Here is a 576,716-nt window from a genome sequence, read left to right as displayed (position 1 = left end):
TGTTGCCTTTTCACCTTATCTTCCTAGTGGAACAATTGCCTTGCAAGAAAGAGTCATATAATGAAAAGCAAAAAACACAGGAAGAAGCCAGAAGATCAGAGCCAGAGTTAGAAAAAATAAACAAGGAATGGCATTTTTTATAAATTACACACAGTAAACTATTGCTAGTGTTAAACAGTGTAAACTAAATTTAACCTTGAACATGTACAAAATTTTAAAAAATTAAGAGGTGACAGAACTGGAAAATGTATTTATATTCTCTTTTGAATAACAAGGTTCACAGATCTGCTGCAGTGAGTATTTTAACCTGCTTTGAAAACTGCAGACAGAACCAGAGCTGTTAGCCCAGGAGCTGCAGGAGCTTGGTAGCTCATCTCTTGAATTTGTCCCTAGATGAAATAACTTCTATCACTAGGGTAATTTAAGTCAAATTTCTTAAATTAGGGACTATGTTAAGTCTACAACAGGAAAAAATCATGCGTTAGTTTCAATGCCATGTACTGGCATTGTTGTGATGTGTGGGATACTTGCTCTGTGCCTCATTTTGCATCATCATGTCGCAGTGACACTTTTGCGTAGTCTTTCCATTGCTAAAGAAGAAATATGAGTGGAAATGGCTAGGTACTGATCTTCAACATCTTCCAAACTTTCCGTCACCTTCCAGATGGATTCAAAAAGATCAAAAGATGACCAGAGAAGACTTGGAAGTTCTCAGATATGTAAGGGCAAATCATCTTGATGTTGCACCGTCTTTACATGCTTTCAGTGGGACTGCAGCACACTCACCTGGTGGAAGATCTTAACTATAGCTATCCAAGACAAATCATAATACATATATCCTTTTTTTTTATTATTATTTTTTTTCATTAGTTTGGTCCTTCCCAGCCATTATGACAGATCTCAACTGACAAGGCACAAGTCAGATCAAAAAAGGTGCAAATCCAAGCTAACAAGCAAATCCTGATCTGTGTTTGTAGCATGGGAAAGAACTGAGAAGTAGCAGTCTTGGGTTAGAAAAGAAAGGAAGAAGAAATTGGAGACAATAAGGCATAGTACAATACTACTCTTCTCCAATCCACCAATTGTTGTGATGGCCAATGTTAGTTAGTCATTTGTTTAGACAAGCACTAGACAAAATTTTATTTCTGTATGTAGAAAATGTTATTCTGCCATGTCATCTCTTTCTCACTAACAGTCAAATTTAGATACAGGGGTAAACAGGTCAGACACAGGAGGACAACATACAAGATGAAGCCTAGACAAGAAGTCAGCTATAGCTTGCACCAGTGACTGTACCTCTGAGTGGTGCATTGACACTCTTTCCCTTTCCCTTTTCTTTTTTAACCTAGGAGAACCCTACAGACCAAGGCAAATATCTTAGGTGGAGACACCGATCAATCTGTAGCATGCAGATCCATAGCAAAAATCCCCGAAAACATTATGAGGTTATGTTTATGATATCTGCGGTTAGACTAGACAACTGTTAATTGACACTAGGAGGATATTGTTTGGGGTAGGCATTTTCAAATATGCATAGAAGATCGAGAAGCTTTGGGTGGTCATCCCAAATCATTTTGTGTCCTATTACATCCCATTGCCCAGCTTAGCATTTCTGGCTTCTGTTGCAGTGAATATATCGCTTATATTAACCATGACCCTCAAAGCAGGTGGCAACTCACTAAAAAAAAATCAGCAGGCAGTATGGGACCCTTTGGTTTATGAGTTATTTATTTCCATCTCAGCTTCTAATTTTGCAAAAGAACGCTCCTCAGCATGCATCAGTAAGAGATTAATCTTGTATCCTTCTCAAAAATAACTGTTCATGGTTTTCCTTGTTTGTCAGGAACTCTGGTTTTATTCTCAGCAAGTGGCCTCCTGTTATGTGGATGATGTGCAGATAGTCGTTCTTTCACCTTTAGATCCTATGCTGGACAGATTTGGTAAGTGGTGTTCTTCTCAACCTGCAAAGTACTCTGCCAAAGATATTCATTTATTGAAATAAATTAATAACACAGTGGATCTATTTACATAGATTTCTAGTTTTACCATCCCCAGAAAAAAAAAGCCAGCTTAAATCTTGATTTCTGCCAGACATATGCAACTGAAAGTCAGGTACTGCTGTTTTTAATTTTACAACTGTAAATGCTGTGTTTGGAAAAGGATAACTCATTTATTTCTCTTTTGTTAAAGCATGGATAAATATACTCACAGAACTAAAATATTTGCATTATTAAAGCATTTGAATGAACATGAATAAATTGCTAATCTGAAAAGGCTATAATTATTTTTGCCCAGACATGAATAAATAGCTCTTTTGCAGCATCTGTAAGCTTAGGTTGTCCATTTGCCCTTGTGTACTTGTAAACTTGTATATCAGTTCAGTCACCTGGATCAAAGCCACATTTTAATAAGACATAAAAGAAACAAAATATATTTACTATCAGCTTTCTCTACCAGAACTACAAAAATAATTAATTTTACTTCTCTGAAAAAAAAAAGCTGACCCTTCATTTGCTTGGACAAACCAAAATGGTTGTTAACTCTCTTCAGTGACCTTTCTCTTAGCTGACAGTTGGTTTGTGACAAATGAAGCTAAGTAATCAGCCGACAATGGTAAAAAACAAAGCCATGTACCTGATGCAGTCTGGTTTTGAACTATAATTTGTGATACATGTAGATTTGTTATGAAAGCTTCAGCATTTTGAATATTTTTGTCTTTCTGTCCAGCCATTGAAAAATTGTTCAAGTCTGTGTCTTCATAGGGAATGTATATTTAGTTTCTGAATTCACCGAGCTGGATTTAACAGCATTCTTCTTTTCTATTTTCTAGAAACTTTTCTTTTCCTTGGTCGCTTTGGTAATTCCAAATATCTCCCGTGTTAAACATTTCCCCTGCAACAAGTAGCAGCAGACTAATGTCTGAAGAAACTGACATGAAAACAATTGACTTTCATTTGAGCTGGTGTCTTTGTTGCTGAAACAAAGAGAGACAAGGATCTAATTGAAACACAAGAAATTATTATTAGATGATAACGATAATGATGATATCATTATGATTCCGTAATGATAATGGAATGACTGTTCATGCCTTCCTGTGACACAGAGTGAAAGAATCAAAAGTGGTCTGAGGGGGTTCAGATGTTCTTACCATGTCACGCAACTGGTGGGTAATGCCTGCTGCAGGCAATAGTGAAAATGCACTGGCAACTGAAAGAGCAAACATAGATAAACACCTCATTTGAAAATGTTTTTTTTTTAATTTTTATTTTTTTTCTTCTCTCTTGTGTTTTGCAGTTGTTGAGATTAACATGTTGGAAACGTTCGGTTTGGTTTTACCTTCCTTGGATAAGGAAATCGGTAACAATGGTATGGGATGAAAGAGTAAGAAAACTACCCACCGACATTTAGCTGGTCTCTGTTTTACTTAGTAAAAAAAGTTCCCTTTAGAACAGGCTGAACAAAGAAAAAGAAAAAAATCTGACTGGTTGTATTGGAAAACAGTTGTGTTTGTTATATTCTGTCTTCCTTTCTGACCATATATTCTATTAAGAAGAAAGTTATAGATAATACAGTAGTTGGAGGCTTCCTGACCTGTAGTTTAATGGTGCTAAAGATAAGGTCTTCCCACCTTCCCACACATTTTTTGAAAGAAGACATGGAGTTGCTGGAGCTTCTGAGAAGAAAATAAAAGAACTTAAAGTTCTGGGCAGCAGCACCACACACATTGTTACTAGTTTAACCAGTTTTAGGTATGCCTACAGAGCATGAATTAATAGACCAAATATACAGGATAACTAGCAAATGCTATTGTTCTTTCATCAGTCAGCACTATCACAGACAAGTCCAAGAGAACCAGACCTAGTGCATGGAAATTCTGCACAGGAAGAAGAGATCCAGCTTGCTAGGACTATCATATTTCCAACAGGTGAAAATGAGGGAGCAGAAAGGATGGCACATCATAGCCCTGTGCAGTGACAGGCTGTTATCCTTGACACAGGGCACAGGGGTAAACAGGAGAGTCAAGTTGCCCACTTGTCTGCGAAAGTGGGATAGGGACTAGAAATCCTCCAAAGCCAGGTTCTATTTATTTCTTATCTCCTTTCCCTTCCTGTGTGTGAGCAACTCATCTGGGACCAAGTTTTAAAGGAAAATTTTCTTGATTTAAGTAGTTGCCTGAACTGCTCAAAGCACCTCCAAGAAAAGGGCAAGGACCAAAAGGCACTGATTTTTCTCAGTTTAACCCATAATGCAACCACCTAACAAAACAGAGAAAAAAAGATTTTCACAGTGAAAATTTCCCTCCCATAGATTGAAAACCAGTCTTGGGATACAGCTGAGAATTAGTCAGGACCTGAGCTCTTAGTCTGAAGTTTGAAGTTTAAAATTCAAAATTCTCAGAAAAGCACTGCAGATCAGGGAGTTTATGAGCCTAGTTCTTCTTGCCTACTAGGAAGAAAAAAGTTGGCAGCATCCTTAAAATGTACAGAATTTCCCTCCTGCATGTGGTGAATATGTCTCATACTGCTTTCAGTCTACTAGTAGGCTAAAATACCCCTATAATAAACCTTGAGGTCTTAACATGGGAAAAAAACAGATGGATTCCAGCTGAGAGAACAACCTAGCATGTGCTAGCCAAGTGCAAATAACTGTAGTCCTGTAATGATCTGAGAAATCTGTTTCAACTCCTATGAGTTCTCTTTAATACTGCAGACTCTCATTGTCAGACTCCAAATAGTAAATTGATTGAAAATTTTGTCTATCCAAGTATCTTCATCCATGTAGAAGTAGAAAGTGATACAGGGCAAACAGGAGAAGGCTGAGTCCCTGGTGCTCACTCATTCACGTGGAAGCACTGCTGGATGAAATAACTGGCAGCTCTGCAGAAGAGAAGCCTGGCCAAGGGTACCAGTAACTAATCAGTCAGTCAACTGGCAAAGTGGAACAGGGGGTTGTTGTCAAGAGGAGGTGGAACTGATTTTTTCAAGGGCTTCTGGCTGTTTGTTTTAGACAGGAGAAATGACAGAAAAGGTGCAAGATGTGGAAGAAAAAAAATAAATTTAGTAAAACTTGGAGAATTTTGAGGAGTCCTTTAAAAACATACCACAAGAAGCGAATAAAATCCACCCAAACAGATGAGGAGGGTAGGAAACTGAAGCAGGTAAAGGCACATAGGCATCTGGCTTTTCTGTCTCATCTACTGTGGGTTCTTTCCCAGATTCACAGTTCAGATTCAATAGGATAAGGTCTCTTGTTCCACATGCCCCTCTTGAACTTGCAGACTAGTCGATATGTATGACACCATGGGCAGCAATTGCCAGCTGTTGCCAAGGCGTCAGCTATACAGTGCATGCATCCCCGTTGCCTCTGAGAGCATTTGCCTTCTCTACCCTTTTCCAAAGCCCACAATGGCAGCACTTATACTTTCTCTACCAGCAAAAAAGTTTATAGTGACTTTTCAGGGCACTCAAAGTAGAGGAAAACACTAGAGAAATCAATACTGTAATTCAGAAATGTACACCTCTGTAACACAAACAATGAGGCTCAGTCCTCTCTGTGGGTCACACACCAAGGACCAAGTGTGCCACTTAGAGCATGCTGAAGTCCTAGTCAAGCTTCTTTCCATCCCAAACCAGTGACCACAGCACAGAGAGAAGGCTCAACACCGCTTCTGAGGAATGCATCACATCCCCCTCTTCCTTCTCCCTGAAATGGTGAGGCTCTCCATTCAGCTGCTACAGTGCGGTTCCAGTAGTGCATGTGGTACCAAAGCCATCGAGCTGCAACAGTAGATAAGAATGAAATGCCTCTTTCCTCCTCCTCTGGCAAATCCACGCCTATATATTAAAGTGTCAGAATGGGCTGTCCTGTGAGAAAATGAGAACCTGGACATTTTGGACTTCTCCCATAATCCATCCAACTGGAACATGCCCATCATTACTGTCTCTGCATCACTCCTTCTGTTACTTTAGAATCAATCTATTCTCATTTATGTCCTGTTCAGAAATATGAAACGGGGGAAAAAAGTAAGCATATCAGTGACAAACTCCTTCTCAGCTGCCAACACTATGAAAAAGGATTTAGCTGAGCAAACCTCAACTTCTTTCTGGATTCACAGCACAGATGCAGAGTTAATGCAAGCTATTTCAAAACCTGACACTGTTTTGATAAATGTGCACCAGGTATAATATACACGTATTACGTTTATAATATGAGCTACTTTCCTTACCTGTTAAGTATAAACCACATCTCAGTGTAGTTAATACAGCCTGAAATTCAGATAATCCGCTTAATTGTTAATGCATATATTTTAAAAATAGATCCACTTCCATTAAGACACTTCTTAGAGCCTCACAGAAACTCCAAAGCACATCTGGAGTGGTAATGGGAGATAATTTCCTTCCAAAGTATCAGTTTAAATTCAGTCCAGACTGGATAACCTGAAGTTGTTGTCTTCTGGAAGTTATCTGATCGCTTTATTCCGTATAGACAAGTGTGCCCATTAGAAATATGCAACAGCTGGCATAAATCGGCTTCTTGCTGGCATTTGCAAGAATGAGGCAGGGGAAAGTGTGTGGCTGGAATCTAAATGATTCCTCCCTCGAGGTGGTCTGGCCAGCATGGGTAGAAGCACTTTAATTAGAAAGGGAAACCTGAACTTTGTACTTAATGGGTGAATAAACAGAAGGCTTTGGTCTGCAGGACTGTCAGACTGGTAGCTTTCACAAACACTCAAATCAAATACCATATCTGAGTGGGAGACATTAAGATGCAAATATTCAGGAGCCAATGCCAAGCCCAGTGAAATCCGAAAACAGATTGGTTGCGTGCCTCAAAATGTAACAATACATCAAGACCTTGTTTCCTGTAAAGATGGTTCGTCATGTTTTAAAAAAAGATACAAAGGCCCTCAAATCTTTATCCTGTGATCTCTCAACAAAATAGAAAGACACTTAAAAATGGCTTCTCCTGTAAAAATATTTATATGGGGAGGAGTTAATTGGACACTACCATTGCTACCAGCAGAAATTTCACTCTGCTGAACGTGAGTGCTTTTCTGAGAATTATAAGCACCCCTCTCCTGTATCTACTGTGTCTTCTTATGGATCAACAGTGTCAGTGAGGCAATTTACAGGGTGCTCAGAGTGACCACTGGACAAGTCATTGAAAAGAAATATTGGACATTCCATAAGTTTATCCCAAACTATTTTTAAATGCAATAGTCAAGACACATTTATACCAGCATAATCTAAACACGCATTGAACCACCTGAGCTTGTAAGAAAATGGGGCTGGCCATCCACTGCAGAAGCTCCAACTCCAGCGGGGTCGGCTGCTAGCACCAGGCTTTACTGCCATCCACGGCACCTCACGGCTCAGGAAGGCAAGCTGACAGTCACGGACAGCTGGTGTAGACTAATGCATGTAGTCTATACTCCTGACTGTCAATATGTGAAGCACCAGCTGTAAGGAAACATGAATTGTACAGTTGATTTGGTTTTGCATATCAAATATGTGCAGCATATTATTCACAGATTCTGTTAATTAATCCTGATGAAATCATAATGAAAAGAACATTAACACTAATAGATTTGGATGAGATGAAATTTCAGACCTTTCTGACATTCATTTGTGGCACATATCCTATTAAAAACCAGCCAACCAGCTTCCCCCTTGCAATACAAGTATTAACGTCCCCGAAGGTAAAACAGAAGGTCAGCTTAGAAGTCCCATTTTCTACGATGAGCAGCAATGCTTTAAATGACATAGAACAGCATGTGAGCATTAGAGCTATTGTTTTCATAAAGCTATTCTGCTCGTGACTATTCATAGCCACCTTTGGCACGTGATTCCTTTCTCAAGCAGCTTTCCAATTTAGGTTTCCATAGGCTACGGTTTGACTGAGTAGCTAGAAGAATTCATGTATGTATATTATGAAGATTCATTATCCATTTTTTTTTTCTGTTTATAGCATTCCTCACAGGTTATGTTCTCTGGCTGCACCCAGACGGCATTATTTGCACTTCTTGACTAATAAGGGCTCACCACAGAGAGATCACAGGGTTGTGCCAAGTTACATCTTTTTTCTAAGGCTCAGTAGAAGGCAACTTTTGATGGTGAGAAGTTGAACCTTCATGAAAGTCCCCCTGGCAGCATCAGTGGCTGTTCAGAATGTGAACTAATGCCTTTCCTGGGCTGGTCCCAAGCTGATCACTGATTGCCACAGGAGCCCCCTGGGAGCTCACCACAAGCCCCTACTCGCAAGACTTGTGAGTAGCTGCTGATGCCAGGATTTTATATGAACAGAAACCATAATCCGGGGCAGAGTCAAGCCCATAAGACCTATCTTTCACCCAAGTTGGAAACTAAACTGTAATTTCTCACCCAGACTCTAATAACATTGGTTTAATCAATCCTTTCCTTCAGGGTGGTAGATACTTCTAAAGTTACCCTTTTATCAACTCTCTCTCGAAAAAGACCAATTTATATTTAAAATGCAACTGAGAAAATCAAACTGTACCTCAAGGTTTTCATATCTGCAGCTCTGATGCTGTAACACCTCCAGCTGACTAGGTAAACTGATGATAACATCAGAACAAATTTTTGTCAGAAAATGTAAAAGATGCAGTTTCATTATGCAGAGGTAACACACTGCTTATTCCATGAAGTTCTGCAGTCTTCTGGAAAAAAAAAAAGAAAAGCAACAAAGAAAGCTTGAAATAAAATATCCACCTTTAACTATCCCAGAAGACAATCCCCTGCGGTTGTTTTAAATGGCTATGAAATGGTCTCCACTTTGCACTTTATCCCAAGGTATGCATGAACAGGAGACTTATATCACAGTTTATCTTTCATTTTCTTTTATATTTGTACTCATGGCTTGTGAAGGCCTAAAAATGAGTATGTACGATGCCCAAGTTTTATCCATCTGTCACCAGCGCTAAAGGCTGCTGCATTTTAAATCACTTCAGTGTACTGCTTTCACAGTGACTCAGCCCTGACAGGGGCGTCCACCCTGAGGGTGACAAAATGATTCAGTATTCATTAGTCTACCTTAATGCAGTCTCTCCTCAGCGGGAGAATAGCCAATCATATGCCTTATCTGCGACTGTTTCTGTGATTTATTCACTGAGGACTGACCTATAATCAAGAACTTTACTTAAAACCTTTTGACAGGCAGTTAGCTGCCAGTCTGGAGATAAAGCTGCGCTAAATACACCCATGCTAATTTCTGACTTTGCCTTTCTTTCATTCTGAGAGCTCTTCATAAAATATTTGAACAAAATAACTCAAACTTACTGCTTAGCCATGTATACTTTTTTTTTTTCCCCGTAAATCAGAGAGGTTCTGTTTTCTAAAGTGATCTTGTATGGGGTTTTTGGGGGAAAAAAAAGTTGAAAGAATTACACTGGTCTTAACACATCACTTCAGAGATGTGTGTCCTAACCCAGTGCATGATTTCAGGATGGTACTGTAATGTAAAATTAAAGCATTAAACAGCTTGAGCCTTCTGGGTCAAAATTGAACTTTTTTGTTTATGAAGTTGGAAAAACAGACTCTGCTTAACTAAAGAACAGAGAGGGAGATGCTTCTGATGCCACACTTCTCAAATAAATCTGAAGCTGAAACATTTTGAAGCTCTCTGCATCAAGAGACAATCCAAAATGCTTTCCAAGGGTGGCTGATTTGATAACAAGACACAAAGAGGGGGAACAGAGTGACAGACCTGTCAGTCTGCCTATATAAAGAACTCTTCTTTCTGTTCTCTGTGTTGATATTTCCTTGTCGAACTTCTCTCGCATTTGCGCAGCGGGGGAAGGAGACAAAAGAGAAGGCAATAAACTGGAGGGTTTTTTTGTTTTGTTTTGCTTTGCTTTAAAGACACTCCCAAATATGATCTTTTCTTCCAGCCTGGGCTATGCTGTAATTTCTGCAATAACATTCACAATAAACATTCTGAATCTTGGTAGATTTTCCCTGGTACCTTTCAGAGCCTTTGATGCAGTCAGTAGGAGACAGTTGGTTTCAGTTTAGAAAAGGCAGGACTGAATGCCTCAGCCCAGAGTGAGGGGGAAATAAGAAGGATGAACCCAGAAGAAGGATCATTTTTGAAGCGTTCTTTGGCCTTATGTAAATTTACATTCAAAGAGAGGAAAAAACATTACATTTTTTCTTGCCTGGGTGGAATTATTGGACTCCCAAGGAAACTAGATAGTTTTAGAAAATTCAGGTCTTTTCAAATAGCTAGTCAACTTATAGATAGCAGTTTTCCATACAATCCCATGACTGAAGAATGAATGAATCTGACAGCCAGCATTGCAGTAAGGTAAGGGCTCAGATTGATTTTTTTTCCCTATGTCAAATCAATGTCATTTATTTGGGGAAAAATATCCCTATTTTAACTCAATTTTCTGAGGTATGTCTGACTCCAAGAGAAAAAAAGAGAAGCGGCAGCCTGTAATTAATACAAGCACAAACATGTTTAGATTTGTTTTAATCTCTCTCTCTTCTGTAAACGCCAAGCACTATCAGATGGAGTTAGCATTAGCCATCAGATAATTCTCGGAAAAATTTGGATGTCTACAAACCACGTAAGCTGTGAGATATTTTTCTGTTAACCTTTTCTTAAATTCAGAAAAGAGTTTCCCCTAGCTCAAGAGTAATATGGTTTTTTTTTTGTTTGTTTTGGCTTTGAAGTTTCTTTGGTGCCAAAGAGGAACCCATGAAATAAAAACCACAGCACTGAAGACTAATGGAATTCAGCCTATGTATGTATACTCTACCAATTCTCCAACATTTGAATCAGTTTTTCTAATTGTTACTAGGTGTCATACATTTAAAGTCATTTAGGCTGTTTCCTTTTAACTGATAAAACTTTTTAAGTAACCCTTTTAATTCATGTGTGTGTAGTAAGTTGTTTTCTGTACTCTGTCAGATGGAGAACTGGGACTTCTCACTGTCCATTACACAATCTGACACCCATGTCAGAAGGCCTAGTGAAACTTCTTTAAGCATTGGTTCTGAAAAAAGCTTTAAAAATCTTGTTTAGCAAGAGCTTACTTCTCTGTACAAGCATTAGATGATTTGTATGCACCTCAATGTTACCATTTTTAAGACTGCAAGACAAAGCCAGTAATAATGATTTGTATGTCTGCTATGTATTGGTATTTTTGATTCTTCTGCTTTTCAGACAAGCAGATGGGAAATGGATGAATGCTATGAAGCTTCATGGAAGCATATGAAGCATATAAAAACCTAAATAAGGTGATGTAAAACAATGTGTTTAACTAGCCTCCAATTTTAACTCCTCCAGGCACTATAGCAAAAAGATTGGTGACATTTATTGATTAAGGCTACAAAGGCAATAGTCAATCCATAAACTAAGATGAACTATGTAAGATTGGGATTTGTATTTTACATTAAAAAATATCTAATTGTCAACAATTAAAGCCCTAGTAATACTTGAGTCAAAATCCCAAAGCTGAGAAACACCAAAGTAGTTTTATGGATTGCTGTGTTATATGACATTAAGTGATTAACCAACATAATTTTAAAATAATATTATTTTTAAAAATTAAATATTTATATGAGATGATTCTTGCTAACTATAAAACTGTAGTCACATAGGTTAAATTTTATATGAAATCTATTTATCCTTAGAGGGAACATGGAGTTTTAGAATTGTTAAGAAAATACAATATTTCATTTGTTAGAAGTTAGCCTAGCATATCTGGGGTAATTAAGAAGGGTGGTAGAACAAAGGTAGGCCTTGAAAACCAGCTGTGAAAATAGGCCCTGAGCCATCAGTTTGGAACCAGAAAATCAAGGAGCAACGCGACCTGTTCTCAAGACCATATATGGAGATTTTAAAGAGGGGTTCAACCAGTGAATTCGAGGAGGTGGCGCTCCGAAGACTCCCAATACCCGGAAGACTGTCGACTCAAAAGACTGAGCATGTGCAAGTGGGTGGGGCATATTATAATAATTTCTAGGAAAACTGATTATTATGTATTAGTATTCTGGGCATTATTAATGATTATGTATAAAATCACCAAATATATTCTGTCTAGATTGTCAGACCAGCATGCACGCTAGGTGGAAGGATCCCCCGTGCATTCAGGGCCGCAATAAAGAATGCCTGCTTCTTAATGCTACATTGGTGTCAAGGAGTTTGATTCCCGATTTCGGTGACAACTGTATGGCTTGCCTTTATCTATATTTAAGTGCAAACATTGCCTTTGATTTTTAAGGCTGCTCAAGAACCGAGACTATTAGAGTGCTTCTTATGTTTATTTCACCTTAGGATGACAGAAAGTTATGTATATTTGATTTTGTAACCCATACAGTAGCAGAAATTCAGTTATGCAGTATCTTTCAGAAGTGCTTTCTACCACTAATTTTGTGTCAAAGTTGCTCACACAACATTACAGAAATATTTTGAAGCTGCTGGTACTGCAAAGTCAATCTGGAGCAAGAAGTAACAAGTAAATTTTTCCTGCTTGACTTTCACTGGTTTGAAGATTTCTTCTTCTTTACCTCTGAGTTTGGTGTTTCATTTTGTTTTGGTGTTTTTGTAACCTGACAGAAGCAAATCCGACTGTAGTCATTCTACAAACCTATGAGTACTGGGATGGAAAAGAGAATTTCAGGAAGAGTCTTCAAGTGCCCTCAAGCTGGTCTTTACTTTTGTATGTAGGAATTAATTAAGAATATGGGCATTTCCCCACATTACCATTTCTTTTTGTCCAGAGCTGGAAGTTATTCTGTCTGTTATTTTAGTTTTTATGAATACTATCTGGACTTCATCTAATGTCCAGTCAGCTTAGCAGAATACTATGGATACTCACCCATATCAATGAACTTAGTCATACATTTTAGTCTCAATAGGATTGTGTGCAGTACTTTTCCTCACAAGTTATTAGCAAGCCATTTGAAAAATCTGATTATTTGGTGGGTTTGGTGCTTCTTCAGGAAAGAAGATGTGACTCCAAAGTCTATCAAGAAACAAAGTACTGTCTGATGTAACACATCTCCTCTCTTCTTGTGAACACATATATATACATCTAAACAATTTCCCTCTTACATTTTACTGGATCCTTCTTCTCATGACCTGACTTTCTACCCTGTCTATCTGTCTGTATAAAATATTAAAGTGGCACACAACGACTTAGAAGATCATGTAGTTTTGCAATACATTATACAATCAATTCTCACGAGTACTAGTTTAGCAAGATTCAACTCTTCTTGCTTTGAACACTTTTGTTCCTGCTGTTTAGGAGGATGAGGCTCCATTCTGTCACAGACAGAAAATGTAAAATGATTTTGTCACCTAAAAACTGTGAAGGTCGGAAGACATATCTGTATTTATGTTAATGTAAAAAGAATACAATGTTAAAAATAAAGCCAGAGATGTGGAAATAATGTTACTGTAGCTACTTCTTTTCCTCATAAGAGAAGGATAAAGAGAAATATCACTTGACCCAAACTCTTATTTTAAAATAACAAAATACTAAATTAAAAAGAAAAACAGAAAAAAATTGAAAATATGTAGTTCAAAACAGATTGCAAGACATCCTCTGTGTCCTCTGATCTAGCTTAATGAGTGTTACTAGCAGCAATTGTTATCTTGCCATTCATGCAAAATACTTTCCCATCTGAAATCACATCAGCCCTACCTTACTGCTTTCTGAAGGGTATTCCTATCTAAAAGGGGAAGGGAGAAAATCACTGATGGTCCACGTCTGAAACTTTACATTATGAAGGATGTTCTGTTTTCCCCCATGGATGACTTGCCTCTTGGAGCAGGAAGTTCTGGAATACACGTTAAGTTGCAGATTGAAACGGACCAGTTCAGAGTATATTCAGTACTGTTACATTTCCTGTAGTTCTATATAAAATTATGAATAGCTATCTGTGGCTCTCTTAGTTGCTTGTACCTTCTTCATGGCTGTTCGTAAAGAAATCTGATATTCAGAATCTGACAGGTACTTGATAAGCTTTTCCATTTCCTTTTTGCAAGAGTTTAATTTCCTTTACTGATTTAATTGCTTGTATTTCCAAACTTTCAAAGCCTGTCCTCTTAAAAATGGATTTGCAAAAGCAGAAGACAATCACTTCAGCAAATTTTGAATTATCCTGGCGGAATGTAAATGCAGATTTTTCAAGACTAAAACTGAAAAATGTCTTTGCCTATAGGTATTCTGTTTAGTATCCAAATGTCAAGAGTTCACCTGTAGCTATAGTACAGAATTACAAGTGCCCATCAGCACTAGTTTTTCTTTACAAGACAGGGGAAATTTGGAGTCAAGTCACCTGACACAACTTGACAAACTTCTGTGATGTAATACAAGTGGGAGGGATCCTCTCACTTCAAATAATAGCAGCTTTTGAGCACCGTGAAGCCTGCAACATTTGGATACGCTTGTCTGTGAAGAAGACTTCTTTTGCAGCAATGCAGTGTCTTTGCAGAGCAAAGATGTGGTACAAGCAGGATAAAAAAGTGGACCTTAACATAGTGGTTGAGAGTGTTCTGAATATACATAGGTCTTCTGCATTTTTGGATGATTAATTCCCTATGATAGTGACAAAATATCCTAATAAAAGCTAAGAAATTACATAACTAAGTAGTGCATCATGGTGATACAAATGTGTAAATAGTGTTTCTCTTCACTTTCATTTGCTATGGTTACTGTGGTTCAATAGCTGAAACATAAGCAAACGGATAATTACATATTAGTAGAGTCAGAACTGAGGTTGCACTGCATATTTTCATTCCCCATGGTAACCATGAATAGGATGTATAACTTTTTTAAAAAATGAAATTAATTGGATTAAGAACCTGAATTAAGAACCAGAAGTGGCAGTTTACCAATGTATCAACATCTTCTGTGTCATAAAAATGAGTCATTTTTTTTCTGTGGTTAGGTGAAGGAGAGATAGGATGTGTTTGTAGACATTCTATTTTATTGAATTTATTTTTTTTTAATATGCAACTCCTATGTACTGAAGAGCCTGACTGAATTTCAAGGGGAATTTCCATCTCTATGAATTTAGATCTTATACAACCCAGATTATAGCCAGCAGAGATGCAGAACAAAGGGAGTGATACAAACACTCATAATTAATTTGAATTTAGGCCATGATCCACAGAACTTTGTGATCCTTACTGACTCTTTTTTGCAGAGTGCTTTTTTTTTTTTTAATTTAAATTTTGCTACAGCTTATCTACATCAAGAAGATTGAGACTTTCCATTTCCTCACAACTCAACTGCAGAACAAAAGATCCACTATCACACTCATTATATACACTCATTATTTTAATTAATGATAGATCTAAAATATGAATGGATAAATAAGAAAAAAAAATTACATACTCTCCAGTGCTCTCCTTTCTTTTAGTATGTAGTTTCTTACATAGTCATCTTTCCATCTTTGACTCCCTCTTCAAAATTTACGTGTTGCTCTTTTGCTATTATGACTGGCTGTAAATAAAGTAGATCACTATGTTACATTCAAAAAATATCACCTGTCTTGCTGACTTATCACTTTCAATTTTTTTGCTTCCTATAGAGATGTTTGAATTTACTGTTACTAATCTTGTGTGTGAAGGAAAACACTTCAGAGGTGGCTGGCAGCTAATGTTGGAGCCACAGCCACAACGTCAGAGAGTGCAGGGAACATGTTATTAAGCACCTGCTGACTTGACTGGGCTGGTTTGCATCTATTTTCTGTTTATTTTGAGTGCCAGTCATCATCGTCTAATCTTGCTATCACCGTTACTGATGGTGTTCCCATGCTCCTCCCACAGAACCCTTCCCTGGCTCCATTGCTCCTGGCCAGGACTCAGTCTACCAGGAAGGGTGGGAGACATTCAGGTCCCCTCAGCTGTGGGGAGACCTGCCTCATGGCGCCTGCCCGACCCAGCTGGGGCAGGCAGCCATCCAACGCCTGCCCTCGTACTAACTGCAAGAGCTCTTACACATTGCTGATAGAGAAATCACTTTTGATGAAGACTCCTTCCACCGTTAGCAGCCTCCTTCCACTGTTAGCAGCCACCTAACTGAGGCAGACCTCCTGCTGTCACACCTACAAGTCTCTTGCAGAGACCCAGTGTGCTTCTCCTATCTACCCAAGCTACTAGCTGCTGAAAGCCCAGAGCCGTGCTAACAGGACGTAGAGATGGGTGGGAGTAGGTGGCCGCACAGACGAGTGTGCCGGCATAATGCATGAGAGCGTGTCAGCTGCAGGATCTGGCTGTGAACTCAGGCAGAAAGGATTTTATGAGAGGACATAAACAGTACCCATTTTCTTCTGTGGTACAAAAATAGCAGCCGGCAGTGGTGCCAACTATCTAGCTCTTCAACATTATTTATGAACAATCTTCTCTGTCCTACTTATTTTTTTATGATAGCGATTTTGCAAATGTGAAGTTTGAACAGTTAGTCTAAATCAGATTAAAGTTAAGAAACAGAGTTTCCAGCCTCCCTATTACAGTCCTACGACACCGACAATGATCTAGTCCTTCTAGAAAGGGAATGTCCATGTTGTCTTTAACTGTCTCTAGAAAGATAATACCAACTCTTTGGCTGATTTAACACTAAAGAAGAGGATTTATCCAATTATAATATTTTTTTTTTCCTCCAAATTCACCTTTACCATTGTTCTAGTTCTTTCATTTACTTTCACTAGGGATCTAAAGTTTCTTACACCCAGAGTAGGAAAGGCTCACCAGCATCAGTGAGAAAAATGATTATGACAAACATTTAAGAATATGTTGTATCCTCCAATTTAGAACTATGTTTCTCTAAAAGCACATGCGTCCATTTGTTCTTAAAAAGCCAGACTATTTTCTTGACTTTGATTCTTGTACTGGCTGCATTCCACCTTATTTTGCTGAAGGAAAGAAGTCCTGCACAATTTTTAGAATAGTTTTGATGGCATCTTTGTGTAATAACAAAAACTTTGTTTTTTTTTTTCTTTCAGAAAGAAAAAAAAACAACAAAGCCTCCAGACTTTCTGTTCTCCAATTGGGCTATTGTATATATGTTTACAAAACTTTCCTCTCATAATCTTTCTTTCCTCACATAATATTTCTGTGCTTCTCTTCCATTAGAAGGCATTCTTTAATTTGACCTAGTAGGTATAACTTACAGTGCTAGCTGAACATGAAATTATTCAAAGGCTCAATTCTGGATTATCTAGGGAAGCAAAGATGAAGTCCTTATTCCAAGGAAATCCTTAGGAGTTTTAAAATTGTCTTTGAGGCATGAGATTTTATTCCAAAACTTGATATTCATATGTAGGTAAAATCAATATCCAAGGCTGGAGCCTAACATCATATTGCTGTCCTCATCATCTACTTGTATTACCTGAGAGCCGAGGAGTCTCCATTCTAGGTTAATCAGTGTGTAAAAACCAGATGTTCCCTGCTTCAAGGGACGGATGCAGACAGGATTCTACAAAGAAATAAGAAAATATTATTCAGCAGGAGACATGGCTGTGTCAGGACAACAACGTCAGATGGATGTCATATCAGTACAAGAACTTGGAGAAGGACAATAAGTTAGAAATCTCTATGCAAAACATCTGTGAAGTGGAATGGGGAATATCTGGACTGAGCTAGAGGTTTGAAAGTGTTGCATGTGTAGAAGTTTTTCCAGATGAACAGGAAAAACAAAGTCCAGAGAGAAGCCAGAGCAAAGATACTCTCCAGAGTTCATATAGCTTAGTAGAAATCCAGTATAGATTTAGAATGGAGTTCAGCTCTTCTTGTTTTACTCAAATATTACCATTTTGGGTCATCAGTACTGGGATACTCAATTACAGGAGACCACAGAATCATAGAATGGTTGAGGTTTGAAGGGACCTTTGGAGGTCATCTCGTCCAATCCCCCTACTCAACCAGGGCCACCAAGAGATGGTTACCCAAGAGCATTTGCAGATGGCTTTTGAATATCTCCAAGGATGGAGACTCCATGACCTGGGGAACCTGTCTCAGTGCTCAGTCAGCATCACAGTACCAAAGTGTTTCCTGATGTTGACAGGGACTCTCTTGTGTTTTAGTTTGTGCCCATTGCCCCTTGCAATGTCACCGGGCACCACTGAAAAGAGCCTGGCTCCATCTTCCGTACACTCTCCCTTCAATGTATCTACATACATTGACAAAATGTCCCTTAGTCTTCTCTTCTCCAGACTGAGCAGTCCATGGTCTCTCAGCCTTTCCTCACATGAGACACTCCAGTCCCAGTCCATTAATCATCTTAGTGGTGATGCACTGTCCATGTCTCACACCACTGGCCTTCTTTGCGGCAAGGGCACATTGCTGGCTCACATTCAATGTTTGGCAGTATGGAAAAAAACAACGTAGCATTTAAGAATTTACTTTTAGACTTGATTTTACTTTAGAAAAAGCTTTATTTTGTTAAGGAGTTTGTAAAAGAAAGCTATTAAATCTGACCAAGAGGAATCCAAGGTCATTAGCTATGGGATTATAAAGCAGTCCTTTAAAGGGCCATTTGATAGCAAACTGCCACTCCATAATAGGTTTTCATCAACAGTTAAAGTATAGGAAAGCCAGTTACATCAAGGAGGAAAGCAAAATCCTCTGTGACTGCCTATGCTGTTTTTATGCTTAACTATGCTAGACATTTATCATTACATTCATCTTCTGTGAAAGGAACATAGACAGCATGTTAAAGGGTCAAATGGATTATTCTTCCTCATACTGAAAAAAGTGTTACCCACTCTACTTTTCTGGAAGCATCTTCATGGAGATCATAACAACCTTCCACACCTCACTGACCACACATTTTACAAGCAAAACTGGTAGCTGTTAGGTCATATGAATTGATATGCAGCAGTAGCTTGTTATGATCAGATTTTGGATGAGAAGAAGGGCCCTTGCATTCTAGCTGTCCTCAGACAAGTCTGGGAGGCTAAGAGCGACTAGACCAACCTCTCAATTCAGGTTCGATCACCTTGAGCGAGATTAAGACACAAATGCGGTCAAACGCTGTGCAACCAAACCTAGTTTTATTATCAGAAGGTGAACGATAGTAGCAACAGGACAGAGTTAGAAGAAAATGTGGAAATTGGATAAAGTAGCAAGAATAGTCACCACCATGGACCCACAGCATCCCAGGGGTTTACATCTTTTGGTGCTTTGGCAGTGGGCGATTGCGTCAGTGTCCCAGGTGTCCATATCTCTTGGTGGTTCAGCAGTGGTTGATCGCACCAGGGTCTGCCTTTGGTGGTGGGCAATTGTGGCAGGGTTTGTCTTCGGTAGTGGGAGATCGTGGCAGGGTTTGTCTTTGGTGGTGGGTGATCATGGAAGGGTTTGTCTTTGGTGGTGGGCGATCGCGTCGGCATCCTGGGTGTCCAAACCTCTCAGAGGGCAATCACATCAGGGTTTGTCTCAACAGTCCTTTTATGCCTGCTCAAGGGCTGCAGTTTCTGTCCATCTGCACGTCTCCACATTTCTGTATGTTCGCACATACTTCAGGACTCAGGTCCTGTTCTTCATGCGGTTGTTACATGGAATTGTCCTTGTCTTATCCAAAGTTTCTCACTTGGCCAAGCAATCCTTTGAGACAAATGCTTTGCAGTTCAGTCTTTCGTATGCAAGCAAGCTTTGAGACAGAAGTCCCACAATTCAGTCTTTCACATAGCTTTTATAAATTTTTATACTGTGCCATATTTCTCTCTCTCCAAAATATTTCTAAAGTTAACACATTCAGTTGCAAATGTTGATCCTCTGTTTAGTCAGAATGATTAAGTGACCGTCATTGTAGCATAACTCATCGCTTCTGGATAGGGATATTTATACAATATTATCTTTGTTATGAAGTACAGTTATGATTCACATCAGTCCAAGCCTTCTTCAAGTGAGAACAGTTATGATTACATTTGGGCTACTTCGTTCTACTTGGTCATTTACTGATAAGTGAGTTCAGTACTTATGCTGATACTTTCTAAAGGAGAAAAAAAAATGCTGACTGCATTCCTTAAAGATCGGTGCTGCTAAAACCATATGTTCTCATTAGATGAAAATGAACGTCCTTAGAGGAAAATTCTTGAAAAATCCTGTATTAGAACCTTCCCACAGAGAACAGGAGGTTGCTGACGCATTTGGTCTTGTACGGCGCACTGACACAGGGTAAAGTCATAGGCAGAGCTCCACTCTCCAGTGAAGCTTTGATTTCACTTCTGCTACTAGCTCTGCAGGAAGACTGCAATAAAAGACTTGCAATAGAGTTACTGTAAAACACGTCCCCATGAAGCTGAATTATTTGGACTAGTGTTTGAAATAGAACAAGTGAGCCCAGCTTGTATACTAGCACTGGTATTGCATCCTTGCATTTGTGTGTGATCTAACCTAGCCTCTTGCTCTGTTGACCTTGCACACTATATTCAGTGTTTCAAAGCTAGCTCAATATCTGATTGAACATGGAAATTTCTGTCCCATAAAAATTATGTTCTAATAGTAAAGAGAAATTAAAAAATTATAACGCCTTTTTTTTTTTTTTTAGTTATAGGGACAAGAGTATCAAGTAAACTACATGGTTTTGACTAATCTATATAGTTTTCTTTTGATTAGTCTATTAAGGTAAGAGATAAATGTAAACATACTTTCTATTTTAGAGCATACAGATCTCCATTCTTATTTTTTCTTGTAAAGTAAGAAAGTGAATCTTGAGACAATATCACAATATTCCAGGTATGCTGAAAAGGAAAGGTTTTGACCTTACCAAAATGCAGCATTTCATCTTTTTCTTCCTGCAAACAAACAGACACATTGACAGACATCAAGGGAACTGCTGAATTTTAAAGAGGTTATATTCTCTGAGAGAAAAACAACATTTGTGACTGCAATTTTTGACCGCTACTCCTTCACATCTCTTAGTGTGCACTTCTAAAAGTCACAGAGATGCCTCCGCTTGCCTTATGCAGGGCATGCCTAATGCATGAGTAAGCTATGCATTAGTTCTGCCTTCTTCTACATAATGAGTCAATCAAGAGAGAGTTGCATTTGTCCTTTATATAAGTCTCAGAAGGTGTGAGCATGGACTGAACTCTTTTTCTTTCACAGGTCCGTGTTTACCTTTTCTTCATTGCGCTTTCATGACACTTAGGCTGCAACAATTACTTTTTACAAACTATTTCACGCAGGGCACATCTTACTTAACCTAAGCCAGGTGAAGCGGAGGCGCCTAATCAGCTTAGCTGCCTCAGACTTCTATGGAAGTGAAAAGATTATGTTTCTTCAGTTGTTTCAATTAATTAAAAAATACAGTCAAAATTGAGATCTCACCCTTGAACACTCAGAAAGAGACATAGTGTTGAAGCAATCGAGAAACGCTTTTGCAATGCAGTTTGGCAGCACAAAGTCCATGGCTTTTTTTTAACAGCATTCAATCTACAGAGAGTATTTCACTTATGCAGGACAATAAACACAACTACACCTGCAGCAGCTCTGGACATCTCATTATAGGGAGACGGTGACAGATCGGAAGAAATCCAGGGTAACAAAACACAAGTGATAATTCACTTGCAAACCAGACTTATGGAAATATTAGATGGGCTAAATACCTACCAGTTAAGCTGAAGAGTAAGTAAATGGGGACAGAATTCCACTGCTATTCGAATAATGGAGACAGAGGAGATGGAGACAGATGCTTTGTGTTTGGCTGGTCTTAACCTTGGTATAATGAGATTTCACTGAGTTTGTCACAGCAAAGGGAAGATTTAGGGCAACACCAGGAAGAAGTCCTCAGCTGTATCACTCAAAGTACTGGTCTGTACTAATTTAGGTATACCACACCTAGGTGCAGATACAGCTACAAAAAAAATGCACTCCAAATTAAACAACCAACCCCCTCCATCCTTCAAATATACCCATCACAACCCAAAAGCAAAACAGTAAAAGAACACATACTTAGCTGCACAATGGGGGAATTTCTCACTCACACAAATTAATTTCTAGCACCTAAGCTTTTGTTGTAGTTGCTGTCTTAATACATTACTGTGAGTATTATGGATATGGTCAAGATACGGTAGTGATCCTGTCTTCCTGGATGGAGAAGCTTGAATGCTGACCTTGGAAAGGCTCTCCCTGACCCTGATTGACTAAATAAAGCTCCCCTCTCAGGAGGAACTGACAATAAAACAACAAATAAGTTCTTATTTTCTGGAAAGCTCTCAAACTCTCATGTATAAAGGGCTCTGTGTATATTGGAAGGTTGGACTACGGAGGAAAAAAACACATCCTTGGGGCATATGGTAGTGACACAGAGCAAATGTCACTGCAGCTCTGAAAGTTCATCCCTTCATGTCCAAAAGTCTGGTTTTCCGTTCCAAATGTTAACTGCAGTAAAAAATTTCCACTTAGTACAGAGATGCTGAGAAATGTTCTCTAATAAGGAGATAGTAGAGCTATAAACTATTCCCTATGCAAGATTTTTCTAGTCTTTCCAGATCCTGATAGATTCTTCTCTGGATTCATCTCCATAATTCTGGAAAAACATAATTATCAAAGCTTTTTCACATGCAAAATGTTTGCTCAAAGATGTTCAGTACAAGAGCAACAAGAGGACTTTTTTCTAAAAGAAGTTTTAATTTTTTTCCTAATAATAGCCATTACTTGAAAAGAATCCTATTGCCATGAGGACATGATTAATTTTTTCTGTGCTATCACTCTGGGAAGAATGCATAATTTCATCTTTCTATTCAGGGAGTCAGAAGGAAGAAGAGCTAAATCCTTGTGATCTTACTCATTCAGGGAACAGTCATGGGACCAGATGCACTAGGAGAATAACAACAATCTGATCAGTAATGATGCTGATTTCTTTTTCTGGAAGTGCTCTCTATTTTGAGGGATCCTCCAAAGACAATCAATGAACATTACAATGATCCTACATTAGGTTTGCTTATTGAGATTACTATGTGAAGCATAATTACAAATAATAATTCAGTGCTCAAATCCAAACAGCAGCTTGCAGTGACAGTGGCATTTATTGGAAGTATATAGGAATGTGACTCAGTTCTCCTTGCTGAGACGTCCTGCCATCATTACTAATGCTTACTATAACAGAGCAGGAAATTCAACTTAAAGCAAACACATAAATTAAACTTCAAGTATTTAAGAAAGTTAAGAATTTTCTCTCCTTGTTTAAGAATACAGCATGCCTAAATTTAAGAACAGAAAATGTTTTCTCCAAAGCCTCCAAAGAAACTTGTTACTGGCTCATATATAAGGAATTACAGGGAAGGGAGCGTTCACTTCAGAGATCTGCGAAGCCAAAAAGGGGGAAAAGAATAAATTATACCCCTTTGTGAGATATAGAATTAAACATAAAGGAATTAGACAGAAGTTAAGGTATTTGCTAAGTAATATCCTTGAAGTTTTAAAAGGGTTGTCATAACGATAAGAGAATTGCACTTAGAGGCAGGCAGATGGAGGAGGCCCAAGAGGGCTGCTCAGCAGGACAACGTGCAGGTGAGTCCTGCTTGCACAAGCTGGACGTCCATGCCTGACAGCTTGGTTGTATCTTTCCAGAAAGGAGGCCCTAAGCTAATGAAAACTGCTGCCAACAACAGCCTACGCAAACCCATTTGGCTGCCAAACTGCAGTAACATCAGGCTGTGAAGTTGTTTTTCCCTGTTGTTGCCAGACTTATGAAGGGACTGTCACTTTGATGCCTTTTTTTATTTTATTTTTTTTTGTTCTTAAATTGACAAATTAGCAAATACCTAATTTTAAAATTTTTCTGTGACAAGTTCTACAGGGGCATCAGTGCCAATGGCATATAGAGTTCTACATCTGCATTTTTATTTTACAGAGGAATAAAATCCAAACAAAAATACTAATCAGCGAATACATATTTTCCTCTTAGTAGCTAGGTTGGCAGTGGTTTTGTTTTCTGTGACAAGCCTTCATGAGCAGGCAGGAGAGACAGCTGTGCTCAGAATTGTGCACCTGTAGCGTAAGTCATCTCTCTCTTCCAGCTGATTGGGGGGTAACAAGATTTAAAGAAGAAAAAAAATCTTGGCAAGGTTTTTAATTCTGTAGAAAAATAATAGAAACATTAAACATGCTGAGCACTGTCTTACAGCTTATTAGAAAGAGTTTTCAGCTTGAAAGCAATTTAGAGTCAGACACCTTTTACAGTACATTCATTGACAACAAGCAATAATACTGCTTCAGATTGAGAAATCGTAGAAGTGAAGAAAATCAGTGGAGACGTGAAGCCAGCTAGAGCCAGGGTGGGGAAAGAGGAAAGTCCAAGATTATTTATAACACTCTTAACCAAAAATTCAACATTTGCCTCTGACTATAAGATGCTCTAATGCAAATGCTGTAGGTTGCTAGCCTACACTCTTGTAGCATGTCTATACAGATAACTGGCAGTACAGCCCCTGTTCCTGAGAAGCCTGAAGGTTTACAGTGTCGGAAAGCACACAAATGTGGACATAACTTTATAATGATCAAGATGACTGTGAGGTGGCTGATGGGAGAGGCACATTAATTTTTCTCTAGAAATTGTATTTTTTTGTATTATTTTGAAAGAAGTGTGCATTAAAAAAATATATTTCCCCTCTATAGGGCCCCAGTAAAAGTATCTGCAGTCTTAGCTTTCTTGGGGAATCAATAGCCTGTTGAAAACAAAATTTCTCCTGCTTCAGTTTGTGAACTACTGTCCTACAGAGTTTTCTCTGTGTCTCCCAAGAACTCAGATAATACTTTTAGACTCTTGAATACATTAGTTTGGCTTTTCTTAAGACTGCCTAAAATCTGAGCTTTCTGCACACTGAATATGAGACAAGGCTCTCCCACCTTTTCCATGTGATGCTCAAGTACACCCTCTCAGCCAGCTGTGAGCCAGCTGTGAGCAGTGCAAAGGCCAGGTGACTGTGCTATGTACGGAGTGGTGCCACCAGGCTCACACAGCCCACCCCGCAGCCATGCTCCTGGACTTTTTGTTGGTGCAACAGCTTTGCCTGAAAGGTTGGCAACGTGCAATGGCCCCAGATGAAGAGCATGCACTGCCCTTATCTCTAGCCCATATGCTGACTATGCAACTTCTCAGAGACTTCTTCCAATGCCCACAACTGTTAAAGACCCCCCAACACCCAAACTGGTCAAACCTGTTGGAAAATTACAGCTGTTCCTCGTACCAGCTTGGCAAGTCAGGATGCAAAGGGTTAGTTTTGATGCAGCAGAATGTCATGACACTCGGGTAACACAAAATGTCACTAAGAGGCACAGTGGTACCCTCCAGCCTTGTGTGCAATGAAGAGTGAATACATGCTTTTATGTACATAATAGAATTTTAAACTGTTATTGCCCATTGCTGGAGTTTTTCTGAGCAGCAGCACTGGAAAATCTTTACAGTGGAATTACACCTCCACCAGTGACTTTCAGCTGTGGCTGCTGCAAAGCTGAGCACCATCTGCTGCGAAGGCGGCAGGGAGGAGAGTTGGAGTAGCAGCCTGGACTCATTGGGGAAACATTGGGATTGGCTACGTGGCAGAGCGACCGGGAGCTTCACGAGGGAGGCGACAGCTTCCTATTGTAGCCTCCTGAGAAATGACAGACAGAGCCATTGCACAAAACAGATCTGGGCTCTCAGGGAGCTCAAACAGCAGGCAGCACAGTTAGCGAGAGGTTGCTGCAGGCAATTCTCTGCGCATGTTGTATGAGACCCTTAATCTGCTCTTGCTAGCGAAGGCAGAGCCTATGCCTTGCAGTGTTTTTTCTCCCCACACTTTCATGTGCTCCCACTAAGAAAAAATGCCAATATGTGGGTAAAAAAGTATTTTGGCACAGAGAACATGTTTGTGAGCAACAGTAACACGCTCAGCTGCTTTTATTGTTAATAGAATATGGGAGAAATCAAGCATGCATCAAAAAGACAAACGGGAACAATTTGTGATAGCTTGAAGCTCTACCTACTCTGCAATGAAAGAAAACAAACTGTGAGTTTACCGTGAATGTCTCCATTTAATAGACTTCAGAAAGCTGCAGTCTGAATCTCATGTGCTGTGGGGTACGTGGGCCAGGCTTCATTATGTATGCAATGCAAAATTAACAGCAGTTACTTAGTGCCCAGCAGGGCATTTGACAGCTATTTGAACAAGAAGCTGATCATCAAGTTTAGAGTGTTGGCTGGAAAAGAGGGAAGACTGAGAAAATCCTTTAGGGTCACAGTGCAAGCAGAAGGCTTAGTTCAGAGCCTTGTGAAAAAAAAAGGGAGAGACTTCTCATTGATTTTGCAGTGAGTTGCATAGACCTTCAGTAAAGGATCATATGAGCTGAGCAGGGATTGACAAGGAGGGAGAAGCGGGTATGAACACTACAGGATTAGACAAAGGTCTTTTTTCAGGAAAGACAGAGAAATCAGCTGGAGAGGCTCTGGAGTTTTGTAGGGATTGGAGGAACAGCTGGAATCCTCTCAAGATTCACCAGAGGCTGGTAACTTTACAAATAAGATTGATCTTGCAGAACTTCCTTTAGTAAAAGATAAAAAATGTAGTGGCCAGTCAGAGATTGTTGTCTAGGTTTTGTCTGTAGTCAGTGGAGAGACAGAAGCAGCCACAAAGCAATTCACTCCATCTGCTTTCTGCTGACAACACAGGAAGACAAGATGACTATCTTATGCTGCGCTGAAGCAACTCTTAAAGGACTAAATTTATGTACAAAGAATGCAACTTTCAGCTGTTATTAAGTGGTGTCACTTGAAAGTGTGCTTTGAAGAACCCAAAAGATAATCTAGGCTCTACTTCTTCGAACCTGTTGAACATTGTTCTTTACAGATTGAGTTGCAATTTTGTAATTGTGTCTCTCTTAGAGAACAGTTTACTTAGAAGAACAAAATTACATTCAACCGAACTTGTATTAAATAAAAGAAAAGCCATTTTCTGCAAAAGTGCCTGTTTAGAAAACACTGGCACTGTAATCGTCATTGTTTATTCTGGGTGTGCAGAGCTTGAACAGGTGGAGGCTTCCTAATGCAAATAGCAGTTATTAGAATTGTTGAACACTTCAATCTAGGAAGTTCTCATGCCTTATCCCTTTGTGCTGCTCTGAGAAGATGTGGTAGGAAAAAAATCTCATAAGTGTAAAGCAAGGCCTTAGGCTGGACATTTGGGATGGGGATGGTGGAAACTACCTATAAGAAGAGGTAAGCAATGAAAGAGATTGCCCAGGGGAGTCATCAAGCTGTCTGCACTGGAGATTTTTAGAAATTACATGTTATATGCAGCTGATCTCAACTTTGGACAGACAGATGGATCTTTAAGTATCATGTATCTTCCATCAGGAAGGAGTACTTTGATCTCAGAATTCTGACATGTCTTAAAGAGGTACAGTTGTGATTAATTTCCCAAATATTAGCTAAATCAATATTAGACAATTGAGTATACAGATAAACCATTATGCTGTATTCCATACAGCACTTGTGTTATATCTAGAATTAAACCGCAATCATTCTTGGATAAACTAATATTTACCTCATCTATGCAGTTTGAGAGATCTCTACCACTCTGAGCAGATGGTTACCTCACTGCTTCTGCTCAACCACCTCAGTTTCTCCTGTATCTCAACACTTTCTTAAAAATCACAACTAGTTTTTAATGTCATAAGCATAGACATATAAATGGTTTTGGTATTCTTCTACTTAGAGACCAATAAACCAATGGAAAAAATCACTCATCTTGACCAAAAATTCTGTCAGCAAAAATGATATATGCATTGACAAATATTTGATACTTATACTTCATTCAGATGATATTTTAAGTATCTTCTTGAATTTCTGATCTTGAATATGCAGGACATATTGCAACATATTTTTATTTAAAAACAGAAAACAGTGCAATAAGCAAAAAATGACTGTGTCATGTAAAAGAGCTTTACTAGTTTACATGGATGAACAAGAAAATGGAAAACATTACTTAAATGTAAAAAAGAAAACAATGGTGTAGATGTTAAATTGTGTTTAAAAAATTGTATCAAATGCCTGGTAAGGATAAATGCAGAGTGGTTAAGCATTCCTACTAACATCAAGCCAAGTATGTCTGTAGAGAGACATACGAGAGAGGGAAAAGGTTAGGAATTTTTAAAAATCTCATAAAATAGAAGCTATTTCCACATGATATGACTCTGTGAGATATAAGGCTCTGTGATAATCCTTGAGGGGTGATTCCTTTTAATCCTACTTTATGCCCCTTTATTTATATATTTCTTGCTTCACCTGCTTGTAACAAACATTAATACTGATTAAAAATCCCTATTTTCATGATTAGATCATGATCAGAAAAAAGATCGCTGTTAATAAAGTTCTATAATCAAAATGGCTTCTAGCAAATAGTACACTTCCCTCATTCTCCCATGTGAGCTGTAGCATAGGCTATACTTCTAAAATTCAGTAATTCTTCTTTACACCTCTTGCTAAACATAGAGTCACTGCAATGATAAGGCACACTTAAAAATAACATCTTCCAAAAAAGAGAAAATGCTACATAAAAAATAACTTCAGGATTCTGAGGACAAATTTGGACACAAAAAAAACCCCTGAAGAAATCAGCTTTTGTTTTACCACTGGATCTATTTTGGAAAAAAAAGTAACTTTTTTCACCAACATAATAAATCTTCCTGCAAGTGCTTTAGCGTGACCATCAGAAAATTGAGAGTAAATGTATCTGTTATACGGAAAAATTAAGAACTAACTGGACTAAGCTATTGGAAAAGCGAACAACTGCCAGTTTCTGAACATCATGCCTACAAGTCCCATCTCACCCTGCCTGCGGTGCTGGATGTTCATTTGTTTTTTTTCTGGAGAGCTGAGGACAAAACTCAAACTTGACTCCTGCGAGGTTTTTCAGGCAGTTGAATGTGGCTTGCAGATATTACAAGGGAATGGACAATCTATGCCTGCCACAAAACCAGTGCTATGTTGTGCAATGCAGATTCTAAAGAGATGAGGAGATTCACATCTGCCTCTTTTGAAACACGTAACTTGTTTTCCTTCTTTATTCTGAAGTTTAATCACTGAGTCAATAATCAAACCATACCAATGATGATATCTTTACAAGTTCAAAATTTGGACTAAAGGACAGGTGGTTTTCCTTAGAAGCATAATACAAAAATGTATACTCCTATTCAAAGATCTAAAACAACGTGAAACTTTTTCTTAATGTGATTTTATTGTATATATCATGCATTATAATTTAATCATTAAATAAAGTAGTCTAAGGCACTGTTTGAAAATATCGCTATAAAATTTTGTAAATTTTTATCTCTTGCTAAAATATTAATTTTGTGGAAATTGTACCCATTAGTAAAGTGTGGCAGTGATATTTCTAGCTGCTGATTTTTGATAAAAATACCTCCTGCATCCTATCAGTCCTTTTCATAAGCTTTTAATATACCTGCATAGATAAACAAGACACTGACACAAACAGGTTGAGTCTGCATGGTTTTAGGCCAGGATTTACACCTCCAAGCCAGGTGGTGATCTCATCTTGAACCATGCAGAAGCACAAGTGAGATAAGAGTCCACAGGTTATCCTCCAGACAGTATTTTTGGTAAGCTAAGGCACATCGTAACACTGAAACAAGAGTGAAGCGTGCTAAAACCACAGGAATTAAATTAATGGATTTTATTCTTCTTAAAACTCTTTACAGAAAAGGTCTGGTAGATAACATGGCTGCTTTAAAAGTGATGCAGACCTCTCCCTCCAGGGAAATACCTATCTTTGGGTGCAGCCAGATAAATGTGTTACCCAAGGATCCACTAAGGAGTTAATTCGCAACATGGTAAAAAATGCTCATGATCTACAGTAAAACTTACTCTGTGGTAGTTCATCATGATTTTTTTCTCCCTCACTACCAGTTAAGAGCTCTTAGATCAGCCAGGAGTTTCAGTGTGTAAATGGGCAATGACTGGTGTGTCAGCCTCGTGACGTGTGTTTAAATCAGCTTAGCCCGCAGAGACGTGTTACTCTGTGCGTGTGCCAGGCGCTTACCGGGTGCTGTTTAAGCACTAAAGAGAGTCGCATGGATGATATTTGGGACAGTGATCTGCTTGCTATTTATATTTCAATTTGAGTCAGGCTAAATGGATTTTTGAAAGCCTCTTAGGGCAGATTTAAAGGAAGAAACAAAATCCAAGAATAGCATAAACTATGCAAAAGATTTCCGTTCTCCTCCCACCCCCAAATACTTCTATGCCTCAGTTTGCCCGTTTGCTATAACACTGGGCAGCAGAACAAAATTTAAAGATTACAAAAAGGAAGGGAAGAGAAACAATCTTTGCTTGGGAGATGCTCACTTTCAGTCAGGCTAATGGGGTTATTTTGCCTTAGGCCTAGGCCTCAGGGTTTCCAGCAGCATAAACTTGAAAGATGCTCACTACCAACAGAAACTGTAAGAGAATTTCTGACAAAGGGCTATCAGCTGAACACTACAGGAGTAGACCTGTGGCCTCAGAAACAAGGAGATCTCAATTGAACTAATCTTACCAGAATACATGCAAGGAAAGAAGGTTCGTGAATTCGTGTAGCTGATGATGGCATACACTACTCCAGCCACTGAAATTCTTTTGACTGTCATATCTTCCTTTTGACAAAGCTGAAGAGTGCTCATTTTCTGGTCACCAGGTAAATTGTTCCTGCTTGGGAGAAAGCAAAGTGATGGACAGCGGGGCTGAAGCCTTAGTACAGCATCAGCTCTATTTGTCACGAGAAAGGATACACTGAGAGTCTGCAAGGAGATCAAGACGTAGCAAACTATCTTCCCTTGAAAAGGGCAAACAGTAACCCCAGGACTTTAAATCTGTAACGTGGCCAGTTAACTGCAAACCAGCTGAGGCTTGGTGAAAAGATGTGCCAGTTGTCAATTTGAAGCATAAGCTACTGACATGCAAATGTTCTCACAACCTGAGAGTCTGTTTTCTAACTGCTTAAATAAATATCAAAGCAGCATCTCTTGAAATGTACTCCTTGAAAAGAACGCTGAGAAGGAAAGTAACTTCATTTACAACTATGATTGCTTGATATTGTCAAGAATCCTTGACAAGAATCTGAAGATTTTCTTATATTTTATATCAAATAAGGTTCATACATTGTTAAATGCATTCTTATTAAAATCTAACTGTGTAATATGTAGTATACCTTGAACATAATTCCATTTTTACCTATATTATTGCTTTAAGTAAATATATTTACGCATCATTGTGAAGCAATTTCTGTGAGATGTAAAAAAGAAAATTACACTCAAGTAATTGACTGTAATGTACTTCAGCAGTCAGGCAGAAATTCCCTAAAAATAAACACATACCACAAGGCCATAATACCTTATCAATGAGATATAGCATTGCTGTTCCCTTGTTGTCTTTAAGACTGCGTATAACATCCAATTACCTAGTTGGAAATTATCTTTTTTCGTTACTTATTCCAGAAGAATGTCTAGAAGCTTTGCTATAATCGTTGATTCCTCTGTGTCAACTCTGTTCTTAAAGAGATTCAAGTTGCCTCAGAACATTTAGCTTATTTATATGATGCTTAAGTCTCATCCACCCACAAGTCACCTTTTTTCTTAAATCCTTAGGCAAGTGTGATTTGGAGGGTTTTTTTTCCACTGCTTTTTTTTACAGAAGTGGGCAATATGCACTTAACATTAGCATCGCTTAGTCTCAGGTTTGCTGAAGCAGAGCTTCTGCCTGCTGAAGCGTACACAACCTTTAAAGTTCACCTACCAGCTTTTGGAGACTGTTAAAGAGCCACCCTACTTAGCAACAATTTTGCTTAACATCTCACATTCTTCCTCATTTCTTTCCCTGCCACTCATGATACTGAATTTCATGGAAATAGTTCTGTATATAAGTATTTGAGATGGAATTATGACTATGTAACCAGCGTTACAGCTTTGAATAGAAAAGAAGCAAGTGGCAACTTGCTTTCTTTTGTTAGGAAGGGATGAAAGTATTGTGCATATTGTTCAACCAGAGGCACTTATGAATATAATGTTAACTTAAAATTAAAATAAAATCAACAGTCAGCCATTTTATAAGATATGCTGAAAATATAGCTTTTCTACTGACAGTTTAAGATTAAATTTTTGAATAATATAACCTGTGAACCAAAAACTCGTTCAGCAACCACCGAAACCAATTACCTGGCTTCCTACAGGTCAGTGTCCCGTGGGTGATCGTCTTTGGTGTGTTAGACGGTACAAGATACACTGAAGCATATGGAGGACATTTATAAGACACTTCTCCAGTGTGAATTCTCCATTGCTTGGTAAGATAACACCAGCCTTTTCTTTACTGGGGCTATGGCTCCATGAGACTTGACAAAGTTAATTAACCCTGAGACCTTCTGTCTTCTGCCAAACGTGGTTGAAACCAGTCAATGGAATAAAAAAAAAGGTCCGAGATTTCCTTGTAGTGGGAGAGTAGGCATGAAAGACAATGCACGGGATCACATATAATTTTCCAAATAAAATCTTATTTTAATTTTTTTTAATTTTTATTTAAAAATCTTATTTAACTCCCCTTCTATCAGCCTACCAATGGCTTAAACTCTATTCTGAACAAGTACTGTTGCAGTTAATGTCACTGATTTTAGAGCTGTTAATGGGCATGAAGATTACAACTACCTTCTCCTCATACTCTTTGATTTCCATTAGCCCACTTTATTCTCACCCTATACCTAACAGAAGGTGCTGAAATCTCTGACAGTAATTCCTCATAATTTTTGCTCATGTAGAAATAAGAATGTATCTCCCAGGTGAAGTGGTTTATCCATTTTCCCATGCATCCTACTAAGCACAGCATTAATTTTAAGTTGGCCTAAATACCGCACCCCTTCAACTAAAAAGCAATTATTTGCAAGTATGCTTGGCAAGCAAGTGCAGCAGACTTTCCTATTTATTTCTCTACCTGGAATGTACTTAATCTTCACCTGCTCATATTAAAATATAATCTAACAATATGTTTCCAGCTCTCAAACTGACATTTCATTAATTTTCATAGACATTTGAGCATATCTTAAAAGCTAACTTTGTGCACAGTGAGTAGAATTTTTCAACTTCTTAGTAGTTTTTTTTTTAATATGTAACTTTTCTCTATTAAAGCATGTAATGTCATGCGTGGCTGCACTGTGGAAAAATCTTTAATTGTGAAGCACTACTGTTCATGTCTTGTGATCTCTGCTGGTAGTACACAACACACAAAATATATTATCCCCTTGCCCTGGATGAAGACTTATATTTCTGCCAACAAGTACAGATCGTCTTTTTAAATAAGTCAGCAATGAAATGACATGGGGGTGGATTAGGGTCTCAGGAATCAAAAAGGGAGGGAGAAAGACTCCTAGAAATGTACCTACACAGATCCCAAGGGAAAAAAAAAAAACCAACACTTGTGCAAGGTCGTTTGCAGCCACCAGAGTGAAAAAGGGTGAGGGGACAGTGGCAGCAGCACCAGGCCAGAGGCCAGACACCCCAGAGGAGACAGAGGGGCTGCAAGCCCTGCGCTGGAGCTCTCTGTGCTCGCTGCATTGAGTGCTGGTCTGGCCTGGCACATGCAGGCCAATCTTGCATCTGATCTGAAAGAAGAATCTGCAGAAGCGACCAGTTGTGGCTGCTGAGGTGGTCCCAGCTGTTGGTTGGGTCACACCTGAGCAGCTCAGGTGAGCATCTCTACCTTCCTGTGGCCATGGGAAAAGCTCACGTGTTAGGATGCTACAGTGGAGGCATTAAGACTGAACCCTTTTGCAGAAAATGACATATTTGTGGAAAGACTTGGAAGTATGTATATAGAGAGAGATGGATCAGCCAGGAGCATCCTATGTGAGCCACTAAATGAGAGGTCAGAGGGAGCAGCTGGACACAGAGTGGAGTAGGAATGTTTTTTTTCCCCTGCATCTCATTGTCGCTCCACCGGGAGTTGCGTAGCTCTCCCTGCACTGTGGGTTTTAGTTTAAAAGCTGACTCAGCAAGAAAAGTGGTACTTGAGAATCTGTGGTTCTCAGCTACAATAGATCTTATATAAAAACATCATAGAAAAAAGTCCTAGCATTTCTCCATTATATTCCTGTCATTCTCTATTTCAAACTCTAAATTATTTTTTCTAAAATTCAACAGCAATGTTTTGGCAAAGATGCAATGTGGGAATGACAGTTTTCCAAAGCTGATCTTACGCCGTATGCCTAGTAAATTGAGGTGCTGTGCTCTATGATGGATCCCCTTAGTATACCCATAAAGTTAAGGGAAGAAAAAATCAAGCTCACAGTTCAATCTCAATATTTCATCTGAATATAGTACATTTTTTTGTGTGATTAGCAGTCTTCAACTAAATCATTCAAAGCTTGTTTCTGTAACAAATCAAGAATGAAAATACTTTCAATTGTATCATGCATCAGAAATTCATTGACTAAGTAATCATAACTTTGTTACAAAATAGCACTTAGGGGACCTCAGCATGGATTTCCTAGAAGTAGACAGCCTCAGACAGTAAAGGGAAAATAGATATTTTATTTGAAGATTTTCAAACTAAGGTACCAAGCAGAACAAATGTTCAAAATATTCAGACACATTCACAGAATACTACAGGAATATCTACCTTATTTTTTAAAAAGTCATCAATTGATTGAAGTAGGTTATCTTCCCACATCCCTATTTTTTCAAAGTAATCTCAAAAGAAAAAAAAAAAAGAGCTAGAGATTATCCTTAAAATAAATATATTTTTTTTTAAAGATAAAATAAATATTGTTAAGAGATTCAGCACCTGCATACCTGTCCTGTTTCACCACTTCCTTTTATAACATATTTTACAAAGCACTTTTGAACATGCATATTTTCAAGGACAAGAAAAGTACTTAAGTGATGTAAAGATCTATAAACATAGAGCTAGCCTTGTCTACCACTAAAAACACATATTTCTACTTAATACACCTAAAAAGAAATCTTACCTGATTCAGTCAAGGAAATTCACAGTACATTTTTCTCTGTTGAGATCAATCAGAGATGTGAACATAAACTAGCATATGCATGGCTAAAAGTTCTGGCTGAAATGTCTTGAAATGGGCATTTTTTTTTCCCCGTGGCTTTCACTTTGTTTTTGTTACAAAAAATGGTAATAAACCTATCTAAGCCTAAACAAGCCCAAAGTAAAGTATTAATATTTTCTTCTTGTGTGCTCCTTCACTGGACTGACCTACAGCTCTCCAGAGGTAAAGTCAACTGATCCAAAAGGCTTCCTTCTCACGCCGACGTAAGGAGTGCCACCAGCTGCATGGCCGGCGTATACCCCAAAGAGGACGATGCAAAACTGTGCTCTGACATCCTTAGACTACAGATTAACCAGGGTCAATTTTGTTCTTGGGTCAGCAAAATCCACATATTTTAAAATCCTTCCATATATTTAAGGAACTTTGAACATCTGCACGTACTCCTGCCCACGCCTTCCGAGTCTGCTGCAACATGGAGCAAAATGGGTCAGCACAAACCACCACAAGCAGCAGCTGGGACAAAGGGGGTGCACATGGACCCACTGGATGAACATAGTCCTTCTGAAAAGGAGCATGAATCTCCACTAGACATGGATGTAACTCATTAGATCTTTCCAGAAGCAGCAATTCTCTCATCCTGTCCTACCAAAATATAGTAAAAAAATTAATAAATCTGTAGGAACATAAATACAAGATGCTGCTCTCACTTCTGTTGATAGGAAGAGAAAGGGTTACTTTTTTTTTTTTTTTCCTGGGCAAATAGTGAATAACTCACAGATTTGGAGAAGTGAAAACGGGTTTACTACAAAAGCAAAATACGGTTGCAGTGCTGCTCTGCCCACCTACACCATGGCAAGAACAGGACAAAGCTGCAAATCTATTCCCAAGGCAAAATGGATTCTAAGCAAGAGGGAGTGGGAATAAACAAAGAAAAAAAATCTTAATAGGGAGCTCTAAAATGCCTATGGCTTAAACTATAGCTCTTGATGAAGACACTGGCAGTACAAAAGCTTTTAATGGCTTTGCATTGTCTGAAATCCTTGCAATATTCGGCATTGAATTTAAATCTCAGAAAATACATTAAGGATGATCGTGTACTAGCCAGAAAAAGCAAACTGTTCCTTCCTGGCTCTTGATGAATCATGTGAATGATGCAGTAGAACAGATAGTGCACTAACGGTCAATACTTTATGGAAGGCTGCCTTGAGATGACAACTGTACTCCATAATCTGTGCATCACGGTTCAGAAGATTTTGGGGGAATGAATGCAAGGGGTGTTTAAAAAAAACAGTCTCCAAATTCTACAGTGAGCACAAGCAGATATTTCTCACCTCGTTCCCAAATGGCTGTGATTTCCAATCAGAGTCTCACAAAATCAGAAATCAAAACAGAAGAAATAAAATAAGGAAATAATTACACACATGAGGAAAAATGCAGGTTAAAATCGAAGCAGAAGAGGGTCCAAATAAACTCAGATAATGAAATCACATGGGTGTTTTGCAAATGAATGTCATGAATGACAATGAAGTCAGAGCAGTTATGCCAAAATACATCTGATTTATCAAAGTAACATATAAAATATTAAATACAATGTATTAGCAGTTTTGTGTAGTATAATAGAGGTCATAATACATAATGGTATACATTGCATGGCTGTTAACACACTGCTGAGATTCGGCTCTGTATGCTCTGAGATACTTCTGTATATTTGAGTAATGATTTTTTTTTAAACACATAATCTGAAATTTTACATTATCACTTTCAAGAATATTTTATGGAAATTTCTGCTCACCAACTAGGATTAGCTGCTGCCTAGCAGGGTGAGAATAATTCAAATTGCATTCATTGCTTCTGTAATTATTTTAAGTGACTTCTAATCAGGATTTAAGGACCATGCCTATACTCTTGTTTTTAATTACAAACTGAAGTTTGAAGGACTTTAACCTGACTCAAGTGGCCCTGATGTATGCAGCTCACGACTCATGCACGCTAGCCCACCAATTATTCCATTGAGGAGAGGGAAGAGCAACCAACGTTTCTTTTTAAAGAGAAACTAGTCACTAAAATACGTCACTCTTGAAATCGCAACGTCTTAAAATCCGCATTATATAACGTGATTTTTTGGAACAAGCCAAAACAACAAATAATTTCAACTAGATCTGCAAGTCAATGCATCTGATAGAGATAAGTTTTCTTTAATGAGAAACATTCTACTGATTAAGAAAGATCTCTTTAACCTAATTTCTGAGATAGGCTGCCTGGTGGAATTAGTTTTAAATTAAAGCTCTCCAGGAGCTGCATGCTATCAACATTTGGAAGCCAGGAGACTGTGGAAGTTACATATTTTCCAAATAAAATCTCTGGCAGTGGGTAGGTAGAGATGGAAGATGATTGTTTTTTCAACACGACATATTTCCCTCTCATCTGGCTGCAGGCAGCCAGAGCGTGTCAGGCCCCCGAGAAGGTTTGATGCGGGGAGGTACAGTCTGAGGGGAGACAGCAGGAGGGGTACATCCATGCTTCCAGAGCCCCTCTGTGGCTGCACCACTCCAGAGGTTCCGAGGCCCCTCGCCCAGACACCGCAAGGCCACTTTCTTGCTGCTGGCAGAGGCACCCTGCCTGCCTGGGCAGAGCGTGAACACAGCACATTTCCCATCCATCTGATAGAGTATTGAAGGTGTTTGAAGGCTACTCCAGCTTCTTCCAAAGCAAAATTTTGTATGCAAGTCAGCTAATAAAATGTCCCTGTTTTTTCTTTTTCCATTCTCCAAACACACATTTAATGTTATGCCTTTTCTCTGACAGTGATTAATCCAACAAGCAATTCTGGGGGTAAACATGATCAAATCTCTGGAATTGACTCGAAACCGTTACGAAAATGGAGTGATCTTGACTTTCCTCTCACCTCATTAGAAAACAAACTGAATTAGAAAGTCCATATAAAGAAGACAGAGTAGTTCCAGGAGTTGTCTCCTTGCCTGTGAATGATTAATATGTAAAGTCAGCTGAAAAACATTTTTTTCCTGGCAGGTGAAAACAGAGATACCAGGACCAAATTAATCTCTGGTGACAATTCATTAGGCTCAGTAGAGTTACACTAGGACAGCTTTTAACATTGTTTCAAAAACAAAACATAACAGAACCCTCTCTGCTTTTCAAAGAATAAATATTGAACAAGTATTTCTGTCTTCATTTACCTAGATTGCTTTAAAGGAAATAATTTGCAAAGCTATGAGGCAATTTCTGGTTGTTCAAATAAACAAGCCTTTTATCCTCACACACCTGTGTCTTCTAACCTAGAAAATTAATCAACTATGTTCTGCTAAAGATAAAGTAGCATGTTTTTAACTAATTATGCTGAATGCTCTAGCAAAGTGTTTCTGAATGGGAGCATAAAACACGATCCCATTTAATATGCTAATCAACAGAAGCATCGTTTAGTGTGACTTGCTGTAGGAAACCACTGGAGGAGTACTTCTCTGCATGACACAGGACTGGGGATCAGGACACTGGGCTTATTTTTTGAGTTCCTTGAAGAAACTTCTCTCACATCCTGATCCCATAAAACTGACTATTTGAGCTGTTATGAAGCTTAACTAGTAAGAATCTTACTTCGAAAGCCCAATTTTCTGTGAGCACACACAAAACATTAAAAATAAGTTTTGAGTGAGGAGTAGCATATTTACCACTGCTCTAAAATTAAAAATTCTTCACTATTAACACATCTGTGAGTTACGTAGGTTCCCATTGGTTTTGTTTAGCTCTTGTTTGAGACATAGGGAAGACACAAGTTCTAATAATAGACTCAGTGAAAATCTCAGCCCAGTGTCTCAAATGGAGACACAACATGGCGAGCAGACAAAACCCCATTATTCCCAACAGCACCCAGGGCAGAAGTTCTTTTCAGCTGTAACAGAAAAACATCCTCACTAGTTCTGTCCTCTTAGAATGGAGATAACATGGGATTTTCTCTTCTTCTTTCTTTAAAGCAAACAATTCAACAGCATAAAGAATTTGATAACGCCTAAAAGCCTCACTTTGTATAAACCACCCTTTACCATCTAGACACTCTAATAATGCACAAAGAATTATGAAGTTTATGTTAATCTACAGTGGGGAATTAGTAAAGGAAAACTATAGCTTTTACAAACATATTCCTACTACTTCACTTTCACTTTCAGAGGGATTTTCTGTATAGACAGACAAAGCCCTGGAGGGGCAGAAATGCACAAAAAACAGTTGAGACCCCCATCCATACTTATCTGTTGTAAAGCATAAAATATTATCTATAAAGTCCTCCTATTCTTACACATGGATGTGACTTGTGGAAAAACTCTCAGGAGATTATTAGACCCTTTCGTTTTAAATGGGTTCTTCTCTGACAGTGAGTATGAGCAGGCAGGGAAGGCCCAGGACTGAGGATTGGCTGAGAAGGGACTTCTGCTGTATCATTCCCTAGTCTCAGAGGGCACATCAGTGCTCTTTTTATCCTTTTTCTCATTTCAGGGTGACTATTCGCACAGATGGATACTCACACAGGCTACAGAACAAAAAAAAAACCCTCATGGGACATAGGAGAGAGAGTAAAAAAGGATTTTTTTTTCCTCTCTTGTCCATTGAAAGAATATTTTGCCTGTTTTAAATATGCCAGAAAAGTTGAAATGTCAGAATTCCCCTAGTGAAGACGCAGTTATACAAGCATTCATGCCAATATAATGTCATATCATCTCCGTGCAGCACAGCAAAAATGGTATAAAGAACTCGATACCAGCACATTTCTGCATGGTGACTTTTCACAACAGGATTATGGACATATATATAGCCTACCAAAACCATTACTTTGATAAAACTTACCAGGCTTGAAAACCATAGGATGTCTAAAAACAAAAGCATCAGTATGTCACATGTTCATTGTGTTGTCAGGGTATAGTAGGTTGAGAAGAGAGTCCTAAGGATGAAGCAGGGGATGAAAATTTGACAGGCAGCTTGGCTGCATTTGTGCCAATCTTTTCAGCATAGTCAGTTTTCTTATTGGCACCAAACTAGATTTAAATGTTTTAATCAATTTGTTTGCTAAGCTATGGATATTTTCTCCTCATTTTTGTTCTTATTTATATGTTGCAGCTACACTGCCCTGCTGGGAAAGTAGGGAAGGCAGCAAGCAAGCTTATTTTCCTACTAAACTTCTAAAAGATTTTGAGCATTTTTGATGTTTATGTCATTATAAAGCAATAAAAAGGGGCTTCTTAAAAATAAAAAAGATACAAGAATTTCAAACCTGCTCCCAGTCATGTTTGTTGTAGAATATGTGATTTTATTAGCAACTGTATCAGGCCCAGAGAGTCGATTTTGATTCTTTCCAATTCAGTCTGGAATTAGAAGCAGCAATTTTTGTGGTTATTATTATTTTTTTTTTCCTAGCTGCTCTCACTTAGCTGAACAGTTCCCCTTAGCAGTGAGATGAACCTCTCTGAAGTCATACCATCCACCAACTTCCTGGAGCTGAGATGCAGCAAGATGAATTTCACTGCACGATGTTATTCTGTTCTGTTTCTTCTGTCTTTCAGGGACAGATCCCGGCTCAGAAGGGTACTTTAATTCAATTTGGATTCTATACTAGGAACCTTGTATATAGCCCTTCCAGCAGTTTTCCTTTATGAAAGAAGGCTGCACCTCAAAGATAACTGGTTGCCATGCAGAAATCAAGTTATTAAGACAAGTTATTATTTTTTCTTTTATTTTCTTTTTCTTTTTTTTTTTTTTGTGTACATTTCTCAGTTACTAATGCTGTGGCCAGGAATGATGGGAGAAAGATACATATTATTAGATTTCTTTATCTGAATGTTTGCTTCCCTTATCAGTCATTTGAAAGAGAAAAAATACCCCAAGACTTTTATCATTAGTTAATTTTTTCCCAAGTTCTGTAAACTCTGTAATTTGAATAAGACACTATCTTTCCTACACAACATCAGATTCTAGAATTTGTTTCTGAGCACCATTTTCCTTGGTTTGAGAATTTTAACATCTTTTTATACCACTTACTAATCCTCTCCATTTGTATTTTACCACTGTACTCCTTACTGTCCGAGTTCAAACACTGCCCAGTATTTTTTCCCACTCATAAAACTTGCATCTACGCCTTTAGTTAAACCTAAACATCTCTTAAGATCTGCCTAATGCCAGTCCTAAGACTCCTAGCATCATTAATATGCTCAATGTCAATGGCTCAATGTCCAGATGGAGGTCAGTGACAAGTGGTGTCCCTCAAGGGTTTGTATTGGGACCAGTACTTTTTAACATCTTCAGTGACATAGACAACGGGATCAAGTGCACCCTCACCAAATTTGCAGATGACAGTAAGATGAGTGGTGCGGTCAAACAAGCCTGAGGGACAGGATGCCATCCAGGAGGACCTGGACAAACTCGAGAAGTGGGCCCATGAGAACTTCATGAGGTTCAATAAGACCAAGTGCAAGGTCCTGCACATGGATCAAGGCAACCGCTGCTATCAGCACAGGCTGAGGGATGAAGGGACTGAGTGCAGCCCTGTCAAGAAGGACTGGTGGATGAAAAGCTGGACATGAGCCGCCAATGTGCACTTGCAGCCCAGAAGCCAAACTGTATCCTGGGCTGCATGAAAAGAAGTGTGGTCAGCAGGTTGAGAGAGGTGATTCTTCCCCTCTACTCGTTGCTGGTGAGACCCCACCTGAAGTACTGCATCCAGCTCTGGAGCCCTCAGCACTGGAAAAACATGGACCAGTTGGAGAGGGTCCAGAGGGCCACAAAAATGATGAGAGGGCTGGAGCACCTTTCCTATGAGGACAGGCTGAGAGAGTTTGGGCTGTTCATCCTGAGGGTGGTGTAGCACTGGAACATGTTGCCCAGAGAGGTGGTAGATGATCCATCCCTGGAAACATTCAAGACCAGGTTGGATAGGGCTCTGAGCAACCTGATCTAGTTGGAGATATCCCTGCTCCTTGCAGGTGGCTTGGACTAGATGACCCTTAAAGGTGTCTTCCAACCTTAACTATTCTATGATTCTATGATCAATAGTCTCCTCTTCTCAGTTTATGAACAGGCACTCTGGAGAAATTCAGAAAGTGAGTTGCTCTAGAGGACCTTCCCCAGTCACAAGCATGGTCTTATTATATACGGCTATAAGGAACTGCTACCGTTTGAATAATTGATCTGGGGAAAATGCAGTTTTTGTATATATTAACTATCCCCATTTTAAATTTCAAATCATGGACTTTTCCTTAATCTCATAATTAAACATAATAAATTCATGGGTGTTCTGTATTACGAGTAAATAACAGAAAATACAAAAGCAAAAAAGGCAAAAGGTATCTGGAGACTATAGCTGAAAAGTGTGAGAGAAATACAAAGCAGATACATTACAGAAAAATAATACAGCTCTAGCTTTTCTGCACAAGTCCTTGTGCAGTTTTCCCTCCAGTACCTAGTCCTTCTAGATGATCAGCAGCAGAAACACTGTGAAACTCTTCCCCTTTAAGCACTTTCTATTATCTACAGTGTTTCAATCCCCCTCACCCTAAATCTTACAGACCTGCATCAATATTCATCTGTATTTATTGATACAGACTCTGCTAAGTGTTTCCACTTAATTAATTGGTTTGGTTTGTTTCAACACTGATTGACTCAAGTCCCAGCTTTCATTAATCTTCCCTGCTGACCATGACAAAGCTCTCATAAATTTGTCCCACTCACACAAGTGGCAGATAATTTTTCAACTTCATTTCATGTTACTCTGTGCGGGAAAAGCTTCTTATTCCCTTGGCCAAGGGCACTGCTTGTTAAACAACTTTGCAGCATATAAGAACCAGGTGACAGCTTCTGGTTTTCTTAGACCAGACATCCTCCAAAATAACTTGATACAGAGTAAAGCCCGAAGCAAATAGAATTGCCAAATAGATTACAATTTTGGAACAATTACAGAAGCATATTTCTCTCTTGCTTAAATTTCTTTGTTATTAGATATTAGATTAGATTGTTATTAGCTGAAATACTGAACTAAATATGTAGATGGCTTATAGACATTTTTCTTCTAGATTGAAAACAAGAAGTGAGCTGTTCAAAGCCACACAATAGACAAATTCAAAATGAGTTCTCAGAGAGCTGTCAGCCTAATTTCTCGATAAACACAATTTTACAAAACCATTACCAAACGATGTTTTTAGGCCTGCAGAGCTTATTGCCTACTGTAAAAACGTTTTCTGCTGGTCTATTCAGGGGAAACGGTTTCCTCTCTTCCCTTCCAGCTTCACGAAGATGAAGAAGAAAAAACAGAGCAGATGCATGTATTTATCCACATGGCAGAGAGAAAGTTGCAGGTAAAGGATAGACAACAGTGTGCCTTGGGATGAAGGAACAGTGAAATCCCATTAATTAGCTTTTGGGAAAGACTATTAGAATAGCAAAAATTATCCTTGCACATTAGCTTCATCTTTGTGAAACTGTCTTTGTGGAGAAAAGTTTCGTGCTGTGCTGAGCAGACAGAATACAGCAGTGGATATGTGGTTAGAAGGAAAATTAGAGCCATGATCTGTCATTAGGTAAGTAGTACATACCTAGTTCTAACTGTGTCTACGCTACTACTTCTTCAATAGGGAAAAGGACAAGAATAAATAGTCTATGCCCATTAAATTAAATATAGATATTCCAGCTCCAGCTTTTCCTCACAGTACCAAATCCTTCTGGATGACCATCAGCAGGAGACATCATGAAACTCTTTAGCTGTCATTACAAAAGTAGTAGACACCTAGTCCTAACTTTATACAAGATATTTCTTCCTTAATAGGCAATAGGACAAGAATAAACAGTTTATGCCCAGTAAGTCAAATACAAGTTATTCAACTTTTTATCAGGGCCAATTGTGATAGGACAAAGTGCAATGGTTTTAAACTAGGAGGAGCTAGATTTAGACTAGATATAAGGAAGAAATTTTTTACAATGAGTGTGGTGTAGCACTGGAACAGGTTGCCCAGAAAGGTGCTGGATGTCCCACCCCTGGAAACATTCAAGGCCAGGTTGGACAGGGCTCTGAGCAACCTGATCCAGTTGGAGATGTCCCTGTCCTTGCAGGGGGGTTGGACTACATAACCTTTAAAGGTCCCTTCCTACCCAAACTATTCTATGATTCTATGAAAAATTTCACTTTCTCCATGGGAACTTCCACTCTCCTCACTTCCTGTAAAGCTCTAGACAGCTCTGGAATAAGCATCCTTTTGGGAAACTGACTTTATTAGCTCATAGAGAGGCTGAAGCAACAGCACTGTTCAGGCTGACATTGAACAGCATCCCTATTTTTTTTTATTATGCAAAATAAACCTTCTCCTGACAGGATTAAAAAGGGAAAAATAAATAATTTTCTGTGGTATAGGAAGAATGTATTACTTAGCTAGAATTTTTAACAGACATGACAATGAAAACCCATCCAGTTGTTGGAAGTTTTATGCTGTTAAAATGTATATAATTTGATTTTGTTCCATTTTTACCTTTGGGAAAAAAAATATTGGGTAAGGCAGCTTTCAGACAAAGATGAAGAATGAAATTTGAATGCTTCAATAAAGTCACAAGCACCTGAAAACAACATCAGAATGATAAGTGTTTTGAAAACTTAACTGAGAGTAGGCATTACACACATCACTGCAGTTTGGAAATACATTATTTCTAGAACAGGTAATCAAAGAAATCATGTCAAATTTCACAATGCTTCTAGCAATTATATTTACCAAGATTATCCCTTGCTACTCACTCTGTTCAAACTGCAACACTTTCTTCCTTCAGGCAACTGCAGGCACATCAGGAGAACTGAGAGTTGTTCATGTGCCAGCAGTACTGCCAGATGGACCAAAATCTGAATATGCTGAGTTTACAGGGGTAAAATGCATCCAGAGAGCTGCTAGAGGAAGACTGCAACTGAAGGGCAGTGCTGTACCTGAAAAGAGAGAAAGACAGAGAGAGAGAGAGAATGAGAGAGGGAAGGGAAGGTGCAGGAAGGTGCAGGAAGGGAAGTGAAGGTGCAGGAAGGGAAGGGAAAGTGCGGGAAGGTGCGGGAAGGTGTGGGAAGGTGTGAGAAGGTGCGGGAAGGGAAGGGAAGGGAAGGGAAGGGAAGGGAAGGGAAGGGAAGGGAAGGGAAGGGAAGGGAAGGGAAGGGAAGGGAAGGGAAGGGAAGGGAAGGGAAGGGAAGGGAAGGGAGAAAGCCCAATCATACATCAGGTGCTCTCAATTTCATTGCTTAGCTCTAATGACAATGAATAGGCAGGGACAAATTTTGGGAAGCCTGATTCTCTGGCTAACCTGTTCTAAGGCAAAATTTCTGGAGTAAGGCAATTGCATGTTAGCCAAATCAAGATTTTGCTGTATGGCAACATTCAATGCCCTGGGAAGAAAATGCATTTGATTTCAGAAGATAAACATTTTCCTTTTTCCACATCAGCCAGAGTTTAAAAGTTAATCCTTAAGCTTTTTATTAAGTGTTACCTTGTCTATACTGATTAAATGTTTCTCCACCTCCACTACTGACACAACCATTTTGTTAAAGACTGGATGCTTTTCTTCTCTTTACTGGTCAGATAGTATCACCATAATCCCTAGCACCATCTGTGTGGTACACAGTCCTGCTGATGGTAGCGGAGATGACTGACTCTCTGCATCACGTGCCTCTTGATCACACAACACAGGAACTCCAAATGTGATGCCAGGAGAAAGGGAGACAGACACAGTCCAAATGAAAATTAATTTATCATGACCAAGTCCAGTCTTTCCCTGAGGCAGAGCAGCAGGATAATACAGAGATAAGCTAACTCCCTTTCCCACAACCACACACAGCACAAATAGAAAAAGCCCTAGGAAGTCACAGAGTCCTCTGAGTTTTCACAGTAGAATTGTCCTTTACAGTGTAATGTACACTAGAACTTTAACTTACACAGCCACTGAAGCAACCAGCATTTCCCACAGGAATTTATTTTACAATCTAGTAGGTCTCATTCTAGGGAAATAAAGGTATAATAATTGCAAAAGTTTGCCATCTATCAGATTTTAAAAGTCATATATAAAAAAATTACATACAAAACTACATTAAAAGGTCATGGAATATAACACTCTGATGTCTAGAAATGCCAAAATTAATGCTAGAGTACTCAGCCTTATACACATCTACGTGACAATATGTTCTCCACTTAAACAATTATACACTTTTTTTTTTCCGACCTGACCCTGCCTCATTCAGAATGGACAGAGCTCACTTAATGACCTGACTGTGACTGTCTTACCTTCTCCCTATTTTTCAGGTTTTGGATCAGACACTACACATAAACCAAACTCTTCTGAAAATTAATCTGCTTAAAGGCTTTTCTCCGGTTCTCTTCACAAAACCATTTGGAGGTTTCACATGCGCTATGCTCCGGGCAGCCTTCGGAGCTGCCAGGAGTGGTGTTAATTCTGTCTGACAGCCATAAAGCCTAGGTGTGGAGCCCTCCCAACATTTGGGTGCTAAGTCGGAACCCCGAGAGCCTAAATGTTCAAAATACTTGGACTCGCACTACCATATCCACTCCCAGTGTAGCTGCTAATGCATCAATTACGGTGAAGTGTGTGTAGTACTCCTGCAGATCAGAGCACATCCCAGGTCAGACTCTAGAAACCAAGGGATGAAAGCAATGAGAATCAGTGAAAAGCGCTGGTTTAACACTGGATAAACCAACACCCCAGACTCCACAGACTGGTCCCAGTTCATTTACAGGCTTGTACAGCCTCATGCTCCCTGTACAATATCTAAGAGCAAGATTCACAAACTTGCTGATTCACAAACCCTCAGTGGAACCTGTTTCATATTGCATGAAATAAATATGTTTTTGCTGAACTAGAGAAACAGAAAAAGCTTCAGGCTTAACAGATGGGCATTCATGGACATGCACTTACACATAAAAGGTGTGAAACCAAGGGAGCTGAGTTCTGATCCTACTTCAGGTGAACGGTTTAATTTTTTGAGTCAGAATGGAGCAAATTCAGCAGAAACCAGTGAGATTTTTCAGCCAAAGAATGCCATTCATTAAAGCCATTAGAGTCCATTGGCTTGTTAAATAATTTAAGCCAAGTTTCCCACACCTAAGTGCATGTTCTGGACACTGGAATTGTGGAAAAATACTGGTGGTGTTGCCTTTGGCGGTGGCATTCTGTGTTGTGCAAGGCTTAATCTAATAGGTAGGCTCTGAAACAGATTCCTAATCAGAGAAGACGGGCAAAAGAATGGCAATTTGTGAATCTTGACAACATTTAGTTGTAAGATAGATAGGTAGTTATTCAGCACTGTCGACACTTAAGAGACTTAGCTAGAGTAGGAAAACTACTGGCACAGCCATAGGTATCTGGGGACTGAGAGTGAGGTCCCCCCACTGAGGTTCCCCACTAAAGGTCTGGAAAAGAGGCAAAGTTCAGCATGATGTTCATGTCGACATTAGCCTGTCCCAACACATTTAAACCTATTGCACAGCACCCTGTTAATGGTTTATTTTAGTCAATACGTTTTTGTATATGCCTTTGTGTTGTTACTCTCTGTTTTCTTGGAAACAGATTCTCCGACAACTGCATATGTGAGAGCTCTGATCTGGATCAGAACTGGTCCGAACTTTTGGCTTCTGATGTGAATATGACCATTTTTGGCCTGAGAAATGGGACTGTCCATCACAGACAGCAAATGCAGTGCTTGTAAGCCATATATCAGTGTGGAATTTATACACTGCAGTATGCTGTAACATATCTGCATTAATTTAGAATCATAGAATCATAGAATAGTTAGAGTTGGAAGGGACCTTCAACGGTCATCTAGTCCAACCCCCCTGCAAGGAGCAGGGACATCCCCAACTAGATCAGGTTGCTCAGAGCCTCATCCAGCCTGGCCTTGAATGTTTCCAGGGATGGGGCCTCCACCACCTTTCTGGGCAACCTGTTCCAGTGTTCTATAACTCACATTGTAAAAAAATTTTTCCTAATTTCTAATCTAAATCTACCCCCCTCTATTTTAAAACCATTACCCCTCGTCCTATTACAACAGGCCCTACTAAACGGTCTTTCCCCATCTTTCCTGTAGGCCCCCTTGAGGTACTGGAAGACCGCTATCAGGTCTCCCTGGAGCCTCCTCTTCTCCAGGCTGAACAGCCCCAACTCTCTCAGCCTGTATTTAACCTTAATACACATCTGGTGTCAGAGGTCTTAGCATGAATGGAGCCCTTCCCAGATCTCTGATTACATGCAATCACACCTAAAGGAGACCATACCACCACATCCTTATTATTATCTAGTCTAAACAGAGCAAACTGATACGGGTAGCATATGTGGCAAACGCATGTACACTGTTGGAAACAACAGCAGAGCAAGAGGCCCTGAGATCTTTTGTCCAGCACCTGGCTCTATAGAAAAGTGTGCTTCAGTGGGAACAGACTTTGATGCTTTGATCCTCACCTGCTCCAAGCTTGATTCTGTGTGCCTGTCCTCCTCAATCTGCCTCTGCCCTTAGGCTGTTTGCTCCTATGACACATCTCCTTATTCCACTAGTCCCAAAAGTAGGATGAGAAATAATTTCTCATCCTACTCCCAGCCCTTATCTGCTCTTCTGCACTGCTGCCCACTGCCACGTCCCCTTCTCCCTCATCCAGAAGTCTTGTTAACTAGTTTCATTTTCCTTTTCTGGTGGCTTGATTGTATTTTCATTTTCTTCTACCCTAGGTTTCCAGTTGTCTGTAAACTCTGTGCCTATTCCAGTGATCTCTTTCAGCCTTGCTCCCCACTCTTGCTGCATGAGCAGTTGCTGCTCTCCCACTAGCACTGGAGCTTCCTTTCAGATCTATTTCTCCTTTTTTTTTTTCAATTTCACTAGTTCCTAGATCACTCTCCAAGCTACTTGGGGGACCAAAACCACTGACTACTCTCAGAAGTGCCTCGTCTTAACCAAAAACATTTAAGTGTCTCTGACAAGAGCTCCATGCCAAATTCACAATTTTGCTCCCTAGTCTGACTCACAGTCCAAGTTCCTCACTCTATTTGCCACCCACCTACCTTTCCAGTGTCTCTGTCCCAGCTCTGCCTTGTCTCCAGTGCATTTGAACTGGGTAGCTTAGTTTTGTAAACTGCCAGATCAAGAAGCAGGAAAAGAACTGGAGAAACACACAACCCCAGTCAATGTGGGTGTGTAGACCATGCACAATCACAGCAGCCCAGAGCTGCAATGGCAGGAAGAAATCCTGCTCCGCTCCATATTCAGAGAAAATGACACTTTTGGGGCAATTATATGCTGGAATTTCAAGATATGTGAGCTGTCTACATTGACTTACCAACTGTGTGTGGGTTTTCATGTATAAAGATGTTACTCAACACTAAATGCCAAATCTGACTCCAAGCCAGGAACTGCTGGAGTTTCTAAGCAAAAAGATAGATCTGATAATGTATATTCTCTCCAAACTTCCTCTATGCTGATCTCCCTCATTAAAAAGGGGAAGTTACTGGTTTAAGGGGCCTTAAATGCTCTTCTCAGCATTCTACCATACTCATCCACAACAGAAAAAAATAAGTTAAAGGAAAAAACAAACAATGATGTGTTAGTATCTCTGACAGAGTGTGATAATCTGAAGATTGAAACTTGAAGACCAAACTAGCGACCTGAGTATAAGAAAAAACTCCCCTAACATGCTGCAGGAGTAACCTCTTATCTTTTTCAGTGAACCAGCCAGTAGCATGGAAGTATGATGGACACTCAAAACAATGGAAACCAATGCAAAGCACAAACACTGGAAAAATAAAAATCAAGTCATTGTTGCCTTTGACTTGCTTTACCCGATTCATGTACATCTAGCACACAAACGACAGCAGATAGGAAAGTTCTACTTGAATAGAATGAACCGCATGCAGAAGGCGATATCTTACATCCACAGACATGTTTATCTAGCATTTGTCTACCTCTATAAGGAATACACCAGGCTATTTTAAAACAGTAATTTTGGTTGTTTCCCTTGTAAATGTTTTTTTTTTTTCACAAGTTTTAATTAACTATAACAAGAAAAATAGCAATTGGGTTAAATAACATGCTGTGAGAATAAAACTACCCAGTAGTCAAAGAGAAATAATATTGTAAGACTTAAAATGCTAATGACATGCTATGAATGTAATGATCAGCTGATTAGCCATTTAATTTCTTATTTGAAATGAAATTTACATGCCTAACTTATCAATTCAGATGTGACAGTAACATTAAAATTAAATATGTGGTTTGGTATTTCAGTAAATGACAGCCATTGGTTAAACAGCAATAATACTAGCCTTTGGGACAAACATCTAGAGCACAGTGCCTAATTCATTTCATTTTCAAATCAACAAAGCCTGGCTCTGAATGCCCTGCTTTTCTACAAATATGCCTGGAAGGACTTGTTGTTAACTCTGGAGACTGAAAGATGGTGGCTGAGAAATGAGCCCCATTTATTATGTCAAAACCCAACCTCTCAAGCAGAAGGGTATGGTTCAGACAGCACAGCAGCTCCCTAGAGAGGATAGATGCTTTGGATGTGGTCTATACAGAGCTGCTCAGCGGGCACGTTAGGCCTCCACGCCCCAGTGTTTCTAGCAACTAATAACTGGTAGGATTACACTCTCAAGAAAGAAATATGAGATTTTTAAGCCTTTTAAAATAAGAAACAACCCATTTCCCCTGGAAATTAATGGCTTATGTAATATTTAATTCATTATTTTTCAGAAGAGTAACCACTATGGATCACACATCCATGAAATCTGGGTCATTGTCTGCTTTGTTGCTAATGCTGTTTAGAGACTTCAGGGACATCAAGAGTAAAATTTTGGGAAAAATTAAGATGTCTCTTCTGATGCATTTTTCAGTACTGCTAATTAATGCATCGTTGATTAGGACCACATGTCTGACATAACTATTCTTTATAACAACTTTTCCATTATAAATTCCCATTTATAAATCTGGGAACACAGACACATTGCAATCCATCACAGATGGATTATTACCCTACTTTTTATATATGGTTGAGAAATAATAAGGAAAAGTAAAAAAAACTCCTTTTTTTTTTTCTTTTTTTTTAAACGAGAATAGAATTGGATTTCCCCACATACAGGCTACCTTTTCTTCCATTTTCTCTTTGTGACAAAGACACTTCCCTGGAATGTTAGTTTACAGAGGAGAGAGAAAAGAAAAAGAAAAACTTGGCAGATTGAGACTCTATCTGCTATTTCACATTTAAAATTATGGAAACACAGCCTAAGGAGATGTAGAAACAAGTCATAGTGCAAGATTCGTGGTGAAACTTGGATGCAGAAATCACATAGCTATAGATTGTCATATAGGGCTGTGGGTTATCACATGATTATCTTTGCTAACAGCATGTGTACAAATATACAGTGCCCAGGTATATGTGAAGACGGAGAAAATATTCTTTGCCCTGTGATGTTTAAGGCTTTTAGTTACTTTGGTTGCTACTTACCGTGGTTATTTGTCCCATCTGCACAGCAATATGCTGTGCGTCAACTTGTGAAAACTATAGGAGATCACCACCTACATAAATGAGAACATAAATGGGAACATTTATGAACTGCAAAAACAGACTGAAATGCTGTGTTAGTTTTGCCTTTATTCCTTACTGAGTTTCACATACTGGTTTTCCCAGAATTTAGTCTTTCAGCATAGAGCACTTTCTCTGTTGTCAGTCTCACAAGCAGCCTGCAGTTGCAGATATAAGACTTTTTGTAAGCTTATTTCATTTCACTTCTTAAGTTTTTAACAGAAAACTCAACTTTTCTATCTGTCAGACATTGCCATGCCATTGAAAATTAGTGTGGTGGATGTGGGCATTAAAGTGCTTTGATTTTTCTAGCAAATATTTATCTAAAAATGGTGTATATACATTCTGTTTGCAGTAAAATAGAAAACCTGGCTTTGCACAGGCAGGGAGGATTAAAGGAAACATTGCAGAGTAGAAAGTGAGGCTGCAGAGTACCCTGCCTTCCTGGCTCTGCACCATCATTCTGTTAATAGCCGGCCTCTGCTATTGGCAGTGATTAGGAGGATAATTTCATAAAGAAAAGTGCTGTCAGAAAACTGTAAGAAAACTGTAAGAAAAACATATTTTGCACTGTGCGTTGCTCTTGGAAAAACCTGGACACAGGTTCATCTCTTTGACTCCCCCTCTGAACAAGTGCTGTGGAAAGAATTCAGACTCAGCCCATCAGCCCCTCACCTAACTGCCCCAAGGGGCATTGATAGCAAACACGAAGATTATAGTGACAGAGTGAACGTTGGTGGCATGTATTTCATCAAAAAAAGAGAGCTAAATTTGGCAACTACTTCATCATTTCATTGAAGGATAAGGAGAAAGCATGTGCTTTGTTTTTCAGGAATATTTATATTGTGAAAGTTTGTAGGCACTGCCACTTTGGTTAAATTAAAACTCAGGGAGCGTATTCAAACTTTGACAGCCAGACGAGGAGCCTCTGTTTCCAGTTTTTACTGTAAAAGCAACCAAGTTGTCACCATGGCATGAAAGAGCCATTCCTTGACTCCAGCGCTGAGCCACCAGAAATTGCTGAAGAGCCACTCCATTCGTCTTCTCCCCAACAGCCCTAATGGCACTTTTGGAGCAGGCAGACAGCATGAGCGACAGCAGCCCTTAAGCTACTGTGGTTCACAGACACGGGCTGGCGTCTCTTACCTGAGGTTCGAGGAGATGCGTCAGTGTCTTAATGCTTCTTCCTTCTACTTGAAATGTGCTTTAAGCACTGCTTCACTATCCCGGAAAGTCAAGGCCAAACCGCTATTAGTTGCTGCCTGGAGCAGGAGCTAGCCACAAACAATGCAGAGGGAAGAGCTTAGGCTTGGGATTATTTGCCACAGCTTTGTATTCAAATGGTTTGTGCACCAAAAGTTTGGGTTGTTTCTCTATTCATTAACTAAACTCTTGCTATATAGATCTGCCAGTGTGAATTTTGTAATAAAAAGCTCATCATGAGTTTGAAAACCCAAACAGATATAATTTTATCCAAGGGAACTTGTATTTCTTCAATGACAAAACAATTACACCTGTGTATTTATTAGTAATAACAGGTAGCATCGCCATTCCCCGTCAACGCTATCAGATGATTTGCAGAGAGATAAACGTAACTGCTGATGAATCCTCACAACAAACAGAGATAAAACCAGCATCCAGAACATGATTGATTTCTTTAAGGTACTGTAATGAATCAATGTCATTGCTTCTGTTAGATTTCTGGATCCTTAGCACCCAGGCCTGGAACTGAGCAACTCAGCCACACTGTAATCATTGCCTTTCATTTCACAGCAAGATCAGAACTGTTGCTGTAAGCTCGGGTTGAAGGACAGAGCAGTTCTTTAGTGTATTAACCAAGAAATAGAGGTCTGACACAGCTGCAACCATTTGCAGTGGCTGGGATCTTCACACCACCTAGGATAGCCATATTTGCATCACTTGAACTCCTCGTCAAAGTCACAGCACTATCCACACTCCCATTTTTTTTATTGCGTATATTAATTCAACAGCAGGGAGGGTAATAATTACTTTCAGTAGGCCACAGATTTTGCCTCACGCATCTCTATGACCATAAGCTTCATGTGCTCCTGTTTCCTTTTTTAACCCCATTGCTTTTTATTTTGATAGCATCCAGCTGGTTGCTCATTTTTTAATTTGTCCTGGGGTTTTGGCAATTTTAATCTGTCTTATGTTGATACCTGTCACTGCCAATACCTCACTGACTGTGAGTTAGGATGGAGGGAGACATTGCCTCAGACTCAGTGCAAGTGGTCAGGTTTGCATTCCTTAAGTGAGCTGATAGCACTGATAGAAATGACTTGCAAAGTGATTTCTGCGCTTTTTTTTGCAAAGTAACTACATCTGCTGCAGGCTCACAGGAGGAGGAAGCAGCTCAGGAGATAACGCTGATGGATTAGTGGAATGAGAAACTTGTTCCGAAGACAGCTTTGCTGCTGATCCTGTTTGTCACGCTTGAATGAAAAGGAGGTGGGAAAAACATTATCCTTCATCACAGCTGCTACAGGTGGGTAAACCATACACTAGGCTTGGGGATTGCTATAAACTGGTCCCTAATCAAATATCACTATAATTCTCTTATCATTATCAGCATGCTTCTGAGTTTCTGTTTCTTCATTTTTTCCTAATCCATCTTATTTTTGTATTTTCTCCTAGTTCAGTCCCAGATCCTCTTTCTAATTTGCAGCCATTCTCTTCACTGTTTAAGAGACATGTCAAATGCAAGGCTGCAGGAAGACCGAGGAGACGAAATGTCAGAGAACCGCCACTCTCCCCCACGCCTTCAGCACGCTGCCACTCCCTGGTTCGGCGGCAGTGCCTACAGTAACTGCCTTCTTGCAGTTGCCTATGACTTGTGATTTCTTTTGCATAACCATAATAAGGAACACCCACAGAGAGCTATCAGTGAGTTCAGCAATGGCAGTAGCAAGAAATTTCTTTATTTCTTGTGAAATATTACATTTAAAAAAAATCCACAAAACCCAAAACCACTACCTGACACAGGCTTCATTTTTCAGTGTCATGTTTTCAAAGACTATTTAAATTTATTTTTGATAGAAATTCTCTTGCATAGCTTACTGAGCACATACAAAATATTCTGAGAGTCTGCAAAACAATTTGGTTGTAAGGAATTACTGAATCCTTAAAGATTTTTGGAAATCATATTCATTATAAATTTCTGATGGCAGAATTATACGGAATAAAGAAGACTGAATATAATAATGACTAGTTAACTGGCATGTCCTCTATGCCAAACACTTTACTTCCTTCCCAAGCACACATTACCCTATCTACCCTTTCACAGAATAAGGGATAATGGTTTTAAAATAGAAGGAGGTAGATTCAGACTGGACATAAGGAAAAAAAAATTTACAATGAGGATGGTAGAACACGGGAACAGGTTGCCCAGAGAGGTGGTAGATGCCCCATCCCTGGAAACGTTCAAGGTCAGGATGGTCAAGGCTCTGAGCAACCTGATCTGGTTGGAGATGCCCCTGCTCCTTGCAGGGGGGTTGTACTAGATGGCCTTTAAAGGTCCTTTCCGACACAAACCATTCTATGATTCTATGATTCTACCTCGGATGAAGTCCAAATAAATTACTAAAAATGATTACTGAAGGAACTCTGAAAATACAGATGTAAATTACAGAGACAACAGCATGACTTGCAGCCAGGCTGCAGAAAAGGGAGCTACTACAATTGCTAGTTTGAAAACTCTTTTCTAGGTCTTTTGGGTTTCTAACTGTAGGGCACATACAAAACTCTACTGTATAAAGACCGTGAACTCTCAGTGACCAAACTATTTTATTTTAGAATTTTAGGCACATACTTTCTTACTCTCTACTGAAGTCTCATACATGAAAGCTAAAGGTTTGGATGATGGTTTTGTGAACACATTGCTGTATTCCTTTGAAATCAGCACAGTAAGTAAAGCAGAACTTTATCTTCAGGAATAGCTCATTGACAAGGGGCAAAGTTATCATAATTCCTTCTGCATCCATCACTTCTCTTTATTTAAAGACCCAGTTGATGTACAATGGAAGTGACAAGCTTTTAAGAAACTAGAATTTTTAATTATCTTTTTGCTAATTTGCTTTAACTTCTAAGCAACCTCATGTAGAGATGCGAAATTGCATGACGAAGCACCTAAAATGCAGCATAGACAGCATGCATCACGCCACTTCATGGTTTCTTTGAAAATAAAGTCAATTTTCCTTTCTGTTTAAAAAAAAAAAAAAAAAAAAAAAGCATTTATTCCCTGGATGGACTGATATACCAAAGGCTGCAAGTTCCAGTTTAATTTACTTGATAATAAACTTTAGCTGGGGCACAGTATGTAATACTCAAAGAGGAAATTAGCATGTCACTTACTGAACAAGATAATATTCACTAGATGTGTGGGTATCTTTTGTATTCTTCTCATTCCTTGGCTTTTTCACCTCTATTCTCAGCCTTTATACCAAGAAAGAAACATAAATGCTTATCCACAAACACACCTTTGTAGTTCTCATTTCCCATATAAATCAACAACTTGTAACAAGTGACAGAGCTGGCAATATTTTTCACGATCCATGCCCTCAATTAACACCATTCCAGTGGCATCCATGCTAAGATGGATTTCTTCCTGTGTTTCTCTTAACAGGATCCAGAGCCACAAACTTGGGATGTACAAAGCTGTACAATGCTTCCTTCGCTGCTTTCATTTGGCCTTTCCGTGACACTCTCCAAAAATCTCTATTAGCATTTCGTGTTTGTTATCCTTTCTAGCAACATTAGCCAGGAGGCAGAAGGAAGTTCTTAAGGATGCAGTTTAGAAACAACTAAATCTTGGGGGAGATTCCTGAGTTTGTTCTGGCAATGTTCTGTCTTGAAATGTTGCCTTTTCACAACCCAGCCCGCCTCCACTTGCGCCCTCTCTGTGTGGGTATTCCCTGTATGGTCACCAAAGCCAAAGGATCAAGGATGAGCAGTTCGGCACCTGCCTTGCAGAAGCCTCTGGTGGGCCAGAAGTTTTTCACAGTGTACCAGCTGCAAAACTAAAGACCACAACCGCTGGGGCGCTTCTAAACACAACTACCTCTAAACAAAACAATCTTCAAATCTTTTACCAAAAAAGTATTTTAAAAGGTTTTTACAGTTTCAATACATTATGGCTCTGTGCCTGTTTTCAAGTAGAAAGTTGAGAGCTGTGGCTGAAATTGGAATTATCTTCTTTGCATTAATGTCCAGCAATAATTAGCAAAAGAATCCTTAGCATGTGAACTTCACCTGTGAATGGTTTTGCTGGCTTGGTGATGGCTGTTCTAAGCAGACAAAACTTTTTTTTTCCTCAAGATAGCCTTAGCTGCAGAGGTCATGTGCTGCTTCACACAGCTGAGGGAACTGAATTGTGCTTTTTCTTATTCCCAAGGACCTCTGAAACCTTTTCAGACTAAACTGGCAATTAATTTGTTGAACTGAAATTCATTAAGTGCTCAAATTGCAAACACACAGTTGAGTATTAACAGTATATGAATCATATTCTGCTGCTTTATACAACAAAATGAATTTCTAGTTGAACTCAGTAAGACGAGTCACACTGCCTAAGGAGGCGATTCCTTGACTCAGGGGCCTGAGTCAGGTTCCTTTATAACCAATATTCTCCCAAGAGAGCAAGACACTGAGGACGAAGTTGAGCTAAAATGCTGATTAAACTGCGAGTTCTAGATTATCAACTGGAGGAACTATTATGTGTATGGGGCCTGTCCTGTTAATTCAGATGTCTAAGTGAGAAGCCTAAAGCTAGTATGATCACACAGAAATGACACAGTCAGCTAGGGTAAATACCTGTGCACAGATGGACATGGCCTGCCGTGAGATTTACACTATCTTTTCCAGATATTCAAGGGCCAGTAAAAGCTCACTGGATGCTGCCAGGACCATGGCACTTTCCCAGGCTCAGACCCTTCTGTGAGGGCAAACCAGTTTCAGGATACCCTGCCCGTCACAGAGAAAACACACATTTCCTTAGCTCCCACCTGCTTTCCCTGGATGGTTTGCATGGTGACACTGGGTGCTACCTCTAAGAAACGCAAGAGGAAGGGTTCAGGGACTTACAGACCAGCCAGCCTCACATCAATCCCTGAAAAGATTACACAATCTGTCTCTTTGGGATGCATTTCCACACATGTGAAGAAAAAAAAATTAAAATATCAATCAGCATGGACTTACCAGGGACAAATGATGTTCCGCAAATCTGATGGCCTCCCACAACAACATGACCATCTCTGTGAGCAAGGGGAAGCCTGTGGATGTGATATATGTCAGCTTTAGGAAACCTTTTGACTCCATATCCCATGGCATTTTCATCTGGTAGCTGAAGAAGTGTGGACTGGAAGAAATGACGGTTAGTTGGACTGAAAATTGCCTGTACCTCTGGACTCAAAGAGTGGAAACGACTGGCTTGGTACCTGCTTGGTAGCCAGCAATGAGCACAGTATCCAAAGGGCCTCACTCATATTCTTCAATGTCTCAATCAATGACCTCAGTGACAACTCAGGATGCACTACCTGTAAATTTATCAGTGATGCTAAATTAGAGACAGAGACTTGCACAATGAATAGCAGAACATGAATCCACAGGGACCTTGACAAACCTGAGAACTGGGCCAACAGAAACCTCATGATGTTCATGCAACTGTATGCTCCCCCTACCCCAACTTGACGACTTTTCCCCACTCAAGTGATAACCATCAGTGACAGATGTGTTGGTCCTGATGGTAATGGCGACATCTGACTCAAAATGGATTTGGGGGAGACAGATAACACCACAATAGCCAAGGGATGGCGATGCTCCTCCCTAACCACAGTGTTGGCTAATGTCCAACTCAAGCCAAATTTGGCAGAAACTAACATCTACAGTCAGTGTGCAAATATGACTGTTATTCATTTAACTTTCTCCATAAATAGTGAGCAGCCCAAGAGCCTTTTGAGCTCTCCTGCACGGCAACTGGCTGCACGTCAGGATCTCCCCTTGAGTAGGGATGCCTCTCAAGGTTACTCCTCAAGGCTGAGAGATTCCTTGCCACAACAGATCCTCGGTAAGTGACTAATAGCCTGAATAAATTTGGAAAACTTAGCTAAGTGATATAGAGGACTGATTATGCACTTATAATCCTTTAGATATAAACCGTTGGTCAAACCTGGGACTAGAATTGGATCCAGCTGCACCTAAACTCCTCTGTGAGAAGGAATGTAGAAAGCAAGGGGGTCCTTTCTGAATCTCATGACTCAACAGGAGGGTCTCCCTGACAGTTTTGTCTGTCCCTGTCATCTGTGCAGTAAATAATCCAGTGTACCTTGCCATCAAATCTTGTTAAATCGCTGTTGCATTTACCATTTACTATCAAACTTTGGTAAATCACTCTTTTATATCAATAAACTATCTTGTTGGTTCTCGCTTACAAGTGAAGTGGATCACTCCTATCCGTGACAGCTCAACAGAAAGAAAAGTAGACTTCTGTGCTCAGGACAGCGTAAGCTCACACATAATTAAAGTATGAGTAACAGTCCTGCTGAAAAGAAGAGTATTGATGGACTCTAGGTCGAATACAATCTCTCACTGTGAATAAGGTAAGATACAGATCAGGCTTTGTTGAGAGAAGTTGCCCAAAGGATACAGGGAAGTTGTTAGTCCTCTGCTTGAAGCTCATGAGGCTGCATGTGCATCCAGTTTTGGACCACCCACAGAGGAGGTTCTCATGGGAGATTGTGAAGGTGTTCCTAGGCCTAGGCCACAAGGAAAGGTTGCAAGGTCCTTAATCTGCTGAAGAGTCTAAGGATTGTTCTAATAGTAGGCTACAACTACTTGAAAGGTAGTAAAAAAAAAAAAAAGTACTTAGGGAGATTACGGTGGTCATTAGGAAAAACTTTTCACTAGGAGGAAAAAGTTTGTAGTGGACCCCTGTGTCAATCTGTACAGTAAACCAAAATCTCCATCTTTGAAGGTTTTCAAGATGCAGTTGCACAAAGTCCTGGCTGACCTGACCTAGTGTTGACAACAGTTGTGCCTTTTTGCAGGAGAAGTTGGATTAAATTATATCTAAAGGTCTTTTTGAAAATCTTCTGTGATGAGCAGTTTTACCTTTAGCCTCCATTACTTCCTACAGTGACTAAGGATTTCTGAATCTACACCATGAATTCTGGCTGCTCCACAGGATTTGAAGATTAATTGCTTGGAAAATACCTTTTCCATGGTTGTCTGGGAATCCTTAGCTCTGTCTTGTTTGCACGTAGAATGCATATATTACCAAGACCCAGTTCCTGTCGTGAAAGCGTTATGAACTGTAGCTGTCCATGCAAATTTGTATGCGAATTAAGATTACACAGACAGCTTAATTACTGGAACATCTTATATTTCAGAAGTTCGGCCTTTCAACTTAAGTATGGCATATGTTTCTATAACAAGCCCAGCATTTATTATCAGGAGTGTTTGAACTACATACCTTCAGAATAGATGTCTTGCAGCTTACTTGCTCATAAGCTGCTAATAAAGGAGAAGACTGTTACTCTAAGGCGTGGTGCAGAAGAATCAAGTCCAACGAGCAGTCATTTTGGGCTTTTCCCATGCTTAACACTCATACAGAAGAGGAAGCAAGGGATGTGGAAACCACGATGAACTTCACCATTGTCTCATCACAGGAGCGAGATTGGTCTCAATTGTAGTTCCAGGGAGCTCTGTACACTTTTCTCCACCCATCAGAATAAGGGCGAGTGCAAGGAGTGACCGAGATGAGTAAGATTGTGGCACTGCCGATATATTTTGGGTCCAGAGAGATGGTAGAACACTGTAGGTTTATTTCTCTCATATTCCCTTCCATAACAGCCACTTCTGCAAGAAACAGCCAGGCACTGGTGATGCAGCTGGGGCTAGAGACACTGATCAAGCTACTGAGCCAGTGAGCCTTCTCTAGAATATTTCTAGACATTCATTAATTTTAACACCCTGCAGAATCTTCCCAACCAACACACATTACTGAAGGTAATTAGATATTTTAAGTAATTCTCACTTCTGTCAAATCTGAATGCAATGTCACTGGTTAAGAACAAAATATATCCCTACCTAAGGATTTCCTATTTTTCAGCTCTAAAAGCCCCTGGGAAAAAAGCCAAAAAAAAAACAAAAGCAAAAATAAAAACAAGGAAAAGAAGGAAAACACCAGAAAACATAACATTACTGAAAAATCCTTTCCTGTTCCAGTTTGTAAACTGACAAAGGAAAGCAACATATGTGATATAAAAATGCCTTACTCTCAGAAGGTTTTACTTTTAAGTCAAGAATTTACCTTTTTTTTTTTTTTGGATTAGAATCAGGTGTTCCCTTTTTCTGATGATGCCAGAAAAATTGCAGAATTTGGCACAAAAATAACAGAAATACAGTCAAAGAGAAAATATGCTTTAATTATTCTGCCACTCTAAAAGCTGTGTTTCTAACCTGCCGGGAAGCTTTACTTATGAATTTGTTTACTTTTCTTTTATTTGGTGAGCCTTCACCCATCCTGCTTTATTATTTTTACTCTTTAAACCTACATCTGAGATAACTAGGAAACTAACTGCCTGCGTGTCTGTGGGTGTTCACCCAGAGCCTTTGCAACTTGCCTCACTCAATTTATCTTAGTGTTGCAGAGACAATTGTAAAAGTACCTATTCAGGTTGTAAAGTAAAACATAAAAAAGTTAGAGGAAAATAGCACTGATAATTTAACTGCAGCGTCTGTCATGCTGTATGTGCACACAATAAAGGCAAGAGGGAGACGTTTGACAAGTGGTAGGCATTAGCCCAGCCTGCCTAACTCTTTCCCTTTTTCTTCTCTCAGGCCCTGTCTCCCCATCTCCATCTCTAGACTGCTGTTTCCATCTCCAGATTGCTCTCCAAGGCCACTTCTTTATTAATCTATTTGCCTGTATCATGTCACAGAGAAAATTTGTCTAAACTATTGACACTTGTAGCAGTTAGATGCAACTGACTGTTACCAGACGGGAGTTTTGGATTATGGCTCATCTAAAGCCACTTTCCAAGTATCACTGATTTGGGCTCACCCCATGAGCTGTGAGTGTATGGCTGTGGATGGTGGTAGCTGCGCTCCTCATCACCAGTCAAGGCACAAGCAGAAGAACAGGCACCCGTCCATCTCTTCCTCTGCTTCTTCTACTGTATGTCCTTGACACTTTCTCAGATCTCAGTTGACCCCGCTTCCCACCTCCCCTATATTCTGCTTTACCTGATGAACAAGTAAAGAGGTTTATTTCCTGTACTCAGTTTAATCTCTGTGGTCCCCTTTATCTACCCTGATAATCTGTAAGGCCTCAGACCACCCTTACAATCTTGTTGAGCTGGGCAGGGTACAGGGCTTGTCTCGTACCCACCATGGTTAGAATTCCCAGCCTGAATCCTCAAAGGTACTGAAAGGTGACAAGCAGAGCCATCACTGGGATACCAGTCTCATGAGGGTTAATATCACGGTGTAACTGTTGCCAGTTATTTATACATATTGCAATCGGTATTGTTAGAGAACTAGTCTGAACTTTAGCATTCACATCCCTCAAAGCATTTGGCTTAAATGGATACTTCATTTCCCCAAATAAAAGGCAAGCTGAGGCTTGATTGTTAAGTCCTGATCTCTTCAGTGAATCCTACAGTAGGAATTATGAATCTTCACTCTCTTTTCTCTGGAACAAAGCTGTTGCAATATCATTTATAGCGTGAGGCTCTGAATAGAACTATGGCTAATAGCTAATATGTTCTCAACACCCTACACAATTGTGTCAGACTCCTCAGGGATAAAATTTCCACTTTTTTGATGCTTTTTGGAAGAGCTGGGTTTTCTTTTGCCATAGAAATTACAAGCCTAAATTTACTGTTATTGACTCTAACCATGAACTTTCTATAGACAATCATATTGTTCTGGAAATTGCACCAGCTTCCTCCTCTAGCTCACCCTCTAAAATGTCATAATAATGGTCAGAACGGTTGAAATCTTAATTTGGTGCTTTCTGTGGAAAACATCTACAGTGACATAACGAATGTATATTCTTCTCCAAGTACGTATTTTATTTCCTTGTTTACAGCTCACTGGTCTGTGTAGAGCCCAGACAGTTCTATTGAGCAATGTTCCAGCTCTCCTCTACTATTTCCATTAACAGCTGGACTCTCTGCCCTTTCCTATCTTATAGCTGAAAGAGCTTATGAAAATCTGGCAGGTTCCTTGACATGCAGCTAGGTTTTTTAATTCTTCATTACAGCTTAAAAATCCCTACTGGGGAATGAATTTTCTTATCATTCAAACTCAAGCAAGTCAAGGAGTCTATTATATTAATGGCATATTTCATTGCTTTAAAATTCAAAAAGGACAATATATGACACCATTTAAGAATAACGGAGAGGAAATAAGCCCAGCAGCCAAGGCAGTGAATGACACACTGCTCTGCACAGAGCCCAGTTTCAACCCTGAGCACTTTAACTTCCTATGGCTGAAACTACTGCCACAGCTGAAAATTCAGTGCCTTAGAAAGAGAAGATTTTTTTCTTGTCCATAACTGACAGTATCTGCAGAAATGAGAGATTCTGGGGATACCTACGATCAGCATTCATTTTCATAGAATCATAGAATAGTTTGGGTTTGAAGGGACCTTTAAAGGACTTCTAATCCAGATGGACAGGGACATCTCCAACCAGATCAGGTTGCTTAGAGCTCCATCCAACCTGGCCTTGAATGTTTCCAGGGATGGGGCATCCACCAATCTCTGGGCAACCTGTTCCAGTGTTCTACCACCATCATTGTAAAAAATATTTCCTTATGTCTAGTCTAAATCTACCTTCCTTTACCTTAAATCCATTTTGCCTTGTGCTATCGCTTGCTAAAAAGTTCCCTGTCTTTCTTACAGATCCCCTTTAAGTACTTGAAGGCCACAGTAAAGTCTACCTGGAGTCTCCTCTTCTCCAAGCTGAACAACTCCAACTGTCTCAGTCTTTCTTCATAGAAGTGCTCCAGCCCTCTTGTCATCTTTGTGGCCATCCTCTGGACCCACTCCAACTGGTGCATGTGTTTTTAGTGCTGAGGGCCCCAGAGCTGGACTAAGTACTCCAGGTGGGGTCTCACCAGCAAGGAGAAGAGGGGAAGACTCGCCTCCCTCGACCTGCTGGCCACGCTCCTCTTGATGCAGCCCAGGATATGATTGGCCTTCTGGGCTGTGAGCACACATTGACAGCTCATGTCCAGCTTTTCATCCAGCAGTACCCCCAAAGTCTTTCTCAGCAGGGCTACACTCAATCCCTTCATCCTCCAGCCTGTATTGATAGCAGGGGTTGTCTTGACCCATGTGCAGGACCTTGCACTTGGTCTTACTGAACTTCATGTGGTTCACAAAGATAAAAAAAGTTGGAGGGCAATATTAGGAGACCTCTCCTCCCTCTAAACAAATACTGTCAACAGCAGTAATTATATCTTTCAGTAAGGCAGGTGATATCAGTCAGAGACTGAACTATAGTCATAATAACTGTAGTAAAACAGTGAATACTATCTGAAATAATTAATATAAACTGCAATAACTTAAAATTTATCTAAATTGTGTAAACATACATTTGTAGCCCCCAAAAATATCACAACTCTAAATTCAAAAACATACATCGAAAAATCCCTAACCTATCAGTGATTTTCACTGCACTAGAGACTGACAGGAATCTGTCTATGCAATCTTAATTAATTTTGTTTGATTTTATGAACTCTATTTATTACTGTGACCTTTGGTTTGCTTTAAAACTTTCTTTTTATGGTAGAAAAGGGAAGTATCTTTGAATCTGAAACAGGAACATCAAAGACTGTCATCAAAGAGACAGGCTCTCCAAGAAGAACAAAAAGAGACGACTCACCAACCACATCAGAGGGCTGAGCTGAACAAGTGAAGGACTGGAAAGACACTCTCCCTAAGGATGCTGAAAGCTGTCCCAGCAATGGTGATGATATATGAGGGAGGAGTTTACTGTCAGATATTGTTGGGTTTTGTACACATCTGTAAATCTCCTCAGTCATCTGCAAGCAAAGCTACTGCAAGTTTAAGACTAAGTTTAAGATGAGCTTTAGCAAAGAAGACAAGTATATGCCTTTTATTTGATCAAAGAATTTAATCAAGGACCCTACTTTAGTAAGTTCAGAGCAGTGCATGTGAGGGGTTTGCAGCTATCCTGCAGTGGTGTCAGGTCCAGCACTAATATCAGGAGCCAGAGAAGTGGTCTGTAGCCTTCCAGGAAGGGGTCACTGGAAATTAACATCTTCTTTCCCCTCGAAGGTGTGCCTTGCATGCCAAAACTAGATGCAGTGTCTAGGCTTCTGCCCACATCATATGGAATTAACAATATCCCAGTTGTCCTCTGGCAGCACAAGGTCATACTCCATACTCACACAGCTTCCTTTCAGAGTGCAGTTTCCCGTCAGTAAGAAAAGTATGCTTTGCTTTCTAGCAAAAGTTAGAACTTTCCATAAGTCAGCAGATGACTACCACTTTCAATCTTTACTGGCCCGGTCTCAACTATGGCCGATAATATACTTCAGAAAAGGTTCCAAAATCTTACATCTGTTCAGACTGCTCTCGCCTGTTCTGCTGTTCCTATTACAGCTTCTGCTTTTTTTTTTTTTTCCGAATAGCTATAGATTTATTTCTCTCCCCCTAGATAGCTGCCCAGATTTAAAATAAACCATTCATTGCAACACCAAAAAAACACTAAATGAAACCAGGCAAAATCTAACAGAAATAGTCATTGTTGATTCTGTCATTTCTTAAAATCTGAGTACACAGCTTATCTGTCTTAACAAGCTTTTAACAAAGCTTTACTTAGGCAAGGGACAGAAAACCCCCTTAAAATCTAAGGGATTAATTTCTACTGAGCCTTATCAAGAGTCGCCATCTAAGGAGGTTGCGAAAACAGTTTCCTGGAAGGGTTCACAGCTTATTCTTTAGTCCTTGTTCAGGCTCATGGTCACTGGATGCAGAAATGCTCTCCCTCTTCTTTTATCTATTTCTGTATATTTATTTTCATCTGCCTAGTTCTTGAATCTTGCCTGTCTCCATTCTTCCTTTCTTTCTAGTGCCTACTTTTGTCATGACTCCTAAAGATGCCATGAATCCTAAAGATGCCTTCCATTCACTATTGCCACTGAACAGAAACTTTTTCTCCTTAATCCCTCCTCCTTTCGAGTAACTTCCCACTCTATTGTCTTCATTCCCTTCCAGATCTTCTGTTTCAAATTAATTTTTCCCAGTTCTAGCTCTTACCATTTTCTTCTGCTTTGTCTTCTCCTCTGCACATTTTCTCCTATCCCCAGTTCCTTCCCTGTATGTGTTTTGATCCAACCTCTTTCCATCAATCAGAAAAACAGATGTTTTCTACTATAGCTTAGAGCTTTTCAGAGTCCAATATATGAGAGATGTTCCTTGAACAAAGAGATTGGGTGTCAAGTCCCGGCCACTGGCAGGAAAAATGAGGAACATGCGAGAATTTTGCCACTGGATTTATAAGTTATTACTGAACATAAACACGTGGAGTTTGGGCCAGCTATAGTAGATTTTTACAAAAATAGCAAGAGACTCTGTCCTTTAAAACAATATAATACCCTGTTAAGTTACAATTTTCAGCTCCAAGGCTTGGAAGCAATAGAGTTTCCCAGTCAAAGAGCTGCTAGTATTTTACCTTTTTAACATGGAAAAGCACTCTTTTATTAGTGATCTCAGTTCTGGAAACACCTTAAACTTTCACAAACAAATAAATGGTGCACCTGAACAAGAAAAACACTATTCTGAACCATCCAAGTTGTTAAATTTTATGGGCAGTTAATAACAGGATCTCACAGTACAGTGTGCAGAGCCTTCTTAGTCCTATAGGTGCATCTCTTACAGTGATAGTGATAGACTGGTATAGTAAGAAGTTGAATATAGTCTTTGTAAATTTAGTACAATATTTCAAATTTATTTTCTGAAAGCATGAGTCCTTGGTGGTTGTAGGCTGTATATCTCACCACTTTGTGTTCTCATCATGTCAAATCCTTCAAGTTAAGTGACATTACACTTGGTCTGCACTAAACAGTGCTGGTGATTCACTAGACTGCAGTCTTCCTTTTAAGTCTGCACTGAGCCAATACTCCGACAGGGGTTTATTAAAGAGCACCCTGACGATGCAGGTCTAATCCTTTGATGGGGCCTACCATTGGGATGTGACCCCTTTTTGATCAGTTAACACTCACAGCAATTTTTCTGAAAGCCACAGTTTGCCTCTTAACCTGGATGTCTTGGATGAATTCCAGCTCAGGAACAACATGCTGAAAACTCGAATCCCCAGATAGTTTCAGTGATGGAAACCAAGTTAAGGTTTAAACTGTTTATTATCGATGAAGACTTTAAGCAGTGGTCATCCTCTACAGCAGACATAATCACCTCTGGTGATTCCATCCTTTTCTGAGTACTCATTATGTATCTGTTCTCTGCGTCTTAGGAGTGTTATGAAAAATGATTATTTCAGTCATTGTGAAGGCACTGCAGACTTTTATGTAAGAGATGCCATGTAAGTGTTAAATATTATTACATTGCTTGTAACGTTATTACTACATTGCTTTTTTTTTTTTCTTTCAGTAGAGCCTCCAGCTAGCTCCACTCTAGTTTAAAAATACAGTTTACAGGCACCTAGAAAGGAATTCTTTCCATAGGCTGGGAAAATAGGGTGCTAAAATATTTTCATTTATGAACCTGGCATATAAATTCATTATAACTTGCCTAGCTAGAAAGCAGCATTAAAAGAGGCTTGTTAAATTTCTTATTTTGTATGCAATAAACAATAACTATAAATAATATTTAGAAAATGGAGTTGTAAAATCCCTTTTGGGGAAAAAAAAATATAAAGAGAACAGAGCTTGATAGAATCTTTAAAGGAGACTAGTCTTCCAGAATGAGAATGAGTCATCTGTAATCACACATCACATTTTCTGAGCAGTTCTTTGTCAGGTGTATATGTTTAATTTCCTGCTGCATTTTTAATTCTGCCAGATAACATGGGGGAAAAAGGAAAGATGTTTGAGTCATGAGAATTTTTTTTGTTGTCCTCCTTTCCCTCCCCCTTCTCTAAAACTGTCAGTTCGATGGCTCAAATTTTGGTCTGTTACAGTGCCAAACAGAGAGAAGCAGCTAACATTTGCATCAATAGATGCACCAATTCCTTACAGTATTTTTACTTTTCCTCTGCTGGAATTCTAACAGACTTTTTTTTTTTTTTTTTTTTTTTTTTAACTGTTGTCCTAAAAATCAATGGAACAAGTCTCCTGCATCAGGGCTCCGGTGCAAGCCATACATCTGCTATGGCCTCTGGCCGTAACGACAGTTCAGGGAACAACTACCAACAAGTGTGTGACAGCAGAAAGCTGGACACTTCTGCAGCTGTTAGAAAGGCATGGTGGAAATGTAAGGCTGAAGGGCCTCTGGTGAAAGCCTCTCCATAGCAACCAACTGGGGAAAAGTAAGGAAAGGTGGGTTCTCTCCCTTCCTCACGCTGCAGTGAAATGTGTTTCTTAATAAGTGTTATGGACCTCTTAGAGCTTTTGCATCTTGTACTTAATCATAGAATCATAGAATAGTTAGGGTTGGAAGGGACTTTCAAAGGTCATCTAGTCCAACCCCCCTGCAAGAAGCAGGGACATCCCTGACTAGATCAGGTTACTCAGAGCCTCATCCAGCCTGGCCTTGAACGTTTCCAGGGATGGGGCATCCACCACCTTTCTGGGCAACCTGTTCCAGTGTTCTGTAACTCACATCATAAAAAATTTTTTCCTAATTTCCAATCTAAATCTACCACCCTCTATTTTAAAACCATTACCCCTCATCCTATTGCAACAGGCTCTACTAAACAGCCTTTCTCCATCTTTCTTGTAGGCCCCAGAGCCTCCTCTTCTCCAGGCTGAACAGCCCCAACTCTCTCAGACTGTCCTCACAGGAAAGGTGCTCCAGCCCTTTTATCATCTTCACGGCCCTCCTCTGGACCTTCTCCAACTGGTCCATGTCCTTCTTGTGTTGGGGGCTCCAGAACTGGACACAGTACTCCAGGTGGGGTCTCACCAGGGCAGAGTAGAGGGGGAGAATCACCTCCCTCGACCTGCTGGCCACGCTCCTCTTGATGCAGCCCAGGATGCGGTTGGCCTTCTGGGCCGCAAGAGCGCATTGCCTGCTCATGTTAGGCTTCTCATCCACCAGCACTCCCAAGTCCTTCTCCTCAGGACTGCTCTCAATCCATTCCCCACCCAGCCTGTATTTGTGCCTGGGATTGCCATGACCCAGGTGCAGGACCTTGCACTTGGCCTGGTTGAACTTCATAAGGTTGGCACAGGCCCACCTCTCCAGCCTGTCAAGGTCCCTCTGGATGGCATCCCTCCCTTCCAGTGTGTCGACGGCACCACACAGCTTGGTGTCATTGGCGAACTTGCTGAGGGTGCACTCTATCCCACTGTCCATGTCGCCGACAAAGATGTTGAACAGGGCTGGGCCCAGCACGGACCCCTGAGGGACGCCACTCATGACCGGTCTCCACATGGACATTGAGCCGTTGACCACCACTCTCTGAGTGTGGCCATCCAGCCAACTCCTTATTCACCGAGTGGTCCGTCCATCAAACCCATGTCTCTCTAGTTTAGAGAGAAGGATGTCATGCGGGACAGTGTCAAAAGCTTTGCACAAGTCCAGGTAGATGATGTCAGTTGCTCGTCCCTTGTCCACCGATGCCGTCACCCCGTCATAGAAGACCACCAAATTGGTCAGGCACGATCTGCCCTTGGTCAAGCCATGTTGGCTGTCACCAACCACCTCCTTGCTCTCCATGTTCCTTAGCATGGTTTCCAGGAGAAATAATAATAATAATAATAATAATAATAATAATAATAATAATAATAATAATAATAATAATAACCTCTCTAAAAAAAAGAACAAATTCAGGTATTCGAGCTGCTAATAAATCTTCCTTTGATTCTGCAAAGATTTAGAATTTTCTTAACTGTCAGAAATGATTGAGTGTATGAAGAGCTAATCGTTTGACTGGTCAGACCTGGACCATGACTGGAGTTTTCCATATTCCGTATCTGAACATCAAGGAGTCAGACTGTAGCTGCTCGGGCAGCTCTGAAGAAAGAGTATTTTCCTTGTAATAACCTTTTCAATAACTTCAATTATGATCTACAAATGGAGGTATTTCAGAATTGCTCTGTGTTCTTTGCCCTTAATTTAAGTTTTATAGCTCCAAAAGGGATGTCTGGAATCTGGATCTTTCTCACAATGCACAAATGGGAAAACATACAGCAGCCTGCATGGATTTAAATCACTCTTCTAAATACTCCTAAGGCATCCAGCTCCCCTCCACGTACCTGAACAGGCACCTCCTGGAACATTAGGGTGTGTAATCCTCTGGTAAGTGCTAAGTAGGCTGCTATTTTTCCAAGCAGAAAGAGCTATTCTTTTCCCTCCCCCACAATGCCCTCCATGAAACGTGTTTTTCATAAGAGCAAAATGGAGACTCTATTTCAAGTCTGTATAAAAGCACACACAGAGAATGAAAAAAAAAAATCAATATGAGCCCCTTCGGCAGCTGAAATTAGATGCCTCATAATGCTGTGCCAATCTTGCTGAGCATCATGTACCTTACCTTCTGTGCCTTTTCACTTCTTTTTTGTCCCTTTACCTGTGGGAATAAAATACAGTCTTGCAGGGTTTTTTTTCTGGATTTTTTTTTTTTGCTCAACTTTTCATATGCCTTAGGATTTTTTAATTAATAATAAAAAATAAAGATCACATCCCAGATCAGTGTTTGGTAGCCTTTTTTAATGAAATGCTCCCACATCAGGTCTTCCTAGTTCAATCAGGTTGTCAATGAGCATGTTTTGCTTATATCCTAAACAAACTAAATCAGTAGCTTTCATGAAAGCTTACTGCTAAGGAAGATGCACACAGCAGGCAGAAACAGTACGTGTAATAGGATACTCTGAGACTGGCTGAGGGAATATGATTTTGAGATGTTCCTGAATATATTAGCATTGTACTGGTGAAATCCCTCCAAAAGGACTACTGACTTTTCAGTGGCTGTGTAAAAGTACTTTTGGATGCTCAGCTGGAAGGAACAAAGTCAAGCACAACTTAGGAAGCATTTCTTTACTAGGAGGGTGGTCAAACACTGGAACAGGCTTTCTGGAGAGGTGGTAGATGCCCCAAGCCTGTCAGTGTTTAAGAGGCATTTGGAGAATAGTCTTAATAACATGCTGTAACTGTTGATCAGCCCTGACCTGGTCAAGCAGTTGGACTAGATGATCATTTTATCTCCCTTCTAACTGAAATATTGTATTGCATTCTATTCTATTCTATTCTATTCTATTCTATTCTATTCTATTCTATTCTATTCTATTCTATTCTATTCTATTCTATTCTATTCTATTCTATTCTATCATATTCTGTTCTATTCTATTCTATTCTATTCTATTCTACTCTAACTATAGAATATACGATTTAAAACATTCTACGTAGCAATTCTTCATAGCTGCATGTAAACGACAACTTTTTCCAGTGATAACCAAAAAAAGGCAATACAGTTGAAAATTCCTATGAGAGAAGAAGTGTGTTTCAGTGGTTTTCTGTGCCCTTTATTGACTTGTGGAATCCTGAGTAAATCAAGAGGCCACATACTCCATCTTGTTCAACATGCTGCCTGACTGAAGAAGCATGGAGCAGCAGGAGAAACATACTGAGGAACACTCCAAGGTTTTGCTGCCAGAGAAATAGAAAATGGTGCAAAGTCTGGGGAGGAGGGCAGGGAAACCCAGCTCAGCCTTTCAGTAACAGAGCAGCTTCTGCAGAACAAGGTGGGGGGAAGTGGTTAAAGCTGGCCAGTCTGCCCACTCCAACATTAAGATGCAAAATAAGTCTTTTTTGAGTGAAGTAAAAATTAACTATTTTATCTACAGAAACCCCTGATCATTGCCTTTACTTACTTTCCATTTTTTATTTTCTTAAAGAGAGAAAACAACCATTGACAGAGATTCAGAAAGGAAGGATGTGATGCTTCTTGTTACTAGGGCTACCAAAGCAAAACCCATATAGAAGTTGATTCTAGTATGTGAGCATTTTTATTTGTTAATCTCAGCACATTGAATCGTTTAATAAGATCTAAGTTTATTAACTGATGTTACCAACAGCAATACAAGCTAAATTTCAGTCCCTGTATTTCAGTCAATTATTGGGTGACAGTGTTCTGAACTGCAGGCAAGGCAACAGGTGTACTCCCTGCATAGCCTGTACCCCTGCCAAGGGTTACAAAATGTTGAATTCTGCATCTGTGACCTTTATGTAATGAAGAAGGTCATTTTAATGCTAGGACATCTGCACTAAGCCATATGGTGAGCTAGAAATGGTGTGATCACCACTCAAAATACGTTGCAGAGACATTATTCTGGTGCCACATGCCCTCTGGTATCTTCAGGCAGAATCTTATTTATCACCCAGTAAAAGCATAATCATTCGAAGAAAAATGATCTGGACTACTTAAAAAAAAGTATTAAATACTTAAACAGAAATAGTCACTGCTGGATCTGAAGATCATCTCATGGACATTGCTCTCTTACATGCCCTCGCCTTTGGCTTAGGATGCACATTGCATTTGCTGCAATTCATCATAGGACCAGTGAAGCTAGGAGCTCTCACAAGCAATGAATTAATGAGGCTAATTAGAGAACTGTGAGTTATTTCTGCTTCTGTTTGCATGGCATCATGATTTAAGCCCAGAATATGGCCCAGGTGCCAGTCGACTGGGTAAGACCCCAAATGGTGGGCACCCAGAAGAGGAAAGTTCCTTCAAATAGTTGGTGTCCAGCTCACTGAACGTTGTATGAACATGGAAGGTATTGGCCTAAGTCTTAGATTTGTCAATTAATGTCTCTCTGTCTTCATACAGCAGGAATTGTTCTGCTCAGTGATGCAGTACAAGAAGTCCCCCTACACAGATGAAAAGAGTGCTGGAAAAGGGACTCAAATCCCAAATAAATAATTATTGAGTAAGAACACAGTCCGAAATAACCAGGAGAGCTGGTTTGCTTGTTCTTGAAAGCTGCCCTACTATTGTTAAGCGTATTAAGAGGATTAGAATCAGGATGTGCTGAACACATGTGAAACACCTGTGATAAATGCTCCGAAAATAACTCAGCAGTACAGAGCTCTTACTGGGCCACAAATTACTTGATTAAAGCTGGAAAAGCCAAGGTTGTTTTTGTTTTTCTTTATCAAAGTCATGATTGTTTTTTTTTTTTTCTTCCAGCAAACAATCCTTTAATGTTCAGTTTTAATGGGATTCTTATCATTCAGATGCAGAATATAACATTTTAGTGATTGTCCTGTTTTTTTCTAACATTGTTATTCCTGTTACGCTGTTACATTTGAAAAGCTTGATGAATAGATAAAGTGAAAGAAAATGTGAAGTATTTCACAGAAAAAAAAGAAAGCCCATTTCCAAGACGTTTCTTTGATTTGGGGAAAATTTGCCCTTCCTTATTATAAAAAGGTAGGTTTTGATTGACCTGCAAAGTTTCTTCAGGTTAAGAGATTGACAGCTTTGTCTCAGTGAGGTAATTTAAACTTGGCTCTGAAATGAGCCAGCAAAACTACCGTACTATTTTTTTAAAGAATCAGAGATAATGAAGGAGATTGCAAACAAAGACATGTACTTATGTTGGCTTTCCTTTTCCTAAAAAGATAATTTCCTGGAATACAATTAATAATTAACAGAAATTTGGATTTGATGCACAAAAATACGGCTATCAGTATCAAAATGAAAGATCACAAATTGAATGTCATTAGAGGAATAGTTTAGAACCATGGATAATCAAGTAGCAAAACTTCTAATCTACTAATGAGATTCCCAGTGGGCTCTCTGAAGCTTTACCTCTTAACTAGGGACAAGGTTTTGTCCTGTGAGCTTGTGTGTCTGAGGGTAATAAATGTACCCATGGTCTTTCTGCTTGTGATGTCTGCCCTTGCAGCGGAGGCATGTGGGAGTCCGCCTGAGCGTTACCCAGATAGGCAGTGTTCCAAAACTGTTTTTAAAAATTCTCCCTGAGCCTATGAAAACCAAACTCCTTGTGGCTGTTTTTTCAACTGAAAAATCCATCTAGAATATCCTGCAGCCACAGTGTGAGCCTGGCAGCCACAGAAGAAAACGGGGAAGGTTGTTACTTCCACCAGCTCCTTCCTTTGCAGAGAGCTTTTTCTCAGTAAACACTAATAATCTCCCGGTAGCGCATGTAGACTTTTGGACAATAAGAGTGTACTGTGGGAAATCTGCACTTCGACATTTTCCCTGAACTCTAAGAGAAGTCTCCTTGCAGACTGGTTTAACTACAGGACTGTATTTTCATCATCTGTGTAGTTAGTCTCCAGTGAAATACCGTGTTCGAGACTTACTAATTTATTTCGGCTCTTGTCAACTGACTTACCCTACATATTAATATTAACAATCATGTTTGTACAAATGGGTCCATTAATTCAAATTTCATTTCCTTTTTGATTGGTAATATATGTAAAGAACAATAACCAATGCAGCATAATTTTAGCCATGGCTATTATAAGTGGGTACACAAGATCCTATTTATTTTCTTCTAAAAGCATTGCTTTTAAATGAGCAAAGTATATTACAACAGTGCTAGCTTTTCTCCTTTCATCAATGCATTGCAAAGAGGTGGGAAGGCTGGGGAAGAAGTCATTGAAACTCAAACTGGAGTTTGACGTTATTTGGAGGCTTGATCCAAAGTCAGGGGAACATTTCCTTTTACTTTGTTAGGGTTTGCTGTGGGCTCATAGGGAACATTGATAAAGAGGCCCGAGCAGACATAGAAACAGAAAATGTTCTAGAAACTGTGCTTTCTTTTTGTCACAATAAACTGAGTTTATATTTAACCAAGTCATTATGGGAAAGGGAAGAAACATATTACAAAGCATGACTAAAAAAATACAGTGAATTTCAACACCAGAAAAACCTTAATTCTCAATCCAAATCTCCCGTGCCAGGAAAAATTAGCAACATTCTTTAATAAATTAAATTTGGATTATTTTTCAGATTAGGAGCACAGAAGTGGGTCAACTGATAGTTGCAATCATACTTCAGTGTTAGATTGTACAGCAGGGAAGGCAATCAAGAAAGTTAACACTCCCTTTGGGAAACTCAAGCCATAACACTTAAGGAAACAGATTTGTACTAGCTCTTGAGTTTTTAATAGGCAAGACCCTGAATAATGAGGAAAAAGACAATTAGATCCTTCATTACAGGCAAAATACTAAGAGGATCAGATGATCTTGTTTCTGTAAGAAAAAAAAAAAGCAGTTACTGAGGAGTCCTGATGGTATGACTAAAGTTTTGAAGCTAGGGTCACATAGATTCCCACATAGAAAATCCCAACAAAAAGCACTTCAGTCCAATATCAATACTGTCATCTCACATGGTCGATATCTGTAAGCCAAATTCAGCACTTACATCTCATTGCAGCTGCTCCCACGAATCTGAACTACAAATTGTTTTTTCAATGGATTTACTAAATACTGTCTATATTTTTAAAATTTTCCCAAGACAGACAAAAAGCATAGGTTTCTCAAAAGAAGTTTTACCAGTTTCTCTGGGAAGTATTTTTAGTATCTCCTACCAAGTCTATCCTAAGATCTTCTTACCAAAATGGGATAAAGCATCACAGAGTGTACATCAAAAGACTTTTCCCCATGGAGTAAGCATGAAATATCCAGTGCCACAAAGAGATCCCTCCAGCACATGCTTCAGAAAGAAGCATTGCAAAGATAACAGAAATGAGCTGACGGATTTCTTTCCAGAGCAATCTACATATTTTACTTTTCCATATTGTTTAGTGGTGGTTTATTAGATCATTTCTGAGGAACAGCTATCATATAACTTATAGCCCAACAGAGAATTTGGTAGTCAGTACCAAAATTTGATCACCTTTCAACTTATTCTGGGTTTCTTTCCCTTTGGACTAGGCCACTCTGAAAAAATGATGGTCAAATATTAAGTCCTAATGAAATAAATGCACTGGATAGGAGCTGGTCAAGCCTATTTGCCTTCATCTAGAACTTAAAAAATGGAGATAAATACTTGCCATGGTTGTATGATACAAGCCCTGGCGGTAGGAATCCTGCCTGAGGGCATGTCCAGAGCTTCACAGGGAGCAGGCTACAAGCTGGCATGTGATTGCATGGCGAACTTTTCTCTATGTGATGTCATTAGGTGCCATTAAGTGGTTCTTTCTTCCAACAGGTGTACCTCCCTCATCAACATAGGCAAACACAATACAAATTTAGTTCAAAAAGGTCTATGGGACTTTACTTCATAAACATCTACACCAAATACCTGTGAGTACCCTCATTGTACTGCTCAGGCTTAAAGGTTTAATGTTAAACAGTAAAAGCACATTATTACAACATGTCACAAAAACAGAGCAGAAGAGATGTAGGGTCTCTGCAATAGGAAGAAATTTGTGAAGTCCAATTTGTGGACCGTCTGTGGTAATGCCCCATGCAATATGGCAAGAAAAATAGAAATAAAACAGGTCCCAAATATCCACCCTGCAGAAATATTCTTCCCACAAATGAGTCAGTCTCTCTAAACCTGAGCAAGCTACACTAATCAAGCCCCTGAGAAATTTCAGGAGCAGTAGGAATACTCCTGTACCACCTCTAACAACCGACCTCCAGACTCCAGTGCATCAAAAGAAAAGACAACTGCTCTTCTCTGTTCACCCTTTGTTTTGCTCCAATCAAATTATGCATCCAGGGAAAAATTTCCCAGCTTTTTCTTTCTTGTTCTCCCTGCTTCACCTTCCTTTTCAGTATCCCTACATAATAATTTTTTTTTTTTTGGAAATACCTTCTGCATTTTGATTTAGCTTTCAGAATGAAAAACCCAGTCTGAGTAAAAACTCTTTTCAGCATAAAATTGGCAGACTTTCTCCCTTGCTAATATCAGGCATTTGGGTATCTTGCCAGCAGTTACTTTGATAATAGTCACACTATCTTACTGACAATTAACTTAGGCTTTCCTGTTAGACTAGTAATGAGGCCTTCAAAATGTCAGAATCTGTTCCAGGTTTAATATTCTGGATAGCAATTGTGAATAAATAAATAAAAAATTAAAGTTAATGGGAATTGACAATATCTGGCTGAAATGCAATCTGGATCCAAGTGCAATCCTGCTCCCTGGCAGGGATCACAGGGTGCCAGGCTGGTGCGTCCTTGCGAGTGCTGAGGGATGTTCTCCTCCAGCTCACCCGGTGAAATCAGTGCAGTTGCTCATTGGCTGAATCAGATATTTTTCACATGAGTAAAGGAAACAAAATCTGTCGCTGTGCAAGACAGAATGAGATCTTTTTGAAGCACAAAGTGCTGCTGCGGTGGTTCGTGTATATTAGTAGTCTTGACAAACATGGCAATTAAAATGCCTGGAATAATCCTCATCCTCCAGCTGCATAGTAGTCGATGGCAGAAAGACAAACCAGGAGCAGGAGGGTTCCCAGTTATGTCCAGCTATAGAAGAGGATCTGCAACAAATTCCTGCTTACTCAAGCCAGAAAAATCAGAGAAGGGGCATCTGCTACTGCCCTTTGCCCTAATAGTACGCATGTTTACAATACATGCCACTGAATCAAAATAAATGTTCCTTCTAACTTTTACCTTTCGGGGAAGGATTTGGAGACCAAAGCGGATGCCAGTTGCTGAGGTGCACAGCCTTCCTGCCTCACGTGGCTCTGAGTCACTTCTGTTTTCAAAAATACTGATTTGTCAGGAGACAGACATTTAACCAAGTTCTGCCGGCTAAGCTGTAAAACACGACTGCCCTTTTTGACCCAAGCAGTTAGAGACAGGATTTTGGTTCAAAGGAAAATCTAAGATTAGACAGGCATCTCTCCTATGCAACCTATGTATTTCTGACTAAAGTTCCCCAGCCAAAACAAGAATAAAACTTGGGCATGAGGAACTGCACAGCCTCTTTTTATTTAGTCCTCGCTCCTAAAAAAACTTAATATTTAGATTTCTTCAAACTACTTCTTTATCTTAAACTCTCTAATGTTACTCCTACCTTCTTTTTCACATAAAGGCAGAGAAATACATGCCTTTCCCTACCAAAGAAAGAGAAATTCTGAACTATATCACTTTATCCACGTGCCCTGCAAGTACCCCAGGGATGGCTGTATCCTAGAAGGTGTTGTACCACCTCGGTCTTGAGTAGAAGATATCAAATGTTATTTTTTTTTAAATTGTCTATTAATAATGAAGGATGTGTAATATTAACATCAGGGTGATTTAATCCAACCATAGCAACAAGTTTTGCTATTGGCTTCCAATTTAATACATTGGAAATAAGAGCGAGATTCTATCTCCAAGTTGTGTCAAACATAATTTTTCAGTACACATATAAAGGAAAAAATAAAAAGCAGTTAAAAACTGTCTCTTCTATTTAGAGGGAAAAACACTGTTCTGGATTTTTTAACTTCAGATAAAATATCTCTGTTTTCAGTAAACATTACATATTTCACTTTTAAATGAAAAATATGTTCTAGCATGGAATAATCATCAATTTGGCAGCAAACTTATTCTAAAAGATGGAAGAATCTTTACTCTAAAGCAGCAGAAATGTTGTTTTTATTTTATGTTGGTTTTTTTCGAAGTGAGCAATCTGGTTATTCAAAAAATAAATCAAGATTATATTTCAGCCTGCCATATTCTGCAGGCAAAAAAATATCAGAATTGCAAAGTGCTGTAATCACTGGAAATGGGAAACTGGAGTTGATAAGCTTGGTTTCCCATATAATCATTTCAGGTGAGTTGGTGACAGCTGAGATCAAATTCTGGGGAAGAGCAGATGTGTCTTTAAATGGATGAGATGGCTGAGTTCCTCCTCCCTCCTCCCTGTGTATACAGATTTAAGGGGGAAAAAAAAAATCTAGGGTTTTGATAACACAGCTTTTAAAGTGAACTGTCTTTTTCATCTTTACTAATATGTTTGAGAAGGAGAGAGCTTTTAATTGAGAAAATAGTGTAAAATCCAGACCCCATTTTGAAGGACAATTCCTTCCCCTCTGTTTCAAATACCATCTCCATTGCTTTTTATTTACAAATACATTTCTTTGTTGGACTATGTGTGCATTGAAGTGATAAGGAGGCCCTAGACTAGTAGGCTAGAGGGCTGAGTGCTCCCACTAGGAAAAAAAAAATAAAATAATTATTGATTCTGGGTTTGATTTTAAGTTTTTCAGTTTTAAGTTGTTCAGATTTTTCAAAAAGCTTCACTACAGCTAGCAGAGAACAGAAGAAACATTCCAGCTGTGGCAGAGCTGAGATCACACAATTTATGTTTGATAACTCTTCATTTAAGGTAGGGTGGGCTAGTAATTTCTGAGGTCAGTGGAAGAGGTGGTCATGAAGGTGAGGATTTGGAAATCATGACTCTGGACATGACAGAAATTTAGTATGAGGAAAGGGGGATTTAGAGAAACTTGAAAACTGAGAATAAATATTTCCCTCCTGAAAAAGAGATTTTTTTTCTTTTTCTGAAAGAAAAGCAAAGGGAATAAAACAGGATAAAGGAGGGCTTGAGGGTGGAAGCTGTGACCCAAGCACCATTAGCAATGCAGTATCTGCTCTGAACTAAATCTGCATTTCTCTTATCCTATTAACTGGGAAGGCTAGGTTATATTTACCACTTGCTCCAATTAAAGAGCAGCACAGACCAGCACCACCTCCACAAGAGATTGGGGATGAAGCCATTGCCTTTGTCACAGACTCTTCATGCAGTCCCTGCTCTCCTCTCGTCCTTTCTCCCTGCCCACCTCCAACTTGAGGAGCCCCCTCATCCTCCTCCTCCATGGGCCCTCACTTGGCAGAGGAAGGGCAACGCACATCCCAGCCTGGGTTGCTTTTAGCTTTTCCTTGCCGACTCTGTGACAGTTTTGAGAAAAAATGTGGAAAAAAGCCTTTCCTCACAGAATTGTAAACCACAGAACAGGTGGCCGAGGGAGAGGGTCAGAGTGTTATCTTTAAGAGTATTCTTCTGCCACCTGTGATTTAGGATCTTCTAGAAATGGCAGAAATTTCTGGAGAGGGCTCGACACACAAATATCTGCAGCGAAGGAAAGGAACAAGATGCAAACACTGCCACAAGGTCCGTTTTCTGCTTCTTTCCTGCCAACCTCAAAAAAAAAAAACTGTAATGAGAGTGAAGATCCTTGGAAAGGATCATAGACCCTTTCCAGGTTGGGAGGGTTTCTCATAATTTCCAAAATACAAGGGAACATACTAGACCATTCAGTTGGATTTTCAATTGCTGAAAAGCTTCACATCCCATGACGACTGGGCTCACTCTCCCGGGTCATCTCGGGGGGCTCAGAGCTCCTTACTCTCTCTTCAGTGTGGCACTGAAGCCGGCAGCCATCCTCATGCACCAGATTTCTTTTGTTCTGTTACATCCTTTATTTTACACCTTGGGTTAATTAATTAACATCAAAAATTGCCCACTGAAGGTGCAGTATGAGGCCGCAGTGGGGGAAGCCCAGGGTGGGATAACTGAACTTGGGTCTTACTCAGGCATCTGAAGGGACCATGCAAATGAGCAGGGGGATCAAGCGAGTATCTCACCCTGCGAGCCAGTGTGGGATTTAACAGCCTAACAATGTATCTGCAGTGCTGCTCAGGGCCTACCCTAATGGGGACCACAAGGCTTGGGCTGGTGAGGGAAATGGAAGCAGGATTAGGCCTGATGCCAAAGGCTTGCGGACCAAGATTAGCACACATGGTCTTCTTTAGCAGCTCCTTTAAGAGCTGAATTAGTCATCTCACTTATTTCTTCTCTAGTCCACCTAGAAGATATTAGAAACCACAGGTTTAAAATAAAGTTCAGCAGAAATTCCAACTCGTGTTCGTAGATGTCATTTCTTACGGATGGGCTGTGATCTGGTGGGCGCCTCTAACAGAAGATGGCTGCTGCATCAGACTTGGATGAGCAAGCCCATCCTGATTACCCTAGTCCTGTTACGTGAGAATTTGTAGCATATTTCCCCTGAAACAAAGAAACATGGCACGTAAGCTAGCCAGAGACCGGCACACATTACTCTCCCGGCGCTACTGAGTGTTATTATCTTGGAAGGCAGCACTGCCATCTTGGGGATGGAAAAACAATATTTCAGTCACAGTTCAGCTACTGTGTTGGGGAGGGTGGTTAGTGGAAACATGAAAAAATAAATAGAAGCCTGCAGTAGCTCACAATAATTTTCTTACAGTATACATGAATCAACAATCCCCTCTTGGATTGTTGCTTTCAAATTGGGTAACATTATTTTTCACTTTAATACAAAGGTTCTACCCTTCCAGAAGCATAAGTGGGGTCTTGCCTTTTTAATGTTTATATCATTTAACAACTGGCTACATGGTGCAAACACTCTGCAATGAATTCTCTGTAATTCCTTGAATTACAGTATTATTCCCTTTTTGCTCACTTATACCAGTAAACAAGGGCAGAGGTGATTTGCTGAGCCCACTTAATAAACTGTTCTAGGGGCCAGCCTGCAGTCTTTGAAATTCATAATAAATAATAATGCAGACATTACCATACCCATATCTTTTGACATCCTACTGAGCCTACTGTCATATTCTTTGCACACAGCATTTATTCTGAAACGTGTCTTATTCCTGGGACAACTGCTGTCATTTCTTCCCTCTCATCTAGGTCTGTCAGGATTTCCTTCTGTTTCACTAATAGAGAAATTGCTGCACATACTTACATAGCTAATTATTTCTCTGATTTAGCTTAAAGTCCTTGTAGAATATAGAGCTAGCAGTCTTAAAAAAAAAACAACTCACAACCTCAAAAATACACAAAAAAACCCAAGCCCCAAAGCCGGCAACATGATTTATCAACAATTATGTTATGCTGGCATGGAGCCAGCTGCATCTGATGTCCTAAATTGCCTGTACATTTTCTGCATAGGCGTGTTCATATTGACTGTGACTGCACAAGGAGCCTAAGCCGACCTAAGATCACATCAGAAGGGTAATTCCTACTCCTGCTCTGCCCTTAGCCTTGTGCTTCCATCCTTTCATTGCGTTGGCTCTGCCAAGCAAATTGACCTTGCTGAAAACTTTCCAGTTCGAGGTTTGTTTGTTTTTTTTTTATTTCCCAAATTAAGGTTAGCCTTCATCTAGATCTGCTCCCTGCTAACACTGGCACAAGGGAAAGCTGAGATTCTGCAGTTAGAATTGCTATTTTGAGAGGTGGTACAAGATATGTATCTGCTTAAACTGAGCATGAAACCACATCCTCCCATATGCAGTTTACAAATCTAATAATTGAGTCATATTTGAGGTAGCATATTTAAGTCTAGAAAATTCTTGCATGAAAATTCTGATAGTCCATGAGCTTACTAAAAGAACAAACTCTTTTTTTTGTCTATAAAGCATACAGAATTAACTTTGTTATAAGTCCAAAACAACGTAAAACTGAACAAGACTCTTAAGACTGAGCACAGAGATTTTTATGCAGATTCTTACATCAATAGATTATGTAAGTACACCCAAATGGATTACCCCAAACAATATGATTTGAACTGACTCACTACTTATTTTTTATTTGCCATTTAGCTGCAAATGACTGTCCTCTACATGAAGCCACTTTCTTTTTATACAATTTACTATTTTAGTGAGCCCATCTATCCTACCTTTGCTGAAAGGATTCTCCTGCAGTGGATGATAGAAAGCATTTTTAATTCTGTCTTACAAACCTCCATTTTTACACAATTTTCATGGAGCAAAGCCTCATAATAAACACCAAAGACCCTCTTGTGCAGATGTTCACAAAATACATCTGCCATCAGACAGGAGTTACTTACCCACGGGACAGAAATGTTTTGGTGCAGCATCTCTACTCTCCAGCTATTTGGCAGTTTGCTTAAGGATCAAGTGACCAGAGGGTGGCTCTTGAGACATGTGCAATTCAAGTGTGACTGCCCAGCACAGCTGGGTCCAGCTGTTCCAGCTGTGGAAGCCCTCATGCTCTCAGCTGCTGGAAAAATTACGCAGGAGGGACAGCAAAAGTTTGCCTCTCGCAGTTGAAATCCAGCCTGAAAGCTGACTAGGAGCAATTGCCTGGCCTCTTTTCTCATCTCTTCTGTAAATATGGAAGGGGTTTTGTTGATAGGCATCACATGAAGATTTTGGAATCTGGCATTAAGGCTGGCCACCCTCAGTCCATAGCATCTTGAAGCAAAATATTGCATATTTGTCATACTACAGATAGTTACCTGCTACTCACGGCTTCCAGAATTTTATGTACTTTTATGAGTACCAAATTTGGCTCTAATGTAAGACATAAACAACGTTCCATTTATACTGAACAACAAAAAATACCATTCTGGCCTTCTAGTCAACTATTTTAGGAATAAAAATTGAATGTACCTGATAAGGTCCTCAAGAGGATATTTATTCATTCCTAACCAAGCCAACAACATTCCCTTTCAGGTACAATAAAGCAAACTTTGGTCACCTTACACAGAAACTAGTCTGTCAAGCATTAGGACTGCATAGCATCCTATCATCTCAGGTCAGCTTAATGGCTTTTTCTTCTGAAAGTCTCAAAGTACTTATGAACCCAAGAAGATGCAGGTGATGTATTCAAAGCTGCCCAGGGGTTTTGGACACCCAAATCTCATTAATTATAATGGAAAAAAATGGCTTTCAACCCCCAGAGGCAAGTCTGAAAACCTCAGCCAGATGGTATTGTTATTAAAGCACGGAACTGGGAGTTCAGATCTGCTGTGAAGAGCTTCACAAAGAAAACAGTGCTGTGCACAAGAACAATTAGCATTACTGGCTTAAAAAAAATAATACAGGTGCATAGGTACATAATTCAACATCACCTGTTCTACATTTAGCAAAAACCTAAGAGAATGGGCATACAAATCCTTAGAATTTTCAGCTTTCTTGTGTTCTGTTACATTGCTCTATGCCAATTTTCCCCTGTCTGCTGCAGTAATTTTGTTACTGCAGTAACATCCATGGAAGTGACTGATGTATGTGTGGGTGTTATATTTGTATTTAAAACAAGTCTAACTATCATTATCTACTGAGGGGAATCCAAATAGAAAGAAATTATGGTTTGTTTTTTTTTTTCTCACTGGTACTTTTAAGTTATTGTTCCAACCCAATGAGTGCAACTTAATATGAAAGCTCCACGCTGGATGCGCACTTCAGGATGGACTACAAGCCAACGTGGATGAAGGCTTCTAATAGCTAAGGAGAAGAAATAAAAAAAAAACCAAAAACCAGCTTAGATAATTTTAAAGTTGATGCATCAGCTACCTATTCAGTAAAATAAAACAGCCTCATGTTCTCTGCTTTGTAGGAATCACCGAATCAAAAGGAATAGAAACAGTGTGTATAGATAAAGAAAAAGCTGGGTAAGGAGGAAATTAGAGCTTGCTTTCGAATTTAGGTTTTCCTTTAAATTACATTGGCCTCCCACAAAACATGGTGGAGTGACCAGCCAGAGACAGATGGAGCTATATCCTAATCAGAACTGGAAGAACTGCTTGCTGTAAACACAGACATTAAATTTGCTTGTGACAGCATTCATTTTCATTTGACAACATTCTGGCCCTTTAACCGGAATAAAAGCTTTCAGACAGTCAGTGACAGCACAGCTCTTGAGACGCTGCAGTTTTGCAGGGTGGAAGGGCATTTCCTGCTGGAAACCAGGAACAAACTCTGGGAGCATCAGGGGTTGTGTTATTCATAGTCCGTACAACTGTTGCGTCCTTATAACTGCTATAAAATAATAACTCAAGGTATGTCTCAAGGATTTGTTAGATGTCTACTTCTTTACCATGATACAGCAGAGAATCTGTTCTCTTCTCTGCGTTGCTCCATATTACAGAACTCTCAAAAAATCAAGCCAGAGGAGGCTATGTATCTGAAAGAAAACTTAGGCGTTACATTTCAGGAAACTTCTGTTTTGTCTTAGGGTCAAAGCATTCATAATCCACTAGATTTGTTCATTCACCACACGCTTCGGTCCTTTGCATCTGAGTCCCAGCCTTGGCAGACGGCATCTTGTAGGACACCACGTCTTTCAGGGTCTTTGAAGTGACATCTTCTTGCTGGGAGTTACATTTGCTCCATGAGGGACCAGCGAAGGTGGCAAATCACAGGTGGGGTGCAGTGTTTCACCTGTGTTACAGGCAACATCGAACCCTTGATTGGGAAAAGTTAAAAGGGGCATGCGCAGGGTGATCCTGCAGAGCTAAATGGGGGAATGTACCCTTCCTGGGGAAGCTGAATGGTTGTGAAATAGGCTCAAAACTCTCAGTGGAAGTAGTGAAACCAAGTCACACCTATAAACAGCCACACCTATAAACAATTCTCACAGGAGCTAGGTTCAAAACACTGATGAATTTACGTAACTGCAGTAAAGATGCTGTAAAAGAACTTTAGGAAACAGAAACAGAAAGTATCACAAAAAGGCAAAAGAGCCTCCAGAGAAGTAACTACCTGAATAGAAGTGAGCGAGGAAGGAAGCTGGACTTTTGTCTCCGTCCCAAGAGTGGTGAGTAAATGGATGGAGATTGAAAAGCTATAGAATGCACAGAGAAGCATCAGCATCCTGGCAAATGTCAGGGTCAAAATATGGGGTTTGACAGGCCTTTGGCCTGACCCTCTACAGCAGCTCTTTTGACATTTACTGTTGTGCCAAGATCTGCATACTGGTACTGGTTAGTGAGCAAAGAGGATGAATCTATGCATCTATTTACTTCCACCTTGGTGGGTCTTTAAAGATTTCAGAGAGGTCAGTGCTCTGAGTAATATGGACTTAATTAAAATATGAAATGGAGAGGAAGTTCCTGAGAAACAAGGAAATTCAAGTTCAAGAGTTTTCTCAGAAAGATTTATCGAGGGTTACCCTCGGGTCTGTCCCATGAAGTATGATAGTGGGGCCATGAAAGGAGTCAGCCCTGCAGACTGTTCAGACCAAGCAAGACTCAAGAGCTGAGTAAGGCCAGAACAGTGGTGACCCAGTAATCTGGTCAGTAGGGGACATGCAACTGATATCAGTTGGAAACCATGTGGAATGAAATGTTACAGCTTCTCTGTTTGGTTTTTTGTGTGGGCTTTTTTTTTTCCAAACTAAAAGTTTTCTCATCCCCACATTTTAAAATTATATGTTATTTTCTCTTAAGATACCATATAAAATAGATGGGTGTTTCACACAAACAGGTTTATAATGGACGCACTAAAGCTGACTGAACTGAACTGTAACAGGACATAGCTATACAGAGGAAAAACCCCAGCTCACAGAGGGAAAAAAAGTCCTCCACTTTTGCCTTATCTTGAAAGGCAGCAAGAGAAACTTTTTTCCCCTTCTCATAAGCAGCCTTGCCTGTGGCCATTCTTCTAGTCACACTACAGGGGAAGAGCCTGGAGGAGACATCACATGTCCTGGCCTGCCCTTTCTAGTATGTACCCTTTATTGTTAAGGAGGCAGCTTTAATTGAAAATATGTCTGCTTGAGAAAGAACAAGGGTTGTGAACTTGCTCCACGGTGGGAGCCTGCAGGAAAGAACTGGCCTAGCTTTGTTAAAATGCCTTTCTCCACGAGCCAGATGCCGCCTCTGCAGAGCTCAGTCCTGCTCACACACACATCACTCCTCCACCTCCTGCTCCCAGCAGCTTGATTGTTTTGTGGCTAGTCCAGCAGAAATATGTCCAAACAGGATACTTCTTAAAAACAGCTTTCCAACGAACGTGAGACAAGGCACAGACCCTGTATGCAGGGATGCCCATCATCCTCAGTACACAGCCAGGTCAGTTCATCCCAGGCACTTTGAACAGCCAGGCATCTTGCAGATGCCCATGCTACAGTTACTATTTGTAAAACTGTCCTAGCTTGCGCTGTCCTAGTAATTTTCAGTTGCATCATGGCATTTTGCCTAAACAACAACAACAAATAATCCAACACACGGGGCTGCGAATCATAAGCTAAGGATTAAGCCTTCCTTAGACTGTGAAGTTTACAAAAGCAGTGAAAGAAAAGAGGAATAAAATTCATGGTCCCATTACCAAATCCAGTGCTAATTGTACTGGCTACAGTAAAGCTGAAACTTGAAGCAAATACAGGCTCAGGAAAAGCATCCAGTCCTCCACTGGATTTGCCTCCTCCTTTTTGTCAATTAAGTAAGTTGATCTGTCCCATTTAAAATAATTTAAGCCCTAACCCAACTAAACATGGCATTTCATCCCAAAACTGAAAGGATGCTTTCTTTCCAAAACCTAACCTTTTCCAGACCCTGAAACAGATGACTCCTCATTACGTGGGCACTATGGCAGAGCCCCGCCGTCACCGCAGACGGACTCACCTGTGACAGACCTGCCTGCAGAAGGCCCTGAAAAAGAGCTCTGTACTCCTCAAACAGCCAGCGAAAGCAGCAGGAGGATTAGTGACACCTCATTTCTCCTGTCCGCTGCAATCTGCGAGGGACTTGGAAAGGACAGCTTTATTCTTTTGAAGCCTAAGTTGTGTGGGGTAAATTGATTCTTTCACCCTAAATCTTTCTCCAGTGGTAGGAGCTGAAATGATTTCCTCCAGGTCCCCGGGAGTGTCATAACAGGTTGTCCTTCGTTCCGTTACGCTGCTCCTGACACCTCTTGCTGATGGCAGAGGCAACCCCGTTTACCTGGTGGTTTTTTTTTTCTTCCTGACAGAGAAATCACAACAAGTATAAGTCAATCACTGTCCTTTGGAGGGCAGCAGCAGAAAGATAGGAGCATTGCTGCTGAATTACAGCTATTCTAAAGAAATTTATTATCTCTCTAGGCTAATACTGGAGGGCCAGCTTGTTAAATGGTGTAAATCAGCGCAGTCACAATTTCACCTGAGCTTCTAAAGAAAGGGTTTTGCTGCTGCTCTGGAGAGATGCCTGACCTCTATCGTGAGCATTTCCATGTATCATTCTTGTAAACTGTTGCCAAGCAAGGACACATTAAATCTTGATGATGAAAAGCTTTATGTAAACAGAACGACTGGCAACATGGCATCCGCTTTGCTCCATCAGAAGCTGACATGATGTATCCACCATAACCCAAAGTTGATGTGAAAAGCAAACACATTCGTAATTCATCTGTTAGAACAGCAACAGAAGCAAATTAACTGACTGCTACCATCTGAGAAGCAGGATAGAAGCAGTTTAGTTGGAAGCAAAGTTCACATGAGATTTACCTCATGTTTTGCTTATTCAGTTTTATTGTCTGAATCTGAGAGGTCCTGGTTCAACAATGAATTCGAGTGCATATTTAGACTTTGCTAAAGCAAATAGAACCCTTGTAAAGCCTGCCAATCCATAACCCAGTAAGGCAACTCTTCCATTAAAATTCGGTGGTTGTGTCTACCCTGGCCTTTGAGGGCCCCCACCTCTCAAGATTGGATGCAGTCTGTCCTGACTGTGAATTTGCCCCCTTTGAAGCATCTGATACCTCAGGACACAGGCTTAGGTGGCTTAGGATGCCTCAGCAGACTTCTGGTGTTGCCAGAGGCTTCCACGGAGCCTGCACGGAGAGAAGGGCGCATGCTGAGACCTGGGCAGGCAGGGAGGGCAGGCAAAGCTGCCCTGAGCAGCACCCATCGCGGGCTATGGAGGCACAACCAGCCTCAGAACAGACCCCCTCTTGGAAAGGGCTGGACTGTAATAATTTCAGCTGGAATTAGGAAAGTAGCTATCAAATTAAATAAAGATGTGATTCTAGTTAACCAGATCTGTGGCTGGTGAAAAATTCAAGGCAAGCATTTTCCCCCTGTAGTTTTGCAATCTAATTTGAAAGACATTTATTCCCTCCCTGCTCCACTTCGCCCAACCGTGACGATCATCAAAAAGAAGTTGTTCAACCTCATTGCATGAGAGGAGCTGTCTGGCTCACAAGCAGGCAAACCTTCTCCTCCCTTCCAAACTCTTTTGTAACTGAGCTATTGATCACCCTTTTCAATACAATCGTTTAAAGGTGTAGAACAGTAAAACAGCGGTGCGGAGCTGTAGCAACCTCCTGGTAGCTCTTTGTCACTGGCAGGAGAGGAGGGAAACAACAGGGGAAGGGGAACGCAAATTCTGAAACACAGATTAATCACAATTGTTATTCTAACAGAAAATTTCCATCTGTGCTTGTGCCTAGTTCTCATTTTATGTCACTGTTGTTACTGCTCCCTTCAGCTAGGAAAGGAGGAGCCCTGGGTTTTGATTCAGGCTTCTAATGAGAGAAGAACAGAAACCTGCTGAAAAGAGCAGAAGGTACCCATATGGGTGAGAGCAGTAGCCAGACAGTCAGTGGTGTAAATTAAACCGCTACATCCAGTCCTTCAAGGAAACTGGGTCTGGGAGGGCTCCTAGGATACTGCTGCAAGGAGTAACTCTAACCACTGATTTAGAATATAAAAATTTATGTTGCAGAGATAAATAAAACCTGGTGGAAGAGAAAGGTATGTGCCAAACGACACACTTTCTTTAGAAAATAAAGAAACTGAGGTGAAGGTGCTCATTAAACCTGCATTAATGTTGTAATGACACATGAGGTAAAAGAAAGAATAATATATACAAAGCAGATTTTTGTTTGAGTCACAATTTCTTCAGGGAAGGATAGTAAGAAGCCTGTACTGAGGTAGGATTTTTCCTAGGAGAAACCGTTATAGACTCCTGAAGGGAGATCTGGAGGGCATGGAAGTGAAAGCATCAGATCTGAGGTAGAAGCAAGGTATCTGAGTTAATCATTTTGTGATGATGAGTTGCAAACAAGGCAAAAAAAAAGACAAATATGACACAAGATTTCCCATCTACAAGATGGTGTGCTGGTCCTGAAGGAGTGGTGCAGTATATCTAGAACTAAGAATATGTCAGAAAAAAACATGTAAGAAAATTATAACCTCTGATTTACACAGACACAGAAATCCAAAAAGATATCCTGGTAAAAAGCAAAAAAGCAGGAGGGCAGAGATATGTTATATATTTTAATTTTTCTGTATGCTTCACACACGTTTTCCTACCAGGGCCTCATCTGCAAGACAGACATTTTTGTTTCCATGTGCTCAAGATACCTGACTCTCGATGGAAAAGCTGTAGATTGAGCAGATGCAGTATATTTTTCCTAGATTGGCAGAGGCATTAAAAACTTGAGCTCTTGGAAGAGACTAGCAGAACTTGGCTTGTTAAGCTAAACTACATGAAGGATGAAGGTGCATAAGACTCTCATCTGTTAATACATAGGGTGGGGAAGAAAGAATAAATGCAGAGACAGGAACTTTTTAAACTCAAAGGCAGTACTGGCACAAGAATAAATGAGTATAAAGCAGTCATGAATACATTTAGGCTGGAAATGAGAAAAGGGTTCTAACCATCACAGGAGTGAAGCATCTTTATAACAGGAAAAAAAGAGGTCAGAGATTTAACTAGTGTTTAAGACAGAGCTTAAGAGCTATTGTTTAATAAATGGAATTGAACATGACAGTGATGAGAGAAGAATAAACTCAATATGAAAGATTCCTTCTAGTTCAGTTTTTGCTATAAAAATCTCTTTGATTTTTTCTAGAGTCCTAGATAAAGATTGAATAAACACATTTTCTTAATTATCACCTGTAAGTTATTTTCTAAATTACAATAATAGGAACACTAAAGGACACTAATTAAAATGCAAATATCATGCTAATAGTCACCTTTCTCTCTTATCTTTTTATTTGCCGTAGCTCAAAATTGGTACATGTGACACCAAAGACAGAGATCTAATGAGCATCTATGAAAGATCCAACAGTTCTATTTGCTTAGTATTTGATGGATAGTAACACAGTGTTCCAAGGGGAGATAAATTAGACAGTTTGATGAAGAAGGGACAGAACTTACTGTCAAGGTGTGTGGAATCATTGCCTTGTAGTGATCATTGTCCTGGGATAAGAGATAAATAAGAATCAAGGTGGTTCTTTCTTTCCCTCCCCCTGCTTGTTTCCCTTTATGAATCACAGCAGGGGATACCACAGGGAACTTTGTGGTAATAAAAAAATTTTCCTTGCTCTTACTGCTCTGATGGACTGATGTTCTATGTTACTAGGTTAAAACCAGGCAGGACTTTGCCCTAATTACTTTATACTTAACTGTACTGACACAGCTATCTGTTAGCTTATGCACACACACATACACACAAGACATTAACCCATTTCTGAATGCCCTTCCACATCCCTAGCCTTGTCAGTAGATTTCAAGTACAACACCTGTTGTAGAAATGCACTTCTGGGAGGGATCTCCTCTTGACATGCCCAGTCTGTTTCACTGAACCTTCTCTTCACACAACAGAGGCCCTAGGGCAGTACAGAGACTTTCCTTGGAGAGGCAGCACACACACCTGGGCATATCCTGCAAACCTCTGAAAGCCACTGCAAATTGATACATCCTCTACTCTCTAAAATAAATGAGTTTTTAGCTCTTTTATAAGTATAGAGTCCACCAAGGACTAATACAATATTGCGGATTTCAAACAAAAAAATATATGATTAAGTACCACTGAAATCCAGTCAATGTCTCAAACTGTCTTTAGTAAGCCAACTGTCTTACCTTGTTCTGCACATTCAGGTAATTGTTTGCATTACATAGCACATTACACAATTATATGGATATAACTGCAATACTCAAACTATTTTAAACTATATTGAGAATCTGTTTATGCTGCTTGATGCAAAAAGCTCGTAACTATGTAAGATGAGGTTTTGAACAAGCTCCATCAAATCCTAGGAGGCATATTACAGAGTTAAGAGTAGAGCCCAACAGAATATCATAACAAGAAAAACAATCACTTTATCCATAATGCGTATATTACTTTCATAGTGCTTAGTTTAAGTGCTTCAACAACTTTCGTTATTACCTTGTAAGTGTATTATAATTTCAATGTTCACTAGACCATTTTTGCCAACATATCGGTGGAACCACTGATGCAACAGTTGTATCTATCATTAATAAAAAAAATTCTGAGTCTTAAGCAAATGGAAAATCCTGTAATTAAGAAAATCAGGAAGTATTATTGGAGCCTTCCACTTCTCTTGAAAGAAGCACAACGTAGTAATAATGATCTTCAGGGAACTAAAGGACTCCTACACAAAACAATATTTAAGAACAGGTATATTCAAAACCTGCTGCTATGTACAAAGTGTGAAACGTACACAGAAAAGAGATAGACTCCAAAACAGAAGTGTTGCAAGACCCAGAGTAGAATAACAGAGGAGATGGCTAGATTTTAAACAAAACACCAGCTAGCCTTCTCCATCCTTTGTGTAGCAGAAAGTGGCTAGAAGAAAGCCTGGTGAAAGCCTGGAAAGAATTCCTGAAAGATCTGTAGGAAGACTGTAGAGGAAAATGTCAGTGGATCTAGTGTAGCAGATAATATCATTACAGAGTGCATGAATGAAGAAGGGGTTTAAGAAACTGTTGACTCCAGTGGGAGCTGGAGGAGTCTTTCAGCCTCCAAGCCACTGGTAAATTTGCCCTGGAGGCTAGTTGTGGGTAGGGAAGTGAGGGGAGGAACGGCTGGAGCAAAGAGCAGACACTGCTGCAACCACCCTGAGCAGTGCTTTGGGCCAAAGGTACCACAAAGATGGTTGTTGTATCTCGTACAAGGACCTAGAAAAAGTTATACTGGGACTCTGAGGTTAACAAGATTGCATGGCTTAATTTTTAATTTGTCTCTTGCAAGAGAAACTTTTTGAATAAGCTACCAGTTAGCTGTCTGATTCTCTATCACAGGACCATACACTACTCCACTTTGATTTGTATACGACAGATTTGCAGCTTTAGAGATGTATTTCTCTGCTAGAGTGGACAAAAATCAAGCAACTGATTTGAAGTAGATGCTACCGTGAATGGTGCAGTTTACTGGAGTACAGAAGTTAGAACAGTCATTCAGATGACTAATGATTTAGTACACAGCCAAAACAGTTTTCCAGGACATCCAGATCAGCACTTTCGCATGATGATTGTAGGAATTGCTTTCTTTCTCTTGCGAAACTCCTTTTATATTGTTACAGGATCATTAACAGAGGTCCCTTTGGTACTGAAGAGGCAATGTGATTCAAGTTAAACCTAAACCACAACCAGGACAGAAATCTATTGCTCTCCTGAAGTAACACTTCCCAGAAATATAACTGAAAACTGTGTACTGCAAAGGGATAAAGAAACAAAATTAGACATCAATTTATTGGGTTTTGCTAAGCCATTTTACTGAATAAAAAAAAAAAAAGAAGAATTCACCCAAATGAAACCTTGGCAGTTCTCCATGGCCCAATAAATTTCATGATAAGACAAGATATAAATTAAGAGATGCATCAGAATTTCCTGAAAGAAACAGACATAATGTTTTAATTTGGCCTTCCCGCTAAATGAAATCTATTCATAATATCACACTGATGCTTTAAACATAAGCCTTGCCTTGAGGGAAGAATCACGGCCTACAAAGTGCTTCACAACAGTTCAAGCGTTAAAAACACACAGGCTTCCTGATGAGAGTCTTCTTGGGAAATTAATCCCATTCAACATCCTTTCTGTGCTAACTCCAAAGGTTTCTTCTGCCTACCACACCATTCTTCTATACTTTCTCTGCTTCTGTGCCTGTACTCCCATTCTCAAAAGTATTGCCCTCAAAGACCCCAGGCCTGATAATACATTTGTCATCATACAAGGATACTAGCTTGAACACCAGAAGAGTTTTACAAGGCAAGAACCATTTCTTAATAAGGTGTAGAACCTGTAGACAACAAATTAGACAAAAAAATAATGCTAATAACTCCAAACCAGAACCAGTAAACAAACCTTCCTGAAAGATGAATAAATAGTTTATCAAATATATTTTGTATTAAGACAGTATCTCTTCTACAATCCCTTCTGCATCTGCAGGAAGGGATCATCTACAATCTCTTCTCATCTACAAGGAACACGGAGTGTTTTCTTGTTGCATATTTAGAAAACATCCACTTTCCACCTAGAAAAACAGACTTTCAATCTAAATAATAATGAAGAACCTGAATAAAGATACAGTCACATTCAACACAATGACCCTTTCAGCAAAATACCAGCTTCTTGAAATCCCATCTCTCAGGCTGATGAGTAACTAACTGTATGTACAATTCTGGGCATATCGCTATCAGTCTGCCTTGCTTTGCTCAATTACAGAAAACTCAAGACATAATTGCTACCTCTTATCAAATGAGGCAGAGATTGTGAGCTAGTCAGGGCTTCTGTCTTCTATCTAACAAACAGACCCATTTAGTATTAAATAAAGGCCAGAGAGGAAGGAGCAGAACCCTATCTTGCTCCCTATATGAATATCCTAATTGTTAGGCTGCAGATTAGACTGGCTTTTAATTGTTTGTATCTTGATTCTTAAAATTTTCAAGCTTGGTTGAAGAGCTGTACAATCCCAATATTGATTTCAACATGGCAGAAAGACAATTTCTCTACCCCAATACTCTGTAGCCTCTCTCCATAGAAGAATGCATATAAGAGTAGGAGCAAATTCCCTACATCTGTGCTGCTTGCTACTTAGGACAAGCAGCTGGGGATGATCAGGATTGGGCAGGGTACAGGTGTTTCAGATTCCTAGGAAAAAGGGATCCCTTCTAGATCCATACAGTGTAACAGTATGTATTAAGTGTGTAACTTCAGCTGTGACCTTTCAAGAATTATTCTGATGTAGCTGAAATATCTATCTAGAAAAAAAACAAAAACAAAAACAAAAAAAAGGGTATTCCTTCTTTATTAGGTATGGTGCCTAGATGTTCCTAGAGAAACAGTGTGGATGTATGGTGGCGGTGGGAAGTCCCATCCAGTTCTCTCTGAAAGTCTAGGTGTGATGTGTGAGAAATGCAGAAATAAGCAAACGGGCAGGGGAAAGAGGGAAGAGAGAACAGGCGATAGAAAGGCCATCTTGAGGGATATTGAAAAAAATTCCCTCCCACACAGACAACAGAATCATGTTACTCTAGTGGAAACCAGCACAGAGCAAAGAGAATAATCTCTGCAGATCATCTCCGCTCAGATGAGAAACCGGATCAGCAGAAGGCCTTGTTAATAAAAGAAAGCAGGAGGGAACGCTCCAGAAAAAGGTTCGCCCCCTCCTCCCAGGTCCCAGCACTACTTACTAATATTTTGAATGCAGAACAGTGCTCTCAAGCAAAAAAACAGTGCAGACTGAGTTTTAATTAGCTGAGAATAATGTTGCCAACAAGATCTTTATGGGGAAGCCAGGGCACAGCACTAATATTTGAAATGCTCTCTCACCTTGGTACAGTGACAGAATATCCTTGTGCATATAAGTTGTTTTTCCACACCTGATAGCTTAGAATTATAGATCTGCAGGAAGACAGTGACTTTTGTCATCCAGCAAAGGCTTCATATTGTGCTTCCCACTAAAAATAATGCAATGGAATGGTGACAAGTGAGAGGATTCAAACTCTGCACCTCCTCACAGTAATTTCAGTTCTCTTCTTTTCTTTTTTTTTTTGTCACAGCAGTGTGATTTCTGTTTTTCAGTTTCCCATCTTTAGCTTTCTTTCATTTGATCCTGTATCCTGCTTTTTATTATATGATTATATGTAGCTTGGAAGATTAAATGGTAGAAAACTGTACAGTGGCTGTGTTGCTCTTCCCCTCACCCCCATTTCTTTGCATGGTTGCAGATGCCTGGAGCTTTGACTTTCAGAAGTGCTACGCAACACAAAGCTCTGTAAGCATTTCCTGATTTATGTTATAAATAAGATGTTAATTATAATATTTATTTAAATTAAACCATTTGTATGCACGTAGGGTACTTTCAAAACCATTTTGTTCACAAAATTGCTGCTACTATTTATTACTACATGAATATTAATTGTTTTAATTAAATTGCAGTAATATGAACGTTACAAACCGTAAGGAATAATACACAATGCATTCATCAGTAAATTGGGGAGGGGGGGGTGAGGGTGGAGGGGGCATCAAAACTGTGCCATAGCCAGTGGGAAGACAATTCAATGGGTTAAAGTCTATGTGTACACATCAGAGATGTAAACCCCTCACATCTTCAACAGACTGCGTAAGTTTATGTTGAACTTGACAAATATACACTCAGGAGTGTATACTATTGTATTAATATCTTCATTATTTAAAAGAAATAAATCAGAATTTTCAAATAAGCAGTGTTAAGGAGCATGGAAATCAGAACCAGAGGAAAAAATGTCCCTATTCGAAACAGGCCATAGCTCTCTGAAGACAAAATGCCTGAAGTGGGACAAGCAGGCAGCTCTTGGCTGGGCTCAAAGCTCCCTGAAATTCCTGGGGAGCAGTATTTTAAGCCTTGACATTTTAAACAGATGAGCATTTCCCTCAGCCCTTCCTCTCCTCCTTTTCCCCTGTGCTCACATCTCTTCTTTTTAAATACTCATTACTTGGATGCTGTGGTCACACAGCATCGATTTCAAAGCTTTGCTTCTGCGCACAGAACTGAGCAGCCACAGGAGCAGGGCTTTGAAGAAACAGAGACAAGAAGCTGAGCTCACACACAGCCTTGAAACACTGAGCAGCAAGAAAGGACAAGTGAAGGGGAAACTCAATTCTGACATCAGAACCAGCATTACCAACACTCGTTAGAAAGCCCCCTGCTTTTTTTCAGGGAGTGAGATACAGGGCTGGGCTCTTGTCCAGTCCTGGGATTCTTGGTCCAGTTGCGCTTAGAGCTTGCACACGGCTTCTCTTCAGAGAGGTAGGAATGGCCAGGCATCCTCTATGACAGGTAGGGTGCTTAGCCAAAGACAGGCATCTTAAGCTTTGCTGTGATGCACCTGTGGAGTTTTTTTCGTAAATAGCATGCAGAAGTGAGTTACCGATAGACCACTCTTTTCTTGACTAATTTTCCAGCATTGTTCAGTCCACTGAAGTCGTTATGGGCTCCAAAGTTAAATCACCCCAGTTCCCTTCATCTCAGCATCAATTTGGCATTCAGGATACATCAGTATTTTTAAATACCAGTCAATATCAAGTTCCTCAGCAATCACGATCACACAGACACCCTGTAGTTCTTATATTAACCTCCTGTTCAGAAGTAAAGCAATTTTTAACCAATCTTTTAATCTGATCATCAAGGCTACCAGGATGGTTGGGGGCCGGAGCACTTGCCCTGTGATGAGCAGCTGAAGGAAGTGGGCTTGTTCAGCCTGGAGAAAAGATGGCTTTGGGGGACCTGATAGCACTCCCCTGGTACCTAAGAGGTAGTTACCAGGAAGATGGAACTAAACCCTTTGGTGAGGTGCATGATGACAGAATGACAACAATGGTCATAAATTAAAATGGGAGTTTCTGACTTGAAATACAGAAAAATAAAAAACTCAATAAGTGAAACTAAGCATTGGAACAAGTTGCCCAGGGCATTGTGGAAAACGCCCTGGGCAACCTGCTCTGAATTCAGTGCTGACTCCGCTTCACCCAGGAAATTTGGCTAGGAGGCCTCCAGTGTCCTTTTCAGCCCAAATGACTCTGCGTGGATCTTATGGTTAGAGCTATGTCAAGGGAGCAAAGCCTCAGGATTTCTGCCCTAATGCAAACCTGTCTTGCTCTGGAAAATCCCCGAAGTCTCAAGAGCTAATTTATAACTTTCCACAGCACTGTGATATAATATGTGTAAGATAAACTCAAGCTATGTCTATTCTATATTCTGTATGTGCTATTCCAGATAAGAACTTAAAAAGATAAAGCTCTATCTATCCTCTAGTCAGTAATGATCTTATGGCAATATTTATCACTTCAGAGTTTTGCTGTGAGTCCCTGCTAGTTTTGCAAACCTAGCTATAGCCTTCTAACTCAGTCTTACCCTTTAAAAATGCAAAATCATTATTTCATAATGTACACAGTTCTTTCAGATGCCATGATTCTACAGAGATATGAGCTCTTCAAATCCAGTCTGAACAAAGCCACAAATGAATTTTATTCATATTTTGAATGACCTATAATCCAGAAATATTTAGAGGTTCATTTTCAGACAGCCATGTCAGAATAGTCATCCAACAAACCTAACTTTCAGCTTAAGGTCCATACCATGCCATGCTAGGATTCATACTTGCCAAGGGAACTAAACATTTAATGTTATTGACACCTTATATGATGCACTGCATAGACTGTATAAGAATTTGCTCATAAGTATCTATCAGCTAACACAAGGCCACAATGTCTGTTGACATATATCAGGAGTTTTTATCTTGGTAATATTGACTTGCTCTTATTTCTACACACAGTGACACTAGAATGTAAGAGACAAAGTCCTAAGAGATGATGAAGATGTAACCATATTAGAAGTTAATTCCACTTTGTGATGTATACCACAAAAGCATATCTGGGAACAGAGTGGATCTGGAGCTATGGATCTTATCCAAGTTCTGCTTTGTGGACCCCATGTGGTGCTGGTTACCCTGTGACCAGCTCTGATCTTCCTCCCCCCCAATTCAGGACAGCTGAATTCAAATGAGAAGAGATGCAGAAAAGAGTCACTAGAGCAATGAAGAAAAGGTAGACTCTAGAGATTAAGAGCTTGGCTCTCAACATGGATGTTGAGAGCAGATATGATTTTTCTCTCTGAATATATTAGAGGGTGACAGCAGGAAGAGAGAAGACCTATTAAAGCTGAAGAACAACACTAACACAAGAACAAATGGGTCTGTGGTATGACTCAGTTTAAGCTGGAAGTTAGAGGAATATTTACAGGAATGGCCTTTCAGTATGAGTAATGAAGAGGCAAACAACTTGCGTAGCTTTCAGATAAAGCTTTATTAACTTTATGACACAATTTCTGGTGATGGCATGTATCCAGGAGTTCCCTTCAGTCTTATGAAATGTGTTAACAAGACACATCTACTCAGACAATGTTCCTCCTCCATGACTGCTATCAAAGATAAATTTAGGATGGGGAGACATTCTCTTCCATGTGACTAGCAGAGCAATCTTGCATCTTAGATCAATAGGGAACATTGCATAATTTGTTCGTGCCTCCTTTGCTCAGAACAGAACATCCTTTTACTTTAACATCTTGGCTTCTCAGAAGATTACAGGAATTTTGCCACTGATCACAGTGAAAGGCAGCTGTATTTTTATATATTACAATCCATGTATTTTGTGGCTAATGCTACGGCTACTCAACATTAAATAAAGGCAAACACTGGAAAAGTCAACCTCCTGAAATCACAGGGGTAACTTAGAAAAAAAAAACATTAAATGCTGTCTACTCCTTGTTATTATTATTCCTTGCTTACTTCTTACCAAGCTTTGGGGTACAAAAAAAAAAAAGGAAAACCACCCATAGGTACATAGCAATCAGCAGTGCTTGGGATAAAGGATATTTCACTCAAGGGAACAGTGTCTAGATACCTGTAATTCTAAGATAATATGCAGTGATAACACTAAATTTAAAAAATAGTCTTGACACAAAAAAACATACTTCTTAAAAGAAGAGCTGAATTTGCTATTACAAAATAAATAGATGGCCGAACCCCTAGACATGTCATAAAAGCACATTATAAACTAGCATGAAATCAGATTAATAAAAACTTCATGGTGAAATGAAAGGCAAACAAATCTTAAATAAAACAATATCACACACACAAATGAGGCTTAAAAGAACATGAAGAGCAGGACAAACTAAAAAAAAAAGATTTATACAGCTTGTGAAGTAGCCAGCAACTGTATACTGTGTATACTATGGCTGCAGCTGCAGTGTAAAAACCCTTTGCACTGTCAAGGTAATATTTTTAAATTATGGATTTGCAACCCTAAGATTTCCGGTTGCCATGACAGCATGAAACAGTTGTTGCCCATTATTATGGATCATGTGTTTTAGAAATTTGATTATATTGCTGTAGTATTTAGGTTACTTGGAAAAAACCCTGCTGCTTTTCAATGTATTTCATTTTAAGGGAGACAGGGGTTATTAATTCTTTCGAAAGCCACTCTTATGAAGGGTGAAATATCAGAAATATAGTAGGTTCTGCTCTCAACAAAATGAATCTTTCTATGCGTACAAATACTGTACTGGATATTTAATTAATATATACCATAATGCCATGAAATACTGTAAATCTACACCAGAGATCAAGCTCTGTTAATGCGGAATGAGGGTTCTGTGACCAATGGAAATATTATACATTTGCTAAGAGTGCTGGTAGCAATTGTGCTTGGCCAGGGATAGGCTTATGGTTGTATTAGGATATCCTCATGCTGTGAAAGTTCTTGGTTTTGTTTATTTTGGTGGAAATTTTTTTTCTTCCAAACTTGGTATGGCAGATGGGAAGGAGATGGGAACATCTAGGTCTTACTGAATTCCTTACTGGCTGCAAAGATTCAGTCTTCTGAGCTCCAGATATGATAAATTAGAGGTGACAACATCTCTGGCAACCAGCTGGACAGACAGAATCTCTTGTACTCACAATTTTAAAGCAACATTTCTTCACTTTTGCTTGAGCTCTTAAAATATATTTATATATAATAAAAGCATAGGTGCTTTTACTGTTCATTCTTGAACAGTACAAGCAAATACATCCTCAGTCGCACAGAGGATTACCATTGGCAGTGCTCATGCCCAGGCTGGAGCACAACAAAGGTCCCTGCAAGGTCTCCAAGGGCAAGCAGCCACTGGAGCACTGCTGGGAGCAAAGAAGCCATCTAGCACTGACATGAGCCAGTCTGCTCTCCTGTCATCTCCTATAACAGAATAAATTTTTTTCTGTGCTTTTCCCCCCCACCCCATGCAGCATGTAAAATCATACCACCATTTCGAGAGGCACCACAACAATGTAGTTTGTATTTCATAAACCAAATTTTCATTATTAGCCATTTGCCAAATAGGAAAATGAATATGAGCTGCTTCATTAGGGTACCATAAGTGGGATAACAAACTTGGGCAAATACACTGTGATCTGGTGTCACAGCATCAGCTAACAGGACTAACTGGCTGATTTTATCTCCTTTGGTCTTACTTTAAACTCCTACATATAATTATTCTAATTAACTTCATTTTTTTTTAAAGCAGACTGAAACAGGTGTATTTATCTACACATAAGCCTGAATCTCTTTATCAGATAAGGGATGGACAACCTCTTTTTCAGGCAACACATTTTTTCTGTATTGAAAAGGAGTAGTGGAGAAGAAAACATAAGCAACATTTGGCTCTTAATTTTTTTTCTATCATTAAACATGGCATATAACTGAAAAGGTAATAAACACGATAATGAGTTTGGCAAATTCAAGAAATTATCTCTAAATTCAAGGTGAATTGCTGAATTGACGTGAAGAAGTGAGCAGTGTATTCATGTACTGTATGGCATCCAATTGCCTTTGCTAAAGATTATAAAATACATTTGTGATGTGTGAAAAGCAAAGTTAAGCCTCAGTAAAATGCAGCTGAAGGTATACTAGTAAGTCAAAGTATTCAGGAATATGCAGAAATTCAGTTAATTACATTAATAAACCATTATAATACTTCTTTGCACTCTTTTGACCAGTAGGAACTAGCACTGCCCCCAGTAATTCCCAAGCCTGGCTTGGATGCTGTGCGCTCCAGGGAACGCTCCCGCAGGCGCCAGGCTCACAGACACCTCATTTCCCAGGTCTGGGCACAGGCTGTGCTGTGCCTGTGCCTCCGGGCCCACGAATGTTCCCGGGCACATTTAGTTGACCCGTATTTGGAGTCTACAGCATCTGAGAGACAGGAGGCAGCACAGGGACGATAAATAATGACACTGCTGTGAGAACAAAGAGGCTTGCCTCAAAAGCAGTTTCTGGCATATGTCAAGTGCAAAGCTCTAGTATTATTTGGTAGAATTTGGATGATTTAAAGATTACTATATTCCCAAATATCTCTGCATATGGTTTTACAGTGTATTATATTTTCACTTTTTACAGTTTATTATACCTGCTCCATGTAAAGGGTCCTTTATTTTACCACCATTTGCTGTATGATTGCATCCTGCATTCTCGTGAACACGCACAGTGACACAATCACAATTCAATGGTATAAAAGAAACCAAACAGTAGTAAAAGCCAATTCTTTCTATGGTTTTAAGCAGTATTAGCAATATTAAACTGTTCTACTGCCTCAGTTTGACCTTACAAGAGTTGCCAGGAGCTGCATCCACATTGTTGTGCAGGCAAAACACCTCTTCTGCAGCCTGCTATGTTTAGCCATCACAATTCAAGTGTCAGCAATTGCCCTGTCAACCAGAAGAAGCCATATCACAAAGCCAGATGCAATGCTAACCCCACCTCTGTTGGTATTCTGACTTTCCTCCCCCACTTTCCTGAGAATCAGTATGTATCTGCAAGTTTACAGGCACATAAATACGCTTAAAAGTGGGGAGGTTTTTTTTTTGGAGGGAGGGGATTGGTAAGGGTTTGTTATGCCTTGTTAAGCCACACTACTTTATTTCAGCATATTCTTTCCCTTCTCTTAATACAGAGCTGCTTTATGAATAATCCTGTGAATCTTGTATGAAGCAGAGTTGCAAGAAGTTGTGGAAGGAGGTACAATCATAGATTCATAAAATGGTTTGGGTTGGAAGAGAACTTTAAAGGTCATCTAGTCCAACCCCCTTTGCAAGGAGCAGGGATATCTCCAACCAGATCAGGTTTCTCAAAGCCCTGTCCAACCTGGCCTTGAATGTTTCCAGGGATGGAGCTTCCACCACCTCTCTGGGCAACCTGTTCCAGTGTTCTACAACCCTCATTGTAAATTTTTTTTTGCTAATATCTAATCTGAATCTACCTCCCTCTATTTTAAAACCATTACCACTAGTCCTATTACAACAGGCCCTACTGAAGAGTTTCTCCCCATCTTTCCTGCAGGCCCCGCTTTGGGTACTGGAAGGCTCCCTGGAGGGCTCCCTGGAGCCTCCTCTTCTCCAGCCCCAACTCTCTCAGCCTGTCCTCATAGAAGAGGTGCTCCAACGCTCTAATCGTCTTTGTGGCCCTCCTCTGGACTCCCTTCAACTGGTCCATATCTTTCTTATGTTGGGTAGGGAGCCTCTGAAGCTATGTGAAGAGCAGAAGGCTCAGTCACAAATGATTAGGATGGAATATAAAAGCTGCTTGTCACAAAATGGATCAGCACAGTTGTCTAGATCAGGAGAAACTGAGTCAAAGCCACTGGTGATGCTTTGCCAGGCTTACCTGTGGTCTGGCAACAGCAGCCTATCTCCTCTAGAAACCTCATTTAGCTCTTGGTGGACAGCTGGAAAAGATCCCAGAAAACTCCTTGTTATACAGTACTTAATATCTAGCAAATCAATATTTTGCCTGATCTGAGCCTGAACTGATCACCTAGGGCTGGATAGCAAGGCACTGACGCAGATGAGTACGTTACTGCCGGAGAAAAGTCGCCCCCTTCCTGACAAGCTGACTGAATGCTACCTGCCTCTCCTGTCTTTCATTAAACATGCCCATTTATTACTCCTCAAAAAGCTGCTTTTTTTTTCCTTCCTCAGTCAACTATTTCATTTCAAGATGTTAATCCAAATAATCTTGTGGTCCACTTTTGCATATTGTAGTAGCATGGGAATTACTTTGCTTTAAGTAGTTCCCTTACATTACGCTTGAAGCAGATAAATTTCTTAGCATCCCATAAACATGATGGGACTTACTGACAGAAAAAGCTATTTGGAGGGCACGCTCAGAGCAAATGCACATAGCAAAACATCTAACACATACAGAAGGAAATTATATCACAGGGGGCACCTCAGCATGTTTATCTTTTCATGGAGTGCTAGTAATTTGTTTTTTCTTACTTCAGTAGTCTAACAGTTCTTTGCAAGTGTGCAAGGACTAGCCAGATTTCTGTTATGTAGCATATATAATTCACATTAAATATAAAAAAAAAAATTAGATGTAGCCTTTCCTAAAATACTTAATTTCAATCGTTTGTCAGAACTTACGTATGGATATAGTAGAAAAAGGTATTCAACTTACAGACATACAAGGTGGTATTTATACCTCACTTAAGGTATATATTGCAGGTCAGTCATGCTTATTCATCCAAATATCTGAAGCAAGACAGAAGGAGAGATCAGGATTTGGCCTACAATTTGGTAGAATTATCCTCATAGCTCAAAGATGCCTATTAGCTTAACAGCCTTCATAGTGCAAGACCAAATAAAAAAGTTCCATTCATTCAATTGGGAGATTCTGTATACTTTCCAGTGAGATTCAAAGTAGGGAAGTTTTGTTTCTTCAAATTCTGCAATCTCTGTATAAAATGTAGGAATTAAGTTTTTTCAGTCTTGCAATGTATTCACACAATTCTGCTTTTTTCCCTGTCTAGAGTCTTATAAACTCATCCACGTAATGAGCTCCCTAAACTCATCCTATTTATTACAATATTTACAAACCAGGAAACTGGCTTTACAATGCTTTCTTTTGATAGGTACCAACTGTCTCAGCAGTATCTGTCTGCTAGCAAACAAGGGTGCAAAACATGCAGCTTGTGGTGGAGCCTGTGTGTTTTTAGCAGAATTTTAAAGGAATGTTTTCCCATCCCATCCCAGAATTGATGCCAGTCCTACACTTAAAAAAATAGGTCAGCAAGAACTGCATTGCCTGGGGTCCTTATTATCCTTCCGCTGCAGTGAAACAGAAGATATCTTCAAAAGAAGAAAAAAGAAGACAGAAAATTCTGTTCAAATAGATCTAAATTTAAAAGCTAACATTACGGATCTTTGTACAGCAGACAGGAAGCTGACTCCAGCTGACCTCTCTCAGTGCCAGGCTCCCCCTTACTCCTGGGCTTTTGGTGTCAGTGTCAGCACAGACCATCACAGATAAACACAGGCATAGGCAGAGAAATTTGAAGAAGTTGTCAAAAGTTCAAACAACTGGCCAGTTTCCTGGGGAACAGGAGCAGTCTGGTGCATACAGATACTATTTTGCATTACTGTGCTCTGGGCTTTTCTGTCCATCTGTAAGTTTTGACTCCTGTTGGGATTTTTTGATTTTTTTTTTTTTTTTGGCAGGAGTAGCACCAGTGTAAATTCAGGGCTAAAGAGCTGAGTTGCCAAGCAGAGGTGATGCTGGTTTCCCAAATATGTGACAATAAGACATGAGGTAAAGGGTTCTTAGAAAGGCCTCAGGCAAAATAGAGGTGGGTAGGGGGTAATTCTGCTGGGCCAGTGTCCTGAGCACAAGGAGAAGGTGGAAGAAGAGCTGTTAGCATCAGAAAGAGCAGAGAGAGGGGCAGCCAACAGCAACTAGTTTCCCACTTCCTGAATAGTACATTGCAAAACATCTGTAGGGTGTTAATCAAAGGACATGGTTATGAGATTGAGAGGAGCTCACTTCAAGGGCTCATAAAGCTGATAAAGCTTCTGGAGTGCAAACCTAGACATGCACTGCCCATTCAAATTCAGCACGACTGCATAAATTGTAGAGTTATAAAGTTAAGGCGACAAAGTAAATGTAGAATCAAAATTGCCTGAGTCTCAACGTCTGGAATAAATGTAATATACTGCAGTTTGTACTTTAGAATACTTTTGCCTGCTTTGGGCATTAAAATAATGAATTCTTGTCACTGGATGTTGTGTTGAACTTGGTGACAGACCACTTCCCTCACTTCACTGGCAGGGCCAGTGCTCAACCGAGTTTATAAAGTCAGACATCTGTACGCTTGGCTATTAAATTTGCAGGCTCTTACTTCTAACTATACCACAGAAAAGCATGACAGAATGACCTATAAAACAAACAAACAAACAAGTTATAGCCATTCTCGTAAAGGCTATGGGGAAAAAAAAAATGAAAACTTGAAAAGGCAAAGAGACTTTCCCTCAGCTTCAGCTGCCTATACAGGAAAACCCTGTGGTATGGGTCTGGATTTTCAGATTTCACCTAAGTGTAGAAAAGAAGTAAGCTTATTTCTCAGCTCTTCTGAGAGCTAAACTCTCCACTGGACAGAGAGCTCTCCACTGTACACAGCTACAAACAGAAAGGACTGTGTGTCTGCTGGACTGGTTCAAGTAGTTCTCCTCTCAGATCCGGTCTCTGGAGTCCTGCATGTGTTTTCCCAGGTTTGTCTTGGCCATTGCAGAGTCTGCCTGAGAGCATGGTGCTGAGGCTCTAAGCAATACTCCCCAGAACCCGCTTCTAAATGGGATATGGAAATACTGATTTCTTGGAAACACGGCACTTCTGTCACTCATGCGTCACATCTAGTAGAACAATGCTTCCATTGATTTATAACAACAAAGCCACTGCTTTTTCAGAGCATGACATTTTCTATTATCTCTTCGCAAAGCACGACAATCTCAGGGCAAGGAAAGAAGACTTGGATATCGATTAAAACAAACTTGATTCATTAAAAATACTGCTGACATTTCCACTGATCTGTGGTATTCTTTTCCTTCACGTTAAACAATGTAGTCATTTAAAGCTCTTAAGGTCACTGTTCTATAAACACGCTGTGTTTAAGGTACATGCCATTTACCCATTCCTTGGACTAAAGGAAAAAAAGAAAAGGAAGAAAAAAAAAGGGGAAAAAAGAAGGAGAGGAAAAAAGGTAAAAAGGAAGAAGCACACAGGAATTGGGTGCCGTAACTTGCATTGCTTCCCCTGCTCCAGAGCTGAGCTTCCCTCTGAGGAGGAGAAAAAGATTTACAGGTTAGGCACATGCAGGTACTTCACACGCAGACTCCCTCATTAAGTAAAGTAATAGCAAGACTTCACACTGTTAAGACTACCTGTTTATTCATCCCTGATGCCACTTCAAAATTGCCGTTACGGAAGAAGGTCCATCAAAGTGCAGCCAGCATCCACACACTTCAGAACGAAACCTTAAGGCAGAGCAGCTGCGAGTCCAGCTTCTAGTACCCATCGTGGCCTCATCCGCCAGCAGACCAGCTCTCCAGCAGCGTACAACTGCACTCTCTTCCCCACTGAAAGTAAGATTTAAGTTCTTTATCATTTAACAGTACAGTTCCTATGATTTCGGTACACAGCATGGAACTGTTTAATTCACTGTTTGTTTTACAATTAAAGGAGCAGAACATACTTCTAGAGAATTTCCCATATCCAGCAGGTTACTGCCTCAGGAAATGTCAGTAACAGCCCATATGTGGCAACCTTTGCCATGAGCATTACTCATGCTCTAAAATGCCAAGGCTGTATCAATTGTTTGACTTAACTTCTAACGGAGTGATGGCATTCTCTCCCCAGAGGAAGACAAATACCTCCATTAGGCAGAGGTCTTGGAGAGAAGCCAGTCTCTCACTAGGGATGCTGCCTTACAGCTCAAAAGCCTTCTTTCAAAAAGTGCTGAAAGACAGGTATGTGCTTGTAACTGTAATCTAAAGGAAAAATAATGTCTGGAAATTTTTGGCGTTGCAAAAATCAATAGTTAAGGATTCAGTTGCCTGTAGAAGAGTTTTATCATTCTATGAGCCCAAAACTTTTTTTTTTCTAAACGTTTTTTAACACAGGTTTTTCTTTCATATAGGCTTTAATGTTTGTATCACTGAGATATAAGTGGCTTAGTCTCAACAGATACCTGTGTTGCGGTGGAACACCTAAGCCTTCATCTGACTTCTTGGGGACAACTGGGTATTCTAAAGCCTTGCAGAAAAACCTATCTGTTTTTGAAGGTCAGGAAAAATTTATTGAAATCTGCCTTTTCTTTTGTCTGTATATTGACTAATGTAAATCTCCTGAATACTGAGACAAAATGCTGTCAAAGAGGCCTTAACTAGGTGAGAATGAAGTAAGTCCTGGCTTGATCATTCCCCAAACAAGAGGCCAGATTCTAATTTCCACTTAAGCCTTTGCTAAATAATAAATTCTAAAAGACCAGGAGCATTTTTTTTTTTTTATGCTATGATGGGCTGACAAAAGGTGGAATCAGGGAGAAAAGAGAAAATCTAACTAAGATGGAATTTGCTTTCATGACACCAAATGATATTTGCCTTTTGATAAGTGTATGTGATCTTCATTTGCTTTGTAACCTTTTAACCCTCATGTGCCCAACTATGTATTTTGGAAGCAGAACAGTATAGCTCACCAGTCACTAGACTTTAACATGCAACCCAGGATATTTCTGAGTATATGCATGGCCTATCTCACAAACGTCTAATGAATTGGCACTGTGTAAACTCCTGTGAGCAATTTCAGCACTTATAGCATCTAAAAGGAAGGAGAATTGCTGCACAAAACGTTTAACAGACAAATCAGTCTACCTTTCTGTACAGAAAGCACACTTTGAAATATCCGTGAGTTGATATCTGAGAAGCACATCAACACTGAAGAAAGTAGCATAAAACATTTGACAGGATGATTTTTTTGTTATTATCATTATTAAAAGAATCAAATAACTATTCTATTCCTGGATCTTCCAATAATAAAGTCTATCCGAACATCACTTACCAGTAATTTTTGTTATATTCCCACTGTTGCAGCCAAATAATACGGCATGTTAATGACCATGACCGTGGTTACCATCCAAGCATGAATGCAAAGCATTTGTGCCCACACAGGTTTGATAATACTGATGTTGCACATTTGAATGATCTGGAAAATAAATAAATAAATGGAAAATTATCTATCTTGGCAAATGACTTCTGAAATAGAGATTCGATCTTCCTAGACTGCCTGCAAGAATAAAAGATATACAAAAGATTTTTCTAATTGCATTATAATTGAAATTGGGTATGGAATTGGAATGACTTTGGAAATCTCAGGGTACTTAGAGTAATTCTTTATCCAGGGGAACTGCAAGACTTTTCTTAGCATACTTCACGAAGTCGGTTCCCAAACAGACTTCCTTCCTCTTCCCATTTTGCACATAGATTAGGACCTACTAGGTCAGATGTAAGGTACTAGAGCTAGATCAAATGTGAGGTGAAAATGTACCACAATTCTCAAAAGCAAGATAGGAAATTTTTCCTTCCTTTAAGAAGAAAAATGTATCCACTTTAAGGAAACTCAAGATCTGGCCATTTTATTTTAGAGTTGTATGAGGTTTTATTTTATATTTATCTCTTTCCTATGGTATGATATTGCAAAACACATTCATTACGTATGAAGTTCTAGAGATATCCTTAGAGATTAAAGAAAAATCAATGTTACTGAATGGAAATATAAATGGAATGTTGGCCTATTGCTAGAGAAAAAAAATGCACATTTTTAAATGCTTAAACATATAGCTGTGCCGTCATACTAAATTTCTAGAAATGAACACCGCATATCTTGAAGCAGGACAACTAATTTCAGTCAAGAAGCATGTATGGCCTTAGATTGCTAAAAATATCTGAGAAGGAAATAAACCTGCAGAGCTCAGGAAAGGAATTAGTTTAGTTTCTGAAGCTTTTTCAAGCTGGAAATGTGTAACTACTGAATTCTGCAACATCAGATAAAATAAGTATTGATTTACAGACAAAGGAAAAAAAAAACAATTAAAATTTAGTCTTGCAGCAACTCCAGTCTCTCGGGGTGATTCAGTTATTTATGCACAAACAGCATCCTTCCTTCACTTTCATCCCGCCATGCATCTCCAGCTGTGTGAAAACTATAATTTAACATGCTTGCTCTTCAGCCAAGAAACCTGCCTTTCCTCCAAATATCAGTAGATATTATACCCAGGTAAATGTAAATTCCATAAAGAACTGCCTGCTATCAAAGACACTGAGAAGCATAGGCATTGATAAACAAACCTGTTGGAAAGCTGTAATGATAGAAATTACACAAAGATTCTGCAGAGTCATATTTTGCAAATAAAGGAGCTAGGTTATTGCCAGTGTGTTATCCTCTGAAACACAGTTCAGTTTTGAATGTGTTGGAGTAAGAAGGTATTTATCTGCAAGCTGGACTGGGGTCACACTGTAAGTAAGAAGACCAGTGTGGACTTTTGAAAATGTCACAGAGTACAGCACAAATTTGGACAGATTGTGTGGGTTGCGACTGCTAGCTGAGATGCAAAATCATGGAGATACAGCTAGTTCATTCCATGCTTCTTTGTCACCTTAAAATTACTTTGACATTAGTGTTCCCATATATTAGGTACCACATTTTCTTTGCAGCCTTCCAGTTCATCAAATAGATAACAGCAAATAGGGTTTGCAATGCTAATTCTTATACTTGCTTGTTATCTTATTTCTTTCAGAACATTACTGGACTTGATCTTAAGACCAAGATCTCAATAATTTTGATACTAGAAAACATACAGAGCAGAAGTCTGTGAAGTTAATGATGAGGAAAATGGGTAGCAGGAAGGATGACTGTGAAATAGGCTGGTTATTGAAATAAATAATGTCAATAGCAGGTGGCATCAGTGAAAATGAGAAGAGATCCCAGAAAAATCTTCCTGAATGTTAAACTGAGGTTAATTATGTACACTCTAATTCTGCCCTGTCTCCCAGTAAGCTTTAAGAAATTAAATAATCTGTCAAATGTTATGTCCTACCCATCTCTTCATTATTATATACTGTTTTTAAAGGTATGCTATCTGCATTCACTAAAACCATGGAGCACCGTGTATCTCACGGCAGAAGAAGCAGTTATACCGACATACCGGTCATGGGAAGTGCCTTTGAGGTTGTTATGGCTTTATACTGGCTGCTGTCGATCCAATATTGCCTGTCAGAAGGGCAAAGGATCGACTTGCGAACTATAACAGTGGGAGGACCTTGCTCTGCAGTCATTATCCAAACAATTGGCCTTGGCTTCCTTGATGCTGTGAAAGAAGCTGATCTTTTAAGTCCAGTTTGTCCAGGCCAAACAATCCCATTCAGCCAAAAGCTTTAATTAATACAAAGTCTGTGATAAAGCATTCAAAAACCAGGAAAAAAAGGCAAGTGGGTAATACAAACACAATTAGTATGCAGGGCTCTGAAATTTAAATTCTATTCAGCCTGGCCTTGCTGGAAGAACAAATAACAGAGGTGCTATCATTGCTACTGATTGGCTTAATACACCCAGGAATTGTGCAGATAGAAATTAGAGTCTGTTTTTCATGCCTACCTAGACCTTTTCATGTCCTCCCTGTTCTTTTGTTTCCCTCAGTTGCTGTTTCTTATCTCTACAATTTTAGGTCCTTTGCTTCAGGGACTCTCTTTTATGGCATATCCCTCCAGTACAGTGGGGCCATGACCTAGTTAAGGTTGTAAGAGCTAATGTGGTGCAAATAAGCAATAAGAGACTGTTTTCCATTTGTAGCAAATAATAAAACTGTGTTATGCGTGAGACACTTCCCCCTATTTCAACATCTTCCAGTACAACTTTTACTAATAAGCAAAATTAATGCCACTGAACAAAGGCAGAGACAAGAGAAAAGTGAATGAATGGACTAGAGAATAACAGAGAAAGCAGAAGTTGAAAATGATAAAAAGGTTGCTCCCACTACAACAAATGACTTAGGGCTCCTTAATACCAGTTTTAAATACAGCAAGATCCATTTACAGTGAACTCTGAAGATTCAGTGAGATGTCACAGACCTAGCCCTCAGGTTGTGTGAGTTTGTGAAGCTCAGTGGTGGTCAATGAATTATAGCAATTTACACACCAGAAGGGTCTGACTCTCATGCCTGTATTATCTCTTAGGAGGCAGCATCAATTAAAAATTAATACAAATATCATCCATTTAATCTCTCCAAGGACTTATACAGAACACTTCTATAAATGTATTACAGGGAACATGATAAGACCTTTTCTCTCTCATTCACTTTTTTTTTCTGCTATTCTAGATTGTGTGAGCGGCTAGGGATCTGGTAAGGAAGGCTAAAGCACTGATGGAAGTAAATCTGGCCAGGGACATCAAGAGCAACAAAAAAAGCTTCTATACATATGTCAAGGATAAAATGAAGACTAGGGAGAATGCGGGCCCCCTCTAGAAGGAAGCAGGAGACCTGGTTACCTGGGACACGGAGAAGGCTGAGCTACTCAATGACTTTTTCGCCTCATTCTTCAACAGCAAGTGCTCTAGCCAGACCACCCAAGTCACAGGAAGCAAAAGCAGGGACTGGGAAAATGAAGAACTGCCCACTGTAGAAGAAGAGCAGGTTTGAGACCATCTAAGGAACCTGCGGGTGCACAAGTCCATGGGACCTGATGAGATGCATCCATGGGTCCTGAGGGAACTGGTGGATGAAGTTGCCAAACCACTGCCCATCATATTGGAGAAGTCATGGCAGTCGGGGGAGGTCCCACTGACTGGACAAGGGGTAACATAACCCCCATTTTTAAAAAGAGAAACAAGGAAGACCTGGGGAACTATAGGCCAGTCAGTCTCACCTCTATGCCTGACAAGCTCATGGAGCAAATCCTGCTGGAAGCCACGCTAAGGCACATGGAAAATAAGGAGATGATTGGTGACAGCCAACACTAAGGGCAAATCATGCCTGACCAATTTGGTGGCCTTCTATTGACATTACAGCATTGGTGGACAAGGGACGATCAACTGATGTCATCTACCTGGTCTTGTGCAAGACATTTGACACTGTCCCACACATTCTTGTCTCTAAACTGGAAAGATGTGGATTTGACAGACAAACCACTCGGTGGATAAGGAATTGGCTGGATGGTCGCACTCAAAGAGTTGTGGTCAACGGCTCGATGTCCAGGTGGAGACCTGTGAAGAGTGGCGTTCCTCAGGGGTCAGTATTGGGACCAGCCCTGTTTAACACCTTTGTCGATGACATGGGCAGTGGGATAGAGTGCACCCTCAGCAAGTTTGCTGACACCACCAAGCTGTCTGGTCCCACTGGAGGGAAAGGATGCCATCCAGAGGGACCTTGACAGATTTGCAGCCCAGAAAGCCAACCACATCCTGGGCTGCATCAAAAGAAGCATGGCCAGCAGATCGAGGGAGATGATTCTTCCCCTCTACTCTGCTCTTGTGAGACCCCACCTGGAGTACTGCATCCAGTTCTGGAGCACCCAACATAAGAAGGATGTGGACATGTTGGAGTGAGTCCAGAGGAGGGCCATGAAGGTGATCAGAGCTTTGGAGCACCTCCACTCTGAAGCCAGACTGAGAGAATTGGGGCTGTTCAGCCTGGAGAAGAGAGGCTCTGGGGAAACCTTATTGCGACCTTCCAGTACCTAAAGGGGGCTTATAAGAAAGATGGGGAGAAACTCTTTAGCAGGGCCTGTTGTGACAGGACGAGGTTGATGAAACACTGGAATAGGTTGCCGAGAGAGGTGGTGGATGCCCCATCCCTGGAAACATTCAAGGTCAGGTTGGACAGGGCTCTGAGCAACCTGATCTGGTTGGAGATGTCCCTGCTCCTTGCAGGAAGGTTGGACTAGATGGCCTTTAAAGGCTCCTTCCAACTCAAACTATTCTATGATTCTATTATTCTATGAAAATGCTGCATTCCGGTTTGTTCTAAGTATGTGACTGTAGTAAGGATGACTAATAGGTTCAGTCAAAGAACATAAATTAGAATACCATTATTCACTCAGTATATTAGAAGAGTTTGCTTTAAAAATAAGATGGATAACCTTGAGGAAGATGTTCCTAGCGTCTGTGCCACAAATGTACAGAACCTGTGATCCATGAGGAATCGGTATTTCAGTAGATACAGTGGCTCCTAAATGAACTTGCAAGTGATATTACAAAGGGGCTTCACTACCTGAAACTCTTCCAAAAAAAGCTGTTACAGTAAAAGAGAAAGTATAGTGAAAGTAAAATATTGTAAAAGAGCCCCTGAGTAGTGGCTTGCTTAAAGAATCACTGATCTGAAAAAAACATGCCTGCAGCAGTCCCTGTTGCCTCCTTGCTGCAGGGACTTGGCTTCTCCCTGGTTCAGAGCGGGCTTTGCCAGTTTCCCAGGCAGACACTTCCATCTGCAGAAGCAGGAAGCGGATACAAAAAAATATAGGATACAAAAACCAAAATCAAACAAGGAATGAAAGAAGCCAGTCTCTCATACAGAAGGACTGCTGGGAATGCCAAGGACAGCCCATGGTGCTCAAACCCCCACATCCTCCTCCATGCAATTACAACTCCTTAAAGCTCTTCAGCATGGGATGAAGAACTGTGAGCTCATGCAGTTCTATGTTAGACATCTGTGGGGTTCCTCTTGCTGCTTGTCTGTGAGAGAGGTCAAGAGAAAGAGGTGGTCAGGTGAAACCTAAAAAAGGAAGAGCTAGGGAGAGGGAAAAACAAGAACTGTTAGACAGGAAAGGAAGAGAACATCCAACAATGCAGAGAGGAGAAATACAGGCACCACAAAGCCAGAGAGACAGAAACTTAGTATTAAGGAGTTACTAGCATGTCAAACCATAACATACAATTAATATTAATTGTACATACACTGTGCATTTACGCTGGTGAGGTCTATCACCTGGCAAGGTTTATCACACTTCCCTGCCATGGAGCTTTCTCTGGCTTGCTGTTCCAAGTGAGATTTGTCTTGCCCTGGCTTAGATGTTTCATTTTCAGGCACCTGAGTTACTCATCCCAATCTCCCTTTATAGTCAAGGAAGAAAGATAAATGCCTCCAAAGAGCAATTCATTTGACCTACTTTAGATGTCTTTCTTCAGATGAGATGAATCGCTTTCTAGAAAAACCTGTTTCTATAAAAGGAGCCAACGGTAGCTAACTTAATGTAAGATATCAGAACTTTAATGACCGATTATCATTGGAAGAAAGTTACTTCGGCTGATTTTCTACATTAGGATGAAGCAAATGGCTTCTATTTTCTATTTTCTAACTAAACTATTCTAACTAAAGGACAGCCTTGGCTGCAGCGACCATGACATGGTGGAGTTCAAGATCCACGGGGCAGCAAGGAAACTACATGGCAAGCTCTCTGCCCTAGACTTCAGGAAGGCGGACTTCGGCCTCTTCAGGGACCTGATGGGCCAAGTGCCATGGGAGGCGGCCCTGGAGGGAAGAGGGGCCCAGGAAAGTTGGTCTATATTCAAGGAGCACCTCCTCCAAGCTCAGCAGAGGTGCATCCCGATGAAAAACAAGTCGGGCAAAAAGGCCAGGAGGCCGGCGTGGATGAGCAAGGAGCTCCTGGACCAACTGAAAGTGAAAAAGGAAGCCTATAGAGGGTGGAAGTGGGGACAGGTAGCCTGGGAGGACTACAAAGAGGCTGTGCGAGTGGCCAGGGATAAGGTAAGGAAGGCCAAAGCCCTGGCAGAACTGAATCTGGCCAGGGATATAAAATGTAACAAGAAGAGCTTTTATAGGTACGTAGGGGACAAAAGAAAGTCCAGGGTAAATGTAGGCCCCCTCCAGAAGGGAACTGGTGTCCTGGCTACCCAGGACATGGAGAAGGCTGAGGTTCTCAATGACTTTTTTGCCTCAGTCTTCACCGACAAGAGTTCCTGTCCCACCGCCCAAGCTGTAGAAGGTGCAAGCAGGGACTGCGAGAATGAAGAACTGCCCATTGTACTCGAAGAGCAGGTTCGGGATCATCTGAGGAACCTGAAGGTGCATAAGTCCATGGGACCTGATGAGATCCATCCGCGGGTCCTGAGGGAACTGGCGGATGAAGTTGCCAAGCCACTGGCTATCGTATTTGAGAAGTCGTGGCAGTCTGGTGAGGTCCCCGATGACTGGAAGAGAGGGAACATAACCCCAATTTTTAAAAAGGGGAATAAGGAAGACCCAGGTAACTACAGGCCGGTCAGCCTCACCTCTGTGCCTGGCAAGGTCATGGAGCAGATTCTCCTGGAAACCATGCTAAGGCACATGGAGAGCAAGGAGGTGGTTGGTGACAGCCAACATGGCTTCACCAAGGGCAGATCGTGCCTGACCAATTTGGTGGCCTTCTATGACGGGGTGACGGCATCGGTGGACAAGGGACGAGCAACTGACATCATCTACCTGAACTTGTGCAAAGCTTTTGACACTGTCCCGCATGACATCCTTCTCTCTAAACTAGAGAGACATGGGTTTGATGGATGGACCACTCGGTGAATAAGGAGTTGGCTGGATGGCTGCACTCAGAGAGTGGTGGTCAATGGCTCAATGTCCATGTGGAGACCGGTCACGAGTGGCGTCCCTCAGGGGTCTGTCCTGGGCCCAGCCCTGTTCAACATCTTTGTCGGCGACATGGACAGTGGGATAGAGTGCACCCTCAGCAAGTTCGCCGACGACACCAAGTTGTGTGGTGCCGTCGACACGCTGGAAGGGAGGGACGCCATCCAGAGGGACCTTGACAGGCTGGAGAGGTGGGCCTGTGCCAACCTTATGAAGTTCAACCAGGCCAAGTGCAAGGTCCTGCACCTGGGTCATGGCAATCCCAGGCACAAATACAGGCTGGGTGGGGAATGGATTGAGAGCAGCCCTGAGAAGGACTTGGGAGTGCTGGTGGATGAGAAGATTAACATGAGCAGGCAATGCGCCCTTGCGGCCCAGAAGGCCAACCGCCTCCTGGGCTGCATCAAGAGGAGCGTGGCCAGCAGGTCGAGGGAGGTGATTCTCCCCCTCTACTCTGCCCTCGTGAGACCCCACCTGGAGTACTGTGTCCAGTTCTGGAGCCCCCAACACAAGAAGGACATGGACTAGTTGGAGAAGGTCCAGAGGACGGCCACGAAGATGATAAAAGGGCTGGAGCACCTCTCTTATGAGGACAGTCTGAGAGAGTTGGGGCTGTTCAGCCTGGAGAAGAGGAGGCTCTGGGGAGACCTGATAGCAGTCTTCCAGTACCTCAAGGGGGCCTACAAGAAAGATGGGGAAAGGCTGTTTAGTAGGGCCTGTTGCGATAGGACGAGAGGTAATGGTTTTAAAATAGAGGGGGGTAGATTTAGATTAGAAATTAGGAAAACATTTTTTATGATGCGAGTTATAGAACACTGGAACAGGTTGCCCAGAAAGGTGGTGGAGGCCCCATCCCTGGAAACGTTCAAGGCCTGGCTGGATGAGGCTCTGAGCAACCTGATCTAGTCAGGGATGTCCCTGGTCCTTGCAGGGGGGTTGGACTAGATGACCTTTGAAGGTCCCTTCCAACCCTAACCATTCTATGATTCTATGATTCAGAAAAGAAAAATATACTCAAAGATGATGGTGAGATCCCTACTAAATCCCTAAAACTTTAGTCCACAAACCATGTTAAGGAGCTAGTGACCATGATCTACCGCATGTAATTTTATAAAAAGGTTCTCCGTCGACCGTATGTAAGCAGACAAGGGAAGATCACACTGGCATGCATTGTATGACGGCTCAGGATTTGACCTTGAGTTCAGCGGACAAAATCTCAGGTATACCCTGACCAGCTGAATCCAGACTGTGGTCCCAGTGCTTTGCTGCAGTGAAGGAAATGCTGCCCTAATGCACTTTCAGAGACAGATCAGGAGTCTGATAAGACCTGGCACCCTCAGCATCCTGTCAGGTACCAAGCTACTGTACCAGACTTTGCTATAACTGCAAAAGGTGACAAATTTGCCTCACCTTGTGGTCTTCTAAATCGTTCTGCTGAGCAAACTAAGCACTGCTTGCATTTAAACAAGCTTGTTGGCAAATTGCTAGAGATTTGCTTTGGCATATGGACCAGCTGATTAAAATAGTCTTAAAAGAGATACTGCATTGCCCCTCTCCACTGTCTTATGGAGTTATTAGGAGGCTGTCGCAAAGAGCTGCAGCTTGTTTTGTTCTTTAATTTCATGTCTCGACTTGGCAAACACACCGTATGCCCTGTCCTCCTCCACACTACGCGCTTCCTATAAAACCACTCAGAGAGTTTGGGGAAAGAAGGTAGATTGTACTCCTCCATCACAATTATAAGTAGCAGCAGACCAGTGAGAAGAAGGAAAAACACTTTAGTTCCTTACTTGCTTGCATAGTCCCCTAGTCTAGAAGAAAACTACTTCACTGCTTCTTCCCTTCCCTGCATTCTTAATAGAGAAATCCCATCTTAATAAGTATAACAAAGACAAATTAATGAACTCTTCTCTTCCAGAATAAAAACAAATATATCTCTAGCACAACTGCTTGTGCTACATACTAGAAAACAGACATCTCGCCAGCAAAACTGATTTCGAAGTCCCAATAGTACGCACAACAGTAAAGACAGAATGCTAGAAGTTTCCTATTATTTGGTCTGTAACCCTTATAAAATGGACAAACTCCCTGACCTAATAAGCAGCAGACAATCTCCAGGAGCTGTATAGCAGGATCATTTGGCTGGAACACAGCAATTATCTAACAAAGTGGCTGCCAACACAGGAGAAAAGAAAATCACGTTGAAAACCTGTTATTTGCTGTGGGAGTCGGGAGCTTCTATCTTGATACATATCTTCCTTTAAAGACTTCCAGCTATGTTTTTTTTTTTTCATCTATGCACATTAAGACTTTCTTTACTACCTTCTGCACATATATTTATATCTATTGGCGACGGATGGTAGCCGCAGCCTTACAGTGCTGACCATGGCAATTAAAGTGTTAGCTGCAGAGCACAAGATCTCATTTAGCCCCTAATGCACCCCAGAGCCTGGGACTGAAACTCCATGCCTCCGGGTCTGTAATGACTGCCGAGCTCCAATATCTACAGATTACACAAGCCAAGTGGGACTTGGGCATGAGCAGTAGTTTGACATGGCTCTGGGGAGAACAGGGGCGGCAGAAGGAGTGGCCTCAGCACCGGAGAGCTGGAGTCCCACTATGGCTGGCGTGGGCGTACTGAAGACACCCTGACTTCAGTGTCCAAATACCAATCAGAAACAGCAAAGCAGGCTCTGGTTCCCCAAATCCCCACTATTTTTTCCCACTCTTAGTATTTAGAGTACCTTTTGGCCAGCTATACTTTCTTTAGGCTCAGACAGAATTGCAGGGATAGTTGAGTTTAGAAAATAATAAATACATTTGACTGAACCATGTGTTCCACAACCTCCATACACAGAGTTTAAGAGTAGTCTGTCTTATTCCACCTCTTTGCTTCCCTGACAAGAAATTAATTTTATAAAAATTAAAATTTGCATATCACTTAAGAAACACTTGATTATTTCACCTGTTTTTGTAAAATACTTACTGTTCAAATTGCAGAAGAATGTTCCCTTTTAAATAAGCATCAGAAGACTGTAATATTAGGTGAACAGAAGGTTAGAAACTGTCAGAAATATTGCAGTCTGCCAGCAGAAAACAGGTCTTTCATAGTAACCTTTAATATGGAGCTGTACTCTGGACAGACTACAGTTCCCAACATTCAACTTCACATCTTGCAAGCTGTCCCCTGCCCTGCAGCACTATGAAGCACTGCAGAGTGGGACTTGTAGTCTATAAAAGGCACAAAATGAGGGTAATTGTTCTTGTGTCAGTTTTTAAGATGAATATTAGCACCATTTGTACTGGAGGAAGTAGTTAACCCTCTTCCACCCCAAATTTTATGGTAGACAATATTCTCTCAGCTAGAAAGTTTTCTAAATCTTTTCCTGCTCACTGCAGCTGCTCAGCAGTTTCTGGTATTTATTTTTCCAATTGGTGAAAAGCCTAATAGAAAATACAAAGTCTCTGTTGCAGCACATCATTATTTGCTGATAAGCCTTTTCTTTAATGCAGCAAGATGTTCTTTGTGTGGAAAAGATCATCAACAGAGGGAAAGTAGTTTGATTTGAAACTCATTTTTTAAAATATCCCAAATTCCAGTGACTTAGTTTTTATTGGAATCTGAATCCACATTCAGTAATTCAAGCTGAATTTCATTTCCATGTTGTGTACGACTCCTTTTCCTCAGATAAGAGCCTAAGCCATAAGCTTCAAATGCAAATGTTTGAAGAGACTGTTTCACAAACCTTGATTTCAGTGAAAGTAGCTGGCATTAGTCATGGCATGAAAAACAGCCAGGGTGCTTAGCTGTCTTGGCTTTATAAAAAGTCAGGAAAAGATGAAGTTCAGCATCAGCCCACTCTGGCAAACAGCAAGCATCTTTTTTTTTTTTTTTTTTTTAATGAAAATGAACAGTTCTAACTAGTAGCCGGTTCCCATCTAAGACTAAATCACTTTATAAAGATGCTGTATGAGATAGACATTGCTTGAACTCAGCTGCTGTTACAATAAGGCAAATACAGCTCTGAACTACATGATTTCTAGAGGCCATTTCTAGTTATATCTGTTTTCACAGAAGCACTTTTTTTGTCTCCACCCACCTTCATCTGTGGATAAAGCCAAGGTGGCCTGAGCAGCAGTGTCCTCTCCTGTCACGGGACGGGTCTTCAGTCTACCTGCTTTTTTCCCTTTCTGAACAGTTGATGAACAAACAGATCTAATTATGAAAGAGCAAAAAAATTAGGGGCCATAAAATATAATAAGCCACTCCCCGTGCATAGCCAGACCTAATTCCTGCTACTGTTTTGTCTTTGGAGTTGTTGTAAATACTATTCACTAGCTACTTGCAAAGCCAGCAGTAAGACTTCAAGTTAGGAGTCTAGATTATTCAAAGATGATCCTTATGACTGTATCTAAAAGCAACTAAATTCCTTCCCTACTCGAGGGGTATTGCTAAGTCTTTGCTGGGTCGATATGCCTCTCCAAACTGTGGCACAACATCAAGTAGCCTTACCTCATCATTTCAAGGAGCTTCCTAATGGATTTCTTTATCTGGCTGCTGTAGAAAAACCCTTTTCTGCTTCCTGACCTGAAAGCCTTTCTCCTTAGCTTACAGAATGACCCCAGCCTCCCTAAAAGGGGGTCCTTGCCATTGTCTACTGACTTTACTGAAGATGCCTTTCTAAGGTACTGGCCCCAGTCATTGCAAGGAGTGGTCCTCTCTTAAGAGAGGCGCCCTCTGACAGTGCAGCAAAGCAGACATCACCCCAGGACAGCAAGCCCTACAGCTTCTCACCGGGGTTTGCCTGCATGGGGCCCAGGAGTCTGGGAAGGGTCCCCACTGGCAGCAGCTCTCCCTGTCCCTCATTGCCCTCTTTGATTCCCAAGTGAGGAGAAGACAAGCCTGCCATCCTCAAAGTAGCCGTTAGCCCATGCCTGGTCACAAGCTCAAAAGCTTTACCTGTGGCTAAAGCCAGGTCCGTAGAGGGCCAGAGCTACCCAACGACTGAAGGTGCCACCACATAGGAGTTTGTCTGTGAAGGGCTGGTGGCTTCCCAACACTCATGGGTGCTCTGTGGACTCAGGTTTGAGCTTGGCAACTCACGCTACAGGCAAAGGCTCCCAGAAGCATCGGCTGTCAGCTGTGCTCCACTAAACACTTCAAGATTAGCCCTGGAGTCCGTAAATGGAGACGGAGTGGCACCAGAACTGATTGCTGGCTTTTTGATAAATCCTTGACAAAACATGCTGCTTTCACAAAATTCTCAGAAAAGACTATGTCCTTCTACAAATAAAAATGTTCATAATTTCCTGGTTTTATCTCATTTAATTGGGAAAAGCATGGCAGTAATTTCATGGAGAACTCACAGTACCTTTTCCTCTTTTGAGGCATTTTTCACCCATTTAAAAAGCAGGAATATTTTCAGTTTTCATAACAGGGCTTGAACAGATGGGTGGGCAGACGGTGGGTATAATATAGTGCTGCAGGAAACAGCCAGGGAAGCAGCTTGCTCCCATCCATTCCTGCATGTTTGTTAGAGGGAAGATGCTATTTGAGGTGTGGACTATAACGGGGCAGTGCCTCAAAAGCATAAGGCCTCATCTCATCATGGTACCCTTGCTCAACAGTACCCACTGACTTCAGTAGGAATGGGGCCACACTCAATGAAGAGCGTGATTTAAATGCTGCCTGATATATAAGGGCATTTTGTGCAACTGTTCTGCCTTCCATGCCACCTGGCACGCTGTAGGAGACTAAACAGGAAAAAAAAAAACGTTTTTTATGTAATGCCTTTATCTGGCGAGTAGTACATGTAGTTTCAGGATGCTGAAAGCTGCAGGAGAGAAAAAGAGAGGGGCAGGCTCTCCTAGAGAGGCAATAAATTGATACCAAACCCAAGAGACTACATCTTGGCTGATCTTTTCTAGCACCAACACGGACTTGCTGTCTGCCAACAGACTTCTCATTCAATTGCAACCCTCCAGCAAGCGTTGTCCTCTCAGACACCAGCTTCATTCCTCCTTTCCCTTCCAATTTCTCTGCTGGTAGGCATGTTCTTGGTGGGACCAGGTTCTCCCCTGGCATTTGATTGCTCCCACCTGCATCTTTGGTGAAAATCTGTGCTTTATCTGCTGCTTTACCCCTCCCAGTTTCCTCATCAGTGTCCCTGCTTCTTTCTGACTTCTGTTCTTCTGGTTCTTCTCTGTGAACATCGCCTCCTGCATTACCTCTACACTGCCAAGGGGGCCTCTCTCTCACTGCCCCGCCCCCCCACCACCAAAACCACCACCTTTTCCTCATCATTGTCCTCACTGCTATGACTGGTTTCCAACCTCTTACTTCTGAATTAAAGCTATGCAGATGCATATATCACAAAGGATAGGGCTAAAATATTACTCTAAATAACTATGAATATACATATATCATGAAGGACAGAGATAAGAAATTATCCTCAAGAGCTTCTGTTTTCAAGAGCACAAGTCCTTCAAGTAAAATTTATATGGAATACATATGAATAATTGAAGCAGAGGCTCATTTACAATACTAAAATAGGACTATGGCTTTAATAGAAATACCTCTGTACTTCAAAGGGGGACCTGGCAAGAATCAGGTTTTGTGAAGATGAACCAAAACTCAACAATCTCCCCTCCCCCAATTAATATATATTAAAAGACAAGATTTTTACAGTGTCTCCTGATTAATTCTGGAGTGAGCATGTGTATTTTCTTCCAGCTCATTTTAGTCCAGATGCTATTCTGCATTTTTTAGCCTTTACTCTACAAAGACTGTTTGTAATTTTACAGCCAGGCTCTTTATCTCTGAAAAGCTGCGTGTTATAAAGGTTATTAAAATTTTATGAGTGGTGGATCCTCAGAGCTAGTAAGCCTGGGCAGTCCTGTTCCACATCAGTGCTATCATGCTTTTGCAATACAAAAAGGTACAGCAGGGAGTTTAAATCCTGGCTGCTATTTACTTACCTCACCTTATTCTTCCTGTCGTTCTACTGATTTGAATGCTTAACTGTGTTACATTATTTCATAAATATCCTTACAATATTTTTTCTTGTCTTCAAAGATTTTTTTCTTATCCCATTAAGTATATACTTATTAAGAAGTCTTTTCTGCTTCTCCTCATTATTAATTCCAAGCTCTAATAGAATAATAAACTTCTGTAAACTGGAAATAATGTAAAAACATTTATGACAACATGAAATTAGCTGATGACTTCTATCCAGCTGTCTATATCATTAAAATATTTTCCACAGTTACCATTACTTTTTAATGCTGTAGACAGAAAGACTGAAAAAAAAATCAGTTATAATACATGGCTTGCTATTCAACTCATTTAGAAACATCTTCAAAATATTTTGGGGTATAATGACTTGTCAAGGTTATGGAATTTCACACAGAGCTTCGAAATTTCCTTACATTACAATTCAGTGATATTGTCTAACCCAGTAGTTTTTCCTCTAAAAGTGGCCACTGGCTGATTTAAGATATTCCATCTGATGAATTATAAAAACAGAACAACCAAATGAAGAGATTCTTCATAACATGAGGTGAATTCTTGGTTTATGTGCAAAAGCATGCAGATTTATTATATCTTTTCAAATATTTCTTTTACAAATGTAGTTAGCAGTTAGATTCTCTAGGGAGTTCAGAAATCAAAAACCATGGTGGTTATTTCTGGTAATGGGTGAGTTGTGATTTTTTTCCTACGACAAGCCAGAAGAAACTTCCTGTCTACAAGATGCAAAATGATGGCTGTTCCAGAAGAGTGATAAACTAGAACAAGAAGTAGAGATGAGATATAGTTTAAGATAAGACAGAGTTTCCAAGAAGAAAGAGCTGGCCATCAAGGAACAACAGAGAGAGGTTTGTGACTCGTAGTCAGTAGAAATGCGAAAAACAGGGCCACGGCAGGGAGGTAGACAAGAATGGTTGCACTCTGGTCAACAAAGAGGAAAATAGAAGGATTTAATGTATTAGATCATTTAGTGATTGACAGGATAACTGCAGCTGATGTTGTAGAGTGCCAATTGGCCAAACAGGAAGAAAAGCTGCTGTAAAGAAATGGGAAAACAAGACACATCTGCACAATTCTGACCTGTAGGAAAACTGAGCACACCCATAGAAGAAAGCTCCAACTATCCAAACAAGTCAGACAGTCTTGTTCAAAACAGCCTTTTTGTGAACTTAGTTGTGACTGAAGGTTTACTGGTTTGGGGTTTGTTTGGTTGGTTGGTTTTGTTTTTTTTTAAATTCCAGGTCAAGTTCAACAAACTTTCCAAAAACCAATCAGGATTTAAGAAAGTATAGTCAATTTGACAGTGTTTGGTTAAAAAAAAGATTTCAAATAATAGTTTGGATTCATGTCTGGTTCAAGGACATAATGTTTAAAACAAGTTTGCAGATCTGAATCTAGTTTGGTGTGGTGCCTTCTCCCCTCAACAAATTGAGAGAACATCCTGCAAAGGACAAGGAGACAGCAGATGGTGTGCCATCTCCCCGAGGCAGAGATGCAAGGTGCCATTCTCTAAGTACAGCTACTGGCAGGTCTGCAGCAACGTATTGCAGTATCAGAATCAGCTTTCAGAACTGATACAAAAAAAAGAAGAGGAAGAAGAGGAAAAAAAAGATCAGGCTTGCTTGAGTCTTGGCAGCAGAAAGGAAAGCAGCAAAGAACTCAAAGCCAGCTAGCTGTCTCCTCCTTCTCCAATAAATTACATTTCTAGGGCTATGGCCACTGCAAACTGTAATACCAAGAGACTTCATTTAAGGCTGGCTGGGTACCTCTACATTATCATGTAGCCTGTGCTGTACTTTGAGATTCAATAGGCTTGTGAAATCAGTAATGAGGATGCACTATGGACGGTGGCCTAATGATGCTGCATTATAGCATCTTCATTGGTTTCTGGACCATTTTAGAGAAACTCAGAAATGAGCTGAAGGAAGAGCACAGACAGGTGGTCATCCTGGAATTAATTTGTCTTTCACTGTCACCTGAACAGAGAGACTAAGGGTTTTTTTTTTTTTGGTCTGGTTGTTTTTGCCTAGGTAATGCTTGTAAGACTGATGGTCTCTCTTCTGTTAGCGCATTTGGTTAGCCTTCCACAAGGTAAAGGGGTTATATCACTTGGCTGGAATCTATGTCTATGTAATGACAACTTACCTCTGAGGGGACAGTTCAGCTAAACCAATCTGAAGGTATTTAAGAAAAAAAAGGAAAAGACGAAAAGAGGAACAGAGTCCCAAAATAAAGTTTGCAAACAAAATTAATCAAGACATCAAAGCACATGAGGAACAAGAAGAAATATCTCTAATTGCCTATAGAGCAATATCGGGGACCTGATTAATGAACAAAGGAATCAGAATTGCTCATTAAATGGCATACATTTCAGCTACCAGGTATTACTGAGACGTCATGGGAACATTTGCATGGCCAGCATTGCTAGAACCCTTGGATAGATTCAGTTTCAGACAATTAAGTGGGCTGAAGAACAGAAGTTTGAGAGAGTCAAAATTACTGGTCTCATATCTGGGAAACACATTGTCTTGGATTCTTAGGTATGAAATATTCCAAGAGTTATATTTGTAATTTGGATTCACTTCTAATCGTAAAAAAAAAACCAGACTAGAGAACAGGATACACACCATTTTACATTTACTGATAACGTAGAGTCATGAGGGAAAAACATTATCACAAGGGCATCTGTTCATCATGACACTGCCAATACTAATCTCTCTATGTAAATTCATGTCTTAAGTCAGATATGCTCATCCAACACAAAGTAATTTTGTATTAGGCCTCATCTTGACAGGTAATTAGGGTTTGGATCATAGAGTCAGAAACTCGCAATAACATGTGAAGTGTTGGCATCACAGAAAGGGCCTCACTGTGATCTATGTGGCCATGTGGACGTGATCACACAGCAGAGATTAATTTTTACTTTGGTTTTGTGCAAACAGAATGAAAAATAAAAATATTATTGATAATGAATTGTGTTTTTGAAAGTGACAACAAAGTAGAGGTAATGAATCATTTGGAAAAAGCAATTTGACATGTGAACATGACTGGAAACTTAAAATCAACACCAGAAACTATAATTCCTCTACTTAGATGAAAATAACAATGGCGGAAAAAAATTAGTTAAGAGACAAAGTGGAAAAATATGCAAAAAAAAAAAGTATATATAAACACTATTTATGTGTCTGTTTTGTGTATACATATGTGTATATCTATACATAAATTAGAAATATTTGTCTTCCAGTATGTATATTATAGATGTATTCACAAGGTAAGACCTTTATGACATTTTGACTGATATGAATAAGAAGCAAGGAATGGAGGAACACTGAGAAGGAAGGCAAAAGGAGAAGCAGACTATTGCAGGAAAGTCTGAGTTAATCCTAAGTTTATAAAGCAGAGTCTGAACAAAGAAAATTCTAAGAATTAACAGAAATGACAGAATTGTCAATAACTGTAGAAACAAGGCAAAACATAGAAGTACATTTATCTGCAGCAGGAAAAGATGACAAATGGTATAATTATGTCATATGATGATAAAATACTTTCTCTCCTGGAGTAATTTAGGATTTTGTTTAACAGTAGGGGTTCAATAGGAGAAATTTATGAAAGAGAATTCTCGTATGCAAGGGTTTTTGAAAAGAGTTGTGTGAACATCGATCACAGCAATTTTTAGCAAGCTTAGACTACTTGAGAAATTCTCGTAACTTTAAGAGGAATAAATGGGGCAAACTAAATAACTCCAGACCCTTCTGCAGGACCTCAGCCTCAGATAAATGGTGACACGAATGATACTAGTCATGTTTAAAAACACGAACAAGGGTTGCACAGACAAGGTAATACTGACCAGGGTAAATTGTATGGATTTAGGAAGTGACACTGATGCCACTGCCTGGAATAGATTGTCCAGTTCCAAAGCTCAGACTTAAAGACGGAGGCTTATAAACTAGAAGTGGGTCAGAGAAGAACCATGAGATGGTTTAAAGGAGTAAAAAAAACCAGTTCTTGAAAAAGATCCTGAGAAGATCTGAGAAAGATGGCGTAGTCACAGTTTATGGGTACATGCTTGAGAAAGAGACTTTTGAGAAGTGAAAGCTCTTCTGCAGAGTGGGCAGAATGCCTAAATTGGTCTAGTAACTGGTAATTGCTCTTTAGAGTCAGGAGCTTGTGTCAAGCACAAGTAACTATCCACCACAATTTTGTTGTTACCACTTATTTGTAAAACTTTTAACAAGCCAGAATCAGCATGCAGTCAGTTCTGCTTGCACTGAGTCTTCATGCCCACAATGAACAAACCTGTAGAATAAAATCTCAACTACTTAGCATGGACACAAGCCTTTTGGCTGATCTTGCTATCCAGAAGGACAACAGGGAATCCAAAGTCAGTTTCTGTGTCTAATTAATGTGAACTGCTCTAATATTACATGCACAAAGTCATAGTGAATCTGATTTTCTGTGATAACAGCTAAACGAAGTTGAAGACTGTGGCTAAAACCACCTGCTGTGTCAAGGAATGTGCATTTCTGCTGCCAAAGTCTGCCCTGTCAAGCACTACACAAAGGCACCCAGGGAAAACAGGTGGTGTGAGTCCTGGCTGCCTTTGTGTTATTAGTGTTGGACTAAATTCTATTTTTTTTTTCCACCTTTAAATCAATGATGCCACAAAAGCAAAAGTATCACACCACAGCAATAGGAGATTTGATCATCTTTAGCTATCTGTCTTCTGGTGAGCTGGGAATGGTGGGACAAAGAGGGAAGGAGACCATCTCCATCTCCACTGAGACACCAGTTCTCCCACAGAGCACTCGGTCCAGGAGCAGCTGGTGGAGACGCACACAGACTTTGCCTTCTTTAACGTGCCAGGCAGCATTCCAGGGCTTTATAACAGCTATGCTTTGCTATGCTTATGCAGCTTTCCAGAACAGCAGTAAAAAATACAGTCTTCATGTCTAGCTTTGCCCTTTCTTGCCATGGGTAGGCATGAACCTTTTCAGTCAGAACCAACAAAAGAGCACAGAGATTGATACTCTGCTAAATATCTAACGGTGGTGTTCGTGTCATAGGGACTGTGAGCATTATGTTTCAGCAGTTCAATTCATAATAACTGTACGTGGGCCTACTGCAAGTGAGAAGCTCCTTTTTTTTTTAGCCACGTTTCTTTACCCTGACCCCTGGATGCTCGTAGCTGAGCTCCTTTGCACAGCTTTGTTTGTGTAATGCGTCCTGCCTATCAACAATGTCAGGTTGTTAACTCATAGTTTGATTCACTGGTTGTCCTCCTCCTTCCCCAGTTGTAGTATAGAAACAGGAAATGAAGAGCGTTAATTTTTCGATCTCTATGATTGTTCATGGCTTATGATTTGCCTATACGCTTTTACTGATCTTTTCCTCCCTGAGAATTCCCTGACTGTCTCACCTCCGCTCATATGCTGTTAATAATTTTCTTTTTCTACTACCCTTTTTCAATTGGGATCATCATCATACCAGCTGAATGCAAAGTATTTATTCATATAATACCCCAAGTGTTATTTTCAATTCCATTCTTCAGACCTCCCAACAATCCATATGTCTTTGAATCACCGCTATGAAGTAAGCAGAGGTTTTTCACAGATGGCCAAGTGTTTACAATTAATTGACAACCTTGCAAGTGTATGAATAATTCCACATGCTTGTTAAAAGCTGAATTACTTACATTTGCTAATGCATTTTTTCATTTGCAATTTTGTGCCCTTTTTTTTTTTTTTAAGCCCTCTGAAGATCTAAACACCTCCATAGTCTGGAGGGGACCACCTCCAGACATTACAGTCCAAGTAATACTGTTACCTGTGACTGTTGATATCTCAAAGTGCAACCTGTTTCCAAGTCACTAATAATCATAATAAACATTGATAGTCTAAGATGCTGCCCCCACTAGATGCAGAGTGTTACGAGAGCACGTGGGTCTATTAAGCTGTCAGGTTCTCGTCTATCACAATCACTAAATTTAACTGAAAACTCTCAATGTGGAACATTTCCATTAGAGGTTCACTCATCCATCTCACACACTTTTAAATAATCAAGGAGGATCAATAGCTCTGACCACGGGGAGCAATCAGTATGTCTTGCAGTACAGCTGAAAATTTGGTAAAGAAAGAGGGAATGCCTGAGCTACAGATGGTGGATTATGACAAAGAGCAGATACTTTTGTTCAAAAGATGGGAAGATTATGTGGGAGTTCTTACTGGATTGTAGTGAAGAGATGTTGAAAAGCAGCATACACAGGAATTGTGGCTTCTCCCACTTGTTCTCTTTAGAGTGGAATTTCGGTTGGCTGTAGCTAGCTGCAGTGTTTCATTTTACTAAATTAAAGGCACTTTTAATGGAGCTAGTCTTGGTTCCTTGGTTCTTTTTCTGATCCTTTGTTCCTAGAATCACAGAATAACTAAGGTTGGAAATTACTTCTGAGGTTTACATCGTTTGGCCCCTTTCTCAAAACAGGTCTAACTTAGCAGTTGGAGCATCTTGCTTGTGGCCATATCCTTCCAAGTTTTGACCATCTCCAAGGATGGAGATGCAACAGCATCTTTTGGCAAACTCTTCCAGTGTTTCACCCCCCTCATTTTGATCCCTACTCACTTTCCTCATGCTACAATTTACCACTTCAGGTGGGAAGAGGACAAATGAAAATTTTGTTCACTTGCTCAGTTTTTACTTCTAAAGACAGAAAAGAATGTAAAATATCTTGAGAATTGAGAGCAGCTCTGTAATAGCAAGTATTTCAGATTTCTCTAAACTATTCTCTCAAAAACCTTCCTCTGCTACTAATAACCTCTGTTTCTCAGCTGCAGTGTGTGAACTAGATCCAGGCAGGTTCCAGCTGTGGCACCTGGAAACAACAAAGCAGAGACCACTCACCTCCCCACACCATTAACCGTTTGAAATCGGAAGGGTGTGATGGGAAAGGCAGTACAGAAACACTCCCTAGTTTTTAGATAAGGACTGCCGCTCCCACACACTGCCTCCACTTCTGTAGGCTCTCCCATTCCTTCTGCCCTACAGATAATTGCTGTCACAGTCCTAGTTATGGCCCACTTAAATGATAGTTGTTCAGCTGTCACATAAACATCATGGTGTCAAGTCTAGCCCTTGACGTGCCTGCTCTAGACTGTGATAAAATCTATAGTTTCAGAAAACATATTTACACTGTATCCTCAAAAGTCACCTACCTTGACCTTCCAAGGAGCTATCTCTTTTATGAGTATTGAGAAGAAAGGGAGAAGTTCTTCCCTGAAGGAACACACTTTTTCTTCTTTATTCCACCACTTGACATCCCAAGCACATTAATAACTCAGACACTGTTCAAGTTTCATTGAAGCAGATGTTTATCTGCAGCTCCTTTCCCCACCTCCCCCTTTTTTATTTTTTTTTTTTTTTTGAAGGTCACAGGTGTACATAAAACCTATAGGTTTGCTTCTGGGGCCTACATGAAATCTTGCCACCCTCTGTAAGCATTAAGCAGAAGAGGGCTGTGTAGCCACCCTTGGGATGTGCTAGCCTTCCTGGATGGGTAAGAGGAAACCACAACTTGTGGTTTCATCACCCTGACTGATGCACTCAAGCAGCCTCAAAGGTAGCTCAGTATCTGGGCACTGGTCTCGCCTCAGAGCAACCTACAACATAGGCAAGTTATCATCTTTGTGTAGGAAAACTTGTTTCCCTAGGTGGGGTTTCTACCAGGGCAGATGAACTGAGTGGGAAAAAAGCAAAGCATTATTGTATTTTCTGTTTAGTGTTTTTAGTGTTTTTCTTTTTTGAGGGTTTGGCTTTTGTTTTTTTTTTTTCTTTTTGAGTAGCTATTACATTAATGATCAGAGACTTTTTTTTTCCTAATCAAGAAGAATACGTTGATGGCCTGGACTCATGCACAACCATATGTGACCAACATATATAGTTCATCTTTTATCACAGGTAATTATATAATTGCCACCAATACCACCTCACATTTGGATATGATCAAAGCACTGAGGAAAAGTGGCAGGTTGAAGTGGATCACAAATTATAATTGGCAAAGAGAATGGAGCACAAGAACAGGGTGATGGTTATTCTTGCTTTTGTCACTTGTCAGCTGGACTAAGGCCCTGGGATATATCCGAGCATGAAGTCCACAGCCCTAGAAAACCCCAGGTCCCGTGGAGCACTGTAGCTACCTTTGTCAGTAAGCCAGGATGCTGCATCAGTAGGAAGCCTCTCCCTGAGCTACACGCAGGCTTTCCACAACATTTAGAAGGATATAATCAAAATGCTCGAGAAGCTGTGTCCAAGCCACGTGAAAAAAAAACCACTCTGTACATCTGAGAGGAAGACAGTCCTTGACATCCCTGTGCATTCGGTGCACCTCTGCAAAACGGGTGGGTCCTGTCCATGCAGGCCCCAGTGGGATGGAGCTCCTCACCTACTGCTGCCTGAGACCCATCTCTGACCTGTTTGGTCTCACAGCAGCACACGTATTTAAAGAAAGACAAACAAAAATGTCTTCAGAAAAGGATTACAGTACAAACAAGTCATGACAGATGTTCATCATTATACATAAATGCCCAGGTGCTCTCTATATAGCATCAGAAAAACAGATTAAAACATGAAATATAGCCTTCTCTAGTCCCTGCCTGCTTCTGCTGTATTATTACCCCTCTCTGCCCTCACCTCCCCTGCATCTCCCATGGCAAAGGGAAATCCTGCTTGCCACCCAGCACAACCACTGCCAGCCTGCTGTCACCCTTCTCCTTCAGCCCTCTGCTCCATCTACAGAGGGGACATTTGAGGCAAGTTGGTAGGAGTGACATCCAATGGTGCTACCCTGCCACAGTGTTGCTTAAAGTGCCTTTTCTCGATTGACGCAGAAGGAAACACTTGTTTTGGGTTATCTAGGAAATATTCAGTTAAAGTCTAGCTAACTCTAATATTTCTTTAGCTGTACCACTTCAACCATCACTCACTTTGTGTGAAACACTTGTAGGTCTGTATTTCTAAGCATAACACTCCACATGACTGTAGGGAGGATTTTTCAGGGGGAAGAAGGAGTTGTTTCCAACCCTTGCTTTGCACCTCATGCCCCCAAAAGCAGATAGAAGTGATAGCAGCCATCTCAGAAATGCTGCTGCTGCCATCTCCTGAGAAAAGTTAGGCTGAGCATGTTTAATGGAGTTACAGAAGCTACTGCTGCTGCTGCTGCCAGAACGTCTGCCTGACCGTGTCCTAATAAAGTAGAGTCTTTGAGCTTGACTAGACTAGGTTGTAAACAAGTTGTATCTAAGATTACTGTTATGAAACTAAAAATATAGGATCAAAAAAAATGTATGTCTAGCAGTTGCCTGGAAATCTCATTAGCAGGCATAACATTAGATCACAGTATATGAAGTGATTAATCTTCTCTGCTTCCCAAAGGCACACAGGAAATCAATCCCTGCTCTATCGAGCCATGGAGGCCTCCATGTCCAGCTGACTGGGAGAGATGAATTTTGGAATTCAGAGACATAAGTGCTGTTGGGACTCTGAGCTGAAATGCTTACTCTTGATACATTTAACCTGAAGCATAGAGATTTTGAGGAAAACTGTCACAAACTACCATAAATTTAAATACTATCAAAGGATAGCATGAAATCTACTCAAGTAGTCTTGAGTCGCTACTGAAAATAGCATTCAGGCTCCTCAGTCACTTAGGTAACACAACAGCCCTGTGAAATCTGCTTTTCTAAAATCCCCAAATCCAATGATTTTTTTTTCTCTCCCTTTCTCTATATGTGAATACATGATTGCATACGTTCTCATAGATAACAAAACATTTCATATTTTCTAGCAGCAAATATGTGGGTCTAAAAGACTTTCCCAACATCTTATTTTTCAGCAATTGATAGCAGTATCTTACATGATAACAGTTCAAAATATGTTCTGAAGCTACACATTATATATATTCTCCCCTCAAATAAAGGGTGATAGATAATAGGCATGTCAGTCAGTTCTATGGTTTTCTTCATTAGCAACATCTTGAGACAGAGGTCTATGCATGAAGCTGTGCTGTATTGTCATCTGCACCCTGCTGCTGTTAATGAGATTTCTTGCCTATTCATTCCTTAACAATAATGCTCGTCCTGACCTTTGTAAAGTACTTTGAGATGATGCTTCAAAAGCACTAAGCAAGTACTGAATAATATTATCTGATTACTGTAACTCGAGTGACAGTTATGGAAAAATGTTTTCTGTGCTTGCCCAGTGCTAATGACTACTTAACAAATATCACTATAGTAACATGGCTATTTCTAATTTTCTTCCAAATTGCCAATGAGACTTTGGTTCACTTTCAAGATGAGATATTTCTGCTTGTACATTCTGAAGCTGAATCGAAAGTCCACCATTTTCTTTACAGTGAAAATTCACCTTTCTTGTTCACAGAAGTGGCAGTGCAGATATTATTTTTTTCCTCTGGCAAGCAATAAAGAAAGAGAATAAAACTCCTCTGAGACGACTCAGTCTGAGAGGTGAAGAAGAGTTTTGGAGCCTCTGCTCCCACTTTCCTATATCCTACCTGACTGTGTCTACCACCTTACACCCCACAGAGTCTTCCTCTAGACTACAAAATATGAGCTACTTCATTTGGCAGAGTACTAAAAAAAGAGTGAAAAGTTGTTTTTTAGCTTAATATTTCTCGGTCAGCAGAGAGGGTGGTATACAGAAATGGACAGGAGCACCAAGGAGCCATGACCTCACAAGTCATTCAGCTTTTCTCTGCAAATATGTGGCCACGGGTGATGTATGGGGCTTCTTCCCATCCCCACTGTCCTCTCCTGCTGCTGCAATGGGTCTTACCACATTCTGCCAGCACTGAGGCAGTGACCGGGCAGGGATGTTGCTGGCTGGATTGCGATCACTGCATGCTGCTCAGCTGTGACAGCATATGCTTGGCCTTCAGAGCCAGAAAGGGACAGGACGCTGTCCTTACATGCTCTGAGCAGAAAGCAGCCTTCCAGGGAGTGAGGAGACGGACAAGTGTCAGGGAGAAAAGGGGAGCCAAAGCGAGTGTCAGCAGGAACAGCTGTGAGAAGAAGTACACATACAAGAAAGGCAAAAGAGGAAGCAGGGATGTGCTAAATGACAGAAGGGCAGCGGGGGAGAGGGTGAAATGCAGAAAGAGATAAAAGACCTGTGACAATGTCGGGAGCTATTTTCTTATCTAAAAGAGATCCAAGAAATTAAAAAAAAAATTTTAAAAACACTAAAACCCAAGTGCCTGGAGTCCTCTAAGCATGTGACTTCCCTGCTTTGGGAATGGCAGTTCGCAAAGCGAGCTGCAATGTCTGCCTCAGCGAAGCGAATCTGACCCAACTCCGCAGCTGACATTGCCACTGCAGCTCAAACAAACTGTTAAGGAACCTGTCTTAACACCCAAAAGCTGGTTTCATATAGAAATGACCTTTACAGGAATTTCTCTCTGTGAGTGCCTCTGTACGTTTGGAATAATTTCAGTAAAAGCTTATCTAAAAAATTCCACTAGAAAGAAATGCTCCATGCTTTCATTCCAGAAAATACAAGAGATTTTGCTTATATTGTCTGGAACAGATCAGAGCAACCATCTGCTTTGTCCTCTGCCATCTTCCTCCGTTCCAAATCTTCAGCTTTAGGAGATGTTCCTCCACGGGCGTGGGTATTTCCCCAGCACCAGCGGGATGCCAGGAAACCCTATGCACTCTGGCTGCAGCAGGATGGTTCAGGGCTGCCAGAAGAGCTAGGAGCTGAAGCCCTGCAAGAAGACTTTTGGCTCTGCAGTGAGAAGTTTCACACTGTGGAGCCGGAACAAAACTTCACCAGAACTGCAAACCTTTGTCATCCTGCTTCTGAAGCAGCTGCCTGGTCAGCTGGCAGGAAACAAGGCCAAAAATATCCTCTGCTTGCAGTACACCCAAAGTTTATTTACTCTGATGTTCTTTGGTGCATCATTTTGGCTTCAAAGGACAGCCTTGTTAGTTGGAAACTTCCTGACCAGCTGTGGTTTGATATTCAGTAGGTCTGCTAACAAAACTGAGGGGAAAGAATCAGCAGGAAGGGGATTTTTTTTTTTGTGAGTGTGAATAGGGAAATGAACCAGAAACCTCTTTTTCTCTTTATCCTGCTTTCCCAGAGGAAGGACAAGAGCAATGCTCCACATTCTTGAGCAAGCTTGGAGATTTCTGTGGGTATAGGTGTAATTTCTGCTCACCATCATGTGTCCCTGATCACTAGGCAGTAAGTTGCAATGTAACATGGCCTTTAAAGCATAGATATTTGCTCTAAGGTTCATACTGAGTTTCAGTCCTATATTTTACATTTTGATTACTGCATAGTTCAGAAAACCTACAAATACCTTTACACCTGATAAGAGAATGTTATGATTAATTATAAAAGTTACCTGACTGATTCCGATATACAGCAGGAGATGGTAACAGCTAAATGATACTGGTATTTTTCCACTATGAAAGATTTCTTCCAGGGTGCCCTGTAACATATGCTATAGCCTATCTATCTTCCTCTAGGTAGAGTAACCTCTCTTGTTCCCCAGCTACAAATAGGCACTCGGGTTTTATCACTAGCAGCTGCTGCACTCCAGATAAAGGGGGAAGCTTCCCTCCATTCTGATTAGCAACATCATCTGAAGGCTTTATTCAACTTCAGAGAACACTACAACAGGTAACATGGCATCCTACTGAAAGCTGTGTCTAAGCATGCAATTAAATGATAATTCTTGAGTGTAATATTCTGCATGGTTGCTACAAACAATGTTCAGCTGGATCTTGCAGGAGCTAGTTGACCATCTTATCCTATAAATGCAATGGTTTATGGAAGAATGAATTGCAGGCACTGAAGTCTAAATTAGGAAAGCACTTTGCGTGCTTAACACTATGTTCAGGACAGAAATTAAAGAACATTACTTACTTGGAAGACATAGTAAGGCTAAACATGTTCTGTAACATCAGAGATGCCTAAGCTAGAGATTATATTTACTGTGTGTGGATGTAGGTTGTTAAAGAGGCTGGTAGTCTGAAACAAATTATTAACCAGCTCTCAAACAAGCAGTATAATTTTACACTTGGAAAGATAATTTGTTTTTACACGAAAACAATTTATAAAATATTTGAGAAACATTGGCACTAAAAAAGCAATAATACAAAGAAACTAAGTAATAATGAGATTAATCACAGCGATTACTAACAAGACAATAAAGTTTTCTTACATAGCTTTTAGATTTTTTATTTTCTCCAGATGAAAAATACATTCGCTCTGTAATGTTAGTTCAGTTAAGATGTAAAATTTTGCCTCCAGTGTGACTTTCCCCAGCCACAATCCAGAGTCAGTACCACCAGTTCAACACAGTGTCATTACCTTGCTGTGCTTAAGCAGGGACAGGGTGCACTAAAGATCATGACAGTTATGTGGAGAGTGTGGTAATGATGGAGCTAAATTATTCATTCTGCCAGCCAATTATTTCTGGTAGCTCAGGGGCTGCTGTACAGAAGCCTTATCTCTTTATTGTACATAGCCTGCATGAGTGGAACAGCTTACCTGCATCAACAGTCACACCCAAGAGTCTTTTGTCAGTCTGCGTATGTCTTTTCATTGCACGTATAGAGTGCAGAACATGGGATTAGATGGACGTGTTTAAAGTGCGCTGAATTATCAGTGCTCAAATAGAGTTCACTAGTTTAAATGACTTAGTTCACTGAGTCCTTGGGGTTTGGTCATACAGGTAGTACAGGCAATATGTATTTTTGTCTGCTTCTTTGTTCTTTCAGAGCCATCCATTTGCGGAGTGATAAGATCATTAGTGCCGGTTCTGTGTCACCATGTAAATGCTTTATTTTGTTACACAACAGTTACCAGGTGCCTTTTCTTTCATTTACTTGTCAAGATGCATTTTCGTTTGCTCAATTATGCCATCTGATTTAATTAAAACTGTTTACAAAACAAGTAAATACACTGACAAAGGCAAAACATTATTTCATTTATGAAATTTGTTACTAAAACCAGGATTTTACTTCATTCAGTGTGCTCACTCTTTGCTATTTATCAATGTTTGTTTAAGGTTGCAATTGAAGAAAGAACAGCAAATGCAATTTAGTGTAGAAAGGCAAGGTCACATGGCCTGGGTCTTAGTTAATTTATTTCATGACACATTCTATTTTCTGCTACTGGTATTATTACCCGGCAATACATTTGTCCCATGATAGTGCATCTGTAGCTCTTGCACTGCCAAACTTAGTGGTAGCATTTAATTTGTGTGACATGATTCAGTTATCAAGAAAAAGTAGCGCATGCTGAGAAACACAGTGGCTATTTAATGACAGCATAAGAAATGAGTTCTTGTAAGCAAGAGCAATATCTCAAGCACTTTGCTAAAAACACTTTTCTTTCTGAGGCTGCACTATCCCGTTCCCATTCCTGTTCCTGTCCTGGGAACCTGGGCATTCACCAGGCAGGTCTCCAGATGAAGGCTAACAGGTAAATATGCTCAGACAGTAGATACAGAATGAGTTTGACAATTAAATTTCACATCAATTTCCTTAAATGATGGCAGCTGGATAATGTGCAACTGCAGCATTGAATTATAGGAAAGCCACACAGATTGCTAAAGTCCTCTAGTCTATTCCCCTTCCTGTGTAAGATCAGCTCTATGTATGTAATTTTCAACCGAGTCTAATCTAATCCATCCTTAGAGAGCTACAGTGCTGGAGGAGCCATGTAACTCATCATATATTTCCTATATTATACACACAGGATTTTGTAGGACATTCTGATATTCATACCCATGTTAACTGGAATATAATTGTACCGATGACATAAGTGACCCAGCAATGTAGATGTAAACCAGAAATCTTCATGGAAGGTCCTAGCAGGAGCCAAGAGGGCTTTGTCCGTGACAGAACATTACTTACTACCATTACCTACAAACTGAAAGATGAAGAAAGATAATGGTTAGCAGTTTTTGGAAGTCAGGGAAGCTGGTGGAGTGGTAAATTAGACAGATGCCAATTGCAGAGAATGATCTGGATCATTTGGTATGGTGGGCTGATTCAAGTATCCTGTTTTAATACAGATAAATTTGCAATCATACATCTAAGGAACAAAGAGCATAGTTTATACGGACAGGATTGGACAAAGTATTTCAAAATGATGCAACATGAAAAGAAGTCAGGGTCTTGGTAGATAATTAACTGAACATGAGCCTGCAGTAGGCTGATGCAATTAGAGAGTGAATGTCAACCCTGAAGCCTAAGGAGGAAAAATATGAAGTGGGAGTAGGAAGGTGACATTAGTTCTGTTTATAGCAAAAGTAAAGTCGTCACAGGAATACCATGTGCAGTTCTCATACCCACATTTCAGAAAGGACTTTGACAAATCATAAAGAGGCCAGAAAGTCCTGCAAAAAAAAATGTGTGAGGTCTGGAAGGCATGCCTTACCATGAAAAGCTAAGAATGAGCAAGCCGCTTGCCTTATCAAAAAGAAAAGCAAGGAATACTCTTACTTAAATGTAAAAGATGTTTTTGATTGTGGTTGACTTTTTAGTATAGCAGGAAAAGACATAACAAGTTGGGGTATTTTTCTCTTCAAAATAAAAAGATATGTAAGATTTAACTGCAAGTAAACTTAATAAACAAACACACACAGGGAATAATTAGCCACATTGAAAAGCACGGATGGATCTTCTACTGCATACTGTTATGTCTAAAAGTCTTTCCAGGGATATGACAATATTAGGAGAAATCACAGACCTGCTGCTCAGACTTATGGCTGAGGTGTTACATCTTGCAGGATCATAATGATCTCTTCCAGCCTCAAAATTTGTGATTAGCTGACTAGCCTAATTCTACTTTCTTTCTTTGAATCCTGTTAAATCATATTGATGTGTACTTGCTGAGGAAGTAGCCCCAAGTCCTTCAAATTTTGAAATAAAGCATAGTACTGCACCAGTTTTGTACACATTTACCACCCCTGAAATCAATAGCCTTGTATTTCAAGATAATCTTGAGGAAGGGGAGACTCTAAAGTTGTTTCTGAACTGCACAACCTGTTCCCACCATGGAAAGAGCCATTCAAAAATCATACTGAGTCACTGGAACTAGAAACTGTACTTAATTTTGTTTCTACAGAGATTAGATCTGCTGAATACAGAAAATTACATCCTTCAGTTTGTCATTTTGCTTATACGTTTTTATATTTGAAATAATATCTAACCGGTAAGTGGTCCTGACTGCAAAAACACCAGACTGTGTTTTCAATAAATAATTCCACTTTAATGGCAAAGTAATAATTTAGACAGATACAGTGCGCACACCTGCAAAAAAATATACGCAAGCTGGTTTACAAGCTAGAGGAACAATAAACCAATAGAAAATACATCATCCAGTTAAGTCCGATGACACCAAATACTTATTATTAGGGCTTTACAAAGACTACAAAACTTTTCAGATGATTTATTTCACTGTTTCTGTCTATTTACATGATATGTTACATCAAAAATGTACAAAATATAAAATGTGTACAGACAAATGTTTCACAAACAATTTCTGAGTTGTAAACTAGGTGGACTCACTGAGATGTATTGCAGGAAGTTTTGTCTATGTGATATTGTGTGTTTGCGTGTTAAATATGGCAGGAAAAGATTTGCAGGTTTGCTCAGAGCACAGGTACAGGAAAGAGCAGCTTTCCTTTAGTTCTTGGAGTCAGTCAAGGTGTACGCGCTGACCTTTTGCAACAGGAATGGATCCAGATTTGGGGGGACATGATGTTGGTCTGACTGAATCCTACATGCATAAAATCAGTTAGAGTTTTGCTAGGGCAATAGCACCGTGTAGGAACCTCTAGATTCAGCGATGCAGCTCAGTGCCATTTGGAAACTGCATTGATTTATCTTTGTTTTACAGTGAGTGACTACAGGGCAGCCACAAAGAGTTAATAGCACCAGATACACATCCTGAAGGTAACATCCATGGAGGTGTACAGTACATGTCTACACAATGCCAAAGCCCTTAGATACCTTCTTGTTTATATGCACCGATTTTAACCGGACGCCTCTTGTGGTAAACGAGCGTTTCCGATTATTCTGAGCAGTTTGAATGCAATCTGGTTGTAGCCTGCCGTGACATATGCACTTAAAACATTTTCAGATTTTTTTTCCCCCCAAAATGTATTGGCTTTGTATAGATATTGAAACATGCTCACTGTAGCATTGGTAGCTCCTGCATAGTCATAACAACTGTAAGTACAGGACAAACACACCAGGTAATAACAGCTTTTAAGGTTTGCATTCTGTATTTGTTTGCAACATACAGGAAATCTCAGCAAGTGAAACATCTCTTAACACCAACAGAATAAAATACAATTTTGTTTGTTTGTTTCTTTTCGATTTCATTTGTGCAAGGCTTTTTTTTTCTTTTTTTTTTCTTTTTTTTTTTTTTTCCATTATTTACAATACCCACCCAGTAGACTGTGCAAAACCAACCCACTTTTACAGTATAAACTCTTCCTCTTCCACAGTGGACATCACTGCTTCAGTGTTCTTTTATGCTGAAATCTTCATGTACAACAATAGCAATCAAAACAACATGCTAAAACTAGAAAAAGGAAAAAAAAAAAAAAAGAACCATATATTTGTGCTCATGCTGCATCAAGTGCATCCAGCTCTGCTGGATAAGAATTCAAAACATCTATCCTCCAAAAACTCCTTTCCATGGAACCAAATGGATTTGAGCTGATTTTCTCAGCATTTAGGTGGCAGTGGAAGTGGGTTTGGGTTCCTTGTGTAATTTCTGAGGGTAGGCAGAGCAATCTATTCACAAGATAAAAATATTATATAGCAACTGTTCTTTCTCCTATCCATTTCTTTAAAAAATCATGATATACAGATATGAGGCTACTGTGTTAACTGACGTTTTCTCATTAGTAAATGAAGAAAAAAACAGTGTAGATTACCAATGGTTTAGGAATTAAACCAACTGTAAAACTGTTCTAGAAATCTGTTTTAAGGCAGTGAGACAGCACCATAAGAAATGTTCCTTCTTTCACTGAAAAGGCTCAAACAAATGAAGCCCTAAAAAGCCTTTAATCAGTGTTGGTTAATAATTGGTATAAAACTGTTGTTAAGGAGTGGGCAGGTGGTTAAAAAAGACCTTTGTGGTAAAAACAACTTTATAAAATCTGTGACTCATGTACTAAAAACTTGATGGAGCGCATCACCATGACCATGGCAGTTAGAATTAAATTGGCACTTATCCAGCATATCACAGTCATGTTTTCTGGTGATTGCACAATACTGTTTGTGCTTTCTGAGTTACTGTCATCATCTTTGACTCGTTTTGGAATGGGCAGTAGCGTACAACACAAACACCACTGCAGTCCTGTGACCAGCACCATGTGGCACAACAGAGGTTAGAAGAGAATTAGAAGACCGCATTGTTCATGCAGCGCCTCAGGGCAAACTAAAGAAAAAAAAAAAAAAAAAACAAACCAAAAGAAGTTGCACTGTAAAGTTGTACAGAGGAGCAGAGACAGAGGAGAGAGAGATGGAGAGACAGGGAGAGAGAGAAAGAGGAAAAGGGGAAAAAAAAATTCCAGTTTGGCTAACACATGTGCAATCTGCTTAGATGCCCTTGGTCTAGGGCCCTTTCCAGTTGACAAATGGAGTCTCACTTTGCTCCATAGGTATTGAAATGCCTTGAAATTAAACTAATTCAAGCTTTCCACTTCAATTTTTCTTCCTGACTTTGCAGAGTTAGGTCTCCTACCTACCTACAACACACCATTCTCATTCAGGGACCTCGGCGTGCTGCTTTAATACTGGCAGTGGTCTAGTGGAAAGAGATTCTACCATAATCCTCCACCAAGGTTTGTCCCTTTCAGAGAGTTGACTCAAGGGATGAATCCAAAATGTCGTCATGGTGGCTGGTGCTATCACTGTCACAGCTTTGTGCGCTCGAATAGTTGGCTGCCTCTTGAAGCCTCATTAGCATATTCATCTGAAAGAAGAAAGCAATGTTTACATAATCTTGTCTCATTTAATGCTGCAGTGAACATGTTAAAATTTAATTAAGCTCCCTTGCTGTATGAGGTGCGCTGGTATCTAGCTGAGGGGAACACACAAAAGGATTTCAGAAAGGGCAGGGTGTCAGCGGCTCCTCCTGGCACCCTTTTCATTGCCTTCTCGTCTTTAAATAGAAGTTTAAAGGTCCAAAGAGCCAGAGGGATACAAGAGAGCTGCCTGATAACTCTCTTTAATTCAGGGGTGAGACTGGCTGCAGCTGCAACACTGGCAGGGGAAGGAAGCCATATCACAGCTGGACATCTGGGCGCATATTTGGAGAAAGTCAAGCTTCCAGATAATTTTTGGATGGTGTAGACACACTACACTGGAAAAGCAACTGAAAACATAATCACACTAATGTACCCTCTCTGCAAGAGAGGGATGGGGAGGGAGCAAGAGAGGGGTGGACAGAGGCCAGCCTCTTCATAAAAGCGCCCCATCTGCTGTTGAGGGGCTGGCCTCAGCAGGGGAGCAGCAACAGATCCTCCTACCCAGGAGAGCAGAGCCTCCACATAATTTGGGGATTATTAAAACCTGAAGCTCATCTGAAAAATCATCAAAAAGCAGCATTAAGCCCCAGAAAATTACTTGGATGCTTGATGCCTAACTCTGTGTAACGATCAGGATTTTATTTATCAAACATCCACTTCTGCCAGCATGCTCAGGGCTGCAAGCAGTGTTGACATTGCTTTAGTGTTTTTCAAGGAACAAATACACTGTCATTACAAAAATCAGGCAATGAAAAACCAAAGAAAAGGGGTATTCTTGTGTGTTTGTGTGTTAAGCCTCTTTTTCCAGCTTGCTCAGGAATCCTTACATGTCTGTGGTTTCAACCTGCACAGCTTGTAAAGTTTTTTCTAGGCATTTAATACTCTTTAATGTCATCAGGTAGCTTTTGCTGAAGGTTTAATAGATATCCATGTTTGAGAATACAGGACACACACAACGGGTGTGCAGTACAGCCCGCACGTGAAATGTCCTCTTTCCCCAAGCACAATATCTGTCTCCCCGTGAGCTTCACCGCAGGCAGGGACAAGCCCTCCGTTCACAAGTTTCAAGCTTCTGATAATCAGTCAGATACAGGTACTGATCACAGTGTGCAGGGAGGGAGGGTGAGAGGACACTGAACCTGAGCTGCCCAAGTATTTTCATCTTACTGGAGGTGATGTGTGTCTGCTGGAAGCCTGGCTGATACACTCACTGGCAGCCCAAATCACAGGGTCAAACAATCACCCCAAAGCTTATGGACTGGAAGGCAGGGGATGAAATGCAGTGATTTTTTTCACGCTTCTTCGGGATGCAAGGTCTGGTTTTGGATAACAAACACTTCAGTGAGGCTGAGGAGTCATTTTTTTAGCACTGATAAGAGTTAAATGCATTTTCGTCTGAGAAATTCCCTTTTCCAAGGGCTGCCTGTATTCCAGAGGTACAGTTCTCTAAAACAGCATTTTGAATTGTGATAAAGGCAGTCTATAGAGAAAGCACCATACAAGAATGGCAGTTCAATATATGCAATTTAATAGTTCATTATCAGACGAGGCAATGGTAAACCCAAATGTCTGAGATCATATTTAAATAAAACAATACATGGCATTGAGGGAAATCAACCTCTTATCTTTTAATGCCACCACACTTGCATTCCTTTTACATTAAGATTGTTACACAATCATCACTTATCTTTAAATGTTCTGAGGAATGCGAGGATGGCTGTCTAATTTGCATTTCCACTAAATTCTCTATGATAGACAAGTTAGATAATGGGAGTTTCTCAGTCCTTCATTTGTAGAATGTAGATGAAGGACTGCCCAACCTGGAAAGGCGTTTTTAGAATAAACTGATTAATAAGTTGCTGAAGAGTGGTATTTAAACATTATGACAATGAAGACCACATACATTTCTGGGCAGTCGGGAAATGCAAACAATTTAGGGACATATTAACATGATGGTGATACATCCCCTCCTGCTAGATTTTCCTTTTATTTTCAACCTTTTTAATAAATCATAGTAAGATTAATTTTAAAGCCCATTTTGGAACAGGTACACAGTAGTTTTTTACTGTACAGCATACAATTTAACATGTGACAGTAAATTAGATACTGAAAAGCCTTTTCCCCAAAGTTTAAATCTTACCAAGGGATCCCCTTCTGTATCAGTCTGTGGAACGTGCTTTGAGGTTGTTCCTTCCTTTGCTGATGCATAACCTTCATAACCAACATCTTCTGGTCTTAACTGAAGTAATGACGGCCACTCATGCTGTAGAGATGCAGAGCTCCACGGATAGGTATCAGCTACCCACTTGGAGGGATCCTCCCAGGGTGCCCTCTTACCGTACATCTATATTACGGATATAACACAGGTAAGTATCCCACAGAATTTTCAGTACCAGCTGTAACAGCAGACAAAAGTCACCAACAATGTCTAAACCATTTTAGTAAGTGGTTTGCTTTCAAATGCTCTCAGCACTCAGATATGGTAAGACACACAAAACACCTCATCTCCACGAATGCTCCTTCAATACACAGAGTGATTGCAAGTTGAAAAGCACTCTGTAACTAGTGATACTTGTAGGCAACAGTGGGAGCCACAAGTTTTTGATGCAATGTGAAGTGAGACCTTTAGATAATTTGCTTAAAGTGTATCAGTGAAATTAACTCAGGCCTATCTAAAACATTGAAATTAATTAGATTTTTGTTTGAAGTGAATTAGGAAGTGCCAGTACAGATTGTTTTCTTCTCCTAGCAAAATGAGATGCAGAAGCAGACATCTGTCCACACCTTAACTTTGAGATCTTTCACAAGGTTAAGATAAGAAATTCACAAAGGGTAGGTTTTCCTTCTGTGAAGCACAAAAATGCTTATGAATCTGGAAGGACGAGAGAGGAAGAATGTGGATACTGTAAGTTTAGGAGGTCTGGTAGCTTCCTGACTGAAATGCACTTCTCCACACTGCTGTTCACAAGCAACATGTTAACTCAGAGCCCCTTGGTTGCTGCTTTACAGATTTCTTTAGCTGTGACAATGACATATTGGGATGGGGAGCCAGTCACCAGGGTTTTCTGTGATTTCTCCCAGCTCAAACAGCCTCCCACAATCCAAGGAGCAGCACAATATTGGCAGGGCACGCGCTTATGGAGCATTTAGATGGGCTGCACTCCTAAAGGGAGTAAAACAGTGATGGATTTTATAGTGCTAAAGCCAGAGACATGAGTTGTGCTTATCACTGTAACACCTGCTCCCAGGCACTCGCTGAATCCAGAGCTCCAGGTTAGGCAGCCAAGTTCCCTGTATTTTGCACAGAGATACTCAGACTCCCTTCTGCCCCGCACTGAGGCTAGGCTGCTATAACAGGGATCTGCTTAAATAAGCCAAGAGGAACCGTTTCTCGGTTAACTCCAGGCTGTAGGCAGCGCTTCCCCTCATCCGAGATTAACAGCGATTAAATCTTTTCTGGAATCTGGGGCAAGGCTTGTAAATTCCGTGCCTGACAAGTGAGTTTGCAAAGTACCAGGCTAGAAAGCCATTTTCTACCCGTCTCTGGTTCCAGGAACATCTAATTATATCATATAAAAGATTTCTGTCCATTATTAATAATGTTATTCTGTGGAAGCCATCCAAACCAGCTAAAAATCGGAACAGTTCACGAAACATATTTTCTTCTGTATGCTGCCATCTTCTGCTCTAGAATTGAAGTTTACATTTAAGTGAGTACCCTGCAGACTTGGGAAAATATGAGCATGAAGAATATTACTGCAATTTTATAGCTGGTCTAAGCAAGTGCCATTAATCTCACTGTGGCTGCTCTGTTAGATGTTTGGCAGTTTTTTGACAAGACATAAACACTCTCTAATTCCCAGAGAGGTAAGAAGTTTTAGGAAAGTGTGAGATATTCAACAGGCAAGATTCGAAATATCGATCACATCAGTATCTCACTATGTCAATACTGATAAAGAAATTGCTGCTGCTTACACAGTTCTTTGACTGGTCCATAACAATCCCCTCTGCACTCTGCAGAAACTTCTTTCAGGGTCACGTGTGGCAAAAAACTGCCTTTCCACTAAATATCTTTTCAGAGGACATAGAATTGCAGTGCACAGAAGAAAAATAAAAAGGGAGAAAGCCAAATAAAAAAGAATTTAAAAATACCTGGATTAATGTCAAGATTTAGGTTTGCTCCAAAGATGTGGAATGGTCCGAAATCTTAACCTATATGGGACAGCTTACAGTGCTACCTACAGCGAATTTATTTGCAGTCCGCTTTCTAGTAACGTAGAAGAAGCACTACTAGTTCAGTATCAGTCGATGGAGCTGCTGCTAACACCTAGCTCTGGCAAGTACAGGATCGAGGGAACAGTGGGGCACTCTGATCTGATGGCACTGTTACCCCCAATAAGAACTACATTTGGGGGAAACCTTTGCCTATACAGAGAAAGAAAAAAGGAGAAACAAAAATACAGGAAATACAAGCAGGGGTGCAAGATACAAGGGCAAAAAAATGACAGACTCTCATGTTCAGCAGGGTCAAAGAGTAAATTATCTCAATCTGGTTAGATAAGGCCAGTAATTTTTTTTTTTTTTCTGAACAGTGAAAATACCCTTGTGCACAAACTTTCCTCCACAAGGCCGTGTGTCTACATGCATATGTAGGTGGCAGAGGATTATGCAGACCCAAGTTATTTTCTTGCACCAGCGTAAGTGCTATTAACTCTTCCATCCAGGGGTAGGCTGAGACTGCCTTGATTCAGGGAGGCAATCTGAGCTGTAATTAGCATTGCTGTGAACTCTAAATGGTGGAAAACCAAGAACCTTCCACCAGTCACAAAGGAGAAACTCTTTACATAAAATACAAGATATGCTAGTGCTGGAGCAGACAAAGCTAAATTATACATCAGAGTAAGAGCAGGTCAAAAGAAGTTCAAGGCTGATTTCTATAATCCCTTCACAGATTTTCTTCTTGCAAATGCAACCACATTCATACTTGGATGCATTGGTTAAAAGTAGCTTGGAGAAAGCCTATGAAACTAATTAAAAAAAAAAAAAATTGCTGAGAAAAAATGACATACCTGAAGTCCTTCTCTCACAGCTTCCAGAAGATATGGCACCAGGGAATAGTTCCAGAGGTCTGTGAACCAGACTCTGGAGCCATCAACATCCATAGGGCAAGGGAGGAAGAGGCGGGGACCTGAGAAATCAAGTTGTATATTAAGAAAAGGAGAACTAGAGAATACAATAAAACCAATCTTCATAGAATTAAAAAAAGTAGTATTGGAGTAAACTCAAGTGAAGAGAATACTGATACAGGACTAAAATAAAGGAGCTATCAGTCTCCTGTTATTAAAAATGAACTAATATCACTTTATCCAATTCTAGGGCCTGATGAACACTTACAAGTTTTATGGGCAAAGCTATGTAAAACGATGACTTCTTTGCTAACACAGCCATTTAACTAAAAGACACCAGGTACATGTATATTTCTCACCTGCTAGTTTGCTGAACTGACTGTCCAAGTTTTCTATTGCTTTAATTATACTACAATGTGAAAGCAGGAAAAAAAAATAAGCTTGAGAAAGTTGCTACTGAGGTAATTTTTTTGAAATTTAACTGTTTAAAACTACCAACATTTACTCAAAAGTCTTTAGCAACCAAGGCAGAAATACCAGGAAATACATAGTCTCATTAAACTTTCCTTTTTCATTTATATTTTGCTGGCAACTAGACAAATCCCCACACTGATGTTGTATTTCCCATTGAGAGATGAAAACTTTTAAAAAGATAATATATCCTTCCCAAATCTCACAAATGCTCAGCCGGCATCCTTATTTCAAACCACTCCACCAATGGACTCACCAATGGTTACATCTGAAGAGCTGTGTGTTTCCAGGAAGCTGTTGAGATGGTGCCATGTTTTGGGGATCCAGTCAATGATTTTGATGAGCTCATTATTGCGTATGCTCCTTTCTATTTCAGTCTCAATCAGTTTCCTTCTCAAATATCTGCCCAAGAAACCTTTAACAGGCTCTGTGTGATTAGCACACAGCACCCACCTGGGTAGAAAATATAAATATCGATCAGCAATGAATAGCAAATATATAATTTCCTTTTAAACATATAGATGAAGGTAATGCCATAAGCTTCTGACTCTTATTAGGCAGCAAGTACACAACTGCTCCAATAAACCATATTATTGCCCCCTGCTACAACAAAATGACTACAGGTTTCAGCAGGAATTCAATACATGACTGAAGACAAATGGAATGCAAGAATGTAATCATCTTCAGCAGCTTGCTAGAGGGGTCAGAAAGTATCTTATTCCTTTCACCATTCCCCAACACCATTCAGAGACTCATCCATACAGGAGAGACACAGAAGCTAAAATACTTTCATAGAATCATAGAATAGTTTGGGTTGGAAGGGACCTTCAAAGGTGATCTAGTCCTACGACCCCCCGCAAGGAACAGGGACATCCCTGACTAGCTCAGGTTGCTCAGAGCCTCGTCCAACCCAGCCTTGAATGCTTCCAGGGATGGGGCACCAACCACCTCTCTGGGCAACCTGTTCCAGCGTTCCACCACTCTCATTGTAAAAATTTTTTCCTAATGTCTAATCTGAATCTACCTCCCTCTATTTTAAAACTATTACCCCTTGTCCTATCACAACAGACCCTGCTGAACAGTTTCTCCCCATCTTTCTTAGAAGTCCCATTTAGGTACTGGAAGACCACAATAACGTCTCCTCGGAGCCTTTTCTTCTCCAGACAGAACATCCCCAACTCTCTCAGCCTGTCCTCAAAGGAGAGGTTCTCCAGCCCTTTTATCATCTTCGTGGCCCTCCTCTGGACTTGCTCCAACAGGTCCATGTTCTTATGTTGGGGGCTCCAGAACTGGATGCAGTACTCCAGGTGGGGTCTCACAAGAGCAGAGCAGAGGGGGAGAATCCTCTCCCTCGACCTGCTGGCCATGCTTCTTTTGATGCAGCCCAGGATGCAGTTGGCTTTCTGGACTGCAAGCACACATTGCTGGCTCATGCTGAGCTTCTTGTCCACCAGTACTCCCAAGTCCTTCTCCTCAGAGCTGCTCTCAATCCATTCTCTGCTCAGCTGGTATTTGTGCTTGGGATTGCCCCAACCCATGTGCAGGACCTTGCACTTGACCTTGTTGAACTTCATGAGGTTTGCATGGGCCCAGCCTGTCAAGGTGGATGGTATCCCTTCCCTCCAGTGTGTTGACCACACCACACAGCCTGGTGTTGTCAGCAAACTTGCACTCTATTCCACTGTCCATGTTGCTGACAAAGGTGTTAAACAGGACCAGTCCCAATACTGATCCCTGAGGAAAGCCACTTGTCATCAGTCTCCTTTTTGGTTTTCAATTGGTCTAGAAGGTCCTTATTTATCAATGCAGGCCTCCTGGCATTTTTGCCTGACTTCCACTTCATTGGGATGGTCATGGTCACTGCAGCCAGGGCTGCCCTTGAACTCCACATTCCCCACCAGTCCCTCCTTGTTGGTGAGAACAAGGTCCAGCATAGCACCTCTCCTCGTTGGCTCCTCTATCACTTGCAGGAGGAAGTTATCACACATTCCAGGAACCTCCTGGATTGCTTGTGTCCTTCCAACAGATGTCAGGCTGGTTAAACTCCCCCATGAGGACCAGGGCTTGTGACCGTGAGGCTGGTCCTATCTATCTATAGAGGGCCTCAACCGCTTGGTACCGCTGGTCAGGTGGCCTGTACCAAACTGCAGCTGTAATGTCATGTATCCCTGCCCTCCCTTTAATCCTGACCCATAAGCTCTCTGTCAGCTCTCATCCATCCCCAGGAGGAGCTCCACGCACTCCAGCTGGTTGTCTCATCCAGCGTTGCTGTGATGAGACACAAGATCACTGTTTGTTGAAGAACTGGGCTGAGAAGCAAGGAGGTCTTCAAACATGGCCACAGTAAATACAGAGTGAATGTACCTGAAATTGTGATGCAGCTCCAGATTTGGTGAAGAAGAAACTCCCTGGTTCATGGTTCCAATAATATAGGGACTGAAAAGAGAAAAGTAGTAGGGTTTTTTTTTTTGAGGGAGAATCCATTCAAACATTTAGAGAATATTAGAGAATATTCTTTCTTCTTATCTGCACTAGGCCAATTTTAAAAGAGTCTCCGGATATATTGCAGTCTTAGATTTAAAACACTTTTGAGGCACCCTTTTAAAAAATGTTTATTCTTGTATGATTTCCCTCTCTGCACGTTTGTAGTTTACTAGTACTCATCTGTAATAAAGAAATAAATGAGGCAACCCTGTCTTCATGTACCCCATAATTTTGTAGTAGGTTTAGGGTTTTAATTTCAGAAGCCAGTGAATCTCATGAGGAAGACACAGCATGCAGTGATTTTATGAAGGGAATTCCCTATGATGGCACTTTTACAGCAGAAATAGCCAATGTTATAGCGCAGTAAAAGTCCTAGAAAACATTATTTTTATTCTTGCTTGGCAATAAAGGACAGTCAGTAAACTTCATACTTCTGCACTGCTACAAGAAAACTGTAGGAAGTACAATCCACCAGATATACAGCTGCGTCTGCATGGCATGGTTCATGGCTTCACACATATCCCAAATTCCACTATTATAAAGTGCATTTCTTCTTACTCTCCCATAAGCTGTCCTCATGGTACTAATGAGCTGGTGTGATCTGACAGGGTGAAAAGGATAAGACCCTAATTCAGTCAAGCGTTTAAGTACATTCTTAAATTCTGTGGTACATTTACATCTCACTGAGGTGCATGGGAATCACATAAATAAAGTGAAGTAGACACCTAAGTACTTGGCTGAAGAGGGTTAAAGTTATTTAAGCACATCAGGGCTTTGCTGACAGCTTATGGGAGTCTAAATTTCCACTGGGACATTTTATTTTGCAAAACAATTAACAGCTTTTACTGATTTAATTGCAAAAGGTGTGTGAAGGGAGAGAGAAGAGCCACTACCTACCATTTATTATATTTACAGTTGAGGAAACCATTGAAGATGTCACTTAGTGAACTGATGTGGTGGAGGTTATCAAGGATTATGACCACAGGGAGGTCAGCACCATTGTTGTCAGCACTGCATTGCTCAGCTAGGTTTGCTAGGTATTGTCGCAGATCCTTCAGTAGAATTAACAGAAAAACCCAGAAAAGATTAACCCAATTAGACCATAGATGTAATTTCAGCAGAAAAGCTTTTCAGAAAGACAAAGAGGCTGCCACAGAGTTTCCCCACTGCGGATCATTCAGCTGGATCAGCAGATGCAGGAAGACCTGCTTCTTAGACAGGGCAACACTGAAGCCACATGTTAAGAAAAAAAAGGCACTAAACATAAGGCAAATGATTGAAGCATACACATTCCTATTTGGTGGATACATTCCTTAAAAACCTGCTGATAAAATATCTTATCTCCAGAGGAAAATAGGTTGCAATAAAATATGCAATTTCCAATGGGTTGAGATACTCACATTAATATTTTGACCTCCATTCTTACGAATGCCACACTTATATACCACACTCCCCTCCACCAAATGATCACACAGTTTAGGCATATTGAACTGCCCCTTCAGACATTTCCTTTCACCACTGTCACTGAAAATGTGTTTGACCTTTTGGGGATACTATATCGCACCTCATAATAAAATTTGTTGTGTAAATTCTTTTTTTTTTTTTTTGCCAGCTGTCTGTCTGGCTGCCGTTTAGTGCTGGAGTAAAAGAGGCCTTTCTATAATCAAAACATTTCATATTTTTCTCAATACTTTGTTGCCTTTGAGGGTCTGGGCTCGTCAAGTTTTACAGCTGTATCTCTAGAGGTATCTGATTTTGTCAGTGTTGGGCATGCTCCATATTATAGACAAAGTTCCTATTGCCTTTCTGAATCAGGGATAGCAGAATCTTTTTTTCTTTAATGGGAACATGCAGTCTTTTTTTTTTATTTCAATAAATATTTTTGTTTGGCTTTTTATGATCAGGTGTCTCTAGGGGAATATCATGGGTTTCTTCCATGGACTAGCAGCATTTATATTATTCAAACACACTTGGTATCTGACAATGTTGTTTTTAATTTTTTACTACAAACTCAGAAGTTCTATATAAATGTTAACAGAAACAAAGGAAAAGGGAAAAAACCAAACCAAAACAAACTGAAACCAAAACCACATACAGCAAGCAATTTACCAGAAATCCAAAAGCTTGCTCTTTTGTGGGACAATTTTCATTGTAAATGTATATGGTGTAACAATAACACATAAACACAGCCCCTGCCAAAGTAAATGGCATCACAAATCCTCAGTATAAAGACAGTGAAAAGTGGTGTTTTTACTGGAATTGTCCTCTGGTCCCTTTGGGATCTGTATGTTCTTCCTTCTTATATTATGTTAATATTCATTATGGTCTGTGCAAATCAGAAAGCTCTGGGCAAAACCTTTTCATTTTCTTTTCCCTGGGTACCAAGTCAGGAGTACAGCCAATTTAGGACAGCAGGAGAATAGTATTATCTGTGGCTAGCACAGTAGTCATGCTAGAATCCTGATAATCTGAGCTATGTCAATCACTGTGAATGTGACATGATGCATGAAGTAATTTTAGTACGGTCAGCTTCCTGACCGATGCACATTAGAAACCGTGGCAGCAGCTGTATTTATCCAGCACTGATTAAGAAGCTGAACCCAAGACAGTAATTCAAAATCCCCATTCGGAAACCTTTGCTAACAATAGGCTGCTATTATCACTACAAAAAAGCAAGTTAGACTAGTATTACTGGATATCCAACATTTCTGATGAAGGAATACAGACACTCTAAGAATTGAATTTGACTCTGCATCTATCCTTAAGGTGGGTTTCCTCAAGTGGAGGGAAACTTCAGACTTCCTTCACATTGTTTCAATGGTTTGTTTAGAGCAGAAAGATCTGGTCTTTGCTCCTCACCGGGTTTGGAGACTGAATTCTTGCAGGAAAAAAATGCTAACTAAGCAACAAAACAATATGTCAGTTAACAGGATCTGCTCTGCATCATCACTACAAATTGGACAATAAGTTATCTTTTTCATTTGTAACTTACCTTGCTTGACTTGTGATCTACGTTAAAAGTTGCAATTGCATCCTCAGTTTTTTTTCTGCCAGATTTAGTTATAACATATTCGGCCAGCCTGTTAGCTAAATAGGTCTTTCCTGTGCCACTGGGTCCCGACAGAATAATTCTGTGATGCTCCATCAGTAAATTAAAGTACCGCTGGGTAATTGGCTTAGGAATTAATGTATCAAACACAAAACTGTCCAAACTGTTTTCTTCCACTCCTGGGAACAGAAGAAAAGAAAAATAGCCTGTCTTCATCCTTCCTAAAATAGGTATAGTTTTGACCCAACACCTGATGATATCAGTGCCATGCTCAAAGCAAGGTAAGATACTTCTGCCTAAATCAAACTCCTGTTTAGGGCTTCATTACTGTGGAAATGTTTCTATCCTTCCATAGGGTCAAAAAATTAACCAGTGGTGGTGGGACGAGATGGGTGGGAGAGGTGAAACCAAAGTAAATGTGAAGAGAAGGCTCAGTGAGGCAAAGATGTATGTTTCAGACACTACAGGCAATCATGACAAAAAAAGGTCAAAGTGACAGCCAGAAGGGTTACCGGTTGTCACATCAGTGTATGTCTAGTTCTTCTGAAGGCCCCCCCCTCCACTCCAATAGCAAATCCCTACAGCTTTTGAAATGTATCAAATTTTTCCTGTGGAACTGAGTAAGGCAGAAATATTTCTCATCATCATCTCTGTTTTGGGGTTTTGTTTTTTCTTTTTGCCACTATTCAGAAATTTTGACTTTGGAGAAGGACAGAGATATTCTTAGATTTGTCTCAAAATGCTTTAGGTATTGCACAAGGTCATACAGAGAGTCTATGTGATAAATGAGTTCTTGAACTGGAGACAAAATACAGAAAGGTCAGGTGTAAGAGAAAAAAAAAAGGAAGGATGGGAGAACGCAGTGAAGAACTCTACAGCATCTGCAAAAATATTCTTGGGTTTTACCTTTCAGGTTCACAGTGATGACATTATTATCTCCAACCAGATATCCACAAGGCAACAGTTCAGGCACTTCTAGGCTATGGGCTCTAGTTACATCCCCTATACAATAGCTAGCAATGCAGTCAGAGCTTAAACCCAGGCTAGTGGTTGGATCCACTCGGAAAATATATTCCTGAAATTATATGAAAAGATAATAAAAATGGTTACTGAATGAAAGCAGTTTGGAAAATATTTTGATATAGGTGAAGTCACTTGATAAGGAGATTCTTGTGGTCACATTCAAGAGAGAACTGCCTACAATCATAAAAAAAAGAACAGCAACATTGAGAATAAAGTGTAATATTAGTGTTAGCTATACATAAAAAAAAAAACCAAAACACCCAAAGCAAAAACTTGGCAAGACAACCCAAAGAATACAGAATTTTTCTTAAGTGAAAAAGAAAATTGAGTTAATATTTGCCCTAATTTTTCATTATCTTACCTTAAAGAGACGTCTGATGACACCATCTAAAACATCCCATTTTGTTTTTCCACTAACTCCAATTGATCCTATCAGATATGCATGCTGTTTTTGATCCTGCAAAGAGAGATTTTTGGAAACTGGACTAAAAATGGTGGTATTTAGTTTTCTATGAAGATTCATACATCTATGATTTAGAATGTGATGTTACAACTTTGTTCATAATCCCTGTGCCAGAAAAAGGTATAGTTGATAGTACTTTGGTACCTCTTTATAAGGAACAAAATACAGTACCTTATTCTGCTCTTAGATTGTATCTGTATTTGTAAAGAGCTGAATACAAATAAAAGTTGCATTGTATTTATATTTTTTTTCTAATACAGAATGTGAAAACATGACAATGCAATTCCAAATTCATTACCTCAGCAGCATATTCATAGTAGCACCCTGAGGGGTCCAAGGCATAGATCTCATTATAAATGACTTTTAAATGGAGATAGCAAGTCCCAGAACATTTTACTACTAATTAAACTGAGAATTGGTAGTGTCTGAGCCACCACAAAGGCAGAAGGAGGCCACATGACATTAGTCTATGGAGAGTGCCTAACTGTATTGAACATGAATGACAGAGAAGAGAGCTGTCATCTTTAGGATATTTCCCTTCAGTTCCTCACTGGAAATACTGAAATAAGTTGAGCTACTATACTGTAAGACTTGCCTGAGCTACAATTCTGCATCCAGACTTTTGACTAATGTACTTACCTTGGCTCGACTATAGCCCTTGTTTATAGTGACTAAAATTTTCACACTATGACCTTCTTTGTGGAGTGCTCCATCAGCGGTATCATCCAATAAAACATCTGCCGTAAAATAAGGGAAGGAAATCTATTAACCTGACAAATCACATCAATTATGTTCACATTATCTGTTCAATATTCATTTAAAAAGAAAGGCTGCCATCACAACAACTTGCAATCATTTTAATCTGTACTTATTCCTTATTTGCCTTTTCTGTTGGAGATGGAAGAGAGTTACAATTCGTTATTTTTTGAAGCAATATCAGGATCCTTAACCACGTCAAAATGAATTGGGAAACCGCAAATAAATAAATTATTGCGTTATAGTCTTGCCTTTCCTTTTCTTCTTGAAACTTGTTCAAAATTACCATATGCCCGCACAGTAATGTTGTTTAAAACCTAAATGAATTTTATATCTTTGAGTGCTCATTGTGCCCTTTAGAATGCTGTAAGAAGAAAAGCAACAAATCCTTGCATGGATATGTTTGCTGCTAAGTAAAACAGCATTTTAATTTCTTTTTCTAGCTGATTTCCTTACCTTCTGTACACATGGCATAGATAGAGTCTTTTTTACCCCCACAATACAGGCTTACAAAGAGTATCCATTAGGAAAACCACTTTGCAGTCCTCCAGAATATGAGACACTGTGTTCAGTTATTCCCTTAAGAAAAAGTTTCATTTTTCTTGGAGGTAAAAAGTGACTCTGATCTGCTCTGTGTCTCTGTTTCCAATCACTAACTCCTAAAATGAGAAAGCAAAAGGATGTATTTCTTCCTGAAGGCTGAGCCTGCAGCTTTATTGCAAGGGATAAAACTGCTGTCTTCCTCTAGAAGTTCTCTCAGAGATTTTACTGCTTGACACTTAAATTATCAAATTAAGAGAGATTATGGATTTGCATTTTCTTCAAAGGCCAGCATAGTAATCCACTACCCTAAATCCTGCTTGTTTGTATTGTGGTGATTGAAGAAAAGCCTTTACTTCATGTAATAGCCTGCACAAGGTCAAATTTCACCCAAATTATATAAGGTGCCAGTAAGATTTCACTTGCTCAAAGCAAAACCAGAAAAGACTTATGAATATTGCTTCAATGAATGTATTAAAAAAAATAAGTCCTCATGTAAAATGTGTGGCAGCTTACATCCTGATTTAGAAATCAAGTTCTGTTGTTTTTTTTTTTAAATTGATTGAATGAGGAAGAATTTTTGTTGCAAGCTTAAACAAATCCATGCTTGTTTTGTTCCCAGTAGCCAGTTTTTCTGTGCCACCAACACTGAATGTTTCACTTCACTTGTATTTCAGCATATTTAACAAACCTTAAGAGTTCCCAGAACGTCATAGTTCATCTGAGGGCTATTTACAATATAGGTGATCCCCCTGTGAAATTTTTCAGTCTCTAAATGACCCTCATGTAGCCTTTTCAATACATTTTTCTGTAAGTCTTTAGGAATGAGGCACCCCTCTGTGTCTAGAAAAAAAATCTATTTTCTACTAAGAGCTCTCCCTCTCACTTACACAAGGGGCTGAGAAGATGCCCAAGGGGGTCTAATTTCATGGTGGTGCTAACTGCCTTAATCACCTCCTGCCAGGCCTCCTCTTTAGGTGCACTGTGGTGGCTCTGGCTCACTTCTTGTCTGAGCTCTGGCACCCATTTCATCGAATAGTCCAGACAGAGTCTTGTACTGGTCCTTGTTTCCTGCTCTTTAATCCAGTAACTGAGACACAGGTGTCTATGGCCACCAAGTGTCTCCCCAGTTTGCTGCTCACACCTATCCGGAGGAGAAGGTTGTTCCCTTAGGAAGTGGCAATGGATAGCTCTGTTCATTTCCAGGTGGCCACTGGTCACATCGAGACACTGTTCTCCAAATTTTTGTATATGATGAGCCAAAGCCCTTGTTATCTCTCTCAGCTTAGTCCCCAGCACGATTAACCACTCCATATCTCAGGGCCTTTTGTTCAATAGTACTCCAGCTGTTGAAATCCCATAAGACTTGGTGGGATGCTCTTCCAAGCTCTCTGGCACAGCAACAAAATAATACTCACAATGATCAAAAAGGCTGGATTCATAATCAAATAAAATCCTCCACTCCTCATTAGGCACCCTTATTTCTTTAATTTCTTATAACAAAAAGTAATTACTTTGCATGCTAGAAAAACATTTAGAACCAATAACACAGAAAATTATATAAAGCTTATATTATGTTTATTCCTGTATCTAGACAGAGTTAGCGCCAAGCGACAAAGTGCTAATAGCTGCTGTTCACGAAAGAGATTCTACAATTATAATTTTGAAAAAAATTATTACGTTCTGGTTTGGTTTTTTTGTGGATGTGTGTGGATGTGTGAGCAGGAACCATAGTCAAACTTTTTCTCCATGTTTTTACAAAACTTCATTGCATACTGAGGCTCAGGGTCATCCACGCTAGAACTTAAACCTGGCAAAAAAGTAGGCTGAAATGTAAATAAAAAAATATAATTTTTTATATAAAGTCTAATATTAACCAGAAGAAATATTCAAATACCCATGTAGTCAATGACTGGCAAGATAATATGACTAACTGCCAATCCAAATTATAGTCAGGCAGTCTGGCACCTTCCCAGCTGTACTCTTGCCTAGACTCTTTCTACAATTATTAGCCACATTTTTATTGCTTCCAGAGACTGCATTATACTTTCTGTGGAGTCTATGCTAATGAGTGCTGCTTTGCTTCTGCCCTGCTCCTGGTTCTAATGTTAGAGACAGCACTTCTGTTTCTTGGCTACATTATCAAAACAAGTGTAGAAGGCTTATTATCATAAACTCTATGACATGGAAAACAATCAAATGTTAATGTTCAGGATGTAGACCAAAGTTCTGCTTGCTTTCTCTCATTCACAGGAGACAATGAGAGTGCTTAATAAGCCAGGCTGGGTTTGACTCCTGAGATAAATGGTGATTTGGTCCAAGATAGGCTAACTATCTATACCACGTTAAAAAAATGTAAGGGATAAAGCTAACTGAGATCACCTTCCACCCCAGCTGGAAATACAAAATGAAGTTAAGGGAGCTAACTGAATGATAAAAGCTCTGTAAACAAACAAACAAAAAAAAGTAAGTTTCATGTACTGTGCTCATATTTGTACCACAGGGACAAGAAAATATATCTATACAGTTGTCATGTATAACACAACAGATATTGTCCTTTTATTTAAACTGTAAACTAGATGACCAAAGAGTACTGTAAACTAGGTAGTTAGACAGTATCATAGCTAGGAATAAAGCAAACATATGAACAATCTGAACTATTATTCAGAGCCTTCTAAAAGCTACATTTTTCAGAAATAACTGCCAGCATTCTTCCTCATCTCCGTTACTGAATGTGTATCTGATGTTTACCTAAGTGATATGAGGCATTTTAATTTTCAGGCATGCCTCTTATACATGGCCCTTTAAGAAAGTGCACAATAATAAATTCTTACTAATTGCTAAGGCACGCATGTACCCAAAATGTATTTACCTGATGTTACAGATTCTGCAATGTTTAAATTGTTCAAAGAAAGTCCTAGTGACTGCCGCGATGAAGATGATGATGTGCTGCTTGAAGACTCTGATGATGGCCGGGCAGGCTTTCCCGTATTTCCAGTCTCTGCCTTTAAACGATCATTTTCAGCTTTCAATATCTCAATTTCATTCTGTATTCAAAAGAAATTAACATGAAAGAATAGGAAGTTATTCTTTCAGAAAACCACTGGAGGTGGCTATTCTGGTGCTTGCTGCTTCCCTGAAGGAGCTAACTGGTCTACCGCTTTCACAGCGGTATGTAGCACTACTTATCAGAAATACAATCCAGTCAGTGAAAATTGGATTGCCTCCACTTTGAAACAAAGGGAAAAAACCCCGATCACCTTGTTTTAGCATTTGCCTCAACAACATAAGCTTCTAAGCTTCTGTTTATTGTACAGTTGACTGTAATACAAGTATGGTGAGAATTTTCCCAGCTATCCTGATTTTTATAAGCTACTTTTTATTGTCAAATATCTTAGGTAACAGTCAGTTAAGAAAGTTATTGTTAAAATCTTACACATGTCAATGTTTCCAAAGTAATGGAAAATTATTAGTGCTATTGAGTGTAAAATTGAAGCAGTACTTTCACAGAGGAAGTAAAAGTAAAAATGGACAAACAGAAATTGATAGTTTAACAATTTCATAAGTCTTCTTGCTATCAGATAAGACTTTTTGATCACTCTAACATGGGATTGTTCGCATAACGGCCAGTAAACCCTCTTTGATGAAAACAAACAGTGACAGATGAATCAGAACAACTAGGAATTTTTTTTAGCTAAATCCTCTGTGGTGCCAAGTGATTATTGAATGTAGAATAATAAATGAAAACTTAGCCTGAGAACAGCCTGGTACCAGCTAAACCTAGCTTTCAGTTGCTTCACGAAGCACAGAACAAAGCAACTGCTTATTCTCGCAGACGGTTTTGCACATCAAATTTAATTCCACATTCACTAACACTCTGCTACAAAGTCCTATTCTTTTGTATAAGCTGTTGAGATACATTATATAAGTAAAAACATAAGGGATAGCATAAAAAAAAAAACACAACAAACCTGCAACAGCTACAAAATTATTAGATCATACAGGCAAAGGTGAAGACACAGAGAAAGGAAAGGGACAAACCAGCAACATAGTGATGGAAGGAAACAGATGAATGCACCAGTTTAGCCTGGGGTTCAAATAAGGAACTATGGTGAAATGAGTCACAAAATCTCAATCTACTCTGTAATTTATGCTGATTAATTACATGACTCTTAGGAGTCTTCCATTCAGCTGAGTTTAGATTTTTAAGATGTTTTGAATACACACAGTATTCATAAATAATTCCCACCAATACTACTTTTCCCCCGTACCAATCCTCATCAATTCTCCAAAACATCACAGAGTTTGGCAACTCCAAGGTGGCTGGCTGTCCTTTTAGGAAAACTTGAGAAGTGGTGATTACCAACAACAGTGTCTGAACTAGTCACCTCTGCCCAGCTTTGGGGAAATTCAAACTTTGGAGGCCTGTGACTACAGCAGACTCCTCTCTCTGGGGAATTCACCTGGTTTAGGTACTCATATCCCAGTGTAAGACTGCAATCAACCGATAAACCTTCACGTCCTGTTCTCGGCCACTGCAATTAACAGTATTCTATCCCTTACAGTTCCTAAAAATCTTTTAGTGGCTCCAGGTCAAATCCTTTACTTCTGTCTGGACAATTTAAACCCATATTTATGGACCAGTTCTTGATTATTCTTCCCTCTAATTGAAGTTCAGCCAAATACCCCATAGCAATGTTGGCACTTAGCGGTGTGTGTACCTGGAAGTTGCTGAGCACCAGAGACATGTAAAGGTGTGGCTGAGACTTCTATAGGCATGGTACAAACAAAGAGGTCTAGAAAAGCCAGCAAGCACACCAAATCTGGTAGTTATGAAATCAGCTGCTGTGGACACCTACAGAAAAGTGCCTACAGGTACACCTGACATAAGCACCCAGTGCAGAGCAATTCAGCTGACAAGCCACAGGGCTGGATTCAGCTGTGTCAATGTGGGTTTCCAGTGTCATCACAAACATGGTCTGCTGTGGGTAGAATGCTAAACCTACAAGCTCTGTGCAGATGCAAATACCTGAGGCTGATTCAAATGCTAATAGGTGGCTATGCTCAAATTACTCAATTTCACCCTCTATACCTATCTTAGGATTATTTGAGGATAGCTCTCTAGGCCTGACTACTGCAGGACTAAAACTCAATTGACTACAACAGGCATTTATCACTTAGCTCATACCTAGACATCTGAATGTAGCTGTCCTCATCTCAGCCTGCATCCCCATCCCATGGCCTTGATTCTGTTTCCCAAATACAGGTTTATAGGGCCTTCAGGGATGTCCTAGGTATCTCACTTGCATTCCAGAAGGATCTAGATCTACTGAAGGACCTATGTCATACTGTGTGGATGTTGTAGATAACTTTTGGGCACCCAGCATGATACTAGACACTTGTATGTGGGCAATAAAGCTGAGTCCCATAAAGCTCCGTGCTCCTCTGAAGAACACTGTCATTCTTTCTGCATCCTTTCAGCCTAATGGAAAGGAAAGTCTTCTGATGAAAAATGTGTTCAGGAAGGATTTGGAGCAGTGTCACAAAATAATGTAGTGACATTTCAGTGATCCTAGATACAATAATTTAATTCAATTTTGCATACTCTGCTTTGGCAAGCAACAACCAGGTTAGGAATCAGATATGATGAGAGAGTATGCACATATACCCCCACCCCCGACACAGCCCAAGGATTTAAAGCTCTGTAGAATCACTTCTTGATTGCTTTCCCCAGTCATAGGGTTTAGATAATAAATATCCTTTGGGCAGGGATTATGTCTCCTTCCATATCTCCTAAACACATTTTAGCTATTTATATAAATGCCAATAATATCATTATTCTAAGGTGAACACTTATCCATCCTTTGGAAGCACAGTCAATCTAGCAATGTATTTTGTATTAATAGGTTTTGTGGTACCTGAAACAAAGTACTGGGAAAGGAAATACAGCAGGCATACTTTTGGTGTGCACCCCTGTCATCACTACTGCACTGACCTGCATGCGGTTCATAGCTTCCCGAATCTGATCCAGATGGTGTGCAGAGCTGAGGGCTTCAAGACGAATGTCTGTTAATTTCAGCTCCTTCTCCCTCAGCTCGCTCTTTAGCTGAAGAATAATTTCAGCCTCTGCCTCTGTGCACTCACAGATCCTAAAGAAGAGCAGGAAACAGGTAGGAGATTAAAGCCCCAAAGCAGTGTCATTACTAAATATCAAAGTACAGAAAATGCTTGCTGCTGGTGAAACCTATGAGTGAAGAAAGAATCTTATCAAAGAAACATGAAAAGGCTCAAATTGCAAATTAAAAAAGGAAAAAAGTCCTCTCCAGATGAAATGATCAGCCTGCTTTATACCTTTCTGCTTTAGTTAAATAGTTCACTATGATGCAAAGAAGCTGTTAAAAACTTTTCAGGTATCCTTTTTTTTTTTTTTTTTGAGTGTATATCACCCATTGGTTTTAATTTGATTTTAAATCTGCATCATTTCTTAGATGCAAAGGTTATGATTTTCCTATGTAGCAATAGTTGGGACTGAAGTATGCTGATTAAACTGTACTACTGATATTTATGGTCTGTTAGGCATCAACAGTTTTCTCTGCTTTGAACAGTACACAAAGAGACACTCCTTGACTTCACGATCTAGAAGATTTTAATCTGTAATGGATTTTGATTTGTGATGGTTGACTTTTTGCCTGTAGTCTGTCATTTGGTAATGTATAGTATCTGAAATCATGCTGGTTGATTTTGTTTTTGTTTTTTTTTCCTTAACAACTGGATTAAAAGTAATCACCATGTGATTATTTCTCATAAGCATTAATTTTAAAGAGAAGAAATCATTATATTGTGAGAAAAGATCAAAACACAACTGGCCTAGGGACCCATAACTGTCCAGTTCTCATGTCAGACTCTTTTGCCTCTCTGTGTCATCATCAGACCTAGATCTGTTGCATAACAGAACCAGTAGAAAAGAAAACATTGAATTTTGGCTATGTTGTTACATTAAGAAATATTTTCAGTCAATTCACTAAATGTTATTTGTTCTTTATTACTGTCACTATAAACAGTTAATATTTGCAGACCAATTTAAATATGAAAAATATTTTATAATAATAAGTAGTATTATTGTGATTATTACTACTAATATACAAACAAGAAACGGAGGTCAACTTTTAATTGCCAGAATGCATGCAACTGCATTTTGGGAAAGAAGATGCAGCACTCTCCAGGTCAGCAGTTGGATATACAACTCCATGCCCCACACTCAATTTTACCGGGATCTATGCTTGTAGATCACGTGACCGTTTTGCCTTTTCTTTGGTGCCCAGACTAGAGATGACCTGCATACACACGTATTAGACAGATGCAATTGGAAGAAAGTAAAGGTAATGGTTTAGAACATGAGACTCAGGTCAAGAAAATATATAAAGAAACTGTAAGCAAAGGGAAGATGAAGAAGTTCATGGCAAATAAAAAATACGGCAAATGGAAGAAGGAAAATAATGAATATCATTCACAACATGCACAAATATTTTAAATGTGAGTAAAAGTGAATAAAGCCATATACTAGGATTTTTTTCCAAATATTATAATACAGTTCTTGGCTTGATGTGCCCATATCTATGCTAGCCAAATAAGAAATTAAATTTAGTTTACGTGTACGTATTATTTCATACAACAACTTGGACAACTGGAAAGTCACATATCTATTTGTTGGCTATTTTCTTTCAGGTTTTTTTACAGTACATCTTGAGATGGGATGGACAAAAAGACCTTAAGAAGCTAGCTTTAAAGAAGACAAAAATGAAGCAGAAAGCACGGCTATGGTTCTGGACGAAGTAGGAAGAAGCTGTGTAGACCAGTAACATAAGCAGAATAGAAGCAGAAAATATGAACTGATTATTCTTTGCAGATTCCAGAGCTCTTCAACACTCAGCTCCTACAACTGTAAAATTACATCAGAAGATGAGACTTCATCAAAAGGAAGAAAAACAGAAAGATAAGTTAGCATTCCTGGGCAGTCACAGAAAGAAGCTCAGAAGCTTGATCAAATTTCAGGCAAAAGTTGAAAGTAGTTAGAAAGACAAAGTTTTACTTTCTCTTTCTTGTTACAATCTCAGGATTTTTAAAGCAGTAGGTTGCTTTGGGTAGAAGGAGTGAGGCAGTCATGACATTTAAACAGAGGCTGTTGACAATTATGACAAATCTTGAAGGTGACAGTAGTTTAAATTACGCAATGGAAAACTGTCTTCCAAATAAAGTAACATGATCAGTATAACAGAAAAATTAATCTAAATAAATGTATTTTAAGTGAGCTCTCTGAGGAAGGGAAGGAATCTATGTTATCCTGTGTAGAAAAGTCGCAATAATAAAAAATGTGATAATATGATCAGCAAAATCAGTGTTTAAAGATGTTATGGAGGAAGAACCAGAAGGCTGTGAACTGGATAGAATTTAGGAAGTTAAGGCTTAGAGACCAAGCAGTTATGAGAAGAGCTTGGGATGAAAGACTGCGCATCTAGTTTTGCCCCTGATAAATTCTAGCAACACCAGTACCTCTAGAAAGTAAGTCAAAGAGACAGGAAAAAAAGCAGGGCTGGAGGAAAGGAAACAGGATAAAGTTATGAAAGCATATCTGTGAATCACGAGTAGGCAATTTTGTATAATAAAAGTGTTTTGTTTATGTTCAGGCACTTTCTGTTCAGTGTTTTACTAGTAATTTTTAAGTTGATAACAAATCAGACTCAAGGGCCCCAAACATGTAGAAATCCTTCTCCCAAAACATACATATATCTGAAACCATAAAAGTGTGAGCTTCCTATAAAACGCTCTAGAGACCTCGATGAGTTACTGCCCACTATTCTGTGTGGAATGTGAGGAAAGAAAAACATTTATTGTGGAGGGGTTTCTTTTGTGGGAATATTTACTGTCGAACTCCTAAATCTAGCCTATAAAAATCATTAAACTCTATAGAAAGCTAATCATAAAAGACACCTACCTAAGACAGGGAAATTCTATTCTAAAACTCAGTAAACAGTCAGGAGACTAGAATTTCCTGGGCGCTTGGAGGAAGAGTAGTTGTGAACAGATTATTCTCAATTAGGACAAAGAAAGCAAGGCTGGCATGAGTAGTATGCACTTGTTGGTTCAAAGAGGTTGATTTCTCCAAATTGGAAAAAAAAATTAAGTTTATCAGAACGAAAAAAAAAAATTAGGTAGAAGAATAGGAATGGCAGCTTAGAACTCTCTAAGCAGAATATGTTATATATCAAAAAAGAATGAAGAAATTGGACAGCTTTTGACTGGTGACTTTTTCTCAGCCCTGACATTGTAAAGATGGTGATTTGAATAAAAAATAAAAAGTAAAATCACACAAAAAAATCCAAGCTGAAAAAGAGGGAAAATAGATAAAAATGGTCTAGATTAGTAGCTACAAGGTAGAGAAAGTAATAACAGAAGGGATTAGTATCTTATAAAAATTCGTAGCTACTTGGAATATAAAGACACGTTTTTAGTATGTCATAGAGAAAGGAAACTGTAGCATTTGGCCTTTACTAAGTGGATATGATAAAGTTTTTAATGGTGCAGGGAGAGCACAACATAAGCTTTTCTAAATGCATTTGGAAATAAATTTATACTGCAAGATGATTTTGGGTAAAGGCTGTGAAAAGAGGAGAGAATGATGTAAGAAAGAGTTGCTGGGAAAGCAGTGTGCAAATAGAGTGAAGCTCACAAGAAATCAGGCAAAGGGATGGAGCACAAGATTAAAAGATCACGGCTGCTGGCAATGGTTTCTGAACTGCAAATGGCCACACTTAAGGAGGTCTGCTTCACAGTCCATCCCACTTGGGAAGAAAGGCTTGCCAAGAGAGACACTTACGCAGATGCTGACTGGGATGGTTTCATTGATGTTGCCCCACACTCTCCTGAGCTGTGGGGCAATTTGGGTGAGGATGGAAGAGAGGAGTCTGTCAGCTCTTCTATGTCTGAATGTGAGGAAGGAGGCTTGGTGGACTTCTTCTTTCCAAAGGCCTGTTTGAAAGAGCTTCTTAGCTGGAAAACAAATACAGAACAAGATTATTTCCCTCGTCACGGCAATTTGTGTGCAGCTCATGTTTCAAAGAGTTAATTTGCAGATGCCATCCTAGCCACTGCCTGAGGTCAGTATACAGAAGCAAGGTATTAACATGTGCAACACAGTATCTCTAAAAACATGATACAGTGCTTTTTTTTTTTTTTTTTAACTTTATTAATCTAGCGCAGCGCAAACGTAATGCTATGGAAAAAGTGCAGGACCGAGTGGTACGGCTATGGGAGAGGGGTGCTCATTTAAAGCCATCAAGCCCCAGTGGAATCCCATTCCCATGGCATTCCCTTCAAGGTCTGGCTTTAAATAACCACTTTGCATCCAGGTACAGGCAGAACCTGCTGTTACTAAATGCTGAAATTTTTTTTTTTAAAAGTCCAATTTACTGGGCTTGCCAATTTACTTTCACTGTTAAAATTTTGAATGGTTTGGATCACAAGCAACAGTATTTAAGCTGGGACATGAGGCTCGCTTGGTTGTACTGCTGAGAAGAATGTTAGCTGAAAGATATATACTCTTTGCGGCAGTTTCCTTTAGAATAGGAAGATCTCTGAACATACAAGCATTGCCTTTTCCCTCTAGAAGCTCTTATCCAGTATTGAAAAGGGACAGAATAGCCAAAGAGCCATTTATTTCAGGAGTCAAGATGACAACAATTTTGTCTGCAGTGAATTTTAACTAGCCCATTCGTTGACACCTTTGTGTAAATACAGAAGTTGTTCATCTTAGGAAAAATGTGGTTGGTTTTTATTTTCAGAAAGTTGTTCTAATTAAAATTGTATAGAACTCAAAGACAAGCTGGTTCCTCTATAAAAAATGAGGTATTCAAACATTTTATTTTCATCATATAATTGGAGAGTGGGGAGTGTGACCACTGATCAGAGAAACATTATTTAAGTCCTTTCCAGCTCATGATGTCTAATGAGAAAAAAATGGATTTTGGCTACACTCCCCCTTTCTATAGTCTAAACTTTGAGATTAAAATGAATAAAGACAAACTGAGAAGACATACAGGATAATCTGTTTTTAGAAGGTATAAAAGCCTACTGCCAAAATAAATAGCAATCATGCCAAGATAGGGTTCTTTATAGATGCATGCCAAATTTTCCATGGTTTATATTCACCTCACTTCCTCTAGAGTTCACCTTGCAGAAACATGAAAGAGTGTGGAATTACAAATCAAGGGAATGAAGGCTGATCAGTATTTTAAAACAAATGTTTATGCAGGTTATATTTTCAAACAATAAAAAACATGTTTTCTGTTTATTTACTGAAAGTATTTTATTAAACCCTTAGAACTATGTGGTACTTGTGTGTTCCAGTTGAGTAGCATCTTAATTTCTTTAAACACCGTACTACTGTTACATGAGAATTCTTAACAGATTTCAACTCCCTTCATAGCTGAGTAACATATTTGAGTCAAATCTTTGAATCAAACCTCAACTGAAGAAAAATCAAACAGGATTTCAGTGTAGCCCAGAGATGGTTTTGGCAACAACAGATATTTTAATTATTTGGTTGTTTGTTTTAAATTTTCCTGACTTATGCAAACAATTCCCTGCAGAGATTCAGCAATTTTTAGTTTGCTCGTAGTGTCACAGTATGGATACACGTGAATTGCTTAGTATCCGTCTGGCCCCACAAGAATATTGTAGATTAAATGGGCCATTATGCTACTCAGGCTCTAGGAAACGACATAATAGCTAAAAGATAGGTTTAAACCTGCTGAGCACTTACCCAGTTTTTCTTTTTCTTTTTCTTGGAGTCAGCGTCATTACCACTGCCAATGCTTGAATGGCTTGTAGCGCTGTTGATGCTGGAAACACTTTCTGAAGAATGTTGCCGCCTTATACGTAAATCTAAAGAAAAGAAAACACTGTGAAATCCATCTGTCTCTGTTTCAATACAATAATCATTCCTGTATTTATGTAGTATCTTCCTTTGCAAAGGGAGTCTAAATGAACATAAATGGCATTGATCCTTGCAGTGGCTTGGATTCAAGCTATTTCAGCCTGTGAGAAACCATCTGGGGGTCAATGGGGATGCATACAATTAGGCTAGTACTTAGGAGCTTCTCCAAACTGAGCTATTATTGACATGAAGGCAATGACCCCACACAGCAATGTATGCAGGCGTAACCTCATAGCTAAGCAGCTTCTGTTACAGATGGATTACTTCACTTATTTCTATCACATGTACTACAGTTCTTCTTCTGAGGAGTATAGGGACTACTTGACTTGTAGCAGGCCTAATCAGTGTTCAAATGCTACCTTCTAATACACCATGGCTGAAATAAGCAGGCAGGAGTTCATTCAAAACAAATGAAAGAAAATAACCAAGAAGTGGAGAATATTAGAAATGGTTGGTGAGGCTTTTGGGTTTCAGTTTCTTAAAAGTCTCTGATCCAGTCTTAAAAGTCTCTGTATCTTGATCACTGGAAAATATTCTTGCAGAACATACCCACTAATACTAAGGGAATTTACTTTTTTGATCATTTTTTACTTCCTAGAAGTTAGCTTTGCTATACTTAAACTATCCAGTGAAATGACCTTAGGGCAAATATCTAAATAATGAACTCTTTAAAGAAAGATCAATGACACTCTCAAAAATGAATGCTGCTGGTTGTTTTTTTTTTTTGTCAATAATTCCTTTGCTGTTGCTTATCAACAGGCATTTTTGAAGTGCGCACATTTATCATGTGACGTCTGCCTAACTGCAATGAGAAATTAATTCAGAATTTAAAATGCCTGCTTTCCTGCATTGATTTAGCACCTCATGAAGGAGTTGAGCTGTTGTCAGTCCATCTCTTAACAATGAGTACAGTAATTTTCAGAGCTACACCTTATGCTTAATTTCCAAGGTATAACCATGTTTAGCCACACAACTTCAGTAGTGTCTTGGATATACTTCCGTACACAACAGCAGCAACAGGGTTAACTCTTGACACCCAGTAATCAATTCCTGGCCACCCAGTTCTGAGAAGACAAGGTTCCACAAATTACCTCTGTGGCAAACAGAAAGCACACACACAAGGTTCCCAGCTCTGAAAACACCACAAGTATGCCTACCATGCACTGTAGAATGTGATTGCCTGAGCAATAGAGTCCCCAAAATAACAGAAAACTAGTGACTTAGCTTTTTTTTTTTCTGGGGAGAAACTCCGCATTTATTTTAACAGTGACAAAAACATACCTTTGTGGGTATGGTCGGGACCATTCAAGGCTCCTTGGATAGCCGCTTGTGCAGCAGAATTCTGGGCTTTCAGCATTTCAATGGTTTCCCTTAGCTCTATAAGCTCAGATTCCTGAGGGAAGAGCAAAGAGAGCCCAAAATATATGGCACAAGAACAATGTTTGTCTAAACAAAAAATAAAATGACAAGATAAGAGTGGTTGAACTGACATTCATGGACTACTTGGGTGAACATAAGGGCAACAACTGAGTAGAATGCATATTTTCTCTCCAGAGATGTTGAACTCAACTAACATACTCTTTTGCATTTATTCTATATAAAGTGATCACAATATTTTCAAGGAGGGCAAAACATTTTTAACAAAGACTAATCTAAAAAGGGTGTGAATTGAATATTCATTATAAAGTTAAGAGAAACTCAACAATTTTATTGCGAGAGACAATAAAACCATTTCAATTATATCCTTTAGCATGTGAAGCTACTGCTTAACGGATTAATCTCAACTTGAGTTTGTGCATTTTTCAAAAGATTTAATTTGCTAAATAATAATTCAATTTTTAAAAAACCCCTTATTTAATAGCAACTGTCCTGCAAGTTAAAGTAAATCTACTCCATTTTAGTGCAGGGAGTTCCGTATTAGAATGTACACCCAATTTTAATTTAAAAATAGCTTTTATTACCACCACATTAAACCTGTCCTTCCAGTCTGTATTTATATAATGAAGATTAAAGGAATTTAACCTCAACAATACAGAAAAGAAAAGGTGGAAAAGAACATCCAGACCTTTTGGGAAAGAAGCTTGGAGATGATCTGTTTCAATGTCACTGCTTAATCTCTTCTGGAAAGAAAACTTTCTGAGGGAAATTATACTTTTTTAAATAGTGAAAAGTTTTGGTTTTAAGAAAATTCCATTGTTTTTTTTTTCTTAAGATGAAAAAGGCAAAAATACAAATATTTCCTATCCAGTTCACAATGAGTCTCACCATAGTTCATTCATTGCTGCTCTACCAGACTGTGAAATGTTATTTTTATAGACAACTGCACTGACTCCAGTGGTGACTAATAGCTCACTGATATGCAGTTTCTTTCACAGTTTGGCTCAACGAGGCCTTTCTGCCTGTAGGATACTTCTCAAAATGAATAAGGGCAGAAAGTTGCACAAGTTCATTCCTAGAAGGTGCTAAACAGCCTCTTAATCCTGAGCTTGGTACAAAGGCTCACATGAAATTTTCTACCTGTCAGGTTTAGATTTTTTCTCCCAACAGTCAAAACAGCACAGTGAAAACCAAAACTGTTTCCTCACGAATAGGATACCCAACCTTCATTAACACTTTGAATGGAGTCATTTTTCTCCACTTAAAGTTCTTCCATTCCCATAATTCTGTTATTCTGACAACACTGGCAAGCTGGAATGAGGCACCCCAGCAGGTTATGATCAGTCTTTGTTACAGGATCTTTCAGTATGGATTAAACCTAGAGTCGCATATGTTTTAATTAAAACCTGGAAAGGAAAGATTTTATCTTCAAACTATTCTATGACATTGTCAGGGTAAACCTGATGCTGCAGAGTTTAATTCTCCTGGAGCTTTATGAAGATTTGATCTCAGCAGCCATTAAAGAAAGATCTGTCTGTCTGATTGTCACAGCTGTCCCTGTTTCCTTTCAGTGTTTTTAAATAAAACTCTAATATAATCTGCTGACTGTTTTCCACATTAAAGTATTCTGCTTTGGTATACATACCTTTTGTTCAGCTGTCATTGTTAGGCTTTGCAATCGGCCGGTCATATTTCCCAAGCTTTTTTCGAAAGCTGCTACTAGATGAGCCTGTGAAAGAAACAGAAGGCAACATTCGTTCTGACAATGGGACAATCTTCCTAGATCTATTTGGTTTTTAAAAATATTCTTTCCCTCCAAGCTCATCTTCTTTAGCTCTTTTCTATTAGTTTTAAGCTCAGACTGAGCTAACTTGGATAGGTGAAGCAGACAAGTGAGCCCAGTGTTCCTCAGGCTTCTTTAGCCCCCAAGGAGATTAGCTCAGGCATCTCTGCCTGGAAATGAGTTATGAACTTAATGCCCTGCGGCATTAGGAGTGTATTGATATATTGGCCAAAAGAAGTCTGCTCCCAACCAGAAGTCCAGGAACGATTATTTTCAATTACTGAATGCTTCAACACAGAAATTCAAGTAGTTTATCTTATAAGGTAAGTTTTAACCTCAGAAATAAAACACTCCAGAGGAATCCTAAGAATCAAACAAAAAATATCACAGTTGGTTTTATAAAAGTTCATTACTTAGTCTATTGATCTTATATTAATTATATATGTGTGTGTTGTGTATATAAAAGTAATAAAAAACTTACATAAAATATAAACATAATATTTATACATGTATGCAAATGCATATAGTCAAGACAATCATGAAAATTGGAAGTCCTAATTCTCAATAAGAAAAGTTGAAACTGGTTAAAAGATTTAAAAAAAAAATAAAGTTTCATTTTATTTTCTAACAACATTCACTCTATACTCTATGCAAGCAAACTTTATACAAACAATACATGAACTCTCCATTGGTTCAAACCGACATTGAGCTTTGTAAGCAGAGAAGGGGAAGTGGTCATAAAGAAACTAGCAAGCTAAGCCAGCTTGTACAGCCAAGAGAAAGTAAGAATTTAATTTTTATTAAATTCCATAAAATCCCATCCATTTCTCTCACAACATCGAATAGTGAAAGCAGAAGGAAATACTTATTTTCCCTTTACCATCTCAAAAGTGGCAATAAGCAAAGTTTTCAAACATAGGCATTAAATACACTTTGAAATATAACTCACAAATACCTTGTTTGTATGCACAAATGGATTAACTGTGCTTCCTCACCAAGAAAATTCATTTTTTGTTATAGCAGTATAGGCACACACAGTGTCTGGCAATTTTTTCAGTTACAGATTTGCATGCTTGTACAAGCATAGTTGAAATTATTCAAGTGTATATGGTTGTACTGAATCTGAGGTATAATCAGAAAAAGACATAGTCCCAAAAGGATTCTGTTATGCACTTTAGGAGAAGGAAAAGAGCTTCTTGCCACCTTGCTCTTTGTATTATACTTCAAACAAACAAACAAAACAAAGATTACCATATATATAATAGTGGTCCACTTCTGTGTCTGCACTGCAGAGCTGTTATACTGATAAGTGGCTTTTGTGTTTCGTAAATCATTTCAGATTGCCAGAAATAATTCACTATCCTGTAAACTCCTTATTTTACACTTAATAAACTTGTTATAAGTTTACTCCTTGTAAATGATATTATAAGTAAATAATGTATTTAGTTACTTATGGGGACAGTGGTCAATCCACCTGCTTTCTGCATCTGCAGGGATGCCTTAGGGATAATTCTTTTGGTAAAGGATATGGACTCGAGGGAAAAACTTTTAATAAACATTAGACTAGATACATATGCAATTTCTTGACGATTAATTAGTAATTGTGTATATTCCTATTGTAACATTTATAATTGAAGCTATATTATTGAAGTTATAAGTTTAAATAAAATGAACTTAGAATATGTGTCAAATGCACCTCTGAAACCTGTCAATTACTATACAGGTATTTTAGCTAGTTTGGAAACTACAGCCTTCAGTTGTCTTCACCACTCTGTTCCTCTAAAAAGAAAAAAAGTAACTAGTTTTTAAACTTACTGTTCACTTTAATAATTAGCTACATATTAAAAATATCCAGACTAATTTATGGTGTTTTAATTCCAAAGATGATGACCACTGATCTAGAACACAATCAGAGACAAAGTAGATGAACTAGCACAGAATTATTGCCAAATGTCTCTTCATTACATGTGTTTAACAGGAAACTAATGGAGCTCTCTGTTCCCGGCCTCATAAAAAAATCTATGGCTTGGCTGATGGCCTGTGGTTCTGCTTGAATATGAGAATAACAATGGGGACTGAGGGCCTGAAAAGAGGAATCATTTGCTTAATTATGCATTGGTTTTGTCAGTTTCTCACAATTAGACTGTAATAACCACAGTTCTTTGGTACCTAACTATGCATATTTGTGCAAAGTATTTTCTTATTCCATAGCTACAACTTCAGCTTTTTTTTTGTATAGGAATAAACCACAAGGAACTTAACAGAAAAATTAAGGAACTCGTAGGAAAAATTAAGAACTAAAAAGCATCATTAAAAATGCCATCAAAAGGTCACTGAAGCTATTAAGTTATTGTCTGATAATCTTTAGAGAAAGACAGCCATGTCACAACTATGGATTCTTACTGAAATTCAGCCTGCGATAGAGCACATTACCTTCTTGAAGTAGCACACTAAAATTTTTGCATCATAAATGTAATTGGATCAAGATGATAGATTCTTCCTAACTCATTTAAGGCAAAGATTATCAGGACTAATAATAAAGAACATAATTCAAAGGCCCATCAACTAAAAACTATTTAAGAAAAAAATCTTTAGTCACATTGTTAATTACTTTAAATGTTTATTACAACAATTCTATGAAATGCAAAGTATTAATTTTACATTCAGGGTAATAAACTGTGCTGCCTTTCCCCATAGTAGCAAATGTTTATTTATTCAGTAGGCTAGTAAACTCCTACTACTTGTTGAAATCTTATGCAGATTTGTCCCCCCAAAAATACTATGTAACAAAATAAGAAAAGTTAGTTTGAAAAAGGCTAGATTATCAGTATATTTATATGTATGTAGAAGTACGCATAAAATATATGTATGTATATATTCCCATTTAAGATCAGACTTTGCATTTAAATAGTCAAATGGAAAATAATTCAGAAAATAAAATAATTGAAACAAACAGGAAGAAGTAACTATGAATTTAAAAATGTCTGTTAGAAATAAAAATTCTAATTAGAAACTTCTTTAACACTTATAAGTGCAGTAATTGATTTTGATTGAATTGGTAATCAAATCTTCAGTTTCTGAAGATTATTTATTTTATCCAAAAGGATTCATTCTTTCATTCTTGTAAAAATATTCAGGAACAGAGATTTATTTTAAAGTTACAGCCAATCTCTCATGTCTTAGAAATCTCTGCATTAGACTCAGCAGTTTCATTCATGGCATACATCATTTGAATATCATACAAATGGCCTGAATACTGCATGTGCTTTAAATAACACTTATTCTAAAGTAAAAATATATCTTCACAATTGAATGTATCATTTTTACTTGGAAACAGATATACTAGAATCAGACTTAAATAACTGGGCATTACTGGAAGCATGCCTACAGCAAAATATATCCATCTTTAACATGATATACGTACTAGAAGCATAAATGATATACAGCTCTTAATCTGTAGATTCTTCACATATGAATTAACTTTTATTTCTATTTGCATGTGAAATTCCTATTGGAAACAGTCAAAGAGATATATGCTCAGGGAATGACTTCGGTGCTAAGCTGACAGAGTAGATTTTAAACATTTCCTTGTGAGTAAATGATCCCAGCCAGCCAAACCCCAAATACCTCAGCTCTTCAGTTTACAGCCCATCCTGAACATGACACTGACACATCCAAAGACTACTTGCTGGCACATTTTGCGATTTGACCTGTGGTGTTCAGGTTTATAAAACAAAGGTAAATAAATAAATAAATTTCCTCCCACCTGACACGGCTGGATGAAACGGGGTGTGAGAGGCCAGAAGGGATCAGGCTGAGCGCAAGAAGCACCTGTACACCTGGTGACCTTTTCTGTTCGCCGCCTACTATTATCTTGTTGTTTGGCTGCAGGATAGTGGTTCAGGGCTGGCCAAACAAGAGTATTAGCCAATGAACCCCCTCTGCTTTCCACTGGCATCCTGGGTCTACTACAGTTTGCAAGCACGCACCGTTCAGCTTTATACAGTACAAAGCATGGATCAAAGTTCCTCCGAACAGGCTGGGTTCAGGCTGCTCGCTGGAATTCGAGCCCTTGTCAGTCACGTAGAAAGTCTGCTGGTTGGACACTTTCCGTACTGAAAACAGGCCCTTTCTTAATTAGTATTGAGCTTTGCGCTTCAGCAACATCACAACAGGCACCAGGGGAAAAGCTAGAATCTCAGAAAAAAAAACTGTAAATTAAGCATCCAAACAACAGCTGGGCCCTGCTTGAATTTAATCGTACGCAGGCAAAACACTTTGGGGTTAATCAAATGAAATAAACTGCTCAAATCAAGCATAGTACTTGAGTCCAGCCAAGAAAACCTGAATAATAAATGACATCAAATCAGAAAAGTCTTAGCAGAGATTTCCAAAATGCCTGAGAAATGCTGTAACTTCCAATTGACAGATTTTTATATAAAATAGTATCTCAAACAAAGGCTTGATGAAATAGGTCAAATTTCAGCCTGACAGTCTTTTAAAGACACAAGTACTACTGTCACCAACAGCCTTTCGTGGTGAAGCAAAGACAGACATGAGTATTGTTGAAATGAGATTAATAAGATGCTCTTTTTTTTTTTCATTTGCATACAATACTTTTGCTCCGTTCTACAGAGGGAGATGGCAACAACAAATTCAAGCTTGAGATGAACTGTGAGGGAACAAGATTTCTGGCTATTAATAGTTTCCTTCTCCAGACTACAGCTAGGAAAAAAGTGCTGCCTGTTTTCAGACACCGAAAGTATGGAAATTTGTTGGAGTTTAGTTCTAAGGCTAGGATGATTGCGGTTATAGCAAAGGCATCAGAAAGGACACAGTAATTTTATGGTCAGCAAAGGCACCATAGAAGATACTCTGTTCATCCAGCTCTCTGCCTGCCAGAGATGGAGGGATCTAGGGAAAAGATACGCAGAGTGACCAAACTTTTTTCTGCATTAGATGTAACATTTGTTCAGGTTTTAGTGTACTGGAGTGTAAGCGTAACTCAAAATGAGGGTCACAACAGTATTATCCCTTTAGAGAGTAAAATACGTTTTTGATTTATTCTCTGAGGACAAATTCCAGCTTTTGTGATTAGGACTATTTCTCCTTTGAATGCCAGGGGCTGCTGAAGTATGTATCTTAGATTAGAAGATAAATGATAAACAAATACATGCAAGTAGAGCATTGCTAAGACAGTACAAGTTCATGAAAATTAGAAGCCCATCTGGGTCTGTCATAAGTTTGTCAAATTAAATAAAGTATTTCTTAGTTACTCTCATAATTTTTATGAAAAGTACATAATCACTGGCTTTTAAATATAAATTCTGCAATTAGACTAAATTTCAGAGGCCATATCACAATTAGAAGGTTTTATATATACTCTGTTTTCCAGCTGGATTTTATTCCGGATGTTTAAGTGATACTTTGTACAATTTATTTACATAAAGTGCTCAAAGTACCGACAGAATTAGTACTAACACATCTTTAAGGGATCTCTTTTGATCCCGAATTTATGTTGAAGTGGGTTTTTTTAATACTTCACATCGTCTGTACCAGAAATAGCAAAGAAAGAACTCAGAACCAGGCTTATTGTGAAATATTTTTTCCATTTTTGGTTTTGTAAAGTATATATCCCATTACAGCATCCACAAAAATATTTACTTATAATAACTAGTAATATCTACTTTTCTTTTAAGATTGTTTTCATTGTGAAGGTGTCCAAAGCCCTTGTTCATGCCCGGAGAATTTGAAGCCTCTAAGTTTCATGCTCCTGACAAGTTTAATTTTGAGGGAATTTCCACATGTCAGGGATTTGGAAAAAGGAAAGATTTCTCCGGTGGCATTTAAAAACCCCATGTGCTAGGAAGATCAGCTTTAGGGTTGCTTATAGGTTTAGAGTTTAAAGACTGTCTCCATGGAGATGGCTTAGAAGATGGGCGACACAGTCAAAGAACACAATTAAGTCAACCTTTATACAACATACAGAGTGTGTGCACATAGAATCATATATATATATATATGCATACAAGCACATACAAGTTTATAAATGTGGTACTTCCGGATAGGCAAAAGTAGATGCACATGTCTATATATTCTTAACCACCCTGTTGAAAACGTTACCCCTCCAGTTAGACCAGTAGAAAAGCTATGGGCATTCTCACTAAGTGTTCAGAAGGGGGTTGGACTAGATGACCTTTGAAGGTCCCTTCCAACCCTAACCATTCTATGATTCTATGATTCTAAGTCCAGAGCCAATATGTGGGACCAGATCCCCAGTCAATACAGCGTGAGTTAAACAGATCAAACCTGACTTATTTCTCACCCATGCAGCAGAACTGGTTTAAGTGAAAATGAAGCCAAAATGTAACTATCCTTTTTTTTTTTTTTTTTAGCTTAACTCAGTTTATTTGAAATGTGGAACAAATCCAGTTGTAACTTGGAGTTGACTTTGAAAAATTGTCTGGAATAGGCAATGTTACTGGATGCCAGTCTGAATGGTGTTTACTCCGCACAAAGGAATATCCATCAGAGATATAGGCAATGACTTCTAACTAACACTGGGGAGAAATTGGATGCAACTGGCCCAAACGACCCAAACAGTGGCTTCATTGCTTCAGCTGCAGGGGACAATCCCATGCCATTCTCACTCACTTGCACTTGTTACCGTATTATAGGCTACAGAATTGTTGGGGTGACTGGAAAAGCATGGAGACTAAAGAGAGTAATCTCTCAACATATCAGCAAGAAGGAATATGCTAGTGCTTTCTGTTCAGAACTAGCAGAAGGAAGGAAGGATAAACTGCTTTTCTGCCCACAGAGTAATGTGAGGCATAGTACCAAAAGCCTGAGTCCAGCCCCTCAGTTGTGGGCAGGGACATGTTCCACTAGATCAGGCACTTGCAGGAATCAAGTTTACTCTTCTGGATAACACCAGCCACTGCTGAGTGGACATTAACAGGGCACTCAGAGTGGATGTGAGGATGTCTGTGATTGTGCTGTGTTGCAAGCCCAGCCACAGCTCACCTTCCTGTGCTCCCCACTGCAGGGCAGAGCTGCTGCAGCCCTGTGGTTTCAGTGGAAAGAAAAGAGGTGTGCAGAGAATGATGGACTTAGCGACTACTCAAGGCATGCTCTTCTGATCTCTTGGTGTTGGTTTTAGTTTGTTGCTCTAAGCTGGGTGTGTGAAGAGTCACCTAGTCTAGAAAGATGTAGATCAGTGTCTAAAATCCATGAGAGATGAACCCAGCACCAAGGATAGGCATGCTGGCTATAAATCCCTGAATGAATAACCCAAACCAGAATCTAGCTTTTGAATTTATGAACAGTGCAGGACTCGAATATTGTCTGCTTCACCAGTTCATTCTCAGAACTCAGGACAAACTGGCAGTCCATACCGCTACAGGACTATAAACACTCACAGGTGTTCTGCAGCCACCTGAACAGAGCAGAAAGTGCCAAGAGTAGCTATTCCACATTTTCACATGTGGCAGTTCTGAGAGAACAAGTAGCTTTCACACAACTAGAGATTATTTTACCACAATGTGAACACAGTGCTACTTCACCAACTGAAATAATTTATTGAAAATAATGGCAGTATTTATAGATCTAAATAATCAATACATCTACGTTCCAAAGAAAGGTCCTCTACAGGTTGCCCAAGACATCAGGAAATTGCTTTCTTGAAATGCAAAATTATACTCTCTTGCAACTGCATCTCAGCTTTCCTTGCGAATGGCAGCTATAGTTATGTCCTCAATTGTATTTGAAAATCACTGTACAACAGATTGTTCAGCAACTATCTGGTAACTTCATCTGAAACCATAGTAACCACACAGGATTGTAGCTCATACTCCCTATCTGGCATTACTTTCTGATAACATGTTCAATAACTTATATTACTGATGTATGACAACTGGAAGGACCACCAGGGAGCTTTCTGTGAAATAGCCCAGTTTCCAGTAGTCATATATTAGCACGGTTATTTCCGAATATGAATTCTATATAGAACTGTATGCTGTGCTTCCCTCCACATCTATCTGTGTTTTGCAGGTTTTATCTTTGTGAAATGAAATTATAATGAATTCTATCAGAATGTGCAATTCATGACCTTTCTTTGGGCTTTTTTTTTTCAATTCATTCTGAGGAAAGAGTGAAACTGAACTGGATAGGACTGTTGTCACATCCAAAGTGCGGAAACTCTCCTTTCCATTTCAACTGTTTGATTACAAGATTTCTTCTGCTTGAAGCTAAGGCAATATAGACACTTAATGAAAAAAAAATTAATTTGAAAAACACCAAAATAAATAAATAGTAGAAGTCTCCTAGAGCACGTGTTGGTACTTGAATTGAGTAAGAGCTATTATCCAGTCTGATAATGTATTCTCTGATACTGTTTATGATCACAAGCAAAAATACTTACATTTGCTGAAAGCTGAGATGTAAGGGTAGCAACTTTCTCTTGTGATGCAACGAGCTCTCTCCGTAGTTTCTGAATTTGCTAGAAGAAAAAAAAAAAACCTGCTGTCAGTATTTCAGCAATTTCATAGAATCATAGAATCATAGAATGGTTAGAGTTGGAAGGGACCTTCAAAGGTCATCTAGTTCAACCCCCCTGCAAGAAGCAGGGACATCTCCAACTATATCAGGTTGCCCAGAGCCTCATCCAGCCTGGCCTTGAACATTTCCAGGGATGGGGCTTCCACCACCTCTCTGGGCAATCTGTTCCAGTGTTCTACAACCCTCATTGTAAAAATTTTTTTCCTAATATCCAATCTAAATCTACTTCTCTCTATTTTAAAACCATTACCCCTTGTCCTATCACAACAGGCCCTACTGAACAGCCTCTCCCCATCTTTCTTGTAGGCCCCCTTGCGGTACTGGAAGACCGCTATCAGGTCTCCCCGGAGCCTCCTCTTGTCCAGGCTGAACAGCCCCAACTCTCTCAGCCTGTCCTCATAGGAAAGGTGCTCCAGCCCTTTTATCATCTTTGTGGCTCTCCTCTGGACCTTCTTCCTTTTCTTGTGGTTTTTGGTTTTTTTTGTTTTCTTAAGGGATTGCTAATAGGTTTATAATGTCTTAGTTTCACAGATTAATCTCAGAATTATCCAGAAATATAAATTATTAAAAGTTGGCACTTACTGCTGCTCCAACAGTTTTCTTACACTTAACTAGTGTATGAACTAGGATCCCAGTCAAGGGTGCACATACGGGCAAATGCTTAATTACTTCATATGTACAATCCTCTGTTTGCATATGTAAATATCGTGGGTTTTTAATCAAATCCTGTAAGTTACAAAAATATCCTTACTGCAGTCAGTGACAGCAGCCCTCGGTGAGGGCTGAGATTATGAAACACAGAATTTGAGTGAGGTTCACTTTGCTTGACTGCAGAAGTGATGCAACCGACATATGTTAAGTGTCTACATTAGACTCAGATGAAGTGCCAAAAAGTACTCGCTCACTGTCTGGCACAAAGAAGGTTTTGATGACTACCTCATACATAAGCTTTTTGCTTCATGGATGTCTAAAGTTACACGAGGTACAGTAATATATTTTTACCTTATATATCTTTCAAAAACTTGCTTGCTAACTTAAAAAATGTAGCTTTAAATGTGCCTGTTGACACGAAAATAAACTTAACTCAAGGCTCCTGTATCCTTTTATAAAAAAGAGAATCCTTAAGGAAAATATGTGTTTACATTTCAGCTAGGATAAATACCTAGCATGAAGCTTGTGCATCATTTTAAGCTCATTTAACCCTATCTGAGATCTCATAGGGACTCCAGGCATTGCACTGAACTTAAGCACAGCATGGAGTTTCATGTCGAAACCACTTTCATACTCAGACATAAAAAAAAAATATTCCAGACTAGAGAAGTAAAATTTCTAAAAGTAGCCTACGAAAGGGACCACATAACATTCACTGGTAAAGACTATTGCAGTATTTTATTTTATGACACTCATGAAAACTAACAGAATATTGCAAAAGATTTAAGAATTAACAAATTCCTCTACAACTATGATACAAAAATAGCTAGGTCATTTGCACTGGCTCAGAGCAAGAGAAACAAATCATTGAGCTGTTCTCCATCCTGAACTGCCACTTTTCCAAGTCTTCTCTTTGGTTTTCAATGGCAATTATTTGACCTTCCTGCATAAGCTACGGTTTCATCATATCCCTGCACCTACACATAGGCAGTTCTTCTAAAGTGCTGTTCTTCTTGCAGAAGAGCATCACAGAGCAGACCTAGATACTGAGAAAACATCATATAGAAATACATGGAAACAAATGTTTTTTGACCTCTATATACAGTCCTACAAAAGGCAATGAAATAAGGAATTGTCATTTACACTTTTGAGCTATGGCATGCTTCTTTAGCTCCTTTACTTTAACTTTCATAGAAAGGAGCTTGGACAATTCCGGTAAAAATTATATTGAAATATACCATGGCAAGTAAGACAGATTATGTTTATTTGTTCAACTTCTTCAAAGTATCTTTTAGTTGACTTTTGCTCTGATTAGAGTAGTAAAAATAGGAGCAACACAGATGCAGGAGTTGGAAGACATGTAGCTCTGTGAAGTGGAAGTGCACCCCTTGGTGCTGCATTTTATTACTACTACTCCTTGGTGCCCTTTTAATACAACCAGGACTTCATTTTGAGAAAGGCTGTAATTGTATCCAGCTGCTGACCCGGTCTTGTCACCCATTCTTATACACTGTGAGGGGAAAGAAGCTGTTTTCCATGTCAAATTTGATTTATATCTGAAATCAATCCGCATTGCTCTGAAAGCCATCAAAGCGGTCAGTTTCATAAATTTAATGTAATGCAAAATGTAAGGGAGAGAAGTTCAAAGTGAACATTTGAAGTATTTTTCTCCTGTAAGGCAGCACATTACCTAGAACTGCACAGTCTCTTAGATCCAGTACAGAGCGGTATTAAGTCTCAAATTAGACATATCACAACTCCTCCGGTCAGAAGCCCGATTCTCATCTATTCTTTTCAGCTTTTCAGAACCTCAGCCAGGAGGCATTCTTCAGCATGATGCTAAGAAAACACCTTCTAATGCACTAGAAGCTGCATCAGCTCTTTACCAATTCTTCTCAAAAAGCGGTACCAAGACACCTTTTCCTCAGCGACTCATCAGTTTAGCCATAACAGATAAACAATAAGGTCTAAAATAATAGAATACAATGCACAACTACAGAAAGAAACATTTTTACCTCTGAATGTGCCTTTTCTTCTGCCTGGAAGAAAACAAAGAAGAAATGGCTTAGAAACAGTCTGCAACATAACTGCAGTAATAGAAAATAAAATAAAAGCCAGCTACACTGAAGTGAAATTAATAGTTTCATGGACTCATTCCGTTTAAGGAAGGTATGCAGTAAAAACAATAAATGGAATTCTTTTCAACTTACTTGGCAAGGCTCCAGGTGAAACCCCAAAGAGTTTGCCAGCATACTGACAACATGAAACAGTGGATAAAGGGAGAACAGGAGCAGAGCTGCAGAAACTGCAGCTACATTTCTAAGATACAAAAGAAAATTTGCTATGCTGTCACTGCATGGACCTTAGTCTCTTACCAGCAAACTTTTATACCATAATGATTTTTATGGCTCCTGGAACTATATTTTTTTTTACTGTATACCAAGCAGTATTCCTAATAGGCTGATCCCTGCTAAGGAAAGTTGGCAGCTTACCAGTAAAACACATACGGGGGAACCTGAAGGGAGAGAGATACTTGCACTTTAAAGTAATTTCTCCCATATAGACAGTACTGACAAAGATATTAAGGGCTATCAAGGCATGTTAAAATTTCAGCTAAAACTTGCTAATAATATTTAATAATTTTAGATATTTTCTGTATTGTTATGTATTGTGTCATATAATGATGCTACTTACTCAGCAGTCTATCAACAAGCTAAGAAACTAAATAATTTCAAAGCAAACCTTTGAAAGTCATTAAATTTGTAAGCATGGGAGTAGTCTAATTTAGGAGGCACTTGGTGGACGAAAAATTCTTGCTTCAGTGAGATTCTGATAGAAAGGAATGGTGTGCCATGAGAGAGGAACCCTTTCATAACATAAAATAAGAATCACTTAATGTATTGGAAATCAATCCATCCCATGATCTGAGGTGGCACAAGTTCAGAGAAGCAGTCTAACATTGTCTGGAAGAGAAGTAAGCAGTAAAAGGAAAACGTGGGTAGAAGAATTAGCTATAAATAACACTAGAAAGGCTAAGAAAACCCAAGATAAGAGTTCCTCAGAAAATTTCCAGACATCAGGCAGTATCTGTGTTACTACAATTTAAGATAGCCGCTTTTTTAAGCCTCTATTAAGCACAACTTTTGTGATGTTAGAATTTTAATAACTCATTATAGAAATGTTTTCTTACTTTACGTGGTGTAGGAGAAGATAACTTCTAGAAAATGTCTCTTTCCATACATGCTTATCTGTTAATAGGCACTAAAAAGACTAAAAGAACTGCTCTTGGTTGAAACTACTGTAATTCCTGGTACACCACTATATGGGAATGATTTAGAATAATGATTGTTTTATTTGCCAGCACTGGTGTGACATACTAACTTTCTGATCTATGTTCGCAAAAAGGAGATCTGCCTACAGAAAAAAAACAAAAATCTGTTCTCATTATTGTTACTTCAAACATACAATGCACGAAAAGTCACCAAAGGATCAAGACAGACTATGCCTACTGTGCCAAAATAAAAGAAAAAAGATAAAAATTTAGGGTTGGTGACCTTTTCCTGAAACTGTAGTGTGGGGATGTGGTCTACTGTCTTTAGACCACCGGCCTCCACTGATGAAGGCAGAACTACAAGTTGTTACCAGATGACTCCCTCACTCTACAAGGAAGTGTTACCTCTCTCCCAGCATTCAGAGAGGTGGCTCCCACAAGTCAACTTTTGTGAGCCGTGGAAGAAGTCAGTAAAAGAGGAACAACAGGATTCTGGGCATACTATCAAATTAAAAAATAAAATTTGGCAACCAAATACACCTGAGCAGTTCTTAGTTAAGAGTTCATGGTGACACCATTGTAATCAAGAGTCAGCCATTGGTTCAAAAGGCTCTAAAGGAAGTAACTTTTTTTTTTTCTCCCTCTACTTCTCCATCATATCCATGCATCACACCCTTCTAAGGATTTTTTTTTCTTTAAGACCTAAAATACTAACATACCAATGACATGTCCTCACAAATCTCCTTCGAGCTTGGCTTAGCAGAGTTAATGAAGTCTGAGGATTCTAAGTGTAGCTAATGTTGAGAGCCAGCATGAGAAATATAGCAATTAACTAAATATGTGCAAATTGCAGTGTCTCACCTACTGAGCAGGAGGAGATTAAAACTGGAGACAACCTATCATAATTTACACTATCACACATCTTTTTCAACTTCTCGGAGAGCTAGATATATTCATTGCCAAAACTGAATCAGCATTTCAATCCTACAGTCTACTAAGTCCCCTTACATGGCATACTTTCGTGTGAAACCAAATGGTTGTCTCTGTACATGCTTATCTCTACAAGCTAGATTTCCAGTCTATTAAATTAAGTCCTGAAAACCTAAATGAAAACAGAAAAGAAAGCCAATACATAAAGAAAATAGTAGTGAACACAGAACTTCTGTCTCATTGAACTTATTCATAGCAATGGCAGTAAATCATGAAATGTCTCTTCTGAATCTCATATTCTAATTCTCAAATAAACAATCTTCAGAAAGTAACTTCAAGATTTTCAGCTATCCTTTGGTAATATTAAATAAGGACCTTGATCTTTATTTAGTACTTTGAACCTCTCCAGTGATTAGGCTGCAGAAAAACACTAGTTCCAAGGCTTAAGGCAATGCTTGAGAATTCTGAGAAATATATTTGATTGAGATACTTATGGAAAGGTAGGACCTTTGGAATTCCTGCTAAGTGATTTTGGCCTGCTTAAGTAAGGTAAAAAAGCTCTTGTACTTCTCCTTGAATCTTGTAATAGCTGAAAGTGAGTTATTTGTGAAGGTATCCCTTTCTGGAGGAAACGGGGCACTGCACTGTATCATCAAACAACGAAAGGTTCTCTGCTTTCACCTGATGTGATACTGATTGCCAGCCTTTCATGTTTTTATACCCCACTTCTGCATCATCTTCAGATTAATTGCTGAAAAGTTTAATTTTTTTTTTTCACAGGATCAAGAGGGATCAAGCAGAAGAAATTCTAATCAAAAACAATCCCTAAAGGTCAATCCTAGTAATTTTGTCATACTAACTCCTTTCTTGCTCTTTATAGATTTTTGTATAACTTCCATTATCTTGTCTACATAATCCGAAACTTAAGGAGTGAGACTTAGCTGCAATGTTTCAGAAGATGTTCCACTTACAGTATGAACCTGGGTAAACAGTTTAAAGCTTGCTTTGCTAAGGACTCCTGCTTAAAGAGAGAGTCCTAGACCATTAGCTTCTTTTTAGTTTTCAAAATGTACTCTAGGTAATTTTAAGCAGTTCTAAGCAAATCACACAAAAAGATGAAAATAACGTATTCTAAAATAGCATGCTGGTAATACCAAAGTTGAAAATAAATGTTCTTGCTTTATTGTAGTACAATTTTAAACCTTCTAAACCTCAAAGCATTGAAAGTTTCATGAACAATGAAGAAGAACAGAGGCAGGCAGAACTTTTTTTTTAAAATGTCAATACTCACCGTAGAGTAGAGAGAGGATGTGCTGGAGACAAGTGATAATGAGGACCCATGTACTTTAAAGAAAGGAAAATAACATGAAATATTGATGAAAGCATAAAACTTCCCCCATGTAGTTCAATAACTAAACATCTTTTTTAAAATGAGAACCAATCTTCCATGAAGAGCAATTATGAGCTATCAGTATAGAAAAGCTATTGATATTTTTTCCTGCATTTAAAAAGATTGTTCTATACAAAAAAAAAATGCTTTATGAGGTAGGAGAGTGAGCCAGTGATATGCAGTATCATTACCAGCAAACCAAGCATCACTTTCATTGTTTTGAAAACAAGTCACTTGATTAATACACTCTTTAGAGGTATGAGGCTTTGCTCAACTGTTTTCTCCTCTCAGCATAACGCAGACGCATGCATGCTGGCGTACGTAGTCTGTGTCAAAGGGTTACTGCAAGATGTAGTGCCATATTTCCACTAATCATCAGTAGAGTCTGCCTCAAGAGCACCAAGCGAAGCTGCAGGACTTCAACTCAAAAAATGGGGTTTCTGGCCTCTCTGAGCATGGCAACTGAAGACTAAACTGAGACAAAACTGCCCTTCTGCTTCTGATTACTCCGCTGAGGAAGGACACAACAACATAGAATTTCAAAGAAGATTATTTTTTTTCTTTACTTCTTTTCATTTTTTTCAAAAGAAATTTGTTTAATATTAATAATCTGCCACGTTTTAGTAAATAAATTATTTTGTATTAACATTGGTATCTGTATTCCAAACTGACAATACAAGAATATTTGGATTAGCCAAATAGACTTTAAATCTGGTTTTGTAACTGGGCAAATATTTACAAAGATGTGGTACAGTGACCATTGAAATCCTGCTTCTTTCAATCTATCTCTGGTTTTCAGTCTCTGCTTTAAATCTCTCAGCCTAAACTCCCACTTTGCTCTCGTGCACTCTGGCTCTACTCATTACCTCACTTCTTTCACTATAACCTTCCTTAGAGCTCCAAACTTCTTAAACAAAACACACTTGGCCTTCAAAAACCATCATTTTGTTAATCTCTAATGACCGTAAACTGCTGAAAACTGTGTATTATTGCTGCATTGACTTTCATTTACTCAAGTTGATCTGGTTATCCACTCCAGCTGGACCTGAAAGATGACCAATGAAATAGCTTTTGTCAAAGCCACTGGTGACCCATTACTGAAATTTTAGATTTAACACCTCTTTTGCTATGCATAAATTATTTGCTTTGTTTTCTCTATTATTCTTCCAGTGTTTCCTTTGATAATTCTCCTGTTCCTCAGAGAAGGGTCTGCAGTCACCTCTGTCCTTGAATTATGCGATATGCTCCTGTGCAGTCAGCCATCCTCTCTGTGCTGACAACTCACAGCTTGATCTGTCCTGCACCCTACCGCTAGTAACACATACCCAGATGTCTGCCTGACATATCCTCTAAAATACAGAAGAATGAATTAAAAAATAAAAGTATTAGTTGTCCATTACTTTATCTAGGACTTCTTTTTGCCCCCTTTTATCTCATAACTATGAGCTTTGAGGCTAGGGAAAGACTTTTTAATTTGTTTTTTTATAAAGACTATTTATATTGTCATCGCTTAGCAGTAAGAAAGATTGATGAGATGATGTTATAGAATGAATCTTCATTAAATTTTAGTGAGTTTTTGGTTTTTGTTTTTTTGGGGGTTTGCTTTTTTTCTTTTTTAATTAAAAGATGTGAGAACTTTGTGTTTACGGGAATTCTGCAAATAATCAGATTTACCAGAATTGTTAGGCAGAAGAAAGTGTTACAGTGCATTTAATTACGAGTTGTCAGATGCTCCGTGGTTAAAAACGAACAAAACCCAAAACTGGAAAAAAAAATATTCCCCAAATACCAGGTGTTGTACATCGCATTAAGAAACCAAACCAACAGTGAAAATCTGCATAAAGAAAGTAGTGACGTCAGAATTAATGACAGAATTTAAATGCAGAAATCCATGTACTGCTATAGGGGGCTCTAGGAAAGCAGGGAAATGAAATTACTACAAAAGAAATGGGATACTAAGTAGTGCTGACATTTGGGGAAAAAAAAAAAAGGAAATACAGAAATCGGACTAAGAAAGTATGGAACCACAGTAGTCAAGTATGCTCAGACACTTCAAATTTAGAGGCAAAAAGAATAAAATAATTTTACAAGAATGGCTTCCTTTCCTCCAAAATTTTGGATAAAAGATTTATACATGCAAGACATACACAGCATTGCATATTACTGGAAGGAAGCCCTGTGAGTCCAGCTGAACAGAATTTTTAAAAAGGTTCAAAAAATTATTTAAATTTTTATGTTGCAGAAGAAATGTTTTAAAATTTTACTACACTTTGGAAGCCTATTTTGGGAGCCTGTTTTGGGGCCTATTCACTGATACAAATAGGAACTTGGTCTTACCTTCTTCCATGCTGTCCCTGAATGAACCTGAATGACTAATCGCTCGTGGTCTCTCTTCTAAGGATGTAGCACTGCCACACAGTTGGGAGTCATCATACAGATCAAAAGAAGTGTCTTGTGCAGGGATACTGTTTGAGCGCATCATACTGGGTCCAGGAAGGTTAAACTGAGATAGGTTGGTTGGACTCACTGGAATACAAAGCTTTATTAATGAAGCACATTTCCATTAAATGAATCTTCGTTCTGAAAAAAATTGTAATGTAGGACTAGCATGGTTAGGTGGACTTGATGCTGTTGAGAAAATGAAAGGCCTTTATTCCTACATACAAAGCCACCACAAAAATGTGAAAGAGATGATCTCCAAAGAGCTGGAGCTGGAGGAGACTAGTCCTGTAGAACACATGGTAACACTATACATTGGTGTCTGAATACACACTTGTTCACGTTGACAGCCCAAGACAGAAAAACAATGAGAGAGATACAAAAGTTAACAGTTAAAAAGGAATAAGAAGTTGTAAGCATTTTTTATAAGCAGCTCTTCTGATAAATCAGTAGCTGTATTTTTATTGTCACAAACCTATATTAATAACTGCTGTTACGACCGAAGTTTATTAGCATATGCAGGACATATTTATCCTTTGATTTTCTATGGCACCTAACACTACATTAGGTCAAAACTCCTGCATAGGCTAGTTGAGTCTCATAATAATAAACAGGAATAGTCCCAGCACTCATGGTTGAAATCCAGGACAGCACTGATGAACCTACTTTAAGCTTTTGCAAAGTTTGCCAGTAGGAAGGAAAGTCTGGTTATGGTTCACCTGGACCACATGAACTCAATACCTAGAAGAAAAAGCTAATGTTTATCCAAACTCAGCCTACGTGTTTGGACTCCTATTTTAGATAATGTTAGATGTGCTTTAAGTCGTAAATTACAAGAACAGCTGTGTTGTGAGAGCAAATTACTCCACAGGGCTATGATAATGCTAAGAAGGAAAGGACAAGGACAAAATAAATTTTAAAAAGCCTCTGATCTTATTGCTCTCTGTTGTGAGCACAAGAACTACAAACAAAAAGAAAAGGAAGATAATTGTAAGCAGAAAATGATAAAGTAAGAGAAACACTGCTTAAAAAGAGCTGTGCCTAAAACTACTGCAAGTACATGGAGGAAATCCAAAGCAGTGGCTTGCTTAGCTAGGATCCAATTTCATCTTTAAAAGAGGCATTGTTCAACTTCCTTTTCCCATATGTAATAAAGACCAACATTTGTATGCCTGATCACATCGCTTTTGAGTAATTGTAACCTACAGATGCCATAAGCTGTCATAGAGTGACAGAAGTGTGAATGCTTTGAAGGTTGCTGCTAATTCCATAGGAGTGGCCGAAAACACAAAAGCTCATTGTGAAGCTTTATGTACACTGTGCAAATAAATGGTTTTCTATTAAGCATTAAAGAAAAAAAATTATTAGCAAAACTAAATTTGTGTTGGATTAACTTGAAAGAAAATCCAGAAGGACCAAATCTAAATTTTGACTTGTAATCAAATAAATCTGAAACGGGTCTCACATTCTAAAATATTATATTGTATTTAAGGGTAGGATTTGGATTGGGCCCAGTGCAGTTATAGCCAGGTCCAGCCACTAAAAAACATTGGAAACACCTCTCTCAAAGCAAACCTGTGTATAGGGAAAAAGCATTGTTTAGTGTCTGGGTTGACATTCACTAAAATCTCTGGAAAGAATTCTACTGACTGTGAATTCTAAAAGATGAGTAGCTTTGAAATAGAGGCTAATTTCAAGCTCTGCCTCAGATTTTCTTCTCTTTGGGTAAGTCATAGAGAATCTGTGCTTTTTTTCTGGATGCAAAATAGGAGGTACCCCGGCCTACTCCATGAAGAACACTGAGTTTCCCTTCATTAGTGAGATGCCACAATATGGTGATGGAGATGTTAAACTAAATTATCTAGTTTGGCAAACTAAGAAGCATAAACAATTGAATTTCATGAGTCTACTCTAAAGTGGGAGAAATGTTGAAGGGAAACAGCATTTACCCAGATTGGAAAAGTGATATTTTCCAGTTGCAGATGAAGACATAGCTGAAGGAGAAACAAGCGGAGACTGACTGCCAGTGTCTTGCAGGCCTCCAGTTGAATGGGACCGCAGCCATTCCTTGCCTTCCTCCTGACTCGTCTGCCGGGATGATGGAGTATATCTGAAAAACCAGAGCTGACATGCTCAAAACAACAAGAAGGTGATAGTTTGGAAAGAAACAAGTGTCACATAACTACCCTTCATTGGTTAGAAAGAACAAAACCCTTGGAAAGCATCAAGTCTAGTCAAGTGATTATCACCAGGGATTTTACCAAGGTAAAATTTACCATCTTATTACAACAGAAAAAATACAGGACTTGAAACCCCTTTCTTCTTCACCCCCCCCCCCCCAAAAAAAAAAAAAAAAAAAGCATTCCCTTCCTTTGAAGAGATACGATGATAAACCACAGAAGACAGACAACTGAGCTGACAGGAAAGGACTTCAAAGTTGTAGGAAGTGTACAGGTTGATGCAAAAGCTCGGAAGGGGTATGGCTAGGATGGGGAATAGACAGACTAGAAGCCAAGAAATGTGAGTAGCTTCTTACAAAATGACATCTGCCACAGATCATGTGGGCAATTAGTTAGATGACAGAAGTAAAACAGATCAACAACTCTGAAAAAGGAGTTTGCATTGGTAACGACAGCTACTCATAGTCATACACACAGTCTGCCACTCTGAATGCTACTTGGCATTGTGTCCTGCCCCAAACTGGAAGGAGGGAAAGGGACAGGAAAAATCCACAATCAGCAGAAAAAAAATTATCTGGAAGGAAGAAGTCTGGCAATGAAATCATTCATCAACTGCTTCCTATGGCAAACCAATAAAACAAGTGCAACTTGACACGTGGTAAGTCAAAGACCCAGCTTCTTTTGCCTGGGCTGGAAGAAGGGCAATTCTGGCAGTGCTTAAACATTAAAATAGGCAGGCAGTGCAAACTTAAACAAGAGATTGTTTTCAGCAATGCCTGCAATAGCCTGTTTCATTCAGCACAATCTCCTGCTGAGAAACAAGTACCTTCTCCACCACTGTCACGAGCCATCAGTGTTCCCCAAACAGCAGAGCAGAAAGGGCTTTTGATACTCTGGCTTCAGGCTCACAAGGTACACTTATTTCTGCTTAGACAGCAGATTAAATGAGCATGTAAGTTCTCATATTGCGCTTGGGGTTTTGTACAATATTTTACAGCATTAAAACATCTTGTCTCGATTAAATATTTACTTCCTTTCTCCTTTCAAAAAGACAGCTATGATCTTGGCTTAGAATTGTGGTAAGGCAGAGTTACCCAGTGGTTACTGGATCAGAAGGATGGCAAAATGAGAATTCAGGATCTGGGTCTTGGACTGAGAATTCTGCTCATTAAATCAAACTGATGGTCTTTCTGGGATAACTGATCAGGATTATACACCTATAAGCAGTTTTCCCACTCCATTTCACTTTCAGCTTTCAGCCACCATAACAATCATACGGCCACAAACAAATTATCCCTTTGTTTCCTTGTAGGGTCCCCTTTATGCTTCTTTCATGTCTTCCACCTTTTCCATTCTCTCCCAATCCAAAGTGATTGTTTTGGAATAATGGGAATTTGATTAAATTCTCTTTAAGGAATGGATAGTGCAGAAGAGCAGAAAGTGCTATATAGTGACAACACTTTAGCACTATCTTAAAATTTCATAAAATATTATTTATCAAAAGAGATTTAACTGTGTGATTTCAGTGACTGGAAGGCTGCAGACTGTCTGTGTGCATGCACATACACCCTTGCTTGCCAAATCTCCTTCCTGGATTAGGGAGATAGGCTGCCATGCCTGAGGAGACCAGACAAGTTACGTAATGATCCCTTCTTTTAACCACCGAGCTCAGAGGAGGGTAGATGACTTATTTTTTTCTGTGATGAAGACAGCTCTAATTAGTGGAGAACTAGTAGCAAAGTTAGACTCTGAGTATTGCTGGAAGGGATCAAAAAGACTAGCTTACAAATCTTGGATATTAAAATCGGTATCTTCTAACCTTACCCTTCAGTAGATGTACAGTTCAAATTGCAAGAGTGTTTGCATTTAGAGTTCAAGTTCAGATCCACATCTAAAACCTTGTTTTTCTCAGTAATGTTCAACAATTAGTCTCACTGAATAGCAAAAGCACGTTGTTCTGTCTCTTTTAGCTCTCCAGGATTCAATGCCTTTTAAGAGTCATTGTATAAGGAAACTCCTTAACAGTATTCCCTTTCCATGATATATCTTGAAAGGAAATTTTTTTACTAGGTAGACTTAGAAAGAAGTCCATTGTTAAAATCTATGGGGTTTTTTTTGGTTTGAATCTAAGTACCAAGAACTCTATCATAAACAGGGTCAACAAAAGGAGTAAGAAAAGGAAAGACAGTGTAGAAAAAGTTACAGAAAAACAGAGAAGTAGCAGTTATGCTCAAAAAAATATATACCTTAATCCCTTTTTGGGTAGTGTATTTCTGTCAAGCTGCATGCTGTTAAAACAAAAAAAATCCCTAAGGACATATAGTAAACAGGACTGTTCAGAATTACAAATTTTAAAGGTCTTGATATGTGTGCATAACAGAAGGTCATTTAATGCTTTTTAATATATCTTTCATTATAAATCCTTGATTCATTGGAGGGGACAACAGGACATGGAGTGCTGCACATTCATTTTTCATCTAGACATGCTCTGGGCTGGGTCAATAGTAATTTGGAGACTGTCCAAGTCAGAAAGAAGTCCTTTCTTACCATTTCTAACCTTCCTACAGCTTCACCCTGCAATCTGTGCGAGAATCATATGGTCGCAGCATGAATCTTTATTTTTCACAGTTGCCTACGATATGCCAATAGATTTCTGAAAAAAATGAAGGTTGTGGCACCTGCTAAGAGACAGCATGGCCTTGCCAGAAGCCAAATGACAGCTCTGCATGTAGAAATACATGCTAAATATACTGGGCTTTGGCTTTCTCTTGCTATGGGACTCACATAATGAGGTGATGGTGGGGACAATGAAAAGTGGCACCAGAGCAACATTGTTCCATATTCACGCACATGCTGTTGCAGAGTGTCTGATCAATGAAGATCTATGGCTGGAGTTTTCCTAATTTAAACCCCATCACTAGAAGGGCATCCACTAGCTTTCCTCCAAATCAAGTGTCATTTGGGCTTTTCCTCATAAAGACTTGGCAGATCAGTCCCTGACCAGTGTGGGTTGAATTTGAATTAGTTATCATCAAGGAAGTGTCGCAATGTTTTCTTCCTTAAGAACATAATTCAGTGTCGCCATACGGATTAAATTGTGAAACGGCTTTAGAAAGTCTCTGTATTACATATCATAATCACACCTCTGAGGATAACAGTACCTTAAGACCCTTCCTACCCAGAAAAACTCTCACACCATTACTAAAGGTCATTTTGTATTGTGACGGGGTGCTGGGCACCCCACTGTCACGTAACCTGGATCCAAGTAGGTAAAGGCAGTGAAAATACTGTTGGTGTTAACAATTCATTACCATTAGGGCTGAATCTAATGATAGTAAACCCCTCTTACCATCAGGCAATTTTACTGGTTTAATCAGGGCTTTGGGGAGAAGGCAAATGGAAGGAGAAACATAGCAGCATTTCAACACAGGCACAGCTATCACGGTCCATGTGAGAGTAGTTCTCTATCAGACAGAGAACTAAATTTTCAGCATTTTGCTCCCAACATAACTAACAAGTTCAGGAATGGTTGATAAAATGAGAATATGCATTTGAATGCATAATTCATGGATTTTTTAGTTCCTTTTCAGAGAAGAATGGGTCCTTTATGTACCTTTATGCACCTCTCAATTTCACAACAAACAAAGATGATCATAATAACAAAACCAGTTTCTTCTGCAAATACTTCAAACACCCTAATGAACAACACATTTTCTAATATTCCTTTAACTTGAAGTTCTATATATTTCAAAATAATATATAGCACATTATCTAAAAATAAAGGAGTCAATCAGTGCTCCTTCAAAGCAATCCACAAGCCCAAAGTTATAAGTCAGTAAGATAAATAGGCTAATAGTGACCACGGGATTTTGCTAAAAAACTTTGAATTCAGATACACAAATGAAATAGGGTAGAATATTCCTCAACATGAGCATAGCGTTATTGCAACTGCATAAAAGTGAATGTAGAAAACACTAATTTGTGTTTTTAAAATAGTAAATCTTGCAAAGATGCCTCTAGATTTCAGATAATTGCAGGAAACTATTAACCATAGTTCTATAAAACTATTAATTCAGATCCATAACTGCCCATTCTTTTTAGTATCTGAAAGCATTCCTCCACCCAGAACCTGGGTATGTTACTTCTACAGAAAGTGAACTTTTGGTAAACAGAACTGAACTGTAATGTGCAGTGATCCCAAGAGGACACTACCAACCTGACCTCAGTGCTCAAAAGATCTCTAAAGATGATTTGACAAAAGGTCAGTCCTTTCCTGAAAGAAGCAATGTACTAATGGAAAACTGTCTCTTCAGCTCAAAACAAATACCATTATAAAGTGAGGCTGAGAATATTGTAATATTCCTGATGTCCTCCTTTGCCATGTCAATTGCCAAAAGCAGTCTTGCGGGAAGATGCATGCAGATGTAGGCTGAAGTTATCAAGCTCACTGTTTCTCCATTTCCTTTGGTTTATTTTGCACTGCTGAAATCATCTGCAAATTCTCTGGGGGAAATTACAGGAAGTCTTACAGTTCTCAGGTTCCCACCTGTCCTTGGTGTTGAGGCTAACTTGGGAAAGGGCCATAATGCCGTATCTTTGGGCTATATCTAACTGTTGCAGAGCTGCTAGGGAATAAATAAATTACTGCAAGCTAAGAAGCATCTAGGGAGGTTTAGGGCAGGCTGGGCCAAGCTGATACAGGTCTTACAAATGAATTTCTACAAATGCCTGAGCACACAAGAAAATCTGATACATGATGCACTGTTTCACACCTTAAAACCACAGCCATCAACTATGATGATAATTTAAAACAATTGAAAGTCTTGAAGAGCTTAAGTGGATTTCAATGCACTTTCATGACCCTCAAAACTACACATTATTTTAGAGTAAACCAGCGTATGCTAGTCATGTAATCAGGAACCACTTCCACTCTTCCAGTCTTAAAAAACAGTCATTATTGCTGATGAGACCACTGTTAATTCTCATATTTCTGCATTTTTTTTTAATGCAGCCTTTACTGTGTCACTCAGACCAAGCAGAATAAAGACACAAATTTGCAGTGTCCAACAGCAACTAAGGGTTCAAAAAGAACTATTGATGATGTGTCCACGTGGAAAATTTTATCAGCAGCGATATTTCACCAACTAACCCCAGCAGAGAGTTTTATTTTAAAGTACCCATATGATTTATTTTAATCCCTCTAAATTGTTGTAAGTTAAAATATAAGTGCCCTCCCACACAGGGAGTTACACTGCTGTAACAAGAGAAGTAGACTGGTCTAAATAAATACTGCTAGTGCAAAACCAGCAGAAGTCCTGAGGGAGTTGCAACTTTTGCTTAAAAAGCAAATATTTTGCTAGTATTTTCTGAACTCATTTTCTGGTTACTACAATGCAAAAGAATCTCATGGAATTACATAAAATTTGGCTGGAGTAAACCTTGATACTGTATCAATACAGCAGTTGACAAGGAGCTCTGTTTTTATGCCCTACCATTGCTTGGTGGGCTTGCATCAGGTGCTCGCCTGAAGACTGGGTGTGGGCAATGTCTGATCATCCCTGGAGCAACTGAGACATAACAGGTATGCACGGGCACAAATGGCAGAGACCTTGCACATCTGCTGTCTCCATGGCAGGTAACCACTTTTCTGGAGGCAGCCAAGGTCTACTCTCCTTAGTAGGAAACACAGATGTGCCCTGAGATTTTAGTATCGTTTTCGGGGTTCTTTCCAGTTGCACCAAATCTTTCTTAAAACTTGATGTCCCAAAGTCTTCAAGTTAAAGCTCTAACATGAAAATATAGACTGGGATAACTACTTTCTAAAACTTAGATGTGATACTTTCATTTTCAAAATACTGGGAAAATGCTCTGCCCTGCACTACAACCCCTTAGACACTGTCTCCTTTCTGCAAAATTGCCTTATTGTTTTCCATTTTGTGTTTGCGCAAATACATCCTGCCCTGTAATGTCCCTACAGGCTAATAAACCGTTGACCACTAGTCTTTGACAACTCTTTTCCAACTAGTCAAGCACCTTGCTTTATTTCCCTCATTTGCTTATGAGAATGTTATTTGAAATAGCACGTAGAGCTTTACTAAGTTCAAGATTTCTTATTATATTTACTAATTCCTTTCCTCTATTCACAAAGCCTATTTTCCTGTAAAAGAATTAAATTAGTCTTATTTAAAAGGCTGTTAATTACTATATCCCATGTTATCTGTTACTTAACCCATCTTATTTAATATCTTCTGTCTCTTTCCAGGAACAAAGGCAAGGTGGCCTCGCCCATAATCCCTTCAACCTCCATCCCAGCCCTCCTTCCTCCTCGCTCCTTCCTCAGCACAGACCCTTTCAAACCTCTTCTTCAGTCCTAATGACTGCAGGGCTGTTTCTGGCTGTGTCTGAAGCAGGGAAGTGAAAAGTTCATCAGGACTGGTAAACTGGAGTAGTATTTAACCTTTTCATTCCCACTTAGCATGCTTGCTAGCAGTGATGCTCAGCTATCAAATTGCAGTTAATGCTTTAACGAAGGAAAGCCTCGTTTCTTTGTACCATCTATTGTTAGCTCTCCTCTTCCAGCTTTCCCCAGGCTTTCTCTGTGTAGAATTTATGCCGCTTGCTAATTGTATCTCATTTTCTGCTTCAGTCTTTCTGATTTTGTGTCTACGTTATATTAGTGTATCTCACTATAGAGACTGCTCATTCAGTCTTTCTCAAGCTCTAGAGTAACTGAAGAATAAAGACTAAGCCTCTTTGCAGATAATTTCTTATGCCATGACAGGCTATGACTAGAATTGCCACAGGCATCTCAAATATAATCTGAGTTTACAAAGGAAAAATGACATAATCTGTTGCCAAACATATCTACCTCTAATGTTGCAAACCAATGGTTTTGCTGTGAAAAGAATATTTTGCTACATGTACATTTTCCTGTACAAAACAGTTTAGAAATAACACAGCACTTGTAACAGGCTTTTCAGAAAAATACAACAGCAAAAACCCTATTGGGGCTTTAATTCAAGAAATGACACCGTATTTCTCTAGGTACACGTATTTGTTCTGAGGCCAGATAAACATGATAAATGGCTCTCTATGGACTCAATCATAATATCCCCATATGGACAAACTTGAAACTTAAAAAGATTGCCAAAGGCAAAGTATTTGGAACCACTGAAATTAAGTCACTGAACAAATACATAAAGTATTAGTAGTGGGGCTTGCTCAGGAGCTTATGCCAAATCATTAACATTTTAAATGTGATGTTTAACATCCTCTGTATAAATATGATCTTTGGCATAAATTCATACTCTTCCACATCATCCTATTGACCCCATCATCCATACATGTAGCCCTAAAAATTAGTGAAGGCTTTTATAAGCTAAATGTTAATAAATAACTTTATGAGAAATATTGTCACATTCAGTTCATGGCAAACAATGCAAATTACTATTTAAAAATTAAAGGTACAGTGCAAATTACAAATAACTCATCTATCACTGTATTTTTAACTATCATTGTTACAATATATTATATAGGTACACACATATGTTTTATAGTGTTGTATTTATATCAGTAAGAGGTGTGATTTTAGCTGATATAGTAATACTTATGAATGAAACATAAGAGAATGAAATGTGTAGAGAGTTTCCATCTAGATTCAGCAAAGAGTTGTTTAGGGTTTTGGGTTTTTTTTGTTTGGTTTTCTTTTTAATGCTGATTCACTGAAAGTGAAATCTTTCCAAGGAAAGGATTGGTATTGAAAAATCTCTGGTTTTATACAAAGGGAAAAAAGTTCTTAACATTGTATATTTTTCACATATATACAAAAAAGATCTTTTTTCCTTCAAGGAATTGTGTATTTTCTAAACAACTAAGTGTAACCTTTAAAAGTTTAAAATATTTCTGACTGACTCAGTATAATTTTCTTTTTCGGATCAAAGGCTAATGAAATATTTAATATTGACTTTTCAGTCCCCATGCAGGATAAGAGTTTCATTTGCAAATCTTGAAAATTTTCACAGGAGAATTATTTACTGCCTAGCAAAGTTTATTTTTTCTCTCTTGCAAAAGTCAAACGAATATTTCACAGACACAAAAAAAGGTTTTTGAAAAAAAACTTAAAAATCATGGTACAACTGTGCCAGGGTGGATGCACCACTTTACAGTATCAATTAAATGTTAAAATAGGTGCATGTCAAAAAGAGCTTTAACAGAGCAAACAGAGGAAAAACTCTTTCTTGCTTTTGTTTGTCTGTTCAGACACTCAGCAGGACTGTGCATATAGCGAGGGTCTCACCTTATAAAATGTCTCCCTGCCAGTGAAACTGCATTTTGGCAAGGATCTGTGTAACGATTACCATGTAAGAAGCAGCTTGTCAGGACTGGGAATTTTATGGCAAGACTGGTCAGCTGAAGGCAGGGGCCCACCAGCTCTGCCTGCGCTTTGAGTTAACGGGAAGAAAACTGGTGGAGTCTCACTGATGGAGATTTGTTAGCAAGAGGGCAGTGATATAGCTTTAGAGCTACCAATTGCTGAGACAGCAGGTAGGTCCAGCAAGCAGGAGTCGTTCTGTGGCTGTTTAGATTTGCCTTTAATTAGACAATTTTGCTCTTTTCTCTGGTTTTTCTTCAGAACAAGGGAACAAAAAAACTTCTCAGGATAGAAAATGTGCTTGGAAAACCTTAAAAGGCAGTTGATTCCATGTTCAATGCCTGTGATTACTTTCAGCTGTCTTTTCTTCCTTCCTTCCTTTTTTACATAAAGGACTAAGCTGCTAATTAAACAGTGTCCCTTTAGGAAAAAAGGTGAAGGGTGTTTTTGGTTTGGTTTGGTTTGGTTTTTTTGGCTCCTGTCCTTTTGCCTCTCACTGGTTTCGTGGTCACTGTATCTATAGGCAAGCTCACCTTTCCGAGAGAGTAGATCTGACGCTTCCAGTCCTCATGAGCAGGCTCTGAACCTCCTGAGTGCTTGTTGTCAGTCCAGAGAGAGAGCCATGATGGCTAAGAGGAAGGTCAATAGACTCGGAACTGGTGTGAAGGCTAGTCATGGACTGGTAACTTGGTGTGTCCTTACTGCCCGCTGAAGAGCTGCTCAGGTTTGCAGCCCACACAAGACCACCTGACGTGAAAGAGTGCACTGAGGCGGGACTGGAAGCCAAGGAGTGACTTAAGCTTACAACATCTGCATTTAAGTCCGAAGGTTTACTGAAGAGGGGGCTGCTGCTACCGCTTTGCCCACCTGCACTGCCCATGCTGCCTGTGCCCGAGGATGGCGATTCCAGGCTGCCTTGCCGTGCCAATGTGGTACTAGGGCTGGGCATTGCCGATGTGGGTTTCACACCTTCAGTACTGGGTGCAGAGGCAGCTTTACCACTTGCCTTGGCACCAAACAACCTAAATGTAAAACAAATAGCTTTAGAGAAACTGACAGCCACATTAAACATTCATGGCGTAACATCCTAAGAGCCAAACTACACATTTTTAATTACCACTACTAAAATCATGCCTACCTAGTCGATCAATTGCATCGCAAAATTAAATTCACTTAAGCATATCACAATAATTAGGGTTTGTTTCATTAGCAACAGCTCTCATTCACTCCTGTTCAGATGTGCTCTTTGCACATACAGACCCTCCCAGAGAGAGGTAAAATAAGCACATTTTTGTCTTATTAGTGCATAAACAGATTACACTTTCACCCAAATTCAGGAATTAAGTGTTCCCACGGCTAAGTCATTAGCTTTTAAACCCTTCACTTCCCAAATCAGCTAGAATGATTGCAACAAACACTTTCATAACCCCTCAGAGTTTAGTAAACATCTAAGTATCTGTGTAAAATTTCCCTCTCCTTGTTCTTTTGCACAGATGGTCATGCGGTCAGTGGTCACGTAGTAACCATTCAGACAGAATAAACTGCACCGGAGCTAAATGGGCTCAGTTTGTCTCCAAGGGCAGGCATGACAGAGGTGTATTTCACATATTTGCTTCCAGCAATTCTATAGAAGAAAATTCTGCAGTGATGATGAAAAAAATAAAAACCAAATCCTCTAAAAGTGATGAAATAAAAGATCATGTGATGACGTAATGTTTTACTGGAAACATATTAAGCTGCAGCTAAGGTGAAGCTCATAAATTAATAAGGAATAAATGCAAAATTTATCACAATGTAAAGTAAACATGGCTAATAACATAAGAATCCATTTTATGTATTACCAAGCCCACAAAAATCAGCTGCAGCTCCCAAGCAGGCTGGAGATGCCGTTTGGGTAACTAGGCACAAGAGGGCACTGTTGGCTTTGTCTCCAATAGTGCAAACGCTCCATCCCAATATCCTACTTCATCCAGATTCGTACTCCCAGAAACATTACAATAGGGCATTTCCAATTGATATTTAGCTTTGCTTCTGATGAAAGATGTAGAGAAGCTGCTAAGATAATGAAACGTTTTAAGTTAGAGCTGCCAGCAACGTGAAAGCGAATGCTGTATTTATCTATAGAGCTTCAGTTCTCTGACCAGGCTACAGCATCGCCTGTTCCAGTAACAGAATGCGCTTGAACGCAGTGTCCTTCTTCCCTTTGGGGTTTTATCAGAGTATTGAGAGGGAACGTGTCATGTGCCTGAATATTCAATAAGGGCTTAGAATAATAGAATATCTCGAGTTGGAAGGGACTCATAAGGATCATTGAGTCCAACTTATTCTAGCCTTCAAACTGCTGTTATAGGAATGTATCTACAATACACAAAGCTCAAGGAACAGCCATTTCAGGTCTGGGAAGGTCTTTAGGCCTTAGAGAAATAATTGTGGTGTATGAAAAAAAATATTACCCTTCTATTTTTTTTTAAACTTGTTTTTTTGTTTGTGGCAAAATATGCCCTGAAAAGGCTTTCTGCCCAGTGCTTCAACATATATATATATTTTAACTTCAGGAAATCATAGAAAAGCACTAACCTTCGAAAGGTGGGTGAGGCAATATCTGGGTATTTGGATCCCGGCTGCCTAAGTCCTGGAGTGCCAGAAGCACTCGCCGAAGTTGGGCTGGATTTGGGGGAACTGGACAGCGAGACGCTCTCAGAATCGGACACAGCCACTTTCTCTTTTTCCTTGTCTGTCTGGTTGATGGTGACAGGGCTGGACCGCCCAGACCCGATCTTGCTTGGCTCTCGCAGTTTAGTGGCAGCAGCACCAGCAGACTTGCTGCTGACATTGGAGTCAATGCTGCTGGTGCTGGAGCGGTGGCCGCCCCTGCCGGGGATTCCGCTGCCACTGGATTTTGATGGGCGAGGCAAACTTCGATACTGCAGAGTTGTCTTCGAGTTCACATGCAGGACGCCATCATCCTGGTTCTGGGAACCATCTAAGCTCGTCTTCCGCCCTGCGTTGGACTTCCCACCAATGGCTGAAGATTTTGGCATTTTCCCTAGAGTCGCTGACCCACTTGTGATAGTTGCTCCACTTGTGGTGATTATGGTTGAAGATCCCATCCCAGACTTCTTGAATCCAAAGGACCCTGTAGCAGTTGATCTCCCAATACCAGAGGGAGGCTTTTTTCCTTCATCGCCGCTGCTTTTTCCTGCATCTGATGGAGAGCGCTGAATGGAGGCTCCTTTCAGGGGAGTTTTCACTTTTTCTGAAGCTTTTGCATCATCTGTTTTTCCTAAACAAAAGTATATTTGAAAAGATCACTTGTGTTTAAGCTGCAATGTCTCAATATCTAATTTTAACACTACATGGTTACAATTTTAAAATTAAAAAATACACAAATAGAAAAACTACCCTAAGAAAACAGATCAATTTGGTCTTCAGTCTCCCATCAGCAGTCAGTAGCAGGTACAATGCACTATAGATAAGCATTAAGTATTAAAAGCTTGAAATTATCTTGAGAACTTTCAGTTTCATACAGAGTTGGAGAGTACAGATTTAAAAAATTACCCTGAAAGAACTATAAGGAATTTTATTTGGCTTTTTTTTTTCTGTTAGTAATGTTTCTATATGAAGAAATAATATTTGAAAATAAAACATGACATGTAATTAACAGTTCCAGAAGTATGGCATTAATTATGCATTTAGAAAGTAGTGGTACTTATTGAATTCTTTGGTTTTCACTGATTATATTTTTTGTAGCTTATAATTAAGTTTGTTCTGGTTTAAGTTACACAAAATTATCAGGGAAAGATTACATTATCATGGCATGAATCTTCTTGATCTACAATGATATCAATTACATGTGTTAATAGTCTTTGTCATATCCTTGATATCTTTTCTACTTCTGAAAGGCCTTTCAAAATTAGGTAGGAAGTCATCTAGCACTTAAAAAAGTGTGTAAAAAAAAGATATTTTTTACAATTTTTATCTTTTAACAGCGGTCTATTGAATATCTGCAGTGTCTGGAATGTGACAATTCATCTTTAGTTCAGAAACACTCATTCTGAGTCCCCTCACTTGAATGTTAAATGTTTTAATCTCAGATTCTAATCTTTGGCCATTACTATGCATATGTTCAATCACCAAAGGCAGAGGTTTTCTAAAGAATAAAGATATGGCAGAGATGAGTCCAAAAGTACTTGACGTACTCAAATCATAGCAAAACAAAATGCAATCACAGTTTTTGTTATGGACACATTCATGTGCAATTAATAAATTATTAGTATGCAGTGGAGAAAACTAAGAGTTAGAGAGATGAACAAGTCAGTACATTGTTACAATCTTGGCTTGCAGTCATTTATGAAAAGAACTACCAATATGTTTACAGTTTCTCATGCCTGTCACACACTTATAATATCCATTAATAATTTTTAGCCTGATGAAGATTCCTTACTGCTTGTAAGTGAAGTCTAAGTATAAAACCTTAATTTTCAGTGCTGTAATCTGAACTACACAAGTTTCCTACCCGGGGTCTTGAGTGCACTTGTTCCTGCTTTGTGCCTGGACTGAGTTGTTCCTACTTGTGCAGTCATGCCTCTCCTCCAGGATCCGGTCTGTGAAACAGAGAGAGATGCTTTCTGCCCCCCCTTCTCTGACTCTTCAGACAGCCCCGAGGGAAGGCCTTTCCACTTGCCACTGCTGTCTACACTGCTGTCAAACTCTTCCTCTGGTTTCTTCAGTTCTTCAGTGCTGCCCCACGTTTCGCTGTCTGTAACCGAGCGCTTCTCTGAGTCCGTCTTCAGCTACAAGAGATTTGCATGAGAAATGGTCAGTCTCAGTATCTTCAGTATTTTCTGATTTCTTAAATTACAGGAGGGGAGGAGGATAAGCATATTGATTTATTTGTAGCAAGGGTCATGGAAAATTCCTATCTCAAACATCAGTATCCTGGTCCCAAAAGTTTAAAAACATTCCAATTTGGGAAAGACATTTTTATTTTGTCTTTTATTTTCAAAAGATTTCAACTCTTTCCTTGATAAACCATAATGAAGTGAAACATAAAATCATTAGTGGTGATACCCTCACCACTGCTCAACTACCTCTGAATTTCACTAGGCTGAGAGGTTTTACTAAAAGCTTGAATGAGGGAATTCCTAAAAATACTACTAAAATCACCTCAGGTTTCATGCCTTTTCCTACCCAAGCCTTCCACTGATCAAATTGGGACTACAGCTTCAGCAGCACTGAACATGTTTGTTCCACCAGTGGGAAAGGGCAACATCTTCAGTAAAATTATCAGCGCTACATCTGATGGCTTTTCTACTGGTTTATCTCTGCTGAAACAAATTGTTTCCAACAAGAAACTCACTCTATCAGCGAGCAGAGCAGCTAGAAAAGCAGCTTACGCAAGCACTACCCACCAGCGTGGTAAAGGTAACCAGCGGGGGTCATGTTTGGTCCGAAACTCAGATCCATGTGGAAGACACTTCAGTGAGGACTTAATACCCCTGCAGCATCTGCTTTCCCTGGTGCACGCTGATAAGGGTGTGCTGCAAGGAGCAGCCTGAGAAGGCAGACAATGTAGAAGCCATGAAAGTGGCTTAAAAAGAAGCGTTGGAGGCTGACCCTACCCTCTATGTTTAAGAAGACCTGTGTTCTTTCTGCTGACAGGCTGTTCATTGTAACCCTTCCTCCTGTGCTTTCCTGCAGCCTCCTGACCTCAGCCTCCAGCCTTATTTGCACATCATCACCTCGCCAGTCCTGCTTACCTCTGCCCTTCTTTAACAGCAAAAAAAAAAGTGGTGCCGCTCTCAGGTATTGCTTTTCATTACTTTTGTCCAATGTAACCACAGCCCTATCCTCACACAGCCAATCTAAACAGGACTGCAAACTGGATCGCGTTCAGGGGAGGGTTATTTATTATTCTGTGTTGCCACAACTGCTTCTCCACAAAGACCCCTCTGTGGCTATTTCCTAGGCACTGCTGTCTTAAATAGGATTAATACTGATTAGATGGTCGACAGAATAATCAGTTGCTGTTTACATATTTGTAATTTGAGATGCACAAAATGCAAAAAAATCCCTGCACTTCCATAATTTCACATGTGCTTTGAAGAGCCTCACACTGATTTTGTGTAAGGACTGATGGGAAAAGAGTCCAAGCAAACATCTACATAAATATTGCAGGGTCCTTCAGAAGCAAGTTTTCATTGGTGTTATTGTTACAACATGTGTGATGTTCCCAGAACTTTTCTTGTAAATGAATGGTTACAAACACAGAGCTATACATTTTTAAAGCAAACTGCATCATTTCCAAGAAATGACAAGTATCATACTTTCTAAAAGCCTCTCTTCACCATTATGGGATCTGAAAAGTGATGTTAATCCTCTTTTAATAAGAAAACAACATCAAAATATGTAGTTTCTGCTGTAGGCTATAGCCAGCTCACACTGTTCCTGTCATTTAAAAAGACTGCAAAAGGGATCTTTGTTTTGCATGAGAATGTCCTACACCTGGAGAACAGCTGGCAAAATACTGAAATATCGTGCTCATCTCAGCTTCTAGCTGGGCCAGCTAGGAGCACATTGCTTTCTGATTAACCTGCCTGGTAAAGGCAGACCTGATAAAGGTCTGCTCCTAGCCTTCATAACATAAAGCAACTCTGGCAGGAAAGCAACGTTTGAACATGTGTTACATCTCTGTCTATCACTGAGCAAATTGGAATTAGTATCTGGCTGAGTACCTAGAACATGAAATCACTCGAATGAAAAACTCACAAAGAGCTAAACAGTCGGCCTGGGATTTCCCAGTCATGATGATGACACAGTGGAAAAAGTAAGCTAGGACTAGGTAACCATCACTGTTGATGTGAAAGAGAAGAGGCTTATCTCCAGTTAGCAACCATGAGAGAACCTGATGGGGTGGGAAAGGCAATTGTAAGGGCTGAAGAATGCTGGCCTCTGGTCGACTATCTTTGCATGAGTATGATATTGGCCTCATGAAAGTAATCTTCATTCCCAAAGTTCTCTATTGTCTGGGGGAAATGACAAATATGTGCTTTTTTCCTATTGACATAGTCTGCCACAGTGTACATCTACAAAACAGGTCTCTGAACTGCAGGCACTGACTGCCTGTGGGAGTCCAAATGGAATTGGGGGTGTCAGTCTTGTGTCCTGAATACTTGACATCAAATCACTGGAGATAATGACTCTTCCACTATGCTGAGTGTTCAGTCTTAAAATTCCCTGCTTATAAACAGGAGATGACATGGCAGATGACACTTTTCTATTGGGACTAACTCTTCAGTTTTTTGGTTTTTTTTTTAACTGAGTAAGCTATTTGCATCGTCTTTTTCATCACTTGCAATTTTGAGGGGAGCTGGGAAGAAATACTGGGATATCTGGCACAAGGGCTTTATACACATACACACATATATATGTATTCCATATATAGCTTGTGACTGTAACCTGCTTAGAAATGTATTTTGACACTGTGCATTGTCAGCTTGTGAGCCCATGGGACACTTTCATTCCTGGACCTAACCGGTGAGAAGAGAAGCTCTGCCACCTGCAGGCTCTCCCCTTCAGCCTCTTTTCTCCCAGCGGAGAGAACAGGGAAAGGATAGTACAGCCTATGTACTGCCAGCCAGCACCTTCAGCAACGGGATGTGCTCTGGGAACACGGCATCTGAGGTGTCAGCCCATGGGTCAGGGTTGGGCCCTGCTCAGTGAGGTCCATGGGCTCCCCGCACACAAATGTGACAGAGGAGTTTGTAAAACATGAATATTTCATCTGTTTCAGAGGCATTATTACTAAACTTTTTTTTTCTCCTGTTATCCCACGTGCTTCTAGGATGTTGCAAGAAATGGCAATTAAAAGCTACTCACCTGGGCATGAGTGTTCTTCCTTGAAGAGGCAGTTATATTGGAGTAAGAGCTGACAGATGAGGTGGTGTTCAAATCATCTGTGCTGAGGTTGTCAAGGGTGTCACTGAGGCCACTGCTAACTGAGCTGCTGTCATCCCAGCTGCAGAGAAAGGAGCATATCTGCTTTACATACTGTGTGTCAACAGGCAGAAAGCATCTCAAAATCAATAGATGCAATCACTGATTCTTCAAGAAGTTTACTGTAAAATTTTCAGTAATATTTCCTAATATACAATGAATATTAGTTTTCAGACTTTTTAATTACTTATTCACTCACTGTCAGGTGGTTGCTTGTTCAATTAATAAACGTCCCAGGTGCCTTTTAAAAAATTAACATCAGGTCTAAGCAAGCACTAGTGTAAGTCATTAAAACAGGCTGTTTCATGCTTCATTGCAATCACATTCAGTACACTGGCAGGGAAATCCATTAAACCTACCTGGTATTGCTAGCCAAGGCATTATTAATAGCTTGGAGAACACCTGATGGATTTCCAGGCTATAGAAAAATAAAAGGAATATCTCTTCTGCAGCCTAACCAACTGTCAGCAGGAAGCCAGTATTTCCAAAAGTTTTATTCTCTTGTCTTTAGCCTTTGTCTAGTGGGTGGAATGTCATCAAAATAGGATTCCCTGACAATACAGTCACCCGAGTTGACAGAGAACACATTATACATCTCTCAAGAAACAGAGGCTGTCAACTCTTCTGCTTTGGGAGATTGAGGCAGAGGATGCAAATGAGAGAAAGGCTACTCTTACAGAAATGTCATTTACCTACTCTCTCAAAAGCCTTGCTTTTGCACGCGAGGGAGGTTAATCAGCATTTCTCAGACCTTTCTCTACACAATTGCCTCTCCATGGTCCTACATTATAACTCTTAGCTTACTGTCACATACGGTCATATACTCCCAGTTTTGCTGCATCTCCACCTGTTAATCTCGTTTTGGATTATTCCCAGGCCACAGAATCTGAAAAATTTTCACTTTATCATGTGCAGTGGGATTAATCTCCTACAGGTTTAGCTATATAAAAGTTAGATATCTCATTTAAGCTATCTGTCTAGGTGCCCTCTCTAACCAGTACAAAGCAGCAGGCTCCTCTAAGGCCAAGTCATCCTTTCTTAAAGTATTCCAGGTTTGTGGGCTGAACCTCCCACTGAAGATGCCTCTTTATGTCTTTCCCTCTCCTAGAGAGGAGAGGGCTGCTAAAGCTGATTCTAGACACATAACTTGTGGAGATACAAAGCTAGGTCATGTTTATGCATGCTAGTAAAGTTCAAAACACACACACAAAAAAGAGTATATAATATCCTGGTTTTGCTGTAGTCTGTATCAGGAGACTACTTTTAGGTCAGATTCTACGCTTCCTCCTGTCGTGGTTTTGTTTAGTAGGGGGGGCCTAAGGTGGTAGCTTCTGTAGGAAACTGCTAGAAGTCGCTCCCCTTTGTTCAGGGGACTTGGCCAGGCCTAGGGCGGACCCACTGCTGGCCAAGGCCGAGCCGATTGGTAGCAGAATGTCTCGTGATAACGCCTCTGCGATAACGTATTTAAGAATGGGAAAACAGAAAAAAAAAGAGAGAGAAGAGAAGATGTGAAGAAGCTGAGCAGGGGCAGAGGCGCAGAGGGGGAGGCGCAGGCCTCATGGGCCTTGCAGGCCTCACCCTCTGGCCTCTCGCCAGGCAGCCGACCGGGCCCGACTCAGTCCAGCCCGGCTGCAAGAAGTGGAGAGGAGATGAGAAGTGAATGAGATGTAAAAAGGATCCTGAGAGACATCTACCAGCCTGTTGTGAGGAACGGCTGCAGATGCCAAGGTCAGTTCAGAAGGAGGGGGAGGAGTAATGCGGCTCCTGGCCAAGTTTCCCCTGCAGCCTGTGGTGACGACCATGGTGGAGCAGGTTGTCCCCCTGCAGCCCATGGAGGCCCACGGAGGAGCAGAGATCCACTTGGAGCCCGTGAAGGACCCCGTACCGGGGGAGGTGGATGCCTGAAGGCAGCTGTGGCCCGTGGAGGGCCCGCTGGGACAGCTGTTCTAGAGGGACTGCACCCGTGGAAGAGATGACCCACGCCGGAGCAGTTCCACAAAGGACTGTGGCCCGTGGGAGGGACCCCACGATGGAGCAGGGGAGGAATGTGAGGAGTTCTTCCCCCGACCATGAAGCAGCGGCCTGAAACAACGTATGATGAACTGACCGCAACCCCCATTCCCTCTTCCCCCCTGTGCCGCTCAGGAGGGGAAGGTAGTAGAGATAATGTTAAGCTTGGGAAGAGGGAGGGGTGGGGGGAGGTTATCTTGTTTTCGGTCTCATTATCCTGCTGTTTGTAGTAATAAATGAATAGTTTTCCCCAAGTCGAGTCTGTTTTGCCCGTGACGGTAACTTTAAGGATTTCTCCCTGTCCTTATCTCAAACCTCGAGCCGTTTTTCCTTATATTTTCTCTCCCTGTTCTCTCGGAGTGTGGGGGGAGTGAGAGAGAGACTGCGTAGTCTGGTCCGATCGGGGCTGAACTACGACACCTCCAAAAAAAATCTTAAATTCAATCCCACAGTCTAGTTAAAGCTAAGTATTGTTGCTACTAGTCATGCACAGCAAACAAGGCAAATATCAGTGCATCCTTATTTTACACATGGTGGTTTGGGAAGTTAAATTCACTTGTGCACTTGTTCATGAAAGGCTTTAGGAAGTCATAACAGCAGCGAGAGCGAACTGCATGGTACAAAACGAGTGCTGATGCACCAGAAAGTTCAGTGCACCAGTCTTGTATCATAGCAACTGCAGCAAGCATTACCTTCGTTTTGCAGAAGGTAGAAAATCACATTAGTAAGCCAGCTCAGTGACAAGATAAACATATTTCAGAGGGCAAGAGTTTATTACAGTGCTGTACCTTCCACTGTTGAGTACAAGGACTACAAATAAATAAATCCTCTGCAACATTTCCAGGTAATATACACACGAGTGATTTAAAAATACAATTAAATATCTAAACAATTGCAATATCATACCTTATAGGCTGCCCACATTCATCTAAGAACCCTCTCTGAAGCACCAGTCATTTTTACTTTCTGTATTTTTCACTGTCTAACGTGATACAGAATTTCACGGATTCTAAAAGCCATTATTCAAATGCTATGTAACACATGGGAATATACCTTGTAAAAGAGTGTTAAGATTGAAAATCTAACGGCAGATAAAAACATAAATAATATTAAACATGCTTAGGTTTTATAAAAAATAATATTCCCTCATTAAAACATACTTTGAAAAAGGAAAAAAAAATAATAAGCCAGATCCAAAATGACATATATTGGGTACTTTCACATGCAACTTGAACTTTTAATGTATGACACCCATGTCGATTAATACTTGACCATCAGTTTCCTGAGTCTACCCTAAGGCCCTGGGGACCAAGATCAACATTTAATTCTATTTCTCCATGTTTGTTTGTTATTTCATTCTTTTTTAATTTTTGGTACTTTCATTTCATGCTCATTTTTCTCTATAAGAAGATGCACATTTTCTAAATTTTGAAATAGTTCAAGTAATTCACAACATATAAACAAGTTCTCTACAGCTGAAGTTTTTTTTGACAAAAATGACTATGACAATGTTTCTTTTCTATTATGGCTTCTTTGTGGTGTTTCACACTCATCACATCTTACTCACCAGTGGATTATTAGAGATGTGTCCTGGGAACACTCATGGCCACCTTGTAAGATACATAGAAGATTATTTTGACACCTCCACTACTGACCTGTCAGAGTTATCACTGTATTTGTCTGGACTTTTTTTTCTCTTCTGATAGGTGCTCAAGATGTTTTCTAAATTTGGGGGCTTTCATACCACAAAACTTCTGCTAACATTCAGTATCAGCCCTCTTTCCCCATGTCTAGATATTATAGCTGCTATCAGATGAGTTAATAAAAATTTTTAATAATGAAGATGGACATTTATAATTTGGAAAAATTATTGATGATTCATATTCATTTCTCCTTTAAGCTAGCGAATGCATGACAAACAAATCTGGTGAAATTAGATATGCATCACCTTGAGACTGAAAATCCATTGTTGTTAGTCTGCATCACATTCTCACTATAATTTTTGTTCTTATTGCTCCTACCCCTCATCAAAACAATATTCATTGTTAAACTGTCCCTAAGGGACCTAACATAGGCCTTTAATGCATTGGCTAAGATTCATCTTTTATTTTAATTTTATCTTTAAATTACTTTTCTCTTTTTCATGCATCCTACAGAGTTTATGACAGGTCAGGTTAGTACCACTGCTTACTAATGCCTGACACCACTTCCCTTTTAAAAATACATTTTACATACTTATAACTTTGGCAAAAAAAAAATCGGCTTTTTTTTTTTTCCTTGTTGAATGTCAGCCTAAGGTCAATTTCTTTAAAAGAAAATGTCAGCAAATGCAGTTCAGCTATTTGGGAGTCTGATGCTGAGAGAAATGGCTTGTTTTGATAAGTTCTGGCAACCTTTTCTTTGACAAACCTCTGGATCCCAAGAGGAACTGAAGAACCTTGAAATTCAGCAAGCCATGATCTTCATATTAAGGATGTGCTTTTTGTTGGTTCAAAGAGGAATCCTCTCAAATCTGGATAATTTATAAACATCTCAAAATCACTTGTTTGTATATGCCTGACAGAGAATTTTTTTCCAGCTAACTGGCCAAAGGTTCCTCCATACCCAGCAGCTCAGCTCAGCCTGCTGTGTGCTGCCTACTCCGGCATTCAAATCAGCAGAGAGCGAGCAAACAGCCCAGAAGTTACTTGTCTCATTGTGAATGTATGTAAAACATAGTTTTTGATAACACAAGCACATACTATTTTTTTTCTCTAGAAATCCTTCATTGATTTAGTGCTTATAAGAGGTCTGCTCTAGGGATGAATCTGAATTTTGCATTAAAGCAAGCTGCCTTCTGTCATTTTTCAAAGAAGTTGAAAGACTTCTGTAACAAAAGGGACTATAGGAAGCATGACTGAAGCCCCTGGTGTACCAGACTCCCTGCAACCCGCAAGATATTAGATGACTGCTTTAACCAACGTTTTTAACAAGTCGGACACCAATAAAGAGCTTCCACTTTTCTTTAGAGCTTAGCACCTGACTTGCAAAGGTGTAATGCATGCAAATGCGTGCTTTGAACCTATAGTTTGCTGCAGGGGTATCTTGAAAGTTAGGTTACCAGCAAGACAAACTGTGTGTCAAAAACCAGTAGCTATTTTTGGCCTTACTGTTGCTGGACTTTAGCTTTCCATCTGTAAAATGGACACAAAAGATGCACAAATGAGTTTGAAAACACGGTCTCTGATAACTGTGGGTACTCAGACACTACACTTAAAAAGCACCTTAAAAGAGCCCCTTTCTCTTTAGAAAAATGTACAAATGGCATCTGATAAATAAGAAGGAATACACAAAATTCTGAATAATTGCATTAAAATTGAACACCCTCAATCTACACATTATATAAAATAAGGACTATAGAGATTGGGGGATGCTGTTGACCAAACCATGATTGCCTGAAAATGCATATGCACAAGAAATCTGAATTAAGGTTTCACAGGCAACCCTTTTGTTATTTCTGAGTGCTTTTACAACCTCATTAAGTCCTTTTCACACAGCATGAGTAACATTCAGCTTTATCAACTTTATAATTCTGATAATTCAGTCATACAGAGGGCTGAATCTGAGCAGGGAAGCTGTACTGAAATAGGAATGTGCCTTCATCTTGGGAGCTAAAAAAAGTGTGCCCAACAATACGATAGGCACCAAAGGGTGCTTCCCTCCTATCTCCTGATGAGATTTAAGGCCACTGTTTTACAATCTTCATCCAGAAACATACCTCATGCTCTTTGTGTTTGCCCAGGCTCTTTGCAGTAACATTACTAATATTCTTTCTGCTTATATCTGTGTTTTTCTTCGATGTACCAGGTGTGCCCATGAGATTATTTGCACTAGCTAAAACTCATCCTCTAATTCTAGCCTGCATCTTTCAAATCTGAACAGTTCTTGTCCATTTTGAAGCAAGAAATAACACTTCTGCTGGAGAAGACTTCCACACTGTCTCTGTCGGCTGAACGTGGCTATGAGTTCTGTACCCACCCCAGTGCTCTACAAATTGCTCCAAATGTTTCAAGCAAAGTTCCAACTCCTTGATCACATGAAATACTCCATGCAGTTGAGGAATCCACAACTTCTACCTATACCATTGGTTAGTCTCCATTATCACTCTCTGTCTCACTTTCATCAGTGTGCATTAGGACTGAAAAGATCTCTCCATAATAATCCTCTCATTGACCTTTCTACTGCATAGTTGTTCTAGAAATAGCAAGGTGTCTGAAGTCAAAATACCGGGTGCTTAACATCAGTATGTAGGGCTGAACAAAGATTATAAATGTATTCCCACAAGTATTCCCTCAAATGGAAAGATAAATTGCACTCAGCTGTGTTCATGACACTTTTGTGTTTGCTTTCCACAAGTATTTGGTTTTCTTTGCTTGAAAATAATCCAATTTTGAGTTCAGAAGCTGAAATATATGAACCAAATAAGGAATATTTTATATGGGATAAAACATTGTTTCACATAGCAGGTGGGCAAGCAACAAAGCTCTAGGGCAAAGATGCAATGAAACAAGCCAGATGATACTTGATTGTACCCTACATAATGAAGATCTGCAGAAATACACAACAAAGTTTTCTAGATATTTTGCATGATGGCTGAAAATACAAAATGCACTGCATTAGGAGAGCAATGAATCCTGAAGGTACATGACAAGAGGAAGCGGTACTAACAACCTGTATTAGCTCCATGGATACCCAAGATATTCTCCTTTCACAGTACTTGTTTCAGAAAATCAAAGCAATCTCTAACTGCAGACAAGACATGGCGAAGCACCCAGTCACAATGATTGTTCCTTCCACCCTTCCTGTTTCTATCTTCAGCATTTTCCTACAAGCCCTTAAACTTGCCAGCTCAGTGAAGCCCACTGATACTGATAAGCTGAGTCAATGCCTGGAATTTCTTTCAACATTGCCGTACTTCACTAATTTTTGAGAGCACCTCCAGTCAAAGTGGCCTAAGTGTGCAAATTAAAAAGCTTTTCACAAGCAGATTATTAGACATATGAAGGCAGTAAGACTACAATAAATGTGCTATTGAGTCTGCTGGAAAAGTATTGTTTCTTCAACAGATCCAGCCCTTGGCATAGTTTGACAAGTTGCTGGCATTTTTTTTCTTTGGTTCATTAATGATTTTCGCAAGCAGAAGCTGTAAGTACAGCTGGCAGAACACAGCTCTAGAAAACAAACTTTCCCTCTTAAAGCACTCATTTAATCATAATAACTGTTCTATCTAGGTAAGTTTGTAACTCTGAATGAAAAATAGCATTTTATTTGTCACATGCTTTGTACCGCACACGAAGAGCTTTAGACCACAATAGCAGACCTACGATCCTTGCATGTCTTGCTTAGGAATGAGAAAGACTTAGTCACATTCTTGCTAATGCCAGTGGAACTCACATATCCCCAGGGACTTGTGTATGGATTTGGGATTCAGGAAATCTGAACAAACACACTTAGCAAAACAACCTTTACTTGTTTTTATAGCAACTCTCAGATTCCGAAACGTGAAAACACTTTTAAACACTTTTAATTCGTTCATTACCATAGTGGGTACATACAGGGCAGTGCCCACGTGTATTTCTGATCCTGGGAGGATGCTCTTAGATGAGAAATAAGATAACTGAGTTCATAACAAAAGAGTAAAGTTTGGGGCTAAACAGAACATTAACTCTCAAGTGTGTGTTTGAGGACTTACAAATCCATACGAAGAGCAGATCAGAGATGAGCAGTGAGGTGTTATCCCCTCCTCAGGCTGCACACAGCTGCCTGTTTCATGTTAATGAATACTCACATGATGCAGGTCTCCGTATCCCTCTCAGAGCCTCTGGATGTTTCCACACAATTGTTTGTATAAACAGTAGAGGTATGAGAAACAGAAGCAATTACTTTGATTAGTATAGCCTATTTCCATGTTTGCCAAATAAGATGCCAGGACACCAGTGTACTGCAGTGGCTAGGACTGGGACACACTCAGTTATACTAGATAGTTATTTAAATTAGCCAGAAGTCCCCTAAAAAAGCAAAATCCTCAAATTTACCCACCTATGAAGTGAGCAGCTACCTGGAGTGTAAGACAATTTGTGCCAGTGATGCACAAGGCATCTACATTAAATATGAGTTAGGAAAGCAAAGGCTGGCATTTAATCCCCTAGGTAGTCAGCAGACAAAGGCAGGTACATCCAAAGGTTAAGCAGGAAAGACGGGAGAGATGTGAGTGAGGTAGAGGACTTAAACTAGATGCCCACAGTAGAAAGCTAAAACTTAGTGCACCTTTCCTTGCTCTACTCATACAACTTAAGGCCTGAAACAGGAAGATACAAGTTGCTGACCATCCGTCTGTGCTTAAGCTAGCCCCATACACATAAAATCCATACAACAGGGAAGGCAATGCATCAATCAGCCTCCACAACACACTCCGTGAAGGTGGATGTTGCCTCTTTACAGCACATTAATGCTGTAAAGTGAATATTAACATGCAGTCCAGGCTCCTGCCATGAACCAGCCTCTCTGACACTCATATTTCAGGAGATATTCCAGGAGAGTAAGGCAAGATTCAGTCTAAAATAAAGACCTTATAGCTACTCCCCTAATTGACTTTTGGGAACAGAAATTATCTCTTAGCTCATTAAGAAGAAAAGATAAGAAAATAATTGGACTGTTTTACTCAAAGTAACTCCTCACTAGTGTGCCAATATATCATCTGGTAAACTGTTGCCTTCAGAGTTCAATTCATCATGAATTAATCCATTTTAAATCTTTTACTGTGAGCTCAGCTACTCCTTGCTTATAAAGCAGCTACACTGACCCTTCACAGACAGATTCAAGATGGCACAGAGTTCATAAAATCAATACTTTGTTCCAATCCAGACTGTGAGAGCCAAAGCCCAGGCCCTAAATCAAACCAGAAACTCACAGAGACTATAAATTTCATTATAGCTATTCTATTCTCATAGCTAACTTACACTTCACCACCTTTTCCTCAGCAAGTGTAATGCATTACCTGTCATACTCAAACAAGGCAACCACTGAAGCATTAATCCTGAATTACTTTGAGGTCACCGATAGAAAACCATGTCATGTACATTTCAAAATGGATGCATTCAGCATAATCTAAGGAAAATTGTTTACAATTAAATAGAGTAGCAGTGCATTTATGCATCTGCTTTCATGCAGTTTCACTTTGGGAGGGTTTTTTCTTTCACATTTGAAATTTTTTTTATAAGAAGATCCAATTAGAAAATTATATGCTACTACAGAAATTACGTCTAGCCCAAGAGCACAATTAGAGCAAAATGCATTTTTGCAAGGTCAATCTATTTCCATATTTCTTCTTCCACGCATTTAATAACTGCTTTAATAAATAATTTGGTTTTAGAGCCTGCAGGAAAAAAGAAAATGAATTGATGGAAGACTTAAGTTTCTTGTGATAATTATACATACCTTGCAAAACCTGCATATTCACACCTCAGGATCTGAATAAGGCTTTGCTAGAACCCCTTCTGTTTTCCACTTATTTCTGAATAAAACACTTACTCTGACATGATAGAGACAGCAGAAAGTCATTAACTAGCTCTAAATTCATAACAGAATGTATCAACAATCAGAACAAGGAATTTTGCAAAATGGAATTTAGGCAAGTGTTACTTGAATAGAACAATAAATATCCAACTAGAAAAGACATTTTGTGTCCTGGGATGTACAGTTTTGTTTGTTTGTTTGGTTGGTTTTTTGCATGAGGCAGATAAACAGCATCCATTTTTAATTATATTTCAAACCGTCTATGGAAAATAGTAATATATGGGCTGAAGCAAGATGTAAGGAAGTAATTCCATCAAGAAATGTTGACAATATCATAACAAATCAAGAGAGAAAAGCTTTTGATGGAATTATCTTCCCGCTGCTGTCTGTTAAGTTTTTAATACACTGTTTGGATCCAAGAGATGTTTAAATTTTTCAAATGCAGATTCAGACAAGTTAATTAACATGAGTTGAATGGACATAAATAAACAAATTGCACTGTCTATACAGTTTTTCAGAAGATACAAAGGCAATATAAAACTCTATCCCTTGTTACCTCGTCACTTTAAGAAGTAAAAATGTCATTCTTCACTTTGTATATGGTCAATTCACATCCCCAAAAGTGAAGAGAGAAATAAGATCCCACAAACATACAGAAACATGAGTTCCACATTTATAACTGAAGGAAAATCATATTGTAACCAGCACCTTAAACACCCTGAGATAAGCAGAATTTGCCATTTACCTTTGCAAACTGCCAGTCAGATCTTCAGTTGCGAGGAAGGTACTGAAAAATCAAACCTCTTTATCCAACTTTGCCTTTACAGGATATGAAGAAACCAAAAAGCTCCTCCTGGTAATTGCTCAGGGGAGAACTCTGCCCAGTAATTATTTGCCTGATGGTAAAGTCTTGATTTACTGGTAACCTCTTCTGCTGTGCATAGTCTGTCACATTTAGGAATATTTGTTGCTAGAACTACCTGTCCTATTTCTCTTATGTGTAGAAGTAGGGATTTATTTTTCCTGCTTGTAACTGATTAAACTCAATCTGAAGAGAAAATGGTGCATAACTATGTTAGTAGAGTGATAAGGAGTAAATATCTGTTCATTCTAGTCCTGATACTTATCCTATGAATCTCCATGAAAGAGCAACATTTAAAATGAGCAGTTTTATGCAGCTTTGCTTTTGAGGAAAAGCAAGGTTTGGAGTTGGTTTTGCCATGTGAGAGACATTTGTTAACCCACATTGTCTTTGAAACTAAACTAAAATTGTTGTATCTCATTGTAATTCCATGCCTTTTTTCTTTTTATAAATCATCCTTTACTTTTGTAAGCTGACAATAGCTTAGTGCCAGACACCTCCTATTCTTGTCACCTCATTGCAGCAGTCCCTGATAACCTACCTACCCACTGGTAGATGGTGGTCCCAGAGCTCATAGCCCTGCACATCATTTGTGGAGTGGGGAGAGCACCTTGGGAGTGGGATGCCTACCACCATGTGTGAGCACAGTCACAAATGCAGCCCTCCTGAAAGCGTTGGATGAATTCTATCTGAGAAACAACTGCAAACAATGCACTTCCTCCTGCATGCCCTCATTCAATGCAGTTTTTCCCTGCAGGTCTCAAGACAAGGTGCGGGTTTGTTGAGTTCAGCAACAAGTTGCAACTGCAGGAAAAGCCGCTAGTTCGATGCCTAAAGGGTTTCTTAACAAAAATCTTCACCCTTGAAACTCTTTGAGAGCTTGATCCACACAAATATTTTCAGATAACAGGGTAAGCCTATTATCTGAAGCCTAATAGGCTTATGTGCTTGCAGTCAGCATCAGGACAACATGTCTGACAAAGGACAAGTTAAGCAGAACACAAAGCTGTTTCTTCTCCTGGGTTCGTTTGCCAGGACTGTCACTCACACTTGTTGTTAACATCCCAGATCTTGCTGAGTAAAGACCCAGGATACTGCTTTAGCAGAAAGTAGAAAGAGACTTTCTCCTGCTTCTGCATGACCTGAATTTTAGCATCATTTAATAAGGAATGAAGGCTTCAATGCTCATGCTCTCTCCGCATCTGGCCTTCAGGCCCTTGCGCGTCACTCCCGCCTGGCCACAAACTCCTGGCTGATTTTAATCAAACTTTACAGAGAACATAAAGGCTCAAAAAAAAAAATGCAGTTCATAACTCTCATGAAAATACACAGCTATATGGAGACAGAAGCAAAGAAGAAGTCTCTTTGAGAGGAAACGTGCAATATGAATTAACTACATCAGACATACATGATTCTATATACAACACCAGACTGCTGAAAAAAAAACCAAAAAAAAGTTCACTCAATTTAGATTTATCTTTATTCTCTTTTTAATAAACAGTTTCATGGAATATTTTTATTCAGTTTGAATAGTTAAAGTTTTTTTTTTCCCAATTTTTAACTCCTTCTAGCCTTTTCCCACACGAAAGTCAGGCTGCTGCATTTAAAAAACACAGATTTCAGAACCAAACTTCTTTGCAGAGGTTTAGTAATCCTAGCACTTATTTGCTATTTCTTTCAGTTCCCCAAATGTTTAAGATCTTCTTGTTCTGCTTTAAAGAGCTATTTGGCCATTTAGATTATTGACATTGGTTAGTCTGACATAATTTTTGTCAAAGAGCTTAATGTTATCTTTAATCCTGATTTGTGCCAGGCTTTTGCAGCAATTCTAAATGCTATTCAGTTGCACCTCATGTAACATTGTCAGTTTTCACACGGCCATTAACAGCAAACATTGATCCATAGTATTTTGATTCTGCTCAGGGATCACAACTGGGATTTATTTGTTTCCAAACTTACATATTTGTTATTCCATATGCCAGTGGTACCCAGTCTTTGTTGGTCCCATAATCTCTTGAAGAGTCCCTGTGCCATGTTTTTATCATTTTGCCAATGAAGGTAGGAGCTCATTTATGGAACTATTACTTTGGGTTTCAACTCAAAACCAATTTTTCCAACCCTTATCCAATTCATAGGAGTCTGGAGAAAAGAGGGTTGTAGGAAGGGAGTTGAAGGCCAGACAAATTGCTCAGGTGTCTGAACTGTGACAGGGCAAAATATCATTGAGCTATGTGGATATGAAGGTAGCTGGAAATTTTCAATCAAAACATATTTGACACAATACTGATTTTTTTTTTTTTGACACAAACACAACCATCTCACAGTATTAAAAAAAAAAAATCATTATTTGCTCAAAAAATGGAATAACTTGAGAATTAATTTCTAAATTTCAGTCAATCTATACTTCCATTATCATATTAAAATCAGAAATAGTACATTTCTTTGCAATGAGAAAACAGGTCTAATGGGACACTGCAAATATTCTTTTCCTCTCTTAGTTTTCAGATGTTTCTATTTATTTTATTTAGCATTTCAAAGCATTATAGAAAATTCTACTTAATACCGAACAAAACTATCTTTTCTAAATTGAAGCATTTTCAATGAAATATTATACCATACGCTAGTCATATGAAAAAATGTATAGATAATAAAGTAATAAAGGGTAATGTAAAATGTATGCTCAAAATAAAATTTAAAAAAGATAATTTCTTATTTCTTAAATACAATACATTCTAATTCATCTTGTGACAAAGTAAAAAACCACTTCACTCATAATTTAATGCAAAATCAGAGTCAAAATATGAGAAATTCCTTTAAAAAGAAACGGCAAATTTTGATCAAATCTCTAAAGATATGCAACCAACAATAATTATGCATCCTAAACTTTTCGGTATTCTTCCTAGTACAGTGACAGATCTTTCCTGAAGGTATTACCGCATTCTGTTTTGTAAACAATTTCCTTCAAAAAAGAAGAACCCAATGCCTTTAGAAAGTTGTAGGTCTTCTCCTGGATAACAGAATATTTCCCTGGATGTTTTTAGCTCAAAGTTCAGAGAAACAGCAAATTAGAAGCACCCCTTTCAGCTGAAAATGTGGCAGCACTAATGTATCTCACTATGAGTTCTCTCCAAGGCATGAAAAAACCAAAATTACTATTTTCTCCAGATTGAATGAAAGAGAAAAAAATGGTGCTCATGAATTCAAGACACCCTTGACACAGCTTATCAGCATGGTGTTGATTGTAGATTTTACAGAGGGGACCCATTTCAGCCTTAAGCATCTTCAGCAGGAGAAAAACAATGCCTGATCTCCCTGTAGGCACACAAATTCCTGCCTAAGTGGATTTACTCCTCTGACATGTCAGGATCTATCAAATGCTTAAGGAATTTGGTTCTGGCTGTTTCTCAGGGATTCTAGGTGACTGAGTGCACTGAGGTCAGCACCAAGGAGCAGAAAGAAGATTTTGTAATGGGAACAAACAAGAGGTGGTGAATGACAGTGACAAAAGCCCTCTAGCTGGTCCTTCCCAGCCCACCACGGCCATGCACGTGTGTGTGAGGAATGATAGCAGCAAATACAAACAGTAAGGGGAGGAGACTGGTACTTGTGGAGCCTCATCTATCTGCTAGAGCGTGGGTGCCAGGCCCACTGCATCCTCCTGAGACGCGGCTATCTGACAGGCTCTGCTGGCAGGGTCCCTCCAGACACCTCACATTGCTGCATAGGAGACCTCAACCCAGAGCCAGTTCAAACATCTCTCTCAAAAATGGTTATCACTTTGGGACTGCAATCAAGACACATTTCCAGTGCAACTTATGCCTGCAACTGTATGAATTTTTAATTAATTTTAGTAACATGAAAAGCTAGTTTGCTATTTGTTGTTACCACCAAAAACATCCAATCCCAGGTAAGCTACAGAAATAGAAAAAGTGAATATAAAACTAGCAGAAAAAAAAAGAAACAGAGCATACGCACATTTTTTTCATTTTTTATTTTTCTCCATGTACATGTGAAAAGGAGAAAAAAATACTGTAACAAATGGGCATGAAGCCTCTAGTTCTGCTGGTAAAAGAACAGAAAGGACTAGAATCTTTTTTTTACCACATGCTAAGAGAACTAAGAATGAAATCACTCATCTACAATGTTGCAGGAAGAACTAGGATGCAAGAAAGACATCAAAAGACCAGACAGCAAGAGATTGTGGAAATATGATGGATTGCAGCAGAGAGGAACACCAAGCTCAAATCCTGCAGGAAAATGGGAGCTCTAACAAAGGTTAGAGCTCTAGACATTAGCAGGGAGCAGAGGGTTTGTAGAATCAAATTGCAGCATCGTCTCTACCCTGGAAACACACAGCTGAGACAAAGGGCATCACAGACAGCAGCACAGGGCCTGCAGCAAAAATCCTCCCATGCTGTTCTAATAGAGAAAGTAAGTTGTCTGTATGTTATTCAAGTACTTTGTGTACTTACTTTTCACCTCAAATTGTCCTGTTCTCTCCCATTTCACCTAAAATTCAGATAATCTTTGCTCTCTGACACACCAGATAAAATTATCAGAAGTAGTGGAAATTAAAGAGCAGAGGGTATTGCAACAGCAAGAAGAGGCTATGGCAGGCTGGAAACTCTAGTGTAAACTTGACTCTTAAAATCCCCAACATGTACAATATGTACTACTACCGATCACAGATCTTCTATGACTAAGCAATGTTTACAATATCTACAGCTTTTTCTGTATAAAAAGTCTTAGTTTCCATATCTACCCCACCCAAATTTCAATTCCCAGGAAAGGTACAGGAGTACTTGCTTAAATATAAACCACAGAATGTCCTAAAATTCTTTGAAGGACTAAAATTGGGGTAAAGGAATAGCTAACCTTATATTGAGTAACAATCAAAAAATATAAGATACAACAGGACCAACTATGAGAGGAGTAACTTTTATGCAAATATTTAATTGCTAAGAAATAAACCAAGACTACTATTTTTCCCTTGCAGCAGTGCAGAAGAAACCCCTCCAAAAAACACTGCTCTCTTTTCTTGACTATATTGCTTCAGTCACTGCAAAGGCAAAGGAGCAGCAATATAATTGGGTATTCATCAATCACTCTGGTACTTTTTGTGACTTTTTCCAAAGGAGCAGAAAAAAACAGAGAGAACAACCAGAAGGACCTCTGATCTTCCTCCACTTTTTGCAAACTCACTGGCTTAATAAAGACACTTGCTCTCTTATCCTTTGTTCAAAGTTCTGATTTTCAATTGGCACCTCTAATGTTGCCACTGCATCTTACAGAACTTAATGTGAACTTCATGTAGTACTCAAGTAACCCCATTCTAATTTTCTGATTGTGAGATACTTAAATACAGGTGATTGTTATAAACATGATAGTTAAAGGAATTAAAGATTCACTTTTAATAACTCTATTAAAACTGGAGATTGGAGAGAACATATACACACACCATTCCAAAGCAAATTGGCCACAGGGCACTCTACGTTCAGCAATGAAGCACTGTGTGTGGCCTTCCCCTCCCTTGGTACCACTTCTCTTCCCCTGCTGAGGGACCAGATCCAGGTACTGGATTAAGCACAGGCTAGCTTCTGACCACAGATTCACTCTTCAGAATCCTTGGCATTGACCCAAAATGTCATTACTGCTGGTGAAGAGTAAAAACAAGGGACTCCCAAAAGGAAGTCCAAGTCTAAAGACAGTTGCAGTAGTCTGCAAATAGACTTGTCCATAGCTCGACCAGCTCTTGGCAGCTGGTACAGCAAAGAGAATGTGACTCTTGGAGACATTTGCAAAAGACATCACAGGATTCCTGCTTGTTATGTTATGACAAACAGGCAGACTCCAATGGCCTATTGGCTTTTTATTGACTTATTCAAGCTTTTTCTTTGAAAATTTTGAAGTTTGCTTTCTTCCTCCTCTTATTAAGATACGGCTATGAGTCAGTCATAGTCTGTCTGTAACACAGTAAAGTCTCCAGAGGCTGACGAGCTGCTCAGCCTCCACTCTTTTGCTGTAACACTGCTATTAAAAGCATTCAGCATAGTTGAACATGACAGGCTGCTGGTTCAGGCCTCTGGTCATACTCAAATCTGTCAAATGTGAATGCTTACACTTCAGAATGCTGGAGTGTGCAATCCTGGAAAATAAACAAGCCATTAAGGGCTCTCTCCTAGAATGTGCAGTGTGTGAGTCCATCTTAGTATATCTTTCTTCCTTTCCACTATCAAAATAGTCTGCTTGTAGAAGTCAGGATATTTGTTTGCTAAAAGAAACCCTCAAAACCTGGCATTTACTGAGATTTGATTCTCTGTTTATTATTCTTTTATCTTATCAAGTACTTCAGTTAAGGTTTTTCTAACAAATTTTTGGCTGACTTTTTGGTTGGTTGTTTTTTATGATACACAAACTTCTACCAGATTTTGTCTGAAGGAAATATTTACTATTTTATTTATAGTTCTACTACAGAAAGCCATTTCTTTTAAAATCCCTTATTTGGGACACTCGCAAAAGCAGAAGTCCCTTGGGGAAGAAATGAAAACAGAGATATAAACCAACTTGACAAAATAAATGTGAAATTGAAAAGCAACAACTGACAAAAATGAAACATATTTCATAAAGTGGTCCACAATTAAATGCCTGAGCCTAGCTAGTCTTTTTAAAGCAATTAGGAATTCATAAGGACAATACAAATATACATTTTTGTATTAGAATAAACATAAAGAACTCCTTTATGTTCTGAGGTATAAATCATCCCTAAACATCCTTGCCCTAGGATTAGCATTTTCCTAGGACTTTCCCTTAGAGAAAAGAGATTTCCTTTGTTGTTAAACCATAATTTAGAGGGTTTTCAGTACTTATTTCTCAGTGATTCAAAATACCAAATTTGATAATATTATGTAGTATCATTTTTCTTTATGACATGTCGGATTTCGGTAGAGATCAAAATTCTCAAGCGTAGATGTCTAAAAATGTGACATCTCAGCAGTTAAGGACATCATTAAATGGCCTGATTTTCTCAGTTATTGCACAGCCTGTCAACAGTCTCCCTAAAATTATAGCAAATAGTACAGCTGAGCAGGGAAAGGAGGAAGGCCTCCTATTGTCTTTGCTTCTATCTAGCACTCCCAGATATGAGACAGATTAATTTACCCCTTTACTTTAGCTGAATGCATTTTTTAATTCTTGTTTTTATTTTTAAAGTTTGAATGGGGGAGGAGTTGGTTTACCCCAGAGTACTGAGTCTCCATCTTTTACACATTGCTGCTTTTTATTTCTCTGAAATCAATGAACTTTCCAAATACTGAAGAAAATTTAATGGGAAACCGCTAAAATGCTCTGTTTAATGCTGCTTGAAAAGATTCTGCCATTTCAAAGTTAATAATTTCTAAGTCAGGTTCTGAATGCATGGTACGTCAAACTTGACAGCTTTTCCCAAAGAAAGGTTGTGCTTGACGATTATTTTAGGGGAGCAAGATCTGATGAATATTCATGTTCCAAACCTACATTCGCTGCCTCCCAGCTCTTCAAACTAGTCATTTGGTTCCCTCTGCCTTTTGTAACACGTACTAAGTGCTCCTTGCAGAGAGGCTGGGTAACAAACAACAGGTAGAAACACAAAATTAGCTTTTCAAGACCAGATCTTCTCTCCTGAACTAAGCTCTGCAGTTCTATCGCAATATCTATGTGGATCCACCCAAACAGTGTCTCTCTTAAATAGACTAGTTCCTAAATCGATTATATAGTTAAAATGATTCAGGAGCTATGTACAAGCCTTGAGAACTCCTGTTACCATTTGCATACTATATATGCATACTATCTATATGCAATGTTATTAAAATCATTGAAAGTCTGGGATACATGTATTATACAGGGTACTCTCCTCACTGAAGTTTAGTTTCTGGGACTGAGAAGGAACATCTATAACGATCTGCCATTGCTCTCCTAAAAGTTAAGAGAATTTCTATTCTATGTTGCAAGGTACTGCAGTGTAACAGGAGTGTACAGAGCTAGTAAAAAAAACCCCTAATTCTGGACCTTCTGAATGACTGAAGAGAGAATATAGCATGAAAATGGTATAAGAAAAAACATAACCCAGATGGAGGAATCTAGCACAGTATTAAACAACATTAGTTGTCTTAAGTGAGACCAGACCGTCAGCTCATCAAATTCAGATAGCACCCTTCACGCAGCTGTGGACAAGGCTTGGTAACCCATTAAACACAAATCAAAAGCTGGCAATCACTTCCGATTTCTTAAAATTCAGGTGTCATTTTTCAAACTGTCACTTTCTCAGGCACTGCCATTTACATATTATATTCTTAGTGTGTATGTAGGCTTCAACGTACAGCCTGGTAAGTTTGCGATACGCAGCACTGTGAAAGATAAGTCTTCGAAATGGCGTGACATTTCAGGGTGAACTGCTGAGCCATCGTTTTTCTAGCAAGCCGTATTTCATAGCTACTATTACTTTTTGCAACCAAGTGAAATTGTCTCCTAAGGCCACTATATACTACACTATTCTATGAATCTTTAGAGAACCTACACCCCAATGACTAATCATTCAAAGTCCTAAGTAATGAGATCTTCAGTTACTCTCGTTTAAATGGGATGCAAAAGTTATTAGGGTTGAACATGAATTCTCAGTGAGATACAGATAAGCGCAGAATACTGCATGCAACTTCAAAAAATAGAATAAAAACCTGAAGAAGCTTTCTATAGCTTAAAAACCTCTGACAGTAGACAGAAGTCTTTCATTTTCCCCTGCTCACCCAGTGGTGCCGTGCTTGCTCAAGATTTTCTATTTGGAAACGTCACAAACAAATAATGTCAGGAACAGAAAGAAGGAAGGAGAGCAGCTGACAGTCCCATCGACGTGACGGCTGCCTGGCAGCAGCGATTAGAAGCCAGGAGCAGTGTTGGTAGGCAAAGATAAGCAGGGGACAATAAGCAAATCCTACTTATACCTGCCAATGACTAGTTTACCCAAGTCCAAACCTCTCTTTGTAGGCTAGATGTGACTTCACCTCCCTCAGCGACAACCCTCCCTGGTGTTCTGCAGCAGTGACCTTTTCCGATGGGGCTCAGCAGCACTAATCCACCCTGTCAGCCATCCTGGGAACCACTTCTATCTTTAACCTTCATACAAAAACCTTACGTTTCCTAGTAAGCAGAATTAGTAGCTGCTGCCAGAATCAAATCATTAAGGCCAAATGAGTTCATCGACATTGTTGTCACTACAATGAATAACCCAATCTCAACTGTTGTAAAAAATATTGATTAAAAGACAAGGTTTTAAAGAAGTGGCTACAGTTATTTTCAAGAAAGTGCCTGCAGAAAAATGGAACCTGAAAACAGTGTTCTGAAAAATTATCTTATTTTGATTTAAGTTGAATTATTTTACAAATTTTCATTCTTACTGTTTTCTAATCAGTTTACTGTGAATTGCTCTAATTTAATTCAATATTCAGATATTTGATGGATGAAAACATCCTTAAACATATTTTGCTACTACAGTGAATGTTTTTGTCATTATTCTATGAATATTTCCATTAACTTAATGATATATTAACAATGTAATGAATATTAAAAACATAATCAGTGACAACTACTGTGAAATACCGCAATTCTCCTGTTTCTTGTTTTATATACCAGAAAAAAATTTGGAAATGGCTAAATCTCATTTCAGTTTACTACTTTGTCTAGCAAAAGGTTTATTACAACATGCTCTGGGGTTTAGTGTTCAATAGGCAGACCATCTACAGCGTTCACACGATTGTATAATCCCATAAAATGAGTCAGGAGATTCCTCTCCTTGATTAGATAAGGAGCTCTTTCTGACTTGTCATACAGCAGATTTGAGAAGCCTCTCTGTTATTTTATGGCAGAAATTAACTATCAGAGAAAGGGGTATTGAAAGCTTTATTAAATAGCTTTTCCCAGAAATCCATAGCGAATGCAAGGGAGTAGCACTACTGAAAAGCAGCAATATGCCTGGTGTGTTCTGTTTCATCACATCTTGGCTGTTTGTCAAATATAAGATGTTCCTCTCCACATGTGAGGATTATGTAAATAATATACACTCAAATATATTGAATAAATGTCAGGATTACTAAGCGATGACTTCTTGATTCCCTGTGCATCGTATTCTCACAGTGTGGTTCTGCATTTAACTTCTCGAATCAACTGATGCTGCCTTCCTGCCTTCAAGAATTCACTGAGCAGCATTTTAAAGTGTTACCTCGCTTTTCCTTTTAAAATGCTTGGATTTTTTTTTTGTCCAGATACATAAAATTATACAGTTGTCATGCAACATTTCTCCCTGTCCCTAAGTGCTAATTGTGCCTTGGTAATTAACTGCTGCCTTACAGAAATTCAGTGGAATGCTTTATCAAAATGAACATAAACATTACTACCAGATAAAAGCATCTCTTCTAATTCAATTTTAGTAACAGTATGAAATCTACCATTTCTCTTATTCTATCTTTTTATTATTGTTATTGAACACAGAATATTATTCTCACTTCCTTCAACTCCTGGCTCTAACATTATTTCGCTTTGCTTTTTTGCCTTGTGTGTTCTGATTGCTTTCCTGATAGCCATCTCACATATACTCCTTTACATTTCCTGCCTTCTACCATTTACTGCTATTTTTTTTTACTTTAGTATTTTATGTTACTGCATTTGAGAACATCTATATAAAAACCCAACTCAGTGAGAAAAGGCAATTTAATGAGATGCTGTAGGCAAACCATAACATTGCTACTAAGGAAAACAGAATATCCAAGGTGAGAACAGACAGCCAAATATCACTATTCAGCAACAGCGTGGAATTAGACAAGATGGAACAACAAAGGGGCTTTCCAATCCAAATCTCTAATTTCACAGCCCCACCTTCTCAGTACAAACCACCCTCAATTAACTTAATTTTTCATGAACTGTTTCATTCCATCTATTTTAAGCAGGCTATTTCAAGGAGGAATTCTGCTGGGGAAAAAAAAAACAAACAAACCACTGAGTACTCTGAAAGATGAGCATGACTGAATCATTAAAGAATAGAATTAGGTGATGGCTTTGTCTGAATTTGAACAATGTCTGTAAAGTTAATTTTGTAGAGGTTTCTTTGGGTGATTATTACTAACAATTACCACAAATATATTACGGTACCTTCTAAAAATAATAAAATATTTTGGTTGAATGTGCTGCCTGTGCACTGGAGCACCATGCGTATCGGAGTCTTTGCCCCAGAAAGTTTACGATTTCCATAGCATTAGGACATAACAGGATCAGAAAAATCAGAAAACAGCCAGGGTCAGCATAGAAGAGTCGGTAGTGACCAGATGCAGAACTGAGCAAAAAAACACATGAAAAGCCAGACAGAAGCTGTTTGTGCAATAAATAACAATACAAGCAAAGGTGTAAAGGCCAGATTCATCACACTCAATAGGAAGAATACATTTTCCCAGTGCAGAAATAAAGCACAGGAAGTATATGGATGATTTTGAGGCAAAATTGAGTATAAGGCTTTTGAAAACTTATCTCTGAGGGACTAAAAGGGTGGACAGCCAGTCTACAAAACAGCAGACTCGGTTATTCAATATTTAAGACAAATATAACCCTTTTTCCTCTATTTCTCTAGTTGCAAAATAAGGAAAATACTCAACACTGGGATGCTTGGAGTATTAATGCATGTTTGTAAATGAAGATAACAATACATAAAATTAAATATTGGATATTTTCTAAGAATGGTGATGACTGTAGTAACAGAATATTTCCTTCCTTTGTCATTGTAATGAAAGGAAAATATCAGCATATGCTGATTATCCATTTCTCCTTCTGATACATACAATAAGATATAATGTCAATTAGGTCTAATATACAGCACCATGCTGTCAAGAAAAAATTGGTAAATAATTAGCAGCTCTGAATTACACTATCAGGGTAATTTTTTAATTATCTAGTTCATCAGACTGTAAAAACCAAACCAGCTTTTTGATCCTAATGTATCTCTGCAAAAGGCTTTGATGAATAATTTTACCCTATCTATCATCACTAGGAGAACATTTTCACTGCCTTTTTGGTCCCCTTGGCTCATAGTGTCATTATTTATCTCTTAGATTTCTAAGATGACTCTTATGTTTTATCCTTCACTAGCTAAAAACTTAGCACGCTGTGTCATTGCTAACTATTTAAGGTCACATCCTTACAGCTTTTACCTCCCATTAAAAGTTTGCTAGGTGATATTCCAAGTCACTGGCTTTAGGCACAAAGCCTACATGGATGTGAACAGCATGAAGAGGCAGTGCAGCTTATGAACACACCACTTCCTTCGCTAACAACATGATCATACGCTCTACACATGTAGAGAGACACTGACATATAGGATAAACATGGATGAACCACATGGATAAACAACTGCAGGCAGGATACATGCCGGCATGTATCTGTGAATTCCCTGTGAGCTGGTTTGGAAAGATACGTTCTGTCTACCCTGGCACCTCTCAACAGTTCCACTGTAATATACTGATATATATCTATAGATATAGATATCTATATCTATAGATGTATATAATGTCCCAACTTGTGACTTACCATGACAGATTTTCTACAGAAGAGAAAAGTCACATTTGAGTTCATTCAAATCTTGTGTGGCCTAGGGGTGCGACATGGTAAGAAACAAGCCAAGATTTTGCCTACTGCAAACTTGCCTACTACAAAAAAGCATACCCATTTCTTTGGTCGGCCTTGGGGAAAAAAACAAACAAACAAACAAAAAAACAACAAAACAGTCCATGAAAATTACAGTCCATGAAAATTTACTGTACTGTGACAATCTAAAACCAGTAAGTGACACAGTATTAACCAAGGAACTGCACACCTTTGCCCTGCTTGCCTTTTCAAATAGAGGTTAATGTTGGTTTGAGGGGTTTTTTGAGGTTTTTTTAAGGTAAAGCAATTAAATCCAGGTCGCTTGAAACAGAGCTTACTTGTTTAATAATGATTTAATGATTTCACCAGTTCTGTATTGTGTTTCCTATAAGTATGGGTTGAAACATAGCTGTAAATTTTCTATTTTGTATTAGCTAAAAAAGTAAAGTTTAGTTTTCTGTAGAGGCAAAGACAAGTCAGGTTGCAATAATTTTCTTGCCTTGTCCTCTGATTCTTCTATTAGAAGGTCCCCTAGCAATTAAAGCCCCAAAGCACCTGCACATAATACAAAGAGTCTGGCTGAAACCCAAAGAGTGTTCATCCTTTTCCAAAAATACTGCAAAACATGTTATTTTGTTTGAGAATGCAAAGCAGACTCTGCATTTAAATTATACAAGGGGCAATATGCATCCAAACCAGCTGATTGCTGCAAGGAAGGTCCATGGTTTAGTTAGAATCTATCAATGTTTGATATTAAAAATTAAATAATTCTTAGGCTTTAAACTTGAATGTCAAAGAGTCTATGACACAATAAACTTTTGCTGAGAAGGTAAGGGGACCTCTGGATAGCTGGGTTTATAGCAGTAAATGTACCAGAATCTCAGTCAGGGAGATAAAGGGAGCTGCTTTAATAAATCACTGCCAAAACGGCAGCCAATCACCCTGGATCTCTCCCCAGTATCCTGAAGCTCTCTCATCTCTTATAAATGTCATCTTGAGTTAAAGTCAGAAAAGACCAAAAAAACCCAGGGCTACTGCTTGGTTGAAATTCTGAAATTGCGCAAAAAAAAAAAAAAAAAAAAAAGGAGGAAACCCAAAACAACACAAAAGGGAAAAAAAAGAAACCCTTTATCAGCTAGAAAGCTTCAGGAAGACATAGGAGCAATATGGCACATCTCATTTAGCCCATAAATTACTCCAGTTAGATTCCCAAGATTCAGAGGCAGGTCACTGACATAAAGACAGAGATGGCCTCAAATGTCTTTTATATATAGGGGGGGGGAAAGAGAAACGAAAAAAAACCCTAATTACAAATAAATTCTTTCCCCCTTTTTACATTAATAGATGATGGCAACACTTGAGTTGAAAAGCAGACTGGCAAGTAAGAGATGAAATAAAACTATAGATGCAGACAGCAAAAACATTTGAAGCCTGTTGCAATTAGTTAAATCTCTGCCAACTTGGGAAACTTTGTCCCCCTCTCACACTCCAAGCTTCTCACACTCCAACAACTGCCTTTGTTACCACCCACTTTGCAAAGCTGAAGTAATTTCTTTGAATGTTCCACATCAGCAGCACTTATGAGGATGTCAAAGGTTTTTTTCCAAACTGAATACTGACAATGGCCTTTTGCTATTTTGTCTCATTCCTCACTCCTGTTCCTCTCTCCCAAAGTCCAGACAGTGCTCATTACATAACTGTATCAGGATGAACCAAGTTTGCTGAGATCAGTAGAAGAGGTTGAAAGATAAGCTGGAAAAAGACAGCTGTTAAAATTTGTACAATGGACAAACATATGATACCACAAAAAATAAATCTGAAAAGGAATGTCAATCGTCATCATAAATACAACTGGACAGCAAAAATAGGTTCTCATATTTACTGAAGCAACAGAAAAGGAGGGACAAAATGGTGACATTTCAAAATGGAACCATTACTGAGCTATAATCTCACCATCAAAAATGCGATGGTGATGAATTTAAAAGAGAGGATCACTATGGGAAAGCCTTATAGCCAATTACTGAGTAACTAAGAGAATCAAATCGCTATCAACAAGGAGAATCTGAGTTTATTTTTAACATCTATCTAGCCTAGAATGTCTATCCTAGAAAAGTGGAACAACAGAAAAGAGTTTGGCATTATCTTCTTTGCTAAAACAAACAAACGAACCAACCAAACCAAACCAATAGGTGTTGAATATAAGAATGAAAGTAGCTGGAAAATGTAAAAAAAAAACCCCAAACCCAAGCAACACAACCACTGGAGTACAGGAAAGCTGGTCAAACCTAAAAGACACCCCAGGAGGTATAATGGAATTCAATATGGCCTCAAAAGAAAAATGCAAGAAGAAAGAAATGACCAACATGATTTCAAAGTTCAAAGGTTAAAAAAGTCCTTTCTTGTAAAATGAAAACAGGGAGGAAACCAATTAATAATATGGCTTCAGCCAAGCCTTGCAGGCAAGAGATAACGCCTGAGAAAAAGCAATGTGAAGTAATGCTATCCAAATGGGAATACAGAAGGCTTTTATAAAAATATCAGAGGAAAAAACTAGCACTAGGAAGAGAAACCCATTAATGAAGGGGTTCTGACTTGAAATTAGTGGTGACTCAGAAATGACTGAGATAGCGACTTTTTTTTTTTTAATACATCTTTAACGAGAAAAATTAAAACTCTGGCAAAAGTTTGGCTTTAAAAACCCCTTGCTTTAACAGTGATAATTCTTAAAAGAGATTTCTAAGATTTCTTTTAAAGTTTACAGTAAAATAGCAGATGGAAGAGCTTCATAGAGAAACATGAATTTAATACTAGCTTTCAGGAAATGCACGAACGATTCTACATGTTCTTTTCCAACAAATTACTTTTGTCTCTGCCAAAATTAAGTTACTTAACAACACAAAAATGAAAATATACTGGGAAACCCAAAAAGCTTTGCATTTGTTTAACTAGTGGAAAATGAAAGGAACCTGAGCACTAAAGTGAAATGGTGTACAAAGTTAATGACTACACATTGCTACACACCACACATTCAATTATTTATTTTTTATTAAAAACAGTTGCTGCCACACATTTTATAGAGCCTCTTATATTAGGTTTATGAGATTTTACTTTGATTAGAATATGAAGCTGGCTGACTCTCAGGGCTTGCACAAAGTCCTGATGGCACTGACACGCAGACTTTATTACAAACTGTCAACTAAATACTTATCAGAGAACTTTGAAACTGCAGCACAAAGGAAAACTAACAGTCCTTTTTTTTGCCACCATATCATATGACTCTAAAGTACTATGCTGATAAATGTCTTTTCATTCCTACCACAATACAGCACTGATTTATCTAGATTTAATACAGTTTTCCTCCTTTATCTCATTTATCTGGCTAAGATTTTATACACTCAACTACTGCGGGTTGAATTCCCTGGTCCCTTCTAATTGCACCTAGAACGCATTGATGCCTCAAGGCCACATCTGGGTTTCTACAACCCAGGGATGAAATTAGTGAATTGCTTCTTTATAATTGATATAATCTCAAAGGGTTCTTGAGTGACTGTCTGGCTACACATAGTAGCTGGCAAGACCTGAAGCATGAAGGTCAGGGAGCCACACCACCTCTACTGAGCACTTAGGTCACTTTGAGCTGCCAGCAGCCTTGCAGGGACACTTAGGGTGCTCTCTGCACCTGGCCAATGTCCTCAGCAACAAAGGGCTGATAATATTCCTCTAAAACATAGCATCTGTGCCTAAACCAGACACAACAGAAGTACTTGCATTTTTTTTTCAGTCAACAGCCTATACAATAATTTCAGAGTATCTCAGCTGAGCTGGATGAGGATGTTGCACCCTCTTATTTTGCTAGTGTACTAACCAGAGCTGAAGGGCAGCCACGCAAGCATGTGTACTCTACTTGTCATGGCACCTTCACTCTTGAGAACAGCGATACCTCAAGTATCAAGAGAGATACCTCAGTATCCTCTTGGTATCTTTTATGCACAGCCTAATAAGTCTTCTTAAGAAGAACTTCATGTGTTAGGAGACATGTAATAATTCTCCTTTGGAACACAATTAGCAGCATGGTTTGCATTTTCTTCAGGATGAAACCCCTTCTCTGCTGCATCTCTGCATGCTTCCTGCTCTGGGTTTAGCCCAGCCAACAGATGACTTTCTGACTGCCCTTTTAACGTATGCTCTTTTAGAAGAACTGCTTAGGAAAGTACTAAATCATTTTGAGTACTCTCTGGCCAACTGTAAAGAAAATTTAGAGCGTGCTAACACAATCCTTTTCAGGAAGTTTTTAATGGCAAGTACAGTATTGTGTGTAGGGTAGGCACTGGAGACCCACAAGACAGCAGCCATCATGGGGGGCCCAGTGTAGGAGCTGTTCCATTTTGTTCACTGGGGCCAAGTATTAAAATGCATATAATAAAAGTTAGGCTTATTAAATATATCACAGACCCACAATATTCTCATGAGACTGTTCCAGCAAAAACACATATACATTTTGTAAAATCATAGTGGTTCAGCATACTGGTGTTTATTCTCCTATCAGGAACAGAAAAAGACAAGAAAGAAGAGTAAGATTAATGTCTAACTGAACTTCCAGAAAGAGCGAGGGCTTTCCGTGACATGTACATTAATCTACAAATTTCTCCTGAGGGAATTCTCCAGGGTCAAATGAAAAGAGAAAGTAATTTGCTAAATCTACAACTTAAGCATCCAGCTCTTGAATTTAATCACGTACCATTCAGGAAGACCTGACAACACGTCCAGCGTAATCTCTACCTTATGGCACACTTTTGCAAACAATATTTTGGAAAAACATTAGAAGATAAAATAGAAAACAATTAACTATGGAAGATTCATTTGTTTTAAGATCACTCAGGTGTATTTCTGTTTGCCTAAATATGAATAGTAAACATGTAAAAATCTAACACTGTCCTCTGAAAATCTAGTTTTATTTACAGTTTTGTGACCTCCATAGTGCAAGCCATCCTGAAATTATCAGATCGCTTACAGTCCTCATTTTTAAAAAATTCAAAGGTCCTTTTTTATGTTTCCTAAATTTTCCTATTTTTTCCTTTTTACACCATGTTTATCTCCTGATAGTTGATCTTAGATTTTCAAATACAAATCATATAAATCCAGGTGTGAGATACTGAAGCTGGGTTCACTCTGCCTAGGATTTATGTTGGGCTTTTGTCCCAACTTCTCCTTGCAAAATGCAACTGAGATATCAGGAACAAAACATAAAACTGCTATTCAAACAAGACAGGGTGTTTGCCCAGAAACTGGTAGCATGAACAGCGGAATTTCCTAAGAAATTAACTTGAAGTCTTGATTAGTCTCCTCTCAAATGTATTAATTATTTTACATAAAAATGACAACACTGTCCTTTGTTCTCTGCTGTATTATACAAATTACTCTTAGCATGGCAATGACAATTAATCCTCATTTTTAAGACACCGGTCTAAAACATCACAGCTGCCAGAGAGGGGAGGAAAGATGACTTCATATACTCTCTGAATTTTCCTTGAGCATGGGACTGATGGGAGGCAGCTTTGGTTGTCATGTAGCACAGGGCAGCCACTAGACTGTTTTATACCTATCAAGTAAATTTTACAGGGGCCTTTTTAAAGGATTAAGTGAATATCTGGATATATATCATTACGATTTTTCCTCTAAGGGTACCCACTACATGAGTGGTGGTGGAGGGAACAGAGCAGGAGGCTGGAAAGCTGGAGATACCCTTCAAAACTAGCTTTATGAGGAGTATTTGCTTTCTAGATGGATCATCCACCAAAAAAAAACTGAGCTCCCTTTAGTTAGAGTATATTTATAAGAAGCTGCAGCTGGTGATCAATTCTTAATGCTACTTAGGATATATTATCAAGACATAAATTTCTTTCAAAATCTGTAATCTACTGAAAAAATAAAGAATAAACAATTTTTTATCTTTTTTTTTTTAATTTTAAAAAGTTGAAGTGCTGATAGCAATTTAGCATCCTAATAATTACTTATGGCAAGGCCACAACTGTGAACCCAGAAATGCACTGCTGTCTTCTTGAAAGAGAAGCTCAAAGACCTTATCACTTTGGGAATTCAATACTTAGTGAAATGAACTTGGCATTTGGGTATCATTCCTACTTTTATGGAGAAAGGACAACAGCTAATGTTTTCAGATTGGGGTGTGCTGGAGAAGATGTTTGCAGCTGTAAGACAACAAAGATCACATTGTTCAGCTCCCCCTTGCATCAGAGTGAAAGAAATGGAGCTTCTGTCAAGGAAATAGTTATGGTTCCCTGAGTAAGCGCTAGTCAAACCCACTATAGACTGAGGACCAATACTGCACGTAGCGTTGCCGAACAGCTACCTTCAGTATTTACTGCCTTTGTGCTGAGTTGTACCAAATAGCTGCAGCAGGTCCAAGAATCTGACAAAAAATCACCAAAGCAGCAATCCAAAACTAATAAACTATCTATCATAATTTTTCTGCGGTGTAGAGTGTTCTTACTGCCCACACTGGAAAGCTGCAGAAATTGAGTTGGAGTTCTTGGGGCTCACTTACCACTACTCGGCAATTCAGTGGCATGCTGGAATGACACTCATACACACAAGCCCAGTCTTCTTAAAATTTCCTACATTGCCAGTCCAATAGAATCATTCCAAAAGAAAATATGATGGGCAATTTTATGGAAAATAGCTGTTTAGGGAAAGCTGTTGAAAATCTACCCAGGATATTAACTTTCACAATGTATCTGGAAGGCTCTAAATTATCATTGTCAACATACTTTATTTTTAATACAATGAAAAATTATTTTTCCTACATGCTTTTTCCATTGTGTTTATCTACTTTATATTCATCCATTTCTCAAGAGTATTGCTGTATCATTAATTTAAATTATTAAAGAGAGAGAAAGATAGATGTACAAAACAGGGGATCACTAATTTCTTTCCATTTTGAACAAAGAGAAAATACTTGTAAAATAGAGCCAATTCAGGATTTTTTTATGCATCAAAAGATTTGGGTCATACGTGGCACACTGAAGCAATTCTTTCATAGAGCGGAAGGATTTTAACTCAAAAAGGAAAAATAATAATTCTTTAACCTTAAAAAAATGCTGATTTATCTTTCAATAGTTTTGCTGTAGAGAAACTGGTTTTCCTAAAATCCCTCGGAAGGTAACTCCTTCCACTAAGGAACTACCCCTGGGTGACAGTATGTCATGTCATGCTGTGGCTGATGTAACTACATAGAGGCTTGTCACTTCACTGCAGTGCTCCACTAGAATATCTTTTATGAAAAATGAAAAAATAAAAGCATCTTTTTTTTTATTCTTCAAAATGGGCATTTTTCATCTTAACATAAATCAAAAGTTAGCAATCTAGCTACGTTCCTGGTACAGTCAATAGAAAGAGATAAGAGCCTCCAGATGGTGGTTCATGAGTCATGAAGATTATACACCTTTATTGATCACTTGTCTCTCATAAAGCATTACATGTCCTCCAGTCACCCCAGACACAGAACACTCATTAAATTTCATCTACTTTGGTATTTGAATCTTGCAACAAATATCTTGTAGAAAGACCTAGGCTTGATACCAAAAAATCAAGATAGATACAGTCTACCTTTATTCCTCGCCTCTCGTTCCAGAACTTCACAATCTTGCTACTAAAATCATGTGTGCTTTCTAGTTTGAATCAACAAATTTTCATATTTTAGGCACTGGCTATCAATATTAATCCGTTCATTGATGAACATTCAGAAGATACGTAATATGTAACTTAACGTTTTCTGTCTCTGTAGTTTTTTTTCCAGAAACTGCTTCAAATCCTATCTATTTGAAATATCTTAATTTCATTTTTAAGTCAGTATACTGAGTGTCTGATGAAAACTTGTAGGTTATTATAATATAAAAGACATATATCAGTAAGATTTATTTCTAGATAACATACATTGAGGAATTACAAACACCTGTTGCGCCAATTATTGTACCTCCCAGGGCAATGCAATTATTTCCAACACTACACATGCTTTTAAACGGCAGTAAAGAAATTTTGCTTTTGTGAATTTACCTACACAGCAGTTAATAGGGTTAGTAGCCATTTTAAATTCTATTTTGCATTTCCATGAAATGGATCTAAAGCATAATGCATCCAAAAGGAATATAAGATAAAGTTTAGCACATTGTAAATTAAAGCTGATACACACAGGTAACAGATGAAAAGCTTATTTGTGCAGGTAAATTGTAATTAGGCAAAGCTATTTTTAAAATTTCATCTAAATAATGTATTTTAGAGTATTCAAGCCACTAAGCAGGTTTGACTTACAACTATACTTTATCTTTTTGTAAAAAACTTCTCTAAAATGCATTGAGGATTCCACTCCTTAAGTTTACACATCTGATCCTGCTTAAATTGTTATGACAATCTTGTTTACAAAGGAAATCTTTGAAGACTTAATATTTTAACAATTAGATACAGATGAGATTAGTGCCGTAACTTCAAAAGAAAACAAACTCCAAGCACATTGCTGCACCAAATATTTCCCTGTGTGGAGCTGAGGTTGTCGCAAGGGGCTCCAGAGGGGCAGGAAGCCTCCACAACAGCGCTTGGAGAACAGATTGAAGAGGAAGGATCATCTTTTCCTCTCTCCATCAAAAGAAGACTTGGAGGTGACATAGTTAAGATTTATAAGTAAGATGTGCTATAAGCAAACCGAAGGATTATTTTTCAAAGAAAAAGGTTAACACATGTTGCGCTTCACAGCGAGCATCCCGCAGTGAGGGATATTCTGTACACTGGCTGGCAGTTTTCCTGCCATGCTATATCCTTCCGAGCTTTCCCTTCATGCTCCCTCCCTTTGAACACTGTCTTTAGCCAGCCTACAGGGTTGAAAGTCCATTTCTTTTTCTGGAAAATAAAAAGGTCCTGTGTTTTTTAACCTGTACACCTTTAGCTACATCTTTCTTTTAATTTTATCTAATCATAGATAACCCATGACCAGCTTTCAGCTGGATTCTGGCTATCTTTCTTAGCCGCTAATGATGAAGTTCCCTTGCAATGCAATTGCCAATCCAAAATGCATTGAATATCACTGCTTTCCTGCAGCCCTAGGACAAGAGAGCAGTACTGATTTACTCCTAGAGCAGCACATTGCAAGGGAAAGGGTCAAAATCTTGCAATTTTCCTTTTTTTTTTTTTCACTGTAAGCAGCCCTACAGCTCAAGCAGCAAATGTGCACTTGCACCCTTAAGATGCTAAGCTCAATTTAAATTTATCCTTCCTTTCACCTACCCGTTTTGTCCACCTGCCAACTAGGAGGAAGAGCAGGTGTATAAAACAGCAGCAAGCAGCTGTCACAGCAGATAATTTCACCCCTTTTTGATTACTTCTTGTGGGTACAAAAAAGTGCACCATGATGTAGCTCTCCCATGTCTTCCTGTTTCTCATCGTTTTAGAGGTCTGATGAAGATGCAAAATCAAAGCGTTCTTTAAAGTGGAGTTATACCTAACAAATCCAAGAAATCCAAGGCAAGGGATTTTTATAGTGTTACAAATGAATTACTTTCAATTAAAGTGTTAATTAGATTATTCTTATAATTTATATATTTTGTTTGACAAGCATGCGTGTCTATGTGTACCAAGAACTACCTCAATCTGGTAAGTAGCTATTATGAAAACAGTTCTTTAATAAATGACTTCAGTAAGAAACAAGAATATTTTACTCCACAAGGAAGCAGGTCTCTCTGAGACAATTTAGAACAAAAGACAACTTAGTGATCATAAGCTGCTGCATCTCCAACACTAAATTATCAAAATCATAATTTTTATATTCAGTTTCATGAAGCATCTGTCTAAAATATGCCATATTTGTTAATGTTAGAACTGTAATCTCAATTGCACCTATTTTATTGCAAATTTCAGTATGATTTTTGTTTTAGTAGCCATGCAGAAGAATAAAATTGCAACATTTTTCCTCCAGCCATCAAAGAAATCAAGACATTGTAAAGAACTTCATATATTTCTTGACTTCAGGACTCAAATATGTATCACACAAGAGATTGAAGTTCTTTAATTTTATATTCAAGCCTGGGGTATTTTCGGTAATGATTCAAATCTTGCTACCCATGTTTTGTTCTAATACAAAGGAGGGGTGCGTTAGTCTTTGCTGATAACAATGAAGTACAGCAGTGAACGAAAACAATGCTGCTGCTGAAACTGTAAACTGCATCTTAGTTAGTTGTCATTAAATACTTTGGTATCTTCTTCAGAAGTTGATTACAATCAAAATAAGCCATCTGCAATTTTTTTCTGAAGGGAAGCATTAGCAGTCTGTTACCATATGATAAAGTCCAGCCTCACTTCGAATAACTTGAAAGTATCTAAGCCAAGCTTTGAGAAATAGCAGAAACAAAGAGTGCAAATAGAGTGCATGACATTAACACCTAGTCTACACCATCCACTTTGAAAAAGTAATGTAATTCACTTCCATTCCTTGCAAAAGTTTAAAAACTTACTTCCATTAATTTTTTTTTCATATAAACTTAAATTAGTTGACACTGTCCCTCATTCTGACACTTGACAAAAAAATAAAAAAGAGAAAACTTCATTTGTCATTCATTGCACTTAATCACTTGCAGCTTGGTCTTGTTTTAAAGTAAACATCTGCCATGCACTGCTCTTGCCTTTTCTGGATGTCATTTCCTTATGTAAGCTGGGTGCAAAGAAATGTGTCTGCAGACACAATGCTGCAGGATCATGACAGTTTAACATACTAATGACAGCATGCTAACAATGCAGTTTGTTTATGTCACTGATACTAATAAAGTATCTGAACCTAAAAGCTCACACAGCTGTTAAATGTTTCCATGTTTTGGTTTGTGGTTCTATGGGCAATTTCTACACATATTTAAATCAACTAAGGAAAGAGAGAACCTCACAAAATTAGATCAAAGTCTAGTTGCTCTGCTTACTTTATATTGTCCAAATGCTTACTTTTGAAATCATGACCAGAAACAAAATCATACTCAATTCTAATTCTCTTATTTCTAAATTAATAATGCCATACAAACTCATATTACTGAAAATTTTACATTTCATTATGCCTTTGAAAAGAAGTTATTTATCCTCAAAGGATCCTGAATACTTAACAATATAATGAGCCAAAAAAACTGGAATGTTCCTTTTGACACAATTATTCTGCTCTTCATGCATGGATACACACATATTTATGCTTTAAGTACTTAAATATAGCATCCTTAGTTTGTAGAAAAACTAAAAACTGAGATACACATTGAAATAGATACTTCTAACTACTAACTTTCTCAATAGCTTAACAGATGCCAAAATGAGGAAAGATTTAGACCAGAGATTATGAAAATGTAGGATCATTTGAGAATAATAAAAGTAAATGGTGGAAAATGTTAACAGCAACAGCTGTGAAAAGAAATTATGGAAGATTAAAAGTATAGAAGATAGCAACAATAGTAAAACAGTTTAAAATTTAAATTGCTTCAGAAGAGAGATTCTTTAATTATGGTTTCTGGAGATATTTCAGTAATAACTACAAAAACAGTGAGGTATAGATACTTACAATTATTTCAGTATCCTAAGAACCTACTAATACTGTAAAATCATAGACAGGAAAATTATAGCAGATCACACAACTGGATGACCCATGCTGACTTTAAAGTCTATAATGACTTTTTTTTAGGTTGTTCACAGAAGAGCAATCACAGGCATATTTAGTGGTGAAGACAGATGCAAAGGTAAAGGACGTTTCCCTGCAGTGTAGCTGGTTTGTGGCAAAATTCAGTTTTGCCCAAAAAGTCTCAGACAGCAAGAAGTAGATATAAGTAGGTATATCTATTTTACATTTTTTTTTATTTTGTATCTGAAGGATGAATGTTTGTATTATTGCCATAGACACTGGTACCCAGTGTTGGAAACAGCTGAAATGTTGGGAGACAGAAGAAAGGGTAGTATCACTAATACTGTGCTATATACCATTCCTTTAACCATCCATAGCAAATCCCATTCTGCTACCAGAATCAGCAAAGTGAACAGGTAACAGTTGCAACATGGCAGAACAGTGATCACATCAACATCAAACTGCAGAGACATGTGGCAGAAAGCACAGTATTTGTGCAGTGCTGAAATACAGGTTATGCAGAAGCATCTGGATAGAAAAGCAATACATAAAGTATGTCTGACCACTGAACAACATCCCAAAAGGTTAAATTCCAAACAACATCAGCAATTTCAATGTGCTGCCAAAACTACAGCATGAGAACAGGCATTGTATTCTATTAGGATTTTAAGTTACTGTTCATGATGTCTCTCAGCCTTTTCTGATACTACCAACCCTGTAAAACAGGGCTCCCAGTTCAATACCCCTTTGAACTCTAGAAAAATTCCTTTTCCAAAAGTACAATATTCCAACTCAAGACTCAACTACTCAGACAAACACCAGAAGAAGACTTACCGTCATTCACGCAGGAAGTTAGTTAACAAACTACAGGCAACATCTGGAATTATTTTATTATAATTATAATTAATAATGTATTATGGTGATTACGGTTTGGCTGAGAACAAACAGGCCAGCCTGAGCTAGTCTGAGATAACTGCCAAATCTTCTGCACATGTGACAGATGGTGGAAGCATTTTAAAGACTCCCTTTGCACAAGAACTCTGTGTAACGGGGGCTCAGATTCAACACAACAGCAAGGTACTGAAATGGGTCATGATAAAAGCACGCTAAGCAGCACAAGCTACCCTTAAAGCTTTGGGTTTCATCTGAAGACAAGGTGAAAAAAAAGAATAGCACATTCAAGAGATGTGAGGGGAAAGTGCTTGCACAACTTATGTTGACTGTTGACTGATTAAAGTGAAGGAAACAGTGGCTTTTGATACACTGCACTAAATCTGGCAGGTATAGGGGGAGGGAGGACAATGGTTGAACTCAGTGGAACCATATCCCCTTCTAAAAGGGCCTATTTAAACTTCCCTAACAATTTTTACAGGCAACACAGGGTGGTTTGGAAACACTGCAACTGACTTTTCAATAAACCTTATTCTTCCCAAGAACATAATTAATTCTATGTGCTTACGTCTAATATCTTTTGGCTCATCTTACTTTGAAAAGGGTTTTGAACTCCAAGAACGTTCCTCAAATACTCCCTCTAAGAGTCCCAGAAGGCAAAGGCTAGAGTGTAGAGGAGGAAGACGGAACAATAAATGAAAAGTAATATCATACAACTGAGAACTCTCCCAGTCACATCCCAAGTTACACCCGCTGCAGAGAATCCATCTTTCTCTGTAATTAATTTCTTATGGTATCTGAAGAAAGGTAAGTTGCAAGGAATAGGCATTTATAGATCCAAAAAAAGAGCCCAATCAGAAAAAAAAAAATTAAAAGAAGAACGATACAACCCTTGACATCTGATGCTGCCAGTGTCCCTTCAGCCTTTCATTGAACCATTACAATTCTTGCCCTACAACAAGCAAACGTGCTGTATTCATTTCTACACCAATGTGCTACCCAGAGCAGTATGCAATCAACACTTAAGCCTTGGCTTATGTTGCATTCATAAATTTAACTTTTAATGAAGTTGTTCAAAGAGCAATTTAATATTATTCTGTGGATGAACCCTCTCAGGCTAGGTTTCTGCATGGAGATCCTTCAACCTTTTGCTTTTTGGCAAGAAGTGGAGATGCAGGTGCTACTGAAACCAATTTAGAGTGGAATCAAACTGGGGACCTGACTGTCTTTTTAGACCAGTTCCACAGCCTCAATTTCAATTAATTATTCCTGATTTATCCATGAAATGAGAATCAGTCTGAAAGTATACACTTCCCAGAAATGGCACTACCCTGAAAGATATCATCAGCCCACCTATCTGAAGAATAATGTACTGCCAGCTCACAAAAAGAGAAAGTTTTAAAATATAACCAGAAGCCTTAATTTAGGTTGTCAGAGAAAACCCAAGTTCAGTTTTCATGAAGAACATGGGGTTGCTGTCAGCAAAAGTTGCTGGCTCTAGTGATGGACAGAATACTGAAACTTCTCTCCTAGCTGCTAAATGTAAATCAGGTATTTGCAGCATCTAATTTATTTTCTGCCTGCACAGAGATGTCAGCAGAGTCCTTTACAAGAGAAAGGCCAGGGCAAATCATGCCAATTATGAGAAAAGCTTATACTAATGGTACCATATGCAAAGCATATGTCCTTCATATACCTACAAGGATGATAGGAGAATAATCCTCTTTCATGGAAGCTCATCATGCCAGTGACAAGGCGTACCTTGAAGCCTTGACACAAACCCTGTTATTTTCTGTTCAGAGTAGAAAAAATAATATCTAAAATGTTATGTGAGATAAGATGAAATCTCAGGTACCCATGCTGTCGTGAAGGACCACAACCTATCCTGCCAAAGGAAGTGAGAGTCTCAGCAATCTCTGTATTGCCTTTTCCCAGCTGATTTCATATCACAAATGTTGACACACAATGTTGAAGATCAGTGTAAACAATTTTTTGTGCGTGTGTTTGACATTATACAGGTTTGTTGTGATCCATTTTGGCAAGTATGTGTTTTGTTATCATCAGAACTCATAAAAATATTTCATTTTTTTCCACTTCCTAACACCTTTTTCCTGCTTCAAGGAAGCATACATTTATACACACACACACACAAAAAAAAATCTATGTCAAAAATGATTAAGGTAAAAACAAAGCATTGAAAGGTCAGAAAATGCCAGAATTGTTTGAACATCTGTAATTTAAACTCCTCATCTCCTCATGCCTACGCATTATGATAAAGTTTTTGATTACGTGATAGCAAATAGCATATTCCATGACACCCCATTTAGAGGGTCCAGAAGAGCACAGGAGTCTAGCTTTCATTCTTTGTGTAAAGGAAAGCAGTCACTACAGAGTAAATCCTACGTCACGTCTGTAGGCTTTAAGCTCAGAAACTACTTTGGAGCTCACTCATGCAGTTTGTTAATGTCAAGGGCAGTTTGCAAATGCACCGTGAAGACAGACTATACTAAGATTTCACCTGTTGAGATAAAATAAATCCTTCCTGAATACACATGAATTTCTTTTTTTTTTTTTCTACACGCCTTGTATCTCGCATAAAATTGGTCAACTTTTCACTCAAGACCCAAAATAATCTCCTGACAAATTTGAAGTCCCTGCTCCACAACTTGGCAAGTGATAGACTCGGAGATGAAAGACTCAGAAACAGCAGAGTAGTTTTTAGCACAACATTTTTAGCCCGTCTGACAAAGTTGTATAAACAAACCAAAACAGATTTATGTATTGGGAAATGCTGGACAATCTCATTAATTGAGAACTTGTGATAGTCTCCCTGTGGTTTCACACGCAAAACATGTATGTACCTGCACACTATATAGAACAAATTAACACATACATTACTAAATAACAGTTCAAAGCAAAACAAACACAAAGTGATTGAGTGGCATCTAGAGTTTGAGGAATACATAGAAAAATATTGAAATCCCTTAATTTGGACCTCTTTTTTTTCTCAGGGAAATGTGCGTGGTGTGAAACCTGGGTGTGAATACTGCATGGTGGGAAGAGCTCTAATAACTTCACTCCCAGGTGAAAAAAAAGATATAGAGACATACAAAAATGTGGGCGTTAGCAACATTCTCTGTCTTTAACTACATGACTCCCAGCCTCTAAATTTGCCACCCTCTCTCCCACTTTGAGATTAAGGTTCTATGTTCTCACACAGAGAGCTCCACTAAAGTCCCTCCTGCCCACATCTCATTTCTCATTTTCTCCTTCTGTTACTGCCTGAGTTCTATCCAAATTATTTTCTTAAACGCCTACTGTACACTTTCTCTGGTCTTTCCATCACGTCAATGCCTGTGTTCCAAAGAACCAAGCTGTGTTCATTTGAATTGCTATCTAAAATAGGCTTTTTCTGCAAGGTCAACTAATGCTAATACGTCAGCTAAAGCAACCTTCTTTTTTAAGTAACTGATTCTTTAGATGAAAATTATATTTTTTATCCTGACGCATTGCATGCACTGTTTAACTAATGCAGACTATCCCTGACTTGTGTCACAGCCACATTTTCACCAGAAAACTGTGAAAAGTAAACATTATAACATACCTAGGTTAATATCCTAGAACTACTTCAACTAATTTGCTGAGTTTGTAAAATCAGAGCCACTCCATGAACCTTTTATCCCTTCCTGATTAAGCACTTTTTTTTTCCCTTAAAGGAAACTAGATTTTAAAAAGATGGGACTGAAATCAACCCCCTAAAACTGAAGACTGCCAAATTTCACAGCTGCTCCATATCTCTATGATGGTCTGACCAAAACCTCAGAGCTGACAGCTCTAAGTTCTGTAAAAGCTGGGTTATGAATTTTTATTTCTCAGACATGGATACAAGCCACCAATATGAATCTACTTTAAGCTCAAGGAAAAGAAACAGAAAACACTTGTCTAATCTGAAGAAGTACTAGTGGGAGCGTGTTTTTACGCTCACACCCATATATACACGTATAAGGTTGTTTCTTTTTTCACACTGCATAGACAATGGGACACAACCCCACTTCTCACTTCCCACTGCTCACGGGTACTGCCGCCTTCTGACAACCCCAGAGAGCAAAATGGGTGGAGAAGACCAGGTTTCTGGTTCCAGCCAACTCCAAATGCATGTTCTGACACACATCATCAGGCACACGCAAGCTCTCTGCTGCCTAGAGACCATGTGTATTTTCCCTTTGCCCATCAACTGGCAAGGCAACCTGTAAAAACCATGTCCCATTTTGGAGATTCAAGACTGCAACTTAGGTCTGGGCTTCTTAATGTTTTCTTTTACATCTCCAACAATAAATTCTTCCTAAGTCCCATTCCCATGTGAGAAATTCTCTTTTTCTGCACTCATTGTGGTATTCGGCATATTGTGTTCTCGGAAACTTAGCTTGTTTTCTCTTGCTATATTACTTAAGAACAAAACAGTGATATACTAGCAGGTATGAAGGATGAAAAATATCTGTAAAGCTTAGATAGCTTTTTACTTAGCAAAATACTGTTACCTGTCTGCATCCACAGTCACGTCATGAACCCCTCTTTGAATGACGTCTCGAGAGGCAGCTAGGTCTGGTATTCGGTTCAGACTTCTTGTATATAGGTTGAGTCCTCCATCTGTCATGTACCTGAAAATAAATGTGTGGTCAATCTGTGCGAAATGCAGCCATCTGGCAACCATATTTCACTCTAAAGTTAATGGACTGTGGAATTCAAATGTTTAAGGTATGGCCTGTCCTATTAGATTATAGACTTATACTAAATACTGTCACTTTGAGTGCCCAGCGCAGGGAGATCAGATATGTCCCTGTTTTCTAGGATCATTTATCTTTTTCTGTGACGGATTACAGGCCAACTTGTTTTATTAAAATGTACTTAGATGGAAACCCTCAAGTATCTTAAAAAAATTTAAGTACATTTTAAGTACTGTAGCTTTGTCAAATAATAGCACAAGACGCAAGAAGCATAACTCCAGTTAAAAAAAAAAAAAAAAAAAAAGGAAAAAAATCAGTAGCATCCACCTAAATGGGAACAGAAATTGAGAACCCAAATCTGTAGGCCCTGCTGGGATGCAATAGTTCAAATACGAAAGAGATACCCACTAAAGCCTTTACAATGACATTTAAGAATCTTTTTCTATCTTCTATCTTCAGCTTGATTCCTATTGCTTCGCATTATAACGAATGACTAATAAATCCAACAGTGAGTATAGTGCTGCTTACTCACTAGAGAACCGTTAAAAGTTTTTGAATTTCAAGCAGCAGCAATAATTTCTGGAATGCCTGCCTACAGTTTAATATCTCTATGAGAGGCCTTGGTTCTTATAACTGAGCAGTACCACAAGCCTGTCCCACTCTCAACACCTGTCCATCATTTTTTCAAAGGATCTTTCATTATGCTGTCTTCCCTCCCAGGCTCTTGTTTTTTACTTTTCCCTCTTGTAGTTTTTGGTAACTTTAATGTAGCAACCTAGTACAGAGTTTGCACAAATTTATTTGTGAAGGACCACTCACACGTATGGCACTTAACACAGAAGTATACATACAGAAAAAAAAATTGTATACCTCAGTGAGCCTGCTCAAAACAAATTTACAGGCTTACTGAAATAAGTGTAGTCCCAATGCTAGGATGATGGATAAAATGATCTACTAGAGTTCACTTCCAATTTGAGTAATCTTTAACAGAAGTTCTCCTTGAGCCATGAAATGGTGCCACTCAAATCCATCTTTCAGGTGAAGCGTATGTCCATGTCGTGGTTTTGTTAGTGAGGGGGGGGCCTAAGGTGGTAGCTTCTGTAGGAAACTGCTAGAAGTCGCTCCCCTTTGTTCAGTGGACTCGGCCGGTCCTAGGGCGGATCTGCTGCTGGCCAAGGCCGAGCCGATTGGTAGCAGAATGTTCCATGATAACGCCTCTGCGATAACATATTTAAGAAGGGGAAAACAGAAAAAAAGAGAGAAGAGAAGATGTGAAGGAGCTGAGCGGGGGCGGAGGCGCAGAGCGGGAGGCGCAGGCCTCATGGGCCTTGCAGGCCTCACACTCTGGCCTCTCACCAGGCAGCCGACTGGGCCTGACTCGGTCCAGCCCGGCTGCAAGAAGTGGAAAGGAGATGAGATATGAATAAGATGTAAAAAAGATCCTGAGAGACATCTACCAGCCTGTTGTGAGGAACGGCTGCAGACGCCAAGGTCAGTTCAGAAGGAGGGGGAGGAGTAATGTGACTCCTGGCCAAGATTCCCCTGCAGCCTGTGGTGACGACCATGGTGGAGCAGGTTCTCCCCCTGCAGCCCATGGAGGTCCACGGAGGAGCAGAGATCCACTTGGAGCCCGTGAAGGACCCCATACCGGGGGAGGTGGATGCCTGAAGGCAGCTGTGGCCCGTGGAGGGCCCGCTGGGACAGCTGTTCTAGAGGGACTGCACCCGTGGAAGAGATGACCCACGCCGGAGCTGTTCCACAAAGGACTGTGGCGTAGGGGTGGGACCCCACAACGGAGCAGGGGAGGAATGCGAGGAGTTCTTCCCCCAACCATGAAGCAGCGGCGTGAAACAACATGTGATGAACTGACCACAACCCCCATTCCCTCTTCCCCCCTGTGCCGCTCGGGAGGGGAAGGTAGTAGAGATAATGTTAAGCTCGGGAAGAGGGAGGGGTGGGGGGAGGTTATCTTGTTCTCTGTCTCATTATCCTGCTGTTTGTAGTAATAAATGAATAGTTTTCCTCAAGTCAAGTCTGTTTTGCCCGTGACGGTAACTTGAAGGATTTCTCCCTGTCCTTATCTCAAACCTCGAGTCGTTTTTCTTATATTTTCTCTCCCTGTTCTCTCGGAGGGTGGGGGGAGTGAGAGAGAGACTGCGTAGTCTGGTCCTGATCGGGGCTGAACTATGACAGTCCAAGTATACAAATATTTAATAACTCTACACAGACTCCCAGGCACAAGCCAAAGCACACACACAATGCTGGTGCTCCAGATGTTCTGTTGGCCCTCTCCCTGCAGTTCCTTCTGGGAGCTGGTTTAATTGAAATCAACTGTCCCAGAGACAGTGGGGCCGATACAGCAGCCCTGGAGCACCAGCCTCCACTCCCACGGTTCGGGGTGGGTGAGCTGGTGCAGATTTTGAGAGCAAAGCTGTGGTAGCGTAGCCCTGTGTGACAGCCACAGTTTGAGACAGCATCATGTCCTGGGTGGCAATCTGGATGAAGGCAACCTCAAGTGTGTTAAAACACAAAGGGTTGGTTTGCTTATTTTTTACTAAATTCTAAGGCATTTTATGTACAGGTAAGATTTGACCTGCAGTTCACCATGGGATTTCTGAAACTCTGCTATCTGGTGTCTGCAGAAGGAAACTTCAGAATTGTTTTCAAAGGTAAATTAAGAGTCATACTCATGCACTAGACTTATCCTTTTATTAAAGACAAAATTCAGACTTTTTGACAGATTATTTAGCTGGGGGTGAATTATGCAGTAGATTCCAAGCCTCAGGAATTATGTATTAAATTTACGTGTGGTTTGAATGCAATCCATTCTATATGGATTTTTTCCTCTACAAGTAAAACCTGAATGGAGAGTCTTAACAAGTGCAAAAGGACTTCCTCACACTAATTTCTAATTACTGCTGCATTCCTGTCCCCAAGTGTTTAAAGTAATTAAACTGAAAATGGAAGAGGCATAAAGGAGATAAGACTTTATATGCCTCAATGAATCCTGAATTTTCAGAGCTTATTAACTTGTTTTTAACATTTACTGCACCTAAACATGTTAACTGAGCACATTGCGACTTACTGTCTATTGAGTCACCCTTATTACAGATGCAAAGAAAAGTCACACAAGACGACTATATTAATTCTCTAATGCAATAAGCTAATTAATACAACCCATCAGGCACTGCACAGGATTCCCCTATCTTTTTTTTTTTTTTTAAACAAACTCATGCATCCATCAAAGGCAGCATTTATATTTCCTTTACGATAAAAGGAATGTCTTCAGACATTAAAGTATCAGAATTTTCATCCGTCTTTTCTCTGTTCTAGCACACATGAATATGGCATCCTACTCAACAGCCACTAATGCTGTGCTGTGGACAACCTTGTCAGCAGTGCTCCGCTCACAGATCACTGAGACAGTGCACCAGGGAGATAGAGGAATATGCTTTCTTTATAGCTACGCTTTTTCTGGAGATCTATCTTTGGATGGTGCTTGAGGTGAGACACTACTCTAGAGAAAGCTTTGATCACAGACTTACATTTGCCCTTAGGAACATATCATATCCAGTTTCATCAGTCACCATTCTCTAATCACAACTATACTTCAAACTAAAAGATTAGATTGACAGCAAGGGTCCTAAATTTATACAGAGCAAAGTAGTGTGGTGTGACATGGCCATATACTCTATGGGACTTCTGTTCAAACCAATGCTAACTCAGCCACTAAGCAGTCTCAAGGCACCAACATTTCCACTAAAACAGTATTTTAGGCAGCACTCAACAGTAACTTAAGTATGAGTACAACAGTAACAAGGCTTTTTTTTTTTTTTCAGTGATGCTTTAGGAGTTCTAACATACATAGGAGTGAAGTGACTTAGGTTCACAAAACTGACATAAGAATTTTTAAATAGCAATCCTAAAGGTCTATCACATAGACTACACTAGAAAATATCTCAAGTGGAAACAGAGAATGTTAGGCCTGTCAGCAACTGCTTTTCATTCGCTGCATCCAATACCACATCTACCATCTCAAATAAAACATAAGAATACCAAAAGAAGCCTCATCCCAGGGAAAGCAGTGCAAAGATATCGTTTACCAGAGAATTAAGAAATTCCAGTAATTCCAGTAATAAGAAATAACTGTACTCTTATCAAAGTTCATAGCAAAGTCATCTTGATGTTAAAGCAGAAGAACTGAATTTGAAGGCAGTTGAGAACACCACTGGCAGCTTAGGGGCTTATTTTTGGTTTGTGTTTTTTTATGTGTATATTTTTAGGTGGCAACCATAATACAACTTCCACTTGTGTGCCAGAATTTGTTAGGAAAATCCTATTAAACCTGCCAATCATGCATTAGTTCAAATGGGAAAAAGTACTACTTACCCACTATTGATGTCATCAGTTCGGAGGCTTTTCCCAAGAATGTCCCCGTCGCTCATGTAGCCGCCAACGTCAACTTCAGAAGACATGTCCAGATCACCACTTCCCTTCTCACTCATGTCAATCTGTGAGATATTTCCCAGGCGAGAAACAGCTGCTCGGCGAAGTGGAGTGGTGTACATGAATCGAGAAGGGTCTGTGTGTATGAAGCGACTTGCGCTGCTGCGAGGATAACCACTGCCCAAAGATGGGGCATCTCCTGCCTGCAGCCGAGGACTGGCCTGCCCTAGCCTCCAAGTCATCGGGGTGGACCGGCTTGTCAAGCTTGGTATGCTTCTCCCATTCACCTCAGTTGTCACAGTGCTGTCAAAAGTTGTCTCCAACGTGCTGCCAAACAAAATGGAGAAGTCAGTGAACTGTGGCTATTTCTGTTCCTAAGAAAGAAGGAAAAGCAAAGGCTGGAAGAATGGATATTTTTTAAAAAAATTCAGTGCGTGTGTGTGTGTGTCTGCATGTGCACCCATGTGTTTATGTATACAATAACCTCTACTTATAAAATAACTGAAAATAAATTTTATAGGCTTCTAAGTAGATGTATATGAAACAATAACCACCTTCATGAATGATTGTATAAGACATTTTGACAGGAAAATATATTAAAGTCACATTTCAGTTGTTGAGGCAGTCTAGCCAACAGTATGGTTCGTGTCATAGCTAATTCATTCAGCAACTAGTAATATTCTCCTACAGTACACATTTTTAGCAGTCTACAAAAAAACCCCAGTATACCTGTGGCTTATCTGGGTCCCCCTAAGGCTGGACATGGTTTCTTCCAAATTCTGTCTCAGGTCTGCTATATTCTTTACAGTTCTCATTCTTCTTGTTTCAGGGTCTTCCCCTGGAAGAAAACAGAAAAGCCAGCGTAAATCTTAGCGCACACAAGCATATGAGGTTGAATGAAGTCCACACATGCATACACAGCTGACAATACACACATATGATTGCAAATAGGTCTGTCCCTTCAATCTTTTAAAAAACAAAACCTCATCCTTTCAGTAATAAAACACACATATGTTTATAAATAACATGTGGTATGTAAAAAACCCACTGAAAAGAGTCCTGGTGAAGCATCCCTGTTAGGGGCCAAATCTATTAAAGAAACTCAGATTTACAGCGTTGGGATTTTTATCCTCTGTAATCAAGGCACGATGCAGCCCCAGACCACTTGATACATTACACAGCCTCTTTTTCCTCCTTGACATTTTACATGACTTGGTAGGAAATAAAGCCACAGTAAATCTGTGTCTGGAAAGAATTGGGATGACTGTTGCAACAACTCTTCAGTATGCACTTAACATCCAGGCTATTTCAAAGCACTCAAAGGCAGGCACTTAACAAAGCATCTTTCCTGAACTGTAATGGTTTGCTGAAGGGGGAGATTATTCTTCATATGAGATAAAAATATTATTCTTCTTGGGATAAAAATCTGAACGCTCTAAACACATGCGTCATTTATACAATTATGGATTTTAACAGCCTTCAGAGATCCATTGTGACAAGCTAATCTGGTGTCTTGTGTAGTGAAGCCCACAAAACTTCACCTGGAGCATCCTGAATTATGTTTACTTGACATGATTAAAAAAAAAGAAAAAAAAAGTAAAAAAAAAAAGTTATGTGTTACAAAAGGAAAATGTAATAAGCCTCAGAGCAACCTCCAAACTCATATATGAAGATATAGCAATGCATGTTTTCTAGCATATCCATATATCAAACAATTTCCGTTCATTTTTCTTTTGGAGAGTAAGAGAATTTTGAAAGAAAATCTGTTATAAAATCACTGATTTGTTCAAGGCTAATTTTCTGCTTCTGGCTGTGTCCTATATCTGTTGCTTCAAATAAGGTTGTCAAGAAGTATCATTATTCTAGTTTTATGTACAACATTGAACTTGGAGTGCAAACAATTTATTTTTGACTCCATAAATGATTAATTTAATGTCATACCTCACCTTGTTAATTTTACTCCTCATTCTGGAAATATTATCATCAAGATGGTATTGTACAACCAGTAAAATTGTCTCTAGTATTAACTCTAGATTTCAGCATTCACACCCAGAACAAGCTTTTAATCTAATGTTGGAATGCTTATGACATCAAGAAACTGTTTAATCTATGAAGACATCTAACAGGAGATAGTCTGGTGAATTTAAACTCAACATTATACAAAAATCAAGATCAGAAATCCAAGCAGAGGCAAAATACCTTACAGCACTATGCTATTTCACATTTGTAAGATGTGAAATACACACGCAGATACACATCTTCAAGTTGCTATATTTCTTACTCTTTGCCACCTTTCCTCCTCCCAGGTTTGTGTGTGAGTTTATACAAGATACAAATTCAACAGTGGTGATGTCTCTGAGCAAAAGCATGGTGTGCCACTCGAGTAGAGCTTGCAAGAAAAGTTGCATAGGACAGAGAGCTGGCAAATATTCAACGTGGCGCCAGAAACAATGACAATTTTATATTTAACAGAGTATTCTGGAAAAGTAAAGCAACAAAAAAAAATATAATCCTAAGAGAAAAAATCCTGGTAAAGTAAAAAGATCTCAACACAACATCTGCTTGAAGGCATGGGAAAAATATAGTAAGGCTGACTTGCAGCAAAACTACAAGTATGAGTTTAATATTGGCTAAAAAAGCATTGGGTTAATGTATACAGTGACATTTATTTCAAATGTAAGGGAGAATCTGCAGAAGCAAACCCTATTTGAACAGTGGTTCACTTAAGCTCCTTAATTTTAAGTTTTGACTAAAGGATGCAGCCTTTGAGCTCATCAACAAACCAAGCAGATACTGCACCCTGTTCTGCAGCCGAGCTCCTATTGCCCAAATACTCTGCAGATAGACAAGAAAAAGCCAAACTTCTGACATTAAATGGAAATAAATTATTCCATATACATTCCATATACCTTTTATTTCTTCCCTGATAGGCAAATGATGCACGGTACTAGCCAATGTACCCTGCGGTTGTGGTTTAATGTCAAGCTAGCTTTGACAGCAATGCCAGTTTGAGGTTTTCCCATCTACTCTGTGCCAGTTATAACTTCTGTCCTCTTCGCTGCAGCCAAACAGTCCTTCAGGAACTGCTGTTTGCTTGTTTCTTTCATTGGTCCAAATCAGTTCTTCAATGGTTTCATGGTCCAACAGTCCATAAACCTTTGAGTTGGTACCATGGAACTGATGGTAAGGTCAACACCCGGACAAGGTAGAGACAAGAAAGGAGGATACAGGTCCAGCACTACTGTCAAACTCTCCATCTTCTCAAGCCACGCCTCAAGGGCAGGTCCCTTCACAAAATTTTGCTCATTAAAATAAATGACTTGTGTGCATTTTTACATGTAATACCTTGCAGGAGACAAATGTTCACACTCAGATTGAAATGGCCACAACTGCTCCTGTGTTTTAAGCTAGATGTGGTCAATCAAGCACCTTGATGATCAATGTACCCATGGATCCCATGTAGTGTTTGCAGAGCTTTCCGCACCCTCTTGGAGACTCCCATAAGGCAAAAGAGCTCATACCAAGGCAAAACTGGAGACCATTAAGTCCTGTTAGACTGAACCTGCTGTAGAAAGCCCAGACAGTTCCTAGGCAGACTGTCCATGCCTGCCTCCAGGCAGTTGCCCACGGTGTGCTCAATCCCTCAATGTTGCTGCCCTTTGCTTTCCTCCCCCTGCCAAATGCACTCAGATTCACTTCCAGGAGCGCATTATATTCCTGCCTATATGAGGGAGACCCAGGACTGGTTACCTGCCCTGCCTAAAACAAGAGGTGAGACAGTAGCTTGTTGGTGTAAGACAATTTTCTGTTATACACAGAAAAACAAATTCCAGGGTATAAGTAGGCAGAATTAAAGGCAAAGCAATACTTTACCTTTACACTCATTTGAGGAACTGAGTATAACTCATATTTGCAGTGACTTTGCCCTTTCCTTCCTTATTTGTCCTTGTCAGTTGTCCTTGCTGTACGTTAACACTACAAATTCTTGCAGAAAAAAATGACAACAACTGTCTTTTTTAATATATATTGTACAATAAACAGCATAACAAAGCCTTAAGCTATAATGGCAACACATACAAAAAAAAGGTACATATATATGGCAAACTGCCAAAATAAATTTTCATGGAGAAGAGTATTTCACTTTCAGACAAATTATACCATAAAAGTGGTGTTATTCTATCCTGGAAAGGTGAAAAGTTTGAGATCTAATCTCTTTTGATCTCTCAGTGACACAAAGAGTAATTTCAAAACCTTTCCATCATTTTTTTTTCTAAAAAAGATACAACTGGAGTTTTATCATCTAAAAATACTGCATAGCACTACATACAAAAGCCTCATAACTGTAACTATTAAGTGTTTTTAAAATAATTGTTCTTTTTTTCTTTCCATCCTTCCCTATGGCCACATCAATGGACTCATGCTGTACCATGCATGAACAAGTCAGAATGTCTTGCTGAACATGACACTGGAGAAATTTTCTGCACTGAGTGCAAGATCCTCAGATATCACTTGCACCCGACATAAAATCATAGAATGGTCAGGATTGGAAGGGACCTTTAAAGGTCATCTATAGTCCAACTGCCCTGCAAGGAACAGGGACATCCCTGACTAGCTCAGGTTGCTCAGAGCCTCATCCAACCTGGCCTTGAATGTTTCCAGGGATGGGGCATCCACCACCTCTCTGGGCAACCTGTTCCAGCGTTCCACCACCCTCATTGTAAAAATTTTTTTCCTAATATCTAATCTAAATCTACCTCCCTCTATTTTGAAATCACTACCCCCCTAGTCCTGTCACAACAGGCCCTACTGAAGAGTCTCTCCCCATCGTTCCTGTAGCCCCTCTTGAGGTACTGGGAGTTCAGACTCCTCCAGGCACCTTGTTGCTTATTACTATGGCCCACTGCCATCACAGAGTCTATCCATATTTGCATGACCTAACCTATCAGAAATGCTCCCTGGCTTGTTCTCTCAAGAGATTCTGTTTTGCAGGCTGAATAAAAGCCATTCAATTTCATATGTGGAGAGACTGGGATAAGCAACACTAAAACCAAAGTACCCTAAAACTTTCTGTCAAAATTCTGTTCCTCTTACAAGAAAGTCCAATATAAATATTTTATTGACCCCATGAAATATAATTTGCTGAAATCACTTGTAGTTTCATAATTTATGTTAAACATGAATATTCCAAAAGATGGTCCCCAAATTCTTGCCTATAAGCAGTGAACAGGTTCTCTCAATAAATTTTGGGAGAACACATTCATTTCTTCCATTATGTGAGACATGTACACATGGAATCAAAATAAACATTTTACAGAAATCACTAATCACCTAGGTTAAACTTTTACACTCAGTTCTGAAGCTTACCCATAATTGCATATTTAATAATACTGTTCATAATCATTTCAGTACTTCTGCCCATGTTATTACAGTCCAAAGCAGATAAAAGGAAGAATAACAATTCCATTAATTGTCTGATTTTTCATAAAAGGATTTACAAATAATAAACAGCTCCCCAGAGAATTTTCCACTCTTAAATATTAAATTCATTCACAAAGGAAAGTACTAGTTTTACTCTGCAGGTGGGGAAACTGAGGCTGAGAAGAGACCAGGGATTTGCTCAGTGACACACAGATGAAGAGGAGCAGGGGCAGGTGGAGAGCTCAGCTTCCTTTGCTAACAAGCCTCTAATCTGCAGGAGAAGCCCCTTTGTGCATAGTGGTACAGTCTAACAACAAAAAGGTATGCATAAAAAGAGACCACTTATTTCTTTGTTATTTTGAGATGATAGATTTTTACATTACAGAAACAGCAAAAATTTTATCCTGAATGTTTAAACACAGTCAGGGCTAATACATCCACCAGCAAAGAACCTTCAGGCTAGGCACATGCTACATAACCTTGGAAAAGCAAGCAGCCACTTCAACCCTTTGACTGGCTGAAGAACAAAGCTTTGGAAATGAACACTTTGAGCTCTCTTATAAAGGGCTGAGAGATTAAAAGTACAGCCAGTAACACAGAAGCCTTTTGAAGCACCTATGGCTGTGGACTTCAAATGCTCACTGGCATGCACTGATATAACAAAACTGGTTATTTAAACTAAACTGAAACCCTGGCACTCACAATTCCATGTATAGGGGTGAAATTATCAGCAGGAGTGAGGGGAAGCAATACTGGAGGAACAGTTTGTAGGCAGGCCAAGACATTTTCTATCTAAACCAAACCTTGCATTTAAGATTTCAATTTTAAATTCATGAGAACAAATGTCATTACAATTCAATTATTTATGAGGAAACTAATAGCACTTAAATGTTTCACCTTATTTCTTCAAACAGCTAAGAAAACTATGCTCAATTATTCACAGGCTGTTGCTGCCTATGCACCCATCAAAAGTGATTTAGACATTTGTCTTCATTTCATACAGTCTCTAGAGGTAAGAGTAAGCAAACAAGGAAGAAAAGGCTAGACCCTATTTTTGTCTACTATTGCAAATAAACCCAGTTCTGTCTCTTGAAATCACTGTCAAGATCAAAAATCTGCTCCATGTAGATATGTGCTAACACTTGGGTCTCCTCCTGCCCTTCCTGGTGTCAAGCCAAAGTTAACTTACCTAAAATATCAGTATAAAGGACCTGTTCTAGGTCCCCCAGCATTGTTATTATGACATCTTCATCCAGATGTGCGGTCCCTTCACGCAAGCAGCCTTCCTCCTCCTCCTCTGCCCAGTTCCTGCTGGGGAAATGGGACTTGCAGGATGCATTTTCATCATCTGATTTTTCTCTCTCCTCATTGTCAATCTCAAAGCCTTCACTTGTACGCCGGTCTCCCAACCTCCTGGACGTCCTGCTCCCAGCAGGTGCTATTGCCTGCAATGCTTGGGGTGCGGTGAGACTGGGGTGGCAGAGAGAGTGCACCGACTGCGAGAGAGCCTTGGAAAGGGAGCCTCTGCTCCCAGCTTCTGCCTCCCGTTGATGGTAACTCTGGCTGGACTTGGAGGCGTTTCCAAACCAGTTCTCCCTGTACGAATATCGCCTCTTCTCCCCTTCGCTGATGAGTGTGAGATTGGTTAGAGACTTCTGCTTCTGAAGACGAACACACCCTCTTCTAACCTCCTTGCCTTGAAACACTGACAGTTCAGCAGATCGCTGCATCTTTCCGGCTGGGGCTTCACCTCAGTTAGATTTCATATTTCTGAGAGGGACAGCAGTTCAATTCTCCCAAAAGGTCTGGGAAGTGATCGCTCCAGCACCACACGCTGCACATCTCAGGTAGCACATACTTGCCGTTGCAAAGAAAAGCACAGCTCAAACACGCAGCGTGGGTACTGTAAATGACTAGACACGCACAGTCACTTTCTTTAAAATTACGCTGCTGCCTCTACTAAGCCACTTCTCTCCCGTCACATTAATCTGCAGTACTTACAGTCATTTTCACTTGGATTTCTCTCAAGCAGAAGAGAGTTGATCAAACACTCTGCTCCAGCACAGAAGTAATCCCAAAAGCCAACTGTGTTTTCCCCTCTCCATCCAATCACCGGTCTCATCAGAACGGTGGGCCCGCATCTCTGTCTACAACTGCCGCCTTCTGAAATCCAAAGTAGGCACAAATGCTGTCTCGGGCTTTCCTCCCCCCTCTCAGCAGATCATGACTGATCCCCGTGCACAGCTCTTCACTTGAGATGGGCTGACACAGAACTGCAAGTACAGCCTCCACGTCAGAGCTCAATAAAGAGCCAAAATTAACCACTGAAGCAAAGCTCTGCACAAACCTCCTTACATTTTAGTATTCAACCTGCATTCCCAGATATATGACTCTTCTCTGCTACTGCAGTGAATGCTGCTGGCTGCCATGGCAGCAAACATCCTGGTGAATTAAACCGGAGACACAGAAGCCTCTGCCCGGTTTACGGTGCCACAGGTTTCAAGACACAGCTTCATCTGAATGGGATGCTACGGTAACAGACCTAGCTCACAGTTCAATCTTATTTTTCTCCCTGAAAGGTAAGGATGACAAACTATTTCTTCCATATCACTGCTACTGCCTGTGCAGGAAGCTAAAAGCAGATTTGCAAACAGACCTTTAGTCTTGCAATTTCTGCTCTAAATAAAAAAAAACATAATTTAAGGTCATAAGCTAAAAAATGGAACACAACAGTACCTATCCAGTAAGGTGATTTATGAAAGGAAATATTTCATTTCTTTCTCCTTAAAATATACCTTGTTTGCATCTCTGTGAGATCCAAAGGCTAGTATAGAATTGAAAAGCTGTAATAAAATAATTGTTTCACAATCTTCTGAAGAAAACCTATCAATGGAATAGTAATTTTTTTTCTAAAGTAACTAATATCATGTCTGAATTAAGTTCACCAGTTCTAAATGTTGTTTTTAAATACATTATTGAGAGAAAGAAGACTTATGTTTAAATATATACCTTTTCTCACAGGGAAATTATATTAATCCCAGACATGATAGACAGACGAACAAAGAACTAGCTGAATTTCATTCTAAATTTTTAGATACAAACTTTTCATCTAGAGACAATTAATTTCATAAAACCTTGTGCAGAATTCTAAAAAATATTAAAATTGCTGTATAACAATATACTGCTTTTGTCAGTGTGAAGATGTGCTCATCTCAAATCCCTAACTGAGAAACCTTGACAGGGACGTAACCTTTAAAAATGCCACCCTAAGAATTACAGATTGCTTGCAGATTTCCTGTATGAATAAACAGGTGTTAACACAGGTGCTAAGCCTCAGTGTACTTCTTGCTTTTCACTGGCTCAGTTTATAGTTTTTGAAGATATATAAGAAGAAAAAAAAAACACATGAGAGAAACTTCTTAGAAATTTTAAAGGGAGAGTACATTTTTTCCCAGGTGACTCTCAGACACACTGAACTAACCTAGAAAAAAAAATTCAGTAGTCTCAAGTGATGATGGTTTTCCATTTCAAATCACTGACACATTCCTAGAAAGACAAGGTCCACAACAAGAGGAGGTACCACTCCCCATCCCCACCTAGTCCACAAAGTCAAAGTAAGACCAGACAAGAATGCTCTGTCAGCCTGAGTACAAAATCATCCCCAATGTTAAATGCCTGCCACTTCTTCAGCATGGAAACAAAAGGCAAGACGTAGATGGTTGCACTGCTGTTGTTTACTTCCAGGGTCTGCCAGTTTATATTGGCATATGTGCCCTTAAAAGGTTTTTATGAACACGCTGGTGCCTGCCTGCAGCAAAGCCCACCATGCTGGCGTGGATGCTGACATGGCCCCAGCTGAAGAAGCGGAGTTCCAGCACCACGTGCATGCTCCCACACATGCTGCCTGCACTGTGCGGATGTCACCACATGGTCAGCACCACCGAAGAAGCTCTTGGGGTTGTTAGAAAGACTTCACAGGGTTGTAATTACAATAGATATTTTTCAAAATTAAGCCAATCTCACTCTTTTCCCCTCAATGGTTTTCAAAGCTCAACATTCAAATTGGTCGAGTACTCTCAGTTGCTGTGTTCCGAATGGAGAGGAAGAACAATGATTTGCCCCTGGACAGCGCAGTGGGATCAAGGGAACAAGATCTTTTCCTACCATAAACAGCAAGGCTGAATCTCTCCCCAGTACTCCAGCCAAATGAATGGTAACTTCTTCACCTGCCCTTGCAAGCCCAAACAGCTACAATCAGTGGCTTGCCCTCATGGTCAGCCAGGTACGGACCTGCAGGCAGGTATGGACCTGCTCCACATCCACACCAAGCTCACAACACGCACGCCTGGTCATATATAGCAGTGACTTCTGCAGTGCTGTATCTGCCCTTAGCAGGCCCTGTGGACAGGCTGTACTCCCTTGCGCTAAGCAATGCTCTGAACAGTGTTGCTGCTTGGCTCTGAGCATGAAGAGATGAGATACAAGACTGCCAGAACTGGCCAGGTAGATGTAGTCCTCTTTCCAGCTGGGAGCAGAAAAACATATGGCAGAGGATTAAATGTCTTTACCCAACGAGCCATGACAAACCTCAGGTATGATGTTGGTCATATGTACACCACCACTCCAGGCTGGAAGGGTCTCTGCTACGGGTAACAACCCAGTGGGTCTCAGTGTCTCTACCGAGCTGTTTCTTCTCCTGCCTGAACTGTTCACTGCAGCCAGCTCCAGCAGTACACAGGACACAGACCATCATCCAGGCACAGGAATGACATCTGAACTCTGTGGGAACCTCATGAGGGTAGCTGGCAGCTCCAGCATCCACCCGTTTCATTTCCTTTTCTACAGACATTAGAAACACAATGAGTCTAATACTGAGATATGGAGGCACTGGGACCAATCACACAATTCGCTCAGCCTTTGTGGGTACAAACACAGTACTACTGCCCTTAATTACAAGATTATATGAACTTTTCTCCCATTAATCCCCCTGCCTCACTTGGTAGACAGATCACAGGATCATTCTTAGGTACAGCAGATACATGCATACATCTTGGACCAAGTGCTCAGCAAAAAGAACACTGAATTTATCCTTCTGCTTCACCACATCTCTCTGCGGGGTGTCATTTTCAATGTGGAAAATTCTCAGGTTTATTTATTGAAAAATACTTTTGTAAAGCTCATCCCTCCATTCTAAAGTTATGAAATACAGCAACAATCAAATACATCTTTCTAAACTAAGCAGACAGTATAGGAGACAAGAGGAGAGCAAATGTCATGACAGAGCATTATTCCCCAACTATCTTGGAATTCAGTGTATTCCTTACCCACCAAAATGGAATATGCTTACATTAAGAACAGTACAGGAAACTTCCCCAATCCATCATACTCAGTGTTACATATTACTTTATTTTAATTGTCTCTCTCATAAAAGGAATGATTAAAATTATTTCAAGGACTAATAATCTAGAGATAAATTTTGCTGTCAGATAAGACTTTCTTTGAAGACTCAGTGCGTAGTTTGGAGCCTTGTAAATGAACTATGTAATAGATCTGCAAATGCATAAGATTATGAATCTCTTCAGCCAAGTTTACTTGAAAAAAAAATATTGTAAATTATTTCCAAACCTATTAATTAACTATTTCCTTCAGAAACAAAAAAAAAGAAGCACAGTAAACACAAAATTTGAAAATTGAGTCATTTTACACTAATCCTGCCATTGATATTGGCCTATAACTCTTAAAATTACTCTTTTATTTCTGCTTCATTCCTCAGATTTTTTATAATTAGTCAATATTTGTAAATTCATGAATAATTATTTAATCAAATACCTTGCATGAAGCTCTTTGAACATGTAAACACTTGTTAAAGCCAAATACTATAACTGATTTCATAAAATAATACTTTGTAGTTACTGGCATGTACAGTTTACAATGGATTACTCAATTATTAACTTACTGACATCGTTCTCTCATCAATTTGCAGCAGGGACTGATGTCACAGCTACTATGAGTAGGAATAGTGGGCAAGAAAGTCTGAACAGCTTGTTCATAGTCATACCATAAAGAACAAATGCCACAGTGAATTACTTTATCAGCCTTCTTTTTTCCTTTCTTGTTTTAAAATCCTCTCTATAAAGTTATACTCCAGTTTCTCAGAAACATAGATACTGAGTAGCCTTGTTGATGCAACTGGTACATAAAATACACAAGAAAAAGTGTTCATACATGACTACAGAACTGGTCCTTATTTATGCCTCCCACATTTCTGTCTGGGATTTCCTGGACAGACGTCTTACACATCTGTGTGCCACATGTGCAATGAGTCTACTGTACGCAGAACGCACCGAAACCACTCCACGGGTGACCCCTGCCTACAAATGGGACTCCTTCAACACTGGCACTGGTATCACCAGCACTGTGCATGCAGAGGAGATCCAAGGTGTGCAGGAAGCCTTACAGCTACCGTGCACGTGCTGCACCGCTGATCTGCACATATTGTGGAAACATCTGGGACTGCTCTGGCTAAGCTGTGCAATATTCAGAGGGGAAAAAAAAAAAAAAGGTAGGAAAAAAGTCTGAAGCACTTCAGATCATATCTGGCACAAATTCCCAGCAGAGACAGAGGAACAGTGAAGAAATCCAGATTTACAGTAGCTCTACCATGAGGCAGAACTAGCTTTAGGCACAAGCCATATGGGAAATTACCCAGGGCAGCAGATACATGGGGACAAGCTATAAATAAAGAGGTTGTTCAGTTCATCAGGGCAGCACTTCTGAGCCCAAGCCTACATCAGCCTCACCATTTCCCTCACCTTCCAGCAACATCCTCCTCTCACAGCTCTGCAAGTAAAATCAAGTGACCACTTGCAGAGAGAAAGACAGGAGAGATTTTAAAGTCAACTAGCTCCCTTAGAAACAGGGAGGAAGACACAGCAGAGGAGAGCTGGAAAGTACCCCTACAGCTTCTCACTTCCCTCTCTACATCCTCCCCAGCAGTTTTAAGCCAGTGGCAAAGGGATGTGAGCTGCCTTGCTGGGCACAGAAACCAGAGCTATGACCACCCACCACTACAGCAAGGAAATCAGCTTGGTTTTGCTATCCTAAATCACTCAGGGAGAATGGTGCCTGAACAACTACTCCTGAAACCTTTTAAAATTATTTTGTTCTCATCCAAGCTTTGCCTATATTGTGGAGGAGCCTTGAACCAGCCATGCTTACAGCATTAGCTTAAAATTGGCTGGCTGATTTTGCCCTGAAGTAGAGTAGGAGCTCTGATACGATCTGCTTGGCTACTTATGGGAGCAGTAATCTTCAGCCAAGAGACAATAACAAACAGGAGTATGTAAATATTCTGAAAGTAGAGAAGCAGTTTGCACAATGATATGGGCTAAGATATCTTAGTCCTGAGCATGTTTGCCTTAGTTGCAAATATCTGACACTGTAAAAATAGTAAAGACTAACAAGTAACACAACATAGGTGGGTCAGCACTTTATGAACACTCTTCTACAAACTGTTTGGTGGTTTCCACAGATGCTCAGTCCCTTGCATGATCTTTATTGACCCTTACTGCCTACCAATATATTGTGCCCATTTGTGTGCCTCCCAAGCTGCAAAAGAAGCTTGAGATAATACAAAGATGATGCCCATCCATAGCAGCAGTGGAAGATTTCAGGAAAATCATAATATCCAAGTGAAAGAAACTCTGGATTCATCTCTTAACACCTTGGATATAAATGACCAGATCAAGGAAATAACCCTTACTTATCTTCTTGCTACTACTGCTATTATCCCTTGATCATAACAGAATAAAGGTACTCCTAAATAACAGCATTTACTTGTCCTTTCTCATGGTTAACCCATCATGGAATATTCCCCTGAACAACCATCACATGATTTTTTTTCCATACAGGTTCATCAATGACAGAATCACCAATGACTTGGTGATCGTTCACCCACACGGACAATTATCTATTCAGCAAATGTAGTATTTGATCCACTCATCCTTTTTGCTGCTAACAGCCAATTATGGGTGACACACATCTGTTTCCCTCTGTATACAACAAACCATTCACCACATTTTTCCAGTGTTTCTGCTTTGCTGCCTATTATGTCAGTCAACTGCTAATGCCAAAGTCTGAATAATCACATTAGAAACATCCCTGATGTCTAGCGCCCTTTAAACCATTTTCTTCTTTTTGATGCTGATCCATTTCTGTTCAGAACAGTAAAAGGCCAGGAGATGCGATATCCTGTTTGATCATTTCAGCAATCGATACCATTTTTTTTCTAGCACCTCTGTGGATAATTCCTTGGAACATGTTTTCATTTATTAAGTGTTTCAATTATACTCTTTATAAATGCAAGACCAATTAGTCTGATTTCTGGATTAATTAAGAATAATTTTTTACTTTAATTTTAACAAGCATGTGTCACCCCTAGGGAACATTTCACTATGTTTCAGGGTGACATACTTATGACAAAAGCTAGCTGTGCAAATAAGGAGTGTTAGACTTGGGAAACTTCCAAAGGGACTGAGACAAACCAGGACAAAACCTCAATTTCAGTATGAGTCAGCTAAATACCAAGGCAATCCCTCAAAGCTCGGGCATCTGATTTCCCTTCTGGTGGAGAGATAATTTTAGACGGATGTGTCAAAAGAGTGCTTTAAAGTGAGTTATATCCTGTGTAAGAAGAACCACATGACTCGTTATAAATTCATCTGAATGTTAAAAATTCAGAGTGAAAGGGCAAAACTACAGGTGAATCCAGTGGGACAAGATTTCACCTTTTATTCTCATAAAAATAATAAGAAGAATAAAGATGCTAATGAAAAAAAAAAATCAAAATAACAGCAACAAAAAATAAACCCCCAAACCCTAACAAAACAGCTCTGGTGAAGAGTCCTTTTGAAAGTACTCCCACACAACTCTGCAGTGCAATTCAGTCCTGATGAGAAAGTCAGCTGTGACACATTTTGCTTTTTGCATCCATAGGCAGAATTATGGCCAGATCCTGGGCTGACAGAAATCAGCATGGCTCTGTTGATTTCAAAGGAGTTATTCCAATATGATTAAAAAAAAAAAAATCCCCTCAGATTTGTAACCTAATAAGGATTTTACTCAAGGTTTACAAGGAATTTCAGAACACAACCTTTAACTGCTTAGCTCTAGCAGCAGCTTAAAAGTCAGGTACAATAGTAAGAATTTGTTCGTTTTCGCATTTTCTGAATAAAGATTCATTGATCAAAGCAAAATGTATGTTGTGTAATTCATGTCTCAATTCTGATGTTATGCGTTAATCTGGTAGATTTTCCACCACTCTTCTTGGATCACTCAGGATGACTCTTAATAAAAATGACTTGAAACCCTGGCTTGTGAAAGCCCAGTTTCTGCAAAATGATGAAGAGGATGTTTGAACAGAAGGAGCCAGTTCAGATAAGAGAACATAGCATTTGAAGCACTAACCATGCATGACCCAAATTTTCTGCATATTTAATACCAGTCATGAATAGAGGTCAGAAGTACTATTTCAACCCATTGCAAAGCATCTGGTAAGAAACTGATTCAAATAAAGAAGTTCCAAGACTTCTCCTGACTTATTGTTACTCACCAGATATCTCCTCTAGGCACTGTTTGGCAGTCTTACTGAACGACAAATCCATTTTAGTAGGACTGGTGCAGGAGTCAGCAGGTGGTAAAGAGGTACTGTCATTTTCTGAGAGAGTTCTGAAATTAAGCAAGAAGATTGATTATTATTATTATTATCTGTCATTCATGTATTAACGGAAACAAATGTTACTTGCACCTCCATTTAGAATCATATCACTATATGGTGAAAACACCATGAATGTCACATTCTTACTGTGTTTGACTCCAGCTACATAACTTTGTAAGCAACTAGATACTCTCTCTGTCTCTTTTCAGGAACAACTCTGAGTTAACGCCAGGAAATGTGGAGCCATTTTCTTTGCTCGCTTTTTCTCTGCAAGACTTGTCAAGAAGTTATAGGCAGAATCTATTTAAATCAGTTAAGTCACATCCCCGCACATATATAAGGGAAATGAAAACTTGTAATTGCTGAAATATTAAGTGAGAAAGGCCATGTGGGAAGAAGCTTATGCAAGGCTGGAATGGAAATCTGGCCCAGATATTTAAATCTATGTACAGCTTCTTTTGATAATGCCCCTTATATAACTCTGGGGAAATGGGATAATACAAGTTTTTCCATTAACTTGATAACAAATAGCCCATATTTTCTTTGTTGGTACATTTCTGCGGATATCATTGATAAATTATAATGGGTACCCTTTGTTGAATACAGTTACTTGGTATTGCATAATGGTAAGTAGCAAGAAATACCCAAGCACAGGGATTATAATACAAAATAAATCATACAATTATCGTCTCTTCTCAAGGAACAGCTGTAGTATCAAGTTTGCACAGGAACTGTTGAACCACGATGCCATTAAATAGCAACCTGTACCACACTTGTATACAGTAAAAGTATACATCTGAAGATACACTAGCCACTTTGTCTTCACTTAGATATTAATTTCTTTCAGATTTCCTGACATCAATAGCACATTCAGTCTTTTGTTTGCTTAAAAGACTAGTGAAATATTGATATCCTAATTTTAAAATGTTACATTTATAGCTCAGTTCTCAAAATTCACCATGAAATGTTTCCAATAACCAACTAAACTGTAAATACAAATACTTAACTGTGTGACGAATGTGTATTTTAGAAGTATAACTAATAAAAACAGCAACTTATATCTCAAAATAATTTTATGACCACTTATTTAAAAAAATTACTTTCCAGTTAACATTTTCTTCAAAGTTACTTACTGAATGGATTTGTTCAACAATTTGTGACAGTAACTGTGGGAGCAGTTGTATGCACGTACAACGGCACAAGTACTGCCGTGGTGGAATTTGTTGATTAGAATGATTTAACTCGGACTCTACTTACACAAAAATAGAAATGTAAATGACGTCTGACTTGATCCACTGCCTTTCTTATCAATTTCTGTACTTTTGAGATGCTGGAAAAGGACAATTGCTCTATAAAAACCTATTTTTGGTTCTCGTCTACTATTTCTCTCTATCATACACTACCGGAAACAGAAGCACAGCACATGCTGCAAGGTCAACTGTGTCCTACTGACCTTGAATGTAATTTTACATTTAGTGCTTAAGGACAGTGTCCTCAGTAACAAAAAGCCCAGTCTATCCCTCCCCAATGAACACACACTGAAATTCCACAGTCCCACCTGCTTCCCCATATTGCTTCAGATCACCAAAATGAATGAGGGGTATGTCTGCTTTCACTGAAAGCCACTTTGAGAGGCCAGGAATGCTCATAAGTATTCCTGTCTGGATTTAGTGTTGAGACATAGTGCTGGATCAGCCCAGGGCAAACTATCAGCCTAAAAACACATCTCAGAAAAAGGCACTCAAAGTAAAGGTAATTGAAGTCATCTACACTCTTTTTGTTAAATCCAAATCATGTTGTTGTCGGGACTGGAAACAAAGTGAGGCTGGAATTTATTAAGAGGAACACCAGAAAAGAGTAGATTGCTTTTGGCCTTGTAGGTAGAGCACCCAGCTAGGTGGGTGCTGTTCAAATATTCCTAGCATTCTCCACAAAACATATAGGGACTTTACATCAGTCCATCTCTGGTTAGAAGGAAGAAGAGATCTTTTTTGCCTAGTCGTCTAACGGCATTGCATTCCTGATTGTACAACTGTTCAACCATCAATCACTGCATCAACCCAGAAGGGTGATGCAAACCCTTCCCTGAGTGACCAAGACACTTATATGTTAAGCTATCTTCTAAGAGAGGATAGAAAGGATCCCTTCCTGTTTATTTGGAAACCTATAATCAGAAAAGGATTAAGTGATCTGAACCCCCATCCGTCACCAACACCCAAGATTTGCACTAATTCTTCAACTAGTGAAGGGAGACAAGTAAAATAGAACTTCAATGATCTAAACTGCTCTCTGGCAGTGACTATCGTCTGTAAAGTCAACACAGATTAATATATAACTCATGTATGTATACATCCTCATATATGGGAACAGAGATACTTATGTTAAAAGGATGAGATCTCTCTCCAGCAGTACAAACAAGTAATGAGTGACTTACAGCAACTATGTAAACTTCAGCATGATGAGAGAATAGGTTTACTTAAAATAACAATGAATACAAATTTTCACTTGTTCACAACTTTGCTTGCCTAGGTAACATCAAAACTTTTAGAGATATGTCGAATACCAATTAAAGCATATTTCCATTATTCAGTGTTTTGTTGGCTTTTTTTCCCCATTTTCAAAAACCTGATGCACCTATAACTAGGAAGATAAGTTGACAAACACTGTGAGAAGAGGTACTTGCAAAGATTTCCATTCCAAATTTTAGAATCTGATCAGTGGGATTAATTGCAGCACAAAATCCAGTTTCTGGGACATAAGATGGCATTAGAATCTAAGCCTTAAAGGAAAAATACTGAATAGCAAAGATCATGTAATGCTAATCATTTTAAAATGTTTGATTTAATTTGTAGAAAGAAAACCATGGAAACACAAACCAAATGTAAATATGATGTGGTTTTCTTAAATTCATAGGCAGCCTGAAATAACAGATCTAAGAAGCGTGAAATGTCGCTTTTATCTTACTTGAAACTTGAAAGTTTAAATATAATGTAAAATAAATGTGATTTGCTATCAAAACAAATAACAAAGAAACTGCTATACTGACTTCATTCAGCATTTTTATGTTTAATTTGGTAAAAACATAAATGATTCTAATTATGTAAGGCAACAACAGAAATCCCACAGAGGACTACGAATTTTGTAGCAGTCTGCTTACTTGAAAATTGGTTCTTTATTGTGGAAGCAATGGGCCAAAAAGCATCTTGTGACAACAGTACCCCAAGGAGGAACCTGGAGATGTGGCTCTCATCAATAGCTCTTCTCCCACCAGGTCTCCACTGAGTTACCAGTTGCCAGCACTTCCACAGCAGCCCTGACTTTTGGTGCATGATGGCCAAGGCTCTGCTTTTTTCTGCAGTCAAGCTTAGTCCAGATGGGCTGAGAATGCTCTAGGGGTGAAAGACTTCCAAGCAAAATCATGTGGGAGCCTCAGCTCTTGGGGAACAACGAGGCCCAGGTACAGACTGAGTATCTAAAACTTCAAGTTGCTTTGCTTGTCACAGGTTGTGGTACCTTGGATCAAGCATGTAGATGCCTCTTTGCTTAGCTCAACACTTCTAATTCAAAAAAACAGCAAGGTAAAATTGTGAAATTTGTCTTCCCCTATACTTCTGGCTTTTACTTCTTTCTGTGGGACATATTAATCCTATGAATAACTGAAATGATCTCTGCAGGACTGCAGCACAGATTAAACCTAAGGCAAGCAAACAGTAAATTAAGATCTTCTCATTAACCTTACACATTGGCCTTAATGAATGGCCCTCTACCCATTCACAGTCCACTGCCATAAAAAAAAAAAAAAAAAAAAAAATTCTTGCATCTCTTTTGATCTCAAGAAAAGTGAAAAGAATTTCAGTTTAGTCAAAGTAACCCCATTAATATTTCTTCTAGTGCTGTGCATCTGTAATGCAAGTTAATTCAGGTAACCATCATGAAAACAAGGCAATTTGTTTTCTATTTTAATCACAGTAATCAGATAATATATTTATCCCCAACCCACTGAGTTACATGCTACCTATTTGTAAAAGCATCAAACTCGCTTAATGGGACAAGTCCTGCTCTCAGTCACACCTGTGCAAGCTCATGCAGTTTGATTAAAATGAGCCTGTACAGGAGTAATTAAGAACAGAATTTGGAACACTACTTAATAAGCTGTCTTTAACACAGTCAGTCATTTCCTGTCCCTAATGAAATAGCCAACCTTTGATAAACACAGATAACATCAAAGATTTGTTTGGTTTTCACCCAACATTCCAAAAGATATCAGATGAATATGCTGGTTTTTTTTTTCAACATCTCTCTGAGGTGCAGCTGTCTTCAATGTGTATCACTGTCAGTGTAACAGACTGGCAGGACCACATCTGGAATATGAGCAGTTTGATCCCCCCATGTTCAAGACATGTGAGTTAAATTGGGAACAGCTGCAGGGAAGGGCTACTAGGATGCTCATGGGGAAGAAGAAACACTTCTGAAAGGAAATAAAAGAGATTATTTGGTTTTGCCTTGCAAAAGAGAAGGAAGGGGATGGGATTATTCCCTCACATACCTAAAAAGAGTGATCAAAAAGAGGGAAAACATCTGTTTAAGTAAAAGGGCAATATTAATAAAGTAATAAATGGATACATTCTCATCATGTGGGTTGCAAACAACTAACAATGTCATGAGTAAGTTTCTGGAGGAATCTTCCCATTGGAGTAGTGGGAATTAACTAGTTCAAAATAAAGCTTAGTTGGTTTATAAAATGGTTAATATAGTCACCAGAGACAGAAGACTGAACAGAATATCCTTTTTTGGTCCTTTATCCTAGATTTTAATGATTATTTAGTCAAAGGAACAAAGCCACACTTGACTCTACAATAATTTAAAATAATAACTTCAGATCAAAACAGCAAGCAACTGAATTATCGAGCTACTGTTTTAATTCAATATTAATCAAATACGTGTTTACAATGATTTCTTTGCTTATTATCCTCCTTCTCATCTCTTGAGCCAATACCTCTACACTGGAAACGTTTCTTGCACAATTACTTGAAAATCAAGAATGAGAAAATGGAAGGATTTTTCTAAACACCATGTTTTTGTTACAAGCAACACTGTTGGGTGGCAATGTCTAGCACTACCTATGATTGTAAAATTTTCATGATGACTGTTGTTTTATTTTCACAACAGTAATATCAATAACAGAGATCAATAAAGCACTGCAGTAAAACTGTGAATCATCACATTTTTAAAGAAAGAGTTGCAGTCTGTTTAGCAGCACAATCTATTTAACAAGCACAATTAACTGATAGAATGTATTTTACTGAAAACTTAATTTTAACTCCACAATTAGTGACCACAAGTAGCTTGCAGTCATTAAAACTGGACATAAATATGGCTTCAACAAAGCCTGCAGATGCTGTGTTTGCAGGATCCTTGAAAAGTAGTTTAATTTTTTCCCTAAGTCAGTATAAAAACATCCTGAACAGGCAGCTGGAATTGAATTTCACTATGCCTCCAGAGGTGCAACCAGATTATACCCTCCTTCCCATCTGTCACCACTCTGCACTTCCCATGCACCCTTGAAGCTATGATCAATCACCATATAGGAAAGGAGATAGGAAGGAGATTTTAGTATATTTAGTATAATAAATATGTTTGTTTATTATACAGATATTTCCTTTCTCTGCCCTTATCTAGTGAATGCTTCACTCTTCACAGAATCATAAAGTAATTCAGATGAGAAATATGTTCTAGATGCCATCTGGTCCAATGTCCTGCTCAAAGCAGGTCTGGTTACATTATGTTGCTCAGGGCCTCATTGGGTTGAGTTGAACAGATAGAGCTTCCACAGCCTCTCTGGGCAGCCTGCTCCAGGGTTTCACCACCCTCCAGGTAAAAATATTTTTTCTCACTTTTAATCAGCATCTCCCCTGCTGTAATTTGCATCTGTTACCTCTCATCCTATCACTCTGCATTTCACAGAAGAGTCTGGCTCCATCTTCTCTATACCAATCTGTTAGGTAGCTGAAGTTACCGTTTTCTTATTCTTCATCGGCAAAAGGAGTGCCAAACTGGTTTGTGTAGTCCAGTGTTGACACTGAAAGAGTACCTCTGCAAGGTCTCATTTCAGACAGCACTGAAATTTCTTCCAGATGTTAATATCATTAAAATACAGCTTTAGCTGAAGAAATGAAATTTAGGCGATGAACAACATAGAAGCGTGGCTGAGGATGATGAGTGGTCAGCTAATTCTCTGCAGCAGTTTCTATACTTTCAGCATTTCAGGCAGTAACCAATTCCTGAGCACCACAGCCTCTGGGATTCAGGCATTTCAGATTCTATATTCCAGCCATGGAAAAGAGACTCACTAAGGTCCTACAGCGGTTACTGGAGGAGTCAATAAAATAAGATGAAACTGCAGTACCTGTGTCCAGTTGCACACTTGATGTAGGCTTATGATGATTTAAATCAACTATAGATTTGCCCCATGGAGTGAGGTAACATTGTATTACTCCCGGGAGTACTAGTTGTGTTTCTCATTTTACAGTAATAATGCAAACTCACACAATTTGGCATACAAAAAATAATGCAATGATTGCATACAACAGGTTCTTCTCCGTGCTGAAAATGTTTGGAATTGCAGGTTATATTACACTTTTGAGCAAAGTGTAGGAAAGCTAAGAACTCCAAATAATGAGCAATTAGCCTGTTATTCTCTTAATAAGATTTTAGGAGAAAGATTCAGATTTCTTTTTTTGTTGTTGTTGTTTTCATTAAAGCCTCTTTTTTCCTGTTTTCACTGTAACCTAGTACACCCTAAACTTCTGTGTTACTCTCCTCCATCTGAAATTTAAGTGCCACTAGGAAGAGAACTAAATTCTATGACCAATTTCAAAACAACTCTAAGGGAATCTGGCAGATGGCACAATTCCATCTTCCTCCAATTCTGTCTATGTAGAAGAATGTGTAATTTAAAGTAGTAGCTGGTATACGTTAAACAATTATACAGTCTTTCACACTTTCCTTATAGATGTTTTTCCTGTTGTATCTCTCTTACCAAGCTTTCTGGCAACTAAGTTACATCTACTTCAGCCTTTCTTATATCAGTTGGACCCTGAAGTCAATTTTGGAGGGGACACATAAGGGCCTGTAAATAACACATTCATAACTGCATTTGAAAATAAATAATCACTTGTTAAGGAAGATGGAAGAATTTAAATTATACTCATTTAGATTATCTCAAATGCAACTCTGACTGTTGCTGCTAATCTTTGAAGAGAAGTAATAATCCCATAGGAATTCCCATGCCGTAGTGTTTAAGAGGCATAAAAGTACAATGCGATATCAGACAGGACAAAGCACCAAGAACGCAAAGCTGAATTGTGCAATATAGCATTTCAGAACCTCCCAGTGAAACAGTATTTTCTATCTACTGTTCATTAACAAAAATACACAACTCCTTGAAAACATGAGTGTTGGTAACTGTTACAGCATTGCAGTCCCTGTTTAATCAAAATACACACCAGCCTTAAAGAAACTCTTTGGAATACTCTTTAACTCACAGATGTACAGTAATATCCTCTTGGGTAATAATCAAATCTTGTAAAATATATGATATCTGCAGGTATCAGCACCAAACCAGAAAAACCACTAGTTTACTTATCCTCGTGCCAACAGCGTAAACTGATCACAGCAGTATCCTGCAGTATTCTGTAGGATTCTGGATTAAAAGCACTGCATATTTAATAAATTATATTGAAACATTTTACAAGGACTGCAACACAAACTCACTGAGACTTGATACTCCTTCTAGCTGTAAAAAAACCCCGCTAGTCTGAATGGTAACTATTGTTTATTAACTGGTTGATCTATAGCAGCTAACAAGTGCACCTGAAAATTCTGTCTATAAATTGTGGTGATTGCTCAGAAAACAGTTATGGTTAAGAGCAAGAAAATGTAAATACAGTACCCCAGCTTCATGCACAATTCTACTTGCCATATGTCCACAAAATTAAATATGCTGACCTTGGAAATTTGGATATTTAATCCTTGGTTATATCTATATTCTTCTATGAAATCATTGTGTACTATTACAAAGCCCTTGAGAGTTGTAAGGAAAGTAGTTACTGTGTATTTTTTTGGGTCAGATTCTGCTCTCAGTTACAGAGATACACATTGAAGTAACCTCATCAAAGTCAGTCTATTACCCTGGGTTTATGGCATTCTGAGATCAGAAGTCGGCTCTGAGAATTTTATTTTCATGCGAGATTTAACTTCAAATACAGTCTCCTTTGCTGTTTGTTTGAAGCAAACAGATTATTATTAATACCAAATTTTACTGCAAGATGCGTGCTTCTACTGCCCTTTAAAATCCAAAATACATTTTGCTTCATGATGAAGCTTAAAGAATGATAAGATATCTCCACCATGCAATGAAATGGCGTCAATATGTGGTAAAATTGCCATTAAATAGCCCATGCATCTGAAGGCAAAGCATAGCTTCTTTCTCTCCTTATATATGCAGCCTAACAGATATGTAGGCCATCCTATGTACCACGCTGCAAATCGTCTGTATCGCTGATGTTATTCCCGACAGTTGTAAAGAAACATGCATATTAAGCACATTCAGTGATACATTTAATTGAAACTCAAGAGGCTACCCACTGCATATTAGAATAAATATAACCTATATTATGCCTTTCCCCCCTCCCATACGATTTTCTGAACTGCTTTTGTTCAGAATTAACTTAAACAGTTGATCACTCATCCAGATTGGTTTTGAAGTTGTGTTTAGTTGTGTGTAATGATATATATACTCCCTCAGAGCCTACTTCAGCATCTCTTTAATCTTTAGCCAAGATTATCTACAGTACTACTCACTAACAAAAACTGCCAGTATATTTTGCTTAATAATGCATTTGTCATTTTATCAGATGTTAAATTTACCCACAACTGTAGCTAAAGCCCTCCAACAGCTGACATCTGAAATCATTATTCAAAACAGCCTGCCAGTCTTTCTACACTTACTCTGTCTTCTGAGCTGTACAACAGTGAGATCTCTCAACTTCTCTTCAGTTGCTCTACCATATAGCAAAACAAATTCAGGCAAAGGTTGATGCAGTTAACTGTTCATTCATCTATTCCAGAGTCTTGGCCATCAGAAGAGTTTGTATCACCTTTAAAAAATATCTGCCTCCATGGAATTAATCTATGCCTAGTTTATGTATAAAACCAAATAGGAAAAAGGACCTGCAAACAGCAACCTTTTCTCTCTCCCCAAAATGTTGAAATATTTTTGAATACTTGCAAAAGTTTGTGTATGGTTTTTCCTTTAATATCCTACAAGTACTGTTACATAACCTGAAAACATCAGCAGTTTATTTTAGGATTTTTTAAGAGAACAGTGTATTTCAAGCAAATATTATTGAATATCAGCAAATAAATGCTGAGGTACTTAAACTGCCAGCAAGAATATTCACACTAGAAACCTGACTCAGTCATGACCTTTCAAAAGTAGCACAGGGAATGTATAATGTAATTTGTATTTCTAATCAAAACATCCTGAATTTTAAATGGCAAATATTTGCAGTGGATTGCTTTTGTACAAGGTAGACACTCAGAGTTCTTGGAAGAAATTGTTCCTACAGTAACATTAATTAAAAAATAATATTAGCAAAACACGTGCATGATGCTATGACAGAAACTGGGAGATAAGACACACAAGTGTGATCCACCATCACTCTATCCATTTTAGCTCTCTTTCCTAAATGGTAACACAACACCAATTTCCCTCCGTGACCTTACCTATAAATGAAAGGAGCTACTGTGGCAGTGTTGGGGTGACTGTATTGCTGTTGCTGAGGAAGCTGGACGACACCATTTCCTGTGCCTTGGCTGCTGCTTGCAGCCATCGAGGCCGACAGAGCCGCGGAGGACCCCTGGGTGAGAGCTGCACTTGGTTCTCTCCCTTCAGAAGATGCAAGACCAGAGGAAGGAGAAGCCTTCTCACTAAGCTGAGATTTTGCTGTTGACTGGGACTGGTTTCCTTTTGTAGTCCTCAGTTTTTCAACCTCCTTACTTCCCGTGCACGTGGATGAAGTGCTCTGCTTTGCCGTTGGCACCTTTGATCCCGGTTTTGGGATCCCACTAGAAGATGGTATTAAACTTTCCTTCTTGGCCGCTGTTGTCTTGCTCCCCTTTGGGATTAAGCTTGCAATTTTTGAGCTCTTCTTTGTAGATGTTTCAGTGACCTGGTCCTTCTCTTCCTTGACTATTTTCTCAGTGCAAACTTTGTTTTTGTCCCTGTTCTTTTCCTCTTTGTCCTTTGGCTGTAGCAAAGACTTTTTATTGCTGAGATTTTTGCTTCCAGCTTTTGGAGGGGTTAACTTCGGTGATACTTTAGGACTGCTACTTGTGGAGCCGCCGCTGTTCACCCCACCGCTTAAGACATCCATTTCACCACACTCTGAAAAAGTATCATCCTCTCTCCCACTGTCACTAGGTCCTGAGCTCAGCGACATAGGAGGTCTCAGAGCAGTCCTAGCATTAACCAGCTTGAATTTTTCCAGCATAGATTTCTGTCCAGATGAAGGGGGCTTCACGCCTTCAGAAGGGGGTGGTTTGAGTCTGTCTGAGGATGGAGTAGGGGAGGTTGCGGGACTAGGCTGCTTCACGGACAACATGGTAGAGGTCGCACTGTGTTTGACATTCATGGATTTGCTGCGCCAAGGCTTGCTGGCACTTGGAGAGGGTATGGCAGAGACCTGCTGCTGCCCGGTGCTGGTAGGATGCTGCACATTTCCATTCATGCCTGCAGATGGGTGAGGGCCTTTTGGTGAATCTGCTTAAAAAACAGAGGGAACCATAATAGTACAGTTATTCTCCCATCTCCTGCTTGAAGGTGATATCATAACTCCTCTGGCATTGAAAACACAATTACATGTGATTTATAACAAACATAATTTACACATGCATAGAATATGAAGGATGCTAATCAAAAACGCCTATTTTTCCCCCCACAATCATGGTGTTGTTCAATACCTCTAGGAGCTTAAGAGAGCCTTGGAAACACCTTCCTTGTAACCATTTCATTATGAAAATTAAACCTTCCAATTTAAAGATTTTCTATTTAATAAGTGATAAAGGAATTCTTCCAATCACTTGTTAGTAATAAAACACTGAGACTTGGAAAAAAAAAAAAGAATGCCACAAGACTGGAAGAAAAACAAGACTAGAGAAAGATAGTTCTGATGTTTAGTGAAAGCAAATTGTGTGGTAGAAACCTAAGATTTTGGACTGGAGAGGGAGGATTCAGTAATACTGAAATTAAACGGATACAATCGATATTCATAAAAGAAAAAAATGGCAGGACTCTGTACTCTTTTTAGTTTTAAGTACAGTTAACAACCTTCAGGAGTTGACTTCAGGAACTTACCCCAGTGGACTTTGACAAATGGGAAAAAATATATCAACAATTTCACCAGTGTCAGTACTTGAAAGTTACAGTGATATATCATCTACATGGGTACAGCAACCTTAGTTGTTTTGGGCCTGAAGCTCAGGTCAGTACAGAGGGCTCATTTACATGGCTCTGGTACCTTCACTACGTTTAGACGGTCCAGGAACTTCAGCAAATCTTCAGAATGTATGAGAACAAGACTCCTTCTGCAGTAATCAAACTATGCTAATTGACAACTATGATTTTCAAAAAAGTCCTCTAGCCTTATTAAGCAAAACAGACCAATACTCAAAAGGGTTAAGCTCTTCTGTATGAAGCTCAGATTTCCAAGACATATCCGAGTATCTAAACACTAATACTCTTGAGCTTCAGAGAAACTAAGTGGTAATGGCAATCAAATACGTGGTACATAGCTATTTCAGCAGATGATATATTTCCTCTTAGTGCATCTATCTTGTCTTGCCTTTCAGTCTCAGAATTACCAGTGAATTAGGTGTAAGCCTGCCTACAGTATACCAAATTCAGTACTGCAAGAAAGCCTACGAAACACACAATGCAAATTTATTTCATGTAATGGCAAAAAGAGTGCTTGATGTGTTGCATACACACATGAAGCCGAAGTCATGCCTTGGGGCAACCTCTGAATAATATAGTAGATGAGCACACTGAAGATATTTGTCCTTTCAGCATAGAGTCTGAACCTATGGGTCATTTTCCTTTTTGCAGTCTAAGCCCAAAGGCCCTACTATGGATTAGACTACACACCTGGAAGTCTGTAGGCCACTAATACACATAGGAAAGGGAGAATTTTGAGCATCCTGAAATGGGAGTTGTTTTTTCTTTAATGAAATTAATGCAAACGTAGCAAAATTTACTTTTCTAACAGCATGAAAAATTTCTAGTTTTAAAATAATAATTAAGAAATCTGAACAAAAGTAACACGACAAAAATGCAACAACTTTTACTTGCTTAACACTATTAACAACTGGACCCAGCAGGTCAATCACCTTCACTTTCAATAGATGCTGTACAATCCTATCTGCCTAGAGTTTTCCCTGTGCTCCTCAGCCTGATACGCAAACTCCACAGCTCTAAATGAGATCAGCTCACCTTCACAGAAGGTTTCAAGCAGCTCTGCTGCGTCCAGTTACTAAGTAAGAAAAGGTTAACTGGTAAGGGTTGCCTCAGAGCATTTTTTTGGGACAGAAGAGGATACAACTTATTCCCCAGCCTCCAGGTAGCACCATGCACATGGAGCAGCTTTGGTGGTCAGCTGTAGAGCTGATCTCTCCCTTGCGACCAAAGCAGGAGTTGTGGCTGGGCCCCTGCTATTTTTCTGGTGAGCCTCAGATCCTGGAAGAGAGCCTGAGGCCAACAACAGCTGTTGGAAATTACTCCAGCCCTCAGGCTTCCTTAATTTATACCAGGGATCAGCCCCATGGCTGATAGCCCGGGACTGGGTGTGCACAAGGGCCTTCTTGCAGACATCTTGCCTTGCATTAAGCTTGCCCTAATTACACAGGAGGATCGGCGTCTTTAGCTATCCCAATGGCTTTGCAGAAGAACAATTCACCATAAGAATATGCAAAACTAATACAGAATACACGTAACAATCTGTGAACAGCGGGATGCCACTACACTCTGTTGAATTAATTATGTTACATTTGTATGGCTTCAGGTTACTAGTTTTACTACAAAAAAAAAAAAAAAAAGAGCCTTGTGATTAAAAAGAAGAATGTATGCCTTACCATATTTCCTGCTATATAATATTAAACTCATGGAGGCGAGGGGGTTGAATTGTAACAAGAAGAATATTTACTGTTTCATCAACAGCCTGTTCTGCTACACATAGAACAAAAAAAAGACAGGTTCCTGGAACCACTGGTACTTATTTGATCCCGATGTCACAAAATATAACAGCATCAAAAAACTACACAGAATTTTAACTTGCCTTTAATCTTCAATTTAAAGTGTATCCTTAAAGTCTCCGCAAAAAGGAATGTGGACTGCACGCTCTTAAGAAATATCGAAAGCCTGTCTGTATGTTTAAAGATGTGGAATAAAAAGATTTATTTTCCCCCCAGCCCAAATGCATTTCTTGAAGCTGCACATCACTCCTTGCTTTCTGCAGGTTCAATTGGACTGAGCTTTAGCTGTTCACTACATGAAATCTGTCCCCACCGTGTGGTGATTTTGATACAGAGTGAACGCAACCTATGACAAGGATGTCATATTTCTATAAACTAAATTTTACAAGACAGTCTTCTGTTTAAGGTCTAAACCCTTTATTGCCAAAATGCATAATCAGCTTGCGGGGAAAACTATTTTTCATTCTGCTTAAGAGCTCATTGCTTCGGAGCTCAGCTCAACCTGCACTGGGAAAGCAGAGCAGCAACACCTCTACGTGTTCAGTGCAAAAAGAGAAATTTCTACCAGAACCCAGCAAGACCATGACAACCAAGTTGACATTTTCAAGTCCGCTCTTCATAGGCTGTTGCACATATAAAGGACAAGTGAGGGGCTAAACTTGGGCCCAATATATAATCAACTTCCTCTGCCTTCTTGTCTGTGACTTTTGCTGTATTCCATGCTGCTGGAGAAGACAGCACCTCTGTGACAACAGCTCCACCATTGCAGCATAAGGCCAGATTGGACGGGGCTTTGAGCAACCTGATCTGGTTGGAGATGTCCCTGGTCCTTGCAGCGGGGTTGGACTAGATAACCTTTAAAGGTTCTTTCCAACCCAAACCATTCTATGATTCTATGATAGTTAGGTACTGATAATCTAAATATTTTGTAGCAGGCAGGTGCCCAGATTAGAGGATCCAATTTTAGTCACCTGTAATAAAAAAGGTTAGTAGAAAACAGAAGAGCTGCAAGGGATTGCTATAAGGACGTTTGGAGGAACGGGAGGTCTATCTGGTGAGATTAAAAGAATTCAGCTTGTTCAACTGTCCCTTTCCAGCTGTCCATGAGAAAGCAGTTACCCCTTATCAACACAGGAGGAGAACACTATGAGGGATAACTGGCAAAATACTGGCATCAGAAGAAACTTAAACAAATTTGCCATAGGTGTACATACTGGCCATAGATGAAGAATGATTTGCACCATCAGACAATGGAGTTCTAGGAGAGAGATTTTCTCAGAGATGGTATGGGCAAAATAACCAAATACTGTTGAAACTGAGTTTGGACAAAAAGCAAACACCATTTTACATTATTAAAGCATATTGAAAAGCAGGCAATTAAACTCCATGACATAGAGACCCTTATCAGTGTTCAGATACAGTGTCTCTAATCTCTAAAGTGTAAATATTTCTTTTTAAAATTTGACTTGAATTAGAACACTATTTCTTTGCTGGACTCAAAATGCCCTAGGTATCCACCTTATTAGCAATGTGAATAATTGCTTTATCCAAATAGTTTCATTTTCATAGTTTAAATTTTGTCTTCATTTTCTTAAGTCAGAAACAGATAGATGTAATGTGACCTGAAAAACAGATGTGTTCTTTGAAACCCAACCATAAGCTGCAAAGTCCAGAAAAAAAAAAAAATATCAGCTCATGAAAGCTCCACAAATGAGTTTCAGCTAATGGCATGCTTATTTTTTTGGTGCATTCTGTGTTCCTGACTTAACCACAGCTACACACAGGTACCTGTGTCCCAGCAATGGGTTGGGTCTGTGGGTGAGAACTGGGCTTTCCTCAATAAAGAGCCAATTTGCATTCACTCAGGGGAGCTAGGTTTCTTACTGTGTGAACTACTCCCTAAGCAACATTCAAAGGAGATAACATTAATGACATACTAGATAATGAAACAATAAATAAAAGGCCCATCTCACATCTTCTTTTGGATCACCTTCAGGTCTCCTTTACCTCTGTGACTACATATGCATTCCCCACTGTGACTGAGTTGGAAACAATGTTATACAGGAATGGATTTCAAGTACTACACATAACTGGATTAAAAAAATTCCTTATGCTGTGTAACTTTTCTGAGGTCTCCTTACAGCACATACAGGAAGGTGTACAGCAGAGAAAAATGTACCAGAAGTGGTCTGCCCTTGAAGAAGTCTGGAAGTCCCAGCCTCTAATAACTATTTACCTAGTGCAAGTCATGCCTTTTTCCGCTTCAGTTTATGCAGCACTAATGCAGAATTACAAGCTATTTACTACATGACCTATGTCTGAGAAATTAGAGTGTATGGACTGTATATCCAATCAATGGAAACTGTTAAAGTTACCTTGCTCCAAGTATCTGCAGCAGAAGCAAAATTTGAAATAAGTTTTATTATGTGTGCCACACTGTAAGGAAAAATCAGTTTTTCAACTTAGAGTGACACATTTTAAAGAGATGGCTGTTACTATTGTGAGGGTTGAAGTGTGTTTCTAAACAAAATTCTTCAGAGAAACTCAGGTCACAAAACATCCTCAAATACTTTTAAAAAATATCAAAAGATTACTTGAGTTTTCATTGTAATATTAAAAAATTAGCCACTATAATAATTAAATTTAAAATACAGCATAGTTCAGTTGTTTTTTGTTTTTTTTTTTTTAGGCAAAGAAGTAGCATGGTGAATTCAAACACAGGTTCTCACGTGTTCTTTTAAGGTATTATAAAAAATATTACTTTGCTATCTTTGCACTAAAAGCAGTCATTTTCTCTAATTCACTTCTGCTTTATACTCTAAAACAAACTTGCATTCGGTTTATATTCTGATGTAAAATCAGTGTTCTTCCATCCATTCTGCTTTTTCAAAGAAAGAAAAAAGAGCAGATATAAACATCTCAAATATAGGACTCTGTAGTTATACAACATTACATTTTCTATATCCTATAAAATGAATTGAATGATTATACACGACCAAAGCCAGCCCTTATCCTCTTGCAAGTGATGACTTCACTAAAAATCTCATCAAAGTTCTCGTTCTCTGTTGTAAAGAAATGGGAAAGTAAAGTAATCCATCATGCAAAAAGACACATAAATGTACAATACAATGCAAATTTTAGCAGTCAAAACACAGTTTACAAGTAACAAGCTAAGAATATTTATATCTACAAGTGTGTCTCACCTTGAATCATTTAACTTCCACATATTTCAGTAGCAAACTTACGTCAACATTATGAAGCAATTCTAAAAGCTAAACTGCTGTACATACCTTCACGTAAGCAGTCACATCTCCTACTTCATAACTTCACTATTGTATTTGTGAACCATACAGTGTTTGCTCAGTTTTCACTCTGATCTCTTTCTAGTTTTAGCCTGGATGTCTTGCCATAAACAAGTCCTTGACAAAATAAATCCCACTATAGAACTATCTGAAACATTCAACTCTGATAGCAAAAATAAAGAAATAACTATTGAAAGGATGGTTTTATATCTTCAGATACAGCTAGGGGCAAAGTGTGTTCATCAGAATTTTGTAAAAAAAAAAATAAATCTGGATAGCTGCCTGTTGCTTGAATGAAGAACATTCACTGCATACTTGTTCCTCCCACAGACCCCAAGGATGCAAACGGGTACTATGTATATTGTATCATTTTCAACTGTATTCTAACCCAGAGATATGAATAAAATGCTGTTCATTACACAAAGGGAGAAAGAAGGGAGGGGGGAAGGGGCTGGATTAGTTACACAACTCAGAAAGTTGAATTTTTACATTATTCTTTCTGAGATAAAGCCTGAAGAGGCACATTTTCTAGGAAAATAGTGTCAGGGTGGGAGAAACGGAAGAACCCAGGGAACTTTGTTTCCAAATGAAAGTTTGTATTTTAAGGAGGCAATAAAGCATGAACACGGAATTCAAATCCCTGCAAAATGTCATCCCATTTGACTTAACTTCCAAACCTCTATTTGGACTTTTATATACACTCGGTAAGGTTCTGAAGGAATAGACACATATAATCTTCTGATGTAAATATAATATTCTAATTCTTGTCCATTAGAGGCTAAGATGCAAAGTCCCCTGAAAATTATGGCAGTCTTCCTTTGGGTATGAGTAGACTTGAATGGACCAAGATTATAGGCATCCAACATGGATTAATTTTTATTTCAGAAAAATCACTCAGTGATATTTCCATCAAAGAGGGATAAAATAATTATAACGTCTTGAAACTTCTCAGTTTTGAACTTCAACCCCAAGTCAACCACAAATCCTAACTCAGAGGCCTATCATCACAGGTCTTCCTTACTAAGCCTAAATATTGTATTCACATCTTTAACGCTTGTGGGTGGACTCGTTGGTGATTTTTTTTTCCCTTCTTGTATGTCATGTAGAATAAGCTTAGTAACTTACCTTTTTCATTTCCATTTGCATATTGTGGAGGCTTGTTTTTGTCAATGCTGTTAAAGCTCTGGCTTCTCCGATTTAAATTAGAAGCTCCCTGGACTTTGGTACTGCTGCCTGCAGCTGGCACCCTTGAGGGTCCTGGAAGCCTGGAATGGTATAATCAGAAACCAGTTCATTTTATGTAATGCAACATATAGAGCAGACAGTATACAAATATCAGACCAGAATTTAAAACCAACAACTGAAAACAATTATTTCAGGTAAGCAACAATGAACAGGAGGATTCAAATTAGTTAGACTCCACAAACAAAAATAAAAGCTTATCCTTACGCACACAAAAGGGAAAAAGATGCTTTCTAGAGTCACAAGACATGTAAGAAGAATGCTTTGCATTTGCCATTAACATTGCTAAAACAGATTCACCCTAACAAACCATTAAAGTGCAATATCAACTTTTATTTAAATCTGTCACTTCTGAAGAGGAATTGTTACAGAAATTTAATAGAAAGCACAACAACATATAGTTGAGAAATATTTCGTATCTCTTACTCCAGTAAATGTTTCACAGCTGTGTTTAGTATAAAAGCTGGCTTTTTAGTTACCTGGTTATTTTTCAGAGGGCTATTTGCTAAAGCACTTTATTATTTTAAACGTAAAATACTAAAAATACATGTTTTTATCTAGATGCTACAGATGCATGTATACCTTTTAGATAGAAGTACATAATGTAGACTATACAGTTCATCTGTTAGTATTTGCTGCCACCATCTGAACCTGACTGTGTGGCTACACTAAGGAAAAAAGTGTAGACTCTCTTGTCCCTGGCACATGTACGCCTGCATCTTTTTTTTCTGTCTGAATCTGTTGTCTGATGTAAGATTCTTTCATACATGCTTGCTTCAAACTTTCTGCAGCATCTGTGTGGGCACCCCCACTCCTTTACAGTGTTGTTATCTACTAGACAAAATGAAATGGTCAAATTAGAAAGAGGCTTTTGCCATAGGAGAAAATCTCTCTTCTGTTTCTCACTTATTGGAATGATATGATGATTTTAATAGTGGCAATATAAACCACACTAGAGTTATCAAATTCAGTTAGTTTCATTATATTAAAAAAGAGCAGCATGAGAGGGCATTTTAAAAATCACATTACAAAGAATTACAAAATGTTAGATATCTTCCAAAGTTTTTTTTTTTAATTTCATATACTAGTGTAAGAGAAATGTTCAAATCATTTTATTTTCATTAGCGAACGTATGTAAACAGTTCCATGTTCTCTTCCTTTACCAATTTAAGCCTTAGAGAGCTAATCCATCAGTTATTTTTATGGCTTGTTCTGGCCGCCAGCCTGCCCTGCTAGTCTCTGTGCCAAGCCCAGAGCAGACTGTCTCTGCTCTGCAGCTGTACGCATGCTAACCTTTACCGTGACCCGTGAATTCGAGTGATCTTCTGTTCCCTGAAGAATGCACTAAAACAAACTTAAAAATCCATTTGCTCCTTCTCATTACCCTAATTTGACAGGCAGTAAGAGCTCTGAGATCATTTGTCAAAGGTAATGAAAAAAGCAATGAGAAGGCATGTGCAACACTGGAAATTCATCTGTTCTGTTAAAATACAAAATATTTCTGCATATATTCTGCATGCCAGAATTCGAGAACTTGCCACAGTAAGCACATTATACATTAGGTCATTTGCTCTACACACTTTCCCGTTTACCTCATTTGCTGTCTTTTTAAATTGAATTTAGGTTTTATATTGCTCTTGCAGAATCATGTTAAGCAGCTCAGGAAATGCAAAGAGGATAATAACAAATAAGGGACAAGTCACATACCTCTGACCAGGCTTCGGAAACACTGCCACAGATTTAAAGTATTAGACAATAAGACTGTTAACCCCGACATGTTGAATGTGGACAAGACAGGAGCATCAGCAATAAGGAAAACCGAAGACCTAGAAATGCGGGTGCAAAGCAACTGGACCGTGGAATAGCTCATTCCAAGCTATCACCAGCAACTTAAATTGTGTTAGTGCGCTATACTGCAAAATGCAATCTTTATTGTAGATTATGCAATTTAGAGTTCATTGTTCTCACCAATGAACCATACAGCAAAGGTATAATTAATGAACACATTAATTATCCCTCACAAAAAAAAAAAAAAGAAAGAAAAAAAAAGAAAGCTAGAAACAAGAGTATGCTTTAGACTTCGGTTTCTTTCTTCTGTAGTCTGGCTTGTAGATTTTAGTGCTCATGGAAATGATAAACTAAAAGTACTGATGAAATCTGAAACAGGTCAGCTCCTACACACAGCTCTGTTAAATTCTCTGCCAAAACAAAGCATCTCATTAGTGGGGACTGTGTGCAGGCTACTCTTGATGGAGCAGAAGTCTTGGAAGTGGATCTTTTGGATCTTTTTTTCTGTTCTACTTTGCGTCCATGTGAACTGGGCTCTGTGAACTCAGTCTTTCAGTTGGGTTTGTGATACATGCAAAACATCTAGTGGGAATTGAGATGGACCCCCAAACTTCTTTTCACTCATGACTGAAGTAAGGATTTGAGCCAGAGAGTAGAGCACTAAAATCACCAACTAATACTTCACATCCAATGTTTTACATGCATGATACAAAGATGCAGGATACATAACAACCAGAAATATTGCTACAGTACAAATCAGCTCCTTCCAGCCCATACAAGGCTTTCCCGTGGCAAAGCTCATTGTTGCAAAGCTTGCACGCAAAACATAAATACAGATTTTTCAATGTCTGCTTATGTCCAAAGGATAAAGAATCATTGGGCATGTATTTGCTTGAGTATCACTAACAAGCAATAAATTAGAGATATTTAACTGACCTAGAAGTCTTTTTTTGACTGGTTGCAATTCCACTGTGATTAGACTGAGTTGCATATCTGGCTGTGAGACTGTATGAGAAGAAACAGAGAAATTGAATTAAAGAATTTATTTGAAAATGTATAGAAAGAACACACTTACCAGCAAACTATGAGTTAATGAATGCAAATTGAACATGGACAGAAAACACAAATTAACTGGCAAAAATATGAAATAATGCAAACATGCAGATTTTTATGAGAGATGCAATGCACAGATTATGAAATAATGGATATTATTATAACTTATCTAATTTGCTAGAAATTATCTTAGGAATAGACAATGCGGCCAGCTTTCCATATTGACTGAATTACTGAAGTCTAGCTCAATTCACACAGACTGCACGTCAAAACTTTGTGTCTTTTTTTTTTTTTTCATCCACAAAAAGTACTAAGCAGAAATATACAGCTATTAGTTTCTCCAGCAACCTGACTGAGTTCACAGTCTGGCAGTTAGGAACAAATTTGCTATACCAGATCTAAAAAATTCCTGCTAAAGAAAGATGACCCTCCTGACAGTAGAGCTATATGGAAGGAGCATCCCATCATAATTTTCATTAGTGTTACAGCAGCACAGGTCATGTATGTGATGCATCACCCATGCAATGAATCAGAGGCTTCCTTAGGAAAGCCCTGATGTGTGCTGAGACGCACTGTTAAATTCCATAGGAAAATGCACTTTTGCCTATTAAAGGCATGCAAGCAGTGTTTCTGCAAGAGAAGATATGCTGCGGTACAGGACTAGAAACTGCACATTCTTTTTGACATCCAACAATGTGTCATTACTAAACAGCAAATTTATGACTCTGTTCTTTTAGACATTTGCATAGGAGGCGTGTCAAATGTACGGCCAAGGTAAGGCCTCCTGCCAGATAATTTCAGTTACACAAACAGGTGCATCCTTTGGGAACCACACAGCCTACGGATATAGACAGGTGCTTAAGCCAGGTGCAATCACAACATCAAATTCCTTGCATTATTAAGGAAGTGACAGAGAACTGAGTAAGCAGAAACTCTGATAGTCACAGATTGCTTTTGTTTTTTACAGCTCAGCATCTTCCAGCAATTTCTCTGAGTAGCAGCAGAAACCATAGTGCTGTAGTCCTGGCTTTAAAGACTGGCAGCACTTACAAGAAACATCTGGTGGTACTGAGTCTAACAGAAAAGCGTTAAGCAATTTCTGCTAGTTCACTGAAGCAGATAGCTTGAGTGAGCATGGGAGAAGCCCTCAAGTGAGAAAGGTCTTCCCATATTGGCACAGTAATCCTCAAGAGGGGCAAGGGGAAGGCACAAATCAAGGGACAATGTGAGACTTGAATGGCATGCATGATTATTGTTACTTTACCAAATTAAACCCCAGTAAGGGGTTCAGCATTACCTTTGTGCCTACCAATTACAAATAGCACATGTGCACATGATGAATATACAGAATACTTTGGTCTTAAGTGGGTGAAAAGGAATCATTCAATACAGAAAAGCAGCATTCAATTCTCTGACATATACCTTCATAGTAAAGCTGACAAAGTGCTCTTTTATATGATCATAATTTCAGTGGGAATTGTAATAGATTATAATAATATCATAATAATTACAGTTTACATATTTTATCTATCTAGTCATTAGTATAATGCATTATATATCACTTACAGCTATCTTTCTAAATAATTTCTGGACATATGATACAAATGTGATATAGGATGTTTTGTTGAAGTTGCTACATTTGTGCCTGGCATAACAGCCTGTCTTTTGATAAGATCTTCCACTCGCGTTTTTGTCAACATATTTAAAATGAAGGAATCTAGAAATGGTTAGCTGGTTATCCGCACTGAGTAAACTAAGAAGATTATGAGTAAAATGGTATGTCAAATAAAATCTTAGTGTGTTTATGTTGTAAAAGGTAAAATGATACACAGTGCAATTAACATGGACAGTGAGCTGGAAAAACAGAGTGAATAGGATGCATCTCAATCACTAATGGAGAAGGCTGAAGGCTCTCCCTTGCCGTAGCGTATCGTAGCTTTTCTACCTCAAACAACACAATTCCAAAGTAGCTGAAGAGGTCATATGACTTAATCTCAGTGATGTTGCAGAGCTGTTGACACGATAGCCCACAGACACACAGCACTTTTGGGTTTGTTTTTTTTTTTTTTCACATGAAGCATGTATCTGGAAATGCTTGCTACAATGCCTTCCTTCCATGCCTGTTACTTGAGACTCCATCCACCAGCAAATTCATGAAATGTCAGCCTACAAATTGCTTTCAAACTTTCCAGACAGGCTTGAAATGCATGGATGGATGTCAACATCACTAAAGCATCATTTCCACTATGACTGGGTAAATTTGTTTTCCAAAATAATGTGACAAATGAAAGGGAAAAGAGAACTTTAACAGCTCATAAACCAGGTGCATCAAGTTCCTAATGACTTTGGGTTTTCCTTCTCAGTTAGTACTGAAAGGGCTGGACCCATTACAACTTTGCACAGATGCCTGTTTCCCAACTGCTGGCCCCACTGTTACAGATGTGAACTGCAACACATCTGAAGTCCAGCCACTCTGCTAAATGTATAAACAAATATGTACCTGCTGCCCTTCAGTCTACCAGATAATTCTCTGTGGGTAACATCTGGCAATCAGGAAAATAATCCTGGTTTGCTTAAAACAGTCACATCCCCACAAAGGTTTAATAAATATGTGCCTGCATTAAAGCAGCAGATGCACGTTAACAACTCGGCCAGTACAAACTTAACACTATGGCATTTAGGACAAGGAAGTGTTTATTCATCAGAGGTTTGGAAAGGGGGATTTTGAAAGCCTCTGGTTCTCATCTGTCTGCTCCCTTTTCCACTGCCATAATGCTCCCACCAGCAGCCTTCCTCGACGTGGTCACAGCTTTGACTCCTCAGAGGAGCCACAGGAGTTGCCTAAAAGCCCAGCCACAGTGCATTGGCAGGAAGGGGACATATGAACTACAGAGGAGACCAACTCTGACCACAGAGCGAGCAGGAAACCCTACTGCTCCTGCAGCTACAGCCCCGTATTGCAGTCCTGGAGGCAACAGCAGCACTGGACCTGGTCCAGGAACAGGCCTTCTGAACAGACTTCATGCTTAGCCCTCCCCTTCCACCTAATGCATGAGGGAAGAGAAGGCAGATGCTCCTGGTTAAGCAAATCCTGTTCAAAAGAGGTCATATGGTATAAACATTTAATTCAAAATTGTTGGAAATCAGCTACACTCTTCAAACTGGCTTCCTGGTGGAAATCAAGCCCCCATCTTTTCTCTCGCAAACCAGGGAAACACTAGCCAACATAGCAGGTATGAAACAGTGACAGTGGGTAACTTCTGTTGCTAGTCCCCTGGTTAAATGCTATGAGAAAATGGAATAAACATGCTGAGATTGCCCAAAAAGGCAGTTAAGCACAGAGGTAGCTGGGGTAGTATTGAGAAGGAAGCTACAGAGATGTTAGAGACTGGCCTAATCCTGAGGTGCTGACGGGGGACACCACAGCTGTACTACAGCTGTGCTGGTTGCAAGAACCAGGCCTCTGCGCTGCTTCATGTGGCCATGCAGCACCGTCAGTCACGTTGGGGAGCATGTTCTACCATGTTATACCGAAACCAGGAACTGATGGAGTTGCAGGCTGGATAAAAGGGGTAAAAAATGGTCCTAAAAGATGTAGGGAAACCTACAAAGATACCGTAAGCTAAAATACTAGAAGTTCTTAAATGTCCTCCCACTGAAAGTGAAGTTAAATATACAACCAAACTGGGCAAATGAGAACAAAGATGAAGAGGGAAGGCGAGTGACTGCTCGACACTGGACTAAACTGCCAGAGAGTCTACCTTGCTGCTATACGAATATATTGTGGTGTATCAGGAAAAAAGTAACTCCTTGAAAGCGTGTGTACCACATAAAGCTAAAGGATGGAGCTCCTATAAACCTAGATTCAGAGCACGAATCAAGCTGAAAATATTTTAACCTCCTTCTTCAAAAAGTAACCCATGCAGCGGCACCCTGAACATTGTCTACTTTTTATTAACAGTCTTAAGAAAGATCAAAAGGATCATGTTACATCACGCTGTCATTTCCCTGCAATGTTAAGATTCACATGGCGGTTCTAAAATGCCAGCTATGTGATCTGTTAAAATTAGACAAAAGGCAAAGGGGTTTATAGAATGTAATCAAAGTCTTTCTATCTTACTGGCATACTTGAATTTTAATACGCTGTGGATCTTGTAAAGTGCATTTATATCACTAGAGTGACTGCACTCCAGAACTGTTCAAGACTTTTCTATTAGAATGATTCCTTGATAAAAAAATAGTTTAAAAATAATGCATTTTCAATGTAAAAATTTCATGAGAATATCTTGATTGTGATGTAAACTTTTTTTTTTTAAAAACAAGCTCCTTGCCTGTATAATTCTCATCAGTCTGCCTGGCAAAAAGCACAAGAAATAATACTCTAATTTTCACCTGACTCCAAATCTCAAGTCTGCCTGGAGAGATGCTACAGGAAACTAAAGTTTCCAGGCTCCTCACAGTACCACAGTCTGGGCAAGTAGAAGATCCCTGATTCCTCAAATGGACAGCCAAGTAACACTGAGGAGGAAACAAAAAAAACCCTGCATTTTCCCATGAACAGGATTTTTCAGACATTTCTTTTGCTTTTTTAGCCCAGTCTTGGTGAATTAATGTATGCTTATTGTATGTATATGTATCTATCTATCTACGTATATATATATATATATAAATCTTTACTTATATATAAATGTTATATATGTATGTGCATTTTATAGATATATCTATATTTTATATTTTATAGATGTATATTTTTATCTATATGTATCTAACACAAAAATACTTTTTTTTTTTCATTCACAAGAGGAAATGTCTATGGCTTAGGCAGTTCTAGCTCATAGCATGTCATCTGTTCTATATTAGGCGGACATTTCTCCTTTCCACTCTTTGAACTTCTGGCATCTTATATGAGAAGTCTGTCTCCAACTGATTCAGGCTTAGAGGTAGAAGTAAAATTGTGTTTTCAGTGTTTTCCTGTTGTTCACAGTCCATAAACCAACACTCAGACAACCCGGTTTTGCATCAACATTTATGTTCTTACAGAACACAATGAGTTGTAGTAAGAATGAATTGTCCACCACAGTGACCATACCTTCCCACTGCAGTCCTAGTATTTGTGCTATAGGTATTTTGTGGAATTTAACGAAAGAATATACAGAATCACAACCTTAAGGAAACAAAAAAGCTATCAACCAAGTAATAAATGTGCTACTTAGTTACTGTGCTTAACCTGACCTGTAACTCACTTGAAGTAATGCAAACAATCTTTTAAAAAACATTAATTTTTCTGAACAAGTCAGCCAAGGGAATAACAATGTGCTGCCAGAACTAGGACTGTGCCCTTAGGGACCAGTCGTACCCTTTTATGACCTTATCTCCATACCATTTCCGATGTTGTACTAGAACAAAATTATATCAGATTACCTGCACAGTAACGTATGTCACTATTCTGTTTTGCAGTTTGATAGAATAAGACTGTAACAAAGTTTTCTCCTAGACGAAGTGAAAAAGGGGCTGTCAGAAAGCCTGAGGGTGTCCCTTTTTCAAATCTACACTTACTGTCTTTTGAATCCTTTCACAGATTTCCAGAAAATCCACACTGTTCAACATATCCTAAAGTATAACTGGGATTGCTATAAGCCTGCATCAGTCAAGCAGTTAACACATAGTTAAGGCTGTTCTTATTTAAGGTATTAAAGCACATTTGTGAGCATTTTGTTGGGTCTCCCCATTGAATCTAAAATAGTAAAGAGCTACAGGATACAAAGAAATTACAGAACCTTCTACCAATATTTCAGCCATGTTTCCAGAAGCATTTTTAAAAAAGCAGATCAAAACACAAATATATATATCAGTGATTTTCCTAAGCTGCTAATTTATCTCTTGTAAGTGTGACGAATTTTAAATATAACAAAAGCTCTTTTTTTTTTTTTTTTTACTTCAATTTTAATCCATTTTCCATGGGCACTAATTGTTATAAACAGCACTGCCTGTGTTTCTTTGGAAGTGTATGGATTTGTAATCTTTTTTTTTTTGGTCAATGAAGAGAGAAAGTTATCTTCTACACAGCAGCTGCAAAGTGTAGTTATTTCATTAACTCATATCTGCAAAACAACAATGTGTAGAATACCACATTTGTTGTACAGTCTGTGAAAATATTAAGAGATTAAAGTTGATAAAAAGGACTGACAGTAGCAAAGACAGTAGCAGTACAAAAATAAAACTATGACTTGAATGCAAGAACACAAAGAAAAGACTGAGTCATAAATTGCTATCAAGGGATCTATCAAGGAATAAATAGGAATAAGAAAAGAATATTTTACTTCAGAATGGGTAAGAAAACTAATCAAATGTAAAAAGAAATAATGAGGACTGCAACAGTTCACTATGGTTGCTGTTGAACTTTACATCTATTTAAGTTATATTTGCCATATACACAAAATTATAGGCAACCTCAAAAGTTTGCAAGACAGTAGAATTAAACAGGTGGAAGACCTGGAAAAATAAAAAAATGTTTGAACAATTTCAGCAGACCTCATTTTCAGAGAATGAGAAGAATTACTGAATCTGTATGGAGAGTGAGGGTAGAGGAACAAAGAATGCCTGAAGGGAAAATAACTACATTACAAAGCTTCTGTTCCTTTGAAAGGAAATATATAACAAGGTGGACTAAAATGCTACAAGAATAAGTGGAAAACTTCCCATTAAATTTTACATTATCTGGATTAGCAACAGTGAAAATTATGGCCAAAGTGCATCAAAACTGAAATATAAAAAGCAATGAGTGGCAAAGGATACAAGTGCAAGACAATGAGAATATCTGAAAAGCACAGGATGAAAATTATCACTAAACTGGATCAAAACACTCTTTTGAAAACTGTAAGAATAGACAATGAGAAAGGATGACAGTCACATTTTGCAATGCAAACAGAACAAAAGGCAGAGAAAGAAATATCATTCTTGAGCATTCCTAGGTGGCAATTTATAAATGGGAGAAATCGGTGTAACTACGTGTCTCAAGTTCCTAAAGAAAATGTTCAGACAAACATCAGGTACTTTGGAGAGAGGAAGAATTGTAGAACATACTAAGTAACACGTAAGGGTTGGTACCAACCAGTAAAGGACAAGATTTTCAGGATCCAGCTCACAGAAGTACATAAGAAGGTAAAAGATACCAGTAGTTTCTGAGAGGTTGGTAGTGAAATGTTTCAATAGGAGATGAAAAGTTTTTAAAAAATCTTATAATACATAGAGAGGCTATAAATTGCTTTATAATTTACATTTTAATATTTTCTATCCAATACCTGCTATATTATAGCTATAGAAAAGACTATTTGTTTTAGAAACTGAAAGTGTGCTTTGAAATCTCCTTTCTTTTGCCCTTATTTTAAGCTTAGGAAATACTATTAGATATCTTCTTATCTTAGAAAGGATGGGCTTCAGGGAAGAAGTGTGTGAAAAATATATTCTTGCTACTGCATTGTTCTGCCTTTTCAGTGTGAAGGTTATTCAAAAGGTTAGGCATTTGACATAATCAAAAAGTAAACCTTTTGCGTATGGTAATTTCTAAGTCTCTCAAATGAAACAGAAGTTTGTATTATGAAACTCCAAATAGTGCTGATGCATTCCTTTCATGCTCTTTCAAAATATAGCCATTAAAGTGAATTTTAGGAAAAAAAAATAATGAAACTGAAAAATAATGCTAATGAAACTGAGGCATAAATATTAATATGTAGGAGGCTATGAAGGTGTATTTTTTACATATTGCTTTGTCAAGATATCATAGCTGTAGCCTAGAAAACTCTTAAAACTGCAGGAATTCCCAGAGTGTACTGACAGTTATATCAAATATGTAAATTAATTTCACAGTTGTTTGAGGTAAACAAATGGTATATGCAAGAAGAACCACTTTTCCTGATGACCTATACAGTGCTTATCACAGGAGCAAATCTCTGATTTATGTAACTCATCACTATTAAATATCATCTGTTTGCTTAGGTACACAGTTAACTGATTTAATTGGTACATAGAGATACTATATACTTTAGTTACTTGGACTTCAGGACAATGAAGATGAAAGAACTTCCTTCCCAAAGTTCCTCTCATTGGGAACTGTGAAGACTGTAATGAATGCCTCTTTGAGGAGCAGAACAAAATGGAGCCAAAGCTGATTTTCAAGACAGAAAGATAGCTCAGTTACAGTAAAATTAAATCCCTTAAGGTCCATTTGAAGGTCAGCTGCTGCAGATCCTGGTGCAGTCACATTAAGCGTTTCATTCTACATTATCTCCCAGACACATAAAAATACATCAGATTAGGCTAACAGCAGTTTGTTCACTTAGACCCTTACTAGGAAACAGAGAACAGAAAGGAGAAAGAAATCTTTTCCTAATATTTTTTTTTTCTTTCCAGCCATTAAATAATGATTCTGTAGTGGGAAAAGCAGGAACTACCTACCATTTTCCCTTTATTAAAGCCAAGTGACTAGCAATGGCAAGAGCTAAGGACAGTGAAGAGACTTGGTTCATTGCTTTGCTTTCCATGAACCAAGGAAGACACACGACTATGTACACATTCCACTCTTTAGCCTACGTCAGTGCAATGCACTTGGTGCACACAGTCAAGGTTACGTCTCTAAGCCTGGAGAACACTGAAACAAGGGCCTTTTTCTAAATTGAGAATGGTGTAACCAAGACTGGCATACAGATTGCCAGTATTCTGGCATGGATCTATTTAAATTCATAATCATAACCACTACATTTACATTACTGTATCTCACAGATGAGCACGAGCTGTGTGTTCAATATGCTCATTTTTTTTTCCCTACTATTTCTAGGCAGGAGGCAACATGAAACCCAGTTCCTTGCAGCAGTTATATATGCAACTGCCTGTAGAAATTAGCTACCCAACTTTGTTTATATGCCTAGGAAAACCAGGGCGCTCTTTTAATATAACAAATTTAACAAAATCCATCTGACCTCAAGCTGTGCTCATCATTCCTGTACGTGATAAAATAGTTTGTCCTTCTTGGGGAATTTTGCTGACAGCTTACTGAAACCAGTTACTGCCTAATCCATAAATAAGACAGAAATTCTTTCATCTACATGTGTTTTCTTTTAGTATCTGGGTGGTTGAAAGATCATCACTGCAGAAAGCTGAGATGTATTGCTGTGATAATGAAATCCACTAGCAAAGCGAAGCATAAAAACATAATGTAACCATTGTTGTCATCTATCTGTACTGACAGATATGAATAAGGCCACCAGCACTGTATTTTTTTAACTAAATCTCAAAGCACCACCAAAGTCATAACTAAAGAGTGAAGTGCCTACCTCAGATTTTGAAGTATTCAATTTCAACAGTTAGTCATACAAGAATACAGGAAATTTTAGGATGAAAGGAAATCAGAAATCACATTTAGAGTCATTCTCTCCCTTAGGTTACCATTTGTTATTTACCACAGACTTTTCCACTAATTGTCTAAATAATTTTAAGAGTTTTTACACTTATGGTATGAAACAATAATATTCCATAAATAAAGCATATTATTTGCAATGAAATTTCACTTACCATAAATCAACTTTTTTTTTTTTTTAATTTAATTTGAAATGTTGCTGTTGGCCCTAGGATTAGCTAGGCCAACGATACACTTCCATGTGCAAAATCTTGCTCCCTTTCCGTGTGCACAGTTCTCACAATTCTGAGCTTGTTTATGGACAGATTACATGGGCTTAGTATTGCCACACTGACGAATTTTAGGTAACTTTGTTAGGAGCCTGCTGTAGAAAATTCGTTATCCTCCTATGTAAACTTTACCCTAAGGGGAGAGAAATCAGTTTAACTACATTCCTGATCTGTGTTGTCTCCTGTAGAAGACACTGATTACCCAGTCATCCAAGGACAAATATCCTCCCAGATTGGTCTCCTGAATTCCCCATTTCTGCACAGACTTAATCCTATCAGTCTCATGATATTCTGATTATAACCTTCCCTTGGGGCTTCTGTTTGTTTACCATATCAAAACAACCTGTCTATGAAAGCTCTAGAGTCCTAATATCATTTTTCTGCCTGCTTCAGCTTTTGTTGACAAAGGGCCCAAGCACTCTCTCACTGAGTTTGATACTCAAGTGAGTTGACTTTGGTGGCATATGGAACAGGCTCAGACCCAACAACAACCACAGGGGAACTCGAACACCGTAACCTGGAAATCAGGATGAGATTACCATCACTGTCATCATCATAATAATTCTCAGAACCACTGTCTTAAATTAGGAGAGTTAGACACTAGCTCTGTACATACGAAGACAAAACTTCCTTTTTCTTCAGCAGGGCCTGGGTGCTACCACTTCTGTATCTTGACCATCTTCCATGTGACTTCTAATTTATTTACCTCTCCCACGTATAACCTGTATTCCTCTCTGAAACAGTAGAGAGTATCACCTTTTCATAGTTGTTTAACAAAGCACATACAATGGCTTTTTACTTCCTAAGAAATCAAGTTCAAATTAAGCAATATGCTTACTGCACCTTAGCTGGAAGCACCAAAGAAGGTAACTTTTCTGATGGAATAATCTAACCTAAAGTAACTGCAATTATTAAGACATAGTTTCAAAGACTTAAAGTACAACATAAAATGTGATTGCTTACTGAACATTTTTAAAAAGTGCAAAGTCTATAAAAAGTGTCCACCTTTTTTAGTGTATACGTTTTGGTTTTGCTTACATTCTGCATACATACAAACACGCATATATCACATGCACTTAAATGTCCCTCAAAAAGATAGCTTTATGGCTCAGGTTATAGAACACTGGAACCGGTTGCCCAGAAAGGTGGTGGAGGCCCCATCTCTGGAAGCGTTCAAGGCCAGGCTGGATGAGGCTCTGAGCAACCTGACCTAGTCAGGGATGTCCCTGCTCCTTGCAGGGGGGTTGGACTAGATGACCTTTGAAGGTCCCTTCCAACCCTAACCATTCTATGATTCTATGATTCTAGGTGTTTACCACAGTCAAAATACACAAGTCTTCAAGTAAAATAAAATACCCACAGGTATCAGAAGATAATTTTGGTAATATACTTGAAAATGTACTAAAATTAGGTTTGAAGACTTTTATCATTATTAAATAAAGATGTCATTCAGGTGTTTGCTGCTATATTCATTATCTGACTTCTGCCATAATAAGAAGATATTTTTTCTTGTTCCTCTCAAAAAGCTGAAAGGACTATTTCTAGGTAATAAAGGACCACAGACCAAATTAATGGAAAATAATCTCTGTTATGTGCATTTGCCAAATAATTTTTCCAACATATACACGATGAGTAATTTGCTGCTTCAAGGTTTCTACATGCCAACCCTTTTCAGAGTATAAAATGATAGAAAACAGAAAGTATTAAGGATTTTTAAAAGCATATTCAGAACTGCAATAGGCTAATAAAGAAAGTGAAGCATAACTGCACAATAAACATGTAATAATAAATTGCCTTAAAGATTAACATCCACCATAAAAGGATAAAATAGCTCTTTTTATCACCAGCACTTTTTAAAAAAGTAAAATTAGTCTATTATTGATAGTAGATTATCTATTAAATTAATAATTTCACATGGAAAAAGTGAAGAATGTGATGTTTTTATACACTTTAGGTTTTATAACTTTCTTAACTCTTCATTCAATGGAAAAGGAAGGTTTAAGTATCTGTAAGAATGTACGTTTTGCCAAAAGTACCTAAAGATCTCAGATGCCCCATGGAGCAGCCATATGAGCTCCTTAGGACCTTTTAAATAATGAACTCCCCCCCTGTGAATCAGTCATGTTGGTTCCTTCTGTAAATAATGCTGAGACACAGTTGCCATGAAAGCAATCATATCATAGAAATCAGTTTGGGAGTCATGTAAGATACCTGTTGACATTTCAGATTGCAAAAGGCAGGCAAGAGGAATCCCATCAAAGGCATCTTTTCTTTTTTAACTTCATATTTTGTTTTCTTTCTAAACAGAAGCTTTTATTTAGTCATTAACAGCTTAAAACTAAAAAGTTGTTTGGAAATTCATTTTGAATTATTTTCCAAAATATTTGTTTTGATGGGAAAAACAAAAATCAAATTAAATTAAATGATTGCTATGAAAAGAAGGGCTGCTAAGTCCACCACAGAGAGTTCATATTAATGTATACTTGTATATGCCCATCTATTTGCAGAAAATCTGTTTTTCAAATGCAGTCATTTTTCTTAGAAGTGGACATATTAAATTATGCTAATTTCCTAATACTACTTCAAAACAGTGACAAATAAAAAGCCAATTAGTATTAAAAAAAATCTATATTTCTGTTGGTTTCTGAGTCCTGGAGCTCCTTGTTTTGCTCGGAATACTAGATGTATTTGTAGCAGAAGATAGAAGTCTTTCACACAGAAGAAAACTTTTAGAAGTAGGGACTTTTCTTTATCCTTAAAGGCTTTACTGAAAAATACATGGATAGAGAAAATCATATTCTGTCAGGCAGTACAGTAATTTATGGTGACAAACATTGAACTTCCATATATGTGAAAGCAAACTAAAAAATTCTTGCTCTTAGTTTACAGACAGGAAATACGAAAGATGGTATCAATCTTGGTGTAATAATTTTTTTACATAGAAACATCTTGCAGCTAAAACATAGCTATGAATAGAAATTTAATCAAAGAATGAAATAATTTTAAACTCCTGGCATTAAAGTAGAAAATCTAAAGCACGTTGATAGAAGTAGAAATTTTGTTAAACCCGTCCTAGATGTTACTTTACGAAGGCATAAATGTTGGGGTTCTGGACATGGAATAATTGCCTTTCCTCCTAATGAAGTATATTTAGACATAACAAAGTAGAAGAGGAGAAAAAGGCACTGAAGGACCATGAGATCCTGGGGAATTATAATGAAAAGAAAGCTTTATAAAAAGTTCATCCCCTCTTTGTCTACCATTCCTGAGCAGACAAAGGACTAGTGTGCAATTGCTGTCTTCCCAATAGTAAACAACTGCTTTGCTCCAAGCTGTTTTGGACAAATAGAATTCCTTGCAATAGTGGTGATGTATAAAGGAACATAGTAACTATTTTTTTTTATTTGAAAAATCACCATGGGTAAATTAGAAAAGCAGGAAATATTTCAGTTATTTTAGTAAATTATAAACAAAAAACAGTAACCAAAGGTTACATGAAACTGGCTAAGCCCTTTATTCCACTGATTAAAGCAGTGAACACTTGTAGACATACATTCAAAATGCCTTCCTTATGATAGGAAAAACAATTAATTTCTGAATAACAAGATGTTATTTCCTCTTATGCAGTATTAAATAACCTTCAGAAAGCAGAAATTCAACTTCAGAAAACATTGAGAGTGATCAGATTCTTCTAGGACCACACTATAATTCTCTAGATTACATGTTAATAGTAAACTTGACAGGGAAAGCATTCAAAGACATCCATTTGCAGTAGCAGAGGAAAAAAAAAATGCATTTCACATTGTAATGCCCTAGGTAAATGCAAGTATCTTCATTTATGTATCAAAAGAGAGAACCAAAACGCCATCAGTAATATTTTCCTATAAGCATGTTTTTACAACATTCCTAGTTTCCAGTCAAAGACTTCTATTAGGCTGAATTATGAAAAGTTTTCTGAACTGAAGAAGTAGTATGTTTATTATAAACGTGAAAGGGTAATTTAGATACAAATAAACTCAAGAGCCAAAATGTCATTATTGTTGTTGGATACTTCCAATCTACCCTAAAACATTGGCTTATCTTATTCTAGACATACAATTGTTCAATAAGTGTGCAAAAAATTTTAAACAAGCAAATCATAAATCAAACAAGTATTAAACCCAACACAGCAATACAAAAAGTTCTTCATTGAACTACAGTTTACATAGTTCTACATGTGATTTTTTTTTAAAACTTACTCAATAAAGTATACATTTCTAATACTCTTTCAATTTAAATAGCTATTTGTGTTTAAAATTGATTCTTTTATTATGGCCAGTAAGCAACTATCTTCTCAAAATGTTTTCAGCTTCAGTCTGAAAGCCATGTAAATTAGCAATTAAGGATTCTGTTGAGTGCTTTGCTTTCCTAAAACTAAATCATAAACTGACCACTTAAAAGAAACTTGATTAAGGCCATTTCTTCTCCTTTTCAAAAAACATTCAAATAGAATTAAGCGTTCAAAACCAGAATGCATGGGGATGAAAAGAGTTTATAACAAATGAAAGTATTAATTGTGCTTTTTCCCCATGTATTTCGCTAATCATTTGAAACTGTTCACTTAGCTGTGGAACAGGTTATGTGAGGAAAACATGAAAATAACCAGTATACTAACCTCAGATTGTGCTAATAGTCTCTTAATGTGCAAAGGACAATAGAATCAATAATAAAGTAAAAGAACGCTTTAAAATTAATTAAAATTTGAACTAATTTAATTGGGAATGTTCTCTGTTCTTACTCTAGCTTTACTCCTAAGAAATGCAAGCTTAATACCAAATAAACACTTAAGATACTGTTTTCCTACATCCATTGCAAAAACAGCTAAAAAAAAAAGTCAGTCTTTTAAGTCTTAAAGTGGCCTAATACTTTCACAAAATTTTGTCTTTCTTGAACAGATAAGTAAAAAGCTTTTACACTTGAGAAAATTAACTTTTTAACCTACCTCGACTGCATATCTTGGTGTGTTTTGGACTGGCTGAGTTCAGCTGGAGGTGAAGGGACTTGCTGTTGTAGCTCCACCAAAGACTGGTAGTACTGCTGCTGATGATGTTGCTGCTGTTTGTACCGAGACAAACTGAAAAACAGCCCTAAAATGGCTTTCAAATTTCCATTCCTTATTTCTATTTAAAAAAAAAAAAAAAAAAAAAGAAGTGAGAACGCTGTGGTTTTAGACTTTTGTAACAGTTTTCTACTAAAACATCTCTGTACATACATATAGCATGTTTATACCTTATATCTCTTAATTTATCTCTAATATCGAGGACATGTTATGTATCACCGCTACTTTATTGCTTGTTATAATCCTTACTTATTTACATGTCATTGTTGTAATAAATACCTATTTCCATAATGTCCTCATGATGAGTCATATGTGCATGGTCATAAAGAAAAGTATATTTAATAATATACATAATCTGAAATGAATACTCCTGCCTCAATACAGCACAAATATTCTCAGTAAGCAGAGATGCATTTAGAAAAATCTGAATTCTTTCTGGCTTTAGGTACACATCCCTTCTACCTCATGGCTTTAAATTACTCTTCTTGGTTTTGGGGCAAATTCTGTGTACCCTGGGACTAAACAGTGGCTTCTAGAAAAATCAGAAAGAGGAGATGGTAACAGTCTTGTGGATAAGCACATACCCATTCACAAGAATTCACAAGGAAAATGAGAGAAGGAGATAAATGGAAAATACTTATTTAAAAAGGTGACTGTAAGGTTCATGACTACGTCTTTGAACTTTCCAGCTACATTATTTTCTAGCTCTCTATTTTAGACTGCTATTACTGATTAATGAAGACTTCAAAACTACAGCTTTCATATGAAGCAAAAATAGCTACCCGTATGAAATTCTGGTGAGCCACAGTAGCTTCCTCGTTTCTTACTTAGTCACCTTTCTTAGTCTCTCCCCAGCCTGAGATTAAAGTTTTAAAAGGATAATGTTATTTTTTGCTCATAAAGGATCTCAGTGTCAAAAAAGAAGCCTCAGGAGGCTTTAATGAAATTATCTGCAGCATTTATCTGTTCATAACCTCATTATTAATTTTCTTTGGCACTGAACTTCTTGTGAAAGGTTTTCATTAGGCCTATACCTTTGTAACCTAACATGCAACACTGCAATATTTCTCCCTTCCCTGCAAATCTAAATACTGAGTTGTATATTGTACACAGCCTTTCTTAGGTAATTTTTAAAGCAGAATTTATAAACAATGGCTGTCATATTCATGTCCTTTAAACCACTAACTTTCTTTCAATAGGATTAGGTGAAACGTTAGTACACACAGCAACACACCAGCAAACACTAAAGCCCTTATGCTCTCAATCTGTGCTTGAAAAGTAAACACAATCTTGGGTGCTTGAATACACTTTGCAAAATGGAGATTTGTTTTAGGTATCCATACATTCTCATCTTCCCATTCCCTGAAGATGCTGCAGGATCTTTGATTCTCCCTAAGACAGCCAGAGATACGCAGAACTTTCTCAGAATTAGAAAGATTTTTAGGCAACAATGAGTTTTGCAGTCACGTTGGCTTCAATTGAAATAATTTTCAAGGCACACAGAAAATGTATATTTGAAATTATATTAAAAAAAAACTAACAAAAGCACATAACTATCCATCTTTAAGCTGCTCTGATTCTAAAAGATTTTCGGTACATGATACTGGTTTATTTATTCTTATGATTTTGCATAACTTAATGCTCATAAAAAGAACTCTTTGTTAAATTCCACTCATCATTTTTTATCTTTAAATTCTGCTCTTTTTGTGTTAAGCGATTTTTTTTTTATATTTCTAAAGAAGAATGTTATCAGTTTTTAATTTCTTTTTCTTTCCTACTTTTAAATGAGTTAAAGTTGGAAGATTTCTCTTAAACAGAAAACAATCCAGAAACTTCAAGATGTACTAAACACTTATAGGGAAGAGGAGGTGAGTATTTTTCTTTGTAGCAACTGGTTTATTATTTATCATTTGGGTACTTCAGTAGAGAGTCTGCAATCAAGATTTTAAAATTACTTTTGTTCTAGACCTCCTTGCTCAAGTGTCAAAATGAGGTGGAAAACTGGTTGTGAAATCTTCAATCCTTGTTAAGCTGGTTCCAGAAACTTTCTGGTCATTAATAAATGACCCCGTAAAAACAAGAGAGATTTACCAAAGCCTATTACAAGAAACAGACTTATAGTTTCTAAACTTAATTGATTTTAAACATAAACGTGCTGACAAAATGCTATGAAGGTAACTTGACAATTTCATTATTAAAAAAAAAAGTCTGTTCTTCTCAATTTCTTCTCCTTGAGAAAAATTGTAATATTCAGGATTGTACATGCTAAAAATAGTATAGTTAAAGGACTCACACTTCTGGGATATTTTGAGCTAATATCATTACAAAGGTATTAGTAGATTTACCCCAGATTTATGACCAACTGCAAAACAGCAAAACTAGTTTTAATCTTAGTTCAGAACTCAGTCTGCCTTATTAAAATTCAGTTTTAATGATGAATGAAAGTTTTTAAAAATAGTCCTTGCATTTAACACTATGCAGTGTTATTGCTTTTAGTAGTATATGAACTTATGCCACACATTTTCCTGTAGAAAATGGTTTTGCAAAGCAAAATAAAGGTACCAATAAATCAATGCATTAGAGATTTTGATTTAATGAAGTACAGAAAAAGAAGTGTAATGCACCATATTATGGTACTAAATAATGAAGATTTTTCTCATGAAATAAATTCATGCTGCTCACATATTTGATTATTATTTCATATGCAAGTAAAAATGGGCTGCACTGAGAAATTCAATTTCTAAACAGCGTTGAGATGAACAGTAACACATTAATGTTCAGTGTTCCTATGTATCAACATACCTACAGTATATACAAAAGTTCTTTCAAATGAAGTAAGGAGCTTTCCAGAAGTAGACAATTAAGGTGAGTAGGTAGTGCATATTGTGGCTGTGTTTCACTTCTACTAAAGAACCAGAAAGGTGAAAATGGTGAAAAATAACAATTCTGAGTTAATTTTAAAATAAAACAGTGGTTACCATTCAAAATTTTTTTTCTCTAGGTATCTTCTAAAATTCAAGTGAAATTACCATCTCTGAAAAAAAAAAATAGTACTTTTGCTTCTAGCTTTTAACTGTGCTACAAGGAAAATGAAAAGATAGGGTTGTGTCTTGTTAATATCTATTGCCTTCAGCTGCCATGGAAGTCAGAGGGATTTTGAAGGTGCACAGCACATTACAGAACTGCTTAATTTGTTGTAGGACAAATGCTTGTGTACATCCTATTAATCTACAGCACAAAGTATTCACCTGGCTTTATTTTATGTTAATGAGGCAAATAATACATATTAATTAAGATAATTGGTATTTTAGTGGTTTTGATTTAATATATTTATTAACTTAGTTATAACCATATTAGGAAATCACCTGAGGTGACTAATACAGCAAAAAGGGCTATAATATAAGCACAAGACCATTCACTCTTTCACTTAATACATGACATCAAAGGAATACAATAATTTTGAGACTCATCCTGACAGCATTACTACTAATAATAAATTTGCTTAAACAAACAGTCTTTCCTGGGTTTACTTAACTGAGCAAGATTCTCATATTTATTTTCGTCATTTTGAATCCTTTACATAAATGAGTTTAAAAGTAAGCTTGGGAAACCCTGTACCTATCTAATATTGTGGAGATAACATGAAAAGATTAATACTATTGAAAAAAATATTATTTTAAAACACTGTTTCAAGCTTCATGAACATATTGAATTTCTTGGTTCAATTTCAAGGGAAAATTAAAAGGAAACTCTCTCATTCACTATCACTAATTTATATTTGTATGCTGTTCAAGACAGCTGGAGTTTGGTATTTAGGTGCAAATAATTTGTATCAAGAAAATCAGTTTTCAGGAAAAAAAATCCTATTATTTGTTCTGATGATTTGTTTCTCTTACCTTCTGCAGAAAGACCTTGGACATTTACGCCTCTGGCTGCCAGAAAGCTAAGGCAGACATCAACATTCTCAATCTGCAATATGAACAGAAATAACAAGCAGCATAAGACTATTTGACAAAATGTAGAAATGCAGGAGGAAAAAAAAAAAAAAAGAAACAGCCCAGGAATGAATACTTTACATTCATCGCATACTGCAGCTCTTTAGCAAGTTTAACAAGAATGATTACTGCTAATTGGGGAATTGATATAAAGCTTTCATTGTCCGCGTTGGTCCTTAAAAACAATTCATAAATGCTCAATCCAGAATGGCATGCTGGCAAACCAGCAACCCACCTACTTAACATAAAACTGGATTTTATATGCCACAAACAAGCAGCAGTGAAAGCATCCATAGAGGATTAGACACTGAGTATATATCTGGAGATGTGGGTAACTCAGTTAACTAAAAAATTTTAGCAAAAACCTCCAACAAACATATTAGCAAAGGTACTGCCTTGAGATGATGTAGAATTCTGTGATGATGTCACAGTAGTGGTTTATTATCTATTTTTTCCTTCAAATCTTATGCTAAATAACTTTAATTTATTTAATGCTTATGCTTCTCTTAAGTGTGCTTGCATAGGGAAGGACAGAGTGCTTACTTCTGTCGATGGTTTAGAAGAAATCTACAGTTACCCCAGAGAGCTCTAGATAAAAGAAGAACATATAGCCTAAATGTAGATCAATAAAAAGATAAAACTTCTGACTCTAAAATGAGTAATCATAGAACTAATTTGACTCCTTTCATAGGTCTATTTCTATTTCTAGCAGATTAGGGAGCCAGAATGTTCCAAAAGGTTCTCCTGAGTCACCATCCCCAGCTGGTTCCCCCAGCCCTCTCAGGATCAATGAAGCAAATACTCAGCTGTAAATGTAAAATCTTTTAACTAACAACTTTGACTATAAATATGCTGCTATGAAAACAGAAAAAAAAATATGTACAGAGAGGTGTCCTATGTCAAGTGCCTTCAAAAGACTTGATTTTAAAATACATTTTTTAGATTAATGATTTTTTCAAGGCAATTAGGATCACAAAAATAAAACAAAATGTTAAAAAAAAAAAGAAAAAAATATTCAAGACCAAAGCCATAAGCCCACAGTAGATCAAGTCCCTGCAGTTAATTTTTATTTGAATGTTTACAGATTTTACAACACCTCATATCAACAGTCTTCAACCATCAAAACATGAGAGGCAAATTCATTCCTTGAACAAAAGCTACTTGATTCTCGGCAGTATCTGTTCTCACCTAGGAGGAGGGCCTTTTACTATTGTCATCTCTCTATGATTGTAGTGCTGCCATTATTTTCAGAAATGGTATTAGCTGAAAGGAATATAAATATTCTTTTTACTACTGACCCTCAAAGTATATATTATAAGATTACACAGACTGTCTTGATCCACAAGTAGTATTTACAAACTTATAAATACCTGCAAATTGTTTATGTATGTGTTTTTTAAGGACAATAAACTCCAAAGCATTAGTAAACATCTCTTAAAAAGTATTTTCAAACATTTGTTTTCAAGAACATGCCACCATTTATAGGAAATGATAAATAATCTCTCTTGTAGATCAATTAAAAAAACCTCCCAAATCAGAAACAACTCTGCAGCTAACACTAATTAAAGTTACTCCAAAATTGGGATTTACCATAAAGCTGTCATAAATCAGCTTGGCAGGTGTTACCAACAGGCACAGCTGTGAATGTGGAATAACCATCCTGAAGTCAACAGAGTTACTCCAACTCTGGCCCAGCACACTAATTGCAGAAATTTGGGCCTGAACTGTCATTCTCTTAAATGTTTATGTAGTTTTACACCACGGGAAAAAAAAAAAAAAGAATAAACCAGATCATTTCATAAGGTGCAGAGATGCGACACGGCTAAGTCAGTTGAAAGCTGGCTGCAGCTAAAATAGGAAGTTCTGCTTCTTCCTCACCTCCTCTTCCTCCTAGGCGCGGGGCCCTGCCACTGCCACCTCTGCTGGGCTTCAGCACTTCTCTGAGCACACCGGGAGCTGGTTTCACACAGAAAACTCACCCAGCAAAAAAAAAGGCAAATGTATTTGTCACTCCAGTTTCCTGTGCAGTCAGATGAGCACAGGACTCAGCCAAGGGGAGGGCGCGTCCCAGCCTGAGTAAAGCACGGTTTGGGAAAGGAAAGGGGAGGTGGTAAGGAGGGACAGGCAGATGATGCCACTCCTGACGGCAACTGGCAAGGCACTGCACTGGCCCAGCCTTGACCTCCAACTACACCCCTGCATCGGTCATGAAAATAATGCACACAACGAGAATATTTCTACTCGACCTTTAAACAATGTCAACTACAGAAGAAAACAATTTGAATGGAAATTTTCCTGTCCTGAAGAATTTAAAAGAAATTAAAATTTGTTTGGATATTAGCTGTACAGCTGAGTGTCTCCTTGAACTTTCAAATCAACCATAATACAGAATCAGCTACTTCAAAGATGGGAAATTTTACTCTACAGCTAAGTACTGTAAGCCAAAGGGAAAAGGAAAAAAAAAAAAGAAAAAAAAAAAAAGGAAAAAAAAAAGAAACATCAGACTGATGTCAGTAGCATCCACCTCCAAATAACCGAAATAATACTTCCTAGCAGACCTCATAGTGTAACCAAGATGTTTCTCATAATGGACATGTGCCCTCTGCAGTAGTTCAGGAGCCCATAGCTATAAAAAAAACCCCTAATTTATTAGGGAACATTTGAACCTCAATGTGCTGTGAAAACATCTCAGTATCTATCTGCAAAACTGAATATTTAGTAAATAGTAAGCCTAATACATAAGCTTAACATACATTTAAGGTGAAAAATATCCTATAGAAATGCACCTGGTTACTTTATGTGTCTGCTTCTGCAGCACGATGTCTTTGAAGTCACATCTCTTAAACTATCAGACAAAACTAGTCATTACTATTAACACCAATGACTCAATGTACTGCAGAACTACAAAGTAAATTCTGTTTTGCTTCTTCATTCATCAAGAGAACTGTAACTGAAGCCCTAGGTCCAAAGTCATCCCTCTTGGTGGTGGTGGATGAAGCAATAGCAGTGGCCAACTTTCAGACAATAGACTGTGGTTGCACTGTTAGCCTTATAATAAAGTCTTGTTTTGACTTGTGAATTGAGTAAGTGGTGTGGCAACTCACAGCCACATAATACACTGAAAATGTCAGAAAATAATTCTTACAGTCAGCTCTCTGGTAATAACTGCAGTCACTATACAACTCTCAGAAACTGTTAGGAGATTCAACAAGACATGCATTAACACATTCTGGGGGTATTTTCACTTTCTTTCCTCTCCAGTCTAAAAAACATTAGCCTTAAAATGTCACATTTTGAAGCTTTCAGTGTGTCTCTAAACACTGCTTTAATTACCTACTTCTTGCCTTGGCAAACCACAGTTATTCTTTGAACTCAAACCCTCGCAGCCCCAAACAGTTCTCATTCTAACTTACTAACAGATGAGAGTAATTTTTCAATTACAAAAGTTCGAAGAGATTTCAAGCAGCTTCTGCTCCTCAATACTGTTTCAATCAAGAGTGGTATGAATCCCTGAAGCCCATGTTTATTTAAGTCGTTAGTGGTGGGGTTATTATACGCTGGGGTAAACTCTTCCTAGAGCCGATACTGCATACATAGAACTCTACTTGCTTATATATCAAGGGCTGAAGATTTTGCAGTATAACGCTTAACACAGACCCCAGACATTTTTTTTATCTTGCATATGCCCACAATGCTGTAGTGAATTTTGCTTGCAAAAAGTACCAGTTTATAACAGAGCTGATGTTCATCATTATCATGAACAGTATCATCAGAATTATTAAGTGTTATAGCAGAATATATAGTTCATTACAGTACAGAATTCAGGATATACAGATTGACTCCAAATCTTACATATCAAGACACAGAAAAGTGACTCAAATTTGCAAATTTGCTTGTACAGGTAGATGTTGCCAAGATCAGACTGTTGCTGAACAGCTCTTCATCACTGTCAATCCCCCAAATGATTTGTTTCAAGGCTCTTGTTTCATATTAAAGGTTCAAAAAAGCAGAAGTGCAGTATGTTGAATAGCAGATCTGCCACATTAGAAATCATAACACTTATAAATGGGATAAAGAATTAATGATATAATAAACCTTCATTGCTATGTAGCTATTTGTCCACTTAGCTATTCAATTAAACACATTGAAAAACAATCGATGCTACATGAGATTGTTTTTCAGATGTAACAAAAACCTCCAATACAATAATCACTTCCTTATCAAAATTAAAGAATAATGTGTCCAACTCTGAAATGTAGCTCCAGGATTGTAGGCGCAGATAAACTCAGCTAAGATGATGATAATATAGGAATTAAGATTTGTGGGCATCATCAGGTAGATAACACCATTTGATGCTTTTAAAATTAAGCCTACTGAGTTATTCTTTCAACATGTTAAACTTCTTTCATAAATCAAATCCTTTTAATATTGTTCATACAGGCAGCATTATGAAAAAAGCACCTGAAATACTTACACCATAAATATCAGTGATCCCTAAGATATTCCTACACTCACATTTTAAGGGGTTATAGTCTAAAAAATGATGTACAAATAAGCAGCAATATCACAACTCTGATGTTATTAATATATTACATGGCATACAAAGGCGATACATTGCAAATCTGCTGTAACATATTATATTGCGTAGTTGCGGGTAATCTGCTTTTGACTGGAAGCTATTTGAAAATTTACTGACAGAAATAAATCATTAAACCAGACTGCAAGTCTTGCATGTAGATAAACAGAAGTACTTAATACCCAGCAGTTAATAGACTTACAGGAAGAGCTCATTTGTGGGCTTGTACTCACTAGTGACTCAACATATAGAATATGTCTATTCATTATAATTATTTTTACTGTTACCAAGATCAACTTTCATCTCTTTTGTCTGGCAGACACCACTGTCTTCACTTCCAAACATACATTTAATTGTGGGATGCTCAGAAGACAAGTAATGGTGACTAATACAGCGTTATGTTTTTTTTTATTTACAAGCTCTGAAAAATATCTTGAATTGACTAACTCTCTCTTGTTAATACAAGAACATATAGACACATACATAAGTTAGTTCTTATTTGTCTACTTCGAGCTGGATTCCTCCTGCTGAAGAACGGAACACTTTTATAAATACGACACCTTGTTATTACAGTGTGTTTATATATATATATATATGCTCCTAAAATACTCTTTATGATTTTGTCAGCGAAAGTAAAACAGTAATTTCTGTTAGCACTTCATTCAGTGCTATCTTCTGTAGCTCTGTGAGTGTTTTGACATTCTGATTTAGAAAAAATCTGGCAAAGGATTTGCTCTGTAGAAGTTTTCTAATGTTGCTGATGGCTGATTAGGGACACTCATGGAAATAGTCTGCCACAGAAACCCAGAGAGTCACATACATATTCACCTTCCAGAGCACAGAAACACCATAAAACTCTTCAGTGTTAGTTGTCTATTTTTTCAATACCAATATTAAATAACACTCCTTTGAGATTAGTATTATGGCATGAGATATTCTGTGTCACAGTAACCGTATTTCAAACACACTTTACCAGCAAGATTTCTTCCTAAATTTCCCCAGAGTATTAACCTGAGTTGAGAGACCTGTATTTGACTCTTTCTTTCCCATACATGTTCATCACTAACAAGATTTGTGGAGGTCAATGGATTTAAATGAATGCAGAATTAGAAAATAATTTATTGTTATTACACAGCTTTTTCTCATTCAAGCTTTGTTGAAGCAGTAGAACCAAAATAAAATAAAAATACAATTCAGGCCTTACAGGTAGCATCCTGAACTCTAAATATTCACAATACATGTGCTTCATTAAATGAACAAAATGAAAAATGGAAAAGCAGATACTATTACTCTGTTTGATTTTCACATGAAGTGAGCCTGGAAGGAGACACACTAGCTTTTGAGTTCTGGCTACTTTCTTAGTAGTAGGTGAAGTGCCAGTGATCAGATCTTAACTGCAGGCTCTAAAAAGAAGAGATTCACAGAAGCAACCAAGACACCTTCATGTGTGGACAAAAACATTTTTGGTCCACATGTGGGAGCTGGTGAGAGAGTGAAACTGTCCATGGTAGACTTAGTTATCTAGAATGCTCTGGAAGAAACTGGAAAATATTTCAAGGCGGGCATGGCCTAATCTCTGACCTTCCCTCACCTAATAGAGAACAGTATCAGAACTGGTCACGTACACTCACATGTTTAAACCTCACACATACACACATACTACCTAAAAGGTCTATTTTTTGGACAAATGTACAGCCTTGCACAACCTGCTACACCTAAAGCTGTTCTCAGAGATTGAGAAGTACAAGTTTATTTCACTTTCTGTTCTTAATTGACTCATCCATTGCACACATTGTGACTTGTTGACAACTCACTTGTGGTGTGGGAAACACCCAGATTTTTGGTTTCCCTTGTAACTTTGCTCCTTATGGGTTTTTTCCCAGCTGGTTTCACTAGTTTATATTCCTGTTTTGCATCTCCTTAAAGGACAGGGATAGAAAACGACAAGATAGAGATATAAAGAGAAAATGCTTGCATTTCTATAATGACATATGTTTTTATCCCCAGTTTTATCCTAGGATTATTTAACAAATACAGACTTCATAAACTAGGCAGGTCATTCAGCTTTTTCACTATGTACAAAATAGGCAGAGGTCCAATACTTTGTTCAGCAAAAAAAAAAAAATAAAAAGCAAACAACACAAGAACTTTCTCCATTTCAAAGAAGTGATAACTGAATCCACTGCCTGCTATTCTACTTACTATTATGCTTGCATTGTCCATATCTATATGTTCTATGATTTTTTCAGGCTGAGTACTGGGACCAAACGTCATTTTCTGATAGCTGGCTTACACCAAGGATGTTCAAGTGAAGTCAAAGGCATCTTTCCACAATAAAACTGGTATACTAAAAATGATTACCCAGTTCAATATCTTTATCCCACTGCCTATTCATTATTCAAATGCCACACATTCAACATTGTTTGGGAGTCTAGGTGTTTCTTAAATAACCACCGAAAAAATATTCAGTAATGAGAATCCCCTGTTGTTCATCACTTGGAAACAGATGTTCGGCATATCTGAAGTTCTGCTCATCTCTTTAGAAAAAATTGCAAAGGGTAATACAATTAAAATATAAAAAAAGTCTCTAATGCTTTTATAATTGTACCTGTTCTGTGGGACAAAATGTATCAGATCCATAAAAAGCAAGCAATTATGATATACTGGTTATAATATATGGTAAGATTTATTTTAATTATTTGTAAAAGTACGAATCATAACCTCAGTCGTTATAAGAAACATCTTCTACGCCATGAGCTCCATTCAATTTGGCATTGTTGTTGATCTACCTGTTTTCTGCGAAAAGCTGTCACAAAATTTTACTTACAAAATTGTTGTAGTATTTTCACTACACCGTATTGCTGTATGTTATCCACAATAGCTGATTCCTAGGTATTCCAAAAGGGAGTATCCTCCTGCAGAAAACATTTTTTCCTCAAATTTAGCTCTACTATAGCTACACCAAAAGAATGAGGTTAAAGACTTTCAAAGGGAACAATGTGAAATAAATTCCTATGGGCTCATTTTACAAGTATTATTGCTGACCTACAACAGACTAGTTTCTTTTTGTATTGCACAGGTTAAACTAGTTTAACACATCTGAAAGCAAGCCATCTGCTTTCTTGTCTCTTGCATATTTAAAGTTGAGTACGCTTATTAACATACATATGTGTTCATACAAAATTAATACTAAAAGATTTTTATTATTGAGCAAGAGTGTCTGAAGTCTTCTATTTCCGTCAAGATTCCCTGTGAAGAAACTGTACGTAGTATTATTATGTAATAAAAAATATTTTTTACTACTACTTAATTAAGACACTTTGAAGACCAGATAATACACCCAAATTCTTCCAAATCCTGAAATAAGAGCAATAGGAAGAAATGTGGCCCAGAGTAATGCAAAACTTATAACAACCCAACCGAGGAACCTCTTTAGGTTCAAATTTGCAGTCTCTGTGCAAGATGCTGTATGCCAGGCTGCATGTTGCACTGTTCCCTTGTCCAAAGACTACTGAGACTGGGTGAAATTTGCCATGAATTTTCAGTTCACCTTGTAGAATTGGAGGAAATCTGTAGAAAGGGAAAACTGAGAGATAAAGAAGCTCTCCAGTAAAACTTGCAAAAGTACAAAGAAGAGCAGAGACTTAAAAATCAGATTATTTATGTTCTGATAATTCATTTCCCAGAAGCTCCTAACACGACAGCTTGTTGCAATAAGTTTTGGTAACTATACTGGAAGGCAATGTCAAGTTTCCATGGGTGGTGTAAATTTGAAAACCCACCCAGACAAAACAGGTGTTAGCAGTCCTGCTGGGAGATATTAAGTGCGTTCTGCTGACTTGCTGTTACACGTGGCCTGTTACCTCACCCAGATGCAAGGCACATTCCATTTTCCTATGGAAATTATAATGCACTTCAGGGTGTTAAGCAGAATACACTGACACGCACACACATTCAGCTTAACTTTTTTTTTTCTAACAAACTCCTCATTACTTGCACTGGAATAATTTAAGGAGCATTTAATGAAAGTAACTATCAGTGAACTATGTAACATTAGTAAAAAAAAACCAGTTCCAAACTCAGTATTGACTTTGCAATAAGAAACTATATATGCAAATTAAAAACTGATTTACTGGAGGCATTTGGGGAGAATTTTACCTTAGAGGATAATAACTACTGGTATGTAGAAGGCCTCCCAGGCAAAAATTTTTAGGAAATGATGCTGGAGTTATTTAATTATTAGTTATTTTTTGAGGAAAGGATGATGGTGTTACTTAAGACTGAAATACCTTCCACTTCCTTTTCCAACAGATATTAAGGAACATGCACATCAAATTCTTCCAACATGCACTCCAACACGAAATATGACCAGTAAACCCAGAAATGTAAAAACAAATTAACTTCTCAAATACTTGGAGAATTCAAAAGACATATGACCTGCTGATAAAAGAATGTATGAGGTCACTGTTGAGGTCAGAGTGTGAGCTGGGGTGTGTATTGTTTTTAAGAAAATGCTACAGTGTGAAATGGATCTCTTTTGGCACATATTATTGTCAGTCCTGTCAGGAACATGAAAGCAACAACTGGTGTTGCAGGTTTTTCACCTAGCCCTTGACTCAGTGCTTGGAAAGCTTGAGGTGAATGGGAGATAATATCTATAATGTCAAATGCAATTTGTTCTGTGTTTTTTTTTTTCTGTTTGTACACATCAACAAGTTAATGAATAATTCAGTTATTCTAAATAAAAGCATTAATCCTAATAATAATTTTTAGTTGGCCAGTCAGATCATTATGAACATCTGCTGGTCGTTTTCATATTAAAAAAAAAAAACTCAATCCACAAACATCCTCAAAAACGCATAAGAGAAGACCGAAAAATTTTACTCTGTTCATCTATATAATGGTGTGATCTTGCTTCTCTTGTCTTCCATTCTTTCTATGTCTTGTCTGCATTTTCTCTACCAACTTCTATGCAGTAGTCTCTACAATAGACATTGTAAAGCACAAAATACAAGATGGTAATTTCTGAAGTGCTTTTGTGCTGCTATAATAGAAACTGTGACAAGAAAGTGTTGAATTTTTGACTGGAATATAGTGCTGGATTGGCCCTTAACAGACTCCTGAATTTGGATTTAGAAAATCATGAAAATTGATCATCATCATCATCTTGCATGAATTTCTAGAAAGTTAAAATATGACTCCACAGCAACATGGATCAAAAGAAAAGACTAGGCAAAAGTTCTCTTCCAGAATCTCAAAGTAACTCCCTACTTCAGTGCTCTCATCTCCACAGACCTGTGGTCACCGCCACCGTGAAAGAGTCATACACATGCATTAAGAACACAAAATTGAAGATAAATACTACCCTGGGAGGACATTTTTAAGGCAATGATAAAAGGAACTCTGTTTAAACATGATGTTTTTTAAAGCAATGCATCACTTCAGTGAGCCTGTCTACAATCTTTTTTTTTTAGTTATGCAACACTTCTGAATCAGCAAGGTACCAACATCTAAATATTTATGGAACTTGTCAGCTTCCGAAAATTGGAGGGCTATGTGAAAATGCACGCTTCTTTAAAACAGAGGGGTTTGTCTCCACTAGGTCAAAAGAGAGTCTACAACAGAGTGTTCATTTACTAGATTTAATTAAACCTTTGAAAGCATTCCAGTTCTCTCCTTCACTGCCATTTAGTACATAGCAACTTCATTTAGCTCATCAAAAAAAGCAGCTTTCAGAAATAAGGGCAATTACAACCAGTGACAGGATGAATCCTTTAAAAGATAAGTAAACAGGTAAACTATGGGGCATTTCACTGCATCTCTTGAACTTTGCAAATGGAATCCATCCAGATGCACTTTATGCCTTCTGAACCCTCCCTCTTGTCTACACCAGAAGTCATAATGCTACAGCTTGTGCTGGAGAGACACTGAAATTTGCTCCTATCCTTCTGGCCTTTTGATTTTATAAATATTCTGAATTTTTAAAATTAGATATATTTTGCATATTACCCTGAAAAATATTTATAGAACATTGAGCTACTCAAAAGAAAAGTGATAAAAATACTTGTTATTAACAACCTCTGAAAGCAGAGTCCAGAGATTTCTGTAGGTCTAAAGTGATGTGGCTGATCCTCCAGTGGGAACTTAAAGTCCTTGGGAAGATACATGCAGGAGAGAACATAAGTCACTGGTTTTCCTTTATGTTTAGTTTTCATATTACTGACTCAAACTGATCTAAGCCCTGAAGAAAAAGACTCAAAAGAAACAAAATCAATGATGAATTGATGCCACAATCATCTTTAAAAGCTATAAGAATAACATGAAAGACTCAAATTCAGGCTTTCACTTTTACTAGTGTACCTGGGCATTGTATTTTACACCATGTTTAGCATAATAGGTCAGGCTTATAAACAGCCTTCACAGTTACCTATCTTTTTGCTATATTCTCAAAACCACGGGAAGCATTTTTGACATTTTCTCAAGATCTTGTGTCTAGATTCTCAGTTAAGGAAAATAAAAGCACCTGGAACCACAGAAGGCAATGGGATATCTGCTCTTAAGCTCAATAGGACCAGGGTTTTTTTTCCTGACTTCTTAGCCAAATGTTGTAGTAGAAACATCAGAAGTGCTTGAGCCTATAAAACGGGGCCTTAACAAGCACTTATTGCTTGCTGTCACTTCACTTCCAGTTGTAGTCAACGAAGTGTGAACTGTAGGAGGAAGCAATGTTGTTAACTAGTTATCCAAGTGTTTTCAAGTTCCAAAATACAGCCAGTATTACTTGAAAATAAGCATTTACTGGGCTTTGGAGGGACATGTATCTTAAAATACGTTAATTTATTCAATATAACAATATAAATCTTTCAAAATTGTTTATGCCAAGAAATCCAAATAGAACCCTTGTATATACAAGAACTGTGAAGACACCCTTGCACATATGTTTACTGTGGAGTGTTGCTGCTGATCTGTCCATGAACTAAGTGAGAGCTTTTACAAAAAAAAAAAAAAAATAATTTAAAGTTATTGTAGGGAGGAATTACTGAGAAAATCTGTGAGTGACAGGCAAAGCAGCCCACAAGACTGGGATGCTGGTTAGCTAGTTATGTGTGCACTTAGGATACACAAAACTGTAGCTTTCTAACTTAATGAACTATTATTTATTTCAGATGCAGATAGGTCTCAGCTCTCAAGTGTGGAAAACCTGGGACAAAGAAAATTCTTGTGGTACTTTTTCCCTAGAGGGAAATGTCATCAGTATGCTCCCATTGTAATTCCAAAGAAACTCTGAAAAATCAAGAGGTATGAATAATTCGAACAAGGTTCCAATTAGCTGACAATACAAGCCTAAATGAAGCATATTCTAATTATAGAATTAAAGACTGCCAAAAGCTACAAGCTAAAATACAAATATATTTCTATTTTAGGCAACTTTTTGGACTTTCTAGGTTTGGTACTGGTCAGGATGCCACCTGAAAGAATTGCTAAGAACTGCATAGGTAAACAAATGTTTTAAGTTGATACAAATTCTTCAAAAAGCAGAAATTATTTGTGGTCAGTTTGTGAGACTGAATACAATCAAGTACTAACAAAAAAGAAATGTATCTTGGACTCACTCTGAAACTGAACCCTGCCCAGACTAATTCATATCCAGACACTGGGCCAACTTAAAATAAGTTCAACTTAAAATAAGTATAACTCTGATTTATGTCATATGATCATCTGTTGATCATATGGTCAGCAGACTCCTCAGACTAGGAGTGTTTTAAATAATTCCTGCACATCAGAAAGCTGCCAAATAGATTACTGTATTTATACTATTTATTTCTGCTGAAACAAAAATGGTTGTACTGTATTCTAACGATTTATGTATTAAGTTTCAGGTCACAGTGGATTTAAACGGACAAGTTACATTAAAAAAAAACATAAGAAGATTGTGTTAATATTTTAATTAACCTGATCAAGAGCCTTTATATGAGAAGGGATTAGTTAATGCTGTTGAAATAAGCAGCCTTTGTGATGACTTGCCTGTTCTACTGCTAGCTTAAGCCACCTTACCTTTGTGTACCTTAATAGCACTGCCTGTAATAGGGTCCTCAGCTCTAATAGTTTCTACTTAGAATTAACATCAGTATTTAAGTCCAGTTTAATGTTGCCAAAATCTCTACTAAGACAGAGTTTCAAGCTGCCTGATGGTACCTCATGCTATTCCAGATTGGTGAGATCCATGGGCTCCTGACAGCAGGGCAGGATAGCAGAGCAGTAATTGCAATCAATGAAAAAAAAACATGACTACTCTGCACCCTGTCCCATGGCTGTGTACATGCTGTAGAAGACAGAAGATTTTTTTTCTGAGAAATCCAGCATGCTTCATTTTGACATTTCATGGAATAAATTGTGACCACAACAATAGTTCATAAATGAATACTGAAGGAGCAGGCAATGAAGTACCCTCTAGTCCTCTTAAGACAATAACTGTAGATATTGGGGAAAGAAGAGAATGGACCAAAAAAAAAAAATTGCAGTGTCACTTGTTCTTCCTAAGTCACCTCTCACATTGCCATTTTCAGAGCAGGAATATTGACCTGATGGATCACTGCTCTGACACAGCAGTTCACGCTCGTTCACGTGCACCAGCAACAGAGCATTGAAGGATAGGCTGTAGGTGGAAGGGATTTGCAACCAGGTTCAAAGAGGAGTTTATTCTCTGAGTATAATTACTGCCAAATAAAAGCGCAAGGTTAGATGGGTTAGTGCACATAAAAGTCAAGGAACTCCAAAATGGTGAGTCTGTAAAAGACACTGTAAAATCAAGCAGATTTGGCATTATTTCCATAAAACAGGCTAGCATTTAGCCGCAACAGATGTAGGCAACTCCTGTTCCAGCAAAGATCAAGGGCAGAGTGAGAAAATACATCTGGACTGATCATAGTAGTTTCAGTATTCACCTAGTTTCTGTTCTTTCTCTTCATTTTCTAACTTTGTAATTGTATCATATTCTGGAAGTAATGCAATATTGCTGAAAAAGCTTTATCTGGCATAAAATTTTAGGTATTTTAGTTTCCAGCAGGAGAGCAGAAGGAGGTTGTCAAGCATTTTTTAATGAGTTTAACAATTACAAATGCAGAAGGACAGGATAGTCTTTGTTGCCATGTTGGTTTGTAATTAACACCCAGTGTCACTGGGACATTCAATGCTACTTTATTATCCCCCTGTCTTGCATCCTCTTTGCTATAGGGCCAAGCTTTGAAATACTCGGTATGTATAGCCACTAACAGATGATTCACTGAAAAGCACTGTCACCTACCCATAATGCACCATACAATACTCCAAAAGTTTGACAATTTGTTGGACTGTTTATTTTAATTTTAAGCACATGTGAGCACCCTAATATCGCTAGTTACAATGCCTTTCCTTTTCCATTAATTACCATGGAAGCCACAACTTACTGCTTTCTGGCACCCTCTGGCTGCTTTACACATTACACCACAGACAGCCTGTTATTCACAGTGGTGTAGTTCCTGTATCCCCATTAAAATATCTTTCCAGTAGCTGGATTTCCCAGCCTAATCAATTAAAAGGTTATTATATTCACACCTGGTGTGTGCCTTCATTTATTGTTTGCAGGTCTTGATGCATAAATCTCAACATTATGCTCAGTACCTTTTTTCTAAACTTAATCTGGAATCACCCTATGAGTCGAGAAAGTATCTCTGTCAACTCTGAAGAAGAGTAGCCAGCTCAGACTCTCACAGATGTCCAGAAAACACAAGACTTCATCAAAGCTCCCAGAATGTTGCAGTTCCCACAAACCTTCATTTGCAAATGAAAGGCAGAGACAGTGACTTAAATGCTTTTCAAAGTGAATAAACTCATTGAAGGTTCACAAGAACCACATAAGGGACTTATGCACGTCCATGTGTGTGTGCACTACACACCAAAACACATGCCTACATTGGTTCTTGAGAATCTTGCATGTTACTGAAGCTGCAGAATCCACCATGTGTCAAAAGAAGCAGTGGAAGATTATCTTAGAAAGAAGAATGCCTGAGAGGCCTTGGGACTCCGCTTCAATGTTAAGGAATGCTCTTTTGTGAAAAGGCTACCTCTCTGAGGAAATCCAAGGCTTCTCAGAGGTGGAACAAAAACTTTTCCTATGTAACATACAGCACATGAAACTATAAGACAATCTAAGCAGAAGTTTTGTAAAGAGAGTGGTTAGAAAATCTTTAAATAGAAGTAAGTCCTCAACTGTAACCATAGCAGAATTGGCATTTTGCCACAGTTCCAAAATAATCAGACATTTGATAAAAATCTAGAAAGCTGACAAAATCTCAAAATTACCAAAAGGCCTTGTTTGGATGTACTGTAAAATAAAACTACTTCACAGACATTGTTTATTTTCTTGTAAAGCTTAAATATGCATTTTTTTTTGCTGTTCAGCTAAACATCACGCACTTTCTTCTCTATTTTTAAATCCAGTAAACATTCTAGACATTCCTAGTATTTATAACACACTCTCCCTATAGAAGATGATAAAAATATGCCATCACGAAGCACGCATATTTACTGTAATCCTACTGCTGCTATCCTGGGGAAAAAAAAATGTATTAATGACTATAATCAACAGGTGCTTTCTAAAATGCACATCATAGTCAACTTGTCTGTATGTATTTTAACTGCATATTTGTGTTAAAACTTTTCAGTGCATTTCTATTAATGGAGGTTTCAAGGCCATTTATTAATGATCTCTTTGTCTAAGCATCTGTATCACAAATCTATATTTGATCAATTCTAAAACTTCAGGGAACGTTCACATGACATTTTTTGGCAAGAAAAACCCCACAGAAAATTGAAGAAGACAGAAACCTAACTACACATGGGAGGAAATGGGGAGACTGTCAGCTGCATATCTTCAAACAATAAATACTTCAGAGTGTATGTTACCCACTAGTCTTCATGCATAAAGTACTCCAGTATTTAATCTCTGCATATCCTCCCAATACAGTTTAAGGGAACGAGTTTCCGATCAAATGAAATTCTTGAGAAATATAGTTGAGGGATAGGGTAGGGAGAAGAGATGACTGAGACGGGTGTGCCTCAGAGGCATGGAAGTACTGGCTTATTCCAGATACAGATTAAAGGGAGAGGAATTTCAAGGAATTGCTATGGGAAAAAAAAAATAAATTAAAAAAAAAAAACCACAAAAAAAATCCCAACAAACCAACCTAAATGGTGTGAAGGGAAATACTTGATTTTAAGCAACAAAAAGATCTTTTTGTGTTCAGCAATCTTGGTCCACAGAACCAAGATGGGCATAACCCTAATCCTACCCCTAACCAAGCAAACCCATCCCTAACCTAACTTCTCAGTAGATTTCATAGAGACCAATATCATCACAGTGTAAGTACTTCTTGTGACATGATTATTTCATTAACATCTAGATGAACTATTCTCATGTGATTCCACGTATTAATAGGGCAAGGAATTTGTAAGTCTAAACAAAAAGGCTAATAACTGCAGGCAATTTCTATTTAATGAATAATGTACTTCTTCCAGCCTAGTAAAATAATTCTGAGGACGTATTCCTGTGGCATTTTCTTTTATGACTTCAGACAGCCAAATGCGAGTGACTCAGGGGAATATGCATCTCACTGCCTGATGCAAGTGAGTAACTCTGAGCTGTTCTGTGAAGAGGGATTGTCATAAATCCTGTGGTTCTTTTAATGTTCTCAGATCTTCTTTGGATGTAAAGAGAACTACTTGTTTCACTACAGAATAAAGAGGTCTAACAAAAAGCCAGACCAGAATAAAATCATATCCAAAAAGCAATGATTTGGCTGCCTTCTCCTCCCCTTCCTTTCCATGCCTGTAACATCCGTAGGCAGGATGGATGAAGTTTCCCATCCTTTATGGTCTACTAGATCTAACACTTGCAGCAATTCTCCCATCCTTTCCTTAGCTTCCTCTTTCCCTCACAGTAAAAACATGTTTGGTTTCCCACAAAAAGGCAACTGTTACTCTGCTTGCCTGTCCAGCTGTCACCCCATCTATATTTTCTTTTCCTTTTCTAGAGTTTAAAAAAATTTTAGAGTTTGTTCACAAAAGCAGTTGGAATTCCCCCTTTGCCAGTTGCATGCTAAACTAATTTGCCTCTCATCTTCCTCAAACTGGTTATGTTAATAACAATAATAATCTCTTTTCAGCAAAACATGGAACCAGAATTCTGTCATCTTCATTCTTGAATGTCAACCACCTTTAACCTGACTTTTACAGAAATTCTGTCCTCTTTTCTTTCTTTATTCCTTCCATTCATATTGTCACAATTTCCACAATGTTTCCTTAGATGGACCCTCATTATTCCCTTTAGTTTTTTCTTTTCTTGTGCCACGCATCTCTATTTTTGATACTCTCGTGTTCCATTTTTACTCTAGTCTTTATGTCAAGTTAATTGCATCTGCAAACTTCAAATTCTGTACTGCTGAAGGAGATGTTACTTCCTGTAACTATTCTTCAATTTGTGTTGTATATTTACACTGTAGATACAGAATCAGAGAATCATAGAATAGTTAGGGTTGGAAGGGACTTTCAAAGGTCATCTAGTCCAACCCACCTGCAAGAAGCAGGGACATCTCCAACCAGATCAGGTTGCTCAGAGCCTCATCCAACCTGGCCTTCAACATTTCCAGGGATGGGGCTTCCACCACCTCTCTGGGCAACCTGTTCCAGTGTTCTACAACTCGCATTGTAAAAAATTCTTTCCTAATATCCAATCTAAACCTACCTTCCTCTATTTTAAAACCATTACCCCTAGTCCCATCGCAACAGGCCCTACTGAACAGTCTCTCCTCATCTTTCTTGTAGGCCCCCTTGAGGCACTGGAAGGCCGCTACAAGGTCTCCCCGGAGCCTCCTCTTCTCCAGGCTGAACAGCCCCAACTCTCTCAGCCTGTCTTCATAGGAGAGGTGTTCCAGCCCTCTTATCATCTTCGTGGCCCTCCTCTGGACCTATATACCTACATGCATTCCTGTTAGCCAGAGAATTTTAAAATTCTGTGGCATACAGGATTACACAGAAAAGTCATGGGCCCTCTATAAGGCATACACAAGTTTACAAAAAGGGTTTGTGATGTCTAAAACAGAGAGGGAGAGTTCAGTTCTGAAGGTCAGCTTCTAAAATGGACAATATCTGCAATTATCAAGAGCAACTTGGAGCCTTTTGATCTATTTTGTTGTCCAAAGTCTGCCTTCATCAACAGGAACAGAAATCCCAGTGTGGACTTTTAATTAAGGCAGATCAGGGCCTGCTCCAGGAGGTAACAGGTCTTCATAATGAAGGGGGTATTTTACTTTATCCAAGGAAGCCCATAAGAGAAAGTTCCTGTTGTAACACAAACATGTCTGCTCACAACCAGTGTGCCCAGGTCCTTTGTAATGCATCTAGCAGAGAGGGAGACGTGCAGAGCAGAGGGGAATTTTAAAAGAATATTGGAAATTCCCATGCTGATTGTACACACAAAGACAAAAGATATGGCATTCAATCTGCATTGCCAGGAAATTGACAGAATGGAGAAGAAATCATGCCTACCAGCCTTCTCATGGCTCTACACATGCTGTGTAGAAAAGGTAAAGGCCTTTATGTGCTGGTTTTGAGGTAGTACATTGAAAACTTCTCCAGCAAGTAAAAGTTAGTATGTATATTCCTGATGTGGACATGCCAAATAGCCAATGATTTGGATTACAATAATCTAGAATACTGGTATTCTAGAAGAAGAATCTTGTCTCTTTCTCTGTTCCAGATCTGAATACTCTCATTCAAATTAAAATAATCTAACTAGTTGCGAATGTGAGCAAAACACTTAATCCTCTTCTGATCCTTTCCACACAGTTCTTCACCTAACATCTGAGCATATTCTTCAAGTCTGCTCTCCTCCAAACACCAACACACAAGCTAGGACTATGTCTTGCAAATTCTTTCTATGTTACACAGCTAAAATCTGAGCTTTCCTATCTATAAACACAGGAAGCCTCTCATAGGAGCTCAAATTTTAATTACTACCTTTTTTTTTTTTTCCTTTGGCTTTCGATCACTTGCCTAGATACCATGCTGTGATCTTGTCATCCTTTTCTAAAAGTACTTTTATTTTTTTCCCTCTTAAAGGCTACTCCATTATCAAATCTCATATCCTCCTTGCCTACCACAGGGGACAGGGAAATGAGTTCTTGACTTTGTCCTGCCCATATTGTGAGAAGCCATTTCTTTTGACTACATTTTTAAACAGAGATTTGTACCAACTAAGGCTGTTTTCTCAGGCCTTGTATCAGGCTTTCAATCTGTTATGCAAACGGCATCTTCCCCAAAACAGAGCGATGACCTCATCATCAAGAAAACTCTGTGCATATCTGTTAACATCGCACTGGTAAACGGTTATTATCCTTTAAGAGTTGTCACCCTTTTTAAGAGTACAAGACACCTTTTTATTCAGAACTGCAAGATTTTTCTGCAGCTTCACCATCAGATTCACATTTTGTTATCCAGAGTAACTATCTGCAAATTTTGTCATTTTACTATTCATGCCTTTTCCAGATCATTCATGAACATAATGAATGAGTCACAAGCACAGATCCTTGGGACATATGAATCATAGACTATCTTTTTAAAAACTCTGACCAGTTATTCCTTGTTTTCCATTCCTAATGAGTTGTTAATGGCACTTATGGGGATCTCCAAGAAACAGTTTATGACTGATCCCCTGCCTGTAGATCCATCCCATGCTGCAACTATTTCAACCAACTTAAAAAACTTACTGAAAAGCTGATAAGCCCAATGGTACTCTTCCTTTTTAGAGTGAAATACTTTTACTTATCTTACACTCAATTACATGGAAGTGCATATGCTCCAATTAACACACTTCAGGCTATTAACTTTAATTCTGAAAACTAACTATGCAAGCATGCACTGTGGAAATACAGGAATGAGGCTACTGTCTTATGTTCCCTTCATTTAAGCACACGAAACCTGCACAGCTGACAAAACTAGAGTGTCTTATACTGTTGCATTTTAATGAAACTCCCACAGCAGCCAGTCGTGAAATCTCTGAAGATCCACTGATAGCCATGGCGTGACAGTCAGGATTTAAACAAAAGGGGGATCACCCAGGTGTCACTGCAGCAAGAAACTGGTTCGCACATGAAAGGAGCTGGGATTAGTTTTCAAAACTCAGATTGAATTTCCAGATGTAACTGACCATATTTCTACACTTAGCCAAATTTCTGTATAGATTTCAACATCTCATGCTTGTGTAGGAGGCTCACCTGCAGCTGCTCCAAAACACTGGAAGTATGTCTTTAATCCGTATACCCAATATCATCAACTGCACGAGTAAAGACAGAAGATTCTTAATAGTTCAACATCATGCAGACAAAAACAGCTCATATGGACCCACTTGCAAGTGAACATAGAGATGACATTTGCATGCTTCCTGGTCCTCAAAGTGCTCCCACACATTTTTACATGGAATTCTATGGGCCTTAGTAGAACCTACAACTCTTACTTTATACAAAATTATCCTGTTTTTCACAAACAATTTTTAGACACAGAATACTAATGATGATATTCTCATCCTTGGATATTGACATTCCTTGATATCAAGGGATGCTACTCAACCTAACACCACCGTACCTAATAAACCATGTCCCGAAGTGCCACTTCCACACTTCAGGACATGGTTTAGTAAGCATGGTGGTGTTAAGTTGATGTTTGGACTTTATGATCTTGGAGGTCTTTTCAAACCTTAAAGATTCTATGATTCTACGAATGTCTGCCTAGCACATCCCTGTCAGAGGAAGTCTGAAGGCAAGAGTCTATACTGAAGGGAAACATACATACTGTAGGGCAGGTATACTCCCTCTTCCCAGGTTTAACATTATATCTACTACCTTGCTCCCCGAGTGGCATGGCGGGGGAAGAGGGAATGGGGGTCGCGGTCAGTTCATCACGCGTTGTTTTACACTGCTGCGTCGTCATCAGGGGAAGAACTCCTCACATTCCTCCCTGCTCCATTGTGGGGTCCCACCCCTATGCCACAGTCCTTCGTGGAACTGCTCCGGCGTGGGTCATCTCTTCCACGGGGTGCAGTCCCTCTAGAACAGCTGTCCCAGCAGGTCCTCCACGGGCCACAGCGTCCTTCAGGCCTCCACCTGCTCCGGCGTGGGGTCCTCCACAGGCTGCAGGTGGATCTCTGCTCCTCCATGGACCTCCATGGGCTGCAGGGGGACAACCCGCTCCACCATGGTCTTCACCACGGTCTGCAGGGGAATCTTGGCCAGGAGCCGCATTACTCCTCCCCCTCCTTCTTCACTGACCTTGGTGTCTGCAGCCGTTCCTCACAACAGGCTGGTAGACGCCTCTCAGGATCCTTTTTACATCTTATTCACTTCTCATCTCCTCTCCACTTCTTGCAGCCGGGCTGGGCTCAGTTGGGCCCAGTCGGCTGCCTGGCGGGAGGCCAGAGGGTGAGGCCTGCAAGGCCCACAAGGCTCGTGCTTCCCCCTCTCTGCCCCCACTCAGCTGCTTCACATCTTCTCTCTTTTTTTTTTCCTGTTTTCCCCTTCTTAAATACGTTATTGCAGAGGCGTTATCATGGGACATTCTGCTACCAATTGGCTTGGCCTTGGCCAGCAGCGGGTCTGCCCTTGGCCCGGCCGAGTCCACTGAACAAAGCGGTGCAACTCCTAGCAGCTTCCTACAGAAGCTGCCACCTTAGGCCTCCCCTCACCAAACAAAACCAGAACACTGGTTTAGCAAAGACTCATTCACTCACTTCACCTTCTCCTTGCTAAAGACATATTTTTTTCTTCAGACTCATACAATATAGCAAAATTGCTGGCATTCTTACATTTATTTTTTTCTGAAATATTTTCAATTTATTAATGCATTGTAAAGGTATTATTAATGAAATCAACTACAATGTTGTAGAAGTGATCTTATTAGTGCTGCACACAGTCACATCGATTCCCACTTTTTAACAAATACAAGGCTACTCACTCAAAGATGGTGTCAGCTCTGCTAACTGCAGCTATTTACTAAATGTTTATACCCGTTTGGCAATGCGCTACAGCTCCAACACCTTTTCCAGCTCCCTGATTTCCAGGATGTGGTAAGCAATACCTGTATTTTTATTGAACTCAACTCCCTCTGTTGGACTACACTATGTCGGTATCCTAAACGATAAAAATCACCTTTGAAGCATACCTTAGGCTATATAAAGTGGTAGAAAACTGTACCAAAGACAAGACTGACAAAAGGAAAAATAGCCTTCACTAAATGCATGTAACTACATTAGGAGCCTTTTAATAAGAAGAAACAGGATTGGAAGAAACAGGAACCACTGGAATCGGTTGCCCAGAGAAGCGTGGAAACATTCAAGGCCAGGTTGGACAGGACTCTGAGCAATCTGATCCGGCTGGAGATGTCCCTGCTTCTTGCAGGAAGGTTGGACTAAATGGCCTTTAAAGGTCCCTTCCAACCCTAACTATTCTATGATTCTAAGAAGGGTCACTTCAGCCCTTTAATAACTATGTGAAAACCCCTGCTACCAACAACAATTAAGGATGCTTTTATATGGGCAGAGACAGTTCTCACAGCAAGAGCTAATTCTAAGGAAGAAAAAAACAATAAGGCAACATCAATCTCTGAGGGAAAAATCAACCTGAAAAACAATATACTTAAAATTTTTGGCAACTTTGAATTTATTTTACTATTTATGCAGCTGAAATCCCCATAAACTGCATGAGTAAAGAATAGAAACAGTAGTTTTTTTAAAATTCTCAAGGGATAATACTGCAAATATCACCATAAAAGATTTTCAGTCCAATGCTTTTTTAGTCTCTTACATTTTATCTGACTACCCAAGGATGGATTAAATTTGACACTCTCTATGCTTACTGTATGTTTGATATGATCTATTTAGAGACAAAATATTGGCTATCTTCCAGTACATTTTTAATATATCCAAGAAGAAAAAAAAAAAACTGAATTCTTTCTCTTTGGACCAGTAAAGAAAAATTTTATAACATATTTTCTACCCAGGACACTATCCTGCCTTTTCTAATGATGGGGAAACTTACAACTAAGAAACAAATAGCTTATAAAAGAAGCAGAAAAGAATACTTGGTTGTATCAAAAGGTAAATCCTTGAAAGACCATTATCTTCTAAAAGAAAGATCATTCTTAGGTTTCCTTATTTGATAGACTCATGGAATATTTCATTTAAGGAAAAGATAGAAATGAATGTGGTATTTTTTTCCATTGAAGGGCATGAAAGAGATTATGAAAAAAAAGGCTGAAGTGCCACAGTCCTCCCTGAATGCATAGCTGTGAAGGACAAAATAGACAAGGCAAGACTCTATATGACACTGTAGACAGACAATGTACATCATAATACACAGAGTCTAAATCCTTACTATCTTTATTAAAACCGTTCATAAGAAATGTCAAAATCTTTTTACCACAGTAGATTTACCAAGCAAACAAGGAAATCTTGCCAAATCTCTTGAAAGTTTCACTCTGAGACTTGAATATGAAATAATTTATTCCCTAATACATCTCAGGTTCTCAGAGTCTGTGTGGAACATCAGACGTGAGAGCATAATGACAGCCATGAGGATCCTGGTAAAGCTCTGCATAGTTTCTATGCAGAAGCTGGATGCTATTGGGATTCACAGGTTTTAATTTTTATGAGCTTGGACCTGCGGAGCCAGTTGAAATTGTCTGCAAATACTGTATGTATCACTGCCAAGATGCACACAGAGCACAAGACATTGCAACAGATCTAACTAAAAGAAAACTAAAAAAAAAGAAGTATTATATACATATTTAAAATAAACATTAAAAGATGTTTACAAATGTAGGTAACAGTTGAATTGAGATGCCTTAAAAATCACTTGAAAAATGAAGCCTTTGGCAAGAGGAAAACCACATGGTGAGTGGAACAGAACTTTGGAATATTGGTAGTGATTAATTATGAATTTATATCAATATAATCTACAGAGAATATCAAGTGTTTCCAGCAGCAGACAATCCATATCAGTGCTCTCTAGCTTCTTTTAAGCTAATGAGATGTCTTAGACATCGCCTCCTGGGAAGAGTATCAAATGGCTGATGAATACAGAAAACATTTGTCTTTAATTGCAAGTTATGAGAGCAAGGATCATGAAAACATATGTGGGAGAAAAGGGTGGTGGGATTCTTGAGGTTTATAACCAAAAAATGTTGAAATGAAAGCAATGAATGAATGGCTAATGTGAATGCTGTTGTTGGTTTGATGGCTGATGTTCTGACAAATCCTGACAGGACATATTGCTACATACTGGAATATGTCAAACATGTAAACTAGCTTTGACCACTGTTACATATTTTCTGCATATTACAAACACCCAAGGGTCCACTGCTACAAGAAGAGGAGAATTGGCCTATGATTAACTGAGTGGGCTAACAAAATTGAGCACTGCCAAGGGAAATTACCTGAAAATGCAAGAAAATGGTGCCTTCAGCTAGGCCAGATCAGTGCACAATCCAAAGGAGACAAATGGAGAGCAGACTCCATACCTGGGGTCTCTGAGATGCTTTGAGAGGAAAGCTGGCAAGTTTGAACAACTTTAGCTTCAGTACATTTTAAGTGGCCCAGCTCAGCCGAAGAAACCAGCAGTATAAAATTGGTATGTCAAAAGGCAGGAAAATAATCTGATCAGATTGTAGAGATAAAACAAGAGTAAAGAGACAATCAAAGAAGGATGAAAAAATATGTTCTATTTCTATGAAGTTAAAGTGGCTAAACGTGATGCCTTAGCACTGTGCAAACACTGATGTCTGACTATGTACAGAAGTGTTCAAAGCAGCTCATTTGAGACCCAGAGCACCTGAGACATATTCTTTGGCCTGGTTGAGCTGAGAGATGTTTTTAACAGGAGGAGGAAGACAGATACAAAGATTCCCACAGTACTGCTGCTCCAGAGGTATGCATTGACCATGCTTCCCCCAAACCTGCAGCAGGGCTAGAGATGAAATCCAGAATCCCTGTGCCACATAAAGATTTACCTGTCAACAAGGAACATACACAAATGTTGTCACTTTGGAGATGAAAATGTTGCTGGAGCGAATATTTCTCTCTGCCGCTCGGCTTTCTCTCACGGAAATGAACCTCAATAGACATCAGAATGGTGGCTCCCTAAGCAATCCTAGATGGTCACTAACCACTTGCATAACCTCAGGGAATCATATAACTTTTCCATGCTTTTGTTTCTTCTTGTTTGTCTTGTCTGTCTGGAATGGCAGGTTTTAATGTGATTAAAGTAGAGAGTGATTATCTCTCAATCTGTGTGTGTAATATTAGAGTTCCACGCTGGAGTTCCCAGCGTTCTCAGTCGGGGCCACTAGGTGCTGCTGTAATATGAGTAATTAAAAAAACAACTATTATTAAGGGAATTGCATATATTCTCACTATGGATTGTTTCAAAAAGCCTGAAAACCAGAGAAAAAAAAAATATTCTATTTTTGAAAAGTAAGAACCAAAAGACTTGATTATTTGCATCATTGGTACTCAAAATTTTTCCTTTTACCTTTTGCAGCTTTGCAGAAAAAGCTGCAAATACTTTCCCCCTTTAAAAAATACACCGAATAAAGGCAATTTTTTTTCTACTCCATTTCTATTTTCAAGCCCAGCTTCAGCAGTTTGCTATTATGCAAGCTCATCCAAATCATTACACTCCAAAATCCTTGCCAGCTACACAACTGTATACCTTATTCACATACTATTTGGATGTGAACAGAAAGGCGAAGTCCTCAGCGTGACTGGAACTGTAAATGATTCAGTAAATTCATGGTGATGTTAGATTTTCTACCTGTCAGCTCCATGGCCTTCTAAGGAGGCTTTATCTTATTAAATGTAGTTGACTCGCCATAAACACAGTAAAAGATTAATAAGACTCCATATGAATCACAGTCACAAAATGCTTCTTGCCTGAGAGTATTAAAATGTCTTTAAGCAGCTGCCAGCTATAGCCCAGACAGCTATATGACTAAAGTGCTATTTCTGAAAGTCTTGGAGTCAGTGCATCTAACTGGACTTTACAGTGGACAATTCAAAAGGCTATTTATATTCAAAAATAATTTGGCAAGTCTTATTCATCAAACCAGTCTTCCAGACACAAAGACTCCACTTAAAAATTTGTTCTTGGATTTACTGCCCTTAAAAATGAAGTTAAATGAAATTATCTGGATCATCAGAACAGGTCTGCCAAGGCAGTTCTAGATTAATTAGAAGTGATGAAGTTTTGATGCTGAGCTACCTCACGACCCAAAGTTAGCAAGCACAGAAATGAAGTGACATACACTAAGCACATGTGGAAAAAAAAAGTACCAGGAACACTATATGAGAATTAGGACTTTATGGTAAACGTGGGACAGAATATTCACAGTTTAAATAAATCATTATTTAAAAGCATTTTAGGAAAGTGCAGAGGTGCCAACACAGACTAAAAATATATTTTATTCTTACCATTTGAGACTGGCTCCGGGGACAGCCATTGATATCTTCAACCTTTTCATTTGCTAAACAAAAACAGCGAGGAGAAAAGCAGAAGTAAACAATGAGATAAAACTTTCCCTTCCACCCCTTGGCCAAAAAAAAAAAAGGCCTAAAAAACCAAACTGAAAAAAAAAACCAAAACCAGAAGAAGAGCAGAAAAGACACAGCAATAAAAAGCACGGGGTTTTGTTGACACAGAGCTCCTTTCTAAGTAAAGCTCAGTCGTACAGTAACAACACTCTTGTTAGCAGCAGTTGCTTCCACATGCCAAATCATGCAAAGGGGGAAGTGCGAAGGAGGTCGCTGCTAATTCTTCAGCCCCTGCAAAATAACTGCTGACATGAAATCTTCCACAATTGTCTTTCCAGGGTCAGGATACAGTTTCAAGGCATCCCAGAAAGTATGAGCCACTCCAGCTAACAAAATGCACACATGGGAGACATATGGTTTAATGGAGCATTCATTTCTGACAATTCAAAGTGTGTAAGATACAGTTCTGGCCATTTAAAGTATGGTTAAACAGCCACTTCCAAACATGCTCACATAAACATATTTTTTAATTAAGACAAGGATGAACCACACAAATATCAGAGACATATGGACCCAGTCAAATTGTATTATTCAGGGTTCATCTTATTGTTAAATACATTCAACTTGAATTATATATTCCCCCACGCGAGGAGTCAGCTCACAGTGCTTCTCTCAGCTCTGGGCTTACCGATGATCTGGATGATTTCTGCTAGCAGAACTCCATCTGCAATGTCCTGTTGCAAATCCTTGATCAACCGCTTGTGGCCAGATTTTGCTAGGTAGTGGTTAGCCCAGTCGGTGTAAATCTGCAGAGTGGAGGGGGAGGGCAAGGGGCAGAGGGGGAAGAGAGAAAAGAAGACAATAAAAATTCTTAAAACAAATGTTGGCTTCCACACCAGAACTATTCTAGATCACGCTCCCATTTAAAAAGTCAGCACCACCAAAGGAAACAATTTTAACATTGAGTTTTTTGCCTTACCCCTCCCCCTCCCATTCTCTGTTTTATTTTAACTTCAAATGATTCAGGCTGTTTCATGAGGGTTCAAACTTGCTGTGACCAAGCAAAATTCCCCTTATGACTGTAAAGGAAACTCCTGTCATAAATCAATCACATCTACCACAATTCCACCTCCCACCGTGTTTCTACCTCGACGCAAGCCCCGCCACCAACATTTACACTCTGGGGCTGCCTAAGAGAAAGTGATAGCAGAGCCGTGCCCCTGTGTTTTGGGAAGAGTTCAGCGGGTTCTCGCTGGTGATCCTGCATCCGGTGATGCCTGTGTGACACTTTTTGCAGTAATCACCACCTCCCGCCACACAGAGAGAGGTCGTTTGTCCCCTCGCCTACAGTTCAGCGTCCCATCATGTGCAGAGAGGAGGCTGAGAGCACCAGATGTACAGTAGTCTCGTCGCTGGAATTAGAGTATATATTCTGGAAATATGCTCAGTCCTTTCTCCGCCAAAAGAGGAGGAGGGGGAAGGGTGAGACTGAGCAGCACCAAATACTTAGCAACAGGCAGCACAAAAATGGCACTCGTCAACAAAAAGTTGAAAAGGACCAGCTGAACTACGTCCTCCAAAATAAGGAGGCAGTTGAAGAGAGAGGTTGAAAGCATTTAATAAGGCATATGCATACACAGAGAGAGCATTTGGTAACACCTACAGCATGCAGACAAGGGGAACCAGGTTCACATAGGGTGAGATAAGAGGAACAGACATCTTCACGTATGTACCAAAAGAAAAGTGCACCCCAAGAGGTGCTCACACCATCCTGTGGTGTCCCAGCCTGCAGAGGCAGCTTGGACTGGTGGTGCTTGGATGTCACACAGCCTGGCTTCCTTTCGCAAGGTATCCAGGTCATCTCGCCCACTCCCGAAGAAAGGACTTGTACAGACCCTCCCGCTACCGTGGGATGATAACACTGAGAGAAAGCATATATTTATGACAGCATCATTGTATAAGTAAATATAATAACTAAGGTTCTTTCTCTGCTGAGATGATTGCTTGAAAATGTTGAAACTGCACCTCTTCCATAATAACCAAAACAATATGAGCTCACTTTATAAACATCCTTTTATTTAACCTCAGAGACCTTGGGGAGGAAGGGGTCAGAATCTCATTTTTTTTTAACAGAAAAACAGAGGCCAAAGACATTAACTACTTGCTTAGTTCACCAAGGAAATCTGTGGTAGAGCCAGGGCAGGAAAATGGATGCAATTCCCAGTCCAGAGTCTTACCTGGAGAACCAACATTCACTTTCCACCCAGCAAAAAGTATCACCACTCAGTCCATGCTCACATATCAAGGACTTCTCCGCTATCTTACCTTTGTCACAGGTTTTCTCCCTCTCCATTAAAAGAGATAGAGAGTTGTGACTTGTTTGGTCTATCCTATTTCTTTTCCTACTCCTGCAGGTGGATTACCAGCTGGTTTGCCATAGCTTTATTGACAGCTTTAGAACTTCAGATAATTCCACAGCATTAAGCTGTGGAATTGGATTCAGCTCTCCCACAGCCGAAGGATGCTGCTGTTAAATGAGGCCCTAAATTTCCCTGCTACACCCAGAACTCCTCTGTTTTCATTGAGTGATATTTTTTTTTCGCTATTACAGGTGAGTGACATGAAAGGCTCCACTAAAATGTTTTTTAAAGCCAACTGCAGCTAAGAAAGTGTTTCTTCAACTATATTACCGTATATAATGAATACTAATGTGGAGTCACAGAATCATAGAATAATAGAATGGTTAGGGTTAGAAAGGACCTTCAAAGGTCATCTAGTCCAACCCCCCTGCAAGGAGTAGGGACATCTTCGACTAGAGCAGGTTGCGCAGAGCCCCATCCAACCTGGCCTTGAATGTTTCCAGGGATGGGGCAGCCACCACCTCTCTGGGCAACCTGTTCCAGTGTTCTACCACCCTCTCTAAAGACTGTATGAATATATATTTAGAACAATATCAAATCATGATGATAAAAGACACATACCACACCGATAGCATCATGGGTTCCCTAATACTAGTATTTCAACTCCAGTCATTCTTCTAAAGTAATGTCTCAGAAATATTCTCAGAGCTATTTCTATAAGCTGAACTATTTTCTATATTCCAATGAAACTGATCCACTGGAACATCTAGAATTTAATACCACTAATATTATTTTGGGTTAGTTTCACATTACAAGTAAAAATAATTTACCACGCATTTCCTTTTTCATTTGTCACACCCACACATAATCTGGTGAACCAGTCCTAATTTTGACTACAATTTGAACTATCCTCTCACTAAGCAGCCAGGATAATTTCATTCTAGCAGCTGCTTTGCAAGTATCTAGCATTCAAAGAATGGACTTCACCCACCCATCCACCCCCTTCCTAATTTTCTTCTGTCATTAATTTAAAAGTGACAAGCATAAAGAATGTAAACAGTGTTTCATAAACAAAAGTTGATAATCCACATCATACCAGTGCCCCCAAAACTTTACTGATGGTCTGTATTTGATCTTTATGCAGTGATATAAAAAAAATATTGGGAGGGGGTCATGGTAAAAGAGGAGTTTTTTCACTTCAGAAGCATTCTAAGAAAAATCAAAAAGGTGAGGAGTTGTTGATGGAGGCAATATAGCAAAGCAACACCCAGTTGGCAATGGAATGTCACATTTAATTTCCTCTCTTTCTGTAGGGATCACCACTTGCTTCTGTTTGCCCCCTTCCCCATAGGATGCCCGTCTCATTCATATCATTCTTCCAGGGACCCAAGCGCTCAAGGAGTCAGTTGTAAAAAATGAGAAGCATGTAGATAGACACATGAAATTATAAGAAAGTACACATGCCACTATATTCTTTTTACATTAAATTCTCTGACTCAAATATCATGGGAAATAGAGGCATCCTCCCCTTTGCAGTTTTTACATATCAATATAACCATGCACCTCTTAGAATTTTTATCCTAAACTCCTTGGGAAAATATAAAGCTCCACTGTGCATCATAACTGACAAAGTTCACAAAGGATAGAAATGTCATGCAGTGCACAATATAAAAAAGCAGTAACTTCATGTAACAGTTGCTTTTTAGGGGTGCTCCCCTTTCATTCGGTGCTGAGCAGTTCCAAGGAGGAGCTGTGCATGCTCCCCCTTTTCAGAACTAGCAATAGATCATTTCGTCTTGCACTAATTGTACCATAATATTTCCCAAAAATCCTCTTATCTTAGATTTTTCTATGATGAGGCTACTTCAGAGAAGAACACAGACATAAGGGTTAGTTATTGCAACACTTCCTCCCCGCTCCGCTGCTTGCTCCAGTAACCTTGCCTTACACACTGGGCCGGGCTGCTGACTTACTCATTTCCTCTCCAAGCTTCCTCTCCTACCACCCTGCTTTACAGGCACATCTGACCGGGGCGTATTCGACTTCAACGCCAGGCTCCGACTGCTGACAGCGTACGGGAGAGCTGCTCTTATCTGCGACGCGGAGGATTGGTCTCGGCGACACGATAACGGAACAGACTGGATCCTGCGTTTGTGTGGTCTGAGCCCCGTTTTGGCACCTAAACCATTTAACTGCTTGCAACACGAAACAGGATTCAGCGGGGCAATCCGAGCTCGGGCACAGCCTGCTCGTGTTAATAACGGTTTCCCCCAGCATTCCTCAACAGCTCGTCATGCTAACCTTCAAGAGAGTAGAGGAAATAAACTCCGATACCCAAATATAGTTATGAACTTCACCTCGACACTTCACACGTAGCTGTAAGGAGCACGGAGGAGCTGCTTGGCAGGATCCATAATGAAACAATGCATCTTGTAATGCAGTAGTTTAATGAGGTGAAAAAGAGAGAGGATCTCACAGGTTACTGCCTTTCTTAGAAAATGCTTTAATCATAAACCGTGTAATTATACATCAGGCAGTGCTATAATGCATCCTCTTTAAAACTGATACAGAAATGTTACCACCCACAGCCAATGCCAAGTGGGAAATGTCAGATGATTGCAGAAGTACAGTCAGGCTAATGCAGTAATAATGCATGACACTTCGTTAGCATCTTCCACAAAATCAGCTCAGCATGCTTTCCAGGCACAAATGAGATCACCCCTATAATTTATTATTTCTGTAGATGTGGGGAAACTGAGGTATAAAGGCTTTCTCATAGATTTTTTTTTTAACAGAGCTGGGAATACAACCCAGATATTCTGCGTGGCAATCATTTCTTCTATATGCTTTTTTATCAGGCAGTTTTATAAATAGGCTTGGTGGGAAAATGCATATTCCAAGAATCAGGATCTTTCTGCATATTTCTGTTTGTTTACTACAGAATATAGAGTTTCAGATCTGAAAATGGTCTCCTGTTGCTATCGAGAAGACAAGTTTCCATACTTAGAGTACGCCTCTGTCATTCCCTTATGTGCCAATGCTGCTGCTTAGGAAGAACAACAGTTGCTGCCAACTGAGTTATGCCAAGACCTCGTGACAGATTTCCATGCCATTTAGGAAGATAGGTTATATTTGAAAGATATTTAAATATTTGTCTGCTATATGAAACAGTTTCCTTTCAAGATATGTGGGAATAAACAAAAAGTATCCAGTTCTCATCACTTGTCCTTTAAAACACTCTCTAGAAGACAACTGTATCGTCATTCATTAGCAGAAAAGAATTGAAATGCTGTCCCCCAGTGCTCACTCTCATGCCCTCTTCTGCCTCTGGGGGTGGGGAGGCTTTTTAAGAACTCCATTTCTTTTTAAAAAACTCCATTTCCCAAAAGGAATCTGCAGGCAATAGCAAGCTTCCCACAGGTTTTCCTTTCCTCTTTATCTTGTAGAAAAGAAGACTTGGAGAAATGGAAGGAAAAGTTATCTATTATGAAAAATGTACGTGGGTTGCAATGGTTCACAGCAATATACAGTATCACTTTTTAGCACAGTAGGATTCTGTCTTCTATCCTCTGTTTGGATTATATCAGTTCATTTAAAAACTTTTTTTTTTCTTAAAAAAAAAAATTGGGTTAAAAGAAAATTAAACAATTAAAAAGCCCTAACAGCAGAATTTTAGCAGTTAGCTAAAGAGGAAATATGGCACTGTTAACTTAATAAAGGGGCTATGTGACTTTCAAGTGAAATGTATTTACTCTGATTAAAATGTTGCCATTGGAGACAACTGATAGTTGATAGCACTTAGAGCTTTTCACCCACAGACATTCATTAGAATCATGCTTATAGAAGAAGAGATTGATGACTTGTTTCTGTTGCTCTCCAGCATGCTACAAAATGGGCCATAAAGGCTGTATCTCTTTTTCCTGGGCGGTTTCCCAGTGTGTGGCCTAACCTGGATGTTGAATACCCAGCAGAGCCTACAGAACGGTCCCAGAGTCCCTGATGAAGAACACTTGCCAGAGTAGAGGGCATGACCACAACTTCATTTCAGCGTAGCTATTCTTGGCTAAGAAATTGTTGGTAGCAAAACACTCATTGGAGTGTCCCTGAAGTTGTTTGCATTTATAAAGAGAAGCTGGGCAACCCATTGACTAGCGTTAGACCGGGGTGAGGAAATCATATTGCAATGAGATGCCTTTCACCTTCCCACTGCCTCTGCACTAAGGAAAACTCAACTGGAAGGCAGCACCTGACCTTTCAAATATTTTCTTATTGAAGGTTAGTTCTCTGGGTTGCAAAAGAATAATTTATTAGTTTCAGTCCTTCACTTAGCAAGGAAAAGGGCTAACCTTGGAAACAATGGTTCACATTTAGACTGCCATCAGAGACAGATCAAGCATCAAATTTATGTCCTGATTTAACTGACTATACAAAACACACTGCAACTCATTTGCTACACAGTAAAGCTGGTGTCTGGGGGCAGCACTTTTTGTAACATTAAGCAAATTGCATGAGCAAGAAAAATATTTACACAATTAAAAATATATGGCCAGAAAATGGAACTAGACTGACTTAAATGTATAGGCAAGATGGAAACCAACGCATTTCATTTAACAAAATGAAATGAGTATTAAATGACATTCCACAAACCCTGTTTCTGAATCCCACTGAGCAAACGAGAACAATTATGAGTTAAGGAATAGAAAACATTTAGAGGGATACATACCAATTAACCAAAAGGTCAGAATCCCTATAGTACGATTCTATTTTGTAAATAGCAGCATGTATCCATCAACACTACTCAGTAATTTTCAGATAAAAACACAATTAAATCATACTCAACTAATTGCAGCAAAGAAAATGAATAGAAACAATACTCTTCCACAATCACTGGCAAGGTTTAGATGACTTACTCAGCTTTAAGGGGGCTGTTTTATATTTCCAAGTTTCACTTACAGTTTGTGATCTAATCACCCAAGTAACATTTGTACTGACTTACTGTGCTCTCTTTCTTCCCATTTTTTTCTCCAAATCCCAATTCAGAATTAATTTAATACATATGTTTGAGGCCTATATTCACCAATGGTGCAGGGGCAAGACTTTTGATGCATCTGTGGCAGATGAAAGGTAACAGTTTAAGCCTCCCTGAGTGTGTATTTCTGTGTAAGGTTTGCTAAGTAATGTCTATATTGGACAGTTAAAAATCCAGCTCTTTATAGAATGAAATAACTCGTTCATCCTTTGAAAAGAATCATACTGATTTGCTCTCCAGTTTAACCATATAATTTTGTTCCTTGGCTTACTGCAGCTACTCTTCAGTCCTGTGCAATAGCAATAAAGCACCACAGGAAGGAGCCAGATACTCATCCTGCAGCTGCACAGACCCCAACCAGACAGTTGCTTCTCTGCAGGCTTCTGCTGCTGGGAAGCAAAACTTGTTAAGGGACCAACACCACCACAGTTATTAACATTGGCCTCGAGCTTCCTGAATTAACAGGAGACAATACTAAGTGCCACACTGAGTAACCCTCCAAAACAGCCAACCTTGAAACTTTCTGTTATAAATACTCCATATACTTGCCTGTACAACTTCGGAGTTATTTCTTATATATATTTTTTAACTTCAAAGTACATTTCAGCATCCGTTTAGTAAAAGTACAATAAAACACAGCACCTATTATTCAATACAGCTTTTACATAGAACATTGATTAAAACTACTATCTCAGTTATTAGAGCAAGAAAGACCAGGAATCTCTGCTGAGCATAAATGTTACACCTAGAGACACCACTTGGAAGGTGAATCTGTCTTAGCATTTTAGTTCCGATAAGAAGCTTGCTTCTAAGGGAAGTCTCCTATCACTTCTTGTGCTCTCTCAGATATCCTCTTCACATCAAATGAAACAGAGAGATAAGAGCATCCTGAATGCACTCCATTCACTAACCAGTATTCAGTCCATGCAACAAAACAAGAACTAATCCAAGCAACCCTTTACCCACAGTGTGGGTACCTCAGAGGTGCTGGTTCCTTTGTACCAAACTGGTTTTCCCCACAGAGCAACCCTTCCTACTATTTTTGACATATGTGTGTCCCAGAAGTGATGTGGGAGAGGGATGATGGGATAGAAAAAGTTGCTGACTGTCCTGTGTAGTGAGACATACACCAAGATACTTCTGCAAGGTGGTGTGATGGTAGTAGTGACAAATATAAGGGGAGGACATGTTTTGGTCTTGAAAATGGTGATGTGTGAAGAAATTAATTTGACCAAATGGACAGTGCTAGCATTCTCTAAGACAAATAAATAAGCTGAAATATATGAAATTCCCTCTTTCTCTTATATGTGCATGCACACTTGAACAACATCCAAGCCTGCCTGAGCTTGAGCCATAGCTTTCTCTGACAGTTCCTGGCCAAAGTGATCTCCCTTGGAAGAAACAGGTGGTCTGGGAAGGAGCACTCATGCCTGTCCAAAGGAGGATGGATAAAAGAAAGCCATATTTCTACTTTTCCGGGCATCCAGAGTACCAGTGATGGCCCTCTGCAGTAGACGCCACATTCCATTCCCCTGAATGAGCCTTCCTACACTTGAAGCTTGCATGAATCTTATGTCTCATACATATCTTGTCGCTGCCAGGATAAGTTTCGTGACTAGTCCCGTGTTCCCTTTAATAAGCAAATCCACAGTAAGCAAAGATAAGTTTTCTGTAAAGGGAAAAATGAACTGAATTTGTACAGGTTTCCTTCGTGGCTCACCAATATCATGACAATACAGAACAAAAAAAAAAACCCTCAGAACTGACTGGAAATCATGAAGTAATTTGCAGAACAAAAATGTATTTGCTTTGTTGATCCCCCTTTTGTTTACAAGCAATACGCCACTTTTGGTATCAACCAGACCGCTCCTGGATGGAGCGGGCACATGCCTTAGCAAAGCAGCAACAGGGCTCCTCACATGGAGCTGAGGAGATTCCACTGTGAAACTACTCCAGATTTTCCATCATAGCTCATTTTAAGGATTTATAACTTGGACTGAGACATTCTTTCCACACTGTAATTTGGCATTAAAGAACTTGGCCCAGGGATCAAAATAACCCTCTTTTCCAGCACTTTTTAAGTGTGGGAAGGCAAACTTCTGATACGTAAAGATGCAAAAATATTAAGACATACTTTTGTTCTTTTGCTGCAAGAAAACAGTGGCAAGTAAGACCACAACTAACTTTGAATACAAAGTCTTCATCTAGCTTGTACTTTTCGAGGCTTAGAAACTGATTTGAATTATCTGATTTCCTCTCATGTGGAAGAATGGTTTTGCAAATCAAAATAAACAGAATAAGCTGTTTGCTTTCTGAGCTACATATTTTATAACAAGACACTTTAACTTCTGCTTAAGTTTTCTCTGGGCTTTGATGTTTAAAAGTTGCTTGTCACCAACTCTATAATTTACTGTGAGGGTTGTGAGGCACTGGAACAGTTTGCTCAGAGAAGTTGTGGATGCCCCATCCCTGGAAGTGTTCAAGGCCAGGCTGGATAGGGCTTTGAGCAACCTGGTCTAGCGGCAGGTGTCCCTGCCCAGGGCAGGGGGAGTTGAAACTAGATGGTTTTTAAGATCCCTTCCAACCCAAACCATTCTATGATTCTATGATTTTAATATCAATAAATGTATTGCACATGCAGCACACTGGTCAGGTGCTAAAGGTACCAGGACATTACTACTAAATAAATATGCTAATGATTTCAACCATAAGTGATCTGAGCCTTTTCTTACTGTCATTAATTTCTGTTAAAACAGGTCTTGTTGGTAAATGTGTGAGTGGTAATTGTCATGTGTGTGCAACCATTTTGCCTTTTGCTACCTAGCTGAAGCTTAGAGAAATGAAATTATGCTTACACAGATGACAGCCTATATACATACTTCTTCAGTTCAAGAAATGTAAAACAGTGTTTTAGGATGTGAAAGACTAAGGACACAGCTGACTACAATAAAAATACCAGTTTGGGACTTATTTTCCTTTGATCACCATTGAAAGCACTGCCCAAACTAAAAGTCTACCCATTCTGATGATAATACTTATAGTAGCAATCATCCAGCAAAACAAAAGTTATGCATGAAGTAAACTTTGCCAGATAGTAATCTTAAATAACAAAGAGAATATAATAATCTTATCATAGTTTTTGACAACAGAGGACTTTTCATCCCAAATGAGATTCCACATTACATTCTTCCTCATTTCTTAACAAAAGATCTGTCTTATATATAGCTTTTGTAACAAAAGCAGACCTGGAAGGACCATACGATGCAAAGAAAAAGGTTCTAGATTCCTACTAAAAATGTCCTGAACATCCTTACTTTCTATTATAAAAGGGGAGATTTACCTAAACACCTCTAGTGAGGGCTCCGGCTGCTCATCACATGGAAAGAAATCTCGCAAGAAGGGAAGTCCCTATGACCTGGGGAGTGTATTCTGTGTTCAATCTGCAGTCTCCCATGCAACTCTTCTAACATGCATCCCACCTTTTCACTTCCACTACGCACTTCTATAGGTCTACACTGCTGCCCAAAGTAACATCAAAGACCTGTGATTCATGACTCAAAAGTTTTCCACTTATAATTTACCTCTAAAGACAATGAAAAGTGCCTCTTAGGCTCAGAATTAAAGCAACAACCTAAAGCTCTACCTCTGCCATACCCAGCCCGCCAAAAAGGAGAATAAACCTAGCAACAGATGATCATACCCCTTCCAATTAATGAGTCTTTTAATACCAAACTAGAATATTCTTGTATTGAAACATATTGATATGTGAACTTCAGGTCTAGAGACCAAGGAAGGAAGTTTAGCTAATGGATAATAATTAAGATGGATAATGATCTGAAGTTTATATATAGTATCTTCCATTTTATCACAAGGTCATTTATGAAGGATCAGGCCTCAGCTATGTAAAGATCCAACCTGATAAGAAATGAGCTCAAGTTCTTTTTTGAGGCTTTGAGGTAAGGAAAGTTCATAGCTCCGCTCATATGAACACATTTGCATAGGCACTGAACCCTATTGCTTCAAACTAGTATCCAAACTATGATATCTGTACCTCTCCTCATACAAACAAGATGCATATTTTTTGTTTCTTAATGTTTTATCACAACAACATGACATGAATTTTAGGGCACAGCGAGAAATGACTAGACAATGTGGGACTGAAAGCTAGAAACATTTCCAATAAGTCCGGGACATACATGCAAACTAAAGATCTTGTCATCAGTGACTCCAGGTACAGAAAAATGTCTTAAAACTGATCGCAAATCAAATGATCTGTCAGAGTCTACTACATACCTAGAATAGCAAGAGGTTGATATCTGAAGAAGAGAAAGCTCTTGAAACAGCTATGTGAAAGTGGAAGCTCAGCAATCAACCACTATTTTTTCTTCCCGGCCCTTCCCCCATAGTCACCACCTGACATGTAAGTACAAATGGTACTATTAGCTTTAGGCATATGGGGTTTTTTTCCTACTTCAAGGCCAAACCCATATCTCCTATGACACAAAACAGTCGGTGCTTTTGTGTTTGAGGTCTGTTGTCTGAGTCCTCATGACTGGCCCTGCATGAGGCACCCACCACCTTACTCCTCAAAGGACTGCTTGCTCTCTGCATCTGCAACTCTTCACCCACTGTCCTATGCTTCCTTTTAAAATACCCACTCTAGTGACACTTCTGCCTCTTGGATAACAGACTAGAAATGAAGGATAAGGATTGACTAGCTCACTTTGAAGGGTCACTGCCTCTAAATTTAATTAAATCCATATCTTCTACCTCCCACACAATCACCCCGTGGGACTAAAGGCTTCTGTAAAGGATTAGGAAGGGGATACTCTCACGGCAGCCACACTGCTATGCAGAAAATAATTCAAGATTTGGGAAGTTGTGAGCAGGAAGCAGAGAATGAAGAAGAAAGAGACTCATTGAAAACACAAACAAATAACTCTGCTGGCTAGAGATTACAGCACTCATTTGGGACAGAGGAGACTGTGCTCCAGCCTCTCCTTCCAAGAGCCTTTCTGTATTTTGTCCTACTAATGTAAGTAAGAAATAGAAATGATCTTAGGAAAAAAAAAAAGAGCATTATGCCTCCTCTCAAATGAATCCCTAAACCAGGATCCTACTACCTTGTGTCCCACCTCCCGTTATGCTCAGTTATTTTCTCGGGCTGTGGTGCAGGATGGCACTAGTGGCACCACTACCTCCTCAGGTAGCTCTGTCCGAGAAGGTTGGCACTCCAGGAAAGCCCGCACAGCTGCTTTAACCATACAGAGGCATGTGGAGTATTACTTTGGGGACTTCTGTTGACAGCTCTCTATTTAGTCTACTTTTTTAGAACAAACAAAACTGTTTTTTCTGACCTTTCCCAGTAACTTTCTAACTCCTTGATAAAATAAGGAGAAAAATAATTTGATCATACTAGCTTTTTGATTTTTTTTTTTCTAAACAGAAAACAATTATTGCCAATGAATAATGAATATTTCATTCTGGAACACTGGGTTTGTTTTTTTTTTTTGCCAGCTCTAACTTTTTGTTACAGTAGGCAGGTGCTTATTTCACCTGCCCTTTAAATAAACCTTGCTGGTAAGGTGCTTGACTCTGTTAAGCCAACGCAGCTTCTGAGCATTCTCAGAAGTACAATTTCGCATCTGTACAGATCCTTGATGTAAAAACCTGGGATGGCTCTAGACGGACTACAAGTGCTGCCAAAATAGGCAGCTGCTGAGTGGGAGTTCTGACGATGAGAATGATGGATACAGGCACCTAAAATGCAAGTGAGGTATGTCACAGGAGCATAAAATCTTTGGAGGAGGAGGGAAGGTCTCATATTTCAGGAATTACTCTGCAAAGGATATCCTTTGTTAAAAGTTCAACTATTTACTACATTATTTAGTGCATAAAACAAGTAGGGAACAGAATAGTCCTTAAAACAAGTTTTTTCTTAAATTCTTAATGTTGTCCTTGAAGGCCTCTCCGAACACAGGATTACTTATTTTAGTATGACTTGTTGAATATTTCTCATTTCTGATGGAAATGTAAGGAGAAATACTTTGGTGGAACTTCCTGAAAGTATATAGAACCCTAATGCATTTTTATTATTATTTTTTTAATAATATATATATATAGGAACTACAAGCTGCAGAGGAAAGTGTTGTTTGAAATTTTATCAAACTGATGTACCTGTCAAGTTGTGCAGTCCCATAGAAAAGCTTCTCAAACAAACATTGCACCAGATGGCTTTATTCTCAGCTTCCTTAGGCAGGTTCATGTTACTTCACTATCAGTAATAAAATCCCATACTTACATTAATGCTCCTTTTTATGTTACTGTCATTATCTTATTACAGGTTAAAATGGTATTGGCATTATCTGACTAATAATTATTCCTGAGTCACAGCAGTAAAACTCTTTTAACTCTCAAGCTCTGATCTAGAATCTGCTGAAGTACTTAAGTTTCATCTGTGTTTCTGACTGAAAAAGATGTTCCATACACTAAAAGAAGAATGAGAGTGGGCAAATTGCTTCTCTAGTCTGTGGTTTTATAGTAAAACAATCCCAATTCAGCTAGATGGATTTAAGTGAGTCTCTCCCAAAATATTAAGTATCCCTTTCTTGTAGATGAATGTACTGCACTTCTTCAAATCCACAGCAGTATTCTTTTAAAAACACTTAGTTAGTTATACCACAGTCCAGAACAGGTGATTTTGGTACATGTCGAACAAACTTACAGGATTTGGATCCCCAAGGAACACTTTAAAATGCCTGAAAATACTATAGTAAAATGCCTACTCTAGCATATGGATAGTAAAGGGTCTTATATTGTAAGCCATTAAAAAATATTACATTCTAAAAATAGTGTTTAAAATGTTCACAATGATACTCAGTGATATAAGATGATCCTGTACACAATTATCTTAAGAACAGAATATTTCAATTATGGGTGGTCATATGCTCCAAACTCCAATCACAAAACAGCCGCAGTGATACAAAGGGCACATGACAATACTGCGTAATCAGCCTTGCAATGATGTTAATGAAAAAAAATTGCCCACAGAATAAGGAACCTAGCTGAATTTAACTGATGTGAAGCAAAGGATATTTTAAAACTATGCCATGCACATATAATTGCATGTTGTCCACTCTGCAAAACAGATACTTACAGGTTTACCAGACATTTTTGTCTACATGAGAGGTTCATGGATGCCTTTCAGCAGTTACTAGATAAAACATTAAAAAAAAAAATTAAAAAAAAAAAACCAACATACACTTTGTATTTGGATGGATATTTTTAGCTTGTGCTATGAAAATCTAAAGACTCAAGAAAGCCAGGACTTGGGAAAATTTCTTAAATCCACAGGTAGACAGTATGGTTATCATCTAATTGTTTTAGCTATATATATTCCACTTATTGAACATACACCATATAAGCAGAGTTCATGAAGAATCTAAGAACTGAATGAACAGTAAATGAATGTGCAGAGATACTATCAAAATTGGGGAAGGTGTGATGTTAGAGGACAACTTGTAGAGCTGTGCAAGTCCTCTGCTGTGTGTGCACATCCCTCTTGCTGTCCTTCATGGGAACATGCACTGCAAACACCTCAGATTAGCTACGCCCTGCCCAATTTCTTATGCGGTTTATTCAACTGACTGGACCATCTGAATTTGGCTCAAGCCAAAAAAGGCTCAAGCAGGCCTTTTTTTTGTGGAAACTTTTCAGCATCTCAGTTTGCAGGGAAACCCAAACACTTCTAAACAAACATCATGTATTTATTCAAAGTCAGGAGGCAGAACAAAGACTTAAAGCAACAAACAGTTTTCTTTTTTCCGTTGCCTAAGTTTTCGATGTTCCTTGAAAGCCTTTGTAAAGTCACTCTGGGCTGATCTCTGTTCTTGGCTGGAAGGTGCTGACTCCTGGCCTCAGTTTGCTTCCTCTGTCTCTGTCACTGTGACCATGGAGTTTTTAAGAGAGTGGTGCCAGAAACAACGCGGCCTGGCCCACCCCAGACCTGTCCACATGCCCCTCACGGGGCAAACGGCCTCTTAAACCCTGAAGGTGGTCCACGGTGAGCCTGGAGCTGCAGGGCCTCTGTATTCACCTCTCTTGAGTGAAGGGACGAAGTGCTCTGTCTCTTTGAACATCTGCTTTTGTAAAAAGCCTCAGCAACCTTTCAAAAATAGTATTTATCCTATTTGTGTCCTTCTGTACCTACTAGCTCTTTGTGATCCTTCTCCTTTCTAGCACCACCATCTCTAAGCTTTAGGATGCCCTTTGATCTTACTCTCTTCACGCAGCTTTGGGAAGAGTAAATTGCCCTCAGTTTGGAGAGAACCAAGACAGAAAGTATTTCCTAATAATTACTTCTCCTATTTTTGCATGAAAGACTATTTTTGCCATCACTTTGTCACTTTGTTCCTTTAACACATTTATTAAGGTAATCTGAGGAACAAATGCTATTTAAAAAAAAACCTACAGTCCACCTGGCAGCAGATATAACAATCTATTTAACATCAAAAGCAGTAAACTGCATGTAAATATAGAAAGTACCTAAGAGATAAGAAAAAAAAAAAAAAACAACCAGCAACACTTCTCATCATACTCTTGTCTGTGAGAAAGTTCAAAAGCTCTGACAGTGCAGTAAGGACAAAACACATATATGGTCTTACCTTTAAGCTGGACTAAGAGTGGCTGTCAAACACTTTACTGACCTCAAAACATCTTCCCGTAAAATTGTTTTATCCTCTGTATAGTAATGTAAGCCTGCTTACTGTATTATTTTCATCTACTTTTCACAGATGCCTTAAAAACTAGTCCACTGATTTCATGTAGGTCTGCTGTATGATGTGTTATAAATCTTAGCACAAGGAAGGAGTATTTCATACGGTACCAAGTATTAAGAATTAAGAAAGAAAAATAATTAGGAAATAAGGTATCCTTTCATCAAAGATCCTTATATGAAAGGTTTCAGCACTGTTTTTTCCCTGAAGAGAGAAGGTTGGTATTTCTTAAGATGTCTCTCTGAAGATATCTCTAAATTAAGAGATAAAGTATATCTCTACGAGACAGTAAGCACACAGTTTTGCTTGGAGCAAGGCTTCTCAGAGATTTAAATATGTTTGGCAGAATGACTGTTAAAATTGTTTTAGTTGAGATGATGGACAAAGAAAAACAAAAAAGAGCTGACTAGAAAAACGAGAGACAAAACTCAGGAACAGAAAAACCACTGAAAAAAAAAAAAACCAAATCAGAGAATAACCTGAAGAATATCAATGCACAGAATAAATAAACAGCTCCTGTTAATGGTATGGCTGGAACAATCTTGGGATATGGGCAAGGAAATTGCCCCAGATTATTTGGTTTTTGACTTTAAAGATAGAAGGCTGTCCTAAGTTCACATAAGGCAGAAAATGGCCTTTAAAAATTCCTCTTTTTTTTTTTTTCCTTTTGCTGGGAATAACCTACTAAGACCTGAAATTTTTACTAGCTGCTCCAGTCAAAGGGTTACTGATGTACTTCAGTAAGTCCGTTTACCAGCAGACCGCCTAATGTAATCACATCAAGCACAGGCAAGATCCCTTCACTCCACTAAGAATGTCCAACTGCAGCATATGCTGATGCAAAAAATAAACAACATTCCTCTCCTCCAAAAGGAGTTAAAACACAATCATCTGTTTTAGTTGGATCTTGCATTAAAATTTCTGGGTTTTGGCCTCTTTCTACCTGTACCGCAAGAAATCAGAACTAGTTCCATTGAAGACAATGTATAAACAGAAAAGGGGTTTTTTGCATTTAGGGTAGAAACTAGGGCCTGGAGCTAAACAAACAAACAAACAAACCACATCTCTTTTTGGCACTGTTGCACAAATGGAAGTGTTCATCACAGCTTATTGTAAACTTATGGTACTAATGAGTATCTGATGCCCTGTCTTGTTTGTGGATCCTTTAAAAGCTGACTTGTTTCTACATTGGATCAATTGCTCCCCTAATGCCACTCAAACCTTCCTGCTGCTCTAATCCCTTTTTCATGTGGAATTAGGTGGTACAAACTGCTTTCCCTAGCACTGTCATCTTTGCCAGGCATCAAAATCAGTTCAAGGCAGGCAGATGAAGCCCAGCACTCCCAGAACCACGGCAGAAGCTGGGAAGGGAGCTCTGGGGACAGGGGGTGGCACTGAGTCCACAGGGTGACTCAAGGGAAGCAATGAGGTGCAGGACGTGCAGTGACTAACCATGGTGGGGAAGGAATGTCACCTCCCGCCCCCACATCACTCGAGTCAGGCATCCCAGAGCTTAATGACACAGAGGATGAAGGGGAGCAACAGCAGTGGGTGTTTACTCAGGAAGGGACCTCTAGAAAAGCTGGACTGCATCCAGTAACGGCACATATTCCCAGCTCAGCCCTCTTGTGCCCGCCGCTGCTCCCAGCAGAGTGGCTCAATCAGTAAACCAACTAATTGCAATGGAATATATCAAAGAATATATACCTTGCATAACTATGCTGCAATATTTATGAGTTTTGCATATTTATTTATATATGCATAATATATTTATTTATGCATATATGCATATTCCATACCAGTTTATCTGGTATGGAAATAAATCTGGCTGATCACTTAAAGTCTGTAGAATTTGACGATAAGATAATTTAATCCAAAATGTAGGCATCTAGCCTGAGGTGAGCATCTAGGCTCCATCAGCAGTCAGTGCTCAGAGAAACAGGAAATGATGAAGCAGTTTAACCCATGGAGGAGCCTAATAGAAGAATGAATTCCTCTCCAAAGATGCCTTTCAATAACCACAAAAACAACCTAGAGGACTAGTTTAAATCAAATTCCTAATTTTTAGATGCTGAAAATCAGTGAGATTAATCCCACCTGTAGTGCGCAACTATCTTTAAACTCAAACTTGTGACTCTGCGGTTGACTGTGGAGGCATCTGACTAAATATTTATAAGTGGAATAGAAGGATCTACGAAAAGAAAGAGTGCACAGCAGATCCCGTTCCTCACAGTTTTACTCTCAGTGAAATCTGTGTGAATTTATCTGCTGATTTCCACTGGGGCAAGATTGAACAGAGTACGTCTGTTCTGGATTGAAGCGCTCCTGCAGAGGGACAGCAGGAATTTGCAAAGCAGGAGCCTGTAGAGGTGCAACTATTCCAGGAGGGACACACTGATTCCCTAAACAGACACAGAAACATCTTATTCGTAATAAGGCACGACATAAGGTGCTTTTTGTGATCTAGGTCCCGTTCTGAAGTATTCAATATGTCTTTACACCACAGGTTTATGGAAGCTAAAACATTCTATTAAAGTTTCCAGATTTCACTGCAAAGGCTAAGTTTGCCATTTCTATTTTAGGCTTTTGGGCAACTCTAACTGCTTTCCATTCTGGACAAACACAACCAGGCTATTCCTATTCTACATCTAATTTATTATAGCCATACGTTAAACTTAGACCCCCTTTTGGGAAACACTGAGATTAAATATCACAGCCAAAGCACCACCAAACTGCAGCAAAATTCAAAGAGCACACTGTCAAGCGTTAACCTGACAGAGCATGGAAATGTAGTCAACTGCTTCTATCAAGATCAGCTTATTCCATCTATGGAAATAAAAAACTAAATATGAGAAATAAAGTAACAGCAGTAAATGGATATCTAGAGATATCCATCCTTTCAATATAAAAATATAAACATGTCAAGCAGTATTAATACATTTATATGACATACACAAAGTACATACAGATGAACACAATAAATTGCTTTCATTCTCCTCTGATCCTGAGCCAGCTCTGTATCAGGCCAATATTTTGGCATTAATTAATGTAGCCTTAAAACTACTCCACCTTGTGCCAGCTGCCTAAAGCATCCACTAAAGCTCTCACGAATTATGGGGCTGCAAGCCATCCCCAGTTACACTGGGTCTACCAGCAGTCATGGTGCTCCACGGCCAACGGCTCACTAGACCGGTTGTCCTCCCCAGGGCCCTCACCAACCATCTTATCTGGTGCTAGCACTGCTCTGGCTCCTGCCAAGTCTGACCTAAACTGTATATATTGTTACTCATCTGATTATACAATAACGCAACCTTCAGAGTCTGGCACTGGGGGAACATATTGAGGGAAAGGGTCATACTTTGATGTAGTGTTTTCAGCTCCATTTAAACATTGCATACCTACACAACTAAAGCTTCTGGTAAGCTTTATGTTACTGTAAATCCTTGGTAAGAGAAAGGAAAGGGAATTATTAGTGTAATTAGCTGTGATCCATTCAAATATCAATGCCAACTTTTTGAACAAATCAATAATTTACTGAAAGAAACGTTCCCACTCTGATTTCCTAGGACATTTGTTTCTAGGCACACATTTTATTTACACAAGTGAAAACTCCTACGAGCATGTCAAAATTACTACCTTTGTAGACATACTGTAGGGTTCTTGCTGTGCATTTGTTGGTTACAGTGTGTACAAGGAAACTGCATACAATTTGTGAGCGGTTCTTGAAAGAGTCACTCAAATGGCTAAATGAGAGTGAAAACTGGAAGGAGTATGACAAAAGCCACTATTAAGTGACATCTTAGAGTATTAGGGGAGTGGTGTATTTTCTTAGCTTGGATTTTTGGCAGAAAGAATCTGGAAAGGTTTATTTGGCAAAATCTGGACTCCATATATATTTTTAATTGGAGAGTGGTTCACATTGGGTAAGAAGTACATCAGACCGCTCACAGCCAAGGAGGAGTACGCTATGTCAATGTCCGCTTACACTGACAACTGAAATGTTTCAGATTGCGGGAAAGAATGGCACTATTATCCCAAGACATATTGAAGAGGTAACTTACTGACATATGCTGACTTCTGTTGATGTGCAGGTGTAACCCTTCTTCTACCCTCAATTTCCTTTTCAAAACAGCAACATCCCCTGAACAGCAGCAATTCCACTTGCTGCAGGACTCTCGTTCTCCTGACCGTCCCTGCATCCTCATTCACTATTGCTTCAAGAGCACTTTTAGTTGAGTCATGTTGCACTTCAAAGCCACAGATGATTACAAAACTTTATTAATTCTAAAGGGACTCTTTCAAGAGTAGCTTTATGCTAACAAAATGTGTGGCATCCACAACCAGTTCCGAGCCATAGCGTATTATAAAAAGGTGCCTTTAGTCAACAGCATATATTTGCTGTTGCAACTTAAACAATCTAGAATATAATCCATGACATCCTATTTAAAAAATCTATTTTATTTTCAATACATAACATGCCTTTTTGCATCAGACCAGAATCAAAAATCAAATGAGATAATCAGCTCTGTTCCAGAAGGCTAAAAGGATTAATAAAGTAGCTAAATGACATATGAATAAATCTATTGACAAACCTTCCAGGACATACTGTAAGCCAGAATCTCATTAAAGATGGTGTTAAAATTTAGCAGAGCACCTGCTTCTCTGCTTGGAAAAAGTCAATATGAATGCAGAGCAGCCAGACAAAGGAAAAACTGCCCTAAACCTGGTCAGAACTGCTTTCTCAGCTCCTGCCTTTTGAATGTGAAGCAAGAAATCAGTCTTGCACCATGAAAGGGCCACTATAAAATAAAGAGATTTATCTCTGATTCGGAAGTATCATATAGAGTGTATATCGTAACAAACATGTTTCATATCTGCATACTGATAATAGGAATTCAATAGTCTTGCCTTGTTAATTTTTAACAGCAAAACAAGTAAAAACACAATCATAATGAGTAAAAGTTAAGCTTTTTGAAGTTTTCTGTTTCAAAACCTTTACTGGCTTATAGTAAATGTGTAGTTTCTCTCAGCCTACTCAGCTAACAGGGCATGGTGTTTTGGCAGTAGGCAGAGGCAGACCCCCGTCTACTTTGTCTTTTCTATATTCCTTGTCACTGTGATGCTATTCCATTTGGTAATATGAAAATCAGCAAGTCCCTGCAGATGTGTACAACACTGTTCTGCCAGTCAGTGATCTTTTACAAGTTAATTTTAAATTAATCTTTCCCTCTGCCAGAAATCATCATTAATGGTAGAATGAAAATTAATGTTTAATACATTGGAATGCATAATCCACTAACAGTTATATAGAGGACTGAAATTCAGTTCTGCCTTCCTACATATTGAGTACTCCATACATAGACTTTTACACTGATTATGCAAGTGGCACAATATTAGGAAATGATGAAAATTTCCAACTCCTAGAGGGAAGTGCTGCAGACAGGGAGATGAAAACCAAAACAAACAAAAATATTAATGTCAACAATGAAACAAACAAGTGAGATACACTTATGGAAAGGGCGAAAAAGAGGCAAAAACTCTACGAAACATTTTCCAAGGAAAAATTCTGGCAAAAAACTGGGAGAAAAACCTATTGACTGGCTAGCTGGTCTATCAACTAAAAAGCCCTCCTCGGTCTTTGAACTTGGCCACCGATCTGCTTATTTAACTTGCTACCAAAGTAGAAAGGGCATGATGCTTGACAGGCCCAAATATCATAGCATATTCAAATATAGAAATACAATAATTTTATTTTTATTGGGTATGAGGAAGTATCTGGTGCACAATATCTGGTGCAACATGTTGCTTTTATTTTCTTAAAATATGATGGAAATCCAAAGAATGGCAGCAAAGAATGAGCTGAAAATCCTGCTCTAGAAACACCAGGAATATATTATAATTTTAATACTCACTTACCTTAGACTTATGAAACTGTAATATCATCAAAACACGCATCACTTTAGGGGAAAAAACCTTTTACAAAATGCATTAACCAAAACTGAAAAAAAAAAAATAGCATGCATATACAGGTAAGAAAACTAACAGCTAGACAAAAGTGAACCAGGGAGAAGTAGAACCACACATCTTGTCCCACTCACACCATCAGCTTTGTAGTTCAGTACGAAAAATCAGAACAGGGGGAGGAAACTAGGTCACTATGCCAGGAACGTGTTTTTGCTGAAAAACTTAGTCCTGTCTTATCCAATGGCAACATTCAAACACCTCTCAAAGAAGGCCAGATGTTAGTTGGAGCAAACTAACGACATGCTGTGTATACTTTTAATCCACTCTATCTCTCATCATATTGGCAGTTTTCCCCTAAAGTCTCCACACTGCATCAGTCAGCTCCTGACTGGAAGAAGTTCCTCACACAGTCAAATGACCCTGCCTCTTAAACAGCCACTGTGACTACAAAAACTCCTGAGCCCTTCCCATCACTAACAGCACTTTGCCTTGGCAGCACGACAATTTGAATTTAAGGGCAGAACCAAGGTCCTCTGCTTGGAAACCTGTGGAACCATCTGAACGTACCCACCTCGTCCATACTTTCCCAAGAATAGCCTGCACCTTTTTGTCATTGAGGCGTATCATTCATTTTGATTGCACAGATGTTCAAGGTAAAGTAAAGCAGAACCTCTAACGTAAGGAGCTTGCAAGGTCATCTCAGACAATGCGCATCAGATGCACTGAAGCAAGGTTGACAAAATCAGGAGTGGTACTGGGGATGGAGCCTACATGGAAAACAACGTCTGGGGAAAGCTCAGAGCATTCAGGTAAGAGAAGCATCCCATTTCCAAAGTTAAAACTCAGGAATCTACCAGAATCACTCTAAAAAAAAAAAAAAAAAAGTGGCTGAAAACCCATTTCGTGCTAATTACATTATTTCTACTCTGCCACCTCATACAATCTTACATGAGCTTCAAATTCCTTTCTCATCATACTGCAGGGCCAATCAAGATTTCTAAAAAGCTGACGAAGATAAAAGCTCAGTACTTTGTGTGCTACAAGAAGAGCAAGGGACAGTTCAAACCATATTGGCTTAGCAAGGCAAAGGAAAATGGTTCATGAAACTTAATGCTCTTCTGACATCTGGAATTTACACTAAAAATTAACTCTGCCTCCCAGCAGCCTGCCCAATCTCCGTAATTACACCAGCAAGTCCTTTCCTTTTGGCACCTGTTATGTTCCCCAAATGGCTCTTAGAGCCAGTGCAGCACCACTAATGAGAAGAAACAACTAGAGGATTTCATCTTCCACACTGCCTCTGGAATAAATTTCAGAAACAACAGCAGCTGTAATGATTTAAACTATAGCACTCTCCCATCCCAGAGATCCCAAAACATTCTAGAAGCAGCTAAACAAATTACCATGTATGTTACTAATTAAAGTACTAAAGCATCAAGGAGCCCTAGCATACTCCAGGATCCTTCATGCAGCTATATAACCACAGAATAAAAGGTGTTTCTTGCATTAGATAGTGTTAGATCTAGCTACAAGAGAGAACATCGCAGATGCATGGAAAAAGACATATTTAGGAGAAAGTCAAACACGCCTGCACTCTAAGTGCTGGTATACTCAAAAAACCTGTATTTCCCTGGAAATACTCTTGAGGGGTATACATTCTGTCCCTCAGGGCATGAACCCTAGTCTCCAGCTGTGGTGTCTGCATGCTTCTCTGGTGTTCAATTACTAATCCATATGGCAAAATGCAGCATGATGTGGGAGTACTGAGTCAGGTCACTGGAACAGGATCTCTACCTTGCCCAGGGCAGCACTTTTTGGGCATGCACAGGGCAGTAATACGAGTCACTAGAGTAGACAACACTCACCGCATGTCACTCGCACATTGAACATCAGCTTTACTTTAAGGATCACATGCAACATGTTTTAACATTCAAGTCAAACAGGCTTAATCAAGACCCTATAGCTTGTTTGGCCTGCTTAGAAGGCAGTTTGCAGGGCTAATAAGATAAATACAAGAAAACTCCAAATGGTTTATATCTTATTTCCTACCCAGTCCAAAACGTCCTCCTCTTGCTCCATGTTGAGATTTGAAGGAAACTAGTTCATACTTATTTTGTTGGGACTTAAATGCATAATGTATGTCTAGCTAAGAGTGTTCTACTTACTCTTTTTTCCTACTGCTCACAAGAATAATTACCATGTATCTTTTAGCACATTAATCCTGTCAGTTGCTCTGCCAAATCTCATTCATGTTTTGTCTCACTTCTTTTGGATTATTTTTCCACTATATTTAAATGCTATTTTGCACTCCTGAGAAAGACTGTCCAGAGTTTTTCCGACCATGCTCATCATTTTTTGAAATTTTACTCATTCAGACTCCCACATCATGAGTGGCTTGGCACTGAACATGGTTTAATTATTATTTTAAAATACTGGCAATTGAAGCCAGAAAGGAAATTGATTAACATCAGTATGTCATCTAATTAAAATACATCTTATTTTTATAATCTGTCACCAAAAATTAACATGCTAGAATTCTGCTGAACACTCTGCTAAGCCAATGCCACAAAGGCAAGGAGGAAACGGCATGAGGAAAAAAACTGCACTCCTTCTTAAATAGCAAGTCTCCTGAAAAACAAATTTCTGAAGGTGCTGCTCTCTGAGAAAATCCTCCTCTTCCAGAGCAGCGGCTGCCTATCCTAGATCTAAAACACCAGCTGGTACACCATCTGAGAAATCACCACTGAAGCTGTTTATCAACAACACGGGGGAAAAAAAAAGGCACCCATAAACTCTTTCTTTCTCAAAGGAATTATTAGGATGATTCTTTTTTTTTTTTTTGTGAAGGAGAAATATCGAGTTGCCTGGATAATGGCTGCCTGAAATGAACTGCTTTAGAAAGAGCTAAATTCTTCCACCAGTTTGTCTCTTAAAGCATGTTCCTGCCCTCCCTCCCATGCAGCTGTTCATCCTTGTAGCTCTTCCATACTTCTGAATTAAGCAGAGACACACTGTGACTGTTATTTTGACTTTCTGCCAATAGCCAGAAAACTGGGAGATAGCAAGAAGCTGGATCCTCTTTTTCCTCCAGCCTGTAGTGGAGCTCTATCGAGCCCAGAAGCCGGGGGGAGACCTCTGGGCAACCAAGTGAGTGGAACGTGTGTGAAGAGCAGAGGAGTAAGGAAAACGCAAAACAATGAGAAAAACAAATCCCACTCACTCTTCAGCAAGTGTTAGGCACCAGACAGTAGAAAAGGGCATTCAGGGAACAAAGTAAGTATAGGGCAAAAAACTGTGACTTAAATAGCCATAAGGGAGCTTTTACTTTTCTGCAACTCCTCCTCTTTGCTTACAAGATATAATCCCAGTGGTGTTTTATGCGCAGAGAGCTCTGTGAGCTACCCTGTTTTTACACTTTTCTAAATCACTAGTCTCTACATGCAGATCCAAATGAATCCCAATAGGGGCCTCAAGATCCTCTTGCAAATGCACAGTTTACAAAAGAAAATGTTTGCAAGACTCACACAGTGAATGAGGTTAACTGAAAGGCAAATTATTCATGGCTCAGTCACAAAATTAAACGCTACAGTCAAAATACACTGCTGTGTAAAATCAATACGTATCTTTTCTAGAGGAAAATAAAAACCTTCTGTAATACAGCAAGGTAGTAAAGAAAGCGTGCATGTGCTCTGCTCTCAAGATCTGACATTAGAGGTTGGTCTCTATAGCCGGATGTGCTGACCATTCACAAGCAAAGGCAATTACTATACAAAGGGGAAAAGTTTTATGATGTTTTGAGCTCTGCGGATGTGTGACCAAACTTAATGAAGCACTGGATTATTTAGTGTGTTAAGAGAAACAGCTGGGTGAACCAGATTCGTATCTAATTAGGAAACAGTGTCAAGATTCTGTGCCTGAAGCCACTGAAAAATTATCTGTACAATTAATTTTGTTTAAATTGCACTATGATTTCCAGACTTTTGCCACAAAAATTTTAAAAGCGACACAACTAATAAGAATCCTACAAAGACTTGCAAGAGCTTCAGTTAGATGTTCAGAAAAATATACTGGTCTTTTTTGTTTGATTGCAGAAGGTTCTTACCACCAGAGTGGAGAAACTCCACTGGCACAAGGAAGGGTAGCGTGGTAAATGGGTGAGGAACAACCCCCAGGAGCAGGGACAAGGGCTCTCCCAGAGGAGCAGTGCCAGTTCAGTGAACTGGGAGGCTTCCAAGTCCTGTAGGTGTGAAGAGGATTTGGAGCTCAGGCAACAGTGGCCAGGCACCAAGTGGAGCCCTAGGTAATATCACCCCAATCTTTCGCACCTCAGCCAGCCTTCTTGTTTTCTACAGTTCAGTCTTTAGTTCAGTAATAAGGATTCTTAGCAATGTTTTAACTTACCCAAGTATCACGGGCTCAGAGGATGTTTATTCTACCAAATCAGGGTGCCTAAAGCTTAGTTTTGACTGCTTCCTTTTCCACTCCTGGCGTGGCCCTACCATAAAGGGCTAAGATCAACATCATATCCTAATTCTCACCTGTGGCACTTCCTCTGTCTTCTCATCCAAGTTCCCAGACCCTGCTTGTTCCGTTTCTCACTCACCCATTTCTTTAGCCCCAACTTTCTCCCAAACTCAGTTTCCCTTCTCAGTACAGCTCTGAACTACAACTCCTTCATTGTATCAGTGATGCTCTTTCCCCTGTATGTCACCCTAGGCCTGAGGAAGAAAAATCCTGTTGCTCAGGGCAGAGATTTAATTTTCTCAGTGGCCGTGTCCAGTATCACAGTGATTTCTGATTGCTGGGAAAAGCAAGCCCAAGGACTGGAGCATGTTCAGTACAAGTATAATTCCTGGTGGTTTATTTTCTAAACTCCAAGTCTCTGCTAAGCTTGTGTGAACTGAGACTTTCCAACGCTCACATCCTGTTCAAATTTCAGGAGATTTTTCACAGGGAAGGAGTGAAAAGTGCTTTCCTGACCCTCCAGCAATCCCTTGCCAAATTTGAGTATTCTGCTCCAAAATAGACTTGTTGCAGCTTCTTAGTGAAATAGTCATAAAACACTTATTTTATCCAGTACAGTAATGCCTGTCTCCATTTCAACTTCATTCTTACAAATAAATGAAATATAATTGTATTGATATTCTTTTAAAACTTCTGCTTAAAGCCAGCACCTGCCTAAAAAGTATTAGTCCATATGTTTAAAGTTGACAAACTTATAAATAGCTGAAAACAAGGCCTTGTGATGGACAGAGATGATTCACCATCGTTACATCTTTCCATGTATCTGGAAGATGGGCATTTAATTTAATTGTGCTCTAGATGCTAGATCCCTAAATCACATTGAAAATCTGCTCACAAGCTTTACCTGAGCGTTATTTCTCTTTGGAGATCTTATGGCATGTGTTGGGCATGTGACTGTCTCCTCAGAGGAAACAAAGAGACCGATTATGGGGTTCTTGTCTGCTTTCTGCAGTTCACTTAAAAGGGTGGGTATCTCTAAATGATAAAGTCAGTGAGAGACACTAGTCTCTCAGAGACCCCTCATCCCACCCTAGGACAGTTGTGTGCAGACGTTCAGGGAGTCTACACGAGCAGATGTCTCACCTTCAGGACCTGACTATTAACTGCATCATCTGTCTGCAGTTATAAAACCTCTGCCTGAAACAGAAATAGAATCGGGACTAAAATCCACAACATACTAACGGTCCAGCATGCTAATTAGCTAGCTGGAAGGAGGAACAATAATAAATAAGCCCTTGAATCGGAAGCCAGATGTGGCAGAAGCACCCTGCAGCTGCTCGGCAGGCTCAGGGGAGGCCCCAGTCCAGGCCCCCGAGCAGGAGGGAACTGCACCCTCCTTTGCTATGGGGTCTCTGGCATTAAAACTGTGGTGCTCCAAAATGGAGCGATATGGTCCCAAAGCATAATCCACAGTTCAGCAAGAGTATTTTATTCATTATGTTTTAAGCATATAGCATGTAGGGTGGCTTGGTTTTTTTCTATCCAAAATACAAGTTATAATTTTCTCACAGTTCCAGCAGACCACAACCCGTGTTCTAAAAATAGGGCTTCTTCAAGTTTCTCAAACAACTATAAAATAGGCCTATAAATGAAATTATTTCCTAAGTAAAGTAGCCTTCTCAGAAAGGTTTCCTTCCCGAAAGTATTTTTTGCGTATCTATTCATAAAGAAAACATCCCTCAAAAAGATGTTCTCCATTCCTGTAGTGGGATATGAAAGGCACCGTAAGTTCTGATTTTTCTCTGCATGTAGATTACCTGCAGCATCAAAATCTACCTGGAGTCAAAAATCATGTTATGGGCAAGTAAACTGTTGTAATGAGCTGTGTGGAAACTTCAGATGAACAAACTGGCCTGAAGAAAAAAAAGAGTCGCCCTTACGGAAAATGAACGAAGAATGGAAACGTAAGCAGAGCTGGGCAAGCATACACTTTGAACTCTTTTGAAAGCACAAGAGGGAAAAAACAACAGCTAGTAAAAGCCCAAGAAATACATTAGAGGAATTTGCTTATTACTGGAGAAGTCACTGAAGCCATTTGTCAGCTGACATGAAGCCTGCTAGGATCCTAACGCACCGCCAGCTTCTTTGTGCCATGGAATGACTTACAAGGGACTGGGACATTCTAACAACAACGGGTGAACAATTCCTTTTCAGAGAAAAATACACTGTCGTTTCACTGGTATCATTTGTTTTACAGTACTCACAGTAACCGCGGCGTTTAAACAATGCTCCAGCAAAAGCAGGCATGAGACTGCAGGCACAGGAAGGTTTGGGGTTTGTTTTTATTCAAATAGAGGCAGCAGCACTCGGACTCAGTGTATTTGGATGTTTTCCTGTTACGCTTTTCCTTCATAATAACTGCTTTTCATTTTTTAAAAAATACAGTAATAAAAACGGAAATTCCATAAAAGCTGTCTTCTTTTATATGAAAGTAAGGGGGGAGGGGGAACCGCAAAACCATATGGAAGTCAATTAAATGCTTTATTTGTTCAGCAAAAAAAGGGACTGTGTATTTCCTGAATTAAATTTGTTTTCATTGTCCTTCTGTGGGTAACTGTTTCAGGGAGATCATATACAATGTCAGTCCTCATTCATGACTTTTCAAAATAAGAGACTGTATTCTGCAGGTACATGGTTTTACAGCTGAGGTTAACTCCTTAAAACCCTTGCTTCATGTTTACAGTGATGTAAGTGGAAACAGACAATGTCTTGTTACAATTTTGGCAATGCAAATATAATTTTCAATAGTTGTATAATAATAGTTGCGTAATTTCTGTTAGTAAGTGAAGATGAATCCTTAAGGGAAAAGGTTAAAATATGTTGTTAAAATTTTTAATTTTTCTTTTAATATCCACAAATACAATCTGCAGAAGTGGACAGTTTGGGATAGCATTAGATATAGGACCCCAATGAAGAAAATCTGTCAAGAAAACATTACTTTCAGCCTTATCCACTATTGGAAACGGCAAGTGATACTATTACGAAAATTGCACAAATCTCAATGCACTAATTATTTCCTCTAGTCTTTATTCACTGGATGCTAGACATGCAGTGTTGTATTAAATACTCACTATTTCTAATTTTAAGGTGATTTAACAGAGAAATAGGTCACTAAAATCACTCCTCTTTATTGGTTTAGCATTTTCCTTTCTTAACCTTTAGACTTTCAGCTGTTATTGGTCCTTTGGGACTCAAAACAATAAAATTTTACATGCAGTCACCTAGCACACTGTTAATTGCTTCAAAAATAATATGAAAAGTAATTAATACCTACTGCTGCTTAGATGTTCGTTAGAATGTTCTCTCACATATGAATGTATACCTCAGAAAGTGCAATATATTCTGTAATTACATCTTCCTGTCTATAAGTATCTAGGAGAAAAGGAAGAGTGGCAAATGTTTATCACAAGGAAACCACAAAAGGGAAGGAAGATGAGGTAGCCTGTAAGTATTGACATGCAGTTTTAATTTACCTGTACAGGATGAAATTGGTATTTTGATGACCAATTAGCTGTAGATAGCATGTAAAAGCAAGAGAGGGACATAGCAACATAGGATTAGAATTGATGGAAAATCGGAGGAAGTGATAATATAAGAAATACTGATTTGGATCAGAGAGACTCATAGGCAGCTTTTTATCCAGCATTTGAAGACCTCAAAGGACAGTGCTTTTTATTCTGCACAAGTAAAAGAAATCTGTGATTGATTATTCCCTTTTAACAAATACTCTGGCATGTTTTTAAAATACAGAAATAACTGCTTATTACTAATTTCCAAAGTTGGATTCCTTAGGCATTAAATTATCACTATATTCAAGGGAGCTCAGAGAGATTTGTGCATTGCTCTGGTTTTCAAATACAATGTTGGAAGAAATGTGAAAGTATAAAATCATCAGCGTATTATCTTAAACACAACATCCCAAGTCAAGCAAATTAATTACAAACATTCAAAACAGATTAAAATATTGAGATAAAATGATAAAGAAAAAATTCACCTTCAGACACTGAATTCAGTATTGTTATTTACAAATTGTATAAACTGATAATATCTTTCTTCACATTGTCTATCTTTGGATGCAATAATGTAAACACATATAATAGGCTTTTCAAGAAAAGCTGAAAGAGCAGAATACCAATCTAGGAACTTCAAACAAGGAATACGATTTACTTTGTAAAATGGAAGACTCTGAAAACTGAAATGTTTTAAACTCTTCTGAAGGGTGGGGCAAGTGGGGAGTTTTAAAGTAAACAAAAACCTAAACTAAACCATTTTCCAACTTAAAGGGCTTATGTTAAGGCATATGTCTAGGTGTACTAGTCACATAATATGAACTCAAGTACCAGCAACAGGACACATACTTATACTAACTATGAATCACACTGTTCTTTCAAAAATGCTCTATTGCATGGAACGATCAGCTGAGCAAGTTGGAGGAGATACTGCTGGAAAAGGGAGCACATTTAGAAGAATTTATGGCCATACTGAAAGTGGTCGATTGAGACCTGATCTAGGAGCACTTCTGGGCTTCTTGCTGACATTAAGCTTTCAGCAATATCTATAGTTCTAGCCCTGACTTCTCTTTGTATCACCTCCCAGAGGTTAGCTAAATCCACCCCAGCAGAAAATGCCCTATCTGTAATCTGTAAGAATACAGATATTCTTATCTTAGTTGCTTCTTAGCTGGATCCTAGAAACACCATTTTACTATGCATGAATATTTCAGCAGTCATCAAACTCTACCTGGGAAAGAATACTACAGCACATTCAGTAGTATAAGCTACCTGTAGGAGCTCATGCTCCTAGATCCTGACTTTTTGTAGTAACTTTGACAAAAGCTGCTATTTAAGACTTCATTTTCAAGATATTCCCCATCTCAGTTTTGAAGAAAGAACTTCTGTAAGAAGCCTTTGACTAGCAGATAGGACACAACTAAAACTCCTTTAGGAAGAGAAAAACCTCATGTGTACAGAAGCCTAAGTCTTCTTGGGAGCCAAGGCACCTGTGTGCCACTGGAGGGTTCGGAGTCCCAGTTCTAAAGAGTATGTTTTGATAGGAGTCAAGTCCTGCAGCGAGATCCGTAAGTTTAAAGAAAGTTAAAACATTTCATTAAACCTCATAGAACATTCTCTGATTCCCCAATAAGTGAAATTTACTCCCAGTACACTGTTCTTTTAACTTTTTTTCAATCCAGCTGAAAGTTTAATTTAAGTTACTAAAATACTGATATTTTTCAGTTTCTCTTTCTTTGTGTTCTCTTAGAAACATAATTAGATTCAATAACACCATGGTAAATGGATATTAAATTGCTATATTTATGCACATAAAACCAGAAAATTAAAATAAAAATTATTAAAGAGATGGGTAGCTAAATAAAATATCATACATCCATGTGTGTATGAACATTTTCTGTGTTTCTTCAGATTCTATAGGAAATAATAAACATGCATGTAGGAAATTAAACTGTGGCTTTTAAACAACTTGGATACATGAAGAAACATCAAGATTTAAGTGACATGATATGGCACAAAATGGTGTCTTGTTCTACTCTTCTCCTGTCACCTGCTCCTACAGCTATGTTTGCCACCACTAGCCTTCCCCAAAATTGGATAGCCATTGCCCACCTTGCTGGACAAAGGTAATTCAATACAACAGAAAACAGCCTGACAACCAGAGGAAAATAATTATTGAAAAGTTGGACAAGCTGAATCAATTAATCAAAGAATCTGGCAAGCACCAGCGCTGGCCCCAGGCAGGAGAAGAGAGCATGTGGCCTGGAGCAGGAATGGAGGGAGAAGGTCAGGAGAGAGAAGCAAAATGTCCTCTCCATAATGAAGTATCATTTCTGCTTAGCTTTATCATCAAACACTACTTTGGGATAATATTATGTACTTGCTGTTCTTCTTCCTAGCTTCAGACTACCTCTGAAGCAAGGTTAAAGGACAAGACAACAAAGTATAAGGTACTGGCAAGTAAAACCTTATGTCCTCAAAGAATTTTCAGAAAAAAATTATCGAAGAATGCATTAGCAAGGAAAATGAGAACTCAGTAAACAGCATAAAACATTGAAAACAGCAAAGAATTATGTGAATAAGATTTAAATTGTTGGGCTTATATATATGCTCTCTCTCTTCACTGCCACGTATTTAAATACAGGCTTTCAGAATACAGAATGACTATTACTTGTGCATAAGCTTTAAGCCCACACCTTCTTTCCAGTTAAACTGGAACGCTCACTTTGCTCAGATCTTACATATTATTTTTTAAAATGAGAAAAAAATCTAATTAAAACTAGCTAACAGTAGCTGTTAATGTAACCTCTGTAGACAGATTAGCATCTAGAAGTGACAAAAACATTACCTTTCCCCTTCTGATCCTCGCACTGTAATACGTCGTCAACACAGTTGAGTAAATGTTGTGAAGCACAGCACAACAAATGCACGCGAGCAAGAGGGAACAGCATCTATGTGTATCCAAAATGCACACACCAATTAAATGGGAAGCCTCAGGGCCATCTCTAACTCCTTTGTTTATATCTTTTCCACCCAATTGTTCTCTCTCTGGCTCGTCTGTTAGAAAGGACGGGATGTAACCCAACAGATGACTAACTGTGTACAATCAAACCCATCTTGTTGCTTAACCCCAGCAACTGCCATATGTTATTTCTGAATCCTAAGGACCCTTGTCTTTAGCTCTCTTGCTGCGGTGACCCACAGTATTAAAAAAATGTCTCCTTTCTTTTCTTGAGCCAAACAACAATTTGCAGTGAAAGGCAAAGACCACCTTTGATAGACAACTGTCTGCAACAACCCAAATGTCTCCTAAATGTAATAGTAGAGTTTTGCTCAATGTTTAGTTAAAAGTCACTGTTTCAAAGCATGCTGAAGTAAATGAGAATTTTTTCAAGGATTCTAATGAGCTTTGGGTAAGACCCAACTCTTTTAGGTTACTGACTTCTATTGCTCCACAGGCTTCTTTTGATACTCAGAAAGAAATAATCAAAGTTACTTAATAGTCATATACCATGTAAACAGTGATGCACCCTAAAATACAATATTCAGTTGGTTTCCATCTCAAAGCCCCGAAGCTTATAATAATGCAAAAGCCAGGTGTATGGCACTTACCCAGACTTAAAGTGTCAGATCTAACTTCACTAAAACAGCCCAGCATGTATTTTATAACAAAGTTATAAAATTTGATATAAGAAGTGGTAATGGCAATCTTCAACATCTAAAATGTATTTTGCAGGGTTTTGAAATTAATATTTTTTTTCCATTTGAGAGTTTTACAGATGGACCTACCATAAAAACAGCATTCTTGTACCATTATGTCCATTGCTATCAGTTTTTGGTAAAGCATGCCATTGCCATGTGAAATGAACTATTAGTTTTGCACTGTTTTATATGATACCATTTTCTGACTATATGTTTATTATAGCACTGATTTCACCCATGGTTTATAATTTGATGAGCCTTCAGGGCCACTGATCTACCAACCTTTACTTCATGTTTCCACATACTCTCATAAAAAGGAGCTTTAGGCTTCTGTGAGACTTCCTGAGAGATTGCAATAGAAATAACAACTGAAAGCACCCACTTGCATTGGATATCTAAATCCATTTTAAAATTTGGTTGAACCTTTAAACACAATGACCTAAGCGGGGAGAAACCTATAACTTCTAATCCAACACAGAAAATCAGCCCCTTTTGTATCATATATCTGCTTTCCACTGGCAGACTGCATCTCACTGCACAAACGTAAAATTGAGCCAGATCACAGAATCATAGAATTGTTAGGGTTGGAAGTGACCTTTAAAGGTCACTTTAAATAGTCCGACCCCCAAGACGAAGACCTCCTCACAATCCTGAAAATGTTATAAATTATCTCAGGTTCCAGTGAGCAAGCTGGAATTTAACATGCCGGCAAGAACAATGAACCGCTGTCTGTATGGTATCCTATACATCTGTTGCTTTTTGAAGTAGGTCCAAAATTTGGAAGTCGCTGTATGGCACTGTACACAAATGATTCAGTCAAGCCCCTTAATGTCTTCACATTGAAATCTTTCACAAGACTGTACACTTTTCCCTAAATGAGCAGGTATTCCAGCAATACAATTTCAGCATTTCATGTCTCTGGGTACAAAGGTATCTCTATTAGGATGCTGCAGTTTACATCTCTCTGTATAGATATGGGGTTTGAAAAAGTAAGGTCAACTTAAAGACAGGTAAAGTATCTGTGGGACTTTTATTGCTATATTACAAATAGGAATTTGTAAGTAATTGTGTTGACGAGATCTGGCAACACTACTATAAAGACTCAAATCATTAACTTCTATGCTGCTGCATGAAAACAAGGCAAGGACACTTGAGTTTACCATTTCTACATATCCTATTTTTAAATGACTCTAGCAGTCATCAAAGGCCTCTGAATTCTGAAAATGTGGAATTTGTCTGTTTACCCAAAGCACTCATATGATATGGAGAACAGCAAGTTTCTTAATGATGATTATGTCAGCTGCCACTGGCAAAACCATCTCTTGGGTCAGAGGACAGTTTAGTCTCCAAGCTTATCTCAGTCACTGGCCTCCTTGCTGCGATCTCCAGCAGGGTATTAATTGGTTCCAGTTGTAGTGTGGACTTCTGAAATATCAACATCTGTTCACATGCAAGACCACACACTTACCCTACATAGGCCATCACATAGCTAGTTATGACTGATCTGGACTTAGACTTAATCACAGCCTCCTAGAAGTGAAAGGCTCTATGAAGTTCTCATTAGTTTGACTTTCCATTAATTAGTGTTCTCCATTAATTCCATTTAAATTCATATTACTAATTTATAATTTTCCTTATTTAAACTTTTTTTTACGTATGTTTTTTTCTTGAGATGTGTTTTTGAAGGGATTTTTCTGGAACACATTCTCTGAGAATGTCTTTAAACAGAGTTAGGAAGATAATTAAAGCACCAGACAAATAAGAAGACATTAAACTGAGCTAAGTCAGGAATGTCCAAAACCAATATAATTGTCACTGATAAATGGTGTATGATTTTAAACCTTACTTGGATACTAATATAAATTTTAAAACAGTTTTTCTTAAGAGCATTTTGACTGGGAACTAAGGGGCTGTAGAAATCAAACTATATGCCCTTTTGCACTGTTTGAATGCTTTGATCTGCAGATAGAAATGAATGTATGTATGTACAGTAGAAGTACAAAAGAATGCTATCTTCAGAAATACGATTATAAGGACCTAGTAGCAGCGATGTTTCTGGAGGGATGGTTTGGAAGCTTCTGCAGGGGCACAGACCTCCTGAGTTAGGAATAAGTGGACTCCTCCCACTAAATTCTCTTGCAAATCCTGTTTTACTGAAAGTTTTTAATAGAATATGGTCTAACGACAGTATTTATGGAGAGCTGAATTTCATTTCAAAACCACAAAATTAAGTTTCAGTGGTACAGAAGGTATAAACTGAAAAGATGGGTTAAATTATGTGATAAGTTAGAATCTAAGCATGATCTGCTTTTTGTTTGAGGCTGTCAGAATTATGAAGATTACATTTTTCATGAGCTTATTGTTCTCTTTAAACCACATAGAATCACTGAATTTTTTAAAAAATATTAAGTTGCAAAAAAACCCCCAAACATTCTTATATAACATAAACACTGTATTCTTCCTCATTCTTCAGCACAGTTCACCAAAATGAATAGGCTCCAAATAGAATTCCTATATTATATGAAAATCTCCACTTGTCTGCAAAATTATTACAGCTCTGGTTTAGTTAGCTTTTGCCATATTTAGCAGGATTTGAGGTCACTATTAGCTTTATTACAAAAGCATGAAGTCATTAATATGCATTAACTGATATAACCTTGAACTCCATGCATCAAATTATCTTTTTTTTTTTTCCCCTCAAGTGATCACAGCAATTAAATTCAACCCTGATAAACTGGAGCAAGGAGAAAATGTGATAGTAAAGACTCATTAGGAAATAAAATGCCCTATTAGAACAGCCTGGGCTGTTCAGATCACTGCATTTTGACTCATCAGAGCAGTTGGGTAGCCTCTAGCTGAAACTCATGCAGAGTTTCCAGGAACCACCATAACAGTTACAAAAGGGAAATCTGTTGCACCTCTTTTTCCACATCATGTCCCACTACAGACATCTGCTGTACCTCTATTTCTACACCATATCCAACTGCAAATATTTTATGTCTCTCAATGACCTAGTTTTCTGGATTAAGCTGAAGCATCATGTCTCCTGGTCTCCTAAGCAATTATCACAGACTAGGCAACATCTACTGATTTGCATGGGGAAGTTTAATTGTTTGCCATCTATGGAGAACGTCAAGGAAATCTGATGTCTACAAACAAAATCTGGGCAGGGAATAAAAAAAAAATAATTACTAAGCTGATTGTTGAATTTTCTACTGTCAGTTTTGTTGAACAGTACCTATGATCCTATTTACAGGTGTGAACACATCAGTCAATGCAATCTTCCAGAATACTTATAAAAGAGCATATTTGAAATGATAAGGCTGAAATATAGAGAGTCCCAACAAAGCATGGGAAAAAAAAGCAGTTCAAATAAATGACAAAAGTATATGAAATCAGGTATTAAACTGCCTAACTTTAAACCTCTTGCTACAAAGTAGACTCCGTAAGTCTTTCTGAGACATCTAGGCTACTTACATAGCACTTGCAAAAAAAAATAGGCAGCACCAAAAAGCTGTCTAAGTGATCCACGTATCAAACTTGCAACTGCCTAGGGCTTGCCTAAAGAAATACTTCAGAGAGGAGCATGTCCAAAGACAGAGACTCATGTAAAAGGCTCAGAGAAGCCTCCATTTTCTTGAGATCCTCAGAGGATTCGTGAACTAAGCAAGGCTTATACTTGTCACAGCTGAGGTACCAAAGGAAAGATGGTGCCTACCTCTGTATTAAGTATGTTGAAAAGATTTTGATGTTCCTTCTCCCAGTATTTATTTGACCTTGTACATTAAACAGACACTAAGTAAACAGGCCTTAAAGCAAGACTGGAAGTCCCAGCCCACCTTCCTCAAATAAGGAATGGACTCAGTGATATGTACTAACCTACGTTATTCTCCAAATCTTTCATTATTGATAGTGAAGTGATTCAAAACCAACAGAAAAGGAGTGATTTCACTCTACATTTGCCCATAGTCTGCTGATTTCACCTCTCCTGCATGAAGTAGGAAAGGTCAATTTGACTTCCTAAGTAGGAGTCAAAACCTCAGACTCTTCCTCTCAGGTGTCTGTAATCATCACACTCCTATAAAAGGATGCACGCCAATTTCCACACATTTCTATTTAAAACAAACCTCTCCAAAGGTGGTCAATGCATTTGCATTAAAAATGCAAAATGCATTTTTAAGAGCTTCTAGTGGGTGGGAATACCTGATTTCTGGGTCCACCAGAAAGCACACAGGCTCTTCTGCCCTGGTTTTAATCGCTGACCAGTCTCAGGCAGAAGAATAGGACAGTTTAGGCATGTTTCAGAGCCAAAATATTGGCTCTGAATATTCATATTCCTAGTGGGCTCTAAAGTTACACTGAGAGACATCTGGTAAATTTAAGGTACTGAAGGCTAAGGTGTCAGGAGATGCTGAGCTGAAAAACTTCAATCACCCTGCTGTAGACACTTACATTCTTTATTTGATCTAGCCTGGCATGCCTTTCCATTTTCTGTGGAAAAAATTCCTTGCCTGACAAAATCCACTCATCATGATGTTTTACTAAGAACAAACTGAAGGCTGTTTCCTTGTGTTTGCTAAGAATCTGATTCTACTGCTCATTTATGTGCACACTTTCAATTCCCTCTCAGCTGATTTTTCAAGCCAAATCAACCTGGTGAGACACTTATCAGTCTTGATTCTGTGTTCAATTTCAGCAAGGAATTAATGTTTTACTTCACTAAGGGAGAGACTAAGAGAGTATTTCAATGTTGAACTCTGCTAACCCACATTTTTTCATTTATGACATATGAAAAACAATTCTTAGGAACTTTTTCATTCATCTTGTTAAGAGCAGAGCTCATCTGTAATCTCCAATGCACAAAGAGTGACACAGAATTAATCGACATAATTTCTTTACTTTACTCCAATTCGACTTAGCCTTTTAATTAAAACAAAATCTTTACTCAAATGGAATAAAAAATAAATAAATAAGATCTTACTCTATCAGTCATTCTGATTTCTTTTGTAGAATGCTGTGAACATTTCTCATCACTTGCAGAGATGAATCTGTAAAGTAGGCTTTGGAAAGTTGATCTTTATCTAAGTTACTGTCTTTAAAGGTACATCAGTCTCTTCCCTTTTTGGTTGAATACAGGAACTTTGTTCAGTTTTCCCCAAAGTCTAGAAAAGTGACTGAAAAGCACATCCAAAATTTAACTTCCTTAAGCTAAAACTAATATTTATTTTCATCAGGTTCACCAACTAACACAAGAGATGCCTAGACAGACTGTTAGACAGAAAATCCAGTATAAAAAAAAAAAAAAAAGAGAGGGTAATAAACTATCCTTGCACTTGAAATCTCTTTTTCCCTAAAAATAAGAAGTTTAAAACTTGGTATGAATGTAAGAATGGCTATATTTGGTAAGAGAAAAGATTCCTGGTCCACTAACTGGTCTATAACAGAAGCTAAAAAGAGAATGCTCAAGAAAGTACGTGGAAAAAAAATAAAGTAGACCCCTTCCTTATATCTAGAGTTGCCAAATATTCTCAGCTGAAGAACTTAAGTCAAATGTACTTTTTAGGTAGTTAGTGAACTTCAGTGAATTTATCTTTTATGAGCCTGTTCAGTCTCCTCTTGACTGCATGTAAACTTTCAGCATCCACATCATCCACAGCTCAAATACTGGCTGCATGAAGAATTACCTTGCTTGGTTGTTCTGAGCTTGGCTTCTATAACTTCACTTGTGGCCTTCTAGTTATTCTATTGGAAAAGAAAGAGAATGGCTGTTCCATCTCCCTAAGCCATTGGTATTCCCTCCACGCCATTCTTGATTTCATAGACTTGTTTCAGTCATGTATTTTGCACATTGAAGTTCACTCAGTCATTCCTTCTACAATAATCATTCCATATCTTTGATCATTCTTGCTCTGTTCTCAGCAACTTTTCCATTTCTACTTCATCCTTTTTTAGATGAAAGACCAGATGTGCAAAAAGTATTCAAGATGTGTATTTAAGACAGCATGAATTGGCACAATGGCATGAATGGTGAGATTAGATTTGCTACTTCCTTCACTATTGCTTTCCCAATAATTCCTAATACTTAAGTTGCCTTTCTTACCATATTGAACACTGAGCTGACATTTCCATAGTATTACTGATCATAACCTGAAGGTGTTGTTCCTGAGCAACAATGGTGGACCCTATCACGTTATGTGTGAAGCTAGGGTAATTCTTCACATATACCTTTTGAAAAAAAATTACCTGTGAAGAATTTCATCTGCAATTTCTTTGCTCAGCTGCTCAGCCTCATAATGTTCTGCAATTTCTTCAGTCATCTCTAGCCTAAATAACTTCACAGCATACATAACTTTGTCAGGTAACTTCTCATCCCTTCTTTGGCTCTTTTATGCATATGGTTCTAGCAGCAAACCCTGCAGAACTTCATGGATAATGCCTACGCCTATTCACCACAGGAGGTGACCATATCCTTGTTTTAACCAACTGCATGTAATAAAATATAAGAAGAGTTCTTAGCTTTCATGTCATGGCTTATTTTCTTCAAAAGTGTTTTATTAAGAAGAATGCTCAAAACCTTTCGGAAACCAAGGTGGACTGTATCAGCTAGATCTACCTTCTCCTCATGCTTATGGACCCCTTCAAAGAACTCCAGAAGGTTTGGGAGGCTGGTCTTCCTGCTAAGTCAGGCCGAAAGCATCGAGTTTCTGCTAATCTTCAAAGTACTGTAGCTTTTTTGCTATATTATCTTCTCTGAACACTTCTTTTATGTCTTGACCACGTATTGGCTTAAACAGACCAATGGAACTATTATCAGCAGCATTACTATAACTCTAATTTTACTTGCAATTATTTTAGTTTTACTTAAAATAGTATACATGTGTGTGACTGTGTGTGCAAATAAGGTATTCGCCTGCCTTCTTAGGAAGGCAAATGCAAATCCACTTGGCAAATTGAAGGGAATTGCAGCATTACTTCCTGATTATGACAGAGCAGCCATAACTGCTATTTGAACTGCAGATTAACTTTTCTCAGCTGTTAGCACTTACGGGTGTTTGTTCATTTGAATAATTATTTGGCAGGATTTTACAAATAATCAAGCAATTTTCAGTGTGAATAAGACCTATTAATTTTGCCTAGGATCAACTTCACCTCTGTGCAGTGGCCCAGTCAAAGTTTTATGAACTGTCCTTACAATGCCTCACTAGGGCTTATCTTTGTTGTCATATGTTGTCATATCCTCTCCAGGAGAATGAAGTACAGCTCAAATTGCAAAAAGCCAGCAAATGGCCAATAGGTTTCCAAATTCCTTACACGTTAATAATTCAAATTACCACAATAAATGGAATTATTATTTGGGGAAAAAAATACAGTGCTATATAGTATTCTTATCTACATGAGGATAATACCAAATATTTTGGCTTGGACTCAACATTTCTGTTTCCTTAAGAAAGAGGTTTTGCAACGTTTACTAACAACAGAAACATTCTCCAGAGTTTTTGCTGTTAATTTTACTGGACCAATTATTTTTATCTATCTTATTTGCAACATTGTGGTGTTGTACTGAATAGAAAAAAAAATATGCTTGATCCTAGCATGGCCAAACTAATGTATTTTTACTGTATAAACCAACCAAAGTGTAAAACTGTGTTCCCAGCTATAACAGGCACTTCAGCCAGCCATGGCACATTCACGCAACAATGCAAACCTTGGCCTTGGTGAATAGTACGTGAAATACCACACACAGCTCAGACTCAAAAAAGGGAGAAATGTACATTGCTGATTCTTTTGGGGGCTGTGTTCCCTGCAGTCATGCCAGCAGAGCTAGCCAACCTTTATCCCTGGCACCGACAAGGAAAGAGAGTAGGCCAGGGCCGAGCCAGTTAGTTACAGAGGTAATACCTCTGTGACAATGTATTTAAGAAGGTGAAAATAGTTCCAAAAAAAAAAAAAAAAAGGAGTGAAGAAGCATAGGTGGGGGGAGAGAGGAGGAGACGCAAGCCCTGTGGGCCTTGTGGCCCTCACCCTCTGGCCTCTTGCCAGGCGACCAACTGGGCCTAACTCGGCCCGGCCCGGCTGCAAGAAGTGGAGAGGAGATGAGATGTGAAGAGAACCTGAGAGGCGTCTGCCTGAACTGGTTGTGAAGAATTCCTTGAGAGAGGAATGGCTGCAGATGCCAAGGTCAGTGAAGAAGGAGGGGGAGGAATAATGCTGCTTCTGGCAGAGATTCCCCTGTAGCCTGTGGTGCAGCCCATGGTGAGGCCGGCTGTCCCCCTGACGCCCATGGAGGACCCCACGCTGGGGCAGGTGGATGCCCGAAGGAGGCTGTGGCCCATGGAGGGCCCGCGCTGCAGCAGTCGGTTCCTGAGGGACCACACCTCGTGGAAAAGGACCCCACGCTGGAGCAGTTCATGAAGGAGTGCAGCCCATGGGAGGGACCCCACGCTGGAGCAAGGCAGGAAAGTTCTTCCCCTGAGGAAGGAGCGGTGGAAAACAACGTGTGGTGAACTGACCACAATCCCCATTCCCTATTCCGCTCCCTATGCTGCTCTGTGTAGGGGAAGGAGGTAGACATAATTTGAAATTAAGTTAAGCCCAGGAAGAGGGGAGGGGTGGGGGGAAGTTGTTTTGGTTGTCTCTCTCATTATCCTGGTTTGCTTTTATTATTAATAATAAATTGAAATAGTTTTCCCCAAGTCAAGTCTGTTTTGCCTGTAACAGTAACTTGAATGATCTCTCCCTGTCCTTATCTCAAACCTTGAGCTTTTTGTTATATTCTCTCCCCCCAATTCCCTCAGAGGGTGGGGAGAATGAGAAAGAGACCACGCAGCTTGGTCACAAGCGAGGCTAAACTACAACAGTAATTTTGGCACCCCAACATGGGGTCCGAGCAATTTGGGATAAGAATATTAATTGAGAGTGGTAACAGCCAAAACACAACCTGAAATCTGCTAGAGAGTGCAATGATTGTGGGGAATTTATGTTGTTTTAATTGCGGTGAATGGACGAGGGGTGGATTGTGTGTAAACTGTCCACTTTTCATTTGGTGTTGTGATGGTGTTATTTTTATTTTGACGTGGGGAATTCTTTTCTGTTGATGTGTGTCTATTTTAATGATAATTCTTAAATATGTGATTCTGTCTGGGCATTCTTGAAATCCTGAAAGAACAGCATGGATCATGTAGGATTATCCACTAGTCCATCCATTTTTTTTTGAGTTCTGAATCATCAGCACAAACCTGCTCCCTTCTCCTTTCCCGAAGTAACTATCAACTTTGATTTAAAAAATGAAGGAAGAAGCATGACTCGAGTCTCAGAAAATAAATAAAGGTCAATCCAATGAAAGGGATTATAGTACTATAACTGTATGAGAATAAATAAAAGAATGAAATGCTAGGTTTTGCCAGCTCTTTATGCCTGACTTCTAAAATAAAAATATCCAGAAGTTCAGTGAATGCAGCTGAGATGAGGATTGATCTTGAGATTTACTGGGCACCGAGATGGATAAACAAACAGCCTCTGGAGAAGCTCTCTCTAGTACAATTTTTTTTCTCAGTAAGAAGTTAGTCCAATATGTAAGTTATAATCCTCAAAACTGATTACCATACTTTCATTGGAGGACTACAGAATATTTATAATTCAGATATTGTCTTGGTTTTACAGAGTTCACAATCTGAGTAGCATAAAGCATAGAACGCTGGAAGATATGTTATATATTGTGGCCAGTGAATCTTGATCACCTCTTTTAAATATTAATTCTATTTTCTGCTGTTTTCAGAATGTGATAATTTTAATATTGCTTGACAAGTCTGAAATTGTAAATATGCATATACAGATAATTTCTACATATATTTACATTAAAAAGGAATTCTGGATTTATTGCAGAGCAGGACTGACTTTTGCATTACAATGGGGAAACCAAAAGATTATAAATCTTCACCTTTGCCTTATGGAACAGTCCAGCTTTGAATTTCTATGGGAAGCTCATTTAAAGAGATGCATAAGTGTTTTTACAGCAAGACAGTATTGCTTTTCATAAAAATTGTAGAATATAATTCTTTATAATCGATCTGATCTTTTTTGTTATCTAGAAGTTAATAACAGCCACACTGTATTTAGTTACCAAACATTACTAAAAGTATCCAGCCTTATCCTAGAAAGATGAACTACCATAATTTCCCCTTAGGGCTGCAAAAAACAGATTGCAAGATTTTAGTCATCAACAGCCCTTCTGTTCACATGACCCTTTCTATGAACTGTTTCAAGTTAACATAGCTCATGACGCCTTCCTATCTTCCTGTCTCCAATACTTTGAACTCTCATGGAGATTTCTGGTATAAGACCAACTTATCAAGCAGGGAAAAGAACAGCTGCTATTTATTTCATTTCAGTTCTCTCTTGTGTTCTGCACTTGCAGGTGGTGGAAGGAAGCAGAACAGTTCTGCCAACAGCTCTCAGACCAGTTCACTAGAGCTGGGTAATTACCAACACAGACACTTGGTCGTTTAAGGAGTCATAAGCACAACCAGAAAAAGACACAATAGTGTCTTCTCGATCAGAAATTACACAGGTGCAATATGATTTACAAAGATATGATATTTAAAGTCTTTCACAGTTCTTTTGACTATACAATGACAGCTCTTCATGCACAAATTCACACTTTTAAGTGTTTTTTCAAGTCTGAAACTTTAAAAAAGATTTCATTGCAGAACTTATTAGTTAAATATATTTATAGTAAGTAATTTATAGAAACCTCATCAATATCTCAACAGCAAATGAGAGCAGAATTAAACAGCAGAATTAAATTCAAAATATATGCCTTACGTAAATTGCAGATGACTCTGCATTGTGCCTGTTACTGAACAGCAATAATTTCAGTTGTATTTTCTGTCACTTGTTCTAATTTATTTATCATTTGTCACCACATTTGCAAACACTTTCTAAAATTCAACCACATGTGTTATTACAATAATGATGATGATGATTATATGGAGTTTGGATTTCTCAAGACTCTTCCTTATGTCCATGAGCCAAATTCTATCCTTTGAATGTGCATGTGCTACCCACTTTTGACTCATTGAAAGTCATGTATAATCAAGAGCAGATTTTAGTTCTTTTTTTTTCTTGAAATGCTTTAAATTAGAGCATTAAACATTCAAAGATTATTTTCTCTTTATCTCTATGTATATTTCTTATTTTTCCCCTATTAAGATGGAAAAATATTTCCCAGCAGGAAGGGGTTTTGTTTTGTTTTTCCGAAAGTCACAGATTTTTAGTAGTCTTCATACTAACCAATTGAAGAATGGTAGTTATTCCCTTCATAATGTGTTTTGCATTAAAAACCCTCTAATAACTGATTATAACTGAATTTTCTCCTCCCCTCACAGACATTCCATTCTGATATTTCCTAACTAAAACAGAACACATAGGCAGGTGATATAGACATTGTCTGCACAAAATCCTGCACTCGCTTAGCTAAAATATGTGTGTTTCAAGCCAATTTAGTTAAACTCATGCAGTCTGCGCTCGCACACATATTTTAGTTTACAGATATATTAGAGGGAACTTTGCAAGAGCGGTCAGTTGGATTATAGATTCTTATTTAAAGAGTGTGGCTGAGATTGAAATTGGATCCAGAGAGAACATATTTCTAATATTAAATCCATTTTACCCTGTTGGAAAACAAAAGAGAAAACTGAGGGATTGGTTGTGGAAATTTCTGTTCTCACAAAGCAAGCGGTCCCTTTCTATTCTTTCTTACAAAGTTCAGTGTATTATAAAAACTATCACGTCATCTAATCCTGCAAAAGTAATGTTTGCTATAAATCTTCTGAAGTTATTCACTGGTGGTCTACTCCTTCACTTTTACTGTGCAAAGCCAACTTTCACAAGGAGCAATATTTAAGGGCCCTTATCCTGTTATTTTCTATAGGTAGCTTTCCGGCACCTATTCCTCCATAGACACACTTGTTGTACTAGGAACTTTAAAAAATATTCAGTTGAACATATAGGAATATGTTTCATCCTCTGTAGAAGTATCTATTAAAAGTACACAGAAACTTGGGGATCATATCCCTTACACTTACTTTCACATTAGCTGATTCCTCCTCTACGTATTGTAGAGACCATATACAAAGTGAATGAGTTTTCTGTACCTTTTAATGAGCCACCAAACTCCTCTCCACCTAAGCTGTGCATTGAGTAATTCCCCACAGCGAGAAGGAGCTATGTGAGGCATAGTCCGTGCTCTTTAAGTTGCTGGGGCCATCTCACTCTCTTTTCTCAGGCCAGCAAATGCAGCCTGGTGGGAGACTGGTCCCTTCACCTTGTTAACTTTTCTCATTCAGCAATCTAATAAAATCGAATTTACCTTACACTTCATAGAATCATAGAATCATAGAATAGTTAGAGTTGGAAGGGACCTTCAACGGTCATCTAGTCCAACCCCCCTGCAAGAAGCAGGGACATCCCTGACTAGATCAGGTTGCTCAGAGCCTCATCCAGCCTGGCCTTGAACGATTCCAGGGATGGGGCATCCACCACCTCTCTGGGCAACCTGTTCCAGTGCTCTACAACTCTCATTGTAAAAAATTTTTTTCTAATATCTAATCTAAACCTACCTCCTTCTAATTTAAACCCATTACCCCTTGTTCTATCACAACAGGCCCTACTGAACAGCTTCTCCCCATCTTTCCTGTAGGCCCCCTTGAGGTATTGGAAGACCGCTATCAGGTCTCCCCGGAGCCTCCTCTTCTCCAGGCTGAACAGCCCCAACTCTCTCAGCCTGTCCTCATAGGAGAGGTGCTCCAGCCCTCTGATCATCTTTGTGGCCCTCCTCTGGACCCTTTCCAACTGGTCCATGTCCTTCTTGTGTTGGGGACTCCAGAACTGGACGCAGTACTCCAAGTGGGGTCTCACCAGGGCAGAGTAGAGGGGCAGAATCACCTCCCTCGACCTGCTGGCCACGCTCCTCTTGATGCAACCCAGGATGCGGTTGGCCTTCTGGGCCGCAAGGGCGCATTGCCCACTCATGTTGAACCTCTCGTCTACCAACACTCCCAGGTCTTTCTCCTCAGGGCTGCTCTTGATCCAATCCCCACCCAGCCTGTATTTGTGCCTGGGATTGCCACGACCCAGATGCAGGACCTTGCACTTGGCCTGGTTGAACTTCATGAGGTTGGCACGGGCTCACCTCTCCAGCCTGTCCAGGTCCCTCTGGATGGCATCCCTCCCTTCCAGCGAATCGACGGCACCACACAGCTTGGTGTCATCGGCGAACTTGCTGAGGGTGCACTCTATCCCACTGTCCATGTCGCCGACAAAGATGTTGAACAGGGCTGGGCCCAGGACAGACCCCTGAGGGACGCCACTGGTGACCGGTCTCCACTTGGACATTGAGCCGTTGACCACCACTCTCTGAGTGCAGCCATCCAGCCAACTCCTTATCCACCAAGTGGTCCATCCATCGAACCCATGCCTCTCTAGTTTAGAGAGAAGGATGTCATGCGGGACAGTGTCAAATGCCTTGCACAAGTCCAGGTAGATGATATCTGTTGCCCGTCCCTTGTCCACCGATGCTGTTACCCCGTCATAAAAGGCCAATAAATTGGTCAGGCACGATCTGCCCTTGGTGAAGCCATGTTGGCTGTCACCAACCACCTCCTTGCTCTCCATGTGCCTTAGCATGGTTTCCAGGAGAATCTGCTCCATGACCTTGCCAGGCACGGAGGTGAGGCTGACCGGCCTGTAGTTACCTGGGTCTTCCTTACTCCCCTTTTTAAAAATGGGGGTTATGTTCCCTCTCTTCCAGTCATCGGGGACCTCACCAGACCGCCACGATTTCTCAAATATGATGGCCAGTGGCTTGGCAACTTCATCCGCCAGTTCCCTCAGGACGCGCGGATGGATCTCATCAGGCCCCATGGACTTGTGCACCTTCAAGTTCCTTAAATGATCTCGAACCTGCTCTTCGAGCACTGTGGGCGGTTCTTCATCCTTGCAGTCCCTGCCTGTGCCTTCCACAGCTTGGGTGGGTAGACAAGAGTTCTTATCAGTGAAGACTGAGGCAAAAAAGTCATTGAGTACCTCAGCCTTCTCCACATCCCGGGTAACCAAGACACCCGTTACCTTCCGGAGGGGGCTACATTCTCCTTGGATTTTCTTTTGTCCCCTACATACCTGTAAAAGCTTTTCTTGTTACTTTTTATATCCCTGGCCAGATTCGATTCCATCAGGGCTTTAGCCTTCCTCACCCTATCCCTGGCCGCTCGCACAGTCACTCGGTAGTCCTCCCAGGCTACCTGTCCCAGCTTCCACCCTCTATAGGCTTTCCTCTTCACTTTCAGTTGGTCCAGGAGCTCCTTGCTCATCCACGCTGGCCACCTGGCCTTTTTGCCCGACTTTTTCTTCATCGGGATGCACCTCTGCTGAGCTTGGAGGAGGTGCTCCTTAAATATGGACCAACTTTCCTGGGCCCCTCTTCCCTCCAGGGCCGCCTCCCATGGCACTTTGCCCATGAGGTTCCTGAAGAGGCCGAAGTCCGCCTTCCTGAAATCTAGGGCAGAGAGCTTACTGTGCAGTTTCCTTGCTGCCCCCTGGATCTTGAACTTGGTCTTACAGGTTGATCCCACCAATAAAAAAAAAAAAATTACTCTCATTTACTCACATAAAAGAAACTTTTTTTTTCTTCTGAATGCTGTCGAAGGATGTTTCCAGTAGCCTCTGTTCCTGGCTCTGCTGCACTCCAGCGGGGAGACTGATGGGTATTCCCATCCAAAGCAGCACGGCTAGGACACTTCAAGGAAATGTGGATCTGTGCGTTCAGACTGAGGAAAGTCTAAAACTCATGACTGCTGTGTCTTGGTGTAAGAACAAAATTTAAGCACAATATTCAACTATTAAGCAACAAGTAGACACATTATCCTTCTGTCATAGTTTGAAAGAAAGAGAAAATATAATGACATGTTGAAGTCACTGTGGTCAGTGTGCTGTGAGATGTGTTTGGAGCTCAGTCAAAGAAATAAAACCTCCTGGGTACAAAAGCAAATCCCTGAAAACCCCAAGAAGAAAAAAGGGACATAGCTATGCTATTCAGCCAGGAAGGAATCACTTTGAGGCATGCACAGTTCCAGAATTTTTAATTTAAGTAGATCTTAGAAGAAAGACTTAAGTATGCCTGTCAATGGCTACAAAGTGAGGTAAACTTGTTTGGATTGTTCTCTTAAATCCCTGGTGGGCAATTCAATTTGTGATCTCACTGTTAATATAGTGACCGCTCTTAAGATGAAGTCCTGTATTTAAAGGATTATAATCTTGAACAGGGAGTAAACACACTCTACCTTAAGAGTGTTTCCACTTCCCTTATGTCAAGATGGATCACCCCACATTTGCTTCATGTATCAAAACTCATTGTCCCACCAGCTAAAAATCAGGCCACTGTTAATCAACAGCGTTTATCAAGGAGATCCCTTGGGTCACACCTGAGGCTAGAACATGAATCTTAATCTTAAATCCAGAATCTTGCTCAGTTTTCACTTTTACAACCATGTGCTGAGCTCTGATAAAATCTACATACCCTTTTCCACTGTTCATCTAGAATATATTCATTTCTTAATATTAAATTCCACTCCAGAAAGTTAAATTTTTTCCTAATTTGGCATGATCTTTCTATATTCAGATCAAAACACATTGCAATCCTCAGTCTGTTCCATTCCAAAATGTTATTTAAAATATGTTCCTCTGAGATGTTAAAAAAGTTTTCCTTAAGTTGTCGCACTTCATCTCTTGCCAATCTATATTCTCCTTAACCAACAGATGTCTTCTTTTTCCAATACCTCTCTTTGTCTGGCCACTGTATGGGATTAATTCCCCTTCCATACTGTCTCCTCCACCTCCTGGAAAGAAAACTTCTGCATTTGACTGACTCTCTAATTTATTCAGTTGCTCTTCAAGACTTTTATTCTCTCCCTTCCAGGATTTCTAATCATTTCTCTAAAAAAATAAAATAATTACACTCTGTGCCCAAACCTCACAGAGGTTTTGCATTAATTTTACCACAGTCTAAACAAATATATGCATTCAAAAATTATGTTGATACATCATTTAATGATATTTCCTCTTCACAGTGCATATTCTTTATAGTTGTATGAACATTACAGACCATAAATATTATTTGGTGGTTCAAAACTGTTTTATGCTCATAAGGGTTGCATTTTTAAGTGAAAACCAGTTTGTTGTGTATTTGTCACGCAATTTCTGTGTGTAATGAAGAGAGGAATAGAATATTTCAATCAGTTGGACAAAAAGGTAGCACATGCCAACTGACAAGTCCAGGAGCCTCCGAACAAACTCAATGGGGAAAAATCTGAACAAGCCCAAATCCACAATACTTTCTCTCTTGTGTTTTAAAAATTCTTTTCAAGATTGTATAATTCTCCCCGATGACTGATATGCTAGGGAAATATTAAAACTCTTACAGAATCAGAAATACTCTTTTCCCCTCAAAAGCACATGTCCATAAACAGCCCTCCATCTTTCTTCCTCACTCAGGCACACCATGAAGATCGAGGAGAAGGTGAGAGGCGTGAGAGGAGAAAATTAAAGGGACATTGTAAACACTGGAGGACATGGGATAAATAATGTAGCCAGAGAATGTTTCAAAAGCAACAGAAGATCTCAAGAGGGAAGAAAGAGAGGTACTGAGTGAATGAAAAATCAAGAGAATTTAAAAAGGTGAGAGTTTCTTGAGTAAAAAGTGATATGGATGATAAAAAGAGAAACCTTGGTAGAGCAGAAGAAAGTGAGCTGATCTCTGGTCAGATGATACTAAAAGCTAATCTTAACAATAATAATAATAATGATATTGTCTTTGGAGATATATCAATTTGATTTAACAATAAAAGTTCAAAAGAATTATTTGTTTCATAAATCTGCTTAATAGCTCTCATAAAATGAAAATAATAAAAGAGAGAGAAATTTGATTAGTCAAGGAAATTTCTGGCCTGTTCTTGATGATCAAAAATAATTCTCTTCATGTCTCCCAAACAAAAGCACATACCTGCTTTTCATTCTGAGACTAATTTAAAAGAGAAATTGTCAGTCAACTAAAATGTTTCCTATCTTCCAAATATGTATGTGTTTGTCCTTTGAAGCATTGTTGTTTCTTATTTAAAGCAGGATTTAACGTTCCTCCTTTCTTTACGTAGCTTCCTACAAAACTGTATCATTGTACAAAACTGTATGAATGTAATATTGCTAGTTTAAATATGTCAGCTCCACAGGAAGATTCTGAGACCTAGCACAGGATCAACTCTAGTTTGTTGTAAAAAGGAAAAAAAAATTGTTATCAGGCAGCTTTCATTCGTTATACACCTAAACATACATTTTAAGTCATCTGTATTAGCATACTTATAAATAGTTTATTCTTTGTGCCTAATATTTGAGACATTATGAATCTCATGTTCATCAGGTCTGCTTATTCTTGCTCACATGATTACCTTTTGAAGTCCTGATCTTAAATAAGTTGCTTCTCATGGATGGACTCTGCAGCCGCTTCAACAATTTGTTTGCTGTAGAAGAAAATCTTTAGGAAGTTACATTTCTGCTCTCTTTTTCCTTGGCTGTTTTGAGAAAAATTTCTTCTTTCTGCAGTCTTAAAATCTGTAGTGTCATTGGACCTTAGACAAAAGTGGGTCACAAAGATGATAAAAGAGCTGGAGCACCTCTCTTATGAGGACAGGCTGAGAGAGTTGGGGCTGTTCAGCCTGGAGAAGAGAAGGCTCCGGGGAGACCTGATAGCGGTCTTCCAGTACCTCAAGGGGGCTTACAAGAAAGATGAGGAGAGGCTGTTTAGTAGGGCCTGTAGCAATAAGACAAGGAGTAATGGTTTTAAAATAGTGGGGGGTAGATTTAGATTGGAAATTAGGAAAAAATTTTTTACAATGCGAGTTATAGAACACTGGAACAGGTTGCCCAGAAAGGTGGTGGAGGCCCCATCCCTGGAAACGTTCAAGGCCAGGCTGGATGAGGCTCTGAGCAACCTGACCTAGTCAGGGATGTCCCTGCTTCTTGCAGGGGGGTTGGACTAGATGACCTTTGAAGGTCCCTTCCAACCCTAACCATTCTATGATTCTGTGATTCTAAGACATTTAAAGCAAACTTCGAGGCTGCTGGAAGAGGAATTAATTAGTTATCAGAGAGGACGTCTCTTTGGTGAACAAACAAAAGGAATAACAGTTCTGTAACTGGCTGAGGGTGAGAATTCAGTAAATGAAGGTTATAATACTACCCTACCCTTTCAAAACGTTTTTACATTCTGATGTGTCAGATATGCTCATATTGCAATTATAAAGGCCATAAAAAGACCTAGAAACACATTCTAAGACACAAACTGCTCGCATTGTTTTGAACATGGACAAAAATGCTCTACTTCAAATACGATGTATATTGACGAGCTAAGCCATTTAATTATTAGTGATCCCAAAGTGCTTTCATGACCCTGAATGCGTGCACAAATGAATACAGGATGGTAGTTCTGCTGCAGAGGTAATCCTAACTGGTGTAATTCTTATCTGCATGACTTCCTTCTTTCATGTGTAAACACCACATCCCACTTAAAATTGTAGGCAAGTTTTGGCATTTATTGGTGGCATCTTTTCATAGCATTGACTACATAGGGTCTGCAGATGGGAGAAAGTTATCTATTAGTCTATTTCCTAAAAGATTGTCAGGCCAGTCACTGATATATATGTAAGAAATATGTGTAGTGCATATGTATTGGCATATAGAAATATGTATGCCATCCCAGAAAAAAAAAAAACAAACATGCAAAGGTGGCTTCAGTCATTTAGTTATGCCAATAGGAAAATCAGCACAGACAGAATTAACTCCTAATCCTTTAAAGCTGTAATTTCATCTGGCAGTTATTTTATTAAAAGCTTGCATTGTTCAGTATCATGCATCAGTAGAATTCCTTACTTATTTAATTCTTATATATTACTTCCCTCTCATATGGCTTTATTTTGTAAAAATCTAATGCTTAATTTTCAAATCAAGGATATTCAGTTTTAGGCTGTCCAATTAGCAGATGATCTTCTAATGATTTTAGATAAATTTAGGAAATAACAATAGAGTGATTTAAAGTCCACCCACAGTACTTTCAAAAGTAGTTTCCTATCCATCAGAGACATAAATACAGTCATAAGAACCCTCCCATATTTATATTTGGTGTTTTCATTTTTAATCTGAGGCTACTGACCCTAAGGAATGTTTCAAATTGATAAAAACCGACAAGTTCAAAAGTCCCATCCATTTCCTACACGCACCGCTTACTCCTCCCTTCATCTCTTGTTACAAGAGTCTGTGAATAGTACCAGAGAACAGATCTTGATTAAATAATATTTTAAATTTGGCTTCTGGTATAAGTCTATGAATTCTGATCTATTGATCTACATGACTACTCAACTGCTTGTGCTAGCTCAAGACTGAGGGTAAGAGGAGTCAAAGGCAGAATAACAGCTATGCTTAACTGTTGAAAAAGCAGGACTGGAGGCAAATCATTATCCAGAAAGCACAGCTGGAATGGCACTAGCATGTTATTCATTGCATATAACTTCAGCAAATACTCAAAGTAATGTGTAGACATCAGCTAGTCTTTGAGAGAAGTGTCCTTCTTAGGCTGATCATGAAACAATTTGGCCAATGTGTACATTTGAAATAAATGTTACTGAAGATAGTACTGTTTGCATTGTAGAAATAAAAACATGTTGCTCATTCTTGATAACTTTGACTACACACAGTATATATCCAGTAAGATCTGGTAGTTAAAAGCCGTAATGAGCCATACAGTTTCGGTGATTGCCAGGGAATTTCGTAAATTCACATTTATAAAACTATTTTGCTTAATGTCAGGCAGCTTTCTTAAAGAGGCACTGACCCTTTGATCTGTTTAAAAGATATGGATGTGTTGTCAAGGGTAACTCTTAATCCAAAGTTTCAGTCTTCAGTACCTGCCTTCTTGATTTTCATGTGTGCTAAAGTGACTCTGACATTCACTTCAGTGAGACTTGTAAGGTATAAAACACCCATGGGGATAAAAAAGGTTTTGGGAAGTTGCTTGATAAAATTTCTTGGGCATCAGCACAGTCTTGTTAAAATCAAACGAGCCTTTCAGTTTTAAAAATAAGATCATGCCTATAACTAGAACTAGCAGCAATGTTCTCAAATGAACAGATGAGGCCAGTCTATAAGCATCTTTTTCCTGTATCTAACAGCAGCATGAGAGAAGAGGTACATATCAGCCAGAAAATGCCAGTTGACCAAAATGGTCAAGCCCATACATTCCTCAGCTGTTACATCTGAACAAATACTATAATGATAGATACTAATGGAAGATTTAGCATAACCAGTTGGTGTCTATTACACCATCGTTTTCACCTGCCCACTCAGAAGAATGAAGACCATAATCATTCAAGCAGAGTAGGACTGTCCACTATCATTTGTGGTAAAAAATAAAACTGGCATAAGGGAACTTAGAATTCAGAATTAATAATCATGCTTTTCTTTCTCCCATTTAATATAAGAGCTGGGTTTCATCTCTGCCACACTTTAAATGCATTACAATTTGGCTAAATGACATCTAAAAAATCAAGACTGAGTGTTTATATTTGGTTTCTGCAAGGGTCAGTGTTATATCCTCTCCCCTGTCAAGGGAAAAAAAAAAGGAAAATAAAAATGTATGAAACTGCAACACTACTTTATTGATTTAAGAGGAAATATTTAACACAAAGACAGACACCTAGACCCAAAGCATACCAGCTTGCTTGTTTTAGACAGCATTACCATGCTGTTTATAATACATAATGATGCCTCATGCTGCCTTTCAGGAAATCTGCTTTAGAAAGTCTAAATTAGGGTTAGTGACCCAAACAACTAGCTTCCACTCCAAGATCAATGTTGGCTTCCCCAGAGGCTCTCAGTAGGGGACAGACAAAAACCAGAAAAGCAGCCAACACCTTTATTGAGGCCTCTTTTATTTCCTGTTGAGTTGGAAGAAAGTATAGGAGGTGCCAAAGCAACTCCTTCTAGCTGACAAGACACCATGAAGGGAAGCTCTGAGCTGTCTCTGGAGTTGTGCTGCTATATGAAATTATACCAAATCTTTGAACAGATGTGAGTGGGTGGTAGAGAAGAGGGAATCATGTCATAAGCACACAGGAACTCTGAAAGGGCTGATGCTTGCTAAGGTCATCCATCTTCCTATCTGCAACGAGGTAAGGTAGACCATCAGGCCTGAAGTAGTGAGAATCTGAATTACTGTTCTATCCCAAGGCTATTATAGAGATGAAAGACCATCAGCCCTTCTAATTTGCTACAATGGCAATCTCGGTTAAATTTGCAGTTTTCCTTCTGTTCAAGAGGATGCATGCAAAAATTGTTAGGAATAAAGTTTTATTTTTTGGCTAAGGAATGGGAAAAGACTTGTCTCCAAAGTCTTTTAGGCAGAAGTACAAGTTACTAAGCTTACAGAATTTACAGTACCCTGATCATGTACACCAAGGCGTCAGAGAGCTGCTCGGCTTTTACAGAGAGCCATTCAATGTATGGAGACCTCCATTTTCCGGCATCCTGATGAACACACAGAGGTAATGCATGCAAAGACATGTTTCAACACTCACTCCATAAGACTGAAAGTAGAGATTCATGGAGATGTATAGACATCCACAGCACAGCAGTAAGCTGAATTATACCCTATCCTCGAAGTAGATGCCATACATTGACAGGAAAGGAAATGAAAATATCTTTTGATAAATTGAGGTCAATCTGAGAGGTAAAATCACAGAAACTTTAAGAAGACATGACATAACTCATTTCACTAGTATTTGAAGAACACGCGTTTGGCTAACAAAAGTTGTGTGCTGATTCAAAAATCATGCCCTTACTGTTGACAAAGAACATCTGAGGAGCAAAAATTTCAGTGTTAGACTCTACAGAAAGTGCAGAAAAACACAGGCTTCACCAAAAGAGACAGTGCGAGATGTATAGAGGAACAATATGAGGATTATATTGTAATATTTATCAGAAAAAAAAATTCCCTATCTGAAGCAGGGAAGAAAGTTTTCCAAGAAAATTAGGCTTCAAGGAAGTTACATCTTCTGAGCAGATCTATAAAAAGCATCCTCATGCTCGAGTCTATTATGTTAAGATGTTAAATGTTTTGAAACGCAAGCAATAGTACATTTAAAAATATATATATATATGAAACACAGAACTACACACAACAAGCAGTATAGTCAAACCAGGTTTCAAAAACTTTCCTTATCCAGTTGATACAGATTTTCTTTGCTGTCTGAAAACAAAAGAATGTGGCCAAGCAGATGGCAACCATGAGTATAATCTTTCCCTGTGCAGGAATTTCAGGCAAAAAAGCAACAATTTGATGCTTGAGTGAGGCAAGGATACCTGCCAACCATCAGAAGACTGCTGCTGTGCACATGTGCGGCCTTCTGAAGAAAAAAGACAATTCTTAATATATGTTATAAATAAATTATCTAAGTGCTAGGATAGTTTCAATAGAGTGAATAACAACTGTGAGGCCACTGGGACTTTCAAATCCTTACCTTCTGGCTAAGAGTTAAAGGGCCATATTCTGTCCTTGGACATGCGTGGCTCACAGATGTACTCACAGATAAAATACTCAGCCCAAAGTGGTGTCAGGTGTGGTGTGAATTTTGCCCAATCTCACATCTGCTTTAATCCAGGGCCCCCTGTAGTCACTACAAAAATACCTTTGATATCAGTGACAGTTACATACAGGAACAATGGTTCGCGTCCACTCCGTGTGCCCTGGTAAAACCAAAGTAATATTTGTAATTAAGGCTGGAAAAAGGAACCAGTAACTGTGAAGTAAGCCAGTGGTTAATACTCCTTGCATTTATGTCAGAATGAAAGACGTGCACATGGAATGACCACAGGATAGCAAAGACATATAAATCTGAACCCCTGGATTAGTAGTAATTAGCACTGTGCTAATTTATTAATGTAGATATACATTTAGAGTCTTTCAGAGCTAATGAATACTGGCCTTATTTGTAGGAGTGGCTTAAGAATTTGCCATAGATTTCACTGAGCAATCAAATTTTTCCCAATAAACCATGAAAATGGGGCAAGCTATAGGAAAGCTATTCTGAAACCACATTTTAAACCTTAAAGCTAAATGTCTTTATTTTAGGTGGCTTTGTCATACTATCTTTGTATGCTGTTTTAAGTGTTTTCAGTTCAATAATTTCTTATCCTTCTATATACATTCCAACTTTCTTTACGCCAAATATGCCTTTAAAAGTGTCCTCAAATTCTGCCAGTAGTCAGCCAGCCAGAAGCATCTTGTATATTTTACATCAAGGGAATTTGTATTCTTTCCCAATAAGAAAATCCAAAGGTTCTAATTTCAGTGAAAGCAGGCCAAATGTAAAGAATATATAATGCAATAAGATTAAGCATACTTAGAGATTTAACAACTAAGATACGCTGATTATCACACTACCCAGCTTACAATGGTTACAATAATGGATATGTTATTGAGTAAAGACACTTAAGCAGTCCTGGTAAAATTCAGTTAACAGGAAAAAAGGAAACTTTTTTTAATTACTATTTCCATTTGATGGAAATAGCTCTAACATGAACTATGTTATTCTTTCGATGGCCATGAAACAGCAAGATTAAAATAAAATTCACATGCAAATCAAAAAATATGTGATTTTTGCAGGGGGATTACTTAAAACTGACATTAAAAATATCTGATTATTAATTTTAAATCTGTCATGTTTAGCTCTAGAAGCTTGTTTAACATGCAGTGTTTTAAAAGGGACAATTCCCTTGGCATTATCATGGCTTCACCAAGATAACAGGAATATCTTTGTTTTAATAGATGGAAAAAGCATTTAGGTTAAAAATAAAGTAGTTTACTGGAGTGAACAATCTACTAAAAAAAAATTACACACCTGAATAACTATGCATGCATTAGGTAAAAAATATGGTTGCAGTTAGCAATCAAATCTGAAAAATAATTATTTGTTTTCCCTAGGAAAAAAAAGACATTCCCCTATCCACTTCTTTAGTCCAGTCTATTAAATTACTATGTGCCAGTGTAAAAATCAAAGGAAGTAGGATATAACCTCTGTGTTCTTGAATTTACTTCCTTCCATTGTAACGTGTTCTTACTTTATGTGGGATTACCCTGCTCTTAAAATGAATTTAAAAGTTGACTCTTGTTCTCTTTTTTCTTTCTCCCAAACATAAAAACAAGCCAATCTAAACATGCTGAAATTACTCAGCAGACTCAGCAAAGTCTGGTCATATTGTTGTTTAAAACCTCTTTTACCAATGGCAGAAAACTCAATTTTGTCAGTGTGGATTTAAAAGCAATTAATCATTGCTGCATCAGATTCATACACCAATTGAAGAAAGCAAGGAGCATCCTTTATCTTTACCACAGAAAAACTGGAACTAATTGCAATAGTACATAAATGTCTTCTTTGGCCAAAAGCACTGTTGAGAAATGAGCTAACAGCTGCACATTTTTACTTGCTGAACTTAAGTCCATGAAATGAACCCAACACTGACTCTAATATGAGGGAATCAATGGACTGTTGCCTTACTCAGTGCTTCTCCAAAGACTTTTGAACTGGAACAGAATTCATTTTAATGAGCATTCAACATCTGGAGAAGCCCCTTAAGAGTTACACAAAGCCAAGTTTAAAAAAAACAGCAAGAATACCAAATTTCTATAGAGAAAACATCAGCAAGAAGGGAAAAGAAGGAAAAAGAAAAAGAAAAAGAAAAAGAAAAAGAAAAAGAAAAAGAAAAAGAAAAAGAAAAAGAAAAGAAAAGAAAAGAAAAGAAAAGAAAAGAAAAGAAAAGAAATCTTCAATTCATATAAATATATTTTGGAATTAAGAGTGAGTTACTTTATTATATGTAGTATGAGAGGTTTACTTTACTTTAAAATAATTTTAGACCCAGTTGCTTCTTTCACCAGCTGATAAAATTGGTCCACTCATAACTTGCAATAGATTTTTGGACCATGGCCAAGTAACAATTTTTCTAATGGCTTAGAGGAACGTAGTTTTACTCTGTTCCGTAAGAGCACAATTACACCTTTTGACAGTACCGTAAACAACCATGAGGAAAAACACTTCAGATCTCTAGAGGCTTTTTCTTATTGCCTCCTTTCTGTTTCCCACTCAGTTTTCAAAAAATTGGCTGTAATGCTTTTCTGTCTGGAAAGTAAAAAGAACAGGATGCTTCTGCAACTGTATTTTACTAGTCCTGTAGCTTATGCAGCAGGTGGCTGATGTAGGAACACTTCAAGTCAGACGGTCTCCGTGCACTTGCAGACATCCAAAGTCTTTTCTAACTTGGAGACCCATACATATATGTATATATATTGAACTTTTGGCCTCAGTTCACCAATAATTTAAATTATGCTCTAAAAAGCTAGAAAAGCTGGATCTACTAGGTAACCTTCAGCGTACCTCCAGATTTTACATATGCAGTGAATGCTGTCTGAGGAACGCTATTCTGAGGAAGGACGACTGATAGCATTTCAGAGACTATCAATTTTAATCTTCCAGAACTTGCCTTCACCACTATGGCCCTAATAAGAACAGTTGTTTCTTTTGATCTTTTGATCACTGAAGAGCCTGATAAAGGTGAAACATTTACAGATCTTCTATCTTTTTTCCTCTTTGGACTTAAAATAAAAAGAAAAAAATAGATAGCGATAGGTTAATATAAAAATAGGAGGAAGGAGGGAGGGAGGAGAAATAAGATAAAATTGTCTAAAGTTTTCCTTCTCTGCTTGCTATGATTTTAATAAACTGTGACCCTATTAAAACCGCCACTCCATACACTTTTGTAATCAGTTCTTTGTTTTTTGTAATTGTGCCAGTGTTGTATCCACTGTATATGAATTCATGCCAGATAAATATGGCTGTGCTTCAAGAAGCACTATTTTTCAAAGCATTACCCTGAACTCTCTGGCTCAAGTACACAAATTTGAGGGACAAATGTCTCTGAAAAGAACTGTCTACAGCGCTTCCAACCCCTCTCTCCTACATGACTCTTCTGCAGTTGTACAAAGGCCAACAAACATTAAATGAGACATGTAGACCAAAGCCAAATAATTCAGACTAAACTGATCAAGTTTACCCACTCGATGCAAGATGGTTTCAGTTCATAAGATCTTTTTTCTTTTGTAGGCTAATTAAAACAGCTTGACTAAGACTTACTGAAAAATTATGTTCCTTGCCATTCAAAAATTGTATGAGCCAATGCCAGCACTCCTCCCTGTTCGCTGTTAAAGCCATATGCACTTCTCTTAAAGTTTTAAACCTGACTGAGGTATCCACAGCTGCTTCTAATATTTTGACCGTTAAATTCTCTTCTTCCTTCCCAACTGAATTGCTATGAAGTATGCCAAACAGTCAATATTGTTTTGTTTTTTCGGCTTCTTGCATAATGCTGCTGTATTCAAACACAGGAACTGTGCAACTGAACAACTAAAACTTGTACTTCTAGATTCAATATTGAATGGTTGTCCCTAGAAGTTGTTCTTTGCCTATTTAGCTAAGCATTGTTCATGTTAACGTTATATACAGCTTTTACCATGCATAGGCAAATAACAAATACTCAAAAATATATATCTACATTTGAAAGGCCAAAAATATAATGCCTATTTGGTATTTAGGGTTTATCCTCACAGCAGAAAAGAGAAATCAAACAGTTTTGCATACCCTTTTTTTCTGTCTCACTTGTCCCATCTCAGTTTCATGCTGCTTAAAGAATTTCTACTGATTTGGACAAATAGAACAGACAGAATGAGGTTCGTAGGTTAATGATATAAGTTTTTCAGGTAAGAGTTTTCTCTTGTTACTGCTCTGGAAAATATTTGACTTTCCACAAGGCAGATACTTTCTTAACTTTAAGGAAGTCTAGCTAAATTTAGAGTGTGAGTTCTCCCTCAACAAAGTCTAACATCTTCAAGATTCATATCAAAAATAAAAATCACTCCATGAAAAGCATATAAATAAGAAAATATACAAAGGCTTTGAAATGCATTTTCAGGAAATCTGATAAATAGCAAAGCAGCTGAGAAGAAGACAAAAAAATCTGAACTGTAAAAGCTGAAGAGACGATATATGTATAATATATATGCATACTGTTATAGATACATATACATCTCCATATATAGTGCAGATACTGTATACAGACAAGATGGCCTGTGATGAGGAAGAGAGAAAATAGAGCAGGTTTTTTCTCCTAACATATATACTACTCTGACATAAGATTTTAAATGGATTTCCTAATGCAAATAGGATTATGGTATTGTATTCCATTCATACACATACCTAACAGCTTTTGAACATGCTGGCTAATTTGAACAAAATCTGAAGGAGGGTTCTCAAAGATTTTACCTTCTTTTTTTTTTTTTTCTTTTCCTTACACATGGAAATAGACAGCCAAGCAAAAAAAGACTCTCAATGAAGACTGCAGTGTGAGCTCACTCCTGGTTAGACTTCAGATCTGAGCAAGTGATTACCAAAAGGCAGAAAATACAAAGAAACAGTGAAGACTGGAGTCAGTCACCTTCCCATATATTAAGCATTCCACAGATACAGATTGTACTGTTGGAGAAATGTTCACTATCCTGAAAAGAAACCTTCTCTAACTGACAGCATCCCTAGTCCTCCCAAAAGGTGCAGACCCAAAGCCTCCCATAGAAAAGCCCAGGCTGCCAGCGCTTCCCACAGCCCAACTTGTCAGGAGAAGCCTGACAAGGGCTGGAAGTGCAGTGTAAGGAAAATGTTTATCCCCTTTAGGAGGGAGGATTACTCATCTGGTGCTGTTCCCAAGTCATCCTCGCCAACCAAACCAACAGCTCGCTCATGTGCTTCATAAACCACCCCATCTAGCTTTTCCAGAGAGGAAGAGGTGGGACCACAATCTGGGTCTTTGGTGCAAGGATAAATGAACAGTCAGAAGGACAAAGAATAGAGTGGCTGGTTCCAGAGCTGGTATGTATACCGTAAGACAAGTTTTCATTACTCGGCATGTTTTTGACACTTTCCTTCACTTGTCAAGAAATTATCAAGTTTTCTTCATTTCATATAAATACCAGCTGATAGAAAAGGAAAAGAAAAAAGTTATTTTTTCTTTCTTTTGGTGGTAGATTTTTATAGGTGATTCATAGTATTTTTCTGACACAGCCTTTGATAAGTGCTTTTTAAAAAACAAGAGGAGAAGCACAATCAGCAAAAGATACTGTATTTACCTCATTGTTAGATCCTGACTCTAATTAGGTCAGTTATACAAGTGTAAAACACTCCAATAAATGAGTGGAATTACTCTGGTACACCATCAGATAAGCGTCAAGCTCTAATTTCCTTTTCAAATGTCTACCCTGCATTTTTCAAGATTAAGATCATAAGGTCTACGAGTAGCAATACAGGAAGCGTGAAATCTTACATGCACATGGAGTCACTAGAAAAGTGGCTGGACTGTGTCTATGCACACTTTCATGGCACAGACTGCGCATGTCAACCTTTCTGCTGAGCACTGGGATGGACAGCCCTGTCCCTTGTAGCTGTGATCCTCTCCTGTCTCCTCAGGGTCCACATTCTCCCTCCCTGCACACCCCTCCTTAGCATCTCTTTTATTAGTTTGAGCCTTACAAGTTGTCAGCTAAATCTTTGGGAGAGACATGCTAGTTATAAGCACAGTGAGTCGTAGACACTGCACAGGATAAGATAAGAGAATGTGTGCTAATTTTCTTTCTGTGCTTCTTCTCTCCTGTGGAGTTAGGAAGAAAAGTCCTCTTTCTATGAGAAAGTAAAATTGCTGGCTGCCTGATCAGGCAAGTGAATACAGGGACTGTGGCATTTGTGCTGCAGCCATTTTCATACAAACATTTCCAGATAACTTTGCAGTATCAGCTTCAATGTGTACTTTGTTTGGAAAAGATTCCCCTAATCATCAAAGCACTGCATAAAAAACAATCATAGCAATTAGGGCATGCCAAATAGAAGAGACAGCTGTGAAGAATTTTTTTTTTTGTCCATTTCTCTGAACATCCTTCCTTTGATTCACTTGATTTGAGTTCAAATTTCTAGCCTTTAACTTCAAGCTCTTTCAAACAGACACAGCCCTTACATATCTATGAATTGCTAACACTGCTCCACTGTTCGCAGAGCAATAGCGGGGCCTCGTGCCTCACTCATCCACTCCTCTCCCAAGCATCCATGCTTTTTTCACACCATCCTCAGGGCACTGAAAGTCTCTAAGGCTCTTTCTGCCACTTCCGAAGAGCGATTTCTGCTGCAGTATCTGACAAGAAATAAGTTAGCATACTACAGCAAGGCCAAGAGAAGTTCAACATTTAAACATTTATGTTCTAACATAAACATAGATAGAAAATTCTATTTATCTGTGAGCTGCTTCCCTCTCTCCTCACTTATCTGAGGCTAGTTTTACATCTCAAGTGTTTTAGAAAGGAATCTAGGTCACTATCCCAACTGTACAGATTCTAACATCACTGATCCTCATTTGAGTACTTGGACATCATAGCTGGTAAGTCATAAGACAGTAGAACACGTAAGTTTATTTTTAACTGAACTGCATGCTGTATTTGTATCTGAGATATTGTCAGATTTATTATCAAAAAGCTAAAAAATGTAGGTTCTTTAGCCTTAAAAAGTTAGTTTGGAAGAACCATTAAGAAACACCGTGAAAACAAGTATTATAGAAAAAGACTTCATGCAAGGAGTCTTTTAACAATAAGCTGTGATGTACAATAGCTATACCACAGCTGCCACAGCAGAAAGGAAGTGAAAAACATCACTGGTTTCACATTAGCAACCAACAAATTTCACAGGAATTGTAAAAAGGACTGAGTTCAGGCTGCTACAATTCCAATTAAGTTTGTGGTTTAAAATAGATTCCAAAGAACAGTAAAATATTAACAGCTTGGTGATTTGATTTTCTCTGAGTTAAACTGTTTTATTCTCACTTCTAATGTAATGAGTGAGACAAGAGAAAAAAATGTAATATTATGCACTTTCTTTAGGATGACCAATAGTATTTTGTGTGATTAAGAAGCTACAGGAGGAACAACATGTCAGGTACAAATGGTGACTAACCTCCACTGACCTACAGGCTGGGTAAGCTATTAAAACTACTGATATTAAAAAGCCTTGTAGATTATTCTCTTGGAACTGGCACAAATTCTTTGGGCATACACACTACTTCTAAATTAACTGATTTTTTTTTAAGATATTTCAGATTGGACTCTTCAGCAATAGTTTGCCTGCACTGAATAGAAGTGTAAATAATCCTTTAAAGAAAGAGATTAATAAGGTGAGATGAGTGCACTGCTAGAATTAAATCCTGTGTTCAAGAATAAAGCTCCATATTCATTGTAACTAAGTGTAGGTGCCAGCTTGGGAACTAAATTACCACAGGTTCTCTCAATATGTGATAGAAAGAAAAGCACCTCCCACGGGTGATTCAAGTTTAGGGGCATCTTTGTAGATATCGCGCTCTCTGCTGCCTGTGAAGGAGCTTGAAGTTAATTGTATGAAGTTAATTAGAAAGTTAATTAGAAAGAGTCTTGTCCACTTCCTTGGTGGGATAAACCAAGTTATTACATTACGTTCAGACCTAGAAAGTGGCTGTTTCAGAGAAAATAAATAAGCTATGAGAATGGAAAGAAAAAAAAACAACAGAGAGAGTCTCTGAAAGAAACTAGTAGAAAGATAAAAAAGATTAGGATTTAGATTTTTAGATGTATCTGGTGAAACTTGACAGCCCCAAATTTCAGGCTGACCAACTTGGAAGTTTTGAAAGGAAATTAATTTCTGTGAAAAAGGTGGTGCTTTGTAAAGGCCTTAAACACTCAGATGCACATTTCCCATACGCCTGTAACACCAATACATCAAAGTGTGTATATTTTTGGATGGCAGGCATTTAGCTACCTTTTGCCCTCTGTTTTGCAAGGTATTGTCCTAATTTGTCTGAAGCCTTCTCTTTCTTGCTCTGCTGTAAGGCTCTACATCCGTGTTCCTGGGGCTGCCTGGTTTGAAATGCGAATGGTGGCGACCAAATTGTCAGCACCACCACCCATCTGCGGGGCGTACTCAGCACAATCTGCAGATCCCCGCCAGCTAAGACAGCAAGCGCAGCATCCAAAGTGAAAATAAGCAGACTGGTTAGACAGGTGACAGTTCCAGGGCTTTCCAAACATTTCTACTTCAAAACAGTTTGCCAAGCAAAGTAAAGTAGCTTATAGCTCAAGAGGGGATTTGCCAGAGAGATTACAGTGACTGCAGCCAAGGAGCAGCACCCGTTGCAGAGTACATATCCAACTTGATTAAGGCTGCATGTAGCCCTGTCACTTGCTATAAGCCTTCTTACTTATTTCAAGTTGTTAACCAGCAACTGCAACTCCTTAACGCTGTCCTTCCCTATAAGCAACGGCTGTAGCTGTTCGACAACATCGTTCAGTTCCTAACGAGACGAAAAATAACTCACATGGGGGAGGTTGTAATCCTCAAGAGAAACTTTCCTGAAATAGTGTATGCAGTACTCTGAAAAAGCATCAGAACACTTTAATGAAATCTCATATTCATGCTGGCTGAATTACTTGTTTTCAGATCTTGTTTCTTCACGTATATGAGTAGTTTCTAGATGAATGTCACCCTTCCCTTCAGAAACGCTGTGACAGCAAGGGGAGCAGGGAGTCTAATGCTGGCAGCTGAATGCAAGCGCTGTGTAAATTCTGACATGAGATGCTGCTGAGATAGTGAAGTAGAGAACTTTCAATACATCTGCAAGCACATGATTGCTCACCAACCCGCTAAATATTTATCCCTGTGTGTACATATAAGGCCTATGACTGAATACATACAATTATACTGCCACATATTCAGCAAACTAATTCATTATAGTAGTTCTGGGTAATGATCTGTTTCACTATCTCTACTATCTCTGTAGCACTAAGCAGAAAGCTGTGAGAATATATCAAAGTGAAACATGTCTCCTTCACAGAGATATCTCCATTTCCTATGCAACTAGCTCATTTTAGTGTTATCTTTGCTTGCCTATCACTCCTCCTCACCACTTCTCAGGGACTTGCCATAACTTTATATCACCGATCTGTTTTAAGAATCCAAAAAAGGATGCCCCTCTGATAAAAGCACGCCCAGATCCATCACCCTTATCAGGGCTATGTCTGCACTAGCTTTCAAAGTAGCCTCAAAAGATGTAAATAGCGTACTTTGGAGCACAGATGTACAAACTGTAATAATAATCATAACATTAGTAATAAGTACATGAAAGAACTTTTATTCACAAATAAAAGTTCTGTGAAATGGGTAAGATTTATCTTAACTAATTTTAGACACTGAAAATTAGCTGTTTAAGTTAAACTAGATGGTTCATCTCCCCTTAATTGAGGAATAAAGGTACACCCTCACTCCAGAGGGTGAGTCATCCTACCTTTACATCAATATCTCAGAAAAGTGAAAGGAATTGCCCTCAAGATGTATTTTTCTCTACTATCCAGCTATAGAAGCCCAAGGAACTAGCTCAGACCAGACATCAACCTTTTAACTGGCTATAATGAGGTAAGATGAATTCCACTGTGATCGAAGGCTACATATGGTCTTTGAAAAAATCTGGACACTAACTTCTTGTCTGTGTGTTGTCCATTCTCAACCTCCAGCAGAATCCTCTGCCCTTTCCTAATCTGACAGCTATAACTAAAATTGCTTCAGTTTTCAATAAATGCTAAAATTACAAGACGGAATTAACAGCTTTTCCTCAGTTTTTGTTCTGTGCACCCCACTCGATGCTGGACTTCACTGATCTATGACGCAGGAAAAAGAGCTAGGACTCTCTTGAACTTTCCTGATATTTTCCATTGGTCCAAAGTTATTTGCAGACAGGAAAAAACAATACCAAATAGCCTGCCCCCTGTGCTCCAAATCTTTTATTCATGCTGACTACTTATTACATGCACTTAATCCTGACTTAACAACAGCATTGAACTATCAGGACCTAATATTACTAAATTCAGAAAGAAAGATTTCATTAAAGAAATACAACATTTCAGAACAATGATCTATATAGACTGGACTCTTTTGGTACGTAGAATAAGACAGAAGGCAGATATGGATTGGCCATAAGGATTGTGAGCGGGTTTTTACTGAGCACATTTCCACTGCCAAAAGTAATTTACGGGTGGGACAGAAGGAGCCTCAATTTTAATCTTTGGAGCCATGAATGTGAACAATTCTCTATGCAGAATTTATGAGCTGTTTTACTTATCAGTATTTCCTCAGAGTTTTCACGCAGTCAGATTGATTACCCTTGCCTCATACTGTTTGTGCATACTCAAGTTTGGCTATACAGTGCATAAAATGGACATGAACTGCATACTGTACCATACAAGGAAATTAAAGGCAGTGACATGCCAATCATGGTTATTAAATTTTTGTTCGAAAACACAATATGATATCACTCATAATAAAAATATATATTTCCAAATACTTCAGCAACAAGCATAACCTAAATATTTGGGGATTTCTTAATTACCTAAATTCCATAGGTCATCTAAACAGACAGAATACAAGGAAAAATAGAGATGAGAAGAGTTTTATTTTTTCTGTAACAAGCTCAGCTTTCATAAAACAATTCATCCTGAATGCTTTCACTGCACAAAGAAGTTTTTTTTTCCCTTTAAATCCAAAATTTCAATAATAAAAGTCTCAGATTACCTGATTATCAGAAAATACCAGTCATCTGGCGTAAAACAGCTCAGGATACCTAACACAGCCTAACACTCCCAGAAATGAGGCCTTTGTCCCAGACCTACAATGCTCTGCACTTTATTTCAAGAATCTCTTTCCCCATGCAGTGTTAGGGACTCTAACATAGCCTGTAGCTCTGCTCACAACCAGCAAGGTGCCCACAAAATAACGGATATACAATCTGTGTGACCCAAGCAAATAGGCAACAGTACATCGATACACCCATAGACAGATAAACTGATTTCCCCAAGTAGAAGCACCAGTTTCTTTCCCAATTTTCCTTTAAAACCTTATTATAGAAGGTCTGGAATAGATGTTAATCAAACTTCTCAAAAACCAGCTTTACCCTGTGGCAATGCCTGATGGTTACTAACCAACCACTGGGTGGATTTCTTGAGTATCTTATGTATCTTATTGGAGTTTTAAGTTTTAATTGAGACTGGAATACTCCAAGAACAAATATGTGTCTATGAACCATTTAAAAGTAAAGACATTAAAATTTTAAACCAATATATTTCTCATTCTTCACAATAACAGAATATGTTTATTCATTATTTTATTTCACTTACCTATCTAATCATGACATTAGATACACTTAATACAGCAGAGTAACAAGAACGAGTTGCAGACATAACACCTTCCATGACAGGATGTAGTTTGTTTGTTTAAAAAACACCATGCCAATTTGTGGAAGAAGTAATGGTCTGTATGGCTTGAAAATCTATCTTGTGATAATGTAAGAGGTTACGAAGTGTCTAGCCACAATGAAATGGGATGACACCCTTACTCCAGTGAGTAAATTGAGAAATTCCTCCAGAGGAGGGCCACGAAGATGATAAGAGGGTGGGAGCACCTTTCCTATAAGGACAGGCTGAGAGAGTTGGGGCTGTTCAGCCTGGAGAAGAGGAGGCTCTGGGGAGACCTTAGAGCGGTCTTCCAGTACCTCAAGGGGGCCTACAAGAAAGATGGGGAAAGGCTGTTCAGCAGGGCCTGTTGTGATAGGATGAGGGGTAATGGTTTTAAAATAGAGGGAGGTAGATTTAGATTGGATATTAGGAAAAAATGTTTTACAGTGAGGGTTGTAGAACACTGGAACAGGTTGCCCAGAGAGGTGGTGGAAGCCCCATCCCTGGAAACATTCAAGGCCAGGCTGGATGAGGCTCTGAGCAACCTTATCTAGTCGAGGATGTCCCTGCTCCTTGCAGGGGGGTTGGACTAGATGACCTTTGAAGGTCCCTTCCAACCCTAACCATTCTATGATTCTATGAAATTCCCACGGATTTCAACCAGAACACTGCAAGTTCTGATTTTGACATGTTTCTAAAATGAAGTATTTAAAGGGATGAAGTGAACAATGGGTAACTCCCTAAAGGACATCGGGGAGCTGATAAAAGCAGAAATATACAGAAGAGTACACATATGGGATAACAAATTCTAGTCTATTTGGAAACTGACTTTTCAGTAACTTAAGTATCTCTGTAACCCTTCTCTGCATCAATCTCCTTGGTATTGCTGAAGCAGCTCTTTCCCCAGAGGAACTGGGGGAGGCAATGCAGCCCGTGAGAGGGACAATGGAGGGACAGACCACAGAGCTGCCTGCCAGTCCCCCATGTGCCACTGGGAATTCAGGCTGCTGAGCTGCTGCTAAGAATGCTGTGGATGCACTGAAACACAAAGTCTAAACAGCACAGGGATCATTGCTTCTGCTGCTTTTTCCTGTTTTGGTATTGAACAAATCAATTAATTCTACAAGTAACAAACAGCAAGAAGTGGTGTACATCTCACTTTTGTTACTATGAACAGTAATTCTACTCTTTCTAAGTCTTCATCAAAAAGATAACATATATGACATATATGTGTGTATATATATATATGTACATGGGTATAATAGGTATTCAGTCAATGATTTGCTGTATTAACATTTTCAGCCATTTCCACTCCAACCTGTGTTCTGCCACTCTGAAAATGTCAGGGCACGTCAATGCTTAGTGGGAAGTGAAGGAAACTTTTAGACTGAAATGTGACCACTATCACACTGCCTTTGCTGTGATTTATATCACATTTCACAATGAGATCTTACAACTTCTCTCAAATTAAATGAGATCACCTCCAATGTTCAGGAGAAAAGGGATCAAATTTTCCATAGATGCAAATATGTCTCTAATCCCCTTGCTTTTAGGGAGTCTGAGTTCTCCAATATCTCTTTTGCTGATCTGAATCTCCTGTATTATATTCTTTTTCTGTTGCCAAATTCCCTTTAAGTAATTTTTTGAATGACAGCATTTAGTTCGACACACCAGTTCCCAATATGCTCAGTCTTGTGTATGGCCTTCTCTGAAACTTCATTTGATTTACTTTTTCAGCTTCCCTCATGACTCTACATCTTCTCTGTCTCATGTCCGCAAATGCGGCACAATAACCCAGAAAAATCCTGCACTGACACGGCAAGGCCCTGGGAAGAAAGTCTTGTTTTTGTCTCCACGCATTTTTCTTTTATTCCCCACTCCTTTGTGCTAATAGCTTATCTTATAGACCAAAACTCTTTAAGGCTGTGACTGACGTAGCTGTCCGAGACGGGAAGGGATGCGTTGCCCTCATTCATTGGTGACACAGCCACCAACCCATTCCAAGACACCCAGTTAAAGAAACCCAGTTCTTGCTCAAGAGCAGTCAGTATCTGAAAGTCAGTATTCATTTTTCTAAGGTCAAACTTCTTAAAAAGTAGCTAATTAGATTATTTCTTCCATATTAAAAAAAAATTTTAAATAAATAGCACTTAGCCACCAAACAACTTGACTCTAAAAATAATGGCATTATTACCAGCTTACATATGATCTGACTTCAAGGAGGTACTTGATAGAAACCAGTAGTGAAACTAGACTGTGGCTTCCCATGCAAGTTGCTAGGCCCTTTTCCCTCCCAGGAGCATTTCAAAAGCAAATCTGAACTTGCGGCTCTCAAGCTTTCAGATTTGTGCTGCTCCTTCATGAGAAACAGATTCCTCCAGCTCTTCCTTCCAGCACTCTGCCTCTGGCTGGTGAGCTGGCCAGCAATGACTAAAGCAGGCAGACTGATCAGCTGAGGAAATTTCTAAACTCTTTTTGAACTTTTATTTGTTATTTCACATTCTTATTTAATGCCTATTTATTTCCACTACGGAGACAGCTTACAAAAAAAAAAAAAAAAAAAATTCCCAAGCCCAAAAACTGAACTAAAACAAAAAAAATACCCCTAAAAGAAAGCAAACAGCCTGTTTACTGTATAGATGTGCTGCCAGGAAATCCCATTGTTGTAGTGGTGAGTAAAAGTCCTGCACCCTGACTTATGCCTTACTCACCCTAAATCATGTATGAGCCATGCAGCCTCTTCTGATTAATGGAAGTGGTCAAATGTTTTACAACGTTTGCTAAGAAGTCATCTTTCTGTGCATGACCACTCCAATTACTAAGCTGTGATGGTTTTACACATGCCCTGTAAATCAAATCCTGATGCACAACAGGAAGTTTTGCCTGCCAAATCTTTTGGAGCTTAACACAGCATCAACATGATACAAAGCCAGGTGTTAAAATGGTCAAAGGGAGATATTTTGAAATGCAAAACACAAGAGAGACCTTAACGTCCGTTTTTTTTCTTAGCTTTTCAAATTTGAGGCAATTCACTAATTGGAGAGTTTCACCTGTTGAGAGAGATGTGGAAAGATGAAAAGCTTTTCACTGTACTGAGATCAGACAGGCAGAGCAGTGAAGGAAGGTTTACAGGAAAATAAATATAACTAAAAAGATAAGTCACACCAAATGTCATGCTGAAAGTAGGTTAAGACAATACAAATATTATACTTGGTTAACTTCTCTCATGTTTTATGCAGGGTTCATATAGACATTTACTGGCTGGCACCTTCTCAGTTTATATGTCCAGAAATACTACGATCCAGCCCTAACCACTTTAAAATTATGCTTCCCTTTGATTTGCTTATTTTCTAAGTTCTCTCAACTTGGTTTACACAGAACATACACAAGAGCCATCAGAAATCTGCACATCTTACATGGGGGAATTATTCCTTCGCATTTACCAGACAAAACACTCTGCATTCCTTTTCCGAATTTTAAATAAGTTATGCTATCTTTCAGCCAACATCCTCTTGCCAGTAAAAACAAAAAAATAAAGGTTTTTGACCTTAAAAACATCATGGGCAAGTGAAGATTCGCACAAAATATTCCACTAGTAGGTCTGAGAATAGATAGATGCTTCCTCCTCTTCCAGCTTAATCCCCAAACACCCTCGCTGTCAAAAGGCTATTGTTAAGGCATGGGCTTCCTCCAAGACCACATCCTGTGAATCAGGTCAAAGTGAAACACAAGCTGCTTTAAATGAACTACTCTTTGCGTGCCCTGTACACAAGTGCAAGAAAAATGATGGGACTCAAAAAAAAATAGTGTACTAGAGAAGAAAACACAGTGGACCTAGACCAGAATGAACACATAGTTCCAAAAATTAGTTCTCATTTGTAATTGATGCCCTTATTATTTACTAAATACAAGAGTCCCTGGTACAAAGAAGCTAGGCAGTGTATTCCAAGGCAGAAATTAGGAGCAAAAAAAAAGTCATCTCTCCTTAAAAAAGGGCCTGTTTTTATTCCATAACTATTTATACTTTCCACATCATATTTAATAAATGAAAAGCCTATCAACAGCACTGCATACAGGACATTTGATGAGTCTTATACCACTCCACAAAGTGCAGAACATATTCTGCATCTCTAATAAATTGTGGCAAGAGTCTGTGTTGACCAGATACATCAAAATCAAAGAACGTAGCTCCTGGAGTAAAATTTCAACTCCAGCTCAGAGCTGGGCCCACACTGATGCTAGCCACTGACACTGAAATGAAGAAAAAGCCAAAACTGTCCTGATGAAGCAAGCAGGGAAAATAACTCATTATCTAGATATTTTGTTCTTAACAGATCCCTTAGAAAAGACAAAGAATGGGCTTGTGGTTATGATGTGGAGCCTGAGACTCAAGATATATATGACTTGAAATTCCTAGTCCTGCCACAAAGGCCCAGCCTGAGTGTGGGAAAATCATCCATTTCCCCTTTAATCTCTCCTCTCCCTCTGCACTGTGGGGATAATATTTTTCCCTTTCTCCCACACTCCGTGTGCTACATCCACACATTCTGTAGGGCTGCCACTAACTTCTTCTGTGTGTGTGCACACTACCTATTGTGATAAGGCATCAATCTAGTAAAAGTTTCTAGGATAAGGGTCTGGTTGAAACTGAGAAAAAAAATTCACAGAAAGGACATTCTCATATGTTTTCACTTGAGGAAAAAGTGTCTCAGCTGAACCGGACTTCCTAACCTTGGTGGTACTCCTCAGTCTGCTGGCTCCATGGGGAGGCTCCTGTCTTCTAGGGAGGAGTCTATACAGCCCCTACAAAATGCAGGCAGCTGAAATATTCACTCCAGTGCTCCTGAAGGGATTTTTAAAGGATCACAGAGCCTTAAACTTAATTGGGTTCACAGGGCTTCTACGTTCCTTGTTACAGAGTGAAGAACTGAGTCCCTGAGAGTCACTTCTCTTCTAGACCTCACAGGATCTTGAGGCATGAGGGCACTCCAATACTGATGTCCTATATACCAGGGAAATGAGTGTTTTCAAGCAAGCAGCTATCTGGATGGTCTCCAATGATACCCTACCTGCTCTAGGGAAACTTAACTGGAACTGCAATACTTCAGTGAAATGCCTCTGGAAACACCCATAACATACAATGGCATTTTTTTCTAAGGTAGCAGAGCTGTCTCCAAAGGGAGTTCTTACATCTCTATGGCACTGTGGGCCACAGGGCAGTCAGCTCAGGTTCCCAGAGGAGAGTGGTTTCATTATCACAGACCTGCACTCAGCTGAATCAAGGAATGAAAAAAGAGAATGAGAAGACCATCAGGATGGCCATCAAGTCCTTTGCTCCAGGAAGGATCAGTGCTAGTAATGCTATAATGTTATGAATGGCAGGTGTACGCGTGTTTGTTTTTTAAAACACGCTAGTGATGGAGTGCAAAGTATTCATAGAATCATAGAAACATAGAATGGTTAGGATTGGAAGGGATCTTCAAGGGTCATCTAGTCCAACCCCCCTGCAAGGACCAGGGACATCCTCTGTTTAACTACTGTTACTGCTGTGAAATTTCACTAAGGCCTTAGAAAACATCCTAGGGTATAACAGAAGTCTATTATTTTTATCTAGAGATGGAGACCACTTATCTCCATTTACAGTCATGGAGAACAGATTACCCTAAGGGCCTGCAAGAGTGTCAAACGAAGCAAATGTTACTGGGTTGCTGCAGATTCTGGAGCTCTGCTGGTGCATCCACAGTGCATCAACACTTGGAGATTCTTGCATTTTCACCAAAAGGATTTTTAAATGAAAAGCTGTTTAGTCAGGAAATCCCCAAGCATCTTCCCTAGGCACAGATGCAATACAAAAGTCATTGTTTTCTGCTGATGCCCAATACCAGCTCACAACACACAAATAAATATGAAATACTTTGAGTTTTGTGTTATTACTTTGTGAGAGAAATAAAACAAAAGCAGCACAAAGGTAGGCTCCTATTCATGATCCCGATCACAAACAAAAAGCATCTTTCAACCTACACTCAATACAATTTGTTCACAAATAGAACAGCTGTGAGAGCTACGTGTTGTGTTACTGTACATTTATCTCAGCTATATGAAAATGTGCTTGGTAGAGATGATTAGAAAATAAGCATGTAGCAGTGAAGTTGACTCCAACCTCAGACAGCATGAGGCTCTTAAATCAGTAATAATGTAGTGTAGACAGATGGTGCTGGATACATAAAGCACATTAAAGATGCTGTTATCTGTTTGATAAAGATATAATTCAGAGCACAAGGCAAGAAGCTGAAATTGCTGACAATCTGAACTCCTGCCAACTGTCCTGGCTTCACTGGGGCTGTGTGAATTTTAAACACGCATAGTCCCAGGTGTCAGCAGCGCTGATTGAAATTTCTGGCAGCTCGTTCAGTACTTTTGAAACAATGCTGGCTTCCCATCACTAGCGGTCACTATGGGGAGAAGATAGGCGGTCTCTGGCTGCTTCTGCTGCCCTTTTTGTTCCCTTGGCCATAGTGCTGTAAATGAAACACTCGGCACAATAAGCAGCCTCCTTTCTTGCCAACCCACAAGGCAGACATCTCCAATGCACTAGCACTGCGAAAAGGAAGGGTATGACAAAATGGGGAAATAAACTCATTTATTAATGTTCCCTAGATTCAGTATGTCAAGAAACTCAGTGGAGTATGGCCCTGAGAGACCGGACAAAAAGGTATCCAAGAAATTGAAAGGTCAAAGAGATGTGGGATTGCAACAGATAGTCTGCTTGGGAGAGGTTTGGGGAATGGTGGGAAAGGGTCACACAGAACTTAAGTAAATGGTGTGGAAGGGTTAGCTGAGGAAAGACGGAGATATGGAAGTCGTTCATGGCACACATCTGGTTTTCCAATATGCACAGTACTCCCATTGGCGTGAGGAGGAGCTCCACCCATGTACAGAAAGCAAAAATATTTGTCTTGAGATCTGTCTGGATAGAGGAACCTAGCCATCCTCCAAGCCTGGTTTCTGGTGATGGGAAGGAGTTACCACATGACCAACAAACTGCTGACAATTATGAGGAAAAAATAGGAGGTTTCCATGCTCATTCCAATGTCCGACTGCAACAGGGCTGGCTGACTGGAAGTCCTCAGACCAAGACTGAGATAAAATAGTATGATACTACATGAAATGGACCTCAAAAGTCACTTTAATAGCACCTGTATGCATTTTTCCCTAATCATATCCAAGTATTTAGCTTTGTTTTGTGACACTGATATTCATTTTAGATTACTTTAATGATGTTCACTTGGTAGAACTAAGTGTTTGAGACCCCACTCTTTGCTGACCATGGTCCCCAGGTAGAGCACATCTATTGTCTGTTCTGCTGATTTATAAACCTCTTCCCCAGCCTTACTGCTCAGATTTCTGGGCTCTACAGAAGCAGCCAGTTGCGTCTCTTTCCTCAGGTGGACACATCATATTCTTTGTAATTTCTTCCAAAAGGCCTTGCAGCAGATCCATTTCCTGAGTTCCCCTCACATCTTCCTGTCTTAAAAGTTAGACTGTTTACTGATGAACTTGGTCAGGTTGGACCCCTCTAAGGGAGATCACAAATTACTGTCCATGCATCCTTTGGGTACCAATATCTACATGCTACAAGAATGTTAATATAACCCCCCAAAACTGAAGTATCAAGAAAAGTTTTAGGTTTACAAATGTGTACTGGATCAGTTGTAGAGCCTGGCTAGCACTTTGCAATAACGAACAGTGGTATGAAAAATGTTGCAGTCATGACAGGAAGACTTGATTAGTGGATACAGAGAAAAATAAGTCATATGCAGAAGCCTGTAAAGATGTCTGCCAACAGGAAGGAAGAAGCAGATAAAGCAGACAGCAGCAGACAGATAGCATGGACAAAGAGAAACTGAAAACAAGGAAAAAAAAGAAATAAGATAATACAACAGTAAAGGAATGAATTAACTAAGGAAAGAAGGCTAAAATCTTATCATCCAAGTCATACCAAAATATGACCAAAACACTACAATTAATATATCAGATTCAGCTCAGAGAAGATTCACTTCGCAAGCATAAACGATGATGCAGTGCTCCTGGAAGAGGTAAGTTTGATGATGACAGGAAAACCCTGGGAGGATAAAGCAGAGCACTCCAGGGAGCAGCCCCAGGAAGGAAGGCCAGAAGACCGATGCGCCTAGCAGGGGTGCTGACTCTCAGCAGCTGCTTAGCTTTGTACCAGGCAGATTCATGGCAGTACTCTTGCGGCTGCACCATCAAATTCTTTACTGAAAGAGTGATCAGGCACCAGAACAGGCTGCACAAGGAAGTGGTGGATTATCCATCCCTGGAGGTATTCAAAGAATGTATAGATATGGGACTTCAGGACATGGTTTAGTAGATATGGTGGTGCTGAGTTGATGGTTGGACTTGATGATCTTGGAGGTCTCTTGCAACCTTAAGACATTCTATGAAATGTCTCAGGGCAGCTGAAATCAATCATGGTGACCTGGAGTAAAATGCTATTGCCATTGGCATTTTGGTAGAGGTCAATATAGTGCAGAGCTATCATTTAGTGACCAGAATAAGTTGGTTTTGCAAACAAACTCTTTCTTTGTTCCTTTAGTTTTAAGTCATTGCTTCATTTACCTTTCTAGAGAAGCTAAAGGGGGCTTATAGGAAAGATGGGGAGAAACTTATTAGCAGGCTTGTTGTGATAGGACAAGGGATAATGGTTTTAAAATAGAAGGAGGTAGATTCAGATTAGACATAAGGAAGAATTTTTTTACAATGAGGGTGGTGGAACACTGGAACAGGTTGCCCAGAGAGGTGGAAGATGCCCCATCCCTGGAAACATTCAAGGCCGGGTTGGATGGGGCTCTGAGCAACCTGATCTGGTTGAAGATGTCCCTGCTTCTTGCGGGGGGGGTGGGTCGACTAGATGGCTTTTAAAGGCCCCTTCCAACCCTAACTATTCTATAATCCTATATCACTTGGTATGTTCTTGTTTTGTCACTGTTTAATAGCCCGTTCTACAACTAGAACAGTATCACAAGGCAGCCTAGCATGATCCAATAATTTTGGTCTCATTAATTTAGCAAGCAGTACAAAAGTAGTGGCACAGAAATATAAATAATACTGTACCCATAGTTGGAAAAATATTACAAATTATATTGATGTTTTCAGATGGAGCTTTAAATAAAAACACTCTGTGGTCCAACTGAACAGCAAAACTCCATCTGCTTCAAAGAGAGACAGCATTTCACCTCATGAATCCAGGAGCTGGATTCCTTTCCTGTGTACATATATAGGAATAAACTTTTGTCTATATGATACTCAGGGAAAAAGAATGTGCTCTGAGTGCTTACATTCAAATATTTTGCATTACTATTCACATTATAAGTGTTTATGCGGTTAGTTAAAACATTAGTGGGTTTAGCAAGAAAGCAGATGGACCTGTATGTGACTTAGGTTCCAAAGCACAAATTATGAAAATTTTGAACAAAAGTGTACTTAAATGAACTACACACAGAATAATTTAAATCATTAGCAACTTATTATTTGCTCTCCTAGGCTTAACTATATTCTATCCAATTAAGAAAAAAGTTGGACATGATCACCTCAAACTTTTTCTACCCCAGTTTTTATTAAAAACATAATATCACTTTTATTAAACTTCAAACTGCGTCATGTCCACAGCAAAGAAGACAACCGGGACTACATGTGCAAGTGTAGCAAAATAATGTGAGATCAGACAGATGCCTAGGGAAAAGAGAACTGTTTGCAGCTGTATTCCTAACCAGCCTTGGCAAGGCAGTTGTGCGAGAAAGCCAACACAAGTGTCAAAAGTCTTGAACAATCAGGTGTGGCGAGACTGACGGCCATAGAGGAAACAGCTGGGTGGCAATGACCTGCTGTATTGACCTGTATAAACCAAATTTATCTTGGAATACTTAGCACTTATAGATAGCAACAGGATATGTCACAGTGACTTCATGTGTCAATCTATGTGCCTTCCAGACAGGATGAGAAAGCTGGTGACCCACAGTGCAGCGTATGTAAAATACCAAAGAAAGCAATGCTAAAGGCTGCAATCCAACAGCCAAGGGCAAAAGTCAACCAGATGATTAATTCCTATGTTCCATTGTCTTTTGCAAATAGATATCCATCATTTTTCCCCACAAAAATCAGTGCTGCCTTACATCCAGTGACTTAACATAAGCATACAAGCAGTATGCTACATAGGCAGATTTTACTCTCAGTTGGTAACTCAGACTAGGCAGTCATTACGTTTTGATTGAAAGACCTTTTATCTGATCACTGTTATAATGAAACATTCCCAGCGTACATCATTGTGTACCACAGAGCCACACAGGAATATCACGTTTGATTAGCATGTTTGCTAACCAAAGAAATAAACCAGAGGTCTATTGGAAACAGCACTCACAAATGGTCAAGCTTTGGGACAACACAATCTGTAACTCAGAGCTTGCATCTGCTCAGTAAACCTGAAGAGATATTAACCCTAACGACTCCCTCAAATCTGTGCTTAGAACTACTGCTTAGACAACCTGGCCATACTGCTGAGGCTGCCAGGCACTGGGAAACACGGTGGCATGGATCTCTATCACTGATGCAGAAAAATAGCATTCAACACTATAAGGGTTATATTTTTACATTTACTAGTAAGAAAAGTGTAAAAATAATTTATTTCTCATAACCACCCACCTTATAGTCCAAACTACTTTTGCAAAAAGATTTCATGAAACTTAAAAGGTGGATAAAAGAGCATCCTTCAAAAAATTGTGCCTTGAAGAAAACTGAGCAAAGGGCTGCCACTCAGCTTAACTGTGAATGTTGGTCTTCTAAGGGATGAATACAGAAAGGCTGCAGAAATTAGTAACATCTTGAATGCTCAGCATTTCTGTAAATCCACGTGGCCAGGAAAGGTTTTCAGACCACCACGTGAACAAACCAGCCTTACTCTTTAAGGATCATCTTTTAAAAGTGCTCAGCTGCCTCCACTGAGACCAGAAAGAGAGAAAGATCTAATGGCTCGTAGGGTGTTTTTTGGAGGTTGGTTTCTTTCATGTTTTTTTCTTTAAAAAACAGTCTCTAAGATTACAAGTACTGTCAAACCCATGAAATATGAAATGGCAAATTGGGATCACTGTTTGGATCCACCTAACCTTTTACTTTACTCACTAGCACTTCAGCAGTGCTCAGGACCAGATGCCTTCGAAGGAATATGGCTCCCATTAGGTCTCATGCTAATCACTAATAGCTCCCAAGTGGTTTAAATACGGAAGGCAAGATGCTTTATATCTTTCTCCACACTTCTTTAAAGAATTGAGAAACATCTCTCAGTAGGCAATGTAACTATATTCTTTTTTTTTTTTCTGAAAATAGTACATGCAAATCTAATTTACTTTTCATGCAATATCCATTAAAGAACAGCATTAAAAAGGAAACCTAAGAATATGTGCTATTAAAAATAAGCAAGTAAGTAGGAGTTGTATTGTGTTGAAAAGTTATATTATTATTTTCATGTCACACTTATGTCATAGAAAAGAGCTATTGATCACTTCTGGTAATCAAGACATGAACAGTCTGCTCCTCCTTTATATTTCTATGTAGCATGTCTGAGACCACCAATGCATGAACTTTGGAAGGCATTGCTGTGTGGGGTTGAGGAGTGGCATGACAGCTCCTCCATGCTGCAAACAAGACTGGCTCTGGTGTTCCCTGAAGGATACAGAGGCAAAAGCAGGAATGGGCTGTATGTCCCAGAATGGTGTCGATGAGCAACGACGCCAGAGCACACCAGACCCCTGACCACCAGGAACAAATTGAAGAAATTCAGAGCTATTGCATGAGTCTGGGATCTCCAGACTAAAACATAATTCAGCATCATCTAAAAAGTCTACCAATTCTGCATTCTGTGTCAAGGCACAGTCATTTTTAAACAGGGAGAAGTGATAAAAAAAAAAATCTAAGGGAAAAATTAAGTGACATGACCAAAATCACACAGGGAGATATGTGGCAGAGACTAGAAAGGAAACCAAACGTTCAGCATCACAGCTCTACGCTTTAGCCACAAAACCAACTTTCTTCACTAATACAGAATTAACTCAGTAACTAAAAACAAAGGAAAACCAAGTACATATATTATGTGTATCTTGCCGCTTTAACAACTCTGATGACACTCAAGTGTCCTCAAACTAAATATGAAGCAACTACAAATATATGTTTAATCCCAGTGTGGTAATCAGTTCCACAAACCAAAGGCACTAGAAAAGCAAGAGAAATTAACCTCACATCACACTGCTTGCTTAAGCTGTTAAACCACACAAGCAGCTGTAATGCACTGACTGAAAGACCTACAGGAATATTTACTACTGACAAAAAGGGACTCAGTACTCATGCTCATAGCATGCAATTTTTTTTCAACTACAGCAGAAAGAGTAGTAGAAAATCAAGCAGAAGTTTTGTAATTATTAATTAAGACTCAAAAAAAAAAAAACCCTTACAAAAGAAAAAAACCCTAAGCAGTCTAAAAACATAGTGGCATCCTACTTCAGAATTATTTTTTTTTTTAAATCACAAGGAACCAAGAGCTAGGTAGGGACTAGGAAGAAGCTATTTTGCAAAAGAGAAAAACGCAGGTACTTTTCACCGAAAAGCTGTTTTTCTGGTTCAGCAGCTCTGCAGCAGGAGTAGCCAGATTATTTGAAAAGTGAAAAGAAAATCAATTACTTGTTTTTATTTAAAAAGAGCCTCCCTGTGGGAATAGGTGTGGGCGTGAGAGCTCTTTTTAAACATCATAATATAACATGAAGTAGCCAAGATTTTTTTTTTTTAAAGTACTGTCATGTCATTGCTCTGTTTACTGAGTGCTGGTATGATTTTTCTCTGCTTGTGATTCTCCTAATCCTTATCAAAATGCATCTTTGAAGCATTTAACACTAACATTTAAAACCAGAATATTTATTCAAATACCAACACTGAGCAAAACAAATTTCCAAGGCTGCTATGCAAGTTCACTGATGACAGCAGAAGTCTATTTACCCACTTACACCCAAGTTCTGCATGCAGCAGGTTTCTATCAGATTTTTGTCTGAGCAAATCAACATTTTCTGAGAATTGAGATCCACAGGTAAAGTTTACAACTAACCTTGCTATCTTCGATCTCCTGGGTTTTTCCTTGAAGTGCTCTCCTCTCTCCAAAATCACAGGTTGACTTTAATGTAAGCTGACAAGAAAGCATCGAGCTCTCCGCCCCAGTAAGCTCCAAAGACTTTGGTGAGTACTGCTGCGAGCCGGTGGGGCCAAGGTTTGGTATCGGGAGGGCAGTGTGAACAGGCTTTGACCCTATGGCTGGCTGTCTTAGCTTGGAGGCAACCCCAAGTACAGGCATGGCTTCTATAAAAGTATCTTCTTTCTGCCAAAGAAAATGCTCCTGACCTCAGTCTGGTAGACTCCAGCTTCAGCAATTCCAGAACAAATACTTTAAACAAAAGTAGCAGTCATCTTTTCAAAAACGTCTTAAAACAATAATAATATGAGTTTCACAAGGAAGCAAAACTTCTCCTTCATCTCTCCGCTTCTCCCTCGCAGCCACTCACAAGCGCTGCTTGGTGAGTCAGTGGCTCTGTAAGACTAAACACTCCTTTGGGGCGTGAACTTCTCTTGAAGGTAACTGCCACAGAGCTGCCTGTCTGGGATTAAAGAACTCATAAATTCCCTTTCTCTTCTTCCTACAGCATTCCAGGTCTGTGCGTTAAGTGAATGAAGGACGACAGAGCAGGAGGGAGAGAAGAGCTGAAACCTCCCTGTACTCCAACTGTCAAAACAGCTCTGAGACCAGAACACTGGAGGCAGAGACCTCTTCCTGACTACATAAATAACCAGCCCACATCTTAAAAAAAAAAAAAAACCAAACCTCTTTTTTTTTTTTCTGATTTAAAAAAAAAAAAAAAAAGGACCTGAGTAGTGGCCAAAGCAAACAGCTGTTGGAAGAGTTTTTATCCCGGAAATAATCTCAGCAATGAAGCTGTTTGTCTGATTCCTGGCTATTTTTCACTGCTGACAACCATGAGCTACGGTGTTTCATTCCCTGTTCCTCCCGTGAAATCAGGTTAAAATCGTGCAAGAGCGTGGCTAGGAGCAGACGCTGAATCACAGTGTGGGTAATGTCTGTCTGTGCTATGAAAAATCCATACAAAAACACAGAGCAGGATATAGGAAAATCACGAGCATTGTTAGAAGATTTAGTCAATACAGCTTTTCAGGGTTCTTTTTTTTTTTTTTTTCCTTCTTAGTGGTGGTGCTAACGTCATCTATTCAATGTTAACACTTCCCTTTCTAAAAACACTTAAAGTTCCATGAAGTCCATGCCCAACACATCATTTCTGCTTGTTGCTTATAGAAATATTCTTGCTGGCAACCTCAAATCCTTGCACATGGAAATACAAGACAGATAGACAAGCAGAGCAGGCTATAAAATGAGTCACGACGGACAGTCCAAATTGCTGAGCAGCATAAATGCTTACTTAAAAGGACAACTGTAAACTCCTTTGAGAGTCTATAGCAAGGGAATAATTTTAAACTGTGATATAAGGAAAAAAAAAAGTGCAGAAATGCCACATCATTAAACTCCTATGGGATTTTATCATCCCACATTATGGACAAAAATGTTCCACATGTTTTTCTTGTTATCTCTTCCAAAATAAAACAGAGAGAGATAGGATGACCTGGATCCTGTTCTGCCACTAATATTCTACATGATATTAACTGTGCCTTCCCTGAGTAGTATGTACTATTAACTCTATAGATGAAAGCCCAAAAGAAAGTAAGAGCCTTCAGGACTTTTAAGTTCTTAAATTAAGGATGGCAAGAGTTAGAAAAAGCATTGAAAAGAAAACAGAGTAAATGAGAAGCAGACTGAAAGGATCCTCTCAAATCACCCTTTGAAATTATTTAACAGAATAAAACTGGAAGATACAGTATTATGCTCTGTCTTTCATTGACAAAGATCACACTCACACAGTAGTTACAAATTCCGCTCTCTATGTTGACTTATAAACTATCCCATTCTTGTTTGTAGTTTGTAGGAGTGAATCCGACTTGGTTTAGGAATCTCCTGAGTTTCAAGGTATGCGTACAGAGGATCAGCAAACCCATTTCAGCATCCTCTGCCTATCTTTTCTTTGGTTTTGCCACCATTAACAGTGGCCTGAATGGGCTTTATGCAAGACTGCACAGAGGTAACTGCTCTGCAGTTAAAACAAATTCAGCCCACAGGATCCACCACTCCACTCCAACGAGTGGAGTATTCTTGTTCGGTGTGACCTTTCAGGTCTTGTGCAGAGCAAAGGGGAAGAAGGCTCCTTGTGCGGTCCACATTTGTTCTCCAGCATCATAAAGCACTGTGGCTGTGGCTGTGTAAGGAATTTAGGTTTCTTAGGCACAACTGTTAACAGTTAATGCTTTAGAAAGTGCACATATGCAAAGGCCACAGGAAAAGAGGGATTTATCTCTTGCAGGGTTTGAGGAGATGAAAAACCCTCATGAGGACTGCTAACCAATGATCAAGACAAAGAATAAACTAGAGCCATGAGACAGATACTTTCTGAAAAAGAATTCTGCCAAAAAAATGTAATTGAATCTTATTACTTCTCAGGGTTATAATTTTACGAAGTAATGCATTATGGTAATCTTGCTGTTCTTCTTTTGAATATGAATGATGAGGTCATGGTACCCACAGTCTCTTTTGCAACCCAGTTTCCCAGCACAGAAACCCTAAAAGTAGTAAGTAAGCAAGCTTACTAGGGCAGAGTCATCTCTAATACATAACCAACAAGGTTTGGAAACAATGATGTGAAGCTAGTGTCACTCTTTCAAAATAACTATTACTCTTCCAAAATAATTATTAATTATATTGTAACTTGTAAGCTAGTACCAGGGCCATCAAGTTCAGAACCCTATTTTGCTAGAATTTTTACAATGATAAAACCCAGAAGTGTTTCTGGTCTACCACAGATACAAAGAAGAATCCACAAGATTATTTGCAGGAACTGAGAAAGGTAATGGAAGGAAACAATAATAATACTCCATAGGTAAGAATGTGCTTACAAGCCTGGTTACACGTCTGGTCTTCCTTTTTATGATTCCTCTCATTTTAATTCTAAGCAAAAGATAAATAAACAAACATCTGCTGTCCTTAGAAATCACTTAGTTACATTTTTTGCTTGAAAGGCTTTTGTGTACCCCATGATGAATGTTGGTTTTATGAAGGATATCAGGGGAAAAAGAATATTTAATAGCAAAACTTCAGTAGTGTTTGCCATGCAAACAGGAAAGTGCAGGATAAAGCATCTGTGGGCAACATGCATGAACTGGCACCAGAGGCAGGTGCTAGTGGTAGAGCTGGACAGGCAGCGGATGGCAGACAAAAGGTGCCTGGGCCCACAAGGATTCTGCAAAGGGAGGAATGGGGCATAACTGTGGGGAAAGGATGGAGCTGGAAGCTGCAAAGAAAGATGCCTTGTTAGGTGTTGTGCTGGCAATGTGAGTTCGGTGGGATTGTCCTTGGTAGCTCTGGGGCGGGGAGCTAAGTGACCATCAAGCAGGGCTGCCAGGGAGAATCCAAAGAAGGAACGAGGATGATTTAGATATGCGTGAATAGTGTCCAAACAGAAAGAACGCATGTCTGTGAGAAACCAGGGGTGAAGAAGTTGCAAGAAGTGGCTGTAACGTGGGGTTACATGAAATCAAAGACAACACCAGACTGCCTGGCATGAGGGACAAAAGGCAGGATAGAGAAAGTATTGAGTAAAAAGATACAGTTGACAGAAACAAGGGACACACATCTTCAATTGGTTACATGAAGCTGATAGAGACCTATCTAGAAAGGGATTGCAAAGAAACAGGTCAGGCTAAACACTGTACAGAGACAGGACCTGTAGTTTTCCCGTTTATCTGCTTAGACATTTATCAGCTTTGACATCCTTAAGCCAGGCAGGTAGGAGACATCATCCGGACTCAGGATGCAGCAGGATGAACACAGATCGTGACTGAAGCCCTGACACAAGGGAAATGATGAAGTTGTGCAGGAAGGGTTAGAGAGTTATGAGGAAGCTAGAAGACAGCTGAGCTGTGGAATAAAACAGAGGGCAACATTTCAAGTGGGTTGTTAGATAAGGACATAAAAGTGGAAAGAGGGACAAAAAAATGGGAAAACAAAGCAAAAGTCAAAACGTAATTATTCGTAGTCTTGTCAACAGTTGTGGCAGTTCCAGCAAAACGTTGAAAGCAGGACCATTTCTTCAGCTAATAACAATTAAAAATTATGACAATCTGGCTATAAAGCACGACTCTGAAAGTGTGAAGCAATCAATGATTAAAAGAAATTATGAGTTAGATGAATGATCTGTACCTCAAAGTAAGAGAGTATGTATGCATTCAGTATAGTAATTCCCACATTTGAGAAAAAGCTGTAATATTTATTCCATATAACAAGAGTAAACACACCTGAAATCCAAGCCACCTCATAAAAGAAGGTATCTGTCAGTTGCAATATTAAGGTGAATTTGTTCTCAAGACTTAACAGGAATAAACATTAACAGCACAACACCACAGGATAAATTTCCTTTCCTTGAACGCATCTGATACCAGAAAGAGTCCCATGAGGGCTGCTCCCCTTCTGGACCCCCAGCCCCAGACAGACTGCTCGCATGAACAGAACAGACAGCTGGCAGTGTCTCCCAGACCACAGGAAATATCAAGAGAGGGGACACCTGCCTCAAAAGTGGAGCCAAGAGATTTGTTTGCTCCTTCTGGTCTATGATCTTCAACAAGGAAGCTGTTGCATGTGTCCATCGTCAAACAGGAAATGTCAGGGGTCCAGAGACTGCAGAGGTCTGTTCTGAGCCGTTTCCCTGCTTCATCCCACTGGTGTAACAGCTGTGTCGATAGCTCACGTGAGCCGGGACAACTTCTGAAAGAGCCTGAATGCGCCAATACAATCACACGATTTTGTGAGCACTGATTTCAGGTTGAGCAGAAAGTTTTCCCAAGCTGGGGCCAGAGAATCCTTGAAAAAGCAACCAGCAATACTAAAATACTAAAGGCATCTGAAACGGCTTTGATGATTTATTTCATAAACACAGGTAAGCCAGGTTTAAACTTTTATCATACATGAATGTTGACCTAAAGTAAGAAGCACTCCATGTGTCTGTTTGGTGTAACAAATGATATTCAATCTGCCAGATAATGATGAGAGAAGTTGTTCAGCTCTGACTCATGTTCACAGCATAATTCTACCCACATTATTGCAAAAGTCAGGTGAAGCCATTAGTCTCAAGGTAAGACGTGTAACAAGTATTTAATTTTCTCTGCAAGTGTGTAACACTACTGAGTAAGCTGCATTGTTTTTCTTAACAGTTTGGAATTCCCAAAGATACATAATCCAAAGCCCAGTTACAGTCACAGAAAAAGGTGCGTCAGGCTTCCTAAAGGAAATCCTTCTGCCTTGGCTGAATGTTTGGGGAAGTTTTTCAAAGCAGAGAACTTTTAACTAAGGATATCATTTTATCCTCTGAACAATTTAGCCCTTCAAACCTCAGCCAGGAGTTTATGGTTTTGAATTCATTAACTGACAGAAGTGACCAGATCTTTTATAATATTTATTCATGCAGTACATTTACAGCATCTTCCATGAGATGGTTTCAAACCTTTATGCATGATTTAGTACCATATCTCTTTGTGGAGTATATAAGATATATTAAAATACAGTAAAGCGGAACCATGAAGCTAAGTGACCTTTCCAAGTATATATGGGGCCTCAGTACTCTCTCGAGTAGGGATTTTTTTTTAGTTTATACATCTGTATGGGTTAAAACCTATAATTATTTCTCTTTGCTATGCACTGTATTTAATCACTAAGTGTTTGGCTCAGAGGAATCAAGCTTGAATACTATAGGATCGGGAAATGTAAACAAAAATTTTGTAAGGATAAGGAACGGAACACACTATGTAAGTATTTACATACTGGCCTACTGACTAGAGCATACAGCCAGCTGGTAAAGCTTAATGAAAGCATCAGCTTTCCTCTTTGGGAGGTGAAAGAGGAAAAGAAAAAAAAAATTGATAATCCATTTCTTCCTTTCTAAGTACATGAACCAAACAATAAATGCTGAAGACTCTCAAAGCTGCTGTTAAGTGCAGCTAAGAAGGAAAACTCCCCAGTTATTTCCATCTGTGTAAACTGGTCTGAAAGATTGTACTCATGCTAAGAATTGAAGTGCCAGCTTTTCTTTCCTTTCTTCCTTCTTCCCTCAGTTTCTCATTTACAAACCCTCTCCAGGGCGCAGTGTGCCATAGCAGGCACACTGGCTTCTCCAGAATCCTTCTAGCCACTAGCTGGTACCTTCTCCCTCTTGCATCTCCGCTCTCTTCCCCATCTGGCTTTCTGTCTCTGAAAGGATTTCTGGCTTCATATCACCTTTGGTGGGCCGTGGGGAGTTCCTGATTTCAACAATTGCTTGCCCTATGTCCTTCTGTCTTAGAATACATTACAGGTACATGACTTCAGTAGTGCATTGCCAAATGAGCATTTTCCTCACTTCTCAGGGCATTTAAGAGTGTTCCAGCTCTCTCTAAAGTTACTGGAGAAATTTCTAAGGTAGACACCACAAACCCAGATATTTCTAGAATGCATGATTACATTCTTAAGTGATAACATTACTTTCAGTGGAAGTGGTAAGGAACAGAATTCCTGGTCTGTTTTTATTAACATTATTAAGGGAAGCAGTTTTGCTTTGTTTGAAATTTTGACCAAGGTTTAAATGATCTTTTGATTCTCCCGAAAAATGGTCTTCATAAATTCTCTCCAACCACTACTGCTCTCAGTTGCCCCTAGTTCAAAATTCGATGAATGCACATACAACCTAAAATCCTGATGGAATATTTTATGATGCTAAGAAGACACTTACAAGTCCTAATTAGATGAGAAGAAAATTGGAAGTACTTGTGGGTTAATCAAAGCTGTTCTGACCCTTAATACTAAGTGTGAACTGTTCAGAACTTTCATCCAAAATTTCTTCAGAGAATAAACTTACTGTGAAATTTTCTACAAACTGTAAAAAATAACCCATTAAGATAAAGAAACTGAGACTAAACAGGAATCTGCTGATTATCTGCCATCAGGTAGCTGGCAGAGTGGCAAACCTATGCTTTAATCTGCTGGAAAGGGAAACTTTCCTTTTACGAGCACTGTCGATCTGATAGAAGGTTTCAAAATCATAGCTATGCTGGCATTTGCTTCGGGATTGAAGTGAAAAACTGCTCCATAAGGTTCCCATTGGTCTATTAAAAAAAAAAAAAAAAGCAACTTTAAAAAAAAACTTAGAAACATCTGTTACAGTCATGAGTAGACTCTTGGCCAAGTGCGGCAACAACAGTAAGAGGCTTTGAAGTCAATCAGCTTTGCTATCACCAGCAGATACCCCTGCAGTCAATGGAAATTACGCACAGGGAGTTTGGGAGATATGAGGAAAACTTGCTCTGTCAAAAGTGTACACAGACAGCAGTGAAGAACAGAATAATTTTTTAATAATCATCAAAATGTTAGGAGTGAAAGGTTAGCAGTAGGCCTTTCAAAAAAAAAAAGATGACTACATTAATACTTTATGAAAACAAAGATGGATAGGTTTTCAGGGACTAGCTTTGATACTTGACCTTAAACAAGTGTGAACTGCACTGCAGCTGGAGGAGCACTTCTGACTCACAATCTACTGTCTGCTTCCTTCTTGCTTTGAGACTGTGGTCATTCAGTGCTGATTTGCATCACCCACGATTTAGAATACCTAGCTATACCACCTCTACCCATCTGCTTCCCCAAACCTTGATCGATGGTGCATAATATTGCCTGTTCTTCCTCACTGCTTATCAGTACAGGTGAATGATCCAAGCCATGTTTTTGAGTTCCTGTTGCTCTTTGCAGACAGTCATCATAATTAATTTTGTTATCAAGTAAGCCTTCCTTACCAACACCCACATTATTTTAATTTTCTTTAACCACATAAATGTTTCATATTTAACCTACATTACCTGTGATTTGCACTAATTCAGGAGATACTGACAGGCATTTTAAAGGCAAGATTTCCTGCAGCAAACAACATCTTGAGATAAAGTATGGACAAACATTGTAGTTCTTGATGAAGACTTACAAGATCCCCATTACATCACCACAATTCCCATTGGAAAATCTGGCATTTACCTTACACTGATGCTGGATGAGTATACTGGGGGAAGCATTATGCCCCATGGCAGTATTAGGTTTACAGTTGGACTCAATGATCTTAAGGGTCTTTTCCAACCTCAGCGACTCTATATGCCCCATTTCCACACACTTTCCTTATGCATGTTCTACTGCCAACGGTCAGAAGCAGGATACTGAGTGATAGATCCTTGCTCTGACCAGTGGATCCCAAGTTCTTAGGTGAAGAACAGATGTCATAAAGTACCTTGAAGTACCTTGTTTTGTTTTGCTAAGCAGACATGCTCTTTCCACCCATGTCTTTGTGCTATTCACCTGCTCTGATTGAGGAGTTATGGTAACACTATACAGAGCTGATGTTTTTTAGCAGTGTTTCTTCACCAGAGCTTATCACCACACTCACTGTGGCTTCTTGCCCCTTGGCTTGTGCTTGGCCAGCTTGGAGCTCCGGCAGAGATAGTCACTCATCTCTACCTGCAAAATATTAAGCAGACAGGCCTTGTGTGTCAATGAATGAAAAATCTTGACCACGTATGATTTAGCTGTAAGTGGGTGCTCTTCTCTTTCAAATAAAAATTAGAGCAACACATATACTAAAAATCTCAACCGTCTGCCTCTATCTCCTGTTGTCCATATGTGAACATCTCCTACAGTTAGCCTTGAAAGCTTGTGCCTTGCTTCATTCTGTGGTGATCAGAGCATACTCCAGGCCAACTGCTGAAATGGATTCTATATGTCGCTAGATCAAACTTTCCAGGTTTTTGATCAATAGGTGTCAAAGATGAATTGCTGTTTCTTATTGCCAAACACCTCCCATCTATACTACACCATATACCTTGTGCCATCTTAAATGTGCATTACAATAGCAGCTTTTCAGGTCAGCAAAGTATATTTTCTCACCACCACTCTGTCTACAGATGCATGATTTTATCTTTTGTGTGTATCTTTATGTACATATAAGTACACATGTTTAACATGTCTGACAGTCATTAATGCCTTTTGAGCAATTCACCTGGGTCGTTTTATCTTTCACAAAAAAAAAAAGAAACACTCAATAGCACACAGCTGTCAAAAATAACTTCCAAATCCTGCAGATGTTAGATGCTTCCTTCCTGCTTCTCAGAAAACTGGGGAGAAATATTACCTTACAGATGTGGCATGTTTAAAAAAAAAAAAAAAAAAAAAAAAAAAAAAGCTATGACTATTTATTATATTGAACTTACCTTCAAATGCAAGAAAAATGCTAGATGGGAGACAAATGATAAAGCTCTTCTCCCAGCTTTCATCCATCAGTGGGGCTTTTAGAAGCATATGGCAGCCATAAAAGCAACATCAGCATTCACAAATTAAAAAATAGAATAGAAAGCCAAAATAATTCTGTTCCACCTACGATAACTCTAGGATGAGCTATGAAGAAAGCATAGCTTTATCAAAACCAGAAGGGAAGCTAAACTGGTTACTTAGCTGGAGCATCCAGCTAAATAGACACTGTTATTTAAAAATCAGCAAATACTAAGTTAATAGCCACGAGTGAAAATAGCAGCAGTGGCATGCACACCTTCTATGGTGACAAAGACAGAGACCATTATCTACAGAACGTGTCTTAATTACAAAGTCACATAGCATCACAGTCAATAGTTCAATAACGTTGTTGATAGACCCAGGAAGATTTTCAACTGGTACAAAACGGCATAATTCCAGCTACTTTGGTCAGCTAAGTCTGAGACATACTAGTCCAGTCTCTCTCTCTACATTTAGAAAAGGTATAATTAGATTCCATACATGATTCCTTTTTATTCCTTTATTGTTTTCTTTTACTCTCTTTGAAAGTCTTATTTTTCATTCCATTCCCTTCCCTGCACTCAGTGAGAGAATCTTCTCCAGAATAAGAACAAGATGTGCAGGCAGTATTTTTATTTTCTTTTCAGAAACCATGATAGCACAGCATTACAGTTTCTGCAGCACAAAACCACCTGAGCAATGCTGAGAGCTGTAACTAGACGAGTATTCAAAAATCCTCCCTGACAATCTGTCAAAAGATTCTAGCCTTTTCTGAAAACTACTTTAATTTGGGAAAGACTTAGCACTTTCCCAATATTCCTCAATACGGGATTTTGTTTCTAATTCTCTTTTCCCTCTTACTGTTCTCCTGTGGTTTCCTGAGCCCTCTCACTGCCCTTTTTAAGTCTCTGTGCTTTACTACAATCCAGCAACTTTTGCTTATATTGCCCTGCTTCCCTTTGGCCTTCTGGGGAGCTTCTTGACTCTGCCATATCTGTGCACTTTCATTCTGCCTTACGTGATAAAGCTGAACCAGTCCAATGCCCCATACCATGAGATGCTACTGCAAGGAACAGGACTCTATGCTCACTGCAATACATTAGTTAAAGAAGTTGGAGGAGGGAGGAAGAAAAAAAAAAAAAGATACACAACGTGCAGTCTAGTATCTGACCTGGAAAAGGTTTCCCTCTGATTAGAGTTTGAGTTCCAGGCTAGTTACATTCTGGCCAAATTGATTTTCCCACCCTTACAGAACTGAACTCTGTTCCTCGTTATATGGGTGTAAATCTGCAGCAAAAAAACTTTGAACTTCCAATGAGTAATTCTAGATTTATGCCAGAGTAATTGAGAGCAGAATGTAGCCTCTTGGTTGCTCATAAATATGACACTGTTTAAGATTTCTGTCCTCCAACACACTTGTGAACATTCCAGTTCTTTACCCTAACCTTCTTTTTTTTTTTTTTTTTTTTTTCCTTTAGGCTATTCTACAAGTTGACATCATAAATATTTGGAATTTTCAACACAAATCATATTTGGAAATATTTTACTCCCAAATCAAGGGAAAATGTAACTACTGAGAATGTAAATATCAAGAAAAGCCTTTTTTTTTTCCAGAGAAAATCTTTAAGAACAATACAGAAGAAGTATTTTTTTTCAGCACTGATACAGGCAGCCTGCGTGACTGTCCAGCTCTTTTTCACATTTGCAGAAATTTTTATTGTTATTATTTTGCTGATTTCTAGACTGTTGTGAGTTCGATCAGCAGGCAGCTCAAAAAGTTCTCTAAAGTTGAATTTTTAAAGCTGTTAAAACTATTTTGTAATCATTCAACTCATTATAAATAAAAATAATTTCAATAAGGTGTATTTTGTACACTTTACATAAACTTTATCCCTGGTAAAGTTTAATTAATTCCAGTGAGTTTTCCTCCAGTAGGAAAAAAAATTATTGTTTATATTATATGCCAACAATTTGTTCCATTTAATGAAATATGAGTCCTTCTTATGTTATAACTTCTGCTTTAAAATTTATCCCAGTGGGTTTTTGTTTGAAATAATGTCACTGATAAAGTCATCTTTTATTTGCTGTCAGAAGCCAACAGGGTCACAGAGATATGCCAGTGTGTGCTAGTGGCTTAAACCCACCCTATTTGTCCACATAACACCAACGTACCTGGAGCTCAGGAATTTTGACGTTGTCCAACTGAGACTAGAGAATTGCTTTTCTTTGATCTGGGATTTCAAGAATCCCACACTTTACCCCTCTTTGATGAAAGACAGCTGGTTTCAATTAAAAAAAAAACCAACAACAAAACATTCAACAGGAGATTTTTCCAACAGGAAACAGAGTTAAAGTTAGCACCATATCTTTTGGGTCAGACCCTCAGCTGGGTGTGAATGTCCCTGGTCATCTCAGACTTCAGCTTAGGCCACTTCAAGTTCTCACTAATTACATTTGGATTTACATAGTACAAATGAAAGCAAAATCTTACAGATGAACTATTCCTTAACAAGGTTTCAAGCTAGGCTGTTGAAAGGTCAGAATTTTAAAGGTCTCGGACTAATCAATTCTCACCGATTTCAATGAAAGGCAGGGGAAAAATCCATTCCTAATTGCAGTGGTCTCAGGGAACCCAAGAACCAAGCCCACTTTCCACAAAAATCTTTCCACAGACAGAAATCTTTCCATAGGCTTTGATGGCCACATGTGCTCAATAGTTCTCACTCAAGTACTCTGAGGCTGGGATTATATTATTCATTTATGTAAATCAGTTCAAAGAAAATGTAGAAATTAGTGGGGATGGTAGAAACTTTAGGACCATTATGAGATTTGCTTAAATTGGCAGGCCAAACTGTTCGGCATCGCTTCTATGAACTCTTTGAAACAAATCTGGCTTAAGTAGAAGCTCTTCTGAACTGATTAAAAAAATTATCAAAGCTGGTTTTTAAAATTTATTTATTCAAATTCTCTTATTCTACTGGCAGCCAAGCTGAAGTCAAAACTCATCTGTGAATGGAAAAATATAATTTGAATGGCAGTGGGTTATGTAAAGGCTACGACATGTTGCCCAGAACTAAGTCTGTGAACGTTATATTGAAAGTGGTAGTCTGAGAAGTCAGGAAAGAATTTAGAACCTGAAAGACTCAGATGCTTTTTAAATTACTTTGAATTCATGTAAACATTGGTTTTCTCCTTTTAAGAATGTCACTGAGAGAAGCCTTTTTTTTTTTTTTTACCATGACACCCACTATATGAGCAAAACTTCTATTCCCAAATGCCTTCCAACTTCCAGCTCCCATGCCCCAGAGTTTTGCCCTAAAGGCAAGGCTCACTTAGTCTTTTTGAAGTCTATTAGAAACCTTCTTATAGCTATTGATTTTATAACAGATGAGACTGTGCTATAATAGCAATGGAAAGCAATAGCAAGCCTCAATACTCTTTTTCTGTGTAGTCATAGTCACAGACCAGGGCCCAAAGAGCTGTACAGAAAACAAAAAAGAGCCTGTCCTCCCCCAGGGAATAGCGGGGGTGAGAGACATCATCCAGATTTTACTGTCGATTCCTCACCACAGCCTAATATGCCAGTCTGTTAGAAGAGATCTGAACTGTGAAACAGAAGACCAGTAAGCCAACACAGCTCTAACGCAAAGAAAATGATTGTGAGTGATTATGATCTTTCAGTCAGTAGAATGCAGACGTAGCAGAGCAGATACTCAGGAAAAGTATCCACTTGTAGGATAAGCAAGATGTTAGATTATCTGTCTGCCTACCCATCCATCCATCTATGCCAAAAATGTTATGAGACCCTGGTCATTCATTATTTTAATGATCATTTTATTCATATACCTATGTATTGAAGAAGCAAAGAGCACTACCGTATTCTTATGCTTACATTAAGGGGTATTTATGAGTCATGACTTGGATTCTACAACAGTTTCATCATTACCCATTCTACTGTCCTTCAGCTGATCAATGTAGGAAAAAATCCAGATTATTATGCATAGCCCATGACTGCATTTCTGTTTAAAATCCTATGACTTAAGCTGTCTCCTAATCCTTCTAAAGCCCTTAATTATATAGATTTGAAAATGTACCCTAAAATTATTATGGGCCCAGATTGAAATTAATACTTAGTTTTCTTTCCCCTTTTGAAAAATTCCTTACTTGCCATCATTTTTTTTTTTACTTTAAAGGTTCTATACTAAATCCAAAGTTTTAACAAGCAGCTCTTAAAGAGGAGAACTGAAAGTCACCAGATAACTTTCCTGCTTGCAGCACAACCTGTTGTAAAACAATCAGCATGTCTATAGAATTTGTTAGATGTATGCATGAATTACTGTACTTAATAAGCTATTTTTAATTTTCTTTCTCACATTAAGTCAAAGATGATAAGGTATAAATTAAAATACATGTGTTTAATTGTAGTGAAATAAGCTAAGGCCTACAAGTAGCCTTCAGCTGTACACTGGTGTTACGCACTTCCTAAGGGTTTGATCCTGCAGCCCTAGCACATCCTCATCTCTCATTGTCTCTAAGCAGTTCAGTCATCAGATGGAGACCATAAAGACATATCCACTTCCAGCCATTAAGCAGAGCTTGCAAGTTGAAGCCAGTGGGAGTTGTGCAGATACAGGACAGTAGCTGGCTCTGAGGTTTTTGCTAATTTGTTCACCATCCTTTAAAGCACAAAAGCAGGAAAGGAAACCACATGAAATATTAAATCATCCCACATTTCCAATAAGATTCTGAAACAATTTGAAACTACTACTAGAATCTATGTATGATAGCTGGTTCCCCAAGAAAGCCAGAAAAATTGTCACAGAAAGAATAAACTTTCCACTTACAAGTGTAACAGCGTGTTTGGTTGTTCTCTGCTGGCCAATACAATACATATTAAGCATGCAATAAATAACTGTAAAACCATGGGCTGTTGTATTTCAGGCAAGGGTGATTTCAATGGGAAATCAATTCAGATATTCCTCTAACCTTGAAGCCATACAGCCATCATGGTTTTAAATTTGGAGTGGGACTTGACAAAAAAATAGAAGAAAGATGGGAACAAAGAAAATGTTTCAATAAAAACTGGATAAAATATATTTAGAAAACCTACATTTCAGCCTGAAAACTATTAGGTGCAAATTATTCCTTTGTTACTTTTAGAACTATTTTTTTACTCCTACTTCTCGTCTGTAGACTATTTCATTCTCTTTCAGAATTTTTCTTTCAAAACTGACCTGTTTAAATTATGTTTTAAATCAGGCAGTGATCAATTTCAGTGATTAAATACAGTCAAAAAAGTACTGAAAAACTTAGATCTTCACTACATTTCTTCCAAATACTTAACTCTTAATTTTGAAAGTGTTTAATTTCAAAACATTCCAGATGTTTTATTTCAAGATGTAAAAAGACATTTAAAACACACTAGATCAAACAAAATATTTTTCTCTCTCTAAGACAATTCAAAATTTTTAATATAGATTTGCACAGCTGTAGGACAAAAGAAGAATAGCTGATGCTGGCAAGCAGCTGTCGTGCAACACGCGTGTTTTGCAAACGGATCATAATTGTCTCTCTTGAAACTTGCGCTCCCCCATCTGTCTGTTGTATCCGTTACAGAGGAACATGTCTCTTTCAAATTATGAACTACATTTTGTATTATGTTAGAACACATGTCTAAACTTGCCCAAAGCAAACTTATCAAATTACTTCCCAGACAGCTGCCCTTCCTGCAAAAGATGTTTGATGTCTTAGTGGAAGAATAACATTGAAAAATAATTGAGGCTGCAATTTGAAGCCTACTCACTTCTTCAACTGTTTGACCAAAATTAGCCCATGGAATAGTTATTTAATTTTAGGCAGGGAGACAGTAGCACCGGGGAGACAACTGAACGTGGCAAGGGAACATCTGAGAAGACCAGCAGAAGTCCCAGTTAAGACCTGGTCTGTACTGAGAGAAAGGAATCACTCCAGGGAGTGGATTAAAGGGGTAGAAGAGATTTTGCCTATTCTAGTACACACACAAGGAGGGATGCCTCTCATGCACCTTTATAGATCTAAGTCTGTGCAAGCCAGCCCCAGCTGTGATTATGCTCAACACATAGAAACTAGAGGCTGGTTTCAGGATGAGACTAAATAACCTCCTGAGATGCCTATTTCCTTCCACTGACCATACTATGCGTCTCCCTTAGATATGACCAGATTTCAGACACTCAAGGTTACTTTTTCAAGTTACAGAGAACATGGTAGAAACACTGAATTAAACTATTCATACCTTTGTCCTCCTGCCCCCAACATCATTTCCACTAACATGTCACAGCCCTCTGCCCCTTGTCTGTGCCAATCATGTTTATGAATTTTTAAACAAACCCAGCTTTTTTCCCCAAGGACTTTTTTTACTTTTTTTTTAAGGTTAGCGTAAATTCCCTAATCTGACTCCAGCATAGTACACAACTTTTTGTGAAGAATGGAAGTTGTAGCTTGAGATCATGTCTTATAGAAGATAAAATTAAGCTTAGACCAGCCAAAACCAGGACAAACATCCCAAGCCCTGGTTTCTGTCTAAAAGAAGTCCTCATGCTACTGGCAGTTTCGTGAACCTAATGATTTTTTTTGTCTATTTGTTTTAATTACCCATGTCTAAATGAAATGTTTTGTACTCCTCGGACTGTGCATTTCTAAAAAGTAAAACCATCTCTTTTTTTCCATGTTTTTTTCATCTTCTTCTTTTTTATTTGCTTACATTGGCAGAAAAAAAAAAAAAAGACTGACAGTATATTCGGAGTCAATCTGAAGTCAATCTCAAGCTCAATGACATGAGATTCATGTTACATTCCAGTTACCCAACATGATCCAAATTTTGGTGCCATGGGCAGGAGCATGCTACATCTACACACACGTCATCAAAGATATCTTCTGAGACTGGGACTGTCTCACCAGCCCCAGATGTACAGACAGTAACTATATTCCATCCAAAGCCAGCTAAGACAAGAGCAACTGGTCCCACTTGCCACAGACATCTGGCGACCCAGATGGGACACCGCTTCTGAACCTCGACGGATCCGAGGGATCGCGGGACCTCCAGCGCGCACCGAGGGATTCTCGGGGAGAACCTCCGATCCCCGGACCGAAGGGCTCGAAGCAAGACCCCTGGGATTAGGGTAAGGCACTTCTTTTATTTGGAATTTGGATAGCCTGCCCATAAGACGCAGCGAAAGCTTCGCAGGGTTGGGGCTCAGAGGGTACCCGTTTGGTTTGGGAGCCTAGGCGTCTGCCCGTAAGTCATAAGCGAAAGCTATTGCTGGGTTGGACATTTGTGTATTTGGGGACAATTGTCATTTGCATTATTTGGTATCTGGCATTTGATATATATTTGGAATCGGAACACGGTAACTGATATATGGAATACGGCATTTGGTTTTTGGAAACACCTGGTACTCTGGTATATATACACATGTATACTTGCTATACTCGCTGTACTTGCTATACTTGCTATCTTTGCTATCCTCGCTATATTTGCTATATTCGCTATATTCGTCATACTTATTATTTGTTATAATGTCCTTGTTTAAGTTGTTTAAGAGTAAGAGTAACAGTACAGGAAGTCTTAATGAAAAGATACCGAAAACATCACCGTTAGGATGTTTGTTAGCACATTGGAGTGAGCTGCATGATGATTTACGCAGGAGTAAAATGATTGAATATTGTAATCATTGGTGGCCTTTATATGTTCTAGAAGATCAGGAGAAGTGGCCGGTTAATGGGACTTTGAGCTATAATACTATTTTACAGTTAATGCTGTTCTGTAGAAGAGAGGGTAAATGGAGTGAGGTGCCGTATGTGGATTTGTTCTTTTACTTGAGACAAAGGACAGATTGGCAGAATGAGTGTAAATTGATAAGTCGAGATAATTTGGTGATGGCATTAACTTCAGAAAATCAGAAAACTAAGAAAGCTAAGAGTTGTTGCTCAGCTTGTGATATTGGGAAGAGGTGCATTAGGTGTACGGTGCCAAAAGAGGATGAAATGGAATTAGACTTAGATGTAGCCCCACCGGAAAGGGGGGGAGCAGAGTCTCTCTCCTCACAGGGAAGGAGTGAGTCAGGGCGAATAGAACCGGACAGTACAAGGGAGGAAACTGATGAAATATCAGAGGTAGTAGTTCATACTCCGGTGTCTAGACGAACTCGTCAGCAAACCCAGATGCTGGCTCCCTTAAGGCAAGGAGTGGGAGTAACTGGACCGGTATACGTTAAAACACCATTTTCTATCACAGATCTCATGGCATGGAAACAGGCGGCAGGGGTTTATAGAGAGGACCCAGAAAAGGTAGGGAGAGTGGTTGAAACAATTATTAGAACTCAGGATCCTGATTGGAATGATTTACAAGTGATATTAGATAATTTGTTGGATAGCACGGAGAAGCAGATGGTTTTAAAGGTTGGAAAAGCACAAGCAGAGGCGACAGGTGTGGGTGGAGCGTTCTCAGGAACACTGGAACAGAATTTTCCTTCGGCAGACCCCCAGTGGGATCCGAATGACCCGGTACATCGGGAAAGGCTAATTCGTTACCAAAAATGGGTACTGTATGGAGTAAAACATGCAATGCCAAAAGCCCTGAATTGGTCTAAATTATATGAAATAAAACAAGACAAAACTGAGTCGCCTTCTGCATTCATGGAAAGATTGAAAGAAGCCTCTAGAAAATATACTGATTTAAAATTGGAAACAGAGGCAGAACAACAACAATTAGCTTTAATTTTTATGGCACAATCACAACCTGACATAAGACGAAAGCTTCAAAAATTGGAGGGAGAGGACTCGAGAAGTTTGGTTAAAATGCTAGAAACAGCGTGGAAAGTTTATAATAATAGGGAGAGAGAGGAAGAACAGAGGAGAAGGGTGAGAGACAATAGGCTTATTGCTGTTTTAACAGGGAACGCAGCAGCAGGGAGGGGACGAGTTCGGGGAAAAGGAAATTTTAGAAACTCTGGTACACGAGAATCTAATGCACCTCTAGGAATAAATCAGTGTGCATACTGTAAAGAGAAGGGACACTGGAAAAGGGAATGTCCAAAGCTGCAAGCAAATCAGCAAGGGGTTATGAACATGATGGTTTTAGATGACTGAAGGGGACCGGAGGGGAACCCAGCTGAACCTCTGGTTATAATTAAGCTGGGAAATGATAAAGTTGAATTCTTAGTGGACACTGGAGCTGTGTATTCGGTTTTGAATACTTGTAAAGGGAAACTAGGGAATAAAACCGCAACCATAGTTGGAGCGACAGGGAAAGAAGAAAATAGACCATTCCTTCAACCCCTTAATTTGAAGTTTGGAAATAAGACAATTGCACATGAATTTTTGTATGTGCCAGAATGCCCAATACCCTTGCTGGGTCGGGATTTGCTGTCTAAATTAAATGCACAAATAGTTTTCGAAGGGGGAGAAATTTTTTTAAAGATACCAGAGTCAAAGGCAGGAGAAATATTAATGATTCAAGAAAAGGTTCAAATTCAGGAAATTCCGAAAGAAGTTGATGATGCTGTAATACCTGTAGTTTGGAACACAGAGGTACCTGGAAAGTCTAAAGCAGCACAACCTGTAAAAGTGGACTTAAAAGAGAATGTGAAGCCAGTAAGATTGAAGCAGTACCCAATTAAAACTGAGGCTAAACTGGGGATAAAGAAATTAATTGATAAATTCTTGAAATATGGGATTTTGGAGGAATGTGAATCTGAATATAATACCCCAATTTTACCTGTGAAAAAGCCATCTGGGGAATACAGATTAGTGCAGGACTTGAGAGCAATAAATCAGATAGTGAAAGATATACACCCTGTGGTAGCCAACCCATACACACTCCTAACAGCTTTAGGAGAGAATTATCAATGGTTTACAGTGCTTGATTTAAAAGATGCTTTCTTTTGCATACCTTTGGAAGAAGAAAGTCGAAAGTTGTTTGCTTTCGAGTGGGAGAATCCCCACACAGGACGAAGAACACAATTGACATGGACCAGACTACCACAAGGATTCAAGAACAGTCCAACAATTTTTGGAAGCCAATTGGCGAAAGAACTGGAGATGTGGAAACAGGATGGCCCTAAACCTGCCCATCTACTTCTACAGTATGTAGACGACATACTGATAGCGACGGAAGGAAGACCAGCATGCATAAAGGTAACAATTGACCTTTTAAACTTTCTGGGGCTAAGTGGATACAAAGTTTCCAGGACTAAAGCTCAGATAGCAAAACAAACTGTAATATATCTGGGTTTTGAAATTTCACAAGGGCAAAGACAATTGGGGACAGATCGCAAAGAAGCAATTTGCAGTATTCCGGAGCCAAAGAATACCCACGAGTTGAGAACATTTTTGGGAATGGCTGGGTGGTGTCGGCTGTGGATAATGAACTATGGTTTGTTGGTTAAGCCATTATATGAAGCTCTTAAAGGTCCACCATTCGAATGGGGTCCAGACCAGCGAAGAGCCTTTCGAAGCTTAAAACAAGCTTTGATGACAGCACCAGCCTTGGGACTTCCGGATTTGACCAAAGACTTCCAGCTGTTTGTATACGAAAGACAACATATCGCCTTGGGAGTGCTGACTCAGAAGGTGGGAAGTTGGAAACGACCAGTGGGATATTTTTCCAAACAACTGGACTTTGTAAGTAAAGGCTGGCCTGCTTGTCTGAGAGCAGTTGCAGCTACTGTGATGCTAATACAGGAGGCTCGAAAATTGACTTTGGGAAGAACGATGGTGGTATATGTACCACACATGGTGATATCAGTGTTGGAGCAAAAGGGGGGTCATTGGTTATCCCCGAGCAGAATGATGAAGTATCAAGTGGTTTTGATGGAACAGGATGATGTAATATTGAAAACCACTAACTTGATTAATCCTGCAGTCTTTTTGAGTTCAGTACAGGAAGAAGGACAACTGGAACACGACTGCCTGGCTACCATTGAATATGTGTATTCCAGTAGGGAGGATCTGAAGGACGTACCTTTGGACGATCCGGACTGGGAATTGTACACTGACGGTAGCAGTTTTGTCGAAAACGGAACTCGCTACGCAGGATATGCGGTAACAACTGAGAAATCTGTTATAGAAGCAAATGCTTTACCCAACACCACCTCAGCTCAGAAAGCAGAACTGGTAGCTTTAACCAAAGCCTTGGAATTAAGCAAAGGGAAGAGAGTAAACATCTGGACTGATTCGAAGTATGCATTTGGTGTGGTACATGTCCATGGAATTTTGTGGAAAGAGAGAGGATTATTATCCTCGCAAGGATCAGATATAAAATATAAAGAGGAAATCTTGCATCTACTGCAAGCAGTCCAAAAACCGACTGCAGTAGCAATCATGCACTGTAAAGCACATCAAACAGGAAGTGCGAAAGAAGCTGTAGGGAACAGACTAGCAGACAAGACAGCTAAACATGTAGCCAAAAGAAATGCCTGGCAATTGGCGGTGATTCCTACCAAAACCATTACACTACCAAAAGAAAGGCCTAAATATTCAGAAGAAGATGAGAAATTAGGAAAATTATTAAATGCTAAGAAAAATCTAGCAGGATGGTGGGTTACTGCAACAGGCCAAGTAATAATTCCACCATTGTTGATGAGGGAAATAATACAGACAAAACATAAGGAATGTCACTGGGGGGCAGAGGCATTAGTGGCTTTATTAAGGAGACAAGTACTGTCACTAAAGATGCTAGAGATGGCTAAGATGACAACTGCAAAATGTGAGATATGCTTGCAAAACAATCCAGTAGTAAAGAAAAAGGTTCAAATGGGAAAATTAAAATCAGGAACAGAGCCAGGAGACTATTGGCAAATAGATTTTTCAGAATTGCCTCGACAAAATGGGTATCGGTACATTCTGGTAGGGGTTGATACTTTTACAGGATGGCCAGAAGCCTTTCCTTGTCGCACCAATCAGGCAAAAGAAGTCATTAAATGGTTGCTGCAAGAAATTATTCCAAGATTTGGAGTACCAATTGGAATCTCCTCTGACAGAGGTCCCCATTTTGTTGCAGAGGTGGTCCAAGGTGTTAGCAAAATTCTGGGAATTACCTGGGATTTGCATACACCATGGAGACCACAGTCTAGTGGAAAAGTGGAGCGGATGAATCAAACAATGAAAAGGCAAATTAGCAAAATATGTCAAGAAACCAATTTGAAATGGCCCCAAGCGCTCCCATTGGCTCTTTTACGGATTCGGGTTCAACCAAAAAGTGGAACATCAATTAGCCCCTATGAGCTATTATATGGGAAACCTTATGAATCTCCAGAGCCAAATTTGAATATGCATTTGAAAGGGAAACAAGATGTCTATAATTATCTGCTTTCTTTAGGGAAAACTTTAACCGCACTTCGGAGTGCAGTTCTCTGGAACAGACCTCTGTCTTTGGAGAATCCAGTGCATGATTTCCAACCAGGCGATTATGTCTATGTGAAGACGTGGACTTCTGAACCTCTCCAGGAACGTTGGAAAGGACCCTTTCAAGTACTGTTGACTACTTTCACTGCAGTTAAGATCGCCGAATCTGATGCATGGATTCATTATACCCGAGTAAAGAGGGCTCCAACACCTTGGCAAGTTGTAAATAGGGATCCCAAAACTTTGAAACTAACTCTGAGACATGTCTAATCATAAGTATTATCCTGAAACTCTGGGAAAGTGGATTCTAATCTGGGGAGTAATGTTGGTGGGAGTTTGGTCAAAAGTTGTAACTGAGTCACAAACTGAATTGATAAAAGGGACAGGCGACGAACAGGTGATATACCTTCCAAAGAAATCCCAAGAGGAAAATTTGATGGTAGGACTGATCAAGGGATTTGCCAATTTACAGAATCTAACACAAATTACTGCATGTTTACCCATACCTAGAGCAGTCGGTGAGTCCATCCCATGGGGAATTCTAACGATGAATTTGACTAATTCGGAACATGGGGCAGATTGTGAGAAATTAATGAATCCTCCTCCTATTAATGACAGTTTGATGGCAAGAAATATAACTCGATTGATTAAGGAATGGAAATGTGATGTAAAAGAAACAATTAGTTGGGACTCAATATGGACAATGTCCATACTATCTCGATTCCAATATATGGCCAAAACTTCTTGGTGTTTTACTTGGGATGGCTCAATCTTTGCAACCTGGCCACTAGCAAATGACAAAGGGACTACATTACGAGAAAAGGAAAGTCAAGTGTCCTGGTGGAAATGTGAGAAAATATACGATTGTAGTACTAAAGACATAGCAATTCAGGAGGTTCCCCCTTTAGCCGCAGCTCTGAGATATGGTTGCCTGTGTAGAGGACTTAGAAATGACCTCCAATTGACAGAGACATTTAAACCAAAAAGGGGAACGTTCTTTAGTTGCAGGAGAGCTACCATTCGAAGCCCAGGACACTTAGTTTGGGCAATGAGTGATGGAACCTGGACGACTCATTTACCAATGGATGGAAAGGTAAAGCAAATTACTTTAGGAATGCCAACGTTATGCCCGCTTTGGAAAAAGTCTCCTTTTAAAGGACCCTTAGAAAATTTGAGGATAAAACGAGTAAAAAGATCGGAAGATGATGATGAATGGAATGAACCCAGTACTGGAGTCAGAATTGGTTGGGCCCTAGAATCCTTGTTAACCCCTTTGGCCATATATAGAAATCGAGAATGGTTATACCAACTAACAGGGCAGGTGGAGAAATTGGCTAATGTGACAAGAAAAGGATTTAGAGATCTAAATCTACAATTACAGGCCACTTCCAAAATGACTTTACAGAATAGAATGGCTCTGGATATGCTTTTACTCAAAGAACATGGAGTGTGCGGATACTTAAGAGACAGGATAGATCATTGCTGCATACACATCCCAAATGTGACTCAAGATGTAGAATACGATTTAGAATTATTGGAAAAGGTAGAAAAGGAGACGCAAGAATTGCAACAGGATATACAAGATACATGGTTAGATAAGATCTTTAAGAGACTAGGTTGGAGTCTGAGTTCCTGGATTAGATCTTTGATTAACACGGCCTTCATTTTATTAATAGTTCTTTTGGGGATCATACTAATCTACTGTTGCCTAAAAAGACAGATTAGTCGTAGGACCTCTTTTAATCACATGATCATCCAAGCGGTGACAAGACACCGAAGTGAACAATCAATCCCGGAAAGCACCCCTCCAGCTTAGAATGAAAGTTTTGAAATGATTTTCAGAACTTTCAAAGGGGGGAAATGTTGCAGATATTGGGAGTAAAATGAATCATAGAATATAGAAGTGTTAAGAATCAATAGTAATTACAGATTATAACTTTAAAATAAGGAAACTGCCACTGACACCAATTTGCTGCTAAGAAATCCCCTACCCTTTCCATCTCGATCTGGGAATCGAGGTAATAGAGATGAGGGAGATTAATGAGATAATTTTTTTTTATTAATCGCAGAACCGTAGCCGCATAGGGAGTGGGACCCTAGAGATCTTATAATACACATTTGTTAGAAGCTAGCCTAGCATATCTTTAATACAATGGTAAGTCCCAAACACCCCCAGATCCCACCTTCAGAAATAGGCCCTGAGCCATCACTTTGGAGCCAGGAAAACCAAGGAGCATCGCGACCTGTTCTCAAGACCATATATGGAGATTTCAAGGAGGAGTTTGACCAGCGAATTTGAGGAGGGGGCGTTTTGACGACCACCGAGACCACCAAAAGACCCTCGACTCAAAAGACTGGGCATGCGCGAGTGGGTGGGGAAATGATGTAATGGTTTCTCAGAAAATTTATGTTTATGCATATTATTTCTTGGAATTTAATGAATATGTATAATTAATGTGTATTTAACCCGTGCTGTTGATTAAATGGGCGCGCACGCTAGGTGGAGCGATCCCCCGTGCGCCCAGCGCTGCAATAAAGAAGTGCCTGCTTCTTAACTTCTCATTGCTGTTAAGGAGTTTTATTCCGGATTTCGGTAACAAGGGGATCCCTTGCATGTACTTGGACTGCAAGTTCTTCAGGTCAATATCTCATATGATATATCTCTAAACTGATGGCTCTCAAGCTTTCTGGACAATTCTTAGCCTACAGTATGGCCACAGACTTCCATGTACCCTTATGATGAAACTAAGAATCAGAACATAATACAGATACTAAAGGCCAGTGCTGAACACAACTCTGGCTTTGCTGTAACCTCTGTGATAATCTGAGGACTACAGTTCTGTGTCAGGTAGCACAACCAGACCTGTTTCACTTAGGCACAATACTAAGTACAAACAGTAATATAAAGACAATGCTATTATTTTATTCTTCACCATGCATACGGGGACCATTCAAGTGGTGAATACTATTGGAAATAACAGTAGCAAGATAAGAGAATTGTGCTCTTGCAAAATTCCTCTGGAGGAAAAATTAGTCTCATAGAGTGTAAAATCAGTCTCAAGTCTAAACATCTTTTGTACATGCCCACAAATTTGAACATAGTTTTTGGCAAGTAAATAATTGGTCCTGATGCAGTTTAAAGTCATAGCCTTGCAACAAGCTTCCACCTTTCATTGATGACTTACTATTGTCTTGTGCAACACAAGACACTCGTATATGAATTGAAGATTAAGCAATCATCTCCAGTTCTCATCTTCATTCATATGGAAAATTGTTTCCCGAGTGCTTCGAATCCAACACTTAATGTTTTTGAACATTTACTGCTAGCCAGATAGTAATGATGTATGCACATCCAAAACTCTTTTTCAGAATTTCAGTAAGGGGCAAGGTAGCAAAAGGAGTATCTGTACTTGGGCAAACTCGACAAGAGTAGCTGTTTGCACTTAAACAATTTGTCCAGACTGCATTATTTCTTTAGGGTATTTCAGCTCCAGAGTATTGCAGCAGAATGACATCACTGTATTTTATAATTTGTGTGGCTGAGGGACATAAGCTGAGGGAAGGTTATAGGGAAACTTAATTAAAGTACTTCAAAAGGTATTTATATATAAAAAACAGAAACTTTTTTTTTTTTTTACCTTGGGAATACTTGTATGTATTAAGCAGGAAAAAAAAAATTAAAAATTAATAGTCAATCAAATTTCTGTTTTTCCACTTGTGGTTGTGCTGTAGCCATTTAATTCTTTCTGCCCACAAAACAGTTGCCTTTGCAGACATATAGGATGATACTACAAAGTCTCTTATCATACATTTATCCTTCAGAGTGTTGTTGCTTATGGATGGTCCTTACAGTGTATTTTGGCTCAAACACACAAATTCACTCTTAATTTCCTCTCTTTGATTTATTCTTTGCCCTCAGGATACAAGAGCTTCAAGAATATCATCCCAGAAGTAGCACAGAGTTATCTGGAATATTTGTTACGCTATGACTGCAATTCATATGACCTCACCTGGCTTGATATGACTGATGGCAAGACCTGTTGATAGGATATATGCATTTTTGTCACACCAAAGGATCAAAATTACTTTCTCTGGTTAGAAGGACGGTTCCACTTCCTTTCACTCCATGTATTTAAGGACCACAGGACTATATATGTATAGCCTTAAGTGAAATGTTTATTGATTTACAAGTCAAACTGAGTCTATCCTAAGGACTTTAGGGAAATTTCCAACTTAACCCAAGTACTAGTTCAGGCCTACTGACACTAACAATATAGGGAATATCAGTGCCAATTAGAGGTTAGTCTGTTTGCCATCACAAAAATCCTAGATATGTAGCCTAAGAAGGGCTCTCCAGAGGGTATCCGATCAACCCCCAGGAACGGAGGGAGATTAAGTACATGGACCGCACACATCAAATCATTGCCTGAGCGTTTCTTCATCATCTCCCGCAAAGGGGATTAGACAGCTTTGCTAAGCAACCTGTTCCAGTAGTTTACCTTCAAAGCATTTAGAAAGCTTTTCCCGGCACTCAGTGTTTTGGTACCAGCATGTATTCTGGCTCAGGAGAGGTTTGGATGACAAGGGAGTCAGTGTACGGGGGTGGCCTTTGGAAGCAGGAAGTGTTAGCGTTGTTGCTCTTGTAACTTGGGAAGTTGCCCTAAAATCTTTCTTGTAGGCAACACCTCAGTAAGTTTAGTCAAATTTTATTCTGTCACCTATCGTATTTTTGAAAAGCCTAAATCCTTGGCTACTGATTTTATCACATCTCACACTGCATATTTTCCACAGGATCTCAGGCCGTAATGGGAAACAAATCCATTACTATTATTAACTTTCATTTTCATACAATGTTACTGCAGTCATTCCTTCAACAGATAATTTACCAATATACAGGGAAAGCATACAAAATTTTTTTCATATATTAAAGCAAAAGCTTTTTTTGAATATATACACATTTTAAAAACAAAGTCCCTGATTCTGTAAACATCTATTTTTATATTTAATTTTTAATAATCTAAGTGGGAAATTTTAATAAATCAATTAATTAATGGGAATTTGTAACTAAATATTTTTCAGTGCTCTTAAAATTATCTTTGGATTTCTCCTACAGGATCATGTCAAAGAAAAAAGAATAATTTGATGAGGCTACTATTTTGAGATTCAATTGCATCAGTTTTATATAGTGATGTATGTTCTCTTCAATAAAAAATGTAAACTTCCATGATTATTAAATAACAGTGCATGTAAATTGGTGATTATTTTCAAATACTTCAGATCTCAGAGCTCACAGCCTTGGTTAATACTTTAAAATTTAATTAAGAAATAGAATTACTTTATCAGTAGTCATGGCAGCTTAATACTGTAAAACACCTGTGTGCCTTAATAGTTCAAACAGATCCTTCATTGGATGGCCCTCATTGTACCCTGCAGCTGTTAGTTTACAACAGCTTTTTTTTTTTTTAGAGGAGATAAAGACCCTTTGCCATTCCCTATTCCAAAGAGGCAGACGTTTCCAAATGCAGTCTGTGGACAGAGACTACTGCTAAACTAGGGGCCATTGGGAGCAACTCTGAGCTCCCACACCCACTAGCATGCCACGCACAACTCCACACTGTCCCAGGCTCTCATCAGCTTTCTGCTTTGCTCTTCACCTTCCCTACTTCAGACGCACTTTGAACAATTCCCATCTCCAAACAACCATGGAAGCAACATCCCGGGAAACGGCTCATCACATATTCACAGATAGGTTAGGATGCTACCTAAAAGGTAGATTGTGGCACCAGACTCTTATCTGTACCCTCTCTATACTGCTCAGGCACCACAGAGACTGTCATTCCAGTTACAAATAACCAAGGAGTAGTACCCTGTGGGGTCCATCTTCACATCAAGTAGAGATGCAATAAAGGTGGCAGACCCGAAGGACAATTTGCTGATCATTCCATAATACAAGATTCCTCAGCCTAATATGTTCTAATGTGCGCCAAAGTCAGTCCACACCAGCCTCCATCTGAAGTCAGCTCTACTGGTTTTTTCGGCTGTGTCTGGGTTCCCATCAATATCAAATTAAGTGAATTTGGCTTACAGGTAAGCTAGTTACATTTCAGCAAGAGACTGGAAATATGTATGCATGTGTATGTAGATTGGTTTAATTTCTGCTTTTAAAAACTTTTCTCTAACGTTTACTCAGTTTTAATTTTCCTCTTATTTAATTATTGGGCAATTTGGTCTTGATTTTGCCCATGCAATTACACCCAGGCACTCCAGAGTAATGCACACGTTTGAATAGTGATTAGAAATGAACCAATGTAAAATCCAGCGTGAGTTAGAAAAGACACTCGCTAAAAAAAAGTGTATTTTAAGGATCAGTAGTGGAATGTTCACTCAAAGAAAGACTGAATATGACTATAAGCACAATAGCTTTAATCTACTATGTGTCAGTTCATAGCTAGGTGTGAAATCCATTAAGATTGATGCTCTAAATTTACAAAAAAAACCCAAGTCAGTCTCAGTTTCAACATTCATAAAACAAAATGGTTGAGAGTTCTGTGTCTTTGCATTATTTCAAAAACACAGAAAAGTTAATCACTTAAAGAAATGTTCTTCATTTTAAAGAGTAAATGAGATAACTATAGACGAGCACCAGTACTTCGAGAGTAAGAAACATGTATTTTGCATCTGACACATACCAGTAATTTTCAATAGCTTTGTACAGCTTCTTGTTTTTGTTCCAGTACATGTTCAAAAACTCAAATGTATATGCATGATTTTTTTCTTTGCGTGTGAAAACAGCAGGAAAATCTGGATAACTGTGGTGCAAGAATCTGTTCAATTGATTTGCAAATGCAAAGCAAGTATTCTGAAAGAAGCAAGATTAGAAAATAAGGTTGTAAAGAAGGGCCAGAGGTGCAGTTTGTAGTCAAGTCCAAGAATGAATGGTTTTTTAAACTCTACATTTTATTGTTTTTCCATATACAAAATCTTGGACACCAAATACATTACAAACAGAAGTGCATGCATCTGGTGTCATGAAATGATTATCAAGACATCTCATTGAGTTTCAATCCAAAACTGTATAAAGTCATTTTAAAAGAAGAAAATTACATCTAAAGACTTGTATGAAGCAATAACAGATAACTGCAGGTCAAAGATGGTCAGTCCCTTTGTAGGAAATACAGTAAACAGACATGTAGAAAAAGGCACCGGAGGCCTAGAGACAGCTCTGTGGCAGGAAGGAAGAAAAAACACTACTAACATCTCTGTCATTATAACAGGATATCCCATTTAATCATATCCCTTGTCACAAAATGCTTTTCAGGAGAGTATTGCAAATCAAAATTCACCTGTGTTGTACAAAGGCTCAGTTCTAATAAACTGTGTCTCTAATATTTTGGTAAGTTATTATGAATGGGGCTAAAGTCCACTGCAACTTTAGGAATTATCCAGGCCTATATGCTACACAAAATACAAAGATGCCTTGTAATTTTGCACTTCCTTCTACTTTTATTTCAGTAACTTCCATTTCAGTTCAAATGGGTCAGATTTTGCTGCTCCCTACAATTTTGTTCCCATTCTGAAATTCTGAGTTAGCATCTCCTGGAGACTTTTTGCCAGATGCATTGCCTTCCCTCTGAGATTGCTGATCATCTTGTTCCAAGGGCAGTTCTTCCTACCATGTCCTCCCCTGACATTTCAGAGCAAAAATTTAGCTGGAACTTTTCACAGATTTCAGACTAATTATCCATTCCCTCATGAAGACAGCATTTATAGTGCCTAAGGAACTCTTAAATTAGGGAAGCTGATTTTGAGAATTAAAAAAACTTAATGAAAAATCAGACATTTACTAAAATGACCCCATACACATTACGGCAATATGTATTTGAGATTTTCAGGCATTTTAAAATCTGGTTTTAATAGATTCTCAATTTAATGTTTTTATAACAGTAAAGGTGACAAGCCAATAAAAATATTTGGCAAGTCAGTTTTTGCTAGAGTGGAACATAAGAAACCCAAGCTAAGACAGATACAACAATCTAACCAAGTCCATGTCTGTCATCCTTGAAAGCAAAACTGATCTGTAATTCACCATGGAAAAAGCTACAAAATTGTGGTTTTGCTGTAAAATGGGACGGAGCATTTCAACCCAATTTGGGCAACAGAGTCCAAAAAGAAAGAAAAAAAAAATAAAAAGGAAAGAAAAGAACTTAGAGCAATGAAACTTTGTTTGATTTGGATTTAGTTTATTTCATAAGCAAAAGAATGTAACACATTCAGGCTCAGGAGGGCAAAAATTCAGGCATGAGAAAGGAGGGGAAAATAAATTTTGCCCCTTCTTTAAACTGTAAATTCCTATACAGCTGCTGTATCTACCTGTAACTGTTTTCATAATGCTACCTGGGCAAAGGAATAACTTGGTTCCTTAAAGCTTTGTTAGAGTGTGCTCACAGAAGCCCCAAGGAGGAGACACGCTTTTGGACTACCCTAGCACATTTTCTCCAGAGGAATGTTTTGTCTCTATAAACATGGCAGCAGCAGGCTTCAAAACTGCTGCGTTTCATTTCAAGAGTCTCCAGCAGAATACAAAATGACCTCCTTGGTTATCTCATCCAGGATGTTTGTATTTTTCCAAAAGCATATGCATGTCCAAATATCTCTCTCTCTCTTTTTTTTTTTTGTTAATATGTGTCAAACATTGCTAAAGACTATTTGGCATATGTTCAGCCATTATTAACACAAAGAGTAATGTGAGGTCACCTGCTTCCGGATTATTGAGATTTTTTCTCTTCTATATTTATGTTATTTACACAGGAAGGGAAGTAGAAGCTGTAAGAATCTCTTTTCTTCTAATTAGAACATGAGACAAAAACTAGAACTTACTACTTTAAAATATACAGAAGAAGAAAAATGTTAAATTAATTTCAAGACAACAGAATCACCATATGCCCTTATAAAAGATAAAAAAGGCATGTACATTATCTCCAGCAAGATTTAGAGAAGCAAAGCAATGAACTATCTGAAATAGCATAGTCTGAAATGCGTTGTTTAAAACTTGAGGAATTAGTCCAAAACAAATGTCATGGATTTGCTGCTTGTGTATGTTCTAGTTAGGTTTAAAAAGGCCAGAATTTTTCCTAATATCATTCAGTGTCTTCTGTCCTCTAGCAAAAACCTTAGTCCACTGGCAGTACATAGAACTAAGACTGCCATTCTAGTGAAGAAGAATGAAGACAAGGCAGGTCTTATTCTTTTGAAGGAGATATTTAGGATGCATACTTGGAAAAATTTCATTTAAGAATAGAAGTAATCAAGGATTACCTAACAAAAAGTTCAGGAAAGAAAGAGAAACTTCAGGCTATGCAAACACAAGGAAACAGCCTGCTCTGTGACTTTTACTAAGGTCAGACAGGCAAAACAGCATTTATAACACAGAAGCTGTGGAAAATCCCTAGGAAATAAGAGATCAAAGCAAAACAAATCTCAAAAATAGGCCTTTTTTTTCCCCCCAATATTAAACTCTAGATGACCATAAGTGCCATTTCCAACATATAAGGTACCTAAGCAAACTACTTCTTCTTTTTTTTCTTAATGTCATGATTTTTATCACTCCTGAAGTAATAAATACTTTGAGTAGATTGATTTATTTTCTTTTTTTTTTAACAAGAGAAAAAAAAAAGGAGAGGGGTTCTCCACCTATTATATGAATGCTGTAATCAGATTAATCCACACAGAGGAGAAAAATCCTTTTCTCTAGGCCAAACTTATCACAACATAAGTCAGATAAGTGGGCTACTGCAAATACCACACAAGCTCTTCTGTAGACAGCTGTGCTGCAAAATAGAAAGAAGGTGCAGGAGGGCTGAAAGCTGAAGCCCTAGAAATTAGATGTACATTTCTTAATTGTCAGAATAAATAACCAATAACCCAGTGTAAGAATCAACTGTGTTGGTGATTTCTCCATCACTGCAAATTTCCTAGGTAACACTAAATCTTTCCCTAAAAGGCAGATCATAGTTCAGCTGCAATTATTGGAGCCTATTTGCCTCAGAAATCCAGACTAGATATTCACAAAGTATTCACATCATCTAATGAGGTAACCTCAGGTTTAAAATGGAAAGAACTATAAAGTCAATCAGCAAATATAAATATGAAGGGGAGAGATTGAGAGCTAGGTGTGCATGCAACATATTTTTCAGACACAAATAATCCTGACAGTGCAGATCTTTTTGAACTCAAATACAGCCTCTGTTTTCTAGCAGTAAGAGAAAAAGGCTTTTGGCATAACATAGGTAGACTTAGGCTACTGAAATATTTGCTCAAGCTACCACAGAATGGAAATAAAGACAGGAGTTCCTCCCCTCAAAAATATGTATTTTCTGTTCTTAATCCTCTGAACAGGGTAGGGAATACCCTGAGTTGGTTATTCATTGGCCTGGATGGCTGGAGGTAGATAGGAAAAGAACAATATCCAGCTCCAGCTTTGAACACAGAGGAGAACTGGATTGAGTCAGGGAAGGGCTGCTTCTGCATTAAAGAGATTTTTGAGTATTTCTAGTGTGACTAGAGTTGCCACAGGGCTGACTTCCATCCTGGAACTAGGTAGTTTTGTCAACTGATAGCGAGACCAATCTGCTCATGCGTAGCAGATATTTGCCTGAGGAGGCTGGATTTTAAAAATGTCGAAGATGGTCACCATAAACATGGCATGTCCACATCTCTATAGACATACCTCTCTCCAATAATCTAAAACAACAGACACAGCATTAAAACATTTTAGTTTTTATACATAGAGGTTTACTGGCAAGTTTGTAAATGAAAGTGGAAGGGAGATGACTTGCTTTACAAGTGAACACAGCAAGATTACCCCTTCTCATGTCATCTGTTAAAAGTGGGGAGTTTGGGCTGACATGACATTTCTGTATTGAACTACTGCAAAACTCTGAGCAGCTGCTGTTGCTCAGAGATGTTCTTAGCTTGTACTCATCCACATTTTAGTTAATGTGGATCAAGCAGTGAGTAAGTTTTTCTCACAAGCTCGTCCTTGACTAAGGCTGTGTGCCCAAAAGCTTGCCTTTTCCTTCAGCTGTATCAGCTGTTATAATAAAAGATACCACATCTCCCTACAAACCATACGCTCTCCTTTCATCAATGGAAGCTGAAATATCTGTGGCTGAAAGCATCACTTTCTCTCTGAAAAGAACCAATTGTTGGGCATTCAACATCTTGATGAGATCTCATGCAAAAAAAAAAAAAAAGCTAAAAAGCACTAAGGCTGCAGATGTCAGTTACAGTGGAAGGAAAAGAAAAAAATGAAAGCTGTAACAAATGAAAATATGTTAAAAGGAACCCAGCCTGATGCTTGACTGTCTGCTTTGATTTTTCTAGCCCCAGCTGCTGTATGCTTTAAGCTGGATGCAGTCTGGCCCCAGACGCATCGAGGGTAGGAGCGTGCTGCTGGAGGAATGAAGGCCTCTCGACAATACCTTCTCCCCCTCCAAATGCAACAGCGTTTGAAGAGCAAAGTCCTCAGTGCAGATTGAGACACCAGGCCACAAAGGCCTGTTAATCCAGCAGTGCCAGGAAATACTGCATATTAACAGTACCGTTTCAGACGCTTTACTTGGACCCAAGCCACACGCATATTAAAATGTGTGAAAAATATGATGTGTAATCAGTGTGATTCTGTGGCCAATTCATCTTCCTGCAGGCTGTACAGGGAGGGACTCCATTCCCATCTGGTATGAGTCTGTCTTGCTTCCCCTTGTTAATGGTATGAGGTTGTTTCCTCACAGTACCACCCCACCACCTCCAAAGGAGACTGAGTCACACAAGGTTAACCTGTGCAACTGAAGGAAGAGGAGAAGGAGTACCATTACAGCTTCACACCTATCTCCATAGGTTTTCCTTAGAGAGGGAGTATAATAACACAGAGAAGAAAACATTCCCCTACATCCTATGGCGTTTACTAGAAAAATAGTATTAAGCTATTGACAGATCTTTTGGGGATTCTGGTGAAATGCTGGGGGCTGAGAAGCATGGCCATTATGCAACTAAGTAGGTCACTAGCTGAGCAATGTTGTCCCCTGTGGTGGCTCCAGTTTCCTCCTAATCCCGTAAAATCTGGCAGGTTTGACCGTATGTTTTCTCAAAGGAGACAAAAGTTGTGCATTTGCTCAGTCTGATAAGAGATAATTTACAGGGGGTTTATTATACTATATTATTTATATTATACAACTTTCTTCAACCTCGTGTGAAGCCTAGCATTTCAGCAACAAAATTTTATTCTGTTCTGAGGAGTAACACATGCATTACTTCCCTTTATTTTAGCTTGTACTTACCTGAGGAGTTTATTTCCAACACTAACTTTGATGTAAGATCACAAAAGAAAAATAGTGCCATATGTGAACGGGAGGCGGAACAGATTACTGAAGGATCACTGATGAGTAACTACCCTGATTTGTAAAACATGCCGCTGCGCACCAGCATAGCTGGCATAGCTGCCCCATGACACAGAAGACATTGGACTTAAGGACATATCAGTGCTTTTGTTTCAAATTCCTACATCCAGAGGTTTATAACTTGGCCATAAACTTTGGCAGACAGATTACTACAGTTGGCAAAATAGCACCTTCCAAAATATTAATCTGGCTCTGTCATTAAAATGGCTATTATGTGAGCCCGAAAAACACACCAACAACGGAGAAAGAGCTACTGTTTCAAAATAACATGGTTTAAGAGACCCTGAATTTAAAGTGTAAGGGGTTGCATCACATGCATCACAAACGTCATCTCACCTGCAAAGTTACCAGAAGAGGTATTACACACTTTCTTTTAAAAGCATAAAGAACTGCAAAAAGCATCCATTACAGGACTGCAGCTGTACCTTTTTATATATTACCTACATGTGATAGACTAATGCCCAAAGTTCATGGCTTTTTCAGGGCCATTTCAATCTCCATGAAGGAGCCTGAGGGCAAATGTGTATTTCATACCCACATACTGACATTTTATGTATAATTTATAAAGTACAGAAAGAAAGCAAAAGATTTACACTACTTTTCCAATAAGGAGAGTTGAAAGTAACCCCAAAGCTATGAGTTTCTTAATATCACAAAATGTCTTCCTGATACAGTCCCCTGGACAAACAGCTGTATGTGGTTTTTTTAACGTATGGTATCCTTGTAGGATGAAAATAACTTGCTTTGAAAAAACGCTTAAGGCAAAGTTTACCATTGCTTAGATAAATGTTTACAGTAAGACCTCTAACTTCCAAAAAGACAAGATAGTTTTTGATATTTGAAAGAAAAAAAAAGCAGATGCATACCTCCACCTCCTGTATGAGAGTTCCCTTCTAAAATAACAGACCTGATCGTCAGAGTTCAGCAGTAAGATTGCTTAGATATGTACAGAATAAGATTGTTTTAATATTCCTCTAAGTTTGTCCCCTTGCAATCTCCTAATTGCATATATTGAAACAATATCTGAATCTGGCTTTAAGCATCCACCAAAGAATTAGTTTGAGTTAATATTGACTGAATTATTAATAAATATCTGACATCAAAATGAAAACAAGACCTTAATTACAAGTATTTGTGGTCTTTGCACCTACTGGTATACTGGAAAGAATTCCAATCTCAGGTACCTTTGGATAAAGGAAAATTTTATTTAACATCTATCTTTACAAAAGTTTATCTACCGATAAACTATATTTGAAAAGAAAGACAAATTACAAATGCACACGTTCACACATATATATACAAACACACACACACAAAGATAAGTAATCAAAACCTGTAATTGTTCAGCTGAACACAAGAAACATCCAAAAAGAAAAATATGTGAAAACAAATATATTGTGATCTGACTGTATTACTGAAGGTCATTGTCTTTCTCTTCATAATAATAATGAATAAATTATTTCAAACACACAAATCCAAACTTGCCTCCTAGGTCCTTAAAGTACTTTACTTACACTAGACCTAAAAAAAAATCATTGATGAAAAGGCAAATTACCTTCAAACAACACAGACATTTCTCACAGGCTCTAATTAGTAAGGAAGCATTAAAAAAATTAATATTGAAAGAAAATTTAGTCATGTTAAGACCATTTATAGCAGTTGTATTAAAAAGAAACCAGGTTACTCCCATTAACATTTAGAAATCTGATGCTTAAAATGTTTAAATGGTTGAATTGACAGTTCAGCATGCTGAAATCACAGTTCATAAATAAGGTTAATGGTGAAACAGTGGCAAAATCTGCAGCCACAACTTGCACCGAACAAGGTATCACACTTAAAAAATGCTTTCATAAAACAAATAATGCCAGTAATTATCAGGTCCTGCACCACAAACTACACAGCTGACAGGGAAAAAATCCAATTATGTTCCAATTATTACCAAATATTTCATTTTTTCATGTGGTTTAGTTCAGAAATGTTAAGCACTTGTTCTAAACTGTGGCATTTAAAAATTAACAGTAGATTTCTTAACATTTGAGTAATCCATGAAAGCAACATGTTGATTTAAATTCAAGCAATATATTAACTTTCCTATAAAAACTGCCCTCAGTCTTTGACTTAAAGGTGGTGCATTGCTGTCTGAGAACACTGAATGAAAAACACACTGTTAGGAATTGGGCAGAGTGACTGCAGAAGATAAACAAAATAAGTAAAAGACCCTTATTCATTCTAGATTAAATTCACCCCTGTGCAGAGTGCTGGCGTAACCTTGTGTACTTCTTATGTCTCACTTAAGTCCCGTTTTAGAAATAAGAGTGCATAAATTCATGCTGTCACAAAGATTTCTTAGACTCTATAAACTCTGTCTTTCCTCTCTCCAAGCATGTGAATGTCTGTCTTTCCTGCAGTACTCTGACCCTGATGGAAAATCAGTAAATAATTAATTCTCTTTAATCTGAACTACCATGGTTATGTCCCTGATTTTCCATGAGTACATGCACAAGTTTAAGTCACCCTTGGGATAATTTATCACTCATGTATTGTTCTTTAATTTTCTCCTAATCAGAGACTATTAATGGAATACTTTACAACTTCTAATTTTTTTTTCTTTTCATTTTAGCCTTCTGTTTGTCTAGGAAGACAAATTAGATCAATTGCAGCATGATAGAATGAAATAAAATGAAAGTTTCTATTTTAGAATTAATGCAGGAGTTTACTCATGTGTTACAAAAATACTTCATTTTTCACTGTTTTCCTATTGAGATGCAGAATTTAGGGACACGCTAAGAATTTTTCCAGTAGGAAGCACTCTGTCCAAATGTCTTCTGGAAGGTATGTTCCCCAAAATTTCAACTTTCCATGGAACAGTGAATGTTTGATGATTTAGAAAGGTATGTCGCAATGACACGTAAAGAAAATACTGTTGTTTTTCTCTAATTTAGCTCTAGCGCATTGAAATGAGACGTCAACGTCTTGCTTCAAATCACTTCAAAATCCCATTAAGCTGCACTTCCCAAACCCATTATGCAGTGAGTGAATTAGGTCAAACTGCTACTTTCGCACAAGGCATGGCTTGCTGCAGCGCTGCATCTTCTGTGACACGGCACACAGAGACACGTGCGTCAGTGCTGTACTCACACATGGGGAGAAGAGGCAGGCTGGCAAGATCAAGTGATTTGGGAGCCGGAGGGAAGATGCAAAACAACCGCTATAGAGGTTGGCCATGGCAATGCTGCCAAGGAGCTGTACCAGTGCAGTGTGTATGTTCCTAGCAAGAAAACAGTGTCTTATCCTAGGTGCAGAAAATTAAATTTGGCCTACATTTCTGATCACACCGTGGAAACTGTATTCCTTCTGGGAGTCTGGCTTGAAGACAAGAGTGTTTTGCTCTCTGACAAGTTGCCTTACAACCAACAGCATTACAGTGCAGAGCTGAAAGCAAGCCTTTGGATCAATGAAACAACACGGAACATTTTGTTGACTTTACAGTGTTATATCATGCTTCCATTACAAAAATCAGAATGCACTTTGACATTTCCAAACCAAAATTTGCATTTCTCACACCTACACATAGAGAGAAGCCTAAAAATTATTTTTTTTTTATCTCACATTAGCATTAAAATAGACTTCTGAATATTTATTATAGGCCACTCATTCCTAACTCATTAGCTCTAGTAAAGTAACTTTCATTATTAATGGACCAACACTGAGCAAAATATCACAGAATCAGTATAGAAATACCAAGAAAAACTAAAACTTAGGTGTAAGATTGTAACAGTAGCTGTTGTAAGAGACAAAAACAACCTCCTCCAACATCTGCAATTGACATGTCATACATGCTAGAAGTAGATTTAGCAAAACTTGATAACCTGCCACTCTAGATGACATCCTCTAACACCATTTATCCAGTCTACTCTCACTGATGATTGCTATTGACTTCTCAGTGCCTGTAGGAGAAGATAAATTACTTTAAAAATGCACAGGCTAATCTGCCATAGCATTATTTTCATATTACATATCATTGAACCAGTTTTTTTGAAGCAGAAATCTGTCTTGCGACTCCTCAACACTGCCAGTTACACTTGGAAAGCTATATAATTTAAAACAAAAACCAAACCAAACGAAAAACAAATGAAAAACAAAAACAAAAAAAAAGGAAGAAGATTTTGGTGACATTTTCCTGGTTAGGAATATAAAGGCCACTGAGAAAAGGATTCCCATCAAACAGTAAAGAGGATGCTATATTTGGGTTCTTCCTCAGACTGGCAGCTGCTAGACATAAGGAAGTAGAAGTTACACAGTAATCCCTGAGAGTGTTTCTATTTCATTATATCCTCATTGAAATCTCTGTGATACTGAACAACTAATACAGAAAAAAAATATTTATTTTATGATCTGGGAGAAGATGAAAGATGGCAGTTTGGAATGCTTAGCAACAGTTGCAGGAAAGATTTGGGATTCATATGAATAAATTGTTCCCATTAAGATGTTTACCCTTCACCCAGAATGCTGCTCAGTATAGGCAACCTCAAAACATTAAAGAAATTAACTTCATTGTTTGAACTACATTGCTGTTGATGCACTGGCCAACTGTACAAACTGTATTTCATTTGGCAAGATTTACAGTGAAATAAAACAATTTCAAAGAGCATTCCCTTTAAATTGTCTCTGTGTCACACAGATGAAATAAATTCTTTCATTCTAAAGATGGCCAAGAATATAGTTCACCCAGGTTTTAGACAGATGACCTACTAAAGGACCATTAAGAGCATACACTGAGGCACTGCTGTGCGTAACACATAGGGGACAGAGCTCTGAGGACTTGCCCAAGCTAACCACTGCAAATAACTGCTTGTGACATCTGTCCTCAGCATCTCAGAAGATGCATGGGAAGAAAATATATGTCGTCTGGACTAAAATGTACAATTGGTCATGAAACAGTATTGCTCCCATACACAGCAAATGAGAGAGTTAGAAAAAAAGGTTATCAAGAGCAATGAAGGGGGAAAGAATGAAAACACAGACCTCAACATAAGAAAACACAGATAGAGTGAAAAGAGAGTTACAGAAACAAATAAACAATAAAAGAAACCTTAAAACGCTGTATTTCCTGTGCTTTCCTTTCTCAGCTAGGTTTGTTTTTTTTTTTTTCTCAGTGCATTTCTATTCTATCTCTGTATGAGAAATCAAGACACCATTCAGACAGAAATCCCAGAATCAGAGACACCAATAAAACTCCTATTGACTTCAAGTAGGTCAGGATTTTGACCCTCATCAGCAATGTCTCATATTGAACTGGTAGTACTTTTGGTATTGGCCAACAAGAGTAAAATAGCAGCCTAACGTGACGGAAGTTCATGCTTCCATTGCAGGGGAGGTCAGCAACATGAGCTGTGCTCTGAAACAGGTCCAGATTCCTGCTAAAGCTCTGACATCCCCGTCATGATTTTAAACAAATTACATCCTCCTCTGCCACAGCTTGGCATTTTACATGTGAACCTATGCTGCTTCAAATGTTAGACATACTTTCTTGGGTTTGACTTCCCAACAGTGAAGAGAGCTGCAGTGTACCCCTGCGAGCTGTGCCCGGGGCTCAGGCAGGTGCGTTCCCCAGGCCCAGCAGCATGACATGTTGTGGGCAGAAAAGCAGGTCAGTGGGCAGCCTTGTGTGGTGCTCTTTTTCTCTTGAATATCCCCAAAGCTCACACACATCATTGCCCATCTGTTCCCCTTCTGCAGCTTCTCAGTGGACTCCTCATAGACAGTTATGAGGAAGCCCACTAGCTCCTGCTGCTAAGAAACCTTTACATGAGCAACCAGGCCCACTTACTTTTGGGTTGAAATCCTGGCACTAGATGAGTTAGTGACAAAATCCCCATTAATTTCAAAAGGACTGCAATCCTGACCACTGAAGTACTGCTATGTTCCTCATATTGTCCTAATACTCTTTTTATTCTAGCTGAGAAACATGTTCTTCAGTGTTTGCTTTCTGATCACTAAGAGTATCTCTGTTTCCTCATGGACATCAACTTTTCCCTTTACTTGGCACTGATGGAAGGACTACATCTCTTGCTTGCATTTCTGAGGTCTTCCACTGCTAAGAGGTGTCTGCAAACATGACACACAAGGACTCATTGAGATGACAAAATGTCTCTTGTACTTCCATCTGCAAGTGAACTTTTTGTTGTACCTTCACCCACCAGATACACTTCCACTGAACTGATTGGGAAGACTAAAGGACACTTCTGTGTGGAAGTATTGTAGTATTTTCTCAGATATTCATTCAAGTCTTCCGCATCTCCCAAGCATTTTGCTCATGAGACAGCAATAAAATTTCCTACCTTCATGACATAAATAGGAACAAAAATACATAATATTGACTGAACACCTGAACACTAATGGTAACAATTCTTGATTAAATAGAAACATGGCTTTACAGGACAAAAAAAAAAACCAAATTACCTCAGTCCTCAAATTGCAGGTAAGTGACGTGAAGACGCAGAGCAAAGAGCAGACTCAAGCTTTAAAGACTGCCAGATGTTTTTTTTTTGCTACTGCTACCATGAGCATTCAGATAAAAACCATGTACACGTCATCCCTGTGCCACCACACCATATGCCAAGCCCGACTGACAGCAGCACTACATGGTTACAGCCTTTCTGTTTATTATCATGTTTAGCCAGACTACAGAAAAACATTGTCTATTATGACACTGATTAAATTATTAGATATCTTGATACTGCTGAAATACCCAGAAGAATTGATTTGAGGTTTCTTTTATGAGAGGAGATTCTTAGAGCCAACTTGAAAAGAATTAATTGATGGAGTGACAGCTGGTAGGAAAGAGGAGTAGTCCAGTCAAACGAGGAGAATCAGGACTGAGTGCTATCGTATAACGTTGCTTAATCTCAATGTCACAAAAGACCATTTTAGCCATCAAAAGTGATCCTTAAAACCCAGAAAGAATGCAGCTTTGTTTCTGGTTGTTTGAACTGACTTGGGCAATTTAACTTTAACCCAACTTCTCAAATGACTTTATCCATCTAACTTTAATCTCATAATAGTAGTCAAAAGGGACAGAAAATTAAGATAAAAATATAACATTTGAGCATAAAATATAGTTCTGCTTTCAAAACCTTCTTGGCAAGATTTCAACCCAACTTTGCCCATGTCCAGCTTTTATTCATAATAAGCAGCAGCACAGCCCTGTCAGCAGTTTAAAAACTGTGCTAATTATGGTAAAAGGAACTCTCAACACTTTTCTAAAAAAGAGCTGCTTCTGAATTAACATAGTTATCTCCCCCTTCCACATCCCCTTTCTTCTCCCTAATGTAAAAAGTCCTCATAAAATAAATTGCAGTATGAACCCAACTGGGAGGAAGGCTTTCTTCAGAACCCAAAACAAACAGAACTGAATGGATTTGGATGCTTTTACTGGGTTTCAACAAATTAGAAGCAATTTTGTTTTTACTTAAGGAAATAAAAGCTGTTCATTCCAAAACAGGCATTTAGAGTGAAATTCATTCTAGCACAGAAGGTCAGTGGAACATGTAGTCTCTACTTAGGTTCCACTTAAGACCTCAAAACATTAAATAAGAGGCACAGAAACCCTTGGGCTAGCCCTTCTGTGCTTAGATCCAAAAAACCAGTGAGGTGAGATGAAGAATCTCTTGTTGGCTTTTAAGGTATGGAGTAGTTCCATACTTCTCATGGTCTTGCATTATAGGATCACCTGAGACCACTAACCACCTGGGATCTAGCCAAGCCTCTGACCTTTCTTCATATATTTCACTGAGATTTTTGTTTTCTTATGTATTTAAATTGAATTCAATGTCTAGCCAAATATAACCTGTAGCACTGACCATATTTTAAGAATGATATATCCTACAGCAACCTATCCTGGAGACACTAAATCCCAACATACATTTTCCTTTGGAAACCTGCATGCTTGATCGCAGTAAAAATAGTAGTAGAATAGTGTGAATGGAGCTAGATGCCATAGGCTTGTATTAATGTGGGGTGACACTTCTTGGTTATGACTCATTTTTCTTTCTTGTATCCTTAATATTTACTTCTCCTTCCCTGGATATGGGATTTTACTTTCGCACTTACATCATCATTTATGGAACCACTGCTTCTATGCTTGTCCTCTCCTGACTTTTCCAAAAAGGTGTGACTACAGTTAACTCTATTGCAATAACATAACACTGAAGAATTTTAACTGGGAGTAAAGAAATATTCATATTTTAAAATCTGATTTCCCAAAATTGTTTCAGTTTAAAGCATTATGAATGGAGCCACAAGAGATTTGAGCATTGCTACTTTGCTAGCAGGGAAGGCCTGTGTATGGACCATCTAAAAATACTTCTTCAACCACTGTGTATTATATTGGAGGCCATCTCAAGAAACCACAGACCACAGAGTGAAAGTCCCTTATCTGCAACAATTACACACTGTCACATAAAATGTTCAAAGTATAAAGTTATCTGAACAACAGGTATCTAATTAATATACAAAAACTATATCACACTTCCTATTTTAAAATGAGTTTTTAAAAGCATATTAAGTTTGCTACCGCAAACCCACTGTAAGATAAATCTCAGGAGTAAAACCTGGCTCTATTGAAGGACAGCTTCTCACCGATTTTACCCAAGGAGTATTATTTGCCATTCAACAGAGTGGGGAAAGGAAACAAGCATGGAAGCCTTAAGCCAGACAAGAAATGCGCTCTGAAATAATTCAGTAATTCAGAGTTTCCCATCTGTTCTACCACCACTGGACTAGACTAAATCTCTTTCCCAACAGGCCATCTATAACAACAAATTATTGTCCACTGACAACAATGAGCCAGAAAAAATATGCAATTAGCCAACTGAACAATTATGGGTTTTATTTTGTATACTTAAAATGTTGAGCAAAAAAGAAAAGACAATTACATTTTTCCCCACTTTCAACTACTGCCCCTAAAACCAAAATAAATACACTCAAAACCCTATCAAAAACAAAGCAAGGATTTGTGAAGGGCCAAGAAAAACAAAAAACTTCATATAAAAATTGAGTTTACATAGAGATACTGGAGAGCCACAGCATTTACTTTTCCATGTCCTTATCCTACAAGTCTTTGTACACTCACTCACATACATAGTTCCCAGTGATTCTCTAGAGTATTCCTTGATATTGCTTTCATTAGCTCTTTTCCAAGAACAGGAATTTCTTCTACCCCATTGTTCAAGCACGTGTGCTCTAGCAGCCTAAAATCCACTTGCAAATCCATTAAACCCAATGAGACTCTTCACTTGCATTAAGTTAAGCTTATGCATAAATATATGCAGAATCAAGACCCTCTAAGAGACTTATATTGTCTTAAGCAAGGCAGGATTCATGTTTTATGTCATTTTTTTTAATATCATTTTTTTCCTTAATCAGAAGTTCTGGAGCAATATAAATTCCTTAATTTTTAGTATTACTTTTGATTCTAGGTCCTTCCTGTGGTTTTGGGGGGCTTTTTGGTTCCTGAAATAGAAGGATCTTTGTTCAGAATACCTAATATTTTTCCTTATTGGCACAGTAACAGTTTCCTCTTCACACTTTTAGTTTTTCAGGAGGAATCTCAACCATTTTAGCTTGTTAATGTATCCTCAGTGATGCAGTTACAGGTGCTGTATGCCCACTGCTTTTCCTTTTAGCCAGAATATTGACTCAGCTCATCCTTTAGCTACCCGAGGACTGACAAATAATTATCTTTCCATTTACAGTGGTGTAAAACTGGAATCATTCCACTACATGTCTAATACTTCGGTATTTACATCACATTCATCACAGTTGTGCATAAGCAACTACAGGAAACAAAGAAACTGTTTGAAGACACCAAAATATTTTTTACAAAAAAGACTGTGGTAGTCTTAAGTGATCCAGTGATGCTTTTACGGGTTAATGTCTTTGGCAAGACAAAAGATCTCTTGTAGAACACAAGCTTGTCCACTCCCGATGGTGTTGCCACAGCTTGTCCACTCCCGATACCTTAACTACATCGCTTATTTACCTGCATAGCTCATTTATCTCTGAGACATGTGGCACTCCAACTTGAAACAGACCAACAATTAGATAAAGGTTTCAAATGTATTTTAGCATCTCATTCCCACAAAAAGTACTGAAAGCTCACAATTTAAATGCAGTTTAACATGTATCCTTTAGGAATCCATTGAATACACATGAGATGAAGCATGTATCCGTCCTTCGGGATGGATAATTAGATGACTGTGTACAGGGACTCTGATCCAGACTCAAACGTAGAGCACTCTTACATCACAATGACCAAATCTGCAAAGGTACTTAAGCACCTAACTCCCACTAACATAAACAGGAGTGAGTCAACTCAGTAATTTTTAACATCTGGAATTAATCCTAGTTTTTAAATCACTCATGTCTAGTTTTTAAAGGCATTTCTTGCCTAATATGCTGGTAAGTGCTTAAGGGTATTTTCAAAAGTGCCTATGTACTGACTTTCAGAGAAAAACTCCATGAATTCCTATTTGCATGATTAGATACCTTGAAAATCTAGCCTTGATTTGTAAATTGGAGCTTTAGATATATCAGTTAAACCCAAATTCTCAAAAACATTAAGGCGTGTAACTGCCGCTGAAAGGAGGGAGGCAGAAGGCCCTGAAAATTGTGAAGATCTTGCCTGTAGGGATTCTGAAAGTTTCACACATTTTATTTATTTTTACCAAATGGTTAAGTACAATCTGTGATTTCATATTTGCAATTTAGCATTTATTTTTTTTTAGCTTAGGGTCCTCACTGACCTCCGCTGAAGCTGTTGAAAATAGTTACACTAACTCTCCCATTAATGAGAATTGGATTTGATCTTTAGAGAGTGAAAGAACTAAGGAAGAGGAGGTTTACATTACTAAACTATTTGTAGGAATGATTGCAGCAGGCAAAATTCACGCATTCAAACATAACCTCCAACATGTTTTTACAGAAAATATTTAAGACATCATTTAATATTCACAGTTCTGGAAGCCATTCACTTCTCTATAAATTGATTGTTCTTGGCAATTGAGCGTTCTGTATGTGCCAAGGAGATTTTTAAAAAACCCAACAAAGCCAACATACAGCAGCATTATGTCAAGACTGATTTTAAAAAACAAGATAATGAGATATCATTGTACTGTATTTTTTTGATAGGACTTCTAGTAAGTTTTTTATATGGCATTCAGCACAGGAACTGTTTTTAAAACTCAACTGATTTATCACCATTGCCTGTCTCTGCAGTACTATTCTCACTTTAGAGGTGTGAAACTTGGGCACAGGGAAAACTCTTTGTCTGAAATCAAACCTGACACCTTATGGTAGAGCCAGCAACTTCAAAGCCCTGCAGCTTACCTCATGATCTTTACCACAAGACCATCGCTGTTTTCTATGCTTCATGTAAGATGAGATGTCAAACCACCTCAGCAGTTTGGGCTTCTAATTGGATTTGTACACCCAGTCACCTAGGAATTTTCTAATTCCCATGCATAATTTACAATAAGAATGTGCTACTCCTGCTTCTTAAATAAATAAGAACGTTTCTAATAATAGAGTAATATTTGATGTCCTACTTCTAGGGCTAAAGCTTGCTGAATCCACTATACAATGACTTTTTTAAAAAGGAGAAGTGCTGTGAAATCATTGGAGCTTTTAATAGAAAGTAAGGGTTCAGAAAATCAGCATCCCTTTATAGTACTTACAATACCTCTAAGTCTAATACCAGCGCTGTTCAACATGGAGAGAAGAATCTATCACCCGTGACTGTATTTACATGAAACTATTTCATAATAAGGAATTTTCTACTTAACATAAGATGCATCTTGCTTAAGAAGCAAAATACTTTAGAAAAATAAAATTGCCAATAACACCCCTGTTCCTAGAGCAACAGAAGAATGTTCTGAACTGCTTTGATGCACACACAATTTCACCCCTTGAAGTTTCAATAGCATTTCATCAACACTGTTATAAGCCATAACCATGATGTTACAAGCACGCAGCCAGCACAGGCTGCATCAGTGTGGTACCACATCAGATCTACACTGGGGTCCAGTGCTAATGCTACAAAAGAAACTGAACCATAGGTAACAACACAGGGAAATTTTTGCCAACTCTTGCTAGGTAGTGTAGGACTCATATGTAGATTTTAATAATCAAGAAAATAAAATGCTTCTAGGTGTGCTGTAATTGGGTGCTGCTATGTTAATCCTCTTGAAAAGCAGCAAGTATCACTCAACAGTTTGATGTTAAACATTTCAGGGTGATTGTTGCTACCCCATAGTGGAAAATACAGGATGGAGTTGAAGGATCAGAGTCTTCTTTCTGAGGAGCAGACTGGAAATTAAGAAATGTATCCTAAAAACCAGTTCCCATCCTGCCCACCCACTCACCCTATTAGCTCTGTTCCCAGCAGTCTGCTTTTGGCAAGAAAGTCCTCTCCTCTAAAACTCCCATTCAAACCATAAAACAAGTGAAAATTGTTTTGTCTGCTTTTTAGCATTTGCTAGGTATTTATTTCAACCTGAGACATCACCTCAGTGAAGGAGTATTTTATATCAAGGCTCTTTCTTTAATGGGTAATAACGGAAATAATATCCCTGAAAGAGTCAAAAGGACCCTGAATTACTTTTCCAAGTCCAAGTGATGGTCCCATTGCTCTCAAAAGCAGCAGGATAAGTCTTTGTATATATATAAGTATAGCTTTGTCCAAAATGCACAAGGGTTATCTTAAATGCAACATACTGGTTTTTGATAAACAGCAACTGTCTCATGGGATAAGAATGATGGAATGTTTTCTGGTATGGCTCAGAGATTTTTTTCTTTTTTTTTTTTTTCATAATTATGACACCCAAAACTGATACAGATTTAGGGTAGAACTTCAGCAATTGCTCATTAATGAAAAAAACTCCACCTGAACATCTAATTAGTGATTGTCAACAAATAAGAGTAGGTAAAATGAAAAAGAAATATTTTATTCATCTACATAACCTCAGGAAGTTGAAACAACAATTTTCCTAAACCACATGAATTTACCCTGCAATGCTTGGGCCTGATTTCATGAAAAAAAAAAAAAAAATTTTAAATGCTAAATACCTTGTATCCTAATTTTACACATGAGAATCCTTATGGCTTTAGCAGAGTTCAGGAGTCTAGAAGGCTCAGCTGCTCAGTTCAGTATAAAAACACCTGGTTTATTTAGGTGGTTCTTACACTCCACGTTTAGGAAAGCAACCCCCAGAGAAATAAGTGTGTCCAAAGCAAAGAAAACCTATAATTACTTCTGTGCCCTCAGCTGTATCAGAATGAGTCTCCTGCAGGTTTAAAATTCATGAGAAGAAGAAAGATCAGAAGAATGATCTGCAGTCTGAAGTCATTTCTCAGCTGGGAATTTCCTGAAAAATTGTGCCACTCCACACACATTAAAATAACAAAAACGTGTGCATACGCATATGTTCGAATGCAGAGGGCTCTAAGCACTGTTTATGTGCAAAAGGGACTTAAGTTAACTCCTGAATATTACTTAAATTAAGTCAAATAACACCTATTACAAACTGGCCTTTACAGGTAGCCATAATCCCATGGCTAAAGCTGAAGTCTAGTAGATAGAATATTCTTGTTGTTTCCTACCCTGAGTCTGAACCTTCCTGACTCTGTGATTGACGCTTCACCTTGTGAACTCATGCTATGGCTGCGCGGAAGGATGGTCCAGCTTTGTGCCTTCTGTGCAATTATCAAGAAAATATCTAAGTGCAATATTTCATAGAAGTCTGTATTTAATAAGGTAAGCGCCTTAAAGCCAGGTGCTCCCCAACAGAATATTTTATAGCAGCTTGGGTAAGTTGGTGCCCAGGATAAATTTTCAGGACTCAAGACACTGTCTTCCAAAATATCTCATTCAAGCTTTACCCTCTTTATTGCTTCTCTCTTTAATTTTCATCTTGCAAACCCCCCTGAGGATGTCAGTAGAGAAGTGCAAAAAGCCTGCTTTAATAGATGACTGTATCATCATGTAGAGCTGGAATGGGGAGTAGAAGTCACACAAACAGTAGAGGTAGAATTGTACCCAGGAGAACACGAGATTTCATTCAGTTTGTTAATGAAATTAATACAGTGACATAGGGGTCATAGCAAAGGACATAGTAAAGGACCAGGAACAGTACTGCCTACCAGACCAAGCTTTTCACTAAATGATATAATAATTTGTGTAATTCTCACTTAAAAAATTTATGTGAACCCTCCATTCAAATTTCCTGGGTGTTGATGCATAGACTGAGTTTGGATTAATCACATTTGTCTAAATCATGCAGTTGGGTTTGCACAGATACACTCACATGACTGGCTTGAAGTCTAGGAGTCTGGATCATCCAGGCAGAGCAGACTGTAGATGATTTCCAGAAGGGGCTGTTACACAATTATATGTCGCTACCTACTATTTGTGCTTTTTAAAATCTTCCCTTTATTTGCAAAAACCTCCAGACAAACTCAGTCTCCTTCATACTCAAAAGCTTGTAGCCTAGTATAAATGTTGGGACTTAAAATGTATCTCTTTTTTTTTTTTTTTAAATAGAGATATATGTGTGGAGACACATATATTATAAAAATCTCTAGTAAACACACTTGCCATGATGTGTCACTGAAATTTCAACATTAGATGCTCTTCTTCCCCTACACAAAAAAAAAAAAAAGAAAAAAAAAAGAAAAAAAAAGAAAAAAAAGAAAAAAAAAGAAAAAAAAAGAAAAAAATTCTCCCATGTTTTGTGATTTATCATTGGCAAGAGACTGGAAGAAATATTTTTCTTTCCTAACTAAAAATAAAAAAGAGATAGTTCATTAAGTTGCATTTGGCTGTGTTTATATGCTGCTGACAAAACACACAGAATATGTAGATAGGATAATGCACTGCTTAGTTTGTGTTACTTGATGGAAGACGTGGTGGATAACTTGTTTATGGATAACCTCCATGGTGAAATTCTTTTCCTGCTCTTTAGTGTGGCCAGATCTGCAATATTTTTCATTTAGAGAAAATTTTATGAGCCAAGAGACATGTCAGCTGTGGAAAGGATATTTGCAGCATCCAGAGATGGAGAACAGACAAATAAATCACTCTGATAAACACTGGATACAAAACTGTAACAAGGGGCCTCAGGGAGATATCTCTTTGTATCCCTTCAGCATATCATTGGCTTTCATGCTCTAATGGCAAAATGTGACCCAATACTCTAGAGAAACTAGAAGATTTTAACATATTTCAGTAGTTTTTATTTGATTAAAATGAAAGGGAATGGAAGAGAAGGGATGCAGAAAGGGAAGAAAAGGATCAAACTCAAAATTCAATCACCTGCACGTAATCATTCCCTTATTAAATGGTAGGACTGTGCAAATTATACACATTTCTTCCAGTAACTTTCAGTAGTTTGGTTTTCTCTAGTCTTGTATATAGAAAACATTTTGTTTTCACAGTACTAAAAAGCTGAACTGCAATATTCATTAGAAGGTGAATGTCCAAGAAAGAGTCAATTTTTTTTTCTGAAAAGGGGACTACATTTTTTTTTTTTTTTTGCAGCAAGACACATTGGCACAAATTCCCTATCTTGACAAATTGATTAGAAAGTTTTGCATAATTCTTTTAGAAATTATCTGTCATTGTAAGGATAAAGTGTCTAAGAACGTTTTCAGGGGCACTTGAAGATGGAATTGCCCGTAGATTTGTATTTACTAATTTGTTGGGCCAATAAAAAGCCTTTGCATTAGCAACGATACAGTTCTTGCTGAGTAAGAAACAAATGGCTTAATCTGAAGAACGCTGAACTGAGGGATCGCAACATCAAATGCAAAAGAGTGGAAAATGGCATAGAGCAATCAGAAAGAAAAGTCTCAGATGACAGTCCAGCATTTGATGCTTTAGATCTTTTGGAAATTCTGACTGACAGAACTTGAGCATTCTTAGAAAATCAAGCTGAGGCTAAAATTACCAAAAGTATTAAGAATTTTGGCTGATGAAGACATTTTGATCTCATGGTATCTCTGGAATCATTTGTCTGTGCTTTTTCTAACAAAAAAAAAAGTGGTAAATGTGCTCAGCTCAAAGTAATGTGACACAGTTCTCACGACGAAGTCTGGGGAAAGGGGAATAAAGGAGTCACCATAATGAATGTGACATAGTGTGAGGGGTGAGCACGGCAGGATCCTAACGAAGGCTAAAGCAAAGGAGGACACAATATAAACACAATCTCGTTGGTTTTGGACACGAGCCCAGTGATGCAGGCAAGGAGAAAGGAATGTGTCTCAGTGAAAAAAGAGTCTATGGCCAAGGCCATCACTGGCCAAGCTGCACTCATGTTTCTGAACTAAGCCCTGAGAACAGCATAAAAACAAAAGTTCATTTTATATAGCTAGCTGAAGAACATCTTGGATGGGATTAAGAGAAAAAAATCAAGGAACTGGAGAGCAACAAAGCAGACGTCTAATAGATTGGGGAGTTCACTTCAGCATCATCTGACTTGTTCTTAAAGTCTCATCCTTTTTATTTTTTTAATTGATCCTTATTAAGCAAAATTCTATTTTCTTATTCTTGTAAGTGATGATGGAAATGCCCAGTTATATAATGTGGCTATCATAAATCTGCTATTTAGGTCATATATGGAAACCTTACAGAAACGGATATGTCAAAAAAAGGAAATGGTTTAATAAGATGTGCTATGCAACTGTGGCTTATAGGTTATTTTTTCAATGAACTGTACATGGTAATCCTGAAGAAATCAAAGTGGCAAAGCATTTGTGGGCCTCTTTGTTGGGAAAAAAATCTAAATTACTATTTCGTATATGTCACTCTCTATCTGAACATTAAAATAATAGCATTTTGTATTAGTACTCTTGTATTGCTGGATATCATTAAAAAATAGCCATTTCAGTATTTTGTGATGCAGGCAATAAAACGTCACTTTTACAGATGAAAACTCCAAAGCAACAGAAATTACTGATACCAAATGTGAGACTTCCAGAGCCAGAGTTATAACAAACAGATTGCTGCCTTGCGCGTCTCTTTCCTTAGGCTGAAAAGCCTCCTCTTGGTTGCAGTGCACAGAAACGAGGATTTGGAACTGTATGCCTGTATTCTTTATCACACCGATTCCAACACTGGAAAATCATACCTTGGATATCATAAGCACTATTTAGCTGTATTCTTACTTCAATGGGAGATGTCTTTCCTTTATTCATAGTGCAGACTGTAACTGACTGAAAATTTTGATAAAAATAGGAAAAAATTGGTACACTACAAAATGAAGTTGTGCTTTTCCTACAGATCCAATCCTGCTATTATATTCAGGTCCAGATATTAAATCTAGTGCAGCTAGTACTAGGATATCTTGTGTGTTCTGCTTTGAAAATTTCAGGAAAGCACTAGTTCAAAGTGTCAGTAGGAATAAAGTTGGAATGACTTTCATCAACAAAGATCACAACAGCAAGTACACAGAGACACTGGGAGACCCACATTTAAGTGTCAATGCCAAATAGTGGAGTACTTGATCTACCTCTTAGGGGGAGTTTAGGTTAGTTGTTCAAGTTGTTTGATTGAAATAGCTTTTTTTTATTTATTTCCAAAATACAGAAACATATGCCTTAAATCCCAAGCTGACACTATTCATTACCATCTGAACTAAGCTGCTCTAACGAATAGAAAGGTATGATCTCTGTGCTTTTTCTCCTGCTGCTGAAGGTAAGAAAAGTAACATTTTCCACTTCAGATCCAGGCAAGGCAAGGAACGGGAAGAGGCTCTGTGACAAAGCAGCAGGCTGCAGAACTCAAGCCTCATCTGTTCTCCACATCCTACTTCTCTCATTCACACTGAGATGCAGATGCCACTAAAGAGCTTAAACACAACAACTTACCTCTATATGGCTAAGAAAATACAAGGTAAAACAACAGACTTCTGCTGCCTGTAACTTGCTGCTACTTCCCTCAAGACAAAAAGTGATTAAATAAAGGGAAGGAAGAGAAAGGTAGGTGGTTAAAGACTGGCTTATGACACCTTACAATGCAATGAACGGTCAGTGAACTCACACTGCCTTAGTAGCAGTGAAGGGCTGTGAAAAGCCAAAGGATGCTGCTTTCTCAGCCTGTTGTCAGAGGAGCTTCAGCAGATGCTGTCTGAGATTGCAGTGACACCCACTGCAAATAGACTGCACAACCATGACCAGATAACAGGTCCCCATGGCCTAAGGCAGGTAAGTAAGGTCGCAGTTTTATCCACAGAAATTTTGTATATTTTCTTCACAGACTACTTTCAATATCAATGGCTAAGATTGCATAATAGTAATTTCCTTTCTCCCCGGGGTAAATAAATAAAGAATTTACAATATCAGGTGAAACACAGGAAGCCTTTGTGCTTCCAAGTACATTAGTTCCCTGTGATCCTCTCTTTCAAATCTTCTGTGCTTCACATTGATTTGGCATCTCAGGTGTGTTCTTAGAAGGACGGAAGTAAAGAAGAAAAGAAGGAAGGTAAATAAAAGAAGGAAGGAAGGAAGGAAGGAAAGGAAGGAGAAAAAAAACCCCCTAAACTGCTGGCATCTTAATCTAAAGAGTATTTTACATCAGAACTTGTTATTACAGTTGCTACTGGGCAGACCCACATGTGATTACGTTTTAGCAACTGGAACTGATTTATTTTCAGTTTTATCTATTTCCAGTTTGCTCAAAAACAGCAAAGTTATTCAGATTATGAAAAACAAACAGTAAGAAAGGGTTCGTACTGTTCTCTGATGGAATATTCTCTTCAAAATAAACTGCTGCTTCTCCAACTTCTATATTCCTGATGACAGACTCCCCAGTATACTCCGTAAGATGGACTGACTCTGCTAAATATTCAACCATCAGGTAAATATTCTAGCCTCATCCCTTATATCCCCTCTCCCCCATACAAGGAAAGTAGAAAAGATTACTCCATACAAAGAACCCACACTCAATCTCAAACGAAGGAGTTACTTCCTAGCTTTTATGTCAGAATGGATTTTGTTTCATGTTTTACACCAGAGGGAGACACTATGCCAAGTTTAAATTAAGAACAAAAGTACAAGTAATGGTGCATCACTTGTGGTTTTGGCAGTGGTAGAAAAAAGATAGCCTCAAAGAAAACATACCTTTTATGAAAACCAAATATAGACCACAACTGGCAAAGAGAAAACTGCATGGACAAACAAAACTGCTGGATAAACAAATCAAAATTACACAGGAAGCTGACACCCATTCTTTACAGTGGAAAACCAAAGATAAAAATGAGTCATATATTTTATACTTTTGGACAAGGCAAACTTCCATCTGTCTGGCAGTATATGATTTATATTCTCTAAGTCGTCTAATATTTCCAATATTACCCCTATATAACCAACCAAAAAATCAAGCAGAAGACCATTTAAAATAGCTGATGTCATGGAATAGCTGACTGCTTTGTGAATAGCAGGAAAATGGCGGCCTTGAGCTGCAAGATGCATTTTAGATTTTTATGTATTCCCAAACAAATAACCCCATTACCTTACTGTTGTCTTCCTCATTCCATTGCCAGAGGTTATCACACCTGTGGGAGAACTGGTAGAAACAAATGTGTGCCTGCATCTCAGCTACTCTAGTTCACAGGGAGGTGGAGCAGTTGAACCACAAGCAAAAGGGGGGAATGAATTGCAATGGCTCGTGGGCAGAAACACAAGAGTTTTTCACAGCTCTGCTATGAGCTCAGCCATGCCTTTAGGGACAGAAAGATATTATGTCCATTTGAATTGCAACAGGGTAATAAATATTACTTCTGCAACTGATTCCGCATGAGTCCAGCCCCTACATGTCCAGTCATGTTACTTTTCCTTTCAGGAGATGACTCCCAAGCCTTCCTTCCCTGCACAAGTTAAAAAAGAAAACTTGAATTTTGTCATTGTAAAGGGCTGAACAATAAAGCGTACGCTGGATGTGTTCTGATGGGAGAATAAATACTTTACTGACTTAGCTGACATTTCTGTTCCAAAGAATGCAAGAATTAGATGATGTCTGATCCTTATTTACTACGCTTTCCACTACCCTAGTAAACTCAAAGCTACCTACAAAAGTCTACTAATTTGGAAGATTCTTCTCGCTAGACTGAATTCAGAGCTCAAGTACAAAGTGCTGTGAAATATATTCCTCTATATATTTAAGTTAGGACTCTAAATAAACTCCTGTTGATCTAGTAATATTCTAGTACTACATTTCACCAAAATGCTGTGAAGCCATGGTGATTCTGCAAAGGTATAAACAAAAGTAGGTAGGATTTATCTGTAAAAAACATATATATAGCCAAAGTAATTTCATCACCATGTTCTTTGAGACACAAACAAATCTTCCGATTCAACATCATACAGAGAAATAACACTTACTAAATGTATTTCACTGTGTATTTTACTGCCTACCCCATTGCCCCCTCCCTGGAAGTGTTCAAGGTCAGGCTGGATGGGGCTTTGAGTGGCCTGGTCTAGTGGAAGGTGTCCCTGTCCAAGGCAGGGGGCTTGGAACTAGATGTTCTTTAAGGTCCCTTCCAACCCAAACCATTCTATGATTCCATGATACTGTTGAATGAAAAAGAAAAGTGCAATCAAATAACATACACAGCTACCAAATGAAATAGGTACAGTTTAAAAAAATCCTTTTAAAGTCTGCTTGTGACAGAAGCTCTGTCACCTTTTAGTAAGGAAACTATGATTCATATGAACTGAGACTGTAGGTCTCAACTGAACACATGAGTAATAGTATATTTCAGTACGAAACAAGCTGAGTAAGACCTTTGTACTCGAGGAAGCAGAAATCAAGACAATGATTCGTAACATTTTTGTACAATGCAGTGAGCATTCATACATCAAAGTTCTTTCTCACTGCTGTAGCAACAAAGCAGGACAGAAGAAAAAAGTAACAATTCTTAATAGTTCAGAATAGCTTAGAAGGAAAAAAGGGCCACAAGATTTTTTTAAAAAGCCTTAGCATGAACACTTGCAGTTCCAGAACCTGGGGGTGAGGGCAAAGAAAGAGAGATAAAAATGTGTCATTTCATTTTTGTTCCCTAAATCCAATAGCAATGCCATGTTGGTACTATAGTACCCTGAGCAAGAGATTTCCACACAACCAGGTCTTGCCACAAGCTCCCATCCAGCAGTGTAAAAACCCCATGCGTAGCCACGCAACATCACATCCCCAGTCTAGTCTGTGGACTGCCCTTCTGGCCTGAGTAACCTTTGATCTGCTGAGCATCTGCTTGTTATGCTGCATTAGGATCTGGCTGGGTGCTGCAATGTCCCTAAAGACATGCCACCCTCTGGGGCACTGATCCCCACAGCCCCACTCTGCTATCTACATCCACTTTGCTACCTCCCTTCTTATGTCACTTGGTACAGCAGAAGCATACCCTGTCAGGTTGCAGAGCTGGCACCAATTCACACATTGGAGAAGAAACATGAGTTTGAAAATCTCCCACTGAAATCGATATACAACAACTGCCCCAGTCAGGAGATGTTTGTAAACAAAATAAGCTGACAAAATACAGACTATTAAATACATTTTGGAGATGATAATCCATTATTTTTATCCTAAGCCAGAAACAATTTTCTGAGATACAAAATTACCATAGTCACCTGTATTAATTTGGTCTCAGTTTAAGGTTTGCTCCTATTGGTGTGAGTTTGGAGATTTTCTTTTTCTTTTTTTTTTTTTTCTTTAAATTATATTTAAGAATCATGCCAAGCATTAAGATAGCATTGTATCTATGAGCACCAGTGTAGATTTGTCAAGTTTATTTTAGTAAACACCCAAAGAATGGAATTACCATATCTTTAAGGGACAGAATAGTCAAAGGCAAGTTTTTTTGAAGATAGGCTGAACTAGTACAGATGCAGACCTCACAGTATGAACACACTGTAATTCCAACTTTCACCATGTGCACTGACTTAATTTGCCTTTAAATGGGTAGCTTATAGCTATAAAAAAGAGTGGTCACAGGTCTGTTTGAGCCTCAGTGGCCCATCAAATGGCCATGGTTATGGTAATTCATTTTGCAAATTTGTGCCCAAGGGTATCCATTTGCTACTAAGCAAAATGTCAGGGCAGGGATGGATTAAAACTGCAGCACATAGTCGAGACCACTCTGTTTCTCTCTGTCAGAGCTCGAAAGTTAATATTTATTGTAAAAATGGCTCAAGGTTTCACACTAGACATATAAAAGCTGAGCTTCTGACAGGTAATTAAGTGTCCAAGTCCAGTGCCCTTTGAGAGGGCTAACCGTGTTTTACCCAGGGACATGTAGAAAATTACCTAATCTCCAACATATTTCCACAAAAAAAGTATATGCAGAGAGTTATTAGTTGTTGTGGTTTTGTTAGTGAGGGGGGGCCTAAGGTGGTAGCTTCTGTAGGAAACTGCTAGAAGTCGCTCCCCTTTGTTCAGTGGACTCGGCTGGGCCTAGGGCGGACCTGCTGCTGGCCAAGGCCAAGCCGATTGGTAGCAGAATGTCCCGTGATAACACCTCTGCGATAACATATTTAAGAATGGGAAAACAGAAAAAAGAGAGAGAGAAGAGAAGATGTGAAGAAGCTGAGCGGGGGCAGAGGCGCAGAGGGGGAGGCGCAGGCCTCATGGGCCTTGCAGGCCTCACCCTCTGGCCTCTTGCCAGGCAGCCGACTGGGCCCGACTCGGTCCAGCCCGGCTGCAAGAAGTGGAGAGGAGATGAGAAGTGAATGAGATGTAAAAAAGATCCTGAGAGACACCTACCAGCCTGTTGTGAGGAACGGCTGCAGACACCAAGGTCAGTTCAGAAGGAGGGGGAGGAGTAATGCGGCTCCTGGCCAAGATTCCCCTGCAGCCTGTGGTGACGACCATGGTGGAGCAGGTTGTCCCCCTGCAGCCCATGGAGGTCCACGGAGGAGCAGAGATCCACTTGGAGCCCGTGAAGGACCCCGCACCGGGGGAGGTGGATGCCTGAAGGCAGCTGTGGCCCGTGGAGGGCCCGCTGGGACAGCTGTTCTGGAGAGACTGCACCCGTGGAAGAGATGACCCACGCCGGAGCAGTTCCATGAAGGACTGTGGCCCGTGGGAGGGACCCCACAATGGAGCAGGGGAGGAATGTGAGGAGTTCTTCCCCCGACCATGAAGCAGCGGCGTAAAACAACATATGATGAACTGACTGCAACCCCCATTCCCTCTTCCCCCCTGTGCTGCTCGGGGGGGGAAGGTAGTAGAGATAATGTTAAGCTTGGGAAGAGGGAGGGGTGGATGGAGGTTATCTTGTTCTCTGTCTCATTATCCTGCTGTTTGTAGTAATAAATGAATAGTTTTCCCCAAGTCGAGTCTGTTTTGCCCGTGACGGTAACTTTAAGGATTTCTCCCTGTCCTTATCTCAAACCTCGAGCCGTTTTTCCTTATATTTTCTCTCCCTGTTCTCTCGGAAGGTGGGGGGAGTGAGAGAGAGACTGCGTAGTCTGGTCCGATCGGGGCTGAACTACGACATTAGTCAAGGTAATATCTGAGCTCTCTTTCTCCACTGTCAGATGTCTCTATTCCAGGGGCAAATACAGAGCACATCTAAGACAAAAGGCAGATAATAGAGTTTCTGTTAGGTAACCCAGTAGAGATCACACAGTATGAATCTAAATACTTGTGTGAACTCTCCTGCCTTCTCTTATAGGGTCTACTTCAGTTTGAAGAAATTGTTTTATATTAACTTCTGGACTGCAGTCATTCTTTTCATGTCCCAGGCCCCACGAACATTGAATTATGACTACAAAGCAGGAAAGTGCTACCAGAAGGACGAGGCTTACCTGTCTGATAGCTAGAGAGTTTAACAATCCTAGTTAGGCAAAGTAGTGCAACCTTAACCTCAGTTGTCTTACTCAGGGCTGCTGACTATGCTGGGGACATATTCTTTTGTATTCTGAGACAAGAAAATGGGTGCCTATTGCCAGAAGAGGATATCAGGTGGAAGGAACCTCACGTTTTGCTCTGTTCTCTACAGAATTTCATTCCCAGATAGGTTAAATACTCTTCTGAGGATTCTCTGCTTACATACTTGCTCACACACTGCAGAAGTGTAAATTGAGGGTAAGGACTGGCCCTACCAAGGACAATAGCCTAGGAAGAAGGGTCATCTGTGTTGCCTTGTACCTGGTGGGGATCAGCTCCAGTGTACACATCATGCCACTGCACATCTCTCTGAATTGGAATTTAAGAATTTATTTTATGCAATATTTCACAGTTTCAACAAGTATAGAAATTATATGGCTACATCTCACAAGGCCACTGGCAATAATATTGACAGCAAGGCATAGGTTTTGCTATGGTAGAAAAATATATTTTTAGTGAAAACATTAAATTTCTTCCATGCTAACAGTCTCAGTAAGGAAAGAATATTACACAGAGAAACACAGAAGCTCTTGAAGTTTGGAGTTTGTTTTTTTTTACTGCTACATATCACACTAATTCTCTACACTGGTCTATGGACTCACCTTTAACTTGCTACACTAGAGGCTGGGCCAGCTGATTACCGCACAGAGCACTTCCAGATTTAAGTTAACTGAGTAAAAGTAAACACCCTATACATGAACAACAATGATTGGGTCCTGGAGTTACGTATCTCTCTCAATCTTGCCATTGAAAGTATATGCGACAAGACAGCTACTTTTAGCAATGAGTGTAATATTCAAACAGCAAAGTCCTGTGAGAGTGAAGCAGACATGAGACGTAGCATCAGTCACGGAATCCCCTCGTACGAGATACTATATTGAGATATCTTTGTACAGAAAGGAAAAAAGTGCCTACACAGACATGTGCTCCAGCAACTGTAGCAGTGGGCTGTCTTCAAAAGGGCTGTTACTGTTTAAGGTCTCAAAGGCCCGTGCACCTTCCTGGACAAAGCTCGTTCACAATACACAGTTGGGTTCCTATTCAATAAAGGAATAAAGGTCTATAGTAAAAAGAGGTGGGGAAGAAGTCGTTCTTTCTTACTGCTCCTACGCAGCCTACCAAATCAAGTAGTGCCTTTCTGCATTTTTCAGCAATATTTATCTTTGTAAAACACTCTTGGGTCTCAAGATGTATAGAGACAAGCCACTTTGGTCTTCAGATAGCCTGCTTCATAGACGACAGGATTCAAAAGTTCCCTCTCAAGCCTCCACTGATCATTAAAACAGAGGTGGGATAAGGGAGGAGGCACAACAGTAAAATGCGTGGCCTCATCTCCTGTAATACAGTATGCATGTATATCCTTTGTCACACTGGGCTTGTAAAGTCATTGCCAATTTTCTCTCTGGTTTTCATCAGTTCCTCCCACTGGGATCACAGTGCAGTAAGAGTTAACAGATGCAGTTGATTTTAAAGTGTTTATATCCTTCCCATGACAGAAATGCTGTTTTTAAAACAAACCCCAACAATATATTTTTATGAAGGTGGAAACAACATTCTTGTCATGTCAGCCTTGAGGGAGACGCTTGAAAAGGCAAGGACATGCAGACACGCTATTAGAGTCGCAGGGAGAGGGAGCATAGCTGCTTCTTTCACTCTCCTTTGAATTGTCACTACTCCATGACAGCCTTGACGTTTACCAGATGGAGTCAGATTTGTCTCCTGCACATGCATAAGCAGAGGCAGGCTTTAGCTAAGCCAATATTTTCCTTTCAAAATATTGGCCATTAACACCTTAGTTTTAAGTAAATATAAGCATGAACTAAAAAGAGAAATTTGAATCTTCTTTGCAGCCGTGCACCACTGTTAAAGCTTTCTTATGTGCAAGGGGATACAAAGTGATTCGTAACATTTAAAGAAATAATTTTAAACTCTGTAATAGACATCAAAAAGCTGTTGCAACAAAGATGAAAGATGTGATGGGTTTAGCAGGTGAATGACTAGCTTTCTAATCATCTTTAAACTATGACTGTAACTAGCCACTAGTTCTGCTCAAACCTTGGATCTAAATTCAGTGTTGCAAAGAAAAACGGGAAACCAGGACACCTGAACACTTATAATTCTTACTCACTTTGCTGGAATGCCTTTTCCTAATATCTATTCAAAAGTAGTAAATACTCAAATATACTAAGTGCTTAACAATCATTGTGCAGAAAAAAATAAATTTTGCTTGATGGTGTGTGTAAGTTTCACTTGCATGTAAATAAAATATATGGTGTCTGGTGCCATGATATTTCTTCCAACAATATTTTAAGTGAGACTACTGACATTTCATGCCAAATTTATTTTACTTTCCCAGTTACCATATGAGTCAAGAAAAGCACTGAACTTCGTATTCAGATCAGTACTTACACATATGTGTGCATATTGGTACTTGTCCCAGTGCAGGTGCTATTTAGGTGCTTAAGCAATGAAATTAGCTTGCTCATTTCTTTAAAGATACAGAATTAAATATCTTACTAAAGTGAAGTTTACATGAAAAATATTAGACAAAATCGGACTAATTTGATTAATGGTCTGATTTTAAGGGTGTTAAAATTTTCTGTACTTTCTGTTCATAACTGTGCATCATCAACCATCTGAAAACCAATTTTTTTTTTTTTTTTTAATAAGGAAAAGGAAATTCAATACAGCTTTTCTGGAAAAATTCATTCTATGCTTCTATTAATGTCAACAGTTACTAAAAAAAAATTGGTTTTGTCTTCAATTATATTGATTTTCATATTTTGTCAGCTCTTTAAGTTCCCTGACTTTAGCAAAGAATGACTGCCCTTCAAATTTTCTTAGACTAACTATTGTTCATGGAGTAGAAAGGGAAGTAATGTAAGTAATTACAAGTAATCCTACATATTAATGATGCAGAACAACAAATAAAGCTGTTGCTAAGCTCCCTTTTTCAATCAAATTAGATTCTGACACTCATTGCGTTTACTATAATTTACTAGAAACAAAAAGGTTCCTTTACCTAAAGCTAGTACTAAGGCAACCTCTTTGATGACATTATCTATTTCCATTTTATTTACAATTTACTCCTCTGGAATAAAGAGAGAACCAAGAAAAAACAAGACAGGTATTTACTCATGTTGTTAAAAACAGAAAGAAAACTAGAAAAAAACCCCACAAACCTCTGTTATTTTGAATGGTAGGTCTACCAAGTCAATCGTTCACTAAGGGGGCTTAATTTGTTGTTGCTGGGATTTGTTTGAAAAAGCTGCAGGGGATCTAATATATATTTTAATAGAACAATTTAAAAGGGCAGTGTTTGCCTCTGCAAAGTAATGACATTTCAAAGGTGCATCAGGAAAGTAAGTATCCATAAAAATCACAGCAAACATACACATCTCATCTTGCAGAAATATTGCCAGAGTTTTCTCTAGAGGCAAGAATACATAAAGACCTGAAAAAGCTGTAAATGGTGTAAGGGACTTAGTACTATTTTCTTTTTTCTTCATATGTCATGATTTCTGCCCGTATTTAAAAAGAATATATTTTGAACCTTAAATTGCTATCTGTTAAGCAAACAAGCAGAACAAGAGCACACTGCAATTCTGAAAAGAAGACACTGTAACTGTACACATGCAATGCAAAGGAAAAGGCATCCTTGGTACCTATAATTGACTTTGGGGATGTATGTATGCAATGTATAGGGAGCTAGAGAGTAAGAAACACACACATTACTTCTGTAAAGGAGTATTTCAAGTATAACTAACTTCATTACTTCTGTCTGTCTAGTCCAGCTCTACTTCCCTTCCTCTAGGCTTGTCTGATCTCCATGTCTCTCACCAGTGTCTGGCTCGCTCACAGCTCCCTTCTTCCTACTCATAGCCAGGCCAAACTCTCCCAATGTCTTCTGCTGATTTCCAAAGATGTCCCTCATAATTTCCTGGCACAGTTTGTTTTCTTCCCATTGTCCAATCTTTCAGTCACAGTCTTTCCATGTTACCAACTCAAGTCTGCTCTCTCATCTTATCCTCCATCCAGCGTTCTACCTAAAGCAAACTCCTCCTTTAACAGAGTGAGGAATGGGACCATTGCTGAGAATTCAGGAATGATGGGTTGCCTGGTCTTGGATAGTACTTTATCATTCCTGGTCCCCACAAAACACTGAAATTACAGGAAAATCCTGCTTTACCTGCCTAGACTGAAAAATACACCATCACTCTGACATACAGTTCACGTGCAGTCTGGACACATTGAAGTCTTCTGGAGAACAGTATATACCAGCAAAGAAGAACAGGCCACAGAAATCTTCATTGAGCAAGCTTGATGGCTGGCAATCTTCAAAGGCTCATTAATCTCCCAGACCCTGACAGGTTTTCACATGGACAAAAGTATCGCTTGTTTGACAGAGGTCACACTGCTACTATATTTTAAATTACTGAAAATGAAACATCACCAGAATTGTTTCAACAGTATAAAAGGATCAGCAGGCAAAATTTAATTAAAATCAAGCACAATTTGGCTAAATTTTACCTCAATAGTACTTCAGTGTTCCCTTAGTACCTGGATGTCCAGTGGGTTGAAAACACATACTGCTGCCTCCCTCACTGCTCTAATGAGAAATATTCTGCCTTTGGTATCTGACACTTTTTCCTCTTTTACCCTGTTCCACTTGTTAAAAGTTCAAAAGAGAAGATACGCTGTCATCAGCAGGAACCATGTAGAACCAGCTATTATAATCTAAGTAGAAACGTAAAGATGTTATGCTAGTTTTACACATTCATTTATCAATGTCTGTCTAGTAGCAACAGCTGCAAGGGAAGAACACCAGCAGTACCAGATTAAAAGCAGAAATTTTGCTGTTTACAAAAGAATTATTCACATGACCAAAACATGGAAAGTAAGGACTTGGCTTTTGGTTTATCTAAAATATATGTGCATCTTTCAGATGATTGGTAACAGAAAGGACAAGTGAGATAATCTATTTTTAAAAATCACAGATGAATAACAACTGAATTTTCTTGATTTCCAAGGAATTTGACCATACTGGTGTACTGAAAGGCTAATAATTCAGTATCTATAAACAGCATTTAAAACCAGTTCCATTCTCCCAAATACTTATGTGAAGAACTACATTGGGATGAATATCTAAACAGAGATGGAGAAAACAGGGAACAGAAAGGTGCTATGTTTTAGCACTAGATAATAAATCAAGCTATTAAAAAAATTAAATTGAATAGACTAAACGTGCATGAGACAGCACGAGGAGGAGACAGTGCATGAAATTACTGAGCCAAGAAATACATGAATTTTATTCTGCTGGTTATCAAACTTTGTAGAGATTTCATAATGAAGAATTATATTGGTGAATAAAGGGAAATGAAAATGGCAGTGGCCTACAACAGTTCTAAAATTTCACAGAATCACCAAATGATTGAGGTAGGAAGGGGCCTCTGGAGATCAGCTAGTCCTTTAGTAGGGTCACCTAGAGCAGGTTGCTCAGGATCCATGTACAGTCAGGTTTTGAATATTTCCAAGGATGGTGACTCCATGACCTCTCGGGACAACCTGTGCCACTACTTGACCATCCTCACAATATAAAATGTTATTTTATATTTAAGCAGAATTAAAAGATCTCTAAATGATGCAAACTGTAGTGATTATTGATCACATTTTGGGCAATGTGTGCTTCATCATATCTAGCAAAAAAAGAAAACTCTTAAGACAGTAAAATTTCAGATAATTATTGGACAATGTAAAAAACTACAGTAGTCGTATCTTAAGATAGGATAGGTGCACACAGACAGTGCTATTTCAGCAAAAATCTTTTAGACCTGGATGACATCCATGCGAATAAAGAATTTCTGGATAAATTTTGTTGAATGGACTAGGATTTGGTTTTTAGCAGTAAAAATCCAACAGTTCCACACTGGCAATAGTTCTTTTTCTGCTATGAGAAGATTTGCTGTAATAGCCAGTGTGCTTCCCAGGTGTCATTCCAGTCTTCATAGAAGTGAAGGTAGTATACTTCATAACAGCATCAAAATCTATGAGCCCGTGACTTTTTAAAACCAATATTTTGTGGAACTAGTGTAGAAAGTGAATTTTAACTGAATGCTGTATATAAATAAAACAAAAGGCTGGTGTTTTGTTACCATCCAAGGAATATATTGTGGATGAAATTCATTCTCCCTTATCTGAAGACAAAGTAATTGGTCTATAATTAACTAAAATGCCACAGCTTCAGTTCAGTCTCTTGCTGGCTGTGGGTTGAAACAGTGGTTGTTGCCCCTTAGCAGGCAATTTGGATGAAAGTATTCCTGTTAATGACTTGACACATCCTTACACTTCCCCAGTGTGCTGGCTAAATCAGTGCCAGCATGGACTCACAGGTTGCCATATTCCATATGGATGCAGATGTTCCTTTCAGAGCAAACCACTCTGTTCTTCAGAAATTTCTGTGTGCAGGGAAAGCTGATGAAAACATTTTCTCTACAAGAGCTTTCAAAGCTAAAAATATGGTTTAATTTAAGGCAGAATTCTAAGGAGAATGTGATTGTTGCTGAAAACATTTGATTTTACTCTGTGAAATGTAGTTTTAGTACAGCTTTTCAGTTAAAATGCCATATAGCTATATCAAAGTTATATTCAAAATAACTACTTTTACTGAAAATATGGTAAGCTGTGTTTTGAAGAAAGAAAACAAAATCAAACTTAATTTGAATGGAAAAGATGTTTTCAAGTAATTTCTCTTAGACAGAGAAACTCACCTCCCAATTAAAGTTTGAGGGTGTAGAAGTTGTAACTGAGTTTAACTGAGGTGAGAAAAGAATTTAAATGACCCTCCCAGCGTTATTTATATATTAAAGGAACCTTAAAGTTGCTGCCTAGAAGTGTCTTTAAAAGGACTGTTTCTTGGTCCATGACCCACTGAACTTTACCAGACCTGATGTCTCCAAGACCCAGTTCTAAAGTATCACGGTCCTTTTTTCCGTCAGACTTTGGGTGTGCATATGTTGGGCAACCCAGCACAACCAACCTTTCTCCTCTGACAAAAGAGGCAGGAACCTGAGATTGCTTCTATGTCCAGTTACCATACCAAAACAGACACCCTGGTCAAGAGTTGGAGGGGGTGGACTTAATTGTGGGGAACAAAAAGACAAGGTGACTAGAAAAGCAGTTGGGGTACCTGAACCACGATCAGGCTTCCCAGAGCCTGCTCCCTGCCAGAGCCTGCAGGGCCTCTCCAAAAACATATCCCAGTGAGCTGGATCCAATCTGCAAGTCAGGAGAGGGGAGCCTCTTGCTGATTTTGTGGTTAGGCTGCCATGGGACTCCAGGCATTAATGTTCACCTACTGCTTGTCTGCTGGGTTGTGTTGGGATTTTTTGTGCTTTTTTTTTTCTTTTTGATTCTGATCTTAGGACAATATTGGGCTACAATTTTCTCCCCATTGGATTATACTCTATCTGGTGTGAGGGCCACTCATCAGCTTCAGCTTCATGTGTCACTGTAATACCAAATAACAAAATCAGTAAAAAGTGAGGGCTGATGCAGAAAAATCAGAAGGATTTTAGCAGAACTCCTATATGATGGCTTTGAATCCTAAAGCAGGCACTGGAAATGTTCAATATAAAAATGAGGCCAAAACTTCAGGGAAGCTTATTAAACATAGCATGTTAATTAGAATTCACAGAGAAACATGGCCGAAACCTGCGATATCTGACAAACATTTCTAATTTCAAAGGAATGGGATGATAGTCTGCCAGTAATGACAATGTATGTAGCTGAATACAAGAACAGTTCTGATAGTTCTTTTATTTAAACCATATCGCTGTAAAAATAAGTGTGGAAACAGCTTGGATGTTCTTCAAAGAACTCAATGAGCTGCATAATAATATAAATTAAGGCCATTTCAACCAAACTGAAGGAGAGTATTTTCATTTTATTCCATTTCTGTAATTTTTGATGTAATTTGAGCACTGTTGCAAACATAAAGTAAATCTCATTAAGCCTAATCAAAACCTAATGTAATGCATCATTAATATGAAGTATATGTAAGATGTTTATCTATTTAATATAATCAGTAAAAAGTTTGTTACAGACTGTCATATTAGATTCCTACATCTCCTCACACAAATTCCATTAATTAGAAGGTTTTAGTTCTTTATAACCCAGTCACTTACAATTTGTACTAACATGAGTTATTAACTAAAACACAATAGTTCACATCGGTGAGGTCAAGAATTGGTTGTGAAATAATTTCCTTATGGAGAGTCAATCTGTTTCGTGTCTAAGAGTGTATCTGCTGGAAAATATATCTTATTTCTGAGCATCCTACCATCTGACTCTTCTCAAACTGTAGTGGCATCACTGGAACTCTCAGAACTACAGAATGTAAAAGCAGTATCTTCTCCATAGATTTTTATGACCATTTAAAGAAGAGTTATTATTGTGTTAATCCCACCATTGGTAAGCCCAGCACAAAAATCATGCAAGTTTCTCACCACGTTTCTTACTCAACCATTTCTCAGCACAAGACGTGTCGTACTACAAAGGCTTCATCCCATCTGACTGTAGGTTGTTCACTACCATGATCTGAAATCCTCACATAAATAAACAATTTATCACACTTTTTAAACAATGTGAACAAAATATGCTTTGTGATGTGATATTTCTTTGTTTTCAACCAGGTTTTCCCATACTTGCTAATTTATTCATCTGCAGTTAACCCATAACTTGGTCTTGTGGTCAGATGTGGAATTGCTGAGATTCAACAATGCAACGAGTATATACCTTGTGCCTTATCTGTCTCTGAATTTATTGCTTACAAAACGACTGATACTTTTTTTAAACATATTGTCGCACTTTTGCAAGTGTAAATTATTCCGTGTTTGACACTTGATCTGGTCATAATAATGCAGGGCACTTTAAAATCACTTTTATAAGCTTCAATATTTTGATGTGACTATGTAAACCGGGACTAAAACCTTCTCTTCGCATTGTAATTATATAAATACTAATAGCACCACTGTTTATAGTACAGAGAATGACTTTAGTTCCTGGCAGACATCTTTTTCTTTCTAAACAGTTTGGCTTAGTTTTCTAAGCAGTGGCTTTCAACAGCAAGTCCATGAAACTCACGGGAACTCTGCATTATTTCTGAAGAGCCTTGAAAGGGCCACAAAGAAAACTAAGATAAATATATCGTGCAGTGGTTTGTACCACCGCTGAAAAGTGTCAAGTGTTTCAAAACATAAAGAGTTTAAAACCAGCATTCTAAAGCTGTACTATAAAACACTATAAATACTTGTTGCACTTGTGTCTTGTAAATACACATAAACTTCATTCTCCTTTACTAGACTTTGCACTCTTCTTACTGATATTCTGCTTTAAAGGGATGGAAATAGGCCCTGTAAAACAAAAGTTGTTTGGCATAACTCTACGCTGTCAGGATGTAAACAATCTGAGGCCTCTAAAAACAACGATTGAACTTTATCATAATTCACTTCTTCATTCTCAGCAGAACTGGCACATGGCTGTTAACAAAAATACTTGAAATGAATATAACCATGTCAGCAAATATGGGATATTCAGACCATATGTTCTGAGCTTAGTTAATGATATACCCTGAGGTATATTAACAAAAGCTAATGGAGAAATGAATGTCATCTCGAAGCTCATCAATAATTTATACACTTTAAAAAACTTTTCCTGACAATAGCAAGTTTTATTTAACTTATTAAAATATTGCTATTTTTGCTGCACTATATTCTTTTTTGTTTTTTTTTTAAGGAAAAAAAGTCACAGCTTATTATACTCAGCTATTCAATTCTTGATCAAGGGTTGTGATGCTTCCATGACAACAGGTCATATTCGTTAATCTGCTCATGAGTTTTAACTAAGCTAAACAGAGAAGGAGGGTTTTTTTCAAGACCTATAATGTGTTGATACATTCATACATGCCCTGGCATAACATGTGTTCATCAGGGTGGGAGGGGTGTTGGGTGGTTTGCTGTTTTTTTTTAGTGTATGCCATTTACCTTCATGCTTGCTGTTGTGACATGATAACTTTAACATAAATCTTGGATATGGTTTGGTTTTTTTTTTTAAAAAAAAATTAGTTATGCCTTGATTGTTTACGTCAAGGAAAATACTATAGAATGGCTGCACCTCTGCTTTAGTATCTTTTTGCTCTTTCCCTACCTCATTCTAGATAACTGTAGTAAAAATTAATTCAAGTTGCTAATTATTCTTTTGTAATTCCTCTATAGCTTTTGATTACTACTAAAATGATAGTTGCTGTCTTGAATTTACACCTTCTCTTACTAACACTCATACATAGTAAATATGGAGAGTTGCAAGCAAGTGATAAGTCATGAGACGTGCGGTCATTCTGTATCCGTCCCAGAGTGAACTAACCCACAGGACAGCAACACAAGCATCAGTCAACAGGTTACAGGAAAACCACATGAGCTCTGTCCTAGAAAAGAATCACAGAATCATAGAATATTTTGGGTTGGAAGGGACATTTAAAGGTCATCTAGTTCAACAGTACATCTGATTCTATGCCATATTTCCAGCCAAAAGATTATGTTATTTGAGACATCTAAACTAATACCACACTCAGTGAAGCTTTTAGGGCACATTTCCTTTCTTCTTTTTTGCCATTCCCACAGTGAAACATAAGAAACATGAAGATGTTTCTAATGAAGATATCTAATGAAAACAAATGTCAGTGAACTCACAATGACCTGCAGCACTGGGCATTAAAGAGAACTGTTTTTTTTAAGAAACCAGCATTTTTTAAAAACCAGCACAGAGGTAAAATGCAAACATACAAAATATATTTCAAAACACAAACATACAAAATCCTGTCATCATAATTGTCATATTTTAACACTTATTGTTATCCTTCACTTGCACTAATCCCATACTATTCTTTAAGAAAGTCAGAGGATACTGTAAAATGGCTTAGTATATTAAATTATGGCATTTTTAAGCAAAATGGAATTTTATAAGTTGTACAAAATGGTAGAACAACAGCTATTCACAGGGTTTCTTTTTTAATAAGGGCGATTTAATTTTGTGTCAAATCCAGATATCCTTAGGAATATAGACCTCAGTTTGCTAGATGTTGACCAGCCTGGATGCATTCTGCACAGTATTTACTTAACATTAAAGACACTAATAGTTTCTCCACCTTCAAAGCATGCACATGATTAAGGCATAAAATCCTGTGTTGCATTAGTTAATAGTTTGTGGACAAGGACAGAAAAAAAAAATTAATATATTCTTTTTTTTTTTTTTCAAATTTCAACTAAACTACAAGGCAGTCTCTGACTTTTGCTGGAAAACAGCTGGAAAATGGTCAAAGTGAATTTTAGTGCCAGGACATCTCTGTTCACTAGCCATGAGAGTGAAGGGCAACATTATTTCCTAATACTAGGAGGAGTGGGAATGATTAAAAAAGGGATAAAAGTAACATTTTAGGCCAGCTGTAGGCACAAGAAGTGGAATCTAAGGCCTGCCTCATAGTTTGGGGATCTAAAACCTACATAGTCCTACTCCTACAGCAAGCTCCAGTTTCCAGGGACTGCTTACTGGAGTGGAAACTCTCTGTCGTGTAGCCATACTTCCCTGTGTATGTCTCCTTATTGTCAAGAGGACAAATGTCTCCCTCAAGCCTTTGCTTCCTTCCTGTCAAGGTTCACACAGACAAGCACACGAGTTGCACTCCAGTCGCTCAGAAAGATCCCTTCAAAACAGATAAGGTCAAGACTGTGGCTAAAGAACTCATCCCTGAAGTAGAAAGGTCTCAGCTTTAGATGTACTCAGTTTGCACAGCAATAAAATTAGATCTCCTGTAAGGCAGAGGACTGTCCTAAACTACTAGGCCACCAGCAGATGTACTAGTTGACAGCGCTCTCTGGTCTTCCAGCCCACCTCTGCTTCTGTGCAGTCAAAAACTGTGGGATCCACTAGAGAGGGGATCAAAAACCAAATGCTGTGTCAGAACACAGACCCAGTGTTACAGACCCAGCTCCCTGGAAACTGCATGTATTTTACATGAGCCTTTCATCAGATGACAACACAAAAAAAAGCCAAGCGCAAGGCCAGCCCTCTGACTATTTGCTGCACCTCTTCTCCGAGTGCCCTGTCTGCATGGCTTCGTTCGGGCTCTTTCTTGCCTACTCTGTAGTTTCACCTGCTGGGATTTAGGTAAGTGCTGAGATGGAACTGAGCTGCTGGTGCTGGCTGTCCTCAGCTTGGTGGTTAAATTCTTAAACGGCAGTAATACTCAGATATTAATAACATACTTAGGTGGGAAGAACGCTAACTACTTCTAGGCTTTTCAGAAACAGTCTCTCTGGGAACGCCCGTGAAAATATGGATACCAGAGCTTATTCTCCAAACCAGAATAACCCCAGGAAGCTGAGGTTGCTGCCATACAAGTTTCTTTTTGGTAGCCAACACTTAGTTAAAAATGTCCAGCATTACAATAATTTTACTTTGTTTTATAATAATTATAGTGAAAAAAGCCCAATTATTCCCAAAACAAAGGAGTCTCCAGAAATGATAATTATGCTCATTCCAAATTTCATTGTGCCGTACAAAGTAGTTTAGTATTATAAGAGCACTCTACTTTGGTTATTTCATAAGCCGTTTGATTTGGAAATCAGCTAACCAGTGTAGCAGTATAATATTCATGCCAAGACAGAAAATCCAAATAAGAATAAAGCCAAGATATTTCAAATAGGATGGAAATAGCTGCCAGAAGAATCCACATCAATACAAAACAAAAATCCACTAAGCTTAGGTTCATCCAGTCATTCTGAATTAGGCCAGGAAAGGAAAAAAAGCAGAGTGGAAAGATGGGACAGTGCATAGGCAGAAACAAAGCACAGTGGCAGGCAGTAGCACTGGAATGCAGCAGTAATGCCTCTGAAAAACAAGTAATGAAGGTTTAGGGGCAAAACAACCCACTGATGACTTTTTATTGGACCCATTTACTCTAAGATTTTAAGGGAGAATCTGTTTCATTTATAGCTTCGCCTAATGCTTCAGATATGTATCAGCAGTAACAGGGTGGTCGAAACAGTTTGCTTGTAGCTTAGCTGATGACCTTATGTTGTGATTCCCCCTTCCTGCCACATTTTGTTATGAGTCAGTTGTGTTTAGTCATCTTAGGGCTTACATTGTTATGAACACTCACCATGTGGAAATGTACACTGTAATACCATAGCAATGCACTGATAAGAGAAAGGAAGAAGACAGTATGGAAAAAAAAAAAAATCAAGATTAGACTGAAAAATCAGATGGTGTTATTTTTCACTTCTGTGAAAAATCTTTCTTCTTTGCATTTTACGTTAAGGATTTTTCCAGTGGAGTTTTACATGGCTCTGTGAAGGAGATTTCTCAGCTTCCTGGTATTCATCTCTCTTGCTTTGCTTAGTTTTATCCCATTATTATCAGCTTTCTCCTAGGGCAAGAAGAAATAACTCCATTCTCTTGGTGTTTACATCTTCCTTCATTGTCAGACTTCACCCTAACCCAGTTCTTGAGTTGTAACAACTGAAGTTATAAACACTCAAACAACAGAAATGGAACTTTCAGAAACAAATAGGATTATGGACATATGTAGAATTACAGAAACAGAAAGCAACTTCGGAGTTCTTTGGAAAAGCTGACAACATTTTAATATTTCAAGCAGAAGTTCATTCATAGAAGAAGCAGGAAAAAAAAAAAAAAGACTGCATATGTTGGTATAAGTAGAGTCCTGGTGAAAGAAATGCAAATAAAAAAAAAATTTTGAAGTCTAACTAATAATGACTCAAGAGAATCCACTTTTTTTTTTTTTTTTTTTTTGTTAGGAGGGCACTATATTAGACCTAGGTCATTCTGTTTAGTCTCCTGCTATCAGAGTAAATCACTTCACATCATCGCCTTCATAGATTTCTACCATACTCCATTTTGAAATAAGTAATTTTTTTTTTCCCCAGGCACTTGAATTTGAAAGCTGTTCCATAACTTCACTTCTCTCATGGCTCTAATTTCCATCCCTGATGTTTTACAGGGACATTTTATGTAGATGTTTTTTCTTGTGACAATCATTCAGCTTTTCTTCTTCCCTAATGCTCATTCCTCCCCATCATGCACAATGCATTCATAAAGAGAAATCACATCCCTTCTCATCTTCTGATTCACTTGGCTAGCCAAGCTCTCATATAATACACAAGATAAATCTACCATTCTCCTGACCAGCCTAGCAACCCTCTATTTGTATTCCAGTATGTTTACATTCATTTTTCTGTATTATGAAGGCCAGAACTGAGAACAATATTCTGCATGACACCTTACCAACACCTCAGATATGGAAGTTTTCATGCCACCATCTCCATTGATCATACTTTGTCCCACAACTCTAGGATGACATTTGGCTTTTCATCCCACTTAGAGCTCATATTCATCTTATGATCAAGAGGTATAATTTTATCTTCTGTCATTTTCAGGTGAAGCATTCCATATGTTATAAATACAGAATCACTAAGCAAGCTGACTTATATATTTTCCTCAATTTATTTTATTTCGTGGAATTCGGAGATACTCTTTCATGATGCTTTGATCCTCCCTTGATGATGCATCTCAACTTTGTGATCTGCAAATGCCACCGGCAAAACCCTTGTTGTGTCACAGTCATTAATGAGAGTGGTAAATAGGACCCACCCCCAAACCTATCCTCGAGCAAGTCTACAAGCAACTTGTTTCCAACTCTAGTTTGGAATTTCCTCATTCATGTTCCTTACACATATTTCTAATCATGTACCAATTCCTACTTTCTCTGCCTTAAGAAATACTTCCCTGGTTGAATATTACTGGCTACTGGCTTTTTGTGATGTATTGTATTTTCTTCAGCAGGAGGGACAACTGTCTTCTCAAAACAAAAAGGTGTAACTTACCTTTGGTAAATCCGTGTAATTTTCTGTCTCATCGTTCATTTACCTCCACATTCTTTCTCCTGAAGTATACCATAAAGCGTTTTAAAAAGTTTTAGAGCTCCTTGGATGATTTTTTTTCTTTAAATATGTATAAAAACACTTGCTATTCTCTGTTCATCCAGTACCATCCCTAGTTTGATAGTCAGTAAAACTCCTGGCCTGTAGTTTCATATATGCGGGACTTCTTTTTTGCCCATTCTGTAGCTTACAACCAAAAAATTCCAGTCCATTTACTGATACTACAGTCCTCCTTGCCTCTTGAATATGGTAATTCCATTTTATGAACTCCTTCTAGTTATTTAGTCACCTAGCCTTTGGTCCCATGTTCAACATCAATATCCTTACTGAAAACTGACTCCAAGTATTCATTTAGTTGTGAGGTCACCCTGACTGCACCTTTAATCTTGATGTTGTAGTCACAGTGTAATGATCTCCCTCCTTTCTTCTCTCTCTTTTCATGTGACTGAAGAACCTACAGCAATTTCTCATAAGTTCTTGAAAAATGCTTAACCTGGCTTCACTTTAGGAAGCTCACTTTTTCACAGTACTTCCTGACTTTTCAAATGGACTTTTATTACTAGCTACTCAATTCTAAGTTCTCTGCATAACTAGATATCCCTTTTGAACTATTAAATTATCCAGTTAAGACATAAAGCTTTTTTCTTCTTTTTTTTTTTTCTTTTTAGGTCAAGGTTATAAATCCTTTTGCACTTTTGACTTAAAAACTCTTAAGTTCTCCAGCTCTCAAACCTACCTGTCCTTGCTAGGAAGCTTCCTTAATTCCTCAGAATTGCTATTTTAAAAATGAAAGCAGCTATAAATATACAATTAATTTAAATGGAATCAATGTGTGACTACATTAGCCAAGGATCTTTTCTGCTAACAGTTCTTCTGTGATATCTTCACAACTTACCAAAATCTCTTCTTGCTGGTTCAGTGGCACTGCAGTGAAAAAATGCTGCTCTAATTTCTGAGAAACTGAGCTCTACATTTGTTAGCAACGTTTGTTTTCAAATTTGTCACCAGGGATTGATCTTCCACAATGACCCACATTTCAGAAGTCTTTTTCTCTCTAACAACTTTAAAGATACCACATTCTACATTGAAATCTGTATCTCATCATTACCTCCATCGAAACTCTTTTAAGTAAGTGATATTGATCCAAATAAAATTGTTTTATCTGCACACTTTGCTGTCTATAGTATAATTAGTATAAACTGAACCATTCAGTATCCGTGTCAGTTGTATTAGTTACTCAACCATATTTCTGTTAAACCAACAACACTCGGTTTCAAGTGTAGTGTAATTCCCATTTTTTTTGCATTTAGGAATGTCACCTTTCTACTTATTAAAAATACGTAAGGAGATTACATGAGTTCTTTCCCTCACTTTGTTTTAAAGCTCTCATTATTATTCATGCCAAAGTATTCTAGTCAATCCACAGTGAAGGGACTTATTTCTGTGAATGCAATCTAAGCTTGCATAACTGGTAATTGTGCATGTACCACGCTCATTACATAAACAAATTTCAGTTGACATTACCTTGACATTTTCATCTGAGCTATATCAAATACAATCTATTCCTCTGATGCTGCCTCTAATTCAGATGAAGCAAACCAAAATAGCAGGTTTTAGCAACCAATGCTTGCGCTCTAACAGCAGTACAGGCCTGTGCCTTATCAGTATCTCTCCCAGTGCCCATTTCCAGAGATAAAATCACAACAGTTCCTTCCGTCAAGACATTAAATAAAAACAACTCATAGTGTATTAAATCTTTTCAAAAAAAAGTTAATTGTAAATGCTCTATTATATTATATTTGAGCATGAATCAAACCTCTTTTAGTCACTGCATTTGTTGTTTGCAACATGGAGAAAGAGTTAAAGTGAAGATAAGTATAGACTCCTTTAACTTTCACAGGCTAAGAGGGAAAACATTCCCATTAAAGCAAATATCAGTTAAATATAACATGAAAGTGAACCTAATTCCATATGCTTGCTTTAATGTGGTACATCAAAAGTGTTGATGGCAAGTGAGTTGACTGTATATAAAAATATATTTACTGGCTACTTCTCTGAGAAGAGGTTTTGGGGTGTGTTTTTGTTGGGTTGTTTTTTGTTTTTTTTTCTGAAGTTGCTTTTTTTTTTTTATTCCAGAGGATTTCAAAATACAACTCTGAGTGACTGTTTCACCCCCCTGAGACAGGAAGCCTACTTATGTGGTTTGGGAATAGACATGTTGCTGGCTTCTACCCCTAACTTCTGTGTTTTAAACTGTTTGCATTTCATGGTTGTGCATCTCTTGGCTAACAATATTTGGGGATGAATTCTGTTTTGCATTTGAGTGAAGAATGCAACCAAATCTCCTGGACAACACACACTCAAACCAACTCTCGTATTTGAGAAGCTGACACATAAACGAATCACATGTTAGAAAGTGGAGATATGCTGCAGACTTTTCTATTCAGTTGGGTAAGGATCTTGTACCTTCTAGTTAGCTTAAACTTTAAGAACTCTACCCAACAAACTAGCAGGAAAGATCCTCCCTAGGGAGCACACCCTTAAAGCTGTACTGCAGAAACAGAAATATTTGGTTTAGGATGTGTTTCGCAACTTGACCTTAATACTGTTTCGCCTTATGATACTTACTTTAATTCTGTGTTCATGGAACAGTGCTTGATTTTCTTGTAGACTCAGGTCAGAATCTCTCCAAGTGCAGTAACTCTGACTACGTGGCCTGAAATGAACTCCTGAGTATCAAATGTGGTTTTTTTCATAGAGTTTACTTGTTCTGCTCCAATTACACACCAATCATTTTAAAGTTACTATTCTTTATAATGTGTTTTTTCATCTTTCTCCTTCCATCTCATGCTCCATTCAGAATGTACATCAGAAGCTTTAAAAGGTTAAACTAACAGAGGCACACATAGCTTGGCTTTAAGGCACTTGCTCTTTCATTAGCTTCCTATTTTGCATTTTAAAAAAAAAATTAAACTGAGTTCACTTAGGCAAATCTCAAGGGCAGAGGTTTTTTTTCCCTTTCTTTTGCAGTTAATAAGGCATAAAAATCCCTCAGCTCATCAGCCAGCACACTGCCACCAGGGAATTGAGAAAAAAGAGCCAACATTTTGCCTTTCTGAACTGGAAGCTGAAATTCCCCAGGGAAGACATATTTTGGAAAAGATTTAAAAGTAGTAATTGCTGGCTGCCATTAGGACTTTGACAGCCTGAACAGAGCATCTCAAAGAGAAACAGCAGTTGGAGAAAGAATATCTGAAGGGACAGCTTTGAGATTTGACACAATTTTCCACATATTTCTGCTGGAAATTTCTAATTTCTGCTGTGTCATGTCAAGCTGCAAGCTTTGCTATAACCTCCAGACTGCCTCCCAAGTACTCATCAGACCTGAAGAAGCTCATCTTCCAATTATATTTAAGCTTGTATACAATTCATGTATAAAATCTAAAATCCTATTTAGAACTCCAATCTTATTAAAGAGAACAGCTCACAATGGAAGACAAACAAAAGACAAAATTAAGCCTCTTAAGAACAACAAATGAAAATAAGCAAAAACCTGAAGTAGCAAGAGAGCTCATTTACATTAAGTGAAATATTGATGGAGTCCAGTGGACTAGGAAAGCTGGAATTTTAACTTTCTAAACTGCAAGGCATTATTAGGTAGCTGCTTAATTTCAAAACCAGGTACAAGTATTCTTGCACAGAAGAAATCATTCCTGTTTGCCATCTTAAGCCAACAAGGCAGCATGTGGTCATCCTGTAGGTATGAGACTGAAAGGCAGAACAAGAGTAGCAAGACTCCTCCAATGCCAACAGACCATGGTGAAGTGAAGGGCAGTGTGCAAGCCTGGGCATATTTCTACTTGGCAAAAGGTTATTGCAAATTAATAGATGTCAAAGAGAGAATAAATTGCGACAGAGACTAAAGGGTAAGGAAATTATAGGACCTTGACAAGGCACTCTAACTCATTTTTAAACTCAATAAATCAAACCCCACTTCCCTTTTTTACCACCAGCTACACATAAAATTTGAGAATTCTTTTCAGAATATTTAACTCCTTGCAATTACCTAGCTTCGAAAAAATTTCACCCCACATCTCTGATTTTTCTGTACCATAGACATGCTTCTCCCACCTGAACACCTGCGTGTGTTTCTCTGCTTACTGCTTTTACTTCCAATGTTGCTTTTCACTTTCACTGCCTGGTCAAAATGCATAACTATTTCAGAGCAATAATCAGTTTGTTGGAATGATGCAGGACACAGAAACGCTGCTTAAGACTCAACCAGACCTCAGACTAAAACCATTGTACATCACTAAAGTGTCTGGTGGAGAATTGTGGGCTGCTTCCTCTAATATGTTAACCTGTGCATGGATATGGACACACAGAGGACGAAAACACTTCCCAATTAGTTTAAAAATCATTTAAACAACTGGCAATTCTGACAACATCCAGAAGATGGCGTGTGTCACATGCAATACAGTGAAATTGCACAAAAGCAGAAAAGCCCTCTGAAAAATACTGATAATATTTAAGAAAAGTTAAGATGTCCTCATATGTAATTCTTAATAATGTAAAGATTGAAGGAAGAAATACAAACTTAAAAGTTGCTTCAAACAATAGAAACCGTTTTTCTAAAAATAGAACAGCCTTCAACATAAGTCACTATTCGTTATGTGCATTTAACTAAGTAAAAAAAAAATATATTTGACATTATAATGATTTCATAAAACCAGATACTCATTTTCAGGACTTTGTAACACTTACAAAAGCATAGTGAAACATAGAGATTGTTAAAAAAAACCTCTGAAAATTCATTCAAATAATGAATGTACTTATTTTCAATGGTATATAACTATAAAGATTATCTTTAATATTTTATGCAGCTGGCTCTGTAAAAATAGGCACACAGTCTTATGGAATGTGCCAAAATGGGATGTCTGTCACAATTTTTTTCCTTTTAAAATGAAAATGTAACTATTCTTTAATAGCTGGAGATGTAGACTCTGCTAACGTGGGCGGAAGTAACTGATGAAATTAAGAGGGGAAGGTCACAGACTGTAACTGAATTGTCCAACCATGACTCATGACATTAATTGAGTTTTTAATGGCCTTGTGTGATCAGGCTTCATAATTCTCAAATCCCACTTGACTCTCTGTACCACCTGTCCATATTCACAACTGGAAAGACAGGATGAGGCCCCTCTTTCTATATTTTAGAACCTTTCAAAAGCACTTTTGAATCCTGAACTTCTGTCTGTCTGTCTATGTAATAGACTCTGTAATGAATGAACTAATTTGCCAGTGTTTCTTAGCCTATATTAACATAATGAAAAATATTGTTGAGAAAAAATATCTAACTAGTCAGTACTAAGAAAACAGGTTTTTAACCTTTTTTTTCAGCTAATGTAGTCTATGGTTTCTATTTACACTAATCCAATTACTCCAGCTAAAGTACCCTACTGAGCCTGTTGTCCTTCAGCAGAGCAGAATTGCTCTTTAATCTATGAATTTGCATAGATCAGATTATGAGTTAGGTTTCTAATGCTGTCTTCATCAAGACTGTTCAAAGATCTACTTTAATGTATCAGAATACAAAATTCATAATTCTTAACAGGGCTTGAAATCAAAAATAATGTGCTACTCTGTAGAAGCTCACCTTTGAATCTATGAAATGGAAAAACTGTTGCGGGTACAGGTGATGAAAGACTAAAATACATCAGACTTGCTTAAGCCTAAGGGTTTTTGAAGGGGAGGCCTAAAAATAATTGTCTGAATCATTTTTTTTTTCTTTCTTTCTGCTTCTAAATATTCTTTCAGACCTACATGAAACTATTTTTTTAAAAAAACAACTTTTCCAGTTTCAAGAATAGAGCTTTTGATGTTTCTTAGCTGCTACGGGCTAATAAAAGTCAAGTTTGAATAAAGCATGTGTTTTCCTTGGTGAGAAATACAATTATATTATCTCTTTGGTTAGCAAACAGAAGTCAATGATAAATCTAATTTATTTTTAATAAGTAAGACTCCTTATTTGCAAGATGACTGTAAATAATTAGCCCAGCAACAAAGTAGCATAGCATCTTCTGGGGAACTGACGTTTCATAAACATCTAGTGTTGCAAGAAAATAAAAAAAATATATTTTTTTTAAATAAACAGGAGTAGTCAAGGAATATAATCAAAATTGTTTAAGAAATCACAAAAACTAAGAAGCTCTTTGCCAATCAATTAAAAAAGATCAAAAGACAACAATGCCTTAGTATTCCTTAACAGCATCTTGTAGCTTCTGTGCTGAATACAGATAACAAACCCATAATCTGGTGGCTAGGTCAGTTTTTTTCCCTATGTTTTCTCCTCTGTGAAAGCCCAAACTGTATAGACAATCTGTACCCACTGGCATTGTGGTACGTGTTGTGGGGATACCTGGCCACTGAGAACTGAAGCACAATTGTCAACTTATTTAATACATGATAAACAGCTAGCAAGATAATAATCAATTTTCAGTTGCTAACAGCTCAGTGTTCCTCCCAACGAGAAGTTAAGACATGAAAATCACAATTAAACTCTAGTTCTCCAAGCTTTACAACTCCTCTCTATTTCTTAACTCCGTGAGCTGGGAAAGGAATGACATGTAACATTTTTAAAGCAAATGTCTACAATGAGAGTTATTCCTTTGAAAATGCAGCAAGCAGCTCATTACTTCTCAGTACCACCAATCTCAGACACGATATGTGAGAATATAGTTTCCCAAGGTCAGACTCTTTGTAACATTTTCCGTCAAACAGCAGTTCAGGTGGACAGCTACATACGCTCCTCTCTAAAAGAAAGAAATTAATTGAAATATTGCATGCTGCTGCTCTTGCTACAGTAATCCTCAAGCTATCTGACTGAAAAGGGGAAGCACAGGCCTAGTCAAAACACAGACTAGTTGATAAAAATGTGAGATAAAATCATTAAAGGCATATTCTGGTTGCCAACATTATGTGACTTGGGGACCCACCACTGAAGTCAAGCACCACAGACCCTGCGAGGAGGAGCTACTCCTGTGACACTGCTCCTCAGGGCAACGCGGGCTCTCTCCATGACACCAGGAGCTTGAAGATGAAGGGATTATGACAGAAGGCATCGGTGGACAGAAAGAGCATCATTCTGCTCAATTAAAACAAAAAAAAAAAACAACAAAAAAACCCAGGTACATGCAGAAATGCTTTGGTGACAGTTAGATGTCCCTCATGCTGCTCTGGCATACTACAGTCTGACAAATAGCCCAAGTGTGGGTGCTGGATTTGGCCCACGCCATGGGGCGTGATTCCAACTTGCCTCTGAGTAGTACAGGAGCCACACAGGCTGTAATGTGTACTGTATTGGGGTAACAGCCCCAGGTAGTGAGAAACAAGCAATACACATAGGCCTTCTGTTCAATTCCTACAACTACGACATTTCAGTCACTGCAACATGAAGGCTGTAGCACTCATCCTCTTCTCATAGCACACTACATAGCAGTCTGCACTGAAAATTTAGAAGCAGTTTAAGGTACTGGTTACTCCTGATATTATGGACAATAAATGATAACAATGTGCAAATTATGAGCACACATGCGATGGAGTGTGAGAGAGAAAAATTAGCAGGTGCATTCAATTCTGCATTGTTTGTACTCATCTCAATTAAATGAATCAGAACTTATATGCGGATAATGTAACACATAAATTATTACTGTGAAATAGACATAGGAAAAAAAAAAACCTACACTTAGCACTTTGAAAAAACGAAATGCTTAATTATTTCAAAATATTTCCAAAATATCAACAACAACTATAGAAATATCACAGACTAATTACCTGCAAAAATGTCATTTGCAAAATCAGCTCTTTTATTGCAGATGAAACATCTTCAACAAAACCAAACAGAAAGCCTCCGCATCTGTTCTGAAAATTAATGTGGTTTTAAAATGCCTCAGATTCTCCTTTATCTTTCATGCTTTTCATGCCTACTTCAGCATATTTGAAACACTGAAAAGGTTTGTGTATGTATAAGCTCTTACTTGGCACTACTTCTGATTAGTTTTATATGCAGCAATCAAAACTAATTGTAACTGTTCCTTAAACAACATTATTAAGTTATTTTTGCAGGCTGTGGTGCCCCGCATGTTTTAAGTGGCCTAGAGGAATACAGAAAGACACATTTTTCTTGGCCTTAAAGGTCTTCATTCTGCTAACAGTCGGGACACAATGACAGAGCTGAAAAGAGTTTAGTGGCAGAGAGTAAGTCTGACTAAAAATGCTCTTTTTGGACATAGCCAAATTACCCACAGTTTCAAGCCAAATTTGGCAAAGAATTCTGGCTGGATTAAAATCCTGGGATAGCTTTTTGGACTTTTGAGAAGGAATTTTCTAAACAAATTGCTTCAACCTTTTGTTTTGAAAGGAGATTTTGTTTTTAAAATTGACTTTTTTTTTTTTAAAGCTGTAGGAAATATTATTGAACAGAGATCAGTTTTGTTCTACTAAAACAAACTATCCACTCTTTTTCATCATTACAGCCTCCATACCAAAACACTCATAATTTGTACTCTTCTGTGCAGAAACACTCTTGCAATGGCTAAGGAAATAGAAACCGAAGATGAAAGATCTGGTTACACTTTTTTTGTACCTATATACTTTCATGTATCTTCCTCCAAAAGTACCAAATTTTGCACTCCAGTACAGTTCTCCCTTCCAATCCAGTCATTACTGAAGTCGTAGATTTATTCCTATGTCAACAATATGGGTGTATATTGTGTTATTAAAAAAAAGTGATGACTCCTTATGGTCAGAGATAAATCTTCTTGCTGCTTACATTAAACTTTATTATGCTTATATAAATCAATTGTCTCCAACATAAGACTTTTTTCCAAATAAAAAGTTAAATATAATCCTGTTTATATAGCCACATGATAAATTTTACTTGAAAAGCATACTATTTTTATTAATATTGGAATTATGATAGAAACTAAAAAATCAGGAAATTCCTGAATAAAGACGAAGTATAGCACCTGTTCTCAAGCTAAGCACAATGGATCTGTTTTAGAACAGGATAGACTTGCTTGAATGTCAACCAACACATTAGTCATTTTACTCAAATTGCTATTTACATCTCAAAATTAAGGCCAAATTTGATTCTTGTAATTTATTTTGAGCTTCCATTCATGAGGTAAGTTTGTGCCTGACATGCAGAAGTGTCTTCTAACAGCTTCCGAACATTTCCAAATTTTTTTTTTCTTAGGTTATTCACAATATGACATGCCAAAGGCTGAACTAATAAAAAGTATTGTAGTTGCAAAGTCAAACACTAAAAATTTTAGGAAATGTTAGAGTTATGCCTTTTTGTCCCACATTAACTCACCTTGCTTATGGGTACTCGTAGGAGTTAATGCATCATCATGCATTAGAGCAAGATCTTCCAAACCATAAGCACAGTGCTTATTACCAGGACGCAGTCCCACTAACAAACCCCAAAACACAGGCATTATTACAAGGACAAAACCAGCACTTTTATAGAAGCAAAACTTCAGTGAGAGTCATGTGGAACAGGACAACCGCAAAACTCTTCAGTCTCTACCCACAGAACAACTTTCCACAGAGAGAAGGAGGGAATCACACTTCACAGCATAAGTGCATGTTCTCCCTGCTACTTCCTTGGAAGTTTGGGAGAACTGCTAGCCTGATTTTCTTTCCTCTTCATATTTGTGCAGGCTGTTGTATACCAGAGGTGTGTATGCGTCGGACTCATTTATGCACCCATTTCTGCACACCTTCTTTGCATTGCATTTTGGGATGCTATGAAATTAAAAGAACTACAAAAATGCAAATAGGATTATGATGAATGACAGATATTTATGCAACTGCAAAAATAGCTATATATATATATATAGTTGCTATGCAATACAGTAAAGACAGGTCCAATGTGTTCCGTAGCAATCTTCTGATCCTGCTCACTGCTGACCACATGTAATTCCGAGTGCCCAGCAGCTCCCCGACCAAGTTCCTTCCTCAGTTGAGGGATTAGGGATTACTCTCCTTCCATCTCACTATTCAAAGAGAAATGTGCCTGGTTTATTTACTTAATTTATATCGCAATTATTCTGGGTAAAAAATGTGCAAAAGCTAACAAAGTAGTTACACAGACACTCCTAAGTTTAAATTTATAATTATCCAGTCTTTGTTCTTCTAGCTTTATGGCCTACAGATTCAGTTAAAGTAAAAATAGTGGTAAAATAACAATCACACCTGAAACAGTTCACTGAAAACATCAAAATACTAGATGATATTAAAACCTACAGATTCTTTCATAGTGGCATATAGCTTTCTTATATAAATACAACTTTAAGAAGTTTCCTGTATTAAGATTTTTACAAATTCAAAATAAAAGGCAAGACTGTAAGTACAAGCAATAGATAATAACTGCAATATACAGTCTAATGAAGCTTTTGAATATGAAGATATTTATCCATTGTTTTTTTTTTTAATGGAACAGAATTTAAATAAGTATTACCATCTTTCAAGGAACAATGGCAATCATCACTCATAATTTAAACATTCAAGGGAATCATAATTAAGAAAAAGCACTCCACTTCCTTATTGCTGAATTAAGAGCTACTTCAAACTCCCTGGGACCAAGTTTACAAAACATCAGCCTCCCTCAATAATTATTACTTCCATGAGCTATTTGGATTTCTCAAATTGCTTTCACACCATTTGTCTTCCTAGAAATTCAGAAGTAGCGTATGTGATATGTGAGTACAATATAAGGAAGGCTTTCTGCAGAAGCCAGAAATACATTTCCATCACTTTTACAGTTGCTCCATGGAATATAGCAGTCTATGTGAGCTAGCAGCCACACTAGATTGCACCATGGGGGTTGTGTTGAGACAATGTTCATATCAGTTGCAGGAGCGGCGGAGCAGGGGGGAGATCAAGTATCCTCTTCTTCAAACACAATAAATCTACGATGTGACGTGCAGTTCTTCATATGACGCCTACACGCAGATTTTGGAATCAACAATACTTGAGAAATAACACAATTTCGTGAAAAAAATGTGCTTAGTACTTACTACTTATGTTTACTAATGTGATCTCTTTCAGTGATTCATAAGAAATTACTAAGGTGGCTATTAAGAGCTACTGAATCATTCATGGGACATGCTAAGCACAATTCACTGGTAATGCAAGCTGATTTGAACAGATTAAATTTTAAATTCAAAGTGCATGTGAGCTGTAAAAGAAATTACTCAGTGTCGGTGAAGCTTAACTTTCTACAGAAAACACCAGAAGCTCATCCTTTATTTATTTTTACAATTTGGAGGAGGAGGGGTGAGAGGGAGGAAAACAAACCAAGAGGATGAGAGAAAACGGAGACACTAGTAAGCTGGCAAACATGTTTTCATAATTAAATATTGCTTGCAGAATGAAAGCCAGCTGTGTATGGAAAAATATACTGCATTTCATTTAAATATGAAGACATCTTCAGGTAGAAACTGAGTTTCTCAAACTCATGTAAGGGGAAATATCCATGTTACATTACAGAGATCCTTATAAAGTACATGTATATTTAAATTACTACCAACTGTTTAGATTTTTTTAAATCTTAGTATATGACAAAATATTGCATAGTACAGGCATATTTAATATATAGGGAAATTATCATTACTTAATGGAGATGTCCCCAAAAGGCAAAACAAAATTCAGCATAGTTTGAGTTGCTCATATTTGACTGGTTAAGATATCTTAAATGATAAGAAGACAAAGAAAGGAAATCATATGCTACTAAATTTCTTAGCCTTAGCAGTCTATTCCTTTTTCTAAATCTGAGGTTACTCTTGAGATGCTGAATTCATTAGTGACCTTACAATGTTGTACTTCAAAGATATAAGATGTTGAATCCATCTAGGCAACACTTCCAATATGCAGCATTCCTACCCTAGAATAACAGGATTTTATTTCATAATTCCAGATAATACTCTAAGCAGTAAACATAAAGGCTTCTACATTGACAAGTTAATTACTCCAGTCTTAAGAATTCATTTGCAAGAGCATTTTAAATTGTGACTATCATCAAAGTCTTCCTGTGGGGTATTTTATCTCATTAGTAATGTGTCTGACACTTGACGCAGAATTTTGTAGTCATCAGGTCAAACTACAGCATTCGCATCTATAAATTAAGCTATAATTCCCCCCAATTCAATCGATACTACTGGTTAGCAAATAGTGCACAGTAAATGACATGTTTCTAGTACTGACACAATTTTTAGAGTGGAAATGTGTACCACTTTGTATTTCACAATACAAGGGGAAAAGAAAATAAATTACATTTTTCAGAAGAACAACAGGAATGAAATACAAACAATAAAAGGACAGGAAAGAGGAATACTAGCAAAGAATAACTTATGTAAGAAAAAAAGGCAGAAGCCATTTTTGCTTGCTTACTTAACCTATCTTGAAGATATAACCCCACATATTCTACTAAAAAAAAAATTAAAAAATAGTTAACATATAAGTGTTAAAACCCATATTTACCCTTGAAATTTTCAACATGTATTTTCATTCTGATACCTGCGGAAGGGGTAGGGTAGTTATTCAATCAGATCATGCAGTGAGAGTCTAGACACACAAGGCGAGAATTGCAAAAGCTATGACAAACACGGGACAGTGATTTGCTAGCTAAATTTGAGGCTGGAAGAAAAACCTGTTGATTTATGTTCAGTCTCGATCAGACTCAGACTAGATTGGCTGTATGAAGGAAACAGCTTGGGATGTTATATTAGTATCATCTGCTTTTTGGTGCTATGGTTCTCTTTAAGTCCTTCTTCTCTTCAGAAGCCCTATACAGTATCTATAGCCTGGAATACCATTCCTGCTCTTGGTTCCGCTTGTCTTGAGCCTTGCCACCTACTTCTTTTGATTATGGATCTTTCAAAGTAACCCACAACTCACTCATTTTCAAATGGGATTCCTGACTTCTATCCGGACTCTCCTGCACTCTCAATTTGACTCTAACTTGGAATGTGAATTTGTGGATCACTGTACCAAAAGATGTTATCCCCACATTACCTACGTCAATATTTTTCACTACGAACCAGTATTTTAGTTTTATCCACGTTCACCGCAGTACCTGGGAAAGCACGAGGTATGCAGGTACAACCTAATTTCTTCATATGCACATATGGATCTATTTTGATTCAGGATATGACTATATCTTTTCATGACAAATAATTTTTAAAACCCATAGAATTTAGGCATTTAATTGGTCTTAAGTCAAGGAGATTAAGGGGTGTTCTCAGCAGTATTTATTAGGCCGATGTCTGTTCATTAAAACTGTATCAGCCATCTTTACTCTTCCATTATTTATTTACAGTTTTCAAGACTTTGTGTGGTTCTGCACTTGATTCAAGCATTGTTCTGCAGATTAGACTGATAATTACAGATAACAAGACCTCACTTTCCCTGCCTTTGTGGCAAAAATACTTTCTGCCCTAAGTCCCCAAGTAATCTCCTTCAGCCACCACTAAAGTCTTAGGAGAATGAGATTCATCAGTCTCACTAGGTTTAATAAGAAAAAATTACTACTGTAGAAAAATAAATATTTCTGGCCTACAAAGTTCTTTCGCATCTCTGCTTTGTCATCACTGAAGTAGATGGCCACCTATCATAGAATCATAGAATCACATGGTTGGATGGGACCTATAAGATCATCTAGTCCAACCGTCTTCCCACTACCATTGCTGCCACAGCTACTAAACCATATCCTGTAGCTTCTCATCAAGCCGCCTCTTGAACACTGCCAGGGACCTACTTCCATCCTTGAGTGTGGTACCTGTACAGGAACCTTGGAGTACGTGGAAAGGTCATACAAGCAACTACACTTCTAGCACTTGCAAGATCTGGAGAGTCACCTGTTTGTTTTTTTTTTTTTCCTCCCTTATTTCATTCATACTGGTTGACATGGACTGTAGATAAGAACTCAAAAATATTTTGTGCCATACAAACATTAAATTATTTGTTAGGAAATGGAAAGTGGACAACCTGGCTGAGCACTTATTGTAAAAAAACAAAAATGTAGACACTGGCAAAGCAAAGCAGAGCATCTCTTTGCCCAGGGATTTGTATTTGAATGCTACAACACTGTAATGTTGTAAATAAGTTTAATTAAATAAAAATGTCTTAACCTCTTAAAGTGTAAATTGTCAGTCAAAGAGAAGAGAAGAAAAGCTAGGAAGACATATACAGCTGACATACATTTAAGTTATACATTTATGGATTAATAAATGCACTCTTCATAAAAGGGAAGACATTACAGTAACACTGCCTCAGTGAGATTTTTTTTTTTATGTTAGAATTATGAGCTTGGAGGAGGAGAGCATTTTACGCAAATTATCCATGTTTTAGGGGGACAGTTTCTTTGCAGTCACATCCATAATTTAAAGCTGCAATTAAAGAGAACTATCCACTATTTAATTTCCACATTACAATTGAAGATCTATAACAAAAAAAAAAAAAACCTTACTACCCTGATTTTTTAAGTATCCCATACTGTTTGCTGCTGCTATACCACTCAGCACTGTTGGCTTGTAGTCTGAGTTAAGGTCTAATCAACAGTATTGATAAAAATATCACATTATTATCTCCTCTCTTTCATATTAAAGCACTAGGCAATAGTGAGACACTGCCCAAACTTTTGCAGTGGAGGAAGTTACGTTTTTTAAGTGCTAAAAGAGAAGATTTTCAGACAGTTGAAATTCTTAAAACAACCTACCCACTAGCCAGCTAGAAGTCACTTTTCCAGTTTTATATCTCAAAGTGAATGTGGTGACTGCTAACCATCAGTCCATGACTGAGGAGCATGAAGGACCCATCATGACAGTAAAGGTAAACCATGGCAGATGTTGGGACAGGATATAAGAAGAAGAAAGGGAAGAGACTACCAAATTAGGTTTTCTAATCTAAGTTAATGAACAGAGGAGGGAGCTAAAAATGAGTCAGTTCCCAGAAGTTCTGTCACATTTTAAACATTCAAATATGTTGCCTGCAGATATTTTCTGAGTTGCTGGAATTGTTATCTTCTTTAAATATACGGGCCAGAAGGAGCAAATAGGGAAAATAAAGGACAGGAAAATATAAAGATAGAGTTACCAATACACAGCAGAGGTGGAAAAAGGGAGCAACTATGAAAGTAAAATACAGTGGGCACACGATATAAAAAGAAAATTCTTCAGAGAGAGAAAGTATGTAAAATTAACTGCAAGTTGAACAGATCTAAGAGATCTAATAATTTGTTCCACATCTGTCAAGCACATCCTATCGCTGACATTCCTTAATGACTAAGGCATACAAGGGTATCATGTCCCACTATGTATTGAGGTAAAATACAAACAATTCTGAATCAGCTAAGGTAAGACACAGGCTAAGAAGTACACTAATAAAATATTAGGACATCTCACGTGTCACTACCTATGCCAACTTGAACAGATGATCCCATTTGTTTTGGGGTCCTTATGTTTACGGACTATACCTCTGGTAAACTAATTTGAGTCTAGAAGAGAAATACTGACCCAAGGATGGCATACTTAAAGGTCTGTCAAGGCTGGAAGTGGCCAAGAGGCTCAACACCTCTGCACATCTTTCTTAAAGAATCTTCTGTCAGTCTTGAAAGGAGGGTGAGAAGACACCTCCTCAGAGGAACAAGGCAGCAGAAAAGAGGAAAAGTCAGGAACTTCCCTGTGCCAGTTTTCCAACACAAGAGAGATTATCATCCATAGACACAGAGAGAGGTTATGCAAATCTCCAAGTTTTTAACATATATCACATACAAAGCTAAATTATTTTATCCGAAACTCCACATAGTGACTTTTTCAGAGGACACAACAGACACTGCACAGAATCATAGAATCATAGAATGGTTAGGGTTGGAAGGGACCTTCAAAGGTCATCTAGTCCAACCCCCCTGCAAGGAGCAGGGACATCCCTGACTAGATCAGGTTGCTCAGAGCCTCATCCAGCCTGGCCTTGAACGATTCCAGAGATGGGGCCTCCACCACCTTTCTGGGCAACCTGTTCCAGTGTTCTATAACCCGCATCGTAAAAAATTTTTTCCTAATTTCTAATCTAAATCTACCCCCCTCTATTTTAAAACCATTACCTCTCGTCCTATCGCAACAGGCCCTACTAAACAGCCTATCCCCATCTTTCTTGTAGGCCCCCTTGAGGTACTGGAAGACCGCTATAAGGTCTCCCCAGAGCCTCCTCTTCTCCAGGCTGAACAGCCCCAACTCTCTCTGCCTGTCCTTGTAAGAGAGGTGCTCCAGCCCTTTTATCATCTTCGTGGCCCTCCTCTGGACCTTCTCCAACTGGTCCATGTCCTTCTTGTGCTGGGGGCTCCAGAACTGGACACAGTACTCCAGGTGGGGTCTCACCAGGGCAGAGTAGAGGGGGAGAATCACCTCCCTCGACCTGCTGGCCACGCTCCTCTTGATGCAGCCCAGGATGCGGTTGGCTTTCTGGGCTGCAAGGGTGCATTGCCTGCTCATGTTAAGCTTCTCATCCACCAGCACTCCCAAGTCCTTCTCCTCAGGGCTGCTCTCAATCCATTCCCCACCCAGCCTGTATTTGTGCCTGGGATTGCCATGACCCAGGTGCAGGACCTTGCACTTGGCCTGGTTGAACTTCATGAGGCTGGCACAGGCCCACCTCTCCAGCCTGTCAAGGTCCCTCTGGATGGCATCCCTCCCTTCCAGCGTGTCAACAGCACCACACAACTTGGTGTCGTCGACGAACTTGCTGAGGGTGCACTCTATCCCACTGTCCATGTCGCCGACAAAGATGTTGAACAGGGCCGGGCTCAGCACGGACCCCTGAGGGACGCCACTCGTGACCGGTCTCCACCTGGACATCGAGCCGTTGACCACCACTCTCTGATTGTGGCCATCCAGCCAACTCCTTATCCACCAAGTGGTCCGTCCATCAAATCCATGTCTCTCTAGTTTAGAGAGAAGGATGTCGTGCGGGACAGTGTCAAAAGCTTTGCACAAGTCCAGGTAGATGATGTCAGTTGCTCGTCCCTTGTCCACCGATGCCGTCACCCCGTCATAGAAGGCCACCAAATTGGTCAGGCACGATCTGCCCTTGGTGAAGCCATGTTGGCTGTCACCAACCACCTCCTTGCTCTCCATGTGCCTTAGCATGGTTTCCAGGAGAATCTGCTCCATGACCTTGCCAGGCACAGAGGTGAGGCTGACTGGCCTGTAGTTACCTGGGTCTTCCTTATTCCCCTTTTTAAAAATTGGGGTTATGTTCCCCCTCTTCCAGTCATCGGGGACCTCACCAGACCGCCACGACTTCTCAAATATGATGGCCAGTGGCTTGGCAACTTCATCCGCCAGTTCCCTCAGGACCCGCGGATGGATCTCATCAGGACCCATGGACTTGTGCACCTTCAGGTTCCTCAGATGATCCCGAACCTGCTCTTCGAGTGCAATGGGCAGTTCTTCATTCTCGCAGTCCCTGCTTGCACCTTCTACAGCTTGGGCGGTGGGACAGGAACTCTTGTCGGTGAAGACTGAGGCAAAAAAGTCATTGAGAACCTCAGCCTTCTCCATGTCCTGGGTAACCAAGGAGTTCCACTTGACATTCCTGCTACTTAGTGTTGTAAGCCTCTGAAGAACAGCCCTTTCATTAGCCTGTGCTGCCAACTAAATCTTCAAATGCTCTCGTTATGATCTCCACGATCAGATGTTGGATTTGTAAATTCCCTCATTGTTGTTGTGACCTTAACTTCCCAGTATTCTCAGCTTTTTAAAGTAAAGCCAGCTACTGTAACAATACTGAGAGCTTGCTTACAGAAAAGACTATAGTACTTTTCACATCACTTGTATTTCATTTTTAAATATGAAGGCCATTAAAACAATATTCATCTTCTGTGGCTCAGGAACACATTCTAGCTAGGTCAAATGATCTCTTTTATCATACAAAGCAGACATTGTAGATAGATCAAGTCCTCCCTGTCTATTTAAGATGCAGCTCACACTGACAGCTAAGCACTGATCTGGAGATCTGAAGACTTAGAAACCAGGCTTCTGTGTTAGTTTCTCCCTCTCTCACAAAAAGAATTAGATATTAAGGTTTTAATCAGGTGTTTAGTCAGTGCAACTGGATTGTTTGGCTTGGTGGAGAATGCTTCTTTGTCTTTGGAAAATTGTAAGAGGGAAAAACGAAGCAAGATTTTAAGTGTGACTTAGGATTTTTGATTCATTTTTCTTGAACAACACTACTTCAAATCACTGGATGCTGGTTTTGTGTAACTATATTTTGCCAAATACTTTCCAGAGCTTACAACAAACCCTCTTTCTGAAGCACTATACAATTTGAGTAAATAATTAATGAATTCCCAGAGCTACTGGCAGCACAAGTGACTATCATGACAGCCAGAAAATCCCAAATTCAAAGTATCTCACTGGATTTCTACAGGAAAAAGTGTCAAAAACATAACAATTCAAGCTTTTTATTTAATGGTCTTTCAGCTGTAACTTGGTGAGCAGTCACTGAGTGGATTATCTTGGTCAGATGAAAAAATTACAGCAAACCATGTTAAACGGGAGGATTTTTAAAGGTTCTTTCTTTTGTTGCTTGAACTATTCAAACATTTATCCCACTCATCACTGTTAGCATTTTAAAATATTCTTTGCTATTTCATGCACGTCTTTCACTTTATTATAGTTTCAGCTCCCTCTTTCATGCTTTAGCTCACTTAACTAGTAAAAACTGGATTGTTCCATGCTCCCTTTATAGCTCTTCATTGGCTTTTGTTTTTCAGTCATGCCTGTTTTCATGGGTATCTACACAGTGCTGAAGAGGGAATTTGGTACGTGTATGCAGGAGTTAGGCTACTTTTAATATGCTTCTGAGAATGCTTGCTTCAGCTAGGAAGCTTATTCCTGTGTGCTTTTTAAATTGCATTTTTTCCTTTTTAAATAATTTTTGTTCTATCAGTAAGTTCAATGTTTATATTATGCACTTCCTCATGCTGTTTGATTATCAGTTTCTTACAGAACTTACTTCACATATAATAAGTTTAAAAAGAAGAAATAAAAATATGCATTCCTAATACAACCATTGGAGGTGGATGGCTGGATATAATATGACCCACAGAAGAAAACTGGAAATCTTTCTTACTGCACTCAAAGATGTGCTATCTTAATTTGCAATGGCAGCTCTTACCAATAGTGTAAGACATTACCTTTCCAAACCTGAGACTTTTTATTTTTGCCAAATTTTGCATCAGCGAAGACACCTAGGCTAATTATCCATTTTCATCACCCGTCTTTCATTTGCTACATTCCCTGAGACCATCTTCTTCATAAGAAAAAAAAAAAAAAATACCGAACCCAGGTCCCTGATCTTTACTAGGACTTGTGATCAGCACTGTAATACAAATATTAAAAAGAATTATCCCTTGGGAAATGGATCTGCATATGCATGGAAATGAAATGAGCTTTCGCACAGGCAGAATCCTGCAGGTTTTTCCACGGTTCTGAGATATTACAGTGCAAACCACCCATGCTGAAAGCTACAAAAAAAAAAAAAAAAACAACAAAACTTCTTAGAAATTGAAACAAACTCAAGGACTTCACTTTTGATTAAGTAGCATATACAAAAATACTTATGTGCTGATTGGGGCCACAGGTATATCTTGAAATACAGATGGAGAGCCCCTCCTTCATACACTTAATTTGCAGGTTGGAAGAGCCCTAGGTTGAGAGCACAGGATGTCACCAGGGAGCTTGGTTTGTAAAAGCAAAACCTATAGGACCTTCCATCTATTCTCTCTAGGCTCTTTTTGTCAAAATCAAGCATCGTTCTGTTATTTACTGAGCTTGTGGTTACACTATCATTTTCAAGATCCTATGTACTTGGGCTAATCAACCCAAAAAACCCAGCATAAGCACAGTAATTCTATCTGAGGGCTCAGGCACCTAATCAGAATCAAGCCCTATTATGCTGGAGGTGTTTAACAACTGCACAGGGTAATTCTTTCCCCCGCCATCCCTGATTGAGAGTGGCAAGGTTTGAGGGACTCCAGCTTCCACTTCCCATTTGATTGCTTAAAACTCTACTAAATGGAGTGTCTAGTTATTTGATGCTTCTGAAATATGCAGTGGGCTATCACAGTGCACACTGACTCAGTAATCTACCATGAACTTCTCTCTCTGAGAAGTGTGAAACAGCAATTGGCATGAGAGTACAACTATAAATTAAGTAACATTAAGTTGATTATAGAAAGTAATGTAGACAAGGACACTGCCTGCTACAAATCATACTGCCCTCTAGCACACAATTTCTGTAGACAAGCAAAGCAACGGTTAGTATACAGGGTTTGGGAGGAGGTTTTTGAGGAAAAGAAATGGATCCTCTGTTCTTCATTACTGATTCTCAGCTTTCTCCTGTGAGAATAATTCTGCACTGGCGTATTGTTATTTCATAATTCAGACAAATACTGTATAATTAGTTTTTAATATATCTTCATGAAATCTAAATCTTTAATAATCTTTGATGGATTTCTCTGAATTCCTTCCAACTTTCTGGTGCCAGCATTCAAACCTACTCCTCGCAGCACTGCAAAATGAAAGGACAATTTGCTCCTGAGATCAGTGTGTAGTGATACAGCATGATCCAGCGGGAAAGATGTTAGACTGGGTATCATTTCCGAAAAACTGGCCACCAAAACACAGACTGTATTACATCTGAATCCTGAGGCATAAACTTTCTCAATAGATATGAGCCTTTTCCAGGCTTCAGTCGAATTAATACTGATAAAGGACATTTACAGGTCAGAAAGGCTAACATTATTACCTAGTAAGAATACACTTGACTCATTCAAATGTTCCACTTACATCAATAGTAAATAAAACGAAGAAAATAAGTTAACAGCAATCACTCACAGTATAATAATGCTGTATCACATACAGACTTTTGTCAACTGAATGTTAATTCACTGTTACCCTTACACATAATCAGCACAGATCCTTAAAGGAATCAGCTGGAGGCCTGTGTCTATCATTATAAGATGACCATATGCTTGTTAATGTGTCCTGTATCCCTTATATCGCATCTTCTTTTGAAGCCCTTAATGAAATACTTCGGCAGAAATCTATATGGCTGTGGTCTCCCATGCGCTGCAGGGAGCCAACTAAAGCTGTATTCTCAGGTAGATCCCAAGGGAAAATGTGGTAGTTGAGCTGGAGCAGCATTAGACTGTAAGTCAATGCAGGTTGGCCGTTGTTAATTTGAATTTTGTGTTCATAAATGAAGCAGTAGGCTTTATCCTACAAATGTCAAGCACAGAAATGGACAGACACTGAGTGTGCATCTGGGAAGTTGTGACACTGGGGAGAAGAGCCCAGGTACAGTGTTAGGACCTGACATTTTCTGAGAGAAGAACAGGAATATGGTAACTCAAGGAGCAGGACCAGTGGGTCACTATAGTTTTCCTTCCACAGATGTAACCCTTTCCACTTGTTTTTGGCAACATCAAGGGGAAAAAGGCGTGTGACACCATGGGAAAGATCTTTTCTCAATGCTAGCTACTCTACAGAGAGAAATGAGTGTGGGGGAAAGGCAACTCCAAAGTGCCCTCCCTTGTCCTGACGGAACAGCCAGGATGTGGAGGGATAAGGGCTGTTTTTAGAGAGAGGCGAGAGCTTGCTTTCTTTCCTCCGCTAACCACATCATTGCAAAGGAAGCATTGTGGTTTTGATCTGAGTGCTTCTGAGCTGCAAATAAGGTCCCTTTGATGTTGGTATAGACGCAGGCATCCAAGGATATCTACCTCACCAGGATAATCTGTCTTTCCTTCCTGTAATCCCAATTGAGCAAACCACTCTTCTCGATAAAGGCAAGCGTTGAAGTTAAGTATGTGTGTAAGTCTTGCTGAATTTAATGTTAAGCACACAATTAAATGCCTTGCTGAAACTAGATGTAAGCATTCCTGGCTGACCTGAGGCCACAGCAAGGGGTGCAGAAGCTCCTGGAGCATAATAGCAACTACAGAACAGATATCCTTACTGCAGACAGCATTGGGGAGCGCTCTATTTTCTTTATCCGCAAAGCAAAGCCATGCTCAAAGCCAGTTTACAGCAGCTTTTCAAAGGAGAGAGGATTAGTTCTTGTATTTGTAATATAGCTAACCATTTTTTGAAGCAGTAAGGAGAAGATTAAATTTGAGGTAACATGCAGGAGCTAGATTATATTGAGATGTTTGGGCAGGAAGGTAATTCTTCCATTTGGTAAACAAAATCAACAGTCATAACCATAGATCAAACTCCTCTAAACCAGCAAAAATACATAGGAATTCTGCAATGATCTCCCATAAATATGGTAAGTAAAGTAAATTAAAATGATAGCTGCAACTTGCTATTCCATACATGAACGTAACTTGTCTCAAGCTATAGGATGGATGTCTTGTAGTATCTCCCTAATCACATAAACATGACTAAACATCTCCATCATTGTAAAAAACTGTTCAAATGTCACCACTCCACCACTCTTTTTACATATGAGAGTAACTGTAATGTGTGTTCTTTAAGAGTATGAATAAAACATATTGCTTATTTAAGTGACATAGGGACAGACTGTCTGAGGCACTCAAGTGAAAAGATGACCAGCATAAGAAAAATGAACAGCACGTTAATGCTTTATTAACTCCCTTGTGAGTGCTTTGCCAGCCATCCGTCAAAACTCCCCATTACTAATTCAGGATTTTTCTCTTAATTGTCCAAAAACATAGAACAACAACAACTGCTTATCTTTTTCTTATTCCATTGTTAGTACTTAGTATTTCTTTAAAACAGATTTAAGATGTCTCATTTGTGATACATATTCTTACTGTATCACACTAGTTACAATGATGAAGCGCACTTTCTTTACAAGCATGCAATTAGGCTGGCATGCAATAATCAAGCCATCAAATAGATTTCATAAGATTTGTGCAGGAAGCTTTTTATACTATTTATATTGTATTACTTATTGCTGTAGAACATGAATATAGATTATGAGTATGATTTAACTAAATACAGAAGCTATACATATACCCTTTTAAATAAGATGAGGGGATTTCCAAAGATCATTTATATACCGTGTATGAAAACCATACCTATTTTATGAAAGGAATTAATTTATGTTCTTTATTCCCAGAGCAGCTGAAGAGAATGCTTTACTACGCAGAGGAAAGATTTTTTTTTCCCCTTTTTTAGAGGCAATTAGTTTCTTTAATTAGATATCTGACCTTTAAAATTTTCTTTCTTTTCCCCAACTGCATCAGGTGCCCTCCCCAACATGTAATTACTTTCCCCTGCAGACAGCTCCATCTTTTGTCCTTGACCATTCACAGCTACAAAGCACAACCAGAACAGTGCAAGCAGCCAGTGGCACAGACAAAATTTAGAAGAGTTATGCTACTGAACTTGATTTGATGCTTCAACATCTTCAACATGGAGTTGAGGTGATGCACCCCTTTCTACTCTAGTCATACATGTGGAGGGTTTTTGGCAGGGTAAGAGGGAGGTACTTATACTTACTTTTCCCCATATCTTCTTCATAATTAGAGATATAGTAGATGTGCCCTTAACTATGGCAGTAGTTTCATGAGATATAATTTAGAGTTTCTAAAAAATATAAATATATAATCCTGGAATCTTGATGTGCTAGCTTGTTTTTTCTTTCTTTATACTCTATGGGACAAACATAGAAATGTATCACCCAAAGTATATATTGGACAATTAATTTCAAAAAGATATATTTTTTTCTATAGCGCATAATAATTTTTTCTATGGTTCATTTTTTCTAGAAAGCAGCAGGTTCTGCTTGCAATTACAAACCTCTGCCTATACTTATACCATTTGCTGTGAGTAACATCAATTCATGCAAACTGAAGACAAACAAGCTACTTATGTGTTTCAAGAAGAAAAATACAGTTATTAATCGGTAAAACACGAGATTATAGAAGGTCCAGGGAAAAAAAGGCTCACTTAAATTACAGAGAAACTGGAAATAAAATAGCTATTAGAACTTCTTTATAGGCATGCACTGAGAATTTCTTAAAGGCATAATAAAGTATCCAGAAGAAACCATTAAAGTAAAAGCAAGAAAATCTCATTGTACTGAGTCATTGTTTAACTGTCTGTGAGAAGGGATAGATCTCTATGCTTGAGAAGAAACATCAGGGTTTGTGTCTTCGTGCCCTAAGGTAACAAGCAGCTTTCCAGCATCAGAAAACAATTATCATGGCAGAAGTTCCTACTTGTGCTCTTACAGTGTTGGAGCCCAAGGTGGCAGTGTTACCTTCAGTGTTACCGCCTCTACATCCCAGCAAGGAGGCAGAAGTACCAGATAGTGCTCAAAAAACTCCCACTAACTGCTTGAGACAAGGTGCCTTTTCAGGGAGTTGACTTGTCCCTCCTACAGAGCAAGAGGAATATTTTCTTAGAAACAACTTCGGTCTCGCCCATGATTTTTCAGAAGATATGTTCATTAGAAAACTTCTCAAACTAATTATTAGGCCACTCCAAAGCTTCCCCCTTCTGGGGTATGAGTAACCCTAGTGTGGAATGTGTTCTCTATTTAGCAAGAGACTTACACTGTTGGGCAACATTTTGAACCAAGAATGGGGCGAAAAGAAAGGTAAAGCCCATTTTCTTAAAAATAAGCTTAGTCTTGTATTTTAACAGTGTTGTCATTTATTTATTAAAAAAAAAAAAAATCTGTGATTATCTTGTTAACAAGCTTCGCAATGGGTAAAGCAGTATAAAAACTACTTTATGATCCACTGTGAGACACAACAGCAAAGCAGCAAGATTTCTAAAAACAGTACTTTCAAGCAAATCTGCCTGAACGCAGTATTATTTTTCTATCAAAAATTTCGTGAAAAAGTCAGAATCCTTAGGCACTATCTTCTTACTCCTGTTGTGTCAGAGTTGTTTAAAAATATTTCAACAACCTGCAGCATCTTCTTCTTTTTTTTTTTTTTTTTTTATGGTGCTCACATCGATTCTAAGTACAGAAAGAAAGGAAGAGTGCACCCTGTAAGCCATCACAGCATATATCATTAGCTCTACTACACAAGCCAAAACAGACCAGGCCAAATTTGAAAGAAGGCTCAGCATCACAAGAAAACTTGAAAACTGAACTTGGAGGCTGCTCTGTTTGACTGCCCTGAAATCATCATGGGAAGCAGCCTGTTCTGGAACGATAAAGCAAACCGTGTTACTTCTATTCAGCGTTTATTCAAGCTGAGTGGGAAAACCAGAAGATATCAATATGCAGAGCCTAGCGCTAATGCCAGCATCATTTCATCAAATTTCAGCCACCGGAAAATTTACCATCTATGCTCGAGCTTTTCGTACAATTAATGCAAAGAGGGAGGTGGAGTAAATCACCTCCTGAGGGTTCCCATGTGTTTGCCATACAGAGATGCTATACAACTAATATAGACTAGAAGCCTAACTTTTACACAGCTAAGCTTAGGTTAGCTATGTCTCCACCTAAGGACAAAAATAATATAATAAACCTGAAGCAATTCAAGGTTTAAGAGGACTGTTCACCACCATGCAATAAAAACCCCACTGATGTACCTAATGCATCTATAAAAATCAATTTTGTAAAAGAACTGGTCTCAGTTAAGGAGAACACAACTGCTATTGATAGTATTTCTTTCATGATCACTGACAACTAATAGCAATATTCACAAATTAACAAGATTTTAAACTATAACCTATCTTTTGATTGCAAACTCAAAAGTGTTTATTTAAAAATAAATTATCAGATCAGAGGGAAGCATTAGCAGATAAAAATCAACTCTGAAATGTCACATTTTTAATTTTACATTCTAGTGCTTAACTGGTTTAAACAATTAAAAAGTCTGTACCATTGGAGAAAAAGCAAAACAAATTTAGCACACCTGCAGTCTTGCATGCTACAAGGGTGGAATCTCTGGGGGCACCATATTACCAAAGCTGGTCGTCCATTACCTCAGGGAAATGGACTGTTGCTAGTATGAAACAGTCTTCAGAAGAAGAAACTGATTTTTGCTGCTTGTAGTGAAATTAAATATAGCTCTTATAATTACATGAAATTTTGTTATAAAATTACTTTTGTTTTATGCATTACTTATGACATTAACAACATTTTTTTTTGTCTGAAATCGTCAAATTTCTGCATTTCTCTAATCCACTAAGGACGACTTATTATTTAATTAAATTAGCTCTGTAAATACCAGTTTCTGTCATTTCAGAAAAGAACATACTGAATCAAATAATAGAAACAAAAGAATTTATCATCTGAATTGCAAAAAAAAGCCTTCTTTATAATATTCACACTAAGAAGAGCTTAAAATAGCTAGGAGTAGGAGAGGAATTTGTGTTTTCTGCTTTTTTCATTTTGCAAGCATATATTCTTGCTGTGTCAATAATGCTGTACAATTTTTTTTCTTTTCAAATAGCTCTATTAGTAGTAAAACAAAGTTTAGAAGTATAGAAAACCAATTATTCTTCTAGTGGTTTTTGCTTGGGTTTTTTTGTTGTTGTTGTGGTGGCAGTGGGTTTTTTGCAGAAATCAGGTGCTTCCAGTGAACACTACCTGTTATTTCTAAAGTCAAAATTATAAATAAATGCCACAATGTTCAGGAGGGAGTTCACAACATATGAATTTAGTCCTCGACACTGAAAAACTTTTACACACGCCTACACTGCATTTATCAACATAGGAGCATTTGTACCGCCAGCACAGCTGAACGAGATAGTGACGGTGAATTTGCCATCAGCTGCATATGAGCCAAAGGCTGGCATGCTATATTTCTGTAAAATGTTTTTAACAGTGACAGACATAAAGAAGAGCTAATATTCCAAAGCCCTAGACACCCACAAAATTGATGGAGAAAAGGATAATTGCTAGGAGTATGTTATCAGCAAAAATGCATTACAGCTTGAAAAGGCACAAACATTGTCTGCATTCAGCAGGCCACACGCTAATGAGATTGCCTCTCACAGTCACAGTTGATAGTGGAGCAAAATAGCTCTCTAATTAGGTTTACTGACTGGGGGCCTATATTGTCTTCTCAGCACTAGCAAGTTGGGAATGTGACAACCTTTTGCAGTGAAAGGAAATGAGATGTCTTCCTCACTCCCCACAAAACCAAAAAAATTATGAGTCAAGAGCGTCTCGGTCACTTCATCTGTTCATTCTTGGAGAAAAGGTAGTTACTTCAGTTTGACAAGCCTTGAAGTTATTGAAGGTAAGCCTTATGTAAATCAGATGTACACCACTGACAACAGTCATCTCCTTGATAATATTTTATTAATTTTTCCTCTTGCCTCTGGTCCAAATCTTCCTTGCTAGGGGGTCACAATGTGTTTATACATAAGCAAAACTGCCTCCTATTTCAACATACATACAGATAAACTATTTCCAGAGAGACCATAGTGTCCCCTCCCATTTCAGCCTCTTCTCTCCAAGAGCATAAGAAAATTAAAAGGACAGTTTCTATACAATGTTATCTACAGATCATAGAATCATAGAATCATAGAATAGTTAGAGTTGGAAGGGACCTTCAACGGTCATCTAGTCCAACCCCCCTGCAAGAAGCAGGGACATCCCCGACTAGATCAGGTTGCTCAGAGCCTCATCCAGCCTGGCCTTGAACGATTCCAGGGATGGGGCATCCACCACCTCTCTGGGCAACCTGTTCCAGTGCTCTACAACTCTCATTGTAAAAAATTTTTTTCTAATATCTAATCTAAACCTACCTCCTTCTAATTTAAAACATACCATCCCTATATCCTGTGACCACACAGATGCATAGTAATACTTGAACTCAGGTGGAAATTCTGATATCCGATGGTTCTGTGCAGGTGGCAGCACCCGCCACTAAGGACCTGATGGTAGACTGATCCTCTGCCTCTGATTCAAAGGGCACAGCACAACATTTATGCCAATATAATGTCTGGTTAAAATGACCCAAACTGGTTTCATAAATTCCTTACTCTTATATAATCTTGCTGACAGGAGTTTGTGGTTGAAATTGAACTTGATACAAACCATGGGAAGGGCAGCATATAGTATTAATGTTGCCTGAATTTTGTTACAAATATGTATTTTAATAGTGTGTACTTTTGCCAAAATTCAGCTGTTTGGCATGAAAATTTCCTCACTGGTTTCTGCACTAAGTGATAGGTTTGTTTTCTTCAATTAGAATAATTTGAGGTCTCATCTGGGAAAAAAAAAAAAAAAATCTCATTTAGGGAAAGATAGTATTCATCGTTTTGAACATGAATATAGAAACTGGCACATTTTTTGTTTGCTGTGTGAAAATTTGCCCAAATTTGTTATTCAAAGTCAATGAGGTAAATCAGGTTTTGCACACTAGAAACATTACTGCTGGTAATGCTCTCCAAGATATCATTTTCGCTAAGCAGCCTCATGCCTTGAGAGAAATGCTATACAGTAATATTCTTTGGAGCTCTCAGCCTTTCTGGACCATAACAGTCTTACCAAGACCTACCTCCTCGTAACATCAGCACAGGAGAAAATGACACATTGCCTAGTAAAAAAAAAAAGCATGCTTTGATTTAGAGGTTAAAATTGTCTCTCCATTGAAATCAGTGCTTACGTACATGGTGAAGAACATGAGAGAAAAAGGGTTGTACTTCCATATCTTATAATGTGCTACATACAAACTAATTAATGGCGACTGCAGTATGTGGGAACTCCAAGAAAGCAAGTACCAAGCCTGGATGGAAATTGCTGAGCGAACAGTCAAGTATGAGGTGCACAGCGCATGTGTGCTTTGGAATAAAGTGATTTTCACATTCCCTGGCATCATCTGATGGCTAAATTAGGAGCTGGTAGATAATAAAGCAAAGAGCTGCAGGAAGGGGAAATACAGTATCATGGTCACAGGTGTTCAGTGTTGTCTGGAGAACTGGTTTTTATTTCTCTTTGTGCCACAAAGTTCCTCTATGTTGGTAGTCAAGTAAGATAAACCAAATTCTTTGCATATGTTCAACTAATTGCACGTCCTTCCAAAGGTCTGGGCTGCAGAAGGGCTGAGCTGGCACAGCTGTAGTGGAAGACAGTGAGGTCTATGCTCTGAATGTAACAAGTCCTATGTAATACTAAATATTAAAATTAGGGCCATAACGTCTCCAGTTGGACTTCTAAAGTTAGCAAACACTGACCTTAGAGCCCCTCAGGTACTAATCCATAGAACGTTAAAAACAAAGAAACAAAAACTCCCATCCCCTCACTAGGCTGTCCTGAAGGTAGGCTGCAAGGGCAACTATTTGGATGTTGTAATGATAAATATCAGAAAGTAAGTCACAAGAAAAGCAGTAATTTCATTCTGTGCCTTGGGTGATACAGGACTCTGGGGAAAACAACGTGCAACCAGATTCTCAGAGAGCACAGCCTGGTGCATGGAAGCCCAGGCAGTGCATTTCACAGGAATGAGCAGCTTTAACTGTTATCTTTGCTAACATCTGATTATTTCATAATGTTATTTTATATGTGTATATATATATATATACACACACACACATACACATACATAAATTGTATGGCAACTAGAATGCTACTGGTTTATATATAACACGTAGTCGAAAAAAAGCGCATTTTGGTCTCTCACTGCCAAGGTACCAAAAACCAGTCATCTAACACCACACTGAAGATTAAATCCATGCATACAGTACTGGAGTAAGCATACAGTAGAGCATTTAAAACATTCAAGAACATGACAGGAGAAGACAAAAGCACTACTGCTCATTTTTACATAATAATTACATGCCTGTGAACTGCTCCAGGACACCAGCCCTCCCTACAGATTTTAGAGGGAGTCTCCTAGGTAGACTACTCTCTTCCTACGCTGGAACTGTTTGAGATGCCTCTCTAGATTTGACTCTCAGTATTTACTAGTGGAAAAACATAATTTACATTAAGATTAAAACAGATTGGGAACTGTATCAATCAGTTTTAGGAATGGTTTTGCTGGGATAGAAAATAAGCAAGGGCAGTTACAGTCTCTGCAAAGCTTGTGATACAGTAAAAGCATAAAGAATTATATTCCATTTTTATTTTAAAGGAACAATAATATTCTTTTAATAGTATTGAGAACGTAATAGCATAATAGCTAATGAGAAAAATAAGCATCCAAACCTGACATTTAAAAATAAATGTAAAATATATTTTCTTAATGAAATTGGTCATGTATGACTTCATCGAAACCAAGAGATTAATTTCACTCACAGGGATTATCCGAAATGAGTTTTTCAATTAACGGTCACTAGCTGAATAAACCCCTAAGGAGATCTTAGTCTATGTTACACTATACTACACAAATAAACTTGGCAAAAGCTGAAAAAACAGTCAGGCAAAGGTTCTCCTTGATTTAGCAAAGGAAAACTTTTATCTATGAAAACCTTGTTATTTACTAATTGTAATTTAAAATTACTGTACATTCTTTTAAATAAAGATAATTATCTGTAGGACACATGGTTACTCTCTGATACATAGAGAGTATATACATACATACATACATAGAGAGTATATACATACATACATACTCCTCTCAAGTTTCATTTGAACCATTCTATGATTCTATGAACCTGAAAATAAGGGACTTCTGTTGCCACACAAGTCTCATAACAACATCATATTAGCATCAAAGGCTTACAGAAGAGGCATTGGAAGGGATTAACAAACATGAACAGCTGTGGGCCTGCTCTGTACAGCCCTATAGCGAACACTGAATATGGAGATGACCCATACATACACTGCCTTTCCAGCACATCTTGCCTGGGTGTAACTTCAACTTGGCTTCCTTGGAGAGCCAGACTAATGCTGAGCTCTGTTCCTGGTTTCTGCAAGCACTGAGATCATAGAATCATAGAATGGTTAGGATTGGAAGGGACCTTCAAAGGTCATCTAGTCCAACCCCCCTGCAAGGAGCAGGGACATCTCCAACCAGATCAGGTTGCTCAGAGCCTCATCCAACCTGGCCTTGAATGTTTCCAGGGATGGGGCATCTACCACCTCTCTGGGCAACCTGTTCCAGTGGTCCACCACCCTCATTGTAAAAAATGTTTTCCTAATGTCTAATCTAAATCTACCTCCTTCTGTTTTAAAACTAATACCCCTAGCCCTATCATAACAGGCCCTGCTGAAGAGTTTCTCCCTGTCTTTCCTGTAGGCCCCCTTTAGGTACTGGAAGGCTAGAGTAAGGTCTCCCTGGAGTCTTCTCTTCTCCAGGCTGAACAGCCTCAACTCTCTCAGCCTGTCCTCATAGGAGAGATGCTTGAGCACTTTGATCATCTTGGTGGTCCTCCTCTGGACTAGCTCCAACAGGTCCATGTCCTTCTTATGTTGGCGGCTCCAGAGCTGGACACAGTACTCCAGGTGGGGTCTTCTAATTATTTTTTAGTGTCAATTCAGCTCAGAAATCAGTTAGTTTTAAAATCAAGTATTCCCTTTAACTACGCAGCTCTAAAGCCAGATGCAAGTGGAAAAGGTGGCCAGGGAAGAACTGTGAGAGCTGGTTGATGGAGGAGGTGTTCATATGGTTTCACAGCTTCAGTGCTAATGACTTGGCGCCTTCCTCCTTTGCAGCCTCATGTTCACCAAGTCTTAGGCTTCAGATTTAACATTCCTCAGAGGAGGTATTGGTTGGGATGTCATTACTGCTACCTTATATAAAAACCTTCAGGATTAGTCACTGAATATCATTTTGAGTATGTAATTTACTGGATTAAGCAAAAAGTGCTTTTTAAACCTGACCAAACATCCAGTTCCATGCTGTTTTATCCCACCTTCCAGTCTCAGTATTCTCCTGTCTTGCTTCCATTTGCCTGCTCTCCTCATTCCCCTGCATACCAGCAAGTGGACAATTTACAGCAGATAGTTTTGAAATGCTTAGAATTAATTCTAGGGTCATTTTTATGGATAATAGAAAGTATCTTGCTCAAGAGCAGGAGAAAAATAATGTGCTATTGAAAAAACTACAGAGAAACACTCAATTTAAAATTAATGAAAGTTGCAAATGTTCTTGATGGACATTAAGGTAATGTGGAATAATTTTCATGAAAAATAACTGTTATTTTGAAAGGTACTGTTACTGTTTCCTGAAGATTATCTAAATCCACTGAACACAGCAACCAATGAGAACAGTCCTCAAAAGCAGTCATGGTTTTTATTGTGCTTGTTTGTGGAAGAATCTTGTTTCACTTCAACTGTTATGAAGAGGAATGGGTAAGAAAATAATCCTCATAAAAATTCTATAAGTCTAAGGGATTTGTTAGATTTCAGTAAGAGAATTTAATGGGAATATGAGTGATATGTGTCATTCTACCACTGAGTATTGGGAACAAAATACTTTTTCTTAATTTTTTTAGGATACAGAACTAAATATTTATTTTACATCACAGCATTAAATAGAAATATTTATAAATTCTCATCTTTTGTCAAAGAGCAAGCATGTGCAGGAAATGAAATATTATTCATAAAAGATATGTTGAATAGGATATGAATCAAGTGTAAAACCCAGTTCAACCTATGAATTTATCACTGGCAGCTCCTTATTAGGTGGTATTACAGTACTTTTAAAGTACAAGCAGTTGTTTAAGATTGATGTATTTTTCCCCATGTAAAAAGAATATTAGTTTTTTTCCTTGAACTGGTGTGCCTCTAACATAAACTCAATAACAATTAGTGACAAATTATTCCAATCTTGATAAGCAGATTACTCAGGCACGCATATGGTATTTAATAGATCTTTAAGTTTTAAAATGTTTCTAGGTTGTATTAAGTAATTGAGACTTACGGGTACTTAAGTTATTACTAAGTCTGGGCCATAAACACTTGAAATTCTTAGTTATACAAGTCATGTAGAAAATCTTCTGTCAAGTTTTCCATATGCCATAAATCATTTTCTAGATGTTTGTCAAGTGCAGTACCTTTCATGAGCTTTCATATTGCATATACACATGCAGCAGTATTTAGTTGAAATTGTGCTGTGTAAAACTTACCAATTCATTTGCCAGTCTTCATTAGCATCAGCATTCTCAAGTATTTAAACCTTTTTTCCTAATGTCAATTCCAATAATTAAAAATAAATAAAAGCCAAATCAAGCATATATCCTTAGCAGACATTCTTGTTAACCAACTCTAGAAAATTTCCAGTAACTGAAATGTAGGAAGTTCTCTGGCATTTCTTACAACGTTCCCTACTTCCTTCTCCCCTCACCTTTTCAACTCTGATATACTTTCAACAACTCCTTGTGCTGCTGCACTAGAAATTGTCTGCAGCCAAGATGTTAGCTATGAGAGCAACACATTGCAGAAGGCCACCCAGTTCGTAGTAACAAGCTACATTTTCTTCGTATAATAAATACTGGATTTCCCTGTAATGTCTTTGTTAACCTTTGAAATATTTTGAATGTCCATCTGTGTTCTGGGATTAAACTCCAACATTTCAAGCTCCAAAAAAAAAAAAAAAAGCCAATCAATTTACATAAATTCATTGCTTTTTCTTTGTTAAAAAGAGATGAGCATAGATCCCCTATATCAGCAATCAGGTAAATATATGATTACACATGTAAATGTATAAACCTACACATGCCATACATATTTTTACTCTTGTGCAACAAGTTTCCAAAGATATAAATATCACTTCATAATTAACTTCTGGAAATCTGAGCAGCCACCAAAGACTATGTGACTTTCTAATCCTTTAAGCAGTGACACATTTTCACTGCATATCCTGACAGCAAGAGGTGGTTTCAAAGCACTTGCTGCAATTCTTAGTTCACGAGTTACAGAAAACAAGACCTTTTCTACATAACTGAAAAAAAAAAAGCTTCCCAAGACACCACTACTGAAATGAGCTGAACTTGCTGTAATTGCTTCTCTTCTCAAGCAATCCTCCCCCCCTTGTATTCCAGGAAACAAATCCTTCAGAAATCCTTTCTGCCGATGCTGCCCGCTATATACTCCCTAAAGCTGACCAGGAGGTATAAGGCAACATGACAGATGGAAATTGTGTATTTGTACATTTGTAAATTGTATATTTGAGCTAACAGTCTATTTGTGATTTCTGAAAACTGTTTACTTGTGATATACCCCAAGGTATGTATTTCTTGAAGAAGTAGGTGTAAACACAGAGAAACATCACAGCTGAAGTGAGAAGCTGCACGAGTAACAGCTGCCAAAAATGGCCAGGGGGGCTTCAGGGACAGGGAAGAAAGTTGTTGCACCCACAGAGAACTGGACTGAGTTTGCTAAATCTCAAAAAGGCACAAAGTAAACTGAAAACAAGTTTGGAAGCTGAACTCTAGAACAACAAAATGATCAAGATTTTGTTTTTTTTTTTTTCTTTTTTTTTTTCATTTCAATGCTATGACATATTCATTTTGAACTCTATTCTAAAAGTTACTTCAAAAAACTATATATATTATTAAATATATTATATTATATATATTATTCATCTAGAATACTAATACAGACATTCGCTGTAGACAGTCTGGGAACATCTACATCAAAGCTCTGGATGATTCAGGACCTTGACATAAAGGGCAAAGCAAAATACAGATCATGTTTTCACTAAGTGGTTGAACGAGTAAATAAGTGATTAAAAATGGATCTGTCAAACTACTTTCAGCTAGGGTTTCTTCAAAATGGGTATGTATCTGTGTTTATTTTGCTGCAAAATGGAAAACCTCAGAACTGGGGGGAAGTCTACTTCTAGGGTGACTGGGAACTAATTAATTCTCTTAATTATGCTACCAGAACTATATTTTCAAAACCAACTTTTAAAGCCTTGTTAAAAGTAAACTAGTATGCACTGTTCTGGTATTTCTGAAAAGAAATGCTTTATTTTAACTTTTTTTCAGAATGAGCAAATTAAAAAGAAATCCTCTTTATCGACTTTAAACTTCTGACAAAATCCAAAGCAGATCCATACGTAGCTCCAGCACCTGTGAAATTTCAGTTTTCTCTTAAGTTACTACTCACTGAAAAGAAACATCACCTAGTTCAATCTATAAGCACTGTAAGAGTGTCAGTTCTCAGACCATCCCAGAACACAGTATTCCACACTTGGAAAGTAATTTGTAAGCTCAAAGCATCTGTCATCAGTCAACAAGCAAAGAGAACCAGCTTAGTGGATTTTGTAATATTTATTGCTACTATTGCTTTCAAGTACTTTTGCTTTCTTCTCTTTCTCTGTCAAATGATTCCTTAAAGATAAATGTTGTTTTTCAATTTACAGGTTCCCACTTGAATGAACAAAGGAACCACAGATCATTCTCTTTCAAGACAGAAAAATAATTACCAGATCAGCTGGAGATCTGAGTTATTAGTTTGTAAAATACACGAAGTGCACATATTCAAGTTTTGGTAGAAGAGGTTAACACTAGAAAGATGAATTTTCATCTCTTCCAGATTCCTTTCTGCATGAAACTGGGTATCAGTCAACAGTTATCCCCAGCCTACTTTACCCATGTTTATTTTTACGTAAGCAGTTAAGTTTTCTAGTTGCTTTTACCTCTGTTACATTTGTTAAGAAACATATACAGAATGGACATCTGTTCTGATAAAAATTCACTGCTGCTGGGATCTTACTAATTTACAAGCATGTTTCATATCAGTCAGTGATTATATTGGTCATGTGTTTAACCTTCATGTAAACACTTGAGATGGATTTAAAAGAGTTTGGGATTTTGTTTTGGTTTTTTGTTGTTTGGTTTTTTTTTTCTCTCATAGGGACACTGCATATTTATGAAACCACATATCATCCTCAGCTCCCAAAGTGTCTTTAATCCTTCGTTCCTGATACAGGCACTGCCAGCTTCAAAATAAAGTTTGTGTTTAAGGATTTATAAGCAAAATTGGCCTTTCTGGCTGGAAGACTAGTAATGTTGGGGTGGGTAATCCTTGCTAGGTGGTGTTACCACCAGCTGGTGGTGGTTGAAAGAGTTGAGTGGGTACACACAGGAGCAACGCAACAATGGAAATTTGCCATGAAAAATGGCAAGAGGAAGAGAGCAAGTTGTGTTTGACCACATGTATTAGTGACATGACAGCAGAGATAATGTGTCTTTCACTTCCATACAGAACAACCCTGAAAGGCAAAATTCTCAACTACAATAAAGCAGAAATCTTCCTTTGTAACTGAATGATTCAGTGTAATGTAATAATGAACACAAAAGCAAAGCATGAAAATGAAATCTGGAGTCTGACTACTTCTGTGCCTGTAGTATGTGTTCTATTCTTAAAGGTAGCCATTGTTAAACATTTATTCTTATCCCTTTATACTTGCCAATGAAGAGTCTAACACACTTCTCAGAGAAAGATTTACAGCACATGTTTAACTCCCAAAAGTTTGCTGAAAATAGTATATAATCATGTAATAAAGGACTGTACCATCATGCAGATGCACAGATACAAAATAAAATCGCATGAGGTACCTTAGCTCCACCTCTAAATAATTGGCATCGTATTCACAATACCATGTACTTAAAGCAATTTTTCTGCATTTGATACTGTTCATTTCATAACAGCCCTCAGATCTGAACCCAGCTAATTAATGCTGTGGCTGCAGGACATTGGGCACTGAGCGGACAGACTGTTTAGCAGAAACACATTTTCTATTTTAGATAGAAGACTACTCCTACAACTGCCAATACACTTATTAAGACTCATCACAAGTGTGAAGATTGCAAGTAGGCACAGGGATTAAGACTAAATAGCTATAACATACAGGAGAAAGAAGAGAATCCTTTTTTTTTTTTTGTCTATTTTACAGAAGAAAAACATGCATAGAAAAAGACTGAAAACATGTATCCCCAAATCACAGGCTTGTTTTCTTGAGGTGTAAATGAGGAGAAATACTAATTAAAGTATGGGAGTAAACCCATTACAGCACTGGAACCAGGAGCATATTCAGCATTAGCAACCTAATTTGAAAGGGGTTTCACCTTTGAATTGTCTCAAATCTCAATTAAATCTTTACGAAAGAGCCAGTATCTTCCTCAGTATTCATTTTTTTTAAAAAAAAAAAAACAACCTTTTTTTTTTCTAATGTTTTAATGCAGCACAGAACATTTCAACAATTAAAAGAGCTATTCAACCATCATTTTAAATCTCACTAAATATCGAATCAGTTCATCTTTAATTGGCTACGTACATCACAGCATACCATTTTAACACTGAAAACCAAATCGGACAGCCCTGACTTAGCCTGCAACTCAGCTGTCTGTGCTGTACATGATGAATCACTCCCTATTTTGAGCTGCATTCCACACGTTGAAACTTGCATTCATAAATTCACATGAGGCAGTTAATAGGACAGAATCGTGGTTGCTATGGCAACAGTGTGATGTGCCCTATCACTTAAGTGAGAAAATGAACACTAGTAATTATCACCAAGCAAATGGTATTTTTGCCTTCATATATGGTATCTTTTCAATGTTTAGTTTGGCTAATGAATGGGTTTGTGGCTTTCTACAAAGGTGGAATAAAAACCAACTAAAATGACTATTACCTGATCTCATACTAAAAGTGAGTCAGAATACGTCACTGAGCAAAGCCCCCAGGACTTATGTATTTGCAAACAACATTGACAAGCTTATAACGACGTTAGGAAACTACAGCCCTGAGTTAAACAGTAGAATGCATCAGATGATACAATTCATAAGGTGAAAAGAACCATGTGTCTCAGTTTTGCTTTATAGAATCATAGAATCGTTTAGGTTGGAAAAGACCCTTCAGATCATCGAGTCCAACTGTTAACCTGACACTGCCAAGTCCACCATTAAATCACTTCCCTAAGTGCCACATCTACATGTATTTAAACATTTCCAGGAATGGTGACTCAAGTGCTTCCCTGGGCAGCCTGTTCCAATGCTTGATAACCCTTTTGGTGAAGAAATTTTTCCTAATGAACCTCCCCTGGTTCCACCTGAGGCCACTTCCTCTTTCTCTATTGCTGGTTACTTGGGAAAAGAGACAAGCACCCACCTTGCTCCTTCCAGGCAGTTGTAGAGAGCCGTTAAGGTCTCCTTCTCAACCTCATTTTCTCCAGGCTAAACAATCCCAGTTCCTTCAGCCGCTCCTCCTAGGACTTGTGCTCTAGATCCTTCATTAGCTTCGTTGCTCTTCTTTAGATAGGCTCCAGCATCTCAATGCCTTTCTCATAGTGAGGGGCCCAAAACTGAACATAGTACTCCAGGTGCAGCCTCACCAGTGCAGAGTGCAGGGGCACAATAACTTCCCTAACTCCTGCTGGCCACACCATTTCTGATATAAGCCAGGATGCTGTTGGCTTTCTTGGCCACCAGGGTACATTGCTGGCTCATGTTCAGCTGGCTGTCGACCACCACTCCCAGGACCTTTTCCACCAGGCAGCTTTCCAGCCACTCTTCCCCAAGCCTGTAGCATTGCATGGGATTGTCATGACCCAAGTGCAGGACCCGACACTTGGCCTTGTTGAACCTCATACAGCTGGCCTCAGTCCATCAATCCAGCCTCTCCAGATCCCTCTGCATACCCTTCCTTCCCTCAAGCAGGCCAATGCTCCTGCCCAACTAGGTATTGTCTGTAGACTTAATGAGGGTGCACTTGAAAAGAAATCTCATCCAGATCATTGATGAAGATATTAAACAGAACTGGCCCCAGTACTGAGCCCTGGAGAACAGCACTTGTGTTTGGCCACAAACTGGATTTAATTCCATTCACTACAACTCTTTGGGCCTGGTCATTCAGTCAGTTTTTCACCCAGCAAGAGTATGCCATAAGCAGCAAGTTTCTCCAGGAGAATGTTGTGGGAAATGGAGTTTCAATCTGAAATTGACATTGCCTTGACATCATGAAGCCCAAATAGCCATGAAGAATATACAACATCTACCTTTCTCACTAGGTTTGCAACAGATAATATTCTGTATCACAGCAAAATACGCTGTCGGTGTTATTGCCAAAACCCTTTGTGCACTTCTTAGAAGGTCAGACTGGCCTAATAACATCTCTTGTATTTAAAGGGGGAGACACAAGGAGAATACAGCTAGACTGATATTCAAAATTAAATGTTCAGAAAGTCATGATCTTATGATCTCTTATTTTTCATCTTCCTTGTTCCATGCATAGTTTAGACTCTGCAATATTTGCTTTGAGTTGACTTGTTAAGGGGAAAAAAAAAAAAAAAAAATCTGTTCCCATTTAAACTCTCTACCTTCCACCATTGATTTGACTCCCCTTTAACCTCCCAGAGCCTGGAGACCTGCTCTTTTACTCACTTTCAACATGTCAGCACATAATCTGAAACTGTCCCTATTTTCACAGATGCTGAGTACAGCAGCTCCCATTTTTATCTAAATTAGTTGGAAAGAACGATTGCTGTTCACTGAAACTGCCAGTGACCAATATATGGTATGTCTTACAGCTTAAATGAGCATGCTAGTGTAATCTGCCTTCTCTCTCAACAGAAAATTAAGGTGTGATTATTCACAGAATTTCTGACGGGCCTATCATCAAGGTATGCAAAACTTGAACATATAGCACATCTTTAAAACTACACGTTTATATCCCAAATTTCCTTTTCAGGACCTTACGGGGTGATAGAGGTACAAATCCAAAGACAGACATTTAAAGTTGAGACTTAGTGCAGTCTTGATCTAACTTTACAGCCACTCTGTACCAACAAGCAGATCTGCCTCTCACAGGTATGAGAGATGATAAAGCGTGTATAGAATCTTTTTCTTCCTTTACATACTCCCACTCTTACAACAGCCTCAAGAGACCTAACTGAGAATTCCTGTCCCATAGTAACATCAGCATTCTGCAAAATATAGGTAAAGCTCAAAAGAGTCTGAAGAAACAAGGAAAATGCTTGAGTGATAAGCAGTATTAAAAGTATAAGTTGTGGATGCTGATAGGTGTGGGAAAAGGAGAAATTAGTTTTATTGGCTATATCTTGAGAGGCTAGGGGAAAAAAAGAAACACACCAGAAATATGATCAGATAGTAAGAGATTAACACATTTCCTAACTTACTCCAATATCCAGTTTACTAAATATTCTTACCAAGTTGAGTTTGTATATATACATCTGTATATCTAAAGATTATTTTCCATCTAACCAGGACTTACTGGGTTTATTAAGTAGAGCTTAGCTGCAGTTGCTCTTTTTTCCTCACCCAAAATTTTTATCTGCAGGCTTGCAGGAAATCTTTTTCTTTAGATTTTAAAGCAAAATAATGTAATATGCAGTTCTAATGCTGGCTGGGGAGTTAAAGAGATTTAAGGACTACATTTCAGATAAGTAATCTCTATTACGTGACCTTGTGATCGCGACATTTTCTAGCCTAGACTGCAATTCCCATTATGTCAGCGGAGAGACAGTTTTTGGCTCTAAACTCTCTTCATTGCAAATTCCTTCCTCAGGCAAATTATAATAGTTGGTTACTGTTCTTATGTGTATTTAATGATTAAACCACAGCCACTCAGAAAGGCAGATGATATGAGTTGAATTCTAATGTAGAACATAAGCAACATTTGTAAACAAGCAAGAAATAAATTAAAGATGTGGAGTCCCCTGTTTCTACCTCAATTTAATCATATCTCACATAAAGCTATATTCTAGACTTCATTCCCTTCATAAAATTGAAAATAGCTTTATTTCTGTACTTCTATGGAAAATGGCAACATTATTATATTCTGATCTTTCAGAGAGGCAGCATTCAGATTTACTGCTCTGAAATCAATGGTCTTAAATTAGCTGTTAGCTTGTATAGTCTTCCTGCTTTTCTCACCCCAACATATCACCACTGGTAGAACATAATGTTTTGGGTTTTGTTTTTTCCATCTAATTGCACAAATATATGTTTTTCTCACATAAATCATTTTACTAAATCACAGAGCAAGTCCAAATATTTACCAGAGGTTCACCAAAAACACAATTACTCACACACGATTTACAAAATCCCTCTTCATAGTGACCTCCAAAAACCTATTCCCAAAGCAAACATCCCAGCTGGGAGAGACCTTCTATTACACTTTTGAGAAACTGTGATACAGCTCCTATCTATCAAATACAGACAGCCTGTATAAAATAAATTATCTAAACACTTACTTTAAGAGAAAAATCACTAATAGCAATATTCTTTCTAAACACAGAGAAGTATATTTATTTACACAAGAAAAGGTCTTTATACTGCATTTTCTGCTGCTCATAAATTATGAGCAAACAATTTAAGAATTTACTTTCTTCATAAATCTTCATTAAAGATTTTCTTTTTAAAAAGTCTCCATTTAAAGAGCACAGTTGGCTAGAGATGATGGTATAGCTATGAATAAAATTTTTAATCAACTGTTTCTTGAGAGTATTCTGACCAAATCTACTGTCAGTGGCTCAGATAAATTTTTGTGAATAATTTCGTTTCTTTGAACAGGAATTGCACTATGAAAGAAAAAAAAAAAAAAAGAATGATACATAATGGTCAGAACTTCATTTACAGCAGGAGGGGGGAGGAAGAGGGTTCCCAAAAACAGATCTCTGTCTGTAATCTCAAAACTCCCTTTTTGATACGGCCACCAATCCTTGTAAAAACTCAGTGTGGACATACAGGTTTGCACTAGCAGGGTTTACATCAAAACAGGTATTGTCTGTCCTCCCATAACTAGCATAAATCAGATGGACTCTACGTTGTCTTTTCATGCTTATTTGAAACAAAAGCAATGCACACCCATGCCTAATCTAAAGTGCCATCTTTAGATGATCTCAGAATATACTGATCAATATGGATTCATAAAGGTTATTTTCTTTAAATTCTTCATATCTGGATCAAAAATTTTAATCTGTTCTAATGTTCTAAAAATACTTTTTTTTTTCTTTTTTTTTTTACCTCACAGGGCTTGAATCAAGGCTCACTTAAGTCATCTGGATAAAACTAAAAGCGTTTGTCATTGAGACAAAGAACATTCAGTCCTCACTTTCTCAACAGTCCACTTAACTAAGTGTATCAGCACTACAGGTAGATAAATGTGCACAGAGCAAGCATATGCCCACGGTATACCAGCAAGTGCATACCCTCTCTTTAACTATTAAGAAAAAGTTAAATAGTATCAGTGGAGAGACTGAAGAGTAAAAGATGCAAAAAGCTATTTCTACCTCTGTTAGACCCAATAAGCCTAAAGAAAAGAAGGAAATAATTTGTTATCTTCTTTTCATGATACCATTATCATCACATGCAAGACAAGACACAACCATTCATGTTAATGATGCTGACACATTCACATAACTTTAAAAAAAAAAAAAATCAAGTAAGTACTGTATTTCATGAAGCACAAACAATATGATGGACATAAACAAAAGAGAAACGACAGCTTTTCTAATGTAGGAGTGAAAATCTGTACTAATGCTTTACATTCCAGAAGTTTCCTAAAATTTTCACTATTGTCCTACTATGCCTACATTTCACTTTCATGATCAAGGATAAGAAGTATAGGAGGAAGAAAAAAAAAAAGCCTCTGTGGGATCAAGAGGTCAGCTGTAAATCTATTCAAGTTCTTACAGTTTCTCAGTGGTACACTATACTTAGCAGAAGACAAATGCAGTAACAAGCACAACAGACCGTTTAATTTTCAGCCTTTCCTTGCTTGTATTCAGTGAAGGAGGGGGTTATTTGTTTGAGGGATGTGGCCCTGCTCTGTAGGAATCCAGAAATCCCATATGTGCTGTATGCATTTGGTTCTTGTCAAGGAGATTGTTGTATGAAAACACAGGGTCATTTCAAAATGAGATTGACTGCATTTAAGCAGGAAAGTAAACAGTAGCTACAGATAGCACAGTAGCTCACTCTTCAGAAACAGTAAGATGCTGTTTGCCTTAAGATGCTGCCTTTGAAACAACAGTGAGCCCACTGGTATTGTCAAAGCCTCTAAATACAGGAGAATGGAAACGGCTGGCAAAATGAGACAAAATGCTCCTATAAGAATAAAAGTCATTGCCTTGAAGGAAAAGTGGCTTTTAGGAGGGACAGTTGATTCACCAAGGATGTAAGTGCTCAGATCAAACTAATATTTGGAGAGCTTTTGTTATTTTAAAGAATACGTCCCTTACTATTCACCCTCTGCCAAATGTTGGGATTAAACAACGCCTTCTTCTGAGAAAGTTGTCCCCAAATGTATACAAGGCACAGGACATAGCTCTGTACCAATGCATGCTATTTTCACAGTGAGCCTTTATTACCTGTGGTGATTAAAGAACAATGGTATTTCTGAAGAGGAAGAACATTTATTGTATTATCTTAGATACTTTCCTTTTTAATCACAATTGCAATATGGATAAGGGATGCAACGAAGAGTAAGTGTAAACCTCTTCACTCTTCTACACAGGTAAAATCATATTGGAGGGTAAGAGGATTGGGTCATTTGTTTCTTTCCCAAATAAGTCCCACTTTTGGTGCTCTTCTCCTACCTCAGTCATCTACTAGTCAGTCTCACAGAGCAGGTTTCATTGGCTTTGGACACAGCCCCACATAGCTGTAGCTCTGCACTGCAGTTTGCCTGTCCCTGGTGCCTCATCCAAGAAGGCTGAATGTGTGGCAGAGATAATTGATATCGACTGAGGGGTTATCAAAAGAAGCACACACCAAAAAAATTGTACAACACTTGAGACAATCTCAGATGCGAGAGCTTTCAGCTATCGGCACTATCCCTCCTCTCCTATGGATAACCATCCTTCTATCTGGGGCAGCAAAGCACAGTCCGTGGTTTGCACTCGGGCTGCCTGGTCCCCACCCCAGTGGTCAGTGACACAGCTTCTGCGGAGAGTTGACACGCTGACTGTGAAGAGCTGCAGAAGATCCTGGGCCATCATCATTATGCGTTCTGCTCATGCTCCCTGTTTACCAGCATAGCAGTAATTGGATCCGTAGCTGCTTGCACAGGACAGCCATCCTGTCTGCATACCACATGGCTTCATCCTGCCCTTTCCAGTAATCACCACCTTTCCTTAGCCTCTACGGCATTCAGAGCCCCTCAACCCCAGGCAGGGGTGTTGACTGATGACGCGGGTACATGAGAAGAAACAACCTCTAGAAGCATTTTCTCAATATAGCAGAACACATCTCAATGACATTGCTTACTATAAGGGAATATCTTATTTCAGAGGTGAATCACCCAGAAAATTTTGAAATACCTAAAACCGCAGTAGGGTTGTATTTGATAGCATTCAGACTATGCAAACATAAGTGAACAGCTTTAAAACTCTCCGGTGTCCTACATGAAGTCCATGCTTTCTTACCCTGTAGGAAATAGGATTCTGGAGAACAATAGTGTAATTTGAGAGAATTAGATCTAGCCGAAAAGGCAAGGGGGAGCACTCATATAAAAACATCCCATAGTTACTGGAACATAAATTGGTTAAGAAATGTGATCCTTATGCAGAAGTGATGAAAGCTTTCCATACAACTTTAAAATGTCCTCGTACCATTAAAACCAGTTACACGAGTAGTTATAAAGCATCACTCTGCAACTGAGGCACCATATCCTACTCCACATGCCTGTAGGATACGATCAGTTATCTCAAAAGTCTATGAAAATTGATACATTTTAAAAGTTCATATTCCCATATTGTTAAACATATGCTCATAGTCTTTATCCTCATACTACTTAATGCTAATTATTATAAAAAAAAATTTGTTCACAAAAGCGTTTGCAGAAGTAGTGTATAATGAAAAAATTCAGTATATCTGAAATACATCTGTTAAAAATTTCATCAAAACACAGGTGACAGTTTGGGAATCTTCATAAAGTCCTAGTATAGCCCTAATAATATTTTTTAAAAATAATGTCTAACAAACATCTTTAATATTTTTAGACACACATAATTAATTCATTAAAACACAGAAACTTCCTGAACTACTAGAAGAAATTCCAATACAGCATTCAAGAAAAATCACAATTAAATCCCTTCAAACTAAAGGTAATAGCTTTGCAACAACTAAAATTAAATCCTTTTAAGTTATTTGCATTAAAAAAAACCCCCACAAAATCAATAGAAGCCTTGGGAAATATGGCACAAAAAGTAGTACAGGAGATAAAATGATCCTTTCATGTTTTGATTAAGGGTTTGTGGATAACGATGTATTTGTAAGGCAAATATCACAGCAAATCAGATAAACGGTAAAAATAGTCATAATTTAAAAAAAAAAAAGTAAGACCAAATTTTTTGTTTGGGTTTTTTTTTTTTTCAATAAACCAGATATTTTTGGTTTACATACAGACAGAATGGCAATATTTATATGTAAATACCTGAAAATTCCTTCCTTAAGTTACAAGCTCAAGAAATAAATTACAGAGGACCCATTGGTTTCCTTGAGCTTTAGGGACAGCAACCACTCATGGCAATGGCACATAGAAATTACCTGATATATATAAAATTTATTTCAGTTGAGAGATTTTTTTCACTGCTTGGAAAATACTGTGATGTTTCTAGTTCATAGTAATTTATTTCGGAGAATTCTCTCCTGCTGCAGAAAACTAATTTGCCTAACCAAACAAACCAATTACTTGGGCATCAATTCTTCATAAAGATTTTGTCTACAGGGGTTGGTCATATCAGTGAGCTTTACTACTCAAAGATGTAAATTCAGATAGAATGCATCATTCAGCAGGCTATGGTCCAGAGAATGTTACAATGGGACTTAACTAGCTGTGCATGTCCCAACTGGAAGACAAAATTAGAGTCCACATGAGATACCCAAAATGCCAGTAACGAGGAAAAGAAAGGACACCTGCCACAAACAGTACATATGGATCAGTATGAGGGGGCCTATATGCGATTTTGATGAATTTAGGTCAGTAGCTAAGAACCAGTCAGTAGGATCTCATTCAGGAGACATGACCTGATTCACTTTGATATCAAGAGTACTTCTCAATAGAGGATTCTAGCCTAACAAAAAGAAAAAATATGCATTGAATTTAACTTGGGAAGTGACCTTCATCTATGGTAAGATCTACTTTGCTGAATTGACGGCATAACATTGGACCTAACCTGGGCAAAATTCCCAGTTAGACAGTCTCATCTGAGTGGAGCTGCTACTGTCAGAGAGCAATTGCAATAGATTAATTGTGTCACCACATCTGTCACTGGAATAAAGCAGGCAGAACAATGATACAGGTTGAAAGGTTGTTCTCTGTGAGACTGGAAAGCTAGAATTGGGGAAGATACAGAAATATTTAGCAGACAGCACTGCACTTCTTCCTTGGTCATTTTAATACCATACTGTAAAAACATGACCATTTTGGCTTTCATACTGAGAGCTTTCCTGGGGGAAGTCAGACACTGCTTCAAGTCAAGGAAAAAAAAAAATATCACACCGGTTAATTTCTGTTTAGGGTTCATGAAGTGGTAGTCACTTTGTTTTGAATGTATTTGGCAATAGCAGCTCTTCCCAGTAATGTGAAAAGGCCTGAAAGTGTGATGTGTATTCTCTGTCTTCTGTATGCTGCTGGAGATCTGTGGAAAATGTACACAGTAAGTCTGCATGGCAATAGGAGGAACCTGAAAGCAGCATCACAAGAGACGATCCGTCACTTTGTATTCTCAGTGCTGATAGATGGAGAAGGCTGCAAGGGACTCCTCTGTCGTTACCGTATGGAAAGAATAGATAAAAATTAGTTAAAATGAAATGAGGAAAATTCCAGGTGCAGATTCCATTGCAATTCAATATGTAGGTACTTGTGTTCATCAAATAGCTGACAAATGAAGCACCATGACGAGGAATTTAGTTCTATCAAGGCAAGAAGTGTTTGGGGGTTTTCTGGTTTCTAATTTGAGAAGTCTGATCATACCACTTCTACATTACTAATACATATATCGCTTAACTGTCATCACAAGGACAACACTGCTGCTCCTAAAAAGAATGCTCCCCATTGCAGAAATCATTGCACACGTTTCTGTCTCTTTAACTGGTACTCTGCCCCTGCAATGAAGGTTCATTATCACCTTTAACACCCCAGCCCCACTTTGCACACCTCGCTTTGGACAGAAAAATCACTTTTCCTCATTCACTAATAAATGGAGTGCCTAGGTTGTCATTTACCAGTACACAAGTGCAGATGACGCAACCCTGACCTTGCCAACAGACGCAACGCTTTAAGCTGCACAAGATGTAGCAGGGAGACCAGGGAGAGCTGCATGGGAAATTCGGTTCAATAACCCATGACTGCATATGAGATCAGCATTCCCCATATGCTTCAAAAGGAGCTGGATCTTGTGTTCTGTGGCATCACTTGTCTTTTCTTATGGTCATCTTCATTTAACATTCTTTTGCAATGAGATGAGACTGAACATGCATCCTTAGTGCTTGTGACTGACTTCCCTAGCACTCTGTGTCTGTTTTCTTCACAGATGCAGGACCTCTTCAGTAACTACATCCTGTTCCTTGTCCCCCCACTTGCAGACTGTCTATCAGGAAATGTATACATACATACACATACACATTAGTTTTCTTCTTCCTTAGGGCTGACATTAATACATTATCACGGTCCTGGAAAAGGCCCTGGGGGAGCTCTTGTCAGATAAAATCATAGTGATCAGTGTTATTAAAAAAACACTCCAACCAAACAAACAAAAAAACAAGAGTCCAAACCAAAGGGAAAAAATCCCCTCCATCCAGAGCGAGGGACATGCCCATGTAATAGTTACTGAGGCGAGGGGGAAGCCTCTGTTAAGAGTTTCTTCAGATGCTGCAAACAGAGCTCTCTGTGTATGTTTCTCATTGTGCATGGCTGGCAACAGAATGGAGAACTACCCTTGAGGGGGAATGGGCTCTTCATTCTGTTCTGGGGATGTATAGGTCTATTCATGCCCCTGCCTTTCCACAGGGGATTTTTGTGAGGCTTTTTGGTTGGGTTTTTGTTGTGGTTTTTTTTTTTTTTTTTTTAATGGTGAGAACAGGACACAGCTGTTCCATTTGTTGCATAAAGTGTCCCATCTGGATAATCACAGAATAATTCTGTCTGGAAGAGACCTCAAGAGAGTTCTAGTCCAATCTCCTTCTCCAAGCAGGGTCTTCTCAGATTAGGTTGCTCAGGGCTGCTCCCAGATGGGTCTGGAAAGTCTCCAAGGACTGCCTGCACAGCTTGTGCAGTCACTGTCTCTTCCAGTATTTGTACAGTCCTCATGGTGAAAAAGCTTTTCCTTACATCAGTGCAACCTGTCTTTTCTCAATTCACTTTTGTTGAACATGGTGGGAAAAAGACAAAGATACTGGTTTCACCTCCTTGATGACCACCTGGTAGGTGCTGAGGGACTGCTGTTAAGTCCTCCCAAAGCTGTGTCTTCTCCAGACTGAACAAGCCCTGGCCCCTTGGCCTCTCATCACAGGGTAAGTGGTCCAGGATTGACCATTATGGTTGCACTCTGCTGAACTCACTAGTTTATTGATACGTTTCCTGTACAGTGGGGCCCAAAACCAGAAGCAGTAATTTAGATGGTATATAAGGAGTGCTGAGTAAAGGGGATAATCCCTTCACTTGATCTAAGGTTATCTGCCTGTTCACACAGCTGAGGAGACTGTTGGCTGCCTTTGCTGCCAAGCAGATACTGCTGGCCCATGCTCGCCTTGCTAGCTACCACAGCCCCAGTGTTTTTTCCAGAGCTGCTCCCCAGATAGGCCAGCCCTCAGCCTGCGTTGTTGCTGGGAGTTGTTCCTTCCCAGGAGCAAGGCTTTGCATTTGTCCTTGCTAAATTTTATAAAGGTCTTGTTGGCCCATCCTGCTAGCCTGTCTAGGTTCCCCTGGATTGCAGCTCTGTCCTTAGCTGTACTGACTCGTCCCCTCACCAATTGGGCGCAAATCTTATAAGAAAGCACTTCATTCCCTCCTCCAAGCCACTGAAGATATTGAGCACAACCAGAATAGATCCCTGTAGTACTCAATCTTCTACTGGCCTCCATGCAAAATAAGACTCATTAATCTTGCTCTCTAGACCCAATGATCCAAACAACTTTTTAATCCATCAGACCACAAACTAGACCACAAACACCCTCACATAAGAATGTTGTGTGAGACAGCACCAAAAGCCTTGCCAAAACACTCACATTGTGATTTTCCCTAGGATCCAAAAATCTTCAGCTATAGCATTCCTACTAAAACTACAAACAGCTATTTTCTCCCAAACTAAGAGAGAATGGTAAAAATCGCAAGTCTCACTCTGAACCAGTGATGAAATATAGTACTGGGACAACTGAAGACAGCTGTTAACTCTGCATCCTGGATTTCTTCCAGCTGTCACTTGCAAAACGGCACTTTCTCTTGTGCTAGTTCAGCTGGCATTGTGGTCCAGTTTCCACACTGGAATTCCTCCTGGCAAGTTCCAGGACGGTGAATAACCTTGGCTTTCCACAAAACTGTTCCATGCATTATTAAGAAAACTAAAAACCAATTTCCCTGAGGATCTAATCTTACTGAGGAAGGATTCCTGAAGAAAATAAATAAACAAATAGTTCCATTCTCATCAGTCAGCACAATTTTAGCTAGGAAGAAATTATATTTGTAGTGCTAGCGTCAGTACTGCCTATGGAGTTGGCTGAATCAAAACGTATTTGCATTGATTTTTGCACTGGTATGATGTCCGAGTTTCCAAATGGTGTAAACTTCCCAAACAGTGGAGCAGTCAGCTTCAGCTGTATTTCTGGCCATCTAAGTTTACTGCTGGATGGGAGAAAGCCCCTTGAGTGAAACCATGTTTCCTTACAAAGACAATTTTTTTTTATGCTTATGTAGGATATACTGGATAGACACCCATCTATCCAAAGTGATTTTTGCTTCTCTCCACTGAGGCAACATCAGAAAGGCCCTCCAACAAACTTAAAAAAAAATCTTCATTTGGAAATAACTACTGGCTATATGGACAGATTTGTTATAAACCAGAAAGGGTTATTTTTAAATAAAAGCAGAAAAACCATTTTAAAATTCTAAAGATTAATACTTTTTACCTCTGGCCTTGTGAGTGAACATTTCAGAAAAGAGTGGGGAAGATGGTGGCTCCAATAACATAGAACAATAGTTGATAAATTCAGATATTGCCCAATAAAAATATTATTTCTTGAAACATACTATCTTTCCAATCTAAAACTAGGCAATTATTTTGAGTAGCACTTCCTAAATTCAGAGATGTTAAGCTATCTAGATTTAATGCTAGAGTCTAAAATAGCAGCTCTGTAGTCTTTGCCTAAGCTCATATAGATTAAGCAATGTGCAGAACAATAATTTCTATGGATTTCAAGCTTATATTAAAAGAGATTTTATGTCTGTAAGTGCAAAGATCAAATGCCAGTGTTGTGGTTTGCTGGTAGCCAGTTAAGGAAATTAATAGTTTTCTATGGTATTGCTTATTTGGAACAGAATTAAAACATACTGCAAAAATCGCTGTTACAAAAAAAAAAAAAAAAAAAAAAAAATAGGAAAGCTACCCTCATATAAGATATCACTTAAGCTCTATATGCAACAGAACAGAAGTATATTAATAATTCCAGGTAAGGCAGAATGAAATCAAAGCCATAGCCTGGCATCAAGAGTGAAAATGAAGAACTAAAGTTTTGAGAGGCTTTTTTATTTCCGTTGTTCTGATCTGCGAAGATCTTTAACGTTAATATAGTTTTCATGTCTGATGGACAATTGACGATTTCTGTGTTTTGCAAAAACTTGAACTATGGCACAGCTATTTGTGTCTTAGAGTTCCTAATATTTTATACACACACAAAGAAGTTCTGATGCCTGTGTGCATCTTCATCTCTGCACTGTGTATTTTGAACAAAGGTCTAGATTATGGAGGGAAGTGTAGACAGACCACTTCAGAGATCCCAGTAATGAGGGACGGCACAGTTAAAACAGGAAGGGGATGGGCCAGAGCCAAGACCTTAGGGGAAGAGAGGTAAATGTGCACGAGGCTCTTTGCACACAAAATGAGAGGGGCACTGAAGTATTTCTGGGAGTACAGGACTGCACATTTCATTCACCTACAGTCACGCCATGTTGCAAAGATGGGGCATGAACAAGGTTGCTACCTCTTCCCTTTCTCCTTCCACTGCTGATTTCAGACTGCGATGCAGCCAGACTGTTCATGTGCTGTTTTGTTGGAAAGGTGCCTGCCCCACTCCAGCCCTAAGCCCCCCTGAGCCCTGCCCAGGACAGTGAGGTTCTGGAGAGGAAGGTACGTGTTCTGGGCATGGTGGGTCTGGCTGTACTCAGTCTGAGAGCACAAGAGAACTGAACAGCAAAACAAGAGACACCCACCTTCTCCTAATTTTTGCTTCTAAACTGAGATTCCGCTTTTTTTTTTTTCTTTTCTAACTGTAAAAAAGCAGTGACCTGCAATAGTCCTCTGTCCTTTGAAGGGGATTTGGAGTACAGATGCTGATTTTGCACATTACATAAAGACATAGCAAAGGCAATTAGTGTCTGAGTCTCCTCCTGCCTCCTTCCTCCAGACCTTTTCAAAAACATTTTATCTGTCTGAGATACAACAGTTGCTGAGAGATGATTAATTTAGACAGCTCCTTCACATTTCCCCACAGAGTTAGCTTGAAGTCACAGACATGTATATGCATGCATGGACATGTTCCCTAGCAAGCAGAGACAGGACTGTTTCTAGCAACTGATGTTCAGTAAGCAAAGAAGCTACCACAACTTGGCAGAATACCAAATAGCTATATCAAAGTTCAGAAAAGTCATGAATACAGTTAAATATTGAAGTTGATTAATACATGTAGAAGAACAAGTATCTCAGCAAGAAATATTTAAGTAAAACAACTACAGTTTTTGTCAGACTTGGTAACTGGAAACCCATGATGTTGTCCCCTAAACAGTCAAAGATTCCTCCACCTCTTCCCATGACCCTCTCCGAGGACAGCGCCTGCACTGTGAAACATGGCACCACACCTCCCCCTCAAGAACAGGCAGCAGAATTGGACTTGTGGGCCACTTCTTTTCTGAAAATTCTGAAACTTCCCTTAAAGCATAAGGCTCTTTCTAAAGTAGAACTGAAATTTACCCTAAAACTATTTTTAAAAAAATCTGATACTTACTCCATATATTCTGAACAGTAGCTACAGAACAGCTTGAATTTTGTATTACAAAGCCAGTACATCTTGGCTGAACAGCAAACAATAACACAATTTATTGTGACTAGGACTGAAGCATCTGAAAAGCACAAATCAAATTAGATCACATCAGGAATATAACGCAAAACATCCTAGTCTAACTCTTGAAGATCATTTACCTTCTAGTCTTCCATTATTTGCAGTATCTAGAGAACAAGCAGACAATGAGTGATTTTAAACAGACAGGAGCAAACTAATAAAATCAACTTGGATGATCTGCCTAGTAATGCAAATTAAGGATGATCAGATTTCCTTACCAGTGTTCCTAACAGTCTTTTAGTACCGCAACGATAGCCTTAATATGAAAAACAGAATTCCTTTAGTACCTTATAACAGATATTAGAACTACAGTAGTCAAAAATAGGAATATGAATCAAAGATAGAAGTTAAAACAATCATTTTGATTATGCATTATAGCTAAAGAAAAGGAGAAAGAACCTAGGCCTGGACTCCAATCTGCAGTGTAACAAATATGGCACAGGTAAAGAACATTTTTGAACAAGATACAAATAACTTGTGCACTGAGTGCAAATAGTAGTCAGCATATTTTAGTTAAGCCAAAACACATATGAAATATAGACAATATTCAATTAGTCATGGAAAAACTATCCAAGTTTCAGACTAACCATAATACATGCAGAAAATATCCTGAACTTTTTCCTTTTCATTTTTAGCCTCACTTCATATCTTCATTTCATGTTTAAATATAAATTATGTACAGAATGCTCTTGCAGTATTTTACATATGTTTTAGATTTGTGGGTTTGCTTTATCTTCCTTATCTCACCTCATTTATTACCCAGAATAGGAGACTCTATTGCAAATAAATACATGCCAACTATACTTCTCATTTTATTTTCTTTTCAGTGGTTTTAGTTGCAGTTATAATGAATCTCAGCAGACCTGATTTCTCTCTCTTTTACTAGGAGATTCAAAAGGCTGTAAACTAATTATCAGCTACATTACCAACAGAGTACAGATCTATGTAAGACATGATTAAGCAAGAAAGATGACTTATTCTTTATTAACAGAATTTCCGAATGGCCTTTAGATGTTGCTAAACGCAGGCTAGAACATCATAATCCAATCTGTCTATGACAAAGACAGAGATAAGCATTGTAAAGGCTGATCTGGAAGGAAAGGTCACCCTTACAGATAAGGTACAATTAAGGACATATTTAAAGCATCTATTTTAGAAAAAATATGTGGAGTATTCATCAAGACTTAAAAATTTCCCAGCCTGTTGAAAGTAGTTGGTAAAAATCTTTCAAGAGAACAAATGTAACACTTTCACCATTTACAAATACTCTGTTCACCTATCAAAAATACTTCTATGTGATTTAGTTTAAAGCTCAATCTTCACCTCTGCCTTAATTTCACTTAAATAATAGAAAACCTATATTCAGTGAAGTCTGCTTTTGGCAAAAGGAACTTTGAACTCGCACTCTTGGCTATGCCCCAAATCTTTCCAATAATTGTTTTACAGATGTAATTATAGGGTAGAAACATGCTTGACCTAATATTGTCATTAGAAGAGGTGAAAATTTAAATCTTGAATTGGCACAAGAGTTCTTGTAGGACAGAAAAGCCATCAACTTTTACCTCCTTCAAAGAGAAGGGGATAGAAAAATTTAATCACCGCTCTGATACCCCTTGTTAAAATCCAAAATCACAGTTAAAACCTGAATTTAAAAAATACCTGTGATTACAAAAGCAATTGACAGATTTCATGGAGGAGAGAAATTAGACCTATTGGACTTAATTGAAGTATTCATAAATTGCAGCAGTAATGAACTACAAGTTGGCAGCATTCCCGTCTTGCTCCTGAAGAACAGCACGTGTACATACATCTGCCTGCACAGACAAGCCTTTATTGTTGAAGTCCACAACACTAAAACATAGTACTTATTCTGAATGTATAAAGTCTCAGATTTTTGGGTACAAGATCTAACTATCTTTCCGTGAATATCTATGTCTCAGAGAGAGACCTGAATCCTTTAATAACCTACTTGGAATTCATAGAACGCTCTTGACAAACCTGGCCATATGCAACAGCAAAAGGACAGACTAAAACCCAATACCAGAATGAATCAGTAAAAAAACCCAAACAAAAACAAACAAACAAACAAACAAACAAACCAACAAAACCAAAACAAGCCACAAAACAAATCCCAAAACACTTAAGCAAACAAATTCCCCACATCTCTGTGAGAAAACCTATTTTATAGTTTTCTGCAGGGAGCAGGGGTGTATGCCTAAATGCCAACTTGTTGCTAGTGTTTTGATACCATCAGTGAGCTAAATTATCAAGCAATCAAGAAAAAATAAATTATGCTCTGCCCAATTTGCAATAGAATTATGGAAACAGGCAATCTCATCTAAATCACCATCTGAAAATGTTGAAAATTTGCACCCACATTTGCTTAGGAGCGTAAAATTAGAGGTCCTTGATATTGTAAGTTAAAGTGCAATCCATCACACTCAATAGAACTCACAATTCTGTCTGGCAAATGCTGGATATTAAGGTGGAAATATGCATTGCATATCTCTTATAGAGCAACTCTAACAAACCCTGATGTGTTGGACTCACTGCAATAGAAAATCAGTCAATCTATTTGCAATGGCTATTTGTCCAAGGTTTCCAGATGTTTGGCAGCCCAGCAAAGACATATTCAGGAACAGTATTTCCATAAGGGGAAAAAAAAGACATGTCTGGAAGTCCCAGACATATAACATCTCTATTATCGAACAGTTTATAACAGTTCAGCATTTTATCCTAAAGAATGAAACTGGAAACTCACCCCAGATGTTTGCATCTCATTAAGAAAGAAAAAGCATTCTACCTCATCAAGCATCACAAGCTACGTATTTTAGGAACCCACAGCAGCAAGGTAATACAAATGAAATCATGACATCTGCCACATAAAAAGCCAAATAATGGCAGATCCAAAAGGATATGGCTTATAAAATAAAATAAAACTGTCTACTCATGTAATGTGTATATCCACTGATTTATGCTTTTCCAATGTCCACAGATTTTCTTTGTGAGCAGGAACACAGGGATTACACATGATTAGCTGCTGCAGTCATTGTGAGAAGACAAGCAGCAGCCCTCCAGCGCAGGCTGTCTGTGAGCAGAATAGGAAAGAGTTTCCTTTCCCTCTGAATTAGACAGAGCTCAAACTAAAGCTATATTCAGTTCAAAGACTTCAAAAAGCACATGCTATGGCTCAGGTTTTAGATGAATCTTAACGTACCAGCTTCAGTACAGACTGGAGGTTTTTAGGTCTTCAGGCAGGCAGTACTTTCAAAAAATAATTCAGAATTAAATGCATAAATCCATGTAACTGCGACACTCAATCGTGAATATCATCACATTATGGAGAAAATCTTAAGCTAAATGCTACACTATCTGGCTAAGCAGCTCACCATGCCCTTACTTGTAACACATATTCATGTGAGACAACCTATTTGGTGTATGCATACAAAGCACACAAAACCAGGTGAAGCAAGTTCAATACAAAACCTTTTCCATTTCATTGTCTGGATGATCTGATATAATTTGGCCCCTCAGCACTGCCAGATGGCATTTAGGAGCCCAGTCATACCTGCAGGATATAATCCCACAGACACAGTGCCATGCTAATCCAGAGCTGTATCTTGCCAGATCAAAGCATAAACAACAACAACAGATCAAACAAACAACCAAAAAAAAGTAGTTATGCCTTCAGAAAGCTGGCTGCAAAAAAAAAAAAAACCACAGGGAAGCTGTGCCACTCCCCACAACACAACTCTGTGCGTGGCTGTAGACATCAATGAGCTGCCACCATTGACAGGTGACACTGTCCTTTACAGCTGCAGATCTTGAAATCTGAATGCGAAAAGTTCTTGGTCCCAGTGTTACTTGCTCAGGCCCAACTGATGAAGTCCTTGCGGGATAAGCATTGAAATACAGTGGCACAGATACAGGAAGAAAGGGAAAAGGAATGAAGGATATGAGAACTTCTGCTTAAGTAAGAGGAACAAATATGAGACACAACCAACGGAAAGAACAATGCAATCAAAGGTGACTTTTTAGAAACATTGGAGAGGTCAAAAGTAACTGAAATTGTAGAATCCCGATGTAGAAATCCCAGTCATCTAAGCTGACTGGGCTGAAAGTAATGTATACGAAATAATACACTTTTCCAGATGAAGGATACATTTTATACTACTTCATAGGCTTGCATGCATATTTTGCATTTGATAATGAAAAATTAGTTATTTTCAGTATTTAAACAGCAAACCTGGGATTTAGGTATACTGTCCAAAGCAACTTCTGATTAGAAAAATTCTCTGTGGTCAAACATCCATTCCAGGACAAGATTCTGCCAAACCTTTGTTTAGAACAAATTTATATAAAGTTCATTCACTGCTGAAAATTATTTGCAACAAAAATGTAAAACAATCTTTAAAAGAGCAATTAATACCAGAAAAAACAAAATTGCAGTCTAAGAAAAGACTCAATGTAAGAGCACCATATCAGCTCTTCTGGAAAGCATGGCACGTCTGCCTTGGTTTGATTAGATCTTCCTCAGACATTGAGTCTCCAGTCAAAGAGAGTTCTGATTTTTACCTCTTGCTCCTTGATTGCAAGCTTTTCTTCAGAGAAGAGTCACTATGATCCACAATGCATGTTACATTGACAGAATCTGTTTCCTACAGTGCTTACAATTATTTGAAAACCAAGACTGGAAAAAAAAATAGCCCAATTTACTTGAGGATTCCTATCAGGAGTAAGGACTAGCTACAAAGTTTCCCTTCATTTAGGGCTCCTCAGCTCCTTTCTAATTCTCTTCCCTACCCATGCTGCCAAAACTGAACATCTCTCAGTTAAAAAGAAATAAAAGTCTCCATGGAATTTTTACTTTGTGAACTCAAGAGCTTTAAAATCTACCCCTTTACTGGATCCAGAGGTTCAAATTTGATTTGTTGCCTTTCAGGACAAGTTGCAAGATGGATTTTTTTCTTAGTGAAGACCTTGTGAAGAGAGGGCACTACTGGTGCCTCATGTTTGCATTGTATAGTGGACACATTTATTCATTAACTGTTCTTCTGTTGCAGTTTTGGATTCTTTACTGAGGCAAGTCACTGAATTTGTGTCTTAATGGTGTTCCTGGACATAAGCACCCGCAGTATATAGGTTCAAAACCAAAACATGTCAGTTGAACAGTTAAAATAAGTACAAAATTGTTAAAACTTTCTTAGAAACCTCTTAGCCAATGCTGTCCTTTCTGTTCACTGTCAAAGGTGATAAAATCTGCAAGGTGTCCTCCTCCTGGCCTGTTACGGCTACTCATACAAGAGCATGGCCATAAGTATTTCAGAGATATACCTCTGTTGGGTGGAAGAAATTGTCCAGTTACTTCCAGTAAAGACTAAGATAAATAAGAGGTGTTTTAGTACATGGCATCCCCTATCCTCATTCCATCACAGAGACAGTTGGAGGAGCATCACAGACAACCTTGTGTACGGCCTGTCTCCACTTGACTTGAGGCAGGAGGAGATGGTCTGACAACCTCGTAACAGCCAAGGACACTCCTGCTATTTACAGCGGCTCACGGATGTTAAACAGTCATGATCCTGAACATCTCTAATCCTATTTGCATGTCTATTAAAATACAGTATGCTGTCTGAATGGCATAATTCTGGAGTCTTATCTTATCATATTTATTAATTTTATGAGTACGTTGTGAACAGGCCTAATGTGATACGCCTGTATGAATTTCCCAGTGTATGAGCTACTTGCTTGAAAGGCATTAAAAAGCCAAGATCAGAATAGCAGTAATGCATAAGCAAATTGAGTAATTCTCCTTCAGTGCCTTCCAAATGTCTCTTTTCCTGTCCATTCTTGTTCTTCATACGTATTTATTTATTTTTCGGGTCTGATAATAGAATTATTTCCAAAGAGTACATTTAAATCAAAAAACATGTACTGTATTAAGCACACTTACCACCACTAGTGGAAGGACAGTTATGCTGAAAGACTTTAACAGACTTTTATATTACTGAAGTATTAAAGAAAGAAATATTGCATAGATTTACATATACACACACAAATCTAAGTGTATATATACATAAATAATATATATATGTACAGTGATAGCAGAATAAGACAACAAATGCTTATCACAAACCTGCTAATAGAATCATAGAATGGTTGGGTTAGAAGGGACCTTCAAAGGTCATCTAGTCCAACCCCCCTGCAAGGAGCAGGGACATCTTCGATTGGTATCCTTATTATAATTTTAATGAATTATTTGGCCAGTACTATAGTAATTACTGCATTTACAAAGCATTTTTAAAGCTATACATTAATTATCCAGAAAGATTAAAATTAATATTTATATGGCTGAAATTTTAATCTCTATTTCCATGTTTACATCATTTTTAAGGTAACAGTAAAGTTTAAAATATTAGATTAAAAAGGCTAACAGTAAAAACCAAAATTAGAAAAAGACAGTTTATCTTTTTCATTGAGACTCCAGCCACACATAACTAGATTAGGAGTATGGCAAGGAGATTGTTAACATCATATTCTTTGTTAGACATTCCAGATTAAGGCTCATTGAAAATACAGATGAGTTTCAAATATGTTGTAAAGCACGGAAAATTGAAAATTTATAGTTAAATTCATTTAATAAAGGACAAGTTCGACTGCAGCTATCAAGCCCCAGGGAAAAAATAAACTGAGAACATAAAGCTCTTCTAACTCAAAAGACTGAATTTTGTGAAGAAAGATGAAAATAATATCTCTATCTTAAAAATACCACATCTCTAGCTTAAAAATACCAAGTAAACTTTTACTTTGAATGCATGGAGTCCATTCTCACCATTCTTTCTTAAATTTAATTGGATGAGAAGCAAATCCTATTAAAATAGTTGAATGTGCATAAACCTTTGAGGTTTTTTTTTCTCAAAGGTCAAAACCCCACTATTCTTAATGTTAGGGGCCTAGAAGGATGTTTAAAGCTCTCATTTCCTTTTTATTCTCTCCTTCATTGGGATTGCAGTCAGAGGAACTATAAAAAGTACATATATTTCAATTCAGTAGTCATTTAGATAAATGATAATAAGCAATCTTTATACATACATACGTATATATCTTCCTGACTGGGGAGAAGGGGAGAGGGGGAAGACAAAATGAAGAAAAAAAACGTAGAACCACCCAAAAGGTCCTTCAAAAATGCTCTCCCTTTGAACTTTTTTATGGTACATAGGGTCTGTAATCCACAATGTTGATGTGCTCACCCTCAGCACAAAGTGGCAAATCATCTATGCTGGAAGGGCTAGAAAGACTAAATACTGCATGTTTCCATTGCTGCATTCAATGACAGTGCTTACTGACACTTTTAAAAGCAAAATGTAAAACATTTTGGACTTCTCTCATGATATCCACATCAAATCTACTCGGGGGGGGGGGGGGGGCTAGTTTTACACCCCACCTTGAAACTGAAAATCAAGCATTTTTTGTTTTCAGCTTGTGTAACACCAACTGCAGGAAATAACTTCTGCAGATCAAATTTTACCCTCAGTGGCATATGCGTGACTTAAAGGTCTTACATTTTAACTTCAGCTGTTCACAGACAACAGGCTCTTATTTTCCAGTGCAATCGCATAGATTTAGCTAAAGGCAAGTTTTCCTCAAAGCAGTAGCAACAATTTTACAGAGTACATTGGTTTAGGAGCCACTGTATAATAATGCTTAAGCCAAAACATACTACATTTTCCTATTAATTATAAAAATCTCAGCTTTACTTGAATTTTTTTTATAAACTTCTATATGTGCTTTTAACTCAGAGGTCATCTCCCTTCAAACATAAGAGCTGCCTATTCATGCAGAGAGAAGTTCATCAAACCTGTTGATATTCTAGCAGACATCACTTTAATTGAGGCAATATGTCGTGAGAATACAGGACAGCCATCAAACCATATCCTGTACTCTTGTCGTAGTTCAGCCCTGATCAGGACCAGACTACGCAGTCTCTCTCACTCCCCCCACCTTCCGAGAGAACAGGGAGAGAAAATATAAGGAAAAACGGCTCGAGGTTTGAGATAAGGACAGGGAGAAATCCTTAAAGTTACCGTCACGGGCAAAACAGACTCGACTTGGGGAAAACTATTTATTTATTACTACAAACAGCAGGCTAATGAGACAGAGAACAAGATAACCTCCCCCCACCCCTCCCTCTTCCCAAGCTTAACATTATCTCTACCACCTTCCCCTCCTGAGCGGCACAGGGGGGAAGAGGGAATGGGGGTTGCGGTCAGTTCATCACATGTTGTTTTACGCCGCTGCTTCATGGTCGGGGGAAGAACTCCTCACATTCCTCCCCTGCTCCGTTGTGGGGTCCCACCCCTACGCCACAGTCCTTCGTGGAACTGCTCCAGCGTGGGTCATCTCTTCCACGGAGTTCAGTCCCTTCAGAACAGCTGTCCCAGCAGGCCCTCCACAGGCCACAGCCGCCTTCAGGCATCCACCTCCCCCGGTGTGGGGTCCTTCACGGGCTCCAAGTGGATCTCTGCTCCTCCGTGGACCTCCATGGGCTGCAGGGGGACAACCTGCTCCACCATGGTCGTCACCACAGGCTGCAGGGGAATCTTGGCCAGGAGCCGCATTACTCCTCCCCCTCCTTCTGAACTGACCTTGGCGTCTGCAGCCGTTCCTCACAACAGGCTGGTAGATGTCTCTCAGGATCTTTTTACATCTTATTCACTTCTCATCTCCTCTCCACTTCTTGCAGCCGGGCCGGGCCGAGTCGGGCCCAGTCGGCTGCCTGGCGAGAGGCCAGAGGGTGAGGCCTGCAAGGCCCATGAGGCCTGCGCCTCCCCCTCTGCACCTCTGCCCCCGCTCAGCTTCTTCACATCTTCTCTTCTCTCTTTTTTTTTTTTCTGTTTTCCCCTTCTTAAATACGTTATCGCAGAGGCATTATCACGGGACATTCTGCTACCAATCGGCTCGGCCTTGGCCTGCAGCGGGTCCGCCCTAGGCCCGGCCGAGTCCACTGAACAAAGGGGAGCGACTTCTAGCAGTTTCCTACAGAAGCTACCACCTTAGGCCCCCCCTCACTAAACAAAACCACGACAACTCTAGAGGATAAATGAAAAGGTCCTTTTCAGTAGATTCGAATGCGCTGTCTCTTCAAAATATCTGAAAGTTTTCCTTCCCTCCTTACCTCCCTGCTAGCTTAAGCATCTCATAGTTACTGGTTTCAAAGTCAGTAATGCCTAAAGTCCCCTGCATTTTAATTTCTCAAACAGACTCCAACAACAACCATCCCTTTGCAACACGACTGAGACAATCCATTCATTGAAAAATATGCAAGGATATGGAGGAATCATAGACATGTAATTATAACTTCCCAATCCGCTCACATAGATTTTGGCCTGTACGTTGATTTCAATGCAGAAATCATTTCTCCATGTAATTTTGTATGGTGACAAGCACGATGTGGTCTAGCTTTAGACTGGGGCTGCTAGATATTGCTGTCACACAAACACTGCTGGAGTGATGCAAAACCCGCAAACGGTAGAGTCTTTCTGATTTTTTATAATAATTTTCTCCTTCAAAAAGTCTATTCACCACCTATCCTCCCTTAAATCAATGGAAAAGGAAGAGAAAAAAAAAGTTTATGGCATCTTAGCATTAATTAACAGTGCTGCATTTAAACATGAAAGGTGCCATGTCTCATTTAAATAAATATCCTAGAAGCACATTTATTTCTTTGGAAGCAATAACAATAACAAAATCTCTTCTGTGATTGAAAGGGTTAATGTTGAACCCTTATAGGAAAGGCTATCAAATATTTGTGCAACATAAAAGAAAAAGGAAAAAGTAGAGGCTAAGGAGTTTTTCCAAAAAAAAAAAAAAAAAAAAAAGGAAAGAAAGCTACACATGCAAACATCGCCAAATTATGTCATTCTGTACCATTCTAAATTACTGATATAATTTTAATTGTCAATTTGTTCTACACTAAAAATATGTTAGAACATATCCAGTTTAGATTTAGATCTATAGTCTTCAAATATTGTATTTTATTCAATATGTTTACAAGCATACATATCTATGTACAGTGAGGGTATGTGTAATTTCAAGTATAAGAAGGCGTCTGGTATTGGAAAGCTCTTAAAGTAGACTAGCTACTCAAAACATGCTGCTTACCTTTGTTTAGAAAGCCAGTTTTTCAATTCAACCTATGATTTGTATGTATGAAAGGAGTATCTACCACCATGAGACTTCCTGGCCCTGACTATAACTCCAAAGAGCTTCCTGAAAATAAATTATTATGAAATAACAATAATGCTAGTAATTATTTATTCTTTCCTGGGGCAGCTGCTGACAAGACCACGCCAGAGAGAGGTATTTGCATGAGTCACAAACATCCAGTGGGTGCCTACCTGCAAAATCTCAGCACTAAAATAGATATATCTCCACCCTGTGTTATAATAATGAATGAGGCAGATCCATCTATAGTCTCGTAATAGCATTAAAAAAAAAAATAAAAAGAAAAAGAAAAAATCCTATTTTCTAAATGTTAACTAACCTAAAAGTGAAACATTAAGTTGAAGGCTTAGTTTAACCAAGCACTACATAGACATGCCATAAAAAAGGAAGTCACTGTCCCAAAGAGCTTGCACATTCAGTTTGTGATAAAATACCATGGGAGCGGGGGCTAAGAGGAAAAAGAAGAAATAAAACACACAGAAAGAAAACAGAATGCAGTATCAAAAAGAGACTAATATTCTGGAGATGAGCAAGTCAGCTCAACATCTGGCAAGCTTAGGTCACAACTGTGATCATAATTACAGCAATTTCAAGGAGTTTGTGCTATGATGGGAGTTTAGAGGCACTGCTGGTTTTCCCCACCTTGTCAGCGTCCTCAGTCACACAAGATATCGCGCTGCACAGATTCAGAGGCGTTACTTTTATCCCGTGATTCTCACTTTTTATTCATCCATTCCTCGATTCTTTGCGCAGAAAACATATTTCTCTCCCTATTACATATCCCTCCCCATCGCCTATGAAGGGTAAATATTTTATTTGTCAAATCATCAGTCAAAACACTGAACAATGGGGATACTGGATACCAAATAAATAATGTAAGACAGTATCAGAATTACTGGTTAAAATTAGTACTACAAGACAATTTATAGGCATCTGTAATAAAAAAAAAAAAATTAAACTGCAAGGAAAGCCAAGTATCCATTGGCTCTTAACATATTTTCTTTTCACAATCCAGCCTTTTAAAAGAGTTTACTGAAACCAGATAATCAGAAGATTCTTTATCTGTGCCACGAATATAGAAAAAAAGTTAAAAACTAATTTGAAAATTCCAGCTTGTAGATAAAAACATGAAATGCATCAAATTTTTCTTGAGTTTTTCTTGATTTTAATTTAAGGAAGGTAATCTGTTCTTTTGCCCCGATAATCTACTGCTTTATCTTCTTTTCAGTGGCCTATAGAGCCACACTGTCTGAAAAGTCTAATTTAATCTTCACTAAAAGTCAACCTCATGAAACTGTAGAACAAATATTCTCATCTTCTGCATTTATATCCATAAAAATGCAAACCTGGGTGTTTGCAACTCAGGAAAAAAAAAAAAAACAACCAAACAAAAAAAAACCACCAACAACACACAACCCATTGAACTCTGTGAAAGTAGAAAAAATTTACTTAACATTTGCATGTATCTGAAATTGCCAGAAATATTAATATGCCAGTGTATTTTCATGCAGAGAGTAATCTATAGTACCAAAGCTTTGAGGTTTTACTGCAGTGGGATTTTCAAAATGAACATAATGCATGTGCATGTGCAATATAAGGCAGCAGCTGATACAACATTAGTGGCATGAACTATTTCAAGGTAATTTCAATACTACTCAGAACCTAAGTTTCTACACTGCTGAAAGCTGATATTTTTATTAAAAACTAATAAACCTGATATAAAAGAAGCACAATAATTTAAGTATCACAGAGTGAGAATCAAATAAAAATACTGCACAAATAAAAGTTCAATCTGATATTGAGAAAATTAGGAATTATTATAATTGTCTCTAAGGTCACAAACCTCATTATGCTACCCTGAACTTCATATAAGCACTTTTCCAATCTTTCCACACAAATTCTAAACGCAAATAAAAAACCCCATCCACATAAATTTCTCATCCACCTTTCCCATCCTGCACCAAATAGTTGAGCTACCTTTGACTATTGTCCTGGTTTTGGCAGGGATGGAGTTAATTTTTCCTCTCAGTAGCTGGTATGTTTTGGATTTTGTGTGTGAAGAATGTTCATAAACACCCTGATGATACCAGTTGTTGTGAATGAGACCAAGGACACCGTCCTGCTTTCCAAGTCTCGCTAATTTGCAGATGCAGGAAGCTGGGAGAAAGACAGACAGCATAATTGATCCAAACTGGCCAAAGAGAGTATTCCATGCCATAAACGTCATGCTCAGTATATAAGTGGGGGCAGGCGAGGGTGGGTATCTGCCTTCCTGGCATCCATCCTTCCTGCTTTTTTTTGCTGGCATCGTTCCCCCTACCTTGCTGGCTCCCTTTTGCTCCTTTGCTTGCTGCTCGGGTTTGTTTCCGTGATCGCTGCTCGGGACGGGCTGTATCGGTCATTGGGACATCGGGTGGTGAGAAAACACATATTGTTTACTTTGTATATTTTTTAATATCCTTATATTCTGTTATTATTGTAGTTTTCCCTTTTATTTTAGTAAATTGTCTTCATCTCAACCCACGAGTTCTCCTTCCTTCCCAATTCTCTCCCCCATCCCCCTGGGGAGGGGGAGAGTGAGCGAGAAGCTGTGTGGTGATTTGGGCTAAACCATCACAACTATGAAAAAAAGGTGGGGTTTATAAGAGGAGGAATGACTGGGAAAGTGGCTCCTCATCTATCTTGCAGTTGTCTACACCCTTCTTAAGACTTTAGTCTTTATTCAACAGGAGGTAGGATCAGATAGGTGGTTGTATGGTAACCACTGATTAGGGGATCTCAGAGCACGCAGAGCACAAGTACCTCACAAGCAGTCTCTTCCCCCAGCTCATAGCATTTGGAAGAACTTTTTTAACATCTGGACCTCCATTAACCCCTTCAGTATAAGTGACAGGTCTTCTTTTATATCAAGGCATGTTGGTCGTACTGTGTGTGAAAGCAGTGCAGTCTATCTTTAAAGCATAAGCTGGAAAGCTCTGGAAACAGAACAGTCAGTGGATGTGGAGAGATCTGTCCAATTTTCAGAAGCAAAGCGACTGTATGAGAAATAATGCTTCAGTAAAATCCAAATATCATCCTATGTCTTAGGTACCAGCTCAGCTTGAGTTTCCTGGCTCTTCTGTTTAAAAAAAAAAAAAAAATCTATAACTAAGCTACATTCAATCAAGACTTTTAAGGGGCATTAAAAATGTTTCCTCTGAAAGAGTCAGTGAGTGATCTAAATTATATTAGAGGCAATTCAACAAATTCAATCCTTGTCTGAGGGGTCAGTCTCATTTAGGGGCCTCATTCAAACAAAACATGATTTGGATGAGTTTCAGTCTTTAAAAGCAATCTGCATTGTTGCCTTAAAAACAAAGCTATGAAGGAATACCCTTGGATTTGGATGGTTAAATTTTTTTATTCATTATTAGGAATTTTTTTTTTTTTTTTTTTTTTTTTACACTCAAGTTAGATAATGCTCTCCAAGAGGTAACACAAAAGAGTGTGTGGACTTCGATTGGCTTTCAGTGGCTTTTGAAAATTGACGTGGCTTTGTCTGACAAAGTGACTTTCGGTTGTTCTCAAAAAGGTCAGCAGCTACAGTTATCTTTAATTTTAACTTCTCAAATGTGACCCCAGGGCCCAAGTTTTGTCACAATCTGCATGCACAGACATATATATATATATATATATATATATATACACACATGCATATAATGGCAGTTGATGGTGATTGTAGTTCTCACCTGCAGCAAGCAGCCACATTTGAGTCTGGGTTGTTTTAGTTTTATTTAAAAAAAAAAAAAAAAAAGGAAAAAATAGACCAATATTACTTGCTTTTTCTTTAAAAATGTAGTCAAGACTTTTTGTAAAAAGATATTACATCAAAAATTGAAAGGTTCTACAGAAAGGCTGCCAAAAGTCACTGGAAAGATTCCCACTGTTATCTAAGAGGTCTGGATAATTACACCTTTAAAGTATAACTGTGAAGTATTTTAGTGTAAATCTAAACACAACCTTAACCATGAGATTGCCAGCAATACTACACCTCTAGAAAATTCCTGCACAGCTACTGATTTGATTTTGAGAACTGGTTCATGGCCTAATGTACTAGAAAAAACATGTTACAAACACTAATGGCACATGCCTGGAAGACTTACCAAGATGCATTTGTTGATATAGCACCAAGACAGTCACAAGGTATCTTGAAAATATACAAATGCTTCCCTGCCCCTTCAGTCACTATGTATGGTATTAAGAGCTAAGAATTTTAAACAGCATTAGAAATACACAGAGAAAAAAAAATATTCAACTCTTAAAAGATTTTTTTTTGCCATTGAGAACTCACAACTCTTTATTCTTTTTCTTTATTCAAACCCTCTGGATTCAAGTAGTGTACTTCTAGGAATATTGTGTCCATAGCATTCCTAAATATATGCTGCAGTAAAAAAGGAAAAAAAAAAAAAAAAAAAAAAGTAGTTCTGCATACTCAAAATACATTGTTTTAACCAATATCTCGTGATAGGGAGAAACAAGTTCTTTTTGAAAATCTCAAATAACAGTAATGGATTCATTTTTTCCCTCTTAATGAGATTTTAGATTTTTTTTATTAAGAAAAATCCAAATAAGAAAGAGAACAAAAAAAAAAAAGATGAAAAATAAACAATTATATAGCATACATGTCTTAACTTCACACAGGAGAGACTCTGGTTTCCACAGGCAGCTGTCAGAGCAATCAGCCTCAGTCACAGAAACCTCCTTTACAGAGGAGGAAAATAAAAATTAAGACCAGCACCCCCACAAACGTATGTTCCATTATTTGCCTTTTATCTCCTCTGAAATTCTATTGTTACTCAGGCAAGCAGCACAGCCTGAGCTGTAAATTTAACAGTTTAAAATCCGCAACTGAACTTACCTTGCTAAGAAATTAATTCCCGGAGAACACAACTTCCAGTCTGTTATGCCAGCTGTTCTGCTAACAAATGACAACTCCGTCTTTCTTTCTAGCTGTGCTGTGAACTGACATATCAAGATAACACAAGATTTTTGACAGATCAAATTTGCATTGGCCACAATTATTAGACACATGTTGTGGAGGAATGACTTCGTTTGCTTTAATCATTTGGTGGACATACACAAATAAGTAAAGGGCAAGAAAAAGGCTGACTACTGTTAAAGGTATTTGGCATCTCTTTTTTATGCTTAGTAGTTTGTTTATAGCCATACTAACCAGAAGTGAGCAAAAACACTAGGGGAGAGGAAGGGGGAGGAAAGCAGTTGTGCACTATTTCTGCTTCGGATGGGCTAAAATCAACTCAGATCTCCACAATCACTCTTTGGTACTTTTGAATTACAAATCCACTTCGGAATTTTGCTCTTGGGATCATCTCTGTTTATAATGTTTACATACCATTTTAGCTCATTACTGTTGAGCATGGGATAGCATGGAATATTGAAGTCTTTTTCTGCAAGAGATTTAAATTAAACCTTGATGTAATGTTAACTCCTAACAGATAGCTTTAACTCATGAGTGTTGTCTTTATATTTTGGGTCTTTTTTGTTTTTATTTTTTTTTTACTGGTACATTTTTTAAGAAAGGAGCTCCTTTGGATTTTGAGCCAGAAAGCTCATTTTACACTAGGACTGATGCTGCTCCAAAGCAAACCGGGACCAGCTCCATTAGCTTTCAGAAAAGAACAGAATCCCAGTTGTCTAAACCGGCATAGGAAAATGTTAGGAAAATTATGCCGTTTTCTTCTGTTATTTCTTTCTTCCACCCCTCTGACCGATCTATTTGCTCCTCTTGCAACGATTTCTTTAAACAACCATTTGGAAATACAGAGAAAGAGTAAGTGGCATTGTAAGGAGTAGTCATGTGGCAGCTGACAATGACAAGAAGCGCCATCTACTTTAGCTACCACCTAAATAGAACAAATTAACAACAAATTCCCCAGTCAAACAGGCTGCTGTATACCTAAAAGCATTTACCTAAAAGATTACTATGATGGAGAAAAATTGGGAAATAAGGAGAAAATATAGATACAATGCAGTAACAGCTGAGGCATTGTAAGTTTTTGGTGAGCATGACAGAAAGAAAAAGCCTGTATATTCCTTCCTTTGTGTACACAAGCTTCTCCCTCCTCTCTCACACTCAGTACAACTTAGTTCGTACAGTATGGGTGGTTTGTATAGGAGATCACGTTCTGCCAAGATTAAGGCACATTTTGCTCTTAGGGACTGAATACAGAAATGGAATCAAGGGAAACGACAAGCCAGCTGTAAGGCCTTCAAGCCCAACAGAGCCCTTTTTACTGTATTCCTACAGGTGCAGCACAACTGTATCCCAATTCATGACTTGGACTCCTGTCCTCTGCCACAATGCAAATGAATAGCCATGAGTGCAGCATATTTATTTTAAATGCTAGGCAAATATATTTGACCTTCAATCTGAGGATATTAATGCTCTGAGAGAAATCAATGATCAATGATTCAGAAGATCTTTTAATTTTACAGATGAATAAAACTGAGTTAAAGCAACTTCCCTGAGGGTAGAAAGAAATTCACAAAGCTAGAAGAAAAACAGACCTTCAGCCTTTCTGCCCCAACCTGTACATACACCATCCTTCCTAAAAGTGATACAGAAGCAACTGTAATACAGCAATAGGCATATTTGTATTACTAATAAGCTATTGCATAACACTTACAGATACAGATGGTGTTTCACAAAGCAGTAACTGTTCCACTCTGAATAGAGTACTCAGGCAAACTCAATAACCACCTTCCAGAATTTTCGCTTTAATATTCATCTGCTAACTCAACAGCATTAAAAATGACAGGTGTCTAAGGCAATTTCAGTTTAAGAAGTCAACATATTAAAAAAAAAAAAATTAAAAAGAGAGAGATCATCATCAAGAAGGCAATATGCACCTCCATCACTACACATCAAGTAAGTAGAAAATGTCTTCACAATATCAGAGCATATGTTGTAGTAACCATAGGTAAAAGTTGATTTTAAATGATGCCCACCATTGTGGGTCACGTTATTACTGTTTTATGGATACTTGCTAGTTTTCTAGAGGTTATGATGCTGAATCACTGTGCATTTGTGTATTGTAGTCTCCTTTGATTCTCATTTACGATGCCAACAATAAGTCCAAAGTCATCTCACCTCTACAATCGAGCCAAAAAGAACACCTGCTGGAAATTATCCCTTCCAAATGACAAATTATGGACACAGGGTTTATATCAAGCTATTTAAAAAAAAAAAAAATTGGCAGCTTCCCCCAGACTTTTTTTATTGGTACAATGCCTCCACCGTACTTATGAATAACTATGCCCTCTCTAATGGGCTCACCATGCAATCTATTACCGCATCAATTTAGGGACTCGGATAAAGAGGGACATTTGCTCCCCCTGCTCCATGTCAGCCAGGTGACACCAAGACTGGTAGTATTTAAGGCTGCCTATTCTATCAGGAATGAAGAACAACTGCCACATTTCTGACTGAGCTGGAGAACACTGTTAGGCTCTACAAGAGGAAACAAATGAACACACAAATTTCGCACCAAAAGAATTTAAGAAATGCAGATTTTTTTTTTTCCAAAAAGTAAAATTCTCAATATAAACAAAATAAAACATTAAAATTGTACAATTACTACTAGTATTGTTTCAAAAAACTTAAAGGCCCTATTTACAGACAGGTGGCTCCTGTTCTAAGCACCACACACACGTGCATACAGACACACACACAGGGTGACCAAGACCCTGAGCTAAGGATACTATTTTCCACATAAATCAAGATACAAATGAAATACAGAGAAAGTAAAATATTTAGATACATGATTGCACTAGAGATTGTCCTATGCATCATTGTCCATATTGCACGTTCACATGGAAGCGCACACTCAGAATACCTGTACACACAAATAGACTTGTAGGTATGCATATTCATACACACAATTATCTGCATGTTTGTATATGCATATATACTGGAAAAAAAGAAAAAGAGCTAAGCCGAGTTAATTTGAGCAAGGGAGAAGGAAAATGAAAACAAACATATAGAGGGCAACAAACATGCAGCAAGGACAGAGAGAATATGACAGGTAAAGAGAATACACCTGACAGAAAGGAGATAACAATAGCAACAACAAAAAGAAAGGAGAAGCAAAGAAAAAAAAAACCCCAAACATAATATCAAGAACTCAACTAATAAAGACAGCCTGCTGACTTGCCTTTCAACTACAGGCTTATTTTTCCTTCAAGAATAATAAACATTAAACTGGAACAGCAGATGCTTTGCAACATATCTTCAGATAAAGCCCTGGATGCCAGGAACTCTCTCTTTCCCTGGCAAAATCTACAGTTGGTCACTCAGGTACAAGTGCCATTAAGGGAAGTAGTTGAGCCTGATACTGACAATTCTGGAGGACATCAAGGAATTTCAATATTGAAAAATGCAGGGGTTTTGCATACAGCCGTGCCTACTAAGATACTATTTTATTACATCTAAACACACTAAAAAAACTCCACAAAAATAAGTTATAATATTCTAACACTTACTTCACTAACTCTGGACTATCTTGAAGTTTTAAAAAAACAAATAAGCAAAGAAACAAACAACAACAAAACCAAACCAAACCAAACACACAGATGTGAAGTAGAGAAAATACACTGGTATTAAACTCTGTTCCATCAACACTTTCTTCTCTTCTAGCAAAGAAGCTTTGCTCATTTACCTACAGAAAATATACAGCATAACTACGTTAGTTTTTATATATACACATACTTGAATTCAAATCAAAATGGATACACATGTGCTTGCCGGAGACCAACTGTGAAAAAAAGGAAGTTTGCACTAAAAAAGAAAACACAAACCATTTCCAGAGTTCTCCCCTGCCTTTACAGTCTTTTGTACTTCAGCACTGAAGAAAAGCTAATAACAGTAACCTAGGCACCAAAAAAAAAAATGAAGCATCTCCCAGCAGTATTCTTTCATTGGAACACAGCGTGAATGCACCCTGACACCTCAGTTTAAGGTGGAACAAAGCAAAGTCTTCCATTCTGGTACAATACCCACACTCAGGAGACTCACACTTAAGGGCTGCCTGCATTATGAAACCGATGTAGCAACTACTATGGCCTCAGCCATACACCTTGACCCTAGTTCTGCAGGTTTTTGGTCCCTCCCCCAGCCCCCCAGGCTTTTCTGTTAGTAAGCACACAAAAATAATAGAAAACTCCATTGCAGAAGCAAGGCTTTAAACTTTTCTGTGCATCATGCTTGCCTTTGTACCTAGCTTTGTTCACCCTATCCTATTATTTCTATTCAGAGTGCATATTTACATACTGTATTCAGTAAAACAAGATCTGGTTTAATTTGGGACTATTAATTGTTGTTGGCAATCAGTCAATGATTCCACCAGATGTTTCTATTCAGAAGCTAAAAGCCACAGTACCAGTCAGGGTTGTCCTCTCATATGTTGCTTAAGGCTAGACCTAGCTAGAATGATTTTGAAAGGTTAACTCTGCTTTATAAGCAGGCACGCAACGCAGTCTCACAAGAGTCTTCTTGCTTTAGCATATATAAAATGCAGTCTTAAAAAAGGTCTTTATATCCTTTCTACAAAGGCACATTGCAGTACAGTCCCTCACTAGTTTATTTCTTCTGGTATGGCAGCAGCAGCTGCTTCTCCTTCAAATTTCAACGATTAAGAGTTCCAGGGGAATTACAGAAGCAAGTAGGAAGGCCTTCCACCCACGGCACACAGATTCAACATCACATGTAATGCTTTACTTGTACTCCAAGAACCTAGAGATAACCAGGCAGATGCAGAGTCCTTGACCTGAGTTTCAGATCCAGTTAAAATCTCAAGGTAACAATACAGAATCATTTAGAGAAACCACACAAACATGAGAAAAACAACAAAAAGTCAGTCCAACTACTTTGCAAGCACAGCAGTGCATTTCGCTTAACGTAAAAGTAGAATTATCATTAAAGCAGAAAAAAAAAGTGTCTAGTTACACCCATATCAAAACTGCTCTAGTCATACTCTAATCTGTCAGACAATCAACTTTAGCCCGGAACTGGAGTAAGCAGGAGTTTTGGATTATTCCTACTTACCCTTCCCAACATGTTGGGAGGAATCTTGGCTATACATTTTTTTAGTCTTTGTTGTACACACCCTGTTAAGAGTAGAAAAAAATGCCACAGAAAATTCAAACTTCAAGGGCAGTGACATGAGAAAATAGGTATTTACCCTGAATGTAGATTTTGATATAGATCATCTACAGGATTTAAAGAAATACTTAAGAAAAGTCAGCAAGTAGTTGACCCCTAATGCACTCATTATGGGATAATCCCTATTTCAAAGATCAGATTTCAATCTGCAAAAACCTCAAAAGGCTTTTTTGAAGGTATGGATCTTTGTGAAGATGGGTGATAAAAATCCCCAAACATCACAGTGCAAGATCACGTAGAAGCCTCCGTTCAGATTCTCCACTGTACAGCTCTCTGTGCAACTGCTTCTCAAGCTTGTGCGCCTTTTTCTCCATATTATTTCAGCAGCCCAACGCTTTCCTAATCTGTATTTCATGTTTAAATTACAATGGATATTCCCAGATGATGATTTCAAGACAAAAGCAGCTAAACAAATATTATTCAGTCACATTTTTAAAAATAATAACAGTAAAAGCAAGAAAATACTAAACAACAAATTACAGTGATTTCCTTATTTTGCTGTGCCACTGCAGAGATGCAACAAAAAAGAAAGCCATACAACTTTATTTACTAGTTTAGCTATTTATTATCACTTAAATTGTTCTTTGCCTGAGGCTAACAAGAGCTTTCTTTCAAAAAGCTAGGAGCAAGAGCAGTCAAAAAACAGAGTTTATGGTAGAAAGCCTCTAGCCTTTCTTTCTTTTATAGTTGGCAAATGAAAACCTCACAGATGGTTTGTAACCATCAAGGTGTCCTAGAGCAAGCTGTATAATCATGAGATATGACTTCAATGAATTTCACTGTTTTCTGCTTCTTAGCCATTGTATCTTTATCCAAATTAGATAAAACCATTTGAGACAAGATGCTTAAATCTGCCCTTTACATATGTACTAATAGCAATGGCCCTGGTAGAAATGGGAAATTGTGCCTCTAGTAGTCAGTGAAGACCAGACCAGTAAGTAATAGCATTACTTTTTCGGCGGAGGGGCAACGGGGGAGTAACCAACCCTTCTTCCTCTCCCTCTACTCTGTAGTGAATATCCAAAATCATGCTGTATGTGTATGTACAAAATAGTATTCATTTCAGCTATCTGATTACGCAAAAATCTGCCAGCACAAACAACTGCAAAGCAGCTGAGCTCCTTCTAACTGGGCAACGATGACATCCTATATAACCTTTACCTGGTATTCATAAAAAAAAAACTTTTCTTCAGTTATCAGGCATGTATTAACAGTAACAGCTTAGAGATAACATTGAGTGGGAAGAAAAGCCATCAGCTAAGAAATCAAGGCATACTACTGAAATATAAAATACAGCCAGCCAGTATCTTTTCAATAAAATAATTAATTATTCAGTATTCAATTTCTCAGCTGTTTTGATGCAGCACTGGCTCGAAATACCACTCTGTAATTGAGACTCCATTGCAGATAGTGGCTTAGGGAAGGCAACAAAAAAGAAAAAGCTTAAAAAGAAACATGTAGTATCTCATTTACATCATGGTTCTCTAATAGGAGGAAAAAAAAAAAACCCTGTAAACATGCAGCAGAGGACATGAATTTACTTTATGAATTATTAAATATGGGTTTCAGACTTCATAAAATTATATTTAACACTATTTATTCACTCTGTAAAGATTGTTTTTTAAAAATTGTAACAACTGTACTAGCAGAGTGCACGAACAATTTCAGTGAGCGAGAGGAGTCAGGTGGTGGGGCCCCACGGAGGTTTGACAGAGAGGGAAATAATTCAATTCTTTCTAGTATAATTTTTGAAACAGAAAACTCATGGAGTATGGAGGGAGACAGCTTAAGGGAAAGAAGGAGGTAATATAGAACAGCCTGATATTGCAAAGGAGTTGCAATGCAACTGTAGTTTTATTCCCACAGCCCATTTCTTCTGATCAGCTGGGTGGGCTTTTCCTATCTCTGCCAAATTCAAAGGTATCAAAGAAAAAAACAACAGCAAAACAAAAAGAGAACAGACCTCTCCCCTCAGCCCTGAAAACCCCTCACTATCCCCCTTGCCTCACTATTTTTGGTTAAAACACTGAATATATGTCCTGAAAAAAACCACTCTGCCAGCTGCTGTGAGATAAGGGGTCATAGTGAATGCTGAGCTTAAGGAGTCTCTGACTCTTCACCAGATCTTCAGACCTGCAGTTGTTTGCAAAGCATCCCCTGACAGAGATGCAGATGGGCAGATGGACAAAAACATACAGAACGTACATATATCGCTATATGTATATATCTGTAGGAGGGACTACGGTAGGGAGAAGGGGAGGGAGAGAAAGCTCAGAGTTGCCTCAGAAGGACAAGTAAAAACAGGATGGGAAAAATCAACTTTTTTTTTGGTTGAGATAACAGGTAACATCATCCAGATCCTAGGTCCTCAAATGAAGCTGAGATACTAAATAAGAATAGCCTCAACCCTGGCCTACCCAATATTTAATGCCATTATTTTTCAAAACAGTCATTGGGTGACTACAGAATTAGTCATGAAAATAAGAACCGAGATGTGAAAATGGGGAGCACAGGCACAGCAGTGTGAGCATGTTCACGAGAACAAATTGTGCTTCTGGCCCAACTGCCTCACACTGACGACATCTGATTTTCCTAAACTGTTGTTCCATGCACCAACTATAGACTGAGATGAAGCAAGCAGGGATGGAGGAAAAGGGTGATATACATGCTAATTCCCCCATTTCATCTGTCCCTTCTAAACCTTCTCTCTTTATTTGATTTTAAAGGATCACATCGAGACTGCTTCTGACCGTAAACCACTGTTTTACCCTATCAGGCAAAAACTGACTGATTATTGGACATGTAGTTAATCTCCAAATGGCTACCAGGGAGACCAGCAAAACATCCAGCAGTATACAAGACTTGTTTGGTATTCCTGCTTATTAATTATATTTAATTATTGCCCAGTAATAGAGTCTTAGTGACCATTAAAAATCCCTCTGAGTGGCTCATCTGCCTACAAAAAGAAAGACTGAAGGAAATAATGCAGTTTGTTCTGAAAGCAGCTGAGATCTTTGCACTTTCTCATATTTAACATATAGTTGGGATGGGAGTGGTGAAGTACTAAAAAATTTCCTTCATTTTAATTTGGTTTGGATCAGCCTCTAAACAGAAGAATCAAGGCCTCTGGTTGCGAGATTTTAGAAGAAAATGTGATGAAAAACTAACCCTGTGACCACTGCAAGCATTTTGAGTGTGCAGGACTCCAAGCCATGTGTCAGTGAAGATGCAAAGGTTCCCCTTTTGGAAACTAGCAGTTCTGCAAGAGTATCATTACTACCATATTCTGCATGATGGATTTCAAATCTAGGAGCACATCTTTTGGTGTGAGTCAGGATAGGGACTCAGTAGGTTTGTCTGAAACACCCTAGACATTGTGGAACAGAAAGCAGTAAATTAGTTAGCAGACAAAGCAGACATGCAACCTTGAAGGGATGGAGTACTGTTGTAACTGGGAAGCATTTTGTACGTTGCTATAGTTCTGAAACAATTTTACAGGTTTACAGGAGGTCAAGTACGTAAATTATATTTGAGGGTGTTGCAACCTGTTTGCCTGCCTGTTGGCTCACACACTTCTCTACGTCCATGGTGAAGCACACGCTCGGCTCCCACCCCCTGTCTCTGGACTTTGACAGGGCCACACCTGCAGCATCATTCAAAGGTTTGGCTTTGCCTGCCTGCAGCAAGCAGGTGTTCTTCCAAGATACCAAGTAACCTGGAGAGTCTGTCAAAGAAATGGCCACAATGGGACTTTCTTGCAGGGGAAAACATTAAAATGAAATGCCTGGAGTAGTTGGGAAATTTTGAATATTTATTTTATGGCTTTGACTAGCATAACCCATGCATGTGGCAGCAGATTACAATTTTTAATATTGATTTTGAAAACAGAATCACCCTGCTGAATGATGAAATACCAATAGATAATGCAGTCTTTTTTGATTTTTGAAATTGGTTATTTGCAGCAAGTTGCCTATGGAAACCTGTTATTCAAACTGCTAGTCCATAGCTCTCTCTACCATTTGCCATGTGCTAAAATTATTAACCCGGACACCATACTGTAAACAGCAATCCATGCATTTGCTACTTACTGGCGCTTACGTCCTACAGCCTTGCATATTATCATGCTTTTTAAATAAGAAATTACAGCACACCCTGGGAATGGCAAATAGATATAGAAGCACAGCGTTTAACCTGAAGTGTCTACACAGATGGAGTGGTACGACTGGCACATCCAGCTTGGAGGAAGGAAGGAAGGATGTGTTTTGGACAGAGATACCGTGGACACACAGTTCTCAAGCAGATAAAGCTGATGGACATACTAGAATAGCCTATTTCAACTCATTACCAATTTCCTGAGGCTTCACACTCAGCTAGAAGAATTTGTAGAGGAAAGTGCTATGCCTGTTTTCCGTAGGAGGTCAAACAGATTGATTACAATGATCTTTCTAAAAGTCTTTTTCCTCTAAGCCCTGCCTTCTGTTAGCCTGCTTCCCTCTTTTCACCAACACTTCAGTCACAGAAATTGGACTACTGCTTCAATACAGCTCTCACTTCATACCTGAGCCTCGTTTTGTACTCAAAAGGGTCAAACACCCGAGTGTCAGCCCAGAGACACCTACCAATCCCACAAACATAAACAGACTATTGCCAGAAATCAATAAAACTGTCATTGCATCTTTCAGCTATGGAAAGACTAAGAGTTTGGTAGTTCTGCAGCCATAAAAGGAGTACGCACCTATTTAAAATGCAGGTGATATCTCAAAACCCACCAAATGCTAAGGAGCATATCTGAGTGTCCTGTGGGCATGATAGTTCATACGCTAACAATATTAAAGTTATATAAGCATAGCTATGCAGGCCCATATCTAGATCATAAGAAAGTAACTATATAGGATGTATACAGTATAGCTATGAAATTATTAGAAAAGCTAAATGCCAAAGCACAGTCTGTATTTTTAAAACTACTTGAGAAGTTTTATATCTTTAATAAACATCAAGGTTTTTTTCTTAATTGGATTCTTTTTTCCTAAATTCCCCATGCAGAAAACAGACCAGCAACAGTACATTCTGCAGCAGCACAACAGTTGAGTCTTCCCAGAACTTTCCAGAATATTTTTCATTCATTCATTTATAGAACATAAGCTATCCAAGACATTCAGCTTGAATTCTGCCTGGTCTGACCCAGGTAGAGCACCACTAAGGCATCCATGTCAGTTAGTGAATCAGTCAATATTTCCAAAAGTGGCCCATTTTTATTTCACTCATTTCTAACATATTTCAAAATTTGCCTTACAACCAATGCAGCATAAAGGGATAGACAAATTACTACTGGTTCTTGTGTTTCCCCAGCAACTTTTAAAGCCTTATTTTACTAAAATACTAGTCTTCTATAATGAACTCAGTATGAGCATATCAGTGATGATAATTTACTAGTAAGGATCCCTGAATATAATTAAAACTAACCAGATCTCTGTTTATTATTATCACTTTTGCGTCTTCAGCATCAACCACACCACAGGAGCAGAGTCTTTTAGCAGCTGCAGAGCCTTCAATGGTCATTGCATAGTTCTACAGCTGGAGAAAACATTCACAGATTGGCTCAAAGAAAACATTTGACCTTGAGGTACAATAGATCTCTTTGAAACAAACTTTGTCCTCCTAAGCAATCTGACGAGTCCGTTTCTAGAAGTGAATCTGCAGGTATTAGACATGAAGGGAAAAAAAATCCTTTTGAAATAAGACGGGGGTTAGGGGAAGAGGGGACTTGAGCATACTCTATCCCAGATCGGATAATAATGGTTCAGAAAAAAGTTTACTGGATGGTGAGATTAGTGCTAACATTTTTCAGCTTTTTTTTTTTTTTGTGCCACAGAAGGGTGGGAATTATGAGTTAGAGAAAGTCCCATGCTTTAAACCAGTTATCTCCTATCACATACCTCTGTGTCTTTTCCATTGCAAAAAACCTGCTCAAAGGCTGAATATATTTTCGCAATAATTTCATCATGTGTGTTATCATTGTCTATTTCCTGCAATTCTCTGCACTTTAAAGGGCTATTGGCTGTGACTGAATGACTTAGATTAACACAGACAAATCTCAGGGACACTAAAACCAAGTATTTGATTTTCTAGGTCTTAAAATTGTTTCATTTATGTTGCCTGTAAATTCCTCCAAATTATATTTTTTCCCAAACAAGATCAAAATTATTTAAAATACTAGCCAGCAGCTTTCATACTAAAATTTGAAAAAAAGACCCAGCCCAGCAGCATATATTATAATAAGCCTGCATAAAAACAAAGTACATAACCTTCACTTAAATACATGATTTGGGCATTAACAGCCCCACTGAACTCATGCAGTAATTCAAAGATGCCAGTAAATCTAATTTTAAGGCATAGTATGAAGCACACCACAGCCACAGATGCTAGACCAGAATGCACTATCTCTGTTGGCTGCCATGCGGTGCAGGCCTTATGTTAGAGTCCAGGACAAAAAGTATTACAGAGTTTTGAACTTTTAATAAACTGAAGATTAAAAAAAAAAAAACTAAACAAACAAACAAGCTCCTCACTTTTTTTTCAGGAAAAAAATCTATGAATGTAATATTGGAAGACCAATAAAGCACATGAAAATAGAAGAAGGACCAAAAGATATTAAAAAAATCAAACTGAGGTTTATGAAATAAACATTAGAAGAATTTCTACACCAAGTATGAGTAAGAAAAGGAGATGAATGAGGAAGGGGAGTCTTTTTGGACAGTCTGTAGCAGAAGTGAGATTTCTGAAAGGATTTCCCATATTGTGGATGTATGAATTTACACATTTAAACTGCCTTGGGTACTAAAGGGTAAAACTGGAACAACAACAAATTGTCAGAAAACCAAATTATACAGAACTACCAGTAGGATACAAGAGTCTATCCGCACATCCACTGTGAAAAGACAAAGACCTCAAACAATCTCAGGCTCGTATCAAATGCTTACTTTGGAGCAGCAGGTCTCTGCCATGAACTCAACACTGATAGGGCGTAAAGATTTTGCCAAACAATTTGCTAGACAAATTCAGGGAGCTTTTGACATAAAATTACCAGGCAATTAAGCAGTATTAGAAAGAAAATTACTAGACAATGAAGCAGTTGAGTCCCACAACAGCCTTTCACTGTAGTGCAACAGTGTGAGCGCATAGCAGAGTACAATATCATCAAGAGCACATTAATTTCCAGTTTACTAGAAATCATGAAAGAGTTTGCAAGTGGTTCAAATATAGTTAAGTATAATTAAAAATAATCTTACCTTCTTTTGATCTTCTAGTTTATGACTTACTGGATTCCTTCCATGTTTGCTCATGTCTGAAGATAAATCCATCACATTCACTCCTTGCCTTTCAAAATGAAATTGGTTCAGCAAGACAGCAAACTAATCCAAAAAACAGGGGCTACAAACACAGAGACATGGTGTTTTTCCCATCACACACCATCTCTGCATATCAATGACTTGGAGAAACGACTAAGAAACCCATCGATTGAGCTGAGGAAAACTTTGCAGTTCACTCTTGGGACTTTCCAAATCACCATAGCGTTTTTAAAAACTGATGCTTAAGAAGAGAAAAATTCATCCGCTACTTTTAACTCCAACTGCTATCTGTATCTTTCTTCACAGGTTTCCATTTTACAGGAGGTTACATCCTGACTGTGAACCTGTTGAGAAAAAAAAAAATTAAAAATCAAGATTGATTTGCAATTTCCTGTCACTCTTTGTAACTGATTATCTGTCAACATTAAAGGGGGGGGGGGGGGGTGAGGTGTGGTTGTTTTATTTGTCTTGGTGATTTATTCTTTAAAAATATTAATTTTTTTTAAGTAACTAATACTGGGTTTTGATTTAATACTTGGCAGGATTAACCCACTCGTCCCCCACAGTGTGATCCCACTCGTCCCCCTCCACACACAGAGTATTCTGCATTTGGGCACACAGAGTATTCACTGAAAACAGCTAGTTAATTCCAGTTACAGACATCAAGGAAAAGATAAAGGAAAGAGAAGAGCAAAGACTATTCAACTAAAGGCAGCATAGATAAAAATTTTTCATCATCACCATATACTTCCTACTCAGTGCCTTCAAAACATAATAGCCAGTATAACACAGACAGGGTCAGACAGGGAAAACCTGTTGTCAGGATACTAAGTCCTAGCCAGTATGACAACTTTAAAAAAGAACATCTGCCCCCAAAAGTTCTCTTGAAGGCTGCAAATGGCAGGGGGGAACAAAACAAAAAACCTACAAACAAGATTTGTTTTGCCACAAAGTTAAAGCTCTGCTAGCAGCAAGAGAAAGAGCCAGTGTCTCTTCTGTCATTTTTGACAAAGTCATAGAACATTCATGCCTTCAGTGCAGTTGAAAGCCAATTGTGTTTAAACTGAATTAACTGAGTAGATGAAGCTCACATAAAAAATAATTTGAATGCCATTTCAATTCATTTTAAATGCATAATGTTCACAACACGCCTTCACTAATGCATATGGAATATGAAATATGTCTAGGTAGTGTATTGAATGGTACACGCTAGGTCATGCAGGCTGTGTCTAACAAAATGACATTGAAAAGGTTATTTTCTCTTAACAAAATTAATACATCCAAAATTCAGTGCAGTCATTACCAATATTACTAGCAGCTTAAGCCATCTTTTAATCAGACCTAAGGTGCAAGTGTTACTCTACCGTAACTGACTTATACTCAGGCCAAAAATGATAAACCTGATGTTTGCTTACAAAGAAGTCTGAAAGCTTGAAGTTTGCTTACAAAGAAAGAAATCCATACTTAGGCATCTATATTGTTTCCCCCTATACTCCCCCACCCCGTTCAGTGGTGCCTAAACCTGAGGTTCAGGAACACAGATTGTGAACGGACGGTCAAGACTGACAGCCGTTTCTAGGAGGATCTGAACTAACTTTCTGTATTTGCAATAGAAGACACTTATGGGTTTTAACAGAAGATGCCACTAGACTCATGCCATCCCAAATAACTCATACTGCTCAGTTTTTGGCTTGGGTGTTGATGGTATCTTGGATTTCTCTGAGCATTCTCACGCCTGCATTTTTCATTCAGGACTTAAAGGCAAAATATGCTGTGGTCCATGGAGGGTTCTCCTTTTTTTTGATAACATTGAATTAAAAACAAACAAAAAACCCTGAGGATGCCTAGTCCCACCACTAAAATGGCAAGCTTTCTTTTTGTGATTCAGTTGTAAACAGATGACTTAAGCTGTTACCACACATTTGGTGATTCCACAAGGGTGGGATAAACCCAACAGTGAGACAAAAATTGAGAGCTCATTACTAATATGAAGAAACACTGACAGCATGTTAACCTGCGAGATACAATTTCTCCTTCAGAACAAAGAGGGCTCCAACTAGGAATAAAATTGTAGTTAGTCTCAACACTACAATATGAGGCATCTATTTCTTATCCATATTTATCTTCACATACATTTGAACACAATCTCAACAAAGGACTAATCATGCAATAAGGACAAATCTGCTCCAAAAATAACTAGAAGCAAATAGAAGCAGCTAGAAGCAAATAGAAGCAGCATCTGCCCTGTGAAATCATAGGAATAAAAACAATTGTACACAAAGAGAGAAGCTTATTTCCCAAACACAGCTTTAGCCTGATCCATCTTGCCTAAGCGTATAACTGATTTTGTTTGCTTTCTAACTTTGGACAATCACCTTCTCCTGCAAATAACACAGGTAAGCATTGTATTACAAATACAGTCACCAAAGTAGACTCAAATGCGGGGAGAGCATTCTTCTGTTCATCATTTAGAGCATCCTGGGGAAGTCAGTGAAATGGATAACAAGACTATAATGCATGTTAACTGCCCAGAAAATAGAAAGTAGTCATTAAAACAGCTGTTAAAAACATCCATAACTTAGAATATTTATTGGATTAAGAAGCATATCAGCTTCAGTAGTACGCTGTAACCTCCACAAGCACACACAGCTTTTATCACCGTTTCCACAGAGGCTGAGGTGCAGCAGGACAGAGCCAGAGATCACCCTCAGGCAGAGACCGCTCCCACCCCTACACCCAGGGTCTCACAGGCACAACCTGTGATTCCCCTCCTTTGATGGTTTTGGGGATCCACAAAGTCCACCATGCCATAATGACAGGATGCAGGAAAATGAAATATGAGGTACCGCTGAAGTGATCAACATCTGAATTTACACTTGTAGCAGTTCTAAAGCTGAGATAAGTCAAAACCAAGCTGTCAAAAAACAGCAGTTTCCCTGGATCATTTCATGGTCAGACATGTAAATTATGCTACTCCCCATGCCTGGCAATTATGCTATACTAGGCAATTAGGCTATTCTGTGGAACTCTATGGTGTTTTCAAGCCAAAGTTGGACAGAATGCGAATAATTTTGTTTGGACTGCCCTCATTACTTTTAACATGCAAAGCACAGGGTGGTAATTCTTGCTCATCCCATTCAGCACACTGTTCCATGATCTTCAGCCTTTTCAACATAAACAGCTGTAATTAAATGCTCTTGGCTGGCAAATTTTTTTTTTTTTTTACAGTGGCACCCAATTTATTATTCACCATTTTACACTGATATTTAACATACACACAATCACTGAATAAAATACCCAAAGAGTTCTAGAAATCCTAATGATCACACACTAAATAACAAATTTTTACTAGGTCATCTACAGATGTAAGAGGCAAAATAAATTAGAGTTTTTTACAATTTTGTTCCCTTAACAGATACATAACAGTCATTCAGTAATAATCTCCAATCATTTACAGACACTGATAATAAAATAGCCTGGCAGATTAGATATTTAGCACTGCAAACACAGGCCTAAAGGACGTGAGCAAGCTATCCAAGCTAGAAGCACCCTTAGACTTTCTTGTGAAACAACACAAGGAGAATAATGTTTTGCAGAAGTATTTCTGCCTTGAGGTTGCTGACTTGCTCCTCTAGAGACATGCTATGGCAAGCATTCAGGGTGATTAACAGGGTGATTAAGGTTCTGGTTTAGGTAGCTCTATTACTTGCCTAAATTCAGGTGGACTTAATTCAGGTGAAATGTGCCTGAAATAACTTTTTGGTTTACTTCACTATGAGCTACAGGTTACTCACAGACTAGTGGGGACAACTGCAGATTATAGTCTGAGAATTTAACCTGACAGGATTTTCAGGAAGCAATCGGCATCCTCAAGCTCTCTAACGGCCTCTTCCACATTTAAAATAAAAAAAAAAAAATTATTTTCCCTTAAGTGGCATGTTCAGTAAATATTTGATGGAAGTTAACACAAATATCTTTAGAGAGTCTGGATGTCGCAAGTCAACCTGATTGGGGAGAAGGGGCAGGGAGGAGGAGTTGTAAGCAATTAGTGTGTCTTGGTCATTTCGTGGCTCTACAAAGAGAAAGTTGCTCTACAACCTAGATAATATGTGGGTTGTTTTTTTTTTCCCCCCTGAGTTTCCTCCCATTATCAGTGGGCTTCTGATATATTAAAGCTCCATGTCCTCATTAAGTGCATTCTGATGGCTACCTAGGAGGTTGCACACCAAGACACTGCTCTGTTGTAGTTATCGTTTGCAAGGATGAGGGGTATGTTAGAGCCCCCACAAATTACTTTCTTTTACCAGCATTTTATTGCACTGCCCAAATAGACATTCTTAATTTTTGCCACACCATTAAAGGGACTTCGCAGTGAGCCTGAGGCAGGTGCAGGCATGAAACTGGCTGTAATTTGTGCTTTTCGTTTTTGACTTGTTTGTGTATAGGTTAAGCCTACTGAGCTGCATCCTGGGTATTATCAACTGCAGTGATAGGGATTGATGGTTAAGAGCATTTGAGAGTTATGTCTCATTAAAGCATTTCTGGAAATATTGATAAAGAAATTATTTTCTGGGTATGCTGATAGAAAAAGCCATGCAAATTTTAGAGGGAAAGCATACCACTTTTCAGTGTTAATACCTCATTATCAAAATAGAGCTTCTAATTTGCATGCAGTTATAGTGATGATGTAGAATTTAGGGGCTGGGAAGGAGCAGAAGTTGAACATGATACCTGCTCACTTCTTTCAAACACAATTGTGTCTGTGCCAGGACCAAAAGTGCGTGCCAGCTGTAAATCTCCATATACAGCTAAAGCAAATGCAAGATACAAACCAGCCTTAGCTCCTGCCCATCAGTGTTGACAGGGATGGCAGCATGGCTGAGAGAAGAGGTGGGAGAGTTTCCAGGACCCATAACTCCCTTGAGATGAGCAGTGAGGTGCATTCTTGTGCAAGGAGTCCTCTGCTCCACTGTCCTTGGGGTTGATTCTTCAGGCTATTGCAATAAAAATGAGGCTCACCACTAACATTTTACAAAGTTTTGCAAACTTATTGAGCTCCATGTTGAAGACATGCAGTTCAGGGATACCAGAGATGTAACTTTCGTCCTTGGTATGCTCCTAGGAAACCTCTAGGTGATGTGGCACCCCACTATGGTTCTAATAATTTACTCATAGCTATACCTTCACAATAGCTTCAAATAGCTTACCTCTAATCATGAAAGCTTCTTAGCTTTATTTGTAGTCTTTTACCACTGGGAGAAAGCATTTAGGGTCTCTGTCTGGGTCTAGCTGCAAACATAATGATCAGGCTCACAGAGAGTTATCAGGAAAAGATGATGATGTTGACTCTTAGAGGGTCTGAGAGCAATGCCAAAGAACATTGCTTTTAGTGAGCATTCAGAATGAGAAGCCAATATCTGTTCGCTGCAAACACATATGATAGAAGTGCCATAAAAAGGCTTGCCTACATCAGATAAAAGCAGCCTGGGAAGGCAGCCGGTAAGCCAACAAAATATCTCTAAGCCCTGAGGCTTGCCTACAGAATTATTTTTTTCTGATACAAAATTACTTCTGTTCCAAACAGCAGTAAAACTGCTCCAAATACACTCCTGATTTACAGCAATACAAAAAGCTGCAGTGTATACATCTCTTTTTAATCAATGCAATGGTGTTTACTCAGATTAAAAACAACCACATAAGGACAAGTCCAGAACTGATACTTCCTTTGTCAAGTGCACGTGTAGCTGAAACATTTTGCATTATTTCTGTAAGCAATGTCATCCTATCCTCTGCATTTCTTTTTAGGGCAAAACTCCTCCTCAGCACAGAATGCTATGTTGGTGTCATTACATTATCAGTGAGGACTGAATTACAATTGTTTGCATTATTCCTGGCTCTAGGCAAATTAAAACATTTATTTTCAAATTTGTACACATTTAAGAAAAAAAAAAAGAGAGGGAATCTAATACTTACATTCTTGCAATGCTATTCTACAAAGAAGGATGCTGATTGCTGCTACATCATCAGACTGAATGCTCAAGTTAACACTGGCTCACATAGCAATTCAGCAAGCAAAGTTAAAAATAATCTCCTAATAAAGGAGACCGTTCGAGGTCCTGATATTCTCAGAAACCATTGCTATAACTGGTAAAGCAACTCAAATCCTTTTGGGCTTTCTCAAATCCTTTTTATCTTGCATAGCAACTTCCATCAAACAGGCTGAATGCTATGCACAGAATTTAGAGTTGTTGTTACATGTCAATTTTATTTCAGACTTGGAACCAGTACCAGAGAGGAATGCCTTCTCTCTTCCATCATCCAATTATTTGGCCATTGAACATCAGAGATAAAGAAAGCATAAGAAAGGGAATACAAAGTATATTTCTGAGAGACAGCCCAGCCTTTTACTACCGTCTCTCCTAAAGGTCTGATGCAAGGGATGATAGTTTTGTTGCATGCACAGTACTCTGCGCCAGCATGTATAACTGAGCATCAGACCTAAATTAAGTATGGTTATCCTACCCAAAGTCCTGCTACACATGCAATCTTTTGAGTGATACATAAAATGTGTACATTTCAATGTGCTTTACAGCACTTCTGCAGAGGTGCTGCACTGGCCAAATTCTAGCTTGAGCAGTTGTTTCTATTCCATCTCTGATTTCAGTGGGATACTTCTCCATTGTTGTCTAAAGTTGTTTTGAATGTTCCTCTCTACTGTTGAAACAGATACAATGTTTCCTCATGAAAACAGCATGGTGTATTTTTTACATTGATAAGGTTTGCAAACCAAGAAGAACGAATATTCCTTATTTGTGTACATGTTAAATACTTTACTGTATTTGTATTACTATTTATAACACTGCGTGAACAACAAAAAAAAAGCTATCTTGAAAAACAAGATACATACTCTGCAGAACCTACCAACAATCCAGATGGGATACAAGAAAAAAAAAAAAAAAAGACAGTACTGAGCTGGAAATGAAGGGGAAGATAGAAAGCATATTCTCATATTCTAGGTATACTATAGAAAAAGTGGGCAAGAAAACACAATTTAATCAAAAACTGCAAGTACTTCTCTATGTATCTTAAATAGTCTTCTCAGGTAAGGAGACCGTTTCAGTTAATGGGACAGTCAGTTAATGGGACAGAGAAATTTATGAGGCTCATGAGAAAGCAAGAGGCTAATCAAAAATAGCAAAGAGCTTGCATACTTTTGAAATTTTGTTTCCTAGGGAGCTATTAAGCCTTCCTTTCTGTTGCTTTTAAATTTTGATTTGCAGGCTGAAAAAAAGATGCAGCTGGTCTGTGCCTGAGCAGTGGCTGTTCTTCTGGGACTTCTAGTCATCCACAGCTATTCCTCTAATCAGATTGCCAAGACACTGGAAATCCCAAACAAATTACTAAATACTTCTTTTTGTCCACTTCACAAAACTGCCAGGAAGAAAAAGGCAGTGTGCTTTGGGAAATCCCTATATATATGGTAGCTATATGGAGACTAATATATCCAGTTTTTCTCAATACTCCACATATGTTAAAACTTTGCTACCGCTCCACGAATGGCAATGCTGTCCAAGAGGAGGTGTGTTCTCTTTGGTCTATTGGCTACAAGTATGAGAAACAGGAGCACAGACTGAAGTTTCACATTGAGTTAAGCAATTTATATATTCAGTCACAGAAACAGCATACTGAAGATTCACCCCAGTTACTCTTACATGAAACAGTTAATCCACTCCCCTACCTTACTGGAAATGAGGACTTACATTTCCCACTTTGATAAATCTAAATTTTTAAATCTTAAAAATACCACTAAATCAACCCCTCTTGGTCTACCATAACTTGCTGAATAACTCAATTGGATAAAAGATCCAGCTGCTTTTTCAGAATGTTTTTAGCTCTATGGCTGTTACAAGTGCAAAAAATCATAGCTATCTTTGCAGAGCATGTCTCTGACAATTTTACAGGTGCTTCAGAAGTTGCCAATTAATTATTTCAATATTTGTTTAGCGGCAGCTTTTTCAGGTGAACCCCATGCTCATCCCAAGAAATTACATATGGGTGCTGATTAAACACCACCAGCAATGCTCCACTGCGCCTGGTGCCTCAGTATTCTATCCATGTCCAGACCAGGCTGTTGCAATATTGATTCAAACAAATATGCAGCTGAAACGACAAACAGCTCCTAGAGACTGCAAAGCAGAGACATAGCTGACCAAATGAGACAGTTGTCTGAGGAGGAAAAAGGAGAAAGAAAGAAAGAAAAAAAAAAAAAAAAAAAAGAGGGATGCAAAAGGATTACAAATATTTTTTACAGAAACAAATTCAAGGGACAAAAAACATTAAAATATTTGAAAATAAAAAGCAGCAGTAGCTGGTACACCTTAACCATAAATCAAAAAGATGACCTTTAGTGACAGAAGTTAATTTATCTTCACAACTGCAGGATCACAAACTTCTTTAAATTTGAGCTGGGAAAGACCTTCCAGGTAAGTTAGCTTCCTGATCCCCCAGTGCAGAATAAATGACTACAGTGTATTTTCTAATGCTTTATTCTGGCATTACTTTAAATTCCCAAGTGACACATTTTACAGTGTTTCTCACAGGAGAATATTAAACAGCCCAATAGATCTGAATACTCTAGGAAGTTTCTTAAAGGCTAGGTATATAGAGTTAAGTTTTAAGCTGAATTTTACATTCTTCAAGCATTCTGTATCAATCTTTGCCAACACAGTCAATTGCTGACTCCATATATTTTCACATACTGATTGTATCCTCAGAGTTTTGAGGATAAGTGCCTTCTGTTAACGCATCTAAGCAAACTTACTTAGGCTCAGGTTTGGCTTATCTAGTTCTTGATCCATTCAAGTAAAACTCAAATAGACCTTGAGAATATAAAATATGCAACATCATTTCAAGATGTGAAAGCATTTTGTTACTTGTTCTTGAGAACCTCAAAGCTGAAAGGCCATTCAAAGCTTACATTAAAAGAGCTTTAACTAAAAATAACACAGGACTAGAAATGCAGGAATATCTAAGACAGTCCTAAGCCTTACTGAAAATCTAGAGCTACAGAAGGTTTCAGGTAACACATAGGAAATAATCCTCAAAAATTTATATAGCTGTCTGGCCTGCGATTACCACCAACCACATATCTCCTTGTCACTAGGGGAAGTATATGATTTTGTGTCTGCTTAGACCAGAATGTACGTCCACTCTTGAATGTCCTAAAATATGTGTCAAGACAGTAAGGTATTTAAAGTACAATGTCACATCCCACTTGTAAATAGATTTGCATCTCCAGGAAGAACAAAGTACTCAGTGTCTGTGAAACTGTCTTGGATGGGATTCATCTGAACATACACAGATGCACAAGTCTAAGTTAATGGCTCAGTGGTCTCTCTGTAATTTGAGGAAATAAATAGGCATTTTTAGAATGGGATTCTTCTCATCCAAAATAGCTCAGATGAATCATGACCTAAAAATCCCTTCCTCTTTCCACTGACTGCAGAAAGACAACATGGTGACTCTGTGAGGCACAGACTTTTGATGACTGATGTATGAAATCAGGTGAGAGGAATATCTTCCTTCAGACCACACTTCTAAAGGGACAGAATGCACCAGGTTGATACATTCAAACGAAGTCCAATGTTAGGAAGCCATTAAAAAAACCAAAGCAAAAAACCAAACACCACACTAATACATCTGATCAAGTCCTACTGAAATAATTCCATACAAGTAATCTACT

General features: G+C 38.6%; 1 protein-coding gene across 7 annotated transcripts; it reads right to left on the bottom strand.

Annotated features, from left to right (window-relative positions):
* Positions 1-139,016: 139,016 nt before the first annotated feature.
* Positions 139,017-414,113, bottom strand: NAV3 (neuron navigator 3). Of its 7 annotated transcripts, none has more exons than XM_086749670.1 (39): positions 413,752-414,113; positions 332,930-333,047; positions 332,182-332,234; positions 305,954-306,026; positions 301,941-302,118; positions 287,162-287,230; positions 284,321-284,460; positions 276,372-277,410; positions 266,481-266,596; positions 252,182-252,290; positions 251,396-251,779; positions 246,821-246,940; positions 206,548-206,686; positions 203,186-203,462; positions 201,247-201,952; positions 199,203-199,691; positions 192,545-192,586; positions 190,068-190,228; positions 188,017-188,205; positions 185,581-185,633; positions 182,104-182,127; positions 179,301-179,378; positions 170,741-170,824; positions 169,000-169,111; positions 167,545-167,666; positions 166,932-166,952; positions 165,601-165,773; positions 161,722-161,875; positions 158,599-158,773; positions 155,070-155,167; positions 154,329-154,424; positions 153,851-154,019; positions 152,888-153,123; positions 150,793-150,947; positions 149,776-149,847; positions 147,668-147,864; positions 146,884-147,002; positions 143,955-144,158; positions 139,017-141,759 (listed from the first exon to the last, which is right to left on the bottom strand). In XM_086749670.1, the coding sequence occupies exons 1-39, from the start codon at positions 413,992-413,994 to the stop codon at positions 141,640-141,642; spliced, it is 7,107 nt and encodes a 2,368-aa protein (XP_086605796.1). In that variant the 5' UTR covers positions 413,995-414,113; the 3' UTR covers positions 139,017-141,639. The 7 variants fall into 7 exon arrangements, with proteins under 7 accessions (XP_086605796.1, XP_086605806.1, XP_086605816.1 ...); XM_086749680.1 differs by having other exon boundaries at positions 276,372-277,407; XM_086749690.1 differs by lacking the exon at positions 166,932-166,952.
* Positions 414,114-576,716: the final 162,603 nt, after the last annotated feature.

This window comes from Chlamydotis macqueenii, chromosome 1 (assembly GCF_036417535.1).
Source record: "Chlamydotis macqueenii isolate bChlMac1 chromosome 1, bChlMac1.mat, whole genome shotgun sequence".
Classification (NCBI taxonomy): Eukaryota; Metazoa; Chordata; class Aves; order Otidiformes; family Otididae; genus Chlamydotis; species Chlamydotis macqueenii.
The sequence above is the reverse complement of the archived record's forward strand: the minus strand, read 5'-3'. Positions and strand labels throughout refer to the sequence as shown.

Bases quoted from the DNA above. Each gene is read 5' to 3' on its own strand.
- NAV3 (XM_086749670.1), bottom strand. From the start codon at position 413,994: ATGCCTGTACTTGGGGTTGCCTCCAAGCTAAGACAGCCAGCCATAGGG. The intron at 333,048-413,751 runs GTTAGTTGTAAA...TCCACTCTGCAG, and splicing joins AGGAGATCGAAGATAGCAAG to ATTTACACCGACTGGGCTAA. The intron at 332,235-332,929 runs GTAAGCCCAGAG...GTTTTTGTTTAG, and splicing joins AGAAATCATCCAGATCATCG to CAAATGAAAAGGTTGAAGAT.